The sequence below is a fragment of the Bombyx mandarina genome, chromosome 25 (assembly GCF_030267445.1).
Source record: "Bombyx mandarina strain Sakado chromosome 25, ASM3026744v2".
Lineage (NCBI taxonomy): Eukaryota > Metazoa > Arthropoda > Insecta > Lepidoptera > Bombycidae > Bombyx > Bombyx mandarina.
This window is the reverse complement of record NC_143231.1, coordinates 1,714,177-2,272,186: the sequence shown is the minus strand read 5'-3', so window position 1 is coordinate 2,272,186 and position 558,010 is coordinate 1,714,177. Positions and strand designations below refer to the sequence as shown.

The 558,010-nt window shown below is 38.4% G+C and overlaps 23 protein-coding genes and 1 long non-coding RNA gene across 38 annotated transcripts; 10 read left to right on the top strand and 14 right to left on the bottom strand.

Annotated features, from left to right (window-relative positions):
- Positions 1–61,396: 61,396 nt before the first annotated feature.
- On the bottom strand, positions 61,397–166,259 carry Calx (sodium/calcium exchanger 3). 4 transcript variants are annotated; one of them, XM_028185773.2, is made up of 9 exons: positions 164,455–166,259; positions 92,938–93,029; positions 91,825–91,884; positions 74,722–74,867; positions 73,684–73,783; positions 72,245–72,343; positions 71,182–71,340; positions 69,948–70,119; positions 61,397–68,892 (listed from the first exon to the last, which is right to left on the bottom strand). In XM_028185773.2, the coding sequence occupies exons 1-9, from the start codon at positions 166,113–166,115 to the stop codon at positions 68,688–68,690; spliced, it is 2,694 nt and encodes an 897-aa protein (XP_028041574.2). In that variant the 5' UTR covers positions 166,116–166,259; the 3' UTR covers positions 61,397–68,687. The 4 variants fall into 4 exon arrangements, with proteins under 4 accessions (XP_028041574.2, XP_089594830.1, XP_028041577.2 ...); XM_089738704.1 differs by having other exon boundaries at positions 74,722–74,837; XM_028185776.2 differs by lacking the exon at positions 91,825–91,884 and having other exon boundaries at positions 74,722–74,837; positions 164,455–166,258.
- A 36,559-nt stretch (positions 166,260–202,818) lies between these two features.
- On the bottom strand, positions 202,819–204,588 carry LOC114251486 (uncharacterized). The gene is made up of 2 exons (XM_028185770.2): positions 204,087–204,588; positions 202,819–203,573 (listed from the first exon to the last, which is right to left on the bottom strand). Exons 1-2 carry the CDS (start codon positions 204,586–204,588, stop codon positions 202,819–202,821), a joined length of 1,257 nt encoding a protein of 418 aa, XP_028041571.2.
- A 5,089-nt stretch (positions 204,589–209,677) lies between these two features.
- On the bottom strand, positions 209,678–213,551 carry Rpp21 (ribonuclease P protein subunit Rpp21). Its single transcript, XM_028185777.2, has 3 exons — positions 212,299–213,551; positions 211,098–211,189; positions 209,678–209,914 (listed from the first exon to the last, which is right to left on the bottom strand). The coding sequence occupies exons 1-3, from the start codon at positions 212,353–212,355 to the stop codon at positions 209,698–209,700; spliced, it is 366 nt and encodes a 121-aa protein (XP_028041578.1). The 5' UTR covers positions 212,356–213,551; the 3' UTR covers positions 209,678–209,697.
- Positions 213,552–213,645: 94 nt separating this feature from the next.
- On the top strand, positions 213,646–226,606 carry PNPase (polyribonucleotide nucleotidyltransferase 1). Its single transcript, XM_089738703.1, has 13 exons — positions 213,646–213,975; positions 214,189–214,394; positions 214,932–215,142; positions 215,270–215,436; positions 216,446–216,602; positions 217,172–217,385; positions 218,667–218,794; positions 219,196–219,386; positions 221,189–221,346; positions 222,025–222,212; positions 223,408–223,531; positions 224,626–224,859; positions 225,347–226,606. Exons 1-13 carry the CDS (start codon positions 213,860–213,862, stop codon positions 225,497–225,499), a joined length of 2,247 nt encoding a protein of 748 aa, XP_089594829.1. The 5' UTR covers positions 213,646–213,859; the 3' UTR covers positions 225,500–226,606.
- Positions 226,607–228,886: 2,280 nt separating this feature from the next.
- Positions 228,887–243,041, bottom strand: LOC114251182 (uncharacterized). The gene is made up of 6 exons (XM_028185368.2): positions 242,905–243,041; positions 242,654–242,833; positions 240,931–241,029; positions 236,884–237,047; positions 234,337–234,683; positions 228,887–233,758 (listed from the first exon to the last, which is right to left on the bottom strand). The coding sequence occupies exons 2-6, from the start codon at positions 242,793–242,795 to the stop codon at positions 233,596–233,598; spliced, it is 915 nt and encodes a 304-aa protein (XP_028041169.1). The 5' UTR covers positions 242,796–242,833; positions 242,905–243,041; the 3' UTR covers positions 228,887–233,595.
- On the bottom strand, positions 233,982–234,323 carry LOC149499817 (uncharacterized). The gene is made up of 2 exons (XR_016325467.1): positions 234,150–234,323; positions 233,982–234,116 (listed from the first exon to the last, which is right to left on the bottom strand). It is a non-coding gene; the product is annotated as an uncharacterized LOC149499817 (long non-coding RNA).
- Positions 243,042–243,806: 765 nt separating the features above from the next.
- LOC114251187 (uncharacterized) lies at positions 243,807–245,801 on the top strand. The gene is made up of 2 exons (XM_028185372.2): positions 243,807–244,734; positions 245,617–245,801. The coding sequence occupies exons 1-2, from the start codon at positions 244,594–244,596 to the stop codon at positions 245,638–245,640; spliced, it is 165 nt and encodes a 54-aa protein (XP_028041173.2). The 5' UTR covers positions 243,807–244,593; the 3' UTR covers positions 245,641–245,801.
- On the bottom strand, positions 245,788–267,681 carry LOC114251195 (cyclin-dependent kinase-like 4). Of its 2 annotated transcripts, none has more exons than XM_089738702.1 (9): positions 267,361–267,681; positions 262,458–262,647; positions 261,542–261,661; positions 258,123–258,288; positions 253,449–253,562; positions 252,288–252,430; positions 251,533–251,628; positions 250,220–250,351; positions 245,788–247,940 (listed from the first exon to the last, which is right to left on the bottom strand). In XM_089738702.1, the coding sequence occupies exons 1-9, from the start codon at positions 267,489–267,491 to the stop codon at positions 247,836–247,838; spliced, it is 1,197 nt and encodes a 398-aa protein (XP_089594828.1). In that variant the 5' UTR covers positions 267,492–267,681; the 3' UTR covers positions 245,788–247,835. The 2 variants fall into 2 exon arrangements, with proteins under 2 accessions (XP_089594828.1, XP_028041186.2); XM_028185385.2 differs by having other exon boundaries at positions 253,449–253,556; positions 267,361–267,680.
- A 3,161-nt stretch (positions 267,682–270,842) lies between these two features.
- Positions 270,843–340,393, top strand: LOC114251208 (cell growth regulator with RING finger domain protein 1). Its single transcript, XM_028185404.2, has 9 exons — positions 270,843–271,040; positions 271,164–271,274; positions 282,625–282,767; positions 301,227–301,362; positions 327,812–327,956; positions 328,694–328,801; positions 331,210–331,366; positions 334,960–335,128; positions 337,222–340,393. The coding sequence occupies exons 1-8, from the start codon at positions 271,015–271,017 to the stop codon at positions 335,103–335,105; spliced, it is 972 nt and encodes a 323-aa protein (XP_028041205.2). The 5' UTR covers positions 270,843–271,014; the 3' UTR covers positions 335,106–335,128; positions 337,222–340,393.
- On the bottom strand, positions 331,318–351,936 carry IFT46 (intraflagellar transport 46). Of its 3 annotated transcripts, XR_016325466.1 has the most exons (9): positions 351,691–351,936; positions 350,235–350,361; positions 349,183–349,348; positions 345,168–345,334; positions 344,299–344,402; positions 343,064–343,176; positions 341,660–341,950; positions 332,267–332,479; positions 331,318–331,420 (listed from the first exon to the last, which is right to left on the bottom strand). XR_016325466.1 is itself a non-coding variant. In XM_089738701.1 (7 exons), the coding sequence occupies exons 1-7, from the start codon at positions 351,880–351,882 to the stop codon at positions 341,680–341,682; spliced, it is 1,134 nt and encodes a 377-aa protein (XP_089594827.1). In that variant the 5' UTR covers positions 351,883–351,919; the 3' UTR covers positions 341,440–341,679. The 3 variants fall into 3 exon arrangements, 2 of the variants coding, with proteins under 2 accessions (XP_089594827.1, XP_089594826.1); XM_089738701.1 differs by lacking the exons at positions 331,318–331,420; positions 332,267–332,479 and having other exon boundaries at positions 341,440–341,950; positions 349,183–349,342; positions 351,691–351,919; XM_089738700.1 differs by lacking the exons at positions 331,318–331,420; positions 332,267–332,479 and having other exon boundaries at positions 341,446–341,950.
- Positions 351,937–354,830: 2,894 nt separating this feature from the next.
- On the bottom strand, positions 354,831–361,985 carry LOC114251181 (uncharacterized). Its single transcript, XM_028185366.2, has one exon. It carries the CDS (start codon positions 361,388–361,390, stop codon positions 355,943–355,945), a length of 5,448 nt encoding a protein of 1,815 aa, XP_028041167.2. The 5' UTR covers positions 361,391–361,985; the 3' UTR covers positions 354,831–355,942.
- A 2,182-nt stretch (positions 361,986–364,167) lies between these two features.
- On the top strand, positions 364,168–364,443 carry LOC149499816 (molybdopterin synthase sulfur carrier subunit-like). Its single transcript, XM_089738699.1, has one exon. The coding sequence runs from the start codon at positions 364,168–364,170 to the stop codon at positions 364,441–364,443; it is 276 nt and encodes a 91-aa protein (XP_089594825.1).
- An 11-nt stretch (positions 364,444–364,454) lies between these two features.
- On the top strand, positions 364,455–377,045 carry Mocs2B (Molybdenum cofactor synthesis 2B). Its single transcript, XM_028185401.2, has 6 exons — positions 364,455–364,587; positions 368,447–368,562; positions 369,194–369,369; positions 372,152–372,382; positions 375,524–375,750; positions 376,588–377,045. Exons 1-6 carry the CDS (start codon positions 364,459–364,461, stop codon positions 376,696–376,698), a joined length of 990 nt encoding a protein of 329 aa, XP_028041202.2. The 5' UTR covers positions 364,455–364,458; the 3' UTR covers positions 376,699–377,045.
- A 193-nt stretch (positions 377,046–377,238) lies between these two features.
- Positions 377,239–399,888, bottom strand: Hrd3 (HMG-coA reductase degradation 3). Of its 2 annotated transcripts, none has more exons than XM_028185399.2 (14): positions 399,382–399,888; positions 398,007–398,119; positions 397,648–397,741; positions 396,718–396,941; positions 395,668–395,863; positions 392,918–393,063; positions 391,333–391,458; positions 389,843–389,965; positions 388,415–388,520; positions 386,750–386,898; positions 384,721–384,886; positions 383,793–383,958; positions 380,015–380,219; positions 377,239–378,861 (listed from the first exon to the last, which is right to left on the bottom strand). In XM_028185399.2, exons 1-14 carry the CDS (start codon positions 399,635–399,637, stop codon positions 378,694–378,696), a joined length of 2,238 nt encoding a protein of 745 aa, XP_028041200.2. In that variant the 5' UTR covers positions 399,638–399,888; the 3' UTR covers positions 377,239–378,693. The 2 variants fall into 2 exon arrangements, with proteins under 2 accessions (XP_028041200.2, XP_028041201.2); XM_028185400.2 differs by having other exon boundaries at positions 377,239–378,849.
- Positions 399,889–403,511: 3,623 nt separating this feature from the next.
- AlaRS-m (alanine--tRNA ligase, mitochondrial) lies at positions 403,512–418,200 on the top strand. 2 transcript variants are annotated; one of them, XM_089738695.1, is made up of 15 exons: positions 403,512–403,891; positions 404,915–405,088; positions 405,552–405,697; positions 406,238–406,393; positions 406,639–406,783; positions 407,313–407,446; positions 407,974–408,277; positions 408,628–409,430; positions 410,235–410,384; positions 411,612–411,738; positions 412,841–413,058; positions 413,961–414,162; positions 415,271–415,399; positions 415,870–416,031; positions 418,077–418,200. In XM_089738695.1, the coding sequence occupies exons 1-14, from the start codon at positions 403,712–403,714 to the stop codon at positions 415,987–415,989; spliced, it is 2,988 nt and encodes a 995-aa protein (XP_089594821.1). In that variant the 5' UTR covers positions 403,512–403,711; the 3' UTR covers positions 415,990–416,031; positions 418,077–418,200. The 2 variants fall into 2 exon arrangements, with proteins under 2 accessions (XP_089594821.1, XP_089594820.1); XM_089738694.1 differs by lacking the exon at positions 418,077–418,200 and having other exon boundaries at positions 415,870–416,199.
- A 1,491-nt stretch (positions 418,201–419,691) lies between these two features.
- On the bottom strand, positions 419,692–429,246 carry cbc (protein CLP1 homolog). 2 transcript variants are annotated; one of them, XM_028185397.2, is made up of 9 exons: positions 428,970–429,246; positions 427,490–427,651; positions 427,111–427,330; positions 426,317–426,487; positions 425,794–425,882; positions 424,855–424,956; positions 423,822–423,953; positions 420,876–421,057; positions 419,692–419,873 (listed from the first exon to the last, which is right to left on the bottom strand). In XM_028185397.2, the coding sequence occupies exons 1-9, from the start codon at positions 429,060–429,062 to the stop codon at positions 419,762–419,764; spliced, it is 1,263 nt and encodes a 420-aa protein (XP_028041198.1). In that variant the 5' UTR covers positions 429,063–429,246; the 3' UTR covers positions 419,692–419,761. The 2 variants fall into 2 exon arrangements, with proteins under 2 accessions (XP_028041198.1, XP_089594822.1); XM_089738696.1 differs by lacking the exon at positions 420,876–421,057 and having other exon boundaries at positions 428,970–429,237.
- A 2,770-nt stretch (positions 429,247–432,016) lies between these two features.
- On the top strand, positions 432,017–468,480 carry lds (transcription termination factor lodestar). 2 transcript variants are annotated; one of them, XM_089738657.1, is made up of 19 exons: positions 432,017–432,319; positions 433,384–433,479; positions 433,906–433,968; positions 434,160–434,938; positions 438,825–439,160; positions 440,251–440,466; positions 440,669–440,798; positions 440,885–440,995; positions 444,205–444,405; positions 445,168–445,281; positions 447,325–447,524; positions 449,517–449,723; positions 450,499–450,690; positions 451,561–451,699; positions 456,547–456,731; positions 457,228–457,402; positions 457,574–457,737; positions 460,725–460,882; positions 468,045–468,480. In XM_089738657.1, exons 1-19 carry the CDS (start codon positions 432,157–432,159, stop codon positions 468,202–468,204), a joined length of 3,789 nt encoding a protein of 1,262 aa, XP_089594783.1. In that variant the 5' UTR covers positions 432,017–432,156; the 3' UTR covers positions 468,205–468,480. The 2 variants fall into 2 exon arrangements, with proteins under 2 accessions (XP_089594783.1, XP_028041188.2); XM_028185387.2 differs by lacking the exons at positions 433,906–433,968; positions 460,725–460,882; positions 468,045–468,480 and having other exon boundaries at positions 457,574–457,900.
- On the bottom strand, positions 442,180–443,209 carry LOC114249343 (uncharacterized). Its single transcript, XM_089738658.1, has one exon. It carries the CDS (start codon positions 443,110–443,112, stop codon positions 442,318–442,320), a length of 795 nt encoding a protein of 264 aa, XP_089594784.1. The 5' UTR covers positions 443,113–443,209; the 3' UTR covers positions 442,180–442,317.
- Positions 468,481–477,568: 9,088 nt separating the features above from the next.
- LOC114251201 (uncharacterized) lies at positions 477,569–481,645 on the top strand. The gene is made up of 2 exons (XM_028185395.2): positions 477,569–478,230; positions 481,245–481,645. The coding sequence occupies exons 1-2, from the start codon at positions 478,128–478,130 to the stop codon at positions 481,547–481,549; spliced, it is 408 nt and encodes a 135-aa protein (XP_028041196.2). The 5' UTR covers positions 477,569–478,127; the 3' UTR covers positions 481,550–481,645.
- A 4,904-nt stretch (positions 481,646–486,549) lies between these two features.
- Positions 486,550–493,432, top strand: Bmp-2 (bmp-2 protein). Of its 3 annotated transcripts, none has more exons than XM_089738697.1 (4): positions 486,550–486,767; positions 486,842–487,506; positions 487,934–488,014; positions 490,311–490,633. In XM_089738697.1, the coding sequence occupies exons 1-4, from the start codon at positions 486,759–486,761 to the stop codon at positions 490,369–490,371; spliced, it is 816 nt and encodes a 271-aa protein (XP_089594823.1). In that variant the 5' UTR covers positions 486,550–486,758; the 3' UTR covers positions 490,372–490,633. The 3 variants fall into 3 exon arrangements, with proteins under 3 accessions (XP_089594823.1, XP_028041165.1, XP_028041166.1); XM_028185364.2 differs by lacking the exon at positions 490,311–490,633 and adding an exon at positions 493,285–493,432 and having other exon boundaries at positions 486,632–486,767; XM_028185365.2 differs by having other exon boundaries at positions 486,632–486,767; positions 489,933–490,633.
- A 1,113-nt stretch (positions 493,433–494,545) lies between these two features.
- TTLL5 (Tubulin tyrosine ligase-like 5) lies at positions 494,546–530,611 on the bottom strand. Of its 3 annotated transcripts, XM_028185374.2 has the most exons (17): positions 530,470–530,608; positions 529,779–529,880; positions 509,454–510,055; positions 508,750–508,883; positions 507,700–507,917; positions 505,190–505,403; positions 504,563–504,819; positions 502,923–503,122; positions 501,978–502,050; positions 501,514–501,646; positions 500,926–501,121; positions 500,507–500,654; positions 499,906–500,046; positions 499,678–499,831; positions 499,012–499,178; positions 498,210–498,407; positions 494,546–497,154 (listed from the first exon to the last, which is right to left on the bottom strand). In XM_028185374.2, exons 2-17 carry the CDS (start codon positions 529,874–529,876, stop codon positions 497,010–497,012), a joined length of 3,078 nt encoding a protein of 1,025 aa, XP_028041175.2. In that variant the 5' UTR covers positions 529,877–529,880; positions 530,470–530,608; the 3' UTR covers positions 494,546–497,009. The 3 variants fall into 3 exon arrangements, with proteins under 3 accessions (XP_028041175.2, XP_028041177.2, XP_028041176.2); XM_028185376.2 differs by lacking the exon at positions 529,779–529,880 and having other exon boundaries at positions 530,470–530,611; XM_028185375.2 differs by lacking the exons at positions 529,779–529,880; positions 530,470–530,608 and adding an exon at positions 523,527–523,754.
- Positions 530,612–531,368: 757 nt separating this feature from the next.
- Rpt5 (26S proteasome regulatory subunit Rpt5) lies at positions 531,369–534,517 on the bottom strand. Its single transcript, XM_028185396.2, has 5 exons — positions 533,848–534,517; positions 533,359–533,554; positions 533,065–533,261; positions 532,216–532,346; positions 531,369–531,622 (listed from the first exon to the last, which is right to left on the bottom strand). The coding sequence occupies exons 1-5, from the start codon at positions 534,493–534,495 to the stop codon at positions 531,415–531,417; spliced, it is 1,380 nt and encodes a 459-aa protein (XP_028041197.2). The 5' UTR covers positions 534,496–534,517; the 3' UTR covers positions 531,369–531,414.
- A 514-nt stretch (positions 534,518–535,031) lies between these two features.
- SdhD (succinate dehydrogenase, subunit D) lies at positions 535,032–541,757 on the top strand. The gene is made up of 4 exons (XM_028185388.2): positions 535,032–535,222; positions 537,044–537,180; positions 538,260–538,444; positions 540,252–541,757. Exons 1-4 carry the CDS (start codon positions 535,192–535,194, stop codon positions 540,448–540,450), a joined length of 552 nt encoding a protein of 183 aa, XP_028041189.2. The 5' UTR covers positions 535,032–535,191; the 3' UTR covers positions 540,451–541,757.
- An 817-nt stretch (positions 541,758–542,574) lies between these two features.
- PTPMT1 (protein tyrosine phosphatase, mitochondrial 1) lies at positions 542,575–547,989 on the bottom strand. The gene is made up of 6 exons (XM_028185373.2): positions 547,881–547,989; positions 547,651–547,797; positions 547,054–547,134; positions 545,687–545,790; positions 544,576–544,708; positions 542,575–543,820 (listed from the first exon to the last, which is right to left on the bottom strand). The coding sequence occupies exons 1-6, from the start codon at positions 547,881–547,883 to the stop codon at positions 543,698–543,700; spliced, it is 591 nt and encodes a 196-aa protein (XP_028041174.1). The 5' UTR covers positions 547,884–547,989; the 3' UTR covers positions 542,575–543,697.
- Between the last annotated feature and the right edge of the window lie 10,021 nt (positions 547,990–558,010).

Genomic DNA, 558,010 nt, shown 5'->3' with positions numbered 1-558,010 from the left:
TAGTCCCAATACGTACACACCGGGCGTACTGACCACGGGCTTTTCAGACTTCGCTTTACCAATTATGACGCGAAAGCTCCACAGAAGTCATTGACCCCGCCTACTGACATTTACCTAAATAATAATCCGTGCAATGAAAAAAATGCCAACTTCTCAAATGATTTTATTTTTATTTTTTACGTACGTTTGGAATGTTCCAATCACAAGATCATCAAAAACCAGTCAGAGTTTATTAGTACGTTCCCTTATAGCCGAGTTTTACACCGAATCTCCTCAGTGCGTCGCAAATCCCACCCACTGGTAGATTCAGCGAAGCGCTGCTCTCGCTAGGGCTAGTGCTCACCTACCTGTCCGCGCGTAAAAAATAATGTTACATTAAAAAATAATACATTATTTTTTTTTATTGCTCTTGTAGGCAGACTAGCATACGGCCCACCTGATGGTGAGTGGTTACCGTCGCCCATGGACTTCAGCAATGCCAGGGGCAGAGCCAAGCCGCTGCCTACCGCTAATCAAAAAAGTCCATTTAAAGAATTTAAGTTCCTTGACTTAGCTGTCATGGATCTAACTATTTTTATTGCTTTCGTAGGCAGACGAGAAGCCCACGCGATTATCATAGTTCCTAAAACAAACAGTACCTACGTAGTGTTAGGGACATATCTAACTTGGCCAAGCTACTGCTGAGCTATGTATGGGAACACCTTGGAAGATATCAAATACAGACAGAAGGCACGAGGCCAAAATACTCTCCTTAAATACAGGGTATACGGAAGCAATGAGATCAGAAAGCAATACTTAATTTTGCTCAGGTAGCGGGTGATTTAAGTGTAAAATGAGGTGATACAATGTCTCAAAGAAATTCTCAAAACTCTTACTGTAATGTTTGTGTTCTTGGAACAAATGACAAACGTTATGATCGGTCATACATTTTTATTGCTATATAAGCACGTGTTGATTTTTACATCTTTCTAACAACTACAACGTAATAAAAATGGCGGATCAGTCAAAGACTATATTCTGTAGAGTGGTTATCAAAGACTAATGAGATCAGAAAGACATTAGGTCGCATACGTGTTACACTTACTGAACAACATACGGATGTAAAGTAAAGAAAGAACCAAAACTCAGGTCTATGAACAGTTGAGATACGATCCATAAATTTTTCTACTCAATTATTTAACTAACACCTTTAATTACTGGCCCTCGACTTAGAACCCACAACCGTATCGGATTACAAAACCGATTATATGGGGTTCCGTTTCAGAAACTTTCGGATCTCTCAACGAAACTTAGCCAGCGAAACTTAAAATCTGTAGGAATTATAATCGATAGAGATTCAGAGATTCAAGATATTCAAAATAGAAATTGTCTTACATTATGACGTTTGTTGTTAAGTGAGTTTTGGATTTTATAATCAGAATCCATCACGCATTTTGATCGAAATAAGGGTTTGTGTTTATTTATTGCTTTTATTTATTGCTCCGTCCTGTGGTTTCACGTGTACTAGTACATTTTGTACTGTAAGTTGTTTTAATCTTACGGTATTCTTTATACCCAACCTTATAAAAAAAATTGTCGGCATTAATTTACATTGATATACCCATACAGATATGAATTCATAGAACGATCTCACAGCCCACCTAGTGAAAAGCGGTTACTAGTGTTGGTAATATTCGTTTCTTCTATGTTCTATTAAAATAGTTATATATGTGTATATAAGTCTATAAATGTACGCCTCGTGCAAGAACTAACTTGAATTAAGACGAACGGGCAAGTGTCTTGTTTTCCAATAGCAGGACGCAACATCCAGTATCGATTTGTAAATTTTTTTTCCTACCTATGCTGATAGCCTTGAGGGGCTATTTCAGCTACGCCCTAACATGTAGGTGAGCTCACGGGGCTCAAACCGGAGTGTTGCTAACACTGGCCCTAGCAAGAGCAGTGCTTCGCAGAATCTACCACCGGATCGGAAACGCGACCCACTGACAAGATCCGACGAAAAATTCAATGGGCTGTGTCTATGGGTTTTGTGAAGAAGTTATGTCTTTATCTTTATCTTTATAATATTATAAAGAGGAAAAATTTGTTTGTTTGTTTGTTTCGAATAGGCTCCGAAACTACTGGACCGATTTGAAAAATTCTTTTGCCATTAGAAGCCGACATTGTCCCTGATGAACATAGGCTACTTTTTTTTTTTTTTTTTTTTATTTTTTTTTTTTTGGTTTCATGTGTGTTTTAATGTTTCCGAAGCGAAGCGAGGGCGGGTCGCTAGTCTTTAATAAAAGAAAAGAAAAAACATTCAAATGGTTTAATAAAAACATCTTACCTAAAAGAATCGTTGGAATGACAGCTAAGATTATTTACTACGGGTAATAAACGAAAGCTTTGTAGGAGCTTTGTGCGTAACCGACAATATTGCCAATCTATCGGACGATTAATAAGAAATGAGATCGTTTATGTGCCTTTCATAACCATGTTTGTTCATCTATATATTAATACGTGAAGCAAAAACTTTGTATCCCTTTTTACGAAAATTGCGCGGACGGAGGAGTATGAAATTTTTCACACTTATAAAGAATATAGAGAAGCAGTGCACAATGCTAATATTTTTTTTAAATATTGCATAAAAGATACATTAAATCAATAAAGAAAACGTTACACACACTACTACTACCATGTATTTAACACACACACATGCATACTATTTATTTATTGTCAAACTTTTGTTCTTGACGTCTGTGGTCAAATTGAGAATAGATTAAATATTGTTTGTCTTTAAGAATATTTTTCTATAGTGTAGTCATGGCGAAATTTGTGATTATAGAAATATAATAGTCTTTGAAATTAGAATCATAATAGTGAACAAACTTACAATTTCAATTAATTATAGTCGAATTTCGACTACTGCGGGACCACTAGATTAATGAATTGCGTTTGAGTTAGGCCATAATCTTGTATGTCAATACAAGCTTTGAACATTTCCTCTGCTTTTTAAAGTCCAACAATCTTTTTTATTCTAATTTTCATCTATCAATTTGGTTTTGATCGTGTTCTCATAGCCGGCGAAAACTGTCCACGATATAATATCATTCATTGGTCGCGATAACTATCTTTTTATTTTTATTGCTTAGACGGGTGGATGAGCTCACAGCCCACCTGGTGTTAAGTGGTTACTGGAGCCCATAGACATATACAACGTAAATGCGCCACCCATCTTGCGATATGAGTTCTAAGGTCTCAAGTATATTTACAACGGCTGCTCACAAGAGGCAACCCGGTAAACCAAAAAATCATCCGACGAGCTACCGCCCGATTAGCCTCCTCATGTCTCTAGGCAAACTGTATGAGCGTCTGCTCTACAAACGCCTCAGAGACTTCGTCTCATCCAAGGGCATTCTCATCGATGAACAATTCGGATTCCGTACAAATCACTCATGCGTTCAACAGGTGCACCGCCTCACGGAGCACATTCTTGTGGGGCTTAATCGACCAAAGCCGTTATACATGGGAGCTCTCTTCTTCGACGTCGCAAAAGCGTTCGACAAAGTCTGGCACAACGGTTTTATTTTCAAACTATTCAACATGGGCGTGCCGGATAGTCTCATGCTCATCATACGGGACTTCTTGTCGAACCGCTCTTTTCGATATCGAGTCGAGGGAACTCGCTCCTCCCCACGACCTCTCACAGCTGGAGTCCCGCAAGGCTCTGTCCTCTCACCCCTCCTATTTAGCTTATTCGTTAACGATATTCCCCGGTCGCCGCCGACCCATTTAGCTTTATTCGCCGACGACACGACTGTTTACTATTCCAGTAGAAACAAGTCCCTAATCGCGAAGAAGCTTCAGAGCGCAGCGTTAGCCCTAGGACAGTGGTTCCGAAAATGGCGCATAGACATCAACCCAGCGAAAAGTACTGCGGTGCTATTTCAGAGGGGAAGCTCCACACGGATTTCCTCCCGGATTAGGAGGAGGAATCTCACACCCCCGATTACTCTCTTTAGACAACCCATACCCTGGGCCAGGAAGGTCAAGTACCTGGGCGTTACCCTGGATGCATCGATGACATTCCGCCCGCATATAAAATCAGTCCGTGACCGTGCCGCGTTTATTCTCGGTAGACTCTACCCCATGATCTTAAGCGGAGTAAAATGTCCCTTCCGAACAAGGTGACACTTTACAAAACTTGCATAAGGCCCGTCATGACTTACGCGAGTGTGGTGTTCGCTCACGCGGCCAGCACACACATAGACACCCTCCAATCTCTACAATCCCGCTTTTGCAGGTTAGCCGTCGGAACTCCGTGGTTCGTGAGGAACGTTGACCTACACGACGACCTGGGCCTCGAATCTATCCAGAAATACATGAAGTCAGCGTCGGAACGGTACTTCGATAAGGCTATGCGCCATGATAATCGCCTTATCGTTGCCGCCGCTGACTACTCCCCGAATCCTGATCACGCAGGAGCCAGTCACCGTCGACGCCCTAGACACGTCCTTACGGATCCATCAGATCCAATAACCTTTGCATTAGACGCCTTCAGCTCTAACACTAGGAGCAGGCTTAGGGACCTCGGTAACCGTACTCGTCGAATTCGACAAAGAGTTCGCCGTGCAACCTAACCCATGAATCAGCTCGCTGAGTTTCTCGCCGGATCTTTTTTTTTTTTATTGCCTTTGTAGGCAGACGAGCATACGGCCCACCTGATGGTAAGTGGTCACCGTCGCTCATGGACGTCAGCAATGCCAGGGGCAGAGCCAAGCCGCTGCCTACCATAAAGTACTCTCCGCAAGCCTCGTTTGAAGAAGGACATGTCATAGCGCTCGGAAAACACCGTGGAGGGGAGTTCATTCCAAAGCCGGATGGTACGCGGCAAAAAAGATCTTTGGAAACGCACTGTCGATGAACGCAGCGGTTCCAGATAATATGGATGAACTCTGCTCCGATGGCGGGAGGTGCGATGATAAAAAGGAGATGAGGGAATCATCTTGAATAATTCCTCAGAGCATTCCCCATGGACCATGCGGTATAAAACACAGAGAGAACCGAAGTCCCTCCGTAGACCCAGAGGTTCCAAGCGATCCGCGAGAGCAGGACTATCGACCATCCGAACAGCCCGTTTCTGTATGGAGTCAAATGGAAGTAGCTGGTATTTGGGAGCCCCGGCCCAGAGGTGAGAGCAGTACTCCACGCGAGGTCGGACCTGCGCTTTATAAAGCGCAGGTCTCTGTCCAGGCGTGAAATACCGCTTCGCTCTGTTGAGAGCTCCCAACATTTTAGAGGCCAATTTGGCTTTACCTTCCAAATGACTCCGAAACTGGACATCGCTTGAAATATCAACCCCCAGAATCCTGATACTCGCGGAAAGCTGCAGGGATCTTCTCAGCGGGTCGCGATTCCGATCCGGTAGTACATTCATTCGCGAAGCAGCTATTCTTGAGCTATTAGGTCTCCTTCGGAGGCGCTCGGGTAGCTGTTAGCAAATACCACCCCTCCTGGCTGAGCCTTTGCTCGCCCACCTGTCCTGGTGAAACTGGAAAGGCCTCCGGGCCACGAGTAATCCTTCAATCATAAAAAACAAAAAAAAAAGACTTCAGAGGTGGCAAGGGACACCCGGATGGAACGAAGTTCCTTTCGATTAATTAGTGAAGGAATTGTAATTTTTTTTTACGTTATAATAATAAATTACGGCATTATGAAGAAGAAAAAAACAATACTATGAACTAAATTACTATTGTTGAAACGCTATCTCGAGAAACTGTACTCATTGCGCGGACCAATCGGATACGAGCAATGTCACGCGATAAGCGCCTACACGTTGATTGGTCAGAATGACGGATCTAAAAAGTGTCGTGACAACTTTTCGTAAGAATTTTTTCCGCCTAGCCCCCTTTCACAACGCGCGATAAGGAACTTCGGTCCAAAAGAGGCACTTACGCAAATTATAATTTTTCAGGTTTGATTTTTATTACACGATACTATTCCTTCATCGTGGAAGTCAATCGTGAACATTGATTGAGTACGTATTTCATTAGAAAAATTGGTACCCGCCTGGGATTCGGTGCATCGCTCAAAACGAATGCACCGGACGTCTTATCCTTTAGGCCACGACGACTTCAACCTTCGACCTTCCTGGATTTACATATTTTTTTGATTTAATCTACCAAATTAACCTCAATTATAACAGAAATTAATGCCCTGTATAAATCATTCATATAAAACAAGTCTACCCAACCACAGCTCAATAACTTTACCAACAGCTGTTGCGTAAGGTGCTCATTATCGAACCATCCGCATGAATACTCAAATGAGCTATGTCGCATGATTCAGATCCATTTAACTATTTTATTATATATCCTTCAGCTCATAACCATTCTAACCATTCCTTGTATATTAGGGACGCAGAATAGGTCCGGTAAAAGATTTAAAAAAAAAACACGTGTGGCACTCTGAGACTGCCGCGGTAAAGTTGTTGCATAGCATTTTTTATCAACTTATGCAATTATAATTAGACAGTAATAATTTAATATTAAAACAATAATAAAATAAGGCCACGCTATGTTTATAAACATTAACAAAAGCAAAACATTGACTGTCCCCTTCACACTCTTAAGCTAGACCGCGCGAGAGAGAGAGATGGGCAGACTTTTCATGATGCGCATGCAGTGCGATGTCGTGAAGCGCAACGTGTGAATGTGTTGAACGCGAGCTACATGGTAGGCGGAGTAGGGGGTGTTAGGTTTTATTTTCGTTACGGAATTTCTCGATTCGGTCTCCGCGCTCAAAAGCTATGCAAAAGCTTAAAAACTACTAACAATTCTTTACCCTAGTAATAAACATAGTATATTAATTACCCGAATATCTCATTTCAGATTTTAAATGAAACGTCAATTTACAATTGTTTCTAACATATCATTGTAATAATAGACCGATTTTAAAATACGGACTAATCCTGAAGAATAGCAAACAAATAAATAACTGTATTATTGGAACCAGAGACTGATATATGACTTAAATACGTTTAAATATATTAACAAATTAAATGCTCAGGATATGAAGAAATGCTTGCTGATGATCTTTTCATCTCCTTTTCACCATCGCACCACCTGCTGCTAGAGTTCATGCACAGTGCGTTTCCAGAGATATATTTTACCACTTACCATCCGACTCTAATTAATTTTCCTCTACACTGTTTACCGATCGCTATGACATGTCCTTCTTCAGAATAGAGTTTCGGAGAATGCTCAGCAGTAGGCAACGGCTTGCCTGTGCCCTTGGCATTGTTGTCCATGAGCGTTTAACTACTTAACATGAGGTGCGTCGTATACTGGTCTTTTTAAAAAGCAATTAATAAGAATAACAAACCTGTTTATCTCACGTATTCTTGGCTGACGTGGCTATCGAACACACGACCTTCAGCAATCAGTGTCTCTAACTATTACGCAACCATGTTAATCATATCGACGCTGGAAAGGCAAACGTGACTAAGCGACAATGCGTGAAATTTACAGTAGACTAATTTAAAGTTGAAATACCTGAAAAAAAATCTATTTTAACGAATCTAGCTGTAGGATTTTAATAGACCTAGAAATATATTTTTTTTGCGCATCGAATATGGTTATTGCCTATCATTTATGTATAAAGCAGTTATTGTCTTTCAAGCGTCGATATAGCGGTATATACAAAATAACTGTACGTAAAAGCGATTTCGTCATGAGTAAATCCAAACTTATGTTCTTAAGACGCTATTACGCCAACAATATCGGCATACCACTCATTGCTCGCTACTCCAGCGACTCCGAATCAATTAACCGATATCTTGGATTCAATCTACCAAATTATACCCAATTAAGGGCATTATCCATGGCAGAGCGACGAACAAAGAAAACTCGAACCGTTAATCATTGTTTACCGATGTCGAAAGTTCCCTGGCGACAATTTATCGTGCGACCGCAGAATAGACGGCCATTCTCGACACGACAATAACGACACGCAATTAGAGGGCTTATTGATGAAACGAATCGATTCTGTATTGTCATTTAGTTGATTGAATGTTTTACTGTCGACGAGGAAAAGTTAATGGTAATTTGATTAATTGCTAGTGATTTAGACTGTGGTATAGTGTTAACTTAATTTAGTCGGTTTTTTTGTTTACCTACCTCTTTGCTGGTAGTCTAAGGGGCCATTAAAGCTTCGCATGGATGGTTAGGTGAAGCTCACGGGCTCAACCTGAGAGAATTTGCTAACATTAACCCTAACAAAAGTAGTACTTCGCAGAATCTACCACCGAATTGAAATCGTGACCCACTGAGAAGATCCTGTAAGAAACTCAGTAGGCATTTAGTCGGTTTAAGCAATTCACAATGGCATTCCACGGCGTTACAAAAGCAGACTGTTGACACCCTGAAAAGGTGACATCTACAGATCTGGGACTGTAACATAAATAGACAGTACCGAATCGAGGAGAATTTCAATCTTAGGACGAGCCCTGGGTTCGTACTAAACAAAACTGTATTTATATCATTCTGTATAAATATTATTCTTTTCGTCTATACTAATAATAATAATAATTTTCTAAAACCCTATTTAGAATCAAGTACGGATCTAATTGATACGCACTCACTTCTGTACTGCGGTGCGGTCGCGGTTTGTCGTGTAGCTGAGGTTAAGTCTCCAAATTTAACCAAGACAGCCTATCGATCGACCCCCTACTAAACCACAATGGCAGTGCAGAATTGAGAAGCGAATTGATAGGGCCAGGATTCTTATAGCAAAGCTTATGTGCTTCCAGAAAGAAAATACTCGTCCACGGGCTATGTGTTTCGTCGATCAGGCCTTTGCCGGAACTGGAATAAGCTCAAACGAATACATGACCTATATTATTGAGCGCATAGACTTCTGGAAGCAAAAAGTTTATGCTTGGGCAAGCCGTATTCGTCGGTATCGTCTAAGATCTGAGCGATACCATTTGAATAGAGTTTTCCAAAGAGATCAAAGAAGTGTATACAGAAACTGGGTGTCGTCTCAATCCCAAGTGACTGATGAGCCATACAGTGTCAACGAAGAGGACATGTCAACATTTTGGAACAATATTTGGTCGATACCCATTGGTCACTCTGAAGGGGAATGGATACAAAATGTCGGGCGGGAATGTGAATCGTATAAAGAGATGGATCCAATAACAATTTCCGCTGTTGATGTTTCTCGTGCAGTACGTTCGATGCCAAATTGGAAAAGTCCGGGACCGGACGGACTGCACAGTTACTGGATCAAGTGGATCCGAAGTTCACATGAACGCCTGGCAGCTCAATTCCAACAGGCCCTTGAGCTGGGATCACTCCCAGATTTCATGACATCTGGTATCACTTATTTGATTTATAAATCTGGCAATACCTCGGATCCCAAGAATTACAGACCAATTACATGCTTACCTACCATCTATAAGCTACTTACATCCATTTTGAGAATCAAAATTCAAAATCACATTTTTAATAATAACATTTTATCACCTAATCAGAATGGATGTAAGGCAGGGTCTCGAGGTACAAAAGATTTGCTACTCATTGACATGACCATTACTCAACAAGTTCTCCGGCGTAAGAGAAACGTTCATATTGCTTGGATTGATTATAAGAAAGCGTATGATTATGTGCCTCATACATGGCTAATGAGAGTTTTAGAGCTATATAAAATAAACCCCATACTATGCTCCTTTCTTAGCTCATGCATGGGTCAATGGTCTACGTTTCTTAGTTAACCAGGTCAGATGACTTCTTCTGCTGCCTCGAATTTAATAAGGATTAAGCGGGGTATCTTTCAGGGCGACAGTCTGAGTCCTTTGTGATTTTGTTTGGCGCTTAATCCTTTAAGTACATTACTTAAAGATTCAACGCTAGGCTACCGACTTCGCAGAGGAGCTGAGGCTATTAGGAGTGGGTGATATAAATCGTATATAGATTAAATATCTATATATCGCAGCAATATCGTTGAATCCGATATCGCCCCGCACGAAATCTATATATCGATATCAGCCGATACACGATATTGCTCGATGTGATGCGCATCGCCATATCGTACCGATTCGTGAATCGAAATCTATATTTCGATATCAGCCGATACACGATATTGCTCGATGTGATGCGCATCGGCATATCGTACCGATTCGTTAATATCAGCAATATTCGTTTGGTTCGTATCGAATCGGCCAGAGTGAGTGAGCGCACGATAGGGATATCATGTGATGAATGAAACAGAAACAGGCATTATCCATACAATTGTAAACCTTATATTTAAGACCATATGTCTGTAGATTATTCTTAGCGTATCAGCAGGATACAATTTAGGAAAGAAGTTTCAACTTTCGACCGTAACTTGAATGCAGTATAGCCTATTTGCATCGTTGAATTTAATTTCACGCGCTTTGACCTTGAACTAGAATTTTTGGACAAGTGTTTATAAATACTTAAAAGGTTTTTGTGTTTGATTTTTAAAGTACACATTTTTCTATTTTTAGTTGAATCCAAATAATTGAGTTTATTTCTTGTGTTTGTATTAAACTTTTGAAATCTACACTCTTTTGGTATATTTTGTAATTTTAAATTAAGACACAAAATACTAAAAACTGAAAATAATGTAGCCAGTCCTAAGCCTGGTAAAAGCATGAAGGAAAGTTTTTTTTTATATTTTTATTTTCATGTTCTTTTTATTACTTTAAGATCATATTATAAATTGATATCAGAAAACCAACCGTATAACGTTGACTTAAATCTATATCTACTACGATATTATATCAGCGTATCGTTTCAAATCTCAAATATAGTAACCGGCAAACATCGTGAGCAAATGACCTTGGCTGCGCAGAACCGAATTTTAGATCACTTTGGTGGTGAGGGTGAGGCGCGACGGCAGGGGAAATCGTATCGAGCGCGTTATTGGTAGATCAGTCGAACCTTGCGTAAAGTACGCTTGCGTACAGTGAAAAATCTATCGTTATTAATCGTTAAGTTATATTTTATTATAATTGCTTGTTGACTTTGTTGCCATTGCTATTTGTTGAGTGTTTGTTGATTTTTTATAAAAAATACACTATGCCGCGACAAACTGGTGGAGTATTCAAAAGAAAGGGTAGAAAATTTGTGTACGACGTATATTGCTTCATTATAAAACAGGGGAAGAATGATATTATGGAAAAAGTAAAACAGACTTCGGAAGCAACAAAAACATCAGTGAGTACTGTTAGGTGCATTATTAACGAAGCTAAAGGCTCTGGCTTGCTCATCGTGCTTGGGACTCCGGGTAAGAAAAGATCAGGGAAGAAGAAAGTTACCGGAATGGATAGTTTCGTTCAATCTGTAATAAAAAGGCTTCGAAAATTTTAAAGAAGATATACATTTTAATGGCTCGGAATGAAGTTTACGACGAATTATGAAAGAGCTAGGCTTCAGATGGAAAAAAAAAACAGAAAATAATCGGAAGCTGGTAATTGAAAAAAGTAACATTCGATTACTACGAATCGAATATCTTCAAAAAATAATTAATTATAGACAAAAAAGAAGATCGAACCGACCGAGTCGTAAACTACACCGATGAGCCCTATGTCGACTTAACACGATGATGGCGACTCGGGTGATGAAAACAGTGATGATGATAATGGTCAAGATTATGATAACGAAAAAAAAATTACAAATACCAGCTTCGCTTCAACTGAACGAAGACCTGGCAACAGCTCTAGTTTTGACTTAATAGAAGGAATATCTATTTTACCCCAAGATTAAATTATTACAATTATTAACCTATATTTTTTGTTGATGTTCTAATAAATATATAAATAAATACATATGTTGATTTTAATAATTTAATTGCATTATGACGCAGAGTAAATAATATTTTTGCACGTGAGTGTACCATGCGCAAACTTACCCCCACTACGTCAACAAATGCTCAAGAAGTTTGCCGGCTATTATATCATGAATCGAGAAAATCTACTAGCATCCATTAATATACCTATAGATTCAGAAAATATATAGATTCAATATCCGATATTGATCCTCGATATATAGATACGATTCGATACGCGGCAAAACCGATATTACCCACTCCTAGGCTATATCACATCTCTTGTTCATGGATGATCTCAAATTATTTGCTTCCAAAAAACCAGACTTAATGAGTTTACTTAAAATAACCGACAGTTTTAGTAAAGCCATTGGGATGGAATTTGGTGTTGATAAATGTGCGTTCATAGATGTACAGAGAGGTAAAGTTGTAAGCTCAGATTGCTTACTACTTAACCATAATGTGGTCCTCAAGTTTCTTTGTGAATTGGAAACTTACAAGTACCTTGGTATGTTTGAAGTGCTGAACATTGTTGACGCAGATATGAAACAATCGTTTAGAGATCGGTTTTTTTGTCGTCTTATAAAGGTCTTAAAAAGCCATTTATCAGGCGGAAACAAAATCCGAGCGTTTAATGGTTGGGTCATACCTATGTTAACATATTCCTTTGGCATATTAAGGTGGACGCAATCAGAGCTGGACGTACTGGACAGAAAAGTCAGGCGATTGTTAACGGCATACAGAATGCATCATCCACGTTCATCTGTAATGAGGTTGTATATTCCTCGGAAATGTGGGGGTCGTGGTATTTGGAATGCCAAGGATCTACATAACCGAGAGATATACAACCTTAGGGAATATTTCCTTAAAATGAACGTGAATATGTATCGGGATGTCGTTGCAGTCGATAAGGGGCTAACTCCGCTATCCTTAGCTAACGGGAATTGGAAGAGGCTGAAGATAGAGAGTATTTCAGATCGCATAACCGTATGGAGGAGCAAGGAGTTACATGGTAGGTTCTACCGGGCTCTCACAGGGCCTGATGTAGACCAATTAGCTTCCGTGGCCTGGTTACGATTCAGTAACCTCTTTGGGGCAACTGAAGGTTTTATCTTTGCAATTATGGACGAAGTTATCATGACGAACAACTACCGGAAATATATACTAAAGGATGGGACGGTCGACATTTGTCGGGCATGCCACCGTCCGGGAGAGTCTATTAGACATATTGTTTCTGGTTGTTCTCGGTTTGCTAACGGCGAGTACTTGCATAGACATAACCAAGGGGCTAGGATTATCCATCAACAACTTGCTCTGAAATATGGTTTTCTTGATTCTGCTGTACCTTATTACCAATACCAACCTCAACTAGTTCTTGATAATGGTCATGTTACGCTCTACTGGGACCGATCTATTATCACGGATAGGTATATTGTTGCCAATAAACCTGATATTGTGATAATAGATCGATCTGCGCGTCGAGCTGTGTTGGTTGATGTCACCATTCCTCATGACGAGAACCTCGTGAAGGCAGAAAAGGACAAATTAATAAAATATTTAGACCTGGCCTACGAGATTACCGCCATGTGGCATGTTGATTCAACCATCATTGTTCCAATACTTGTGTCGGTACACGGCTTGATAGCGAAAAGTTTCGATCAACATCTTAAGAAACTTTCGTTATCCAGCCGGGTTAAGGGCCTAATACAGAAAGCAGTTATCCTCGATACTGCACGCATTGTGAGGAGGTTTCTCACTCTGGAGTCCTAACTACTGGTGGCTTGTGTCGTAGACACCGCCATCAGCGGCAATCTATCTTTATATAGTGTTTTTTAAAAATTGTATTCTTAATACCTTTTTTAAAAAATATTATGTAATTAATAAGATTTTAAATAAATAATAAATAATCTATATCTATACTCTATACTAATATTATAAAGAGGAAAGATTTGTTTGTTTATTTCGAATAGGCTCCGAAACTACTGGACCGATTTGAAAAATTCTTTTTCCATTAGAAGCAGACATTGTCCCTGATGAACATAGGCTACTTTTTTTATTTATTTTTTTTTTTGGTTTCTTGTGTGTTTTAATGTTTCCGAAGCGAAGCGAGGGCGGGTCGCTAGTAATATTATAAAGAGGAAAGATTTGTTTGTTTGTTTGTATTGAATAGGCTCCGAAACTACTGAACCGATTTAAAAACTTCTTTCAATGTTTGGAAGCTACACTATCTCCGAGTGACATAGGCTATATTTTTTTTAACAAAAATTAGGGATCCTTACTAAAACTTTTGTTAAAGACCCGAGCGAAGCCGGGCCGTAGCGGGCTGCTAGTATTAAATGAAACTGTGTTGTAAGAAGTAGCTTTGTTTGTTGCGCTTTAACACCGATCAAACAAAATTGATTTTGACGAAGTTTTTGATACGAAAGAATAAAGGCTTCCATTCATTCAACTACTGAGCGCGGTCTTAAAGTGTATTCCACGGTGACGAATCCGCCTGTAAAAATATCGTGACTAAAATATACCGATTTAGTAAATTTAAACGTTGGCCAAGCCACTAGTGCAGTGATTCTCAACCACTGTTCCGCGGCACTTTTGTGTGCCGCCAAATTTCAAAAGTGTGCCGCCAAATTTTGCGAATATATAATAATGTTAATGTTATTAAATTATATCATTTTAAAAGAAAAATATTTGTAACATGAATATGTATTTAAATTCACAAAAACAAATAATATTATAGTATATTTTAGTTTATTTCGTATATAAAAATTTTTTGATAAACTATTTATGCAGTGTGTTTGTAGTAAGCAAATAATTTTTATCTTTTTTTTGTGTGCCGCCAAATTTTGAAATCGTTAAATATGTGCCGCAACAAAAAAAAGGTTGAGAATCACTGCACTAGTGTATTTTAATTCGTATCTCTTTGTCTAACGCCAATCAGGAAAGCGATACCATTAATCTCTCGAGAGGTATTGTGTTGTGTCCCTGACGGGCCTGTTCTCTCTGTGAATAATGGCTCGCTTTGCTGAAATATGAATAAACCTCTCATTTTCGCTGCTTCAAATATGTAACATTAAGAGACATTGAAGATCTCGTTCCTTTTTAAAATAGCATTGTTACTGGTTTTTTGACGCTGTAAGGATCGTCCGTTTTATTTTTGCTTACCAATTCTAGTAACCTCAAGGGGTTATTCTAGATTTTGAAGTCGTCGTGGCCTAAAGGATAAGACGTCCGGTGCATTCGTGTTGAAGCGACGCACCGGTGTTCGAATCCCACAGGCGGCTACCAATTTTTCTAATGAAATACGTACTGGTGGTAGGACCTCTTGTGAGTCCGCACAGGTAGGTACCACCACCCCGCCTCTTTCTGCCGTGAAGCAGTATTGCGTTTCGGTTTGAAGGGTGGGGTAGCCGTTGTAACTATACTGAGACCTTAGAACTTATATCTCAAGGTGGGTGGCGCATTTACATTGTAGATGTCTATGGGCTCCAGTAACCACCTAACACCAGGTGGGCTGTGAGCTCGTCCACCAATCTATGCAATAAAAAAATAAAACTATTATCATCCTTTAGCATCGAGAGTGGATGAGGTATGTCCTTCAGGACGTGTGGAAGGTGACGTTCACGGCTGACTGTTACGTAATCCGGATCAGGGTGATGACTCCGCTATAAGGAGATCATCGCGTCGTATTGTTACTATGAGAAAGTGTTTGGACGCTGTCTTCATAGACTTATGATATCTTAAATATTCTTAAAGACTTACATAGGTACATCACGTACCAAGATGCTCAAAAGTCTTGCTATATAGGGCTGCTTGCTTGCTTGCTATATAGGGTTCTGGTTCGAATTCAGTCTTAAAATCACAGTTTTGATACACAAAGACAGTTGTAACACACACACACACAAACAACCGTATCTTGATACCGCCAACATTGATAAATTATATAAGGCAGTGTACTGTTGGCAATATTTCATCAGTAATTACGACTGTCTGAAATCGGCGTGCCAGTGAGGCCGGTTGTGACGTAATTGTTATATTTTGACAGACAGCAAGTTGAGCGACGAAGGGTCTCTAGTTGTCATCGATGACATTAATAACAGATTTATTCGTTAAATGCTTGTCCTTAAGTGCTGTTTTATTGGTACAAGGGGCACAGTGAATCTGAAGCCTTGGTCATCAGAGACAATGTGGCTATACTTGAGACCTTGGAACTTGTATCTCAAGGTAGGGTGGCGCATTTACGTTGTGAATGTCTATGGGCTCCAGTAACCACTTGACACCGGGTGGGCTGTGAGCTCGTCCAGCCATCAAAGCAATAAATAAATAAAAAAGACATTACCACTTCGGCAAAAATTTGCAGGACTATCTATAGTCCTACTACAGACTCAGACGCAAGATTTCCTACCAGTTAAGACTGTGTAATGGATATTGGATTCTTCAGACTGGAACGGATGAAATGCATCAGAAATAGGCTACACAATGGCACAAAGTCATACGGACTTTCAACACTACCCACAGACCTAAAGATAGGAAATCAAAGTAAAAGACCTGTTGAAGAGTTTTCATCAACCATGGCCTCCATGATAAGCCCGATTAAGAAGATGGCTTATTTGGTCTGGATATACCTTTACGAAGTCTTACATAGAAACTTTTATTATCTGATGGATACTAAAGGCAGCTAGATACTGATGTATCTGGTGGGATGGCTTCTCTACTTCTTTAATGAACCTTAGCTGACTCGTGACCACATTATATATCGTTGACATACTCTTCAGCCGGTATGTACAGCATCACCTTGAATGCAACGAAATACAGGGTGTTAAATTTTAAGAACCCACGCAAACAATCATTCAGAAACACTCAATAGTTCAGGTATAAATAAATAATAAATAATAAATAACTGGGAACAATTCTGCAGAAGCTGACACACACATAGAGAGAGAGAGAGAGAGAAAGAGAAAGAGAAAGAGAGAACATACTTTGTTGCACACCAAAACACATAACATCAGAAAACAATCAACAAGCAGATACGTTTGTACAATAGGCGTACTATAATACAATACACATACTTATATGCTTTTTAAATATATTAATATATAGATAATAAACACCCAGACAAAGAACAAATAAAGTTGTTCAGCACACTAATGTTTTCCTGATGTAACAATCGAACTTCCGACCCTCAGTGCAAGAATCAGGGGCACTAATTACTGCACCACCGTATCAGTCAAACAAGGTTTGATATATACATATTACATATATATAAGCTCCAGTAGCCCTTTAAATCAGGACCTCTCTGGCTTAATAAAATCAGTTTATTTTTTTAACGAATAATAAATTGGCAACCCTACATGAATTTCTTTTGAAAGTAGCTTTCATGAAACTCTTACCTTGAAGTTTAATAAGGTTCTATCTAAACTACGAGTATGAGCTTGTGTGTTGAAAAGATGTTCTTTAGTTCAGTTCAAGCTTATTAACTGAAGCTGCAGTATTATGAACTTTTAGATATGGATCGATTTAAAAAACCTCTCGTAGCCATGTATTCATGTGTACTGAGTTAAAATAGCCAGGCTAAGATAGGTGAGAGACCTGTGTAGACTCTGCGAAGCACTACTCTTGCTGGGGCCGGCGTTAGCAAACTCTCTCAGGATGAGCCCGCGAGCTCTCTTACCCGTCTGCGTGAAACTACAATAGACCCTTAGGCTACTAGCGAATAGGTGGGGAGAAAAAAAATACCAATGTAATCCTTTCGAATAAACGCAGGTTCATCGACCCTATTCTATGGTAGATTGGTATTTGCCACAGAATAGGTGCGTATTTATATAAAACTAGAGGTCCCGTAGTAGTCGAAATTCGACTATAATTAATTGGAATTGTAAGTTTGTACACTATTAAGATTGTATTTTATACTTCTATAATCACAAATTTTGCCAAGACTAGACAAGATTTTGCGTATAAAAAATATTAACAAAGACAAACAATATTTAATCTATTCTCAATTTGACAACAGACGTCAAGAACAAAAGTTTGACAATAAATAAATAGTATGCATGCGTGTGTGCGTCAAATACATGGTATGTAGTGTGTGTAATGTTTTCTTTATTGATTTAATGTATCTCTTATGCGTAATTTAAAAAAAATATTAGCATTGTGCACTTCTTCTCTATATTCTCTATAAGTGTGGAAAATTTCATACTCCTCCGTCCGCGCAATTTTCGTAAAAAGAGATACATAGTTTTTGCTTCACGTATTAATATATAGATACCAATTCTGCTAAACAAATACGGACAGCGCTCCCAACTGACGATTAAAAATGTCATCTTTTTTTTTATTGCTTAGATGGATGGACAAGCTCACAGCCCACCTGGTGTTAAGTGGTTACTGGAGCCCATAGACATCTACGACGTAAATGCGCCACCCACCTTGAGATATAAGTTCTAAGGTCTCAAGTGTAGTAACAACGGCTGCCCCACACTTCAAACCGAAACGCATTACTACTTCACGGCAGAAATTGGCAGGGTGGTGGTACCTACCCGCGCAGACTCAGAAGAGGTCCTACCACCAGTACTTTCATCTCATCTCTTAATAAAATATATTTATGAACATTATTCATTCATTTACGTAATTATTGTTACGCGCTGGGGTTCGGGATAAATTAATGTCCCACCAAAGTACAACTTAAAACTGTATTTATCACCTAGAACACACACAGAACACTTTAAAATTCTCAATTCGCTTCTTCCGCTTCGCTTCAAGTGATTGGTTCGCTGTTTCGCTTCGAGTAGTTCCGATTACTAGCTTACTGCGTGCCATCTCTGCAACGCTTTTATAGTCGGTATGACATCCATAGAATCGTCGAGAACATTCTTCATAAGTCGCACACATCGAAAGTACTTTTCGATGTGTGTTTCCGCTATCTGACAATAGATGGCGTTGTACTTCTCGAGCGTTCTATGTGCTACTAGATCCTTCGATATTCGTTTGACTATTCGGCGATAGTATCAAAAAAATATATACATACTTATAAAAATCACCGCTAAAATGACGCATCGAAATTAATTTTGTTCCAATAAACGGAACCGTGCTCGTATTCTCATCGGTAATTATAACATTAACGTTACACTTAATTCTTCGAGGCAAAATCTCGTTGATTACCGATAGAGAACAATCATACGGCTATTGTCCTGGCAATCGTGATGGATGACGTCATTATCCTGTATTTATTACATTACCGTTTATCGAAAATAAATATTTCAAGGTTTCACATGTATTCTGGGCTTGTTTCTATCTAAAGAGATGGAGAGCAATAAGATTAAAACTTCGACCTAAATTCGCAAGAGAACGAGTCGCAATCATTCATTCTGGGTTTTTTTTTTTGAACACATACTTTTGGTAGGACCTCTTGAGAGTCCGCGCGGGTAGGTACCACCACCCTGCCTATTTCTGGAGTGAAGCAGTAATGCGTTTCGGTTTGAAGGGTGGGGCAGCCGTTGTAACTATACTTGAGACCTTAAAACTTACGTCTCAAGGTGGGTGGCGCATTTACGTCGTAGATATCTATGGGCTCCAGTAACCACCTAACACCAGGTGGGCTGTGAGCTCGTCCACATACCTAGGCAATAAAAAAAATTAAAAAAAATATTATGTATCGAAGGCAATAAATTTTAAATTAAAATGAATTTTATTACAAAAATATGGAAATTTATCTTTTGATCACCGTTTTGTTTTCGCTGTATTTGTATCTTACTCAATAATATCTACACGATAAAAATACCAGTAATTATGGAATACGAGTTCCGTCGGGGCAAAAATGACACACAAACGGATCACAATATTAATGACGTGTACGGAGCGAATACTACAAACGAAGTTACAAGAGCTAGGTTTGTATATTTTGTACTAGCGACCCGCCCTCGCTTCGCTTCGGAAACTGTAATTTATTATTGATTTCTCCACTATTTAATGGATGTTATTATACACATAAACCTTCCTTTTCAATCACTCTATCTATTAAAAAAAAAACGCATCAAAATCCGTTGCGTAGTTTTAAAGATTTAGGTAAGCATACATAGGGACAGAGAAAGCGACTTTGTTTTATACTATGTAGTGATTATCCACCATCTTATTTTTTTTTTTTTTTTTTTTTTTTTATTGCCCTTGTAGGCAGACGAGCATACGGCCCACCTGATGGTGAGTGGTTACCGTCGCTCATGGACTTCAGCAATGCCAGGGGCAGAGCCAAGCCGCTGCCTACCGCTTAATACTCTCCACAAGCCTCGTTTGAAGAAGGACATGTCATAGCGCTCAGGAAATACCGTGGAGGGGAGCTCATTCCATAGCCGGATGGTACGTGGCAAAAAAGACCTCTGGAAACGCACTGTGGATGACCGCAGTGGCTCCAGGTAGTATGGATGAACTCTACTCCGGTGGCGGGCGGTGCGATGGTAAAAACGAGATGCCGGTATCATCTCGAACAATTCCTCAGAGCACTCCCCATGGAACAAACGGTACAAAATACAGAGGGAACCGAAGTCCCTCCGCAGACCCAGAGGTTCCAAACGATCCGTGAGACCGGGATTATCGACAATCCGAACGGCCCTCCTCTGTATGGAGTCAAATGGAAGAAGCTGGTATTTGGGAGCCCCGGCTCAGAGATGGGAGCAGTACTCCACGCGAGGCCGGACTTGTGCTTTATAAAGCAAAAGCCTTTGTCCAGGCGTGAAGTACCGCTTCGCTCTGTTGAGGACTCCCAGCATTTTGGACGCCAACTTGGCTTTGCCTTCCAAATGACTCCGAAACTGGACATCGCTCGAAATGTCGACCCCAAGTATCCCAATACTCTCGGAAGGTTGCAGGGATACTCCTTGGAATTGCGGCGCCATGACAAAGGGGTCCTTCTTCGCAGTGAACGCGCAAACTTGTGTCTTTAACGGGTTGAATTGAACCAAGTTCAATTCACCCCATTTGGAGACTCGCCCCAGAGAGTTCTCCACTTCAGACACAAGTTTTTCACAAAACCTTACGCCTACATGAGACTTTTCCATAGTTGAAACAACTTCTTGGCAGGGAAAGAATTCAATACCCGAGAACCAGTACAATATGCCTTTGAAGAATTTATTGGTTCGCGCATATGTGACTTATTCAAAAAGGGCATTGAAAAATTACCAATATACTACAAGAGTTTCACCAATACCGATAGAAATAAAAATAAAAAAATACATGTGTGCAATTCACACGTGGTAGAAGTGAAACCTTCCAAAATTAAAATACAATTATCCCAAACGTCTTAAGTATATGTAAAATTTTGTCATTAGTAAATAATTGTAAGGTAGCGCCCTCTGTGAATTGATATTTTAATTTCACGTATAATCCTAAATTAAAATTCACTACAAGAGCTTTCATACACACGTTAGTATTAAAAAATCTCACAGATGGCGCTGTATTAAATAGTATGTATATTTCTGTCTCATTCTTTGCTGGCTTCATCCTACACATTTTTGTATTTTACCTGTCGTTTTTTCCGTTGCATCCAGTTTGAAATCACAACGATTCTGAAGAAGTTTTCACTTAAAAAAATTTTTAACTAACTAATTTTCTTTATTCTAAACGGCAACTTCCTAGGTAAAGACCTTGTACACTATTAGTCATGATCACGATTGAAAATTTCCTTACTACGCACAAAATGAACCCATAAAATTGAATAGATATTAAGACGATGACGTATTATGGCGATACACTCCACGAACCCTTTCAAACTAGACCGTTGCTCATTGGCCTGAGTCTACTTGCTCTCATATAAACGGGGAGCCAGAGACGCATTTAGGTTCATTTATAAATTTATATTTACAAAAACGACGTTCACATTCCACCACCCGGTTTATGTTATATTCTTTTTTACTTACATTTAAAACTGAAATTAAAAACTAGGTCGAAATAATCTTAATTACGAACATAGACTAGCCGAATTCAAAACTGAATCTTTATCTATTCGTCGTAAATACTTCGATTTAGTCTATTTGTACAAAGTTATACATTATATAATAAATTCAAGTAACTTAATTTCGCAAATATCTTTTAATACCAGATATATTGTGCGTAGATCACATTGCACTAATATTTTTGTACTTGAAGCAAAAATAACATCTCATACTTTAATCCCATTGTTACAATGGCACGACACCGCCCGATTAGCCTCCTCATGTCTCTAGGCAAACTGTATGAGCGTCTGCTCTACAAACGCCTCAGAGACTTCGTCTCATCCAAGGGCATTCTCATCGATGAACAATTCGGATTCCGTACAAATCACTCATGCGTTCAACAGGTGCACCGCCTCACGGAGCACATTCTTGTGGGGCTTAATCGACCAAAACCGTTATACACGGGAGCTCTCTTCTTCGACGTCGCAAAAGCGTTCGACAAAGTCTGGCACAACGGTTTGATTTTCAAACTATTCAACATGGGTGTGCCGGGTAGTCTCGTGCTCATCATACGGGACTTCTTGTCGAACCGCTCTTTTCGATATCGAGTCGAGGGAACCCGCTCCTCCCCACGACCTCTCACAGCTGGAGTCCCGCAAGGCTCTGTCCTTTCACCCCTCCTATTTAGCTTATTCGTTAACGATATTCCCCGGTCGCCGCCGACCCATTTAGCTTTATTCGCCGACGACACGACTGTTTACTATTCCAGTAGAAACAAGTCCCTAATCGCGAAGAAGCTTCAGAGCGCAGCCCTAGCCCTAGGACAGTGGTTCCGAAAATGGCGCATAGACATCAACCCAGCGAAAAGTACTGCGGTGCTATTTCAGAGGGGAAGCTCCACACGGATTTCCTCCCGTATTAGGAGGAGGAATCTCACACCCCCGATTACTCTCTTTAGTCAATCCATACCCTGGGCCAGGAAGGTCAAGTACCTGGGCGTTACCCTGGATGCATCGATGACATTCCGCCCGCATATAAAATCAGTCCGTGACCGTGCCGCGTTTATTCTCGGTAGACTCTACCCCATGATCTGTAAGCGGAGTAAAATGTCCCTTCGGAACAAGGTGACACTTTACAAAACTTGCATAAGGCCCGTCATGACTTACGCGAGTGTGGTGTTTGCTCACGCGGCCCGCACACACATAGACACCCTTCAATCTCTACAATCCCGCTTTTGCAGGTTAGCCGTCGGAGCTCCGTGGTTCGTGAGGAACGTTGACCTACACGACGACCTGGGCCTCGAATCTATACAGAAATACATGAAGTCAGCCTCGGAACGGTACTTCGATAAGGCTATGCGTCATGATAATCGCCTTATCGTAGCCGCCGCTGACTACTCCCCGAATCCTGATCATGCAGGAGCCAGTCACCGTCGACGCCCTAGACACGTCCTTACGGATCCATCAGATCCAATAACCTTTGCACTAGACGCCTTCAGCTCTAGGAGCAGGCTTAGGGACCTCGGTAACCGTACTCGTCGAACTCGACAAAGAGTTCGCCGTGCAACCTAACCCATGAATCAGCTCGCTGAGTTTCTCGCCGGATCTTCTCAGCGGGTCGCGATTCCGATCCGGTAGTGGATTCATTCGCGAAGCAGCTACTCTTGAGTTGTTAGGTCTCCTTCGGAGGCGCTCGGGCAGCTGTTAGCAAATCCCACCCCTCCTGGCTGAGCCTTTGCTCGCCCACCTGTCCTGGTGAAACTGGAAAGGCCTCCGGGCCACCAGTAATCCTTCAATCATAAAAAAAAAAAAAAAAAAAACAATGGCACGACATTATAATGAGTTGGCAAGTGGCAACACTGATCTTGATATATTTGAAAATATTTTTTATAAATATTGTGAATTAGTTAAACATATTCTCAAATAATTAATATTGTCCAGTTACCTAATGATACATTAGATTAAATTTAATTATATAGTAACTTACATATGTGTGTGAGTGTGTGTGCGTGCGGTTGTGAATGTGTGTTTGCATATACATGTATATATACTCACATGGTATTTAGGCATCTGTTTAGTTGTTAATTTTTTTCTGTATGCATCTGTTTTGAATTGCAATCCCGATTTTTATGTTCAATATTTAAACTTAAAATTTCATATGGTGGTAATTTGATATGTGGATCAACTAAAAAAAAAAAGTGCGGCTGTCTATTCGGTGATGTAACATTGAAATCCCAATTATATTGAAGTCGGAATAAAGAGCTGCTACTAATTCTCCAGTGAATCTCTCTCCCTATATGCCTATATAGCACTATGTCACATCCATCCAAAAAAGGTTTGAAAAGAGGCCTAATTGAGAAGCTGCGTTAGCTTTCGTGGTATTTATGAGCAACAATGAACACTCACTGTCTAGCAGTCCATACTGTCTGAATTCCAAAACAATAATAAATAATACAACATACAATCCTAGTACGCCCAGGTTGGACGTATAAAAGTTTTTCGCTCCGATTTCGGTGACCCAAAAGCTGTTTCGGCATCAGATCCGTCTATTTTATGACAGTTTGCCCGGCGGTCTGTTCATTACGGCCGTCGATGAAGGCTTCTTGAGTTGGCCAATGCTTAATAAATAGTTTTAGATACGGTATACATTTTCTATGTGGTCGTTGTATAAATTTGATGAGTTCTGGAGTAAGGCGTTTAGTTTTTAAAATTATTTTTAAAGTTATTAATTAATAATTCTGGCCTAAAGTCTAAACGGGTTTAAGCGAAGTGAGCGGTCTTTGGTTACAAATCCCGGGAGGATGTATTACTTCATTTTTATTTTATTTTATCTATATATTAATACGTGAAGCAAAAACTTTGTATCCCTTTTTACGAAAATTGCGCGGACGGAGGAGTATGAAATTTTCCACACTTATAGAGAATATAGAGAAGAAGTGCACAATGCTAATATTTTTTTAAATAATGCATATTAGATACACTAAATCAATAAATAAAACATTACACACACTACATACCATGTACTTGACGCACACACGCATGCATACTATTTATTGTCAAACTTTTGTTCTTGACGTCTGTTGTCAAATTGAGAATAAATTAAATATTGTTTGTCTTTGTTAATATTTTTATAGTGTAGTCGTGGCGAAATTTGTGATTTTAGAAGTATAAAATACAATCATAATAATGTACAAACTTACAATTCCAATTAATTATAGTCGAATTTCGACTACTGCGGGACCTCTAGTAATAGTTTATTTAACGTGTCGTATTCACAAACATATTGGACGATTAAGGATTCTAAGAAAAATGACATCGTGCAATAAATATATTCGTAAATATACACGAAAAATTCATAAGTTTGCGTAAATACATATAACATCGCCCGGGTCGCATCGTCCATCCACCGACCTCCTATTTTTGACGATAATGAATTTCCAACTGGTCGAATAATGTTGCAGTCAACTTGATGACAGCTATAAAAAGTATTTTTAAAAGGCCTAATTAATAATAAATTTTATAGCAACGTCAAAGTATTCTTTTGTGAATATGGATTTAGTATTTAGGAAAAAAGAGCGCGCAATTTGAATATATTTTTTTTATGCTTGAAGTATTACTTGTGTCCCTGAGGCCTTTTCAGTTCCACCAGGACAGGTGGGCGAGCAATGGCTCAACCAGGAGGGGTGGGATTTGCTAACAGCTGCCCGAGTGCCTCCAAAGAAGACCTAACAACTCAAGAGCAGTTGCTTCGCGAATGCATCAATCGGATCTGAATCGCGTCCTAGTATTAGAGCTGAAGGCTTTGTCTATGGTCTCCAGTAACCACTTAGCACCAGGTGGGCTGTGAACTCGCCCACTCATCTAAGCAATAAAAAAAAAATGCAAAGCTTATTGGATCTAGCATATAGTTAAATAATACTACTGGAAGTCTACTAGAAGTCTTACCACTAAGCAACTGACCTCGTTCTATTAAGCACTTAATTTCCGATTGAACGCATTACCCTGATTCTGTCAGAATAATGATCGATAACGCATAAAACCACAGTGTAATATTAAAAAGTAGGTACACTTTATGAATGGAGTATTTATACTCTCGATATCCATGCGGTCTGGCGTAGGTTAAAAATTATTAATTGTGGATGTATTGAAAGCCTGCAAGGCTACCAAAACTAGGTATATTTCTGCCGCATAACAATAATCTGTTCTGCTTTATCACTCAATACCGGGTCTGCGCAAAAAGAGGTCGTCATTAGGCTATAGTCATTAGGCTATAGTCATTAGGCTATAGTCATTAGGCTATAGTCATTAGGCTATAGTCATTAGGCTATAGTCATTAGGCTATAGTCATTAGGCTATAGTCATTAGGCTATAGTCATTAGGCTATAGTCATTAGGCTATAGTCATTAGGCTATAGTCATTAGGCTATAGTCATTAGGCTATAGTCATTAGGCTATAGTCATTAGGCTATAGTCATTAGGCTATAGTCATTAGGCTATAGTCATTAGGCTATAGTCATTAGGCTATAGTCATTAGGCTATAGTCATTAGGCTATAGTCATTAGGCTATAGTCATTAGGCTATAGTCATTAGGCTATAGTCATTAGGCTATAGTCATTAGGCTATAGTCATTAGGCTATAGTCATTAGGCTATAGTCATTAGACTATAGACACATTGTATGGGAACAGCTTACGGGGGGGAAAAACAGGATTAAGCTGGCTAATCCCAAATTGTAGTCATATTAGAAAAACATTTAGCTACTACTAGCAAATAATGTTCAGATTTCAGTTTATGGAAAGCTGAAGTTTTTAATGAAACATAATTGCTTTCGCGTCTTACTCATGCACTAGGGCAGGCATGAGACAAATTGACTGAAAAATATGTAAACGTCAATCTGGGTGTCGCCCTTGAACAAACAAATCAGACTTAATTGAATTTTTTAAATCAATGCCAGGCAACACAAGTCCATGAGCCTGTTAATGAAATTTTTTTATAAATTAACACGCCTTGTTATGTATCAAATGTGTATCAAATGATGATTCAAAGAAATACGGATACACCTGACCATCAAATGATTTCAGATAAATGTTTAAATGAGGAAGCTTTGTGAAATATTGTTAAGGATTTTAGAGATTATAAGAAAAGTGATAAGAAAATCAAAAGGGAAATCTTTGAAGGTGAAATAAACAAGAAAAGATAATCTATTTATGATTGAACAGATGACGCAAAACACCAGACTCATAATGGCTTCCTAATATTTTGTAGATAGAATATTTTGTAGATAGCATCTTTAGCTAGCACTGATATTGCGTACTGGAATAAAAATATATTAAATGGAAATATATTAGATTTTTTTTTATTGCATAGATAGGTGGACGAGCTCATAGCCCACCGGGTGTTAAGTGGTTACTGGAGCCCATAGACATCTACAACATAAATGCGCCACCCACCTTGAGATATCAGTTCTAAGATCTCAGTATAGTTACAACGGCTGCCCCACCCTTCAAACCGAAACGCATTACTGCTTCACGGCAGAAATAGGCAGGGTGGTGGTACCTACCCGCGCGGACTCACAAGAGGTCCTACCACCAGTAAATATGGATGATAAATATGGATGAATATCCATTTAATATTTTAATACAACACTGTAATCGGTACAGCTGATTCAGCTAAATTCTTGGGTGTTATTATAGATAAGCAGTTGAAATGGAAATCGCATATAGCTGAGCCAAGTAAAAAATTGGGCAGTGCAGCTTACGCTCTTTATAAAATATCACCAACACTGGATCTGGATGGTGTTATAACCGCTTATTACGGATTAGTAGAACCCATTTTACGCTATGGTGTTATATTTTGGGGAAACTCTACGGACGTTGATATCGCGTTTAAGGGTCAAAAACGCTGTATTAGATCTATGTTCAAATTGCAAAGTATAGACAGTTGTAAAGAGTACTTTATTAAACACAATATACTAACACTTCCGTGTCTCTATATTTTTGAAATTATTTTGTTTGTAAAAAATAACTGTAAATTGTTTAAAACCACAGGTGAAGTTTCGCAACGTAACCGGCGCGACCAAAATAAATTGTGTTTGCACTGTGCTAAGACAACTCTTATGCAAAAAAGTATACTGTGTATGGCACCGAAAATATATAATAAGCTACCTGATGCTATGAAAAAAGACAAATTATTTTTGTTTAAAAAGAATTTGAAAAAATTATTAACCATAAGATGCTATTATACAGTTAACGATTTCTTAAATGATAAATCATTATGTTAATCTTATGTTCGCTTCTTACTGTTCTTTGTTTTCGTTTTATCACTGAAATAACTAATTCTTATTCAATTAATTTATTTGTTGTTTGTTATTTTAATTAATTAATAATGTAAATAATTTTGAATAATATTTGCACGCCGACCTGGTAGAAACACGCTGTTCTATAAAATAACTAACAAGTATCAACAACTTTGTAAACCGTGTTTTAGCTAATAAAATTTGATTTGATTTGATTTGATTTGAATAATTGTAAAGAATATAGAGTTCCTTTAACTTTAACTATGCTGCGCTTGTGCTATTTGGAAGGCAGTTGGAATTAACTCCGGTAACTACTTAACACCAGGTGAGCTGTGCTTGTCCACCCAACAATGCAATAAAAAAATAAAAAAAAGCTTATAAAAAAACCGACACTAAAACCGTATAAACAATTTTACTTATTCCTACGACTCACAAAAGCCGAAAAGAATACTATATTTAAACATTATTTATTTCACTAAATCATATTCCGTATAAACTATACTGCCTAAAATGCATTTGCATTAACTGCTGGTGCGAAGTCGCGTGTAAAAGTTATTGGACATCAAATGGAGTAAGAATAATTGAGGCTTTCTTCGAGGACTGAAGGATAAAAAAGTCGTATATGTACTGTTGCTTCCTCAGTATTCTCAATTGTGCCTCTATGTAGCCAAGGGAGACTGTGAAATTCACTCTGTTATTTATTTGTTTATTGGTAACATAGAAGTAGAAACACAATCATAATTTGCATCTGCGCTTGAACTGGGTGATAAAACCTGTATCTCAATCCGCAACGCTCCTCGTACAAAAAATACAACACCTTTACTTCAGATGCACAAAAATAGAAAATTACTGAACAAAAATTAAACTAAAACTGATGGATTGCTTAAAAGCGACAATATGTGAGCTTAAAAATATATGATACGAATGACGACGTATGATGTCAATGTGCTTCAATAAAAAACTAGGTCGATATATTTTTATCACACCATCTCTACGTCACTAGTCATATTCAAAGACGTCTTCCCAACCGACATTAACGCTGATATATACAGATCTTAATAAAATTCATTTAAAGTACTTTAACATCACTAATCTTCAACATCTATCTCTGTCCGTCTTAATCTTAAATCTATATTGACGAAAAAGGAAAACCTCAAAACATTCCGAAGTAAAATCTTATCAGACCATTTAGTATATTATTTGGTAAAACCGGTATTTGAATGGATTTATTTAAGACCTTACACAGCGGTAAATCTTATTGATCATGCAGAACTTTCGTATAATTAATTCAGGAATTTAATGCTGTTTTATTTTATTAGCAAACCGTTAAAATAAAATCTCACAATGCGAACTGAGTTTATTGCCGGATCTTGTCAGTAGGGCGCAATTCTATCCGGTGGTAGATTCAGCGAAGTTCTCTATTCTTTTTTTTTTTATTGCTTAGATGGGTGGACGATCTCACAGCACACCTGGTGTTAAGTGGTTACTGGAGCCCATGGACATCTACAATGTAAATGCGCCACCCACCTTGAGATATAAGTTCTAAGATCTCAGTTTAGTTACAACGGCTGCCCCACCCTTCAAACCGAAACGCATTACTGCTTCACGGCAGAAATAGGCAGGGTGGTGGTACCTACCCGCGCGGACTCACAAGAGGTCCTACCATTACCAACCACCTTACTAGGGCTAGTATTAGCAAATTCTCTCAGGTTGTGCCCGTTAGCTCACTTACCTACTCGGGCGTAGCTGGAATAGCCTCTTAGGCTACAAGAGAATCTTTCTTTTATATCGTTCCCTCACTACTGAGGATCGCGACCACATGTGACGTTCTTCCACTGTGCTCGATCATGAGTGGCATGGACTGCATGGTACAGACTACCACCAAGTGCTTCTCTTACTAGATCTGACCATCTGGCTGGTGTTCTGCCCACGGCTTATAATCTTTTCTAATTCATGTCTGGGAGGCCGCATGAGGTGTCCGAAGAAGCTCATAAGACGTTCCCGGCAGATGGAAAAGAACCTTTTTCGGATGTCTAGCTGCCTTAGAATGGACTCGTTAGTTCTCATGGCAGTCCACGGTATTCGTAGCATCCTCCGCCAAACCCACATTTCAAAAGCATCGATCTTTTTGATATCTCGGCTTTTTATGCACAGGAGAATAGATAGATACAAAAAAAAGAAAAATATTTTTTTATTTTTTATTGCTTATTTGGGTTGATCGAGCTCACAGCCCACCTGATGTTAACTGGTTACCAGAGTCCATAGACATCTATAACGTAAATGCCACCTACTTTGACACATGAGCTGTTTCTCACTTTTAACAGTACAAAGACTGCTCCGCCCTTCAAACCGAAACGCATTACTGCTTCACGGCAGAAACAGGCAGGGCGGTGGTACCTGCCCGTGCGGACTGACAAAACGTCCTAAACGTATCATCTGTCGTTGACAGCAACGCAATGCAAAATATGATCTCTTCCAAATACATACATCCCAAAATAGGTTGGGCTATTCGAGCTATGTACACGTACTGCCACAAATAGAGAGAGATGGAGAAGTCTCTCAAAAGCCACAACCAAGCATTAAGACATACGTAACCACGACCACTCCGCCAGGAGTGTACGACTGAGAAGAAGAATTGGAGTTATTGTGTAACCTGCTAACAACTCTGGTTTTAAACTGAACTAGAGGTCCCGCAGTAGTCGAAACTCGACTATAATTAATTAAAATTGTTAGTTTGTACACTATTATGATTGTATTTTATACTTCTATAATCACAAATTTCGCCAAGACTACACTATAAAAAATATTAACAAAGACAAACAATATTTAATCTATTCTCAATTTGACAACAGACGTCAAGAACAAAAGTTTGACAATAAATAGTATGCATGCGTGTGTGCGTCAAATACATGGTATGTAGTGTGTGTAATGTTTTCTTTATTAATTTAATGTATCTTTTATGCGTTATTAAAAAAAAATATTAGCATTGTGCACTTCTTCTCTATATTCTCTATAAGTGTAGAAAATTTCATACTCCTCCGTTCGCGCAATTTTCGTAAAAAGGGATACAAAGTTTTTGCTTCACGTATTAATATATAGATAAATTCGTTTAAGATTTTAATATTCTCGATTAAATAAGTAAATCTGTAAATTAGAAATTCTGACTTCGCTAAGAATCACCAACAAGAAAGTCGGTAGGTGAAATTGTACGCAATCAGCTGTAATGAGAAGTGCTCATCTTCAGAGAACGTCGAGACGAAATTCATTTCATGTTTTGGGCCAATTAGACTTCGTTTCTCGTGAGCTCGACGAAAGATAATATTCATTTTGAAACGCACACCAATTCGAGAAAGTCGTATCTTACACGAGACTATTCTTTTAATTGCACGAAACTCGACTCTAACGACTCAAGATTTATAAATCAATTGATGTATCACAGATTGTTTTTAGTTTTTGCCATTCAAAAACAAAATCATGGAAGCGTGGAATAAAAATACCATTACGAATTTTTGTAATACGCTTTTCATTAGGCTAACCTTTATATAAAGTAATAAAATATTTTTCCAGTAGTTCCAATATAGACTCGAATGTTCCCTACAATAAAGTGTTGGAAAAAAAAACAATTCCAGTCGGATTCGGAGTAAATATTTATTTATTATTCGAGTTCTGAGCGTCATAATTCTGATTTTATACGCTAGAGGGCGTTAATTTAAAAAAAAAATTTTAATTTTTCTAGCGTTACAGTATATGTGTTTCTCATACACAACGCATACACGGAACACACACACACATGGAAATCCTAGCCACAAAGGTCGTTACAAGATTTTATTTTTTTATTTCGAACTACGTGCTTCTCTTGTTAAAGTCGTGTTCAATTACAACATTATTTGCGATTTTTTACGGAACAAATTATGACTGGGCAATGTTATATTTTTTTTAAAACGGATTCAGAAATATGTCGTCAAAAAATTTTATATGACGGATAAGGGACCGCCGTGATGTTTTTTTAAAAAGTGTGACATCACCATTGCTGACGTCACGGTTATTAATTGGTTGACGAATGACTCATGTTTGGGTTTCCGAAACAAAACTTCACGAGAACTTCACGAGAACTTCGTATATTGCACGAGAAGCATAACAACGTTACAGAGATATCCGTACAGTACAACGGCTCGGACACGAATCAATCAGTGCTAGACAGCACGGCCGTATTTATGGGGCTTCGTACCCGTGAGCGTGTTGACACGTTTTAAACACGTGAGCGTGTTTACACGTTTTTCAAACACGTGAGCGGGTTTACACGTTTTTCAAACACGTTTTAAAGTATTGAAATTACAATAAAAGGAACTGTTTAACATCAATTTCTTATCACAGAGTAATTAGTTGATGATCAGTAGGTAAATAGTCACATTTGCGCCGACATATATTATTATTATAATTTTGCTAATCTTAATGGGACTTGTGTCTTAGACAATGCCACCTCGTCATGATAATCGTCTTATCGTTGCCGCCGCTGACTACTCTCCGAATCCTGATCACGCAGAAGCCCTAGACCCGTCCTAGACCCTGGTAACCGAACTCGGCAAAGAGTTCGACGCGCAACTCCACCTATCCATCAGCCCGCTGAGTTTCTCGCCGGATCTTCTCAGCGAGTCGCGATTCTGATCCAGTAGTAAATTCATTCGCGAAGTAGCTGCTCTTGAGCTGTTAGGTCTCTTTCGGAGGTGCACGAACTGAGCCTTTGCTCGCCCTCCTGTCCTGGTGAAACTGGAAAGGCCTCCGGGCCACTAGTGAACCTACAACCATTAAAAACATTAAATAAATTCACCGCCACCAACGGTAATCTATTTTATTTAATACGGCTTTAATTGTTTGTGTAAGGGACGCATCATACAGAGATTATATTAATTCTCAGACTCAATATTAATACTATCTCAGGCGCGCCATCAAATTGATACTGGAATTTCAACGTTAAGTCGAGCCCGGCGAGCGGTTGCAAAACTCATTTCAAATCGTGATTACACTGCGGCTTAACTCTATTAATTCCTATCCCTGCCAATCCCGAGCCCATCATTCCTTAGAAGGGTTGCGGTTGGGAACGACGGCAGCTTGTGATACTGAAACACAAATTCAATTGCAGCATGGATACATTTTTTTTCTTTTTTGAAGTGAAACTTCTTTATCGACGTAGGGAGGAAAAAACGTATGTAACGTTTTTCGGTTACGCGCCATCTTAATTTCCTCCGTTACGCGCCATGTTTATTTTATTTATATTTAGTTTGTTATCAACAGGTGTCGCTGCACGTAAATTCAACAATTCCTAAATCGCGGTGACGAGATGTTACACTTCACTGTGTGTGTGATGTTTCACTTCTACCGTGTGTGACTTGCACACACACATTTTTTTTCGTACCTAGGTAGTAAGAGTATCACGGGGCTCAAACCTGACGTTGTTGATTATACGAACCCTAGCAAAGAGCTGTGCTTCGCAGAATCTACCACCAGATAAGGTAGGCAGCGGCTTGGCTCGGTAGGCATTGCTGAAGTCCATGGGCTACGGTAACCACTCACCATCAGGTGGGCCGTATACTCGTCTGCCTACAAGGGTAATAAATTTTTTTACCTAAAACCACTGTTAGTGGATCAGGAGGATCCGAAATGACGTGGTGGATACAAGCAGTATCAACTTCAACCGCACCTAATCGTGGCAATTTTTAAAGACCAGGTTAGGCCGGTATCTATTTGTTTTCTCCATATGGACACAGACTAAATATACCGGCTGACGACTTCACGGCTGAAATAGCTAGCATGTTGGTACGGCGCATAGTATTAACCCTTTTAGTGTTGAGCTTATTTTCACATATTGCAGAAATTGCTAAAGGATTTTTGAAAAAAAGTACCTATTAAAGAAGTTTAATTTAAAAAAAAAACAATGCTATTAAGAAAATAAAAAAAATTTAGTCACAGCAAAATAATTTTAAATGGTTATTTATAAACATTTCAAACACTATACATGCGCGCGCTAAGATACGTCCATACAGATCGATACCTAATACTTAAAACTAGAGAACCCGCAGTAGTCGAAATTCGACTATAATTAATTATAATTGTAAGTTTGTACACTATTATGATTGTATTTTATACTTCTACTAGCTATCCCGGCAAACATTGTTTTGCCATATATAAGATTTCTAGGGAATTTCTACTGTAGAAAAAAAACTAACTTATTGTAAGTGTGTAAGGATGTGGTAAATGAGTGAAAGAGACACGTAGCGCTGTGAACGTTGAGGGAATATATAATAAAAATAACAAAACCTCATTCAACCACATAATACCTCATTATAACAAAAAAAAAAGTCCAAATAAAAAAAAATGTTAGGGGTGGACAACCCTAATCACTTAGGGGTATGAAAAATAGATAGTAGCCGATTCTCAGGCTTACTGAATATGCATAAAAAATTTCATGAGAATCGGTCAAGCGGTTTCGGAGGAGTATGGGAACGAACATTGTGACACGAGAATTTTATATATTAGATAATCACCAATTTCGCCAAGACTACACTATAAAAAATATTAACAAAGACAAACAATATTTAATTTCAATTTGACAACAAACGTCAAGAACAAAAGTTTGACAATAAATAGTATGCATGCGTGTGTGCGTCAATTTATTGATTTAATGTATCTGTTATGCATTATTTTCAAAAAATATTAGCATTGTGCACTTCTCTATATTCTCTATAGGTGTGGAAAATTTCATACTCCTCCGTCCGCGCAATTTTCGTAAAGAGGGATACAAAGTTTTTGCTTCACGTATTAATCTATACTAATATTATAAAGAGGAAAGATTTGTTTGTTTGTTTGTTTCGAATAGGCTCCGAAACTACTGGACCGATTTGAAAAATTCTTTTTCCATTAGAAGCCGACATTGTCCCTGATGAACATAGGATACTTTTTTTTCCTTTTTTTTTATTTATTTTTTTGGTTTCATGTGTGTTTTAATGTTTCCGAAGCGAAGCGAGGGCGGGTCGCTAGTATATAGATAAAACTGCACAAATAGTCGGTATTCTGACGCACCGCACTTTATACGCATTAACAGAGAATCGATCTATCGATAGTTCGCGCTCAAAGGACTAAACTTACCGCTAGTGTATTAACTTTCATACATTAAAATTTTACGGGTTCCATTAATTAATAAATAATATTACGGGCGGAACAACAGCCGTTTCGAGGAAACAGCGGAGAATTTATAAATATCTAAAGTTATAGTAAAAAAGAGGGTTCCTTATATCGTGCGGCCATTTTAACCCTTATTTATATAGACATAAGAAAGATCAATGTAAGCTAGTGAAACGTTGCGAAAATACGAACGAAATATTTCACGTGCAAAGTTTGTCGCGTGCCCAATTTAGTTAGGGTTGGTGCTTGGTGAATAGATGTATATATTATTAGATTGAATATTAAAAGCTCAGAACGTAAATAAATATTGTTGTTTGACTCCAGCTTAATTCCACTAGCTGGCTATTTTTGTCGCGAAGCATTAAAACGTAGCGTTTTGAAGGAAGCTGTTTTACCATAAAACTGGGACTTAGAATTCATATCTCAAGTTTTTTTTATTGCTTAACTGGGTGGACAAGCTCACAGCCCACCTGGTGTTAAGTAAATACTGGAGCCCATAGACATTTACAACGTAAATGCGCCACCCAGCTTGAGATATAAGTTCTAAGGTCTCAGTATAGTTACAACGGCCGCCCCACCCTTCAAAACGAAACGCATTACTGCTTCATGGCAGAAATAGGCAGGGCGGTGGTACCTACCCGCGCGGACTCACGGCACGGACTCACGGCATTACGTTGTTCATGTCTATGAGCTTAGGTAACTACATAACGCTAGGTTCACCGTCAGTTTGTCCTACCTAAGCCATAAAAAAACGACTCTATTTCATTCTCACAAATTAAATGATTTTAATACCACCTCATATTTTGAACTCGGTATATTCATATTTTGAATCAGGTTGAAAGGCGTACAAAAAATTAGATTCACATATTATTATGTAAATTTTCTGGAAAAACGTTACCCTTTTCATCTGTTGGGTGAAAATAGAGTACGTTCATTTTAATTCTACACTAATAAAGTCAACTAAATATGTATATGTCGCACGCTTAGAATTGAAATGGCTTAACATTTTTTTTGAAGTAAATGAGTTTTATACTTAGGTATAATCAGTTTATAAAATTAAGCAGTCTCTTTTAGTCTAGAAAAGAATAAAGTACCCATTCCATGTCTCTTGAAGTATAAATATCGAATAAGTAAAAAATGTATAAAATATAAAGTAATAAAAGTACATAAATATAAAAATAGATAAATCGAAAAAGTTAAAAAATTACAATTCTTCATTTACATTTTTGGCGTTTACAAAATATTTTTTTTATTTTTATTAAGCCACTTTAATCCTATAGGTGCGATAAACGAGTATTCTTGGTAACACCAAAAAAAGGGTACACAAACAAGCCATCTATCAATGATTTTACTATTAAAGACAATCTATACTAATATTATAAAGAGGAAAGATTTGTTTGTTTGTTTGTTTGTTTCGAATAGGCTCCGAAAGTACTGGACCGATTTGAAAAATTATTTTTCCATTAGAAGCCTACATTGTTCCTGATGAACATAGGCAACTTTTTTAAATTTTTTTTTTTTTTGTTTCATGTGTGTTTTAATGTTTCCGAAGCGAAGCGAGGGCGGGTCGCTAGTACATAAATAAGTAGGAAATTTATTCACGAATCATTCCTAATTTTCCCCACCTATTCGCTGGTAGCCTAGCATCTATTCAAGCTACTCACGGTGGCACCATAGCCAGTCACTCCTTCAATTGTTCTATTTATTTTAATCTTTTTCGATTGCTTGTAATCTGTCAAGTGACAGCCCTACTGGATGCTGTGGAATGCGAGATCAAGTCTCCACCAGTCACGTGCTGCACATATGTCGGCAACGTAATTGGCGAATTCTTCTCTTTCCCCTGTTTGTTAGTCGCAGATCACATTGCATTTAGACATATCACTGTGGTATTTTTACAAGTTTGATTGCGTAAACTAGTTTAAAATGCTACGCCGGTAAGAGCAACGCCATCTATCGTCGAATAGCAGAAACGAATATCAAAAGAACTAGTAAAATCGAGAACGCTCGAGAAGTACAACGCCATCTATTATCAAATACCAGAAACACATATCGAAACGACTAGCCTTCCCGAGAACGTTCTCGATAATTCTAGGGATGTCGTATCGACTATAAAAGCGCTGCAGAGATGACGCGAAGGCAGTTAGTAATCGGATCTATTCGAAGCGAAACAGCGAACGGATCACCTGAAGCGAAGCGGAAGAAGTGAATTGAGAATTTTAAGGTTTTCGTTAGGTCTTTTAAGTTTTAAGGCACTTTTAATATTTTGTACTTCGGTAGAATTTTCATTTATCCCGAACCCCAGCGCGTAATATCGTTACATCTCAGCTTGAATACCACAATCAAAGTTTGTCATATTGGTAGAGCTATTAAACCCTGCTTCCCACGGAAAAGGTAAGATGGCAGATCCTGCCCGTGCGGACCTACTAAGCGTCCCACGTAGAAACCCTTGATACCCGCAGCTGGGCATAGGCCTTCTCTTTTATTATTACATAATGTTCAGTCAAAAGGGTTACAATCTCGAAAGACAACTCATCACTGGCAAAGTGGAAGGAAAGAGCCCTAGGGGGCGTAGTCCCATGCGCTGGCCCAATCAGATTAAGACGACTGGACTCCAGCATCAATGTCGCTATCCACTGCGCGGAGGACAGGAAACAATGGAGGAACATAGTCCTAACAAAAGTGCTCCGTAAGGGTCGCGACTCTCAGCACTGAGAAACACGACGCACGGAAGGGGGAGGAGGAGAAATGTTCACTCGTCCGCCATTCTCATCCACGTATGCCCGCCAACCCGACTTTGTCATCGGTCCTCGGCGCCATATGTCTTCCGGCATCTCTACGACCTAATCTCAGTCACCATTCCGTCACTGTCTTAATCCATCTACTGTCGTTTCGTCTTGCTAAGACCATTTACTTAGAAAAAATAAGTCCAAAACGGCATTTACTTCGAAAAGTAATCTTAATTAGTTGTATGTAAAGTCTGGATGCGAGCAGCGCAGGACTGGTCTTTGTCCAGCAGTGGACGTCTGTGGGCTGATAAGAAGAAGAAGAAAGGTTTACGGAAGATAGCTTAACATGATAACATCAGTAGCAGAACTATTCGAACTGCTAGCTAATCCGACGTCACGCTAGAAGAGCGATAAATGTGTAACAAACCAACGCTTGGGCCGGTCGTGCCTCTTTATGGCTTGTTTCGTGCTCTCGCTTGCACGCTCAGGCTCAGACGGAACGTGACACTTTTTCGTGCATGCAGTGCGGTGTCCATCGATTTATAAGACGTTATCACGTCAAAAATTGTACTTGTCTGTTGTATTTAACCCCAGTATGGACATATCCTTCAGTACGAATACACCAAGCATCTTATCCTTTGGTCGACGAGCACTCAATTTATTATTACCATGTTATTTATTCTTAATTTACTGTATTCTAATTTAATGAAGACACGTATGGCTACGTCTGCTGAAATCGTACAATTTTGGAAAACCATACCATAGACCAGAGCCGTTACCAGATTTTAATAAGTAAGTAATAAATTAGAAGAAGCTGGGTCAATAAACGTAACGTGTGCTGACCTTACCGTGTTAAACATTAAAACAAACAAATAATGTTGATAAGCAAGTTCTGCTTCTCGTCATGGGAACGCGAGGAGTTTAGCCTAGTGATTTGTTTTATTAATTCAATATAATAATAAGCATTTCTTCGGACTTAAAATGTCTAAAAACTTTGATTTATCTTCAATTCTGTAATAATCACAAGTGTAGAAAAATGAAACAAAATCGCCATAATTTTTTTTCGGTTCTTCCGAATGTTACAGTGATGTCTCAGTAAATTTTCACCATTTTACTGTGAGATTAAATCAATTGCATATCATCTTATTTAATTCTATTCGATGTAGTTCCTAAATAGTTTTAATTTTCGTAAAACAAATCCAGAGTCTACGACTAGTGTGTAATTTTAAATCGTCATTTCCATTAACGGACTAAAATCGGAGGCTAGTGAATTATAATAATAGAAACACAGGTCAGAACCGGACGAGAGCGATGTATGTAATTAAGAGAGTGACTGTTCGCATTTCTGTCGTCACTGCACCCTTGTCACGAGCACGCATACATCACGGAGACAATATACGGATTCCTGTCCCTTTTTATATTTATATGTAACGTTTAGGGTGAGGCTATGGTAAGAGATGGCAGGTGCGGTATTGGACATCGCTATTAGTTCGAATTTTATTACCGGCCTACCTCGATAGAGCTCAGGGTTCGCTATGACGTATTGGATAAAAGTCTTTTGTGCTTTAGAAAGAAGAAAAAAATATATCCAGTTTTTTTTCTTTTTGTTTTGGAGTTTACTCCTTTAGAATCGATTTACATATATAGGCCCGGGGTATGAAAATTATGGGGACCAAAATCGTACTAGCATGTCACACGAAATGCGTTATGCGCATTTCGTGTGACATGCTAGTACATGCGCCGGCAGTCCGCCACAAAGCCTCGTACTGATCGCGCGTTTCTCTCATTATTGTATTTTCATATATTTGTTAGTCGTTTGTTTTGTGTCTCGTTAATTTGTTAATAATCTGTAGTGTATCGTGTTGTCGTAATATAGAACTATTTCTCGTATTGTTTCGTTTAATTTTTTATATCCAGTAAACTCCAGTCGTGCGTCGGAGCGGACACACACACTTTTTTTTTTTTCCTTTTTTTATTGCTTAGATGGGCGAACGAGCTCAAGGCTCACCTGGTGTTACGTGGTAACCGGAGCCCATAGACATTTATAACGTAAATGCCGCCACCTACCTCGAGACATGTAAGGTCTCAGTTTTACCCGTACAGCGGCTGGAGAGAGTGACAATTGTGTTTTAAGACATCCTTAGACTCCTGTGTTGTTCTAAAATCTGGTTGTTAGATTTCATGTAATTAAAACTGGCCCAATTTTCACTGCAAAAGCAATGAACTGCGGTAAGCGAATCGGAAGTGAAGTTATCGGACAATGAAACGACAGACAATAGCGACCAATCCGGCAGCATTTATTAACTGAACTGGATCGATTCGCGACGGATTATCCACCGGGAAATTGGGTTTATCGTGCTCCGAAACGAGTAGCTAGAGTAATTTACGGTGCATCCGATTTTCTGTACGTAAAAAAAAATCGGATGTCTGTAAAGTCGGTTTACTGACGATAGTTGAACGTGACAACATCATAAGAAAATACTGATGAAATGGTTTCATTTTTCAAAAGAAAATTTAAATTTTTTATGTTTGATAGATATTTTGTATGGACAATTGACACCACATTCACTTTTCACTGAACTTCATACTTGACGAAAACATGTAAATGTATTATTGTATAGCAGCTGTCCATGCGGATGCATCGCTTACTCAAGTAGGAGAGAGACAGGTGTCGAACGCTGCCGAACGCGGAGGCCGATTGTGCCTCTTTGTCGCTCGTTGCGCGCTCTTACTTACACTTCAAGCCTTAAATGGAACGCCTCAGAGCGAGTTAACGCCGCATGAATCATGTTTTTTCGTGTATGCAGCCGGCTCCATCGAATTATAAGACGTTGTCACGTCAAAAATTACCAATCCTTAACTATGTACAACAGAATGTACTTACAATATGAGCAAATTAATTTTAGAACATGTAGTGTGTAGCTATCACAGAACATGAGATATTTGACAGATGCCTGAATTGCGCTAACAACGTTATTAACTAAAAGAAGTTTTTAGTGCGAAGGCTGTAGTAGGTCCATAGATAAATAAATAAATATTTACTTACAATAACGCCACGTTAACTGGTCCCGTGCTAAGTTCGTAAAGAACTTGTGTTACAGGTACCAGATAACGGAAATAAATGTAAGATTTTTATTATACACATACATTTATTAAATATACATCCATAACCCTGGAAAGGACATTTTATATTTATCATACATCTTCCCTTGGCGGGATTCGAACCCACGACCCCCTTGTGTAGTGACCATGTCACTTACCACTACACCAGAGGGCCGTTAAATAGATGAATGCTTAATAAGTAAATTCGGCGCCCCAACTGGATAAGAGATGTCCGGATTGGGACCGGCCGACCATGTGTGTTACAAATCTCTTTTGCAAACGCAAATACAATTAGTAATATATGACCTGTTATGACAATGTTTTTATTTATTTATTGCATAGGTGGATAAACGAGTTCACAGCTCACCCAGTGTTAAGTGACTACCGGGGCCCATAGACATCTGTGACGTAAATGCCGCTATCCACCTTGAGATATGAGTTCTAAGGTCTCAGTATCAGTCTCAGTTACAACGGCTGCCCCACCCTTCAAACCGAAACGCATTACTGCCTCACGGCAGAAATAGGCAGGGTGGCGGTACCTACCCACCGGACTCACAAGAGATCCTACCACCAGTAATTACGCAAATTATAATTTTTCGGGTTTGATTTTTATTACACGATGCTATTCCTCCACCGTAGAAGTCAATCGTAAACATTTGTTAAGTACGTATTTCATTAGAAAAATTGGTACCCAACTGCGGGACTCGAACACCGTTGCATCGCTAGATACGAATGCACCGGACGTCTTATCCTTTAGGCCGTGGGATGAGCTAACATCGTCCACCCACAAATGCAATAAAAAATAAAAAATATGGCAGTAAAAACTTTAAATGAAACGGTAAGCGGTGGCTTGACTGTGCCCCTGGCATTGCTGATGTCAATAGGAGACGGTAACCGCTCACCATCGGGTGGGTCGTACGCTCGTCTGCCTACAAGAGCAATAAAATAAAATAAACTAAAACTGCTGGCCATTTCAATTCGGATCTTATGTTTGAACACGAGTGGAATATTTAAAGCAACTTGGTCACGAGTGTTGCTAGATTAATAATATTATGTTATTACGAATTATAGTTTTTCCTTCTTCAATCTATGTGGCCTACGACCTACTGGCAACACTCTGGTGTTTAAATGTATTCTGGACTTTTTTGGCGGGAACGCGAGGAGTGATGTTGTGTGATTTGTTTTATTTTGTCTATTTAGTGTTTCTTCAGGATTAAATGTGTAATAACTGTGGTTTATTAACTGTTTGATATCTGTAAAAGTGCACAAATGTGGAAAAATGAAACAAAGTCGCTGAACGTACCTTCTCGGGATCCTCCAAAAAGTCCACTGAAAAAATCTCAGTAAATGACCACCATTTTACTGAGAATATTTCATTCCATATCATCTCATCTCATCTCATTTCATTTCATTTCACTCTATATTATTATTTTTCATAAAAATAAGAATATTAATTAAAATAAGACATGAGGTCTTAATTACCAGGTCATAAAATCTAGAAGTCGTCGTGGCCTAAAGGATAAGACGTCCGGTGCATTCGTATCGAGCGATGCACCGGTGTTCGAATCCCGCAGGCGGGTACCAATTTTTCTAATGAAATACGTACTCAACAAATGTTCACGATTGACTTCCACGGTGAAGGAATAACATCGTGCAATAAAAATCAAACCCGCAACATTATAATTTGCGTAATTACTGGTGGTAGGACCTCTTGTGAGTCCGCACGGGTAGGTACCACCACCCCGCTTATTCCTGCCGTGAAGCAGTAATGCGTTTCGGTTTGAAGGGCGAGGCAGCCGTTGTAACTATACTGAGACCTTAGAACTTATGTCTCAAGGTGTGTGGCGCATTTACGTTGTAGATGTCTATGGGCTCCAGTAACCACTTAACACCAGGTGGGCTGTGAGCTCGTCCACATACCTAAGCAATAAAAAAAAAAAAAAAACCTTAAAAAAAATGTATTCTGGTGGTTAACGCCACGGGAATTTCTTCAACCAAGCAGGTGGTATTGCTCGGTAGACCGACGGTCAAAATGTTGTTGTTTGGAACTTGCGTTTAAACAAACTTAGGCATATGTTAAATATCTTGTGTTCTATTATGGATATCGGTACACATTTGTTTATGTCACTTTTTGGCGGGAACGCGAGGAGTGAAGTTGTGTGTGATTTGTTTTATTTTGTCTATTTAGTGTATCTTCAGGTTTAAATGTGTAATGAAGTTGGTTTATGAACTGCTCAATATCTGTGAAAGTGCACAAATGTAGGAAAATGAAACAAATCTCAGTAAATAACCACAATTTTACTGAGATTATATTTCATCCCATATCATCTCATCTCATTTCATTTCGTTTCATTTCATTTCACTCTATATATCATTTTTCATGAAAATATGAATACAAATTAAAATAAGAAATGACTTAGTTACAGGTCATAAAATCCCTTAAAAAAAACATTTCTTAATGCAAAGCCAAAACAAAACTAGAATGCTTACAATTAAATTTAAAGTCTAGATTTTTCACGAATGTGTCATCCCTGAATCGGGGGCGAGTCCGGTCCGGGGAAGGTCGTAAATCTTAAGATCGACGTTCGATTTTGTGGCGCGTCACGGTAAGGGTAAGTACGGTTATTTAAATTGAAGATTGGAGTAGCCGTTTTACAGAACACTAGACTTTTGACCTCTACTTTTAAGCATAACCTTTCTTATTGCTTAGATGGGTGGACGAGCTCACAGCCCACCTGGTGTTCAGTGGTTACTGGAGCCCATAGACATCTACAACGTAAATGCACCACCCACCTTGAGATATAAGTTCTAAGGTCTCAAGTAAAGTTACAACGGCTGCCCCACCCTTCAAACCGAAACGCATTACTGCTTCACGGCAGAAATAGGCAGGGGAGTGGTACCTACCCATACAGACTCCCAAGAGGTTCTACCACCAGTAATAAACCTTTTGATGCCTATGGACTTTAGTTAGTCTGAAGGCTCTACTGCATTCAACGAAATAAAAAACCTAAACCGTAGACATCAAAATATGAATATTTTTGGTCCCAATCCGAATTCGTTTGTCTAACGTTTTTCTTGCCATAAAATCGGAACGGATCACTGCTTCGCTATAGAAATAACTAGAACTTATTTTTCTCCACTTTATCCCACTAGGTGGGGTCGACACAGCTAATTTTTCTCTTCCATTCTCTTCTATCAGCCGTCATCTCAACACTCACTCCTCTCTCTCTCATATCGTCATTCGCACACTCCATCCATGTCTTCTTCGGTCGACCTCTTCCCCCTCTACCTTGCACTACCATTTCCATACATCTCCTAGTAACATAATAAATAATAATAATAATAAATATTTACTAACAAACACGCCACGTTAACTGGTCCCGTGATAAGTTCGTAAAGAACTTGTGTTACAGGTACCAGGTAACGGAAATAAATGTAAGATTTTTTATTATACACATACATATATTTAATATACATCCATAACCCTGGAAAAGACATTTATATTTACCAAACAAATATCTTCCCTTGGCGGGATTCGAACCCGCGACCCCCTTGTGTAGTGAATATGTCACTTACCACTACACCAGAAGGCCGTTATACATCTTCGTTATACATCGTATAACATACATCGAACATGCATCTTCTTTCTACGCATCACATGTCCATACCACGCTAACCGTCCGCTCCTCAATTTATTGCTTACCGGGGCCAATAAGGAATAATTAGGACCTTCTAATAAATCATAATAACGTAATAGAAATTCGTATATTTCAAAACTCTCCACTTTGGAGGCGTCAATGACGTCACTTATTTATGAACTCGCTATTCAAAGAACAAAAGAAACTTCATTCAATTGAGCCGTCCTTTAAGCGAGAAAATTTCCATTGTTGTCTAAATGACAGTGCTGTTTGGTTTATCGAATAATTTTGTGCGTTTTTTTGTTTTTAAATGTTTTATTAACAAAAAAAAAAGACGTGTGGCACTCGGGAACTGCCGCGGTAAAGCTATTGCAAAGCATTTATTATCAACTTATGCAATTACAATTAGACAATAACAATTTAATATTAAAACAATAATAAAAATAAGACCACGCTATATTTATAAACATTAACAAAAGCAAAACATTAACTGTCCCCTTCAAACTCATAAGCTAGACCGCGCGAGAGAGAGATGGGCAGACTTTTCATGATGCTCATGCAGTGCGACGTCACGCCACGCGCTTATTCACAAACACTACACCAGCGCAACGTGTGAATGTGTTGAACGCGAGCTACATAGTAGGCGTAGTGGGGGTGTCAGGTTATTTTCGTTACGGAATATCTTGATTCAGTCGCCGCACTCAAGGCCCGCGATAGAAGCTATGCAATAGCTTAAAAATATTCGTATTTAAGATATAGCAACAAAGCTTAAAGATAATAATATATTTACACTAATGAACGACTGAAATTTTTTGGCGGATTTATTAAAAAAACATAAAGATAATAATTTCAGATTTACCATTCGCCGCATTACCATTCGCATATAAAACTAGCTGGTAATGAAATAATTTCTTCTGTAATAAAATTAAGAATTAAAACCTTGTTATTGTTACCGTAAATTCTATTATAATGGCACAAACAAATTTACGAGTACATGGTAATGACTGGCATTATGCTTAATGACAGTAATGTAAGCACCGTCGATTTTACTCCCCTATTTATGTTAATACAAATCTTAGAATCGTAGCCGGGGCGAATGAAAGTGTGTCATGCGATTTTGTTTTTCATTATAATGGTTTTTTTTATGGTGAGAAATAAGGACCGATTCGGTGGTGCAGTAGTAAGCGGGCCTAATTATTGCGCCTAGGGTCGTGGGTTCGATTCTCACATCGGGTAAACATTCGTGTGATGAAAAGGCATCTTTTTAAAAAAAAATGAATAGGTTGGTGGAAGAGCTCACAGCCCACCTGGTGCTAGGTGGTTAGTGGAGCCCATAGACATCTACAACGTAAATACTGCCATGCAACTTGAGGTATGAATTCTAAGGTTTCAGTATAGTTAGAACGACTGCCCCACCCATCATGATACCTACCAGTGCGGATTCACAAGATATCCTACCACCGATAAAGTAGCTCTTTGTTTGAGCGTTTATTATCTATATATTTTATTATTATGTACATATTAAGCTTATCTAAGTATGTATGTACTATGTCAATCTCTGGTAACCGTAACACAGGGAATCCTAATTTGGGGCTAGATGACCGTGCGTCATTTGTTGCCCGTTGCTGCTAATAGCAGGTTGTATGATCAGTAACCAGAAACCACCAAAAACTAAATAAAAACAATTGCGACATTTAATTTGGTAACAATGCTTTATCATTTTGTTTCACTCATAAACAAACTCCTCCATATAATATTCGATATATAATATTTTTCCGGTAAAAATATAATGATATAATATGTTTATAAATTTAAAATAATATTTCTGTAGCAGCCTCGTGAAGTAATAAGCTAAAACTGCTCGTCTGAAAGAGCATCTGGGTCTACGGCGTAGCGCTACGAGAGTGCTACACCGCTACGAGCTTTGGAGTGCGTTTTATTAAAAACCGTGAAGGAATCCGAGTGGCGAATTATGATTTTACTTTGGCTCTTTTTTTTATTATTCTTGCAATATTTTCATTCAGAAAATATGGTAGCTTCCTTGAAGTAAATAGATTAAAAATAAGGTAATGCGAATGAAATATTATTAAGATCGTTCCTTATATTAGTATATAAATGGTATAGTAATAAATGGACACATGTCGGTCATCCGGACCCAAAACAAGGCATATCTAGGTACCACCACCCTGCCTATTTCTGCTGTGAAAAAGTAATGCGTTTCGGTTTGAGAGGCGGGGTAGCCGTTGTAACTATACTAAGACCTTAGAACTGATATCTCAAGGTGGATGACGCATTTACGTCGTAGATATCTATGGGCTCCAGTAACCACTTAACACCAGGTGGGCTGTGAGCTCATCCACCTATCTAAGAAATAAAAAAAATAAAAAAAATATGTTTCTACTACGGAAACGAGAGACCCATATACAAACTTATATAAGATTAAATAAATACACGTTTAGAAATTAAACACTCAAACGAAAAATAAAGAAACCAATTCAGCACGCGAAGGTTTGCTCGATATGGTAACCGAACCCACGACCCTAGTGGCCCATCAGCCAGAGGCGATACTACATCACCGAGTCAGTACTTTCATAATAACATATCTAATGCATATAATTTCATATACTAACTAAGTGAAGTAAGCTTAAATCGATCTTTATACATACATATATCGTGTTATAAGCTAATAAGGTGTGTATACATTCTTTCTTCCTTTTTCTTTACCTTATCCCCTTATCCCACTAGGTGGGGTCGGCACAGCTAATTTTCCTCTTCCGTTCTCTTCTATCAGCCGTCATCTCAACACTCACTCCTCTCTGTCTCATATCGTCATTCACACACTCCATCCATGTCTTCTTCGATCGACCTCTTTCTTGCTCTACCTTGCACTGCCTTTTCCATACACCTCCTAGTCACATACATAATGAATACATTATGAATCCCATGTTTTATATCCATGTATATGTATTCCATACATTAAAGTTAATAAAATGAATTTTATCTTTGAGACATACGAGTATGAGAAGACTATTCATTTTAAGATGGGTGGTGGTGTTTTTAAAATATAATGAAAAATTCCACTGCTTATCTTGATGTCTAAGTCTGAATTGTATGGAACAACAGACTTTCTTCTTCAACGTTGAAAAAAGAGAGAACTGATTGATATATCGGTGCATAATGCAGAAGATATAGGAAGGACATTGATTCCCCCACAAGGTACGTTAGTATTCGCGATCTAATTATCTTCTACGTACTTAACCAGGAAGCATAGCATGGTAGGTTTTTGATGCTACTTATATATAAGAAGTCTTTCAAGGGAGAATAGGTGAAGCCACACAAAATATTATCTCCCATATTCTAGAAATTTCTCATGTAGAACTGCCTCTAAGCAGTCTGTTAATTCACAAGTTCGGATTAACTGAAAGTTCGACGTGACATTGATGCATGGTCGTCGACAACGATATATTGACTTAGTTCAGCGTCGAGCTTTAATAAGCTTTTAGAAATAAAACTTTCAATACATCATTGTTGTGGACAAGTTGTTTGAATCAGCTTAAAGTGATATTGCTTTTGACAAAGCGTGCCAAGATAAGCCATATTTTTTCTCTGTGCATGTTTTATTTCTCTGGATTTTCAAACTAGCGAGCCAACGACCCAACTTATGCACACAGTATAAGGTGTTTGCTACAGATTTTGTATCTGTACCGTACTGGTGTTTGTACCGTAATATGCTACCAAACATACGCCAATAGAAGGAAACAATAATTTGACTGACTGGTTGATGCAAAAGCCCTTGACTGTGAGCCGAGGGTCGTAGGTTCGATTCCCACATGGGGCAAACATTTGTCTACTCTTTGTTTAGACGTTTATTATCTATGTAATATATGTATATATTTAAACATATATAAGTATATCAGTCTCCTGTTCCCATAGTATAGGAAACTCTAGTTTGAGAACAAATGATCATATGTGGCACGCCACCGGTTCCTATTAGGTCAATACTATTATTTGCAAATCGTAAATATTATTCATTAAAAAAAAGTTAGTTTCTGAGCCATCAATGGAAGACGAATACGGCAGAAGAACGTTGGCCCCGAATTTCGGCTCACTTTAACAAAACCGCGGCACCTGATTAGATTACTCTCGTAGATAAACATTGGCGATGCAGTCATAGCCTACCAAAATTGCAATAATCTATTATGTTCTGTTGCCTGTGTGTGAAATAAAATCCAAATACCCTATTTATTCAGATTATAAGTTTCATTATCGTAAAAAGCCCACATTTCATTACCAAATCAGCATAAAGCTATCTTGAAAGGAGAATAATACGAAGAGGAAAATTTGGTATGTAAGTCGATGTTAAATGTGAAACGATAAAAGATTGTCGCATATTTTATTTGACTATTTTATCAAAGCGAGGGTAGATCAAAATTGTCATTACAACGTCAATATTATTAGTCTCTTTTAAGAATCTGGTCTCAGATAAATCGGAAAATACGGTTGTGAGGTTTTATGGTGTTGAGGGTTTATTATGCGTTCTCCTCAGGAAACCTCATCAGAGTGGTCAATAAAACACTGAGTATAAATTATATGTTTATTCGCGCAGCGACCGCGGTGGATCGCTGCACTTTAACCACTGACTGACTCGTATGCTGCTCATTACTATATGCACAATGACTGCATAGTAAACTAAGCGGGGCGGGGTATCGTTCCCCTATACGGTACATTTCAAAACAGAACACGTCATTACTTCGGACCAGAAATAGGGAGAGATATCAACCAATGCCGACTGCTGACAACGTGAAATCTGGGTGCTTTTAGGTACCTCAAGCACCGGTTATCGTTCTCGTCGAACCCGTCGCTGGCGACGAAAGGCTCGGCGAGTAAATTAACGCACAGACACAGCCTACTGAGTTTCTCGCCGGATTTTCTCAGTGGGTCGCGTTTCCGATCCGGTGGTAGATTCTGCGAAGCACGGCTCTTTCTAGGGTTCGTGTTAGCAACGTCGTCAGGTTTGAACCCCATGAGCTCACCTACTAGCTCGGCGAATCTAGAATAACCTCTCGAGATTACTAGAATAGGTAGGGAAAAAAAGTTAAATTGGAAAGCTGTTTTGAGACATTAGAATGGTGTGCTCTATAGCTAGCAGCGATTTATGTAACATGGCCCTTATTAGTAAATTGAGTAGGCGAAAACTGCTCCGTGTAAAGACCCACGGTCAACGACGCAGAAAGATAAGATGCAGAACCGATTCGTCGCGAGCTAGCGCATTACTGGGGATGTGAAAGAGCCGTAACGTATCGTACAAATGAGACCCAAATCCTGTCTTTAAGCCTACGTTTTATTTTTCTGCGGGAATTCGAACCTACATTTCTTAAAACGCAATATATTTTTTCTTTCAAGCTCTGATTATAGTTTTTTTTTTATTATTATTTATTGCTTACATCAGTTGTTTTAGCGTTACATTACTGCTTCCCAAGATTTCAAATAACTACAACAGCAGTAACTTATGTTCATTACTAACTTTGAATAATATTTTCTATTATTTTTTTTTATTACTTAGATGGGTGGACGAGCTCACAGCCCACCTGGTGTTAATTGGTTACTGCAGCCCATAGACATCTACAACATAAATGCCGCCACCCATCTTGAGATATGAATTCTAAGGTCTCAGTATAGTTACAACGGCTGCCCCACCCTTCAAACCGGAACGCAATACTGCTTTACGGCAGAAATTAGGGATTACGGGAATACAGGATTCGAGCACCGATGCATCACTACATACGAATGCAACGTACATCTTATCCCTTAGGCCAGTGATTCTCAACCACTGTGCCGCGGTATTTTTGTATGCCGCCAAATTTCAAAAGTGTGCCGCCAAATTTTGTAAATATATAATAATGTTAATATTGTTAAATTATATCATTTAAAAAGAAAAATATTTTTAACATGAATATATATTTAAATCCACAAAAAAATAAATTATTTTATTATTTGCTTTGCAACGCGGTTTTTCTTAGTGCCAAATTATGATGAAGCGGCGTGCATAGCAATTGGAATATGTCTCAAGTCGGCGCACACTTGCCACTTCTGCGTACAAAACGTGTTGTTTTAGTGATAGTTGGGATTCACAAGGTGTTGCATAGTAGTTACTGCACCTTTTCTTTCGTTAAAATTGGCAAATGTATGTGATTCGGTAGTAAGTAAATAATTTTTATCTTTTTCTTTGTGTGCCGCCAAATTTTGAAATCGTTAAATATGTGCCGCAACAAAAAAAAGGTTGAGAATCACTGCCTTAGGCCATGACGACCTCAATAGTTGTTTGGTAAGCTTATATAATCTGATCAGTATATGTAGTTGCAAAATTGATTACTGGTTGGGTTCCGTTGCGTTTGCCTAACTACGGAAAAAATCTTCATCTATACCAACACTGTGAGATATCAAACCAATTCCTAAACGCATTCGATACCTGTAATTCTAAAATGTAGCTATCTCGCTCTTAACCCAACTTCCGTCTTGTCTTTTCCTAACAGTGTTCTGTTAAGTGTGCGCTGCTATATTAAATAATACTTATTAATTAATTAAGTGTTTTAATCCATATGTGAAAAACACCTTAGAAAGCTCCATCTTAAACTACTTTTATGGCTTAATATCGCGTATATAAAAAACATCATTATATTATTTCTAATGTCTCATATATGACGGAGTAGAGACCGCCGTGATGTTTGTAAAAAGTGTGACGTCAGCACCGCTGACGTCGCGGTCACCACTTTCTTGACGAATGACTCATGTTTGGGTTTCCGAAACAAAACTTCACGAGAACTTCACGAGAACTTCGTATATTGCACGAGAAGCATAACAACGTTACAGAGATAACCGTACAGTACAACGGCTCGGACACGAATCAATCAGTGCTAGACAGCACGGCCGTATTTATGGGGCTTCGTACCCGTGAGCGTGTTGACACGTTTTAAACACGTGAGCGTGTTTACACGTTTTTCAAACACGTGAGCGGGTTTACACGTTTTTCAAACACGTTTTAAAGTATTGAAATTACAATAAAAGGAACTGTTTAACATCAATTTCTTATCACAGAGTAATTAGTTGATGATCAGTAGGTAAATAGTCATATTTGCGCCGACACGGCCATACTGACATGCGGTGCGCGCTCTGCACCAGCCGCCCATGTATGGTGTATCACCAGAGAGTTCTTGGAGTCCATCTGAAACAATGGAATGTTTTTGTGTAGTTTTATATTGTGACGTACACTGTGGTACTTATGTAGTGAACGTACACTGTGGTACTATGTAGTGGACGTACACTGTGGTACTTATGTAGTGCACGCACACTGTGGTACTTTTATGTAGTGGACGTACACTGTGGTACTTATGTAGTGGACGTACACTGTGGTACTTATGTAGTGGACGTACACTGTGGTACTTATGTAGTGGACGTACACTGTGGTACTTATGTAGTGGACGTACACTGTGGTACTTATGCAGTGGGCGTACACTGTGGTACCTTATGTAGTGGGCGTACACTGTGGTACCTTATGTAGTGGGCGTACACTGTGGTACTTATGTAGTGGGCGTACACTGTGGTACTTATGTAGTGGGCGTACACTGTGGTACTCATGTGGTGGCGTACACTGTGGTACTCATGTGGTGGCGTACACTGTGGTACTCATGTGGTGGCGTACACTGTGGTACTCATGTGGTGGCGTACACTGTGGTACTCATGTGGTGGCGTAATTTTATTAATCAAAAATAAAAACTTATCCTTATGCCGATTGTTGATTTTGTTGTTCGACCATCTTGGTTTGTGAAGTAGATGGTAGAGGTTCATCGGCTGATGCTGGTGGGTAGTCTTCTTCCGCCGATACGGTTATCTGGTCTCCAGGTTGTTGCTCAGCGGAGGCGGCATGTGATCCCACTTGGGCGGTGCGCGCTCTGCACCAGCCTCGTTGATTCTCGTAGGTTTTCTTTGATTCCCATTGATCTGCAGGAATAAAAAGTTTCTCTGAGTAGCGCATCTGTTATACTTGCGTTACTTGTAACTATGTAAGTTTGAGACTATTAATGCGATTTTATTGTAGGGTTCTCGGAGGTTTTCGTAGATTTCTCGGAGGTTCTCGTAGATTTCTCGGAGGTTCTCGTAGATTTATTGAAGGTGGGATAAGAATGTGTAAGGTGTTGTTCGTTGTGTAAGGATATCATGGTCTTCAGATGAATTTTGTGGTGAAATTTTAGTAATCAAAAATAAAAACTTATCTTTTGTATTCATTGATCAGTTGATTGTTGATTCCGTCGCTCGACCATGCTGGTTTGTGAAGCAGACGGTACAGGCTTATCGGCTGATGCTGGAGGGTAGTCATTATCCGCCGATACGGTTATCTGGTCACCAGGTTGTTGCTGAGCGGAGGCGGCGTGTGATCCCGCTTCTGATGACGGAGTAGAGACCGCCGTGATGTTTGTAAAAAGTGTGACGTCAGCACCGCTGACGTCGCGGTCACCACTTTCTTGACGAATGACTCATGTTTGGGTTTCCGAAACAAAACTTCACGAGAACTTCACGAGAACTTCGTATATTGCACGAGAAGCATAACAACGTTACAGAGATAACCGTACAGTACAACGGCTCGGACACGAATCAATCAGTGCTAGACAGCACGGCCGTATTTATGGGGCTTCGTACCCGTGAGCGTGTTGACACGTTTTAAACACGTGAGCGTGTTTACACGTTTTTCAAACACGTGAGCGGGTTTACACGTTTTTCAAACACGTTTTAAAGTATTGAAATTACAATAAAAGGAACTGTTTAACATCAATTTCTTATCACAGAGTAATTAGTTGATGATCAGTAGGTAAATAGTCATATTTGCGCCGACATATACTTTATAGTTTTCGTGGCCATGAAAGACAGACGTAAATGTAGTTTTTATTATGTGATTTATTTTTATTATACGACTCGTAAATTCAGCCGGATTATAATACGGAAATTAGAAGGAAAACGTCCTAGAGGCCGGAGCCCTAAACGTTGGTCCGACCAGATCTCCGAGCAAACCAGCGGACCACTTAGCGCTGCACTACACCAGGCAACTGACCGGAACCGATGGAGGCTGACAGTCGACAAGCTAAAGCGAAGTCACTATCCTCAGCAATGAGGGAGCGATGGAGAAGAAGAAGAAACCTAATATTAAGCTTAGAACAGAAAGCGGCTATTTTTAATACAGCATGTTTCGTGAAAAGGTTTGTCATACTCCCAAACCAAAGTGCGTCTATCTAATTTACTGGTGGTAGGACCTCTTGTGAATCCGCACGGGTAGGTACCACCACCCCGCCTATTTCTGCCGTGAAGCAATAAAGCGTTTCGGTTTGAAGGGCGGGGCAGCCGTTGTAACTATACTGAGTCCTTAGAACTTATGTCTCAAAGTGGGACGCATGTACGTTGTAGATGTCTATGAGCTCCAGTAACCACTTAACACCAGGTGGGCTGTGAGCTCGTCCACCTATCTAAGCAATTAAAAATAAAATAAAAAAATCTAATATCCAATTTCATATTGTATTAATTTTAAGAGTTTTAAAACGGTTTAGCAATTTGCAACATTTTAATATAAGTAGAGGTCCCGTAGTAGTCGAAATTCGACTATAATTAATTGGAATTGTAAGTTTGTACACTATTATGATTGTATTTTATACTTCTATAATCACAAATTTCGCCAAGACTACACTATAAAAATATTAACAAAGACAAACAATATTTAATCTATTCTCAATTTGACAACAGACGTCAAGAACAAAAGTTTGACAATAAATAGTATGCATGCGTGTGTGCGTCAAATACATGGTATGTAGTGTGTGTAATATTTTCTTTATTGATTTAATGTATCTTTTATGCATTATTTTAAAAAAATATTAGTATTGTGCACTTCTTCTCTATATTCTCTATAAGTGTAAAAAATTTCATACTCCTCCGTCCGCGCAATTTATGTAAAAAGGGATACAAAGTTTTTGCTTCACGTATTAATATATAGATTATTTACATTACACAGTGTTTTTATTCGTTAAATGTATATTAATAACAGTTTTAGCAATTTGCAACATTTTAATGTGAATAATCACAATATAAATTTAACGAATACAACCAGTTCTATGAAACAAATGCTGAGAACAAAATATTCAAAGATATTTCTTTCTCGAGATACGTTCTGGGTCACGGGGAGGAAAGAAAATTTTAATAGATAACCTAACCAGAGAGACTATTGCATTCCGCAAGGCGTGAAATAGAACGGTATTTTTAATAAAAGGTATGCTTGAACAACAACTTTTGGTATTTCTGTTAATTTATTTATGTTTGTTGATTGTTTTATTGTTCAAGGGGAAAACTCGTTTAAGTATTGGTCGGTTTCTAGTTAATAGCGAAGGCTTCCTAGTATAATATGGGAATACTATCGAATAATGAATAATTTCGAAGTCGTCGTGGCCTAAAGGATAAGACGTCCGGTGCATTCGTGTTGAGCGATGCATCGCTGTTCGTATCCCGCAGGCGGTTACCAATTTTTCTAATGAAATACGTACTCAGCAAATGTTCACGATTAACTTCCACGGTGAAGGAATAACATCATGTAACAAATAAAAATCAAACCCACAAAATTATAATTTGCGTAATTACTGGTGGTAGGACCTCTTGTGAGTCCGCGCGGGTGGGTATCACCACCCCGAATATTTCTGCCGTGAAGCAGTAATGCGTTTCGGTTTGAAGGGTGAGGCTGCCGTTGTAACTATACTGAGACCTTAGAACTTATCTCAAGGTGGGTGGCGCATTTACGTTGTAGATGTATATGGGCTCCAATAACCACTTAACACCAGGTGGGCTATGAGCTCGTCCATCCATCTAACTAAAAAAAACAAATAAAAAAAAACACCAGGTAGGCTGTGAGCTCGTCCACCCACCTAAGCAATAAAAACTAAAAAAATGTACCATGGCCGTACTCACGTAATGTGAGCACGCTCGCGTCCTTTCTGACGCGTTTTTGACGCGAAGTAACTGTACGTTCCAATTTAAGGGTTGGTTAAATATTTAACGTCAGGTGAACCGTAAGATTTTCCAGTTGGAGTTACCTAATTACTATATCGAAGAGTGAAAGGGGTATTTGCTTCAAGCAACATTTCGCTTAAGAAGCGACATTTATCTCTGTAATTAAAGGTTCGTTTTATTTGATATTAGCAGCAACAGTTCTATGTTTTTAATTAAACTCCAATTAAGTTTACTCCATTGCAATAACTGAAGAAGTTTTTTTATGTGCTATTTTTCCAAATTTTATACTTTAAAAGGATCTTCAGTTGCAAAAATGTAGCTCAAACCCAACATAGCCTTCACCTTTCGATACATAAATTAGTTCCAGCAAACACCAGTAAAAAACTAAAGAGATCGATCCTCAATTTGAGACTGAAATGCCTACATTATTGTAATGTGAATAAAAAATATTATTCTATATTAATGACGAACTAAAATTACTACTTATGCAGTTATTTGAAATCTCGGGATGAAGCCATGTAACGCTAAAACAATTGATCAGAACCCACAGCGTTGTGAATTGTTTTTCGAGAATGTTCGATTGTGCGCTATTTACAAAACCAGTATTCGCTCAGAACTCAAAATTCGAATTTAGATTTGAAAAGGTACGTAATTATTTTTGCCTATTTTAAAAAAGACCGAACAACAATATAATTTTTTTTTTCCCACGTCACACTTCCTAGCGACGAGCTAGCTTAATTTTCAAGAGCACCACGAAATGGCACATCAAATATACACATTTATACACGTAAATTATCAAATCAATCTAAAAAAAAAGTCCAAAAAAGTCACACATAATTTTGAACTCAGAACGGTGCGTAGTCAACCGTATATATAAAATATGACTTTGAGAAAATTCTTTTTCAAAATTCTTCACTTCGAATTCGATTTATTCGATATGATTCCGTTAAATTCGGTGCCGGCGAGCGAGTTAACGATATGCCCATTTATAATTTCCGTTCAATACGATATGGGTTCTGTTTAAAATTAAAGATTTATTACACCGAAAGAAACATTTTCTTATTTTACTAAGTTCATTGTTATTATTTCTTTCCAATGTCCTCGATAGCCTGTTTGGTGGTGAGTTGTCACCGTCGCCCGTGGACAACACCAATACAACGAGCACGGCGAAGCCACTGCGTATCACTGAGAACTAATTTCGAGGCTTTTTTGCTTAGATGGGTGTGGACGAACTCACAACCCATCTGGTGCTAAGTGGTTTCTGGAGCCCATAGATATCTATAACGTAAATGCCGCCACCCACCTTGAGATACGGCAAGGTCTCAGTATAGTTACAACGGCTAACCCACCCTTCAAACCGAAACGCATTACTGCTTCACGGCAAAAATAGGCAGGGCGGTGGTACCTACCCCTGCGGACTCACATGAAGTCGTGCCACCAGTAATAATTGTTTAAAGAAGGCCATGTTATAACATCCAAGCAAAATCGAATGGTTCATTTCAATCGAATGTCAAGTCGATGTCGAGTCAAGAATTTTCTCTAGGAATGCAATATGAAAGAACGCACCGCTGGGGTATTAAGATACTTCCAAGAAACATTTCAGAGCGATCATTTTAGGAGAGAAACTTCGAACATAAGCAAAGCTTATTGTGGCGGTAGACATAATAGAACACAAGATATTTGACGGATGCCTGAATCTCGCTAACGACATTTTAAAGATAAGCTTAAATATATACAACAACAACATTAGGACCGTCGGTATACCGAGCGAATACACCCGCTCGCTGGAAGATCTTCCCTGTGTCGTTATCCTCCAAACTTATTACTAACTTTTTCTAATTATGTAGAAGAATAACGGAGAACCAAGAAAATTCAAATGTTTTTTTTCCTCTCAAAAATGAATTTTGATTCTGTTCAATAATTATTAGGGAACTTCCGAAGTCGAAATTATTCTTTATGGATGTACGTGTCGATGTTTTCTTAAGAAAAATCGGTACTAAATATCGGTATATGACTTAAGAGTCAAGTCAAGCCTACTTGAGTGAGCGATGCATCCGCGTGGACAGCTGTTATACAATAATACATTTACATGTTTTCGTCAAGTATGAAGTTTAGTGAAAAGTGAATGTGGTGTCAATTGTCCATACAAAATATCTATCAAACAAATAAAATTAAAATTGTCTTTTGAAAAATGAAACAATTCCATCAGTATTTTCTGATGACGTTGTCACGTTCAACTATCGTCAGTAACAGACAGCCGATATTTTTTTATCAAAATTCAAACGAATATTGTGTAAATAAGTTTAGTGCCGTACCCAGAAAGAACGGAGCGTTCGAAGCAAAAATGTATTGTGAAAATTTCGACACATTTGGAAAATTGCACGCGAAATTTTCCTTGTTTGGAAAATCGAAAGCCTAAAGTGTGTGTACTTGAACGATATTTGTTTTCTGAATAGAGTTTTATGAAAAAAAGTTTGCTGACATAAGAAAAATTTTAGTTAAATGCGTATTTCTGTCTGAGTATTTTTTCATTGTATTCTCAAATCTATATATATAAAAATGAATTGCTGTTCGTTAGTCTCGCTAAAACTCGAGAACGGCTCGACTGATTTGGCTAATTTTGGTCTTGAATTATTTGTGAAAGTTCAGAGAAGGTTTAAAAGGTAGACAAATATGAAAATGCTCGGAGTTAAATAAAAATAACAATTTTGTTTTTCCTTTGATGTGTCCTCCGTCGGACGGATTCTTTTTGTTTGTTTTAAGTTTATTTTATATAAAAGCTTATGTCTTCTATTTATCGATTGAGGCACTACGAAGTCTGCCGGGTCAGCTAGTTCTTCAATAAATAACTCGATAATTCACTTTGATTCACTTTGGTTTATAGTTTATATATTTTACGCCGGTGACCACTTAACACTAGGAAGGCCGTTATACATCAAAGTATTTATACATACGTAGTTTATTTATTTTTTCTCAATAGTTGTGTATAACGCTTGAACGTGTGCATCCGATATTAAGTGCTTACGGAGCTTATACGCAAAACAATGTAAATGGACCCACATTAAGAAATGAAATCGAAATTTTCTATTACCCATCAAATAAAAATGTATAGTTGTTTAGCGACTTCAATAAGCATTATTGTTGTAAATTCCCGTGTAAAATTATAATAAGCTATACCGCTAATAATAATTCATCATAAGTATCCGTGTGAACAAAGTTTTAATAACCAAAATTTCCTTTGAATCACTTTAAAAATCGCACTTAAATGTAACTTAAGCACATACGTTACACAGAATACGCAAAACTTAACTCGTAGATCAAGAAGCAAGCAACAAATCAACAGTGAGAGTTCCTATCTCGCGGTTAGCGAACATTCGCGAAGGACGCGCACACGCTTCATAAGAATAGCGTGGCGGGTAGCGGAAACGATTTTACAGAAACAAATTCTTTAGTGAGTTTTTGATTAAATAATTCATAAAATATTAAGGTGATGGAAACAATCATACAAGCAGCGCAAAATTATATCCCTCAAGAATAGTTTTTTTTGGTTATTTTCTTGATAATAAATAACTTGTGTATTGTTTTTTCTATACTCTTGACAAGGCTTATGTAAAAATCGAGCGGGTGATATTGCTCGGTAGACCGACCGTCCAAATGTTGTTTATTATTTTTTTATTTTTTTTTTCCTACCTGAGCTGGTAGCCTGGAGCGGCTATTCCAGCGTAACTGTAACTAGTAGGTGAGCTCTCACGGGACTCAAACCTGGCGACGATGCTAACACGAACCCTAGCAAGAGTCGTGCTTCGCAGAATCTACCACCGGAGCGGAAGCGCGACCCACTGAGAAGATACGGCGAGAAACTTTGTGGGCTGTGTCTGAGAGTTAATTTACTCGTCGAGCCCTTAGTCGCAAGCGACGGGTTCGACGAGAACGGTGACCGGTGCTTGAAGTACCTAGAAGCACCGTTAGTGGATCGGGAGGATCCGAGATGACGTGTTTTGGGCGACGTCGACTGCTTTCCATTCTGTCCGCAGGATCGGGAATGTAGTTACCGGCGGCCACGATGAGAGGGTTCTCGTGTCGTGCCGCTTTATCGAAGTGGTTGTTGTTGTTCGGAACTTGTAGGTATATATGTAAGATTATCTTGAAAATGTCGTAAGCGAGATTCAGGCATCTGTCAAATATCTTGCATTTTATGATAGCTACCGCCACAATAGCATAACAAACATATATTATATTATTATTATATATCATTATGTATTTGTCTATACTATTTTGAATGTAATAAATTGAACTCTATAAAAAACTGGGCCTAGGGGTAAAATGCAAATTTATCCTTTATATTCTGCTGAGCTGATTGACTGATTGAAAGAATTGTGAAAATGAAATCATTTGAAAAGATATTCTTTGCATCATTTCTAATATATATTATGACGAAGCAGTTGCCAGAGTTTGTGTTAATTTAAATTCTTTAAGCTGCTTACAAGCTACTTCAACGAGACTTTCCGCATTCTTCTTCGATTTAAAATTCAGTATTTGAAAACAAGAAAACGCTTGCTTCTTTGTCTTATGCCAAACGTCTGCAGAGACCGCAGGAAACGTCACCGCATGGCGCCATCTCGACCGCTAATAAACGATTCTGTGTAGTATCTTGTCGGTGTAAATGCTGAATTACGTATAGGAAACTTAACCATAATTAGTCGACTTGAATAGAAAACAAAACGCTATCAAAACTATACGACGTCATCACTACCTAAAAGATACGATATCCGTGTGCTTATTGAGAGCTTTTTAACTTCTCGTTCTCTCTAAACTCTTAACTCTTCGTTTGATTTTTATTACACGATGTTATTCCTTCACCGCGGAAGTCAATCGTGAACATTTGTTGAGTATGTATTTCATTAGAAAAATTGGTACCCGCCTGGTATTCGAAAACCGTTGTATCGCTAGATACGAATGCACCGGATGTCTTATCCTTTAGGCCATAACGACTGCGTCACTCTTTCTAAGGATGAAGTTATATTGCGTCATAAAAACTCAAATTTTAATTTAGGTAATTACCAATAGCAGAGCAACTTGTATGAGTAGGTATCACAGTACTATCTAATTCTGCTGTGAATCAATCATGCATTCCGGTTTGAATTTTGAGACAACCGTACAATACAATTGACGTTTCAACCTCATATCCTAAAATAAATAGTACCATTTACGCTATGAACTCCCTGTGTTAGGGCTTTAATGTAAGTTGGAATTTAGCCCGTCAAATATCTTCGTCACGCGTCTATAAGAACTCAATTTTTTTTTATTACTTAGATGGGAAGACGAGCTCACAGCCCACCCGGTGTTAAGTGGTTACTGAAGCCCATAGACATCTAAATACGCCACCCACCTTGAGATATTATAAATTCTAAGGTCTCAGTATAGTTACAACGGCTGCCCCGCCCTTCAAACCGAAACGAATTACTGCTTCACGGCAGAAATAGGTGGTGATATCTACCCGCGCGGACTCACAAGCGGTCCTACCACCAGTAAAAGGTACAAATCCGCCACCTCGACCTCACAGGGGTACCTTCCTACCCGCGCCGCTTATGGACAATATGCACAATGCTAAAACAACTAATAAAATAGCAAAAACACTGGCGGCTTGACTTTATGTAATCATAAATGAAACACGAGATTTAAGTATTTAACAAACACTTTATATTAACAATGACAATAATAATAATAATAATAATTATAAAAATAACATAATTTCAACATTCGGTCGGCGTGCGGCTTACAAATTACTTTACACAACTAAATAGATTCACATTTAATGTTAAAACATTCTATTTTTCGTACTTCAGAAGTAGTGTTCGCTAGGAAATGAATGAGTCTACAAGATAAACGCTTAAAACAAGATTATTTTATCGAACACACATTTAAAAAATAAATATATATTTAAAATAATTATTTAATTTAAATTTAAAATATAAATTTTTATAGTTTCTGATCGGCAAGATACAATTAATTACAAGAATAACATTCTAAATAATTGTTTAGCACTAGTCTAAAATAATAATTAGTATGCTACTATTACTTAGGACTTTTTTTGTAAATACCACGCCACTATTAATAGATTGCAATTAAGGAACATGTCTTCTGTTTCAGGTAAAAATTTTGAAAAATAACAAAAAAATTGGGTAGAATCGAAAAATTAAGATACGTCAATTATTTTTGTTACAAGAACGCAATGTACAAAAAATTACGTCAGCTGATATGCGAGAACAATACGAACCAGCTGGGAATGGTGTCAGTTTTTTAGATTATTAGCGATTCAGAAATTTTATCTGTCTTATGTGTTATTATAAATTCATTGCGGGTAGAAGAAAAGCAAAAAATAATAAGTTTGTTTCAGCTTCAAAAGCTTTCCCTTCCATTCCCTTTTGTCTCTCATATTATCCATAAATAACAATATTCTCTCAGTATATAAATTATGGTGATCCGCAAAATGACTGATAAAATAATTAAAATATAAATGAGGAATTTAAGTCGTCAAGCTTTTTACGTGAATAAAATAATAATTTTATTTCATTTAAAGCTTGATAAAATTAAATATGGTTTACAATAAAGTAATAAGAAGTTACAGAAAACTAATCATATAGATTTTTGAAATATGTTTCTAGAAGTATGACCTTGTTTTATTAGGGTAAAACTACTAGCCAAAGTTCAGATTTGAATTCTCTAATAAAATAATATTTTTATATTCGTTTTTTTTTAAGGAAGGAACCGTTTAAAAGAAATTGTAATAACTTATATAAATACATTACGACTAGTTAGTTACATAACTAATGTAATTATAATATGAAGAGCTAACACGTACGACACATAGCTAGGAAATACATTATTTTTTATACAGAAATTATCATTTGTAAAAATTACACAGATTTTATTATAATAAATATAGAGTACAACTATAAGATCCCAGATTTCTTGATTGAATTGATAGTTAATTTAATATTAATTTGTATTTTAAATATACAATTATTTATTACTATTGATAGTTTAAAGAGATATCACACACACACAAACACACGACGTCAATGCGATCGGTTGAAAAATATCTAGAAGTAATCAAATTTAAGTCGCATTTTTACCAATGATAATTTCTACAAACATAGATAAGTTTAAGTAATTTATTTTATAATATATAAATACAACTAGATTGGACTATGAAGCTTAGAAATATGTAGGATAGGATTCATTCACGTCTTTATTAAATTTTAAACATATCTTACAATTTCATATCTTTCGAGATTTAATAGAGAATCGCAAAGATGAAGCAATCTTTTATCGGCAGCTAAGTTGAAAATGCATTGTTACAAAATCTTTTAGTCACAAGGGTACGTGATAAGATTTATCAGTCCACTTCAGTGTATTCATTGGGACAATAATTTCTCCAATACTTTCCCTCAGTTTGTTCTACTTTGTTACTTTGCCTCTTCTACTTTTGTCCTATTTTTTTATTTAATTATATTTATATTCAGATTTAAATAGATATTTACTATAAAAGCTATTAAGAGATTCGAAAAGGCGTTAAAAAAACTACACAAAATAAATTCGAACAAAATATTTGGTCCGAAATAGGCTGAAGATAATTATCATATATGCAAACATTCTAGATAAAGATACGTAGGGATCTAGGAATGAACTGCTGTATTATTATTATAATGATTATCGATGCGGGCAGCGCAGGACCGATCTTTGTGGCGAGGCTTGGGTGAGGCCCATGTCCAGCAGTGGACGTCTGTGGGCTGATAAGAAAAGGAAGAAATGGTATCGTTTTCTTGTAAAGGCAAATATTTATACCATTTCTTATACGGTACGTGAAGTGTCTAGCTCTTCTTGTAAATTATGTTTAGGGAAGGAATTGATATTCTGAACAGACACTTTTTTGTTACTGATTAGATGGATCAACGAAGGCATCCCCCGCCCGGGTGTAGAGTAGTCAAGGCTGAGCTGAGGCCAAAGTCTGAAATGTATTCTATAATGCATGACTGCATTGTGTTAGATATAGATAGAACTGTAGTTCCTCCCCATTGAGGCTCTCGCCGGAACTTCTGCCCGGTGGTAGATTCTGCGAAGCATTACTCTTGCTAGGGTTAGTGTTAGCAAATTCTCTTATTTTGAGCCCGTGAGCTCACGTACCCGTCCGCGAGAAACCGGAATAGCCTCTTAGGCTACCAACGAACAGGTGGGTAATAAAGGTAATTCCTAGTTAAAACCAGTTAAATTGTTATAAAATTTATAACCGTGATACTGACTCCCATAAAGTTATTAAGAGTCTTGTGCCTACAGCACGTCACTATTGTCTGTATTATTCTAATAAAAGGACGTGTCCACAGAAAGAAAAAGAAAGAAAAAAACAGTGCTGTATATGGTATATGTTTGTGTAGCCGTCCAAATATGGTAAGCGAATATTGTTAATTAAACAGGTAATAGTGTTCTGTGGACACGTCCTATTATTACAATAATACAGACAATACTGACGTGCTGTAGGCACAGTATCGTAAATATTTCCTGTGGTTTCACCACAATAGTTACGTGACCATGAACCAGCAGTGAAGTGAAATATGTAATCTTTTTTTTTTAAATTAAAATAATTGGGGTAAACCAAATATGGGTAATTTTTATTAGTCTAAAAGCAGCTTAGCGAATTGCATTAGAATGAGAGTGTAGAGTATTATAGCCCTTTTTCAGAATTAGAATTTATTTACAAATTATATGTAACTATCAACATAAAATAACTATTTTATTTATTGTTTATGAATTTAACATAATTGCATCTCTATTTTAATGAATATAATATATTTAATAGTAATAAAAAACATTTTGGTGTTTTATTGAATGTTACATTCGTTGCATTTATTTCACTGATAATATGATGTTGAATTCTATGTTATATTAATTTTAAAGACGCCATTCTAAACAGTGCCACGATTACTTTCATAGACAACAAAAAGCTATATTTTAACATATAAAATTTAGAAAAGAATTTGTTTAAATATAGAATATAATAAAATATTTCGTTGTACATTTTTTTTAATAAAATTGCCACCTCTATTTCGTAAAGTGAACTACTTCTGAACTCGGCAAGTTCATTGACAATCTAATAAATATAAACAATCTAAATGTATTGTACATGATTCTACCTGCATATAATTTGAAATAAATAACAAGAGTGTTTTGACTTGAAATGGGAGTACACTTTTTATTCTTAGAATCATTCTTGTTGATATAAATTTGATTTTATTACTATGGGACACAATTTCTCAAACAACATATGTAATCGAAAATATACATTATCAACGGAATCAGTCCAGTATGTTCAAACAAACTAAGACTAAATAGAAATTTTTTTTGGCTGAATCTTCAAAATACAATACGATTACAGAATAATAAAATTATAGACAAGACATTAGAATTTAAAAATACCTTTATATAAGAATATTCACTCTACTCTAATTCCTGTAGCATATTTGATTGCGTAAGCCATGCCGATACTAATGCCAAAGAATCTCAACGAATACTCATGAAAAGTTAGTAACCCTATTATTCTAATCCGGTAAGTCTATAGTTAGCTTTATAATTATACCATCCGGCTATGGAATGAGCTTCCCTCCGCGGTGTTTCCCGAGCGCTATGACATGTCCTTCTTCAAACGAGGCTTGCGGAGAGTATTAAGCGATGACTGTCCTAAAATTGGGCACTATTCACCGAATAGGAAGCAACCGATATCCTTACTGTGTGATAGACGAATTCATAGAGCCCATAGACTTCAACACATATATCATCGGATTTTTTTTCAAATTTCACGATTATTTCAATTATACACACTAATATACTTAACGGGTTGTCATACCCTAACTCTATATATATATTGTCAAGCCGAGTCATTGAATTCCATAGTAACACTCAAAGACGGACCAAAAAGAAGTAAATAAGTTTATCTACTCTTGAGATTTTATCCACAGTCTACCCGTGATCATGGCAACACATTAAATGTGGTAATAACCCGTCAAAAAACAGTGTTTTCAAATGAATATCATCGCCCAACTAGCGACACGTGGTCAGGTATAAATAACAAACCTATAATCATTTTCAAATCTTTTCAGCTGTCTCACAATACCTGGCTAATTTCGAACGTGACATGACAAAAAAATCCTTTCGCCACAAACACATTTCGTCGCCTCTAATGAACTGAAGGTCTTAATTAAAACAAGCGAAGCGACGCGACTTAATTATAATACTACGAACGGATCTTTCTCAACGGCTTCCGGTAATGGAGCGAACGAAGAACAACGGGTCGAGAAGAAAAAAATGATTAATTAACACCGACTACACGATACACACTTTCTTGTTTCAAACGCTAAAAGTGCTTCAGGCAAATTAGAGTGTAGTCCGACTGTTTCTGATTCATCATCTCTAGACTGTGCTGTTTTTGACTGTACCTAAACGTATTGTAAAAGTAGGTAATGTAAATTAAAATAGTAATGTAAAGTAAAGAAGTAATGTACAGTGAAGAAGTAATGTAACGTATCCATTCGGGTCTGAAGATGAAATTGATAAAACGTGCAAAGACTATTTAAACTAAAATTATGCCCAGGTTCTTACGTAATTAGAACATTCGTGTGGTAATTTCGCGCGACGGATACACTCTCATTTGTCGTATCACTCTTGTCAGAGCGGTCGTGGTCGTTATTCAGTATCATTGCTGTGAGCAGATGATATGTGCCTCACGAGCAATCTCCACTTCTCCTGGTTTGTGATAAGCCGGTACACTCATGCAAACAACCGCTAACTGCCGACTTGACTTGATCGGTCCATCGCATGGGCAACCTTCTATACCGATACAGTACTTTTTTTTCTTATTGCCCTTGTTGGTAGACGAACATACGGCCCACCTGATGATGAGTGGTTACCGTCGCCCATGGACTTCAGCAATGCCAGGGACAGAACCAAACCGCTGCCTACCGCTTAATACTCTCCACAAGCCTCGTTTGAAGAAAGACATGACATAGCGCTCGGGAAACACCGTGGAGGGGAGCTCATTCTATAGCCGGAAGGTACGTGGCAAAAAAGACCTCTGGAAACGCACTGTCGATGAACGCAGCGGTTCCGGATAATATGGATGTACTCTGCTCCGATGGCGGGAGGTGCGATGATAAAAAGGAGATGAGGGGATCATCTCAAACAATTCCTCAGGGCACTCCCCACGGAACATTCGGTTAAAAGTGCTTCGTCAAATTCTATTGTAGTCCGACTGTTTCTGATTCTTCATCTGTAGATTGTCTTTTTTTTTACCGCACTTAAATAAATTGTTCGAGTAAACAAATAATGAAACGTAATGAATTAATGTAAGTAAAGTAGATATTCAGCTCTGACGATGAGATTGGTAAAGCCAATGACTGTTTTTCCAGTCGAGAAACGGTCGTGCGAAAACTTTTTAAACTAAAATTATCCTCAGGTTCTTGGGTAATAATTTTTTATTTATTGCTTAGATGGGTGGGCGAACTCACAGCCCACCTGGCGTTAAGTGGTTACTGGAGCCCATAGACATCTACAAGGCAAATGCGCCACCCACCTTGAGATATAAGTTCTAAGATCTCAGTATAGTTACAACGGCTGCCCCACTCTTCAAACCGAAACGCATTACTGCTTCACGGCAGAAATAGGCAGGGTGATGGTACCTATCCGCGCGGACTCACAAGAGGTCCTACCACCAGTAAAAAATTAGAACATTCGTGAGATAGTTTCGCGTCACGGCCACACTCTGTACACCGGATTTATTTAATAAGTACCCCTATTGTATTTGAGTTTAGATTGATAGTAAAGTAAGCATTGTTCTGTCGATTGCTGCCACCTTACATTATGAAGAGTACGATAGCTAATCATGCAAGGAAACTTCAAATTGGTGTCGCAACGCGTGTCGCAAACCCCATAAGATGGCTTGTGGTTCGCTTATAACCAAACTTACCGTGAGCCCGTCGTAACTTTCAAAATAATTCAGTTTAGTTGCAATTAATTAATACAAAAAAAATTATTTGTTTCAAATCTGCAAATGTTTTATTCGTTGAATAGGTTTTGATGTTTCAATATTATATTATGTGAAGTGAATAAACTCCGCACGATATCCACCTACTTTTACTTAAGACGTGAGGTTGAAGATTTAGTTATGTATAATAAATATTATAGTACACGTCCCACTCTTCAAGTCGGACCGACTACTAGTTCGCAGCTGAAATATCGAGGACTCATAATACACCCCCTACCACGAGTAAAATAATCATCTTTTTTTTGTACGCATTCAAATTGAATATTAAAACAAATTAGTATGAATGAAGAATGCTTCTTTAATTGACCACGCGAATAAGGACGTTGTTTATTTTCGATTCAAAACAAGTGTAGCTGTCGCTTACAAATAACATTTAAGTCATCACAAATATATTTAATATTCATTTACAAATACTAACACGTTTAAATCTACATATACGCCTAAAATACCACAGCCTTGAAGGCTACCAATATTAATAGGGTGTTCGCATTTGCGATTTATAAATTGCGACTGCGTAAAGCTGACTTTTACTTAGTCATTATCGACGACGTGTCAACCCTATGTTGCGTACTGCTGAACATAGGGCTGGCAGAATTCACGAGAGACAAATAATTTAGTTAATTAAGAATCAACAGCCGCAGAATAAAAATCGGATATGCAAGCACATTCTTAACATTACTAAAGAGAGTTGACGAAACAGCATGCTATAGGAATAAATAGTTTAGAAGGATATTTTTAGTAGGAATATTTTTTTTTAAACATTTCGATACTTGGCTCATACGACGCTAGGACATTTTGAGAGACCAGTTCAAATCCCCGAAGCAACGTGTCTTCGCGACAATCTAAACATATCGATATAGTCGGAGCCAAATTTTCAAAAACCTTCTATGACGTCATAGGCTTCCAAGCCAGACATGATTAGATAGATTAGCCACAGGGAAAAGAAGAACATGGAAGTTACGATCTTGATGCCGCGTGGTCCGCCGAGCTCCCCGCCAATACTTCGACGTCTTCTCAGCACCAGGACAAGGACGGCTAGAGCGGCTTCGGAACAGAACATCGTGACGCTGAAGGCTAGGCTACAGAAGAATATAAACATAATGTAGTTCTTTTATTTCAGTCCAACTATCTAAGAAAATCCATCGGACAAACAAAATTATTCCTGGTGGTAAGTGGTTACTGGAGCCCATAGACATCTACAGCGTAAATGCGCCACCCACCTTGAGATGTAAGTTCTAAGGTCTCAGTATAGTTACAACGGCTACCCCACCCTTCAAACCGAAACGCATTACTGCTTCACGGCAGTAATAGGCGGGGTGGTGGTACCTACCCGTGCGAACTCACCAGAGGTCCTTACCACCAGTAACACAAAGTTGGTCTGACAAACAAAAATTATATCATACAATAAAAAAACTAGATTGAAGGACCTCATAAAATTTTCACTAAAAATGTAGAAGGAAGTGGTGTTTGGAAACGAAGTCATGATTTTCACAAACCTCACAACGTAAATATCACCACGCTCCTTAGAACATGATGTCCAATTCTCGATTATTATTATTTTACTTATTTACTGCGTAGACAGGTGGATGAGTACACAACCCACCTGGTGTTTAATATTTAACGGAGCTCATAGATATAAGCCACGTCAATACCCACCCTGCGACATGGGTTTTAAGTCTCAGTTTTAACAATACAACGGCTGCCCCACTCTTCAAACCGAAACCCCATTATGGTTTCACAAGATGCTCTACCTCTGGTAAAGATGCCTTCAACACTTTTCTAGCCACTACTACTACTAAGGGACGAAACAGTTCTTGTATCGAAGTAATTGACACCTTTGAGCTCCAATAATCATTTAACGACAATTGAGGTTTACAATCAAATCAAATGATCGATAAATGACAATTGAGGACATTTATTGATAATTTTAGGCAGCGGCTCGGCTCTGTCCCTGCTATTGCTGAAGTCCATGGGCGACAGTAACCACTCACCATCAGGTGGGCCATATGCTAGTATGCCTAAAAGGCCAATAAAAAAAATTTTAAGCGTCATCTTCCAATCTATAATAAACACACCAACAACAATTTTTTTTGCGATATATCCCATGAATTTATTGTCAATCTTCGATACTCACTTCCCAGGGTCCACGTGGAACTTCTCGTTCTTACTCCAGTGGAAGATAGCGGCCACTGTCCACGCGACGCCGATACCAAGGAACACGTTCACAGCATTAGAGCCGGTCACGTTGCCAACAGAAGCATCCGCGTGCTTATCTTGGATAGCGGCCACTTTACTCGCAAACGTGTCTAAGAAAATATATAGGGGTGCCTTCAATTGCCTAAGTGGATTGTTAGTTAGGGTATTTACTCTCAACTAGAAAACTAGGGTTTCGTATTTTTATCTTTAGTGGCATGTAATAAGGCTGTGTGTTGCGTGCTTGCCTGTCGATATTAGCTGAATACATTATGTCGATAAAAAATTCCTTATGAGCCCATAAACAATTTTTTTTTGGCAACCTTCTCGGTGATAGACGTCTTTAGAATATAGGTATTTAATTCAAATTTGGTATTCCAAATATCAGAATCAGGTGTTTTAAAATTCTTCTTTTAGACATCTGAGTGTTACCGAGTCAATATCTAGATTCTCCCTCCGGTAATTTTTAAACTTATTAGTTAGTAAACAATATCGTGTCTCATCTAGGTGAGACATGATATTGTTTCTTGTATCTGGTTTGTAAAATATGTATAATGAGTCATATGGATTCAGTATCAATGCCTTTTTCAGACAGAGGTGAAAGTCATCCTGGAATTGTGTTTTAATCTGATTATCCAGCTAATTATTTCGCATCAAATACATAATTATGTAGAGTGTGTATAATAATATGTGGTATTTACGCTTATGATTCATTATACTAAGAGAATCAAAAAGTAGTGAGAATAAGATAGAATATAATGACTATTGATAACTAAATAATGTATTTTTCTACATAGTCTCCGAATCTCTCTACACACCGACTTTTCCAAGACCTCAATCCCTTTCCAAAAAAAAGTTTTGTCTTGGTCGTGCAAAAAGCTCTCCACGGCATGCATCACCTCGTTATCATCTTCGTGCCTGTTTCCCCTTAAGTATTCCTTCAATTTACCAAGGAGTGAGTCATTCTCACTACTTTTTGATCTCGTATAATAAATTTCACTTAAATTTGGTAGTAATTAGGGAAGGAGACCAGGATATTATAGATGATACTTCTGGTACTATATATGATGAAAATGCTGTAGTTATAGCTCATGTTTATCAGAGTCACGTATCCGGATAGAAAATTTCAGCTTAGGATCCTCTAAAGTCAATATATCAATAACCTAGACACTTACCAGGAATACTCGTACCCAAAGCCACGAATACGATGGCTGTGACGGAATCCTTGATGCCAAGAGTACAGCCGAAGTGTGACGCAACATCTCCAATCACAGCCGTCACCAGGCCGATGCAAATTATCGAAACCACAAAGCAGACGTAGCCACCGCCGATGTCTGAATAAAGTTAATCGAGTTAGACAGTTCAAAATAACTAGGATCTAACTATATATTAATATGTGAAGCAAAAACTTTGTACCCCTCTTTACGAAAATTGCCCGGAGGGAGGAGTATAAAATTTCCGCCACTTATAGAGAATATAGAGAAGAAGTGCAATATGCCAATTTTTTTTTTTAATTATGCATAGAAAACACATTATATCAATAAAAAAAGCATTACACACACTACCATGTATTTGACACAACACATACCTACATAAAGATATACTCTTTGTTTACTGTCAATTGGGAAACTTTTTTATTGTTTAAAGTCTGTGGTCGAATTGAGAATAGATTAATATTGTTTGTCTTTAATATTATTGATCTATAGTGCAGTTTTGGCGAATACTGTGATTATATTATCGAATTATAATAGTGTATGACAATAGAATCATAATAATGGTTAAACTTTGAATTTAAATTAATTATAGTCGAATTTCGACTACTGCGGGGCCACTAGTAATTATTAAAGATTCGTTCGTGCTATAGAAAATATGTTGGGTTAAAATTACTAATTCTTAAAAGTTTTTATAAAGCCTAAGTATCCGAAACTATAGCTCATTAGATGGTGATTGGGAGCTATCACTCTTCAATCTCTGGAGTGTCGGCGGCACAGCCTGATCACTGTATCCATAGCACACAGAAAATACGCTGGAAGAAGTTCTTTACGAAGCCGGATGGTACGTGACATAAATGATCACATTGAACGCGGTCTTTCCAAGTATTGGGAGTAAGCTCTGCTTCAGTAACGCGTAGTTATGATGAGAAGTGATGGCGGACTTCCGAAAGAAATCTTTAGAACATATATTTGAGAGTGTATGACCACACAACCTTCTAAGTTCCGAGATAAACAAAATGATCACCTGTCGGTGGTATCAAAGCGAATATGATTTTCCAGAACAAAGTGACCACGTGGAGCACGTAGTCAAAGCACGAAGGAGGCTCGTCTGGGTCGTCTGAACCTGGAAATAAATTATTAATGTTACATGAGGAATGAGGAAGATGTAAAGAGTGGTACAAAACATATAAACTTGACCCAAAAAGTACGATATCTCTAACATATCAACTCATAAAGAGAGAGAGAGAGATATATAGCTTATGTTATTGCACACCAAAACACAATTAACATCAGAAAACAGTCAACAAGCAGATACGTTTGTACAATAGGCGGTACAAATCAAATCAAATCAAATCAAAAAAAATTTATTCAACATAAATGAAAGTACATACTTGTTGAACGTCAACAAGAACTACCGCCAATTCACAAAAACTAGCCTCCGTCCTGAGAAGAACTGGCAAGGAACTCAGCGGGCATGTCTTTTTTTTTTTAAATATTAGAGTACTTTTTTTTAAATATTAGATTTTTTTTAAATATTCATTTTTTCAAGGAGTATTATAACGTAACAATTATTACGATATTGAAATGCCCGGAGCGAGCAACTCATTCCCACTTTGTGCAATCTTCTAGATAATCATTGACTTTATTGTAAGCTTTATTGCACAGACGTTCTTTAATAGTTTTCTTAAACCTATGTATATGTAGGTTCTGAGCATCTTGTGGGATTTTGTTGTACAGGCGCACAGACAAACACCCGAACATACTAACATATCTTGTTAGTAACCTATTTAAATGTGTTTTTCAATGTCTTATTAAATCAAATTTTAACGCGTATAAGATGAGAACGATGCATTCCAAATGAAAAAAGGATTCTAGTACAATAAACATAATCACTTAACGCACGAAATGTGAGCAGATTCGATTTCTTGTGCCGTTTTCTGATATTTCTTGACGACACTATATGAAATACCTAGTTGTTATGTCATTTTTTTTCGGTAAAACTCAGCGACAAATGTTACAAGAATTTATTTAAGTTACAATGATTTTAAGTTATTTTTATAGCGTAGATTTTTATAGTATTACTAGCTGACCCGGCAGACTTCGTAGTGCCTCAATCGATAAATAAAAGACCTAAAGTTTTATATAAAATAAACTTAAAACAAACAAAAGGAATCCGTCCGACGGGGACACATCAAAGGATAAACAAAATTGTTATTTTTATTTAATTCCGAGCATTTTCATATTTATTTACCTTTTAAACCTTCTCTGGACTTCCACAAATAATACAAGACCAAAATTAACCAAATCGGTCCAGCCGTTCTCGAGTTTTAGCGAGACTAACGAACAGCAATTCATTTATATATATAAAGATAGTTTTATAGCGTAGTTATTTATTTTATTAAAATATATTCGAGCATTTAATCAAGGAATTAGTTGTATTTTAGTTCACACATCATTATGCACCTGAATTGGCGGTTAAGGCTTCCGCGAATTGCTCCTTCCACGAAGACGTTCCTATGATTATAGACGCGTTCGCTCTTTGCACCAATTTGTCTACTGTGTTCTGTAACAAGCAAAATGTCAATATACAATTCAAGTTAAGCCTTAAGTTTGCCTTAATATTACCCAGGTGTGGCTTGTTCATTGGTATAAGAAAGTATCTGAGGCCTTGAGTAGACTGTTGTCTACAATGTAATAAACGCAAAATATTGATGTAAATATTTGATATCGTGATGGCAACATATACTTCTTTACGGCAAGTGAAAGATATTGCAAGATGGCAAAATTGTGTGTTTTTGGATGAAACATGGCTCAATGCTAACCGCAGAGTCTGGAAAATCTACGTCCATAGTTCCTGTTGGAAAAGGATCGCGACTTATAATTTGTCACCACGGAACCATGAACGGGTTTGTCGGAGGTTCTCTCATGGCTATTGCGTCAAAAACCACTGGAGACTATCATGAAGAAATGAACGGAGAAAAGTTTACTGAAAGGTTTATCTCAATCTTGTGTAGCCTCCCTGAAACATCTATTATAATAATGGACAACACCCCATACCACTCGATTCAAATTGACAAGCCACCTGCCCAATCCTAAGAGAAAGCTGACATCGTCATTGTGCCTGTATCGACTGATGGGAATACCCGGTAGATGTTGTGAGTATATAGCACCTCTTCCCTGCCTATTTCTGCCACAAAGCACTCGTTTGTTCCGTTTTGAAGGGTGGAGCCTTTATACCATACAATAGAGATTTTAACCTCAGGACATTCACATTATCAAGTCAATGGACCCCGGGAATCACGTCATGGCGTTATGATTACTTCGCAGCAGAAATAGGATACCTTTGCGGATTCATGTTTGTTAATATAAATTACGCAAAGCTGTAAATTTTGCAAGCTTTTTATGTAAATACGGCCGTCTTGTCTACTAAGCCACTTACTTATCTACTAATCTTTAAATGAAATGACCCAATTCGGAAGCCTTGAAATATTAGTCGATCACCTTAAATTCCTTGCTCTCCTTGATCCTAAGCTGCGCTCGTGTGATTTCCCCGGCTTTAGGGAGTCCCATCATGGCGACTACTGCTTCCTCTTCCGGCAGCGTTGCGAGATGGTTGGCTTCGGTACCAGTATTCGAATCATCGTTATCTGTAAATAGAAATTGCTTGAACACGGATTTACACTAGCATTTCTCCAGAAATTTCCAGAAATCAAGCGAACACGATTCATAAGTAAAACAATACAGGCATAGCCAATGTCATGGTCGGTTATTTGAAAAAAAAACTACTTAATTATGCGCGAGGAAACGAGATTAACAAAGGTGGATTAAGACTTTTTTGCATTTGTGCATAATAGGAATTTGGTGCACTATTCTGAAAAGAAACAGATAGAATGAGAGAAGCGATAGAATTTTTAGTAAACTGCTTATATCAAGTCTAGTACCAAATAATTTTACATCCCTATTCTGAACCCGAACTGGGACGGAAATAAGTTTGATGATCACCAACATCCGTTTAGGGACTGTTAATGAAAGATGAAGAATATAGATTTAGATTCGCGAAGCAGCTACTCTTGACTTCTTAGGCCTCCCTTGGAGGTGCTCGGGTAGTTGTTAGCAAATACCACCCCTCCTAGCTGAGCCTTTACTCGCCCACCAGTCCTTGTGAAACTGGAAAGGCCTCCGGGCCACCGGTAATCCCTCAAATATAAAAAAAGAACATAGATTTGTTGCCAGTTGAAGACACCTTGAACCTTTATCACTTTAATGACCGACATATGTACATTCAAAATCCCTGATTGAAACATGTACACCAAGGAATTTCCGAAGAATTTCGTAACTCAAATAAACGCATTTATTTGAGAGACATTTGGAAAGTTAAATAAATTATAAGTAACCAACTCAACTATATGAATTTTTTTATTTCAGCTATCAGGATATTTGGAAAGTTAAAAGACTTGCAAGCAACAAAAAGAAACTACAGATACTACATTTGTATTCGTGATGCAGAACTGCCTTAACAATGAATCATGATGCTTACTCTTCAAACCGAAATCAGGACCACGTTCCTAACCGCCGTATAAACAAAAGAAGTTAATCTGACAAGCGTAAGCTTAACGATTTTTACTATTATTTGAAAGGTCATAAAACATACTTCGTAATAACCGTCTTCGTTCCACAATATAATTCCCAATGCTAGGAGCAATTTTTGTAACCATGAATTGCAATTATAGTAAAACGTCTTATACAACATAAATCGCTTCTCATTCATGCCTCAGAAAATAGTTAACAGCACTATGCTATCGCCCTTTTATTAAATAATAAACAGCTTTATATTGTGAATCAGTATGCAGCTCATAATAATATATAGAGAACCGCTCCCGAAATCAATTAGAACTTATATCTCAAGGTGGATGGCGCATTTACGTTGTAGAGTTGTTGTTGTCTATGAGCTCCAGTAACCACTTAACACTAGGTGAGCTGTGAGCACGTCCAACCATCTAAGCAAAAAAAAAATTAAAAAAAATTGCTTATGTTAATTTTATTTTTATAAAGACGCAATCGAAGCGGTAATGTAAAGTAATTAAGTAAGCGGTAATTAACGATCTAATAGAATCACTCGACCCATTTGTTTCGCTAAAATTGATAAATCAGCAAAATGTTTTATGAACGCAACGTTCTCCTACGTTTTTATGTATTATATGTATATTCGAGCTTTAGGAATGTCACTCTTCAACTTTACTAAAAGTGCAGAACACCACAAAAGCTTGCGTCTATCTATAAGAAACTATTAAAAGAAAATTATCTATTATTTAGTCTATTTTGTAATAACTGTGTTTGTTATTTCGAAGGGAAATGTGTTTAGTACTAATGTGGACTAAAACGTTGGAAGTGACGAATTTTCCCGTGGAAAAACTTTATATTTCAATTAATAATCAGTAACGTTTGAAGATCGATGGAGATCAATTTGAATTACCTTAAAATTTAATAAAAACTTTTATAGCACGAATGCATGTTAGCTATACTGTTGGCAGAGTGCCACCATTGTGGTTGCGACTTGGACACGGCAGAGCATACGCTCGTCGCCTGCCCCGCATGGGAGGGGTGGCGCCGTGTCCTCGTCGCAAAAATAGGAACCGACTTGTCGTTGCCGAGTGTTGCGGTATCGATGCTCGGCGACGACGAGTCGTGGAAGGCGATGCTCGACTTCTGTGAGTGCACCATCTCGCAGAAGGAGGCGGCGGGGCTCGTGAGAGACGCACAATCCCGCCGCCGTCGAGCGGGGGCCAGGGAGGCGGATCTCGCCCAAGCCCTGGCCCTCTAAGCGTTTCGGGTCCCCCTCACATGTCGGTCTGGGGACCGGCGAGGGGGGCCTAAGAAGACGGATTGCAAGCTGCTCTGCACGCGTTTTACGCAAGAGCATCCGGGTGATGGAAGGCCGGCTATCCTCGACCCACGCTGGTTCTGGCCCAGCAGGGTATTCCGTAGGGTAACCCACTCTAACCAGCGCCATCTAGGCGAGCTTCGGACAGTCTGCCGACCGAGAGGGCTGGTGGTCGTGGCGCCGACGACTGCCAGTCCGGCCTCCCGAGGGGGAGGGTGATGGGAGAGATGTGCTCCGCACTAAACGCTTCACTTTCCCCCCTTTGCCTTGTCATGAGTTCTGTCTCATGCGAGGTTTGGACGTTGGTTGTTGAGCGACAGGAGGTTTTAGTCAGTTCGACTCTGACATACCCCGCCCAGTATCCCCAGAAAAGGGCGGAAGTCCGGCGATTTCCTCATGACCAAAAAAAAAAAGCTATACTGTTGACATAAACTTATGTAACTGCAGTAATCAAATATCATGCATTTCTGCACTCACTAAAACGAATTTCTTTTTGTGCTTAACAAATAAAAAGTATTAACTAGTTTTTATTGTGAACCTATGTACGATGGTTTGTTTAGTCCATATTCTGATTCCCTTAGAACTTATTCGTGAATACTGTTATGTAGCTATTGCTTGGAGTAAGTGCGAAGTAACAGTTGTCAATAAAATAACGTAGATGAACTAACTCAGGGTCTCACTGATGATTAAGGACTATTGGAAATGGAGAGAGACTATCATATCGTGACTTTGTTTCACATAAAAAAAGGAATGAAGGAATAGAGATGCTTTTAATTTGAGATTCCCCATATTTACTGGTCGTAGAACCTCTCGTGGGTCCGCGCGGGTAGGTACCACCACCCTGTCTATTTCTGCCGTGAAGCAGTAATGCGTTTCGGTTTGAAGGGTGGGGCAGCCGTTGTAACTATACTTGAGATCTTAGAACTTATATCTCAAGGTGGGTGGCGCATTTACGTCGTAGATGTCAATGGGCTCCAGTAACCACTTAACACCAAGTGGGCTGTGAGTTCGTCCACCCATCCAAGCAATAAAAATAAAATAAAAAAATTAAAAAGCGAACAATAGTTTTCATTCATTACATAAAAAAGTCCATCACTATTCAAAGCTCGTTTACGTAAGCCATTCGAGCTTCGCGGATGAAACGGCGCAACGTTTTCACGGCCTCCCCGGTTATTTACCGACTTTGAAAGCTCGCCGGCTCTGTATAGAGCTTTTGAATCTCTTTAATGGTTCAGATGTCAAGGTAGAGTTTTTGTTATACACCAAACTGATGCGTATAAATAATTGTAAATAGACATGCTTTAACAAAAACCGACCTCAAATAGAAAAAAAAAGATATTCCAAAACAAATTAATATACACTAAAAATAATAATCATCGAAATCGGCTGGCGTGATATTGAGTTATTGAGTTGTTCATCTATTTGTCGCGCACGTACTTAATGCAAATTTATGACTTATATAGTTTTCTCATGGATAACATTATCAGAATTAGACTAAATTGAAATGGAACCACATGGAAAGCGTCAGTTTTCTAATAAAAAAAGAATCATTAAAATCGATTCACCCAGTCAAAAGTTATGAGGTAACAAACATTTAAAAAAAACTTACAGTTGAATTGGGAACCTTCTCCTTTATTGAAGTCCGTTAAAAAATTGAAATTTAATACAAATTTTTTCGTCAAATACAAAGTACATAGTCGCGCGAATATAAGTTTATAGTATAATATTATTATTGTTACGCACTGTTGTTCGGGATAAATAAAAATTTCTACCGAAGTACAAACTAAAACTGTATTAAACACTCAGAACACTTAAGGAACACTTTAAAATTCTCAATTCTCTTCTTCCGCTTCGCATCTGGTGATCCGTTCGCTGTTTCGCTTCGAGTAGTTCCGATTACTTACTGCTTTCGTGTCGTGCAACGCTTTTATAGTGTATACGACGTCCCTGGAATTATCGAGAACATTCTCGATAAGGCCAGATATGTGTTTCCGCTATTTGATAATAGATAGCGTTAAACTTCTCGAGCGTTCTCGATATTACTAGTTCTTTTGATATTCGTCACTGCTATTCGGCGATAGATGGCGTTACTTTTACCTGCGTAGCAATATAATAGAATTTTCTTCTGTTTTCGTGAGCCGTAAGCATAATTAATACCACTGTTATGGTTTAATCTTTTAGTTTGACGGACTTGGTGGTGAAGTAGTTAGCGACGCTGATTATTGCGCCGAGGATTGTGGGTTCGATTCACACATCGAGCAAACATTGTGTGATTAACACGTTTTTTTGCTCTTTGTACAACAACAAGAATAGTGGTTCTTTTTTCATGAGAATAGACATAAAACCTATCGCATGGCCAATTATAAAAAAGAATATAAAAACAAAAGTCAAAAATAAAAAAGAAGACTATCGCCGACCGCACCGCACGCGTTGTACACGCACACCCCGCTTGTTTTTTCACATAAATATTTTCATGGACTCTTATTAATTTTCTATTATACGAACTTTTACTGACGACCATATTCATCGTTGCGCGAGTGGTATACAAGTTTTATGGACAAATAATTTAGAAGAGTGCCGTGTCAAGTCGCCGCAATTACGCGTCGTCCAGCAGTGACGTTGAATTCTGCAGCCTAGAAGAAGCTAGCGACGGGTTGGCAGGTACGTCTACTCCTCATAGCCTAGCCTCGGCCTGCCGCTCTTTTTGTGCATAAACTCGCCCCCGCAAAAACTTCCTTTCAAAAATATTGAACCAGCGCACCGCCGTGGTGAAAAATTGTAAAGAGTTTTTACACTAAATAGCGTGCCCTACCCAGTGTTGTTTCAAGCTTTCAATACCGAATTTTGGCAAAACGCGCTAGTCAAAGAGCTTTGTTGTATTTGGTATTAAAAGATTCTGCGTAGCTTTCCGGATGCTACCTACCCGAGTCGAATTCGATAGCTGACCTCTTTGTCGTTGTTGGCTTGAGCCATCTGTCGTTTCGCCCTAAGTAAACTTCCAGCTTAATCTCCGATATCGATCCAATCACATTAAATGGAATTTAGTACTCGTATTATTCACGCTTTTAAAGACAATCATTAATATTTAATTAGCCTGCCATAAATCCTTACCACAATCACGAGTTATTGTCAAATTTGTTCACAAACAATTGTGGTTAAAACTTTTGAATTCAACGTAATTCCAATAAAGAAGTTTTGTGCATTTAATTTTGTACGCTTTTGTGGTTAACCGCAAATTTAATTTGAATGAAGTCATTTTGGCATCGAAAATTATTTATCTATTTATTATGTGATATATTTAAAATATACGAAGACTGGTTATTTGGTGAGAAATCATTTGACGCCAAATATTAAGTGTATAATCTATGTTTGGCGCTGTCGTCATGATATGCGGGGAACGCGAGAAGTGTTGTTTTGTTTATTTAGTGTTTCTTCAGGTTTAAATATGTAATAACGGTGGTTTATGGACTGCTTAATATCCGTGAAAATGCACAAATGTGGGAAAATGAAACAAAGGCGCTGGACGTAACTTCTCGAGATCCTCGAAAAAGTCCACTGAAAAAATTGTAGTAAATGACCAGCATTTTACTGAGATTATATTTCATGCCATATCATCTCATCTCATTTAATTTAATTTCATACCAGTTGATTAATGTTTCAAATAATCATCTTCATTTCACTCCAAAATATTATAATTTTTCATAAATAAAAATATAGATTAAAATAAGACATGACTTAAAGGTCTTAGTAACCAGGTCATAAAATCTCTTAAAAAAATCATGACATGCAAAGCGCATCCTATAAATCTACTATCTAGGGCGTGAAAAATGCGTTCAAAGATTCCGTTAGGTACATATATTGTATGTTTATACGGGTGAAGCTAATAGTAGCATACGCAATAAATACAATTTCCAAAAATATGTATTTTTCGGAGACCGTCATTAGTTTGGTAGTTAACGAAACGCAGCACGATTCCCGAGAGGTGGCAGCACGATTGCGGTATCGTCGGATCTCGGCTAACTTCGTGCTACGACAGAGCCTAGCCGATGGAGACGCGTAGATGCTATCACACTTAGTACTTTGGGGAGGCTTAAACGACGGAGGAAAGATCTTCCACCGAGCGGGTGATATTTGCTCGGTAGACCGACGGTCCGAATGTTGTTGTTCGGAACTTGTATATATGCGCTTTATCTTGAAAATGTCGTAAGCGATATTCAGGCATCTGTCAATTATCTTGCGTTGTATGATGGCTACCCGCCACAGTACACTTACCAACCAGCCTTCTTGAAGAGCGGTGCCTCCGTCCTAAGAACTGTCATTCGTTTTCGTTTGCTAACGTCAAGAGAAGATTTCTAAATTGTTCTAAGACAACAAAAGTGATAGGTGTACTCAAGATTTCTCTTAGATCGATCACCCTATTCGCCCTTAAGATATCTGACGATGGTGTTAATAATGTGATTTCTTCGACATATTGATAAACCTGACTTATAAATAGCTACACAAAGAAAAGAAAATCCATTAAGAGACAGAAGAAAAAGGTGTTAAGCTGTTTTGTCTCCGCCGGTTAATACATAGTAGACAATAGACATTAGGTATACAATATGAGTGTTTAGCGAAAGCACTGAAAGAGTACTTTCGCTTTGAACTGAAAGCTTTAATGGTTTTTGTGTCAAGGTAAGCTTTTTGTTAACTTTGAACACAATAAAACGTTTATAAAATGCAGCATTGTGATTGATATCGAAGACGCTATATACTATAATGTATTGATTGCATTCTTAAACTATTCTACTTCTAAATTATGTAATTTTTCAGGAGAAACGTTGGAAATTTCAATATCTTATTATATTATTCTCATATAGCTCTGCTAGGCTATAGAAATAAAATGATAATATTTAAATTACAAACTTCATCAGTAAAAGCAAACCTCTCTCTCGTCCCACTATAACTAATGACTAAAAAATGTATTTTCTCATACTCAGGTTCAGTGTTAACAAAAATTGCATAAGTGACTTTATAGCGTATGTGAGATATAATTCGAATGCATATTTTTATTTCACTCCGACAGGTTATTGACCTCAGGTACAGCAGTCAGGATCATTAAGCTCCAGACCACTCAACACTAAGCGGGCCGTAAGCACGTGCAACTATTAAGACATTACCGACGAACCAATTAACTAATCTATAGCAATACATTAATGGTGATAGTTGTTGTAATTATTTTAATGTTCAACATACGGCATACACCAATCATACAGCGTCATAATTATAATACATAAACATATATTGAGATTACAGAAACGGAGATAAATGGAGAATAAAAATACTAGCACAATTAATTAAAAACTAGATGATGACCGAACTTTGCTCGGTTTTCTTTTTTGATAACGCCATCTTGTTGTGTCTTTAAAGCGGTTAGTTGCCCTCAAGTAAGAAAAATAGTCTTATTATTCGCCAATAGATGTCGGGAAGAGTTGATTATTGAAAACACGAATAAAAAAACATTTTCTGAAAATAAATCGTAGCTAGATCGATTTATCGTCCCAGAAATCCCCTAAATACTAAATTTTATGAAAATAGTTGGGGCCGTTTCCGATATTCAAGATATATATATACAAGAATTGCTCGTTTAAAGGTATAAGATATTGGAAAACAATCAATCTCAATGATGAGTGATCTAAGCGATTAAGCTCGATGCATTTTAAGTGACTGTTTTAATTTGCTTTCTCTCTTTACAGACAAATAACAAACTATAAATACATCACTTAATCATAATTAAAAGGCATGTGTCAGCCCAAATTCGATATTTTTAAAAAGAGCGCACGTCATTCGAACGGATTGAATTATGTACAGTTTTTTTTGTATATATGTGTTTGTATAGCATCACTACATAGTATAAAACAAAGTCGCTTTCTCTGTCCATATATCTGTCTGTCCCTATGTATGCTTAAATCTTTAAAACTACGCGACGGATTTTGATGCGGTTTTTTTTTAATGGATAGAGTGATTGAAGAGAAAGGTTTATATGTATAATAACATCAATTAAATAGTGGAGAAATCAATAATTACAGCTTCCGAAGCGAAGCGAGGGCGGGTCGCTAGTGGAGAATAAAAATACTAGCACAAATAATTTAAAAATATTGAAAAACAATCAATCTTAATGATGAGTGATCTAAACGATTAAGCACGATGCATTTTATGTGACTTTTGTAATTTGCTTTCTCTCTTTTACAGACAATTAACAAACTATAAATACATCATTTAATCATAATTAAAAGGCATGTGTCAGCCCAGATTTCAATTAACTGTAATTATCGTAATAAACTAGATTCATTGTTTCTCCTGTATTTTTAAAAAGATCGCACGTCATCCGATCGAATTGAACTATGTACGATTTTCGTATGTTTTTTTTTTATTGTCCTTGTAGGCAGACGAGCACACGGCCCACCTGATGGTGAGTGGTTACCGTCGCCCATTGACTTTAGCAATGCCAGGGGCAGAGCTAAGCCGCTGCCAACCGCTTAATACTCTCCATTAACCTCGTTTGAAGAAGGTCATGTCATAGCGCTCGGGAAACACCGTGGAGGGTAGCTCATTCCATAGCCGGATGGTACGTGGCAAAAAAGACCTCTGGAAACGCACTGTGGATGACCGCAGTGGCTCCAGATAGTATGGATGAACTCTACTCCAGTGGCAGGCGGTGCGTTGGTAAAAACGAGATGACAGTATCTTATACGGTACATAATGTTTTTTTATAGCATTCATACATTAAGAGGACTCTTTCGTTCGTATTGTCGATAATATAATTATTGTAGTCCCACAAATCGTTTGGAATCTAAAATTGTTCGCAGAGGCATTAAGCAATCTATGATGTTCTGTTACTCTCTCTGTTCTTTTGCGGAAATGAATATTGGTTTGTAGTTCATTGGCTCAGACGTCTTTTATCTGTTTGACATAAAAGTTCGTACATCTGTTGTTGACAGTCTAGGGAAAGTTTTTGCTTGTAAAGTTATAGTACAGTCAGCAAGCGACAGGTTTTGCGCTAGTAGTTTTGGAATCAAAGGATGTCTTTTATGCGTATAGCGATAGTCGCAGAAAGCGTAGCCGGGTTTCTCTGATACTTGGCGGAATTTTAAAGCAACAAAAGGAAAAAAAGGACGCCTGTTTAAAATGCCAACGGTCACGTGCGCGAATGTGTTTCGCATTTCAAAAATCTTCATGTTCAATATCAGTTACTGTTGTTGATACGTGTCGAATTTATTTGAACTAAACACCTTTTAATACAAAGAATATAATATTAAAATAACCGCTTCTTACTACATGCATGTGAATATATATACGGTACACGAAAATAACATTTTTCACAATTATTGTCTGTCTGTTTGTTCCGGCTAATCTCTGGAGCGGCTGGACCGATTTTGACGAGACTTTCACTCATAGGTAGCTGATGATATAAGGAGTAGCTTAGGCTACTTTTTTTAGACTAGCTTCGCCCCGCGGCGTCACGCGCGGTACGATAATAACCGCGGGTAACATCGCGGGACTCAGCTATCAATAAGAAAATTTAATGTTTCCGAAGCGAAGCGAGGGGGGATCGCTAATTATATATACAACTTTTGAACAATTTCAATTTCTTTAACGCTTTGTTTTCTGGGCTGGCTTAATACCAACGTGGGTCGGGAGTCGGATTATCCGTCACCCGGTTAATGTTTGGCAATTCCCGGTTAATGTCTGGCAATTCCCTTCCAATATTCAGGAACAAAATTACAAAAAGTTGTAGTTGAACCTCAGCCTCAGCCTTGGTCTGAGTACTCGGGTATTACTGTCCTTGTTGTCTTTCTTTTGTTTTTTTTAATTATAATTAGTCTATATATTAATACGTGAAGCAAAAACTTTGTATCCCTTTTTACGAAAATTGCGCGGACGGAGGAGTATGAAATTTTCCACACTTATAGAGAATATAGAGAAGAAGTGCACAATGCTAATATTTTTTTTAAATTATGCATAAAAGATACATTAAATCAATAAAGAAAACATTACACACACTACATACCATGTATTTGACACACACACGCGTGCATACCATTTATTGTCAAACTTTTGTTCTTGACGTCTGTGGTCAAATTGGGGATAGATTAAATATTGTTTCTTTATTAATATTTTTTTATAGTGTAGTCCAAAATTTGTGATTCTAGAAGTATGAAATACAATCATAATAGTGTACAAAATTACAATTCCAATTAATTAGAGTCGAATGTCGACTACTGCGGGACCTCTAGTATTGTTAAATCTCTGTTGATATATTAATGTAATGCATGCTGTGATTGCCTCTAATTAGAGTTGCAGTTGTCAATTGCTCTATACATGTCAATGTTATTTTATGTCTTACTGTAAGCCCTGTTGGTAATCCTTAAATAACTAAATAAAATGCATGAAGAGCAGCCGGCTCGTCGTCTTCTTGGGTCGCAATACCTGGTCTTCAAACCAGGATACGAAGCTTGCTTTACGCGTTAACGACGCAGTTGTTCAGTCGTTTCCAGAGCCCAAAGACAGCAACGAGATTTTCGCACACCTTGGCACGTGTGGTCAAAGTCTAGTGCTGTGTACAGGCTATCCCGCCAATCGAAAAGAAAAGAATACTTCGCGGCAGAAATAGGCAAAATCAATACATAGGCATGCCGGCTCACAGCACACTCTGACATCAGTAACATCAATTCTTATTCCAGTGCCAAAAAGTCACTTTAAGATTCGGTGTTTTGGACAAATTTATACGAAATAGTTCTTTTAAGAGTGCCTTTTCATCGCGGTGTTGTGATTATATTTTGTAATCTTATTCCTTTAAACGAGCAATTATTTTATATTAATATGTATATAATCTGAATCTCGAAAACGGCTCCAACGATTTTCATACAACATAGTATACATGGGATTTCGGGGGCGATAAATCGATCTAGCTACGATTTGTTTTCAGAAAATGTTGTTTTATTCGTGTTTTCAATGATCAACTCTTCCCGACGTCTATTGGCGAATAATAATACTATTTTTCTTATTTGAGGGCAATTACCCGCTTTAAAAACACAACAAGACGGCGTTATCAAAAAAAAAAACATCTAGTTTACATTAAATACCAGATTATAAATGTCAGATCTCTATGACAAATCCAAATATATTGACGCGGACCAGGAATCTGTGGTAGTACATAAAGGTGATCAAGTGAAAACACTTACCAAAACCTGTGCCAAAACCCCAATTAACGAGTGCGTACGTCAAGCCTCAGTTCGCGATCTATTGAGAACAGCTGTCAAGGCCTTAATAAACAAGGATCCCACATGACCATGACCATGCTCTGCCAAGAGTCACCGACTATGATAATGACAACGACACGGTCATGTCACATGTCGACACGACGGTCACCAGACACTTGAGTGACGATGCGAAACCATTAAATACTTCACGTCAATCTCGTTTCTGGAGCACAAGGGTTTTCGCTTATTCGGATTCCTATTTTAATAACATACTTTTTCAACCGTAAAAAATTAAAAAGATTTTTTTTTTTTCAATGAAAATTTAGCGAAACACGTGACTGCAAACATTATAAACTATGTAAACTAAAATAAGATAAATATACTCATAGAAGCTTACTCGAGACAAGTCCACGGGAAGCGTGTTAAGGAAAAAGAAAAACATAAATAAATAAGACGATTAAAAAGTAAAATAGATTATAGGAAACAGCTTTTGGTATATTATTGAAATGAATATATTAGAAGAGCATAGGCAAGTGATATGCTATTTCTGCCGCGAAACCTGCGTTCCTGTATGAAGATTGGGATCCAGAATACAATATAAAAGTTCGACCTCATGTCTCAAGGTGTGTGCCATTTATGCTTCAGAGATCCAGCGCCTTAAGTCACAGGCGGTCGTGTGAAAATCCACATAGCTATTTGAAGATTATCACAATACTCATGGTAAGTTTATTGTCTGGACACTGTACGAGTAGTTAAACTACAACATTTATTCCGAATGGAAACAATCATTTGTTTTTTTTCAGTACTGATTATAGGGATACTACTATAGTAGGGCAAATGTAAGCAAAATCTATTCGATGACAATCCGTCAGAGAAGCACTCTTTCAGTGTCCGGACTATAATGTATCGGCCGACAATATTAAGTTTATATGCTTTCTTAACACTAAACGCTATTCTACAGTCACACAATATGCAACTGTCTATCTTTCAGACCACAGTCGGCCACTGCTGGAGATATGCCTCCCCCAAGCATCGCCACAACGACCGCTCCTGCGCTGTCTGCATCCAGCGTATGTAATTATGTATGGAACTGTAATTAAAACTATTTTTACGACTTAATCTTGCGTTTTTAGTGTCTTTAATTACCGAAGTTTCGAACAATTTACAGTGTACGTGGTAAAATAATGATGAATATGTGAAACTAAACAGAGATCAGGCCGCTTTTATTGGTTTCAATTATTTTTACGACTGGGAAAAACCGAAAAAAAATCGAATATATTGTATAACTGTTTTTACGCAAATAAATTCATCGGACATTGACCCTAAGCTAGAATCTGCTCCGGCGTGATAATAATAATAACTGGAAACAAATCACGCACGGTCATCCAGTTCCAAAGTAGAATTCTCTGTGTTATGGGTACCAGGGACTGAGATACATGCTTATATACGTTTAAATATATAGTTATCCAGACAAGAGCAAACAAACCAGTTCATCACACGAATGTCTGTCCGTTGTGGAAATAGAACGTAAGAACATCGGCGCCAGAAATAAAATTCTAATTCAATTTTAAAAATCTACTTACTACTGTACTGACTAACTAAGTTGACAAGACAGCCTAAATCACAATCCAATCGCAACTCAAGGTAATGCAGAAGAACTCTTGGTTGATAGCGTTCAGTAATTCTAAGACTTTAACAGTAATTCTTAGGTTTTGTTACAACCCGACATTACGCCCCACTAATAGACGGCTGCTTTTATAATGGACATTCTCCGTGTCAAAAAAAAGTTTATTGACAAGCTAGCAAAAGATAAAAATGACGTTGACGCAAAAGATTTAGACGCGACAAACTGTTTTCCAGCAATTTTCAAATAATTCGTGAGCTAAACGAACATTCTCGATCCAAATACTTCGAGAATACCTAGTCATTTAGCCCAATATTTTTGCTGGCTTTAATAAAACAAGCTGAAACACTCGTCGAGAAACAAGAGGCGGATATTTCGCGCGGCACGTAATAGAATCTGTCGCATCGTGAATTTAGTCGGCAGGGTGCGCCGCTCCCGCAAATGATGTTAATCAAATTATCTTAAATTCGGAATTTTGTTAACGGAAGTAACATTCGAGATAGAGGATTTTAGCCTCTAACACCGAGACCGCTTCAGACTATTTTACAACGAACTATATATAGCGTTGAAAGCGAAATGTCTTGTTTCAAAATGAAATATATTTGTATGGAGGGTCTTGTTCTGACTCAGTAATGGTTACATTATCGTGGCTCATTTATTTAACCTTCTACCTAATAGTAGTTTTATTCCAAAACCCTTACACCGAAAACGTCAAAGCTTAAATCAAGTCTGCTATAACCTTATGCAATCTTACGTTCCAAATTGGGCAGGTTTGTTGGAATGCGACAGCTATGGCCATCGTTTAAGAATACCAAACCTTAAGAAAAAAGAAAACGGATTTCGTCAAAATTAAACGACATTATATTCGGCAGTAAATTAAATATGGATTATTATTAAGAGTAACTCAAAAACAACTACCAGTCACATCATCATAAAATCTAAATGGGACCAAATGAGAATTATTGGTCTTTCAGGATCCTTCCATGATCGGTTCAACTAGGAAAAGTTCTGAAAAATACATTCTAATTGAGATCCCCCTCCTTTTAGTCGGTTAATAATCGTAACCATCGGTACAAGCAATCCGTTTTTTCAATTAAAATTAGATAATAAGCCGCATATTCTTATTAGAATTGGTCAGTTCCTCGCATAAACTCAGAACAATATCACAAAAAAATAAAGAAGTTGCTTAAACCAAAACATTATCAAATAATAAATAAAATAAAATAAATAAAAAGCCTTTTATTTCACCCATAAAAAGTAACTATTACATTACACATATATTTTTTTCTATTATTATTACCATTTTAATTTTTTATTTAACTAGCTTTGATTTGTTTTTGGGTTAAGATTTGCGTGAACCCCTCTGTTTGAGGGTAAAGGCCTCCTCCAAAGATGCCCAATATTCTCTATCTGTGGCCTTTTCCATCCACAGTTTACCAGCCGTCCCTTCGATATCGTCAGCCCATCTGCTTCTAGGTCTTCCTCTTTTTCTGTTTCCCCTAGGGCCTGGCCATGACGTCAGCCGAGAGGTCCATCTATCGTCACTAATTTTTGCCACGTGGCCTGCCCATCATTATCATTATCACCAAACATTATCAAATAAGTCATGTGTAAACTGAGTATTGCTTCACGCAAAATAAATTCCACGAGGACCGACAAAGAAATGTACACATTCTTGATTATGCAACAGAAAATTTGCAACAAAAATTCTTTGCTTTTTTTGCCCCTTTATTCTGGCCGACGCTGAGATTTTATAAATTGCATAGACTAATGAACAAGCTTACGGCCCACTTAGTGTTAAGGGTTGCCTTATGCCGTCACTCAACTTAAAACTTGAGGTCTACGTCTCAATTGTACTACGTACTTAGTATATAATTATGTAAATAGAATTTTTTATTATTTTTATTTTATTGCTCTTGTAGTACAAGGTAGAGGGGGAAGAGGTCAACCGAAGAACACATGGATGGAGTGTGTGAATAACGTGAAATATGAGAGAGAGAGGAGTGAGTGTTGAGCTGACGGCTGATAGAAGAGAATGGAAGAGAAAAATTAGCTATGCCGACCCCACCTAGTGGGATAAGGGGAAAAAAAAAAGATTTCCCTTGTAGGCAGACGAGCATACGGCCCATCTGATGGTGAGTGGTTACCGTCACCCATGGACTTCAGCAATGCCAGGGGAAGAGCCAAAACCCTGCCTACCGTTAAGTAATCTCCACAAACCTCGTTTAAAGAAGGACGTATTACAAGTTGTTCTTTCCTCGTCGTAGCTGCTTGCGAAATCCAAACTCAAGCCTGGTCATATCTCTCGATACGAGTGCACAAGAGACAGAAAGAGATAGAAAAGAGAGAGAAAAAAGATATCATCTTTAGCCCAAGATGACATCAAATTTGCACATTATTCGAACAAAACGATTACGTTTGGAAAATTCAAGGGTTGTGAGAGCATCATTTTATTATACTGTCTACCAGTGGTTCCCGCCTACATCGCTGTGACCCTACATAAAATTTACCCATTTAATACGCGCCCTTCTGATCGGAATTGGAATTCATTGGATGTTATATAACATTTTCGGTCACAGTTCATTTGAATCCTCCGAATCTACAAAGGGTCTGGTGGTGCTTATGGCATTTGTTCCGGGGGTGGTTTAAGAGAAATCGTCTCATCGTCTCAGCTCAGTTTCATCATCACTGAAATTAGCGTCGGAATAGATTTGACCCTACTACCTGGTATCATAGCGTCATCCATAATGATTTTCCAGAGATGAATTTTATAAATTATCAACCATCGTGTTCTCTTATCATACATTCTTCAAATTCCTCTTTAAGTGAATCAGTGGTAACCAGCGACGTAGTTGTCGCTTTCTACAGACGCCGTTCATCACTTCATACGCTCCATATTAAAATACGTGCTTGGCGCTCGAAGACCAGAATAGAAGTCTCTGGTGAACCCAGAATAAAAACTGATTTACTGGTGGTAGGACCTCTTGTGAGTCCGCACGGGTACCACCACCCCGCCTATTTCTGCCGTGAAGCAGTAATGCGTTTCGGTTTAAAAGGTGGGGCAGCCGTTGTAACTATACTGAGACCTTAGAACTTATATCTCAAGGTGGGTGGCGCATTCACGTTGTTGATGTCTATGGGCTCCAGTAACCACTTAACACCAGGTGGGCTGTGAGCTCGTCCACCCAACTAAGGAATAAAAATAAAAAAACACCGTGACAATTAGAAAAGAAGATTGAAAAATTGAGAATTGGTCCGATTTGAAAAATTCTTTCAGTGTTAGATAGCACATTTATCGAAGAAGGCTATAAGGCTATATAACATCACGCTTAGACTAATACAAGCGGAGCATCAATAAATTATGTTTCAAAATCGGTTTTTTATTTCCTTTTAAATAGCTCCTTAACATTCTATTATTCAAAAATATTTTCACTTTCTACGTAAATGAAGAGGCGGGTAAAATTTAGCGTTATGCCAAAGTATTTATTCCGCGCGGACGAAATCGCGGGCTAAAGCTAGTTACAAATATGACTGTATGACCAAAACTTACTTGGGCCAGAATCAGGTCTAACTAACGCCCTAATTTCTAGCTTTAGGGCTAGATCATACCCAGAAGTGCAGAAAAAAACTGTGATGTCAGAAGGTATCTGGTATTCCAATTTCAACCAACGATAATCTCTTTTAAAAAGAACCGGCTAAAGACTTTATGCACTATTCTACATGTGTATACAACATTTTCTCTTTTTGAAAACTCTCCAGCGTGCTCGAAATCGGTGCCACAAAAGCACACGTGCTTCAAATACATTTTTTAAAGTGATAAAGTTTTGTAACGTGATCACTTCAAACTAGTTACTTACCTTCCGAATATTGTACGGACAATGAAGTGGAATCATCGGGTAGATATGCGTCATAAAAGTCTGCCAAAATAAGAATTTGTTTCATGCAAAACAAAAAAGCGAGAAATTTTGTTGATTCAACACCAGAACTCGATGTCGCTTGTCCTAAGTCGTCGTGGCCTAAAGGATAAGACGTCCGGTGCATTCGTGTTGAAGCGATGCACCGGTGTTCGAATCCCGCGGGCGGGTACCAATTTTTCTAATGAAATACGTAATCAACAAATGTTCACGATTGACCTCCACGGTCAAGGAATAACATCGTGTAATAAAAATCAAACCCGCAAAATTATAATTTGCGTAATTACTGGTGGTAGGACCACTTGTGAGTCCGCGCGGATAGGTACCACCGCCCTGCCTATTTCTGCCGTGAAGCAGTAATGTGTTTCGGTCTATGGGCTCCAGTAACCACTTAACACCAGGTGGGCTGTGAGCTCGTCCACCCATATAAGCAATAAAAAATAAATAAAAAAATTCAGCGATGGTAAATTAGAAAATTTGCTTCTACGGACATAATTTTGTACATCACTATTTTCTCAATTTTTTTTACTAACAGCCCGATGTCTATAGTTAATTTATAGACTATATTGCCCTTTAACTTCCGCTTCCCTTTCAAGCTAAAGACGCTTGCTTGGTTTGTAAATTTTGCCGAAAATATTTTTATGAAATAAATTCCTAACGTATTTTTAAAACATTGAAGAAGTCATCTGTGGTTATTTGCTTGTTAACAAAATAGAGTGACTTTCTAAAAATTATAATAAACCACGTTTCAGGTTTATAGTTGCATATATCTTAAAGAATCACGAAAAATCATAAACTATCAGAAGGTTCAAAAGACAATCTATAAAAATTACAGGCTGAATAAAATCTATAATATTCTATTCACGAATTCCCAAATACTCATCGATTTCCATTATATTAATAATGAATATAAAATATTTTAGTAAAATTTTCTTCTAATAATAAACAATGAACACACTAAGCCTTTTCCATTCACATCCAGTTAAATCTTTTGTTGAAAAGATATTTTTATGAAATATAAGGATATAAGTTATCTTTTATAACAATTTTACGTACCTCCAAGTAACTCAGGGTTTCCGAGGTTCACGTAAAATAGAACATCTTTCTCGTAGCTGTCCTCTTCTATTATATGCAGCGGAATGTATTTTCTGAAACAACGGAAGCATAAAATGTACTTATTAATCAGCATTGGGTTCTGAAAAATATTAATTTAATTTTATCATTAGCAGTTTACGTGTAGCCAAAAGTTTTTAGGCTATTGCAAAGCTTTTATGGTGGGCTTTGAGCGCGGCGACCGAATCAAGAAATTCCGTAACTAAAATAAAACCTAACACCCTCCACTCCGCCTACCATGTAGCTCGCGTTCAACACATTTACACGGTGCGCTTGTATAGTGTTTGTGAAAAAGCGCGCGGCGTGACGTCGCACTACATGCACATCATGAAAAGTCTGCGCATCTCTCTCTCGCGCGGTCTAGTTTATGGGTGTGAAGGAGACAGTTAATGTTTTGCTTTTGTTAATATTTATAAATAAAGCGTGGTCTTATTTTATTATTGTTTTAATATTAAATAGTTATTGTCTAATCATAAGTGCATAATTTGATAAAAAATGGTATGCAATAGCTTTACCACGGCAGTGCCCGAATGCCACACGTATTTAGTTCCAAGAAAAATATTTGTTGGCTTATTTCGAGTAGCTGAGTAAAGCCTGAGCCAGTGAAGCCTGTGGTTCACTTGGTATTAAGTGTTTATCGGTCCATAGACGCTACTGCCTGAATACCGACACCTTGAAACATAGGTCATACAGGCCCGTCCTACTGCTCAAATAGATAAAAACTCAAAATGCCAGCACGTAACCAATTTATTTATTTATTTATTGCTTAGATGGATCTCTCACAGCCCACCTGGTGTTAAGTGGTTACTGGAGCCCATAGAGATCTACAACGTAAATGCGCCACCCACCTCGAGATATAAGTTCTAAGGCCTCAGTATAGTTACAACGGCTACCTCACCCTTCGAACCGAGACGCATTACTGCTTCACGGCGGAAATAGGCGGGGTGGTGGTACCTACCCGTGCGGACTCCCAAGAGGTCCTACCACCCGTGAATTTAATAGAACCAATAACAAATCAATAGATGAATATTAATTCGTACTATTATAATATTAGCTATGGAATTTTTGATTCGTTAACAGGCAACATTCAACACAAAGTGAAAATTTGTGTTTGTTTTGTAATTCCAATTCAGTTCCAAATAAAGCCAGTAAACTTCTGCACCGAAATAATTAATTCGTTTGCATTCGCTTCGTTTGACTCTGTCCTGACATCGTTCTACTAAAAACCGTGCCAAAAGGTAGACTATCTCTCTATCTAATTCCCGAAATGCTACAGATAAAAACTTTAGTCGTCCGTGATCACAAAGAAATACGAGTATTCTGTCATTTTTATTTACACTAGCAGAGGTTTTTTTTTTGATAAATTGTATTTTTTGAAATTATATTTAATTATTTTTTTATTGCCCTTGTAGGCAGACGATCACACGGTCCACCTGATGGTGAGTTGTTACCGTCGCCCATGGACCACAGCAATGCCAGAGGCAGAGCCAAGCCGCTGCCTACCGCTTAATACTCTCCACAAGCCTCGCTTAAAGAAGGATATGTCATAACGCTCGGGAAACACCGTGGAGGGGAACTCATTCCATAGCCGGATGGTACTTGGCAAAAAAGATCTCTGGAAACGCACTATGCATGACCGCAGTAGCTCCAGGTAGTATGGATGAACTCTACTCCGGAAAACGAATTACATATTGAGAAAATGATGAAATATGAAGAATATTTTTCGATCTTACCGACAGAATAATAAAAAAAATTTGAACTGGTTATTTAAAGAAAAAATCAAAATTATCGATAAACTTTATTATTGAAAACCCGAATAAAACAACATTTTCTGAAAATTACTCATAGTTAGATCGATTTATCGCCCCCAAAATCCCCTGTGTACTATGTTATTTTATAAAAATCGTTGGAGCCGTTTTCGAGATTCAGATTATATATACTTGTATACAAGAATTACTCGTTTAAAGATATAAGATAAATAAAGCATCAGACAACAGATTACAAGAACAGCGAATACTTCAAGCCGTTTATTCATATATGCATACATATTGGTATTGTTTAAAACATGTTACATATGACACCTCGATACCCGATGCATCAATAATGGTGTATATCGATCTTTTGTAAGTACGCCAGTCCGTATACAATTTTAGCATCGCTCATCATGTACGAAGAAGCCTTTCCGTTTTCACGTCGCTTCGATTGTTATTCTATTTTCATAAACGAGTTAGCCTGTTAAGATACAGAATTTTCCAGTACCTTTTTATTGTTGGGAGATCCATTTTAATATGTAGTAATGTCTTTTCGGAGCTCGGTTTGTAAAACGTCAAGAGAGATTTAAGAAGACGACGTACTTTGGTACACGCATCTTGCGAATGATAATGGTGGAAAATCCTCATCTGCATATCTGCATTGGTTGAGCTCTGTCTGGTTCGAAGTTCGAACCCTGGCTTTCCAGTGACGGGTTTTGAATTAGAGATTTCACTCATGCATACTCCTACGACCCCAAACTGAAGACAGAAATGCAGTAACTTCTACCTATCTAAAAATATAGAGAGAAACAGAGAGAGGAACACATGTGTTATGTGGTAATTGGTCTGGTCTATTTTAAACTTTTACTACACGAAAAACATTTTTTTTTATTGATTTATCGAGTCCTTCAAAACGGAACATGTGACTTCTTCGCGGCAGGAATAGGCAGGACGATGGTGTCTAACCATTCGCCTTAGCACAAGTAACAACAAACCCAATCCACGAGTGATTATATCGTTTACAACCAACGGATACGAGCAATTACTGGGGCCGTAAACCATTGCACAATTACTTTTATATGGCCGTTACAAAGTTGCCAATGAAAATTCTCAAGCCTTAACGGAACACGAATTCGCTCAAACCACAGATATTTTTATACCGAGAGTTTGATGACCGAGCTCTCGGCTCCCCTTGTCTCAGTCATCTGAGCCCATATGCCAATGTCAATGTCATCATCTTTCCACATGAGTTCGAAGCCTTAATTTTACCGTAGAACGGCCGCCCCATCCTTCAAACTGGAACGCGAAACTGGTCTATCCCCTACCACTAGTATTTAACCACTATTCATCTTCCTTTTGCATGTATCCTACGACGTAGGGTCGTCGCAATATAACTTCTTTTTCGACTCAGGCCTATCGTATGTCATCTCTGCACTCACACCTTTCTCTTGCATATTCTCTTTCACACAATCTGTCAAAGTCGTTTTAGGATGCCTCTATATCACCATCATTTAACCATCACCAGTGATAATCCCGTTTGTCTCAGCATCAATTGGTTCGTTAGCTAATTCGTTAGGCATTTCGGTTAGTTAACTATTTTGGCTTCGGGAAGGATATGCGAAGACCCGTTCTAATGTAATTTTAACTAAATAACCAAGAACAGGGCCACGATTGTATTTACATAAATTGTGTAACCCAAATAGGATAGCTTTTTATCGCAAACGAGTTTGGACGGTTGCCAAGTTTCAAGACGTCCACCTCGTACTCACAGTGACGATAATATGAAAACAAGTAATGGTTTAAAGGCGCATTAAGTATTAAGTATGCACTAAGTATTAAGTATGCAGTAAGTTTAGTAGACCTCATCTTGGGTATTGAGGTCATAATCGCAATTGCATTGAAACAATAGCTGTCGTACGCAAAGCAAAGGCCTTTAAGGCAATTATGATGGTAATAGTTTTTGAGTTTAACATTAGGTAATTGTTACTAGAACGATCAAACTTGATTCTTCCGTTCATCCAATGTCTGCCTTAATCGGCCTGTTACAACTTTACATTTGCATTTGCGATTTTTATAGAAGACATAGAAATTACCAAGTTAGCTAATGACTAAAAACTTAGAACTTTAGATAAAAGAAATGAACTATAAGATGGATAACGTAGACAGATTTATCTGCTCTATAACATCATTATCGCAGCATGATGTATCATGACTTCGTAATCATGATGCTTGTAAGAGAGCAAAATATCAGGAACCTATAAAAACAAAAAATCGTGGTGCGAACCAGTAATTAAACAACAGTGTTTTAATTGACTTTTTTTTTATTGACAGTGCATTGCAGCAAACGACTCGACAGTTAAATTCTCAAATCATTGGGGCTTTTGCAATAAACTGCTATTATTGAATCGCTAATTGGATTACAAGAAAAATACTCTCAAAAGTAAAAGAAATTTTAACGTTAATAAATTTAACACAGAACAAAGTTTTCCTAAGCCTTAAACTGCCATTGATCACTAAAGCATATTTCTTTGTATTTTCAATAAAATGAAAAGGCTCAAATTTAGCGTAGAAGTTAAACTCATTCACCTGTCGAAACGATTGATGGTGATATGACATGAAAAAATGTAATATCGCGAAAAATTGTATGCAGGATCTGAACTATAAATCAATGCGATGAAAAAAGGATAATTTCAAAGAGGCTCGAGTCGCAAAATATGCCATTTATCAAACGTCACTTTGCAGATCAGAGGCAAAAAGTTGCCAGTCTCCTTGGAGCGGTCCAGGGCGGTATTTGGGTGTCGAGGGATCCACGGAAAAAGTTGCGGCTAGAAAAACATACATCACCGGTGGATGGATATATTTGTGAGTTCGCACGGAAAGTTCCTGTCATTTGTTTCAACTTAAGGTAACCAATATGCTATGTACATATTTTTTGAATGTCAAAACATCTTATCTCGGCCAGGTATTCCAAAAACAACCACAGACCTGAGAAGAAGCGGCATAATAAAGTGAGCGGGCTTTTGTATTATACCATCCTGCTGATTTCTTACATGAAGGAGAAATAGGTATTGTTTTTTTGGAACTCACCTTAAGACATATAATCTAAGTCTCAAAGAAGGAAAAATAGGTATTGTTCTTTTTTTTGGAACCCACCCTGAGACAATCTCAGTTGTATTGCGTTATAAATAATTGTTTAAAAGAAAACGCTTTTATAGAAAATCCAACTACAAAATAGATAATAAATTAAAAATAGTGTAAGAAAAAAAATATTTTATTGTAAAAAAAAGCGTGGGGTGCTTTTCAGGATATTATCAAAATAACCCTTCTACTCATATCTGTTCGTAAAATATTTATAACTATTGATACCATGCACGGTCTAAAGAACGGACGGTCTATGAATTCGGTGGCCAAAGGTATATACCGATGAACATAGACCTACCCACTGTAGATTTAGAAAGTATTCTAATGTGTCGGACAGAACGTTTAACAAGGCATTAGGAGAACGCTGATCATAGAGGATACGAAACTAATACACCAAATTCTTAAACTAGGTTTGATTTTGGCAGAAATTCAAGATAAGGATTTACATATTATGTATATACAAAAGCTTGCAGTTAACATTCCGGTAGCAATGTTATTCCGGTGCTTTGACGGTGTAATAATAATAATGATAATAAAAACGACCCTCAATAATGGGGAAGCGACGAAGAAGAAGAAGAAGAAAATGTAATAAATGTAAATCAAAAGACCACATGTGATCGGGAGTCCAACTAGACGACTTTTTTTTCGAATGAAGGTCGAAGTTCTATACCAAGTTCTATTTAATAATATTAAAAAAAAAACATTTTATATATTGTAGAATAAAAATAATCAACTCCCTCGCAAGCCGCGTGAAGGTTCTTCAATTAAACCTGTTATAATCCCTGATTCCGTCACTGCTACCCTTGAAGTACACACCGTTCTCTTCAACGAGAGCTTCCCAAAACCTTCGCTTTATTTAAGCATCAGCTGTTAGAGCAAGGTAAGGGTAAGAATACATTTTAAACGACGATACTGGGCTTATGTCAATATAAACGAAGAATTTATGTTACAGTTCCTTTTAAGACCGCGTGCATATTTATATTTGCTGTAAATAAAAAGACAAGATCACGGCACATTGACCAAACCGGTTGGCACACGGCTCGGTGCACGGCAAACATGATATTAAGCTAATACTGGAAGTCATGAAAGTGTAAAAAGTAAAGTAAATAATAGGTTGGGGAAAAAGTCTTTTCGCATTATAGTATGTATGAACTTGTAAGAAAATCTCTTTGGCTATACTATTTGTATCTGGCTGGTTTTGGTATTATTAACATTAAATTTTAAAGAAGATAATTCCAAATTCAAATTAGGAAAATGTGGGATTTTTATTTAATTTTCGTACTGTCAAGATGAGTGAATCTAATGAAGAAATTCGATACATTTTAAAAATTTACTACAAAAAAATTATTTATATTCAAACTGACAAAATGGAAGAAAAGGGGCCAAGAAGACGCTGGAGCAACATTGGCAGAGCCAAACCACTGTCAACCGTTGAAGACATTGATCGGATCAGATCTGGCTCAATATAAATTTTCTTATCTCAGAGGCTATTCACGATACTGATCATTGAACTTGCCACTACACTGTGGCCAGCACAAAAGTGGTACATAGAAGTCAGAGCCTTTAGTATTAATAGAAACAGGGGCTCCTCCTTCATTATAATACACGTATAATCGATGCCCAATTACACGTCTATATTTTTCTTTTATGCATATATATTAACACTTCATCCGGTCACCGTCCTCGTAGAACACCTCGCTTGCGACGATGGGCTCGACAAGCGAATTAACTCACAGACACAATCCACTGAGTTTCTCGCCGGATCTTCTCAGTGGGTCGCGTTATCGATCCGGTGGTAGATTCTGCGAAGCACTGCTCTTGCTAGAGTCAGTGTTAGCATCTCTCCGGCTTGAGCCCCGTGAGCTCACCTGCTAGCTAAGGTAACGCTAAAATAGCCTCTCTAGGCTTTCAAGGCTTAGGTGGGGAAAAAAAACACTTCATAAAATGCTCTCTACCTTAGCTGTAAATAATTAATTTAGCTAATATTTAAAACGTAAATGTTGAGTTTAATGTTTAGTCGTCAAAGTGGTCACTTTGTTCTGTGACATAATATTTTTAACTTTACTTATGAGACTTTGACTGCATATTACGCGAAACCACTTAGTCCACAGTGCATTTCAAAAGATATCTTTGGACACTTTTGGCTCTGAAAGAACATGTCACAATATATGCAGAGCACAATGACCTTCGGACGATTTTTTTTTAAACAAAGTCCTCAGTGGTAAACTGTTTATAACCCTTTTTTTTTATTGCTTAGATTGGTGGACGAGCTCACAGCCCACCTGGTGTTAAGTGGTTACTGGAGCCCATAGACATCCACAACGTAAATGCGCCACACCCACCTTAAGATATAAGTTTTAAGGTCTCAAGTATAGTTACAACGGCTGCCCCACCCTTCAGACCGAAACGCATTACTGCTTCACGGCAGAAATAGGGTGGTGGTACCTATCCGCGCGGACTCATAAGAGGTCCCACCACCAGTAAAGGTTAGTAAGACTTTAGATATATACGAATATTGATATCTATAAATTGTCACATCGCTGTATTATATATCTATACGAAACTATGAACATAATGATGATCGAATATCCATAATCCGGAGTATACGACCTAAGCTTCGAAAATCAAATCAAAACACCACCAAAATTACATCATTAAAGGAATCATAAACATTTGATTAAGCGAATATCGGTCCATAACGGCTGCCTTTCCCGAAGCACCTCCGAAATGAGACAGCCTCTAAATTACATTAGATTTATTGCCATATTAAAAGGCTATATATAACACCGATATTCCAGGTATATTGGCTTGGTAATGTAGTAAATTCTTTATGAACATTTTTATTAACATTTGAACTTTTATAATCTATTGATTGAGATATCAAGGCGATTTAGTAATAAGTGACTTAGATTGATTTTAGTGTTTTATTAATGAAAAATTTGGAGTGGCTTATTCCAAACGTAGAGTGACGCGCACACCAGCATCAGACTGACTTCCTTTTTTTATTGCCCTTGTAGGCAGACGAGCATACGGCCCACCTGATGGTGAGTGGTTACCGTCGCCCATGGTCTTCAGCAATGCCAGGGGCAGAGCCAAGCCGCTGCCTACTGCTTAATACTCTCCACAAGCCTCGTTTGAAGAAGGACATGTCACAGCGCTCGGGAAAAACCGTGGAGGGGAGCTCATTCCATAGCCAGATGGTACGTGGCAAAAAAGACCTCTGGAAACTCTAATCGTTTAGTACTTGAGTTTGAGTTTAGCAAATAATTACTTTCTTTTTTAAAATTGGAACACGTTATACTTTGTTAAGGAAGCTAGATTTAAGCAAACACAAGTACACAACAATGTGAAATATAAAAAAAAAAGAATTAAAAAAAATGTTACGAAAAAGACAACAAAATGAAATATATCTATACATTAATACGTGAAGCAAAAACTTTGTATCCCTTTTTACGAAAATTGCGCGGACGGAGGAGTATGAAATTTTCCACACTTATAGAGAATATAGAGAAGAAGTGCACAATGCTAATATTTTTTTTTTAAATAATGCATATAAGATACATTAAATCAATAAAGAAAACATTACACACACTACATACCATGTATTTGACGCACACACGCATGCATACTATTGTCAAACTTTTGCTCTTGACGTCTGTTGTCAAATTGAGAATAGATTAAATATTGTTTGTCTTTATTAATATTTTTTATAGTGTAGTCTTGGCGAAATTTGTGATTATAGAAGTATAAAATACAATCATAATAGTGTACAAACTTACAATTCCAATTCATTATAGACGAATTTCGACTACTGCGGGACCTCTAGTTAAATTAATTAAATAAAAATTGCAGTTGCAATGCACAATATACAATGAATATTTACGTTGAGTCGATCAATATCTTTAAAATCTAATAAAATATGTGTAAGTACCGCTATGCTCTTATTTCCACTGCAAAGTCTTTGTGTGACCACCTCTTCTAATGTTAATGAATCGGGTTAATGAAACCGCTTCTGAAAACGAAGGCTTTGTAATTCAAACTCAAAATTCAAAGTTGATTCATATTGACAAAACTTCGCTCGGCACGCAATGTAAAACAATTTGAATTAATGGATGCGCGCGGTCAACGAACCTGCGGACTTTTTGGCGGGAATGCGAAGAGTGAAGTTGTGTGATTTGTTTTATTTTGTCTATTTAGTGTTTCTTCAGGTTTAAATGTGTAATAACGGTGATTTATTAACTGTCTAATAAAAGTGCACAAATGTGGGAAAATGAAACAAAGCCACTAGACGACACATCTCGGGATCCTCCAAAAAGTCCACTGAAAAAATCTCAGTAAATGACCACCATTTTACTGAGAATATTTCATTCCATATCATCTCATCTCATTTCATTTCATTTCACTCTATATTATCATTTTTCATAAGAATATAAGTTAAAATAAGACAATGACTTAAAGGTCTTAGTTACCAGGTCATAAAATCCCTTAATAATAATCAACGAACCTGCATTTCACACAGGTTATACGGAATTGCAAGGTCACGAAATACTCAATTTGTTAAGCGGTAACTTAATTACGAGAAGTAATATAAGACTATTAGTAATAAGACGAATCAGGCGACTGCTCTAGAGGCCTTTAATACTTTCCATATTTACATATTATGTATTATATACCCGCGAAGAGCTCTTACAATAATTTTGATATTCATTGCGTTCTGGGTTTTTTTATTGCTTGGATGGGTGGAAAAGCTCATGGCCCAGCTAATGTTAAGTAGTTACCGGAGCCCATAGACATCCACAGTGTAAATGCCGCTACCCACCTTGAGACATGCGTTTGTAAGGTCTCAACTTTTAACAGTACAACGGCTGCTCGGCCTTTAAACCGAAACGCATTACTGCTTCACGGCAGAAATAGGTAGGTTGGTGGTACCTACCCGTGCGGACTCACAAGACGTCCTACCAGCAGTTTCGGGACCTTGCTTGAGCTTGATCAAATGTTTCGATAATTGTACGAAGTCTGTATTTTAAAAACAAAAGAGACACGCTTCCGCATCGATTTTATGCTTACGTATATAAAAAAAACATTAACGGCTCAATTCGTAAATAAATTTTAATCTGTAAACTGTAAAGTTTTTTTTTTTTTATTGCATAGTTGGGTGGACGAGCTCACAGCCCACCTGGTGTTAAGAGGTTACTGGAGCCCATAGACATGTACAACGTAAATGCGCCACCCACCTTGAGATATAAGTTCTAATGTCTCAAGTACAGTTACAACGGCTGCCCCACCCTTCAAACCGAAACGTATAATAGAGGTCCGAGATAATAAAATAATAAACGTGAGATTTAATCGAATTAAATATGAACGCATCTGTGTGTATATATTTAATAAAAATAAAACCCCATTATTATTCTTTCCAACGCCACGTCACATCCACGACTATAAACAATTTTTACTTTTACTTCTTCACATAAACCGTTATCATCTGTATGTGGATGACATAATCCCACAAACGCCATGAACCTTGCGAACGTCATTCACATAACGTCACACATTAAAATGCTATCTGGAAAGTTAATGTTATTTTGATATAATTTATTTTGATGTTACATTAAATTACCATTTTTTTTTTATTGTCGTATAGACAGACGATCATACGGCCCACCTGATGGTAAGTGGTTACCGTCGCTCATGGACGTCAGCAATGCCAGAGACAGAGCCAAGCCGCTGCCTACTACCATGAGATACGTCAAATGGAGGGTAAAGTTGAAGTTAAAATGTGTAATGTATGTGTTATACCAAATAAGACAGTTAAATTACTCATGGAAGTTCAGTGTATTTTTAAGATGTCCCCATATAATAAAGTGTTTTTAATCTCTATGTTGTATGTTTACCGATTTTTATTGGTTGTCTTAAAGTGTTTTGCAAGCCCGCACGAGTAGATATCGCAATCCTATTACGACTGCGAAGCAGTCATGCATTCCATTTGCACCAGTGAATCAACCATTAAGCAATTGAGCTGTGACGTGGACCTCATGTCTCAAGGTAGGCTTGCATTTATGTCGTGATGCCTATAGGCTCCGGTAACCACTTAACACCAGAAGAGTCGTTTGATAGTTTACCCGTCTAAGCAAATCAAAAAAAAGTTCACAAAAACCAAAGCTAAAAGTCTTTCGTCCCTTAAATATATTGAAAACTTTTACTGGTTCCAACGATTCCCTCGGCCTTATTAATGTCAATTGAAACTTTTTGTTCTAGCCAAGAAATAATACGTCTCCTACCCAAACTTAGATTATATTCTAAATTATGATCTATGTTACTCAGGTTAAGGTTCTAAATGCAAAAAAAAATATGAAAAGGCGTTTCCCTCGAACATCTTCGAATAAGCCTGCGAAAACGAGCTGAGTTAAGGAGAAGTTAGCGTCGTAAAACTTGGCACTTTATGGGTATTAAGTTTAAATGTACCGAATTCGTATTTATGGGTACTTGGACAATTGTAACACTACCATATATTGTAATATATGATGAATTGTGCCTTCATGATTTCATTTGACTAAAACAAGCCATTTAAATGTTGGTATGTTTTTTCATGACTAAAGACTTTTTTTTTTGTCATGAGGAAATCGCCAGACTTCCGCCCCTCACTGGGGATGGAGGGCGGGGCATGCCAGAGTCGAACCGACTAAAACCTCCTGTCGCTCAACAACCAGCATCCAAACCTCGCATGAGACAGAGCTCATGAAAAGGCTAAGGGGGGAAAGTGAAGCGTTTAGCACATCTCTCCCATCACCCTCCCCCTCGGGACGCCGGACTGGCGGTCGTCGGTGCCTCCGACCACCAGCTCTCTCGGTCGGCAGACTATCCGAAGCCCGCCTAGATGGCGCCGGTTAGAATGGTCTATCCTACGGAATACCCCGCTGGATCAGAACCAGCGTGGGTTGAGGATAGCCGACCTTCCATCACCCGGATGCTCATGCATAAAACGCGTGCAGATCAGCTTGCACGTCGTCTTCTTAGGCCCCCTTCGCCAGTCTCCAGGCCGACATATGAGGGAAACCCGAAACAATTAGAGGGCCAGGGCTTGGGCGAAATCCGCCTCCCTGGCCCCCGCTCGACAGCGGCGGGCCTGTGCGTCTCTCAGGCGCCCCGCCGCCTCCTTCTGCGAGATGGTGCACTCGCAGAAGTCGAACATCGCCTTCCTAGACTCGTCGTCACCGAGCATCGATGCCACAACACTAGGCAACGACAAGTCGTTTCCTATTTTTGCGACGAGGACACGGCGCCACCACTCACATACGGGGCAGGCGACGAGCGTATGCTCTGCCGTGTCCAAGTCGCAACCACAATGGTGGCACTCTGCCGTCGGCTCGGCTCCGATCCGGTGCAGGAACTCACCGAAACAACCGTGCCCAGTGAGCACCTGCGTGAGCCGGAAAGTGAGACGCCCTCTGTTACGATTCACCCAATTCACAAGAACCGGGCGAATCGCCTCGACGGTCCTACAACCAGCCGAAGGATCGACCAGCCGTCTGGACCATGACTCCAGCACGGACCGCCGAGATTGGGCCATCCGCGCTCTGACCACACTGGGGCTAGGACGCGCCAAGCCCCGGGCACGAAGGTCAGCCCATCACTGATAGTCAGAGGCGAGCGCCTCCGCCTCCATGACCCAAGGCGACGTCCCAGCCAGTACACACGCTGCCTCGAAAGAGATGGTGCGACAGCCACGGATGACCCTGACCGCGATTTTGCGTTGCGGCCGTTGTAGCAGCTTCGCTACGCTCACGGCCAGGGACTCGCCCCACACGGGCGCCCCGTATAAGGCCATTGATCGCACCATGACTAAAGACTAGAGACTTTTAGAAACCGATAGTAGAACTCAAGTATGTTCAGATTAAATTGCAATATGTAATATATTATAATGTATATATTTTTTCATTTTATTTAAACGTAAATGACTGACCCATAATATCGCACTCATTTCATTCGGTGGATCTCATAAAAGGCAACCCAGAGATTTACGACAGTACAGGCAGTGTCCTATGAATTTTACACGCACATACGGTGCGGCGATCCAATTTGCCGCATTGAGGCTTACTGCGAACTCTTGCAGCTGCCAGGTACCAAGATAGTCGGGTTTTTTGCCGTCAAATAATGACCGGATTAAGAAAGGCTCCGGTAACCACTCGAGACCAGGTGCGCCACGATTTCGTTTGAATAATTAAACAAAAAGTAGGCTGTGCCAAAATAAGCTGTACCATATATTCATCCGTCATCATCCGCATAGCATATCCGTCATCATCCATATATCGTCCGTAATCATCCGTCTTCAAAGCCAATACAAATTTTCTTTGATCTATTCGTACGCTAAAAGTAGAGTTTACCGATTGCACCATGTCTAGCTCCTAAAAATTCCGCGTTCAGCTAATTCCATATTCCTCATTCGTGTCTCAATCAGACCGCCTGCAACACGAGTTCGTTGACCTCACATCCGTTCTCGTATTAAATCTTTACATCTTCGCCTTAACAGTACTCAATGTGAGCCCACTTTACGACTGTTTACTCGAGACGCTTTCGCACCGAAACAATTCTTGTCACGGGCGTTTTGCGAGTGCTCTAAGGCTCACAACACACTTGCCGATGCACGATTATCTGATTTCGATCGATTCGCGTTAGTTCACAATGCGTACATTAGAGACTCGATTGATATTCAGATCGGAACTGCGTATAGTAAGGATATGAGATCTTAGATATTGATAATACTCTGTCCAACATCCTCTAAATACTATTGGTTCTTCAATTGGCTATTAAATTGTAGAAAAGAAAATAAAATAGAATCACTTTTAGTACTTCTCTTGCTATGTTTTTTTTTATTACTTAGATGCACGGATGAGCTCACAGCCCACCTGTTGTTAAGTGGTTACGGGAGCCCATAGACATCTACAACGTAAACCTACCTTGAGATATGAGGTCTAAGGTCTCAAGTATAGTTACAACGGCTGCCCCCACCCTTCAAACCGAAACGCATTACTGCTTCACGGTAGAAATAGGCAGGGTGGTGGTACCTACCCGTGCGGACTCACAGGACATCCTACCACCAGTAATACCTACCATATACCCACTAGTTCTGACGCAGTCAATCCAAAGCCTACCATTTATAAGAAGGGTTGATCTTAAGCCGGTGATTTGTCGGAGAGGTATATATAATCTAAATAGCCACGTTGCTCCGAACACGTTGCGTTCATTGAACCCCGATGATTGTTTGAAATAGATTGCGGGCCCACAAACTATGATTATAATAAAAATAAGTTTTCGGTTATCTAAGTGTTATCTCTCCGCCAATGGCGGTCCCAAGCCCGGATGAGAAAAGAAGAGGCTTAGTGGGAGTTCGACCTTTGCACCGTAAAACAGTCAACGCCGAATTTCTGGCGGCGGTTAATTAGCCGGACCCAAATAAGGCTTCAGTAACCTCGAAGAACTAAATCTTTTCCAAAAGCACTGCCGTGGAAGGATGCTGGAAACCCAACATGTGTATTTTCCCAAGAAAGTCTCATGAGGCCACGACCCTTAGGATTGAGGATTATCTACGAAAGGAGGAGGATATGTTATCTATATTTCGGTTATCATTATCACTCAACTCCTGTTTTCGAAGATGTTTTTGTAAATTTTTTATTTTTTTTATTGTTTATGCTATACTTGAGACCTTAGAACTTATATCTCAAGTCTATGAGCTCCAGTAACAACTTAACACCAGTTGGGCTGTGAGCTCGTCCACCAATCTAAGCAAAAAAAATATATTGAAATTGTTGTTATGGTTAAATTTCTTATGTTTACCGATATACGTTACATACTCTGCTACTGATTTCTCAGAATTTACCAGTCTAGCCAATTATTTAAACTTGCAAAGACAACACAGTTTTGTAATAAGGCCCGCAAATTGCAGGAAACTAGAAAGATTATATCAAAGCGTCATTAAAACCATAACTCTGGTTAAGGTGTTTGACCCCCAACTTTTTAAGGTCAAAAGCACCGTGGGTAGCTAACGAAAGGCAACTAAATTATATGAACGTTTTTACGACGTCGTACTTAGTATTTCCATTTGGACGAAACGATGGCTCAATAACAGTAAATTCGCTGTGTATACCTTGAAATTTTATGTTATTAAGGCAATAAAGCTACTGATTCAGAGCTCCGCTAATTAAGGAAGCCGTTAAAAGGGTTAATGGGCATATTCCGTTACTTAAATTAAAAAACATTATAATTTATCGGAAATAAATTTTCCTTGACTTCTCTTGTTGCTGCAGATGCGAATGAAAGCTCATAGCTTAGGCAGTAAGTCGTTTCTGAGCCCGTAGCCATTATTGCCAACCTTGAGAAATGAAATCTAAGTCTTAATTAAGTTTCGCCATCTTTGTCTTGTGCTTTCAAACGTCTAAAACATGTAGGTAGTATCGCGTAGATTTTTGAGACAACATTACAATTTTCTTAATATGAAAATATCTATCGTGAATTTTGTAACCTAACATTAGCCGCAAATGGCTACTTTTCCCTACGCACATCTCTCTTTTGTCATTCATGTCAGTCATGAAGTCGTCATGGCCTAAAGGATAAGACGTCGGTGCATTCGTATGACGCGATGCACCGGTGTTCGAATCCGGCAGGCGGGTACCAATTTTTCTAATGAAATATGTACTTAACAAATGTTCACGATTGACTTCCACGGTGAAGGAATAACATCGTGTAATAAAAACCAAACCCGCAAAATTTTAATTTGCGTAAACACTGGTGGTAGGACCTCTTGGGAGTCCGCACGGGTAGGTACCACCATCCCGCCTATTTCCGCCGTGAAGCAGTAATGCGTTTCGCTTCGAAGGGTGGGGTAGCCGTTGTAACTATAGTGAGACCTTAGAACTTATATCTCGAGGTGGGTGGCGCATTTACGTTGTAGATGTCTATGGGCTCCAGTAACCACTTAACATCAGGTGGGCTGTGAGCTCGTCCATCCAACTAAGCAATAAAAAAAATAAAAAAAATCAGTATCATTGCTTTGGGCACATATTATGCGCCCCACGAGCAATCCCCACTTCTGCCGGTTTTAAGTACACTCATGCAAACAACCACATCAACTAGTCAACTACGCATATACGTAGCTAATCGTAGACACTAGTCGTAGAAGCACCTACGTGTCGCTACGAAGCCGCGTAGCGAATAGCTGGTACAGCTAAAAGATAAACTCGACAGAGCGCGTCGTTCTGAAAATGAAATAAATCCGTGACGGTGTAGTCGCTACGTCGGCTACGTCTACAGTTTTTAAAAGTGGATTTACGCTAACTTGATAAATGGCCCACGTCATTTCCGGAGAGTTCAAAATTTGCTTCCGCTACGGAAAGATAATTAAATACGGACGAACGTTTAGCTATAATTTGAAACGCTAAAACGTTTTTTTAACGTCTAAATTAAATAGATAAAATTAATTATAAGGTAGTCATCATTTTCAGGTCGAATTTGGGATCTACCAAATATGGAGAATATTAGTTCACTAGTCGTCTGGTGTTAAACCATTGCTAGAGTTTTAGTCGTTTTGGTTAGTATTATAATGTCTTTGTAATGTTTGTAACGAAATTACACACAAAAGGACACAAAGAAAGTTTTTATTTAAGACGAACACAAAATATAGAAAGAAGAAGAAAATAAACAAGAAATATATGGTCCAAGCAACACAAGCAGGTACACGAAACAAGAAGCAATAATTAAAAAGGCGTAGCACAGAAAGGTGACACAGGATGCGCGCTTGCATGTCAGATTTCACAGTAAGCCGTCTGGATGGCAATACTCGATTTCTATTCACCATCTCGCAGAACAAGACTGATGAAAACTAGAGAGAGAGAGAGAAAGAGAGAGAGGGAGAGAGAGAGAGAGAGAGAAAGAGAGAGCTCTGCACTAAACCATCATCTCTGATCCACGTGTATGAACAGACACCATTCCTGTCCCCATAAGAGAAGAGCGTATAAATTAATCCGCATATTCAATCTTCCGCCAAAAAAATCATTATAGCACATTCTCCAACTTCAGTAGCGGCCTTACAACTCATTTATCAACATAAGTTAATAAAGTAATAATAAATTTGATTCCACAAACCAGACAGGACGTAATTACGCCTAGCTCCCATTAAGCAACTTCCAAAGTTTATTATCAAAGAAATGTTTTAGAAATTCCCTCTCGTTGAATTCCCGTCGAGTTGAGAATTATGGGTTGAGAACATTCTTCGGTACTTGCGAACTCTATGTCACCGCCAGAAGAGGTTTTGTTGTCACTAACAATCTCTTAGATGAATGTAAAATTATGTTTGTCAGTCGCGACCTCATTCACACAGTAAGCTATATTTTAAAGGCACTGTACAGTACCCGGCAATAAATGCTGCACATCGATCTTTGGATAGAGACAAAAAAAACTCCACGATATAGATAACAATACTATAACGTATTTGAAGGATGTTAAAGTGGAAAAAAGATGAAAAAACAAAAAAAAAGAACTTGCATTGTCTGTATGGGCTACGTTCCCTCTGCTTATCCAACGAACGAATCAAACTAAAAAGGTGACAGTGACAGTAGGATGTATACACAGAGAATTACATTATGGAGGGTAAAGGTAAGGAGATCCGTCGCTGTGTGAGAAAAAGTGTCCATTAAAATCTGCTAAATACCTAAGGGTGGCGCTACAGTAGCAATTGGGTAAATATTAAAATAGGGCACTGAAAGTTATTAGAATAAGATAGAGAAATAAAAAAAGACGAAAAAACTGTAAGCACTACAAAATCACAAAAAGTATTTTATTTAAAGTTTATAAAAAAATACAATTGATGTTTCCATGTTTTACCACAGCAATAATTTTATGTTATATTGACGAAATTAGTTTGGACTACGTAAACATGTGAGGTCTTGTATATTATACTGTCACTAACTACTCTAGTCAATAAATATATTAAATTTCCTAACTCAGCATACTTCAATCAGTTAACAACTGCTCAATTCATATAACACCCTGTGCCTATGCTAGCGCCATTCTGGAAGATTTTTGAACTGTTATTTAGTGCTGAAAGTGGGACACTTTTTCAAGGTTCTCGCATATGAGACGGCTCTCCTTACCTCTATCCTCCACCAATTATATATTGAAAAATATTACATATGTAGAATGTTTTCGTACTTCTTTATCTGACTATTAAATCATAACTGTTTATTTATGTTTGTTGATTGTGATAACGGTAAAATAACTTATCTAATCTAGTTTTACCTTGTAATTAACTAATATTACGCGCTTCCAGTGCGAGACTTACTATCTTTCCAATTGTCACTCTATTTCATAATTTTTTTTTATTTTTTTATTTATTCGACCGTATCATATCGTAATCTTGTACTAGGTCATACCAAAAATTCAGTAGCTTAAAGACATCTTCAAGTAGCTGTCCTAACAGACCACCAGAAACATCCGAGACAAAAATACACTAGTTTGTTGCTATTTTGAAATTGACATTCACAATACTGGCAATTATGAACAAGGAACGCGATGAGTCTCGTTTTGAAATTCCAAATTCAAAGCTAGTTATGTTTTTCTGAGAAATCGATAACTCATTTATTTTGTTGTCGAGCCTTTTGATTTTGTTCGAACATCGTTCGCGACTGTGACCTATGCTATCTGAACAATGAAACCTCAGGACGGTGTTGCTATAAAAATAGGCAGAATAGTTCCTTTTTTTCCTAACTATTCTAGTGACCTCGAGGGGTCATACTAGATTCACTCAAGCTCATGGTCTTGTGAGACCATGTCAGCGTCGCCGGGCTAGTAGGTGAGCTCACGGGGCTCTAACCTGTGGAGGTTGCTATCACTAGTCCTAGCAAGAGCAGTGCTTTGCCACCGGATCGGAAACGTGACCCACTGAGAAGATCCGGCGAGAAGCTCACCAAGCTGTGTCTGTGGGTTAATAGTTACTGTACTACTGACCAGCGCGCATGTTCCGCTGTTATTTTGAACAGGGTTATTGTCTAGATCTAATCATTAATGACTACTGTCCGATAACATGCAAAGTCGATCTTGAATTGACTCTTACGTACCGTGATTAATTCAAAAGTTTTGAAAAAAAAATCTAAGAAAGGACAAGAAGATTTTCAACTGAGCATATGTCATTGTTTAAAAGACGGACTGTCCAAATGTTTTTGTTGGGAACTTCTATATTTAAGTTTTCTTTTTGATTACCTTGAAATTTGATTGCTTTGACTGACTCGGTAGTGTATTTAGAGCCGCCGACTGTTGAACCAAGGGTCTTGGGTTCGATTCTAACATCGTTCAAATCGATTCGTGTGACGTGATGTGGTTTGTTTGCTATTTGTCTGGGTGTTTATTAACTTTATATGTATATCTTTAAATGTATCTAAGTATATATTTCATTCTCTGGTGGGTACCGGCTCCAATTTAGGATTGCCTTTGTTATGGGTATGGGTGTATAGCCTTTATTATACCCATAACAAAGGCAATCCTAATTTGGAACCGGATGACAGATGGCGATTCATATTTTGGATTTATTATCTGCCATAGCTCCACCATCAAACAAAATGATGTCGTATACAGACAGTTTTTCGTACACAATGTGCTTGAAATAAAGATAAAATAAAACATTCAAAAATATGTCCATCTGTAAATAAAGGCAGGATGAAATACTCTTTTGTGGACGAGACAAAAGGAACTAATCCCAGGGAAGCTATCCATGCTCATACAAAACAACAGTGATTATAACATACCGCCCAAATTATAATTAACGTGAAACAAAAGTCACATTCTTGTTTGAAGTCGAAAATTACTGAAAACTCTTCAGATTTTTTTGTAAAATGTAACATTTTCAGGATCTTGGTACTGTAAAGTATGTTGTTGTAAAATGACTATCATATAAAATTTGACATGTTATAAATAAGACTTTTTATTTATTTATTGCTTTGTTGGGTGGACGAGCTCACGGCCCACCTGATGTTAAGTGGTTACCGGAGCCCATAGATATCTACAAAGTAAATGCCGCCACCTATCCTGAAACATGAGTTCTAAGGTCTCAGTTTTTATAGTACAACGACCACCCCACCCTTCAAACCGAAACGCATTACTGCTTCACGCCAGAAATAGGGAGGGCGGTGGTATCTACCCTATTTCTGCCGTGAAGCAGTAATGCGTTTCGGTTTGAAGGGCGGGGCAGCCGTTTTAACTATACTGAGATCTTAAAACTTATATATATCTCAAGGTGGGTAGCGCATTTACGTTCTAGATGTCTATGGGCTCCAGTAACCACTTAACACCAGGTGGGCTGTGAGCTCGTCCACCCACCTAAGCAATAAAAATAATTAGATACGGGTTGGTAAATAGATGCATACAATTCAAGCTAATAAAGCCGTATTTAAAAAGTCTAATTTAAAAGATTTCTAAGAAGTTAGAACTTCGAGATGCGTAGAAGAAAACCCGTGTTTTAACTTTAATATTACGGAACATTTGAATCACAATTTAGACGTAAATGCTTTCTATCTTCATTTTTATGACACGTTATATTTGTATTTTCTCACTAATGGGAGCATTAGGGCGGCAGTTTCGGCACACGTATCTACATACGTCGGGTGTTAGAATTTTAATACGTGCATTAGAATGTTGCTTTTTTTCATTTAAATAGGCTGGTTTGATTTAAAAAAAAACCGAAATGTTCACCCGATACTTAAAAATCTATAGGGCAATCAAAATTTACGCGTTTTGTATCGATGATTTTTGGTCAACTTCTTATTCTTCTTCTTCTTCTTCGTCGCTTTCTTCATTGCTGAAGGTCGTGTCCCTGAAACTCGACCGTTGCCTGTCTCGTGAGCTGTTTCCATCTCGTCCGGTCTTGGTCAACAATTATTCAAAATTTAAGTGATTGAGTACCTAGTATGTGTGTTTATAGTCGGAATGATAACTTTTGCATACATAGTTCTTACACCATCCATTCAACATCAAGCAGACACTGTTTTAATCTTAATATATATAAATCTCGTGTCACAATGTTTGTCCTCAATGGACTCCTAAACCACTTAACCGATTATAATAAAATTCGCACACCATGTGCAGTTCGATCCAACTTGAGAGATAGGATGGTTTTTATTTCGATGAATGGTCGCAATATTTATTAATTAACAATAAAATGATTTCTTATCTTGATTTTTGTTATTAATTGTAAGTTTCATAAGTCTAAAACAGATGGCGCCTTAAATCAGTTTTTACAGACAATTGTTATACTGTGACTTTAATATCTCATAGATGGCGCTGTGCTAAAAATACCAACGTTTCACATAAGCTACAATCTAATGGCATAAGCACCACGTGTTTCTGAGGCTAAAGTATAAGTGAAATTTATTTCGTAGTAAACGCAATACAGTGAAATCCAATTGTTCTTACGTTGTCAATTTTTGGTATTAGCATAGGCGGCCGCGAGTTATTTAGAAACAAAAACCTAAGCCACAGCCACAGCAACGTGTGGCCGGGTCTGCTAGTTCTAATATAAAATCAACGGCCAATTACTGTATGCCGGGTTGGATAAAAAGTAATAATATATATATTTTTTATCTTTTCATGGTAAAGTAAGTGTAAACGAGGTATATTTCATGAGCGCACGTACACTTACGTTCGTTTAGTCAACAATTATAAGTATTGAGATCTAATTAACTATCTATTTAAAAAAAAAAAAACTCGATTTAATTATAATTCAGTTAAATGATAATTAAGTTTTACTAATGATACAGGAACTGAATAATACAACTATTGTATTGTCGCCAGTTCCTGACACTTATCTACAAACTTTCAATATAACCGATACGCTTGAAGTTGGTGAAAATTACATTTGAAAAAATCCCTCACAATAGATAGAAGCCAAACAAAGTTAATAAAAACGTGCTAAATAACAAATAAACGATGGCAAACCCTACAATCTATCTACAAATTAGGTAATACACTTTGTTATTTACGCATAAAATAGTTACGGGGCTACTACCGTTGTCGAACGACCAAGATATTCTGACAAAACGAATTTCATTATGGTTTCATTTTTTTTCCTTATTCCCCTACCGAACTAGCAATAGCCTATATAAACACGGGCAGGTGTTGCGAACGAGGCTCTCCGGTTCGTGTATGATAAAATTTTGCACACCTGCTAACCATCGGATCCCATGAATTCACAACGCGGCTTGAAATGTGGCGGTATTATTTTGGGGATGTCGTTATTGTAAGTTTGGTTGGGCGTTTTATCTTTACTAGTGGTCCCGCAGTAATCGAAATTCGATAATAATTAATTGAAATTATTAGTTTGAACATTATTATGGTTCTACTGTCAAAGATTTCTACTACTAATGCTATAATCACAGATTTCGCTAAGACTTCCATTATAGACAAATAATGTTAAAGACAAACAATATTAATCTATTTTCAATTTGACAACAGACTTTAACAATAAACAATATTCTATGTGTGTGTTTTTTTTTATTGCTTAGATGGTTGGACGAGCTCACCGCCCACCTGGTGTGAAGTGGTTACTGGAGCCCATAGACATCCACAACGTAAATGCGCCACCCACCTTGAGATATAAGTTCTAAGGTCTCAAGTATGGTTACAACGGCTGTCCCACCCTTCAAACCGAATTTGTATGTGTGTGTGTGTGTCAAATACATGGTAGTGTGCGTAATATCTTTTTTATTGATTTTTTGTATTTTATAAGTATAATTAAAAAATTATATTCTGCATTCTGCATTCCTTCTCTATATTCTCTATAAGTGGGGGAAATTTCATACTCCTCCGTCCGCGCAATTTTCGTAAAAAGGGGTACAAAGTTTTTGCTTCACGTATTAATATATAGATATTTACGTACTGCGGTATTTTCCGCTACGTACCAATAATAAAAGGCAATCGGACTCCAATGGAAGAACAATCGTTACGTTACTAAACTTAAAACCAGTTCACTATTTTTAAGCTATTGCATAGTTTTTATCGCGGGCCTTGAGCGCGGCGACCGAATCATGAAATTCCGTAACGAAAAAAACCTTACACCCCACACTCCGACTACCATGTAGCTCGCGTTCAACACATTCACACGTTGCGCTTGTGTAGTGTTTGTGAATAAGCGCGTAGCGTGACGTCACACTGCATGCGCATCATGAAAAGTCTGCCCATCTCTCTCTCGCGCGGTCTAGCTTATGAGTGTGAAGGGGACAGTTAAGGTTTTGCTTTTATTAATGTTTAATATAGCGTGGTCTTGTTTTATTATTGTTTTAATATTAAATTATCATTGTCAAATTATAATTGCATAAGTTGATAAAAAATGCTATGCAATAGCTTTACCGCGGCAGTTCCCGAGTGCCACGCGTTTGATTTTTTTGGTTTATTTTTTATTTTTGCATAATCGGCTGAACGACCTTACGATTCACCTGGGTTAAGGTGATACCTGAATACATCGACATATTAGACGATGCAATTGAAATTTCAATATCATGTCACAAGGTGACCAACACCGTTCAATTTCACTATGGTACTATGGCTCGCTATCTTACACACAGATAGCACTTAATGGGTCCGTTCACTGTGTATGAGAAAAAACTTATACTGACCCTAGGACGAGCTGTCAGACCATACGAATGAGTACCACCATTCCGTCGTGAAGCAATCGTTCTTCCAAATCAATAAATAATAGTTTAAAAAAACTAACAAAATACGCTTTTATAGAAAATCCAACTAAAAAATAGAAAATAAATTTTAATAAATTTGAATTAAAAATAGTGTAAGAAAAAATATTTTATTGTAAAAAAGCGTGGGGTGCTTTTCAGGATATTATCAAAATAACCCTTCTACTCATATGTATCTGTTCATAAAATATTTATAACTACTGATACCATTCACATCACGGTTTTTTTAGTTGAATTTCAACTTTTTCAATTATTTTTTTCATTTTTTTATTTTTAATATTGAATTGTCATCGGTCCTTAATAAGTACACCAAATTTCGAGTTAACCCGACGTTTTGAAGGGGGTCAAAATCATGTTCAAAGATTCCGTTACAAACATACATACGTCTGAAGCTAATAAAAGCATATTAAAAACACAATCGATGTAAATAAAACATCAATGGTTTATTCGAATACCATTTGTGACCAGATTAGTCGTAAGCCAGGCCTGTGGACAGTAATTAACCGTTGGCAGCGGCTTAATTCTGCCCCTAGGATTGCTGGCGTCCATTGTCGACGGTAACCATTCACCGTCAGGTAGGCCGTAGGCTCGGTTGCCTACGAGGACAATAAAAAAGCCGTCTAACAACCAATAAAAAGCTTGTCTGGTTGATTGTTTCCTAAATTGTACAAGTTTATGACATGCGTGAATACAGTACGTGTAATGTAAAATAAAATACCAATGAAATTAGTCTCTCTCTACATCATCTACATCTCAAGACTATTGTATTTAGCTAAAAAAAACACGTACACCACCCAAAAATGTGGGCAAATTTGCAAAATATATTTGATAGAATTATATTTAAAAAAAAAAACTGATTTATTTGACATACATACATATAGAGTGCTTTGGCGAAATAATGAACAAATAAATAGATTAAGTGATAGAATTAATCTTACAAGGGTAGTAACGTGGAAAGCAAACTTCATCTCGGCTGTGTTAATGAATCTTCGTATATCATTCGTTGTGTTACATCCATCATCGAGCTGTCTAGACTATAGAATAGTTTTTCTCGGAAATAATACAATTATTTCGTTGACTGACCAGTGATTATTTAGCCTTGACGCATTTTTCATGTCAGCGACGTCATGTCAGCTCCTAACGATCACAACAAAATGGTTTCTAAAATCTCAGCAACATTTTTCGATCAAATTTATTTAATTTACATGCAGAAGAGAGTACTTTACATACATATAAGATCTCTTCTCGACATCTCTTCTGGATAAGAAACAGACGGACAAAAGCAAGATAGCCGTAGAAAAAGATAGAAGATATTGTATATAATGCTATTTAAGCTAAATAAAAGATAGACTGTTACGAAATGGTCCCTACATGTCGAAAAAGCTCAAACTCACCGCCGATGATAAAAGTTCTAAGTTGTACGGAATTCGCTCTGGTGGTCCTCGCCCTATTTATATTATTATATAGACAACATATTCTAATACAATACTTCGGCAATTCTTATAAAAGTTTTTTTTGTGACGGAGAAGGAATAATAACATTGTGTGTCCCGGAGTATAGTCCGGCTTTGCTGGTAAAAGTAGGCTCAAACTGTGCCTAATATCTTTAGGTACTTTGTTAAACACCATTTAACCTAATATTTATAGATTTATTACACATTATAGAATAATTATTTTGAAGTCGTCGTAGCCTAAAGGATAAAACGTCCGGCGCATTCTTATCTAGCGAGCGATGCACCGGTGTTCGAATCCCGCAGGCATTAAAATTTGCGTAATTATTGGTGGTAGAATTGTGAGTCCGCACGGGTAGGTACTACCACCCTGGCTATTTTATCGGCCGGTTTATCTCTTAATTCTTTTGGGCTACAATGTTGATTTGAATACTAATAAAAGAGCCTGTCAATTTTTTTATTGCTTCGACGGTTGAAAGAGGTACACCATCACTATACGCCAAGTATGTCCCGGGATATGCCGCAAAGTAGTAATGCGTTTCGGTTTGAAGGGGCAGCTGCAGGGCGGTTGACTTCCACGGTGAAGGAATAGCATCGTGTAATAAAAATTAAACCCGGAAAATTATAATTTGCATAATTACTGGTGGTAGGACCTCTTGTGAGTCCGCCCAGGTAGATACCCCTGTAATGTTTGGGTTCTTTTATAAATGACAAACGTTACGATCGGGCTTACATTTTTATTTGTTAATCACAATTATTCACAGTTTTTACTTTCGTGTAACATGTACGTCGTAGACAATATGGCGGGGGAGTCATAGAGTATGTTTTGTAGAGTGGTCAGCAAAGATTAATGTTATGAGAATCGACATTAGGTCGCATATACGTTACAACCCCCACCCCGCCTATGTCTGCTGTGAAGCAGTAATGCGTTTCGGTTTGAAGGGTGGGGCAGCCGTTGTATTATACTGAGACCTTAGAAGTTATATCTCAAGGTGGGTGGCAGCATTTTCGTTGTATATGTCTATGGGCTCCGGTAACCACTTAACACCAGGTGGGCTGTGAACTCGTATATAACATATATAAATATTTACTAACAATCACGCCACGTTAACTGGTCCCGTGGTAAGTTCGTAAAGAACTTGTGTTACAGGTACCAGATAACGGAAATAAATGTAAGATTTTTATTATACACATACATATATTTAATATACATCCATAACCCTGGAAAAGACATTTTTATATTTATCATACAAATATCTTCCCTTGGCGGGATTCGAACCCGCGACCCCCTTGTGTAGTGACCATGTCACTTACCACTACACCAGACGGCCGTTAAACTCGTGAACCCATCTATGCAATAAAAAAAACAATAATAATAAAAAAGCTGCAGAATTGCTAATAATATACTTTAGTTCGCTCTTCACAAGTCGAGGCCCGTCTTTACGTGTCTAAGTACTGAATTATTCAAGCATCGTTAATCTCTCTCGTGATCCGAACGTCGGTGAGTCATTGTTAGTGCTGAACTACTGAAAGAAAATTTACATCTTATTAGGGTTGTCACGTAATTTTACGCGTGTTGAATTGAATGTGAAAAAAAGGATACCTATATACATTGATGTAAGAGTAATAATGTATGTTGGGAAATTATTATTATTATTTATTTCCTACCTACGCCGAAAGTGCGGTTTTCCTCCCGCTGTACAGTGAAGAAAGTATAACTTTTCCTCCCGCTGTACAGGGAAGAAAGTGTAACTTTTCCTCCCTGGGTACTGACAAGTGCACATGCGCATTAGTGTCTACGTCTGCTCTCACGCACCTCGGGTAATTTGCAATCGTTGTGCTCGGGTAATTTGCAATATTGTGCTTAGTGTAAAAGTGAAATAGGAGAAAAAATAGTATGTGCACCGCGGGAAAAAAGTAGGACATCTCATCCCGCGTGTTTGGCAATTTTACACGCGGGAGGAAAATATGTCCTACTTTTCTCCCGCGGTGCACAATGTACTATTATTTTGATAACGATGAATTATTTCATATTCGACTATATTGTAATTTTAATAGCCGCCTAACGCTAGTAGGGACACGAGCTAGTCTATCTTTCTAGTAAAATATGGGCCTTTTTATTAAAATTTTCGCCGTCAACCTTGAGACAAATTCTAAGTTTGAACGTAATTTATGTTCCAAACCGAAATACAATATAGCTTCGTAGCACGACGGTGGCACCTATGATGCAATCTTACAATATAGACTTATGCCTCAAAGTGAATAGCAAATATCACGTGTCTATAAACCCCGGTTTTCATTTTTCATTATTATTATTATTTTGTAATTGTATTTTTGACTTGTTTTTTCGTTTATTGCAAATATTGTTACTTATTTTAAAAAAAAAGAAAATATTTGAGAAAAAACACAAAAAAAAAGCCCGTTGAGTTTGTTTCGCCGGTTCTTCTCAGGACTGTGGCTTTTTTTGGAACCGGTGGTAGAGTTAACATTGTTATTTATATTTTTACATTCAACAAGTGTGTTATACTGACATCTAAGTTGAAATAAATGATTTTGAATTTTGAATTGAATTTTGGTAACCGGCTTACCAACAAGTGAGTAGTGAACTTGTTTACCCGTTTATGCAAAAAAAAACCCGGATGCTTTTTAATACGCTTTTATTAGCTTCAGACGTATGTATGTTAGTATGTAACGGAATCTTTGAACATGATTTTGACCCCCTTCAAAGCGTCAGATTAACTCGAAATTTGGTATACTTATTAAGGACCGATGACAAATCAATATTAAAAAAAATATTGAAAAAATTGAAACTCAACTAAAAAATGAAAAATAAATAATAGTTTAAAAAAACTAATAAAATACGGTTTTATATAAAATTCAATTAAAAAACACATAATAAATTTTAATAAATTTGAATTGTTAACAGTGTAAGAAAAAATGATTTTATTGTAAAAAAAGCGTGGGGTGCATTATATCAGTAGTTTTAAATATTTTATAAACAGATATGAGTAGAAGGGCTATTTTAATAATAATATCCTGAAAAGCGCCCCACGCTTTTTTTTACAATAAAATCATTTTTTCTTACACTCTATTTTTAATTCAAATTTATTTTCTATTTTTTAGTTGGATTTTCTATAAAAGCGTATTTTGTTAGTTTTTTTTAAACTATTATTTTTTTATACCTTAAGAACCGCCACGCTAATAATCGCTTATCAACTAATTTAAGTTGGATTGCATTTAATAGCGTACGCCCCGAAATCGCGTTACAAATCTAACAGTCCGTCCGAATCCGGTTGTTTTCAGTCACGGAAAGTTAAGTACGGGGCGCGGTGAGTCACCCGATGACGCCACCATGCCCGTTTTGACTGGTGATTCTGCACTATACTACTTTATAATTAAGGGTGAATTTTTAATGCGACGATATTTTTGTTATTGCAGTACACATAGCAGTTCGTCGTGGCCTAAAGGATAAGACGTCCGGTGCATTCGTATATATCGGTATATGCATCAGTGTTCGAATCCCGCCAGCAGTTACAAATTTTTACAGACCTTAGAACTCATATCTCAAGATAGATGTCTATCGGCTCCAGTAACCAGGTGGGCTGTGAGCTCGTCCACCCATCTAAGCAATAAAAAAAATTTAAAACACATGTACCGTCAGACAATAAACGGTGTTTTCATTACATGTGAGAGGTTTGTTGTAAAATAATTAAAATAAAATGTATCATGTTAAAATTAAGATAATTTTCGGATTGGCAAATAGCAACACTGTTGGTGGGAGCAATGGCAGTAGTGGGGACGAGACATAATTAAAAAAGCGGTAGTCTGAAAAAACGGGTGTATCTTAGTGAGCACATATCTAAAGATTGTATAGTAATCGGCAAAGTTCTTGAGCAAATGACCTTGACTGCGCAGAACCGAATTTTAGATCACTTTGGTGGTGAGGGTGAGGCGCGACGGCAGGGGAAATCGTATCGAGCGCGTTATTGGTAGATCAGTCGAACCTTGCGTCCCGCACCGCGCCCTCATTCCGCTTGCTCCCAAAAGTACGCTTGCGTACAGTGGAAAGTCTATCGTTATTAATCGTTAAGTTATTTGTTATAATTGCTTGTGGACTTTGTTGCCATTGCTATTTGATGAGTGTTTGTTGATTTTTTATAAAACATACACTATGCCGTGACAAACTGGTATAGTACTTAAAAGAAAGGGTAGAAAATTTGTGTACGACGTATATTGCTTCATTATAAAACAGGGGAAGAATGATATGGAAAAATTAAAACAGACTTCGGAAGCAACAAAAACATCAGTGAGTACTGTTAGGTGCATTATTAACGAAGCTAAAGGCTCTGGCTTGCTCGCCGTGTTTCGGACTCCGGGTAAGAAAAGATCAGGGAAGAAGAAAGTTACCGGAATGGATAGTTTCGTTCAATCTGTAATAAAAAGATGTAATCATAACAACTACGTAACAAGCAGCGAAACTCCGTATCGTAGAAAGGCTTCGAAAAATTTAAAGAAGATATAAATTTTAATGGCTCGGAATGAAGCTTACGACGAATTATGAAAGAGCTAGGCTTCAGATGGAAAAAAAGAACAGAAAATAATCGGAAGCTGGTAAATGAAAAAAGTAACATTCGATTACTACGAATCGAATATCTTCAAAAAATAATTAATTATAGACAAAAAAGAAGACCGAATCGACCTAGTTGTAAACTACGCCGATGAGCCCTATGTCGACTCATCACGATGATAGCGACTCGGGTGATGAAAACAGTGATGATGATGATGGTCAAGATTATGATAACGAAAAAAAAATTACAAATACCAGCTTCGCTTCAACTGAACGAAGACCTGGCAACAGCTCTAGTTTTGACTTAATAGAAGGAATATCTATTTTACCCCAAGATTAAATTATTACAATTATTAACCTATATGTTTTGTTGATGTTCTAATAAATATATAAATAAATACATATGTTGATTTTAATAATTTAATAGCATTATGACGCAAAGTAAATAATGTTTTTGCACGTGAGTGTACCATGCGCAAACTTACCCCCACTACGTCAACAAATGCTCAAGAAGTTTGCCGGTTATTATACAAGTGGAGTTGCCAATAAAGCAATACAGAATCAAGGGAATTATTGCAATCTGTGTATTTATTTCCTGGATGTTGGAAGCCAAGTCTACACGTGTATAGAATGATATGGAATATTCTAAAATGATTGACAATAATAAAACACTTAATTGAGTTTTCTGTAAAATATTTGATAACAACCTTTCAAGTCATTACTTTACTTTATAAATTATTATTTTTTAAAGCCTTTCCTTTTTAAATTATCATTTTACACAGTATTATTCAATTATGTAAAACTGAACTCCTATTTTTTTCTCAACGACAGACACTTCAGTAAATCTATCGAAGAAAAACTCAATAGTTTGAAAGGTTTTAACATTACATAATAAACATTACATAAAAGAGATTTTTTTTTACATATGTCAACCATTTATTATTATCGTCACTATCGCGATAACAACTTTTATAAAAATGACCCAAAACCCAATAACAAAATAAAACTTTATTAAATAAGAGAGATCACGCATAGCTACTTCGAATGACTGATCTATATAACCACACTTACTTCGATAGCCCGTAGTCAAGCAAACAAAGGTACCCTTGGCACAATAAATCTTCCAGTTAATACGAACCGCGAATGAAGCGTCGGAAGCGATAAAGCTTGGACGAAAAGCACCGAGAGTTCACGCGAAAGCTCGCGGTAATCATTTACGTCATAAATGTTTATTAATGCGGAATATTCCAGTTCTATCTCTCGCAGAAGAAAGCCTAGAAGCAGAAGTACAGGTATCGTCTAATTTCCGATCTGAAGTAGTCATGGCGTAAAGAATAATAAGTACTGGACTAATGATATTAATGTTCAAAACCCGCTAGCACGTACCAATTTGTTGGAGGAACATAACATGAAATAACATTTTTTGATGCAAAATTAAATATAAATTTTGCAAGCTTGCGTAGTTATGGGCGATATGTCGAATTGTCAGCTCGCCCATGTATATGCCACTATCTGTCAAATTTCCTAATTATCAAACGGAAATTCATGACTGCAAATATACGCATGAAAATGATGCTCATGCAGGCAAAATCAAGTGAACACATTCTATTTTGTTACATGTTTGTTATATGTTATATTTTGGTATATGTTCTACATGTTAGGAGGTAATATTAACAATATCATTATATATTATTATTATATTTTTTAAGGTTTTTATTTTAGGTTCATTGTTCTAGTATATATATTTATATTAGAACTAGATATATACTAGAATATATATATTGTTTTTCTGTATAAATAAATAAATGTTATAGGCTAATAATATTAATCTATTCTCAATTTCACTACAGACTTTAACAATAAACAAAAGAGTATATGTGCGTGTGTGTGTCAAATAAATGGCAGTGTACATTAACAACAACAAAAAAACATATAAATTCACAGACCAAGTTATCTATTACATAATCTATTATACAGTTGTTCATTCATGAGCTATGACGTCATAATTTTCCGGTTTACGTATCTCGTTTTAATATTAAGATGTGTTCTAATTTATGTGTGATGGCCGCTCCCCATGCCTTGTCATATCAACTTTGGCTTAACCCAGATGTTTGTAACATGGTACTGGATGTGTTAGACAGTGTTCTAAATTATTTATTTATTATTTTATTATTATTATTTTATTATTTTTTTAACAAGAATGACTATTAAATATTTCTGTAAAAAAAAAAGAAAATATTTGAGAAAAAACAAAAAAAAAGTCAGCTGAGTTTGTTTCGCCGGTTCTTCTCAGGACTGTGGTTTTTTTTGGAACCGGTGGTAGAGTTAACATTGTTATTTATATTTTGACATTCAACAAGTGCGTTATACTGACATCTAAGTTGAAATAAATGATTTTGAATTTGAATTTGAATTTGTAAACAAATCCTAATTCTTATGAGCTCGTAGCTCTCTGTTCTGCGGCTCTATTACTGTATTTCTTCAGTAGCAGATCAAAAGACAAGCCGTTACGGGACCACCGCTCTAATTATTTCCGCCGCTAAGCAAATGTGCGTTTCGATTTCAATAAACATAGGTGAACTTAAAGGAAAGACGACCTATATGCCCGTATTGGACTAATTAAACTATTCCAGAATTGAGATTCCGCATGCAGTTAACAATATTTCTAAATGAATGCATAATATTTTTATATACTTATAGCGACCCGCCCTCGCTTCGCTTCGGAAACATGAAACCAAAAAAATAAATATTAAAAAAAAATTAAAAAAAGTAGCCTATGTTCATCAGGGACAATGTCGGCATCTAATGGAAAAAGAATTTTTCAAATCGGTCCAGTAGTTTCGGAGCCTATTCGAAACAAACAAACAAACAAATCTTTCCTCTTTATAATATTAGTATAGATTACGCACTTTGACGCAGTACGCAGCTTGAGTACTTAACTCTGCCGTCTTTTTTTTAATTAGTGATTTCCGTTAGCTCTGAGGCCTTTCCAGTTACACCAGGACAGGTGGGCGAGCAAATGCTCAGCCAGGAGGGGTGGAATTAGCTAACAGTTGCCCTAGAGCCTCCGAAGGAGACCTATCTACTCAAGAACAGCTGCTTCGCGAATGAATCTACTACCGGATCGGAGTCGCGACCCGCTGAGAAGATTCGGTCTCCGAATCCTGACTACAGTAACAACGAAAATAAAAAATGACAGGAAAAGACCGGAAAATGATATTAAGACATCTTTTGTTGACCGATTTCTTTAAACTGAATAGTAAAGCAGTAACTACATATTTCTTTAAAACAACTTCGAAGTGGTTTCGGTGCAGTAATCTCATTTACAATTCGAAATTGAAAGAAACACATCTAGAACATCTAATTCAATGTGCGCTAACCATATCACGGTAAATTACGTCATAATTTTATACACGAACACACCACAGAACATCTTCGGAATGTGCGAAAAGGACAGAAATTGTTAGTTACGAAATAATTGGAATGTATAACTGTTGCTACTTTAGTGGTGATCGTAAAAGCCATACAAGCTCACGAGCCGTTCGATGCTAACAACGAGCCCGTGGACATCTTACCTCAACATTGGACCGAAATACCAATTGCATAGGAATAACGCTTATGCTCTAAACAAACTACAGAATAATCAAAAGAATGACTCGTTCATAGCATTCCATACCGTCGTATTACAGCGATTTAAAACCAATCAGACATCAAAAATAAAAATACAGAATGCTTTTCTCGCGTTTTGGTACGCTCCTAAAAAACCCCATTCATTCTATCTATACTATTATCTATATATATAAAAATGAATTGCTGTTCGTTAGTCTCGCTAAAACTCGAGAACGGCTGGACTGATTTGGCTAATTTTGGTCTGGAATTATTTGTGGAAGTCCAGAGAAGGTTTAAAAGGTAAATAAATATGAAAATGCTCGGAATTAAATAAAAATAACAATTTTGTTTTTCCTTTGATGTGTTATTTTATACAAAAGTTTAGGTCTTTTATTTATCGATTGAGGCACTACGAAGTCTGCCGGATCAGCTAGTATATAATATTAATAGAAAGCTGAAGAGTTTGTTTGTTTGAACGCGCTAATCTCAGGAACGACTGATTCCATTTTGAGAGCTTCCGCTGCGTGCGCTGCAGAAACGGTTAAAGTTTCGCTAAAATAATATATGACAGAATTGTTCCCCTTTAAAAGATCTAAAAAAAGTCCGCGACAGCATATGTCTATATGTTAAGGTTGGCTCACTATAACGTTTTTTATGCAAACCAAATTTGTACTAAAATAAAGCGTTATTTGTGAACTATTCCACGCGGACGAAGCCGCGGGCAAAAGCTAGTCCTTCGATAAACTTAAATTTATCGTGCGTCGATTGTTAATTTGTGTTCACAGGCTTACGTTTCAAGGCTATATAATATAGATTAGGTTAATGGGGCCTTAATCCTAGAACTAGCTTTTGCTGTTACAGTAAAAATGTGTGAGCCGCATTTCTGGTACTTTCAATTCACGAACCAAACTTATTGCGTACCTACAATAGTTATTTCGGTCGGGTTATATTTATTGTCTTTGTAGGCAGATGGAAACACGGCCCACCTGATGGTAATTACCTTCGCTATCGACATCCATAAACTAGTGACCCATATACAGGCATTTAAAAAAACCTAATATTCATTTCCCTTGTAGGCGAGCATACAGACCACCTGATCGTGAGTGGTTACCGTCGCCCATGGACTTCAGCAATGCCAGGGGCAGAGTCAAGCCGCTGCCTACCGTATTTCTTGACCGTCCGTCTGTCTTAGCGTAGACAGGCCAGTTAAGCATCACAAATTATAGAAAACAAGCTTTGTTTATTTATCTAGATTTATAGACAAGCTTAGCGGCTCACTTGATCTTAAATGGCTATCGAAGTCAATGGACAACACAACGCAGCCAGTTGAAGTTCAATGGTGGTAGGACCTCTTGTGAGTCCGCGCGGGTAGGTACTACCACCCTGCCTATTTCTGCCGTGAAGCAGTAATGCGTTTCGGTTTGAAACGCAGGGCAGCCTTTGTAATTTTACAGAGACCTTAGAAATTATATCTCAAGGGGGGTGGCGGCATTTGTAGATGTCTATGGGCTGTGGTAACCACTTAACACCAAGTGGGCCGTGAACTCGTCCAACCATCAATGCAATAAAAGATATCAGACCACGGTAGCTCTGATCTTCGCGCTCTGAAGAGCTCCACGGCGGAAATTGCAGACTCACAAATAGAACCTACTATGAGGAAAAAAACCCGTTCCAATTTTAATATGTGTCGTGGAGTTTTTGCTTACAAACAAAAAACATGCTATCTCTGTGAGATTACAAATTAAATAATATGATAAGTCTCGTTTTTATAAGACGTTGCGTTCCTATTACGGATTATTTCTCGAATCCCTTACACAGGTCGAGTTAAAAAAACCTGTGCCGAGATAAATCTAATTTGGTAGCTTCTTAACACATTAACTCCTGCTGGAAGTCATTTTGGGCCATACAGAATTTTCTCGTTGTGCGTTAAGAAAAACAGTGTTATTTCTTGCTTATTTTATTGCTTATTTGGGTCGACGAGCTCACGGCGCACTTGGTGTTAAATGGTCACCAGATCCCATAGACATCAACTAAGCAAGTGCCGCCACCCACATTAAGACATGAGTTCTAAGTCTCAGTTTTATAGTTTTTAGATGGGTGGACGAGCTCACAGCCCGCCTGGTGTTAAGTGGTTACCGGAGCCCATAGACACAGGTTGCACGTCAAACTCTTTGTCGAGTTCGACGAGTACCGTTACCGAGGTTCCTAAGCCTGCTCCTAGTGTTAGAATTGAAGGCGTCTAATGTAAGTATTATTTGATAGGACGGAGAAGGACGCTATCCCAATATTCAATAATATCGGGACCATTTCACAATCAGAGGGTCCGAGCCCACACAACCGCACTTAAACGTCATCCGACAAACGTCACAAAGGTAGCGTGCGAAAGAGATGACGCTCTACGAAGCCGAAATTAGTCGATTGTCTCTTTCCAAAGATCGATGTGCAATATTCAGCACCGAGGACTGTACTATGATCTGGAAAGTATCGTTTATGTGCGCGTTCTTATTATCATTACTAAACACAGTCTAGTATACCGATCTTCCGCGAAACATGAATCAAAGGATAATTTTAAATAAAATGCGATCGTAATTTGACTTTCAAATTCGCTTCATTGCTTCAATAAGGAATTTAGTAATATCAAGGATGTATCGGTACGACCTTCGCAGGATCGTCGTCCTTGTAAATATGACCTTAAAGATCGGAAAAGGTCTGCGGGAATGTATGAAATTCGTTTTATTTCTTCGTTCGCTCGCTCGCAGACTACCCGTTTAATTGTAAAAGACATATTGAATGAAAACCTCTATATTTTCTGGTCAATAACTGAAAATACTTTTTTTTATTGCTTAGATGGGTGGACTAGCTCACAGCCTACCTAGTTTTAAGTGGTTACTGGAGCCGATAGACATCTACGACGTAAATGCGCCATCCACCTTAAGATATATGTTCTAAGGTCGCAGTATAGTTACAACGGCTGTCCCGCCCTTCAAACCGAAACGCATTACTGCCTCACGGCAGAAATAGGCGGGGTGGTGGTACCTACCCGCGCGGACTCACAAGAAGTCCTACCACCAGTAAAAATATATATGTACTTAACATCATTATACGCAAATAATGTAACAGACTATCAACAAAATAGACACGTTATTCCCGATTCAATAATGGTTCTCGTGCATACCGCTACTTAAGTTGTCGCCATTTATTGCACCACGCATTTCCGTTGGCACTCCGGCTAGTTACAGGGTTGCCAACATTTTATTACTATTTTTTTTTTTTAAATTTTAAATTTATTGATCCAATCGAACCGTTTGCTAGAGTTTACTTACTGCTTGTAATTTTTTAATTGACACTAACGATTATTAGTAAGCAGCTCGTGAAATCTATATCGATTCATTCGATTGTAAAAACATTGTGCACGTGCAACTTGGTGCACGTGAAAGAAGTGAAACTTCATTTTTCATCCTCAAATCAAATTTCTCTTGTATTCCTTTCCCTCTCTCCACGGTCGAGTGGTTCGCGAGACGCTCTGTCTATTTTCTCACTCTTGCTCTTCCTAAATTGTATTATTTTTCGCTAGCCGTAACGAATCTGTCGCGATTTAAATTTTTTCTCTACCTACGCCGAAAATTCGGTTTTCGTCCCGCTGTACAGGGAAGAAAGTCTAACTTTTCCTCCCTGGGTACTGACAAGTGCGCATGCGCGTTAGTGTCTACGTCTCTTCTCACGCACCTAAAATTCTCCGCCATTGTTGTGCTCGGGTAATTTGCAATATTGTGTTTAGTGTAAAAGTGAAATAAACAAAAGGCAATAAAATTTAATAGTGAAGTATTAAACAAAGATGAGTTCATCAGACAGCTCTTATTCAATTAATAGTAGCTTATTTAATAATTAAAAAACAGTTAAATTGTTTTTTTATGAGTGACGAGGGCTCCGACCCCCAACCCCCGCCAGGGCTTCGCCCCTGGACCCCGGCTCGGTACTCCACGGGTGCAGTTTTTTACAATGTCGAACTTTCGGCCTGGTAAGAGAAAAAATAGTATGTGCACCGCGGGAAAAAAGTAGGACATGTAAAATGGCTAACACGCGGGACGAGCAACTTTTCTCCCTTGGTGCACAATGTACAATTACTCTCGACGCACCTAAAGAAGGTTCACTTAAAAAATCTTAATGGTTCTCAACGATTTTCGCGCGCATTCAAGATGGCGGTCACGATTATCGTCTAATAAATTGCATTACGAATCGATTATAGATATTAAATGTTTATTATTTCTGGCATAGGTATGTGAACGAGCCCACGGCCCACCTGACGTTAAATGTTTACCGATGCCCATAGACATCACAACGTGAATGACGCCCTCCACTTTAAGACGTGAGACCGAAATCTCAACTATTTGCTTAGCAAACTGACCACTATTCGTAGAATATAGACAGACACTAAGTATTCTACCTGTACCTTGGAAGTTCATTTAAAACTAAATCAGTCGAATATTACGAACACTAACTACAAAAGTTGGCAGCCCTAACGGAGCATTAATTATTCACTTTATCTGTGAACCTAAGAACAGTGTGGGTTCAAAATTAGTACGTAAACAGGATCTCTATTTACACATGTATGTATATGCGACAACATTATCGCGCTCGTGCCACTCATTGTGGGCTTAATCCCGGAATCCGAACGGGAAAATAATGCTCATGATATTTAATTTTTTTACAATTGATCACGACACTGACCGTACTAAATTAGATACTCCGATCAATAATATAACTTTGCACAGTCTGCTTGCCACAAATATTTTATTCTATACCCAAATTGAACTTTAAATATGTTTTCTCTCTATAATATTTTTGAAGTATGTACTGGAAAAACTGATACCTTAGAACTCATATCTCAAGGTAGGTAGCGGCATTTATGTTATAAATGTCTATGAGCAGAGAGACAGATGTCGAACGCTGCCGAACGCGGAGGCCGATTGTGCCTCTTTGTCGCTCGTTGCGCGCTCTCGCTTGCACTTCAAGCCTTAAATGGAACGCCGCAGAGCGAGGTAACGCCGCATGAGTCATGTTTTTTCGTGCGTGCAGCCGGCTCCATCGAATTATAAGACGTTGTCACGTCAAAAGAGTCCGTGCGACGGCTGTTTGTTGCATGTTCTGTTTATTTCGTCCATCTAAAATTGAGCACGACCAATATATATTATTCTGAATAAGAAATCGCTACGTCTACAACCCGGGTTAGTTTTCCGGGGCGTTTTCAAACACCCCGTGTGACTCTACGTTTGCTATTCCCGATATTTGTTATGCAAATAAACAGGAGCGCTGTGGGGAGATCGTGCGTATTTCCCATGAGCCTTCCGAAGGACGTGAACGGAACCCTTTAAGCCCATCGCTTGTAAACTAAGATTTGATTTATGTATGTCGTGAATTACGTTGCGGCCGAGAAGAGAAACTCTCTACAGATTTTTTTGTCTAGTTAGCTATAGCGCCATCTAGAAGGCACATTCATAGGATACCTCTCATAGCTCCTCTTTATTTTTTTCTGTATATTATCTATACTTTACTGGTGATAGGACCTCTTGTGAGTCAGCACGGGTAGGTAACACCACCCCGCCTATTTCTGTCGTGAAGCGGTTATGCGTTTCGGTTCGAAGGGCGAGGCTGCCGTTGTAACTATACTGAGACCTTAGAGCTTATATCTCAAGGTGGGTGGCGCATTTACGTTGTAGATATCTATGGGCTCCAGTAATGACTTAACACCAGGTGGGCTGTGAGCTCGTCCACCCATATATAAGCAATAAAAAAAATCTATACTAATATATAAATCAACAGTGGCTTTTACGGATGTTCCGTTATAACTACTGAACCATGAATCCGATTGACTTGAAACTTGGTATCCATGTAGAAAATACATGTACTTAATGGATAGGCTAATATTTATATGAGTATTGGACTCCCTAATAATAATGACAATAAATAATAATGTTAATTTTCAATGCCCTGCGAAGCGGGCGAGTATGACTAGTAGTTGTCTTATATTGCTCCTGGTCTCATTTTATTGATAACTCACCACATCAACAATATTACTTTAACGTGTTCAGATAGATCTGTTTAAAAGGAATCATTTTAAATATATTTATTTTCAACTAAACTGAATAGCTTATGAATTCACTAAAGTAAAAAGGCGACAAAACGAGAAACAAAGCAATCAAAGCGAAACACCAGATGAAAACATTAAACTTATCTGAATGAAAGTGCAAATTGTGATGGCGTAGGTATTAAGATAGCTCTTATCCCTAAAGGCCGTCAGGATTGTAACGAAAGCGCGTGCTAGGTGCCGATTTTCCAGCCCGAAAATCCTAGGGTTGCCAGGAACAGCAATAAATATTTAAAATTTTATATTAGCTATCTTCTAACACTGTTATTTATGTTGGCGGACATTATGAAAACAGTCCTATCGATGTAAAGAGACTAATGAAATCCTCAAATAATATCAATACCATTAGAGCAGTGGTCCGAAACCTTGTCAGTCAAAAGAGCCAAAAATAAATAACACAAAAAACCATTATTTAAAAAAAATATTATTATAACCTCGTCTTTCAAAAATGCTCACTCGTTCCTTCCAAGGTAAGATTACAGCTAATATTCCGCGCCTGAACGAAGCCTTTGGAAAAAAAGCCGTAGTCGAGGAGTCAAAAAGACGCATTCGACTCCCGAGCCATAATTCATATCTCATTTGTGTTAAAGAAGCTGCCTTATCAAAGGTAAGAACAGACAAGGCCTTTTTTGTGCAGTTTAAACAATGCTAGGATTTGTGTACACCCGCCCTACGCATGCAAAAAACATTTGGCTCCATTGAGTTAGACTCAAATGACAAGGCTATTGAGATTTCGATTTAAACTGTAGTTTGTGGTGATGATGTTTTTTTTTTTAATTTCTCTTGTAGGCAGACCAGCATACGACCCACCTGATGGTGAGTGGTTATCGTCACCCATGGACTTCAGCAATGGCAGGGGCAGAACCAAGCCGCTGCCTACCGTTAAGTAAGTACTCTCCACAAGCCTTGATTGAAGATGGACATGTCATAGCGTTCCGGAAACACCGTGGAGGGAGCTCATTCCAAAGATGGATGGTACGTGGCAAAAAATATGTCTGGAAACACACTGTGGATGACGCAGTGGCTCCAGGTAGTTTGGTCTATCAACTGTTCATTCGGGTAGGTATGCGAGTGTGATCACTAGGCTCATTGATGCTTTATTTTCCTCATTCATAGTACAGCACTTACTCCTCATGCACCCACCTCCCTTAATTTTGCTGGCGGGCAAGTCATGAACCCAATAGGTGAGTACCATGCTACCTAATTCGTTAGAATCCGAAAGCCAGTTCAGCTCTATAATACTAACATTTTAAGACGCCTACCTCGGAATATACGTTGACTTGTCTATGTTCTGACCCTCAGGTGAGCTGAGAGTTCGTTCACCTATATACAGACAACAGAACAGAATCTGTATCTAAGAACCTTCATCTATCTCTTTCTGCCACGAATCAATTTCCGGTCCATTAGTGACATAGAATTACTGCCTTAATTTGAGTGCCGTCGCCCAATTCGCATCGTACTGGTCTACCAGTCTCGGCAGCCACTTAACACTAGAGGATCCTTGAACGCAGCATATAGTACGTCCAAGAAAAACATCAGCTGTGTTCTTACAAAACATTTTCTTATACATATTTTTACAGATACAGCACATGCTTCCATTTTTCCTTAAAGCCTTAAACGTATTTAGGGTTGACAGAAATAAGATTTCTTTTTTTTTTGTTTTCAGAAATCGTGCCATTATAAATGACTCTTCCAGGATTGTTTTAATAGTTTCCATTAAAAATGTGTGTTAACATTTTATTACAATTTCGATTTACTTTGATTATAATTTAAAAAGTGTTGCCAAATCGTGAATAAAATCAGTAGATAGCATTTCTAATGGACTACACTTGCGAACATGCTTCAAGTTAGGCAGGTATCTAGGTGAATTACAAATGGTATCACTACATACAGACAAAAAAACTCATGAGCCCTATAAAATTTCAACTCATACAACTCAATAACAAAAAAATGATATTCAGTAATGGAATTAGAAATAATTTAATTTTTTTACCTCTATTTATATTACTATTCGCTGAATATTTTCATTAATTACTGTAACAACCCTGACACAGAAACGAGTCGCGCCAAAATGAGTTCTTACTAACTTCCGACAACCGAGCCAAGCAACATTAGACTCTATACCGAACGCCTAAAACCCAACAGGCTGGTAAAACTAATTATTATTATATCGCCGAAACTACACGAATTACAGCCTTATTCTCGACGACAGAAGGCGGAACAGTTGCCACGCAAATTTCGACCTTAAACCCATAGGATAGGAGTGGGCTGTATTAATTTATGAAAACTGGGTGCTATTAAGGACTTATTTCTTCGAGTAATTTCATTTGCGGTATGGCGTCACTATTTAGATTGAGAGTTGGTGAAGCATGTGTCATCTAACACGTTCCCTAATATATGTATTATGTAGTTAAATAGACTTTGTTTTGTCTTACTTTAATAATGATTCAGATTCTGTAGATTTTAATATGTGAGAGTTCATAAGAACGTCGTCGTGGCCTAAAGGATAAGACGTCCGGTGCATTCGTATCGAGCGATGCGACGGTGTTCGAATCCCGCAGGCGGGTATCAATTTTTGTAATGAAATACGTACTTAACAAATGTTCACGATTGATTTCCACGGTGAAGGAATAACATCGTGTAATCTTTTTTTTTTTTTTTTTTTTATTGCCCTTGTAGGCAGACGAGCATACGGCCCACCTGATGGTGAGTGGTTACCGTCGCCCATGGACTTCAGCAATGCAATCAACGTTCAAACACGAGAACGGCTGGACCGATTTGGCTAATTTTGGTCTTGAATTGTTTGTAGAGGTCCAGAGAAGGTTTAAAAGGTAGATAAATATGAAAATTCTCGGAATAAAATAAAGTTTTTATTTATCGATTGAAGCACTACGAAGTCTGCCGGGTCAGCTAGTCTACAACATATATCTCAACTTTCCAACCGAAAAACTACAAGCTGTGATATAAATTTCAAATTAAGCTCCCACAACTTTACTCAACTTCTCGATATAAGCTTCTACTTTCGCGGGGAATTACCGCGGCAATCAAGTATACGAACTCCACGAGTTCCTAGTTGAGAACTTAAGTGTAACTTAAATTGAACTTGATTGTAACACGGATCTAACTTAGGCGAGATCTTGATGGCTCGGTCAGTTACTTGATTCGTTTACAATCAAGCCGGTTATGTGGTCGACTAGTGGGTAGATGAGTACCGTGGTCTAACGAGTTCTTTAAAATCTCTGAATCTACAGAAAGATTTTATGTGTTTTGTGCGGTGTATTTGAAGAAGAAAGCTCTAAATAATTTGCTAACATCTCTTTTTACCATCGCATGAACTAGTGGAGTAGATTTTTTTTTATTGCTTAGATGGGTGGACGAGCTCACAGCCGACCTGGTGTTAAGTGGTTACTGGAGCCCATAGACATCTACAACGTAAAATGCGTCACCCACCTTGAGATATAAGTTCTAAGGTCTCAGTATCCACACTGTAGTAGTAGATAGCTAAATAGCGTTCTTGGATACGATTCAGTTACATTATCTAGAGGTAGCGTCCAGTGTGCTTACTGCGAGTTTGTTAACGCTCTCGATAGCGTAAAAGTTAACTCAAATTTGAATACAGTTGGAATAGCGCCCCTAGCGGCAAACGTTCCAACTCCATACAAATTTGAGTTAACTTTTACGCTATCGAGAACGTTAAAAAACTCGGACTAAACACGCTACTCTAGGATGAAATCTTCAAGGTGTGTCCTAAGCCCTACATAGTGTTATTCTTAAATATACCAAAGGACCCTTCTGTAATGTCCATAAGCGGGAAGAAGTGAAATCTGCTTTGAGGCTTTAATCACACCTGTAGTTTAATCCTTTTTCGAATGTTGATAGATTTACAACCTCTCTTGTCCCTAGAAAGTAGCGTCGGAATAAATATGTAGTGTAGTTAATATGCAATGTTGCACATTGCAATATGACGTGTATGTATGTGCGTTGTCGGGCGACGCTCCTGCGAGGACATTCGTTCGCCTACCGCCAGCTAAGCAAGGTGTGCAATAAATGCCTTATATATCATCAGTATTTTATTGAAGAACCCAACTAAATGTTACTAAAAATAGATCAGTAATTCGATAAGCTTGGGACGATTTTGAGGAAATCTGCAGGCACAAATTTTTTGGCATTGAAAATAACAGTTTTCGATCAAACTTTTCATCGTTTGCACTTGTTTTGAATGATCTTCTTCTAAGACGAATTACGTTGAGTCTCGTAGAATATCGAGTAAATAATATTAAGGCCACTAGAACAATTTCGCCGTAAGCTCCTCGAAAAAGAAGACAATGCTCTTCATGACAACATATTGAAGGTTGAGGTTTTTATTGAACGCTTCAAAGACCCCTCTCGGAAAACTCAGAGTCTCAAAAATCCTGTTTTTCGCGTAGAATAAGATGGTGACCTAGAATTTATTCAGATTCACATTAGATGACTGATGAAGGTATCTCAGTTAAAATCAGTCAATTTTGTAATTAAATGACATTCTGTAAACTGTATTACGGATCGTTCAAATTGTTTTAAAGTGATTTAACTGATTTATCATTACGAAAAACAAAATTGTGATTTTTTTGTCAATAATTAATGAGCAAAAATATTCCCGTATACTCTTACAGTTATGCGAATTAACAATATGATTCATATCCAGAGGCAAGTACCAATGTATCTTCTTTAATATTGTGTATGTGTTTTTTAATATATTCACAAATTGTTGCCGCGATGAAGAAATTTTGATCACGGGAAGTTCTAGAATGTACCACATATTTGGTAAACACAAACACAGCTGTTAACCAAACAAACAAGAAATAAGATCCCAAGTCGATTGTAGCCCAAGAGCTCTTTGCCGATACGACATCAAAAAGTAAATGAAAAACATAATTAAAGTGCAAAATATCTCTTTAACAACTCATAATGAAGAAAAAGAACTTGAAGAAATTCAAAGTAAAACCCAACTTTGTTATCGCGCTAATGGCGTTATAGATAAGAAAGCTATGCAAAAGATAAGCTTCACCAAAGTTCGGGACACCATTACTAGCACCAAACAATATTGTTCATAGAAAATGAGTCTTTCTTACTATAAAAAGAAAGTTTTTTTGTATTAGAATGAATGTATGTGTATTTTGGAACGAAGTTCCTTATGGTACGATGCGGAGGGGCACCCTAACCGGGAAAAAACGTCCGTAACGTAATATTTTTATTATTTATGTATAGTCTTAGTATGATGGCTATACAGTGTCTAATGTGTAGTCTACGTGATGACGGTTATTATTATTATATATTTTTTATACATCATTGTGATTAAAATAAAGTTGATAAAATTTTAAAGTTTTTTTTTTTTTTATCAATAAAAAAATTATAATAAAAATGTATACCCGAATAATTATTTTCTTTATACCTCGAATAGAACTTAAAATTAATATTTTTATAATAAGGAATTTCGTTCCTAGCCGGTCGATTTGAGTTTCTCGCCGGATCTTCTCAGCGGGACGTGATTCCGTTCCGGTGGTAGACTTGGTGAAGTACTTCTATTGCTAAGGCTAGTGTTAGCAGGTCCTTTTAGGTCTAGCCCCGCAAGCTCACATACCAGACCGTGCGTAGTAGGAATAGTTGGAATTTTGAAGTCGTCAAGGATAAGACGTCCGGTGCATTCGTGTTGAGCGATGCACCGATGTTCGAATCCCGCCTGCGGGTACCAATTTTTCTAATGAAATACGTACTCAACAAATATTCACAATTGATTTTCACGGTGAAGGAATAACATCGTGTAATAAAAATCAAACCCGCAAAATTTTAATTTGTGTAATTACTGGTGGTAGGACATCTTGTGGTCCGCACGGGTAGGTACCACCGCCCTGCCTATTTCTGCCGTGAAGTAGTAATGCGTTTCGGTTTGAAGGGTGGAGCAGCCGTTGTAACTATTGAGACCTTAGAACGTATATCTCAAGGTGGGTGGCGCATTTACGTCGTAGATGTCTATGGGCTTACCACTTAACACCAGGTGGGCGGTGAGCTTGTCCGCCCATCTAAGCAATAAAAAAAAAGAAAAGCCTCGTAAGCTATCAATTATTAGGTAGGAGAAAAAAAAAGAAATGGTGTTAATTGAGTATCAGCAGTAGATCAAGATGGCCACGTCAAATATCTTCATACACAACACCACATCACGATTTCTCTAGTCAAAATAATCGACGCCACAAATCTTTGATACCGCGTGTATTGATTATGCATCAAGAGGCAACTGCAGACGATGCCCAGTGAAATGTGAGCTCTGGAAGCGCCTTCCGAATATCGTTATGTATGTTAATATGTTCTGGAGTAAAGCTTTACGGAGACCACTATACGCTTGGTTTTATTTTTAGAATTTTATATCGAATCCAGGTGATCCAGGTGATTAGCGATACACTGGCGATTAATAAGGACTAGTGGAACCCCGGTAGTCGAAATTCGACTGTAATTAATTAAAATTATAAGTTTGTACACTATTATGATTCTATTGTCAAAGACGTATAAACTTCTATAATATATAAAACTACAGTGGTTTTTACGGGTGTTCGGTTATAACTACTGAACCATACATCCGATTGACTTGAAACTTAGTATCCATGTAGAAAATACATGTACTTAATGGATAGGCTAATAATTATATGAGTGTTGGACTCCTTACACCAGTTGCGGGGGCCTTAATGATGCGAGTCTTTGTGGGGGTGAGAAATAATAATGCCAATTTTAATTGCCCAGCGAAGCGGACGGATATAGCTAGCAAGCTTCTATAATCACAGATTTTGCCAAGACTACACTTTAGACAAATATTAATAATTAATCTTAATATTTAATCTTAATTCTCAAATTGACCACAGTCTGTAAGCAATAAGCAAAGTTTAACTATAAGCAAATAGTATGCATGTGTGTGTGTGTGTGTCAAATACATGTTAATGTGTGTAATGCTTTTTTTCACTAATTTAATGCATTTTTTATGCATAATTAAAAAAGTTATATTCTGCACTCCTTCTCTATATTCTCTATTAGTGTGGGAAATTTCATACTCCTCCGTCTGCGCAATTTTCGTAAAAAAGGATACAAAGTTTTAGCTTCACGCATTAATATATAAATACTACGATGTGCAAGTCGATTATCGTGTGAGACAAAGAAGCCTCAAGGAAAATTCCTTTAGATTTTTTTTTTATCTTCAGTTAATAATTTCCTAATTATTATTTTTTCATTGCTATAATGCCTGGACCAGTTCAAGTGGTTACTAGATCCCATAGACATCAACCACGTCAATAACGCCCCCATCTTGAGACATAAGCCTGTGTGGTGGTACCTACTCGAGCGGGCGCACTAGCCCACCACCAGTATCTGTTTGGACGGCATAGTTAACAGTTGACATTAAATTTAAGTTATAATTATCACAATAGATGAAACGTTATCGCTCTACTTATTAGAGATACTTGCTGTACCCGCCCGCTTCGCTGGGCATTTAAAATTAACATTATTATTTCTCACCCACCCCCACAAAGATTATCATCATGTACGCCCCTGGAACTGGTGTAGGGAGTCCAACGCTCATATAAATATTAGCCTATCCATTAAGTACATGTATTTTCTACATGAATACCAAGTTTCAAGTCAATCGGATGCACGGTTCAGTAGTCATAACGGAACATCCGTAAAAAATACTGTAGATTTATATATTAGTATAGATTAGGTTTAGTAAAAAACAATGCGTTCTCAAATTGTTCCGAAAAAACTATCGATACCGTGTAGTTTTTATAGAATATATTAGAGGATGGCTGAAAGTGGCACCTGTGACAGAAAAGTTGAGAAGTGCGCGTTTGGGATGGTATGGACATGTGATGAGACGAAATGAAAATGATATTGGTAAGAGAGCGTTAACTATGAATGTGGAAGGATATAGAGGAAGAGGTAGACCTAAGAAGTAAAGGGCTTAGGTCAGTAGGAATTCAATAATGCGTTACTTTACACAAACAGCTTGTATTTATTTCCACTTTGCACTTACAGAGTAATTTACAGTGATCGTGCTTACACTTTCAACTCTCTGTCGAGAATGAATGCTACCTCGGTGTGCTTGAATATATATTGTCTGATCGCCCCACCACAACGGAGTGGTGGTGCGACCGACGTGACTAGACGAGTGAAGTCAACCGAGTCAATTGAACAATTATTTAAAATTATTATTAAGTTAAAATAAATTCAGTTAATTATATCTGAGATACTATTATCTATTTCCAGAAGTAATTAGATTAGTTTTAAACATCTTTATCGAGATTTAATAGAATACGATCAACATCGTCGGATATGCGTAGCAACTAAGCCTACACGACAGCAGACTTTATTATAATTTATGTGATATTTATGTGAACTTGTATTACGTACTTATAAATACCTAACAGCTCGGCCATCCTACTATAAGCGAGTCCCGTCGCTTTTTTTGTTTTGCTACGTGAGACTTAAATTATAAAAACATAATCCGTGAAATTCCTCTTACAATTAATTTCAACAATAGTATTTGTTTCATAATGTTAACAAAAAAAATGTATATTTTATATAAATAATTACCTTAAAACACGCAGTATCAAATCATGTATAATATTAGTTTTACTTACAAGGTCAGAATTATTAGCTTAGACTGAGTGAAAACACATCTATGATATTAATTTTCTGTTTCGCGTTCCTCGTCTATCTCGGAATCGTTTTTATCGGAACAGTCTGATTCAAAATTTCTTTCAAAATTCATCCATGGTTGTATTTTATCAATGGCTACGATAGCTTCGTATCGTCGGCCGTGCTTACGAGTCAGAGGTGTGTCTTCAATTAAAAACCTATCATTGTTGAGCATTTTTACTACACGATAAGGACCTTGATATTTTATAACCAATTTCTGTGATTTACCATCGCGAGGCATTTGCCTTGCCACTCGTACTAGGTCTCCCTCTTTATATTGGGTTGGTCTTTTCCTATGTTTGTTATAATTGTCTGCGTCTCTTACTTGTTGTTTTTTTATTTTCTCTCCTGATTCCTGTCTCACCTCATCCAACTCGTCTACCGGAATCCTATTAAGTGTTTCATTAATGACTTCGCTCAACTTACCTTCGGTCCTGCTGATAATGTTGAAACCGAATAGTAATTCGGAGGGACTTTTTTGTGTTGTCTTGTGTTTTGTAGTGTTGATTCCAACTTGTATGTCTAAAATGTGTTCATCCCAGGACCTATCGTCACTACCGTGATTAGACGTAGACAGCGCATCTAAAATTGTCCTATTGAATCGTTCAACTTGTCCGTTGGACCTAGGAGTAGCAACGGCATTTTGAATATGTTTTATACCGTATGATCCAATGAAGTCCTGGAATGTCTTACTTGTGAAGCTAGTACCCCTATCTGTAATTAATCTAGTTGGGACTCCAAAATAGCTTACATGCCTCTTCATTACTTGTACTGAGGTAAAAGACTTCGTGTTCCGGACCGGGTTTATATTCACATATTTTGTGAATCCGTCAACGATTACCAATAAGTAGCAGTTACCTGTCTTGCTCTTGACGAAGGGTCCGAGGTGATCCACATGAACGGTGTGGAAGGGTATAGTTACCTTTTCAATAGGATGTAACTCGCCTTCATGCTTTCCACCTGGAGCTTTATGGTGCGCACATTCTAGACATGATGTGACGTACTTTTTTACAAATCTGCGCATTTTTGGAAACCAATAATGATCTCTTATGCGTTGAAGGGTTTTTTCGAATCCCCAATGACCAAGGTCATCATGATTCATTTTTAGAACCTGCCACCTTACACCTTGAGGTACTAGCCATTTCATCTCTTCTCCTACGATACGATAAACTTTATCGTTTTTGAGTTTATAATTTTTGTGTATGTCTATGGCTTCCGTAACGACCGGGTCCGCTAAGCTTTGTTTAATCCTCCTTACCTCTTCATCAGCAGCTTGCACAGTCGCAATCCAATCATGGTCATGAATCGGTGCCTGTACTTGTTCTTTTACAGGCAAGACATCCAAAATGTGCGCTCCACCTTCGTCATTACCTACAGTATTCCTGCTAAGTGCGTCTACATGGGCCATCCGTGCGCCAGGACGGTACTCTATCGTGCAGTCGTATTCCTGTAGTTGAACCCACCAGCGTGATATACGAGGTATCAAATCTCTCTTGACTAACGTAGACCTAAGTGCATTGCAGTCAGTCAAAATCTTAAATGGTATACCTAAAATATATGCCCTGAATCGATTCAAAGATGCGATCACCGCGAGGGTTTCTAATTCATATGAATGCATCTTACGTTCGTCACTTGTGGTTTTCCGGCTAAAATACGAGACTGGCTGCATCACTCCATTTGAGTTTCGCTGAAGAAGAATACCTGCAAGACCTTCTTTGCAAGCGTCGGTATGCAGTTCTATTTCCGCCCTAGGGTCATACAGAGCAAGTATGGGTCTGCTTGTAAGTAACTCCTTTATCCTTTCGAATGCTTGTTCTTGCTCCTCGTTCCAGGCCCATCCCGCATCCTTTTTTAATAAGTCTGTTAGGGGAGCAGTGATGATGGCGTATCCCTGTATAAATCGTCTAAAGAAACCGGACAGTCCAAGAAATTGGCGTACCTCGTGTTGATTCGTGGGTCGTGGAAACTTGGAGACTGCTTCACCTTTTCGACTCCCAGGTCGAATACCACCAGCGCTGACTTCAAATCCGAGGAAGTCTACAGTGTCGAGGAAGAAATGGCACTTACTTAACTTTAAAGTCAACCCACCTTCTTTCAGTAGTTGTAGTACTTCCTCTAATCTCAGCAACCCTTCCTCGAAGTCTTTTGACGGGATTAGGTATCATCCATGTATACAATGGCATATTTAATTTTAGCTTCCTTCAATATTTTGTTTAACGTCCTTTGAAATACTGAAGGTGCATTAACGAGACCGAAAGGCATGCGGTTAAACTCAAACTGACCATCAGGTGTTATTAAAGCCGTCTTGGGTCGAGACTCTTCCCATATGGGGATCTGATAGTAGCCAGATGCCAAATCCAAAGAAGTAAAATATAAAGTGTTACCCGCCAGCAAGTCCAACTGATCTTCCACTCGTGGCATCGGGTAATGATCCTTTTTAGTTTTTCTGTTCAGAGCTCTGTAGTCGACACATAAGCGTTTATCACCTGTTTTCTTCTGCACCATGATGATAGGACTCGCATAGGGTGATGACGACTCCTTTATTATATTGCTGTCTAACATTTCCTGGATCATGCTACTCACCATAAGTCTTTCGGTGTACGACATACGGTACGGGCGATACACAATAGGTTCGTCATCTATTAATTCTATGGTCATCTCAGTAATCGTTGTAAACCCTAAATCATGCAAGCTATTTGAGAAACGGTCACCATACCTTTCCAGCACACCCTTTAGTTGTTGCCGTTGATTCGTATCTAATTTCTAATTTACGGAAATGTTCATTACAGAATCGTCAAATACGACGCTAAAGGAGTTTTTTATCTCGTCGACTGGAACTTGCTTTCGTTCCAAGGATCGCGTGAGCAGTGTACCCTTAGTAATACTCAATGGTTTTAACGCAATATTATAAATCAGAATTGCACCATGACCGTTCTTGATGTTGTAGCAGCCAGGAAGTAAATAATACTCGGCGCCTTCGGGGCCGTGAAGCGTACCTTTAACATCCACCTCACAGTTTATCAACTGTGCGTCTGTAAAGACTTGTACTGCCTGTGTTGCGGAACAGGGAATTTTACAGTCTTGTGAGGCTACTAGGTTTATTTTATTTGGAGGCATTCTATGAATATTGATAGAATCCGGAGTTTTAATAATAAGAATGTCTGGTTTCTCCGTAAACGAGTGCCCGAGGAGAACGGGATGTACCAACACATAATCATCCACGACGTATAAATTAATTGTTTCTGCTACACCTTGAACCTCTACAGTGGCAATGACTATTCCTAATGGTTTTACCATGCTGGCTCCTATACCTCTAAGCGTCGGTAAATTATCTCGATTAATCATTGTTAAACCTAAAGATCTTGCGTCACTTGCTCTTATAAGTGAACATTGGCTGCCCAGATCCACATGGCACGTAATCACAGACCCGTTCACCTTAATATCCATGACATACTTATTTATTCCAGTATTTTCGCACGTTACCTCCGATACCTGTTTATGCTTTGGATCATTAGCTGATGTTAAATCTTTACCGGTTTCAATTGAAAACCTTCCCGTATTTTTGTAGCAGTTAGATGTGAGATGACCGACTTTATTACATGTAGTACATTTGGCAAGGGGCTTTTCACACTTAGTACTACGGTGACCTATCTCGTTGCAATTGTGGCATTTCACCGATTCCACTGTTTTTCCACATCTGAAACTAGGATGACCAATTTCGTTGCAACTAAAGCACCTAATTGTAGGGTTATTTGTTCTCGAAGAATCCGCTCGATTGGTATTGATTCCGAACCTACCTCTGCGTATAATATCTTGATTATCTCTGCTCTGTCCTATTTTAACAGTTTTGAAATATTTAAGTACCTGTTTGGGGTCACGGAATTGAGCTGCTTGAGCTCCAACTTTTACTGCGCGATCTTCTACCCCATACAGAAGACAATCTACGGCTTGTTTACCAGATATGTTACACCTATTTAGTAAATTAATCTTCGCGTAGTAATAATGCTCCAGCGATTCACCATATTTAACTTTCTTGGCCAACATTTCAGTTAAAAGCTCAGCGTAATCCTCCCTACACGGAAAAGATTCTAATAGTTTCTTCTTCCATTCAGGCCACGTATGCAATACCGAAGTGAGACCCTGGTACCATGCTTTCGCGACCCCACATAATTTTGGCATAGAGTAATGTATAATTTCTCTTTCTTCCCACCCATAAATCTCGGCACATTCTTCTACTTTGGTGATCCATGTTATAATAGTTTGGTCTTTGGATAAAGGGTCAAACTCCGGCACCACATTCGCGTTAAATGCTAGCTTAGGTTTGTCTGAGCTTTTAACCTTTTCTAAAATAGATAAAAACCTATCCATAAGCTTAATATCGCGATTAGTATCTCTACCTTTAGACAATTTAGACAATTTTGATCTTTTAGGAGATGGTGTCGTACCTCTAGATGCAGAAAAACTGCAAGTATTCCGCCTCCTCCTCCTTGGCTCACTAGACTCGTCTCTAGTCCGCGATTGTCTGCTTCTAATGAGTGGCCGAGATAGTGACTCTTCCGCATCACTCGATATCGACCGACGTCGTGACTGTGCTTTAGCTCGCGACACCCCTTTCTTGAAATATTGCCGTTTACGTACATTGAGTGAAGTTCCATGATCCTCATCGGTTGTGTTCCTTTCTTGGTCCGTGTTCTCACTTATTTTTCGATATCGTAACCTCAACCCACCACCTTGGGATTTCTTTCTTTTACATAACCCCTCATCCTGGGTTATGTATTTTGAAATCGACCCTCCACCTAGGGTGTCATTCGTTACGCTCAACCCTCCACCTAGGGTATTTGAGCCTGACCTTCCACCATATTTTGAAATCGACCCTCCACCTAGGGTGTCATTCATTACGCTCAACCCTCCACCTAGGGTATTTGAGCCTGACCTTCCACCATATTTTGAAATCGACCCTCCACCTAGGGTGTCATTCATTCCGCTCAACCCTCCACCTAGGGTATTTGAGCCTGACCTTCCACCATATTTTGAAATCGACCCTCCACCTAGGGTGTCATTCATTCCGCTCAACCCTCCACCTAGGGTGTCATTCATTCCGCTCAACCCTCCACCTAGGGTATCCTCAGTCGAGCCTGACCCTCCACCTAGGGTATTTCCATCGTCTCTTTCCATCTCTCCTGAAACTTTCGGTTACCACTATTAGAGCTGCGTCACCACTAGAGTTGTGTCAATTGTGATTTATTACCATTCCAATATTGAGACAGTGATAAAATCTAGCGGCCCACCCTTGCTCCGCATGATGATTAAAGTGTGGCGTACATAAATATATAAACCTTCACAATTAATCACTGTATATTGGCGGAAACCACAATTGTTCAGTAGTTTTTACCATGAACAAAAAAAACCTTGTTGTATAATATGTAATAACAGTGTAAGTATCAATGGCCACTGTATATAATGGTAGACTACCGACTCCTGCTTTTATTGCGTGAAAATAAATTAACTATCCGTCCCCCATCAAATCAGATGCAAAAAAAAATCTTATTTAATTTTATAACATTTTTATGGTAAATTTTACCTTTAGATTGAATACTCCGCAAAATAGGAGAGAAAAAAATTTAATAAAATAACAGTAATCAGTAATAATTTTCTCCTAAAACTAGGAGCCCATAATCAAATAAAACATGGAATCTACATCAAACTATGGTAGCATGGTAATAATCCACTCCTTCAAAATGAATTTGAAATTTTCAATTTGCTCAGGATACTAAATTGCCTTATTTAATGTACACGATAATTAAAGGAAGAGAAAAAAAAATCACATAACATTATAACAAATAGTTCAAATAGTATTTCGTTACTTACGTTTTTCCGGGTTTGTAGGCGTGACAAGAAAACAAGCAATTTTCTCGTTTGTCCCAGTTCTGACCTAAAGGGCTTAGGTCAGTAGGAATTCAATAATGCGTCACTTTACACAAACAGCTTGTATTTATTTCCACTTTGCACTTACAGAGTAATTTACAGTGATCGTGCTTACACTTTCAACTCTCTGTCGAGAATGAATGCTACCTCGGTGTGCTTGAATATATATTGTCTGATCGCCCCACCACAACGGAGTGGTGGTGCGACCGACGTCACTAGACGAGTGAAGTCAACCGAGTCAATTGAACAATTATTTAAAATTATTATTAAGTTAAAATAAATTCAGTTAATTATATCTGAGATACTATTATCTATTTCCAGAAGTAATTAGATTAGTTTTAAACATCTTTATCGAGATTTAATAGAATACGATCAACATCATCGGATATGCGTAGCAACTAAGCCTACACGACAGCAGACTTTATTATAATTTATGTGATATTTATGTGAACTTGTATTACGTACTTATAAATACCTAACAGAAGAAATGAATGGATTGCGTGAAAGACGAATTGTGTAAGAGGGGAATGAGCGAAGATATGGTATATGATAGAGGAGTATAGAAGGAGAAAACATGTTAGGCCGACCCCAGGTGACTGGGAGAAGAGCAGGAGAGTGATGACCGTGTTGTTTATATTTTTAAATTTTTTTATTGCTTAGATGGGTGGACGAGCTCACAGCCCACCTGATATTAAGTGGTTACTGGAGCCCATAGACATCTACAACGTAAATGCGCCACCCACCTTGAGATATAAGTTCTAAGGTCTCAGTATAGTTACAACGGCTACCCCACCCTTCAAACCGAAACGCATTACTGCTTCACGGCAGAAATAGGCGGGGCGGTGGTACCTACCCGTGCGGACTCACCTACCACCAGGTCCTACCACCAGTAATTACGCAAATTATAATTTTGCGGGTTTGATTTTTATTACACGATGTTATTCCTTCACCGTGGAAGTCAATCGTGAACAATTGTTAAGTACGTATTTCATTAGAAAAATTGGTACCCGCCTGCGGGATTCGAACATCGGTGCATCGCTAGATCCGAATGCACCGGACGTCTTATCCTTTAGGCCACGACGACTTCAGAAAGAGTCATCGAACTCCATTAGTAACACTAAAAAACGGACTAGAGGGTAGACAGAATTACTACTCTTAACATTCTACCCGCAGCTATCAGTCTATCAGTGATCATGGCGTTTACGACACGCTAAAACATCGGGAACTCGTGGTAAGAGCACGCTTAATAACACTACGATGACGCAAATATCTTATTTCGATATTAGACCATAATCACAATATTTACCTTCTAATTTAAAGTATGCTACCACAAAAAAAAACATTTTTAATCCAAGCAGCGCCTAAAATAATTAGATTACGTCAAACATTTTCTTTCCACGTCTTTACGCCTTTGTAATTCACCGCTTGTAACACGCAAGGTTTATCATAATTCATAAGCTTTGCGACGTGTGTTTACAAAAAATATACCCGACCAACGGTGCACCCTTTCAGGGCTGAATTTAGAGATAAAATAAATGAATGCGAGTCCAAGGACGGGTCCGGAAACAGGGTCGTAATCGGGTAGATTTTTGAAATGAAACTTCTTTATCGACGTAGGAAGGAAAAAGTATGTAACGTTTTTCGGTTACGCGCCATCTTAATTTCTTCCGTTACGCGCCATGTTTTATTTCTATTTAGTTTGTTATCAACAGATGTCGCTACACATAAATTCAACAATTCCTGAATCGTGGTGACGAGATATTACACAGTTGATAGACCCTCTCGTATTTCTCTTGCTAAATCATACCTACCTGACGTCGGGATACCGTGATCATGCAGGCAGTGCCCCGGGGTGCAGCTGCTCCATAACACTGCGGAGTGGTTGACCCTTGCGATTATTTTTATAGTTTATAAGTTTTACTCCTACCGTGTATAATTTGCACACACACACATTTTTTTTATTGAATTGATACGCGAATTGAGGGCACCTATGTAATTATTGGAACCTATGTCAAACCTTAAATACCTTTTTTTATTGCCTTTGTAGGCACACGGACGTACGGCCCACATGATGGTGAATGGTTACCGTCACCCATGGACTTCAGCGATGTCAGAGTTTTTTTTTTATTGCTTAAATGGGTGGACGAGCTCACAGCCTACCTGGTGTAAGTGGTTATTGGAGCCCATAGACATCTACGACGCAAATGCGCCACCCACCTTGAGATATAAGTTCTAAGGTCTCAAGTATAGTTACAGCAGCTGCCCTACCCTTTAACCACTAGTATGAAATAGCCAGAAAAAAGCCGCTGCTTACCGTAGTAAAAACCAAAGACGGCTGTAGATACTCGTTAAATTTCATAGCATTTCCGCATAACATTTTTCAGCTTACACAAAGTTATTACTTCGCTACTAAAATTACATATTTGTATTCAACTCAACGATCTATATTCCATTAAAGTCAATCAATGAAAAAAAATAAGTTTTTGGGTCCGAAAGATTATGACAAGAATAGTACATATAATCTAATAACAATTTTCCATTTTGCAGCTTACATTTTCCGGTTTGTCGGTTTCCAATGTAAAAGATTACACCGTAATCAGCTTACAAAGATTTATGCACAGCGGAAATAATGAAATCAATAAATTTTAGGGCGCAAGCTTTTTCATTCTATGACGACCTCTTGAAAATATATTACTTTTTGTCAAAAATACCGTTATTTTTTCAAACAAACTATATTAAAATGTTTTTGAGACAAGAACGTACTGATTGCTTGGTTGCAAAATATGCGGCCCCTTTTTTTCCTACTTAAGCTGAGATCCTTGCGAGACTATTTCAGCGTAACCTTAACTAGTAGGTGAGCTCACGGGACTCAAACCTGACGACGTTGCTAACACTAGCCCTAGCAAGAGCCGTACTTCGCAGAATCTACCACCGGATCGGAAACGCGACCCACTGAAAATTCCGGCGAGAAACTCATTAGGCTGAACGGCGATAACCACTCACGATCAAACGGTCTCTATATTCGTCTGCCTGCAAAAGTAATAGAAAATGTAATGACAATGAGATTTTTAAGAAATTCAATCGAAGATGCTAACCATAAAAATTAACCGGCGCCATCTAGGCGGGCTCCGGATAGCCTGCCGACCGAGAGGGCTGGTGGTCGTGGCGCCAACGACCGCCGGTCCGACGTCCTCAGGGGGAGGGTGATGGGATAAATGTGTTTCGCACTAAACTCTTCACTTTCCCCCTTTTTGATGAGTTCTGTCTCAAGCGGAAAAAAAACCATAAAGAAATAAAAGTTTATTTATAAGTTTATTTGATAAGGTACTAATTCTATTTATGTCTTTACTAATAACTTATTAAAATAACTATGCATAAGTAAATTTACTTAGTCGGCTAGACTATGCGAAGGTTGTACTAGTGATTTTTCAAGTCATTTTCCCAAATGAGAAACGCTTTCGTTCGAATGAGCGCAATCGTTTTTGTTGAGTCTTGCTGAATATTTTATGCTATCTTAGAAGTGATTTTTGTGAGACGAAATAGCGAAACTTTTAGGAAACTCAAACAGATTTGTTTGCGCCGTATCTGGATGTTTATTATTTACATATATATATGTGTATGTTTAAACGTATATAAGTATGTTTGTCAGCCTCTGGTAAACCTTGGCAAGTAGTTTAAGATATTGTTACGCCGGTAAGAGCAACGCCATCTATCGCGGAATAGTCGAGCAAAAATCGAAGGACCTAGTAGCACCTAGAGCGCTCGAGAAGTACAACGCCATCTATTGTCAGATAGCGGAAACTACTGCTAGAGATGTGTGGAATATTCTCGATAATTCTAGGGATGAGGTATTGGCTATAAAAGCGTTGTAGAGATGGCACGCATTCAATCAGTAATCGGAACTACTCGAAGTGAAACAGCGAACGGATCACCTGAAGCGAAGTGGAAGAAGCGAATTGAGAATTTTAAAGTGTAGTGAAGTGTTTTAAGTGTTGAATACAGTGTTAAGTTGTAACTCGGTAGAATTTTATTTATCCCGAACTCCGGCGCGTAACTATTGTTACGACTAACTATTGTTACGCGCCGGAGTGCTAAGACTGCACTGAATGACTCGAAGAAAAATTATTCTCGAGATAGAGCTATTTTTTTGGCTATTGAGAAATAGCCAAAAAAAAAATTCGAGTATACGCTTACACGGGCGCTTATAAATCGTCATGCCCTTCCTGCTGTTTGGGAATGCGACTTCAGCACTGGACAAAACTTGGAACTTACTTTTCTTTAACATCTATGTATCATCACACAAAATCTACAACATTATTACCAGTACCAATAAAAACTGGTGGTAGGACCTCATGTGCGGCCGCGCGGGTGGGTACCACCACCCTGCCTATTTCTGCCGTGAAGCATTAATGCGTTTCGGTTTGAAGGGTGGGGCAGCCGTTGTAACTATACTTGAGACCTTAGAACTTATATCTCAAGGTGGGTGGCGCATTTGCGTGATGTCTATGGGCTCCAGTAACCACTTAACACCAGGTGGGCTGTGAGCTCGTTCACCCATCTAAGAAAAAAAAAAGACTTGAACTAGTAGAAATAACTATTAAAAAGAATGCTACTACTTTCGTGTACTGTAGATATATTGCAACAAACAAACTTTGAAGACAACGGTTCGTGACAAAAATATAAAACAACACAACATTATGTGGTACATCACTAGCGGACACCACAACGCTGCATCTCTATTTATATACTTACCCCTACTTCTGTACAAAAACATGTCTTCTACATACACAAAACTCCCTCTTAAAATTTCCCTAATTGAAGTTGAAAACCGCATTAACACAAATTCAGAAGTTAACTAGTTACTTCGAAAGCAACAAACTTTGATTGTGGCTTTATTATTTATATTACGTAGTGATGTGACAAGAAATTTATGCGTATATAGATAATTTTTTTGTTACATTAAGCAAAATTTTTAAATAAACAACACTATAACCTTTTTATCAGCATCCACCGACGCAGAGATTAAAGTACGTTCACGACAATATAATTAGATTACTCTAAACTAATATTTTAAAATATGATAATTTGTATCTGTGGAGGTTTGGTAGTTAATCTCGCAAAAATGACTGAACTAATCTGATTATATTTTTGAATATAAATATTTTATAGCCAGAATGTTTGTTATATTTCATCATGGATAAACAACACGACCCGGACAATGCCGATTATACATATTGTTACACTCGTAAGAGCAACGCCATCTATCGTCGAATAGCAGAAACGAATATCAAAAGAACTAGTAACATTGAGAACGCTCGAGAAGTACAACGCCATCTATTATCTGTATACCGGAAACACATAACGAAACGACTGGCCTTCCCGAGAACGTTCTCGATAATTCTAGAAATGTCATCTCGGCTATAAAAGCGTTGCAGAAATGACACGAAGGTAGTCAGTAAGCGGTTTTACTCGAAGCGAAACATCGAACGGATCACCTGAAGCGAAGCAGAAGAATTACGAATTGTAAAGTGTTCTGTAAGTGTTAAATAGAGTTTTAAGTTGTACTTCGGCAGACGTTTTATTTATCTTGAACCAGTGCGTAACAATATAATATCTGCCAAAGTAAAAACAAGTGTACTCACTGGATTGTTCCACGTACGAACGGATCTACAAGTGGTCTGATAGTTTATGTCCTACAGAGTAATCCCAGCAACTCTTTATGCCAAGAAAATGAATCGTCTTTCATTCTTACTGAATCACATATTTATGGCGATAAAACCGCGGGCCTAGTAATAAATAAATTGAGTAAATTTCCAAAACCAAAATCTCTAGATGACGCCCTTGAAATAATAGGGACATACTCTTAATTGTAATATATAACAGCTGTTTGAATCATTAAACTGAAAAAAAATGACAGCTTCGTGGGTAAAAACCGACAAGAAAATCATATTTACTCCGGATACTCGTAGCATTTATTTATTTATTACAGTTCATGTATTACTTACATTGGCGGATTTCATGCGTAAGGGAATGCCTATCAGTAGTCGAAAGTAGTGTAGAGTAATTAATGAATAAACATTCTAATACCAGTAATAAATAAAAAATCTTAACGAAATATATTTTTTTTATTGCCTTTGTAGGCAGACGAGCATACGGCCCACCTGATGGTAAGTGGTCACCGTCACTCAGGACGTCATCAATGCCAGGGGCAGAGCCAAGCCGCTGCCTACCATAAATAGATTGTGTAATCCAAAATAGTAACATGATTCATAGAATTGGAAAATATGAAGAGGTTTAACGTAGCACATCATTCCGTAGCAACTACAGGCTCGAAACGTAAATGGCTTAAGCCGGTCGCAATCCATTATAAACTTAATAGTTCTGATGGGACGCAGATGTGTGAATGTGCTCAGTGTTGCCAGACACTTACATATTTTTGCCTTCTATTTCCAGCTAAAATAAAGAGTAATCTATAAAATATTGCGCATTCTGTGTTTAAATCTCAAATTTCAATTGATGATTATAATATTTTCGTTTTCAATATTGCTTATTATTTTAAGCGCTTTATACTTTGCAGCAGAAATAAACAGAACGGTATTTATCTATACTATCTGACAATAGCAACACCTACCAGCAAACTAACCATAAAGCAATCATCTTCATTTCATTTCATTTCACTCCATATTATCATTTTTCATAAAAATAAGAATATAAATTAAAATAAGACATGACTTAAAGGTCTTAGACACCAGGTCATAAAATACCTTAAAAAAAATAACCATAAAGCAAAACTGTAGAGTAGACATTTGACGTTAAAATTATTAATTACAAATCTTAATAATTTAAATGAATAAATTTAAGCCGTTATAGCATTATCGAGAGAATCGACGCTTTTGACATGTCATTGTGGTACTGGCGACTTATGCTACGAATACCATGGACGGCCCGCCGCACCAACATCTCTATTCTCAGGCAGTTAAACATAGAAAAGACTCAACGTCTGTTCACAACCTGCCTACAAAGAATATTGCGGTATTTTGGTCATGTTGTACGCAGGAATACCAGAAATTTAGAACTTGTGATGACCGGTAAAATAGAGGGAAAAAGGCCTAGGGGTAGAGGTCCCAAACGATGGTCGGACCAAATAGCTGAGGCAGTGAGGATACCTGTCAGCGACGCACTCCACCAAGCTACAAAACGGGATAGTTGGAGACAGCTGGTTGAAGGAATCGGACGGAGTCACGATCCTCAGCTATGAGGGACCGATCGAAGAGAGATATCATTTTCGAACAGTTACGAACGTCAATATATTTAATAGCTATGTACCAGCCTCACTTAAATTGGGAAAGCTGTCAAGAATTATTACTTTTAAACAACTTTTATTATTCAAACAAGAAAAGCGTTATAAATAATGTGTCGTTGAACTGCGAAGCCGTCATTCAGAAGTTTTTAGAAGTAATCATTTATTAACGAACCCCGACTAGTCTGGTCGTAGTCTGGTGACGTCAATTTCTATTGTAAAACGCTTTTGGATTTTTACTTTAGCGCTAATAATACGGTACTCGATGTTTAGAAATCAAATGCCTTTAGTCTCGGTTATTTTTGTCTTAGAAATCTATTTGAACTTTAAAAAGCAAATTACAGGGTTCTATGTTTAGCCACAAACACCAATAAACAAAACTCTGAAGCGCGCTATTGAGAATATCACGTAAATCTTAGACAGCATACTTTTTTTTCTTTTATGATTGCTAGTTTTATAATAAATACGGTGTATGCCTCCTTTAAATTTCACTAGAAGGGCAGAGGGAGTTAAACGATTACCGGAGCCCATGGTCATCACGATGCGAACGACCTTGAGACATGCACTCGAAGTCTTAATCGCATTATAAAACGCCTACTGTTCAGTTTTTTGAACGTAAAAATTTCCGCGAGCGACGTCAGCCATAACTCAAAACTTCCTTTCAAATCCAGCCGCCAAAAGCAACGGATCAATTTTATAGTTTTCCATACCATAGTTACCATAACGCAACACCTGCCCTACCTTTGTAACGGAAATAGGAGGAGCGTTGGTATTTCTACCCGTGCACACAATCTCAACCTCAAGCACCGGTCACCGTCCTCGCCGAACCCATCGCTTGCGACGAAGGGCTCGAGGAGTAGATTAACCCATAGACACAGCCCACTGAGTTTCTCGCCGGATCTTCTCAGTGGGTCGTGTTTCCGATCCGGTAGTAGATGCTGCGAAGCACTGCTCTTGCTAGGGCCAGTGCTAGCAACACACCCAGTTAGAGCCCCGCGAGCTCACCTACACGTCAAGGGGAAGTTGAAATAGCGTCCCAAGGCTATTAGCATAAGTAGAAAAAAAAACCGTCCCATAAAACTGACTGTACAAGGGGGGATATAATAACAATAATAACCTGGAATCAGTCACAGACAGCCTTGTGGCCCTAAGCTAGGATTCCCTGTATTTTGGCAACCAGAGACATACTAATATACGTTAAAATGTATGTACTATATGTATACTTTAACTATGTGATATATTCTCTGATCATAGTGGGCAGTGGAGAATCAGTACAAGAAGAAATAGTGGAATATAATGTAACGCGCTGGGGTTCGGGATAAATAAAATTCTAATGAATTACAAGTTAACACTGTATTTATCACGTAGAACACACACAGAACACCTTAAAATTCTCAACGTGCTTCTTCCGCTTCGCTTCAGGTGATCCGTTCGCTGTTTCGCTTCGAGTACTTCCGATTACTGACTGACTGCGTGCCATCTCTACAACGCTTTTATAGTCGAGACGAAATCCCTAGAATCGTCGAGAATATTCCACAAAAGTCGAGTATTGTGTTTCCGCTATCTGACAATAGATGGAGTTGTACTTCTCGAGCGTTCTAGATGCTACTAGATCCTTCGATATTCGTTCGACTATTCGGCGATAGATGGCGTTGCTCTTACCGGCGTAACAATAAGAAAGTCTCTGAGTTGACCATGCAAATACTGTACAATTTAGGTTGGAGAGAAAAAATACCGTACAGCTTAATCAAATATTGAAAGAAATAAATTACGTGATCTTTTTTTTGTATCGAGCAAACAAAAATAGCAAAGTTAATTAAGCAACACGATTTTTTAACGTAACGTCTGGCCAATATCAGTTTTACTTTGACCGAAATTATCGTAAATCGGTATACTAAAGCAGCAGACTGCTAATTAGAACTTTTATTAAAGCAACTTCGGACCTAGATCTTTATGATAATTATGAAATTATCATCAACATTGTGCTGGGATTTGGTACACAATATACTTTAATGGTTTTCAGCTTTTATGAGCTTTTTTCCCTACCAGTTCTAGTGACATCGACATACTAGATTCACCGAGCGAGTAAGTGAGTTCACGGGGCTCTAACCTGAGGACGTTGTTGAAACTAGCCCTAGCAAGAGCAGTGCTCCGCAGAATCTGCCACAGGATCGGAAACGCGACCCACTGAGAAGATCTGGCGAGAAACTCGTGGTCATTGTATGACGTTCATCTCCTAGTACATGGCGTTGTGACGTGGCATATTGTGAGCTCTTACTGGAGGTCCATTCAACTTATTACTTCAGAAAAAATATTAGATCGGCAGCGTTAAGGTTATAGCATTTGTCGACCTTGATAAGCTTATACCATTCAGTTGGATGGAGGCTCAGTAATTACATAAAAACAAAATGAAAAATAGCTGAAGATCAGGAATCGGGGTTGGGCGAGAGCCCTTCCGGCATTCGACTCGATGGCGATGGATGTGTTCTTAGAGACATGAGCACTCCCTCTCTCGTTTCGACACTTCCTTATGCAAGATGTTGGACTCGCAGAAGTCGAGCATCGCCTTTGTTGCTTGACTGCGAGTTTCGGATACCGACACAGTCGCATCTCTCAATATGGGTACTCCGAGCATCTTGTCTTCTAAGCCACGACTACTTCAAACCTTTGGTGCTGCTAGCAGTTGAAAGCTCTCTAATAAGGACCCAACCTTAGCACAAAAAACAGCAGGTGTTAAACTTAAAACCGGATATTTTAATAAAATACGTAGACAAAATCTCTTGCCTCTGTTGTTAATAGTTAAAGTATTTCTTTCTATAAATTCATAAGTGTTCCATCTTCAGCTTAAACTTGTTTAATATCTTACCCTGAAGCCCTATAACGTCTGAATCTGAACATTAACCGTGTACGATACAAATTATGCAGTCAAGTTATGAGTATAACTTACACGAGTCTTATCCGCTGCGGTCACGGACGCTTCTAATTGTCTTTGTCAGAACGGCAAATACAGTTGCACTTGTGAAATAAATAATAGTTTTAAAAAACTAACAAAATACGCTTTTATAGAAAATCCAACTAAAAAATAGAAAATAAATTTTAATAAATTTGAATTAAAAATAGTGTAAGAAAAAATGATTTTATTGTAAAAAAAAGCGTGGGGTGCTTTCAGGATACTATCAAAATAACCAAATAACCCTTCTACTCATATCTGTTCATAAAATATTAATAACTACTGATACCATGCACTCCACGCTTTTTTTTACAATAAAATCATTTTTTCTTACGCTATTTTTAATTCAAATTTATTAAAAAAAAAATTCTCCTTTTTAGTTGTATTTTCTATAAAAGCGTATTTTGTTATTTTTTTTTAAACTATTATTTATTCTTAATTATTTAATTGAATTTAAATTTTTTCAATTATTTTCTTAAATTTTTTTTTAACATTTAATTGTCATCGGTCCTTAATAAGTATACCAAATTTCGAGTTAATCCGACGTTTTGAAGGGGGTCAAAATCATGTTCAAAGATTCCGTTACATACAAACATACATACATCTGAAGCTAATAAAAGCGCATTAAAAATACATTCATTGTTTTAAAACTGCAAGTAATATGGATTTGCCGGCAAGCTCTTTCCCCTAAATTTCTGTGACCGTTTTGAAGTCTACATATTACGTTCCTGTGATATTTCTGGAACATAACAGCTCATTGCGCCAATGAATTAAGTCGTGTAGTACAATTTAGGACGGTCACATACTCGTCTATTTCAGTATTAACGAAAATATGGGCGCGGGAGTCCGGTCTTTACGGCCACTTTGCTATTTATACCGTCGACAGTAATTGTATCCTCGTCTTTTTCATTTAACGTTTCTCCTATTAATTAAAACAAATTTTAGGCTTTCATCTAGTGTTGTTTTTTAAAAAATATCTTTACATTATTTTCAACGATTTTTTTTATTGCTTATATGGGTGGACGAGCTCACAGTCCACCTGGTGTTATAGACATCTACAACGTAAATGCGCCACCCAGCTTGAGATATAAGTTCTAAGGTCTCAGTATACTTACAACGCCTGCCCAACCCTTCAAACCGAAACGCATTACTGCTTCACGGCAGAAATAGGCGGGGTGTTGGTACCCGTGCGGACTCACAAGAGGTCCTACCACCAGTAATTACGCAAATTATACTTTTGCGGGTTTGATTTTTATTACACGATGTTATTCCTTCACCGTGGTCAATCGAAATCGAAGAAGTAAAAGTCAATTTGAATACTTTACCGTTTTCATGGTCACAAATGACTAAAGCGTTTGATGATCGTCGACATTTCAATATTGCGCTAACTACCCTTAATTTAGACATTTCCATCACTTTCATGGGAAAATAGTAGCAGTGGTTTCCCGTTGCCTTCTGCTCCAGCACTTTTAGAGATTATTTGGACCTCAAGGCTGCTGTAGCCTCTACTCTAGGTAGGTGTGTAGGTATACCGCTACTTGCTCGGCAACTTTACGGCACAGCTGCTGTTCGCGTGGACGGAATAGATTCCGAAAAATTTAAGACTCAAGCTGGTGTTCGACAGGGATGTATTCTCTCCCCTCTTTTGTTTAATATCTCGCCGAAGAATTAGAAAACTGGGACAAAGGTGTTTCAATCGGAGGTCGACTGATATCAAACCTTAGATATGCAGACGACACTACTCTTTTTGCAACGTCACAAGCCGACGTAGAACGGTTTCTTTCGCTTCTGGAAATAACTAGTTCCGAGTTTGACCTTGCCATAAGCCGCGATAAAACTAAAGTGATGGTGGTGGATCGTAAGAATAATCGATCTGATTTACACGAAAGAGCAAATTGCGCAGTTGTCCAGAGTTACATCTACCTGGGATCCATAATCACAAATACTGGAAGTTGCGAAGAAGAAATTAAAAGACATTGTGCCGTGACACGATCAGCCGTGGAAAAGCTCACAAAAATATGAAAGATCGCCGTATAACTAAAAACACCAAGGTTCGCTTGATGGGGTACTTAATATTTCCTATTTTCCTATATGGAGCAGAAACATGGACGATCCATCAAAATTGTCGTAAAAAGATTGACGCCTTGACATGTGGTGCTGGAGACGCTTGCTGAGAATAAAATGGACTGCTCACCGCACTAATATATCCATCCTCAAAAAGCTCCAAATCAAACAAAGGCTTTCGTCGATTGTGCAATTGAGAATCCTTAATATGTTTGGACATATCATTCGTAATGTAAGCTCATTGGAACGTTTAGTGGTTCAAGGAAGAGTAGACGGTCAACGTTCTCACGGCCGATCATCCACAAGGTGGACAGACTTAGTTAAGTTATCTACGAAGTGTTCCCTTACTGAATGTCCACGTACCACCACAAATAGAGAGAGATGGAGAAGTCTCTCAAAAGCCGCAACCAAGCATTCAGACATACGTAACCACGACCACTCCGCCAGGAGTGTACGACTGAGAAGAAGAACCCTTAATTTTTTTTATAAATAAAAATATTGACTTTTACTTTTCATTTTATACGTTAGATCATAATCCTAAATATGTTTGTTTTCCGGTAATCCCTCTTATCCAAGACCCATTACTTAACGCAAATCAAATTTCCGCTCAATCCTCCGTCAAAAGAAGCAAAACGAAGAAATGACAGAACATCGTTCATTCATTAATGAAAGAATTTCAAATTATGGCACTGCAAATATTTGTTTTTATCCCTTTGTTGGGTTAGTCCGCGTAATGTTTGTTTGAAAAACAATGGATGACGGCGATAACGCTTGTAGGACTTTTGGATTGTTAGCACATTTTTGACGTACCATTATGAGTTATAACCACATCCTACTGAATTATTTTTTAAGTACTTCTACTAGTTACTTACCGGTGGTAGGACCTCTTGTGAGTCCGCACGGGTAGGTACCATCACGCTGCCTATTTCTGCCGTGAAGCAGTAATGCGTTTCGGTTTGAAGGGCGGTGCAGCCATTGTAACTATACTGAGACTTTAGAAATTACATCTCAAGATGGGTGGCGGCATTAACGTTGTGGATGTCTATAGGCTCCGGTAACCACTTAACACCAGGTCTGCTGTGAGCTCGTCACCTCATCTATGCAATAAAAAAGTAGTCCTTCTTCAGTGATAATATGCTTATCTGAGTGAGCTACAAAATCTCTATCTTTCAACTTATTAACCAGCGCGTTTCAGTTGAGTATCGCGGCCATGGAAAAAGTAAACTGTCAACTTCCCTTTCAAATGTATTCGAAGGAAATCTGATAAACTAGGAAAGTTTTAATGGTGTTTGCTTTGGGACAACTCAGATTGAAGGTTTTCAAGACGTCTCGGCGGAAATTTTTAATGGTATTGCGTACTTGAACGTTCAAAGAAATGTATAAAGCTCCGACTTTGTCAGTTACGGTAATTTAAAATCGACCGTCACGTTATATTTTATAAAGTTGTTTTTCTTTGGGAACTTTAAGACTTATGTCCTTTTTGGTTTTGATAAAGAGAACAAAATAAGGATTTTCTTTTAATGGATGATCAATAACTGTATTGTATACCTATCGATTTAACAAATTTAATTTAAGAAGCAACTATCTATGGGCTATTAGTAAAAATTGTCATGTCATTGTCACAACATTTTTATTACGAACTAATGATCTGCCTTTTTTACTGGTGGTAGGACCTCTTGTGAGTCCGCGCGGGTAGGTACCACCGCCCTGCTTATTTCTGCCGTGAAGCAGTAATGCGTTTAGGTCTGAAGGGCGGAGCAACCGTTGTAACTATACTGAGATCTTAGAACTTATATCTCAAGTTGGGTGGTGCATTTACGTTGTAGATGTCTATGGGCTCCGGTAACCACTTAACACCAGGTGGGCTGTGAGCTCGTCCACTCATATAAGCAATAAAAAAAAAGGTATAATAATTGCTAGGCTGACATGTTGCCAAATTGGAATATTTAATTATATTGCAGTAAGGATTGGCCTCTTCAATTAATTCAATCCGAAGCCAAGGTATTTCTATGACAAAAGGACATATCCATTAACTTCAAGCTTTATAAAAACCCAAAACGTATAATGAGTACGGTTAGGATCAGACGAAATAAATCAGTTTTGTTAATGTAGGGACCACAAATGTCCCTATAGCAACTAATAATATGTATGTGTTAGCGATAATTATAATGCAGTGATGCTAAGTCAGTCTCGGGAATGTCGGCTGTCGATAGATAGCACGTTAGGTTGAAATAATAAGTTGGGGAAAAAATTTCTTCGCATTTTTTAAGAAAATTCAGAACGTTTTTTAATGTAGTTTATTTACATTTAACTAAAATATGTAGGTACCATTTTGTTTGATAGCTTTTTGCCATCTTGTGGGTAGGGACATGATCCCATTGCTATAGAAATTTTGGGCCTTCTGATCAAAATACCGCGACAGTTTGTTTTGGTAGTCCTCTTGTGATGTTAACCTGACACTGCCTAAAGAATTCCGAAGAGACCGAAACAGGTGGAAATGTAAAGGTGCAAGGTCAGGACTATACGGACTATATATATCGGATTTCTTCATTAGATTCACTTATCTTGACAGTACAAAAATAAATAAAAATCACACATTTTCCTAATTTTAATTTTGAATTATCTTCTTTAAAATTTAAACATTTAATGATACCAAAACCAGCGCGATACAAATAGTATAGCCAAATAAATTTTATTACAAGTTCATACATACTATAATGCAAAAAGACTTCTTATCCTTGCCCGATATAGAGACTCAACATTAACAAAATATTCGTTGAGTTGATGTGTGGGTCACAATTTCTATTTCTATTATAAAAAAAGCGTTTTCAGAGATCTTTTATGCCACGTACCAACCGGCTTTGGAATGAGCTCCCATCTACGGTATTCCCCGAGCGCTAGGACAGGTCATTCTTCAAACGAGGCTTGTGGAGAGTACTTAACAATAGGCAGCGACTTAAAATTACATCAAACGCCTATAGCGGTACACTCTACCAGACAGCTTATTTCTGTGAAGCAATAATGCGATCTGTTTCAAAGAATTCTTTATCTACTATTCCTGGTGGTACGAGGTCTTATGTACCAGCACTGATAAGTACCACTGCCTTGCCTATTTCTACCGTAAAGGAGACGTTTGTAAGGCGGAACAGCCGTTGTCACTACATAGTATAAAACAAAGTCGCTTTCTCTGTCTCTATATCTGTCTGTCCTTAAGTATGCTTAAATTTTTAAAACTACGCAACGGATTTTGATGCGGTTTTTTTAATAGATAGAGTAATTAAAGAGGAAGGTTTATATGTATAATAACATCCATTAAATAGTGGAGAAATCAATAATAAATTACAGTTTCCGAAGCGAAGCGAGGGCGGGTCGCTAGTACTATATAAACTAAGACCGCTAACTTCTGTAGTACCGAATCAATCTCTCAATAATAAGAAAGTTTTTCAGATAAACCGAAACGCAGCTACATACCGAGAAGAGCACGCAATACCTCTGGCCCCAAAAGTGTAATAAACAAGAAACACCGCCACAGAAATCCCCATACGTTACGTGCAATCGCTCCGAAAACATATCCAGTCGTTAGAGGGCTTCGTAGGAAACCATAAAACTGCCCAATGAGATATAGATCGGTGCGTCAATTATTTTCAGGTCAACGCTTGAGCCAACTAGCCTTAGTGTTCGGCTCGGCATAATCTCTATGAGATTATCCGGGTTTGATCCGGAAATAAGCGTTGAGACGTTGCAGTCAAAAGCGAACGAAATCGCCGCTCGACATCGAGGACGAAATGTGAATCATATTGGATTTTTATACTGCTCATAGCTCACTTGATGTTAAGTGGTTATTGGAGCCCATAGACATCTACAACGTAAATTCGCCCTCCAACTTGAGATATAAGTTCTAAGGTATAGTTACAACGGCTGCCCTCACCCTTCAAACCGAAACGCATTACTGCTTCACGACAGAAAAAGGCAGGGGGGTGGTACCTACCCGTGCGGACTCACAAGAGGTCCTACCACCATTACCAAATTGTGTACCAAATTTAGCGTTACTCTGATATTATTTATGTTATAATTTTTCAATTCAATTTCAATTTCAACATACAAAAGTTCGATCTCGTCAAAATCCAAATTATAAAAGAATCCAACAAAGCTAGAACACATGCTGGCACAATTATTTTAAGACAGCAGCAGACAAAATTTTAAGTAATTAAAAATGGCAAGCCCGTTTATTTTATTTGGCCGGTACACGAATCTGCTTGGCTGACTTCAACGAGTATTTGAAATCATTAAACTATGTTTTCACATACAATATTCAAATTGATATTTCCCAATTGGTGTACTCCACCGAAACCACTCATTTTATTCGCGCACGACTACAATACGAGTTGTTTTCCGAGCAATTTCATATAAATTACGCTGTTACCGTAGTAGCGAGTTAAGGCCGCCGTGCGAAGAGTCACTCACGTACTCACTTTTCCACTTAAACACGTAAAACTTTAAAGAAATCAATAGCCCGAGCCGTTCCGAAGAGAATATCATTCGTAAAACATCAGTAGGGTCGCGGATAAATTCCCTGTAATAACGGGTCTTTGTTTTCGCGTAATGCCGCTTTCTTATTTTAATCACCCCGACTTATTCTGCCAATTTATTTCAATATAGCCCATAACGGGTATTATTAGGTAAGAAAGGAACTGAAACATTAGATTACATTAAATACTTTTTAACTGTTAGTTTAAGAATATTCCTTATAGTGACTTGAGCAGTGACCTAACTGTGTTCTTGGTATTGTTGATGTCCACGAGTGACGTTTCGGTCGTCGTTCTCGTCGAACCCGTCGCTTGTGACGAAGGGCTCGGCGAATAAATTAACCCACAGACACAGCCCACTGAGTTTCTCGCCGGATCTTCTCAATGGGTCGCGTTTCCGATTCCGTGGTAGATTCTGCGAAGCACGGCTCTTGCTAGGGTTCGTGCTAGCAACATCGTCAGGTTTGAGCCCCGTGAGCTCACCTACTAGCTAAGTTTACGCTGATATGGTCTCTCTAGACCATGAGATTAGGAATAGAAAAAAAAAACGTCGTATACACCCGTGTGCCTGTAAAAGCGACAAAAAACTTACTCGGTCTCGTTGTTTTCGAAGAAGATGTGGCCTTGTGCAATCTCGTACTGAGCGCCTCCTTTAGCTGTACCGTCCTCGGTCCAGTAAGGAATCCTGACCTTCCCGCGGGCGCCAGCTGTCCTCACCACCTTCAGATCATATGTCCCAACGGACTCTGTCAGCTCAAAATCGCGTTGAGGGAACGAAAATACGCCGGAGTGGTCATCGTCGAGTATCACTACAGTAGCGGTAGACGGAGAAGCCAAGGAAGCGCCCTTTGGCGATGACAGACGAACGTAAAAATGCTCATCTTCCTCAAAAACATCATCATCAATGACTTGAACTCTAAACGTCTTCTCCGTTTCTCCGTGTTTGAAATGCAATAATCCTTGAGCGGCCACATAATCGGAACCAGCTTCAGCGGTCCCATCTTCGGTGGTGTACTGAACAGTGACGTCACCGTTAAGATCTCCAGCCCTTACAACTCGAACTTCGAACGAGCCGCAGTTCTCCATGACGGTGTAGTGGTCAGGATCGAAACGAACGTTTGGACCGCGCGGCTCAATTGACGCCGAACCAGAATCTCGTCTCTGTAACTCCGCTTTTACCTCGCTCAAATCGCTCTGGGCCCTCTCGGAGATTTTCCGCGAAAAATCACCGCCACCGGTCATTTTACGAGTCGCCGCAACTCTGTAGAACGCTCGTGATTTAGGACCACTTGCCATTAACGTTTCCAAAGCCATTCTCTCAACGGTTTCTAAGTCTTCATCTGGATGCTGTCTTCTCAGTTCGCGGAGAACGGATACGTATTCTTTCCGTGACTTCTCTAGTTCTCGGCCTTCGTCGTCATCGGACAGAAAATCGTCTCCGCCAGGCTTAAGCGCCATCTCCACAGAACCGTCACCCTCGGCTTCAACTATGACGCCTCTCTCGTTCACTCTGTAGCCTTTCTTGAGATATTTATAGACGAGCAGGCGACGATCAGCAATATAAGCTGTCATTACAGTCGCCGGGAAGAACAAGAAAGTGACCGCACCCTCCCATACTTCGACTTCACTTGGTGATATAACCGCCAAAATCATATATAGCCATACATAGGCGAATATCGACCAAGTCGCGGTCACTAAGAATACTCGAAGATGTTTTATCTTGCGCACTTCTCCATCCGGGATCACCACAACGCAGATGGCGATTATGACAAAAAGATTATAGGCAGCGGAACCCACGATGGTTCCGGGGCCCAAATCCCCGGCTTCGAAATTCTTTCCAGCTATCTCGATTACCGATAAGAGTATCTCAGGTGCACTCGATCCGAGAGCCATCAATGTCAAATTGGCAACGGTCTCATTCCAGACTCGAACAACTATAATCTGTTCACTGCCGTTGCGCCGCACGCGCACCTCTTTTTCTCTGGACGTGATAACTTCTATGGCGGCCATAAACCGATCAGAAACAATAGACACCCCAATGAAGAGGTACATGAGCGCAAGAAAGTAGACGAAGCCGCGTATCGCGATTTGGTAAGTGGGGACATCTTCGAGAGGCCTCCAGGCGGGCAGCACGAGGCCATCGGAGCACTGGAGAACGTGCTGGGTGGTGGTGTTGAGGGGTGCGAGGCGCGAGGGGGGCTCGGCGCGTGCCGCCACGCAGCAGGCCGCGATCGCGGCGAGCGCGGGCCGCATGCCGCGTTACCTGTCGCGAACCATTCGCGGCGACCGGCGCTGCACGAGGCCGGCGCCCGACTGAGCGTCGCGACGCCCCTTGTGCCCCGCCGCGCCGCGACGCTTCCCGCACACGCTGCTAGGATTAGGAACCAGCGTTCGTCTTCAGGCTGCACGTATTCGCCCACTGATGGAGTTTTATTGCCGCTGCGGTCCGTAAACTCGTTGCGAGTGTCGAGGAAATGGTCGTTAGTTCCATTCCGTCCGCACGCGGATCTCGGCTCACTTTTATGGTCAGTCCTAAATGTCAGGTTTTCCTGAATTCCCGTACACGTTTCGCTTCAACACCTTGACCCAATAACGGCCGGTTCTTAACTTCGGAAATTCGAAGCATATTCTCGCATTGGGTACCTATTATTTTTTGAGACGATTACACGATATAGCGCGTTATGTAGGCACGCAAAGTTCACATCACGCAAACATTGATTGACTTGCCTTGAGTGGACTCGTAATGAAAAATTTGAACTTGGATCGATTAAGTACGTTATGAAAAAGAGTTACTAGCCCGAATGTGTGCTTAATAGTTAGAGCTCTTGCGGCCACGCTAAACACAGAGCTACATAATGAGACAAAATCTTAAATTGGTATAAAATTTCACGGTACAAATGATACCTGAGTCGTTCGTGCCCCTCGAGAACAATATAGTATTTGAATAATGAATTTTTTTGGAAGAATTAACTAATCAAATAAAAAAAGAATCATATATAACAAAAATGAAAACAAGAAACGAGAGATTAAACCGTAATTTAAATTATTTACGACATGCAGAAGCCGGACAAAATAAAATTTCGGTGCGAATATAAAAATTATGCATTAAAATGGTCAACGTTTTATTAAATAACGGTCCACGGTCGACTGCCTCGAAACAATTTAATTTCCTCTCATGAGAGAGGAAATGAGTGTACCGGATAATTACATTACAATTAACACATACGACAAATACATCCAGACAAATTTCTTAATAGGTATGTATTTTTTTAATATACTACAGGAAAATTCTATCGAATATTAAAGACGCTATCGCGTTTAATTAAATCAAATCAAATCAAACTTTACTGGTGGTAGGACCTCTTGTGAGTCCGCGCGGGTAGGTACCACCGATATTTCTGCCGTGAAGCAGTAATGCGTTTCGGTCTGAAGGGTGGGGCAGCCGTTGTAACTATACTGAGACCTTAGAACTTATATCTCAAGGTGGGTGGCGCATTTACGTTGTAGATGTCTATGAGCTCCAGTAACCACTTAACACCAGGTGGGCTGTGAGCTCGTCCAACCATCTAAGCAATATAAAATAAAAAAACTTTATTAGCTAAAACACGGCTTACAAAGTTGTTGATAGTTATTTTATAGAACAGCGTGTTTCTATTATACAAAATTATTTACATCAATCGCAGTCAGTAAATATATTAATTAATTAAAATATCAAACAACAAAATAAATTAATTGAATAAGAATTAGTTATTTGTGTCATAGAACGAAAACAAAGAACAGAAAGAAGCGAATTTAAATATAACTTAATTGATTTATCATTTAAAAAATCGTTAACTGTATAACTAGTCAGGTCATAAATTCTGTCACATGTTTAATGTAAAATAATTGAAACAAGTTTATTCATTATGTAACCATTCATATACCAAAATGAACTTAACAAAACATAGATTCTTATGACACTAAAGTTTATTCAAAATGACCTCCGTGATTTTGAATACAGGCCTTCATTTCTGCGCGGCCAGTCGTCTATCGCAGCACGAACGAGGTCCATGTCAATATCGGCGGCTGCCTTAATCAAGGATGTCTTGAGTGACTCCAAATTGGGATGAGGCTTTGAGCACGCCTTTTCCTCCAAGTGTTGCCATATCTTGTAATCTAACGGATTCAAATCTGGACTGGAGGAGGGCCAGTCTTCGTGCCGGATGAAGTCGATTTCACGCGCCGCCAGCCAGTCTTGTGTGCTCTTCGCTCTATGAGCTGGCGCCGAATCTTGTTGGAATACCCAGTGCCTGTTATTGAACATGGTATGAGAAACAGGTTCCACAAGGTTCGTCAGGACTGTATTTTGATACACAACTGCATTCGTTTTTACACCTTTCTCACAAAAATGTACCTCTGTTAAGCCCCAATAAGAAACTCCCAACCATACCATGAGCGAGGATGGAAAATGACCTCGTTGGACACGCGGAATACGGTTGCTCGCTTCTTCACTACTGTGTGCGTACACCTTATCATTTTGTTTGTTGTAGCTCTCTTCTACGGTAAAAATTTTTTCATCCGAAAAAAGAATTTCCCGATATTTTTTTCCCGCGTACCGCTTCAACAAAGCGCGGCATCTCTTCAGTCTCAGGTCCATTAGACGAGCATTCAAACGATGTCCTGTTTTTCTTCGATATGCCCGAAGCCCTAAGTCTTCATTTAACACCCTTTTCACCGTGGTTCTGCTTAACCCCATCTAAAGGGCCAACAGTTTCTGCTTACGTTTGGGATTTCTTTGAATTCGCGCCTTCACAGCTTTTATCACTGCTGGAGTCCTAACAGACCGAGGGCGACAACTTCTTGACCTGTCATCTACACTAGAGTCTTCATTGTATCGTTTGATGGTACGATAAACGAATCTGTTGGTTATATTCAAATTTTTCAGTATGTTAAAAATTTTAATTGGCGCGTAACCGCAACGATGCAACGCAATAACTGCAACACGGTCTTCTTTAAGCGTCCACTCCATATTTAAAAATGAGTAAAATTCTAAAAGTATACATTTTTATTTTCATGAACAATTCGAAATTCGAATTCAATAAACTTTTTTGTGGCCAGCATTCTAAAAGAAAAGTTTTTACTGTGTGACAATACTTATGACTTGACTAGGTATAATAACATCTTAAGGTTAATAAATTTTTTCAAGTTATTTTTATTGATGAATTTTCTAGCAAGCCGACATAAAACAAAACAGAGTGGTAAAAGACGGAAGTGTTTAAAAAAACAAGATTTCTATATAATAAATTTATTTACAGTATATCTTGAACTGTACAATATAACATTTAGGTATTAAATAAGTGGCAAAGAGAATCCGTACTCTGTTATAAAGTCCCAGGGTCCATAATACGTAATTTATCAGCGAAGCACTTAATGTAGTTACAGATACAACAAATTCAGAACAATTCCGATTCGATTTCAAAATAAGCGCAAATCACTATTGTGCCGCAACCTTATCACATTTACATCTACGTGAGCTCATCAATTATGTAAAAAAAACCGGTTGTCTGTAAAGTCGGTTTACTGACGTCATAAACGTCATAAAAAAATACTGATGAAATGGTTTCATTTTTCAACTATCGCAATTATCGTTGCTATAAACAATTGACACCACATTCACTTTTCACTGAACTTCATACTTGACGAAAACATGCAAATGTATTATTGTATAGCAGCTGTCCACGCGGATGCATCGCTCACTCAAATAGGAGAGAGACAGCTGTTGAACGCTGCCGAACGCGGAGGCCGATTGTGCCTCTTTGTCGCTCGTTGCGCGCTCTCGCTTGCACTTCAAGCCTTAAATGGAACGCCTCAGAGCGAGGTAACGCCGCATGAGTCATGTTTTTTCGTGCGTGCAACCGGCCCCATCGAATTATAAGACTAGGTCACGTCAAAAAAATATTCCGACTTAATGTATTAATCATAACAATTATTAATAAGACAGGATTAAGTTTGTTATATTTTCATGAATACGTATTTTCCTTTTGCGTGAACAAACGGAAACGTGTTTTCGAAATTAATGCCTCGAGCGAACTCCCTGGATTTGCCCTGGGCGGTGTGAATTTCGGAATATAATAAAATATATTAGTAACAACGCAAATACAACAGACTTGATTAACACGACAAGTCTCTCACAGGCTTCACTCGAAATATCCTCAAACGAAACGAGAGACAACAGTCTAGACCAAGCATTTGTATCGTAAAATCAAATGAAGTCGATTCGAAGTGAATGGGACCTGTACAAAACGGAACTCTTAGATGCGAATTATTATCTACATAATTATATTATCTCCTAGCTGACCCGGCAGACTTCGTAGTGCCTCAATCGATAAATAAAAGACCTAAATTTTATTTAATTCCGAGAATTTTCATATTTATCTACCTTTTAAACCTTCTCTGGACTTCGACAAATAATCCAAGACCAAAATTAGCTAAATCGGTCCAGCCGTTCTCGAGTTTTAGCGAGACTGACGAATAGCAATTCATTTATATACAGATATAGTTTTGAGGACCGAAAATTGGCGCGCTTTTATCTTTACGGCTGGTAATCACTTTAATTCACGTAATAGTTTTCAATATTAACCATACTGTAAAAGAACGATATAATAAAATTTAAAACTTCTAAAATTGAATAAAACGAGTGTGCGTGTCATTATAAAGGGAAATGACATTTTGACATTTTAGGTAGAAAGTAGAAAAGTCCGCCATGTTTGAAGACTGTTGTTTTATCTATGGTTTTATTTGTTTTGAGTGAGGCGGATATGAATAAGGTAAAAATGTGTTTTATTTTATTCTCATCAATCGAGCACGGGAATACGGGTCAAATGTTCACCGTCACTGTCAAATATGTCATAAAATATTCACAAAATTATTGAAACTATGAAATCCAGCTTAAATTCCTCATTTACATAATACTAACCTTAATAAACTTAATTTATTTTTATTTTAGTTTTTCTTAAAACTTAATAAATATCCTACGGGTATATACATATAAATTACATGAACATAATCTATAGTGCCGTTATTAAAATTTAGGTCACATTTTTTTATTTTTTTTTTATTTCTTAGGTGGGTGGACGAGCTCATAGTCTACCTGGGGTTAAGTGGTTACTGGAGTCCATAGACATCTACAACGTAAATGCGCCACCCACCTTGAGATATAACTTCTAACGTCTCAAGTATAGTTACAACGGCTGCCCCACCCTTCAAACCGAAACGCATTACTGCTTCACGGCAGAAATAGGCGGGGTGGTGGTACCCACCCGCGTGGACTCACAAGAGGTCCTACCACCAGTAATTACGTAAATTAAAACTTTGCGGATTTGATTTTTATTACACGATGTTATTCCTTCACCGTGGAAGTCAATCGTGAACATTTGTTGAGTACGTATTTCATTCCAAAAATTGGTACCCGCCTGCGGGATTCGAACACCGGTGCATCGCTACAAAACGAATGCACCGGACGTCTTATCCTTTAGGCCACGACGACTTCACACTATGTGAGTATTAAAATTTTAATCGAGATAGTTCATCCAAATGGGATTTTTATCAAATACATTCGCAATTCTATTTTGAAACTATCTGTGTACAATCCAATCGACAATTAACTCCCTAACCTCTAAACATAATCTCTCTAAATATAAATAAATTATTTCGACTGACTCAATACCGTAAAAGGGAATTTAATCTATGTGAAAACATATCAAAATACGCAAACATTATTAGCAATTAACAAGGCTAAAATAAAAGCAATCGCGCTTAGTTCTCGTATATAATATTGTGTCCGCTAGGGATGGTAATATGATAACTGTGGATTATTGTGATTTATTTTATTTATTTATTTAACGTTTGCAGTTTTTGTTAATAATCTTATACCTTTGAACGAGCAATTCTTGTATATATATTATTATATATATAATCTGAATCTCGGAAACGGCTCCTACGATTTTCATAAAATTTAGTATACAGGGGATTTCGGGGGCGATAAATCGATCTAGCTACGATTTATTTCCAGAAAATGTTGTTTTATTCGTGTTTTCTATAATCAACTCTTCCCGACATCTATTGACTAATAATACTATTTTTCTTAATTGAGGGCAACTAACCGCTTTAAAGACACAACAAGATGGCGTTATCAAGAAAAAATCGGTTATCGTCTAGTATTTTTTTATCAGTCGAACTAATTAGCATTCCACGTTATTTGGTTATCGGGACTGATCGACGCTACCATAGATTATACACTTGACGTTACAACTCGAATGTCATTAATCTTGAAATGTAGTCTCGATTACATCACAAAATGGCGGAAGACTTCTAATCTTCTCTTCTCGAAATTGCGCGCGTAAACGCGTCACGTCAGGAACAAGATGGCCATAAAAACCTACACTGCGGTCTCATAGTACTAATACTTACCACCTTAAATGCCTTCGTGCCATCATGAAAATCAGATGGTCTGATAGAGTGCCAAATACCGAAGTCTTGCGACGTGCCAATGTTGGTGGCATTGAGACCTATTTAATGCGTCGGCAGCTTCGATGGTGCGGTCATGTATCACGCATGACGGAGGAAAGAGTGGCGAAGCGCATCTTCTTCTCTGAATTGCAGGATGGCAAGCGAAAGCATGGCGGACAACTCCTGCGGTACAAGGATGTCGTGAAACGACACATGAAGAGATGTGATATAGAGCCCTCTCAATGGGAGCGCTTGGCAGCACAGCGGCTAGAATGGCGCAGGATGGTGAACAGCAAAGTACGCGAGTTCGAGGATCAGCGTATAGCTGACCTTGATTACAAACGCGACCAGTTGAAGGCCCGCCCTCCTGCTGCCATAACCTATAATTGTAAGAACGGCGTGCTTATGTGCCCTCAATGCGCAAGGAGTTTTGCCGCAAAGATAGGCTATATAAGCCATCTTCGAGCACACGAGCGCCAAATCGACGGATAGGAGTCAAAGTGGTCGCCATGGCCGAAATCGGTCGGATGAATGAATCATCATCACTTACCAGTTTTTTTTTTAAATTATAAAATAAAAAAATATAATTAACATTCAAAGATCGATCAAGAAAACCATAAAGAAACTAAAGACGGATTATAGGTGAATAAAAATCACCCCTAGCTGTAGGTACCTATATATAACGTAACGCTATACATACATAACGTTTGAACACTGTTGAACATTGTTATCGCGAATCCGTGAACCGTACTTGAAGGCTGAAGTCCTTGTACAAAACAATTGAGATTTCAGCCTCAAGTTCCACTTAACACGGTAACTATTTAATACTAGATGAGCCGTGAGCTCGTTCACCCGTGGAAATACAATCATGAGTGCATCTCATCTTCGTTTTCGCTTTGGTTCGATTATTTACTGATTATCAACCGTGACCATTCATGTGTGCTTAGTGCGAGCTTTTTAAGTTCTCGATCCCGTAAAAGTTACTCAAATTTGTATGAATTTGGAACAGCGCCCGTAGGTAGCGGCAAACGTAGGCAAACGTCGCCAATTACATTGACAAAATATATGTTTGCAATATTAATTATCGCAAAGACTACGATTGAGATGTGCGCATAATAGCGCTCTGCTATAAGCGTTTTTTTTAAAGCTTAAATGGGTGAACGAGCTGACAGCCCACCTTGTGTTAAGTGGTTACTGAAGCCCATAGACATCTACAACGCAAATGCGCCACCTACCCGAGATATAAGTTCTAAGGTCTCGGTATAGTTACAACGGCTGCCCCATCCTTCAAACCGAAACGCATTACTGCTTCACGGCAGAAATAGGCGGGGTGGGGGCATCTACCTGTGCGGACTCACAACAGGTCCTACAACCAGTAATTACGAAAATTAGAATTTTCCGGGTTTGTTTTTTATTACACGATGTTATTCCTTCACCGTGGAAGTCAATCGTGAACATTTGTCAAGTACGTATTTCATTAGAAAAATTTCTACTCGCCTACGGGATTCGAACACCGTTGCATCGCTATATACGAATGCAACCGACGTCTTATCATTTAGGCCACGGCGTCTTATTCATCTACGTACTGTTTCAACGATAAATCAAACTGTTTTAACGTTAACATTGTCATAAGGCTCTCCCAATCCCTATTTCGAGCGACGAAACACATTTACAGATCCGACCCTCACACGATATCCTTACACAAAATAACTTTTGTTTTATGTTTTCTTTTGTAACATAACTCGGTAATCTTTATTGTTTTCTAAAGAATGTCTGCGTTCCACGCATATATTGTTTGATATATATTGCGTTGAAATTGGCAATGACGCTTAGAAATTTCACGGCGTCAATTTGGTGCTGTTTTCTTTCAAATGTTAGAAAGGAATTCTCAGGAACGTTAGAACAAGGACTATTGTTACTGAAGTTTCTAGACTGATTACATGTACAGCAGAGAACGTGGGGACATACTAAATTGACGTGAGAATAACGTCGGAATATACGAATTAAATATATTAAATCTAAAATTTGTGGTAAAAACCCTTTAAAGAATACCGCGTGTTGAATAATAGAAAACTGTTGATAATTTAACGTACGATACTAGATTCTTGATTATTCTTATTGTCGTGATATTCATTTCTGATCAATTGCATCAAGCCGTTCTGTATCTCTCTATTTTCAGTGTTCTTTTTTTTTCCTATCTAAGCTGATAGCCTTGAGAGGCTATTTCAGCGTAACCTTAACTAGTAGGTGAGCTCACGGCGCCAAACCTGACGACGTTGCTAACACGAACTCTAGCAAGAGCCGCGCTTCGCAAAATCTACCACCGGATCGGAAACGCGACCCACTGAGAAGATCCGGCGAGAAACTCAGTGGTCTGTGTCTGAGGGTTAATTTACTCGACGAGCCCTTCGTCGCAAGCGACGTGTTCGACGAGAACGATGACCGGTGCTTGAGGTACCTAAAAGCACCGTTAGTGGATCGGGAAGTGTTCTTTAAGACCTCCGGCATACAAAGATATACCTACTCGAAATTTTACTTTTTCTGCCCAATGTGCAATCTACGAATGTTTCCTTCTTGGGGCTCCCATTGGATACTTTAACGTAAATGATCGGTAATAAAACTATACAAAGCATTGATCAAACGAAGCGCGTACCAGTGAAGAAGATAGCAATGAAGACTGATTACCAGAAACTGAATATACCTACTGAATAATGCTACTTAGAAAAAAAAACAAAATGTGTGCAATTCACACGTGGTAGAAGTGAAACCTTCCAAAATTAAAATACAATTATCCTAAACGTCTTAAGTATATGTAAATTTTTGTCATTAGTTAATAATTGTAAGGTAGCGCCCTCTGTGAATTGATATTTTAACTTCACGTATAATCCTAAATTAAAATTCACTACAAGAGCTTTCATACACACGTTAGTATTAAAAAATCTCACAGATGGCGCTGTATTAAATAGTATGTATATTTCTGTCTCATTCTTTGCTGGCTTCATCCTACACATTTTTGTATTTGTGTCTCTTACCTGTCGTTTTTTCCGTTGCATCCGGTTTGAAATCACAACGATTCTAAAGAAGTTTTCACTTCAAAAAAAAGTTTAATTAGAGGAATAAAGAAAACTGCAGTACAACATGGTCGCATCAATTACCCGCCGTCTTCATTAATTCGAGTAAGAAACGACGTCTTGCTGCATATTCAGACACTTTCAGGAATGTTGAAACATCGTTTCTCGAAGGTTCCATTTACTGATTAAATTCGTAAAGTGAGGTTCTCAGGAATACGTCTATGATTTGTCTCAAGTCTGACGGCGTATGGATGTTATGGATCCGTTTATAAATGACTAAGTTTTATCACGTTGTAACTTTTTTTTGTTATTTTTTTTTTATTGCCTAGATGGGTGGACGAGCTCACAGCCCACCAGATGTTAAGTGGTTACTGGAGCCCATAGACATCCACGACGTAAATGCGCCACCCACCTTGAGATATAAGTTCTAAGGTCTTAGTATAGTTACAACGGCTGCCCCATCCTTCAAACCGAAACGCATTACTGCTTCACGGCAGAAATAGGCAGGGCGGTGGTACCCACCCGCGCGGACTCACAAGAGGTCCTACCACCAGTAATTACACAAATTAAAATTATTCGTTTTTTGTATATTTTCATAACAATTTTGAGGAGAACAGTACAGTCTATTATGTCTGTATTCAATATTCCATAGGTAGTATTTATTCCACTTGAAACCATTTAGCATGGCTGCTGAGCTATTACTCACGATAAAGCGTTTTATAGACATGTACAGATGGGACCCGCTTTTTTTTTTATTGCCCTTATAGGCAGACGAGCATACGGCCCACCTGATGGTGAGTGGCTATCATCGCCCATGGACTTCAATAATGCCAGGGGCAGAGCCAAGCCGCTGCTTACCGTAAAGCTATACTTATCTTCTTAGTCGCATACTTCATTGCCGAAGGTCGTGTCCCTGAAAGCCCTTCGTGGCTCTTTGTACCATCGGCTTCCATTTCCTTCTGTTTTCGGCTTCTCTCAGGGCGGTCGCAACAGAGAGTCCAGTGAGCGCAGTTACCTGATCTGACCAACGGTTTGGCCGGCGGGTCTTTTCCCCTCTACCTTACCCACCGCAGTCAATTTTTCAGATTTGTCTGGTGGTAACGTTGCTCGGCGGCTATACTTATACAGAAAGAAAAAATAACCATATTCTGCTATTCTGATTTTACTACAAACACACTACAATCAATACCGTATTTACCATAAGGGCACACGGGGCCTGTGCCCAGGTCCCCCATTCTCAGGGGCCCCCTAAGGACCGACAATTTCTCTCACACATTTATTCGGTATCCATTATCGTGATCGTAACCAAAAAACCAGCAGCATTCTAATATAATTAATGACATATTATATCATACCGTATTTGATTACCTATAATAAATGGTCATACTCAGTAAAAAAATGTTATTATGATTCCCTTTTTTTACTTTCTAAAAGTGCCTCAAATTCTTGTGTGCCCAAGGGCCCCAGCCTAGTTTAAGACGTTCCTGACTACAATAATAGTCAAATGCAACAAAATACAACAAACGATACCGGATCCTTTGTTATGTTAAATTTTCGTTTACGAACAACGAAATAGATTCGAGTCTATGCTAATTTTTCTGGGTGCTGAGGGGTGCCCTCCTCCCGGGCCTAAGCGTAATATGTTACGCAGACGACACGCTGGTCGTGGCCCGGGGAGGGAACTTTGCTGAGTCTGCTCGTCTTGCCACCGCTGGGGTAGCGCATGTCGTCGGCAAAATCAGGAGATTGGGCCTCGACGTGGCGCTCAGTAAATCCGAGGCCATGTGGTTCCACAGGCCCCGGAGAGTGCCACCTGTCGATGCCCATATCGTGGTTGGAGGCGTCCGGATCGGGGTCGGGGTGCAGTTAAAGTACCTCGGCCTCATTCTGGACAGTCGTTGGACCTTCCGTGCTCACTTTCAGCACCTGGTCCCTCGTTTGTTGGGGGTGGCCGGCGCGTTAAGCCGGCTTCTACCCAACGTCGGGGGGCCTGACCAGGTGACGCGCCGTCTCTATACGGGGGTGGTGCGATCAATGGCCCTATACGGGGCACCCGTGTGGGGCCAGTCCCTGGCCGTGGGGGTAGCGAAGTTGCTGCAACGGCCGCAACGCACCATCGCGGTCAGGGTCATCCGTGGTTATCGCACCATCTCTTTTGAGGCGGCGTGTGTACTGGCTGGGACGCCGCCTTGGGTCCTGGAGGCGGAGGCGCTCGCCGCTGACTATCAGTGGCGAGCTAACCTTCGTGCCCGGGGCGTGGCGCGTCCCAGCCCCAGTGTGGTCAGAGCGCGGAGGGCCCAATCTCGGCGGTCCGTGCTGGAGGCATGGTCCAGGCGGCTGGCCGACCCTTCGGCTGGTCGTAGGACCGTCGAGGCGATTCGCCCGATTCTTGTGGATTGGGTGAATCGTGACAGAGGACGCCTCACTTTCCGGCTCACGCAGGTGCTCACTGGGCATGGTTGCTTCGGTGAGTTCCTGCACCGGATCGGAGCCGAGCCGACGGCAGAGTGTTACCATTGTGGTTGCGACTTGGACACGGCGGAGCACACGCTCGTTGCCTGCCCCGCATGGGAGGGGTGGCGCCGTGTCCTCGTCGCAAAAATAGGAAACGACTTGTCGTTGCCGAGTGTTGTGGCATCGATGCTCGGCAGCGACGAGTCGTGGAAGGCGATGCTCGACTTCTGCGAGTGCACCATCTCGCAGAAGGAGGCGGCGGGGCGCGTGAGAGACGCACAAGCCCGCCGCCGTCGAGCGGGGGCCAGGGAGGCGGAACTCGCCCTAGCCCTGGCCCTCTAAGTGTTTCGGGTCCCCCTCATATGTCGGTCTGGGGCCCGGCGAAGGGGGCCTAAGAAGACGACGTGCAAGCTGCTCTGCACGCGTTTTACGCAAGAGCATCCGGGTGATGGAAGGCCGGCTATCCTCGACCCACGCTGGTTCTGACCCTGCGGGGTATTTCGTAGGATAACCAATTCAAACCGGCGCCATCTAGGCGGGCTTCGGACAGCCTGCCGACCGAGAGGGCTGGTGGTCGTGGCGCCGACGATCGCTGGCCCGGCGTCCCGAGGGGGAGGGTGATGGGAGAGATGTGCTCCGCACTAAACGCTTCACTCTCCTCCCCTTGCCTTTTCATGAGTTCTGTCTCATGCGAGGGTTGGACGTTGGTTGTTGAGCGACAGGAGGTTTTAGTCGGTTCGACTCCGACATGCCCCACCCTCCATCCCCAGTGGAGGGTGGGAGTCCGGCGATTTCCTCCTGACAAAAAAAAAAAAAAAATATTCTCATTTTTGACCGGAATTCCGTTACGGCGATATAAATAACCTGGCCCCATAAATCGATGTAAACGTCGCGTTACTAAATTAACAAACCTTTACAGTACTGATGTAACTATTATAATTTTCTATTCTATACTAGCTGTCCCGGCAGACTTCGTCATGGGTTAGGTTGCACGTCGAACTCTTTGTCGAGTTCGACGTGCAACCTAACCCATGACGAAGTCATCAGCTCGATGAGTTTCTCGCCGGATCTTCTCAGCGGGTCGCGATTCCGATCCGGTAGTAGATTCATTCGCGAAGCAGCTACTCTTGAGCTGTTAGGTCTCCTTCGGAGGCGCTCGGGCAGCTGTTAGCAAATCCCACCCCTCCTGGCTGAGCCTTTGCTCGCCCACCTGTCCTGGTGAAACTGGAAAGGCCTCCGGGCCACCAGTAATAATTCAATCATAAAAAAAAAAAAAAACTTCGTAGTGCCTTAATCGATAAATAAAAGACCTAAACGAAAGAGCGAGACTAACGAACAGCAATTCATTTTTATATATATCTTATATCTGTATATATAAAAATGAATTGCTGGTCGTTAGTCTCACTAAAACTCGAGAACGGCGGGACCGATTTGGCTAATTTTGGTCTTGAATTATTTGTGGAAATCCAGAGAAGGTTTAAAAGGTTAGATATACATGAAAATGCTCGGAATTATATAAAAACAAACAATTTTGTTTTTCCTTTGATGTGTCCCCCGTCCGACGGATTCCTTTTATTTGAGGCACTACGAAGTCTGACGGGTCAGCTAGTCTATATACATAAAAATGAATTGCTGTTCGTTAGTCTCGCTAAAACTCGAGAACTGTTGGACCGATTTGGCTAATTTTGGTCTTGAATTATTCGTGGAAGTCCAGGGAAGGTTTAAAAGGTGAGAAAATATAAAAAAGCTCGGAATTATATAAAAACAAACCATTTTGTTTTTCCTTTGATGTGTCCCCTTGATGTGTCTTTTATTTATCGATTGAGGCACTACGAAGTCTGCCGGGTCAGCTAGTATATAATAGAATAGATATATAGATTAGCAGTAACTATTATAGAATTGAAAATTCGGCAAAAATCTGAATTGCGCTAACGACATTTAGAAGGTAAGCTTGAACGGGCCGATATCTTCATTATTTCTTGACACAGTGGGTAGTCGTGCAAAGGGATTGCGCAGCACGAAACGATGACAGTTCCGAGACGTCTTCACTCATCCTAAGTCAGGCAACGAATGTGTGTCGACTCTACCCGAGCGATGCCACCTCGACTTTTCCATTAATTTTTTTCTCTACTAATCTGGTAGCTCTGGGCTCAACCTGACGACTTTGCTAACCCTAACCATTGCAAAAGCAGTGTTTCGCAGAATCTACCACCGGATCGGAAACGCGACCCACTAAGAAGATCCGGCGGGAAACTCAGTGGGCTGTGTCTATGGGTTAATTTACTCGCCGAGCCCGGTTCGGCGAGAACGGTGACAGGTGCTTCAGGTACCTAAAAGCACCGTTAATGGATCGGGAGGAACCGTAATGACGTGTTTAGGGTGACGTCGACTTTTTATCATTCGGTCCACAGGATCGGGTATGGTTTACCATTCGATCCACAGGATCGGGTATGCTTTGCCGAACCGCACCAACCGAAGTGAGCCGAGGTTTCACGAATAGTTGCAGCTCGTGTCCACTAGGTGGCACGCTTTCGCTTGGTTTTTCGTGTCCGTGTTAGTGTTTATCTGGTTACGAGTAGATATTGATGTGTGAATTACCAATGATCATTTGTCATGTAGTCAAGTTTTAAGGGTAGGACAACTGTGGTATTATAAAACTGAGACTTAGAACTGGAATCTCATGATGGGTGGCGGTCAATACCGTGTATTATACTTTATTGAAGTCTATGCGCTCCAGTTACCCCTTAACACAAGATGGGCCGTGAGCACGTCCACGCATCTAATCAATATAAAAAGGATAATCTTCTAGAAAACAGGAAGAACTTACTTTTCGTCTTGAGACAGCATTTACATTACGAAATCTCTGAACACCGTTAATTGCCTAATAACACAATTATTAAGCTGCGTATCTTAATTCTGTCTTAATTCTGAATTAATTAATTTCTCTGTGCAAGTGCCGCCACAAAACAGTTTTCGTGCGATCCCGCGAGTTCATAACAACGCTTAAACTATTCACAGAGGCGCGTCACGTCGTCTGATTAAAAATGTCGAAGTTCTATTCAGCTTGTAGAATTAATTCTGCTAACAATATTTAATTGAATAATTTATACGATAAATTCTTTATTCAGTGAGTTTATGAGTTTATTTTTACGATGTCTAAACTATGGATTTATTTCAATTTAGGATGTTAGTAATTTAAAAAAAAAAACGCTCTGAATCGATCCAATTTATTCACGTAACTAATGACTAACCTCTACATAGGATACATAGGTCAGTTCTCAATCAGTAAGTTTTTGTGAAGATGTTTTGCGTTTTTGGTTCTTTCCCTTGATTTGAAGAGTGCTTATTCATTTACTAGTGGTCGCTCAGTGGACGAAATTCGCCCATTATTAATTGAAATTATAAGTTTGAACATTAATATGGTATGGTTTAATATGGTGGTTAATATGATTATGGTTTATTAGTATGGTATTAATTATAATCTATTCTCTATTTGACCACAGACTTTAACAATAAACAAAAGACTATATTATATGCGTGTGTGTCAAATACACGGTAGTGTATGTAATGTATTTTTTATGCATATATTTTTTTTAATATATTAGCATTCTGCACTCTTTCTCTATATTCTCTATAAGTGTGGCAAATTTCAAAAGATCTCCGTCCCCGCAATTATCGTACAAAGGAGTACAAAGTTTTTGCTTCACATATTAATGTATAGATTTATTTGTGAAACCAACAGTACAATACAAAGAAAAAATATTTTGTTTTACAAGACTAGCTGACCCGGCAGACTTCATAGTGCCTCAATCGATAAATACCTAAACTTTTGTATAAAATAAACTTAAAACAAACAAAAGGAATCCGTCCGACGGGGAACACATCAAAGGAAAAACAAAATTGTATTTTTTTATTTAATTCCGAGCATTTTCATATTTATCTACCTTTTAAACCTTCTCTGGACTTCCACAAATAATTCAAGACCAACATTAGCCAAATCGGTCCAGCCGCTCTCGAGTTTTAGCGAGTTTTAGCGAACAGCAATTCATTTTTACATACATAGACTATTGAGACTTCGAGCTTACGGAACACTATGGGCCGTGAGCACATTCAATCGTCTATGCAATAAAAAACTTTGAGCGGTGAGTTTACACAAGTAGCATGCGTATGTGTAACTAACTCGCAGCTGAAATAGACAGAACGATGGTGGTACCTACATCTGGGTCCTACCAATTATTTCAACCTACCCTACCAAAAATTTTTTAAACGATAGTATTTAGGCTTGATAGTTTTGTATTAATACTGACTTTTACCATCCGTATGAAACTGCACTGAAAAAGATACGAATCGAAATTACAGCTACGAATCGAATTAAATTACTTTATCGTAGGCAGCGGCGCGACTCTGCCCCTGGCATTGCTGACGTCCATGAGTGACGGTAACCGCTTACCAACAGGTGGGCCGTATACTCTTCTACCTACAAAGGCAATAAAAAGCAGCTTTTTTACTGGTGGTAGGACCTCTTGTGAGACTGCGCGGGTAGGTACCACCGCCCCGCTTATTTCTGCCGTGAAGCAGTAATGCATTTCGGTTTGAAGGGTGGGGCAGCCGTTGTAACTATACTGAGACCTTAGAACTTATATCTCAAGGTGGGTGGCGCATTTACGTTGTAGATGTCTATGGGCTCCAGTAACCACTTAACACCAGGTGGGCTGTGAGCTCGTTCACCCATCAATAAAAAATGAAAATAAAAACTATGAAAATAAATCACAACTGACAACATCCGGAAGCTTTGACAGATTGCTTTTATCTTCTATTAGACATTCAGTTATGGACATCTTAAGTTATATAGACGAAAATGTAGCCAACTGGAAATTCAAAAATATCTAATCAATGGAACACCATTTTAGAATACATAAATAATTATGAATTGCTTCAGAGAAGCGTCACTTATTAGATTTATTTTATTTAAAATATTAATAACCTACGTCACATCCAATCAACAAAATCTTTATTGAAATAATACGAATTATACAAAAAGTACCTTTATCAATGTTACGGAAAAAAAGTTCTCAATTTGAGACAAGGCTTTTTTTTAACTAAGATACTCTAAACCAGGGGTTCCCAAACTTATTTTGTCTACTGCCCACTATGAGAATAAATTACTTTTAGCGCCCCTATTTTTTCACATACTTAAAAAACCACTAGAGCGTGAGTTTAGTCGGTGTCTAAAAGTCCTCCTAGATGAATTTACAAATCGCCTCCCAACGTCCCCTTTTTTTTCAGGGTCTCTTACCGCCCCCCTTTAGGCCTGCAGCGCCCACAAGGGGGCGTTATTGCCCACTTTGAGAAAGGCTGCTCTAAACTAAAAATGTACTCTATGTTTCGATCGATAATAATATTACACCGATATCTTTAGCTAACTTAAATTCTTATGTTAATTTATGCTAACTTACTAAGTGCACTTAGCTTCTCAAATACTACTTTAATAATTAACTCTGATCAAACCAATTCCCTTAATCCATAAATTATATTCTGTTAATGAACGCCGCATTGCTTAAAACTAAAATTGTCAAATTAAACCATTTGTTCAAAACCACATAAACGCCATTCGCCGCATACGTGAATATATTCGTACATTAATAAAATATTATTCGGATGCGACCGTTATGACACCGAAGGGTTGGAGGTATTTGTTGATATAATTAAAATTATTTTTCAAGACTTAATTTTTTATTGAGATTTTACGCCTTTTTGGCGACCGCGACCCACAGAAATTGTAAAACATACGAAACATCGCAAATAATTCACAATAATAATGTAGTTTTAATTACATTTAAGACTAGCGACCCGCCCTCGCTTCGCTTCGGAAACATTAAATTTAATTTTTGATAGCTGAGTCTCACGAAGCTACCCATGGTTATTGTCGTACCGCGGGTGACGCTGCGGGGCGAAGCTAGTCTAAAAATGTAGCCTAAGTTACTCCTTATATCATCAGCTACCTATCAGTGAAAGTCTCGTCAAAATCGGCCCAGCCGTTCCAGAGATTAGTCGATTATTTTGGTCTATGTGCCGTATATATACTCATATGCATGTAGTAAAAAGCGGTTACTTCAATATTACAAACAGACACTCCGTATTATTTATACCCCTTTACCTCCTTATACACCTTTACCTCATGGAGCCTCGAAGCCAGCCACGGGGCCCGCACTTCTGAACTCACATCGTCGGAAGACAGACCAGTAGCAATAATTAAGTTTAAGTTTCATTGTAATCTTTTTTTAATTTTAATAAACTTTAGATTCAGTTTCGGTTTTTTTTAAGACCTTAGGCTGCGACCTCCGTAATTTGTATACATTTACGAAAAAAATATAAATTACTTAATGATTTTGTTGTAAATCAAAAAATCTGTTTGAGGCTTTTCAGACGAGGTTTAAAAACCAGTTCTCGGTGGTTATTACCGACTTGCCCGTAACCCTGCTAGGGTGTTTCCCATAAGCAACACTAACCACTTACCAAGAGCGCTTTCGGAGGCTATAAAAAACATCAAGTTAAATAATTTAATGTTTCTTCACGTAACATATTTCAGCATACGTTAATACTTTATTTTAGAAATAAATCATTGTTTTATTTCATTACAGCAAACGCAGGGAACACGATATTTAGTTTAGTAGAAGCACCGACAATTTGTCCGCTTTATAGTCAACTAGCGACCCGCCCTCGCTTCGCTTCGGAAACTGTAATTTATTATTGATTTCTCCACTATTTAATGGATGTTATTATACATAAAAACCTTCCTCTTCAATCACTCTATCTATTAAAAAAAACCGCATCAAAATCCGTTGCGTAATTTTAAAGACTAGAGGTCCCGCAGTAGTCGAAATTCGACTATAATTAACTGGAATTGTAAGTTTGTACACTATTATGATTGTATTTTATACTTCTATAATCACAAATTTCGCCAAGACTACACTATAAAAATATTAACAAAGACAAACAATATTTAATCTCAATTTGACAACAGACGTCAAGAACAAAAGTTTGACAATAAATAGTATGCATGCGTGTGTGCGTCAAACACATGGTATGTAGTGTGTGTAATGTTTTCTTTATTGATTTAATGTATATTTTATGAATTATTTAAAAAAAATAGCATTGTGCACTTCTTGTCTATATTCTCTATAAGTGTAGAAATTTCTAGACTCCTCCGTCCGCGCAATTTTCGTAAAAAGGGATACAAAGTTTTTGCTTCGCGTATTAATATATAGATTTAAGCATACATAGGGATATAGGGTCAGAGAAAGCGACTCTGTTTTATACTATGTAGTGATAGTTCATTTATAGATTCACTATCAGACAATACACCTATTTCATCTTCCAAAAGTTTCACATTTGTTGCGTGTAAGATATTGCCTCGAGAGAACGGGCTCAATAGAAAAATTGGCGACCGTCCCAGAGGGCGATGTACTGATTAGGTCTCGCCATCGACCTGAAGCGCTGCACGAAGGTCCGTATTCAGGAATGATATTGTTACGCGCCGGGGTTCGGGATAAATAAAATTTCACTAAAGTACAACTGAAAGTACTTAAAACACTTTAATAATAATAATAATAATAATGGTTGGGTCATGCCTATGTTAACATATTCCTTTGGCATACTAAGGTGGACGCAATCAGAGCTGGACGTACTGGACAGAAAAGTCAGGCGATTGTTAACGGCATACAGAATGCATCATCCACGTTCGTCTGTAATGAGGTTGTATATTCCTCGGAAATGTGGGGGTCGTGGTATTTTGAATGCCAAGGATCTACATAACCGAGAGATATACAACCTTAGGGAATATTTCCTTAAGATGAACGTGAATATGTATCGGGATGTCGTTGCAGTCGATAAGGGGCTAACTCCGCTATCCTTAGCTAACGGGAATTAGAAGAGGCTGAAGGTAGAGGGTATTTCAGATCGCATAACCGTATGGAGGAGCAAGGAGTTACACGGTAGGTTCTACAGGGCTCTCACAGGGCCTGATGTAGACCAATTAGCTTCCGTGGCCTGGTTACGATTCAGTAACCTCTTTGGGGAAACTGAAGGTTTTATCTTTGCAATTATGGACGAAGTTATCATGACGAACAACTACCGGAAATATATACTAAAGGATGGGACGGTCGACATTTGTCGGGCATGCCACCGTCCGGGAGAGTCTATTAGACATATTGTTTCTGGCTGTTCTCGGTTTGCTAACGGCGAGTACTTGCATAGACATAACCAAGTGGCTAGGATTATCCATCAACAACTTGCTCTGAAATATGGTTTTCTTGATTCTGCTGTACCTTATTACCAATACCAACCTCAACCAGTTCTTGATAATGGTCATGTTACGCTCTACTGGGACCGATCTATTATCACGGATAGGTATATTGTTGCCAATAAACCTGATATTGTGATAATAGATCGATCTGCGCGTCGAGCAGTGTTGGTTGATGTCACCATTCCTCATGACGAGAACCTCGTGAAGGCAGAAAAGGACAAATTAATAAAATATGTAGACCTGGCCCACGAGACTACCGCCATGTGGCATGTTGATTCAACCATCATTGTTCCAATAGTTGTATCGGTACACGGCTTGATAGCGAAAAGTTTCGATCAACATCTTAAGAAACTTTCGTTATCCAGCTGGGTTAAGGGCCTAATACAGAAAGCAGTTATCCTCGATACTGCACGCATTGTAAGGAGGTTTCTCACTCTGGAGTCCTAACCACTGGTGGCTTGTGTCGTAGACACCGCCATCAGCGGCAATCTATTTTTATATAGTGTTTTTTAAAAATTGTATTTTTAATATCTTTTTTAAAAAATATTATGTAATTAATAAGATTTTTAATAAATATAAATAAATAATAATAAAACATTTATTTCAGAAAAAATCCATAAAATAATAATAATACAATAGTCAGCACACAAACAGTTCAACAATACAAATAGAAAATGAACAATATACTAATTCAATTAATTAAATATACAAAGGAAATGAATTAGAAACACATAATTATATCAATACTACTGTATTGTAACCACTCTATGTCAATATTAGCTATCATTATGTCAATCAGTCAATTAATTTGGAGAAAAAAGAAAATAAAAAAGAAAATCATACACATTTCATAATGAAGAGTAAAATAATAATAAGGATATGTCAGTCTTGTCCGGTAATTATACACATCCATTTATGTTGGATCGGACAATCAGCGCGAGAAGCAATCATCCCGAGGCTGCCATTACTACTGTCTCTCACTCGTCTTAAAAAAGAGGCAACCTTTTTTCGGATTATAGCTTGATAGCCATCCGTCCGGGCATCAGAAAACATTTGCGACGCACTGCAGTAGGGAGGCAGCCGCAATAGCACCCTGAAGATGTTGTTATACTGAACGCGCAGGACCCTTTAAAACACTCACAAATACTTTAAAACTCTCATTTAGCTTGTTCCGCTTCGCTTCAGGTGATCCGTTCGCTGTTTCGCTTCGAGTTCCGATTACTGACTGACTGCGTGCCATCCCTACAATGCTTTTATAGTCGATACCTCATCCCTAGAACTATTGAGAATATTCCACACAACTCTAGTCGTAGTTTCCGCTATCTGTCAATAGATGGCGTTGTAATTCTCGAGCATTCTGGATCCTTCGATATTCGTTTCGACTATTCGGCGATAGATGACAATACTCTTACCGGCGTAACAATATTTAAATCCGAAGATAAGAGAACAGCTTAACCACCTGTTATTCCTGTAAAAGTAACCTTTATTAGAATGGAATTAAAATCACGATATAACCAGACAACGGCATTCACGCTGAGACAAAATAGCCGCTTCTAAATCGTTAATGAGGGTCGTGGGTTCGATTCGCACGTCAGACAAACATTCGTGTGATTAACAAATTTATTTGCTCTTCCTACTTTGCGGCAAAAATAATCAGGATAATGGTACCTACACGGCAGGCTCATAAGACGTCCGACCACGGGCAATTATACAAATTAAATTATTTTGCGGGTTTATTTTTTAAGTGAATGATGTTATTCCTTCACCGCATATGTCATTCGTGAACATGTGTTTAGTATTTCATTTAAAAAAAAATATCCTTTCTGTGGGATTCGAACACTGTCAAAATCGCATCGCTCGATACGAGTACATCGGACGTCTTATCCTTTAGGCCATTACAACTTCGAAGTTCCTGTGAGTGGATGCGTTTCAAATACTTTAATGATAGTAACAAATCGCTCTGTCTCACTACTTAGTTTTGCATAGAACATAAGCAGGATGGAGCTTCGGGTCCTGTCGCCCACGGACTACGCTGCTTAGTCCTGCCCCCTTCGGCGAGTACTTACCCTGCCGAAGGTACGATCGTGCCGGGAATTCGGAAGCGAACAGCCGATTGGTCCCGTTAAATTGTTTGCTCATTGCGAAATTCGGACCGTGTACCGGCATGCTACACACCGAGTCAGATCACGAGTTGTAATGTCGGCTTGGAATCGACAGGCATTAGTGTTTTCGGTTACCCATACAATCTGTGCTTAGTGCGAGCTTTTTAACGTTCTCGATAGCGTAAAAGTCAAGTTTGTAAGCAATTGGAACAGCGCCCCTTAGCGGCAAACGTAGTCAAACGTTCTAGCTCCATACAAATTTGAGTCAACTTTTACGCTATATTCTTCTTCTTTTTCTCCACCTTTTCCCACTAGGTTGGGTCGGCACAGCTAATTTTTCTCTTCCATTATCTTCTATCAGCCGTCATCTCAACACTCACTCCTCTCTCTCTCATATCGTCACACACTCCATCCATGTCTTCTTTGATCGACATCTTCCCCCTCTACCTTGCATTACAATTTTCATACATCTTTTTTTTTTTATTGCTTGTATGTGTGGACGACCTCACAGCTCACCTGGTGTTAAGTGGTTACTGGAGCCCATAGACATCTACAACGTAAATGCGCCACCCACCTTGAGATATAAGTTCTAATGTCGGTATAGTTACAACGGCTACCCCACCCTTCAAACCGAAACGCATTACTGCTTCACGGTAGAAATAGGCAGGGCGGTGGTACCTACCCGTGCGGACTCACAAGAGGTCCTACCACCAGTGATTACGCAAATTATAATTTTGCGGGTTTGACTTTTATTACACGATGTTATTCCTTCACCGTGGAAGTCAATCGTGAACATTTGTTAAGTATGTATTTCATTAGAAAAATTGGTACCCACCTGCGGGATTCGAACACCGATGCATCGCAACAACGAATGCACCGGACGTCCTATCCTTTAGGCCACGACGACTTAATCCTAATCTCAAACTTAATCTCCTGGTCACATGCATCTTCTCTCTACGCATCACCTGTCCATATCACGCTAACCGTCCGCTCTTTAATTTATTGATTAAAGAGTGGACGGTTAGTTAGTTTTACCAAAACATTGCCAAAACCTTCACAACTTTTACGCTATCGAGAACGTTATAAAACCCGCACTGAACACACTGTACAACGTGATCATATTTTTTATCGGCACGTCATAAAAATTTCAAAGTTCGATGTATCTGAATTTCACAAGGTAAACGTCAAATATACGCTGACAGTCGTGCGTTTAGCGTTTAGACGCTAAGTCTAACACCACCCCCACTTTCAGACTGACTGCTTCACGGTAAATAGGCAGAGTAGTGGCGCCTGTCCACGTATATATCCAGGTATATAATATCCAGTTACACCAAGTTGTTTCTGGCACGCCATCAGGTCCTGGACAGCAGCCAATGCGCACGTATTACCACGGAAAAATTATTTAATTTCATAACAGGAGGAGCTTTAAGAAAAGTTACATTTGATTAAAAAAATCCTTCATTTCAGTGTCTATTGAAAAAACTTTAATTGCGTCTGTTGTATTTTATTTCAATGTCTTGGTGGCTTAAAAGTCACGCTACCAGGTTATAAAATCTTCAAAAAAGAGCAATGACTAGGGCCGACAAGATTTGAAGTTTTAAATTTATTCCGTTAGCTTGGTGTAACGATATATGAGTCGTCTATTATCAAAGGTGGCAATCTGTGCATTTGGACAAAAAAAATTTATTGATATGTCAATTCAGATTGATTTGAATATAATCGTCTCCTTCAAAGAATACGGTTCAAAACCTGCATTAAATAAAGGTTAATAGTTAACCTGTTATTTATCTAAGATGTCGTTCCGAAGAGTTTTGTGACTGCCAATGGAATACAAAGTCAATAATTCGTTTTTCTGATTTACCAATCATTGTCCAAAAGTCAGATTGCCGGCTTTGATAATAGTCGACTCATATATAGAAGGTTTTAATGTATCTCAATTATTTGTTGTGAATAGATTTGAATTTTTTCATTTACTTCATTGACTCGCTGTGACGAGATTAGAAGCAACTTACTTACGTTGCATATATCATTGTGTTAATTAAATTTATTCAGTCATTCATTCAAACTATATTATTGTAAGCGCCATCTAAGCAGAAAATAAAATAACTTTTCCTAACATAGTAACTGACAACAGATGGCAGTACGTGTATTATTTATGTATTTATCGTGATATACGCGGACGGTACCCGTAATTTCAATCAAACAATATCAACAGACCTATGATATTTTGTATTATAAACAAACCATTCAACTTATTAAAAATGATAAATCCCCGGGAAATTACGATATCCAAGAAATGCTTATAAAATATGCTGTTACTGATTTCCAGGAAGAATATCACCATCTGGGTCAACAGATTTGGAATAATGAAGGATTTTTCTATTGCTTAGATGGATGAACGAGCACGCGTTTCATCTGGTGTTAACCGTAGCCCACAGCGGTAGGCTGCGGCTTGGCTCTGCCCCTGGCATTGCTGAAGTCCATGGGCGACGGTAACCACTCACCATCAAGTGGGCCGTATGCTCGTCTGCTTACAAGGCCAATTAAAAAAAACAGCAACAATGTAAATGCCGCCACCCACATTAAGACATGAGTTCTAAGAACTCAGTTTTAACAGTACAACCGCGGCATCGCCTTTCAAACCGAAGGTGGTCCTACCTACTCGTGCAGTCTCTCAAGACGCCTTAACAGCAGCAAAAACGATTGCTTCCACATTATCATGGTAAAGAGTAGAGTAGTCGGATGAACAAAAGGCACCTCTTGGTCAACGCCAATACTGACGCTGCAGCTGATTCCGCGAGATACGTCGTGTATTTCAATGATTTCATTTCATTCTATTCGTAGCGTAGTTCAATGACTTCAAGATCACAGGACCTTGAAACGAAGATCCTAAGATACAAAAGTAGCGCGTACAAATTAAATCCATCCAATATCGTACCATGACATCATGAACAAGCATCCTTCGCCATAGAAACAAGGCAGTGTTTACCAAACCAATTACGGCGACCAAACACTGATGATAATAACGTAGGTACACGTTTTTTCCTTGTTAAAATGAAGGCACATCGATAATATATAATTGAGAATAATTAGAAATACTTCTATATTTTTTTAATAAATCTATATTTTTACGTCTATTATCAATCATTATTTAATTATTATTGTTAACTTTCGCGGCTATCTCGAAGTCGACGTGGCTTAAAGGATAAGACATCCGGTGCATTCGTATTTATCCGGTGTTCGAATCCCAGGCGGGTACCGATTTTTCTAATGAAATACGTACTCAACAAATGTTCACGATTGACTTCCACGGTGAAAGAATAACATCGTGTAATAAAAATCAAACCCGCACAATTATAATTTGCGTAATTACTGGTGGTAGGACCTCTTGTGAGTCTTCGCGGGTAGGTACTACCTCCCTGCCTATCTCTGCCGTGAAGCAGTAATGCGTTTCGGTTTGAAGGATGGGGCAGCCGTTGTAACTATACTGAGACCTTAGAACTTATATCTCAAGGTGGGTGGCACATTTACGTTGTAGATGTCTATGGGCTCCAGTAACCACTTAACACCAGCTTGGCTGTGAGCTCGTCCACCCATCTAAGCAATAAATAAATAAATCGACATTATAAACACTATTATTTTCTGCTGTTGACTCTGTGCAAATCTTTTTAATAATTAAACAAATTAAGGGAAATTAAAAAGCTGGTCACATTTTCGACATGTCTACGTGTTTGTAGCACTGTAGTAGGGTGTATTATAATATACCTATTCGCTGGTAGCCTTAGGGGCTATTTCAGCTAAGCTCTTAACATCCTAAAAGCACCCTTCGCTGGCGCTTGCAATAGCTCGTGAGCTCTTTCGTCCGTCAAAGCAATAAAGAAATCAAGAGGCTCTTTTACTAGTGTTCAAATAAACATCGGAGCCCAAAAGAATTAAGGGATAAACGCCCTCTTCTAAGTGTACTTTATAAGGTTCACTAACCTAGAGTGGCTTTGGTAGTGCCAGTACTGCCTCCCGTAGTGTCGATGGAGCTCGCGTCGGCAGCATAAGTGCCAATCCATGATACAACTCTCTTGGGAAACGTGTAAAGAAATTACCTGAAGGTATATCTACAAGGGCGGGATGATAATTAGCTAGCCTAACAATAAAACACTTAACTTTTCGTGATAAAATTAATTTTATTTTTCGACATAGTCTCCGTGAACCTCTACGCACTTATTCAATCATCGTTCTAAAGCAATAATGCCTACCATAAAATTATATCTTTTAAGGCCTGCAAAATATATAATTGCTTATCGCGGCACCCAACGGGCCGATGACTTTTTCATATTTAATTCCTCACTTAGGATATGATGTACCAGGTCTTTTGAGATACCTACACTGTAGTGTCAGCTGTTTCAGATAAATTCAATCGTCGATCTGTTAAAACCATATAAATTACTTACACGACCATTTCCGGAGTCATGACGCTTTTTGGACGTCCGGAGCGGGCTTCACCTTGGACACATGTACGACCGCGTTTAAACTCAGCCACCAAGTTTTTTACTGTGACATAAGAAGGAGCACATTCACCCAAAACATTCTTTAACTCGTCATAGATATCTTTCCCCTTCATGCCCTTCATATGAAGAAACTTTATCACCGCTCTTCGTTCAATTTTATCCATTTCGAAAATACTTGACGAAATATATTTTCAAATGACAAAAAATCAATAAAATTTTCATGCCACCAAATTCAAATTTAGAACACAGGTGGCCAGAGATACGAATTTAAAAATGACATATATATTTTTTAAATTTTAACTTTTTAAATAGTAGAGGCTAGGTACTTATCATCCCGCCCTCGTACACTAATATTATAAAGAGAAAAGATTTGTTTGTTTGTATTGAATAGGCTCCGAAACTACTGAACCGATTTAAAAAATCTTTCACTGTTGGAAACCTACGCTATCCCCAGGTGACATAGGCTATATTTATTATATTTTCAAAAAAATTTGGGATCCTTACTGAAACTCCAATAATATAACCCAATGTGTAAAAAAATTACCTAAAATTCTTTACATCGTGTGCGCTACTTCCCAAGCGAAGCCGGGGCGGGCCGCTAGTATTTCAATAAAGAGAAATTAGGCGACTTATCGACTTTGCCCGATGATTTTTCTATAATAAGGCATTTAAATTTCATGATAATATCTCCAATAAGTCCAAGGTCGTCGGCAACATCAGAGGGCTGATCGACTCTTAAAGGCAGGGGTAGCACGAGTAAAATTCCCACCAAGGCACAGAAAAGAGGCACCATCGTAAAGCTGTGGAAGCCAGCCTACAATCAAGTATAAAGTGGCCAACATCAAAAGACAGCACAGCTAGTTATAAACGAATTGTTAAAACCAAACCGTTTTCGGGATCATAAAAGTTTACACTAACTTTAACTAGGTAAGGAACATAAGCGGTTGATTTTGCAAGTTGCTCCTGTCTGATTGTGAATTTGCGAGACGTAAAATCGCTTACCCGTCTCGCAACAGATAAATAAGAAAGGCATTATCCAGAACAAAAACAGCAACATCACTGATCACTATTTATTTCCATTCAAACCATAGACTACAATTATTATTACAATATAATTAAAAGTTATAAAGGAATCCGTAAAAGATTCCGTAATAAAATTTCAGTTAAGAATTTATCTAGATCTTTCTATTCGCCAAACGTACATTCTGGAAATATAATGTCGAATCTTTTTGGTTACTCGATTATCGGCTGACAGGTTTCATCTTGCGCTCTGCCATAACCAGTTGGGCAACCATCTCCGATGAATATCTCCGTGATTTGCGGGACTCCAGAATCTCCTTTCAAGTCAACCGTATTTTCTCTACGAGCTAAAACTGTGGCATTGAAGGTGCCATTGAATATCACACCTTCGATTGATGGTGAAGTGACGTTGAAACATTTTATTCCTGATACGTTAATAAGTAACAGTACGGTAACACACAACGCGTATTGCCGAAACATTTCGGTGGACTGATGCTAATGTTGGTGTGTGGAGTTTTTTATATAAAGCGCGAGTGGCTTGGGGAGCAATGTACTGATAAATGATTTTATTTTAATAAACAGTTAGATTAGATTTCATTTTATCCCAATTCAAATTAGGAATTCAAATAGAACAAGAAACGTAGCGTTTACGCGGGATAAAAAGTTGCTGGTGTTAACGTTTGGTACGTAAACTACCAGTCAATCTAACACAAAGCAGCGAAGATACTTTTTTAGACTAGAAGGATTCTTCTTATCAGCCCACAGACGTCCACTGCTGGACATAGGCCTCCCCCAAGCCTCGCCACAAAGACCGGTCCTGCGCTGCCTGCATCCAGCAAATCCCCGCGGACCTCGATAGATCGTCAGTCCATCTTGTGAAAGGCCTACCCACGCTATGTCTTCCGGTACGCGGTCGCCACTCAAGAACTTTCTAGCCCCAACGGCCATCCGTTCTACGAGCAATGTGTCCTGCCCACTGCCACTTCAATGAATGGGCAGCAGTGTTCTCCGAGTATCATAACAGCACACTGCGATCGCCAACCCGTATGCCAAGCGTGGCGATTATGGCAATACCCCCCTCCCCCCAACATGACTGACACTGGAAGGATTATTGGTGGCGAACTCGAAACTCAGTCGAAAGTATTAGGATTATCTGACAGCTCCCTGAGAGCCTCCAAAGGAGACCTGGCACCTCGTAGGCAGCTGCTTCGCAAATGCATCTGCTATCTATCTACTACCGGGTTGAAATCGCAACTCTCAGCGGCCTGACGCTATGGATTAAGTTTCATTACAGTTACCAGGGTCCCTATGCCTGCTCCCAAGTCCTAGAGTTGCAGGCGTCTAATAATCCTGTTAATGCATCAGATGGATTCGTAACGATCTGAGGTAGTTAGGGAGAGAGAAGACAAATTAAATTACCTAATCAAAAAGCGCTATTTAAAATGTTAAAATATAATCACAGAATAATTTAAGTCTGTCCATTCGTCCCGAATCTCCTCAATATTACATCACCACAATTGTGAGAAATTAAACATTTTATAGTTTTTGCATCAAATAAATTGAATGAGGAAAATTTGTTTAATATATTTACCTCTATCACTTATACTGTGGTCCTTTATATTTATTATATGTATATAATATGTTGTACCATATATGTATGTATTTAACTATTCTTCTGTATTTTGTAGGTATACAAATCGCGGTTCAATTAACATTAAATTGTAACCAGAAGCCATAGATTTAAAGGTTCTCTGTCTACCTTAATGCATCAGTGCGATTTAAATCATTCCGATTCAGTTGAATTTAAGTCATAGATAATACTTTTTTTTTCACTACCTGAATAGCCCGGCCTGACCAGGTGACGCGCCGTCTCTATACAGGGGTGGTGCGATCAATGGCCCTATACGGGGCACCCGCGTGGGGTCAGTCCCTGGCCGTGGGGGTAGCGAAGCTGCTGCAACGGCCGCAACGCACCATCGCGGTCAGGGTCATCCGTGGTTATCGCACCATCTCTTTCGAGGCGGCGTGTGTACTGGCTGGAACGCCGCCTTGGGTCCTGGAGGCGGAGGCGCTCGCTGCTGACTATCAGTGGCGGGCTGACCTTCGTGTCCGGGGCGTGGCGCGTCCCAGCCCCAGTGTGGTCAGAGCGCGGAGGGCCCAATCTCGGTGGTCCGTGCTGGAGTCATGGTCCAGACGGCTGGCCGATCCTTCGACTGGTCGTAGGACCTTCGAGGCGATTCGCCCGGTTCTTGTGAACTGGGTGAATCGTGACAGAGGACGCCTCACTTTTCGGCTCACGCAGGTGCTCACTGGGCATGGTTGCTTCGGTGAGTTCCTGCACCGGATCGGAGCCGAGCCGACGGCAGAGTGCCACCATTGTGGTTGCGACTTGGACACGGCGGAGCACACGCTCGTCGCCTGCCCCGCATGGGAGGGGTGGCGCCGTGTCCTCGTCGCAAAAATAGGAAACAACTTGTCGTTGCCGAGTGTTGTGGCATCGATGCTCGGTGACGACGAGTCGTGGAAGGCGATGCTCGACTTCTGCGAGTGCACCATCTCGCAGAAGGAGGCGGTGGGGCGCGTGAGAGACGCACAGGCCCGCCGCCGTCGAGCGGGGGCCAGGGAGGCGGATATCGCCCAAGCCCTGGCCCTCTAAGTGTTTCGGGTCCCCTCACATGTCGGCCTGGGGACCGGCGAAGGGGGCCTAAGAAGACGACGTGCAAGTTGCTCTGCACGCGTTTTATGCATGAGCATCCGGGTGATGGAAGGCCGGCTATCCTCAACCCACGCTGGTTCTGACCCAGCGGGGTATTCCGTAGGATAGACCATTCTAACCGGCGCCATCTAGGCGGGCTTCGGATAGCCTGCCGACCGAGAGGGCTGGTGGTCGTGGCGCCGACGACCGCCAGTCCGGCGTCCCGAGGGGGAGGGTGATGGGAGAGATGTGCTTCGCACTAAACGCTTCACATTCCCCCCTTTGCCTTTTCATGAGTTTTGTCTCATGCGAGGTTTGGACGTTGGTTGTTGAGAGACAGGAGGTTTTAGTCGGTTCGACTCCGACATGCCCCGCCCTCCATCCCCAGTGTAGGGCGGAAGACCAGCGATTTCCTCCTGACAAAAAAAAAAAAAAAACCTGAATAGCCCATTTAGTCTTTAGTCTGCCAAAACCAGTTGGCTGTGAACCAGGGTTGCCATAATATGTCCTGCTACATGCGAAATAACAGGCTCAATGTCTCTTTGTCCCACATCTTAGTTGTTATCGATTATAGAACTTTATGTTTCGTGAGCAATATTATCGAATTTACAATAAAAGGATTGTTTATTCTTATTTAAGTTTCAATGAATAAGCAGATCAGTAATCAACTTATATTTGTACGGACTTGACAGGTAATAATGACTACATATTAAAATATATTTTTTTAAATGTGACCATGATCAAATTTTAATCTGCAATAAAATACATTTGTTATTATAAATAATTTGATAAAATATAATTTCTGGTATGTTAAGTAAATCGGTGACAGACAATCTAGTTTCGGATCTAGACTATTCATATCAATGCACCGGTGTGTAAGGTCAATGCGCTTTTGTTGTTTTTTTTTGGGCCGGTCGTCATATCTCCAAAAATACTCCCGCACTGAAGTGGTATGCTTTATATGAGACGGGCCCCAACCAAAGGTGATAACAAAGCGAGTATTTGATAGAATATACCTTCAATCCAAAATATAACCGCCTTATAGCATATTTGAAGTCGTCGTGGCCTAAAGGATAAGACGTCCGGTGCATTCGTGTTGAGCGATGCACCAATATCGCACCATTCGTGGGAAAAGGTCGCAAGTGAAAAACTCGAACTTTTCAGGAACGTAAAAAAACTGTTTTGTTAAGAAATGGTAAATCATAGATGAAAATGTTCTTAAGAGACTTCATGGATAAAATTAAGCTGCATATATATCTGTTATTGATTTAAAACAATTTTGAGTAGTTTTCGAAATAATTTGAAATTAATCTGATACGTCTTTAATCCCCGTTATGATATTACGACTTTTAGGAATAAGTAAAGTAACCGCTTTGTTGCTACGGTGTTCACACGCATCATAGCTTCGTAATTTTACTTACGTATTTCTTGCCGACAAAATTGACCTAGCATAGTAGGTATGTGTATAAAAAAATACGCCTTTGTTGCGGAAGAATTAAAATAGAAATAATCATAGTAAATAAATTTATGTTTTTATTACAAGTTTAATAATAAAATAAATATGTCTGTATCACTAACAACTTACTTATTCTACTCTGACAGAAAACGTTAAAATATATTTAATAAATCGTATTTTTTTACTACAACAACATTTGTTTGCTATTATTTATGTGAAAATTGAATGCTTAAGGTAGTAATTAAATTTAAGTTGTTAATATGAACATATTGAATGCAATCAACCAGCTTTCTTAAACAAAAGGACTTGATAATAATGTTTAAAAGTAAATTAGTCAATAAAATGCTCAAGACGTAATCATTTATAAAAACCATGATAATGCGATCGTATATTATTGCCATAACAAGGACTTATCAAGTCTCTGTTGAAATTTCTAGAAATAGATAGATAGATAGACCATTGTATATCTGCGTTAGTGCCGATAATACTTGGTTACTTTCACTCTGAACCTTTCTGTTCTGCCTTTCCTTTCTGTAATTTGCATTGGTATTAACCCATTTAGGTTCTTCTTCATAAATATCATATTTCATATTAATAATTATAGGATTTTGGAGATCAGAAAATAATCGTTTTATTTTAGACCACAAAACTTTATTGCCAGCGATATCCTCATACCAGTTTTTAGCAAGTTCAACTAATCGTTTATAGTTAAAGAAATTCTCTTGTATCATGTGTTTCACAATACATACTTCTTCGTATTTCCTTTCGCATTGCGAACGATTGAGTGCTTTTCGTCTGGTGCATAATAAACTCGTTTTTTTTTGTTTCTACATGCTGCATCGAGTCTCCTTCATTCTGAGAATGAGATTTTTTTTAAAAGCCGTGGATAATTTTTCTTGCAACATCCATATATACATATATAGTGCAAAACTAAATAGTTTCGGTTTTATCCTGAACAATTCTCCAAATATAACGATATTTTTCTGATACCCCTCGATGCTTCATTTTGTAAAAAAATCCATTGACATCTATTTCATTGGCTTCCCCTTTCGCAATTCCAGCAAGCCGCGTATAGCAATAACCACCTTTAGTTAAAATATGATGAACAGTGAAATTTTATACTGGGTATTTTGTTTGCTTGCGAAAAACTCCGACCTCCGATTGATGTCAATTTTTTTTCTAAATCAAGTTTGCTACTGGTTTTTCTTTTGTATTAGCTTTTTCTTTTTCTGTGCTTTTTATATCCCGTACAATTTTTTTGTCCTTTAAATAATTCTCGTATTCGTATTTCAATTGCTTTTTCTTTTTATCATCCGCTTGTTCCTACACCTTCATAACCGCATAAAAAAAAATTTGGGTAGAAAAATCAGATATTGAATTTTGTGTTGAAAATAGAGCAAGGGTCTATTGTTATAGTGTTGCTGGCTTAACATTTTGACAGAGTTGTTGATCTTTTGTCCAATTTAGATATAAACACTTTTAGCATAAGTAAGCTTTTCGTCCAAATTTTCCCTTTGAGTTTCTAGGAAATTGGTTTATATGATCAATAAAGCTTTTTATTTAAATCATCTACTTTTTAGGCCGGTCAGAATGACATCCTCGTAAATCTTTCACTGACTCCATCTCTTATTCATCAAGCTGTGTACACAATTTTATCATTTATATCCAAATTCTGTATAAACATATTTTCGCAAATAGTTACTACATTTTCAGTATTTAAACTTTTTGGGAAATTATATTCCAAAGTATATGCTTTTCGAATCTACCAGTGTCATACGTTTAGGCTTAGATTTTACAAATCTTATAATAAAATACAATTCTATTGACGCTCAGAATTTCCCAAACATCAATAATAGTGGAAAATAACAATTTATCTATTTATTTGTTACACTTTTTTCTTTTATCTACATGGATCTCCCGTAACATTTTCTCTTCTCTTTTCCTGTATCCATTAACGGTATGATTTACCAAAATTTTTTAATATTTTACTTCTTCACCTGCCAGGAACTTTCATCTCGCATTCTTTTTTAATTATTGTCATTGCTATTTGATTATTTTTATGGGTAAACTACGATGCGATGAAATTTATATCATTGGCAGTTTAAATAGGGTTTTCTTTTCCACTGACTTTCTCCTCCGCTAATTCTAAAACATTTGCATTATGCGATTGTGTTTCTTTTGATCGAGATTCTTTGGTTGATTCTGTATAAAAGTTTATAGTTTCCGACAAAGTTGCTAATACGGAATCACATTGTCTAGTTCCACTGTTCTGTACTGTATTACTTAAACTAGTTTATGGTCCATCGTCATAAGAAGAAGAACATTCCTTTGAGACTTTATTTAGATTTAATACCATCTTCAGTAAACTCATTGACATGTCATGCATGCGCATGCGCATCAAGTCATTTACGTTTTCTTTCAATAATATCCATAACTTTACTTCAGCAGTACAGTTTGCAGGAGTATCGTATTTAACTTTGCGTAAAAAATGGTACCTATATACGTATTGAAAATGGTACACATACGTTTAGATCAATGATAGTTAACTAGGTAACGGCATGCACGTGAGAACTATTCAGCTAGTGCCCATGCACCACTCTCGTGCGTGATAGATTTAAAAACAAACAAGAAATTTCGTGATACAAATTTTTGTATAATCAAATTTCGCAAGAAATAAGTAAATATGTAGTGTGGTTTATCCAACTGATATGCTAATGTTTTTGTTTTTAATTATAATTACGTTACGAAATATTTTCAAAATATACAGTATAAAATTAGGTATTTTCATTTAAAAATTAAAATCCATCGAAATTAATCATAGAAGAAGCGAGCTTATAATATTAGGTATGAATGATTCGCAAAAAGTCACGTACAAAAAACAAGTAACTGAACTTGCGCACTTCACATCTTCATCAAATATCGTGGCTTGTTCATTTATGCACGTATATTTCAATAAAATTGTGTATAAGTAACAATAAGCTTTTATTGATAGGGAAAATTTCAGAAATGACCAAATATAACAAAAATTACGTAAATAATAAGGCGAATCATTTAAAAAATAAAAATCTTAGCATTTCGCAAATTTTGCGATATTTCCGTCATTTTTTGGAATATTTTTTTCAAACTTGTTGAGCACATGTGTCATGGTCTCCTTTAACGAATAGTGAAATAAAAAAAATTTGAAGTAATTGTACTTGCGACTTTCTTCTACCAATGGTGCGAATTATGTTCGAATTCCAAGCGGGTACCGATTTTTCTAATGAAATACGTACTCAACAAAGGTTCACGATTGACTTCCACGGTGAAGGAATAACATCGTGTAATAAAAATCTAAACTTGCAAAAATTATAATTTGCGTAATCACTGGTGGTAGGACCCCTTGTGAGTCCGCGCGGGTAGGTACCACCACCTCGCCTATTTCTGCCGTGAAGCAGTAATGCGTTTCGGTTTGAAGGGCGGGACAGCCTTTGTGACTATACTGAGACCTTAGAACTTATATCTCAAGGTGGGTGGCGCATTTACGTTGTAAATGTCTATGGGCTCCAATAACCACTTAACACCAGGTGGGCTGTGAACTCGTCCATCCATCTAAGCAATAAAAAAAATGGTGTGCAGTAGCAGTTTTGCTTATTAAATTAATTCCCAACTACCTTTGCTTATGTTTTAATGGGTTATAAAATACGCCACAATGTTGTTTCGCCTATATTTCTAACATATTCTTCTTTTGAATAATTTCATGTTGATTTGATATAAATTTTGATTTATAGGCTTTGACATTGAGTACAAGTATTGAAGACAAAAATAGAACATTTCAAACATCCAAAGCATAATAACTAATAATAACACTAACATAGGTCTAAGTCTTATTAACAATTTATATGAGTCATGGATACTTGAAATAAAAACATTATTATTATTATTATAATACACTGCAGTCTCGTGTTTGTAGAATGTTAACAAATATGTAGTAAAAGACGCGAGAGCGATACAATCTGTACGTAGCACGTGTCACACTCAGTTCGCTGGAACTATGCCAGAGTAGTTCAAGAGCTTGCACTCTTGTAGAATATTAATGTTTTTAATTAAATCAGTATTGTTTATTACCTAGTGGTTAAGCTGGCATAATCCCTAGGTTAGCAGTATAGGTAGGTAGGTTAAAAAGAATACCTAGTAGCCTTTTTTCCCTAACTATGCTGATAGCCTTGAGAGGCTATTGCAGCTTCAGTCTAAGGTGTAGGTGAGTTCACGGGGCTCAAACCAGAGTGTTGCTAACACTGGCCCTAGCGAGAGCAGTGATTCGCAGAATCTACCACCGGATCGGAAACGCGACCCACTGAGAAGATCCGGCGAGAAACTCAGTGGGCTATGTCTATGCGTCAATTTACTCGTCGAGCACCGTTAATAGATCGGGAGGATCCTTAATGACAAAGCGACACGTCGCGACATTGCCGAAAAGATTGCATAGACCTACGAAAAAATGCTAAATTTAATTCGAGCTTAGCTGTTTTACATTCACCTCCTAAACTAAAAAGTACACGTTTGAACCAGGATTTATGTAGTTCAGTTAGATCGAGATATGCGTCTACAGCAGCAGCTTATTGATTCTACTTGCAGCTTTCAGACAGATAATTCCTTAAAAGAGAACTCCGTTTTCCGAACTGAAACTTCAACGATGTTTGTGCATCGAAATAAAACAGAACCCGTTGAATAAAGACGTTTATCTAGGGCCTATAAATTTAATAGTATTTATTCCGTTTGGAAATTTACAAAAAAGAAAGGTTTTTTTTTTTTTTTTCTCAAACTCAATTTTTTGGATGGTGTTTTGGGCCATTGTCGTTACATATGAAGTTGTATTTTTCGTAAATTAAGGATAGTAATTTAGTCCATATTCTATGTCGTACTCGACAAAATCTTTAGGCACGTACGACGCTCCGCTTCGTCTGGTTGCATCAATGTAAGTGGATAATTCCGGATAAGCCTCCACCAGCATTCTAGCACCGGACTTATTCATCGTGCCGTTAATGACTATGTCTCTAAACGTGCTGTTCTTCATGAAGTTCTCATTAGCGTATCTTATCTGATTCAGTTTCCTCTGAAGTGCAGCGTCTATCTTCACTAATTCAACTTCATGTAGATTTTTAACGGTCTTTCTGTCTTTCTTATACTGCTTCTTCAGGTCCGATACAAACTTCTTGAGCATTTTGGTCTTCTTTTTTCGTTCGGTCGTACCGTTCCTGTAAGTTTTGCTCAGTAGCCGCTTGATTTCCTTTACAATTCTTCGGATGTTCTTCTTGATTTTACGTTTGCGTCTGTCCCTTTCTCTCTTGCGTTTGCGTCTATCTCTCCTTTTCTTGCTTCGCTTCTTTTCCTTTGAATCTTTATCTCGTTCTTTACGCTCCTCTGAATCGGTCGAGAGACTTGAGTCGGCAAATGAAATGTCAATATCTTGGTGCATGTCGAATGCGGATAGTTGTAGAGAACAACAAACGAATTCAGTTCTCCCGCAGAAATGATCGCCGCGGTATATCCTGTACTCGGCGTCGCATTCCATGGGCAGCATGCACGTACCCCAAGGCATGTCATGCTGGTTTGGGTCTCCGCACGAGACACCCCAAGGTCCTTTAAAACAAAACGCATTTAGTGGATACAATTTGCAAAAGATTAAACAACTAATAGCATTATAGACACTTTTTTTTATTGCTTAGATGGCTGGATGAGCTCACAGCCCACCTGGTGTTAAGTGGTTACTGGAGCCCATATATATCTACAACGTAAATGCGCCACCTACCTTGAGACATAAGTTCTAACGTCTCAAGTACAGTTACAATGGCTGCCCCACCCTTCTAACCGAAACGCATTACTGCTTCACGGCAGAAATAACCAGGGCGGTGGTACCTACCCGCGCGGACTCATAAGAGGTCTTAGCACCAGTAATTACGCAAATTATAATTTTGCAGATTTGATTTTTATTACACGATGTTATTCCTTCGCCATGGAAGTCAATCGTGAGCATTTGTTAAGTACATATTTCATTAGAAAAATTTGTACCCGCCTGCGGGATTCGAACACCGGTGCATCGCTCAACACGAATGCACCGGACGTCTTATCCTTTAGGCCACGACGACTACTTACTAGCAGCGACCATGTTCACAGAATCTCCAGGGACCATAGTCGTATTCAACGCTTCCAATTTCTTCGCCAGCCAGTATTCTGCATATTCCTCTTTCCAGTCTTTCATCTCTCTACTGGAACTCTCGGTATCGGACGAAGAAGAATCATCCCTTCTGTACTTAGGGATTCGTTTTTTGATAAAATTTAAGTTCGCTCTAGAAGGCAGGTGACGCGGTCTTTTCAACTTTTCAAGATCTTCGTTGTAAAAGCTCTTTATATTCTTCTTCAGGTGATTAGTAGATGGACTATATTCTTCTCTTTTATCATCTTGAATATAGTTGTGAGCCGGAAAATTTCTGATACGACCATGATTATACTGAATTGTTTTTGGAGATATTTTAACTTCGTCTGCCGAAGGTTTTCGGAATATTGTTAATTGTTTATTTTTTGAATCTACGTAGAAAGATGCATTGCATAAAGCTATTAATAATATTATTATTGAAAGAAACAGAAAAAGACGCATTTCACAATTTACATGTTTAACTTGTATTTGTTAAAATATTGTTTTGGCAAAAAAACAAATATGTTTTTGTATATTTTAAATATAATCGTAAAAAATATTTATATTTCCAAACGTGAATTGAAATAAACATTACCTATTGCGATAAGAAGGCTTTACAATCCAATTTATTTCTTTTCTCTCGAAGTTCAAGTAACTTACATTATACCTAGTCAGGTCATAAATTCTGTCACATGTTTAATGTAAAATAATTGAAACAAGTTTATTCATTATGTAACCATTCATATACCAAAATGAACTTAACAAAACATAAATTCTTATGACACTAAAGTTTATCCAAAATGACCTCCGTGATTTTGAATACAGGCCTTCAATCTGCGCGGCCAGTCGTCTATCGCAGCACGAACGAGGTCCATGTCAATATCGGCGACTACCTTAATCAAGGATATCTTGAGTGACTCCAAATTGGGATGAGGCTTTGAGCACGCCTTTTCCTCCAAGTGTTGCCATATCTTGTAATCTAACGGATTCAAATCTGGACTGGAGGAGGGCCAGTCTTCGTGCCGGATGAAGTCGAATGCACGCGCCGCCAGCCAGTCTTGTGTGCTCTTCGCTCTATGAGCTGGCGCCGAATCTTATTGGAATATCCAGTGTCTGTTATTGAACATGGTATGAGAAACAGGTTCCACAAGGTTCGTCAGGACTGTATTTTGATACACAACTGCATTCGTTTTTACACCTTTCTCACAAAAATGTACCTCTGTTAAGCCCCAACAAGAAACTCCCAACCATACCATGAGCGAGGATGGAAAATGACCTCGTTGGACACGCGGAATACGGTTGCTGGCTTCTTCACTACTGTGTGCGTACACCTTATCATTTTGTTTGTTGTAGCTCTCTTCTACGGTAAAAATTTTTTCATCCGGAAAAAAGAATTTCCCGATATTTTTTTCCCGCGTACTGCTTCAACAAAGCGCGGCATCTCTTCAGTCTCGGGTCTATTAGACGAGCATTCAAACGATGTCCTGTTTTTCTTCGATATGCCCGAAGCCCTAAGTCTTCATTTAACACCCTTTTCACCGTGGTTCTGCTTAACCCCATCTGAAGGGCCAACAGTTTCTGCTTACGTTTGGGATTTCTTTGAATTCGCGCCTTCACAGCTTTTATCACTGTTGGAGTCCTAACAGACCGAGGGCGACCACTTCTTGACCTGTCATCTACACTAGAGTCTTCATTGTATCGTTTGATGGTACGATAAACGAATCTTTTGGATAACCAAATTGAATATAAATTCAAATTTTTCAGTATGTTCAAAATTTTAATTGGCGCGTAACCGCAACAATGCAACGCAATAACTGCAACACGGTCTTCTTTAACCACTCCATATTTAAAAATGAGTAAAATTCTAAAAGTATACATTTTTATTTTCATGAACAATTCGAAATTCGAATTCAATCAACTTTATTGTGGCCAGCATTCTAAAAGAAAAGTTTTTACTGTATGACAATACTTATGACCTGACTAGTTATATGCATCACAAAATGATTAAATAAGAACTTTTTTTTTTTGTTAAAATTGATGAACAAGTTCTGTTCGCGATATTTGAAATATCGCCAGTTTTGTAGCCAGACATCAATATTAAGTTAGGCTAATAATTTGGAATTTTTATCAGGAACGTGACATTGTCTAAGTACAATCCAAAGCAATATTTTACTGACTCTTCCCGGACGATTAAACATGTGCCTCTTTTTATTTCTAACTAATATGAAAATCCATTTTAATATTTTATTTTCGAAGGTCAAGCTGAATAAAATCGACCGGTTACCCAGGCATCGGCGTTCTCGGTGTATATCGGCTTTTAAAGCTTCACTCAGTGTGCTTAGTGCGAGCTTTTTAACGTTCTCGTACGATAGCGTAAAAGTAATTCAAATTTGTATGCAGCTGGAACAGCGCCCCTAGCGGAAAACGTAGGGAAACGTTCCAACTGCATACAAATTTGAGTTAACTTTTACGCTATCGAGAACGTTAAAAAACTCGCACTAAGCACACGGAACCCTAAGATACCACGACACAATACCATAATCACTAATCATGCCGGATATTTCGTCATTTCATAATCCAAACCCCATCATCATTTCAACATTTCTCTTAAACTTTTCCTTAATCAGGGTTTAGTTCAATATATCTTAACTGGCTTTATATTTAGTGATATTCACGTTCACTCCGACTCCATTTATATAATTATATAAGCTATATACTTATTCCATCTTCGTTCGCTTCTCCCTCGTTTTCTTTTCTTCTTTTCATCTAATTCATAACTCTTCTAGTAAAGTGCATTTCCTCTGATCACGTGTCCGCAGAACGTTAACCTCCTACTTCCAATCTTAACCACAAATTTGACATTCCTCTAATATGCCTCACCTTAAAAGTCTATCCGATGATTTGCAAGTGAAGTAAATTGTCCCTTAGAAATAAGCTGACAATCTACAAAACTTGCATACGCCCCGTCATGACGTATGCAAGTGTTTGCTCAACTTAAAACCCCTTCAAATTATTCAATCCCGTTTTTGCAGAATAGGCGTCGGAGCCCCGTGGTTCGTCAGGAACATCGACCTGCACGACGACCTGGACCTAGAGTCCATCAGTAAGTATCTACAGTCGGCATCAATGCGCCACTTCGATAAAGCGCCACTACACGAGAATCCTCTCATCGTCGTCGTCGTCGAGAACTACATAGCCGATCCTGCGGACCAAATGGTAAACAGTCGACGTCGCCCAAAACACGCCATTTCGGATCCTGCCGATCCACTAACGGTGCTTTTAGGTACCTCAAGCACCGGTCATCGTTCTCGTCGAACCCGTCGCTTGCGATGAAGGGCTCGGCGAGTAAATTAACCCACAGACACAGCCCACTGAGTTTCTCGCCGAATCTTCTCCGTGGGTCGCGTTTTGGATCCGGTGGTAGATTCTGCGAAGCATGGCTCTTGCTAGGGTTCTTGTTAGCAACGTCGTCAGGTTTGAGCCCCGTGAGCTCACCTACTAGTTAAGGTTACGCTGATATGGTCTCTCTAAACCATCAGCTTAGTTAAAAAAACCTTAAACGATCGCAAAAACACTATCTAAATGGTGACATATATGGTCTGTTAACGAATGCATTTTAACAATTACATCACTGCAGTGTGAATACGTAAACAAACTTTATTTACGGTCCTTGGTCACGATCCGAAAGGCATATCAACAAATCAGCCGTTCGCATTATCCAATGCTTACCGAATGCCGAAACATTAAAATCGCAGAAACCTTCCGACCTAACCAAAATAAATAAAACACGAGTTTGTCATAATTTAAGCAAACGTACGAAAAGAAATATTAGTTTAACCCAAACATTAAACTGCGGCTGGATTCTATATACTTGAATAAAGAGTTTCACTGGAGTATATTTATATAGCCGCAATGAAACGTGTTTTTTTTTTTAAACAAAAAGGCAGTTATTTCGGTAAGCTTTCAGGTAAGCCATCAAGTGTCCAGATTTGAAGGTCATAATGCTGTACCATCATTCGATTAACGATTATCCAGTTGGGTCGTTAAAATACCCGGTGTATCAACCGATGCGACTGCTAGCGTCAAAATTATGTGACATACAAATTGTTACACACGCGCCTGGCCGCCATTATTATCAGCATTATGGGCATTTCAATAAGAAAATATGTAGACACTTAATCCTATCATTTTTTTTTTTGAGCTCGGGAGCTCGTTACAATAAGAAATCAATTTTGGTTATAAGAGAAATGATGTTTGGTACTGCGTGTCTTTTTTATTGATTAGATAGATGGTTGAACGGGTTCACGCCCCACCTGCTGTTAAGTGGTTACCGGAGCCCACTGACATCTACAACCACCTTGAGACAGGAGTTCTCAGGCCTCAATTGTTACTATACAACGGATGCCCCACCCTTCAAATCGAATCGTGTTACTGCTTCTCGGCAGAAATAAGTTGGTACCAATCCAGTGCAGACTCACAAAGCGTCCTACCAACAGTAATTACGAAAATGATAATTTTTCGTGTTTGATTTTGATTACACAATCATATTAATTCACTGTGGAAGTCAAGGTTTGTTAGGTATGTAAATATTTCATTACAAAAATTTTTACTTGCCTGCGAGATTCGAACACCGTTGAATCGCTTGATACGAATACACCGGACGTCTTATCCGGGCCGGTATATACACCGGGACACGACTTCAAACAAGGTAATAAAAGGTCCAGCCGTTCTCGAGTTTTAGCGAGACTAACGAAAGCAATTCATTTTTATATACAGTCAAACCTGAGTAAGTGAGAACTGGATAAGTAAGAAAACTCTATAAGTGAGAGTAATAGCAAGGACCCGTCATTTTAAGCTCCCAAAACCTCTATTAGCGAGAAACAGAAACCTCTGTAAGAAAGAGTCGTTTTTTCCTCATGGACCTCCGTAAGTGAGACTGCTACCTATCTATACCTCTATAAGCGACAGCCGAGCTTTATTTATTTATTTATATTATTTATGAGGAACAAATGACAAAACAAATTACAAATTTAACATCTGCTATTTTATGACTCATTTTTAACTTTCGTGGAACTTCCTATCATTGTTTTTGTATTGTTTTCTCGTGAATATTGAACCTATTCTATTTCGTGGAACTAAATAACGTTATTTATCGTATTCTTTTATCGCATTATTTTCGAATGGACACGTGTGCCTGTGTACCGTCCTATTTGTCGGACTTACTCAGTTTATCGTTAATCAATTGCGAAGGAAAGTTCTGTTCTGCATCATGTAAAAACGGAAAATAAAATTACTGTCATTAAGTCATAAACTTAAAATAGTGAATGCATTTGAATGCGGAAAATCGCGAATCGAAATTCAGAGGGAGCATTAGCGAGAAACTCGGGTTAGTGAGAAACCTCTATAAGCGAGAATGAGATTGTGCTCCCTTAAACTCTCGCTTATCCAGGTTTGACTGTATATAGATTTTGCATATTGACAACTAAGTTATTTTATAACCTTTTTCATTGGACATTTGTATCAAGGGAATAAGTTTAGTATTACAAATAAATTATACAATGGTTTCACATATCATTTAATTATTTCAACAACGGCTTCTTCTTTTTCAACCCACACTCTGTGATCTTTATTTTTTTCAGCTGGCAAACCTTTTCTCTCGCCACAGATGTTACATTTCCATTCTATTCTCTTTGATTTATTGTGATTTCTTATTTTCATATTAGTCGATACATTTTCTATGAGGATGCTTCTACACTTTTTGCATATTTGCCTTTTTACCTCTGGGTGTCTGAAACATTTATAAAAAAATATTTCTCAATTTCAATTTTAGTTTAATTTAAGATTTTGTCAATCTCATAATTCGAATCATAATAGTAAAAAACAATTTCAAATCGTCGTGGTTTAAATGCGTACTCGGCACACTGTCACGACTGATTTCTACGAACAAAAATAAACCAGCAAAATTTGTAAATATCTATAATTACAGGTGTAAGTAGTAGGTGTATAGTAAGCCTTTATTGGCAGTCACAGGTCCCGATTTGATGGGTGCGACGGCCGTTACACATTACAATTGAGACATCAACCTTATTTCTTAAAATGTAATGATTATGGCTTCTTTGCGGTGTAAAATATTGGGTCTCAATGTGACGCTTAATACATGATGATGAAATTATATGAGTAACAACCCATTTTAGCTGATTCTACTATGGACAACTACAACACCCCTCCATCCTCTACGACTAGGTAGCACTTCCCTTCTGACCCATAAAAAGTTAATCCGGTAATACTCCAAGTAAGGCATGTGTTTGTTCACCTGTCTGGTATTAAGTGGTTACCACTGCCCATTTACATTACAAAATGAATACTACCACCACCCTCCTTGAGACAATACGTTAATGCCTCTTTTTATATTTTACAACAGCTATTTCACCCAAGAAGCCTGAGTGCATGAACACTTCGCAATAGACAAGAAAATGGTACAAACACTTGCAGACGTCTACCCTACCACCGATAATTACACTTTTAAATCCTTTATTCTTTCTTTATTCTTTATTGTACACACAGTTAATATTACAATAATTGCGTAAGATATAAAAAATGGCGAGCTTAACTCAACAATTGAGTTTTCTACCAGCTAACCGTTCTTAACGAAGGAAAGCTTTAAATGAGTGGGTAGAAGAATACAATCTAAACAATTTACAATCTAGACAAGAACTTAATAAAAATAAAAATAAAACACTAATACATAATATATTAGACTACATATATATATATACACACATAAATAACGTAAACATATACATACACGTACATATATAATGAAATACATTTGTATATTATACTTGGATATGTGGATATTATTTTAATCGTTACATCAACTCAAAGAACACTACGTACTTTTTTGGAAGGACAGTTTTTAAACTTATTGCTTAGATTGTGATTTTAAAATAATTGAAAAATTTTAGACTTACATTTTGAGGACATTCTTTTTGGCTATATTTACTACAAGATTCCCGTAATATGAAGATAGTATTGTGTTCTTGGAAGCCATCGCTTTACTTATCTAAAAAAAATGTATATATCTCAATTAGTATATAATAATATGTTACTTGGTTACATGAGGAAAAACACAAAAAAAGTCAGAGTCCTGTGTATCATTCAGTAAGTTGTGATAGCCATGTTCACGGTCCACTTGATTTTTAACAGAAACTGAAGCTCATAGACACTACAATAATAATGCCACACTATCCAGCTTGAGATATAGATTAGTCTCACTGCACAGCTAACTACCATACAAGCTGGAATATATGATTAGTTCATAGCCGAAATTGACAGGATGTCGGTGTCTCTATGTACACCAAGACTATTCGCAACATACCTGATACCCTGCTATTTGTAAATACTAAAAATACCTCCTACCCAAAACAAATTTAATATTTCTGTCTCTTTCAAACTTATACACACACAAATAGTATAAACTAATGTGATAATTAGTTTAATAATAGACTCTAAATTTACAAGTCAAAACAGTTTTGTTTTATTTTTTTCTACCTATTCTATTAACCTCGATGGCTATACTAGATTCAGTGAATTAGTAGGTGAGCTCACATGTCTCAAACCTCTCAACTAAAGACTAAGTACCTAAAAGCACCATTAGTGGATCAGGAGGATCCCAAATGACGTGTTTAGGTTGACGTCGACTGTTTACTATTCGGTCTGCAGGATCGGGAATGTCACAACAGCTGTGGTGGCCAGGACACTAGCAAAAAATTTATGATAAAGAGAATGAAGGCAGCTTAGATCCTGGACCTTAGACAAATGGGTAAGGCATGATTCTGGCATACAAAAGCTAGAAGTAGAGCAAAATGGAAAGAAGCTGAAACAATGGATTTTAATGACATGAAGGTATTGAATCAAGTTGAGACTTGGTTGAGACAAGGTTGATAGTCACATTTAAACTTCGTAACTTCTACATCCTGGCTGAGCCCGTGCTCGCCCACCTGTTCTGGTGAAACTGGAAAGACCTTGGGGACACCGGTAAAATCTCCTTCCCAAAAAAAAAAAACAGCGCCCCGTCCTAGGCTAACAAAAAAATCGATTTCACTTAAGTGGTGTAAATTTAGAATTTGAAATTATTTCGGATTATTTCAATATGTAGGTGTACATACTTACTTGATATAAATAATTGATTCGTTGAAAAGCATCGTTTCCCTGTATTTTTTGTCGCATTTTATTTTATTTTAAAATTAATATAATTATGTTGTTTTCTGTTCTTATTACCATATGATTTTATCCGTGGATTTGATGAAAATTTAAGAAAAAATTATTACCTAATCTTTGATTTCAACTTGTTCGTTGGAATTTTCAATCAATTTTTTACACTTTATTGTTTATTAAAACTAAATAAAATTGATCATCGAATCCTAGAACGACTCAGCTGATTGCACTAACAAAACGTCCAGAAACGCAAAAGTAAACTTATAATCCGTAAGCATATTATTTATCTGTGTCAGTCTATCGGATTTTGTTAAGTTCATTATTTTTACCCAAAAACTGATATTTATTCTAAATAGCACAAGCATAATAGTACTTTTAGATAGGTACAAAATGATTTAATAAAAAAATATATTCGAATTTCATTTTTATCAAAAAATCTGTTCAGAACGAAAAGGTCCAGATCAAAACTTAAATGGTAGGTAAAAAAAAGTTATTACGCAAAATGATTTTATTACCAAATATCTTGTATTCAACTAGTCTCAAATGCAATTGGAAGCGACAACAATTGTCTAAAGAAGGAATTATTCGTAACGCAATGCTTATTAAGAACAGGACAAACATTAAACAGAAGCCGTCGCCCTCTCAGTGCTTTTCACCGGTTTTATTCCAAGCATCGGTCACAATTCTTGTCAAACCTGTCGACCGCGACAAAGGAGTCATCATGCAACTTAACCACGGACAGAGCCTACTGAGTTTTTCACTGGATCTTCTCAGTAGGTCGCGATTTCGATCCCTTTGAGATTCACCGGAGCACTGATTTTATTTGAGCTGATGTTTAATGTAGCTATTATAACCTATTGAGGTTATTAACGAGCACTGATATTCCAAAAAAAGAAAAGAAAATGCTTGCAAAGATCATCAGAGATGATTTGATTCTGAATATTGTGACTTAATGTTTGATTGTTTAACTTTAAGATAGATTCTATTATGCTTTAGCTTTACATATTAAGCGTCAAGTATTTGTAATGTACAGAAAAGAAGAAGATTTTTTTAAACTTGAAAATAAGTTCCAAGAATTTAAAAATTTGTCGACCCGCGTCAGCACGTCAAATGCTTGACGAATTTTATTTTATATCCAAAGCGATTATACCTTTAACTATTAAATATCCTTAAAACTGTTTAATCTGTTCGTCCAGACTCCAAGTCAAAAGGTGTTTCAAGCACTGAACACGCACTGAAGTATTAAAGGTCTATAGTTTCAAGACTGTCAACTGTCAAAGAAAATTATCAACATTCAGGCAGTCAAACAACATCAGTCAAAGTTTTTGCTTGCTATTGTCTAATTTAAACTTATTTTTAGTGACTTTCGTTAATTGGCGAACTTTTAATATAGATATTATTATGAAAAGTAAACAAATCATTAAGATTAATTTTTAACTAAAACCATAAATTCTACAGTACGTCGAATATCATAACGGGTGTCCTTTTTGACTCTCAAGATCATATACACAAGAAAATGTTACATAAAAAATGCATATTATTAACAAAATTGAAGACGAAAAGTCGGTATTACTGTAGATTTCTCTCATCACAAGCCAAACTTGGCGTAATTGATATTCCTTTTACTAACGGGTAAGTTTCGAGGTTAGAATATTTAAGGTTATAAATCGGTACATATCAATAAAAATATATAACAATTACAAATCTACCAATTCCTTTTAGAATATACAGTAAACTCAATAATTTTCTTAACTTTGATATAAATAAAAATAGCAATAAAATCTAATTTTATAAAACCGATATAAAAAATTTTTAAGTTATAAAATTAATTCCAAAAATTTTCAGGACCACCTTGAAATTGTCCACGGGCCGTTACGCAAGATTCGCAGATGGAGCATGTGTTGTGTCTCTCGGTAACACAAGCGTGCTATCAACTGTTGTGTCAAAAGCTAAACAAAGTCCCACTTCATTCTTACCACTCTCAGTTGACTATAGACAAAAAGCAGCAGCCGCAGGACGAATTCCTACCAATTTTTTTAGGAGAGAACTGGGTAAGACATGTAACAATCAATCGTCAAACATTTAAGCCAACAGATTTTTAATACGCTGAAGTCAAATAAAATTGGCTCTATCTACTGCATAACCAATATTTTCTTAACTGATCCTGTATAAATTGCATTCATTGGATATAAAATATAATATATGAGCCATTGTATAATAATTGTAATTGAGAATTCAGTTTCATTTTTCAAGGTTTAATACTGCTATTAATGTCTAGACAGCATTGCTGCAAAAACTGACAAAATACGCCAAATAGCAATCTCAACTAATAATCAAGTTCATCTTTTTTTATTCTGTTGATGCTAGTCAGCAGAGGGAAGTTGTAAAATTATTGTTTTTGATGTGTCCAAATTTTCAAGTTTAATGGACCTCTTGAAGTTGGTAAAAATGATGATCAAATATCAGCAAATATACATGCATACAAAAGCATGTCAAAAATGGATAGATTTTATTTTAACTAAACAATTTGCATAAGCAGTAGTTACAAAGAAAAACTACATAATACCAAGACAAATTTATTTTAACAGGTCCATCAGAAAAAGAAATTCTTACTTCACGAGTAATAGATCGTTCTCTACGACCGCTCTTCCCGCATAACTACAACTATGATACACAGATAGTATGCAACATGTTGGCGATGGATGGAACGAATTTGCCTGAAACAGTAGCTATAAATGCGGCAAGTGCAGCACTTGCACTCTCTGATGTGCCGTGGAATGGCCCTGTTGGTGCTGTTCGGTATTAAAATTTTCATAGCTTACATAAATATTAAATTAAGCTTTTCATTAATCTTTAAAGAAATTTAAATTATCATAAGTTTTGTGTAATCTATATATCTGTATCTATCTCATAATTCTTCTTTCAGATTAGGTCAAATTGACAATGAATTAATAATAAATCCAACACGTAAAGAATTGGAGAAGTCTGTTTTGAACTTAATTGTGACAGCTACCAGCAGTAATCTAGTAGTGATGCTGGAAGGTAGCGCCTCTGACATCCTACAGCAGGATCTACTCAAGGCCATCAAATTAGGTATGAATGTAAGTTGATTTTTTAATCAGAATATTTTCTATGCTCCCGTATATAAATAAAAATGTAACTTTTAAATGAGGTGCCTATTCCTCTTAGGATGATTACTATCTCTATATCTATTTTCTAAAATTGTCGCCAGTCACAAATTATTAAAATATTTTTCAATATAGTAATACAATTTGATAAAATTAAGCTGTTATAAACTTGCTGTTTTCATTATATGGCTCATCTGATGGCAGTTGTTAACAGAGCTTATAGATATCATGTGAATGTCACCACCCACCTTGGAACATGGGGTCTAAGTCCCTAATTGTATAGTATAATGGCTTTACTACCTTCAACTTGGAACACATAGCTGTTATGAGGCAGAAGTAGGCTATGTAGTCTTCTTCTTTTTCTTCATCTTATCCCACTAGGTGGGGTCGGCAAAGCTGATTTTTCTCTTCTATTAGCCTCCTCTCTCTCTCTCTCATATCGTCATTCACAAACTCCATCCATGTCTTCTTCGGTCAACCTCTTCCTTCTCTGTCTTGCACTACCATTTTTTTGCATCTTCTCTCTATGCATCATATGTCCATACCGCACTTTTAAAAAAATAGTAGGCAACGGCTTGGCTTTGCCCCTGGCATTGCTGAAGTCCATGGGCAACGGTAACCACTCAGGTGGGCCGTATGCTCGTCTGCCTACGAGGGCAATAAAAAAAAAGTAACCATCCACTCTTTAATTGTTAATTACCGGGGCTACTTTCACACTTCCTTTGATATACTAGTAGGCTATGTAGTATAAGTAGTAATGTGTACTGTTATTACTATCACAAAAACACTTGTCCCTTGTCATACTAATTTCATTATGTATCTAATGAACTTATTATTTAGTTTGGCACAATAGATACTATAGAATATGTAATTACAGTCATTGAATGATTCTGAGGAGACAAGATTTACACAACACACATTGAAAGTGACAACAAAAATGCTCTGAACCAATTTTTTATTTCTATCTCTTTCAGGAACCAAAGAAGCTCAACAAATTGTGAGAGGGATAGAGAAACTGCAGAAGGATCATGGTAAAATGAAAAGAGAATATGAAATTCAACTGCCTCTAGAACAAAACGTTGTTGATACTATCAAAATATTATCTTCTATGAAAATCAGAGAAATATTGAGGTATATTGTTTTAAATTAATTAGGCCTAATTATTCTTGAAATATTATGATTATATTTATGAGGTATTATTATTAACAAATTTAGATCTTTGCCTTTTTTTATTGATTATATGGTTGGAACGAGCTCACAGCCCACCCGGTGTTAAGTGGTTACTGGAGCCCACGTAAATGCGCCACCCACCTTGAGATATATGTTCTGAGATCTCAGTATAGTTACAACGGCTGCCCTACCCTTCAGACCGAAACGCATTACTGCTTCACGGCAGAAATAGGCAGAGTGGTGGTACTCACAAGAGGTCCTACCACCAGTAATTACGAAAATTATAATTTTGCGGGCTTCATTTTTATTACGCGATGTTATTCCTTCACCGTGGAAGTCAATCGTGAACATTAGTTGAGTACGTATTTCATTGAAAAATTGGTACCCGCCTGAGATTCGAAAACCGCTCAACACAAATGTATCGGACGTTTTATCCGTTAGGCCACGACGACTTCAAACGAGTTACATCGTCTTACATCGAGGAGTTTGACAGCATCCACACTGTTGTTCTGAATATATATTTTTTTCAGTGACTTCACCCACGATAAGACGTCCCGGGATAACGCCATATCCGATCTACGACAGACCGTGCTGAACCAGTTCCGGGACACGAACATAGACGTGACCCGTCTCCAGGACTGCTTCAACGAGAACCTCAAGCAGATATTCCGCGAGATGATCTTCGAGACTGACACGAGATGCGACGGCCGGCATCTTGATCAGCTCAGAGATATTAGCTGCCAGGTAAGAAGTGGATGCTACATAAAATATTTTTACAGAGACACCATCATGTATTATAGGTTAGGTTCCGTGAAATTACTGAAACTTTTAATCTACTTGTCTGTGTAACGCAATTATCTACATTAGCTGAAACATTTTGAATGTGATCCTAAAATAATTATTTTTTACCTGTGAATTCGTTCATTCATTTATATATACATAATTTAAAAAGTCAATATTAATAAATAGTTTGGATACTTTTTCAGTTAAACAATTATTTAAGTTTCGTAACAACTCTTAACTAACTCTTTACATCTTTATAAAAAAAATAAAAAAATTTCACCCTGACTACATTCAACTTTATAAATAAGCAAAGACTCAACAAAGAATACAATGTATACAGAAAGGTTTGCCACGAATGATGTTGTGTTGGGTCGTAAGGCAGTATTAAAAATTCATGATTTAAAATGATAATTTCACCAAAAGAATGATTGGATTTCCTTTACTTAAATTATTATCTGTTAAAAGTAGTTTTTCCAGGTCTGTCAGTGTAATTGCAGGTGTCTGTCATCTGTCAGATCTAGTTATTCGAAGGGACTTTTTGGCGGGAACGCGAGAAGTGAAGCTGTGTAATTTGTTTTATTTTGTCTATTTAGTGTTTCTTTAATTTCGGGTTTAAATGTGTAATACTGGTGGTTTATTAACTGTTTAGTATCTGTGAAAGTGCACAAATGTGGGAAAATTAAACAGAGCCGCTGGACGTAACTTCTCAGGATCCTCCAAAAAGTCCATGCAAAAAGTCTCAGTAACTGACCACCATTTTACTAAGATTATATTTTATCCCATATCATCTCATCTCATTTCATTTAATTTCACTCCATCTTATAATCTATCTATATCTATCTTCTATCTATATATATAAAAATGAATTGCTGTTCGTTAGTCTCGCTAAAACTCGAGAACGGCTGGACCGATTTTGCTAATTTTGGTCTTGAATTATTTGTGGAAGTCCAGAGAAGGTTTAAAAGGTAAAAAATATGAAAATGCTCGGAATTAAATAAAAATAACAATTTTGTTTTCCCTTTGATGTGTCCCCCGTCGGACGGATTCCTTTTCTTTGTTTTGTTTTAAGTTTATTTTATACAAAAATTTAGGTCTTTTATTTATCGATTGAGGCACTACGAAGTCTGCCGGGTCAGCTAGTTTTTCATAAAAATAAGAATATAAATTAAAATAAGACATGACTTAAAGGGCTTCATAAGGTCATAAAACAAAAGTTATTCCAAGTGTGTGTTGCGGTCGCAGGTGTCGCTGTACGAGCCGCTCCATGGCAGCGCGGTGTTCCAGCGCGGACAGACGCAGGTGCTGTGCACCGTCGCCTTCGACTCGCCCGACAGTGCGCTCAGGGTGGACACGCTCACCATGCTCACCAGGTGCTCACGCTGACCACGACACATGCGCTCCAACCGCAGATCTGTCCTGCGATAAGAAAGCACAGACAGATTTTGTTTCAATCACTTAATACGAAAATGGTTTTTTTTTTTATTGCTTAGATAGGTGGACGAGCTCACAGCCCACCAGGTGTTAAGTGGTTACTGGAGCCCATAGACATCTACAAAGTAAATGCGCCACCCACCTTGAGATACAAGTTCTAAGGTCTCAAGTATAGTTACAACGGCTGCCCCGCCCTTCAAACCGAAACGCATTACTGCTTCACGGCTGAAACAGGCAGGGCGGTGATACCTACCAGCGCGGACTCACAAGAGGTCGTACCACTAGTAAAGCATTGTAAAGTAAACCATAAATTGATTATAATATAAAAAATTGTGAACAGCGGAATCAAAGAGAAAAGTTTCTTCCTGCACTACGAATTCCCGCCATACGCGACCGGCGAGGTGGGTCGCACCGGAGCCCCAGGGCGCCGCGAGGCCGGCCACGGAGCCCTGGCCGAGCGGGGGCTGCTGCCCGTCGTGCCGCAACTACCCTACACCGTCAGACTTACAGCTGAAGTCTTAGAATCGAATGGTATTCCATCCAATACGTCCTCGTTTTCACAACCAGTTCAGTCCCGTTCTTTTTATTAGATTAGTGTGAAAAAAAAAAAAAAAAAAAACGCTTTTATAGAAAATCCAACAAAAAAATAGAAAAATAAATTTTAATAAATTTGAATTAAAAAAGAAAAAACAAAGAATAAGAAAAAATGATTTTATTCTAAAAAAGCGTGGGGTGCTTTTCAGGATATTATCAAAATAACCCTTCTACTCATTATCTGTTCATAAAATTTAAATGTAACTACTGATATAGTAACCGGCAAACTTCGTGAGCAAATGACCTTGACTGCGCAGAACCGAATTTTGGATCACTTTGGTGGTGAGGGTGAGGCGCGACGGCAGGGGAAATCGTATCGAGCGCGCTATTGGTAGATCAGTCGAACCTTGCGTCCCGCACCGCGCCCTCATTCCGCTTGCTCCCAAAAGTACGCTTGCGTACAGTGGAAAGTCTATCGTTATTAATCGTTAAGTTATTTGTTATAATTACTTGTGGACTTTGTTACCATTGCTATTTGTTGAGTGTTTGTTGATTTTTTATAAAAAATACACTATGCCGCGACAAACTGGTGTAGTATTCAAAAGAAAGGGTAGAAAAATTGTGTACGACGTATATTGCTTCATTATAAAACAGGAGAAGAATGATATGGAAAAAGTAAAACAGACTTCGGAAGCAAGAAAAACATCAGTGAGTACTGCTAGGTGCATTATTAACGAAGCTAAAGACTCTGGCTTGCTCGCCGTGTTTCGGACTCCGGGTAAGAAAAGATCAGCGAAGAAGAAAGTTACCGGAATGGATAGTTTCGTTCAATCTGTAATAAAAAGATGTAATCATAATAACAAGCAGCGAAACTCCGTATCGTAGAGAAAGGCTTCGAAAAATTTTAAGAAGATATAAATTTTAATGGCTCGGAATGAAGAATGATGGAAAAAAAAAAACATAAAGTAATCGGAAGCTGGTAATTGAAAAAAGTAACATTCGATTACTACGAATCGAATATCTTCAAAAAATAATTAATTATAGACAAAAAAGAAGACCGAACCGACCGAGTTGTAAACTACACCGATGAGCCCTATGTCGACTCATCACGATGATAGCGACTCGGGTGATGAAAACAGTGATGAGAAGATGGTCATGATTATGATAACGAAAAAAAAATTACAAATACCAGCTTCGCTTCAATTGAACCAAGACCTGGCAACAGCTCTAGTTTTGACTAAATAGAAGGAATATCTATTTTACCCCAAGATTAAATTATTACAATTATTAACCTATATTAAATACATAATATGTTGATTTTAATAATTTAATAGCATTATGACGCAGAGTAAATATTGTTTTTGCACGTGAGTGTACCATGCGCGAACTTACCCCCACTACGTCGACAAATGCTCAAGAAGTTTGCCGGCTATTATACCATGCACCCGACGCTTTTTTTTACAATAAAATAATTTTTCTTACACTATTTTTATTTAAAATTAATAAAAAAAATATTCTATTTTTTAGTTGGATTTTCTATAGAAGCGCCATTTTATTATAGTTTTTTTTAAACTATTATTTATTTTTCATTATTTAGTTGAATTTTAATTTTTCAATTTTTTTTTTATTTTTTTTTTTATTGAATTTTCATAGGTCCCTAATAAATATACCAAATTTCGAGTAAATCCGACCTTTTGAAGGGGCTCAAAATCATGTTCAAAGATTCCGTAACAAACATACATACATACATACGTTTGAAGCTAATAAAAGCGTATTAAAAACGTGTTCTTGTACCCCAGGATCGAGTTCGATGGCGTCGGTGTGCGGGGGGTCGCTGGCCCTCATGGACGCGGGGGTGCCGCTGGGGGGGCCGGCCGCGGGGGTCGCCGTGGGGCTCGTCTCTAAAGCCGACGAGAACGGTCACATGGCCGACTACAGGATACTCACTGATTTGTTAGTGAGTCTCACTTTTGTTTGATTACTAACGGGAGTGACGGCTTCAGAAAACAAAAACAAAAAAAAAAGATTAATAAAGATTAAGTGACGTAATGAAGTCAGGTGACGCGCGGGGTCACTGACCTCGGCCGGCTGTCTCGCTTCAAACGACATGTAATTTTAGAAACTTAGTTTTTTTTTTCTTCGCTTATTACATACATACCATTGTAAATATGTCGTAGAATAAATATTGGGCTAAAAGAATCGAACCTACGCGCCTATTGCTAATAAAGGAGAGAACCAATTAATTAATTTAATTGTAATTGTATATATTTCGGCCGCCCATAGTCACGCGTAATGATTAAAATTAATTGGCGAAGTATAAAAACTAGATTTGACTGTTTCTGCTAATTCGTATAAAAACCTACCTTATTGCTTCGGTGTCCTCAATACGTCGTGACCACCTCCTCCTCGCAACAAGAGTTTATTGCGGACCATTCTTTGCCTCTATCTGCCGCCGAGTGTAGAGCATCGTGAACTGTGGTGTCGAGGGTAGTACGGATCTGGTCTGTCCAACGTGTCGGGCCTCTACCTCGTGGTCTTCTTCCGTCTACCTTGCCAGTCACCATTAGCTTCTCCAAGTTAAAAAACCTAAGGTACGATACTATTAAAAAACAGGAGTTAAATCAACATTCCTCAGGGCATAGAAGACTACATGGGCGATATGGACTTCAAAGTGGCCGGCACGAAGAAGGGCATCACGGCGCTGCAGGCGGACATCAAGCTGGCCGGCCTGCCGCTCCGCGTCGTCATGGAGGCCGTGCAGCGGGCTTGCGACGCCAAGGCCAAGATCATCGACATCATGAACCAATGCCTTGACGCACCCAGGTCAGCGGGGCACGACGCACCCAGCGCTGCGGGGCACGACTCACACCGGGCACGAAGCTCACCCGGTGCGGGGCACGACGCCCAACCGGTGCGGGGCACGACGCCCAACCGGTGCGGGGCACGACGCTCACCCAGTGCGGGGCACGACGCTAAACCGGTGCGGGGCACGACGCTCCACCTGTGCGGGGCACGACGCTCCATCAGTGCGGGGCACGACGCCCAACCGGTGCGGGGCACGCCGCTCCAGCGGTGCGGGGCACGACGCTCACCCGGGGCGGGGCACGACGCTCGACCGGTGCGGGGCACGACGCCCAATCGGTGCGGGGCACGACGCTCACCCGGTGCGGGGCACGACGACCAACCGGTGCGGGGCACGACGCCCTACCGATGCGGGGCACGACGCCGAACCGGTGCGGGGCACGACGCCCAACCGGTGCGGGGCACGACGCTCCACCTGTGCGGGGCACGACGCCTAACCGGTGCGGGGCACGACGCTCCACCGGTGCGGGCACGACGCCCGACCGGTGCGGGGCACGACGCCCAATCGGTGCGGGGCACGACGCTCACCCGGTGCGTGGCACAACGCCCAACCGGTGCGGGGCACGACGCCCTACCGGTGCGGGGCACGACGCCGAACCGGTGCGGTGCACGACGCCGAACCGGTGCGGGGCACGACGCCCAACCGGTGCGGGGCACGACGCTCCACCGGTGCGGGCACGACGCCCGACCGGTGCGGGGCACGACGCTCCACCGGTGCGGGGCACGACGCCGAACCGGTGCGGGGCACGACGCCCTACCGGTGCGGGGCACGACGCTCCACCGGTGCGGGGCACGACGCCGAACCGGTGCGGGGCACGACGCCCTACCGGTGCGGGGCACGACGCTCCACCGGTGCGGGGCACGACGCTCAGCCGGTGCGGAGCACGCCGCCCTACCGGTGCGGGGCACGACGCTCCACCGGTGCGGAGCACGCCGCTGACCCGGCGCGGGGCACGACCCTCCACCGGTGCGGAGCATGACGCTCACCCGGGGTGGGGCATGAAGCTCACCGGGTGCGGGGCACAATCCTCCCCCGATACAGGGCACGATGTTTCCCGGAGACGGGGCACGACGCTCCCACGACTTTCTAGCTTAGCTTACTTAGCTCATATTCATTCATTCAACACAAAATGTAATCAAATGATTTCGTTAGCAGACAAGGATTAAAAGAGAACATGCCAGTGATTGAAGAGATCGAAGTGGAAGCTCACAAGCGGCCCAAGCTCCTCGGGCTCGGCGGCTCCAACTTGAAGAAGCTTTACGTTGAGACCGGCGTGCAGGTAAGTCGTCGTGGCCTAACGGATAAGACGTCCGGTGCATTCGTGTTGAGCGATGCACCGGTGTTCGAATCCCGCAGGCGGGTACCAATTTTTCTAATGATATACGTACTTAACAAATGTTCACGATTGACTTGCACGGTGAAGGAGTTACATCGTGCAATAAAAATGAAACCCGCAAAATTATAATTTGCCTAAGGACTAAAATCCTTTTTTTATTTCACGAGACGTATCACGGTCTACTTAATATTTTTAGTTGGTTCAAGAGCCCATACAATAAAATTACGACTTCGGTCTCGTGTCGCAAGTTGCGCGTGCCCAAGTCCCACCCCACCCACACTCCTTTTTTTTTTTTTTTATTGCTTAGATGCGTGGACGAGCTCACAGCCCACCTGGTATTAAGTGGTTACTGGAGCCCATATACATCTACAACGTAAATGCGCCACCCACCTTGAGATATAGGTTCTAAGGTCTCAGTATGGTTACAACGGCTGCCCCACCCTTCAAACCGAAACGCATTACTGCTTCACGGCAGAAATAGGCAAGGCGGTGGTACCTAGCCATGCGGACTCACAAAGGTCCTACCACCACTAATTACGCAAATTATAATTTTGCGGTATTGATTTTTATTACACGATGTTATTCCTTCACCGTGGAAGTCAATCGTGAACATTTGTTAAGTACGTATTTCATTAGAAAAATTGGTACCCGCCTGCGGGATTCGAACACTGTTCCATCGCTGCACACGAATGCACCGGACGTCTTATCTTTTAACTAAAACGAACTATCCTTTAACTAGCGTCCGAACTAAAAATACACACGTCCGCAGGCGCTTTCGCGACAGTAGTTTCACGTCGCGTCTACACTATGAAATTAGTTGCATGACACTAATTTCACCAAAAAATCGCGCAGGGCACGAAACTTATTTGCATTCATGAAATTAATGCATGCATTACGAAAGTATTAAAAATTACACGTGAAACTGTTGGTAAAACTAATGTCACGAAATTAATTTCATGCCACTAATTTCGTAATGTAAATTCGCTCTTAGGCCACGACGACTACCGATCCCTGATGATCTGATATTCTTCCTGCAGGTGACGCCTGTGGACGAGACTAAGTACAGCGTGTTCGCGCCCTCCCAGCCCGCCATGGACGAGGCCCGCTCGCGCATGGCGGCCTGGCTCGCCTCCGAGCGGACCCCAGAGCTGGAGTTCGGGGCCATATACAAGGCCAGAGTGGTCGAGGTCCGGGACATCGGCGTGCTGGTCACGCTATACCCGGGAATGAGTCCGGCTTTAGTGCACAACACGCAGTTGGACCACAGGAAGGTGAGGGTATTTTTAAATTCGCTTTTATTAGCTTCAGAAGTATGTACGTTAGTATGTAACAGAATCTTTGAACATGATTTTGACCCCCGTCAAAACGTTGGATTAACTCGAAATTTGGTATACCTATTAAGGACCAATGACAATTTAATATTAAAAATAAAATTGAAAAAATTGAAATTCAACCAAAAATTGAAAAATAAATAATAGTTTAAAAAAACTAACAAAATACGATTTTATAGAAAATCCAACTAAAAAATAGAAAATAAATTTTAATAAATTAGAATTAAAAATAGTGTAAAAAAAGCGTGGGTGCATGGTATCAGTAGTTATAAATATTCACTCACTACAATAAATAATGTCTCAACAAATCTGTCGCTTAGATAGTTGTAACGTTTAAGTCGCGGCGTGAACATGTCTGGAGGTCGTATTCGAGAAACTTCCACGAATAATCTATGCTTTAGTAAAATAATTTTATTCCCACCCTCAGATAATGCACCCCTCGGTTCTGGGGCTGGAAGTCGGCTCGGAGATCCAGGTGAAGTACTTCGGGCGGGACCCCGTGTCGGGGCAGGTCCGCTTGTCCAAGAAAGTGCTATCGTCGCCGCCGCCCGCCGTCGTCAGGAATTTGGATAAAAGTTAGATCAGACTAGATTTTAAAGGAGTTTTGTGCCTAAAATGTGTCCGATATAGTGTTGTTCGCGAAATTTATCATATGTTCCTGTAAATATAAAGTTTATTGCTATTATTGTATCGGAAACAAAGAATCGAGGCTACCTTACATTGAAGAGATTTTACCCTCATTTTAACTTGCAATTTCAAAGACCAAACAAACAAAGTGGTGGTTGTGAAGGAACACGCGTGATCATCATGAATCATCATAAAAATTTTGTAACACGCGAATTTTTTTGACGCAATGTAACGGAAATTAAATTAGGACGCGCGAGGTCAACGAACCACGATGACGTGATTAAGAGCGTGACTGTTCGCAGTACATTGCCGCTCCTCAAATATTGATAACAAATTTCTACATTAAAATGAGTAATCTGTTATACGGACGTTCGTAATTTCGTCACGCACCAAAAATGCACCAACTTTTTTGAGAGGCGTCAAGGAAGTGCAACTTCTAGAATGTATGACAATTTATGCTCATTATTTATCCTTGGAAGCTGAAATTATTTAATTAATATGGGCACTCTAACCTTGTACAGTTGTACACCCCTGACTTGAAATAAATGAAGCCTCGGCAAATAAATATCGTTCTTAAATTGAAACAACCGTGCCTACAGTATGAAATTGAATTTAGTTATGTCAACTTCTGCTTACTCTTAAAAATCTCAAATGTTGTCCTTATGTTTTAAGAGTAAAACTTGTGGGGCCGTCCCTACCTCAATACCTGAAGCTTGGACCGAACCTGAATGATGCCTCAAAGGACTCAAAGACGACACACACGCTGTGATATCTATGGACATATTGACTCTTGTATCGGTTATTGTTGAACTTAGCCGCCTACGTCATACGTAGGCATATAGTCCTTATGCATATCTTCAGTCCAGTTTGTTTGTACAGACGTCGCTGCTGTGGTCCATTGACTGTACATCTTTGAACGATACGATTTTGTAGCTATATGTATATTTAATGTTTATGAATATTTATATAAGTTGAATATTTCTGTTAGCCACTTAATTATTATTTTAAATGTTAGTTGTTAAATTTCGACTCCAAATTATATGTATTATTTTACGTTTAATACGAATGTTGTTTTATTTATTTGTTGTAATGTTTGTCCGGTGTGGGAATCGAACCCGCGATCCATAGCGCAACAGTCAGAGACTACGGCACCAACGTGTCGATCAAAGTAAAAACAAGTGGTTTATATTCTATTACCCCTTCCTCAGTCAGCTCTTCTTATTACTTATTTTCAATCCACAGATATATCGGATTCGACTAATTTATTGTAATTATGTGTCCTTTTTGAATTATTTTAAAAACAAAAAGAAAAAAAATGATTCGTTAATTATTTTTATGGATTTTATAACCTGGTAACTAAGACCTTTAAGCCATGTCTTATTTTAATTAATTTTCTTTTTTTTTATCCAAGTGCCGTGTGCAAAGCCAGTTAAACCACGCCCCCTGCAACATGTCGCCGGCGCATCTTATTTGTCGAAGTGGTAAAAACACAAGATCTTTGATCTATTGTTCTTCGCTCTCTCTTCCACTCAAGAGCCAGACCCAAACTCTTCGATCAACAATAGTAACTAGATTTCGGGTCGGTGCATAAAATCCGTCTCGTCAAATAACAGCGCACTTGAAATGTGAGCTCTTATTTTGTTTAGTTCACTTCAAACACAGCCAATGTCAACCCGTCTCACAATACCGCAGTGTGTATTCAAAAGTTGCAAAAATAAGGCCCGAAAAAGCAATTTAACGGCCGGAGTATCTCACTTTCGGTAAGTACATGAAGTATAAACTATATCGTAAGCTTTAAACTTATAAATAATATTAAATTTTGAACAAAATTACCGATTTTTAACCACCGCTACAAATGTTGGCCAAGGCTCGGCCAACACATGGACAAACTTTTGCTTAACAGAACAGTAAATGCATGGAGTAGATTTGTGTTGTAATAATTTTTTAAAATTTGTTAGCAGCACTTCAAAATTAGTTGGTTAAAATTGGTTAATGCTGCTTTTGTGTCTGTTTGTTGGACTCTCATTAGATACTTAGCTTTCCATTTTTATTTTAGTTTTCCTAGCAATCACGTGTGCAGAATGGATCTCGATTGTCGCCAGAGAAACAAGAGATGACTTTTATAAGCCAGCTAAGAACTCCGCTTATTGACACTGGACATCTTTGCCTTCCGTGCTCACGGCTACTGAAATGTGGCCGAAACATTGTAATAAAAATACCACGCTTGAAACCGTTTAAACGTTGTTTTATTATGTGCACTGGTCGCGAAAACTTAAAAATATATATTACACAAAAACGTAACGCTAATAAAATAATAAGTAATGTATAGATACTAACAAACATACATTTCCAAAACATAAAAAGTAAACAACTAAACTTTTACTTTAATTCATTAATAAATTATTTTAGTGTTAGGCGCGACTCCCTTACCTCCTGTAGTAAATAGAAATCGGCATTTCAAGAAGCAAAAATAAATAAAGCAAAACGATGTTAGTTCTCAGAGCAATTAAGGGAAAAGTTACTTTATTTGTTGCACCTTAAGATTGATTTAACATTAAAAGTTGTTTAAAATATGTCTTTTTATTGGTAAGTGACAGGAGTAATTTATTGCTTTGCTCGTTTTATGTGACGAATGATCGTAAGTATTAAATAATGTTTTGGAGATTTGTGACTTTATTACTAGGTGCCATAGTTGTTATTAGTTTGAAAGTAAAAGTGTTTCAAAACTTTTTTCTCCGTTTGTTAGTAAACGAATGTAGCTATATAAGTATATATTCACGCGGACAGTTTTTGCTTTAATTTTGTACGTATCCCTTTATCTAGTTACTATTGTTGATCGAAGCCCAAACTGCACGGACAAAATAATTCTACTATAGTTATAATATTTACTATAAATACGATTGTGCCGTAATTGTGAGACAGACTAGATAGTCCAGATGGAATACTTCAAAAGTGAAATGAAATGTAAATGATTAGTTTGAGACATTAATCAACTGGGATGAAATTAAATGAAATGAGATGAGATGATATGGGATGAAATATAATTTCAGTAAAATGGTGGTCATTTACTGTGAGTTTTCAGTGGACTTTTTGGAGGATCCCGAGAAGTTACGTCCAGCGGCTTTGTTTCATTTTCCCACATTTGTGCACTTTCACAGATATTAAACAGTGAATGAACCACCGTTATTACACATTTAAACCTGAAGAAACACTGAATAGACAAAATAAAACAAATAGCACAACTTCACTCCTCGCGTTCCCGCCAAAAAGTTCCTTCGTTAATTAAAAAATTACAAGAAAACAGATTTCAAATTCCAAACAAAAATAAAACACGCGACGCTTTCCATCAATTTTGTATATTTGAAAAGAAATAAAACTGTACAATATCTAATAGATTTTTATTTATACAAAAAATAACTTTGTATCACAAGAGGACGTCTGTAGAAGGCACTATGATTATTATTATAATAATATTTTATTGCAAAAACAAAAAAACACGAACTTACCACTGGAACGTAAATATATTAATAAATTCCAGTTTCGATAATATAAATAATCACGTCTTAAATAACTAAACAAGTGATTGTCAAAAAATAAACGAATTAAATAACTTATACCCTTAATAATTAAGGAGGGTACATTTGAAAAAGATTAACAATCGAGAAATTAAATAGCAAACGCTTCGGTAAAACACGTAAAACCCTGCTACAGACTGAATATTCAGGTATTAGTAGCTGCAAGAAGACATTGGGATCGCATACTAGTTTACCGGACTGTTAGACAAAGTGTTGCCAGTTTATAAAAAAAAACTAACGCGTTTGCTTTTGCATCACTCGATTTTCAAACAAAATACAATTTTTATAATAATGTCACACATTTATTACATGTTTTAATCATTTTTAATACTCGCAGTCTTTGATTTCGTTGTGACTACAGCATTAAATTAATATTCAGATTTCGAACACTGAAAATCGAATTTCGCGCCAATCTTCGTCCACGCCACTTCAGCTTGGTTGGACTGGGGTACAATCGAAAGGGTAGTACTGGGATGCCGAGTGCAAACAACCCAACATCCGCTGACATACTGTTCAATAATGTCAATGTATCTGTTATCTATATATCTATAGAAAAATGAATTGCTGTTCGTTAGTCTCGCTAAAACACGAGAACGGCTGGACCGATTTGGCTAATTTTGGTCTTGAATTATTTGTGTAAGACCAGAGAAGGTTTAAAAGGTAGATAAATATGAAACTGCTCGGAATTAAATAAAAATAACAATTTTGTTTTTCCTTTCAGGTGTCCCCCCGTCGGACGGATTCCTTTTGTTTGTTTTATGTTTATTTTATACAAAAGTTTCAAGTCTTTTGTTAATCGATTGAGGCACTACGAAGTCTGCCGAGTCAGCTAGTTGAAAATATAAATGGCTTACATTTCGAGCCTTCAACACATTTTGGGCCAACTCCAAATATTGCAATAGCTATTTTTTCTCCTACCTATTCGTTGGTAGCCTAAGGGTTTATTTCAGACGGAAAAGGATGCGCTCACACGACATTCAGGTCCTCAAAGTTCGATATAAGCAAACGCTTTCGCTGTAGATCTTAATTGACAGCAAAAATAGACTAGATTAAATCAAACTAGACGACGCCAAAGTTCCGTGAGCTTGAAGTGGCCGCAGCCAATATATAAACATCAAAGATCATATTTATTTTACACCCTTCCCCCTTCCACGAGGCACGAGTTTAAACTCACAGACGCGTAGAAATAACTCTCCAACTCGTCAAACGAATTCAAGTTTCAGTGTTCGAAAGCAAAACAAAAGTCAAGCGACAAATAAACTTATAACTACAGACTGATTTACGGAACGAGAATTACCACCTGAATACGACCGTCAAGTGTATACATATTTAATATAAAATGTACTGTAATATGAGAGAGCGCGTCGTGGTAATTGATTGTAAACTGTACTCTGTGATGAATACAATTAAATATAAAACTTTTTTTTTTCTCAGACATAATGAAACTAGAACAATCAAGTTCTGAGATTTAAACGTTATTCGATTGAGATGGTATGCTTTATAGTTTGTCATCGTTTTGAACGCTGACGTCACTGTACAAAATATACAGTTCTCTGTCTAGGGTGAAATTAAAGTACCCTAACTTCCTTAATTTTTAACAGATTTTAACTACACTATAAAAAAGACATTTGTCAAAATGTGGATCATCAAAAATCATCCATGGTTTAAATGTCATGATAATTTCGATTCTCGCCTGTTCACATTCGATAAACTTCCCTCTCCGTAAACCAGCCCTAAGCTTGATTAAAATAACAAAAAAAAAATTGTGATTGATAAAAAAAAACTATTACAAAATACTCAACTATCAACATTATTTCCAATCACAATTCTCTTTTTGATATTACAATGACATTTTTAAATTACTAATCCTAAATCTATTTACAATATATTCGATTATAGACAATAAACAATTCGAAATAGGAAAATCTCCGCGCGGAGACAAAAAAAAAAAAAAAATACAACTACAACACCGAACACCGTGCGTTCACAATATGGTAACAACAAACTGTGTTAAACAATCTAAATAATTAATTCAAGAATACATTTAACATTCAATATTGCGTATATGATTTGTTATACCTAATAAAGTCGATTAAGCTGATAAATATCGATATGAAAAATATTCAATTAATAAACTGAAGTACCCACATGAGTCATGGACGGCCATTGACCCCGGATATCAGCTGATTTTTGGATTGTGCACAGTAATACACTGCGCAAAAAATTTTTTTGAACATAATTTACTACGCATTTTATTTTTTTCACCCCCTTCCATATTCATTACTGGAAGGGTTATTCGATTACCTCAGTCTTATGATTAGCTCACGTGGGTTTGAGGAGCTTATTTTAAAGCACACTTCCAATTTTGAATGTCAAATGAATCAATATACCCATGACTTTTTTCCACGTACATTAAGTCACAATTTTATATTATATAAAATCTATGCTATAATTAAAAACGATACGCCATTATTTTCACTATTATGCATTTAAAAAAAAAACATTTGGGCCTTTACATAGGACAATAAAATGTTTATAGGGTTTTACTTTAGTTATGAAAAAATATTTTTTAAACACTATTGTTAGTTTTAATAAATAATATTCTAGTCAATTCTGAGATCAAAAGTCTGTTCCTACCATACTGCTCATAAAGACGTGTGCATAATTACACAAAAAACGAAGCTTCGAAAAAATCATAATAATAATAATAAAAATAAAATATTATTCATACAAACTGACATAATATTATCAATATTAAATATTACCCTATAATTCGCATGAGAAATGCAATCGAAAATGCCACTAATCACCGTCAATAAAACACTATAATCGCCTCTAATATCAAACGATTTCCAAACTTCTGGATAATAACGACCAACCTTATAACCATTTTGGCGTTTCTTAATCGGCATGCGAATTAAATGGCAAAAAGATAAATTATATCAGTTATACGAACAAATTTAATAACAAAAATTAACTTTTATAACATTATGCATTTTAAAAACAAGTGTTTTCTTTACATTACTGTTTTTTATTTATTTATTTATTTATTTATTAAATGGCATATTCTTGGACTCGAGAGCATTCTTAGTACGCTCCGTGTGACGTAAAAATACATGGTTTTAAACATTTTTTAATAATAATTATTTAAAAAAAACCATTTAATATAATTCCGATATCCACGGTTTCTATAAATCAGTCCATCAAACGGCATAACATATTTAGAGAGGCATTAAAACTAAAATACACATTGGCAAGATATTAAAATGTTAGTTAAAAAATAGGGCGCGTTATATTGACTGACAAAAACGTAGACTATTTTGTGTTCAAAAAAAACCCATCGACAATGACAATGCTGCCATGCTTGCAATGCTTTCGGAACACCGCCTTTAGCTTTGACAGTTGAGCGTGTGCGGCTAAGTCAACCATTACCCGTGACATTGACAATGTCGATACACAGAAAACACGCTATCTAACCTTTGACATGCAAAAGCACATTTCTATCAAGTACAAAACTTTCAGGAAAACGTAAATCATTTTTAGATATTCGCGATCTGTGCTTTATGATTGAAACTATTTTTATTTTACGATTTCAGAATTTGAACCTAACGTCAAAACATGATAATCGCCTACACCGCTAAACCACACTTAATCTCACAGTCTTAAAGAATATAATCGCAAAATTTAATCAGTCAAGTATAAACACGCCCTTAGCCTCGAAATTTCGCCATTAGTAACAATTAGTTTTATCCACAAAATGGTCGATTTTTTTTTTGTTTTCGATGATATTTTGAGTATTTCATTTCGAGATGCGTTTCAAATTTCGATTTCAAACATTTTCAAGGATGACGTCAAAGTTTATTTTCAAAAACATTCATTTACTTCAAAAGAAGAAAGAAAAAATAACTTTTGTAAATACGTAAATAATTTCTTCGCGTTATTGTTCTGATATATTCCATACAATCTTATTGCAATAAGGCACTACATACAATCTGTACGATGATCCAATCAAAGCTCGTAAATTCCGATTCTTTAGTATAAAAAGTTCACTCGACGTTAGAATTGTGTAAAACAGATCCTCGATAAATTCATTCGGTAATCTGATTTCTACTATTTCCACTACTGATTATATAATATTAGTTTACATCTCTTCTTTAACATTGTAAATGACACTGCCCATACTAGTGTCTACTTTGGACGCACTATACATACGCGCTAAACTACTGTAAGAGTTCTCCTAAAATATATCCTCAGAAGACTAAATAAATATAGCTACTGATTTTATATTACGGTTATTGCTGTTTTTAATTATAACTCAAATGGACACGCTTTAGATAATGTGTTACACAATTCTAACACAGCCAGCTCAGATGCACAATCTAATTAATTATCTAATTTAAAAAATTCCTTTCTGTATATTTTTTGAATCTTGCAACACCGATACCTAAGCTGGCAACACCGACGTACCTGAAGTTCACTGACTCAGCCCGAAGAGCTTGAGGGCGTTGAAGGCGGTGGCCAGCGCCACGTCCGCGGGGCTGGTGGCCAGGAAGCCAGCCACCAGCTCCACGACGGCTGGCAGGGCGCACGGCTCGTTGCGTTGGAACGTGCAGTAACGGTTCACGAAGTTCATTGATCTGTAACGCATTCAATTGCTCGCCGCCATCATACGGTGGTAGGACCTCTTGTGAGTCCGCGCGGGTGAGTACAACCACCCCGCCTATTTCTGCCGTGAAGCAGTAATGCGTTTCGGTTTAAAGGGCGGGGCAGCCGTTGTAACTATACTGAGACCTTAGAACTTATGTCTCAAGGTGGGTGGCGCATTTACGCTGTAGATGTCTATGGGCTCCAGTAACCACTTAACACCAGGTGGGCTGTGAGCTCGTCCAACCATCTAAGCAATAAAAAAAAAACACCAATCTTCATCGTAATTTTCACCGACTTTTTGAAACCTGAAAACTTGTACACGTTTGGATGTGGCGACAATAGGAAGATCTTCCACCGAGCGGGTGTAATTGCTCGGTGGACCAAATTGAGTGAACAGTGGGGGTCATATAATCAAGAAGGTTTTGGAGTAACAACTGGTAGTAGGACGTCTTAAGAATGCGCACGGGTTGGTACCACCACTCTGAGAACTTCTGCCGTAAACCAGGAATGAGTAAACGCATTTATCATTCGTAAGATTGCAGCATAAATAAACAAACAAACTGATTACCTCTCAGTCAGAGATTCCTTTACGTGCAACGGCAGTTTCGACGCCCTCATATTCGGGTACATGAAGGGGGAATCCGTTTCGACCAGAAGCTTGTCCAGTGGCAGAATCCTCTCTGACAGCAGCCTCCTGATGCCGCCGTCGGACTTGTCCTTACAAATGTACCCTGTTATTCCCAGATAATAGCCCTTTTCTATATATCGGATCCCTTGCTCGACTGTCCCGGTGAAGGAGTGTATCACGACCGGCGGTAGCCTGGCGCCGAACTCGTCCAGTATCTTGATAAGATCTTCTTGAGCTTCCTTCTCGTGGACGAATAGCGGTTTCCTTAGGTCGCACGCCATTTCGACCTTTAATTTCAAAGGGTTTGTGGTGAGTTTCGTTTGTAGTCTGTAGTGTGTAATTACTGGTGGTAGGACCTCTTGTGAGTCCGCACGGGTAGGTACCACCACCCCTGCCTATTTGCCCGGGGCAGCCGTTGTAACTATACAGAGATCTTAGAACTTATATCTCAAGGTGTGTGGCACATTTACGTTGTAGATGTCTATGGGCTCCAGTAACCACTTAACACCAGGTGAGCTGTGAGCTCGTCCACACATCTAGTTGAGGATCTGGTTACTGTTCCGTGTGCTTCGACGTCCGTTCTTAAGGACATGTTCGTCGCTTTATTTTTGAGATGATTCGTTGATTAAACTACCCTACGGTCCAAATGCTGGCAATTCGTGATCGAACCCGTCAAATATCACAATGTGAATATCCCTCCCAATTTCGAGAAATTGAGACCGAAATCTTAACTATGCTCTATTTCAATTACGAAGTCCCATTTGACAGATGTTATTGTGTGTGTGAATTAATTGTGTAATGATTTAGATTGACTAGAGGTCCCGCAATAGTCGAAATTCGACTATAATTAATTGGAATTGTAAGTTAATGATTGTATTTTATACTTCTATAATCACAAATTTCGCCAAGACTACACTATAAAAATATTAACAAAGACAAACAATATTTAATCTGTTTTCAATTTCACCACAGACGTCAAGAACAAAAGTTTGACAATAAATAGTATGCATGCGTGTGTGCGTCAAATACATAGTATGTAGTGTGTGTAATTTTACTGGTGGTAGGACCTCTTGTGAGTCTGCACGGGTAGGTACCACCACCCCGCCTATTTCTGCCGTGAAGCAGTAATGCGTTTCGGTTTGAAGGGTGGGGCAGCCGTTGTAACCATACTGAGACTTTACAACTTATATCTCAAGGTGGGTGGCGTATTTACGTTTTAGATGTCTATGGGCTCCAGTAACCACTTAACACCAGGTGAGCTGTGAGCTCGTCCACCCATCTAAGCAATAAAAAAAATATGTTTTCTTTCAATCACAAAACAAACCAACAGAATCGCTAATCGCCTCAAACCGGGCTAAATAAACAAGTGACCTTGAAGGCCAGTCGCGGCGAATCCATCTCGACTAATACAAACAGTTCCTCGTCAACCCCGAATCGGGACGCCCACACCAATAAAGCTAATTCGGTACCAAACAAGATGACTCAGGACTCTTAAACGATAAATATAAGCAGGAATTCGATCGGACTTCAAAGAAAATCTAAACGTCTGGTCACCTTCATTTCGTACCCAGAATCTAATTACGACAACTTGAGGTTGGTTTTGTTAGTTATTAATATATAATACTAGCTGTACCCGTTCGCTTCGCTGGGCATTTAAAATTAACATTATTATTTCTCATCTCCACAAAGATTCTCATCATTAACGCCCCCGCAACTGGTGTAAGGAGTCCAACACTCATATAAATTAGCATATCCATTGAGTACATGTATTTTCTACATGGATACCAAGTTTCAAGTCAATCGGATGCATGGTTCAGTAGTTAAAACGGAACATCCATTAAAACCACTGTAGATTTATATATTAAGTATAGAAATATAGATTATAATCCTTGATCGCTAAATTCTTCAAAAAATGACATCCTATGAAATGAGTGAAACAAAGATCATAATCTCGGGCGTTTCAAAGTGCATCTGACGCAATACATTTTCTCTTTTGTTTCTAAATGAATTGTTTGCAAACAAAATAATGATTGTTTAGACTACAGCCCAAATTGAAGAAAATTAATTGCCGGACAGATGAGAAACTGATACTTAACTGTTTTCAATGAAAAATATCTGTTCTCTAAATAGTTCAGAAAGAACGGAAATATATACACGAGAAGAACTTTAACAACTTGACCCATTATTTTAATATGTTCTGAATATATTCCCTGAATTATTAAAATTTGCGTAGGCAGCGGCTTGGCTTTGCCCCTAGCATTGCTGAAGTCCATGGGCGACGGTAATCACTCACCATCAGGTAGGCCGTACGCTCATCTGCCTACAAGTTAATAATAAAAAATTGGATTAAAACGAAATCTCAATTTTATCTCATCGCCGCATTAATCTTGAGACGATTGGAAGTGCGTCATGTACAGTACCGTCTAGATCACTGATAATTTGTGCTATAATTAAATTACTATAATTAGCATAGACATTCAAACCGACCTGCCGTTTGAAGACTTCTCTCTGGACGTGTGGCTCAGAGAAGTCCTTGGTGTAGTTGAGGCCGCATTCCCCGACAGCGACGCACTCTGGTGCCGAAGCCGTCTCCAGAAGCTCCGCCCACATTTCTTCGTCAGCCATCGACTTTGCGTCATGGGGATGCACGCCTAATAAATACAAAAGAAATAAACTGGAAACAAATCGCGCATGGTCATCCGGTACCAATTTAGGATTACCTGTGTTATGGCTTGAGTGTGCAATTGAGAATCTATACATATAAATAAAATTTTGAGTGTCTGTTTGTAATATTGAAATAACCGCTTTTTACTACATGCATATGAATATATATACGGTAGTACATAGGTACACCAAAATGACATTTTTTACAATTTTTGTCTGTCTGTCTGTTTGTTCCGGCTAATCTCTGGAACAGCTGGACCGATTTTGATGAGACTTTCACTAATAGGTAGCTGATGATATAAGGAGTAACTTAGGCTACTTTTTTAAGACTAGCTTCGTCCCGCGGCGTCACCCGCTGTTGTCGTACCGCGCGCAACATGGCGGGACTCGCCTATCAATAATTTAATGTTTCCGAAGTGAAGCGAGGACAAGTCGCTAGTCCTTAATATGTTTGGACATATCAACCGTAATGAAAGCTCATTGGAACGATTAATGGTTCAAGGAAGAGTAGACGGTCAACGCTCTCGCGACCGATCACCCTAAAGGTGGACAGACTTGATTAAGTCATCTACTAAGTGTTCCCTTACTGAATGTACATGTACCGCCACAATTAGAGAAACCTAGAGAAGCCACGCAAAAGCCGCAACCAAACAATAAGACATGGATCACCACGACCACTCCGCCAGGAGTGTACGACTGAGAAGAAGTGTTATAGGTACTTTACTGGTAGTAGAACCTCTTAGAAGTCCGCACGGATAGGTACCACTACCCTGCCTATTTTTGCAGTGAAGCAGTAATGCGTTTCGGTTTGAAGGATGGGGCAGCCGTTGTAACTATATTGAGACCTTAGAACTTATATCTCAAGGTGGGTGGCGCATTTACGTTGTAGATGTCTATGGGCTCCAGTAACCGCTTAACACCAGGTGGGCTGTGAGTTAGTCCACCCACCTAAGCAATAAAAAAAAAGGTACCAGACTGAAAAACATACTTTTGTGGTGTAATAAGATTAAGTAATAAATAAGTATTTGAATAGTAAAGACGTGTTTCATATTCGCTCCTACCACCAGTGATTACGCAAATTATAAGTTTGCGGGTTTGGTTTTTATTACACGATGTTATTCCTTCACCGTGGAAATCAATCGTGAACATTTGTTGAGTACGTATTTAATTAGAAAAATTGGTACCTGCCTGCGGGATTCGAACACCGTTGCATCGCTACATACGAATACACCGGACGTCTTATCCTTTAGGCCACGACGACTTTTTTTAAAAACCTGTAAAACAGTGCGGTAACAGCCTTTTATCATTGTTTTTATCAGACTTTGAAGCGTTATGGCATTAAATGCTTTGCAACTTTCGCCATCACCATTGAATTAAACTTAACGTAATGAAGATTCGTATCTTATTTCATATTATGGGGCAAGTGCCCATTTTAATGTCTACGAGTCACGGTTTGTTGATCGCCACTATGTAGACCGTTAACTCGTCGGACCGTTTAAAACAAAATAAAAAGTGAAATCGCTGCCATTTCCTGATTTACCGCAAGAGTACTTCTCTTTAAATTTGTTAAGTTTTTTGGAAGGTACAATGGAAATGCTGGTCCCTACACTGCGTACATAAAATTCGAAGTACGATCATTAGACTACTACCATGTTACTCGACTTAGAATCTATGCTAATATTATAAAGAGGAAAGATTTGTTTGTTTGTTTTGTATAGGCTCCGAAACTACTGAACCGATTTGAAAAATTCTTTCACTGTTTGGAAGCTACACTATTTCCGAGTGACATAGGCTATAATCTTTTTTGAAAAAAATTAGGGGTCTTTACTAAAACTCCAATAATTTAACCCAAGGTGTAAAAAAATTTCCTAAAATATTCTTTGCATCGCGTGTCCTGCGAAAACTATTGATAATAGAATAAAATAATGTACTACGACTTTGTAGAACACATTATTAATTACAAAAAGTGTCGCAACAGCATATGTTTAACTATTGTAGTTATGCCGCAATAAATGCACTTTAAAAAAAAAAAGCGTCAAATATCGTTGAAATTTTTGTTAAAGACCCGCGCGAAGCCGGAGAGATAATTTTTCAAAATTTTCTATTTAATCACCGTGAATAAATAATCCGCTCTGTCTCAAAGTAAATAGCTAAGGCTCATCACATACTGAATCCGATTCCTGAAGTGAATGTGAATCTTTTCATACTTAATATTAGAAATTTTAAAGTGAGTTTGTTTGTTACACTTTCACGTCTAAACAATTCATCCCGAGTATCATGAAATTTTGTATGTAAGGCACCTTTCACCTAGCAAAAATGGACTATTCCCGGGGAATATTTTTAGCGATATTACAATATGGGCAACTTATGGAATTTACTTACTGCTAATGACTGAAAAACATTTATCAATGAAGCTACTTATCACCCACCTTGAAACATAAAGCGATACTATTGCAAATGCCACACTAACACATGATATAAATAAATAAATAAATATTTACTAACAATCACGCCACGTTAACTGGTCCCGTGATAAGTTCGTAAAGAACTTGTGTTACAAGTACCAGATAACGGATATAAATGTAAGATTTTTATTATACACATACATATATTTTAATATACATCCATAACCCTGGAAAAGACATTTATATTTATCATACAAATATCTTCCCTTGGCGGGATTCGAACCCGCGACCCCCTTGTGTAGTGACCATGTCACTTACCACTACACCAGACGGCCGTTATGATAATTATGCATCAATTAAAAAGGACAGAGAAGAGTTATTTAGATTGTAATGCTTATGGACTCTGGTTTCCAACTATCGGAAATACATATATATACTAAATAATAATTACTATATAACTAGTTAATTTAGTAGATGTGTTGTTTATTTTTCAATATGTTTGTTGTTCTTGTGAATTTCTTAGGTAAATATGTAAGTACTTTTCAAGTATCAGTAAAAATAGAAAATGAACACTAAAATAATAATAATGCTCTTATCAATCAAATTAATACATATTTATTAATTAATTAGGCAATCATTAATACGATGTAAACAAAAACATATTTTATCAGTTTCATTTATTAATCATGTTCTGGAATCATTAGTGAGTTGTATTTGTACAATCTTATTGATCATGAATCATTAGTGTGGATTCTGTCGACTGTTAGTGTGGACTGTGGATTCAGTTAGGTATTGATGCTATTTAGTGAGCTTTATCGTTGATTTGATACTGTATTTACTATTTCTGAAGCATTATAACCTTCCCCAAACTGGAAATACCTCTGATACAGGTCCTTCTTCGAGCCAGAAATATCTTTACGATACACAACAAGTTGCATTCCTGGCATTGTCGGTGTTCACAAACAATGGTAACCGCCTTAGATCGATGCCTCCAATGAACACTACTCTAACTCAAAATTTTGAAATTTTCTTTTTTCACGCAAATCGCTTCACTATGTTAAAAGTATTACAATTAATCATTATTGATGGGGTTCGAAGCAAGAGTAAATCAGCTAGTTACACAAAAAAAAACATAAATATCTGCAATATTCTGCAATATTAAAGATTTTATCAACTTTTTTCATTTAAACGCTCCTCCTGTAAATCTACGAATTTGGAGTTAGCGTAGTGTTCATTGGAGGCATCGAGATGATGTGGGTTTTGATAAACTTATCTAAATTCAACATAACCGAGATGCGAATTTGTGTAAATCCTATACCGGTCAACGACATTTACATAAATGTACACATTTACATAAATGTACACATTTACATAAATGTGAATGCATGGTCTCTATTATAACAAATTATAATGAAGTAAGTATAAAAATTGTGAAAGTGTCTTAATGAGTAATTCCTTTGCTCACCTGCAGTCGAGTATATAGTGCTGGGGTACAGTCGGGTTAACCTGAGAGCCTCTTTACTGTTCCTAACTGATGTTCCCGTAACCATGATTTTTTGGACTCCTGTTAAACACCACAGTTATTAAATATCATTGAAACACAGCTCAGAAATATTGTGAATGCTATAAAAGTTGATAAGCCTTTCATTTACTGCTAAAAGCAATAGCCGTGCATTGTTCCAATTATAGCAGATAAACAACTTGTGTACATTTAAAATTGACAAAAACAAATGTACATTGTGATACATTACAATTCGGCTGACAATAGCAGACTATCTCCTTAAAAATCAACAATGCCCGAACCAAAAAAGAACCATAAAAACTACTTTTGTGACCAGTCTTGATGACTGAACAGGAAAACTAAAATTTTTGAAATAATGAAAAAATATTGACAGTTACTATTTTTTTTATTGTCCGTGTAGGCAGAGGAGTATACGGCCCACCTGATGGTGAGTGGTTACCGTCGCCCATGGACTTCAGCAATGCCAGGGGCAGAGCCAAACCGCTGCCTATCTACTTAGTTACAAATGCTAGATTAAAATTACTATTAATTATGTCTATGACTCATATAAACCCAAGAAAATACTTAATACATACATACATACATACATACAGTTTAACAAATGAAGTTAAGGTTTATGAAGGTAAAAAGAATCAATTATTAATAACAATATCTGAAATAAATCATATGTTTATATATGCTTGTCAAATACTTTCATTCAAAGATAATAATACCAATAATAGATAGATAATAGAACAATCTTATCAAGTTTTAGATAAATATTACATTTATTTTAATCTCAAACAACTGCAACAGTTTTATTATGAAGTTGCATTATTTAACCTAAATACATTAATTAACATGAATGTCATTCTTCTTAACTCAGTAGATTTAAGTGGAGAGCACATGCATTGTCCTGATTCCTCTATACTTTTAAAGGAAAACAGTAATCAACCATTTTTAAATCTGTAGATCATTTGCCCCTGTCTAACTATCTGACTACAACTACCTAACTGTCTAACTACAGGGTGTTGAAAATAAATAAAAATGATTTCTATTTCATTATTTAAAAATGTATATGTTTTTATAATAGATTGTTAGACAAACTTAGTAACATATTACTTCATGTTTTAAGCACATTTTGTCTTGTGTTTTGTAAATATTAATACACAATTTATTTGACCATATTGGTAAACCATCTTGACAGTATCTTATCAAGAATTATAGTGTGTACTTATTGAAAAAAAATTACATGGCAATAACATCATTTGGTATATAGTATGTTTATAGTTGAAATTTAACCAATGAAATCGTTTTCAATATATAAAAAAATGTATCAATTGAAACAAATTTATTTAATGAATTCCACAGAACCTAAGCATTATTCATATAACTAAACACTGTCCATTCAGTGGCACTCTAACAACTCTTACACAAAGAATTTACAGTCGACCGTATCAAACGAATGAATTATCGTGTTAACCGACACTATTGTGTCCAAATTACCATTTCACATGCCATTATTGACATCTATATTTCATAAAAGATTTAGTGAAAACGGCTTTTATAACATTTAGCATTGAAATTTGTATGTACATAGTTAACGTGCATACTAAGGATAACTATCTCTTTAAGAGAAACTAAAATGTGAAATGTACTATGAGATAATCTAAGAGACATTAGTTACCTGCATCCTTAGCCCTCTGCACAACAGAATCGAGATCACGGCCGTACTTCTTGTTGGTCAGATTAGCACCTATATCGATTACAATAAGATTCTCGTAACATCCTTTCAGTTCTTCAGAAATATGGGTTTCCTCAGACGTCATCCTCGGTTATGTATGAAGCTTATTATGACGGTGTTTACCTATAAATAGATACTTAAGATGAATTTTCTTGAACCTCTCGACAACTGTGTATAACTAAAAACGTACTTACAAATTGTTTCAAACACTCCTGCTAAATAAGCTTAAATTTTTTTAATTATTACTCAAAAAGTTCACCCACTTTACTGAGTTGCCACCATGTTTTTGAGATTATTCTTTGAAAATGACATTTGACAATTTTCAGTATTTGACAATTAACTTTTTTGCCTCGGTAGGCAAAAGATTCCATGGCCTGATCGACTAGTATCCATAGATAATAAATGCATTTAGCCAGTGGCTCTAAAATTACTAAAATGTGAACACGTATATAAAATAGATAGATTCGTAAATAGTACAATAATATTTACAATATGGACTGGTAGCATGTTGATCGGTAGTGGATAATTTACAGTTTTTTTGTTTGTTTTGAGTGACACTGATCTTCAGTCATTTTGAAAGAAACCTAACATAACTATTTGTCAGGATAGGAAAAATTTGTACCTACTAGGGATCGCTTCTAGTTTAAAAAATTAAAAGCAATAGAATGCAAGTTTTCTAACTTGAAATGTACTTATTACTTGTTTACTTGCCTACAAAAAGCTAGTCGTGTCTTCACAGTGAAATTGAAAAGCTTGTTAACTCACTAGCAACAATTAAAAAATGAGCCCACTACCTGTTAATTCAAAATACTAATGATAACAATTTTCTGTTGATGGAGAACCAAAAGTAGGAATTCATTATTTGCCAAAAAAGTCAATCGCATCGAAAACTAAACAATCGACGACCAATTGATCAAGTTTGACGTTTTTTTAAAAATCTCGTTTATTGTTCTATTGACTATTTCCGATTACCATTTTTAGACAAAAAACTAGTACGCAAGCACTATAGCTATTCAATCACGACATAATCACAATATGACGAAAATTTCAATCTATAACAAAAAAATAGATCTGCAACAAAAACTTTTTTTTTTCAGTTGTCTTTGCATGTTGTATTATGGAGGAATTTAACTAACTAAAAAGGTCTTTCAAATTACTGACACTGAATAAATGAAACAGTTTAGTGATTAATCCACTTTTGTAACAAAAAAAAATGATTCTTGGACAAGTCAAACTAGCAAAAATGATCAAAACTCGAGCTGTGGGATCGTTTAGTGGGAACGCGAGGATCGAAGTTGTGTGAATTGTTTTAGTTTTTTTTTATATAATATATCTTCATGTAATCTTGTAAGGACGGTAGTTTATTAACTGTTTAGTGTCAATGAAAATTCACTAATGTGAAAATTTGAAACAAAAAACCGCAGTACGTAGTATACGGGTTCTTCCAAAAAGTCCATTGAAAGGGGCTCAGTAAATAGCCACCATTTAAGTGAAAAGTGGCTGCGTGGTGTTGTGAAGCTAGCCATGGAGTGTTGTGAACTGATGACCGCGACCACTCAGTCAAGAGCGACAAAGAAACTTTATTTCATCCTATCTAATCTCGGTTCTTTTGATTTCATCTCAATTGATTAAAGTTTCAAATTAATTAATTTCATCTCAAATCGATTTTTCATATTAAAACAGAAAAAGGATAAAATATTAGATTTGGCTTAAAGGTTTCGTTACTAGGTTAAAATAAAGCTGTTATTTTCAAGCTGTCAAGCTGTCAACAATAATTCGAAAAGACAACTAACCTCAAATAAAAAAATATTAAAAACAAACAGTTTAATACGGGTTTTTAATAGTGACAATTTGTAACGCGTCGATAAAAATTATATTCGAAAATGAATTTAAAACAGTTCACTACTAAAAATGCAGTTCTTCTTATAATGGTACCAGCATTAGGTGGTCTTCATTATGGTTGGTATAAGCTGCAGAGCGTTGATAGTCTGGTGCCAGACAAAGATCGCAGTAGGCTTCCTAAGGTAATTTATTTGACAACTAGCAGTATATTTACCCTTTATATCTACAGATGTAACAATTAGAATAATATAAATAAATATAGAAGCAGAATAATAAAAATTGAAACTTACTAAAAATTGTTTTTCCTAATTCTGTTTAATGCTATAAGGTAAGGCTATTATAAGGTAAACGAATTTGCGAATTAACTTAGTGATCACTATTCTCCATAGATTTCTGCAATGCTAAAAACAACTGCAGTAAAAATCTTTTAAACCTCTCTTTAAAATTTGAAATCGTTAAAATGAAATTTAAAATGAATTTACGTTAAAGCTCCGATTTTCCAGTTCACACCAGGAGGTTTCTTTGAAAAAGCGACGCGACAAGATAACTCTTTTGTCGTGGTGGCCTCAAATTTAAAATGTCTCTAGGCAGCTATAGCCCGGTGAAGCCGGAATAGGAATAGGAATTCTAGAGCCGTGGTCGCCAAACTGTGGCCAGTATTCCTGCGGCCCGCGGCAGAACAAACAATTTTAGTAGATAATGGGCTCAATTCCCAATAAAAACACACTAAAGCTAAGGTGTCTGTCACTTTCATTTATTCCAACAAGAAAATGGACGTTAGTGATTGGTGTAATTTTAATTGTCAAATATTAAATTCATTCATCTGAATATAATAATATTATTAATAATAATAATGGTGGTCAACTAAGCAGTCCAAAAATGTGTGACAATATACATTGTCTTATGTGGCCCTTGAGCAAAAAAGTGTGACAACCACTATTCTAGAGAAAGGGAATAAAAATCGGATGGGTTTTGAGTTGCCGACATATCTAGAGAATAATTATTGTAATAGCATTTGCTTTTAATTTTTTCATCTGTTGATTTAAAAAATACATCTTTTCCAGTGGTTGCAAGAACTTGGATTCTGAAATATAAATGAGAAGAATAAAAAAACAGCTGTAAATGTATATAGATTCATGATTACCTTGTCATATAAAATTATATTATGCTAACATAGAATTAGAGTAAGTTATGATTGTGTTACATGGTGGAAAATTTGTTAATAAAACAATGTAAAAAATAAAATAAAGTTTTATTTATTTTCACATGTAATTTAAAATTTTACACTAATTTAATTAATTAAATACTAGTTCATTTTAATTTTACAATTTCTAATCATTAAAAGTATTAAATTAAAGGTAGAAGTAACTTTCTTTTTTATGAAGATTAAGAATTATTAATGTTTTACAAAATAATACAATTTTATTGATATTTAAATATGATTACTTACAATATTACTTACCTAATACTTGAATCTTGAAATAAAATTAAAACTTTGAAACTATAATGATAATCTTTTGTAACAGTTGCATAATCTTTTATTTTTGTTTTTTTTATTGTCATCGTAGGCAGACGGCCCACCTGATGGTAAGTGGTCACCGTCGCTCATGAACGTCATCAATGCCAGGGGCAGAGCCAAGCCGCTGCCTACCATATAAAATCATCAAATAAATTATAATCTTATGAGATAAATGTGAGAATATTTTATAAATCTACTCGTACTATGGTAATATGATTTATTTGTGTTGTGTTCCATTCTAAGAATAATTTCTATATAGCTGATAATTTTGAATTTGACTCTTACTATTCCCATGAAATTCTGTAGAATTAAAATTTTATATGGATAAAAAGAGATTGAAAGCTCCAAATCAAAATATTTTTCAATTCAGGTCAAAATAAATACACAGGAAATAATTTACATTAATTGTTGTCCATAGAAAATAAATTCCGGATTCATATATACTATATGTACGTTTATATAAATTTATATGTTATAAATGTTACAAAATATGTACAAATCATGTTTAGATGTGTTATAAAGTTTGTAGTTTTGATAAATTGTCTACAAAAACAATATTTTTGTTTATATAAAATAACTTTCATGACCAAAAAAGGCATCGTAACATAGCTGAATACATCGAACGTCTATATACATATATAGTAATATATACAGTAAAATAAATTATATGTTAATTATATGTATGCATTCGCATCTTGTCTGAGCACCCATAAACAGCTATGGCCACGGACCACACGGTAAAAAAAATTATTGCCGAAGTAATTTATTCATGCTGTTTCGTCACTGTGTTGTGCTGTTAAGTTCTAGAAGCACAGAAGAGCGAACACGACGACATCCAACATAACCAGAGTGTATCGCCGATTCGAATTCAGCGAAACATTGCACTTGCTAGGGCAGATGTTAAAAATCCTCACCCACCTGTCATGGTATAGCCAGAAGTCCCCCGTGGGCACTGACAGTTAGATAGGCAATAAAAACATCGCTCGATCGTTTGAACTGTGTCCAATTTTATTCTTTGGGGGGATTTAACAACAAAGTGAAGGTCTTCACTGAGCAGGTGATATTGTTCGGTAGACCGACGGTCCGAATGTTGTTCTAAACTTGTTTAAATATACATTCCCGATCCTGCGGACCGAATGGAAAGCAGTCGACGTCGCCCAAAACACGTCATTTCGGATCCTCCGGATCCACTAACGGTGCTTTTAGGTACCTCAAGCACCGGTCATCGCTCTCGTCGAACCCGTCGCTTGCGACGAAGGGCTCGACGAGTAAAATAACCCTCAGACACAGCGCACTGAGTTTCTCGCCGGATCTTCTCAGTGGGTCGCGTTTCCGATCCGTTGGTAGATTCTGCGAAGCACGACTCTTGCTAGGGTTCGTGTTAGCAACGTCGTCAGGTTTGAGCCCCGTGAGCTCACCTGCAAGCTCTACGAATCTAGAATAACCCCTCGAGGCTACCAGAATAGGTAGGAAAAAAATAAAAAATAAAAATGTGTATATGCAAGCTTGTCTTGAAAACGCTGTAAGCGAGATTCAAGCATCTGTCAAATATCTTGTGTTCTATGATGGCTATCGCCACAATTCGCTTACGCTACAGCTGTTCTTTACATAGCTAAGGAAATGAGCCGACCGACTCAGCCCATCTATTGTAACATATATTCTCTGTCATTCTCTATCCACACAAAAATGAATTAAACACTGTTTGACGATTCAATAGCTTTAATAGAATCACGACAACTTCCGGTGTCGCGCTGGCGGCGCTAGTCATATGGTGGGCAGATGACTCCGGGAATCCAGATCCGACTTTTTGCCTTTAGGCTGAGTCCTCTCGTTGACGATCAGCTGCGGCAGGAGCGGGGATGACTGCACCTGCGCAAGACCCTTGTTATTGTAACGACCCTCGGTAGGGCCTGCAGCAGCGGCTTGGCTGGGCCCATCGCATTCCCGACGTAATGAGCGACGGTAACCACTCACGTCACCATAATGTTTAACGGCCGTCTAGTGTAGTGGTAAGTGACATGGTCACTACACAAGGGGTTCGCGGGTTCGAATCCCGCCAAGGGAAGATATTTGTATGATAAAATATAAAATGTCTTTTCCAGGGTTATGGATGCTTATTAAATATATGTATGTGTATAATAAAAATCTTACATTTATTTCCGTTATCTGGTACCCGTAACACAAGTTCTTTACGAACTTAACACGGGACCAGCTGTTAACGTTAAAAAATTGGTACAGTATATTCGTCTTTCATTTACGGTCCTACGGTTCCGTGTTGAAGTGTACCAGAATCATTATTTAAAATGGAGATCCTCAACTTCACTCCATTCTAGTAGCCACTCAACTTAATTCCAAAAAAAATGACGTCACTCTGTTCCCAGGTTATAGGGAACATAAATGCGTACAAAAACTATAGATATATAATAGTATAGTATATAGAAGAGTAGTATCTATAGATATACCGCACCATTTTAATGTCTAACCGATTTATCATTTAGTTTTCGATTTTTTCTTCGCGGTTCCAATGGAGGAACTCGACCGATACGTCGGAGTATCTTCCACTTGATTAACTCCTTGGGCCGATTTGAATTCGTGCTGTTCATATAATTGATAAACGTTTATTGATATTTTCCTAGTTCTATTGAAATCTATCTATTTATCTATTTATTGGAAAGTTGTTATTGTGTTCACAGACACGTTCAGTGTGCTTAGTGCGAGTTTTTTAACGTTCTCGATAGCGTAAAAGTTAGCTCATATTTGTATGGAATGGGATCGTTTGCCTACGTTTGCCGCTAGGGGCGCTGTTCCAATTGCATACAAATTTGAGTTAACTTTTACGCTATCGACAACGTTAAAAAACTCGCACTAAGCACACAGAGTAAACTATTCGAAAATTACATTATTTTTTTGCATTAAAAGTGTGAAAGATCTCACGGCCTACGCGATGCTACGTGGCTACCGTAATCACAGACCCTAGATATCATAACAATAATGCCGCTGCTTGTTAAAACATTAGGTGAGTATTTTTTTTATTGCTTAGATTGGTGGACGAGCTCACAGCCCACCTGGTGTTAAGCGGTTACTGGAGCTCATAGACTTAAACAACGTAAATGCGACGTCCACCTTGAGAGATAAGTTCTCAGGTCTCAAGTATAGTTATAACGGTTGCCCCACCCTTTAAACCGAAACGCATTACTGCGTGACGGCAGAAATAGGCAGGCTGGTGGTAACTACCCGCGCGGACTCACAAGCTGTCCTACCCACCAGTATCTCAATGTTATGTTTAGTCCCATATTCAAAGGGTCATCATTCACTGGATGATATGTACCAAGAGTCCTATCCGATTAGTATTCTATATCTAAGGAACGTAGATAGTACGAATTATGTTTTTGAAGCTGGTAAACGCAAGAGTTAAGATTAGATCTTCTTCTATAACGTTCCCTCACTGCTGAGGATCACGGCCACATGTGACGTTCCTCCAATGTGCTCGATCATGGGTGGCACGGACCGCATGGTACAGACTACCACCAAGTGCTTCTCTTACTAGATTTGACCATCTGGCTGATGTTCTGTCCACGGCGCGCTTGCCCCCTGTGCGACCCGTAATTATGAGCTTCTCTAATTCATGTCTGGGAGACCGCATGATGTGTCCGAAGAAGCTCATAACACGTTAACAGATTAGATTATTATAAGAGCTATGATCGCATTCACAACAAGATAGTAAGTATATCACACAGCCAATAACTACTCCAGTGAAAAAGCCTTCGATCTGTTATTCCAAGATCGAAGTCGTCATTCTCATGATTATGGTGTCTGCGTATCTGAGTACCCGAAATGGACGGCCACAACACAAATCAAATCAAACCAATTTTTTTTTATTCAACATAAATGAAAGTACATATCTACTTGTTGATCGTCAAAAAGAACTACCGCCAATTCACAAATTCGCCTCCGTCTTGAGAAGAACTGGCGAGAAACTCAGCAGGCATGTCTTTTTTTATTTATTTTTTAATATTCATTTTTACAATGAATATTATAACGTAGCAATTATTGCAATATTGAAATGCCCGGAGCGAGCAACTCATTCCCGCTTTGTGCAATCTTCTACACACACACACACATACCAGGAAACACATCACACAGCTTACCTGAGCTCTTCTGGCCCTTTCGTATTCTTCGTGATCGGAGTGAGGCACCGTGAACAGGAAGTTCTCAAAGATCGGATGCCGCAACAGCTGCTCGCAAGTCCACCTCATCATGGGATCCTTGTCCAGGCATTTCTGAAGAAACAGAACATTGCACCTTGAGATACAAGTTCTAAGGTCTCAGTATAGTTACAACGGCTGCCTCACCCTTCAAACCGAAACGCATTACTGCTTCACGGCAGAAATAGGCAGGGTGGAGGTACCTACCCGTACCTACCAGTAATTACGCAAATTATAATTTTGCGGGTTTGGATTTTTTTACATGATGTTATTCCTTCACTGTGGAAGTCAATTGTGAACATTTGCTAAGTACGTATTTCATTAGACAAATTGGTACCCGCCTGCGGGATTCGAACACAGTTGCATCGCTACATACGAATGCACCGGACGTCTTATCCTTTAGGCCACGACGACTTCCGACTGAGAAGATCCGGCGAGAAACTCAGTGGGTTGTATCTATAAGGCACATTAACTCCAAAGCTAAGCCACTCCGAACTTCACGTATGATGTTACGTATACAAATCAAAACGTATTGGCTATATCAATGTCATGACTTGATCAATGACCATACTCAATAACCCATTTAGGAAACGACGACAAAGTCGGTTAGGAGTTACAAGAATCATTTAATCTGTTCTCTTCATTCACATCAAGTTAGTTCCCTTAGTTCCCAGGAACGACTCCTGTTCGCGCTGTATGTTAAAGTTATATAATAATAAATAATAAGCCTATTTTTATTTCTTGTTTTACAATCTTAGGTGGATTATAATATTACATTAAACAACTAATATGATTTTTGTTAGCAAGTTAGCTTAAATTATGTTAGTAATATAAGTACGTGTATTAAAATAAATATAAATTAACAAGAAATCCCGGTTTCGGTAAAGGCCTCCTCCAAAGACTTGTGTATTAAGAATCCTGCTCCAGATTTTTCCGGGTGAAGTTCCAATGTAGCAAAATATAAAAGCGTTGTGTTCTTCTATTTGTTACCCTGTCATTTAACTTCCGAAAGTCCCACGATATCGTCATGTATGATGACAGATAGTATATATATTTATTTATTTATATATCTATTTTTTTTTTTGTATTAGTGACTATGCTTTATCAGATTTTGTCCAAGTTTTTAAGGTTGGGTTTGAGTTTTGTAACTTTGGAGGCTTTTGGTCGTAATCTTCCACGGTGACCAGCCGGGTTGGAAGATTGTTAAAGTTATATATGGTAAGCTAATTAAACGTATTGACAATTGGATCACAAACCTTCAAAAAATCTAGAATGAGTTCGTTGTTGGCATAACGCGGCGGAATCTTCTTTTCGAGTGGTTCTAGAGTCATCGGCTCCGGTAGCGCCATACCCTAAAACCAATTAGAATATGATCTGTGAACGAGCTCACGGTCCGCCGGTGTAACTATATTTGAGACCTTGGAACTCAAATCTCAATTTGGGTGGCGCATTTACGTTGTAGATGTCTATGGGCTCCAGTAACCACTTAACACCAGGTGGACTGTGAGATCGTCCACCCATCTAAGAAATAAAAAAAAACACATGAGGAGAGGCGTGAATACCGCGATAATTGTAGTCGAACTGTCAATTGTATGGTACAACGGCTGTCACGAATTCCAAGCAAAAACGCATGACTGCTTCACGACAGAAATAGGAAGGACTCTTACCAAACAGCTCCCAATACACCCTTTTTACCAGTGAAGCAAATTTGATCGATGGCTTCATCAAGAGTGGGGCTTTTAATGACAAAATGATATGTAGTACTTTTACTGGGGGCCTCTTGTGAGTCTGCAAGGGTGGGTACCCTGCCTATTTCTGCCGTGAAGCAGTTATACGTTGTAACTATTATATTATATTGAGACCTTAGTACCCCATCTCAAGGTGGGTGACGGCATCTACATTGTAAATGTCTATAGGCTTCGGTAACCACTTAGCACCAGGCGGGATGTGAGCTCGTCCATCCATACAATAAAAATAAATAAATAAAAGTTCAGTCCGAAGATCTACTCACCTGAAAGAAAGTGTTCTGCGAGAAGATGGTCATGTGCCGCGGGAGTAGATCCCCCAACGTCTTCCTGATGAGGTACAACTGGTCCAAGTCGCTCTTGCCCGGCCACAGAGCCTCGCTTGTCAGGAGCTCCGCGAACACACAGCCTGAGGAATTGCTTCACGAGATCAAAAGCACATAACACGTACCTATATGGTCCTGATGCTACAATGAATGGTAAGTCACAGATCACATTGTCTATATAGATAAGTCAAAACTGGAGGAGCTCACAAATCCTTACGCTACAGGTAATGGGAGGTAATTAGATATATGCGGTCCTATATTAATCATTTTTCCATTTCAGATTATACTTGGTTCTATCTATCTTTGCTCAAGTATTTTAGTCCAAAGAGTGAAGAGGTCGTCGTGGCCTAAAGGATAAGACGTCCGGTACATTCGTATGTTACGATGCATCAGTGTTAGAATCCCGCCGGCAGGTACCAATTTTTCCAATGAAATACATAGGTACTTATCAAATGTTCACGATTGACTTCCACGGTGAAGGAATAGCATCATGTAATAAAAATCAACCCGCAAAGTTATGGTTTGTGCATTTACTGGTGGTAGGATATCTTGTGAGTCCATACGGGTAGGTATCACTACCCTACTTATTTCTGCCGTGAAGCAGTAATGCGTTTCGGTTTGAAGGGTGGGGCAGCCGTTGTAACTATACTGAAACCTTAGAACTCATATCTCAAGTTGGGCGGCGGCATTTACATTGTAGATGTCTATGGGCTCCGGTAACAACTTATCACCAGGTGGGCCGTGAGCTCGTCCACCCATCTAAGCAATAAAAATAAATAAAGAAAAAACCATAATCAAAACCTACACATTATTATGTACAAGCTTAGTAGGATAAATGCATCAAGCATCACCGAAATTCTTGCTAGTAATCAATCGCACAAAACATAAATTCGAAATATACTAATAATATAATGAAAACTAAACTGAATATTTCAGTAAAGGAGTACAGTTGAATTATGATAATCAAAGTCGTTTGAAAAACAAACTCACTTCACATCACCAGTGTGATCTTTCGCGTCTGCGAGTTCAGTTCAAAAAGGATTTGAGTTTGGCGGGTGACTACCCGATCTATAGCTTTACGTTTGGCGGCTCAATCCCTACCTATGGCCCACACGTCGACCGGCGTGCTGTACATGGTGTCTCCGACCAACAGTTCAGGGGCTCGATACCAACGCGTCGCAACGTAGTCCGTGTAACTCTCGCCTGGACCTGGGCATGTTTAGCGGAAAGAAATCTATTAGCTACATTAAGTTTTCAATCATTTAACTCTTACACAACTTACTACTTCCAAACCGTTTCTCATATTAGCTTGTCAAGTTGGGTTGGTTTCGCTTTTCGGCTGTGAAGCAGTTAAGCGTCCCGGTTTTAAGGATGGTAAAGTCATTAACTAATTAATCAATACCTTAGACCTAAAGATGATGGTCGTATTCAACACTGGGCAGGCCAAAGATCTGCCCATTTAGCCTAAAAGCGCACAAGCGATACTAGTATACAGATAAAACCGTATCATGCATCGTCAGCATCTAATTTACGTATTTCCAAGACTTTGATTGATGGCGCCGCAGCTACGTGGGTACGCGCTGCGAATAGCGATGGCGCGCCTTCGGCTATTTATAGACCAAGGCTTTGTTAGTTCCGTTCAAACTCTTCTATTGGAGTCTCTCAAAGATTCTCGGGATTAAGCCAAGGTCTTATATAGTTTTTCCGTTAACAAAAATCTTATCTTCAAATACAACGAGCATTTAGATTTCAATTTGATTTAAGTTTATTATTATTACATTAAAAAATTCAATTTTTTTATTTAAAAAAATAAATGGGCACGCACGCATTTCAGGGTCAAAGGAGCGGATCCTAAAACTGACATTCGCTTCCCGTAATAACACATTGATTCAACCAGACTAAAACCCTATTTTAATTGATCTCAATATTCAAAACCCAACGCCCCTACTCTTTTTAAAACAGGATAGGTAGTAGGATTGGATAGGTACTAATGCACTGGCCTATCTGTGCAAGATTGTTTTTGAGTCACCAACTAATAAGCTATTATTAATATCGATTGTAAATTGAGAGAATATAAGAATGCTCATAAAAAATACTACATATAGAAGTTTAATGGCAAACCCCTTGCATCAGAATTTTGCAGGTTCCTATTCAAGAAAATGTATGGATACTATCCGTTCTTGTATCCATCACTTTATGTGACTGGTATGGTCGGATTAGATACTCTTGAGCTGAGACGGAAGATGACTCTTATTGTGCATTATTATTAGCTATTGCATAATAAAATTGATAACTCCACTGCACTGGAATCAGTGTCGCTATATACGCCTGATGGCTACATGCGCGGATGTATGTGTGGAGGGGTGCGTCGCCAGCGGCAGCTTCTTAGTACCACGCACGCGCGTACGCAGCACACCGCTAACTCCCCGACGCATCGTGCTGTCTCGCTACTCAATGGCTTGCTAGCCTATGCTCCGGAAATGGATATATTCCATGATGGTTTGCAGCGATTTATTGTTGTTGTTAGGAATTACTTAAGCTAATTATTAATGCCCAACAAATGTTTTGGTTTATACTGTTAATTTGTAAGTAGATTGAATGAATAAATAAATAAATAAATAAATAAATAAATAAATCAGTGCTAATAAAAAAATCTTCGGCATTTGTTGGTCATCTCATCTCATCTCATCTCATAATACCCATAAATATATACCCATGATAACTCAGCTCGCAGTACAGTAATTACGTTGTTTTCATTTTACTCTACTACACAACGTTATTCCTTCTTCGTGAAAATCGTTCGTGAATATAAACGTGGTAGGTACGTTTTAGAAAAGAAAATGTACCCTTTTGCGGGATTTGCAAGCCGACATTAACGCATCGCTTGATGCGAGTGCCCCGGACTTCTTGTCTTTTAAGCCACGACGACTATATTATTATAGTCTATGTAGATTGTAGAGTATGTAACCACAGCGTATCGATCAACGGAATTTAGTTAGTTATTTTCAAAACATATCGGAGCTTATACTTAATTACTTTTCACATTCCGCTTGGTTCATTAAGAAATACCCGCAGAATTAAGCATTTCAGTTTGTTTGTTTTTTGTCGTTTTAATTAAACATTGTTAATAATCATATCAGTGCGTTTCTGTGTGTACACTAGACAAACAGGCAAAGAACTGACGTTGCAATTGCACAAGTGCATATTATTTATTCATTGCAACAAAATAAAATGTTAGGTCTATTTACATACAGAATGATTTCGCCAATCGATTTTGACATGCTTCATCTGAACGCATGTCAAAGCGTGCCAAGGTCATTGATACACGTGATTTGATGACTAGCAACTTATTTCGAACGTGCACTCTTATAGAGATATTGAATAAAACCGTTTTTTTTTTACATCCAGCTCCAAAAAGCTTAGTCGTTGTGGCGTACGCTAGGTACGTATCAATCGGGCAATTAACAACAAAAAATTGACTCAAACGCGAACTAAAACTAAAAAAGCTAAAAATAAATTAAGCAAACCCGTTTTCTAAAATTTTGATTGCATGTATAAATTAATAACCCCGTTGTCGAGCGGTTGTGGTCCTAGTAAATTACAGGCCTATTTTTCGCGCTCGGAGTCACTCTCTTTGCTTCCTTGAAATATATTTAGAACTAGATGTGCTCGCGACTTCGTACGCGTGGATTTTAACAAAATAAAAGTAGACTAAGTTATTCCTTATTACATCAGCTATCTGTCAGTGAAAGTCCCGTCAAAATTGGTCCAGCCGTTCCAGAGATTAGTCGGAACAAACAGACAGACAGATAGACAAAAATTGTTAAAAATGTTATTTTCGTACATATATATACTGTATATACATTAATATACATGTAGTAAAAAACGGATATTTTAATATTACAAACAGACACTTCAGTTTTATTTATTTGTATAGGTTAAGGTATGTACTTGTACTATTGACTTATTATTTTCAGACAACGATTATGCAAGAGACAATTCGGACTTTCGAACGCTGAATGTTAAATGTCACAATGTTTTTAGTATATTGTGTTCACAAATCGACTGTATAATAGGTATCAAATTTTTTAGGGGAATAAATAGAAACGCATGCCATATAGCCCACTGCTCTTGCTAGGACTAGTGTTAGCAAATTCTCTCAGGTTGAGCCCGTGAGCTCACCTACCCGTCCGGGGGTAGCCGGGCAAGCTTCTCAGTCTACCAGCGCAAAGGTAGGGGAAAAAAGCGTGCCATAGTTTGATTGACTCGGCGATGTAGTTAGCGAGGGTCGTGAGTTCAATACCCACGACGAAAAAAAATACATGTAACAAACAAGTTTGCTTGCTCTTTGTCTGGGTGTTTAATATTTTTAAAGTATTTATTCGTATTTAAGTAGGTCTCAGATTCCCTTAGTACAGGGAGTCTTACTTTGAGGCCCTATGACCTTATGCGATTTATCCTTATTAATTATTATTACCCTAACTTCGAAAGTTTTTACATGAATTTTCTATTAAATTTATTTATCCACTGTACTGCTTCGCTGCTCTACGTTTTTAATACAGTATAGCTTGAACTGTAACTTAAAAATATATTTTAAGATATTACAGTAGAACTGTAGCTTAAAAATTCAATTGGATTGTATTATCGACAATCTTATTCTTCAAAGCAGAGCACATAAAAAAATTTCAGTCAACAGTAGTGCAACATCATAAAACAACCAATCTCGTACACAAAAACGAATACTAACAGATGGCTTAATACTTCGGAAGCTACATATCAAAATTAGTAGAACGTAAATTAAATAGTTACTAGCTCTCCTTCTGACGTCCACCCCGAACGGAATCATGGTGTGAACTGAATATTCCGACGAACAGCTGCCACCTGAAGGACGGTAGTTGTGAAAATTCAGGATGGAAATTAGGAAAATGGAGTGGGTTCATAATAACGTGGTCTCGATTTCAGGCACCTTCATCCGTGTTTCGTCTGAATTACTAGTTCCGAGCATAACGGTAAAAGTCTGGAAGCTTCTCTATGTAATAATGGGGGTAGTAATATTAATTAAAAAATCCAACGACAATCTGTAAATATCCGAACCAAAAAGTGAACGGCACGTAATGTATTAAAAACCTTTTGACGTACGGGGTAATGACCTTGTACGACGCCTGAGGGCATTCGCCATTGGTTCGTTCGTGTTTTAAACGTTACGCATCGAATAAAAGTGAAGCTTTGGACCAGCATTTTTGACCAAGATAGGATTTTTCTGATTAACCATTATTGTACTATACACGCGATAACTGTCATTCGAGTTGTATCAATAAACTAGCTTTTACCCGCGACTCCGTCCGCGTGTAATAGTTGCTTTGGCATAACGCTAAATTTTACCCCCCATTTCATTTACGTAGAAAGTGAAAATATTTTTGAATTATAGAATGTTAACGAAGCTATTTAAACCTCTACTTTGAGACATTCTTTATTGGTGCTCCACTTGTACCTATTGGTCTTACCGTGATGTTTATACAGCCTATAATAGCCTTCCTCAATAAATAGGCTATCTAACACTGAAAGAATTTTTCAAATCTCGGACCAGTAGTTCCTGAGATTAGCGCGTTCAAACAAACAAACTCTTCAGCTTTATATTATTATTAAGTATAGATGAACATTTTATCTATTTTCAAACAAAACGAAGCGAGGCCTTTTGTTTCTCTATTCATTCAGATTATTGTTAACACTGTTTAACCCTTAAGTAATTGAAATTTAATAAATTTTTATACGCACTGATCATCCTTGCGAATCCAAAGTCACAGAGCTTGACGACTCCGTCGCTCGTGAGGAGTATGTTCTCAGGTTTGACGTCACGGTGGATGCAATTATGCCGATGGCAGTACGCGACCCCTTGCAAAGTCTGCCAGATTATCTGCTTTGAAAGTAGTTCGGGACAGCCCTGGCGAAAAAGGAATGATTTTCAGTTTTTTTTAAATTTATTGCTTAGATGGTTGGACGAGCTCATAGCCCACCTGGTATTAAGTAGTTACTACAGCCCATAGACATCTATAACGTAAATGCGCCACCCACCTTGAGATATAAGTTCTAAGGTCTTCAAGTATAGTTACAACGGCTGACGTCTTGTGAGTCCGCATGGGTAGTTACGGCCACCCTGCCTATTTCTGCCGTGAAGCAGTAATCCGTTTCGGTATGAAGGGTCGGACAACCATTGTATTATACTGAGACCTTAGAACTCATATCTCAAGGTGGTTGGCGGCATTTACGTTGTAGATGTTTAAGGGCTGAACTCGTCCACCCACATATTAGATTGACTAGATTCTAAATAAGGCATCCATACAAATGTACCTAAAGATAAAGAATTGTATATTTTAAAATACCGATATAACATTAAGAGGTGCCTACTATCTAGAGCCCTTAAAGGAACCTTTGCATGGTTGGATGTACCCATCAGCTTGCGCACCTCGCATAACCTATAATTATGAGAACGGCGTGCTTATGTGCCCTCAATGCGCAAGGAGTTTTGCCGCAAAGATAGGCTATATAAGCCATCTTCGAGCACACGAGCGCCAAATCGACGGATAGGAGTCAAAGTGGTCGCCATGGCCGAAATCGGTCGGATGAATCATCTTTTTTTTTTTTTTTTTTTTTTTTTTTTTTTTTTTTTTTTTTTTTTTTTTTTCCTACCTAAGCTGAGAGCCTTGAGAGGCTATATCAGCGTAACCCTAACTTTAGTAGGTGAGCTCACGGGGCTCAAACCTGACGATGTTGCTAACACGAACCCTAGCAAGAGTCGTGCTTCGCAGAATCTACCACCGGATCGGAAACGCGACCCACTGAGAAGATCCGGCGAGAAACTCAGTGGGCTGTGTCTGAGAGTTAATTTACTCGTCGAGCCCTTCGTCGCAAGCGACGGGTTCGACGAGAACGGTGACCGGTGCTTGAATTACCTAAAAGCACCGTTAGTGGATCGGGTGGATCCGAGATGACGTGTTTTGGGCGACGTCGACTGCTTTCCATTCTGTCCGCGGATGAATCATCATAACATTAGAAGCACAAAGAATACTTTTTGGAAATTCGTGTTTCTTTTTATCTTATGCTTTCTGTCACCTAAGCTTTTTATCATTTATCGTAAAGGTGGCCGCACATACATATGTATATTTGTGATACGATTAGAATCGATTATAATCTGAAATGTTCAAGTCAAGGATATCCGAAAACATGCTATCAATACCCATTCCGTTGTTCTATGACAGGGTTGTCAAAAATAGGAGCACCGCGTCTCGTACATATGGAGACAACATCGCAGAACGTATCCAAATATGTTTCAGAATTGAGATAAAAAGATTTAATTCATAAAATAGTTCAATAAAATTTACTTTGTATGGCCCTCTGTACCTTTTAAGGAGCGTAAACAACTATAGCTTCGACAACCCTATACTACATATAATATTGACTAGCACAGTCATTTATAACACATCACAAGTTTGTCTTCCTATATATTTTTTAAGCCACATTCAAAGCACGCCGGTTATAATAGCCCCAAGTCGTAACATTAGTATATACTTAAAGTACATAAATCGAGGGTGAAAAGTTACCTGTCCTGGTGAAACTACAAGGCCTCTGGGCCACCAGTAATCACTCCTTGATATAAAAAAGGGTGAAAGGTTTAAACGACATTTCCCTTAATACGCGACATTTTTCTTATAATTAAAGGTGCGTTTTTTTTGGCATTAGCATCAACAGTTCGATGTCTCTAATTGAACTTCAATTAAGCTTACTCCATTCAAATAGCCGAAGAAGTTTTTTTTTGTTATGATATTTATTCCAAACTAGCTGACCCGGCAGACTTCGTAGTGCCTCAATCGATAAATAAAAGACGGACGGAGGACACATCGAAGGAAAAACAAAACTGTTAGTTTTATTTAATTCCGAGCACTTTCATATTTATCTACCTTTTAAACCTTCTCTGGACTTCCACAAATAATTCAAGACCAAAATTAGCCAAATCGGTCCAGCCGTTCTCGTGTTTTAGCGAGAATAACGAACAGCAATTCATTTTTATATATATAGATAGATAGATTTTAATCTTTAAATAACTCTTCTGTACAGTTGCAAAAATGTCTCTTAAACGAAATAGCCTTTTACCCCTCGATATACTCGTGTACTTTGTCAAATGTCTGACAAAATTTTACGATCTTGGTTAATGATAATCCGCAGTGACGTAAAAACAGTGACACTCAAGGACGGATCCGTTGTTACGTCAAAGATGTACTGATTTTTATTTGTAGTTCAGTTTTTTCGTCGCATTAGACATATCCGATCCTGTGGACCGAATGGTAAACAGTCGATGTCGCCCTAAACACGTCATTACGGATCCTCACGATCCATTAACGGTGCTTTTAGGCACCTCAAGCACCGGGCCCCGTGCTCGCCGAACCCGTCGCTTGCGACGAAGGGCTCGACGAGTAAATTAACCCATAGACACAGCCCACTGAGTTTCTGGCCGGATTTTCTCTGTGGATCGCGTTTCCGATCCAGTGGTAGATTTTGTGAAGCACTGCTCTTGCTAGGCCTAGTGTTAGCAACACTCCGGATTGAGCCCCGTGAGCTCACCTACACCGATAAAAAAACCGATACAATCAACCAGACACTCTTTTGTTTTATACTGTCTTATGAGTCTTGAATGGTCGTGTGGAAATAAAAAAACATGATTCTCTATCCCACAAAAAAACATATAGGTAGGTACATTTGAATAGTTTTACAGTCAAGGCTTAAAAAAATAATTACATTTTAAACATATTTTTACTAATAAGTCACTATGTCAAGATTTTACTAACGTTAATGAGCCCATCGCAAAACGCACCCCGTGAATTTGATATCTTTCTGGTGGTAGGACCTCTAGTGAGTCCACCCTGCCTATTTCTGCCGTGAAGCAGTAATGCGTTTCGGTTTGAAGGGTGGAGCAGCCTTTGTAACTATACTTGAGACCTTAGAACTCATATCTCAAGGTGAGTGGCGCATTTACGTCTATGGGCTCCAGTAGCCACATAGCTCGAGGTGCGCTGTGAGCTCGTCCCCCCGTGTAAGCAATAAAAAAAAAGAATGAATTAAGTACTGGTGTAAGTGAGCAGAAAAACACTAATAAAAGAATTAAAATTAAAAGTTTCAACGCAAGATAGATAGGTACTTACGGCTGGATATTTTTCCAATTCGTGCAGCACCGTGTGGTCACAGTATTCAAACACCAAATGCAGTTTGCGTTTCCGTCGAAAAACTTCAATTAAATTAACAAGGTTCGGATGCTTCAAGTTCTATTTAGAAAGAAAAAGAAAAAAAACTTAAATTCTAGATAATTGTTACTGTAGACGAAATTTTAGATGTAAGAATATAACATTATACATTTGTTGAAATCGCACGTAATCTATCGTACATAATTGAAAAACGAACACCAATTAAGAAAAGAACATCAATTATTTTGCCAAATTGTTCAAATATATAAATGCTAAAGGAATTAACTAACGAATCGAAAAAAACTAGTTGTGTATCGTCCTGGTTTCAACTTTGACCTTGTAAACGATTGTAAGATAATGTTTAAAAATAAATAATAGTTTAAAAAAACTAACAAAATACGCTTTTATGGACAATCCGACCAAAACAAAAGAAAATAATTTTTTTACTTAATAAACTATTATTTATTTTCCATTGCTTTTTTTTCCACAGGAGAAAATCACCGGATCCCCACCCGCACGGCAGGTGGGGTATGTGGGAGTCGAACCTCACTAAAAACTCCTGCCGCTCACAGCCGGCGCCCTACCGCGGACCGGGCGGGAACCCAGTCGGAGCTATTGAGACGGCGGGACAGGGTTTACGCAGAGCACATTACATCCATCCCGCCGTCCCCATTTTCTATTGCTTAGTTGAATTTCAATTTTTTCAATATTTTTTTTTCAATTTTTTTTTGTCATATTGGATTGTCATCGATCCTTAATAAGTACCAATTTTCAAGTTAATCCGACGTTTTGAAGGGGGTCAAAATCATGTTCAAATATTCCGTTACAAACATACATACGTCTGAACCCTAATAAAAGCATATTAATATCTATCTACCTTCAACATCCGTATCTCCCGCAAAGCGATCTTCCTGATGAGGGGATCGTCTTCGTTTTCAACGAACTTCTTCACCGCGACTATCTCGCCGGTGTCTCTGTTACGGCACTTGTAGACCAGACCGTAGGAGCCCTCGCCTAGCTTGGCGAGTTTCTCGTAGCGTTCCATTGCGCGGCTACTGGCGCGTGACCTATGGGTTAATGGACAGCATCTTAGTTATAGGGATGTATTATTAATACTACCTACTTTTACACTTTAATCTGAAGTTTTTATGGTCATTATATTTAATATCATTATTAAGAAACAATTTTATAGATTGATAGATGAGCTACGTCTATGAAAACCGACGTAAATACTATTTAGGGTTGTCACCTTTCTATATAATTATATAAGAACCGTATAGGTAATATTAACATGTTAATACATATTTTATAAGATACAGAAATATTTTATATCTTCAATAAGAACACCCTAGATCTCTTTTGCTCTTTACATGGGATGAGTTCACTCAGCTACACATTTCCGTATGACTTTTGTTGTAGATAGAATAGAACTTAAACTTCGAGTAGAACATCCCGAGTCATGTGACGGTATTTGCACAGTGACAGTAACAGATAAAGTTTTTATTTTAATTGCTAGCGTAGCCGTCTATACGACGGGGTGAACGAGCTCATAGTCCATCTGGTGAGTGGTTACTGCAGCCCATAGAGATCAACTACGTAAATGCCACCCACCTTAAGGCTTGATTTCTAAGTTTAAGTATGATAGTACAACGGCTGCCCCGCTGCTTAAATTGAAACGCATCACTGCTTCGCGACGGAAACAGGCAATGTGGTGGTAACTATATATCCTCACAAGACGCCCTACCACCGGTTATTATGCAAATTATAATTTTGCTACTTTATTTTATCATCCGAACATGTGATAAATATATATTTCATTGGAAAAATTGGTACAACCGTGCGGGATTCTAACATCCGCAACAGTCGTATCACTCGAGACGAATGCACCGTGAGTCTTATACTTTAGGCCAGCCTTTCTCAAAGTGGGTGATAACGCCCCCTTGTGTGCGCTGAGGCCTAAAGAGGGGCGGTAAGAGACCCAGAAAAAAAAAATGAGAGAGCTGTGTAGAAGCTGGGAGGCGATTTGTAATTTTATCTAGAAGGACTCTTAGATACCGACTGAGCTCTCGCTATAATGGTCTTTAAGTAGGTGATAAAATGGGGGCGCTAAAAAATCAATTATTCTCAAAGTGGGCAGTAGACAAAATAAGTTTGGGAACCCCTGCTTTAGGCCATTACCACTTTATTAAAGTAAAATAATGTAGTAACAGTGAACTTAGATTGGTCTATGAATGTAAACAAAAAAAAATCAGGAATTATAACAATTTGGACAGATTAAAACACAACATACCATGCAGTAACAACACAAGGCGACACCAAATATTTATTTATATCTCCTTTCATGATTTCACTATTTTGATCTTATATTCTTGTAAATATTTACTTAATGATTTTTCATATCATACATAAATTTATTATAAATGCAAAAGTACACGATCAAACTAAAGGATCCAACGAAAAAATGACACATTTGTTCTTCTGTCGTTTCAGTAAGAAGAATGCATCGGAAAAAGTTGTTTCTCTGTATAATCTGATAGATTTATACGTCAGATCTCAAATTTAATCTCAAACATTTAGCATCGGATAGGCCGTCAGCACGTTAACATATTAAGTGTCATAAAAAAGAATAATTGCGTCGACAAAAAATCAACGCTTGCCCATGCTTGTGAAGTCGTCGTGGCCTAAAGGATAAGACGTCCGGTGCTTTCGTGTTGAAGCGATGCAACGATGTTCGAATATCGCAGGCAGGTACCAATTTTTCTAATGAAATACGTGCTCAACTTTTCACGATTGACTTCCACGGTGAAGGAATAACATCGTGTAATAAAAATCAAACCCGCAAAATTATAATTTGCGTAATTACTGGTGGTAGGACCACTTGTGAGTCCGCGCGGATAGGTACCACCGCCCTGCCTATTTCTGCCGTGAAGCAGTAATGCGTTTCGGTTTGAAGGGTGGGGTAGCCGTTGTAACTATACTGAGACTTTAGAACTTGTATCTGAAAGTGGGTGGCGCGTCTACGTTGTAGATATCTATGGGCTCTAGTAACCACTTAACACCAGGTGGGCTGTGAGCTCGTCCACGCATCTAAGCAATAAAAAAAAATGCCGATACGGAAAAGACATTTGTAATACTTATACCATATTGTAGCAAGTATGTATTTACTATGCATTACACAATATTCTTCGGTCATGGTCAAACAATTCTTGAGAATAAGCACCATAGAAACAACCTTGTCTCGCGTCGCATTTCAACATTCAAAATCTAATAACTATTTGAAGTAGGTCAGGTTTTGTTGTATTATAAAATATTAGATTCTCGTAAGCTGCGTTTTCAAACCGGTGACGTACCTATTTTAGATTATAAAATTTGTTTTTAGTAGAATATAGTACGCACTAATTGTATTTAGCAAAACTAATATATTTCGGTAGGCAGCGGCTTGGCTCTGCCCCTGGCATGGCTGAAGTCCATGGGCTTCTGCCTATAAGTAAGGGCAATAAAAAAAAAGAAGGTCAGATTGAACTTAAGTAAGCCACCTCGTTGCAAATTAATTTTGGTACATTTGAGGCTTAAAGAATGTTTTTGGCTGTCAGTGCATAGACGATTCACTAAAAAGGTTATCGTCGAGGCTTTTTAATTCCAACCGTTTCCCGAGCGCTATGACATGTCCTTCAAACGAGGCTTGTGGAGAGTATTAAGCGGTAGGCAGCTGCTTGGCTCTGCCTCTAGCATTGCTGACGTCCATGGGCGACGGTAACCACTCACCATCAGGTGGACCATACGGTCGTCTGCCTGTAGGGCAATAAAAAAAAAAACTGGCTTTCTACTTGATTTCAATGGTCAAATAATGGTCAATGGGAATCGTTGGTTTTTGTTCCTACCTAATCGCTGGTAGGGGTAACGGACTATTCCAGCTACTCCGGTAGATAACTAACACTGACCCTAATTTAAATAGTGCTTTGCTGAATCTACCCTCAGATCGAAATCCAGATCCACTGAGAAGATTCGGCGAGAAACACGGTGGTTTGTGTCTATGGTTTAGTTTGGACGTCGAACTCTTCGTCGTAACCGACGAGTTCGATGACCGGTGCTTGAAGGCCTAAAAGTATAGAGAGCGGTCCGGAGGATCCGATAAGACGTCTTTTGGGCAAAGACAGCTTTGCGTTGCCCCGTCGCTTGGGTCGGATGTGTAATTTTACTGGTGGTAGGACGCCTTGTGAGTCCGCACAGGTAGGTACCACCACCCTGCCTATTTCTGCCGTGAAGCAGTAACGCGTTTTAGTTTGTAGGGCGGGACAGCTGTTGTACTGTTAAAAGTGAGACCTTAAAACTCATGTCCCAAGGAGGGTGGCGGGATTTACGTTGTAGATGTGTATGGGCTCCGGTAATTACTTAACACCAGGTAGGTCGTGAGCTCGTTCACCCATCTAAGCAATATGTTCACCGCTTTTTCAAAGTAGAAAGTATGATACTTGAGTACTATACTATGACAGTATTTTAAAACTACCATTTTCACCTATGCTTGAGTGGCCAGAGTGGCCAATCTCGTAACGTTCTTTACATTAAAATTTAAGAATATGTTTTATTAATTAAAGTTTAATAAAGGTATGTCTGTCGGCAACAACTACTGACGAGGGAATTTTTCAAGTAGCACGTGGAAGTCAGAAAATCACACACAAACTTTCATTTTTTTTTGTACGAAGGCAAACTAGATAAGTCTGTCTGGTGGTAACCGGTCAACATCGCTCATGGTCATCAGTAATACTAGAGGCGCAGTCAAAATGCTGCCGCCAGCTGAAATGCATATTCTGTTCAATTAAAAACTAATAATACTATTAACATAATTTAAGATATAATTAAAACTATTTTTACGGTTTAATCCCACGTTTTTTATTGTCATTTTATTGTTTCCGATGTTTCGAATACTTTTTACGGTTTTTGTGATGAAGGACGAGTAGGTATATTAGAAGACGAATATATTAAGTATAAAATATCATAATCATTATCATCGACATCATCTGGAGATAGGCCTCCCCCAAGGTTCGCGATAATGGCAGGCCCTGCGCTTCCCGCATCCAGCAGATTCCTGCGACATTTAGCTAGTAGTCTGTCTTCCTGGTGGGAGGCCTATCCACGCTGCCTTTTCATGCGCACGATCGCCACTCGAGAACTTCCTGACCCTTACACCCATTTACTATTTGCAATGGAGGTTGCCTACTAGAATTGATGGTTAAATTTAATTGCCCAATGTGAGCTCCATGGATCTTGAACTATAATTTTAAGATTAAAATTATTGAAATGATAAATTTTAAATTTAAATAATTTTGTACTCTATGCACTCTATACTCGTACAAGTACTGATAATTCGCTCTATCACAAGTAATTAAAGTGATTATAAAAATTATGAGCTTTGAACTGTATTAACTACGTCACAGTTTTGCTTATGTTGCAATATCTAATATCATTGTTGTGGTTTGTCCATTAAAACGTTACTACGATAACAAATAGGTACGTTAAATTTTAATGCGCGCTCATTCAATTTTCTGAAATTAATATTTAAGTTAATCGGGTTTGTTGAAGGCGGTGAGAATAACTTTCAAAGTTTCCGTTACCACACGAACATGACATATAACAAATATTTAATGTCGTTTTAATCTGTGACACATCCGAAAGGTTATTCACAAACATATCACGCTAATAAAATGTATTAACAATTAATAGCATGTAGCATCGCAATCAGTCAAATAGGTTACTTAGTTCTTCGTTGTCTATTGACATACCTTCTCGGTAACAGCGGCAGGTTGTTGCCAAATAACCAGAGCCGTTTATCACCGAACCATTTCTCCATGCAGGACGCCACGTTGTTCCACAATTTGAATTTCGAGGTGTCCTCGTTCACTGAATTCTTCATTCGCGTTTCTGGACGTAAGTTCTCGGGGTCATTTCCCGCCGTATCAGACGTCAAAAAGCGCGCTTTTTTTTTTGTTGTCGAACGGACTTAAGCGGCTTGCGGAATCAGATTCGTTTTATTGTTTCTAAAATATGTGTTCCCCTTTACGTTACATCAACCGTTTTGAACGTAGTACTGAGTTATATCGATCGGTGTTTTGTTTACGGTTTGTGTTAGCCTGTGTACATGACAACCGCAGTGGTAGGGCTGGTGTAGTCTGGGAGACCGAGACCAAACATTAATTAATAAAACCAATTGTATTGAATTTGAATTTTTGAATTTAAATTAGCAAATACCTAGATGGACTGCAACAAATTGATAAGAATAATCGAAGACCGGGCCCATAGGCGTAAGTCGTGTGAGGCCTTTGTCCAACAGTGTTCAATTATGGGCTGATGATAATGAATGACTTTCCAAGCATACATCAAATTCGACCTCGAGTTTCATGAGTTTGGGGCATTTATGTTTTATTGTCTATGTGCTCCGCTATGCGCTTACATAAGACCAACCAAGACCTTATAATTATAACACGTAAGCCTAGAAAATAAAATAAAGATCTTGATACTGACACTGCCGTCCATCGTCATCTCTATTTCCCGGCCTACATAACTTTCCATGCATGATGATTATACTGTATATTTAAAATCGATGCTAAGTACCGACCTGTACACGGCGGTTCAACTTTTATGCCTATTTACCTCGTAAGGTCAAAGGTTGTGGTTTCGCGAAGTCTCGTTAGTGAATTATATATCCTAAAATAAACTTGTTCGATAGTATATGGATGTAGCTTAAAAACACGCTTAATTAGCAATCAAGAAGTAACTAAATAATCTCATATTTTGTTAACCTGTTGATACTGGTCAGGATATTAGAGCGACTTTAAAAAAATATTGTATTGTCATTGGTCCTTAATTCATCATCATCATGTTAATCCTACTTCTTGAAGTCGGTGAAAATTAAGTTCAAAGATTCCACACATACATACAAAGCTAGTAAAAGCGTGTTGTTAATTTCTATTTACTGTCGAATTAACTGATGCTTCTTTATCGGTATCACTCTTGACAGAGTGGTCGTGATCATCATTTCGGGTGTTGGTGTCAAAGATCACGTTATGATGTGTAACAAAAGATCTGGTGTCGACTACGCTTTGTGCCGAAACTTTAAGAAAAACTTTATGTTTGTCTCAGAAAAACCGACATCGAACAATCAAGACAAAAAAAATGAAAACGTAAACTCTTGAGTTCTAGTGGGAGAACCAGTAGGTATACCATACAATTAAAGTCTTAGACCTCGAGACAGATGGTGGTATTCTCATTGTGATATAACTATTGATCTGGCTCTGGTTACCTCTTAACGAGCCGGTTCATGATGGTAGGTAGGACCCAACTGGTGGTAGGACCTCATGTGAGTCCGCACGGGTAGGTACCACCACTCCGCCTATTTCTGCCGTGAAGCAGTAATGCATTTCGGCTTAAGGAGTGGGGCAGCCGCTGTAACTATACTGAGACAAGGTGGGTGGCGCATTTGCGTTGTAAATGTCTATGGGCTCCAGTAACCACTTAACACCAGGTGGCCTGTGAGCTCGTCCACCAATCTAAGCAATAAAAAAAAGTCATGAGCTCATTCGTCAATGCAATAAATATCAATAAAGGTTTTGAGAATGCAATCAACATATTCTATATATTCAATATATTCATCATTTATGATTGTTAACACCGAACAAGTTAGATAACTGCCCATTTGAATGTTAATGACAGTAGCAGCTACCCTTGGAGCAGTCAGCCCTTCTTCGGGGACGCTATCGTAGTTGTTATCCACCCGGTCTAGCTCCACGCAAACTCAGTCGAAGTATCTTACTTCCTATTCTGCTTCTTTGTGATGTTTTCCAAGAACAGCATTGGTTTATTTATTTCTGTTTTTTGATGTCTTATAAAACGATTTTTTCCCTACCTATGCTGATAGTCTTGAGAGGCTACTTCAGCTTCACCCTAACGTGTAGGTGAGCTCACGGGGCTCAAACCGGGTGTTGCTAACACTGGCCCTAGCCAGAGCAGTGCTTCGCAGAATCTACCACCGGATCGGAAACGCGACCCACTGAGAAGATCCGGCGAGAAACTCAGTGGGCTGACCGCAGGCAATGCGTTCACGCACAAAAAACTGTCACGTTCTGCCTGAGCGTGCAAGCGAGAACGCGGAAAAAGCGATAGAGAGGCACGATCGGCCCAAGCATTATTTTTTTTAAACAAAATTGATGTTACAAAAGAATATTAATATAATTAATAAGTAAAAACCAGAGCAAAAAACCAAGTCATACTCGAAAAGCAGATAATTCCCTGCGTATACAATATGTTATTAACTTCAGGGCGTTGTTGAGACTTCCACCCTATTGTAGTATTTCAGCCATGTTCGCCGACCAATGGACCGACCGACAGATGGACCAACCCTGAATAGGTTCATAAAGTTGCATGTTCTACATGCTGCTTGATGAGGCTGCAAGGGTCGGAGTTGATAGATTTATTTAATACTAACATAGTTCTTAAGTTATTTGTCTGTTTGTAATGCAAACACAACATGAGAATAAGACCGAAATAAAAAATAAAAAAATTTCAAATGCACGGAAATATCGAAATGTTAATCACTACCAACATATTCTTTATCATAATCTTTACTGGTGGTAGGACCTCTTGTGAGTCCGCGCGGGTAGGTACCACCACCCCGCTTATTGCTGTCGTGAAGGAATAATGCGTTTCGGTTTGAAGGGTGAGGCAGCCGTTGTAACTATACTTGAGACCTTAGAACTTATATCTCAAGGTGAGTGGCGCATTTACGTCGTAGATGTCTATGGGCTCCAGTAACCACTTAACACCAGGTGGGCTGTGTGCTTGTCCACACATCTAAGCAATAAAAAATATAAAACAAAAACATAATGATATAAAGTATGCTTGTTATTAATCAACCTTACTTTGGGAAAAAAAATAATATACCCATCTCTAGTTATACGCGTACTTTAAATTTTAATCACAATAATAATAATTTATTAATACTTTAAATTTTAAACTCCATGGTATTTTTTGATTGATAGAAATTCTCCAAAATATCATCATAGATGGCGCTACATACGAGTTGGATTAATAAAGTAAAATAAAACGGCCATTAAATGTAAGAACTTTCGTAGTAGGTAGAAGGACTGGATGAAAATAAATTTTTTATTTCTCTTGTATCATTTAAATTTTATTTCTTTACATACAATGAAATTGAAACTTTCCATACAGTTTAGTCTATGGTCATTGGACAGAAGTTCACTTGACTGACAGAACTATCATTACTGTCAAAATATCGGTAAACAGAACACGTCTCTTCGATTTTTTTTGCGATCAATGAATTGTTTTTGTTGTTAACGTATGTTGGAGCTAGATCACAATTTTTAGTGCAGCAGATTTTTTTTAATAATTTGTTTGGGCAGTAATTCGAAACATGTTAAATAATGTTGAAATTGTGGAGTGAATTCTGGTAGGCTCAACGAAACGTATTATTTGGCAAGGTTGAGATAGCGCAGTGATTGTAGTAGGACTTATGCGTACCCCTATCTTTTCTCGCACTTTCGAGTGTTGTTCAGTTTCGTGACGGTTTCAGGGAAGATACAAAGATGGGTACGTCCGGACTGACTCTGGCAGATTTGCCGAACATATTTATTATGATCGGTGCTTTGGTGGCATTGTTTGTGATGCTCGTAATATTGCTCAGGTAAGTGACTTTGTTTTGTTACATAAATAGTGTCGATGCTCCCGTCCCGTCGATTATTTTTAGAATGAAAATATCGAGTGTAACGCGTCGAAAGTAGAAATTCTACGTCTTAGAAAGTTCGCCCTTGGCGTGTTACAGTCTATATATTTTACAGCATGTTCTTGAGAAATTATAAAATAAAGAACTCCGGGCTTAAAACACATACAGCATTGGCTTTAAGTGTTAGATTATGTGATGAAATATATCTTATAATTAGAAAAATATGCCAATCTGTTAATAATATATTTTTAATAAACAAAATATATTTTTATGTTGTCATACATGGTCAGACAGTAAAATGAATCATAGTAATTACAAGGATTTTAAATTTGCATATATAACAATCTAAGGAGCATATACAGATAATTATTTTAATTTATTAGAAACAACAGCAATCCTTTGTTATGTTATACAACATGTTTTTCATATCATGATTGCACAATAAAAATGAATACAGATTATAATTGGAAAATTATTTAATGGAATGAATGTCAGAGACTACTATTTATTTTTGTAAAATACACTTTGTTCGGGGGAAAGAATGTTCTTGAATGATGAAATTTATAAGTTAAAATATAGTATATTTGTTCAATTCTTACAGCATTGATATAAAAACACCCTGGAATGCTATATTTACAAATATAAAAATGCATATAGGAGGGAGGAACGTATCTTAATAAAAATAACATAAATCAGCCACTCCTTGCACCTACCTCCTCAGGTAATAATTTTCAAACAAAACAAATATAAGTTGCAACTTATTGAGCAAAGCAATAAATAGATCATAGTGGACTCCCTGAAGTCCTGGATTGTAATTAAGTACACAATTATGCAAAAATTTGGTATATTAAAATTGAAAAAAACAAGAGACTTGCACTAGACACATTAAATTTGTTTCTATTTTAGATTACAAAATGGCTACTTAAGGACATAAATCTACATTCATACTGTTTATCCACTTTTTATTGCATTTTTAGGGGTGGGATTTGAAAATGTTCTTCTTTAGTGCACTCTAGAATGTTCTAGTAATGCATACTACGGTCTACATTATCTGAAAATCCCAGACTTTATTGTATTGTATTAATTGTATTTTTTGCTGATAAAGCTAGATTAAAAGTATTATGCAATTAAATGCAGTTTTTAAGCTATATGACATATGAAGTATCTATCCACTTGGGCATGTGTATTTCCATACCACCAGTAATAATGCTGATTTATAATTTGTTTAGACTTCTATTATACATTATACAATCTTTGTAATATCTTCATTGTGGAATTTGTTCCTAGACACAAAGGAAATATACATATATATTTGAATTGTCTGTCATAGTCATATCACTTGATATGAGCGACACTGGGCGTATTATCCTCCAGTCTACGACAATTCGTATTATATACGGTAACACAAGTCTTCATGTTATTACCTCGTTATAGGAGCCCCACAAAGTGAATGCTGCTGCATACAATCAGACATGAGGCGTAAGTCCAACATTAGAAAAATATGGTTACCCTACAGACGGGAATGTAAGATTGTCTCAGTATTCGAGATCTGAGCGTACGTGTTCTTGTCTTTTATGTATCTGTGGCACCCTTAATCCGGCTAGATAGTGAAAGCTTCTTAGGATGTTTGTGGAAGTTTCTCGCTAACAAACCGTGCGCCGATACAAGTATCGGAACAATGATAGATGAATCAACATGCCACGTGCCGGTAGTCTCTTGGACCACGTCTAAATATATTATGAATTTATACATACTTTACTGCCTTTATGATCTTAACATGAGGAGTGCATCAATGATTCGAAGTCGTCGTGGCCTAAAGTATTCAGTCGTCCGGTGTATTCGTATATAGCGATGCACCAGTGTTCAAATCTCGCCGGCAGGTACCAATTTTTCTAATGAAATACGTACTTAACAAATGTTCACGATTGACTTCCACGTTGAAGGAATAAATAACATCGTGTAGTAAAAATCAAACCCACTAAATTTATTATTTATAATTTGCGTAATTACGAGTGGTAGGACGTCTTGTGAATTCGCACGGGTAGGTACCACCACCCCCTGCCTATTTCGGCCGTGAAGCAGTAATGTGTTTCAATTTGAAGGTCGAGGCCGTCCTTGTACTGTTAAAAGTGAGATCTTACAACTTCATGTCTCAAGGTGGGTGGCGGCATTTACGTTGTAGATGTCTATGGGCTCCGGAAACCACTTAATATCAGGTGGGCCGTGAGCTTGTCCACCCATGTAAGCAATGAAAAAAATCGGATCGACACAAAAACTAATGTATTCTTCCTACGATATAAAGCTTATTGGCGACATTAATTCTGTCCATAATAGATCGATCCCAGTCGAGCGTAATATCATCTTTTTTAAGAACTGGTTGAGGTGGTGATTGGTAACAGTATCTGGACACGAAGTCAACAATAGCCTAATAGGGAATTTTGTTGATGAATAATCCTAACTACTTGAACGTACTAGCCGTTAGTAAAACAAGCAGAAACGATATCTCGAGAGACCCCCTGACGGTGGCACGACCGACAATAAATGTCGACCGTCCCATCCTTTAGTACACATTTCCGGTAGTTGTTCATCATGATAACTTTCATAACTGCGAACTAATCCCAGACCATCAGTTTGGCTTTAGACGGGAACATAGTACAATCGAACAAATTCACAGACTTGTGGGAAATATTAGTAGAGCTTTTGAGGGAAAAAATACTGCACGTCTGCCTTCCTGGATATATCTCAGGCCCTTGATCGAGTTTGGCATGAAGGACTCCTACTCAAAATAAAAAAAAAGATTCCTTCCAACTTCTATTTTTTTATTGAAAGTTATTTCAGTAGCTGATATTATTTAGTTAAACATGGCGATGAAATATAGCCTCTCCATTCAATTAATGCCGGTGTTCCCCAAGGCAGTGTCATTGGCCCCACTTTATATCTACGAGTATTATATACAGCTGATTTACCCGAAAATGATGGTACGATAATGGGAACTTTTGCTGATGACACAGCAGTAATGACCATGAACGACGATCCAAAAGAAGCTTCTTATAATCTTCAGAACAGCCTTAATAACATCAACTCTTGTCTAAAAAAAATGGCGCATCAAAGCGAATAAATTCATGTTTGTACAAGTTACTTTCACCACTTTGCTAAGAACACACCTTGCTAAGCATTTAATGGACAACCAAATGACTACAGTAAGACTCAGAAGAAGAGTGCCTCAAGATCTACTAGATCTATTGAAACACTACTATCTAGATAGGACTTATCGTGACACTCTTTGATCTTCATATTGCAGTGGGATCTGGAATACTGAACATTCTCGGCCTCTGCCAATTCCCATTAGCCAAGGACAGCAAAGTTGTTGCAAGGAACTCTTATAGATTGCAACTACATACCTATGCATATTCATATTGACCTTAAGGAGATATTTCCCGTACGTTTTGTACCTTTCGGCCATCCTTGGTATTTTGCTGGATGAACGTGTATAACACATTCTCGATCCTGCGAACCGAATGGTAAACAGTCGATGTCGCCCAAAACACGTCATTTCGGATCCTCCCGATCCACTAACGGTGCTTCTAGGTACCCCAAGCACTGGTCATCGTTCTCGTTGAACCCGTCGCTTGCGACGAAGGTTTCGGCGAGTAAATTAACCCACAGACACAGCCCACAGAGTTTCTCGCCGGATCATCTCAGTGGGTCGCGTTTCCGATCCGGTTATAGATTCTGCGAAGCACGGCTCTTGTTAGGGTTCGTGTTAGCAACAACGTCAGGTTTGAGCCACATGAGCTCACCTACTCGGACGGTGACGCTGATATGGTCTTAGGTACCATCAGCTTAGGTAGGGAAAAAAAATGTCTGATGCGTTCTGTATGCGTCGACAATCGCCAAACTTTCCTATTCAGCGCGTCCAGTTCTGATTGCGTGCCAAAGGAATACGTTATATCTTACTGGTGGTAGGACGACTTGTGAACAAAAAAGGCATCTTATGAGATCGCACGGGTAAGGTACCACCACCTTGTCTTATTTCTACCGTGAAGAAGTAATGCGTTTCGGTTTGAAGGGTGGGGCAGACGTTGTACTGTAAAATTGAGACTTCGAACTCATGTCTCAAGGTGGCGGCATCGACATTGATGTCTACAGGCTCCGGTGACCCCTCAATACCAGGTTGAATAGGTGGACCAGCTCGTCCACTTATTTAACCGATCTTTCAACGGTTGCTTAGTAACATACCTCATGGATTTCACAAAATTTAAGGACCACACCGATTAAGTCGTAGGATTTCAAAATGTACGTCATGACAATAAACATACATGATGTAGATGAAAATCTGCAAGAAACGATTAATCTGGAAATCTATATGTTGGCAGACCCGTCAGGGATGGCTGAGTGGTAGTTTCCGTCATCACTCGTATTTGGTTGAACTCAGTTTATAAAAAGTCAATAAAACCTTTTGAACAATATTTATTGAAACTCAACGCACACAACTTTCACAGTGACAGGATAAACCGACAGTTTCGTTGCACATACCGACAGACTGACTGACTGACTCACTGACTGAGACGGACGGAATTACTGTCTGACACGGAATGCCACGAATCTGTCCACGTTCCGCCATTTTATACTGTGGAGTTACGGAGTCTACCCTTCGTTTTGTGATATTTATCAAAACAACATTTCATCATTAAAAATAATAATCAAAACCACCGTCTTAATATTACTAAAAGTCGTTATCCACGATATATATATTAATACGTGAAGCAAAAACTTTGTATCCCTTTTTACGAAAATTGCGCGGACGGAGAAATATGAAACACTGCACACTTATAGAGAATATAGAGCAGAAGTGCACAATGCTAATATTTTTTTTTAATAATGCATAAAAGATACAATAAATCATTAAAGAAAACATTACACACACTACATACCATGTATTTGACGCACACACGCATGCATACTATTTATTGTCTAACTTTTGTTCTTGACGTCTGTTGTCAAATTGAGAATAGATTAAATTTTGTTTGTCTTTGTTAATATTTTTTATAGTGTAGTCTTGGCGAAATTTGTGATTATAGAAGCATAAAATACAATCATAATAGTGTACAAACTGACAATTCCAATTAATTATAGTCGAATTTCGACTGCTGCGGCACCTCTAGTTAGCCTGAATAAACAAACAAACGGATAGAACAAAGACGTGCATTTCGGTTTGTTCAATGTCAAATCACCAAATGTGTTGTTATTACACATTTATTTTGTAGTTAAACAAGTTCATTACCAAAACACATATATTAAAAAACCAGAATATTTCCAAAGACATTTGAGAAACACGTCTGAGAAATGAATATGTTGTACAAATATATTACTTTCAATTTCTCAATTCTTCAATGGAATAGTAGAGATTTTGTAACATTACGCAAGGCGACAACTTGACATTGAAGTAAATAGTGAATTTAATTTATGTGAGTTCGCCAGCATACCTGCCACCAATTTCAACACCACTAATGGCCATGCCATTATTAACAATGTAGATTGTAGTCTATAGATAGAATGGCCGTTATTTGCAACGTTTTAAATAAATAATAGTTTAAAAAAACTAACAAAATACGCTTTTCTAGAAAATCCAAATAAAAAATAGAAAATAAATTTTTATAAATTTGAATTAAAAATAGTGTACTAAAAAATTATTTTATTGCAAAAAAGGCGTGGGGTGCTTTTCAGGATATCATCAAAATAACCCTTCTACTCATATCCGTTCATAAAATATTTATAACTACTGATACCATGCACCCCGCGCTTTTTTTTACAATAAAATCGTTTTTCTTACACTATTTTTAATTCAAATTTATTTTTCATTTTTTAATTGAATTTCAATTTTTTCAATATTTTTTTTTAAATATTGAATTGTCATCGGTCCTTAGTAAGTATACCAAATTTCGAGTTAATCCGACGTTTTGAAGGGGGTCAAAATCATGTTCAAAGATACCGTTACATACTTAACATACATACGTCTGAAGCTAATAAAAGCGTGTTAAAATGGCGCATATTTTGCTACGACTAATTACGCGCGCTCCCTGCTCAGGTACTCGGTACTTTCAGATGCCTGACTGCCTCACTGAGCAGGGCTTTTACAGGTCACGATTCAGCATAATATGTTTGTCCGGATATTCATTAGCAACTCGTTCACGCATCCTCGGTCTTTATACCTGTTGTTACAATACAAGTGAAGTAGTTCATAAGTTTTTTTTTTTATTGCTTAGATGGGTGGACGAGCTCGCAGCCTGCCTCCGACGACACCTGGCGTTAAGTGGTTATCGGAGCCCATAGACGTCTATAACGTAAACGCGCCACCCACCTTGAGATATAAGTTCTAAGGTCTCAAGTATAGTTACAACGGCTGCGTCGCCCTTCAAACCGAAACGCATTACTGCTTCACGGCCGAAATAGGCAAGCTGGTGGTATATACCCGTGCGGACTCACAAGAGGTCCTACCACGGAATAGATAAATAAGGTTGGAAAGGCCTTTGCTCTAATTTTGTATTAGAACCAGTGTCGCCGCTTCATCTCCACTATTTTAATTTCTACACATACACATACTGTGATTACAAGTATTTCGCACACAACAAAAACACCCACACATAAATCTCAGGACAGATATTCGTTCGCAAACTAGCACAAAACACCCGTAGGCATACACACTCACACACGCAAAAAGGCAATAAAAATGTTCATACACGCTAGTGCTTGATAAAATCGATATTCTTTATCGATAAATTATCTGATGAATGAATGGAGAAAATGAAACATGAAATAAATATTGAAAAAGAAAACTATTTTACTTTTATTAATTACAAATAGTCACTGTCGCTGGAATAAAACGTATTTGTTAAGCAGTTGGCGCTTGCTATTAATTGCGAATGAATTTTTCAAAACTAAGTGTATTCTGATTTTTTTATGGTAAAATCATTTTCAGTAAAATGTTTAGAGCAAATAGTACTCGTCTTTGTCTCCACTTTCCTCTACCTTTCACGTCAATCCATTGTTCCCTGGCGTTAGGTTCTTTAGGAAACCTAAAATTTTTAATTTACTGCATAAGTCAAATAGCATTTTACTTAGATTTTAATACGTCTTAGACAATATAGTAAATACCCGTAAATGAGAGGTCTACATGTCCCTTTATATAATACCTTCACATTAATTCAATGATAATAATTCAATAATAATAATACATATTTATTTTACTCAAAATACGTCTCACTAAGAATATACTAGGTATCATTAATTAAATATAAAATAATGCAAAAATTATCCATGTCAAATGTAAATATAGTCGAGAATTCTGTCGATGATTTTATTTCACCACATGGTCACCTCACTATCGACAAACTGCACCACGGCCAATCAGGGCAAAGGCCGAAATTTCAAAGATTGAAGTGTCGAGAACGCAATGCATGTAGTACATTGGAAGCTGACTTGGTCATTGAGTTCATTGGGCGAGTACACATCGCGCAATGTATGCTATTTATAACTTGCTACAATAATATTGTTAATGTTTGGAATTTCATAATGCTCAGTATATTTTTATGTTTTAAACAAATAATATTGGAATTAAATGGTAATTTCGACTTACCGATCGAAAGATATACCTCCTCGCTCTATACTTGAGGTCTGATTTTTTGTTTTACAAGTTATAATTGCACAACATGGCACTATAAAGCGGAGATCTGTTCGCCAAAGTAGTCCGAAGCGCACTAAACGCGGTGAATGAAAGAATCGGTAGAGTTATGTTTGTACAATCATAACTGTGGCACGCTTGCCCCGCCTACATTACCATTCCAACCTTATTTATCTATTCCGTGGGTCCTACCATCACTAAAGTAAATTAAAGTAATGTAAAAAGTAAGTAAAGTCCTTATTTTCGCAACATTTAAGCTGTATTTAAAGTTTGTTAGAATAATGTTTTGGGAATGGTCCTCTATGAAATATCTCTTCAACTGTGTTGTTCAGATTTTAAGAGCAGCCACAATGCGGCAAAGAAATGCTGATAATTACTGCTTCGTTCGTTTTAGACACGTTTTTTATATTAACGGCTTTTTACCCGGGAAAAAATTGAAATTCAACTAAAAAATTAAAAATAAATTTGTATTAAAAATAGTGTAAGAAAAATGATTTTATTGTCAAAAAAGCGCGGGGTGCATGGTATCAGTAGTTATAAATATTTTATGAACAGATATGAGTAGAAGGGTTATTTTGATAATATCCTGAAAAGCACCCCACGCTTTTTTTACAGTAAAATAATTTTTCTTACACTATTTTGAATTCAAATTTATTTCCTATTTTTTTTTGCAAAAGCGTATTTTGTTAGTTTTTTAAACTATTATTTATTCTAAATATAGCTCATAGTATGGGAGAGACCTCCAGATTGGTCAGTTGCAAGCGCCCTGTATACAAACATAATATATCAACGCTTGAAAGGCAAACGTGACTTAAGCGACAATGCGTGAACTTTACAGTAGACTAATTTAAAGTTGAAATACCTGAAAACAAAATTTATTTAAACGAATCTAGCTGTAGTAGAATCTAGCTAGTAGCTGTAGGATTGAAATGATTTTAATATACCTAGAAATATATATTCTTTGCGCATCGAATATGGTTATTGCCTATCATTTATGTACAAAGCAGTTATTGTCGCTTAGTCACGTTTGTCTTTCAAGCGTCGATATGCTCTCAACAGAAGCCTCGAAACGAACCTTGAACTTGGGTTTTAAATAGAACGCTCAGTTGCATTCAAATAAACAATGCATTATTCATTCAGACAAGATAGGGTCATGTTTTCTAATGAGTCTTCTGTTTTGTATGCATGGAATATAAACGTACTTCACATCGATAAACACGACACTCATAAAAATGCATGTTTCGATAAATGATACGACTACTTTAATATGAGGTCTTACTTCGAACGCGGTCGGGATGGATATCCAACTGATCCATTTATCCCATTTACGGATACCCGGTCGAGGGGGGTAACGGACCGGGTTATGTCGGACTCCGGCGCCTCCTGAGAGGAAGAAGGGGAGAAGAGAAGGGCCGAGGTCCTCCACCTCCCCCAATTTTTCACAGGAGACTACGCCTTGAAAAAGGCGCGCGAAGCACTTGCCCCGCAGTACAACTACCGACTAAACCTCATCGACCTCCACCACACCGACTACACGAAACTTACGGTACCGCGGTGCGCGCCGAAAGTCTCGCCTTAGCCGGTACCCGTACTATATCCATTTATCCCAACAACAAATAATCTTCCCTAGTTCGAGTGCTGATTAATAATCTAGTGCTAATTGAGTTATTTTTATGCGTTAGTATCCGGTGCATTCGTGTGTAGCGATGCACCGGTGTTCGAGTCCCGCAGGCGGGTACCAATTTTTCTAATGAAATACGTACTTAACAAATGTTCACGATTGACTTCCACGGTGAAGGAATAACGTCGTGTAATAAAAACCAAAGCCGCAAAATTATAATTTGCGTAATTGCCGGTGGTTGGACCTCTTGTGAGCCCGCACGGGTAGGTACAGCAACTCCGCCTATTTCTGTCGTGAAGCAGTAATGCGTTTCGGTTTGAAGGGCGGGACAGCCGTTGTAACTTATACTTGATATCAATTTATACTGAGACCTTCGAACTTATATCTCAAGGTACCCACCTTGAGATATAAGGCGTATTTACGTTGTAGATGTCTATGGGCTCCAGTAACTACTTTACAGCAGGTGGGCTGTGAGCTCGTCCACCCATCTAAGCAATAAAAAAAAAATAAAAAAATTGTGGGCAGGGGAGTATACAACACCATGCAGATCGTTGAGTCTCACATACCCCGCGCGCCCCTTTTGCGCGGGGACCTCGTAGGAGGTTCGGCCCTCTACCCAAAAAAAAAAAAAAAAGGGGAGTATACAGCCCATTTGGAAGTGAGTGTTCACAGGCTTCTCTGATTAATAATGACTATTACCTTAGTATGGTGAGGAAATATACTGCTTCCTTCTATCTCTTTGTGCTGTAGTTGAAGAACCGACCTATATAGCAATGCTGACTTTTCATGGACTACGAGTTTTAGTGTTATCAGAAATAATAAATTACTTTGTTAATAGCCTTTTTTATTCCAAAGATGAAACTAAATCCCAAAGTATTAGTCATTAATGTTGAATTTCGAGCATTGGGCGAACACAAGTATTTATTTATTCAGGTCTAGTAATGAGTCAGAATCAAACTGATGACAAGCGCACGTCAGCTAGTTAATCTAATTCATTTTCGTTCTTTAAATCGTACAGTCAAACAATTCATTGCCTTCGACGAATTTATGATTAACTTTTAGAGACTATGTCTTTTGAATAAATAAAAAATCTATACATATAAATAAAATTGGAGTGTCTGTTTGTAATATTGAAATAACCGCTTTTTACTACATGCATATTAATATATATACGGTACATACACAAAAATAGCATTTTTTACAATTTTTGTCTGTCTGTTTGTTCCGGCTAATCTCCGGAACAGCTGGACCGATTTTGACGAGACTTTCACTGATAGGTAGCTGATGATATAAGGAGTAACTTAGGCTACTTTTTTTAGACTAGCTTCGCCCCACGGCGTCACCCGCGGTACGACAATAACCGCGGGAAACATCGCAGGACTCTCCGACATATACATAATTAATTATATGGAATATTCTAAAAGTGGTTAAACAATAATAAAATACTTAATTGCCTTTTCTGTATAATATTAAAAAAGCAACATTTAACAAGCCCATATTTACCACAAATAATTTTACACAGTATTCTTGAATTAAATAAAACTGAACTCGTCTTTTTTCTCAATGACAGAGAGTTCAGTCAATATATATAAGAAAAGTTCCGTTTTTTAAAAAAACTAAAAAGGTTTTAAATAAAAATTACAAAAAAAAAATTATTTTTCGTTACACCTTAAGCGTTGTTTTTTATTCTATACTAGCTGACCTGGCAGACTTCGTAGTGCCCCAATCGATAAATAAAAGACCTAAACATTTGTATAAAATTAACTTAAAACTGACAAAAGGAATCTGTCCGACGCGACGGGGGAGACACATTAAAGGAAAAACAAAATTGTTATTTTTATTTAATTCCGATCATTTTCATATTTATCTACATTTTAAACCTTCTCTGGACTTCCACAAATAATTCAAGACCAAAATTGGCCAAATCGGTCCAGCCGTTCTCGAGTTTTAGCGAGACTAACGAACAGCAATTCATTTTTATATTTATTCTATTTATGTTTTGTCCACAGGAACATGGAGGTGATAGGCATAGTGGGCGAGGGTAGGGAAGACGCTTGGAGCAGAACAATGCCACCACCGCGGCTTCTGATGCAAAGGGTACACATACCGTTCACCTTCAAGATCCAGGAAAACGCACCGATTGGCTACAGTGGTAAGTTGTGAACTTTAATTTCATCGGATGTAGTCGAGCTCAGGATCGATCTGGTGTTGAGCGTGCTGAGATATCGGGCAAGGATTAATAAGACACGTGGTTAGTTAAGTGACTAAAGTTTATTGGGATACAACCTAACGTGCTATCGACAGCCCGACAATTCCGAGACAAAGAGTATGTGTTGTGTCAAATACATGGTAGTATGTGTAATGTTTTTTTATTGATTTAATGTATTTTTTAGGCATAATAAAAAAAAAATATTAACATTCTGCACTCCTCTATATTCTCTGATAAGTGTGGGAAATTTCACACTCCTCCGTCCACGCAGTTTTCGTAAAAAAGGGTACAACGTTTTTGCTTCACGTCTTAATATATAGATAGGTGTGTAAGGATACTAACAGAGCTTACATTCAGAGTTACGTTATAAGCTAAAACCAGTTCCCCGTATTTAGAATGCACTTTCTTCGTGTTAGCGTCAGTGCAACCTAGATACCTTTTAGATACCCCCGGTCCTATGATATTTTATTTGGTTTTCAGAGTTGCTAACGTTAAGCTCGTCTCTATAATTGCTGACGAAGCGTGAATAGGTGGCCCCAGGTCTGTCTATAATTAAACAAAAATTATTTTAATCTTTCACGGCTACATTATAAACGCTATTATTTATCGGGTTCTGATCGTGATCTTCAAGCAGACCTGTAGAAAATGAGGGTGCACGGATTTGTTTGCTCCGAACAACCTAACGACAGTATTCAGTCTACCAGTGGTCACGACGCTTGCGACAGCATCGAATGACCACTTTATCCACGATACGTATTATAGTATAGAACGGTTTTTGAAGTAAAACTTCTTTTCGCACCCTTGACTTAGGGAGTAAGCTGGTGAATGCGTAACGAGAGCGTTACGAAAAGTGTGATCGGACGAGGCGAACGAAAGTTGAGAGGGAGATATAAGTTAGTGAAGACATTGAGTTATGTTTCGTAATATCACTGTAAGGGTAAGAGAGAGGGTGCGAGAACACATTTTCTTTCTTTCTCACATAGCCAGTTACGTTTCGTATATCTAAGGCCGGTTACAGTGCTCCACCGACCGTCTGTGCGTACGTTCCGTCCTGACGGTACGCATTAACCGATCGTCAGTTTGCTTCATTCAGTGCTCTCCTGACCAACAATCTGACCAGATTGGTATAGTCGGTACACGAAATGGAAGCGTTTGCAAATAGTGTAATTGCTGCTTATTTTCGAAAACGTTTAAGTAACAAAAGACGTAGATATCACGTACATCCAATCGTCGTCCAAAGAGCATTGCAAGGGGAATTCACTACTTTATATTCATTATTGCGCGAAGATCAAAAAACAAAATTTAATTACTTGAGAATGTCGATTAAAAGTTTTGATAAATTATACTTCTTGCCAGGCCTTTAACTTGGCATCGCGTTCTTTATATAACACGTGGCCTTTGTCCCAGAGAGGTTCACGAAGATGAACTTCGGTGATTATGCGTTCGGTGTCGATATATTTGGCCATGTTCAATACGAAATCGCTTTTTTTGATGATGATACACACATCCGTACTGTCGGTCCACCCATCGGTGCAGCACAGAACGCGTTCATTTGTTTCCATAGCGCGTCGGTCGACCGACGGCACGCATGCGGACGCGCTAGACCGACGGTCCTCGTACGCAGTGCGTAGCAATATACGCGTGCGTACGGTCAGTCCAGCACTGTAATGATTTATGAATTTTCATATAAACGACAAGCGCGACTGACGTACGCACAGACGGTCGGTGGAGCACTGTAACCGGCCTAAGACATAGTTCAGGCTTATTTTCTGTTTCACACTGTAGAAGAAAGGGAGAGCAGTACGCGCGCACATTTTCTTTCTCTATTCCTCTCATAAATAGTTTTATTTTAGCTTTTCGCGAATCGTAAACATAATAAAAACGATTTTTTTGCTATTTATTCTCGCGTTTTTTATTGTGATTATATTATAAGCGACTTTTCGAATACTTTAGTACATAGAATACAGTTTTCGCGGACACACTGAAGACTGAGGTTCTATTCGTCGATATTTACAAATTTTCCATTGAAAAATGTTCAAATGTCGGGCGAATTGAATTAGTTTTATTGAACGAATACTTAAAATCTCTATATATAAAAATGAATTGCTGTTCGTTAGTCTCGCTAAAACTCGAGAAAGGCTGAAGCGATTTGGCTAACTTTGGTCTTGAATTATTTGTGGAAGTCCAGAGAAGGTTTAAAAGGTAGATAAATATGAAAATGATCGGAATTAAATAAAAATAACAATTGTGTTTTCCCTTTGATGCGTCCCGCGTCGGACGAATTCCCTTTTTTTGTTTCAAGTTAATTTTATACAAAATTTTGTCTTTTATTTATTGATTGAGGCACTACGAAGTCTGCCGGGTCAGCTAGTAAGTAATAAAAATTAAGTACTGCTCTCACCTTCAGGCCGGAACTCGCGTATTTAAACTATTTGATACAGTAGAGGGTGTTCAAGATCTTTAAAACACTTTATGCTACGTAGGGAATGCTCTGCGTAATTATTTGAGATTATCCACCATCCACTACCGGATTGTCTACTATTACTTTGTACTATCATATTGCTTTTCCAGATATTCAACATTCTCCTGCCCTTCACCCACCCAGTCACCTGGGGTCGGCGCAAGATGTTTTTCCTTCCATTCTCCTCTATCATATACCCTTTCTTCGCTCACTCCCCACTTACAGATATCGTCTTTCACGCAATTCATCCCCGCTTTTCGAGATATTGTTTTATTCAAATACTACGTTACGACGACGCACCGATATGACGTTCTGGAAAAGTCTGGAAAAGTCTAAAAAAGTACTAGCGAGATTACCGTAGCTCGTCTGTCTGATTTCGTTACCACATCAACATCTATACTAATATTATAAAGCTGAAGAGTTTGTTTGTTTGAACGTGCTAATCTCAGGAACTACTACGATTTCAAAAATTCTTTCAGTTTTAGATAGCCCATTTATTGAGGAAGGCTATATATAGGCTATATAACATCACGCTAAGACCAATACAAACGCAGCACCAATAAAGAATGTTTCAAAATCGGGGTTTTTTTCCCTTTTGAGAGCTTCCGCTGCGTGCGCTGCGGAAACTGTTCAAGTTTCGCTAAAATAATGTATGACAGAATTGTTACCCTTTAAAAGATCTGAAAAAAAGTCCGCGACAGCATATGTCTATATGTTAAGGTTGGCTCACTATAACGTTCTTTATGCTAACCAAATTTGTTCTAAAATAAAACATTATTTCTAAAGTTGTTTTTATAAAAAGTATTAAATTTTAAAGAAATTTGCCCTTTACCTTTACGAAAGAAATGAAGTCCGGGTAAAATTTAGCGTTATGCCAAATTAAATATTCCACGCGGACGAAGTCGCGGGCAAAAGCTAGTTAACAAATATAAAGATTCATCATTAAAGATATCAATAATTCATTCAGCATCAGCATTCATTATCAAACACATACGTGACATGTACGTGAAAAAGCAAAAAGATACCACAAAAAAAATATGAACGCGACCTAAGTTTCAATTACGAAATAAAAATCACTATCGCGTTTCTGTATGTAGATGCGCAATCAGAGGGAAGGCGATAAACGACTTTACGACACCAAGAATAGGGCTTACTGATATGCAATGTTTTGTATTGCGCAATTAAAAGTTATCGCTAAAATAATGAGGATGATACGCTTGCCAGTGAATGTATTGGTCGATAGATACTGTTCAATTTTGATTACATGCGCTAGTTACAAAAAAAAACAATAAATGCAATGGTCAGCTGTATTCAAAGGCGATCCCATTTTTTTTCTTCCTATTCTAGCGACCTCGAGGGGTCATACTAGATTAGGCGAGTAGGTGAGCTCACGGGGCTCTAACCTACGGACATTGCTTACACTAGCCCTAGCAAGAGCCGTGCTTCGCAGAATTTACCACCGGGTCGGAAACGCGACTCACTGAGAAGATCCGGCGAGAAACTCAGTGGTCTGTATCTGAGGATGGAGCTATCCTACCAGATGAGCAATAGGCAGCAAAAATTATAGGTTTAAACGAAAGAATACTCTGCAATTTGTTTTAATCACGTGGACGAGCTCACAGCCTGGTGTTAAATGGTTACTGGAGCCCATAGACATGGTAGGACCTCTTGTGAGTCCGCACGGATAGGTACGAGGGCTGTACTAAAAGTATCGGGAATGGAATATTTCCACTGTTCCTGTCATATTAAAATATTTTTAATTGAAAACTCCTTGGTTTTAAAAATCGAATACCATTTATTTATTTAAAAAAAGAGTCTCGGTCTTGTCACGAGGTTTTGTCAAACTTGTTTAGTCGTTGAGGAAATGGAATTGACTCGAGAAAATTCAAGAGCGATGAGTTATTATGACTTTCGAAGTGGTTTAACACAAAAACAGTGTGTTGACCGGATGATTTCTGCATTTGGTGATGAAACCCCATCCAAAACCACAATTTATCGCTGGTTTGCTGAGTTTCAACGTGGACGTGTCAAGCTCAGTGATGATCCCGGTCAAGGTCGTCCAAAAACTGCAGTCACCCAAGAAAACGTTGATGCTGTGCGTAAGCTGATTGAGGAAGATCGACATGTGACATACCGCGAAATTCAGGCAACTTTAGACATTGGCATGAGTCAAATACAAATAATCTTGCATGAACAATTAGGTGTAAAAAAGTTGTTTTCCCGATGGATACCGCATTCGCTCTGTAAAGAGCAAAAAGCGGCTCGCGTTACTTGGTGCGTCAGAACTCTCGAAAGATTCCACGCAGGATCCTCAAATGCTGTATACAACATTGTATCAGGTGACGAATCCTGGATATACGCGTACGAACCCGAAACAAAGAACCAGTCACGAGTTTGGGTGTTCGAAAATGAGTTAAAGCCAACAAAAATTGTTCGTTCACGGAGTGTTGCAAAAAAAATGGTGGCCACGTTTGTCTCCAAAACCGGCCATGTTACGACTATTCATCTTGAGAGACAAAGAACGGTTAATGCAGAATGGTATGCTAGCATTTGTTTGCCACAGGTCGTTTCTGAACTCCGTAAAGAGAACTGCAACCGCCGCATCATCCTCCATCACGACAATGCGAGTTCTCACACCGCGCACAGAACAAAAGAGTTTTTAGAGCAAGAAAACATAGAATTATTAGACCATCCGCCGTACAGCCCCGACCTAAGCCCTAATGATTTCTATACTTTCCCTAAAATAAAGAATAAATTGCGTGGACAGAGATTTTCATCACCTGAAGAAGCTGTAGACGCCTACAAAACGGCCATTTTGGAGACCCCAACTTCGGAATGGAATGGTTGCTTCAATGATTGGTTCCATCGCATGGAAAAATGTGTCAAATTTCGCGGAGAATACTTCGAAAAGCAATAAATACATTTTTAAATAGTAATGTTGTGTCACTTCGTTAATTCCCGAAATTTTCAGTGCGGCCTATGTACCACCACCCCGCCTATTTCTGCCGTGAAGCAGTGATGCGTTTCGGTTTGAAGGTTGGGGCAGCCGTTGTAAGTATACTTGAGACCTTAGAACTTATATCTCAAGATGGGTGGCGCATTTAGGTTGTAGATGTCTATGGGCTCCAGTAACCACTTAACACCAGGTGGGCTTTGAGCTCGTCCACTAATCTAAGCAATAAAAATAAAAAAAATATAACTATTCGTACTTAGCTTAGTAAATGAATGTTAATTTCGCCCTAATATTAAATACATTAGACATTTTGGGTTCTGTTTACGACTGTACACTGGCTTATACCCAGTATTCGTTCGTAAAGTTTTATTATGGACACATTGTACGGACTGCAGTTACTAATGTACCCAAAACAAATATTTTTTATACATGATATGTCTAGCACTTCCTGTAAAGATCGAAGTTCGTGCTTTTCGTAAAACAAGTACCGTCAACAGAAAAAATAAATTATAAATCTTGAAATAGAAACGGCGCTACTTAAAATGAAACCGTTGTCTCCATTACAACGTCTGAACATCCAATCGTGTTAATTAAGACCGTCTGTAAGCCAAATTTATACCAGCAATCGAGGCTAGCTTCTAGAGTAAGTTTATAAGTATGTTTTACATCGATGGTTTTTGGTAGAACAATTGGGTAAACATCTTATTTAGATTAACCAATGTAAATGCGTCAATACGATATATTCTCCGCCTGTTTACTACTGCTACTCATTATTGTTACTTGTTGCTTATGACTACTGTTGTCAAATTGCAAATGTAGGATAACGCTATCGCGATGTCAAAAGTAAACGCTAAGTACTATTTATCTTCTAATAAAGACTAATATTTCCATATTAGAATATATTTTATTCTACCAGCTAGTGAAGAATCGGGTCAAAGCTAGTATTATTTATTTAATTAGTCAATACTTAGCTAAAAGACGGGGTACGATGTGGGAATGAGGCGTTCGCTCCAAACCACTTTATTAAGTATTTTATATTATTTTTTAACGTAAATATATAAACGTATATTTAAAGGGAAAAAAAATAGTAATGGTTATTTCAAATAAACAATCAGTCCACTGAGTTTGATTCGCCGATTATTCTTAGAACTGTGGCTTTTTTTTCGAGCTGCTTTCAAAGATAACAGGTTTTGACATTCAACAAGTCTTATTTTGATGGCATGTGCACATATAAGACATTGAAATAAATTAATTTCGTATTGACTTTATTTCCATTTTGTGAGTTAGTTAATAAATGACCAAGGTACGAACTATAAAAGGTTGATAAATTTAAAAAAAAAAATATGAATATTCAACAAAACCAGAACTAGATTGATGATAAATGCGTTTTCGATATTTTCAAAAACTAGAACCTATTTAAAAAAACACTTCCTCGATGATCATTCGCTTTAGGAATTTAAAAATAAACAAGGAATGGTTATTAATAAAACTCTATTATGTATTACTACTATAATATTTACAATTCTGCCTTAATACGTCCTCGATTTAACCTGTTTGAGAAGTCTTTGTTTTAACAGTCGTCTTTAAAACAAAAATTATATGCAAGGTGCTTTTTACAGTCGACGATTAATTTTAAAATGTTATTTTTCGTTATCCTATAAAATTGTTGCTCGATTAAAATTGACAAAAAACGGGTGTGGTGTTGTGTAAATGATTGAATGAATAAATATTGGTAATTAATTCCCTTTGACCGTTAGTTAGTTTGTGATCATTTTTATCGCATTTTTTATTTTTATATTAAAAATAATGTGGTCGAAAACTTTAAGAATATTTTTCGTAACATCCAAGAAAATTACTATACTTTTACCCTTCATGCAAATTAATGTACATTGGCGGACTTAGTGTCTAAGGCATTCTCTACCAGTCAATTAAGGGTGGTGCAGCAAAAGAACGCACTAGGTGCATTGGTTGAAAAATTAAAGGAAAAATAGATAAGATAAAATACTATTAACGAGCATATAAATAAATAAATATTCAAGACGGTGAAAAGTTATATGGCCTTAGCGACATTTCGCTTGATACGCGACATTTATCTTTGTGATTAAAAGTCCTTTTTTTATTGCTTAAATGGGTGGACGAGCTCACAGCCCACCTGGTGTTAAGTGGTTACTGGAGCCCATAGACATCTACGACGCAAATGCGCCACCCGCCGTTGGGGCTGCCGTTGTAACTATACTGAGACCTTAGAACTTATATCTCAAGGTGTGTGGCACATTTATGCTGTAGATGTCTATGGGCTCCAGTGACCACTTAACATTAGGTGGGCTGTGAGCTCGTCCACACATTTAAGCAATAAATAAAAAATCTACATTATAAACACTATTCTTTTCGGCTCTTGACTCTGTGCGAATGCTTTTAATAATTAAACAAATTAAGGGAAATTAAAAAGCTGGTCACATTTTCGACATATCTACGTGTTTGTAGCACTATAGTAGGATGTTTTATATTATACCTATTCGCTGGTAGCCTAAGAGGTTATTTCAGCTAAGCTCTTAACATCCTAACAATATCCTTCGCTGGAGCTTGCAACGGCTCGTGAGCTCTTTCATCCGTCGAAGCAATAAAGAAATCAAGAGGCTCTTTTATTAGTATTCAAATCAACATCGGAGCCCAAAAAAATTGAGGGATAAACGCCCTCTTGTTTTTTAAGTGTACTTGTAAGCAAAAAAAAAGGAATAGGCAGAGTAGTGGTACCTACCCGCGCGGACTCGGAAGAGGTCCTACCACCAGTAAAACTACCAGTTTGATGTTTGTAATCAAAATTCAATTAAGTTTACCCCATTCAAAGAAATGAAAAAGTTTTTTGTTATCTATATTTTTTCGAAATTTTTAATTTTAATTGGCTCTCCTGTAAAGCTGTACAAATGTCGCTTAAACTGTATAAATATAGCCTTTCAGCCTTCGATAAAGAATAACTAGAGGATGATTATTTTTTTTTGATAACGCCATCTTGTTTAGTTGCCCTCGATTAAGAAAAATAGTATTATTATTCGCCAATAGATGTCGGGAATAGTTGATTATTGAAAACACGAATAAAACAACATTTTCTGAAAATAAATCGTAGCTAGATCGATTTATCGCCCCCGAAATCCCCTGTATACAAAATTTTATGAAAATTGTTAGAGCCGTTTCCGAGATTCAGATTATGTATATACAAGAATTGCTCGTTTAAAGGTATAAGATAAATGTACTTTTATTTTTGGTATAGTATGATGTAGGCTAGACGAGTATTAAGATGCCGGAATGCGGGGACATGTTTCTCTGCAAAATTTAAGTAAATTTGTAACATTTCTCAAACATATTTTAATTAGGAGTTCCTTTATGCTTACACGTTTTGCCTGTATTTGATTTGATTCATAAAATTCTCCATGTCGGGGTTGAAAACGATGAAAATGGCGAATAAAATGGAGAAGGAGGAAATATAGCAACAGGTTTGTATCAACAGAACGAATATGCGTTTCCAAACGGCAGACATTGCCTGAACTTGCGATTTATTTATATTATTATTATTTCGATTATTTTAATCGATCGCGATCATGTTTGTGATTGAAATTAAAAACGCCCCCAATTCGGACCGAATTAATTCGTTGCCACGTAAAAATGAAATGATCTTATGAAATAATGTATAATATTCGCTTAACTATTCTGTTTTACTCGTATATTCAGCACCGTTATTATAACTACTTTTAAGATACTCCTGTAAATAAACTCTCCACGAGACAGGCAGTGCCTAGTGTGGAGAGTTTTTAGCAAACTGTTATGTGTAAATGTTTTCAAGGTTAATAAATAAATTATTATTAATATTATTATTATTATTAAATCGTATATATCTAACCTTTAAAACAGGTTTGTAAATTTGTTTTACAATCCGACTGCATTTTGATTTTAAATGTACTCATTAACGACATTGGCTCGTGTTTCCGTAGCATAAGCTTCTATGTATTCGCTAACGACTTAAAATTATTTAGGAAAGTAAACTCATCTCTTGACTCTGAATTACAACTGTACACAATCCTGATTGTAATGACTATAAATGTCGCCGGTGGGTCATCCAATGGTGGACACATCTGTTCTGTACAATGACCCAAACTACATGTTTAACACGCTGAATCACGGCTCATTTAATTTCCGGAATCATTGACGCGACCCCATTTAAAAGAATGTAATCGAAACTTTTTTTTCATACCTTTAATGTTATTTATGTATACGTTTTGGTATTGGTGGTAGGACCTCTCGTGAGTCTGCGCGGGTAGGTACCACCGCCCTGCGTATTTCTGTTGTGAAGCAGTAATGCGTTTCGGTTTGAAGGGTGGGGCAGCCGTTGTAACTATACTGAGACCTTAGAACTTATATCTCAAGGTGGGCGGCGCATTTACGTTGTAGATGTCTATGGGCTCCAGTAACCACTTAACACCAGGTGGGCTGTGAGCTCGCCCACCCATCTAAGCAATAAAAAAAAAACGTATACATAACTTCTAAACAGCCATTGCGCATGTAGCTAAAATGCCTAGGGTGCTTAGCTTTGCTAGTTAAGCTCAGACCCGTAAGCCCGTCTGTCAGAAACAAATAGAAATACACCTGAGGTGGCGATGGTAAAACTGTTTTGACGTAATCGTCATCGAATTAATAAAACTAGAGGTCCCGCAGTAGTCGAAATTCGACTATAATTAATTGGAATTGTAAGTTTGTACACTATTATGATTGTATTTTATACAAATATTTTGATTGTATTTTCTTACTGGTGGTAGGACCTCTTGTGAGTCCGCGCGGGTGGGTACCACCACCCTGCCTATTTCTGCCGTGAAGCAGTAATGCGTTTCGGTTTGAAGGGTGGGGCAGCCGTTGTAACTATACTTGAGACCTTAGAACTTGTATCTCAAGGTGGGTGGCGCATTTACGTTGTGGATGTCTATGGGCTCCAGTAACCACTTAACACCAGGTGGGCTGTGAGCTCGTCCACCCATCTAAGCAATAAAAAAAAAATAAAAAAAAAAATTATAAAAAATATTAACAAAGACAAACAATATTTAATCTATTCTCAATTTGACAACAGACGTCAAGAACAAAAGTTTGACAATAAATAGTATGCATGCGTGTGTGCGTCATATACATGGTATGTAGTGTGTGTAATGTTTTCTTTATTGATTGAATATATCTTTTATGCATTATTTTAAAAAAATATTAGCATTGTGCACTTCTTCTCTATATTCTCTGTAAGTGTGGAAAATTTCATAATCCTCCGTCCGCGCAATTTTCGTAAAAAGGGATACAAGGAATACAGTTTTTGCTTCACGTATTAATATATAGATAAAATCCTCTAAACTGTAACAAAAAATACAGCCTAGGCTTTAGCGTTTTCTTTTTTAAAAAAATATACTGTTTTCATTGTACCATTTGATCACAACGGTACGGTATTTGCTGAGACAAATTTAGTGTACATCGGTCGGTTTCATCATCATCATTCCTTCCTATTACCCTCTGCTGGGGTGTAGGGCTCGAATGAAATTTTTCCATTTATATCGGTCTTGGGCAGTCTGTTCTAGCTCCTCCCACGTCGTGCCCAAGACCCCTAGCTCCTGCTGCACCGAGCGACGCCAAGTTGTTCTGGGGCGGCCTCTCTTCCTTTTGTCAGACACTTTCCATCTTTTACACTTTTACATCGGTCGGTTTAATACAAGAAAAAAATATTTCGTAATCCATTGCGCCTTTTGAATTGCTACGTTTTGTTATGAAACGTGTTTGTCGTGGAATTCGCGAATGCTTAAAAGGTCACAGCTAACAAATGGGACCGTACGTTAATATTTGTAAATTTACATAGCAATATGCTTGTAACAAAAAAATTAAGGCCAAAAATATGACTGCCTAATTAATAACGTTTTTAATGGCTCAACAAAAATAAAACGCCATAACAACTGATAAAATAAACCAAAATTTTTCGTTCTAAATTAAAATAATTAATTTGTTATCCTTTAGATCTTGGTCGGGATATTAAACGTAAAAAAAAAAAAAAATTTTTTTTTACTGGTTTGATGGGTGACCGAACTCACGGCCCAGCCAGTGTTAAGTAATTACCGAAGCCCTTATACATATATCAGCAACGTGAATGCCGTTACTAATTTTCAGCAATGAGTTTTAAGTCCCAGTTTCCAGACTTCCTTTTCCTTATTCCTACCTCAATCCCACTATCAACAACGTCAGTTGATGCTCCAAATAAAATTATCTGTGCCTTGAGAAAAAAAAAAAAACAAACAAAAATGGCGGCAAAAAAGTAAAAAAAGACATAACCTTAGTTTCCATTTATCTTACATTGATATTTGTTTGTACTAGTGGCGCCGCAGTAGTCGAGATTCGACTATAATTAATTGAAATTATAAGTTTAAACATTATTATGGTTCCATTGTCAAACACTATTATATTTCGATAATATAATCTCAGTATTCGCCAAAACTGCACTATAGATCAATAATATTAAAAACAAACAATATTAATCTATTTTCAATTCGACCACAGACTAAGCAATAACAAAAGTTTCCCAATTGACAGTAAACAAAGAGTATATTTTTATGTATGTGTTGTGTCAAATACATGGTAGTGTGTGTAATATTTTCTTTATTGATTTAAGGTATCTTTTGTGCATTTTTTAAAAAAAATATTAACATTGTGCACTCCTTCTCTATATTCTCTTTAAGTGTGAGAAATTTCATACTCCTCCGTCCGCGCAATTTTCGTAAAAAGGGGTACAAAGTTTTTGCTTCACGTATTAATATATAGATTAGTTACAAATAGAGGCAGGCCCAAACGATGTTAATGGAACCTGTTTCATTTAATAATTATATGTAATAATTGACTGTGAATAAAATTTTTCTTTAAGAAGCACTCGCAAATCCTGTTTTAGCGCCATCTACTATCAGGCGATGTGAGGAAAAGATTTTTGCTTAAATCAGTTAAAATTAATTTGTGTAAAATCAATTACTTGGGAGTTTTGAAGTCGTCGTGGCCTAACGGATAAGACGTCCGGTACATTCGTGTTTAGCGATGCATCGGTGTTCGAATCCCGCTGGCGGGTACCAATTTTTGTAATGAAATACGTACTCAACAAATGTTCACGATTGATTTCCACGGTGAAGGAATAACATCGTGTAATAGAAATGAAACCCGCAAAATTATAATTTGCGTAATTACTGGTGGTAGGACCTCTTGTGAGTCCGCACGGGTAGGTACCACCACCCTGCCTATTTCTGCCGTGAAGCAGTAATGCGTTTCGGTTTGAAGGGTGGGGCAGCCGTTGTAACTATAATTGAGACCTTAGAACTTATATCTCAAGGTGGGTGGCGCATTTACGTTGTAGATGTCTATGGGCTCCAGTAACCACTTAACACCAGGTGGGCTGTGAGCTCGTCCACACATCTAAGCAATAAAAAAAAAAAAAAAAAAAAAAAAAGTCATATAAAATTCATTAATTATCTTATTTGAATACTTAACTTAGCATTTCATGAATTGTTTTGCGGTAATTTTATTTGTTTGTAATAAATAAAGTTGTAGGTGCTATAAAAAAAAAGGCTGATTATGTAAAAATTAAGGCAGTGTTTTTCTATTAATCACGCCATGTAAACGTTCCAAAAACTTTTGTTTTCGTTGTAACCTCACAAGTGAAAATCCTGAAAAGGACTGTCGACTACACTAAGACTATAATAAATATAACAAAATAAATAATAATATAATAAGGATCAGTTAAAATCAAATACACATAAGTCGCCATAATTCGGACAAAAAGACTGTTTGATGTTAATAATATCGCGCTTTTATCTGTTTAACATTTTCAAGAGAATTGACTCATCGCCACTTCTAATTCCATTTATTAGTATTATTGTCGGTATCGCAGACATCATTAAGACTTTTTTTTTATTGTCATTATACAACATATTATTTTTGCCGACGTTTCGAATATTTTACTGTATTCGTCGTGGTCTCGGACGATCAAGGTCATTTGTCGACATTTGAATATTGTTTTAACTACCGTCTATGTATTTGTCGGAGACGGTCATTAGTTTGGCAGCTAAACGAAACGCAGCACGATTCCCGAGAGATGGCAGCACGATTGCGGTATCGTCGGAACTCGGCCAACTTCGTGCTACGACAGAGCCTAGCCGCCTACTTCGATAAAGCGGCATGACACGAAAACCCTCTCATCGTGGCCGCCGGTAACTACGTTCCCGATCCTGCGGACAGAATGGAAAGCAGTCGACGTCGCCCAAAACACGTCATTTCGGATCCTCCCGATCCACTAACGGTGCTTCTAGGTACCTCAAGCACCGGTCATCGTTCTCGTCGAACCCGTCGCTTGCGACGAAGGGCTCGACGAGTAAATTAACCCTCAGACACAGCCTCTCACTGAGTTTCTCGCCGGATCTTCTCAGTGGGTCGCGTTTCCGATCCGGTGGTAGATTCTGCGAAGCATGGCTCTTGCTAGGGTTCGTGTTAGCAACGTCGTCAGGTTTAAGCCCCGTGAGCTCACCTACTAGTTAAGGTTACGCTGATATAGCCTTTCAAGGCTCTCCTTAGGTAGGAAAAAAAAGCCTAGATGGAGGCGCGTAGACGCCATCACACTTACCAACCAGCCTTCTTGAAGAGCGGTGCCTCCGTCCTAAGAATTGTCATTCGTTTTCGTTTGCTAACGTCAAGAGAAGATTTCTAAATTGTTCTAAGGCAACAAACGTGATTGGTGTACACAATATTTCTCTTAGCTCGATCACCCTATTCGCTCCTACGATGTCTGACGATGGTGTTAATAAATGTAGTTTCTCCGACATATTTTAAAATGTTTAAAATGGCCTGATATCTGGTGGTGAAGTCCGCACGGGTAGATACCACCACCCTACATATTTCTGCCGTAAAGCAGTAATGCGTTTCCGTCTGAAGGGTGGGTCCGCCGTTGCAACTATACTTGAGACCTTAGAACTTATATCTCAAGGTGGGTGGCGCGTTTACGTTGTAGATGTCTATGGGCTCCAATAACCACTTAACACCAGGTGGGCTGTGAGCTCGTCCACCCAACTAAGCAACAAAAACAAATCCGAATCGCTGTAAATTCAATAAACATTTCGACTTGCTAAAACAAATAAAAATCGACTGGCGAATGTTATCTATTCGTTCAAGATGCAATTAACTGCAATCGTTTCCTACCACGCTTCCCCTTTGAGTTACGTGCATTTGTTTCTCGAACGATCTATGTAGCTTCCGTTGAGAAGGCAAACATCGTGTACTCATTCACGGTTGTGATGCACACGGTATGTGTAGGTTTAGTTATTTATTGTCTTGAATTCAAAGACGCTTATATGTTCTATTGATGGACGGATTCGATTATGAAGATATAACATCGATACATATAATAAAACATTAGAATCAGTTATATCTCTATACATGAGAGAAAAGTATTAAGTATATGTAGAAAGGAGATAACTAAAGAAGGATAGTTAAACATAAATCATCTATTTTAGAATTCTTTTCTTTCTGTCTGTTTGTTTATTCGCGCACATTATTAATGTAATTCGGCGGACAGATTTTTTTGGAAGAGAATAAAGGTTTTTTTTACATTAAAATAAGATGTTTAAAAAAATATGATTTATAGATTTGTGGAATTTACTGTTCACGCTAACACATGCTTCTGACATACTAACACACTTCTAAAAGTTTTATAAGCAAAAAGTTTATTATTAGTACCTAAGAAACCCTATCTCATGGAACAATCAAAAAATTATTCCACTAAACCATGCTTAAATTCTTGTAGGTACTATTTGTAAGTTAATTTTTTATGTTCAGGCTTTTTCAATAATATACATCATGGTCACCCTTGAATCAAATTATGTGTATGTAATGACCACGAATAAAATATTCGAGTAATCAAAATAAAGAAAATCAAAGACAATTAAATCGTTCTCTAATCAGTAAGCAAAGTCACACATAAATTAAAATAATTTATTATAATAAGTTTAATTAAGACTTTATTAAAACGATGTTTTTTTTTATACAAATTATTCGTATTTAGCATATTAAAATAGTTGAGTTTTTTTATTGCTTAAATGAGCGGACGAGGTCAAGGTACACCTGGTGTTAAGTGGTACCGGAGCCCATAGACATCTACAACGTAAATGCGCCACACACCTTGAGATATAAGTTCTAAGGTCTCAGTATAGTTACAACGGCTGCCCCACCCTTCAAACCGAAACGCATTACTGCATCACAGCAGAAATAGGCAGAGCGGTGGTACCTACCCGTGCGGACTCACAAAAGGTCCTCCTACCACCAGTGATTACGTAAATTACAATTTTGCGGGTTTGGTTTTTATTACACGATATTATTCCTTCACCGTGGAAGTCAATCGTGAACATTTGTTAAGTACGTATTTGATTAGAAAAATTGGTACCCGCCTGCGGGATTCAAACACCGGTGCATCGCTGCACACGAATGCGCCGGACGTCTTATCCTTTAGGCCACGACGACAAGAGAAGAGAGGCGGGCTAGCTTTCACGGTAGAGAAAGGCGGGGTAGTGGAAATGTTCTTATTCCTCTACGCCATGGGTGGCCAACCGGGAGATCGCGATCGATAAGTCGATCGTGACAAGACAAAACAATATAAATATATAGAACAGACTGCGCAACGTAATCACCAATTGCTGCACGCATCATCTTCATCTTGTATCATTTGTTAATGACCATTACGTCATATTATTTGTCCTCTGTTCCACACAGTAGTTCTCTTTTAATATATAATTTCAGCTTTATGTTAATTTTTTCAATCAAAAGAAATATACTACTTATTTCTATACTGGACTACATAATTTCAAGAAATATCATTAGTAGATTGTGTTATGGCAGTAAACAGTAGTAGATCTTAGTTCTAATCAAGCTGGCCAACCCTGCTCTACGTAGTATGGGCATGATTCCTTTACTGTACTAGATAGGAAAACGATCTCACAGTGTACCTGCTTATATGCAATAGCAAGAGACATAGACATACGCCACCATTCACCAGCCACCTTAAAATTTATCTGCTATCTCATCCTTCAAAATAGAACGCATGCTAGCTGACATTAGCACCCATAATATTCTTTCCACCATCAGTAGTTCGTAATTTTTTTTTTTGCCCTTTTAGGCAGACGTGTATACGAACCTCCTGATGGTGAGTGGTTACCGTCGTCCATGGTCTTCAGCAATGCCAGGGGCAGAGCCAAGCCGCTGCCTACCGCTAAAATTTTGCGGGTTTTAATTTTTACATAATACTCTTATTATTTCTTAGTCGCTCGAGAACACGTGTCAAGTTCATTAGAAGAATTTTTACTTACTCGCGGTATATGAACGCTCGACCCATGACGTCATCACTATAAATCCACAACTTTGTATATGGAGTTTACGGAAGAAATTACCATGTGTTCAAAATAATGCAAAAGTTTATTTTTCTTGGTGTTCGCGTCAGATAACGTGGCCTCAAAACAAAATGTTTCAGTCATTCTATAGTTTCGTACAGAAATAAATTAAAACCATAAAATCAAGCGCTTTGAAAAAGACACAACGTACAGTTTCGCATTTAGAATTGCAATTTTAATAATCGAAATAAAATTTCAAAATAAAACAAACAGCTGTCAACATAAGACCTGTACAGTACCCGCCAAGAAATGTTGCACATCGACCTTTGAAACCAGACAATCGGCTATTTTCGGTTTCGTAGAGCGAAATAGTTATTCTTAATTCAAACCTAATGATTTACTTTACTACAGATAAAAAGATTCATTGTCCTCCAAGTTGGGTATGGATAGATCGATGAACGATCAACAAAAAGTAATGAAATAATAATCTTCGAAATATAAAAAGCTCCTACCATATATAGTACTCGTCAAGCTTGGACCGCTTTGCTTGCGTATCGTTGATTTCACCTTGATCTGATAGCTACCTAACTTCACAGGATCACCAATTTGAACCGATTTCGTTCTAGCTATTTCGGAGTGTATACACACTTTTTATACTTAGTCTGGCCATAAATACTGTTACAATAAAATAAAAAAAAATATATATTGCAAATAACATTTATTACTTTTACAGTGTGTTAGTTTAATACATAAATATAAACAATTTAAAGAATAAAAAGCTTATTCGAAGTGTTCTCCATTGGCTGCAGTACAGTCCTTTAAACGTTATGCCAGTTATCAATAGAAGCACCCACTCTTTCCATGGGAAAAATGTTCACTGCCAATCGTACGGATTGTTTTAGGGACTCCAAATTATCATGGCGTTTAGAGCAAGCCGTACTCTCTAAAACTGACCATAAATCATAATCCAGCGGATTAAGATCGGGACTAGACGACGGCCCGTCTTCAGCTCTGATAAAGTCCGAAACGTTCGTTTCCAACCAAGACTGCGTAGACCGAGTTTTATGACCTGGCGCCGAGTCTTGCTGGAAGGACCATTCTTGATTATTGAACATGGTGTTGTTAAGGGGCTTCACTACCTTCTCAAGAATGGCATCTTGATACACTTTTGCCGATGTTTTGATACCTTTATTTTTAATTTTAACAGTATTTATAGCCAGGCTAAGTATATATTGGTTATATACATACTAACACAAATATGCGGTTAGGTTATAATGCTATGTGACGTAATCAATATTCACGGTTTTCTTCTGCATTTTTTTATTTATTACTTAGATGGATGAACGAGCTCACAGCCCACCTGGTGTTAAGTAGTTACCGGAGCCCATAGACACCTATAACGTAAATGTGCCACCCACCTTGAGATATAAGTTCTAAGGTCTCAAGTATAGTTGCAACGGCTGCCCCACCCTGCAAACCGAAACGCATTACTGCTTCACGGCAGAAATAGTGTGGTGGTACCTACCCGTGCATGACACCGTACTTAATCAATATTTTTTTTCTAGGTGTGAACTGCTGTGTATCTTCAACGGTGCGGTACTGGCATGCCAGCTGGTGGGGAGCGCCAGTCAGAGAACTGCATAGAACTCTGTGGGGTTCCCTAGCGGACATTCTCTCGTCATCACAACTTAAGTTTACCAAGTAAGTCTTTATTATTATTTATTATTGCCCTTGTAGGCAGTAGAGCATACGGCCCACCTGATGGTAAGTGGTTACCGTCAACCATGGATTTTAGCAATGCCAGGAGCAGAGCCAAGCCGCTGCCTACCGTTAAGTACTCTCCACAATCCTCGTTTGAAGAAGGATAATAATATGTCATAGCGCTCAGGAAACACCGTGGAGGAGAGCTCATTCCAAAACCGGATGATACGTGGCAAAAAAGATCTCTGGAAGCGCACTGTGGGATGGATGGATTAGATCACGATTGCAAATACAAGTTAACAGAACTGCAATACTGATTGATAAAGCACAGCTGAATTTGATGCATATAAAAGCAAGAACTTTTGCACTCTCTCTCTCTCTTCGATCGGTCCCTCACTGCTGAGGATCGTGACTCCGTCCGATTCCGTCAACCAGCTGTCTCCATCGATCCCGCCCTGCAGCCCGCACAGCATGAGCTTTTGCACAAGAGCACACATATTTAAAGTATGTAGGTAGGCGCAACTTAATAGATTCGCAGTAGAGCTTTAATGAAAGTTGCTCCTTTAAACGCGTATAAAATTAACAACCTATACGAGAAACTAAACGCCGTAACTTTAAGCTATTTAGAATTTGTTAATCCGAAACTAGTTCATAACTAGATCAAAAAGTTGAACAGGTTATAGACAAAGCAAATTACTTTAGAATTCTTAATATTTAAATTAAATTCGAATTGATTATGAGCTTTAGCCAATTGGAGGGGCCATTCTAATGGTTGAGAAGTACGGTTTCTAGGATCTCTTTAAAAAGGGGACGTGTCTCTATCGATTAAGAAACAGAGAGTGGTTTCTTGTAATCAAATTTGGGAACTAACTGTAAAACCTGTGAAAAGTTGGCTGGTTCCTGAGATGTCCTCTTCAAGATAAGACGGATTGTTCCTAGGATGCTACGAACTAGGAATCCTACTATATCTGTAAGCTTTATACTAATCAATTACGTGTGTAAATGCCCAAGTTAATCTGATGGTTTGAATTTTTTACTGCATTAGATGGGTGAATGACCCACCTGATGTTAAGTGATTACTGAAGCCCATAGACATCTACAACGTAAATGCCGCCACCTACCTTGAGATTATAGTTCTAACCGAAACGCATCACGGCAAAAATAGGCAGGGTGGTTGTACGTGCCCATGCGGACTCACACACAAGACGTCCTACTACCGGTAGTAAATTAATACATATATTATTTACACGGTGGATGAATCGTGACGTGGTAGGGGTATCGATGGTGGTTTGCAGCTGCACAGGCCGGGTCAAGGGTGTTGTTAGCGGCGGCCACTGGGGTGGGGCGTGTTGGTTAGCGTGTACCACATGATATGGCTATCTTACAAAATCGGCATTTTAAAATTCGTAGGGACTCTTATGTGGGTGCCGGTCGCGTGAAAGAACACCGCACCAAACTCTCTAGCTTTTAAGTCATTGTGGTGTGAAAGAAAGTTTTGAAAAGTATTACGTTGCTGCGAAGGGACCAATACTCCCATTGCAGATCAATGAGTAAAGCTTATCAAGGACGAACTGGTGGTAGGACCTCTTGTGAGTCCGCGCGGATAGGTACCACCGCCCTGCTTATTTCTGCCGTGAAGCAGTAATGCGTTTCGGTTTGAAGGGTGGGGTAGCCGTTGTAACTATACTGAGACTTTAGAACTTGTATCTCAAGGTGGGTGGCGCGTCTACGTTGTAGATGTCTATGGGCTCCAGTAACTACTTAACATCAGGTGGGCTGTGAGCTCGTCCACCCATCTAGGCAATAAAAAAAAAAAAAAAAAAAAAAAAAGAACGCGGTGCAGACGCGAAAGACTTAATGTGAGGTTGGACTGGATGACTCTTAAGTACTTGATCTTTCTGGCTTTGTTTATACACTGACCGAAATGTATAGGGGCGGAATGATGTTCCTGCGTTACATACATAAGATTGATCCTCAAATTCCACTCTAATATTTTTGTTTTTAATCACCGAATTTCATTGAGCACATTCAATCAAAAGCAATATACTTTGATCATTTTGTCATTAGACATTGACGGCCTCAAATATTAACGAAATAGGCCAAATATAGTATAGTGTATGAATTTATAATAATACTATTAAAATCTCTGGTCACCACCATATTTATAATAGTTTTTAATAATAAAAAATCCGATTTAATGGACACGATTTCGTCACTGGCCAACACTAGCCAGCGTACCTACCATAGATTTCGACGAACGAACTAACCTATAGACAAAGCCCACTGAGTTTCTCGCCATATTATTATATTCTCTATGGTTCGCGATTCCGATCTGGTAGTAGATTCTGCGAAGCACTACTCTTGCTAGGGCTAGTGTTAGCAAATTCTCTCAGGTTGAGCCCATGAGCTCACCTACCCGTCCGGTCGTAGCTGGAATAGCCTCTTAGGCTACCAGGTAGGAAAAAAGTACCATGAATGGACTACCAGCAAATTTACGACGACGAACATTAACTGGTATAGTAGCAGAATGTATTGGGCACGGGTAGATACATATAACCATCCTTACTATTTCTGACTCCAACAGTCACGTATTTTACCCATTCAATTATTTGTTTTTCTATCAACAAGTGTCTCGCTTATATTTTAGAACTTTACCAGCTAATTTTAGTTACTCCTATATTAATACTACATAAATGTAGGATTGGCAAGAACGGAACGTATGAAAAGAGTGAATGGGAGCGTTGAAAGGTGAGTGAGAGAAGACAGAAAGAAAGGGAAAAGATGGGAATGACAGAGAAAAGGAAGATGTCCAAGACGGTTAAGACGTAAAAAAGGTGTTTTAGATAATTTTTTATTATCATAACAGAAGATTTTGGAACAGTGGAGGTTTAATTTTATGCGCTGCGATCTCAATTCTACATAATATATTTAGGTCAAAATAAAGACGCACCGCGATTCGTTTTGTTTTCATAATTCTTGTGCGTGTAACGGTCCTTTTGAGGAGATCTGTTTTAGCGATAAGGACATCCGTTATGCTTTTTTATATGTAGGAAACTTTCTTTTTTATTTGTTGTTTTGGATTTTAAATTAAAGCAGATTGTACCCTACTTTCTGAACATGTTGTTTTTATTAAAAACCTTTTTGATTGCTTAGTTGAGTGGAAGAGCTTACGACCCACCTGATTTTAAGTGGTTACCGGAGCCAATAGACATCTACAATGTAAATAAACCCACCTTGAGACATGAGTTCTAGGGCTGTCTAACTACGGCTGTCCCGCCCTTCAAACCGAAACGCATTACTGCTTCACGGCAGGGCAAGATGGTGGTACCTACCCGTGCCGACTCGTAAGACGTCCTATCACCAGTATATACGTACTATCAACTATGTAACTATACTTGAGACCTTCGAACTTATATCTCAAGGTGGGTGGCGCATTTACGTTGTAGATGTCTATGGGCTCCAGTAACCACTTAACACCAGGTGGGCTGTGAGCTCGTCCACACATCTAAGCAATAAAAAAAAAAAAAAACATGTACTTAGTTTGCTAAATATAGCATAGCGCAGGTTAGCTTAATGTTGGTGATGAGCAGAAAGGAAACAACTACGGTTGATTTTAAGCTGGATCTCTAATGAGCATCCAAATTCTCAACTATATTTTTTTATTTAAAGTTTTTAGCAGCGCGGGATTCATTTTTAAATCGATTACATCAATAATTCTGGTTTCGTTTTTAATAAATTATGTATTTGCGAGTCCGCGCGGCTAGGTACCACCACCCTGCCTATTTCTGTCGTGAAGCAGTAATGCGTTTCGGTTCGAAGGGCAGGACAGCCGTAGTTAGACAGCCTTAGAACTCGTGTCTCAAAGTGGGTTGCGGTATTTACGTTGTAGATGTCTCTGGGCTCCAGTTAACACTTAACACTTTAGGAATATACGACGAAAGGAAGATCTTCCAGCGAGCGCGTGATATTTACTCGGGAGCTCAGCATCAACAAGACCATCGCAGCCGACTCACCGCGCTTCCTGGTCATACGGCACGCAACTTCACTGCCCACGACCGGATCATCAACTCTTGAGGTCACACATCTCCGGCTTGGCAGCTCCGCATCACACGGACTACTCACGATACATGCACAGCCTCGCACATTCAAGCTCAGTCTCGACTTACCGCAGACTTCGAGCAGCACTGGCGACACTCACGCAGCATTCAAGCTCAGTTTCGACTCTTCGCAAACTTCAAGCACCACTAGCACTTGTAAGCTAATCTCAGCACGGACAACGATAATTAAATGACACGACAGCCGGTCTCGGAGGGGAGTGATGTGGCGGGCAGCCATCATACAACGCAAGATATTTGACAGATGCCTGAATCTCGCTTACGACATTTTTAAGACAAGCTTGCGTATATACAAGTTCCGAACAACAACATTTGGACCGTCGATCTACCGAGCAATATCATCCGCTCGGTAGAAGATCTTTCCTTTGTCCCAAAAACACCAGATGAGCTGTGAGCTCGTCCACTCATCTAGCAATCAAAAAAAAGAACGTACATATATTCGAGCTTAAGTTTGAACACGATGAATGTTCTGCCGCAATCGTCAAGGTCCGCTCACCTAAGCCCGCGTAAACCGAACGACCTCTATTCGCGAGTGCAATAACACAAACACGTGTTGCGAAGCGGCGCTCTCGTTCTAATCGCTTTCAAATAAGCATCACGCGTGTCGAGTCTCGAGACCGCTGAAGACTTCCGTCTGCTAAGTGCGAGTTTTTTTTAACGTTCTCGATAGCGTAAAAGTTAACTTAAATTTGTATGCAGGTGGAACAGCGCCCCTAGCGGCAAACGTTCCAACTGCATACAAATCTGAGTTAACGCTTACGCTATCGAGAACGTTAAAAAACTCGTCGTGCCCTATCCGAGTTTCTCGCCGGATCTTTTCAGTGGGTCGCGTTTCCGATCCGGTGGTAGATTCTGCGAAGCATTGCTCTTGCTAGGGCCAGTATTAGCAACACTCCCGGCTTGAGCCCCGTGAGCTCACTTACTAGCTCGGTGAATCTACCCCTATAACCCCTATAACCCCTCGAATAGGTAGGAAAAAAAAGAAAGGCCTATACAATAAATATTTTCTCTAATAAAATACGTTCGTAACGAACATATTCACGAACTACATTCGCGATGAAAGAATAACACGATACAAATCAAATCCGCAAATAATAAATTTCCGTAATTACTATTGAGTCAAAGACGCAAGATGAGTGGCGTCATCTACGTTGTCATGTCAATGGGCTACGGGAACCACTTAGCAGCAAGTAGGAAGACCGTTCACCACATGTACGCATTATACCATAAAGGATTGTTGTCTCTACCTCTTCGAATATAAGCACGCTTGCAGCTCCAACTGAAACCACCGGTCATCGATCTCGTCGAACCCGTCGCTTGCGACGAAGGTCTCGACGAGTAAATTAACCCACAGACACAGCCCACTGAGTTTCTCGCCGGATCTTCTCAGTGGGTCGCGTTTCCGATCCGGTGGTAGATTCTGCGAAGCACGGCTCTTGCTAGGGTTCGTGTTAGCAACGTCGTCAGGTTTGAGCCCCGTGAGCTCACCTACTAGTTAAGGTTACGCTGAAATAGCCTCTCAAGGCTATCAGCTTAGGTAGGTAACAAAAACAACTGAAAATATCTATCTCGAAATCTTTCTGTATTTTAATTTAATTTATTTTTAACACGATTTTATTAGCTTGGCGTGGATGTCTGTTTGTATGTAACTTATCCTTTGAACGTCATTCTCGCGGACTTTAAGTCCGATTAATTTGTAAATTTGCCTACGTATCAAGGATCGATGACAGTAGAATATATTTTTTATAATTTCGTTCTAATATCATGAGTGGTATCAATAGGGAGAAAAAAAGTTGAAATTAATTGTTCAGTTTGCTATTTAATAAATATTTTTTTACAAGTGCAAGTACAAGGCTCCCTTAATCTCCCTCCCTTAATCTCAAACTCTTTTAATATCTGTAGGTAAAATAAAATAAACGAATTTCAAACAGGCTAGTTAGTGACTTTTTTTATAATATAATAATAACTCTTTATTTATATAACACCTTAATATGTACACAGTAAAGTAATAAAACAAAAGTCGGTATATAAATCGGCGGCCTTATCGCTGAAAGCGATCTCTTCCAGGCAACCTTGCAGGGAGAGGAATAAGTTAACTGGACGGTGCTATATCTTAATAAACTTACATAAAAATATATACTTAAATACACATGTGAAAAATAAATACCATATAAGATAAACTTACATACGATTAAATACAAATAAATACTAAAAATATACAAGATAAAATACAAAAGAAGTAGGAACTTATATATATATTATTTTTTCTAATTTAAAAAGATTTAATTTTACCAATTACAAAATGTTTTCAAAACATTTTTCTTCATTTTTCCAAGAAAACGTGGAAGTTTCCAAATCTTTAGGTATCATCATGCTTAGAGTAGAATTTCGACCGGCGAGCAGCATACTATAGCAAAAAATAATACTCAATGACGCTTTTTGAACAGGTTTCGCAATGCTCGCAAAAGACAATAGTCGGCAACAGTATATTGACTATACAAAGATCACGATTTTGCGGAACAAAATATATTTTACGAACGAAACCTTGTAACATCGATATAAGTAACGTGTTGACAATTTGCTTTAACCAGTAATTGTAAAACTAATAACCACCTATATAGTGCGTGATACTTTACAGTTTTCGTAGTCTTCCACTTGATCTACCACGAGAACTGTAAAGTGTTCTAGTCCACCGCGAAAACTGTAAATATATATATACTGATTAATAAACCCTTCCTTGAAGTAGCTGGTGGTAGGACCACTTGTGAGTCCGCGCGGGTAGGTACCACCACCCCGCCTATTTCTGCCGTGAAGCAGTAATGCGTTTCGGTTTGAAGGGTGGGGCAGCCGCTGTAACTATACTGAGACCTTAGAACTTACATCACAATGTGGGTGGTACATTTACGTTGTAGATGTCTATGGGCTCCAACAACCACCTAACACCAGGTGGGCTGTGAGCTCGTCCACTCATATAAGCAATAAAAAAAAGCCACAATAACTGTACCGAACAAAAAAAACATAATTTTTTATTTATTTTGACGAATTGATTATCACCTCCAATCATGAGGTGGTTCGTTTGTGGTTCAGTCGGTCACGGTACTTGAATAAACGCACTGGAGATTTAGCTTACTGCTATAATACAAACACGAGTCAATGCCTCACAATTACCGTTTTTTGTTTTAGCCAAAAAAGTAAATAATGATAAACCGAGCGAGGAACGTAACTATTAACGGTTTTTTTTCTTCCTCTAACGCGTAAACAGTTAATACTGTTATGTCATTATAATTGGGTACGGAAGTCCAGCTTAATGCTGTAAGGAAGCTAAGCTATATTTATTTTTGTCGACCCGGCGTCTATGATGGAACAAATACGATTTGTGCTTTGATTATTGTTGATTTTATTGCTTATTATTATTATCCTATTAATTAACTAAAGTGGCGGATGAAAGGCGATTGCATGCAGCAGAGATGAGAATGTTGCGATGGATGTGTGGAGTAACTAGAATGAATACAATACGGAATGAATATGTTAGAGGAAGGTTGAAAGTGGCACATATGACAGAGAAGCTGAGAAGTGCGTATGGACATGTGATGAGACGAAATGAAAATTAGGTTGGTAAGAGAATGTTAACTATAAATGTGGAAGGATATAGAGGAAGAGGTAGACCTAAGAAGAAATGGATGGATTACTTGAAAGACGATATGGGTAAGAGGAGAATGAGTGAAGAAATGGTATAGTATAGAAGAGTATGGAACGAGAAAACATGTTGCGCCGACCCCAGGTGACTGGGGTGATGATATTATTATTATTCTATTTTAATCTATTATTTTTTTCTACTTTATCATTATCTCACATATGTCGGGTTGGTGCAGCATATGCTCTTATCCTCACTGCATAGTGATTTGGCATGAGTTTTACGACTGGCCGCCTGCCCGACATCAACCCTCCTTGGGTTATATCTCCATAAATCCATTACAACCTACCACAGGGAGGGACATTTCAGTATCTTCTTTTAGTGTTTCTTTTACTTCACCCGTTCCGTCCGTTTGGTTCTATGAATAGCCATTTATACATTTATTATTATTAATATTTTCAAAATTTTATTGTCATACAAAATTTGTCCAGTAAAATATCGGTACCAGTCTGTGGGATTTTAGTATCAGCAAAGTGTCTTCACAAGACTACCTGCATCAGGAGCCTTGTTCTTTAAGCTATGACAACTTCTAATGTGTCTATATGCGGGTGGAGACATTGTCGAGATGTCTATGGACTCAGCCAACCAGGCGGGCCGTGAGCTCAATCGCCTTTTCACCACCAAATGTATCACTGGGTTTCTTCAGAGTTTAACAGTTTTTTGAACTGTAAATCATTATTATTTTATTTGAAATAGGTCATCACAACGTCAATAATAGCCCTTAGATAAATAAACCAGTTCAGAAAACAATATAATTTTAAATAAACAGGTTTTACCGGCCCTGAATTAAACGCCGAGACTTAGTGACCAAACCAGTATATTTATCAATTGACCTAGTCTTAAGATGAGCAGGGTCGATGGAACTCACTGTCAAAGTAAACATAGATTCTGAAGCGACACTGACACACTGACACGCATTTCCCACATTAGTGTATCCACCATAATTATTCTTCATCTAACGGCTCCTCTATTATTTATTTAGCTGTGAATTTTTAATAAGTCACATACATGTGTGAATTGATGTCATTTTTAACCAATCAATTCGACTGTATTTTTTTAGAAACTACCAACCGGTTTAGGTGGACCAGTTTTGATGTTTCTTTTTCATTCAAAACTGGTGCTTCTCCTGCGGTTCCATTATATTTATGCCATATATGAATTTGATTGATTTCAACTATATTGATGATATTATCTTTTTTGTTTTGTCCAAGTCGGTTTTATGTTTTGTTAAAATATTGTACATATTACATATTTTCACATCTTAGGTTCAGAAGCAGCACTGCCTCGTAAATGAACAATGACAATGAACACCAATACCGCTATTATTAAATCTGACAAGGCAAACTGCTAAAGTCGTTGAACTCATCGGATGTGTATGATAAATAACAAAAAATATAATAATAGAATCAATTTAGTGACATCATAATTTCAGAATAACGGAGTTTTACTTGTGTCTCCACGGATAGGTCCCGTCATACTGTGTTTTGTTTTTCCTACCTATTCGCCGGTAGCCTAAACCTGTAAATGTGATATTTCGCATTAAATGACAATATGTAGAGCGTGCTAATAATTTATAATTGATGTTCTAGAATGTCTTGATAACTATAAAAACTTAGAAATGCGTTCGTCTTTGTTATTCTTATGATTTTACCGTCATACATGTCAAACAATGTTTGAGCGTTTTTTCTCTATCTATTCGTTGGTAGTCTAAGGGACTATTCAATTAATGCAATAAGACAAATTACCCTAACACTTTAAATTCATGTATCTTTGATGATACAAAAAGTCTGTATAGTCTTGACAGTAGGAATTATAATACCCCCCTTTATGTTTGTTTTGTGGATACCATTCGTCAACGAAATGGTAGAGTGGGCAGTACAACATCGTGCATCGGTACCACCGTCCTCTTTATTTCTTCCGCAAAACAATACGTTTCGGTATGGACGTTAGCTTAGTTGTTATAATCTGAGGGCAAATTCAATGCAATTTCTTCAACCAAAGTCTTAGATTTATCGTTCAGTGTCATTCCTATCCCAGAACCATTAAAAATCGGTAAGAAAAACCTTGTTCTCACCCCAGGTTCGACCCGCAGAAAAGTTACGTGACCCTGACCGAGCCTCGCTTCAATCATCAAAGAAAATGTAAACAAAGAGGCAAATGGACGGGTGTTGAAGTTAATATCACAACTGGTATAGGCGATCTTGCAAATGACAATTAATGGGTGAGGCAAGGTAGGGCCGTCACTAATTGCCGAGACCACAGTTGCCCATATAAACCTTCCTACTAAGCTAATTGTGCACTGTGATTGGATAGGATATTTTAACCAGTCAGTAAGAGATAAAATCGTTTAAATATGTCTTTATTCCTTTTCGTACGGCATGAAATTGGTCCAATTGAAATTGTAATGCATTGGGATGAAATGGAATGAAATGAAAGGAAATGCGATGAGGTGACATGAAATGTAATAGGGTCCCAGTAAAATGTTGGCAGTTTAAAATCACTTCCCTGGGGTTTTGGGAAAACCCGGGAAGACGTCCTGAGAGTTTGCTTAATTTTTACAGCTTTTAACCTGAAGAAACACTAAGTTAACGATATGAAACAAGTTCAATTAACTTCGCACCGCACGTTCTCGTTAAAAAAATCATTTTATATGTGTCCAAGAGACCTATTTACTGGTGGTAGGACCTCTTGAGAGTCCGCGCGGGTAGGTACCACCACCCTGCTTATTTCTGCCGTGAAGCAGTAATGTGTTTCGGTTTGAAGGGTGGGGCAGCCGTTATAACTATACCTGAGACCTTAGAACTTATATCTCAAGGTGGGTGGCGCATTTAAGTTGTAGATGTCTAAGGGCTCCAGTAACCACTTAACACCAGTGGGCTGTGAACTCGTCCCCCCATCTAAGCAATAAAAAAAACCTATTAAAAAATATTATCAAAACTATTTTACAGCATATAAAACTGGGTACGGTCTTTAACATTTCGGTTGCGTGGTCTTGCTTTAAATGTGGTTTGAAAGGAATTAGTTAGTTCTGCCCCTATCCACTAATGCAAATGAAAAAACTTGAAGCCTGTGAATATGCGGGAATGTGAGAAAGTTGTCACAAATAACGAACCGGTTCTTGCGCAAAGCTCTGTGCTACATAAAAGCTTAAGTAAAGTTTCACGATACTGTGGGAGTTTCTTGCAGGGTAGACATATTTTTTTTCTCATTCAAATATTTTAGTCATTTCTATCTTAATAAATACACAATAGAAATAAATTCTGATTATTTTAATTTTTTTAGATAATTTACGCGAAACTTCATTTAATTGTTCTTTGTTCTCCAAATGCGTAACTAGTTTTTATTATTATTTTATTTTAAAGATTATTCTTGTGAATAAAATGCTTTTTATAAGAAATTGTTTGTATTTCAATAACAGTAATTTTGTAATAAGAATCGGGTTTTAATCACATACATACATTGTCAACGTAGTGTTACGCCGCGAAAATGTTTTCAATTTTCAAGGATTTGATCTGTTTAAATTTCATTCTACTTCCTACATATATCATAAAACAAGTAACAAAGAAGTGTAGGCTGATATTGCTAGGTGACATAGGCTGATATTGTCAATACTCAAATGTTTATGTTGTGGTACTCGGGACAATGGACCGATCAAGTAAAAATCCTTACCAAAACCCCAGTTAACGAGAGCGTGCGCCAAGCCTCAGCTTATAATGAACAAGGATTCGTCATGACCACGACTGCTCTGCCAAGAGTAACAGATTATAATGATGATGAACACGGGATACCACTGACCGACTACCTTGCACTCACGCCCGAACGTGCGTTCACCACGAGACAGAATCCGGTTGAGGTAGAAGAGACAGACACTCTATGTTTAATTGATCATCACTCAAGAAAACCTACACAGAATTTAAAGTATTCTCCCCTATTAATAAGAAAAGTGTTATTTGTTTTTTTTTTTTGACTTTTGAACAAAGAACGCTGTCAGACGCCGATGTTAAAACAATAACTATAATTAATTTCAAATAACCCTGACTACAAGTAAAAAAAGACAATTATGAAATACTCTAAATAGGTCTTTAACAAAATATCGCACAGTGCGACCCCTTAACAAATTCTACTCAAAGAGTTCCAAAAATGTTTGCTCCTTCAATTACATCAAAAGAACGGTACAAGCAAATGCTAACACTAACCTAATTAGATGTGTAAAACTATACATAAACGACATCAAAATGTTAATGTTGATTCGTCTTAAATTAAAATAGAATCCACAGCGACATAACCTCCAAAAACATAAACAATAGATTAATAATCTAACATAATTAATTAACTGCATTAATCAAACTAAAAGATTAAATACAAAAAATAAAACTAGGAAGACAAACATTGTTTGTTTATAACTAGTTTATTATAGAATGGAAAACCTGAATCGCCATAACGATATTCACGAGAGAACTTTCTAGATACGAATTCCGGACCTCCAAATTCGGGTCGTTGGGCTACCAAACAAAAAGAACCGTTCGGTGGAATATCTTCCATCCGTCATTGGTTTTCCCTAAACTGGTAACCTGTGACACTACCTTCACATCACACCAATAGTCCATCATCAACGTCGACAACCACAGCATCGTTGCTCTCAATGTCGCTTGCTGAAACGTATATAGAAATATTCTGTCTACGTATGTTTATTTCTAGTTAACCGTATATAGTACCGAGTTATGAGAATGCATCACAGTTTCACAGCGGTAGCGGGTACTTACCAATCTTTCTTGAGATACGTTCCTGGCATATGTTCACTTTTTTTTTCCTACCTAAGCTGATAGCCTTGAGAGGCTATTTCAGCGGAACCTTAACTAGTAGGTGAGCTCACGGGGCTCAAACCTGACGACGTTGCCAACACGAACCCTAGCAAGAGCCGTACTTCGCAGAATCTACCACCGTATCGGAAACGCGACCCACTGAGAAGATCCGGGGAGAAACTCAGTGAGCTGTGTCTGAGGGTTAAACATGTTCACGATGAAAGAATAACGTCGTGTAATAACAATGTTAATAAATATGCGCAAGTACATACCAGTAGTGGTATTGGTGTATTCTGAGTATTTACTATTGGTTAGGCATCACCATACTGTTTATTTTTCTTTACCGTAATAATCGTGAATTTCTATTTTAAAGCACAGTTGATGCTACCTCCTTGCTTCGCTTTCCTTATTACTGAGGGTCATGACTCTCCCGCTGCATCATTCTCTCATATACAATTTCCTTCCATCTGCTGCGATCTTTGGTTTCTTGGTGGTCATTGTGGAACTTGATGTTCAGACAAGATCGAATTTGGTCCGAACATCTCGTGGTATTGCGTCCTCCAATTGAAAGTTAAACTTCATGAATGAACGTAGGCAACCTTGTCTATCGGCTCTTGTAATTACAGATAGCTCGTGTGCCAATCTTAAAGCAAAAAATAGTAATTTTAAACTACTTATACAGTTGTTTTTTCTACCTAAGCTGATAGGTAGCCTTAGAAGGCTATGCCAGGATAACCAAGCGAGTAGGTGAGCTCACGGGGCTCAAAGCTGACGACGTTGCTACCACGAACCCTAGCAAGAGCCGTCCTTCGCAGAATCTATCACCGAATCGGAAACGCGACCCACTGAGAAGATTCGACGGGAAACTGAGTGTAACGCCTACTCTTTTTTTTTCCTACCTAAGCTGAGAACCTTGAGAGGCTATTTCAGCGTAACCTTAACTAGTAGGTGAGCTCACGGGGCTCAAAGATGACGACGTTGCTAACACGAACCCTAGCAAGAGCCGTGCTTCGCAGAATCTATCACCGAATCGGAAACGCGACCCACTGAGAAGATCCAGCGAGAAACTCAGTGGGCTGTGTCTGAGGGACGCGTGCTCTATTTCGCTTGTATTCATCAAAATTCGAAAATTGCATTTAGCATGAATTAAAAAAAAACGATCTTAACCCATTAAAGTAGTTACAAATTAGTCGCATGCATTGTCCATTAAAATGATGTTTATTTTAAAGTAACATTTGACAAGACAAGCGCACCTTGCGTATGGACATTGTTTCTAAAGTCACCGAGTACTGATTGTAGTGACTGTCCTTTGTTTCTTTTGTTCTCGCACAAAGGCCGTATTGGCTAGATGGGTTTTTTTTTTTTTGTTGACAAAATTCCTCCTTGCGAGAAGACAGATATTTTCCGTTGCGACTGTTCTTACAGTCGTGATGTCAAATAAAAAAGGTTCGTTTTTCATTATATATATGACTAGCGACCCGCACTCGTTTCGCTTCGGAAACATTAAATTTTATTATTAATAGGTAGCTGAATCTCGCGACGTTACCCGCGGTTATTGTCGTACGGCAAGTGACGCCGCGGGGCGAAGCTAGTCTAAAAAAAGTAACCTAAGTTACTCCTTATATCATCAGCTACCTATTAGTGAAAGTCTCGTCAAAATCGGTCCAGCCGTTCCAGAGATTAGCCGGAACAAACAGAGAGACAGACAGACAAACATAAATTGTAAAAAATGTTATTTTGGTGTATGTATCGTATATATATTCATGTAGTAAAAAGCGGTTATTTCAATATTACAAACAGACATTCCAATTTTATTTATATGTATAGATTAGCGAGCGAGGCTAAGGTTAATCTTAAAAAAGCTATAACGTTACTGGCGAAGTAGCTGTGACGTAGAGCATAACTAAAGTAGACAAAATCAAGAATGCGGATATCAAAGGAAACATTCATTGTGGCGCTACTGGTTACAGAAAATATATATTTATTTGTAACTAGCTTTTGCCCACGACTTCGTCCGCGTGGAATAGTTCACAAATAAATATGCAAAATTAAATGTATATTTTTCAATATTTCTGAGAGATTTTCTTAATATTTGTTTCCGTAAGAACCTTGTACAGAGTATTAGAAAACTACAAAAAAAAAAATAAGCCAAATCGGTCAAGCCGTTTTCATGTTATGTCGTGACAACGGAAAACGGGTTTCATTTTTATATATATAGATTAATAAGGGTCGCGTGGTCACTATCACTTCCTACACTCTTTGGGGACTTCTGAGGGCAACTAGTTATTTTGCTCGCTTAAAGCAAAACTTGAGGGAAATTTATTGTAGGCCAAAGTTGCAAAGCAAAGCTTAGTCTGCTGTAAGATATGAATAATGAATTGATGAATTTGAATCTAAAAATAATAAAATAAAAATAAGATGTGGTATATAGTTATTAAAGAAATTAAAAATAACTGTCTCTTTCCTTCTGTCGATATCTTTCACTGTGCCGACAGAGATGGCACGATAACTGGGGTCGACGAGTGAATTGACCCAGAGACACAGCCCACTGAGTTTCTCGCCGGATCTTCTCAGTGGGTCGCGTTTCCGATCCGGTAGTAAATTCTGTGAAGCACTCCTCTTGCTAGGGCCAGTGTTAGCAACTCTCCCGGTTTAAACCCCGTGAGCTCACCTACACGTCAAGGAGAAGCTGAAATAGCCTCTCAAGGCTATCAGCATAGGCTTTTTTTATTATTTATTGCCTAGATGTGTGGACGAGCCCACATCCCACCCGGTGTTAAGTGGTTACTGGAACCCATAGACATCTACAACGTAAATGCGCCACACACCTTGAGATATAAGTTCTAAGGTCTCAGTATAGCTACAACGGCTGCCCCACCCTTCAAACCGAAACGCATTACTGCTTCACGGCAGAAATAGGCGGGGCGGTGGTACCTACCCGTGCGGACTCACAAGAGGTCCTACCACCAGTAATCATGCAAATTATAATTTTGCGGGTTTGATTTTTATTACACGATGTTATTCCTTCTATCTATTCCGTGATTCCTTCACCGTGGAAGTCAATCGTGAACATTTGTTGAGTACGTATTTCATTAGAAAAATTGGTACCCGCCTGCGGGATTCGAACACCGTTGCATCGCTATATACGAATGCACCGGACGTCTTATCCTTTAGGTCACGACGACTTCAGGTAGGAAAAAACAATCATCAGAAAAAGGAAATAGTGCGCTGATTACTGAGTAGGTATTAGCTAACCAGGCTCGCCCTTGTATGTTGGTATGTATTTAATCCGACTGTCTTGCATGAAGCCAGGAAAATGTCACCGGTAGCACTCACTGCTGTGAACTTTAAGCGGTTATTGTTCCTTGAAAATTTAACTTGTAAATTTTTCGAGAAACTTAATGTTAAATGATTTTTTATTGTTTAGACGGGCGAACCAGCTCACAGCCCAACTAATGTTAAGTGGTTATCGGAGCTAATAGATATCAACAACGGTAATTCCGCCACCCAACTTGAAACATGAGTTCTATGTGTCAGTTTTGTATTAAAACGGTTGCCCCACCATTCAAACCGGAACGTATTGCTTCCTCGCTGCAGCAATAGCAGAGTGGTGCCTACCCGTGCGGGCTCACAATACTTCCTACCACCAGTAATAAATTACTTAAAATGGCTACTGTAGTCCATGGACCTATTTGTGAGCTTACATGCTCCACAGATCTGCAAATTCGAGAATTGTCGCATACGTTATTCAATACAATAAAGATCTCGTGTCCCTAAATAGGCATTAACTTCACTAGGTCCATGGGCTCCGTTGACCACTTTATATCAGGTAGGTGGTGAGCTCGTTCACACATATACGCAACTCACAAAAAAAAAAACACATTCGATCATAACCTTTTGTTGATTTAATTATGGCCTGATTGAAATTTCTTTAGTTTTATATGACCGTGTTCATTATTTACACAATGCGCTGCTTAAAGACCATTGTTTTTATGCTAACAAGTTGTATTCAGTACAATTAAAACACACATAAATAACGTAAGAATATTTGTATATAGTATTGAAAAAAAAAAAACAATACAAACCGTTGAACACGATTTAATAACATTGTGTGTTTGTTTCTTTAATTATTATAACTACTAGAGGTCCCGCAGTAGTCGAAATTCGACTATAATTAATTGGAATTGTAAGTTTGTACACTATTATGATTGTATTTAATACTTCTATAATCACGAATATTGCCAAGGCTACACTATAAAAAAATATTAATAAAGACAAACAATATTTAATCTATTCTCAGTTTGACCACAGACGTCAAGAACAAAAGTTTGACAATAAATAGTATGCATGCGTGTGTGCGTCAAATACATGGTATGTAGTGTGTGTAATGTTTTCTTTATTGATTTAATATATATTTTATGCATTATTTTAAAAAAATATTAGCATTGTGCACTTCTTCTCTGTATTCTCTATAAGTGTGGAAAATTTCATACTCCTCCGTCCGCGCAATTTTCGTAAAAAGGGATAAAAAAGTTTTTGCTTCACGTATTAATATATAGATTTGGATACTGTATAGTCTTTATATAAAATATGTATTTCTTCCTAAACGGCTGGACCGATTTCAGTGAAATTTTTTTTGTACCGTCAGGTGGATTCGAGAATGGTTTTAATTTACAAATCAGCCCGTCAGATGGCGCCGCAGTCGGTATCTAGGTCATTTATCTTTCGTAGAAATAATTTATATGGCAAAACAACGTTTATCGGGCCGGCTAGTTTTATTAGATTTCGTAGCTAGTAAGTAACCTTAAGTATTAAATTTTTCGCTGCAAACGCACTGTTATACGGGACTTTGAGACTCTTTTTAAAAAAAGATTTTATTCACTTTGAAGATACAAAATTTCTACTTAGGAAGAGTGTGACTCATAGTAACGACGCAGAGTGACTGACTTCGAGCCAAGGGGGCTCTAGTATATGTTAGGCCGGAAAGTGCTGATAGAGGCACTTTTCGGTCTTAGGTAAATTAATTAATATACTAGGTAATATTATAACAGCACGTACTGTAACTACATACATCCGAGTTCATCCATACTACCTGGAGCCACAGCGGTCATCCACAGTGCGTTTCCAGAGGTATTTTTTGCCACGTACCATCCGACTATGGAATGAGCTCCCCTCCACGGTGTTTCCCGAGCGCTATGACATGTCCTTCTTCAAACGAGGCTTGTGGAGAGTATTAAGCAGTAGGCAGCGGCTTGGCTCTGCTCCTGGCATTGCTGAAGTCCATGGGCGACGGTAACCACTTACCACCAGGTGGGCCGTACGCTCGTCTGCCTACAAAGGCAAAAAAAAAAAAACCAGGGCTTCGAATATTTAGTTATAGGTATTTTCAGTATTTATTGACAAAGATATCGTGAATCGTGTGAACCGATTCGAGGACTGTTTCAGTAAAACTAAACCTCATCAGTCTGTGTTGACGTTTCTTCTGTTCTGGAAATGGCTAAATGGATTAAAGTAAAATTACGCGCTAAGATAGATTATAAACTGACATACTTATTATCGTAGTCATTTAGTCAATGACATGACCCGCACGACCCGTATATCTTCTCTATTAAATACGATATTGTATTTATTGGTTCGTAATTTTATGTACCAACTAATATATCAATCGACTGTTCGATCGATCGAATAGTTTATGGACCACAGAGTTTTTTTTTAATATTTTTATTGCATATATTGGGAGACGAGCTCACAGACCACCTGGTGATGTGGTTACCGGAGCCAATAGACATCTATATAGGTTCTAAGTTCTCAGTATTACAACAGCTGCCCACCCTTCAAACCGAAACGCATTACTGCTTCACGACAGAAATAGGCAGGGCGGTGGTACCTACCCGTGCGGACTCACCAGAGGTCCTACAGCCAGTAACTACGCAAACTATAATTTTGCGGGTTTGATTTTTATTACACGATGTTATTCCTTCACAGTGGAAATTTATCGTGAAATTTTGTTAAGTACGGATTTCATTAGAAAAAATGGTGCCCGCCTCCGGGATTCGAACACCGGTGCATTGTAGATACAAATGCGCCGGACCTCTTATCATTTAAGATACGACGACTTTAAACCAAATTAATACAAACAACCAAAACAATTTAATACAAAAGACTATATATATCCAAAATGTATGCATGTTTTTTGCCACTTACCATCCGGCTTTGGAATGAACTCCCCTCTACGGAGGTACCCGAGCGCTATGACATGTCCTTCTTCAAACGAGGCTTGTGAAGAATATTCAAGGCTAGACGGCGGCTTGGATCTACCCCTGATATTGCTGACGTCTATGAGCGACGGTAACCACTCACCATCAGCTGTGCCGAATGCTCGTCTGCCTATAAGAGCAATAAAAATGATTTCACGAAATCGCTTCTAGTACTAAATAAGATTTTGTTTCCCGAATTGTAAGACAATGCTTTTAAATTGAAAACATCGATTGAAATATCTTCGATTGTATTCACGTGATACCCGAACGAGCAATGCTATCGGTATTTAGGGTCACGCCCCTACTATACATCTATATCTATATATATAAAAATGAATTGCTGTTCGTTAGTCTCGCTAAAACTCGAGAACGGCTGAACAGATTTGGCTAATTTTGGTCTTGAATTATTTGCGAAAGTCCAGAGAAGGTTTAAAAGGTAGATCAATATGAAAATGCTCGCAATTAAATAAAAGTAACAATTTTGTGTTTTCTTTGATGTGTCCCCCATCGGACGGATTTATTCTGTTTGTGTTATGTTTATTTTATACAGAAGTTTTGGTCTTATATTTATCGATTGAGGCATTACGAAGTATGTCGGGTCAGCTAGTTTTTATATAAATACAGTATCCTTTTAAAGGTTTTGTGCCCAAATAAAAAAGAGCGGACAACCAATTGAGCTCATAATTGCTTGATGTAATATTTGGTCGTCTATCCGAATATCATCTTTCGGAGTATTTAAAAACTGGCCTAAATCGAAAATATTGATGACGTTCGTGAAGAAAATCTACACCGTAAACAAAACGAAATTCTGCTTCACCGCAGAAATAGGCAGGGTGGTGGTACCTACCCGCGCGGACTCACAAGAGGTCCTACCACCGGTAATTACGGAAATTATAATTTTGCACGTTTCATTTTTATTACACGATGTTATTCCTTCACCGTAGAAGTCAATCGTGAACATTTGTTGAGTGCGTAATTCATTAGAAAAATTGGTACCCGCTTGCGGAATTTGAACACCGAATGCACCGGGCGTCCTACCCCTTAAGCCATGACGACTTCAAATTGGAACTTCAAGAAAAAATAAAATTGGACTGTATCGAACTGTGTACAGAACCGCTTAGACGTTTCTCTAGCACCACAAGGACATCTTGCAGATGAAATTAGCATTAAAGATGCGTTCGACTTTCTTGCGCAAATTGTCAGTTATACGCACACCAGTCGACAACGGGTCAGGGCCCCGATCGTGTGGGGGCTTAGATTTGGACATTTCCAACAGCCACTGACATTATTAAAATAAATTTTGCTGCATTAATCTTGCTAATACCAAAAACTTACCTTATTTATCTTTGTGTAGCGCAAAATGTTTTTATTATGATACTAGTATAATACTAGTTTTATTATGATACCGACAGACTTCGTAGTGCCTCAATCGATAAATAAAAGACCTAAACTTTTGAATAAAATAAACTTAAACCAAACAAAAGAAATCCGTCCGACGGGGGACACATCAAAGGAAAAACAAAATTATACTTTTTATTTAATTCCGAGCAATTTTCATATTTGTCTACCTTTTAAACCTTCTCTGGACTTCCACAAATAATTCAAGACCAAAATTAGCTAAATCGGTCCAGCCGTTTTCGACTTTTAGCGAGACTAACGAACAGCAATATAAATATTAATGATCGAAAATACAGGTTGCAGGGCTTGTGAGCCTGCATGATAGTTATAACATCAGTTGTTTGTTCCGCCTTGAAGGGTGAGACGGTAGCCGTACAATAAAATTGATTCTTCGATCTCACGTCCTGTGACGTGTGATGGCTCATGGTAAACATATCAGAGAGGCCTTATCTTCACATCTACTAAAGAAAAACTGCTAATCACTGACTAACATTTAGGTATATACAATCAATCTCGTTTTTACCATTGAACTGCCCGCCTCCGGAGTAGAGTTCATCCATACTACCTGTAGCCACTGCGTTCATCCATAGTGCGTTTCCAGCGTTATTTTTTGCCACGTACCATCCGACTATGGAATGAGCTCCACGGTGTTTTCCGAGCTATATGACATGTCCTTCTTCATCGAGGTTTGTGGAGAGTAGTACGTAGCGTTAGGCGACGGCTTCTCTCTGACCCTGGCATTGCTGACGTCCATTGGTGATGATAGCTACTCACCATCAGGCGTGCCGTATGCTCATCTGCCTACGAGGGCAATAAAAAAAAGCAAAAGCAATAGTTAGCAATAGTATCAGTTTCTTTTTTTGTTTATTAGGACGCTAAATGTCAACTAGTCTGTTTTTTTCGTTCAACTGTAAATAGAAAAACAAAATTTTCAATGAAAAACGAGTTGGATCATTGGTCGAAAACTAATAAATACATTATTACTAATAAATACAGTCTGGCTATAAATACTGTTTAAAAAAAATATATATTTTTCTCTTTATATCACAAGTTTTTGTTCAAGAATATTAAAATAAATACGGCGATTAAGCGAACTGAGTTGCTATCATAGTGTTACACAAAATAATTGTAGAACCAAATGTAATTTTTGTAACACTATTCGCTTGGTTTTTAGTCGAATGTTTATGTACCGATATGGTAATGCAAGGTAGAGGGGGAAGGGGTCCACCAAAGAAGACATAGATGGAGTGTGTGAATGACGATATGAGTGAGAGAGGAGTGAGTGTTGAGATGACGGCTGATAGAAGAGAATGGAAGGGAAAAATTAGCTGTGCCGACCCCACCTAGTGGGATAAGATGGAGAAAAAGAAGTTTATGTACCGATATATTAATAGGTATAATAAAACTTCCTCTATATTTGACAGAAATGGATTCGGCAGTCGACCTAGTATCGTGCTAAAAGGACTATCAAAGTAGTGGAGGAAAGAATCCGAAGAAGTCCGAAAGCGAAATATTGGATCTAAAGAAATCAATAAAGCACCTAGAACCGCGTTGCGTATTTTAAAAGATGATTTAAAGCTTATAGCAGAAGCACTCATGATTACTTAACATATATTTGAATACTAATAGAGTAATAAAAATAATACCGTAGAGCGCCTGGCGAAAACATTTTTACAACGTTGAACAACATAAGCAGGTCAAGTTTTAAGCTCAAAGCTCTACAGAAACGTCTCAATTAGTAAATAGGGTATAAGGTGAGTATTATCTGTGAAGGTTTGGTGGGGTATTAACTATCAAGGTGTACTCGTCTTTGTCTCCAGTTTCCTCTACCTGTCACGTCAATCCATTGTTCCCTGGCGTTAGGTTCTTTAGGAAACCTAAAATTTTTAATTTACTGCAAAGTCAAATAACATTTTACTTAGATTTTAATACGTCTTAGACAATATAGTAAATACCCGTAAATGAGAGGTATACATGAGTCGTCTATTATCAAAGGTGGCAATCTGTGAATTTGAACAAGAAAATGTTATTGATATGTCAATACAGATTGATTTGAATATAATCGTCTCCTTCAAAGAATACGGTTCAAAACCTGCATTAAATAAAGGTTAATACTTAACCTGTTATTTATCTAAGATGTCGTTCAGAAGAGTTTTGTGGCTGCCAATGGAATACAAAGTCAATAATTCGTTTTTCTGATTTACCAATAATTGTCCAAAAGTCACATTGCCGGCTTTGATACTAGTCGACTCACATGTCCCTTTATATTATACCTTCACATTAATTCAATGATAATAATTCAATAATAATAATACATATTTATTTTACTCAAAATAAGTCTCACTTAGAATATACTAGGTATCATTAATTAAATATAAAATAATGCAAAAATTATCCATGTCAAATGTAAATATAGTCGAGAATTCTATCGATGATTTTATTTCACCACATGGTCACCTCGCTATCGACAAACTGCACCACGGCCAATCAGGGCAAAGACCGAAATTTCAAATTTTGAAGTGTAGAGAACGCAATGCATGTAATACATTGGAAGCTGACTTGGTCATTGCGTTCATTGGGCGAGTACACATCGCGCAATGTATGCTATTTATAACTTGCTGCAATAATATTGTTAATGTTTGGAATTTCATAATGCTCAGTATATTTTTATGTTTTAGACAAATAGTATTGTAATTAAATGGTAATTTCGACTTACCGATCGAAAGATATACCTCCTCGCTCTCTCTATACTTGAGGTCTGATTTTTTGTTTTACAAGTTATAATTGCACAACACGGCACTATAAAGCGGAGATCTGTTCGCCAAAGTAGTCCGAAGCGCACTAAACGCGGTGAATGAAAGAATCGGTCGAGTTATGTTTGTAGAATCATAACTGTGGCACGCTTGCCCCGCCTACATTACCATTCCAACCTTATTTATCTATTCCGTGAAATTAACCCTAAGACACAGCCCACTGAGTTTCTTGACGGATCTTCTCAGTGGGTCGCATTACCGATCCGGTGGTAGATTCTACGAAGCACGGCTCTTGCTAGGGTTCGTGTTAGCAACGTCGTCAGGTTTAAGCCCCGTGAGCTCACCTACTAGTTAAGGTTCCGCTGAGATAGCCTTTTAAGGCTATCAGTTAGGTAGGAAAAAAAAAGATACTGGAAAATGATGTTTCTGACTATATCAGAGCTGAAGACTGTCCAAATCATAATCCACTTAATAATGCTTTATGGTATCTAAATACCATAAATGCGTATAGAGCCATTATTTTAAATCCATTAAAGAAAGAAAGCCCATATTTCTATCGGTAACTGGCCAAATCGATTGTAAAATATTCAGACCAAAGCAGATAATTTTGTATGAGCTTCAAATTCTAAAATGCTCTTATATTGATGTATGTATAAACGAACGGACAGTAATAAATGTAATAGAAAAAAAAATGTTTTCCTTATAACAATGTTTAAAGTAAGACCGTGTATAGTGTTGTGTACTCAAGTGTGCAACGCAGATGCTGTTTAAATTTCGTTTTTTTTTTCTTAAGTTCGATGTGCACATGTCTGACTCCGGACAAAAGTGACGTCTGCTAAAGTCTCCCTTCAAATTGTTTTAATTGAAAATGCTTAGTTGATGATTTTGCGACAAGCGGCTAGTGGCTTAACTTTGAACGAAGGCGACTACGCAATGTAGCCCACTGAGTTTCTCGCCGAGTCTTTTCAGTGGGTCGCGTTTCCGATCCGGTGGTAGATTCTGCGAGGCACGGCTGTTGCTAGGGTTCGTGTTAGTAACGTCGTCAGGTTTGAGCCCCGTGAGCTCACCTACTAGTTAAGGTTCCGCTGATATAGCCTCTCAAGGGTATCCAGCTTAGGTAGGAAAAAATAAAAACTACTCAACGTGAAACGGGCCATATACCTATCTCTCTACGAACCTAAAAAAGTATTATACATGTGTAGTAAATATTTTAATAATCTTTTAAATATCATCATACTTGTTATTTGTCAAGAAAGAACTGGCGAAAAACTTGCCTTTATTATTATTTTATCTGGATTTATTTTCATTTAGAAGGCATCACTTGATCCCGTAGTCAAACAAAACTAGACTTTATACAAAAATTCGTACGTTGTTCCCCCAATTTTGTGGTAATACTTATACTACTTATATCCGTCTTGAAGTCATGAAAGTGCACCGGCTGGGAAAGCTGTTACTCTTATGTAGCTTTCATCCCAAAGTGGCACTAAGGCGGTTTGTAGACGCTTAGACATTTGGGGATATATATACGACAAAGGGAAGATCTTCCACCGAGTGGGTGATATTTGCTCGGTAGACCGACGGTCCGAATGTTGTTGTTCGGAACTTGTATATATGCGCTTTATCTTGAAAATTTCGTAAGCGAGATTCAGGCATCTGTCAATTATCTTGCGTTGTATGATGGCTACCCGCCACATCACTCCCCTCCGAGACCGGAGGTCGTGTCATTTTAGTTAGCGTTGTCCGTGCTGAGATTAGCTTGCAAGTGCCAGTGCTACTCGAAGTTTGCGGTGAGTCGAGACTGAGCTTGAATGCTGTGCGATGAGGCAGTTGCGTGCCGTAGGGCGGGGAAGCGCGGTGGGTCGGCTGCGATGGTCCTGTTGAAGCTGCAATGCTGGCTTGCTGTGGGACGACTGTCAATGACGTGCTTTTATCTGCGAGAATGCGGGGATTGTGGTAGCCGAAGTTCTTGATGCGCTGATGATGAATCAGAAGGTTGCGTGTTCACATCACGTCGGGGTCACCACTTTGGAGAGATATACGACAAAGGGAAGATCTTCCACCGAGCGGGTGATATTTGCTCGGTAGACCGACGGTCCGAATGTTGTTGTTCGGAACTTGTATATATGCGCTTTATCTTGAAAATGTCGTAAGCGAGATTCAGGCATCTGTCAATTATCTTGCGTTGTATGATGGCTACCCGCCACAGACAATTCTCGTGTACTTCGTATTTACGATTTCCTTGAAAAGACATACTAACTCTTACTGGTGGTAGGACCTCTTGTGAGTCCGCGCGGTTGGGTCCCACCACCCTGCCTATTTCTGCCGTGAAGCAGTAATGCGTTTCAGTTTAAAGGGTGGGGCAGCCGTTGTTACTAAACATGATACCTTAGAACTTATATCTCAAGGTGGGTAGCGCATTTAAGTTGTAGATGTCTATGGGCTCCAGTAACCACTTAACACCAGGTGGGCTGTGAGCTCGTCCAACCATCTAAGCAATAAAAAAAAGGCCGTTTGTAGACGCTTAGACAATTCTCGTCTACTTCGTATTTGAGATTTCCTTGAAAAAACATGCTAATTCACACGCCCCGAGTCAAATCTGCGGTCATGGACGCGAATATACAATGCGATCAAACCATGTTACAGCCGAACGATTCGTTTCCTAATCGCGCAGCAACACAAGGCTCTAAACATTATAAAATCCGTCGGTTCATTACGTAACTCTTATAAATAACCAACTCCCCGAGTCCTTATCGGAAATTGCATTTCGTGTGAACGTAAAATTCGATCGTTAATAATGATTTATTATATTAGTATGTTTACAAATGTGCAAATGTGTTCGGTGGAAAAAATGTTGTATCTTGTTGATTTTTGGGCCTTCGTTTGGAAACAGCGGTAAGTTTGGTTGGCAACGATAAATAGATAGTGTTTTCCTGACTTTCACTGTTCAGTTATGCATTTCTTATTTCAATACTTCCACACTTACTTTCGTACTTCACAGGTTTCGCAGTCACGGATGACTAAGATGTAATGTTAGGCGTTGAAATTTGAATATTGTCGTTATTAATAACATTTCTTTACACGTTGAAAGGATTTAAATTTAGACGCCTGCCAATTTCACTTTAATTTTCATCTCCAATAGAGTTGGGGTTCGTTTTGATTAAGCTCGAATCGTCTTCTTCTTTAAAGTTTGAATGTGCTATAAACGAAATGGCCTTGTATACTGCAAATATCAAGTGCCCATAAGAACGGTGAAAGGAATTATGGTTGAGAAACATTGAGTAAGAACTACTACCGCATGGTGTGAAACAGAACGGACTTTTTTTAATTAACAACTATGTTCTGGTCGCGGCGATGTCTATAGGCTCAATTCAAATCAGGAACAACAGTGTGGCATACAAGAGCTATACTTAATCCATGCATTTCTTTACAGAAGTGGTCCCCACGACGAGGGACCCATGAGGTTGTCGACAGTGGAGCCTCTACAACTAGGTCCTCCGCCGAGAACCTGCTACCCTCTAGTGGTAATCTTGGCGAGGGACCTTAAGGACATTGGAGAGCTGAGGCCCGACGACACGGTGAGAATGGCAATCCCTAGAAATATCCTAATTTATAATAATTTTCTTCTGATGAACAAAGCAGATGATGTTATACGAAATAGATTGACATTGATAGAGATATATTTCTCAACGCATCTTTCTTCGTTATAACTTAATATTCATAATCGTTACATTATTTTTGTAATGTAAGACGATGCACAATTTAACAGACTTTCATAATCAGCAATTAACACAAACGCACGTCATAAATTTTACACGTCCACAAGAAAATTCAACAGTAGGGTACGTAGGTAGGTGGCGCATTTACGTTGTGGATGTCTATGGGCTCCAGTAACCACTTAACACCAGGTGGGCTGTGAGCTCGTCCACCCGTCTAAGCAATAAAAAAATTATAAAAAAAACGTACTCGTAATAAGCGCTGTACTGCTAGGTAGATTACTGAAATAAATTCCTATGAGTGTTACAGCGATAAACTTTTATTAACCGCAACGTCTGACGAAGGCTAATCTATCTACGCCACTAAAGAAGCATAAAATATCTAATATGTAGACTTGTATTGTTGGAGATGCCTTAGTTCATAGTTCACCGCAAAAACTCTATCTACGCCACTAAAGAAGCATAAAATATGTAATATGTAGACATCTATTGTTGGAGATGCCTTAGTTCACCGCAAAAATCAATTAAAATTCAAGGTCCTCGCAGACAATACGAAGGGAGCAACGATTAAGTTAAAATGACGTGGTGACATTGTTCAGGTGGCGCTAGTAAGCGTGGTTCACATACGAGACGAACAGTGTCCGCTGCCGAGTGGTGTCATCGCTCAGTACCTCAAGCAGGCCAATGGTCATCTCTCGTGTTTGAAGGTCAGTAATATACGTGTAACTATACTTGAGACCTTAGAACTTATATCTCAAGGTGGGTGGCGCATTTACGTTGTAGATGTCTATGGGCTCCGGTAACCACTTAACATCAGGTGGGCTGTGAGCTCGTTCACCCATCTAAGCAATAAAAAAAAAATACGAGTTTGGCGGTCCCAGAAAAAGCATGGTCACGACAGCCGAGCGGGTATTAGGGGCTTAGGGAAGTGTCCGGAATTGTTATCATCGGTCTTTAAGGGTTAGTGTAGACTTTATAGGAATTTTGTGAATGACAGAGTTTGGGATTGATAGTGTGGTGTTTCGTTTAGCGTTCTTTATTGGGATCAGATTCGTCTGCCCGGTTATGCCGATATCAAAGGTAAAGCAATCGAGCCTGTAAAGCTGGAAACCAGGTGAGATATATTAATTAGAAAAGATATCATTTCGGATCTGAATTTCAACTCGTATAGCGAATGTTTGCCATAAGGAAAATTAGTAAAGTTTAGAGAGTCATTTGGGAGGAAATAATTTTCCCTAATGTTATCCTCGGTTAGTTTCAAATGTTCAAAAATAAAAAACTGAATTGTTTTTGATGTCGATTGAAATTTTCTACATATTTTATTTTTGTAAGATTACGGATATCAACTCGTTATGTACTCGTGGCCCGCTCTGGCTTCGCCCGGGTAATACAAAATATTATACTTAAAGTAGATTACAGTAGTTTTATATGTATTATTTGTAATATTTTTTCCTAAACATTTTATAAGAAGTTTTAATGTTATTATATTTTTCAAAAGTGACTTTGAACTCCTAATTCAATTCAATTTTAAATGTACATCTATTTATAGCCATAAGTCTTACGTTGTTGATGTGTATAGGCTCCGGTAACCACTTAACACCAGATGGATCGTGAGCTAGTTCAACCGTAAGCCGTATTAGTCCAAGCAAAAAAAAGAATTCCTTAGCAGACCGCTTAAAACATAAAAAACATCGATTGCCTTAGTTTCTAGCTTGTGTTCCAGCAGTTTAGGGCTTGTACCGATGAGTCAGTCGCTCAGCATAAATAATAATAGATGTGTGGATCGAATTAAAAGCAGAATGTAATCTGATTAAAATTTATTATACAATGTATTCGTTTTAAAAGATTTACTCGCGTTCTGAAGTCGGTACTTGAAAAAATATTTTTGCATTTGTATTCCATCATCACAGTCGGTTGCTCTTGGCAGAGCAGTCGTGATCATGTGGAATTCTTGCTTATTAAATAAATTACAAATAAAAATAATCATAAATTTAATACAAATGCTTATTAATTCTTTTAATAAGCATTTGTATTCCGCATACTGTTCAATTGGACACGTAGCTATACCTGATGCTCCATGATAATCTAATCGATTTATTTTGCTCTTGGCAGAGCAGTCGTGGTCATTTGGAATTCTTGCTTATTAAATAAATAAAATACGAATAATAATAATCATAAATTTAATACAAATGCTTTTTAATGCATGCATTTAATAAGCATTTTTATTCCGCATACTGTTCAATTGGACACGTAGCTATACCTGATGCTCCATGATAATCTAATCGATTTGTTTTGCTCTTGGCAGAGCAGTCGTGGTCATGTGGAATTCTTGCTTATTAAATCAATAAAATACAAATAATAATAATCATAAATTTAATACAAATGCTTTTTAATGCATGCATTTAATAAGCATTTTTATTCAGCATACTGTTCAATTGGACACGTAGCTATACCTGATGCTCCATGATAATCTAATCGATTTATTTTACGTGAGCACTCTTTCAAGGTCACCGTTCTCGTCGAACTCGTGTACTGCGTCGAAGAGTTCGACGTGCAACTTAGCCCAAAGACACGGCCCACTGAGTTTCTCACCGAATCTTCTTATTGGGTCGCGATTCCTTTCCGGTGGTAGATTCAGCGAAGCACAGCTTTTGCTAGGGCCAGCGTTAGCAAATTCAAATTAGGAAGAGATTTCTTAAAGAAATAAGCAGTGCCTTTGTACATAAGTTTCCTATTACTCTGTACTATGTCTTCTTTTTTGTGTGTACATAAATAAATAAATAAATAAACGTCAAGGTGACACTCTACAGAACTTGCATACGCTCTGTCATGACCTATGCAAGGGTGGCGCATTTACGTTGTAGATGTCAATGGGCTCCGGTGACCACTTAACACCAGATGGGCTGTATAAAAAAATAATAATAATAAGTGTTCGCTCAACTTAAAACCCCTTCAAATTATTCAGTCCCGTTTTTAGCGTTAGCAAATTCCTTTCAAGTTGAGCCCGTGAACTTTCCCACCGGTCTGCGCATTGTTGGAATCGCCCCCCTTAGACTACCGACTTGTACGTAGGGTAAAGAAAGGTATTATAAGTCTCCGCGGTTATGTTTTTTAGCAACTGTACGTGACGGGCGAGTGTGGTGAGGAGACAGAGGGCTACACGGAGGGCTCGGAACACGGAGACGTGGCTCTGTGCTGCGTGTGCGCCGCCCAGCCTCTCTCCAGAGCGCTACTGCCGTGCAGACACGCCTGTCTCTGCGCAAGATGTCTTCGTGAGTACCTCGATCATCCCAGTGCTTATACATATACACACTCATTCTATATATCTAAAACAAATTGGTATGTGATATGCTTAAAAAAATAATTGTTTGAGATTTTTTCTTATTGCTTAGATGTGTAGACGAGCTCACAGCCCACCTGGTGTTAAGTGGTTACTGGAGCCCATAGACATCTACAACGTAAATGCACCACCCACCTTGAGACATAAGTTCTAAGGTCTCAGTATAGTTACAACGGCTGCCCCATCCTTCAAACCGAAACGCATTACTGCTTCACGGCAGAACTAGGCGGGGCGGTGGTACCTACCCGTGCGTACTCACAAGAGGTCCTACCACCAGTAATTACGCAAATTATAATTTTGTGGGTTTGATTTTTATTACACGGTGTTATTCCTTCACCGTGGAAGTCAATCGTGAACATTTGTTAAGTATTTATGTTAAGAACGATACCATCATCTCGTTTTTACCATCGCACCGCCCGCCACCGCAGTAGAGTTCATCCATACTACCTGGAGCCACTGCGATCATCCACAGTGCGTTTCCAGAGGTCTTTTTTGCCACGTACCATCCGGCTATGGAATAAGCTCCCCTCCACGGTATTTCCCGAGCGCTATGACATATCCTTCTTCAAACGTGGCTCATGGAGAGTACTTAACGATAGGCAGCGGCTTGGCTCTGCCCCTGGCATTGCTGAAGTCCATGGGCGACGGTAACCACTCACCATCAGGTGGGCCGTATGCTCGACTGATTACAAGGGCAATTTTTTTTTGGGATTTAAAAAAACATATTTCGCCCCAAAACAGTTTGAGTACCTCTGGTATATACGAATGGGTATGTATTGTTTATAGATGATTCAGTGAATAATATCTCCGAGACGTAAAATATTTTTATTACCTTTATAGACAGACAAGCGCGCGGCCCACTTCTTGGTAAGTGGTCACTGTCGCTCACGGACATCAGCAATTCCGGGACCACAGTCAATCCGCAAACAAGCAATTGCCTTTGTACTTAATTCTTCTCATCACTATTGTAGAAATCGTTGTATTTTTCTGTGGCTTCATAAATAAATAATGATTCACGCTAAAATTTTAGCGTTCGTTTGCGTGTCTGAAATAAAAGATATTGAATAAATAAATAAATAAATTACATAACTTGTTATTTATTCTTATGCTAGCGGAGCGTCGAATGATCGGCTCACTGAATTTTTAAAGTTTTAATTGAATTCCATTCTATTTTATTTAAACTTTTAAAAAAATAAAATAGTGTAAGAAAAAATGATTTTATTGTAAAATTCTATTTTTAATTCAAATTTATTCCAATTTTTTTGAAATTTTTTAGTTGGGTTTTCTTTAAAAGCGTATTTTGTTTGTTTTTTTTTAAACTATCATTTATTTTTCATTTTTTAGTTGAATTTCAATTTTTTCAATTTTTTTTTAATATTTAATTGTCATGGGTCCTTAATAAGTATACTTAATTTCGAATTAATCCGACGTTTTGAAGGGGGTCAATTACAATTACATGTTCAAAGATTCCGTTACAAACATACATATATACGTCTGAAGCTAATAAAAGCGTATTAAAAAGAGTAAAAAACGCCCTCGAAACTATAATTAATCGTCTAATTAAATTTTACAATCTATCAATAGATAATAATTCGTTCCTATTTAAGAGATTAAAAACCTATAATGCATTCAATGGGCGAACGAATGGCACGGGTCAGCGGAGAATCCGTGTCCGAGAACCAATCAATTTTAGGCTTGCGTCGCACTGTAATGCTATGCTATGACAAAACGTTTAAATAAACTCACAAGAAATCACAATTATTTTCATCTTTGAAATGCGTTTTTTTATTGCTTAGATGGGTGGACGAGCTCACAGCCCACCTGGTGTTAAGTAGTTACTGGAGCTCATAGACATCAACAACGTCGATGCGCCACCCACCTTGAGATATAAGTTCTAAGGTCTCAAGTATAGTTACAACGGCTGCCCCAGCCTTCAAACCGAAACGCATCACTGCTTCACAGCAGAAATAGGCAGGGTGTTGGTACCTATCCGCGCGGACCGCCGACATCGTAAATTAACCCACAGACACAGCCCACTGAGTTTCTCGCCGGATCTTCTCAGGGAGTCGCGTTTCCGATCCGGTGGTAGATTCTGCGAAACACGGCTCTTGCTAGAGTTCGTGTTAGCAACGTCGTCAGGTTTGAGCCCCGTGAGCTCACCTACTAGTTAAGGTTACGCTGAAATAGCCTCTCAAGGCTATCAGCATAGGTAGGAAAAAAAAACAAAGTCATATCGCATCTTCGACTACAGAACCGCCCTAAAACGATTACAATTCATAACGGTTAAGGCGGCGTTTTGAACCGAACCTTGGGATCGACCTCAGTTATCGATCGTGATGCGCCTCGGTAATCAGCTAATAAAACGGCTGACATAATAAGAAAACGATTTTGAGAACATCTCAAGGAAACTGCTCATGGTTCAGGCCTATCAGTTTGAATAATGGCATCCACGGTGCCTCTTCAAAGATAAACGTATTCCCGGGGAATGGACTCTCCATCTTTATCGCCGAATACATCGTTCTATTGAAAATTCTAAGAACTGAGACTGACAGAGAGAGAGAACAGAAAGAAACAGGGTTTTTACTATTATCCTAGTCGTACACTCTTAACAGAGTGATCGTGGTCATGCATTAGTCAGATCCTGCTATACCAATGCTCTCGCGATGCGTCGCTGTGTGACACGGTGTTTCGCAGAGTGAGAGCAATCATATATGTTGCAGTGAGTCGTCACAGATTTCATGAGGTCGGTCCATCGTGTTTGAGAGCGTCCGCGAGAAAAACGTTATTTCTGTATTCTGAGTGGAAACTATATCTTAAAAGTTTGGCTGGTGGAATTGCGCCCTACTTAAGCTCTTGATTTGGAAATTGCGATAAGTTTACACGGATAGTTGCTTCGGAAATCTAATTAGGTTATTTCAGAGGTGATTTACGGGATACGGTGGCTAGGTTATAATAATAATATAATGCGTACTTAATAAATGATTGACATCTACAGTAAAAGAATAACATCGTATAATAAAAATAAAACCCGCAAAATTATAATTTGCATAATTACTGGTGGTAGGACCTCTTGTGAGTCCGCGCGGGTAGGTACCACCACCCTGCCTATTTCTGTCGTGAAGCAGTAATGCGTTTCGGTTTGAAGGGTGGAGCAGCCGTTGTAACTATACTAAGACCTTAGAACTAATATCTCAAGGTAGGTGACTGTATTTACGTTGTAGATGTCCGTGATCCCGTCCACCAAAGCAGTAAATTATAAAAGAATATGAGAATACCATCTTAAGGTGGATTTGTACACGCTTATGGGCCTTGATAACCCCTATACTAGGTGGATCGTGAACACACAGAATGTGGCCTGATATGTTAATCTCCACTCAAAACATTTGAGACTTTGGTCCTTTTTATTTCGAAAAGAAACCGAGAAACGACATCTCTTCCTTGGAATAGAACGGGGAACCAGAACAAGGGGACCTATCTATCACCCAGAGGATATTATTCTATGTTTTTTTTAATTTTTAATTCCAGCCAAACTGGACAAGTGCCCGATCTGTCGTAGCGCAATCACCAGCTATTTCTGCATAAGAAACGAAGAGGAACCTCTCTCGGAACTGAAGCAGCAGCAGCGTTTCCCTTTCAATAGGAGGCTCTTCAATCTGTTCCATTACCACTAGACTGAGGCTACTAGGATAACGAGGTGGGTGTTTTGGGAGTAGCTAGGTGGATTATCCCAAAGACACAGCCCATTGAGTTTCTCGCCGGATCTTCTCAGTGGGTCGCGTTTCCGATCCGGTGGTAGATTCTGCGAAGCACTGCTTTTGCTAGGGTCAGCGTTAGCATCACTCTGGTTTGAGCCCCGTTAGCTCACCTACTAGTTAAGGTTACGCTGAAATAGCCTTTCAAGGCTATCAGCTTAGGTAGGAAAAAAAGGTAGATTATGGAATAAAAGTGAATGCTCTCTTCATCGTCGAGGTATGAAGTCTGAAAGTATGAGCTGTCACTTGGCCACGAATGGTAGGTTTTTGGAGAGCCGTATTTGTATCTCTGCCTCTGGCCGGTAGCGACGACGGTAGATATACTCAATCTCCTTGGCTCATTTAATGTGAAAAGTCGGGACCTGTAAGGATAAGACTTCCGGAGGAGTATCGAACTATGCGACATGTCTGTCGAACTCGTCAAAGAGTTAAACTTCATAACATCGGCCCGTTAGTATCACGCCGGATCTACTCAGCGGATTTCGATAACAGCTGCCCTTGAGTTATTAGGTCTCCTTCGGAGGCGCTCGGGCAGCTGTTATCAAATACCACTCCTCCTGACCGAGTCCGAGCTCATTCGCGTGTCTTGGTGAAAGGGCATTGGGTAATTCTTCCTTCCTGAAAAAAAAAACGAATGAGAACCGATTTTAATGAAATTTTCAAGGGAGAACCTGGTAAAGTGCATCGTTTAAAATTTTCTAATCGAGAGGTAAAAGGCTACTTGGCTTAAGCGAAATTTCGCTCAATACGCGACATTATTTTTTGTAATTAAAGGTGCGTTTTATTTATTATTAGCAGCATCAACAGTTCGATGTTTTTAATTGAACTTCAATTAAGTTTACTCCACTCACGTAGCTGAAGTATTTTGTTATAAAAAAAATACAAATTTTAAACTCTAAATGGGTCCCATGTAAGTTGCAAAAATGTCGTTTAAACCAAGTACATAGTTTTTCACCCCTCGAAATATAAACCATATCGATTTGATAACCTCTTCCTTTTTGTCTCTATGTCAGGTCAAAAAATGACAACTACCCTTCGAATCGAAAAAATCCTTGAGGCTCACACACACAAACCTACAATCGATATATTAATACGTGAAGCAAAAACTTTGTACCCCTTTTTACGAAAAATGCACTCACGGAGAAGTATGAAATTTCCCACGCTTATAGAGAATATAGAGAAGGAGTGCAGAATGATAATTTTATTTTTAATTATGCATTACATTAAATCAATAAAAAAAATTTACACACAGTACCATGTATTTGACACACACACACACACACACACACACACACACACACACACGCATATTTATTGTTAAAGTCTGTGGTCAAATTGAGTATAGATTACAGAATACTGTTTGTCTTTAATATTATTTGTATATAGTGGAGTCTTGACGAAATCTGTGCTATAGAAGTATAGTCCTTGATAATGGAATCATAATCATGCTCAAACTTATTAATTAATTTTAATGTTAATTTCAGTTAATCAAAAATCAAAATTATAGTCGAATTTCGACAACTTTTTTTTTTAAGGGATTTTGTGACCTGGTAACTGAGACCTTTAAGTCATGTCTTATTTTTATTTATATTCATATTTTTATGAAAAATTATATTATGGAGTGAAATGAAATAAAGATGATTAATTTGAGACATTAATCAACTGGGATGAAATTAAATGAGATGATACGGGATGAAATATAATCTCAGTAAAATGGTGGTCATTTACTAAGATTTTTTCAGTGGACTTTTTGGAGGATCCCGAGAAGTTACGTGCAGCGGCTTTATTTCATTTTCCCGCATTTGTGCACTTTCACAGATATTAAACAGTTAATAAACCACCATTATTACATATTTAAACCCGAAGAAACACTAAATAGACAAAATAAAACAAATCACACAACTTCACTCCTCGCGTTTCCCGCCAAAAAGTCCAATTTCGACTACTACGCGACCACTAGTACAGATTAACATAAAAATATTCTGTGTTAATTGTGTCGGCGGTGAAATTTAAAAAAAAATTTTTTCATTTTCAGTGAGGGCGAAAAGGAACGAAGATAGTCGACTTAAACGTCTTTGATGTTAGAAGAGCGCTGTGTGAATATTGAATAAATACCATAACGAGTGTTGGAACAAAAAATAATAATGTTCAAGTGATTTTTGTGAATAAAAGACATTACTAGTTAATACGTATAATGTCTGTCGGCTGCGACCGCGAGCGTCATATACCCTCCCGACTACTTGTGTTAGGAACTCGCGAGGTCGTCGACCCGGTGCGTCGATGGAATTTCAGACGAGTTCCATTGCGTGCAGTTAAAAAAAAACTCCGTTTTTTATTTGTCGATATTTATAGTGTCATCGTCTTCAGAAACTCGTCATGTCCCACATACGGTGCTATAAAGTCACTTATGCAATTTTTTTTGTAACACTGAACTGAGTATGAGAAAATACATTTTTTTAGTTATTAGTAATTATAGTGAGATGAGAGAAATTTTTGCTTTTACTGATGAAGTTTTTAGTTTAAATATTATCATTTTATTTCTACAGTCTAGCAGAACTATATAACGACGCTTGAAAGGCAAACGTGACTAAGCGACAATAACTGCTTTGTACATAAATGATAGGCAATAACCATATTCAATGCGCAAAAAAATATATATTTCTAGGTCTATTAAAATCATTTCAATCCTAAAGCTAGATTCATTAAAATAGAATTTTTTTCAGGTATTTCTCAAGTATATTTTAAATTAATTTCAACTTTAAATTAGTCTACTGTAAAGTTCACGCATTGTCGCTTAGTCACTTTTGCCTTTCAAGCGTCGAATTAAGAATTATATAATAAGATGTTGAATTTTCCAACTTTTCTCCTGAAAAATTACATAATTTGCATAAGTGACGTTATCGCACCGTATGTCCGATATGTCTTCACCTTCGGAAGCGGTCACCCTTTACAGACTCAGGAGCCAGTAGAGGTTGAACCTTGTGAATATGATTCGAAATAAACAAGACCTTTGACATGTGTGCTTAGTGGGAGTTTTTTAACGTTCTCGATAGCGTAAGAGTTAACTCAAATTTGTATATGTCTCAAAGCCAGCAGCGTCATTCACGTTGACGTGTGCACGGAGTTCGCTAACCGCTTATCACGCAGACCGTGATAACGTTCGTAAATCTAAGAAAAACACATTTGAAACAATTACTAGATCTAATGTGTCGCATCCGACCTTTTGGTTGTAACGATGACAAAATTTACGCTCACGTCATTTTTGTAGGATAGGAGGTAATCGGTCGTGTTGGCATGGAGAAAAGTCAATTAAAGTCAACTTGTTATTTTAAGTGAGCTTATCCAGTAAAGCAAAGACAATCCTAAAGATATGGAGGCGATTTCGACCATCGATAATATATTGAATGGCAAATGAACCGGCCGGCAATGGACAGCAAACATGGAAACCATTAGTCCCGTTTCGGTTTCAAGGTCGACACGACAGTTTAAAATGAATAAAAGCAATTATTTCACGACAGTGATAATTGAAGACATGAGTGGATTAAGGGGTTAAGTATCATTTTTAAGATTTTTTTGTTTTTATATTGAATGAAGGTGTTATGTGCCTATAAACCATATTAGACCTTAAAACTCCGGGTTTAAAGGCTATTTTTGAAATCGCGTGTGATGAAGGAGTTACGTCGAAGAAAAAGTACAAGTCACAAAAGTATGTTGCCCGTTTTCACAAAATTAACAAATTGTATCATATCCCCTTCATCCCACTCGTGTCTTCAATTTACTCTATGCCTGCAAAAAAAATCTGTTACGTTCTTATAAAGCATTCTGAGGCCTAATTGTTACTATTATTTGTGTAGTTTAAAAATAGGGAATCGCACCGCACTTGCGTTTTTAATTTGTCGCGTAAACCACAAAACTCGACCAAACGAAATTTGCGCGTGACGTCATTTGTGGCCAAATCGCTACATTCTATAGCACTAAAGCTATAGACGACGATTAGCCGCGTATGTATCGTCGCTTAGCTAAAAATGAGACATAATTAAAACTACTTTTACGGTTTAATTTCTCGTTTTTTTTTACTATCCTTAAGCACTAGAGCGCGTCGATAGATCGACTCTCTTGATGTGTACAAACCGCGAAGCGTCGGAATACCGACTATTAAGCAGTTTGATTATAGATCTGTATTAGGTGTCGACCTGTACGGGCGTATCTTAGCGCGTGCATGTCTAACGTTATTAATAAATTAATAAAATTTATAAATTACCGTTTAAAATTGCTGTTTATAAAATACATTTTTTTTTAAATTCCTTTAGCAATTTCTTACTATACTAAAATATATGAAAATAAACTCAGCACTAAAAGGGTTAATGTCTTGATATATATATTTTTTATATATAAAAAAAAACAGACGGTAGTTAGAACAAAATTGTAATGTCGCGACGAACAAACACCTGATAAAGTATTCAATATGCAACATTAATCGCGATATTAAACCTTAAAAGTACTTTTAATTACGTCCACAATTCGCAAAAACCAAATGATAACAAATACTATAATAGACCATCAAGTTAACTATTGACATTGAAGATTCTTTATCAGCACATCAAAAAAACTATTTGCGTTAGCTGAGCGATACTACATTGCGCGTTCTTATCGACATTTGGCTCGACGTGAAGGAAATTCTAAATAAAAAAATCCTAGTAGATACATTTAATTTTATCACAAATTACACACATTACACACGATAAACATTGAGCTAAAATTCCCGGCGACTAATTTTTAGTTCGTTCTGTGACCGACCGACCGTCTTGTCCGGTTGCCGATTATTTAATTGTAGTTGATAAATTAGCGAATATACATGTAGTTTTTCGTTTACCGACCCTAATGTAATGTAGTTTTCGATTCATTATCGTGTGATACGCGATGCGAGACCCGAACTGTATATAAGAGATGACTACACGTGACAGAAGTGAAACTTCTTTGAGCCGCCGCGAGAGAGGGAGAGAGCTGTTTTCCGTCCTTTACGCGACAGAAGTTCGCCTTCGTGATTTTTACCCCCTCACGTTCTCGCCCAAAGAAGCTACACTGCGAAACAAAAATAAAATGTATGGGTGCAAATAATAATTATGATATGAGACTGTGATAAATGTGAAGCTTTGTAAATACGCCAGTTAATGTAAATGGATATAAAATATATAGTATTAATATTATTAGTTTTATTTATTTTCATTAAAGATGTTTAACAGATCCTTATGCTAGAAATTTCTCTTGAGGGTAGGAAGGAACCACCATCCTGCCAATTTCTGCCGCGAAGGAGGTCATGCGTTTTGGTTTGAAGAGTAAGATCGCCTTGATAAAGTGGATGGAGGCATTCCCGTTTATGATCTCCGCTAACCACTTGGCACCAAGTGGTCTTAAGCTCATGTACCTATCTTAATAACAAATAATTATATTTCTTGCTTCACTCCGACATAACAAGTAAACCGTTCCAGTATTGTGTTACGCTTTTACTTTACCCCGCAATCTAATGCAAAGTTAAATGCCCCAAGACGCTAAACTGTACAGACTCCAAGCGTCAGCTGTTTTTTAATCGATTTACATTGCGTGGATACCAAGCAAAACAAAAATTATCCAACCATTATGGAACCACCAGTGATGGAACACTGAATGATGATATGGATCGCTTTTTTCACAATTCCCTTAAACACGATAGTGGGTTATTAAATTTAAGCAAAATTGGGAATTTATTATGTTATGTGTATACCAATTATTTGTTTATTAATAGTATAGGAAAAACCAGTAATGAACCAATTTAACGATTTCATTATTCGGCTTCTAGGTACCTACACGGTATTGAATCGCTATTATAATATTATTATTATTATTATTTATTGCTTACATGTTTGGACAAGCTCACAGCCCACCTAGTGTTAAGTGGTTACTAGAACCCATAGACATCTACAACGTAAATATGCCACCCACCTTGAGATATATGTTCTAAGGTCTCAGTATAGATACAACGGCTGCCCCATCCTTCAAACCGAAACGCATTACTGCTTCCCTTCATTTGATCCCCTCCCCCCGTCCTTATCACAGGTTGTCACATTTTTATAACCCCCCCCCCCCCCCCCCCCCCCTAAGTTAAATTATAAGTTAAATGACGTTTGCATGAGAGAATCTTATAGCGAGAATGCTAAATTATTAATAACTATAGTTCAAGTTCGTAGATTTTTGTTTTTTATTCACATCTAAACATCGCGTTTTAATATTTTAAATTTTAACATGTGACGTCACAAAACTATTGACCCCATGCCCCTTGTCACACTATGTCACATTTCGGTGATCCCCCCCTCCCCATCAACGTGTGACTTAATTTATAGATGACCCCTCATTTGCTTAATAATATACTCAAAGTATAGGAAAAACCAGCAATGAACCAATTTAATGTTTTAATTGTTCAGTTCTTAGACACCTACACTGAATTCGATCGCTATTACTATGAAACTCCTTCACTTGTCTCCTTAATCCTATCGGCGTAGAGCTGCGAGTGCTTGACGGCGCAGTACAGCGTGAACAGCTGGTGCACCGCCTGTATCCGGCCGGGCGCGCCTTGTCCCACCACCGGCACGTCGAACATCCCGCAAACCAGCTCGCAGTACTGGGACAAGCTGCAGTCCAACGAGGCCGAGGGGAAGCCGACCTCGTTCAGCGCCTCCTCCATCGACTCCGGCCACTCCTCCATCAGAGCGTCTATGTCCGGCATCTTACTGGAAATCATAAAAAAACACCCGCGTCACTACGTCACCTTTTTTTTATTGCCCTTGTAGGCAGACGAGCACACGGCCCACAGGATGGTGAGTGGTTACCGGCGCTCATCGTCTTCAGCAATGCCAGGGGCAGAGCCAAGCCGCTGCCTACCGCTTAATACTCTCCACAAACCTCGTTTGAAAGAAGGACATGCCATAGCGCTCGGAAAACACCGTGGACGTGAGCTCATTCCATAGCCGGATGGTACATGGCAAAAAAGACTGGAAACGCACTGTCGATGACCGCAGTGGCTTCAGGTAGTATAGATGAACACTACTCCGGTGGCCGGCGGTGCGATGGTAAAAACGAGATGATGGTATCATCTCGAACAATTCCTAGGCACTCCCCATGGAACATACGGTACAAAAAACAGAGGGAACCGAAGTCCCTCCGCAGACCCAGAGGTTTCAAACGATCCGTGAGAATGGGATTATCCACGATCCCAAACCTATCCACCTAAACAATGTAAAGGCAAAATGATCAATCATCATCCTAAAACAAACAGACAACACTATCAAATAAACAAGAGTACTTGTTAAGGTATATTTTTGAAGTGAAAACTTCTTTAGCATCGTTATCATTCGAAAGTCGATGAAACGAAAAAGCGTCAGTAAAAAGAGACAGACACACAAATTCATAAGATTTAACGTGGGAGAAAATGAGATAGGAAGCATTATACAGTGTTTCTTATATTCGTGGTTCTCTTTGCTTCGTACCTAATATTCGGACTTAATGCATTCTGAATAAATCTATGTAATTATTATACGAATAAAATGTAAAATAATTATCGAACTTGTGTATCACTATGATCATTAACTAAAACCTACAATTATCCTCTTCCCGAAATTTTAAATTCGTCTCAATTGCAAACATTCTTTTTTTGTAATGTTTTCGAAACGAAACAGCCAACAGCCAATATGATGGTGAACATGGACATCAACAACAACAAAATCGGAAACGCACTGTGGTCGGAATTATTCCAGGCAGTAAGGATGGCTCCGCTGACGAGTGGTACGATGGGTATTTAAAAAAAAATTATATGTAAAAGCACTGATTTTCTTTAGCTGCCTCACCTGGTGTAGGAGACCGTGGGCGCTGGCTTCGAGAGGTGCAGCTCAGCCACGTCCTTGATCCAACGGTCGATCGCTTTGGGATTGCTCTCCGGATTGTCAATCTTCTTCGTCAACTGAACAACAATTTCGATATAGTACTTCGGTTTCTTCCTTTTTTATATTTATTGATAAGACGGGTGGACGAGCTCACGGCCCACCTGATGTTAATTGGTTACCGGAGCCCATAGATATCTTCAACGTAAATGCCGCCACACACCTTGAGATATGATTTCTAAGGTCTCAGTATAGTTACAACGGCTGCCCCACCCTTTAAACCGAAACGCACTGCTTCACGGCAGAAATAGGCAGGGCGGTGGTACCTACCCGTGCGGACTCACTAGAGGTCCTACCACCAGTAATTACGCAAATTATAATTTTGCGGGTTTGATTTTTATTACACGATGTTATTCCTTCACCGTGGAAGTCAATCGTGAAAAATTTTTAAGTACGTATTTCATTAGAAAAATTGGTACCCGCCTGCGGGATTCGAACACCGGCACACTCACGTCGCTCTATACGAATACACCTGCCGCGTTATCCTTTAGGCCGCGATGAGTTCATATATTTAACAACAGTAACAAACGTGCCCCTGAGTTCACTATTTTTTATCAATAAATAACCCTTCTACTCATATCTGTTCATAAAATATTTATAACTACTGATAACATGCACCCCACGCTTTTTTTTACTATAAAATCATTTTTCCGTACACCATTTTTAATTCAAATTTCATAAAAAAATATTTTAAATTTTTTAGTTGAATTTTCTATAAAAGCGTATTTTGTTAGTTTTTTTTAACTATTATTTATTTTTTAATATTGAATCGTCGTCGATCCCTAATAAGTATACCAAATTTCGAGTTAATCCGACGTTTTGAAGTGTGTCAACAAAATCATCTTCAAAGATTCCGTTACATACTAGACTAACATACATACGTCTGAAGCTAATAAAAGCGTATTATCTATACTAATTTTATAAAGAGGAAAGATTTGTTTGTTTGTTTGTTTCGAATAGGCTCCGAAACTACTGGACCGATTTGAAAAATTATTTTTCCATTAGAAGCCGACATTGTCCCTGATGAACATAGGCTACTTTTTTTAAATTTTTTTTTATTTTTTTTTTTTGGTTTCATGTGTATTTTAATGTTTCCGAAGCGAAGCGAGGGCGGGTCGCTAGTTATACTTATAAACACACACCACGGTGGTTTTAGAATGATTCGTCTTCGATATAGCCCTCAGCTGCAAGTGTAAAAGCGCCGAGTCGCTTTGTTCGGCCGACGGCTCGTCCAGTACCGTCAGCCCTGAAATCATCAAAATATTCCATACAATTCCGCCACCTTGGCAGCCCTGTACGTACGAACTATAGAACCTAGAACATAACATTTTTGGCCAGACACCAAGTCATCAACTCCAAAAAAAAACGAACTATGGAAGGTAGAAGTAAGGATAATTGCCTCATATCGAGGACAAGATGAAAAAGAGCTCAGCTGTAGCTGTAGCAGGAAATTACAAAAAATCTACCAAAATGGCGATGGTGCTGAAATTGATATGAATATACAAGTTGTAAACGAAAATGTAATGGAATATCTTTTGACGCTTTCTTTGCAATTACACCACTAGTTACGGTGGCGCCGCCCTAATTTGGTAATTTTTTGAAGAACAATTTTTCACAAACGGAGAATGTGCTCCATACCTCCATCCTCTATAGACCGAATTACACGTCCTTACGGATCCATCAGGTCCAATAACCTTTGCATTAGACGCCTTCAGCTCTAATACTAGGAGCAGGCTTAGGGACCCCGGTAACCGTACTCGTCGAACTCGACAAAGAGTTCGACGTGTTCTGGAGGATTTTTAACTGTTATTTAGTGCTGAAAGTGGGACACTTTCAAGCTTCCTCCCATATGAGACGGTTCTCCTTACCTCTATCCTCCATACTATAAGTCTAAATGCGAAATTGGCAGTACGGTAACACAGAAACCATAGATAACACACTTAATATTCAAGAACAAACGTGCCGATCTGAACAACTCTCCCATCTATTTTGGATCTCATCATAAACTTACCCAAGTTGTCGATGTGTTCGAGTACTTGTTCGGCTAGCTGGCCCCCTCGCACGTCGCACGCCGGCGTCGTCACCTTCAGGAAGGCGTCAATGTCACCAACAGCAGGCACATATTCCGGCACAAACGGTTGCAGCTTGAAGTCAATGTCTATCTTCTGCGGTGTGTATCTAGAAGAGATTTTTATCTTGTAAAAGATATTCATCGAAAAGAACCATGAAAACCGTCCATTATAACCGGAGATGACGTGTAGTGGAAATGTAAATCCTATAAACTCAACCAAAACAACCGTATTCTAATAAAGTGTATTCGACTCTACGCAATGTAACACAATTTAAGATCAGCTGCCGCGTGTGGTCAATGAACTCCAATATTGAGCTGTTTTCGTTTTTTGTTATGAATTAACAAAAATCAATTAGATTAGCAATTTATTTTCGTTTGTGCTGCCTTAATTTATTACAAATTTAAACAGAATATTTTGCTATCGTCCCTAAAGCCGAAAGGAAGATAATGGACTACTCCTACCTAACAAAAATTACTAGTCCCAATCTAGAGAATCTGATATGACGGGGCCCTGCAGTCTATCTCGTAATTTGGGAGTCTTTGAAACACACTCAAAGATCATGACGTTTATTGGTCTACTTTGTGAGAGGAATATCAATCAAGATCAACATGATTTACTTACAAAATTTTCGTTCATTGACCCCGGGTTCAATGACTGTCGAATTTTAGTTCGATATAGCTTGCGGGTCTACGAAACGTGTGAAAGTATTAAACATACTCTTAGAATTGCGAATATCGTAAAAAAAAAGTAACAAATTAATAAAATCCATCAAATTAAAAATCTTTCTACCGGAAATATGCGATTTCAAGTTTTCGTAACACAATGTATGATCGCGTGCTCACGTACAATAACATATTGTGAATTATACACGCGTTTAAACAATATGACGGATTTCGCTTTTATAAATTTAGCTCCCAGTAGGGCTATAGCAGCGCCAGTTGTATGCTTCACTCAAATGTTTTAAGAGATTATCTATGGTACTTAACAGTTGCTACAGATCTTTTTGTTTGGATTTAGGAAATTCCGGGCTTCCGCCTATGCGCTGTTTGCCCTAGGCTTGGTATGTCGAGGTTGAATCGACTAAGGCCTCCTGGAGCTCAACAAGGTCCGTTTGAGCCTCGAAAGAAGTAGACCGAGGCCAAACAGAAGTGTTTCACGCGGAGTGCATTTCCCCCCGCTGGAACACCGAATCAGGTTCTTTGGTACTGGAGCTTATAGACAATACAAACTTGGAGCATATTCATATACTGTCGAAATGTCAGCTAACTACAAACCCGACTCAGACAACGGGACAACGAAGAGTCGACTTCGTCCAAGATGTCCTTTCAGATTCTCTCTCGGTCATATTTCTCGTGAGTTCGACGTGTATCCTAACCCATAGACACAACCCACAGAATTCCTTGCTTGATCTTCTCAATGAGTTGCGTTTCCGGTCCAATGTTAGATGCAGCAAAGCACTGCTCTTTCTAGGACAGATATTCCGAAACTCTTTTAGGCTCAGCCCCGTGAGCTCATGCATGAATCAGTATGAAGCCAAAATGGCCCTTCGAGACCACCGGTAGATAGGAAAAAGACAAAGTCGAATTGTTACATTGAAATATCGGGTCCCCTAAATTCCTTAACTTTGAAGAGTAAAATTCATTTAGCTCAACAGTGGTTTTTACTGGTGGTAGGACCTCCTGTAAGTCCGCACGGGTAGGTACCACCACCGCTCCTATTTCTGCCGTGAAGCAGTAATGCGTTTCGGCTTGAAAGGTGGGACAGCCGTTGTAACTATACTGAGACCTTACAACTTATATCTCAAAGTGGGTGGCGCATTTATGTTGTAAATGTCTATGGGATCCAGTAACCACTTAACACCAGGTGGGCTGTGAGCTCGTCCAGTCATCTAAGAAATAAAAAATAAAAAAGTGGGCTGGTGGGACCTATTTTTACAACATTAAAAGGTAAAGTTAGTTTTTACAAAGACAGACACGATCGAATATTGGTTTTGAAAGAGTAAATAAACCTTCCTCAGACCACTGCAAACCCTAACCTGGATGACGCTAATAATCTTATTAGATTTCAATTGCCAGCTCGAATTCGACCTAATGTCTATTACTAAAGAGTTGTTAACCGTTAATTTTAGTTTAACTCTAGATCTAGCAAGGTTAAACTGTAGGCGTTTCGCCCACATTTCTGCAAATTTGATATATCGCATTAAAAGGACGATATGTAGAGCGTACTAAGTTCGGCGTTAATAATTTATAATTGATGTTCTGGGATGTTTGATAACTATGAAAACTTAGAAATGCGTTTGTCTTTGTTATTCTTATGTTTTTACCGTCATCATCATCATCATCATCAGCCTGTATCTCTCCACTGCTGGATGTAGGCCTCTCCCATAGTCCGCCACAATGAACGATCCTCCGCCTTCCGCATCCAATCTCTCCCAGCATATCGCTGCAAGTCATCGGTCCAACGGGCAGGGGGACGCCCAACGCTGCGTTTACCGGTACGCGGTCTCCAGTCCAGAACACGTCTGCTCCATCGGCAATCGGTTCTGCGACACGTATGTCCGGCCCATTGCCACTTCAGCTTGCTAACCTTTAGGACTATGTCGGTTACTTTTTACCGTCATACATGTCAAACAATGTTTGAGCTTTTTTCCCTACCTACCGATTTGCTGGCATCTTAAGGGGATATCCCAGCTTCTCGCGGACGAATAGGTGAGGATCAACCTAAGAGAAATTGCTAACACTAGCCCTAGCAAGAGCGGTGTTTCGCAGAATCTACCACAGAATCGGAATCGCGACCCACTAAGAAGATCCGGCGAGAAACTCAGTGGGCTGTGTTTTTGGGACAATATTTGAGCGGCAACATAGATAATTTCAGATACACAATGTTCAGACTATTCTACAAATCAGAACCGGTGGTATTTAGCCGTGCGGTCTCACAATAATTACTAACGTGACTCCCACTGTCCTAGAATCAACAGTCATTTTGCTGATTTTATTTGATCACCTAAAATCGCTCCATAACCGGAGAAAATATCTTGTGACACATATTAAGTTCCAACGATTGGCTTTACAAAATTCAAACTCGAAAAGAGCACGAAGCAATAATCCGAAAACCGACTACCCATAAGAGATTGAAGCGTTTTCGTGACATACAAGTAGTACCTTTGAAAAAGCGTATTTTGTTAGTTTTTTTAAGCTATAATTTATTTTTAATTTTTAGTTGAATGTCAATTTTTTCTATAATTTTTTTTAAATATTGAATTGGCGTCGGTCCTTAATAAGTATACCAAATTTCGAGTTAATCCAAAGTTTTGAAGGGGGTCAAAATCATGTTCAAAGATTCCGTTACATGCTAACATACATACGTCTGAAGCTAATAAAAGCGTATTAAAAACTACTATAAACTTATAATAAACTAAATATTAAAATTTATAGTAGCATAGTGTATGTGCAACACTCGTCAAGTTTAAAATTCCTGCTTAAGAATATCCAAGTCAATATTTCGTATTTGACTGTATTCTTACTCTAAAACTTGATCAGCTGGACTAATATAACGACTTTTTCACAATAAGAAAACGAGAATTTTTTCATTGAGCTTATTTACATTTCGGTATCGGCGAGTCGTAATCGGAATTTAAAATATTTTTACGGTTTAACCTCGCGTTTCTTACTGTCAATTTCACTTTACAAAGTCGTCGTAAAAGTATATTCTCCTAATTTTCAAAGGTACTTCATTCTTCTGTGCAATAATTATTTTAAGAATATGTATACATATATGAAACGGACCAGCAGTGGGTACAGGTCGTATATAATGTGTGTAACGTTTGTGCATACACATAAGTCAAACCGCGTTTCCTATTGAGTCAACAATCACTTTTCATCATAAGATGCTTATCATCGTAGTCAAAGAAACTCCTATGTAGCAAACCAAAACTGTAATGACAAAGGTTCTCACTTCATGATATACTGAAAGATGTTTTCCATTTCGGGCGGAACCTTCAGGTCCTGATACAGTTTGGGATCGTACGCGCCTTCAGCTGGTATCACGACGCCGCCTCGCTTGCGACCGCTGCCGATCAGCGGGTCAGGTCGCTCGCGTTCCATTTCTCCGCTATCTGTTTCTGAATTGTAAGATGATTAAAGCTGCTTTCAGACTACGCTGCACTATAGTGCTATATATGAGGCCGTCAGCACAAAAGTGGCCTATCCTACATTATTTGATATTCGTAGTTTTTTTGTTCTTCCTACCTATGCTAATAGCCTTGAGAGGCTATTTCAGCTTCACCCTAACGTGTAGGTGAGCTCACGATGCTCAAACCGGACTGTTGCTAACACTGGGCCTAGCAAGAGCACTGCTTCGCAGAATTTACCATCGGATCGGAAACGCGACCCACTGAGAAGATTCGGCGAGAAACTCAGTGGGCTGTGTCTATGGGTTAATTCGCTCGTCGAGCCCTTCGTCGTAAGCGACGGGTTCGACGAGGACGGTAACCGGTGCTTGTAGTACCTAAAAGCACCGTTAATGGATCGGGAGGATCCGTAATGACGTGTTTTGGGCAACGTCGACTGTATACCATTCGGTCTACAGGTTCGGTCGGCAGTCAGTACAGGTCAGCAAATTCAGACCTCATTGTCTCCATACTTATTATAGTAAGCTCAGGTAAGCTTAGACCACTTTTGCATTGAAGGCCTTATATAGTAGCCTATACTTTTTTTTATTGCTTGGATGAGTGGACGAGCTCACAGCCTACACAGTATAGTTACAGTTTTAGTGATAAGACAGTCTATTGTACGGTAGAGTTGGACTTTTTGAATAGTTTGGGTTATTTCGGGGTACTATTAAACATCACTTAGAGGTTTTTTTTTTCAAGACCATTTGTTCGTTGGACTTATGGGCTCCGGTGACCATTTAGCACTAGGTGGGATGTGAGTACCTCTATCGGCTTAGAAAAATAATGGCTGTTAGCTGCGGTCTGTAGCAGTACCTAATTGATTTTTTTAACTCACCAGAATTAGAAGAATCATTACGTTTGGAGGACGCTTTGGGTCTCTCGCTGCCTGCCTTGGTAACCTTCGTAACGTTTTTCTGGACGTCATTCGCTTTCTCGGACACAAGCGGCTTCTTGTCTGGTACCTAAAACATAATGTGTGTATCTTCAGAGATCCTCGTAAGCCAGCCTTACTGGGGGTAGCACGTCTTGTGAGTCCGTATGCTTAGGTACCACTACAATACCTATTTCTGTCGTGAAGCAGTAATGTGTTTCGGTTTGAAGGTAGAGGCAGCCATTTTATTGTTAAAAGTGAGACCTTACAACTCATGTTCTAGGGTTCTAAGTTCTAAGGTCTCACTATAGTTACAACGGGCAGTGAGCTCGTCTAGTCGATCTAGGGTATAAATAAAAAAAGCCATAGACACAATAAATATAAATCATTGAATCTCAAAATATTACTCCGTACAAACGTTAATGATGTTATAAACTAAACGATATTATTAGCTGAAGCTAACTGTTTACAGCTGCAACAACGTACAGCGTCTGGACGCGACCACCATAAAACACTTTGATATGAGATCTCAAGGAAACGCGTTAAACGCGGATGAGAATAGAAAATTCTTGGTGCATTTTTTCAAACAGATCATTGCACTACGATGTCCGTACGGTATAAAACGTTAACCCGATCGCGGCCATTGCTTTTTTTAACTTAGCGTTATCTATATTCTGCACTAATCTATAGTATACCATACTAATATTATAAAGAGGAAAGATTTGTTTGTTTATTTGTATTGAATAGGCTCCGAAACTACTGAACCGATTTGAAAAATTCTTTCACTGTTTGAAAACTACACTATTCCCAAGTGACATAGGCTATAATCTTTTTTGAAAAAAATTAGGGATCCTTACTAAAGCTTCAATAAGGTAACCCGTAACCCAAGGTGTAAAAAAATCTAAAATATTCTTTACATCGCGTGCCCTGCCAAAGCTATTAATTATATAATAAAATAATGTACTACGACTTTATAGAACACATTATTATTTAAAAAAAGTGTCGCGACAGCATATGTCTAACTATTGTAGTTATGCCGCAATAAGTGTTATTTTATTTAAAAAAATAAAACTATGTCAAATATCGTTGAAATTTTTGTTAAAGACCCGAGCAGAGCCGGAGCGGGCCGCTTGTAATTTATAACGCTACAAACTATAACTGTTGACTGCTCACTAATATAAATATTTCTATAGATATTTCGTCATTACGATTAAGCAAAACGTCTGCCATCGGTTACGAAGAAAGAAAAAAAAAACCATTCTCGAATTTAAGAGAGTTCATTTTTATTTCGAATATTTCATATAAGTGCTATCTATAGTTATTCTTGTTAACAAATTACCATAATTATTATGTCGGTCAATTTAGTACTATTATTTATTTATAATACTCTGAAACAGTTCAGAAAAAGACAAAGACCTACCTTATCTTCTAAGGACGTGTTACCCAAGAAGTTTTCAGATCCTGAATCACTTTGACTGTCAGAATCGAAGTCGTGTCGCGCTGTGTGTCTCACCGGGGGATTGAACTTGGCCATAGTAGCTCTGACCACTTCCTCGTCGCTCGAGGGGCTGTCGATCTCGCTAGCGTCTACCACCACGGTCTCGTCATACATTGGAACATTCTCAGGAGTCCTGGCCGTCTGTGACTGTTTGTCATTAGTTGCCATGGAAACGAGCGAACCGCGTTTCGGTGTGTCTATCGCGGAACTTGCATGGAAATAGCACCTTTTTGTGGTCTCATCGGATGTTTTTCGCTCACGTGGCACGGATTGGTACGAAAGTTTTGTGATGTGGTTTTATTAATTTACGTTCGATTCATTTTTTTGTAGACGCAAAACCCATTACGTCTAATCGTGACAAACGCGTCTAATGACTTTTACTTAAAGAAAAAAGTTAACAGTTGAATTGAAATAAAAATGCATGCTATTATAAAGTTAGTATTCTTGTTATTTATTGTTTACTGTACAAAGAAATATTACACAAAAGGCTCAATTTAAATTTCATGTTTCAAAGGCATGTAGGTATAACTCAAACGTTTCCAGCAAACCAAAATCAGAAGTCCTTGTTCACAAAGGTGGAAAAGTATGCATAAAATAAAACAAAACTAAAAAACCATGAAGATTCAAGTATTTAATTTAAAAATATACAATAACAAGATTCACAAATAATAATAAAACATAGATATAGTAATCGGCAAACTTCGTGAGCAAATGACCTTGACTGCGCAGAACCGAATTTTAGATCACTTTGGTGGTGAGGGTGAGGCGCGACGGCAGGGGAAATCGTATCGAGCGCGTTATTGGTAGATCAGTCGAACCCTGCGTCCCGCACTGCGCCCTCATTCCGCTTGCTCCCAAAAGTACGCTTGCGTACAGTGAAAAGTCTATCGTTATTAATCGTTAAGTTATTTGTTATAATTGCTTGTGGACTTTGTTGCCATTGCTATTTGTTGAGTGTTTGTTGATTTTTTATAAAACATACACTATGCCGTGACAAACTGGTGTAGTACTTAAAAGAAAGGGTAGAAAATTTGTGTACGACGTATATTGCTTCTTTATAAAACATGGGAAGAATGATATGGAAAAATTAAAACAGACTTCGGAAGCAACAAAAACATCAGTGAGTACTGTTAGGTGCATTATTAACGAAGCTAAAGGCTCTGGCTTGCTCGCCGTGTTTCGGACTCCGGGTAAGAAAAGATCAGGGAAGAAGAAAGTTACCGGAATGGATAGTTTCGTTCAATCTGTAATAAAAAGATGTAATCATAATAACTACATAACAAGCAGCGAAACTCCATACCGTAGAAAGGCTTCGAAAAATTTAAAGAAGATATAAATTTTAATGGCTCGGAATTAAGCTTACGACGGATTATGAAAGAGCTAGGCTTCAGATGGAAAAAAGAACAGAAAATAATTGGAAGCTGGTAAATGAAAAAAGTAACATTCGATTACTACGAATCGAATATCTTCAAAAAATAATTAATTATAGACAAAAAAGAAGACCGAATCGACCGAGTTGTAAACTACGCCGATGAGCCCTATGTCGACTCATCACGATGATAGCGACTCGGGTGATGAAAACAGTGATGATGATGATGGTCAAGATTATGATAACGAAAAAAAAATTACAAATACCAGCTTCGCTTCAACTGAACCAAGACCTGGCAACAGCTCTAGTTTTGACTTAATAGAAGGAATATCTATTTTACCCCAAGATTAAATTATTACAATTATTAACCTATATGTTTTGTTGATGTTCTAATAAATATATAAATAAATACATATGTTGATTTTAATAATTTAATAGCATTATGACGCAGAGTAAGTAATGTTTTTGCACGTGAGTGTACCATGCGCAAACTTACCCCCACTACGTCGACAAATGCTCAAGAAGTTTGCCGGTTATTATACCTACGTTTTTTTTCTATTCATTTGGGACAATTATATCTTCTTCTTCTTCTCCATCGCTCCCTCATTGCTGAGGATCGTGACTTCGTTTTAGCTTGTCGACTGTCAGCCTCCATCGGTTCCGGTCAGTTGCCTGGTGTAGTGCAGCACTAAGTGGTCCGCTGGTTTGCTCGGAGATTTGGTCGGACCAACGTTTGGGGCTCCGGCCTCTAGGACGTTTTCCTTCTACTTATTTATTATTTCCATGGGACAATTATATACTTTCGAATATTATTAAGCTGAATAAGTAAAATGGTTTAAAATTATTTACTTTTTAGTATTGTTCCTCATTACGCCCATAATATAAAAAGTGCACGATTTTGATATCTTTCGTCATATCGTAACATGAAATGTGTTCATAAAAGCACATGTGCTTATTGCCGATGTTTTTATATACATAAATTTGCATTTAGGCCGCTCAATCTGCATGATGACCTGGAACTTGATCAGTCAGTAAGTATCTACAGTCGGCATCATTGCGCCACTTTGAGAAGGCGGCACGACATGAGAACCCTCTTGTCGTGGCCGCTGGAAACTACATACCCGATCCTGTATCTACACCGAATGGTAATCAGTCGACGTCACCCAAAACACGTCATTACGGATTCTCCCGATCTATTAACGGTGCTTTTAGTTACCAAAAGCACCAGTCACCGAATTAACCCATAGACACAGCCCGCTGCGTTTCTCGCCGGAGCTTCTCAGTGGGTCGCGTTTCCGATCCGGTGGAAGAATAAGCGAAGCACTGCTCTTGCTAGGGTCAGTGTTAGCATCACTCCGGTTTGAGCCCCGTGAGCTCACCTACTAGTTAAGGTTACGCTGAAATAGCCTCTCAAGGCTATCAGCTTAGATAGGAAAAAAAGGCCGCTCCTTCATCTGCGAGATTGAATTTCTTCGTGACCTTCAGCGAATGTAAATGTGTCTAATTATCAATCAAATATGACCATAAATATGACATATAAATGTGACCTGAACTTCCTGAAGCTACTTTTATTTCAAAATAAAGCACAGCAAAGGCTTTCTGTGCATATTTTTTTGCTTCACACATATACTTTTGTTTTAAAACTAGATTAAACAGAACTAAGGTACACGGCAAGAAAATTAAAACACTAACATACAAATAGGTCAATAACTTTATTCAACTAAAAATAATGTCAAATTTCAATATCATACAAAAATAATTGGCACATACAAACCGTGCCAACTCGTGCTTAGGAAAGAAAACAGTGTGACTAATTTATTACAACTATTAAACTATGTACTAACATTAATCTAAAGTTAAATTTGTTTAACAGAATTTTACAGCGTTTTTATCTGACTTACTTTTCTGTACGCATTTTAATATTTTTAGCGACATTACATCGAGTACAGATTACAAAATGATTGGACATGCGCATGAATGATGAAACTTGCAAGGAATCCTTAATCCTTATTGGTTTATAGTATAATGCAAGTTCATGGGTGGTTAGGGATTTATGTGGTATACTTTAAATTTAAAATGAATTAGAACAATTTTGCGAGACTAAAAATGTAAATTTATTAATTACAATCTTACACTAATCTTAACGCGAGTTATTATAACGAGACAGATATCGACAATTCGTTGTTCATTTCCAAAAACATGGCTACGCATTTTTAAAGCTCCAATTACTATCGTTTTCATTGTTTTTAGAGATACATAAAATAAGTAATCTCTGTGAATAACAACTTTTAAGGATATCTATATATTTATTTTACACATTTTTCTATTCTCTATAGGTACAAATATATCCAATAAGATTCTACATAATTATTTAACAATGTAAAATTTTACGAGATTTAAAGTTTCAATTGACAAGTAATTCAGACTATTCACTTCATCATCTTTTTTTTTTAGAAACACTGTTTAGTTATGTCCAGCATAATACAAACAGTGCATTTCTCGTTTAGAATTATTGAATGTTTTACACTCTAAAAGGCACATAATTGTTGACAAGATCACAGTGTTTTATGGAAAAAAAATTATATCAAAAATCAATTGTAATTTCGTATCACACTAGACAGTCTTGGCGCTACACGAGAGCCGCGAGTTACGTAATATTTTGGCACGAAACTTGGCGAAGGGTAAACGTAAACTTAATGCGACTTATCACAAACGATAAGCCCACAAGCGACCGAAACAAGAGCTCGAATCACAGACACGCAATAAAAAAACAACAATATGTTTTTATGTTCGTCTAAAATTAGTTCAGCCGACTTTGTTTATGAGTTCGTCGCATATCGCGGTCAGTTCCTCGTTCGCCTTAGTTTTCTGAGCTAAGGTCTCCTCCAGCGACGTAATATGAAGCTCCTTGCGTTTGATCATAGCGTTTAGTTTGACCACCTCCGCCTCGTGAGATCTGTTTAGCCTCTGCAATTCGTCATTAGCGTGATTTAGTTTCGAGGTCGCATGCTGTTTTAGCAATTCATAATTTTTATGCATTTTCGTGACGTTTTCTTCCATTTCTTTCAGTGAGTTCTTGTATTTTTCTTCGTTCGCTTTATAACTCAATATAACTTGTTTACTTTTTTCGTATTTGCTGTGTAGATCGTTGAATGAGACCTCCATGCTGGCCAGGTGAGCAGTCTGCTCGTCCCTCTCGTTAATCAAAGCTATGCGTTCTTCTGCGTGTCGTTTCTTGTCTTGTTCCGTATCCGCTATCAGGCTCGCAATCGTTCTTTCATATTCTTCAACGACTGCCGCCATGCTCTTATTAATTTTAGTCTTTTCGGCGAGTTTTTCGTTCAAATCGTTTATCTTTTGCAACCGTTGCTGTCCTTCTGTTTCTAGAACTTTCATTTGGGATTCTAGATTCGTCAATCTCTCTTTAAGCTCTTTGCTCTCCGATCTTAAATTGTAAACGTGCGTCTCTTTTTCTGCTAAAATTTCGCGAAGTTGGGTCAGTGCTAAGTCCGCTTCGTATTGTTCTGGACTGAACTGAGTCGGCTCCGGTTCGAGGACAGTATTATTGCCACTAAGAGAGAGAAGTCTATCAATAACGGCCATGGCGGGAGACGTGAATGTAATAGAACGTCTGTTCGATCTGGTAGGGGTCGTGGACTTTCTTGTAGACGCGGGGTTCACAGCCGGAGTTACTACCATCATTGGTTTGGTAACAGTCACGTTTAGGTCGTCGCCCGTGATGCTATGGTAGTCCGTTTCAAAGGTAACATTGAGGGTAGAAGGTCCTGCATCATTAGTAAAGTTTTCTTGTGTGTTTATATTTTTAGTAGGAGTGCTTTGCCTCTGTTGTATTTTCTGCAGAGCAGCCGCCATACTTTCTGTAGACATCCGTTTAGCGAACAGAGGATCAAACTTTAAGAAAAGGCTTTCTTTGCCACTATCGGCTACAACATTCGTCTTGTTTTGATTGAGGAGGAACTCAAAGGCTTCCGCATCAATGAACAATTCACCTTCAGCATTTTCATCATTCTCTGCTGCCGGTGCGTCACTAAAGTTCATCATGTCTGTTCTTTTATGGTCCACAGTAGCATTGGCATCATTATCGTCTTCGAGTTCAAGGAAGGGGCCTTCAATGGTGTCTTCATCTTCTGTATGTATTTCTGTAGTTATAGCACTATCATCATTTGATTTCGATGAAGTCGAAACACTTATGTTTACTGAAGTGTCTTTTTCCATTGCCTCTGTTTCCATTTTGTCTACAGAGTCTTTTTCCCTTATCAAATGGGTACCATCAAGTTTAGATTCTGCGATTTCAACATTTTCCACAGCAATGTCTTGCTGCATCATCAATGATGAATCTGGAGAAGATTGGATTTTACTTCTCGTGGCAAAAGGATTCTCATCATGCACTGGTAGTGGCGATTGACACATCTTTGATTTTGTAACGAAAGGGTTAAAATTCATGTCATCAATTTCGGGTAAGTTGAAAACGTTTCTAGATTTCAAACCATCAGAATAGCATTGTTCAGCAGATTCATTTTTCGTTTCAAGTATTTCATCGTCTTTAGGTTTTTCTTCGTTGCTTTTGGTTTCCGATTGAATTTCAATTTTAACGACAGTTTCCACACTAATTATAGTTTGATTTGATTCATCATCAACTGTGTTAGGAATTTTATTTAGTTCTTTTGTGACTTTATTTACATCTAACGAATGTATTTGAGAAATTGATTCGATTTCTTTTTGATCAGTGATATTATCAGATATACGATCCATTGATGACTCCGAAAATGCTTTACTATTTCTTTTCAAATTAGATCTTTTTCTGTCTAAATACGATTTACGTTTATTCTGATTGCTTTTCTTAAATGGTTCAATAATTTTTTTATCATCTGTTTTACTATCTACACTTTGAATTGGTGTTTCTGGTACAGGTGATACTCGAATATTGGTCTTCGTAGAGAACGGATCTTCCATGTCATCAAAATTGAAGTTGTATCCTTTAGAAGAGATAGGTGGAGAATTCGCTATTGGCAAATTTTCTATTGTATCATTTTGCATACCTTGGGATACCTTGTCTAAGTCTACAGATACATACGGACTATTGTTTTCAGATGTTATTAGCTCATCATCCATTACTTCACCTTGTATGTTATCTGTTTCTTTTTGAGCATCAACTAGGCCTTCCTTTACTTCTGGAATTTCTGTATTATCATCAGTTGTCTTAACACTGGTCATTCCGAGTTCCAAATCTTGAGTTTTGTTTAAGTTTATTGTAGAAATGTTGTCATTTAAAGCCATTTTACTATCTATGTCAATTTCTAGTTTTAATGAAGATTCTGTTAATTGCGTATTTTTACCATTGTGTATTTCCTCCTCAGCAAGTAATGTTTTGTTTAAAAGTGTAACATTTTGCTTATGCTCTATTTGAGATTCAGTCATACAAGCTGAATCAGTCGTACTTTTTACTTCTGAACTAACACTATTAGCATTAGGTATTTCTTCTAGAGCACTTATTGCACCAGTCATACTTTTAATTTCTTCGTTAACAATATTAATATCGTGCATTGCTTCAATTGTATCAATCGGTTTCGTAATTTTATCATTAACAAGAGTGAGTTCACTTATTTCATGATTTTTGTCGGAATTTTCATTGTATATTGCATTGTTTTGGTCTCGGTATTTCACTAACATAGATTCATCTTTTAGTTTTTCTGGAAAACTCTCAGCTTCAAAAGGTGTGATGTCTAATTTAGTTCGATTTTCATTTGTGACCTGTTGTTCTTCATTGGATGTGACATCAAGATCAGCTATTTCATTTGCTGATAAAGCCAAAATTTCTTGGTTACAATTCTCTGCTTCCACAACGGTTGCAGTCTCATTCAATAAATCAGGTAGTACTTGTGGAGTTTGTGCTGTTTCTACGACATCGGCAAGATGTCCTTCAATATTATCTTGTTCACTTATATTCTGCTCCTCCTTCACAGTACTATCCATTTCAGCTTTCTGATTAATTGTTATGTTATTCAATTTAAGTTCTTCAGTATTTACATCGCTTTGTAAATTTTTCTCACAGTGAATATCTAAAGTAGTAATATCACAATCTAAATTATTTCCAAATTCTTGTAGGAAAAACAATGCTTTCTCATTAACAACATTATCAATTAAAGCCATGGCTTCAGATTGGATTGTTTCAATATCATCAATTATATCAAGTTCCGCAATACGTGGTCTAGGAAATCTTGAACATTTTGTGATGTCATTTTCAATTTCATCTTCATCAGGCAAAGGTACGTCTGAAGGTAATCGAGGAAGTGGAGCCCCAGGCGTTTTAACTAATATGTAGTTCTCTGGAGTGACACAGACATAAGGTTTCTCTTCGTTTAACTCGTGTACTGGAGTCGAAACATTATTTTTTGGTGTGATATTTTCTAAAGAATCAAAGCCACTTTCCTCATTCATGGTATTACTTTCGTCCAAGAGAATTTTCTTTTCTTTAATATCATCACATTCTTTTTCTACAAAATCAGTCTCCTGCATTGTTTTTAGCATTTGAAATAGACTAGATGTTTCACTTTTACATGGTAATTTAATTTTTTCCTCAATATTTATTACATCCACTACTTCATTACCCAAACAAGTAACATTAACATTTGGAAGATCTGTTACTGTACTAGAACTTTCCTTATGTAATTGACTTTCTTTCTCACATGAAGTAGACTCTTTTTCTTGGGTATGTTCTGTTCTATTTACTTGTTCGTTTATTTTAATCTGTGTTCCATTCTGTTCTACAACTGCTTCTACACAAATGGTTTCATTATTTGCATACGCTTTATCATAATCCATACAAATATCTTGTGTTAGTTCAAATTCTAAGTTGTGTTCTAGATTTTCACTTGTAGCAATATTATCTACTGCTATTGTATCCTGTAAATCTTTTGGGCAAATTAACTTACTCCCTATTTGTGTTATTTGAACTACATTTTCGTGATTTAAGTGCTGTTCAATAGAATTTTCAGTAATATTTATTTCATTTAAAAGATTGCTCTGATGTCTTTCGTCAGGAGCTGGTTTTCGTTCTATAACAGAGCTGTCAAGAACGTCAGTCCCACAGATGTTGACAACTTCATTTAGCATATGTTCTTCAGTAAAATTATTTTTTTCTTTTTGGTTTTCATCTTTCGTAAATGTCGTCTCACAATCTACAAATTCACTATCCGATTCGACAGTGCTGCTTTCATTTTTAATATTCTCAGATTCCGTTAGAGTTTTGTCTTCCAGCATATCATTGAACGACATATCCATATACTCAACCGTTTTATTTAGATTTTGATTATGTGTTTCAGTTACATTTTTCAACTGACTCTCAGTTGTTTTAGTTAAAAACAATTTGTGTACGGGAATCTTTTCTTGACTGAACAATATTGTTGTTTCGTCTTTCCATAGTAATTCTTTTTCAAGGTCTTCATTAAATGTGACACTTTCTTTGTATGGACTGTTCCTGTTGGATATATTTAAATCTTTATTTCTATGAGCTACGATAGGAGTGGACGCAGAGGCTGTCTTGTCAGTTGTCTCTTCAGTTTTAGGTGTTGAACATTCTTCTAGTCTAGGTGAAATTTGATTTGATCCCACATCATTATCTCCCGGGGGTATAGGGCTTTGTGAGGAACGAAAAATATTAAGTACGCTCTTGAGACCTCGCATTATTGGAGATTCATTCTCATTTTTTTCGGGTTCTTTTGTTGGTGTTGTTCCATCAGGACTATGTAATGCTGAAGACGATGAACTTGCTAGTGATATGTTTTCATCATCGTTTGTTTTACTAACAGTTACAGTGATATCATGAGGATCACCCGTCAACTCAACACAATCCAACTGTTGTAAAATTGTTATTCGATCTACTTGGTCAGTGGGAAGTGACTGGAGAGGCAACGTTTTAAGAGATTTTACCACATTTTCATTCTTTGATATATTAGAATTTAAAGATCGAGTCAAATTATTTTCATTGCTGGAATAATTTAGTGAATCATCATTATCAAGGCTTCTATTGCTAGTATAGTTAGTAAAGCTCCTCGACATAGGTGATGCGGCTGGGGTTATAGAATACCTCAGTTTCATGTTGAGTTCTGACACATCCAACTCCTCGTATCCTTTCTCTGTACATGGTAATACATTATTGTGATATGTATTCTCTTTATTATCAAAATCACTCTCTAAACTGTCTATATCCATCGGTTCAACGCGATTTGCCATTTTTTATATATCACTAAACACACAACGGTTGATTGTAGCGTTTTTAAGACTCTCTGCTCTGCTCGACACGTCACGATCTGAAGACACAAGTAAATATTCAATCCAACACTAACATCAAATATTTTTCAAATAATTTCACTGATTTCTATTTCGTAAAATAAACGGTTCGGTAAGTATGTCATTAGAAAACAAAAATGTCCGAGCACTGAACTGAAACTCGCATTCGTATTCTATTTTTATCCTTTTTGTGTTGTACGCTGTACGTAGTCCATTTTATATAAGAAGCGCGCCCAGAGGGAATCTTGCCAAAAAATAACGATCAGTATACATAGAAGCAGCACACAAACATACCGGATTGAAAACCGTTTGAATTCGGTAACTTTTTCAATTTGAACTGTCAATTGTCAGATTATGGTAGTGCAGTTAGTATCGATAGTGACGTCAAATTAAATCGAGTGGCGAAGGTGTTTAAACATTATCTATGGTCAAGTGGAGGAAAAAGAATGTCAAACGGCAGGAGACATGATCACCGAAATAATTCAAATCTAAAGTGATTAACCCATAGGATTAACCTTAATGTATAATAAGAGAGTATCAACCTATAGAGCCATCGCTACAACATTTCGACACTGTCATTTTAAAATACGAAACGTCGTATTTCCGCTACTTGTTAAAAAATAAACATATTATCGTTTATGCGTAAACTTTTGTTGCTGTTTTTCAAAATTTCACTTCTAGGAATATTTTCTTTGAGAGTTAAAAAGTAGGGATTGAAAGTGTAATTTCTCTCATTTGAAAGAGAGCTGTCAATATTGAAGCTTTTACATAAAGGTTAGTAAAAACAATACACGTGATGTAATTACAATATATTACCTATGGTCATTACTGTAAGCAATAATGTACTTTCTTTTACTTGTATTATGATGTACTTTCAGCTATAATTTGTTTATAGATTATATGATTATATTTATTCATTATTACATAATTCACAATATCATTATTCATCCCGTGCAAAGACGGATCAATACTATTGAACATATGATGATTATTAATTGGATTATAAGATATTTTTTAAATAGGCTTGAGACATGAAAATACAACATGAACATGATTTAATATGATGGAGAGATAGTAGTTAATAGCAGACATATTTATAATTTAAGTTTAAATTTTAAGTATTTTATCAACAACTCTCGCTTGGAAAGAGGGTTTTTTTGAACCCCTAAAAAGAGATCCTAAAAGAATATCTATATTTTTAAAATACTATAAATGTAAAATTGAGTTTTGTTATTGACTCTTAATTTTCATGTTTCGCAATTTTCGTATGCACCTTATCACTGGTAATTTTTCTTAGTACAATGGGAGCGAAGTAGATATGCTATAAAAAATTTAATTACAAGGTGTGGTCCTGTCATCTAAAGCGATCTCTCATTCAACCGTTGTATGGACAAGATTCAAGAAAGAAAAGTGTGAATCTACTATGACTAGAACACAAGAATGAAATTGGATATGCCATTCTAATATTTTTCCAATTAGGTATTTCTGCAAATAATATGGTCTTTTCAACTATCTAGGTCCTAGATTCTAGGAGATGGAAATGGAGCAAAATCACTGGACTTGGCTGGTTGGCCTATTACGAAAACTGATATCATTCAAACTTTAAACTATTACCTTTTTTATACCTTAAAAAAGGTAATAGTTTAAACTTTTTTATACCTTAAAAAAGGTAATAGTATGGCCTGGTAATGACACCTTTACGCCTCTCGTGCAAAAGAATTTACTTTTTGAAACAAAGCCTATGAATTACTATTTCTTTGCCTGTTTTTTGGGATCAAACAAAAATATATTAATTCATAAACTATAACAGCTGTCTCTTGTTTTGCTTTTGAGTTTTAAAATTTGAATTTTAACTTAATTATAACATTTATTAGTTAGTAAGGATTTTAAAGAAGTGAAATTTCTTATCTAAGTTTGAAGAAAAAAAACCCCTTACATTACTACAGCTTAAGACAGAAGATACAGTAAGTTAATTTAAAATTACTTTAATAAATAAAATGTTCATATTTTCAAGGTTACAGTATAACCTCCTAGTTAAAAAATTCACACAGTTTATATTTATTATATAGGTATCGTTTTAATGACATTTAGACCAACGACGTATTTGAAAATAATTAATAATATTATACTGTGTAAAGTATAGGTATCTATTGTATGAAAGTAGGTGTATGTAATTAGATCGTGAAATTCCGACACGGTCCAATGATCAGCAACATGTTCAAAGCAGTCGCCCATAAAATAAAAACTATATCCACGACATTAATGTAGGTAAGTCGAGTGAATCAGTCAGTAAGTAAATGAAACGCCGCGGTGATGCAGTCAGTAGATATATAATTTTTTAAAATACTTTTGATGTACATGGAAAGTGTATAACGGAAATTAAAAACCTTTTTATTATCCTACAACAAGTACAACATATTTAGGCTTTTATGGATCAATTCGAAATAAAGTAAGAATTTAATTTTTTAAATATTTTTCTTTAGATTTTGCAGCACCATTTTGTACTTTCTATTTTTTTTTTCAATTCAAATTACATGTATGTATTTTAATCATTAATGTTTACTATTTACACAGATTTAGAAGCAATATTGACAGTAGCTATATTGATTATTTTGTTGTAATGTTTTTTATTTATTTTTACTTAAGCAACTTTTTTTTACAAACAGGTTTATAATAATACATCTTTTTATTGCAGGCTGGTAGATTGACTATGGTAAATTATGGAAATAGAAAATATAGAAGATACTGTAACAGTGAAGCTATTGTTTTTTGCTAAATCAAAAGAATTGTCAGGAGTTAGAGAAACTTCCATAACTTTACCAAGAAAGTTGGGATATCAGAAATTGTTGAATATTATATGCGATAAATATAACTTAAACAGTATTAAGAAAAATATACTTTTGGCTAAGAACGAGGTAGTGTGTGAGGATACAGTAGATATAGAAATTAATGAACAAGACAACTTAGCTGTTATACCACCATTGAGTGGAGGTTAAATAGTATTTCACAGGATGGACCATATAAAATTAACAGTAGATCGACTGTCAGTCGAGGAAATAAGTGAACTCGTAACAGATGATAGCTGCGGCGCTATTTCATTGTTTATTGGCACAACTAGAGACAATTTTGAAGGAAAAAAGGTAAAATTGTATTATCTAACATTTTTTTGTCATTAGGAAGATAGGTATTTTGTTAAGATTCTGTATGTGAAGTGCGTTGTTCAAAACGGTAATGGCTTTGAACCATTTTAGTGTTAAGTGATATTTCATGTCACTATAGGCAGCAAATTATTCGCGATCTACAGAATATGGCACCTGGTGCATTCGTATCGAGCGACGCAATTTTCCTAATGAAATAGGTTAACAAATGTTCATAAATTATTTCCATAATAAAGGAATAACATCGTGTTATAAAAATTGAACCCGCAATAATTATAATTTTTGTGTAATTGCTGGTGGTAGGGCGTCATCTCAGCCCGCGCGGTTAGGTACCACCATCCTGCCTATATTTTCCGCGAAGCCGTAATGAGTATCCGTTTAAAGGGTGGGGAAATAGTTGCAATGAAAAAACTGAGACTGCGACAAAAAGAGTTTGAAGAGCAACCCAGCCCAAATACATAACCAACTTAATTTCTCGCTGGATTGGATTTCTCTTACTAGGACTATTGTTAACAAATTCTCTCAGGATTAACCCCCATGAGTTTACCTACCCGTCCGTGCGTAGCTGAAGATATAAATAAAAAAACTTCAGAGGTGTCAAGGGACACCCGGAACGAAGTTCCTTTCGATTAATTAGTGAAGGAATTGTAATTTTTTTTTTAAGTTATAATAATAAATTACGGCATTATGAAGAAAAAAAAAACAATACTATGAACCAAATTACTATTGTTGAAACGCTATCTCGAGAAACTGTACTCATTACGCGGACCAATCGGATACGAGCAATGTCACGCGATAAGCGCCTACACGTTGATTGGTCAGAATGACGGATCTAAAAAGTGTCGTGACAACTTTTCGTAAGAATTTTTTCCGTCTAGCCCCCTTTCACAACGCGCGATAAGGAACTTCGTTCCAATAAAATATGGCCATAACTCTTTGTCTATTTGCATCTTCTAAATTTACAATTTCCAACACAGATATAGTTGTTTACGTTCCATAGATAAGAAATGATTTATTTCATATTATAGTTTGACCTCTTTGAACACTTTTTGTAAACAACAATCAAGTCAGATAAATGTCGTGAAGTAAAAAATATTCATGTAAATGCAGTAAATAACAGAGATTGTTTAGTCATACCGATGTTAGCAATAATTATATTTCAAAAATTTAAACTCATTTTTATACCTTTGTTTTCAAGTTAAGTCTGTTCATACGGTACGCTGTGGGCCACTTTGAACTAGAAGGTTCTTTCTTCCTAGTTTCAAGCTAAAAAAATATATTTTCGTAACGAGCTCACTTCCCATCTGTTGTTCAGTGGTTACTGGAGTCCATATACATACATCTACATCTGAATTGTTTAGTAATTACGCACGTTACTATTATATCGGATTTTTATTACACGATGTGGAAGTCATTCGTGAACGTGTACTAAGTACCGCCAGTGAACGCCTAAAATTACATAGCCGACCCAGGCCACGAGGCAAATCAAAGGTACCGTCGTTAAAGAACATCCGACGACATTTGAAGTCGTCGGGCCTAAAGGCACCGGTGTTCGAATCCCGCAGGCGGGTACCAATTTTTCTAATGAAATACGTACTCAACAAATGTTCACGATTGACTTCCACGGCGAAGGAATAACATCGTGTAATAAAAATCAAACCCGCAAAAATGCGTATTCACTGGTCGTAGGACCACTTGGGAGTCCGCACGGGTAGGTACCACCACCCCGCCTATTTCCGCCGTGAAGCAGTAATGCGTTTCGGTTCGAAGGGTGGGGGTAGCCGTTGTAATTATACTGAGACCATAGAACTTATATCTCAAGGTGGGTGGCGCATTTATGTTGTAGATGTCTATGGGCTCCAGTAACCACTTGACACCGGGTGGGCTGTGGGCTCGTCCATCCATCCAAGCAATATAAATAAAAAAAACATCTCTGTCGGATAAGAACACCGACAAATTCGCATCGCAAAATAAGAATGTCGAGCTAATAAAAGCGTATTATAAAAAAACGAATTTTATCGACTTCTATAACAGCTGCTGTATATTTGCAATTATAAATAACAGTTGAATTGACAAATCAATATTTGTCCATTCCAATGCAAATTAAACGTAACGAGGAAGTAAAAGAAACAAATAATTTACCTTGAAAATGAATTTTACGTGAAAACGCTTATTGTTTTAATTATTTCACTTAATACCTAAATGTCTTCACGGCACGACCTGGTGATAAGTAAATTCCATAATTTTTTTCTACCTATTCTAGTAACGTCGAGAGGTTATTCTAGATTCTTCAAGAGATTTGTGCCACCGCCTTCTAAACACATGAGATCGAATTAATTAAAGCTACTTTTCTTTTTTTTAATTTCGTGACAGTAATGAAAATAAAACACGTGCGATTAATTTTAATTATTTATATAAATTGCAAAACCGAAGAGAACACGATAAGATCGAATGTGTTGTTTAACTGGTCTACCAACTTTCGGAATGCATGACAACTTCTCCGCGGCGGATCTATGTGAGGTATTAGTACCTACCCGCACGGGCTCGCAAAACGCCATTTTTTTCGGGCAGGGGGGCAAACCTTCTACGAGGTATCCGCGCTTAGGGGCACGTGGGGTATGCGGGACTTGACGGTCTGCAGATGTTGGGAGCAGACCACGGACCCAAGGATCACCATGCCACAATTAATTATGTAAATCGATAAACGTATTAGAACCTTTTTCGTGTTTCTATTAAATGTTTCATGTAAAATTTACTCAGTTTTCATAAAAAAACGTTACTAGCATATATTATCATCACTACCTAGTATAAAACTAAGTCGCTTTCTCTGTCCCTATATCCCTATGTATGCTTAAATCTTTAAAAGTACGCAACGGATTTCGATGCGGTTTCTTTTAATAGATAGATTGAAGAGGAAGGTTTATATGTATAACAACATCCATTAAATAGTGGAGAAATCAATAATAAATTACAGTTTCTGAAGCGAAGCGACGGCGGGTCGCTGGTTGTTAATATTATACATTGATACCATAATCGTTTATTAAACTAACGGAATATGTAGTCCAATGTTTGTCGGTCGCGTATCTCAATTAGATTTTCCTATAAGGAATGTTATTTGTGAACAATTAGTAGACTGATTAAACAAAAAAGAAGGAAGTGCATAGATGCTTCTAGAACTGCTTCAATTCAACGAATGGAAATGTAAACTGACTAAACAATTAAGATACTGAATGTATGATATAGATAAAAAAAACCTGTTGGTGCGGTCGGGTGAATGACTTTTCAGACATACATTGAAGACGTTGTGGCCTCAAGGATAAGACGTCCGATGCATTCGTATGTAGCGATGCAACGGTGTTCTAATCCCGCTGGCTAGTATCAATTTTTCTAATGAAATACGTATTTATCAAATGTTCACGATCGACTTCCACGGTGAAGGAATAACATCGTGTAATAAAAATCAAACCCGCAAAATTATAATTTGCGTAATTACTGATGGTAGGACGTCTTGTGAGTCCACACGGGTAGGTACCAGCACCTTGCCTATTTCTGCCGTGAAGCAGTAATGTGTTTCGGTTTGAAGGGTGGGGCAGCCGAGAGACCTGAGACCTTGAACTCATATCTCAAGGTGGGTGGCGGCATTTACGTTGTAGATGTCTATGGGCTCCGGTAACCACTTAACACCAGGTATAAAAAAAACATACCAACGTATAAAACATGTTCACGTCTGTCTGTGAAGTATTACGCTATCATATTACTGAGACAGTCAATTGCTTTCAACCATCTTTCACCAGTTTCCATCGTTCGCGGCTTGAGCTAAAATGTACATTTTGTTCGGCAGGTACTAAGGCTGGAATATGAGGCCTACGAATCTATGGCCATAAAAGCGATAAAAACTATTTGTGATGACGTCAGACAGAAATGGCCGCTTGTACACGGAATAGCTATTTATCACAGGTAGGACTAAGTTTTTTTTTTTTTTCGGAAATATTATGAATGACATCCAAATCTCAATGATGGAATACGATCGATCGTTTTTTTTCTGCTCTGAGTAACTTTATTACGTGTGACGTCATTTGATATCAAAATTCATGTGTAAAACACTATATGTTGTATTTCAGCTTTATGTGATGATTGGATGGGACAAAAATGTTATCAGATATTATTTAATGTTTCAGTAAATATTAAGTTATAATATTAATATTATAAATTTTATTAGACGTTAGGGAAGTCAAAGAAAAGTGTAGCGTAACTTTTCTAAAGATAATGAAACAGTTGGAATGAGGAATGAAATGTTTTTTTCGGAGTCAAAGGTAGCCTATGTCGCACATTTGACTTAAAACTATCACTTAAAAAAAAAACATTCAATTCGTTCGTCCGCTTCTGTTCACGTGAAAGAATAACAAACAAAGTCACTTTTACATTTATGATATTGATATAGATTAACGTAAAAGTTTGAAGAAATAACATCGTGTAATAAAAATCAAACCCGCAAAATAATAATTTGCGTAATTACTGGTGGTAGGACCTCATGTGAGTCCATCGCGTAAGCAATATTAAAAAAATGATACTCATGGTATTGTTCAAGGTTGGGCAACGTTCCGTGTCGAGAGGCGTCTGTCGTGATAGCTATAAGCAGTCCGCAGAGGAAGGACTCCTTAAGCGCCGTATCCTACACCATAGATCAGCTAAAGGCCTCCGTTCCTATATGGAAGAAGGAAATATACGACGGACAACCGGCCCAATGGAAGGAGAATCGTGAATGTGCGTGGTCCAAGTAGTATTTGTTAAGGGAAAGTCGAGAATCTCAAACCTCTTTTTGTTTTGTTTTTGTTTTTTTCACGTGTTCGTGAATCAAACGTTTTTTTTTTGCTTTTATTTTTAATATTTCGAAGGGCTGCAATGTTCCGGAAAAGGGTTACTTTGAGTAGTTTATGCTATCATTTCTTGCCATAGTCGAAAAAAATACCCTAACATAATTTTAGATTTATTAAATTTTTTTATTAGGTAATGTAACATTGTTTATAGATGTTATGGATTTAAAAAATCCAAATGAATAATTTTATTAAGAAAAAAAAAACATTTTTTCCACCTACCTATAATATGTAGGTGTTGTGTTTTCAGAATTGAATTTCAAATCAATTATTTTACAATAAACAATGCATAATAATGATATTTTACTTATATATAACAATAAAAAAAATTATGCACTAAGAGAGAATATCAAGTAAAGGTTGTACTAAAATGGACACTAGATGGTGCTGACAATTGAACTCGATACTATTTAATAAACACGTAATAAATGTGATATTCTGTTACTCTGTTTGCATGAAAACGCTTTTGTGTCAACTATCGATTTTAATATATTGTAATATAATATTACTCATCAAATTATCGTGTCGGCGGCTGTAAATGAAATCGATTCTTAAAGATTAAACTTCAATTTGTTTTTCGCGCGTTTTGCCACAGGTGTCGCGCCATTTTTAAACAACAATAACTTTAATCGTAAATATAGGTATGTATTTGTATGTATATCACAGTATATGTATTTAGATTTATTACCTTGTTATAGGTCAATCGGTGAACTGGTTTTATATTTCTTTTTCATGTTTGATACGAATTTTTAAGCCAGTTGAAAGATATCTAAATATGTATGTATTGAGTTTTGTTGTTTAAAAGCGAATGAATAGTAGAGGCTATAATAATTACTAGAACTGGAATAGGAGAGAAACTGACTTTCGTTTTTTTTTTTTTATTAGTTCTGTAGGCATACGATCAATGTGATGTTAAGTGGTCGTGATCGCTCATGGACATCAACAATACCAGGGTTACGCCAAGTCGCTGCTTGCTGAATAACCAGTCTGTTAACTATGAGATGTTGATTATATATAAATTTTGTGATTTACACTGTACGATTTTAAATATTACATATAATATTGAGACGAATTTCGGAATTGGTTGAGGCATCAAGCCCCAGTTCACAGATGGGCGGTGATGTTGTTTTGTATAGCGAACAAATGTTAGCTATTATTATATACGTGTGAAGTTTGTTTTTTACATTTGCTGCAATGTGTCTCTGCGACGCGCTAATTCTATTCATGTTTGCTAAATTTTATATTTATCCGTGGATTTTTCTGGATTTTTATTTGTAACATAACTAAGGTTGTTATTTAGCGGTATTGGGGTGTTTTAAGTCGTTTTAATTTTATTATTGTTTTTTTTTTTTTAGTTATTGAAAATATATTTTGATTGTTTAAAAATGTTGTTTTATTCACGTTTTGTCCTTGATTAAAATTATCATGTTTTTTTTCTTGCATCTAATATAATTTATCATAATTGGAGAGTATAAATTATGGTATAATAGTAATTGTAGTATTAATCTATTTTGGAGACACTATATAGACACTTATAGACACGGGACACATTGACGCAAACTAAACTTTGATTTGAAAATTAATTTATGTAAAATTGTTCGATATAAAAATGATTTGAAAATTCATGCCGTCCATCTAATCGTATGAAATTATCAAGTTTTCTCGTCTCCGTCGACCAATGAGCGAACCAAGCACATGTAATATTTTGAATACTCCCCTAGTTCCCCGCCAAGCGAGATTTCTTACCAACGCACTACTTACGCTTATTTGTCATTACAGATCCTCCCGATCTATTAACGCTGCTTTTAGGTACCTCAAGCACCGGTCATCGTCCTCGTCGAACCCGTCGCTTGCGACGAAGGGATCGACGAGTAAATTAACCCATAGACACAGCCCACTGAGTTTCTCGCCGGATCTTCTCAGTGGGTTGCGTTTCCGATCCGGTGGTAGATTCTGCAAAGCACTGCCCTTGCTAAGGCCAGAGTTAGCAACACTCGGTTTGAGCCCCGTGAGCTCACCTACACGTAAAGGAGAAGCTCAAAATAGCCTCTCAAGGCTATCAGCATAGGTGGCATAAAAAAAACGCTTATATCCGGAAATATTTTTTAGCGGTAGGCAGCGGCTTGGCTCTGCCCCTGGCATTGCTGAAGTCCGTGGGCGACGATAACCACTCACCATCAGGTGGGCCGTATGCTCGTCTGCCTACAAGGGTAATAAAAAAAAATGTACATCGGACCATGCGTTTAAGACTTAAAAAAACACTGAGCTATCTCTAACTTTATAGTTTCTTTTTAATTATCAGCTAAAATAACAAGAACTCGAAGCGCGATTTTTGTTAAAAAGTTAACGATGCCCATAGATAATATTTATTTTTAGAGCTCGAGAAGCCATAGGCTGTACCTGAAGTACGTTGGTCTGTAATGTAACAGTTGCCTTAACTAGTATTGCAAACAAGAACGCATGATTATTTTCGCGGCTAAAATAGTTTGGCTTAATTTTGTTCTCACTTTCATGAAATCATTTCTTTGTTTTTCCTTTTCTAACGTTTTGATTATGTAGCTAATCTAATTGCTTTTTTATTTCATTTTTTGCTGCCGAAAACTATACTCGGTTTATGATTAGCAACCTTAACGAAACAGGGAATAAGGTTATTTTTTGTATGTTTATTTTAGTTCCGTCGAAATCAGAGTCGAAGAACATCGACAAAAATTTAGTACAGATCAACGTGTCAAGCGAAGAACTACAGAAGCGGATACAGAACTTCATTGAGAGGAAACGAGAGCAGGTTAATTACGGTAACATACAGGACTTCGTGCCGGGGCGGCGTCAGGACGAGGAGGACACGTGCGCGCGGGTCAGGGCGCAGTTCGTCAAGCGAAACGATTCTAAAGGACATTTGAAAGGTAATTGAAGTCTTCGGACATTGAAGTCGTCGTGGCCTAAAGGATAAGACGTCCGGTGCATTCGTATGTAGCGATACACCTGTGTTCGAATCTCGCAGGCGGGTACCAATTTTTCTAATGAAATATGTACTTAACAAATGTTCACGATTGACTTCCACGGTGAAGGAATAAGATCGTGTAATAAAAATCAAACCCGCAAAATTATAATTTGCGTAATTACTAGTGGTAGGACCTCTTGTGAGTCCTCGCGGGTAGGTAACACCGCCCTGCTTATTTCTGCCGTGAAGCAGTAATGCGTTTCGGTTTGAAGGGTGGGGCAGCCGATGTAACTATACTTGAGACCTCAGAACTTATATCTCAAGGTGGGTGGCGCATTTACATTGTAGATGTCTATGGGCTCCAATAACCACTTAACACCTCAGCTATAAATAAAAAAAAGTTTAGTAACTGCAAATGTGCAAAAGGCAGTGGCGGATTAAAGGTCCAGAGCGCCCTGGGAAGTCGCTTTATCGGCGCCCCTGTACCGGCCGTAAATGGCCATCATAATACTATAAATTTTAACTAGTTGTTTTTGCAATTACGATGACGTTGTATCATCAAACCCTAGACTTTAGTAGACCAGGACCCTTGTACTTACGCTAATGCGCGAATGAAATACAAACAAACCCGCGATATTGCATAATACGAGTAGGTATATCGAAGCTTGTGCAATATAATCTATTATAGATTTAGATTATAGATCAGCATTTAGTTCTTAATCGTCGATACGTTATTTTCTTTATTAATTTAAAAATTCTGAGCTCGCGCGCCCCTTGTAACTACACGCTCCTAGGCACGTGCCTAGTTTGCCTTACGGATAATCCGCCTCTGGCAAAAGGAATGCCAGTTTTTTTTTATTGCTTTGTTGGGTGGACTAGCTCACGGCTCACCTGATGTTAAGTGGTTACCCGAGCTCATCGACATCTACAACGTAAATTCCGCCACCCACTATTTGACACACACACGCATGCATACTATTTTGTTTATTGTCAAGCTTTTCTTATTGCTTAGATAGGCTATATAAGCCATCTTCGAGCACACGAGCGCCAAATCGACGGATAGGAGTCAAAGTGGTCGCCATGGCCGAAATCGGTCGGATGAATCATCATCAGTCTGGTCAAATTGAGAATAGATTAAATATTGTTTGTTTTTTATTAATATTTGTCTAAAGTGTAGTCTTGACGAAATCTTTGATTATATAATAGTCAGGTCATAAGTATTGTCACATAGTAAAAACTTTTCTTTTAGAATGCTGGCCACAAAAAAGTTTATTGAATTCGAATTTCGAATTGTTCATGAAAATAATAAATGTATACTTTTAGAATTTTACTCATTTTTAAATATGGAGTGGACGCTTAAACAAGACCGTGTTGCAGTTATTGCGTTGCATCGTTGCGGTTACGCGCCAATTCAAATTTTTAAGATACTGAAAAATTTGAATATAACCAAAAGATTCGTTTGTCGTACCATCAAACGATACAATGAAGACTCTAGTGTAGATGACAGGTCAAGAAGTGGTCGCCCTCGGTCTGTTAGGACTCCAGCAGTGATAAAAGCTGTGAAGGCGCGAATTCAAAGAAATCCCAAACGTAAGCAGAAACTGTTGGCCCTTCAGATGGGGTTAAGCAGAGCCACGGTGAAAAGGGTGTTAAATGAAGACTTAGGGCTTCGGGCATATCGAAGAAAAACAGGACATCGTTTGAATGCTCGTCTAATGGACCTGAGACTGAAGAGATGCCGCGCTTTGTTGAAGCGGTACGCGGGAAAAAAATATCCGGAAATTCTTTTTTCGGATGAAAAAAATTTTACCGTAGAAGAGAGCTACAACAAAGAAAATGATAAGGTGTACGGACACAGTAGTGAAAAAGCGAGCAACCGTATTCCGCGTGTCCAACGAGGTCATTTTCCATCCTCGCTCATGGTATGGTTGGGAGTTTCTTATTGGGGCTTAACAGAGGTACATTTTTGTGAGAAAGGTGTAAAAATGAATGCAGTTGTGTATCAAAATACAGTCCTGAAGAACCTTGTGGAACCTGTTTCTCATACCATGTTCAATAACAGGCACTGGGTATTCCAACAAGATTCGGCGCCAGCTCATAGAGCGAAGAGCACACAAGACTGGCTGGCGGCGCGTGAAATCGACTTCATCCGGCACGAAGACTGGCCCTCCTCCAGTCCAGATTTGAATCCGTTAGATTACAAGATATGGCAACACTTGGAGGAAAAGGCGTGCTCAAAGCCTCATCCCAATTTGGAGTCACTCAAGACATCCTTGATTAAGGCAGCCACCGATATTGACATGGACCTCGTTCGTGCTGCGATAGACGACTGGCCGCGCAGATTGAAGGCCTGTATTCAAAATCACGGAGGTCATTTTGAATAAACTTTAGTGTCATAAGAATCATGTTTTGTTAAGTTCATTTTGGTATATGAATGGTGACATAATGAATAAACTTGTTTCAATTATTTTACATTAAACATGTGACAGAATTTATGACCTGAATAGGTAGAAGTATATTAGTATTTGACAATAGAATCATAATAGTGTACATACTTATAATTTCAATTAATTATATGTAGTCGAATTTCGACTATCAGGGGAACACTAGTCTATACATATCAATAAAATTGGAGTGTCTGTTTGTAATATTGAAATAACCGCTTTTTGCTACATGCATATGTATATTTTATTATATATATACATACACCAAAATAACATTTTTTACAATTTTTGTCTGTCTGTTTGTTCCGACTAATCTCTGGAACGGCTGGACCGATTTTGACGAGACTTTCACTGACAGGTAGCTGATGATATAAGGAGTAACTTCGGCTACTTTTTTTAGACTAGCTTCGCCCCGTGGCGTCACCCGTGGTACGACAATAACCGCGGATAACATCGCGGGACTCCGCTATCAATAATAAAATTTAATGTTTCCGAAGCGAAGCGAGGGCGAATCGCTAGTGTTTTATAAATTTGTGAATAGTCCAATAGGGTGTTTGGACAGCCCTAAGTTTCTTGATTAAGATGATTGACGATTTAAAAACGCTTGCGAGAATCGATTTAAACTAAAATGAATATGTAATGTGATTATTTTATTTCAGTATACAAAGTCAACAACGAATGGGGTCCGCAGACGGTTAGTTTCAGTGGCGTCCCCGTTGGGTCCTCGGACCCGGGCCTGCCGCCCTCCGTAGCCGAGCGAGTCGTGGCCGTCGAGAAATTCCTGAACATGGGCCCCGTCTCCAAGGACATCTTCAAGCGGCTCAAGGACATGGAGGACAGGATCGCGTATCTGCAGTCGGTGTCGCCGGAATACGCGCAGTTCTGGGTAAAGAATGAGTGTTTAAAGTGTAATAGAATTCGAAGTCGTCGTGGCCTAAAGGATAAGAGGTCCGGTGTATTCGTATGTAGCGATGCGCCGGTGTTCGGATCAATTTTCGGACCAATTTTTTTAATGAAATACGTTACTTAGCAAATGTTCACGATTGACTTCCACGGTGAAGGAATAACATCGTGTAATAAAAGTCAAACCCGCAAAATTATAGTTTGCGTAATTACGGGCGGTAGTACCTCTTGTGAGTCAGCGCGAGTAGGTACCACCAACCTGCCTATTTCTGCCACGTAGCAGTAATGCGTTTCGGTTTGAAGGCTAGGGTAGCCGTTGTAACTATACTGATACCTTAGAACTCATATCTCAAGGTGGGTGGCGCATGTACGTTGTAGATGTCTATGGGCTCCAGTAACCACTTAGCGCCGGGTCGGCTGTGAGCTCGTCTACCCATCTAAGCAATAAATAAATAAAGAACAATAATGGACGATTAAATTAGATAATTTGTTGTAATTGAGTAGGTAATTGAGCGAGTTCTCTTGTAGGTGGTACATTATTTGGTGTCGTAGTATTTTTTTTACTACATTACTCCATAACTAAAGTGGTAATAATAATTCAATAAATTAAAAAAACATTACTTAAACGATCCACGTAGCCCATAGACATTAAAAATAGTACTTTTTTTCTATGAAAATATCAATAACCGAACAGAAGAGAGAACGCACTACATTAAACAAATCTAAATCTTGAGGCATCAGTACTTACGGTCGAATTTTGAACGCTGTCGAACGGAAACTAGAAATATTAAATATTTACAGAAATAAAAATAATTTACAGAAAACAAAGGCAGACCTGGAAGAGATAAAATCTGAGGATCGTATAGATTACGCGTTCTCTGCTGAAGACATCGCCAGGAAGATCGACCAATTGGAAAAGGCCAATTTATGACAGTGTTGCCACTAAATCAAAGGAGCCCTAAATTAGGAATTACCAATTAAAAAAATCTACCATTCTTTTAATATCGTTTGAGCATTGAGTAAATAATATCAATTTGATTAATATATTTTTTTTTAATTTTACATATTATGTTATTAAAATTTGATATTTTTCAGGTAATGTAAGATAAATTCTTGGAAATTTAACTTGATTATGTAGTCTTTGTATTAAAACGATATTTTAAACACTAGTATTATTTACACTTACGAAAAAATACGTATTTTTTTAATATGTATATGTATAATTTTAATGTAACGTGGCTAATATAGGAGTGAGAAATAAAAACGTACCTTTTTGCATTTTGAATTTCTCTTTACACCCAAACCCTGAATACTAATATACACTAATATCAACAAAGATAATATTATGTTTCCGGCCAAGAAAATATAGTTTTCAAAAGCCCATATTAAATGTATATAATATGTATTTACCTATATAAAAACTTAATTTACCCATTTATAGATAAAAATTGATTTCAATAAATAAAACACATTTTCAATCAACATTATATTAATATCTTTCCCTATTTACTATTCATTATGATCACATATTTGTCATTTATATACAATCGATCTACATACAACCAGAGCAATGAATTTGCCGAATGTGAACCAAATTTTTTGATATTGAAATTTGAAATGAATTAACGTGATGATGAACTTTCTTTATAAACTCTAATCAAATGTCCGTGAAATTTATCACATACAAAATTATAAAAACTATTATTTAAGCTTAATTCGAAAATAGCTTTGGTGTGCATAAAAATAATCTTTTTTTGAATATTTGAAATTCTATAAGCGACGGTGACCACTCGCCATCGGGTGTGCCGTGCGCTCGTCTGCCTACAAGGGCTATATTTATTTATTTATTAAGGTTTTAAATCGTAAAGACTGAATAACTTTGTAGCATTATGGTTACTGTAATTGAAAATGATTCAGATGGCAAAACACAACACGCCACTTAATTTGAAAAAAAAAAACAACCAGTATTTTTACATTTTACCGAACCATTTAAGAGAAGCGCCTTATGGTTGTATGGCGGGTGAGCAGACATACTTAATACTTACGGCACTTTATAAAATTACTGAATTGATTTTAACAATGCAATAACACAAAAATACCGTTACAAAAAAAAAAAAAAAACAATTCATATATCAATCAAAAAATCATTCGTGTGAGATGTAATTTTATGATTACAATAAACAAAACAAAAATTATCGCTTTAACAAAAGAATAAGACGCATATTAAACAAACGAATAGAAACTTTATAATTGCAAATCGATTTTCACAGTTTTCTATAGAACAATAAAGAAATGGAGTCAACGATCGGTATTTAAAAATTGTACTAGTGCTGTCTGTTCGACATTTAATCGATGTTTATCGATATTTTATACGAATCGATTATTCGCACGATCTCAACAAAGCATTTACCGTCTATGATGACGAGATATAATTTATGTTTATTTTCATTTTTATTTCCATTAGTGAAAAAATTTTTTTTTGGAACGAAGTTCCTTATCGCGCGTTGTGAAACGGGGCTAGACGGAAAAATTCTTACGAAAAGTTGTCACGACACTTTTTAGATCCGTCATCCTGACCAATCAACGTGTAGGCGCTTATCGCGTGACATTGCTCGTATCCGATTGGTCCGCGTAATGAGTACAGTTTCTCGAGATAGCGTTTCAACAATAGTAATTTAGTTCATAGTATTGTTTTTTTCTTCTTCATAATGCCGTAATTTATTATTATAACTTAAAAAAAAAATTACAATTCCTTCACTAATTAATCGAAAGGAATTTCGTTCCATCCGGGTGTCCCTTGACACCTCTGAATTTTATTTATTACCATTAGGTAAATAAAAACTAATGAAATAAAGTTTGTGGTGTATTAAAGATTGGTAGTATAATCGAACACAATTTTCATGACGATATCACTGATCGAATCGATTTAATTCGCGGCCTGCTGCTGCTGCTGTTGCTGCTGTGGTCTCCTCATGTACATGACCACTCCCAGCATCCCGAGCAGTGTGGTGATCACGTACAGGTCCCAGTTGTAGAGGAGAGCGGACTCGTCTCCGGTTATGAAGATCATCGCGAGTGGACTCTGTAATATGTACTGTGAGATTACTTCGATTTGAGAATGTGCTGAATCAATCAATCGCTTAGAGTTTGTATTTCATTTTATTGTTAACTAGCGACCCGTCCTCGCTTCGCTTCGGATACTGTAATTTATTATTGATTTCTCCACTATTTAATGGATGTTATTATACATATAAACCTTCCTCTTCAATCACTTTATCTATTAAAAAAAAACGCATCAAAATCCGTTGCGTAGTTTTAAAGATTTAAGCATACATAGAGATATAGGAACAGAGAAAGCGACTTTGTTTTATACTATGTAGTGATCAATATGGAGGTATAAAGAAAGAGCTCTAAGAGTGTTCTTTTTTTTATCATTCAAGGTTTACTGGTGGCCTTTCCAGTTTCACCAGGACAGATGGGAGAGCAAAGGCTCAGCCAGAAGGGGTGGGATTAGTTAACAGCCGTCCGAGCGCATCCGAAGGAGACCTAACGACTCAAGAGCAGCTGCTTCGCGGATGAATCTACTATTGGATCGGAATCGCGACCCGCTGAGAAGATCCGGCGAGAAACTCAGTGGGCTGATGCATGGGTTAGGTTGCACGTCGAACTCTTTGTCGGACTTTTTGGCGGGGTGAAGTTGTGTGATTTGTTTTATTTTGTCTATTTAGTGTTTCTTCAGGTTTAAATGTGTAATAACGGTGGTTTATTTACTGTTTAATATCTGTGAAAGTGCACAAATGTGGGAAAATGAAGCAAAGCCGCTGGACGTAACTTCTCGTGATCCTCTAAAAAATCCATTGAAAAAATCTCAGTAAATGACCACCATTTTACTAAGATATTTCATCCCATATCATCTCATCTCATTTCATTTTATTTCATCCCAGTTGATTAATGTCTCAATTGATCATCTTCATTTCATTTCACTTCATATTATCATTTTTCATAAAAATATGAATATAAATTAAAATAAGACATGACTTAAAGGTCTTAGTTACCAGGTCATAAAATCCCTTAAAAAAAAGAACTCTTTGTCGAGTTCGACGAGTACGGTTACCGGCGTCCCTAAGCCGGCTCCTAGTGTTAGAGCTGAAGGCGTCTAATGCAAAGGTTATTGGATCTGATGGATCCGTAAGGGCATGTTCTCTAAGAGTGTCTGCTGTATGGGTGCGGTGGCGGGACATACGTACAGCGGCGAGGTCCTGCAGCGCGAGGCGCGTGTGCAGGGCGGCGAGGGCGAGGGCGGCGGGGAGGCGGGCGTCGGGCGCGGTGTCGGCGGCGAGGTCGTAGCACCGCTTGGCGAGGTGCGCGTCCTTGGCTAGTCCCAGGCCGCGCTCGTGCATGTAGCCCAGGTTGAAGGTAGCCTGCGCGTTGTGCAGCTGCTCTGATGCTATCCTGCATTTAAACATACAACAGTCAAATAAACCCCAGTAAATTTCTCCTGCATAGCTTTAATAAAGGCAGCAGTGCGGGAGGATTAGGTGAGCTAAATCATCGAAGAGTTCAATGAGCGGCCATGAGCACAGGGAGAGTGCCGTGAAAGAAATACCTTGTACTAGAAGCCCACTGACTCCCTTTAGAGTACTCACTGTGGGTTGTATTTGCTGAACACTGGTAACCACGTTGCCTGTATATTCCGTCTCTTATATTTTTGTAGAGTCAAAATTTTTACACTGTAAAATTGTCCTTAAAACAAGTCATTGTACGCACTATATGCATTGAAAAAATCGGTTGTTTTTTTTTATATTTTATGACGTTGTAACGAGCCCTTTTAGACTTATATTTTCTTCTTACATTGTTATCACCATCATTCTCCTGCCCTTCTCCCAGTCACCTGGGGTCGGCGCAACATGATTTCTCCTTCCATACTCCTCTATCATCTACCATTTCTTCGCTCACTCCTCTCTTACACATATCGTCTTTATTATTACATTGTTAATCATATGAAAATTTATATGAAGCGAAATGAGATGAAATGGCTTAAATTGAGACAATAATCAATTGGGATGAAATTAAATGAAACAAGTTGAGGTATGAGATGATGGGATATAACTCTGTAAAATGATGGTTTACTGAGAACCCGACATGCTTCATCCAGCGGCTTCCCATATTTGCTAAATAGTTGCTAAATAGTTACTGAACTACCTTTAAAATTACACATAAATGTAAAGAAAGACAAAGTTGACACATTAAAACGCACAACTTCGGTTCTCCTAGCGTTCCCGCCAAAAACAATTCACACAACTTCGCTCCTCCTAGCGTTCCCGCCAAAAACAATTCACACAACTTCGCTCCTCCTAGCGTTCCCGCCAAAAACAATTCACACAACTTCGCTCCTTCTAGCGTTCCAGTCAAAAAAGTCCAGTTGATTGGATTTTATTGCACAGGTCACGTATTTGTTGTCCATTGCTCTTCGCTTCTATCTTTTTACTGTCCATTGCTGAACCCATAACTTTTCGGTAGCTTTTCGAATCGACCGCTTAAAACATTACGATTACATTACGATCGATTAGCACAATTCCTAGCTTGTTTCTATAATGTCAAGCCGTCTGTGTAAACAATGTAAAAGGACAATGCCCAAAAGTGGGCCAATTTTATGTCAAAACTATTTGTACTTGAAAAACTATGCCTTATTTTTTCACGTTGTTTAGTTTATGTAACAACATTTCTTTCAACCTGGCATTGTTTTACAAAAAAAAAATTACATAATTGATAACATCCCAAAACTGAGTGCCATAGTTTTTAAACTCACCAATAGGCAAAGGGATTAGCCCATAAAGCCTTATAGTAAACCTTTAAGCTGCCAAACGAAAGAGTTGTCTGTGACTTGAACAACAAATAAAAAAAATATAGCTAATAGGTTATAATTCACAGACTTTTTAGTTTATTTTTGTTCAATTCAATATTTATATATTGTAATAATAATTATTACTTAAAACCATGAATTGTTTAATATTTTTAGATATTATTGATTCCATTAGTAAAAATCTCAATGGCCTACCATTATTCTATTCTTATTATATATGATCAGAGAGTTTTGGCAGCAACCCGAGTGAAGCGTCACTTGAAGTTTTATTTTAATGTTTTTTTAATAGTTTATTGTGATGTATAATATATAAATTGGGTGTTGTTTTGTGTATTAAACGTTGTTGTTCACGATTATTGAGGCATTGGAATAAAACTGTGGCTAACATAGCAGTGACTGTTTTTTTTTTTCAAGATAGAAGGTCTGCGGAAATTCACGCTCACTCAATGTGCTATTCATCGAGTTGACGTCAAAACTCCCAAAAAGCAATAAAAAGAGATACACCAGATTTTATCGAAAAAAAAAACTACGACAGACTAGGCTGTATAGGCTACGCTCTTTGCCTGCTTATTGAGGAATTTAAAAACAATAACAACAATATCGTTGTCGGCTTCCGGATTTTCATTTCATTTTATTATTAATATGAGGATATAATAATAATAAAATGTACGTAAGGGCTTATTTCTAGCAACATTAACCACAATTAACTTATTTAATACTGTAAATAATGATAAGAGCGATTATTGATTTCGAAGAAAACAATTAACAACTTAATTTTAGCTGCAGAAAAAAACAGATTTCTCTTAAACCTGGGTGAGAATATAAAAATCGTTTTCTGAATATGAAACGATATTTCTTCGTCTATCAAATTAAGTTAAAACCTTCATGACCCGACAACTTTTTTTAGGGGCCCAAACGCTCTAAGAAAATGGGCATTGTCCTTTGGTATTTTTCCCCTATCATCTCGACCAGGAAGGATTTTTTAAGCTATTGCATAGCTTCTATCGCGGGCCTTGAGCGCGGCGACTGAATCAAGAAATTCCATAACGAAAATAACCTGACACCCCCACTACGCCTACTATGTAGCTCGCGTTCAACACATTCGCACGTTGCGCTGGTGTAGTGTTTGTGAATAAGCGCGCGGCGTGACGTCACACTGCATGAATATCATGAAAAGTCTGCCCATCTCTCTCTCACGCGGTCTAGTTTATGAGTGTGAAGGGTTAATGTTTTGCTTTTATTAATGTTTATAAATATAGCGTGGTCTTATTTTTATTATTGTTTTAATATTAAATTATTATTGTCTAATTGTAATTGCATAAGTTGATAGAAAATGCTTTGCAATAGCTTTACCGCGGCAGTCCCCGAGTGCCACACGTCTTTTATTTATTCACTCACTCATTGGCAGCACCGGGGGTCGATTTTAATTAAACACGCACGATTGACAGTCTCGTCTCCTGGCGGATGAAAGGCGATTGCATGCAGCAGAGATGCGAATGTTGCGGTGGATGTGTGGAGTAACGAGAATGGATAGAATACGGAATGAATACGTTAGAGGAAGTCTGAAAGTGGCACCTGTGACAGAGAAGTAGAGAAGTGCGCGTTTAGCATGGTATGGGCATCTGATGAGATGAAATGAAAATGAGGTTGGTAAGAGAGTGCTAACTATGAATGTGAAAGGATATAGACGAAGAGGTAGACCTAAGAAGAAATGGGTGGATTGCGTGAAAGACGATATGTGTAAGAGAGGAGTGAGCTAGGAAATGGTATATGGTAGAGGAGTATGGAAGGAGAAAACATGTTGCGACGATCCCAGGTGATTGGGAGAAGTGCATGAGAATGATGATACATGCCCCGGTCCACTGAGGATTTTTTTTTATTGCTTAGATTAGTGGACGAGCTCATAGCCCACTTGGTGTTAGGTGATTACTGGAGCCCATAGACATCTACAACGTAAATGCGCCACCCGCCTTGAGATATAAGTTCTAAGGTCTCAGTATAGTTACAACGGCTGCCCCACCCTTCAAACCGATACGAATTACTGCTTCACGGCAGAAATAGGCAAAGCGGTGGTACCTACCCGCGCGGACTCACAAGAGGTCCTACCACCAGTACAGATTTTATGTTGTTCCCCAACCCTCAGACGGATTGTGTACACTTACCTGTAATGATGAGCGGCCGCCTCCAGATCCTGTGGGGTCCCGAGCCCGTAGTAATGGTAGTCCCCGAGCTTGACCCTGGCGGCGCTGCAGCCCTGCGTGGCGGCGCGGCCCCACAGCTGCAGCGCGCGGACGTGGCGCTCCGCCTCCGGGAACAGCCGGACGTCGCCTGGGTTTACACATTTGAACACATTTATTTAAATAATACGTTAATATTGTGTACAGTGTTCTGTTTCCTTCGTTTGCCACTAGGGGCGCTGTTCCAATTTCAACTACAAAAGTCCTTCTTCAAACGAGGCTTGTGGAAAGTACTTAACGGTAGGCAGCGGCTTGGCTCTGCCCCTGGTATTGCCGAAGTCTATGGGCGACGGTAACCATTCAGCATTAGGTGGGCCGTATTCTCGTCAGCCTGCAAGGGAAATAATAAAAAAAAACTATCAGTGGGTCGGAATCACAAAAGGGTTTTTTTTCCTACTTATGCTGATAGCCTTGACTGGCTACATTAGAGTTACCCTAACGTGTAAGTAACTGAGCTCTCGGTTTTGCTGAATCTATCACCGGATCGGATACGCGACCCACTGAGAAGATTCGGCGAGAAATTCGGTGGTCCACAAAGGGTGGCGAGAAGACAAAGCGCGTGTGCAGAGTGTAGAGTGCGTGTGCAGAGTGCATGTGCTAAGTACGTGTGCAGAGTGCGGGTGTCGAGTGCGCGTGCAGAGTGCCTGTGCCATGTGTGCGTGTGTGCGCGTGTCGAGTGCCGAGTGCGGGTGCAGAGTGCGCGTGTAGAGTGAATGTGCCAAGTGCATGTGCCATGTATGTGTGTAAATGGCAGAGTGCCTGTGCCATGTGTGCGTGTGTGCGCGTGTCGAGTGCCGAGTGCCGAGTGCGGGTGCAGAGTGCGCGTGTAGAGTGCGAGTGCTGTGTGCGATACCGTTGTCGAGCAGGTAGGCGGCGTTGGTCTGCGCGACCTCGTAGCCCCGCTCGGCCAGCGCGGCGTACTGCAGGAAGGCGCGGTGCGGGGAGTGCGCGCGCCACGCTCCGTGCGCCGCCTGCAGCCGCGCGCCCCACCGCCCGCGCTCGCACACGCTCTTCAGCAGCTGCACGGGACGACCACACCGACAATTTATTTATTTAATATATTACACACACACCGCTGTTAGAAGAAACACGACAATAAGGATACAGAGTACAAGAGCACTACTTATTTCATGCTGAACTCTCTTCTAGTAGGCCCGCAAAAGGAAAGAAGAATTAGGAACACAAACCTAGTGCATACAGTAAACATTACATATAATAATAATAATAATATATAAATATTACAGGATACAAAACAATATATATATACAAACATAATATATATACACACATACAAATATATATACTTTTATTTAATATAGTAAGGATAAATAGTGTTCTTTAACAGATTTCTTGAACGCTGCTATAGTTTTGCACGCTCGTATGCCTGGAGGGAGGGAAATCCAAAGTATAACTGCTTGTACAGAACATTATTTTGCGTAAGCATGTGTTATATGAACAGGGCATTTGAGGAGAGTTTTAATGTGTGTTCTACAAGGAGCAAGGGAGGGACGGGCATAGGTAAAGCGTTCACGTAAATATTGTGGGTAGTTAGGATTATGTAGGATATTCAATATTCAATAATACAATATTCAATAAATAAATACATTAGCGCTATGTTTCCCGAGCGCTATGGCAAGACGTTCTTCAAACGAGACTTGTGATAACACACTTAAGACGTAACGTGAATCCACACGTGTAGGTACCGCCATCCTGCCTAGTTCTGCCGTGAAGTAGTAATGCGTTTCGGTTTGAAGGCCGGGGCGGGGAAGCCGTTGTAACTATACTGAGACCTTAGAACTCATATCTCAGGATAGGTGACGGCATTTACGTTTTAGATGTCTATGAACTTCGGTAACCATTAAACATCAAGTGGGCCGTGAGCTCATCACGTATCTAAGCATATTTTTTTTATTCAGCACAATCCGACTCACAATTTTAACGTTTTCTTAAATAACTTTGAAACAGACTTTGAATTACATAAGCATCAAACGTGAATAAAGAAGATTGAATGCATAACACAGTGATTCCCAACCTTATGTGTGGGGGCGCGTTTCTAACGTTTTCAAAATTTAACAGCACACAAAGAAAAAAATTAATTTAAAATTGTTTAATAATATAATATATTATTATGGTATTTATTACGTAATTTTGAATGTATTAGAAAATAACATAATATGTACTACCTACATAATAAAAAAACATGTGTGCAATTCATACGTGGTAGAAGTGAAATCTTCAAAAATTAAAATACAATTATCCTAAATGTCTAAGTATATGTAAAATTCTGTCATTAGTAAATAATTGTAAATCATCTTTTATAGTATGAGGTAGCGCCCTCTGTGAATTGATATTTTAACTTCACGTCTAATGTGTTCTATCTCATTCTCTCGCCGGCTGAATTCTATACATTTATGTGTTTGTGTCTCTATGGACTTATTTTTTCGTTTCATCGAGTTTGAAATCACAACGATTCTAAAGAAGTTTCACTTCAATAAGAATGAGGAATATACTATAAATAAATAAGCCATTTATTTCTTGCTTTTACAAAGTTTAAAAAATATATATAAATGTATGTATGTATTCATATTCAGTATGCCAAATAAAAGAATTTTGTAATTAAACAGTTTTTCTACATTTTAGTTAGCAAGAACCCCGGATTGGGTAAAGGCCTCCTCCAAAGGTTGATGATTTTGTTTGGAATTTGTGCTCGTTTGGGATTGTGATTTTTTGGGGGGTTGTGGTCATAATCCTCCACGGTGACCAACCGGTTTGGGGTATAAATATACTATACATTTCGAAAATTTGGCGTCGCTTTAGTGCCGTAACGCAGAGGTTGAGAATCACTGGCCGGGCGGCACGCGGCGGATATTGAGCGCGGTTACCTCTACGGCCGTGGTGCAGGACTTGAGCACGCCGAGCCCGTGAGCGTGCATGAGCGCGAGCTGGTGCAGCGCCAGCACGTGGCCGGACTGCGACGCGTGCGAGAAGTACTTGTTGGCCTGCTTGAAGTCGCGCCGCACGCCGATGCCCCCTGCGCACACCGACACGTCACGCACCCAACACACGACCCGCCATCTTGGGGCCACTTACCGACTACCGCGTCGGGTGCTCGTTTGCTTTCATACGTAATTCGATAACAATTCGGCAAATTAATTTACTGGGTACCACTACCACGGTTCGGTTTGAAGGGCGGGGCAGCCGTTGTACTGTTAAAGTTTCGAGGTGGGTGGCGGCATTTACATGGTAGGTGTCTATAAGCTCCGGTAACCATTTAACACCAGTTGGGCCGTGAGCTCGCCCACCCATCTAAGCAATAAATTAAAAATCATATTAACATTTGTTAATATAGTAGCCTTAGTTTAGTCTGTGTCGTGGCACAACAAACAGGTGGACTTTTTGGCGGGAACGCGAGGAGTGAAGTTGTGTGATTTGTTTTATTTTGTCTCTTTAGTGTTTCTTCAGGTTTAAATGTGTAATAACGGTGGTTTATTAACTGTATAGTATCTGTGAAAGTGCACAAATGTGGGAAAATGAAACGAAGCCGCTGAACGTAACTTCTCGGGATCCTCCAAAAAGTCCACTGAAAAAGTCTCAGTAAATATGACCACCATTTTACTGAGATTATATTTCATCCTATACCATCTCATCTCATTTCATTTAATTTCATAAAAATAAGAATATAAATTAAAATAAGACATGACCTAAAGGTCTTAGTTACCAGGTCATAAAATCCCTTAAAAAAAACAAACAGGTCCCAAACTGTCGTGTCTTTAATCATTATCATCCTACATAATACACACGCTCTATATATTATAAGCACAAACTCAACTATAGTCGGATTTTTTATTAGACGAAGTAAACTGACGTTTACTGTGTTGTCAGTTTTTGATGAAATAAAAATAGTGTTGTGACAAAGTGAACGATTGAAAAAACTCCTGAATTAATGAAATTGCCTCGATTGTCTAGTGAATAGTTAGTGTGCCGAACTGCCGATATCGGGCACGGGGTTCGAATTTTAGCCGTGCTTTGTACATACCAACGAGTTTTCGACGAAACATTATGTTCCTATGGTATCTACCTGTACTGAATACCGAGTGTTTTAAACATTAAGAAAAACATTGCGAGGAAGCTTGTAAGACTGTCCTATTTCCAATGCATCATATAGTTGAAACTATAGATGTATAAAATATAACAATTATAGGTACATAGGTAATGAAAATAAAAAAAACTGATTGTAGTCCCATACTACTAGTAACATATTATTATATTGGATCACTTTAATACAATTTTATTGTAAAATATAAATAATATTCTTTTATAGTTTGAAATTAATGAGTAACTCTTCACACTCATTGTTCATTTATGTGATTGAACGAGAACTGAACGCATCACTATTACTTTAAATATAGCAACATTATTTCACAAAGTGACATTAGCTACTGTCAGCTGGCTTCGTCTAATTAAAAATCCGACTATAGTCGTGACTCCGACGTGATATATTGCTTGACGGTTTGTAAGTAAACAAAGTAATAATGAATTAAACAGACCGAAGTACATGAAGCCCAGATGGAACTGCCCCTCGACCCAGCCCTGGTTGGCGGCCATCGTGAAGTACTTGAACGCGGCCGTCGTGTCCTTGGGAACGCCGCGGCCCTGGACAAATATATGTATCTATATTTGTATTTGTTTAGTGATTATTACAAAATATTTATAGCCATATACTCTACTGATGTATAAGAATTAAAAAAAACCTATGTGCTTTAAACCACACGACTGAAGTAAAACGTCTTTAGCATCACCTCTATATGTATATATGAGTCGTCTATTATCAAAGGTGGCAATCTGTGCATTTGGACAAAAAAATGTTATTGATATGTCAATACAGATTGATTTGAATATAATCGTCTCCTTCAAAGAATACGGTTCAAAACCTGCATTAAATAAAGGTTAATACTTAACCTGTCATTTATCTAAGATGTCGTTCAGAAGAGTTTTGTGACTGCCAATGGAATACAAAGTCAATAATTCGTTTTTCTGATTTACCAATAATTGTCCAAAAGTCAGATTGCCGGCTTTGATAATAGTCGACTCATATTAAGGGATGAAAGGCTATTTGGTTTATACGACGTTTCGCTTCATACGCGACATTTATCTTTGTAATTAAAAGTTCGTTTATTTGGAATTAACACCAACAGTTGGGCGTTTTTTTTAAATTGAATTTTAATTAAGTTTACTTCATTAAAATTGCTAACGAACTTTTTTTTTATGATATTTTTTCCAATTTTTAAGCTTTAATTGGCTCTCCTGTGTGCGAAATGTCGCTTAAACCAAATAGCCTTTCACCACTCGAATATTCGTATATGATTATTACAAAATACTTAAAGCCATATATTATATATATTCAATTAATGTAGAATTATAATAAATTCATTTATAAATAAATAAACATTAAAAGACTTGAAGATTGGTTGGGCAAATTGATGTCGAAAAAAAAAATTTATAGCATAGCAAGCAATTAAAAAAAAAATGCGTCGTCACCTCACTACTAAATCACACTATCACATTCATAACTAATGACATGAGTTGATGAAGGGGTTAAGTACAATTTTTAAGATTTTTGACTTTTTACATTGAATGAACGTGTTATGTAACCTATAAACCATATAAAGGCTATTTTTAGAAATTACATGTGATGAAGGAGTTGTGTACGAAGAAAAAATATTATCAGGTCGAATGAAAGTGACATGGGCGCTTAACGTATTCTTTGATTTCAAATAATATTCTTATTCTTTTTTTTTATTTCCTTTCTCCATATTGGTAAAGAAATGGAAGTACTATAATTTCAAGTTTAAAATAATAACAATAACAGTCACAAACGCATATAATATCTCAAAAAGAAGTAACAAAAGATTGTTGCACGTTTTCTCAAAATTAATAGATTGTATAAAATACCGTCCACTCGTGTCTTCAATTACCTGCAAATACATCAACCCTAGTCCGCTTTGGCCCACAGGGTTGTTCAATTCAGCCGCCTTCTTGAAGTACTTGAATGCCGTGTCGTTGTCTGCCACTATGCCGTCGCCGCCTTCTAAATAAATCTATTAAACAAAAACAGATTTGTTTTATTTACATAGGATCGATACATAAAATTAAGTTAATTACAAAATGGCGTAACCGAATGGATGAGTGAATGAATGAACGATTGATTGGAAAGAGCGAGTGAGTCATTGGAAACTCGATAAGTAAGAATTTTAATGACACCCACCCGAGTAAGGTATAGTAAATTTATATGAACATTAAAAAAATATACATAATTTATTTTTAATTTATATTGGAAAATAGCTCAAACAGACAACAACGTTATCTGGTAGGGGAGTGCTCCAAAAACGACATAGAGAACGATCGAGACCCTTCTAGAAATTGTGTCGCGCGAGGATCATACTGGAAGGTTCGACTGCGTTCAAGGCCGGATTTAGAGGTCTGGAGGGCTCCGAGCAACAGAGGAGCGGAGGCCCCATGGCCCCCCATTATTTTCAAATAAAATTAACAATTTTTTCAGTAGAGTTTTCCAATAAACAATTTATTGTGATCAACCACGTTGATTCTCTTAGTATTTAACAAACATACATATTAAATATAATCGGAGACATGAATTATCTGAAATTAAATTTTAGTGTTAACGTTAAGTAAAACAGCGAAAACAAGGATATCGAAGGAGGAAAAGATGTTTACTAGTGTTTACTTGTTGGAATTTGAAAGATTTTTTATCCAAAGTCTCTATTGTCCTCGATTGGCCTTCACAAAAGGAAGGCCCCCCCTCCGTTTGTGAAGGCCCCGGTTGCTCTCCCCTAAATTCGACCCTGCCTGGATTCTGAGGTCGTAAGGTGAAGCGTATGTATTTGTGGCAACATCTGGCAAAGTGAACTAATCGTGTGTAACATAATGAATAACTAGGATTACTGGTGGCCCTGAGGCTTTTTCAGTTTCACCAGGACAGATGGGCGAGCAAAGGCTCAGCCAGGAGGGGTAGGATTTGCTAACAGCTGCCCGAGCGCCTTCGAAGGAGACCTAACAACTCAAGAGCAGCTGCTTCGCGGATGAATCTACTACCGGATCGGAATCGTGACCCGCTGAGAAGATCCGACGAAAAACTCAGCGGGCTGATGCATGGGTTAGGTTGCACGGTTACCAGAGTCTCTAAGCCTGCTCCTAGCCCCTTAGCTGTTAGAGCTGAAGGCGTCAATAATGAGTAACTAAAGAATATGGAATGGCATGGCGAATATGAAAATTTCCGGGAATTATTTTGTGATTGTCGCAACATTACGCTAATTAAATAATTGATCTAATATAAAGTCGTTGTCTCCAATAAAATTTACAAAAAAAAAACTATATAAGAAAAAATATATCAACCAAAAATATCTATTATTTTTAATTTTCAGATTTTTTTTAATGTGAGTAGACCAACCTTTCCAAGGAATGCGTGGGCCACAGCATTCCCCGTCTTGGCCGCCTGTTGGAAGTAGTGGTACGCTTTGTTGATGTCCAGGGTCACGCCGCGGCCTCCTTGAAAATGTAACTGCCCCAAACCCACCTGCGATATTATGAGCATAGAAATTATACAGCTTGTATGTTCACTGGCACTCATTACATTTAGAATTAATAATACAGAATATGTACAGATATATAGATTGTTTTTTTTAAGAGGAAATAAAATTACTACACAAATTACACACACACGGTCCAACGGGCAACGGGACGCCCAAGGCTGCCTTTACCGGTACGTGGTCTCCAGTCCAGAACACGTCTGCTCCATCGGCCATCGGTTCTGCGACACATATGTCCGGTCCATTGCCATTTCAGCTTGCTAATCTTTAGGGCTATGTCGGTTACTTTGGTTCTTCGACGGATTTCCTCATTTCTGACTCGATCCATCAAAGGAACTCCGAGCATAGTTTTCCATAGCACGCTGAGCTACTTTGAACTTACGGACCAGACCTACGGTCAATGTCTACGTTTCAGCGCCATATGTCATGACCGGCAGCACGCAAGTGTTGAAGACATTTGTTTTTAGGCATTGCGGGATTTTGCTGAGTTCAAGATATGACAGAGTTTTCCATACGCAGCCCAGCCCAACTGTATGCGCCTATCAGCTTTCTTCTCAAAGTTGGCCCTGCCTAGCTGAATCATTTGGCCTAGATAGGTGTATTCAGACACAACTTCGAGTACCGCGGATTCGACTATTGCCGGTCCAGGAATGATATGGTCGTTGAACATGACCTTAGTTTGTCCAGATTCATTCCCAGACCAACACGTCGTGACGCGGCATTGAGCTCACCCAGCATACAGCTGAGATCCTCCAGCGACTCTGCCATTATAACGATATCGTCTGCAAATCGGAGGTGTGAGAGATACTCGCCATTGACATTGATGCCCAGCTTACTCCAGTCCAGAGTCTTGAAGACATCCTTGAGAGCAGCAGTGAACAGTTTCGACCGATATAACGTCACCCTGTCGCACCCCTCTGTGAAGCTCAATCGGGTTTGTCTGCTGGTTTTGGATCTGGACTGTCATTTTGGCGGCATCTCGGTAAGGATTCCAGAACAGCCCAAGCTTCTTCAGAAGACTTTTTCGTAGTTCACAAACGCGAGACACAGAGGACGATTGTATTCTTCAGTCTTCTGAATAACCTGTCTCAGTGTGTGGATGTGGTCTACCGTACCGGCCTTTGCGAAACCCAGCCTGCTCTGGAGGTTGGAACTCGTCAAGTCTAGAGTCCAAGCGATTTGTAAGGACTCTCGAGAACAGCTTATAAATATGGCTAAGAAGTCAAATATGCCTGTAGTTCTTGAGCAGAGCACGGTCTTCCTTCTTAAAGAAAAGAATGACAGTACCCTTGCTTCCGGTGTAGTCTTTTTAGCTATAGCAATAAAACGCACCATTAATTATAAAGACAAATGTCGCGCATTAAGCGAAATGTCGCTTAAACCAAATAACCTTTCATCCCTTCGATATGAAACTGCTAACCGTAGATAAATTAGTCAAATTGGTACCTGTGCTTGTACATCACCCTTCTCGGCGAGGAGCTGGTAGTACTCGATGAGATCCGTGTCTAGGGCTCCGCCCCCGCCCTCCACCTCGTCGATGAGCCGCGTGCGATGTATGGCCGGGCCTCCGTTCAATGTCATTTTACTTGCCACTACAAGATAAGCAATTACGAACTAAACAATTTAAACATAAACATTGCACTCTGAATCATGACTCTTTGGGAGGCTTAAACGACAAGGGAAAGTTTTCCACCGAGCGGGTGATATTGCTCGGTAGACCGACGGTCTGAATGTTGTTGTTTGGAAATTGTTTAAATGCAAGCTTATCTTGAAAATGTCGTAGTCGACATTTAGGCATCCGTCAAAATATCTTGCGTTGTATGATGGCTACCACCACAACTCAACTTAAAAATTTTGGTAATAACAAACCATGATAATTTTTATTTCAAATTTACAAAATGGCTACACAAAGGCCTTGAAGATTTACACTTCAAAGTTCGGCACGCAAGTTAGCCGTATGGCTCATGACGTCATTAGATAGTAAACAACCAACACTGTTATCCGACATCGAGAGAGAAGAATTTCAATTTTATTGCACTAAATGAGCGGACGAGCCCAGCCCGGCTGGTGTCCAGTGCCAGTGGTCACCGTAGGTCCATAGCTATCACAAAGCCTAGAGCTCATTCGCTTATAAATTGCAGTAAAAAGTAAAACGTGCATGTTGTATGAATGTTATGTATGCTATATGATCATCATGAAAACACAGGAGAATTTCTCCCGATTTTGGATATTTATTCTAATATATAAATCTAGTGATTTTAACGGATGTTCCATTATCACTACTGAACCATGCATGCATTGACTTGGAACTTGGTATCCATGTAGAAAATATCTGTACTTAATGGACAGGCTAATATTTATATGAGTGTTGGACTCCCTAATAACAATGACAATAAATAATAATGTTAATTTTAAATGCCGAGCGAAGCGGGCGAGTACGGCTAGTCTATACTTATTATATTATAATATTATAAAGAGGAAAGATTTGTTTGTTTGTTTGTTTCGAATAGGCTCCGAAACTACTGGACCGATTTGAAAAATTCTTTTTCCATTAGATGCCGACATTGTCCCTGATGAACATAGGCTACTTTTTTTTAATTTTTTTTTATTAATTTTTTTGGTTTCATGTGTTTTTTAATGTTTCCGAAGCGAAGCGAGGGCGGGTCGCTAGTTTTCTTATAAATTTGAAACTGAATCTTTGTTTGTTTTTTTTTGAAGATGTTATGGCCTGATAACGGGACCTTTAAACTAAGACTCATATTTTCTTCTTATATTCTGTTTTAATATGAAAAATCATATGAAGTTTATTAAATTGAGACTTTAATCAATTGGGATGGGTTTTTTTAATGCCCTTGTAGGCAGACGCGCATACGGCCCATCTGATGGTGAGTGGTTACCGTCGCCCATGGACTTCAGCAATGCCAGGGGCAGAGCCAAGCCGCTGCCTACCGCTTAAATGAAACGAGATGAGATAGGACGAAATAAAGTCTCAGTAAAATAGTAGTTATTTACAGGGACTTTTCCCCCTTTAATTTTCCGACATCACAGACACATTCACAGACGCTAAACAATTATTAGACCACCTCTAACATTACATTTTAACATTAAATTAACAAAATAAAACAATTCACACAATTTCGCTCCTCGCATACCGGCCAAAAAGTTCCTGAATCTTTGTTACAATTTCATCATGAGCAACCATTTAACCTTCAACTTTCCTGTTATTACACATTCTGACATTTAGTAACAACACACCAATAAATAGCAAAAATTTTTCTAATGAAATACGTACTCAACAAATGTTCACGATTGACTTCCACGGTGAAGGAATAACATCGTGTAATAAAAATGAAACCCGCAAAATTATAATTTGCGTAATTACTGGTGGTAGGACCTCTTGTGAGTCCGCACGGGTAGGTACCACCGCCCCGCCTATTTCTGCCGTGAAGCAGTAATGCGTTTCGGTTTGAAGGGTGGGGCAGCCGTTGTGACTATACTAAGACCTTAGAACTATATCTCAAGGTGTGTGGCGCATTTACGTTGTAGATGTCTATGGGCTCCAGTAACCACTTAACATCAGGTGGGCTGTGAGCTCGTCCACACAGCTATGCAATAAAAAAAAAAAAAAACTGACAGTTTCATTTTTTTTCTCCACCTTATGTCCTCAGACGAATCACAGGGTTACAGTTGAGGTTATGCACAGTGGATCATTTCCCAATTAAATATAAATTAAACTTAAGCAATCAATCAAATATAATCAAATCTTAGTTATATATTATTTTTTGTTTTGTTTTTAATGCACTGTCTATTGCTCCTATAACTGGTGGTAGGACCTCTTGTGAGTCCGCACGGTAGGTATCACCACCCCGCCTATTTCTGCCGTGAAACAGTAATGCGTTTCGGTTTGAACGGTGGGGCAGCCGTTGTAACTATACTTGAGACCAAGGTGGCTAGCGCATTTACGTTGTAGATGTCTATGGCCTCTGGTAACCACTTAACACCAGGTGGGCTGTGAGCTCGTCCATCCATCTAAGCAATAAAAATAAAAAACTATAATTTAGGTGACATCTGCCATGAACTTTTGTCAGTTTGTCAATATTTTGTATTGATGATCACTTTGTTGGTGCAACTTAATAAATAAATAAGTGGATCGTGTCTTTATCTGCACCATCTCTAACCAACTCCTTTTCACATACCTTTGGCAGCAACCTTCATATAAAGATCCATTGCTTTCGGACACGAGCTCTGCACCGTGTGACCGCTCCAGTATCGATACGCCAGCGCCATCTGTGCGTACGAGCTATCACCTATCGCACCAATAGTGTAATGCACCACGGCTTTTGCCTGCGACACTGGGACTCCGATGCCTGTTGCGTATAAGAAGCCCATGCCCTGAAAAATGGTTACAATGACAATGCAAATCCAACAAAAAAATCGTAGCTTCGAAAAATGGAACCTTGGAACATCTGGGTCTGCGGAGGGACTGAGGGACTACTTCACGCCTGGACAAAGACTTTTCCTTTATTAAGCACAAGTCCGGCCTTGCGTGGAGTACTGCTCTCTTGTCTGGGCCGGGGCTCCCAAATACCAGCTTCCATTTGACTCCATACAGAAGAGGGCCGTTCGGATTGTCGATAATCCCATTCTCACGGATCGTTTGGAACCTCTGGGTCTACGAAGGGACTTCGGATCCCTCTGTATTTTGTACCGTATGTTCCATGGGGAGTACTCTGAGGAATTGTTCGAGATGATACCGGCATCTCGTTTTTACCATCGTACCGCCCGCCACCTCAGTAGAGTTCATCCATACTACCTGGAGCCACTGTGGTCATCCACAGTGCGTTTCCAGAGGTCTTTTTTGCCACGTACCATCCGGCTATGGAACGATCTCCCCTCCACGGTGTTTCCGGAGCGCTATGACATGTCCTTCTTCAAACGAGGCTTGTGGAGGGTATCAAGCGGTAGGTAGCGGCTCAGCTCTGTCCCTAGCATTGCTGAAGTGCTTGGGCGACGATAACCACTCTCCATCAGGTGGGCCGTATGCTCGTCTGCCTACAAGGGCAATAAAAAAAACTTGGCTGTTCGTGCTTCAGTTCCAAGAGTCATGTTTTCCACTTTCACAGCGACAATGATAATGTTACTAATGATGACATATTTTACCCAGAAAAATAAAACAAGTTGGTTTATAAATTAAGGTCACCTTCTCTAGGTCAATTGATTTAATCATCAATGGTAAGACAACTTACCGCATGGGCATCAGCATTCCCTTCGGCTGCCAACTCTTCAAATATGCTCTTAGCTTTTTCGAAATCTATTTCGACCCCCTCCCCATAGAGGTATGACCAGGCTAGCTTGATCTTAGCCGGCACATATCCGACTTCGGCTGCCTGCTTGATCTGAAGGATGGAAGCATCGACATCCAAAGTTCGACGATCTAGTTTTGCTACTGCAGCATCATACAATTCTTTGGCTGTGGAAAAATATTTGTGTAAAATGCTTGGTAAGTAAAACCATACTGACCTAAGGCCGGCCACTCACATGCGCGCAAACATTGCTACATTGTACGAAGGGCCGTCAGACATTCATTCGCAAACTTAGCGGCTGTGCAAATGGGTTCGGTATTCAATTTGCGAACCCGCTTGCGCTTCCTCCTACACTTGCTTATGAATGTCTCACGAATTTCTCCTCTTTTTTAATTCGTCAATAGAACATTGAAGAGAAAAAGAGTTTTTAATTCTTTTCCATGCATCATTAACATCAATTCTGTTTTTATGGGATTTCTTTTGGGGGTCCCATATGGTCGATTCATTTTGCAGGAGTTCAATGAACTCCATCACCTTGGTGTTGTTCCAATCCATGATGAATGTACGCTACACAGTAGACGTCACGATCTATGAAAATGGCGAAACGTCCTTTACTTTCGCAATCGTGGGCGCAACTGGTCACACTAATGTGTGGGAGACTACGCGAAGGTTCGGGGTTCGCGCGCTTTGATGTCCGTTAAAAAACCGACACAGTTTGGAAACCGCGAATGCAGCGAAAACTGTGCATAATCATTTGCAAATGTCGTCCTACACTTGTGAGTTTGCGTATTCGTGCGAATGTGAGTGACCGGTATTAGAAGATGTTTTCTTTTTGCTGTTAGAATGTCAATGTAGAATGTCAAATATGAATACCTTCTTTTAATTCGGGAGTTAATTCTGGTTCTGTCTCCTCTGGTAATGGTGGTAGACTGTTCAGAATATCCTGTGGGTTCTCCTCTAGTGGTTTCTAAATGGAAAAAAACAATAGATATGATGTATCTAGGGTTCTTGAAATTGCAGATTTAATTGAATTCATAATATTTCACAATACTACAGACAGAGATGTGAAATAAGATAGAGAATTTGTTTTACGCTTAAATTAAAAATGTGATAAATGTTTAGTGAATTATAGCTTTTATTTCCTGTTTACTGTTACTGTTTCATTTTACTACGACTTGCAAAGCCACTGTCTTGATCATTCAAACAATTTACTAATATAAATATATAAATACCTCATTTACAGACAGTTCTGCTTTTTGGTTAGGAAGCCAAGTTGGTTCAGAGTGCTTCTTAAGACTTTTCTGTAAGAGCTTTAAAGTATATGCCATTTGTTCTAAGTGTGATTCTGAAAAATAATAATTATTAATTATATTATATGTATACATGTTTCATATCGACGCTTGGAAGGCAAACGTGACTAAGCGACAATGTGTGAACTTTATAGTAGACTAATTTAAAGTTGAAATACCTGAAAACAAAATTTATTTTAATGAATCCAGATGTAGTAGAATCTAGCTAGTAGCTGTAGGATTGAAATGATTTGAAAAGACCTAAAAAAAAATTTTTTTGCGCATCGAATATGGTTATTGCCTATCATTTATGTACAAATCAGTTATTGTCGCTTAGTCACTTTTGCCTTTCAAGCGTCGATATGATAAATTATTTTAGGCCAGGACTGTAGTCTAAAATATAGGAAACCTAATATAGTTATTGCAATTGGTGTGATTTTATTTAGTAAAGTTATTCTTTAGACAGGTACCATTTTTTTAAGTAAACATATACTTACCTACTGCATTTTCACAGTTATGAAATAAAAATGAAACCAAATCTTAGGCAGGCTAGGTCTATTTTCACAGCAAAGCAAATCTGTGCTCTGATGCAAAGAATTAGACAGGCAGTATTGAATAAAGCATTGTTTAATAAAAGACTCATATTGTATGAATATATTTAGAATTAAACTAGTTAAGAACCTTTTAAAGAGGATAGTAAATAAACATTTTTAGATAAAAACAGGTTTCTTATTGAATTTATGCTTTAGACTTTACACGATTTTGGGCTGAGTTCAAGGAAATTCCTCAATTTGGTATTTAAACTATTTCTTTGCCACTTGCTCTCACCATTAGTGTGATATGATTTTATGTGTGATTGTAAAAAATTCTACAGTTATACTTTTATATTTATGGCTGGATTTTACTTGATTAAATATAATTAATATTGAGGTATTGTCATTAAAAATACAATTTATTTATTTAATCTTTATGCTTTTTAAAAAAATGTCTAAGCTCAGTTTTGAGAATAAATCTCTACAAAAATTAAGGTTTTTTATTGACAATTATAAAGGAACAAACAAATCTTTGTTACTTGACGTAAATTAAGAAGACATAATTTGAGGACTGTTTATTTCCAGCAACTCTTAGAACTTCATGTAAGAAACTGGCATCATAACATCTGGTCAATCTGATCAATTGAATTTCTTAAGCAGTAGGTAGAGTAAAATAATTTAATATATACCTATTTAATAAATTTTATGAACTGGATTCATTTAAGATTTGAAGTTTCAGTAATTTATAATGAATATTTCGATAAATTAAACAGTAACTTCCAAACCTTTATTTGTTTCATCTTTTGACGACTGACTCTTCATAGCATCAGCATACTCCTGTAACGTCAGTATCTCTTTATTCATAGCATCAGTCAGTTCTTTGATGTACTCTGAATCGGGTTTCCCTTTCGTTTCTTCAACTTCACTCGAGACATCATCTTCTTCGTTTTTCTCGGAGTCCCTTCGTGATTCGGGTCCAACGGGGTCGGTAGTCGTTAACGAAAAACACAGAACAAGCACTAATAGTTTGTAGCGGTCCATATTTTCGGTTCGAATAAATAATAACAACACTCACAGCACTTACGTGTCCCAAGCACTTGTTTATGTTTTGTTTTAACGTTAACCGGCGAATAAAAGGAAAGTTTCCGTGACCACTTATAGATTTACACGTGTATATTTAAAGTAAAAGGCCAATTAATTTATCAATAATTTACGTGCAAGTCTATTATTCTCAACTCTTCTATAAAATAAATTTATAGGACTGATTTCTATCAACGTCAAATGTAGTAACTGTCAGCAAAAAGTAATTATTATTTATTTCGTATTTGAATTGAATAGGCATAGGGAATTAAGACCATTTTCTTTATTTAGTAGTGTTACTTAAGCTGGCGATAAACATTGCGATTATGTTATTAAATATTAAATTATGAGTGTTAATTTTTGAAGGAAGTTTCGAGTTTTTTTTTTCATGAAGCCTCTCTTTAGTGCCAGCTTATCGTCGAATTTTAAGACAGGTTGTATATAATTAATGAAAGTGGACTCCTATAACCCATTGATCATGATATACGCCGTTTATTATTTGTAAAAATTCACCAGCGAAGGAAAGTGAAACATAATCGATTACTTCGAAAAATCCATTGAAGTCTCAATTAATGAAATCTTCCTTTTTTTTTTTTTAGATTTGATGGATTATTGGTGGTCCGGATGCCTTTCCAGTTTTACCAGGACAGGTGAGCAAGAAAAGGCTCAGCCAGGAAGCGTTGTAGTTTAAAGGAGAGTCTGCTGAATGTTGTGCCAGTCTTCAAATTCTGGTTTAAGGAACTATTTTTACAAAGAAATACGCACATAACCCATGTTCACGATTTACTCTCACGATATACCAATAGCGTTGTCCCGAAAAAAGTAATAATTTGCTTACTATTTTTTGAATAAGACAGGTATCAAGTATTCGGCGCGGCGTATCTGATGGTGAGTAGTCACCGTCAACATACAAATTAGGTTCAAATCTTAATATTAAATTAATCTACTTTTCTATATCAACTTTTTACCTGGTGTTAAGTGGTTACTGGAGCCCATAGACATCTACAACGTAAATGCACCACCCACCTTGAGATATAAGTTCTAAGATCTCAGTATAGTTACAACGGCTGCCCCGCCCTTCAAACCGAAACGCATTACTGCTTCACGGCAGACATATGGTGGTACTTACCCGCGCGGACTCACAAGAAGTCTTACCACCAGTACAAGTAACATATTATAATATATGCTGATTACTGATACTTTTTGGAAATTTTTTATGGGAATGCGAGCTATCAGGCTCTGTTGCTTTACATAATGCGCTTATTTCTTGTTAATAATTAAGAAGATTGAACTCACAGTCTACCGTTACAATGTTATATTCAATAATTTACAATTACAAAATCATTATAAAAAATTATTATATTATAACAAATTAATGAGAATTTGTGGTGAATGGTTTTTCACAGCACTAGCAACGGAAGACATCCCTAAGAAAAAAGGACAGGCTGTCAGACGGAGAGATAAACTTCATGATAAAATTGCGTTTTATGTTTTAAAGGGTTGAAAGATATAAAAACCAGTTGATTATCAATGCATATGAGTTTAGGGTGGGTGTGGAATAAATAAGTGTTTCTTAAACTGAAGTTTGAGTTCAATCCGCAACGACGACAGATGGCCGCATATTTCCTAAAAAATTACTTCATTTTATAAATACATATATTAAAAATAGTATTGAAGCAATTTAATATTAAAATGAAGTGAGAGTGGAGTTTTAATCAAAATTTAAACAAGACCTGACCTAAAGGTCTTAGTTACCAGGTTATAAGCTACCTTAAAAAAAAAGATTTATATGAAAAATCTTGAAATAAATGTCAACAATCAACATGTCAATTATTCTCAATTGTCAAATAACTCAACAACTGCAATATACATAGACTTATATAGTAGGGACACGACATATTGTTCTATACGTACAATTGCTTATATAAATAGCACCCATTTTGAAGGCACACTCATAAACATATATCTATCTCGTTCTTACTCAGTACTTTAACTCGCAGGAAAACAATATAACAGTATTTCAGTGCGTACATAAAATGAAACATGAATATACGTAAATGTCTCCGTCTCCGTCTAATGAGGCCGAAAATCCGCCATGTTTAGCGCGCCAAATGTCATTGTCACGTCAGTTCGGCCGTCTGTTTTGGGTTGTACATTATTTATTGACTTTGATATCGATTTAATATGATTGCTTATATAAAATTTCTAGTTTTATCATGCTTAAAACATACAAAAATAATAATTAAAACATATTTTATAGGATCTCAAGAAAGTCGATGCCCCAAAACTATTATCTATATATATATATTTAAATTCATTATGGAGCCCTCATCCGAAAAATCGGACACCATTTTTCGGTCGGAATCTATTAATCATGACACTAATCATAAATACCTCTTTAAAATATGTCATCAAAACATATTTAGACATTCTGTTTAGATATTTCGGGAAAAAGGCTACCGACAAAATCTCTTCGGAACTATTTAAATAAAATAGTTTTATTCCGCAGTGAGTAAAACACTATTGTAAATTCGTTAAATATTTAATAATTAAGTGATTTTAGAGAGGAAGTCACAAGGAATGACGTTTGTAATTTCATTAACGAATAAATGTTCTGTAGGTGTTTTTTTTTATCAGGTGGTCCCTTGATAAGTTTAAAATTTGAATCACTTTCAAGTGAGAATGATTCAAATGGTGCAGTGCACCTTCCTTGAGGTGCACTGCGGTAGTCTGTTACGGACTTTAGAGTCAGCAAAACAATTAAAATAGATTGTAATAGTCTAAGAAAAACACGTACTCAAAATGCGATAACATTCAGCATGCTAGAAATGGGCTGATGGCACTGTACTATGCCATATCTTTATGTTTTGCGGCAAACGACAACTTTATAAAATCAGTGTAGCAAATTTAAAAAATCGTCATATCGTTTACTTGGAGAATTTGAAGCACGAACTCGTCTTAGATTTCACATAATATCTAAATCACATCATCTTTGCACATAACAATATACTTAATTCCTATTAAAGTATAAATTCTACAAATACATTCATACTCAACAATATAAATAAATAAATAAAATAAGCCAAGAACGTTTATCGATAAAACCTACTAACATTAAAATCTTCTGGGCAGCACTAAAACCGCCATGTTTTGTGGCCAGATGACGTCACAGTGGCACGAATTTTTTGTTGACGTTTCATTTCCATAGGTTTCCTACTTCAGTGGCAATATATAGTCGGATTTTTAATTAGACGAAGCCAGCTGACAGTAGCTAATGTCACTTTGTGAAATAATGTTGCTATATTTAAAGTAATAGTGATGCGTTCAGTTCTCGTTCAATCACATGAATGAATATTGAGTTTGAAGAGTTAATCATTAATTTCAAACTATCATAGAATATTATTTATATTTTACAATAAAATTGTATTAAAGTGCTCCAATATATGTTACTAGTAGTATGTAACTACAATCAGTTTTTTTATTTTCATTACCTACCTATAATTGTTATATTTTATACCTCTATAATTTCAACTATATGATGTATTGGAAATAGGACAGTCTTACAAGCTTCCTCGCAATGTTTTTCTTAATGTTTAAAACACTCGGTATTCAGTACAGGTAGATACTATAGGAACATAATATTTCGTCGAAAACCCGTTGGTATGTACAAAGCACGCCTAAAATTCTAACCCCGTACCCGATATCGGCAATTCGGCACACCAACTATTCACTAGACAATCGAGGCAATTTCATTAATTCAGGAGTTTTTTCAATCGTTCACTTTGTCACAACACTATTTTTATTTCATCAAAAACTGACAACACAGTAAACGTCAGTTGACTTCGTCTAATAAAAAATCCGACTATAGCTAAATCTGAATACATAAATAAGTTTATTTTTTAAATACATCTACGACTACAAAACACAATTTTTTTGAATTCAAGGTTTTGGTATTACACAAAACGCCACGGACTAGGTCATTGAAAGTTGGAGTATACAATTTCTAATTAAACCAATGTTTATCCCACATTAAAGATGTTACGTGTACCGGTTAAAAAAAGCACAGGTTTCACACGAATGAAGTCTTCCAGTAGTATTCGAAATACGTTTATAAAATATTTCATCGATAATCATGCCCATAAATACGTGAAATCAAGTTCAGTTGTACCGTTATGTGATCCGACAGTTCCATTTGTAAATGCGGGAATGAACCAGGTGAGCTGATAAAAACTCCTCGGAAAACAAAATCAATAAATGATAATTATTTTCTTTTCCATATTATCTTTGGTTCCCTCAAATTCCAGCATCTAAAATTTACGTATTCAGCCAAAAGAGGCACGATTATCAATATATATATCTAATGAGCAATATACCTTCTTGTCAATTGTTGACTGAAAAATTAATATTTTTTTCAAGAAAAAAATAATTTAAATACAGCTCATTAACAGTGTTACTGTATTAAAACTGTTCAGAATTAAAAATGTTTGAAATACATAAATTTCTAGTACTGTTTAAAATAGACATATTGAATGATCAATGCTCAAGACCATAATATAAATTCTACATTAATGCCCAATAACGGAATAGGTCATTCACTTTCCATAGCCATTAAAAATTTAAAATACATGAAATCTCAGCACTCTTTAGATGTATATATACTTTATACATAATGTATACATGGATCCAAACAATCTAGGAGATAGAAAAGTTTCTGAGAACAAATAAATATAGACTTTGATAACATAAAAAATGAACTCACTATGACACCATTGAAATCCAAATATTACAAAGGCAGACTCAAGGCTCCTAGAATTAATATTAATATCAATTAAGAAAAATTATATTCAATGGTGTGAATAGCTGGAAATTGCCAGTACAATTATTGCCTGCTTTAATAAAGTTTACAACTAGCACCACCACTAGCTTTGCCTTCAAATATATTAAAACACAAATCCATAGGATGATTCAAAAAGCTAACTAAATAAGATATTTTTAGCTGAACATATTATTATATTCTTTCTTAAATATATAGATTTAAAATCAATTCTAAGGTTCAAATTACTGCCACTAGTGCCATATGTCAGGGGGAGTGGTCATAATGCCTTTTATATGTGTGAAATTCTATTCATATATATTAACCTAATGGTACTCGAATTTTAGTTGAACAATAAAAGTGTCCATTTAAAACTTACCGCAACCTTGTGTACAATAATAAAACATTAAATGTTATTTTTTCAGTTCAAAGGTGTATTCCTTGGCACAGTTAATGCACCATGTCCGAGAGCTGTAAATTCACAGAAGTGCATAAGGGTTGGTGGCAAGCACAATGACTTGGATTTAGTTGGAACTGATAGTCATCATCACACATTCTTTGAGATGTTGGGCAATTGGTCCTTTGGTGACTACTATAAGGTGATTATATGTTTCTCTATGGGCTGAGTAATTTTTTTTTTCGGAAATTTGACTTCATTTTTAAGGTGTAGTTTATAGTCATAAAAGTTTTTAAGTAAGTGTGAATTCTATAAATGAAACCCTGGAATCATATCACGCCACCAATAAAAATATAAAATTATACTACTTAATTAAGCAAAAGTAGGGTAATCAAAACAAACGGCTGTTTATCTTATAAAAAGAAAAAAAAGTCTTGTATGAAGTTATCACAAATAAATTAGGGTAAACGGCTCGTGACTGTTATAAGTTTTTATTTATTACCTGTTTTTTTAATGCTTATTTGGGTGGCCGAGCTCTGGAGGGCTCGCAAGACGTCCTACCACCAGTAGCTATTAGATTAGAATATTTATTATATTAGTGATTAGAAAATGAATATGATCAATTAATAGAAGAGTACAGGAAAAAATTAAAGTACCGCTTTTAGAAAGAGGCATGTCAAATGGCGTGGGATCTGCTGCTCGGTCCCTATCGCTTGAAGCCTGATGATTTGGTTGTCACATACTTTGCCGGTGATCCTACCATGAAATTAAATGAGGATAGAGAATGCAGAGATATATGGAAGTCCCTTGGGTATGTAAAGCCATTATGAAAGTATAAACTTTAATCTTTGTTTAAAACTCTAAAACCAGTAGTGAAACAAACATACTATATATCACACTAACTACATAAAATATAATCCTTATTTTATTCTTAAACACACAAAAACTTTGATTACAGTTTGTTCTATGTGAATAAAAATTAAATTAAAAATATATGAAGGATTATGCAGAGGGATACTGAGGGTAGGGAATCTTATGAGTCTGCACAGGTAGGTTTCAACACCTGGCACATTATTGCCGCCAAATAGTAATGTGATCTGGTTTGAAAGATGGTGCAGCAGTTTCAATATAAAACTGAGACTTAAAACTAATGTCTCAAGGTGGGTGGCGGCATTTAGGTTGTTGACGTTTATGGGCTTCATTAACACCAGATTGGTGTTATCACGTTTACAATTTTTACACGTTTACACGTAAGCAATGAAGAAAGTGTGAATCATGCTACCCGGAATGAAGATGTTAGGTTATGAGCAAATGTACATAATAGTTTTAATTTCATTAATACAATTCACAGAGTGTCTCCGAGTCGTATAAAAGGTCTTGGAGCTTCAGATAATTTCTGGGAGATGGGATTGACTGGGCCTTGCGGTCCATGTACTGAAATACATGTTGTCAACCCTGACGGAAGCCTGACCGAAATCTGGAATTTGGTGTTTATACAGTTTAATAGGTATCCTATTCTTATAGTGTCTTATGTATGTATGGGCTCTTGTTTAATGGTCACTTTATTGATATATAAAAAGTAATAATTTAGAATGAATATTCTATAGAGTATCAAGTGACAATGATAAAGTTTAATGTGTATTAATATAACATTAATATAATATAAATGTCACTGAATTGGTGCCAGTGGTAGAAATCTCAAAAATGTCAATTAATGACTTGTGAATTAAAAAAAATCAATGTCTGATGCAGGGAAGCAGATGGTTCAGTGACCTCTCTGTCTCGTCATCACGTGGATACTGGCATGGGATTAGAAAGAATGGCGAAGTTACTGCAAGGCGTACCCTCTAATTACGACACAGATATTTTCAAACCTCTCATCAAGGCGATCGAGAAGGTAATATTATAAACTATGTCTACTCTAAAGCCTTGTTCGGACTAGGCGAGTATTTTAGTCGAGTACCGAGTAATTTAGTGGCTAAACTACTCGCTACTCGCCCGAAAAAATAGAACAAAATGGATTGACTTGACTAAATTATTTACTAACCTATTCGACTAAATTTTTGGTGCTCAGACATATTTAGCCACTAAATTACTCGGTACTCGACTAAAATACTCGCCTAGTCCGAACAAGGCTTAAGGCGTAGTAGTAGTAGTAGATTTTTTTATAATATAACAAACAATTTCTTCAATCATCGATACGAAAGTATTGGATGCATTGCAAAAGCATAGTACGGTAGCATTTTAGGCGTGGCGCATTTACGTTGTAGATGTCTATGGGTTTCAGTAATCTTAACTTACTTAACACCAGGTGGGCTGTGAGCTCATTCACCCATCTAAGCAATAAAAAAATAAAAAATGTATAGATAAACTGGATAATTGCATTGTAAAAACGGATATAATAGTTTAAGATTGAATTGTTACAGAACAGCAAAAATGTACCAGCTTATAGTGGTCAGTACACGGAGAGTTCAAAATTGGACTGTGCTTACAGGCGGCTCGCTGACCACTCGAGGATGATCAGTGTCTGTTTAGCTGACGGTGTCTTCCCTGTCAACAGGTCAGTTGAGTCAAAACTTAATTTATTCCAGTATAGCAGGCAAGCCGTTATTTCAAAGCACGAGGAATGAAACTTTTTTTATTCCGATACTGAAATAATAAGGAAGCTATGATTTTAGCTGTGTACCAGGAACATATGCTCTACCGGCTCTGTTATGAACAGAGCTTCCAAGGGTCATATACCACTAGTTCCCTTCTTCTCCTCCACTTAAATTTTGTGCTATCATTTACCGAGCGCGTGACGTGTCTTTTTCATAGGAGAGCATTTTCTCGTATGACAAAGTCCTCACCAGATTTTACTATCACGAGCAAAGATGTATGGTTTATAGGAAGTTATTACAAAAGGATTTTTTTCTCTGAGGCTATATGTATATTTTGGAACAGAATTTTCCTCTGTTCCTTCTAATCCATCAACCACTAATGATTTTTTATGATCTAATTTGGAACACTCCACGCGTCATGTGTTGTTTGCCAAAAACGTTCTTTGTTTGTTAAAATAAATAACGTGTCCATCAATCTAATTTCCAGCTTAAATGTAAAGCAAATAATGCGTAAATCGTTCAAAATATGCTCTGATGTCTTCAACAACCCTCACCTGCTGTCGAATTTATATGATGAAGTTGCAGCGACCTTGGGCTCTACCTATCCAGAGCTAGTGAGCAACAAGTCCAGTGCGAAACTTATTATTGAACACGAAGCCCAGGCTTATGCGAAGATGAGAGCTGGTTTGGTGAAGAAGTGGAAGGACCTGGTGACGAGATACCCCGAGGTTGAAAGCCTCAATGATGTCGAGACACCTGGATTCGCTTTAGGATATAAGGAGTTTAAAGAGGTAAATTTCTTAATTTTTTATTGGCCCTAGATGGATGTAGCTTTTTCTATATTTCACTCTATAATTTTGGACAATTAGGTATCTATTTAAAAAAAAGTATAACCTTTTTGGGACATCCTTGAAGATCCTACCCATGTCCAACCTCTTCACTGAGCTAGTACTTTCTAATGCACAATATCCTCACATTGTATTCCTATCTAACTTTTCAACTAATTTCTTTGCTATCTTAGATTCTTAGATTCTAGGTGGAAGATCTCACGCCCCACCTGCCGTTAATTGGTTACCCTAGTTTGAGACATGAGTTTTACGTCTCCGTATTTACAGTTTCAATTAATTCAATTTTATTTCAGACTATTTCAAAACTTAACACATCTATAATACCCGGAGAATTGATATTCAAACTTTACGATACTCACGGCTTGCAAGAAGAACTAATAAATAGAATAGCAGAATTAAACAACATGACCACAGACAAGGAGGGCTTCCAGAAACTTCTGTCAAAGCACAAGCACAGACACAAGACTGCATTCAAAGAGCAAACTTTAAACAAAACCATATTATTCAATGATGCAATCGATCGATTAATTAAAAACGGAATTAGTAGAACCAATGATATTTTTAAATATAATTACGAGATCACAGACAGTAAACTTGAATTTAAAACTTTGACAACGAAATTATGTGCCATTCTGAATGAGGACTGTCAATGGATTGACGTTTTAGATACAATCGAAAATAGACCTTATTATTTGGTAACAGAAGACACGAATTTCTATTGCGAGGAGGGTGGTCAGATATCAGACTCTGGTGTTGCAAGAATCGACGAACATTTATCATTTAAAGTTGATAGTGTTTTTAAAATTCGAGATTTTGTCTTCCACAAAGGTTGTTTTCTAGTTGATAAAAATTATAGTGCTTGTGTTAAGTGCGGTAGTGAAATAAGCTTAATTATCGATGGTGAGAAAAGACTCAGGGTCATACAAAATCACACGGCCATCCATCTTTTGAATGCAGCTATCAGGAAAGCATTACCAAACAGTGTTGTAAGTCAAATCGGTTCTAAAGTGACTGACAGCGGCCTGTATCTGAATCTGTCAGTTTATGGTGAGAAATTATCAGAAGATGTCCTATTGGCCGCTGAATGTATGATCAGGTGAGTTTTATTAAAATAATATGATTTCCACTACTCTGTACTTATACATATTCAGAACTCCAAAGCGGATGTTGAGTAGTATTTTTTTTATTTTTAAGAGAGAGAAAGAGAGAGTGTTCTTTATTGTACACAAAATACATAAGAAATGCAAAACATTAAATACAAAAAAGTACAATTGGCAGTCTTATCGCTATTCCATTTACTAGTCCACAGTGGGTACAAATTTGTGCTAGAAATTTTCTTGAATTTAAGACATAGATAAGAAAGAGATAAGGGAACTAAATCTGATAGTCACCTGTATTGACATTAGTGTGGCTGCACTATCACATATTATAACAAAAGATGATTCTGCAAGTTTCAGGGGTGAGTCGAAGTTATTAGAAGTACACCCCTAATAGCTGAACATAATAGCTAATTGATAGCACAGTATTATTGAATGGAATTTGAAATATGCCTCGCAATTATTAGTTTGACAATAGATTGAAATAGTACATAGTAATAGTAATAAGTAGCAAAATTGTTGTTCACTAAGATATATTTTGGCCCATTTGGTGTTAATCTGAGTTAACCGCAGTCTATAGACGCCAAGACCTAAAACCGGTCATTGTTACCCGCTTATAAAGCACTGTGGAGGGATATTCATTCCAGATTCGAATGGTAACCATTGCAATAAAAAAAATTAAATCATTAGCAACCTAACCATCTCTCTGCATTGTATTAACATTATTATTGCTATTAATGCAATGGCAAAATATGAAGGCAATGGAATAGGGGATTGATAGTGTAAACAATTTTTTTTTAAAGGGAATCCATAGAATCGAATGCTCGAATAGAAACGAAAATATTAGACAGCGTCCAACTGGCTCTCGAAGACTCAGTAGTCACCGTTCCGGGAGAGACTTACCCGGAGACCGGACTTAGATTGGTGATAATACAGGAGCCTCTGATCTCCAAGTAAGTTGACATTGTTGAATTTTAGTAAAAATAACAATCGATGTTTTAGAAATGACGGTTAGATTATTTATTAACTAGCGACCCGCCCTCGCTTCGCTTCGGAAACATTAAAACACACATGAAACAAAAAAAAAAAAAAATTTAAAAAGTAGCCTATGTTCATCAGGGACAATGTCGGCTTCTAATGGAAAAATAATTTTTCAAATCGGTCCAGTAGTTTCGGAGCCTATTCGAAACAAACAAACAAACAAACAAATCTTTCCTCTTTATAATATTAGTATAGATAAAAAACTTCAATGATAATTTTGTATGCTTTTAAAGAATGATGCATATAACTTGTAATTAATACGCTAATACAGTAATCCCCCTTATAACACGGTACTCTTATTACGCATTTTCATATTGCGCGATTTCAACCTCTCGTATAACAAGGGTATTCCCCCATAATACGCGGTAATTTCACACGTTATAAGTACTATTATGCAGTGCACTGTAAAAATAATAATTGTGTTCCTACTTTTTAAATTGTAGATACGTTGGTTACGTTATATTATATTTGTATATAAGGCGTTATATTGGGTCATGTAAGCGCGTTTTGCGAAAATACCCCTACAAAACGTTTCCTATAATGGAACCACTGTATGTATTTCTTATTGTGAACTGTCTTAAGATAGTCTGGTGAACCAGTATACCCTGAATATTAGTACTAGTTATTATGTCACTTGTATTTGCAGCTCAGTGATTCGATATGGTATCACTTTGAATGACTCGATCTTTGTACCTTTCCTGACCAGTGTCGGTTTGAAGCTATTTAAGGCCACATGAGCAAAGCGCAGCAATACAAAAACAGTTTTTTTCTTATTGACTAACATTAGCAGATATTAACAAGGGCCATCTGATTTTAATTGCTTAGCCACTACTGCGACGTGTATGAGGGAAATAAATTTAGGGTGACATTTACAAGTAAAAAAAACCATTCATATTAAACAAGTTAGTTAACAACCAACTTGAGAGAGCATTTTTCGTTTTTTTTGCCTGTGTAGGCTGACGTGCAAACAGCCCAGCTGATGGTGAGTGGTTACCATCGCTTATCAGCAGGACGCCAGCGAAGCCAAGGGCAGAGCCAAGGGGCTGCCTACCGTTTAAATTGATTCTTCTTAAATTTGTTATATTTGTGTAATCAGTTCCGGCAACTATGATAAATAACATGAAGCCAGTTTATAACAGGGAATTGTGTTGCGGTACTCACGCGCCATCTGCCGGCGCGCTGCAGGACGTGTGCATCACGCAGGCCAAGGGGCTCGGGACCAACGCCCCCACCGTGTACTGCGTGTCCGGGGAGGCGGCCCGGCAGGTCGGTGCCGACGCTGTTAATGACAGTGCCAGTATTTGTTTTTACTTTGGAAATATGGAGGGTCGAGGTAAGGAGAACCGTCTCTGCGTGTGAAAAATGTCCGTTAAAATCTGCTAAATAAGGGCGGCGTTACAGTAGCAACCGGGTAAAATTTTAAAAAGGCGCTGGAAGTTATTAGAATAAGATAGAGAAATAAAAAAGGACGAAAGAACTGTAAGCACTAAAAAGTATTTTATTTAAAACCGATAAAAAAATGCAATGGATGTCTCCACGTTTTACCACAGCAATAATTTTAGGTTATATTGGCGAAATTAGTTTTGGACTACGTAAAAATGTGAGGTCTTGTATATTATACTGTCACTAACTACTCTAGTCATTAAATATATTAAATTTCCTAACTCAATCAATCAGTTAACAACTGCTCAATTCATATCATACCCTGTGCCTATGCTAGCGCCATTCTGGAGGATTTTTGAACTTATTTAGTGCTGAGATTGGGACACTTTTTCAAGCTTCTCCAATATGAGACGGTTCTCCTTACCTCTACCCTCCACATTTGGATTTTTTTTATAAATATCCTTAATCATTAACCGAAGAGTAATATGACAATTATGGCATTAATATATTTAAAGGGATACGTTTGAGTAATACACGTGGTACAGGTGGCTCTGTGACCTCAGGTTGAAAAACTCAATGATATCCATTAATAACGCATACAGAATTAATTACAGTTGATGAGTATCAATCAGTAAGTTAGATATTGGATCTGATTGTCGATTACGAGTATGCTTTGAAGAGGCCACTGACCTTTTTAAATATTTTTATTATAAAAAAAAAACATTTTAAATTTTTTTACATATGCATTTATTAGTATTATTTAAAATTAAAGTTAAATTATATGAATAAAGCACTCATATTGTTTTATATTGTTCAAAACAAGTAGTAAAAAACATAGTTTTATTAAAGCGATATTTATTAAGTCGATAACCTTAATTTTTAGAAATTATAAAACAAAAAAGAATGCTAGCAAGACAGCAAAGTTCAAAGATTAATTTGAACTACCCTCACAAAAAACTAAACAATTTTTTTTTTATAAACACAGGCAAGGGAACTGTTCTGCCGTACAAAAAAATTGGAGGAAGTGGTTGATCTGATGGACCCTGAGCGGCTTAGAGAGGAGGTGGCGGACATCCGGCGCGCCCTCGGGGACGTGTGCGGCGACCGCGGCGCCCCCCGCGGCGAGCTGGCGCGCTGCCTGGCCGCCCTGCGCCGCGCCGCCGCCCGCCCCGCGCCGCACCCCCACCCCGCGCCCGCCCTGCAGTCAGTACCGCACTTCCTTACATACACCAGGCCGAACCGGACGATACCGCTGTCAATTTAAACTTGCTTTATTGCATCAAACACAAATGTGTGTAGTTTACTTGCGATAGAAAAGAAAAAATCTCGCAGGCGGGTACCAATTCTTCTAATCCGCGTGAGTAGGTACCACCGCCCTGCTTATTTCTGCCGTGGAACAGTAATGCGTTTCAGTTTGAAAGGTGGGTGGCGCATTTACGTTGTAGATGTCTATGGGCTCCAGTAACCACTCAACACCAGGTGGGCTATGAGCTCGTCCACTCATCTAAGCAATAAAAAAAATTTATATCTCTTTCACCTGCAAACTAACTCCTGTAGAAATAGGATAGGTTGTCTCTCTTTAGTGAAGCTTTTACGTTGTGTGATCAATCAACAAACCGCAACAGAGTTTTAACAAATACTAACAGACAAAAAATAAAAATTATATTAATACTTATAATAGTACATAAAATATATTACATTTGGAAACCGCTGCTTACAAACATTAAATATGACAGCGCTTTGATTTTTTTGAGAGTAGCAACACTCCGAGCGGTGACAGCTGACAGCTGACGTGGTTGTCACTCTGACACAACTGCAATGTTATTCTCATTTCAAATACTTAAATTGCAAAAATGTTGTATTGATGCATTAAGCTAGAAATTGTTGTTGTCGACATTGACCAACCTCCTGTCAAATGAACATCTTCGAAGCTCGAGATCTGAGTGACTACGTAACATTTCCAATGTTATAACATAATGTCGGTAAGCCTACAGTCAAACTGTCACGTAAGAGCATCATAAAAACGTATCTAATTCACTATTACATAGTTTTAATGCAGCAAGGATCAGTAAAGTGGAGTCCTCATCCTCGCGTCCTTTTCCCAGGGCCATCGCTGAGGCGGAGATCCGTGAAGCGATCCAAGAGGCTGTTGATAGCGGTCGTAGGTTCGTGGTGCAGTTTGTGCGGTGCTCCTACCTCATGCAGGACTCCGGGCTGGCGTGCGCGCTGCGGTCCGGGGGCGCGCTGCCCGCCCTGCTGCTGGGCTGCGCGGGGGGCGTCATCCACGCGCAGGCGCACGTGCCCAAGGTACCAGCTCGCATATGGCAACATCAACTCGGAGTTGAACTTGCATTCCTTCTCGCAAACGCTGGAAATACATTTTTTTTAAGGGATTTTATGACCTGGTAACTGAGACCTTTAAGTCATGTCTTATTTTAAATTATAATCATATTTTTATGAAAAATGATATTATGGAGTGAAATGATATGAAGATGATTAATTTGAGACATTAATCAACTGGAATGAAATTAAATGAAATGAAATGGGATGAAATATAATCTCAGTAAAATGGTGGTCATTTACTAAGATTTTTTCAGTGGACTTTTTGGAGGATCCCGAAAAGTTACGTCCAGCAGCTTTGTTTCATTTTCCCACATTTGTACACTTTCACAGATATTAAACAGTTAATAAACCACCATTATTACACATTTAAACCTGAAGAAACACTAAATAGACAAAATAAAACAAATCACACAACTTCACTCCTCGCGTTCCCGCCAAAAAGTCGACTGGAAATACATAGACAGCAGGGTTGCCAGATGTGGTGATTTCTCGCCATTGTGGCTCCTAAATAGCTCATCAGGCGACATCATTTTATCGTTTGGCTACTGATAGCCAAAGTGACTATTTTCGTTTTTATACATTGTTTCTTTGACTATTTAAATATGTTTTGTATATCAAAAAACTAGTAATTTCAGTAAAAAAAAAAAATCTTATTCCCTATCTAAAATCTATGAATAAATAAATGTATTTAAATCCTAAATTGTTATTAAAAATTAACAAATAAAATTATTAATAATATTATTTAAATTTTAAATAAAAGAAAAAAAAATATGTACACGTATATTTCATTTAAGTATTAGCGCTTACTTGAAGTACTACTAGCGCCACATTACGGTCATAAGGAAAACAGCGCCGTAACCTGGCTACTTCGGTAAAAAATATCTGGCTACCCGGATAGGCAGCTATGATTTAAAATAGGAACTAAGGATATAAATTCCACTGCAAACTGGCGATTGTGGCTCCAGGGATGCCTGCAACTTGACAGTGTACTCCGTGTCTTATCACACACTATTACCAGGAGACCTTTGGGTCCCTTGGCGCCAGAAGCTATCAGGACTCGTACACGTTGCAGGATCTAGTGACAGAGTCCTTCACGGCGGAGCGCTGGTTGGGCTGCATCCTCCCCGTGTTCAAAGCCGCCACGCAGCCCCCCGCCTGCGGAGACTCCGCCCTCACGCGAGCTGCGATGACTCCCACCAAGGTAATCTATCCACAGATGTAGCCAATCGGATTTATTAAATGAATTTCCACAGCCCACTGAGTTTCTGGCCGGATCTACTTAGTGGGATACCCCTCCGATCTAATGGTAGATTCTGCGAAACACTGCTATTGCTAAGGCTAGCTGAATTCTCTCAGGCTGGGCCCGTGAGCTCACGTACCCGTCAGCGCATAGCTGGAATAACCCCTTAGACTACCAACGGTTAGGTAGGGGAAAAAAATGAGCTTTCACTAGCGTATACAGAACTCGTAAAAAGCTTGGTCCGGTGTAATGAGAAGTTCCGGGACATTGCGACGTCAAAGTCGCTTGCTTGGTCCATAATAAAGTGCGATAGAAAATTTGCATCTTGAAAAGAAATTCTCAGCTACATATCTACCGATAATATGCAAACTAGACTCGTAAAATGTATACCGTTGCACACCGATATTATTATGCAAGTCATGTTACAACAGGTGAGCCTGATCGACTGTGAGGATCTAGTGCAGGACGCCATGCGGGCCGCCATCAGGTTCGCGCAGGCGCACGCGCACGCCCCCCGCCGCCCCGCCGACAAGAACAGGCAACACAATTAGATATCGTTACACTTCTCCTTTTTTAAGGGATTTTTAGCCCTGGTAACTAAGACCTTTAGGTCTAGTCATATTTTAATTTATGTTCTTATTTTTATGAAAAAAGATAATAATATGTATAATTTGAGACATTAATCAACTGAAATGAAATTAAATAAATGAGATGAGATGATATGGGATGAAATATAATCTCAGTAAAATGGTGGTCATTTACAGAGATTTTTTTTAGTGGACTTTTTTGGAGGATCCCGATAAGCTACGTCCAGCGGCTTTGTTTTATTTTCCTACATTTGTGCACTTTCACAGATACTAAACAGTTAAAAAACCACCATTATTACACATTTAAACCTGAAGAAACACTAAATAGACAAAATAAAACAAATCACACAACTTCACTCCTCGCGTTCCCGCCATAAAGTCTCGTTACACTTCAGAATAAATCTAATTCAGAATATCCTAATGACATTTGAAAAAAAATACACGACGCAATTGTACATGCAATTTTTGTCAAAAGTATCAAAACTGTTTGCGGAGTTTCAACCTAATCGTTGGGATGGAAGCGGTTTAAAATATCATTGAAAATTTTATCCCAATTATGGGGAATTGATTATAAATTGTTAAGTTGTGATTATAATTTTTTTTTAGATATTGTGCGATTATCTGAGTTTTTCTATTTTAATTCACGTAATTAATTGAGACCAAATCCGCAAAAAAATTAATTTGCGTTATTACTGGTGATAGGACATCTTGTGAGTCTGCACGGCTAGGTACCACACCACCCTGCCTATTTTTGCCGTGAAGCAATAATGCGTTTCCTGTTGTACTGTAAAAACTGAAGCAGCAGCAAGTGGTGACCACTTAAATCCACTTGCTCTATCGTCTTACCAATAAAAAAATCATTACTATCTTCATGCTTTGAGTTGAAATTATAAAAGTCTTTTGAGATTATTAATAAAATATCGTAAATAAAAAATGACATTTGAGTCTTGCATAGAGTATACAAAAATGTAGGCTAAAGTATCTATTTGAATAAAACCAATAATGACGTTTCGTCATGACTACGTCAGCTAACCTATTGACGTTTGAGGACAAACAACGGTCAAAGGCATTTGTTTAAGAATATCGTTAAAGATTATTTGTCATTATAAATTGATTGTTCTATACCTAATCCTCGAAATGGTTTTTCAATAATAATAAAAATATTATGGTCAATGCCCTTTGGAGATAAATGAAAACAGAAAAACTATTTTCTTATAAATACCTTTTATAAATACGATATTATCAAAGCTTCGCTTTAAAACTCTAGTCACAAATTTCATCCACTTTTAGTAGTAAAACTGATGAACTAGCAACACCGAAAAAGAGAAGCGAGGTATCACAAATATATCATGGAGGATAGAAATAAAAAGTACTTGTACAATTTCTAGATATTGTCTAGGAGTATTTAATTAGTGTCTCAATAATATGCTTTCATTAGTTTCTTGAAAATTTAATGCAACACAAAACGTTGTTGGTTTATATAAACAAAAGAAAAGTGGCATCTTTTGAAATTTACATAAAATGTTTTATATGTGAACACGTAGGTTCTACAGTACTTTACAGTGTTTTAAAAATTGTCCGCTGAAAGGGAGCTAATTAAGTTGCCGCCATAGTAGCAAGTGGAAGGATTTTAAAAATAACCGCCATAAACTACCACACTTCATTTCAATCCAGTACGCATCATTCTGTTTATTACTGCTATATTCATTTCCCTCCTGGCTGAGCCTTTGCTCGCCCACCTGTCCTTGTGAAACTGGAAAGGCCTCCGGGCTAACAGTAAACCCTCCATGACAAAAAAATCATTTCCACTTACTACACTAGCGCTATTTCGTTGAGTATTGAGACAATAACATGCTGTTCACGGGTGGACACTTTTTCAACTTGTCCCCTATATACAAGATTGTGCTCCTTGCGTCTACGCTCCATAAAATATATAAAAAAAGTCTTGTCTACCTTCTATAAAATGTATGAAAAAGTCTTGTCTACCCTCCATAAAACGCAAAAAAAAAAGTATATTTTGTAGAGTAGCATCCCCCCTCCCTCCGTTTTAGCAGTCACTCGTTCCGGTTTGAAGAGTGGAATAATCGTTGTACAACAAGGATGAGCAACACGCGGCCCGTCAAGCATTCCTAAAATTGAATGTATTTATCGACTTTCTCCCATCAATTCGTTTATCTGTTCTTTTCTAGTTTGTTTTTATCTGGCATTAAAATGTGTATATGAAATCTTGAATTATCTTTTTGGTTTTAAATTTAAATTGGCGCATTGATTAAAAAGGTGGGTGGGGGCATTCACTTTACGATATGTCTGAGTGATGTACTTTACACCTTTACCCGTATAATGAAATATAAAGTATGTATCTCTGTAGTTAAGTCTGTTTATTTCAAACACTCGATAAATAGCATAATTATGAAAAACTGAGGTAAATTGGTTGATTTGAATGTACTGTACTTATCGACTGCCAGCTGTCTTTTATTAAATTGAATATAAATTTAAATAAATTTATATGTAAATTTATTAAATATTAAAAATGATTGTATTGTTTTTATGTAAATGTTTGTTATTAAAATCAGCTGAATTTTGTAAATACTAAAAAATTGATTTTTTATTTATTTTATAAAAACAAATTGACTTTTTCCGCTATACTGTTAATATCAGCCTAAATAAAGTATTTTATAAATTCAAGAGTAGTTAAAAAAAATAGTGTGTTGTAGTCCTAGGGTACCCCGCTGGTATGAAGTCGTCGTGGCCTAAGGGATAAGACGTCCGGTGCATTCGTGTTGAGCGATGCGCCGGTGTTCGAATCTCAGGCGGGTACCAATTTTTCTAATGAAATATGTACTCGGCAAATGTTCACGATTGACTTCCACGGTGAAGGAATAACATCGTGTAATAAAATTGAAACCCGCAAAATTATAATTTGCGTAATTACTGGTGGTAGGACCTCTTGTGAGTCCGCACGGGTAGGTACCACCGCCCTGCCTATTTCTGCCGTGAAGCAGTAATGCGTTTCGGTTTGAAGGGTGGGGCAGCCGTTGTAACTATACTGAGACCTTACAACTTATATCTCAAGGTAGGTGGCGCATTTACGTTGTAGATGTCTATGGGCTCCAGTAACCACTTAACAACAGGTGGGCTGTGAGCTCGTCCACCCATCTAAGCAATAAAAAAAATTAAAAAAAATGGTAGATAGGGCCCTCACAAGTTGTCTCCACTTTACTCTGTCTTGCGTTTGCTCCTTGACATCACTCCAGGTCACGTTGGCAGTCCTCATCTCACTCTCTACGGTGCGTCGCCAAGATAGTATTTAAAAAAAATAGTATTTCTTAATTATTTAACATATCTTAGCCAAATAATAAATGAAGAATACATGTCGAGAACGCTGTAATGCCTCACCAAGACAATGTAAGATACCTGGGAAATTCAATTGGGCCGCCGCTTAACATGGAAACACCACCGTACTGAGACCTTAGGACTCAAATCTCAAGGTGGGTGGCTTAATGTGTAAATGTCTATGGGCTCCGGTAACCACTTAACATTAGGTGGGCTGTGAGCTCGTCCACCCATCTAGGCAATAAAAAAAATCGAAATTTAGAGTAAATGGCTCCCTGGAGCCACGCTCTTACTACCTACGTAATGAAGGTAATTAAAGAAAACAACGACATGTAAATATTAAAACAAGTTATATTCGATAATTTACAGTCTTGTAACACGTAAGTCTAAGCACTTATCAACGCTAATGATTGTCCATGTATTGTAGTTCCGATAATAACAGGATCGTGTTGGGGAGAGGGCGCGGCTGCGGGGACAAGACCGTCAAAGTCTGTCGCTCCATGTCGACTGCCGTTCTGATAAAAACAAAGTTCAAATCAAACCCGCAAAATTATAATTTGCGTAATCACTGGCGGGAGGACCTCTTGTGAGTCTGCGTGGGTATGTACCACCACCCTGCCTGTTTCTGCCGTGAATTTCATGTCTCAAGGTGGGTAGCACATTTACGTTGTAGACGTCTATGGGCTCCAGTAACTTAACACCAGGTGGGCTGTGAGCTCGTCCACACATCTAAACGATAAAAAAAAGTTAAAGCCGCGCCTGTAATATAACACAGCTCCGTATCTGGACGCGTATATTCGAAGTAAAGATAATAATAAAACGGTGCGCGTTCACGTGAAAGAAGTGTAATCTTCTTATGGCTTCTTCTTTTGAAGGCAGCGACCTGGTTCTGCCCCTGGCATTGCTGAAGTCCATGGGCGACGGTAACCACTTACCATCAGGTGGGCCGTATGTTCCGTAGTATTGTGGTTTTCTTCATATTTCATCTTTAAATCAGATTTCTCTTGTAATAGGGAATGCTGTGTATAAGAGAAACGTCCTAGCTCGCTTTGTCCTCCTTCCCCTTTCTCCACGATCGAGTGGATCATGTGTTTGTCACTGAACTCCTCCTAAACGGCTGGACCGATTTGAATGATTTTTTTGTATGCGTTTGGGTGGCGTCCTTGATATCTACGTTAATTTATTTTTCCTAGAAATAATTTATAAGGCCGGGTTTGCCGGGTCAGCTAGTGCTATTATATTATAAATGAATATTTAAAAAAATCAAATATTAAAACAACAAAAAAACTAATATTTAAAAAAAAAGACATGCCCGCAGAGTTTCTTGCCAGTTCTTCTCAGGACGGAGGCTAGTTTTTGTGAATTGGCGGTAGTTCTTTTTGACGTACAACAAGTAGGTACGTTGAATATTTTTTTTTTTATTTGATTGATAGCGTAGTTTGAAAGCCGCTTTAATAGCACTAGATGACTGCTAGAGGGTCGTTCTAAAGCTGAATGAATAAATCGTGGACACTAACACACAGACGAACCCCGCGAGGTTGGAGTGCAGCACGTGGTCGTCGGGCTCCGCCGCGAAGGACACGGCGAGCAGGCGGTGCTGCAGCGCGCGGCCCCCCCACACCGCCACCAGCCGCGTCAGCGCGTCCTCCGCGCGCATCCCCAGCGGCATGCACGAGTCCGGCAGCGACGGCGCGCCCACCTGCCGGCACCCGACGCGCACCCTCAACACCTCTTGTGACTCCGCCCTGCCCACTTCTGCCGTGCCGTTCTAACTATACTGAGACTGATAGATGGCAACATTTACGTTGTAGATGTATATGGGCTATAGTAACCACTTAACATCAGGTCCACCCACCTAAGCAATAAAAAGAAATTAAAAAAAGCGCATAACTGCATAAATAAACTAATGACAAATGAAATTATTGAACTTATACAAATCTGTATAATAATGGTAGCAAAAATGTTAAATTATACTGATTACCTATTCGATAAACTGGCAACACATGAAAGAACCGTTAATGATCGGACTTTTTGGCGGGAACGCGAGTAGAGAAGTTGTGTGATTTGTTTTATTTTGTCTATTTAGTGTTTCTTCAGGTTTAAATGGTCGCTCAGCTGGCGATCTTCTTGTATACCTCACACATAAATGGGCTGAAGCCTTGGAAAGCAAGGGCGAGGCTCTCGCTGTGAGCCTTGACATCGCGAAGGCCTTCGACAGGGTCTGGCATAGGGCACTTCTATCGAAGCTTCCAGCATACGGGATCCCTGAGGGACTCTGCAAGTGGATCGCTAGCTTTTTGGATGGGCGGAGCATCGCAGTTGTCGTCGACGGCTGCTGCTCCGATACCATGACCATCAACGCTGGTGTTCCACAAGGTTCGGTGCTCTCCCCCACGCTTTTCATACTGCATATCAATGACATGCTATCTATTGATGGCGTGCATTGCTATGCGGATGACAGCACGGGGGATGCGCGATATATCGGCCATCAGAGTCTCTCTCGAAGCGTTGTACACGAGAGGCGATTAAAACTTGTGTCTGAAGTGGAGAACTCTCTGGGGCGGGTCTCCAAGTGGGGTGAACTGAATTCAGTTCAGTTCAACCCATTGAAGACACAGGTTTGCGCGTTCACTGCGAAGAAGGACCCTTTTGTCATGGCGCCGGAATTTCAAGGAGTATCCCTGCAGCTTTCCGCGAGTATCGGGATTCTGGGGGTCGATATTTCGAGCGATGTCCAGTTTCGGAGTCATTTGGAAGGTAAAGCCAAATTGGCCTCTAAAATGTTGGGAGTTCTCAACAGAGCGAAGCGGTATTTCACGCCTGGACAGAGACTTGCGCTTTATAAAGCGCAGGTCCGACCTCGCGTGGAGTACTGCTCTCACCTCTGGGCCGGGGCTCCCAAATACCAGCTACTTCCATTTGACTCCATACAGAAACGGGCTGTTCGGATGGTCGATAGTCCTGCTCTCGCGGATCGCTTGGAACCTCTGGGTCTACGGAGGGACTTCGGTTCTCTCTGTGTTTTATACCGCATGGTCCATGGGGAATGCTCTGAGGAATTATTCGAGATGATTCCCTCATCTCCTTTTTATCATCGCACCTCCCGCCATCGGAGCAAAGTTCATCCATATTATCTGGAACCGCTGCGTTCATCGACAGTGCGTTTCCAAAGATCTTTTTTGCCACGTACCATCCGGCTTTGGAATGAACTCCCCTCCACGGTGTTTTCCGAGCGCTATGACATGTCCTTCTTCAAACGAGGCTTGCGGAGAGTTCTTTATGGTAGGCAGCGGCTTGGCTCTGCCCCTGGCATTGCTGACGTCCATGAGCGACGGTGACCACTCACCATCAGGTCGTCTGCCTACAAAGGCAATAAAAAAAAAAAAAAAAAAAAAAAAAAAAAAAAAAAAAAAAAAAAAAAAAAAAAAAAAAAAAAAAAAAAAAAAAAAAAAAAAAATTTGTAATAACGGTGGTTTATTAACTGTTTAATATCTGTCAAAGTGCACAAATGTGGGAAAATGAAACAAAGCCGCTGGGCGTAACTTCTCGGGATCCTCCAAAAAGTCCACTGAAAAAATATTAGTAAATAACCACCATTTTACTGAGATTATATTTCATCCCATATCATCTCATTTCATTTCATTTAATTTCATCCCAGCTGATTAAGTCTCAAATTAATCATCTTCATTTCATTTCACTCCATAATGTCATTTTTCATAAAAATATTAATATAAATTAAAATAAGACATGACTTAAAGGTCTTAGTTACCAGGTCATAAAATCCCTTGGAAAAAAAAAACCGTTAATGATCCGGAACGAAAAGTTTTTCAATAACAGTAACTAAGAATTTGAGTGAGATAGTTTTCCATATCTTGGCCTAGCTTAAGCCTTCGTCAAACAGAACGCGTAATTAGCGCGCGTCAGAGCGCTAAACTGACGCCGCGCTATGACGCCGAGACGTGTTGTATTACTATGGTAACATACCGTCAAACAGAGCCCCAGCGCTATAAGTACGCAGCGCTCTGTCGCGGCGTTAGGACGCTTTGACGTCAGGCGTTGTAATTTTTTACAAATTTTATTTTAGCGTCCGAGTGAATGTGTATTAAAATACTAGATAATGCCCGAAAAAATTATATAAATAGTTAGAAAATACCCATGCTTATACAATGCCACATCTGAATCACTCGATTTCTTAATACTTATAAATTTTCACACTGCTATCGAGGGTACTATGATTTGGCGAATGCGTTGCGTCAAGGAGCGTTAGACTCATCTAGTCAATTTGAAGAGCGCGACGCTAAGTACGCGTTCTGTTTGACGAAGCCTTTAAAATTCTAGTTGACTTAACACATATTTTATAACACCCTGTATTTATAGTTGATAGATCTACTTTATTTAGAGACGAAATAGTTTTTCCGAATGAATATTAATTCATTATCAAAATTTAACATGGTACAACATACCTTGTATATCTTGAGATCTGAGAATTTAACGTCAAAGGAATGCGGGTAGTATGGTGTTCTCTTCCCGTAGAAGTACTCCCGGATGCGCGCGTCCCGGGCCTCCGCCCTCTGCGTGCCGGAGCGCTCCACCACCTGCCCGGGGGCACACAGATAACACATGTCCATCTACATATCGTCGCTTGAAAGGTAATCGTGACTAAGCGACAATAACTGCTTTGTAAATGATAGGCAATAACCATATTCGATGCGCAAAAAATATATATTTCTAGGTCTATTAAAATAATTTTACAGCCACAGCTAGATTCATTAAAATATAATTTTTTTCAGGTATTTCAATTTTAAATTAGTCTATTGTAAAGTTCACGCATTGTCGCTTAGTCATGTTTGCCTTTCAAGCGTCGATATATTCAAGAATTTAACCCCTATATATTTTGCTAAACCTTTTGAGTCATAGAAACGATCGTGATAGTGTTCACGTCGGGTTACTTATGCGTGCACTCACATTTTTTATTGCATATATAGGCGATTGAGCTCACGACGCACCTGATCTTCAGAGGCTTCTAGAGTCCATAGACAGTATTATTGCTACCACTGAATTGGTTCTACATAAGACATTATAATAATACACCCTACTTAAACGGTTTAAACCATACAAAGTTTATTATTATTATTGCTTAGATGGGTGGACGAGCTTACAGCCCATCTGGTGTTAAGTGGTTACTGGAGCCCATAGACATCTAAATACAACGTAAACCATCTTGAGATATAAGTTCTAAGGTCTCAGTATAGTTACAACGGTAGCCCCGCCCTTCAAACCGAAACGCATTACTGCTTCACGCAGAAAGAGGCAGGGTTGTTGTACCTACCCACGTGGATTCACAAGAGGTCCTACCACCAGTAAAAGTATACCAGTGAGTATACCAGCATATCAGTGAGGCCATTGTCAAAGGAATTGTTGTTGTCTGTCTGTTGATGAAGGTTAAACACCTTCATTTTTTGCTCATGTAAGAATATTAGGTGCAATACAACTTACCCCACCACTTTTAGGTAGATAGACTACTTTCACGAATTTAGGCATGTCACGCTTCAGCTCGTTGTACAATCTCTCGTTGTCTAAAACTAATATGACGTCAACCTGAAAATTATGAATGTCATTAATAATTTCTTATTTCATCATACCGATGTCTTCTCAAACTGCGAATGGCTTATCAACTCACTCTGTGTATTCATAACAAGTATTCAAACTATCAGTTATCTCTCTCTCTCACTTCTCTTTAGTATTATTAGTAATAAAATGCTTTCAGCCCACAGATATTCATTCCTAGACGTGAAAGATACGATAGTAAGAAAATATATGATTGTAATACATGTTGATTGGCTGGTCGTTAGCAAACCAGTTTAGATTTGGAAGTCATATGTTTAGTGCTACGGGGTGTACAGATTCCTAAGCCACTTAACAACACTTAGTCCATAAGCTCACCAGTGGTAGAACCCCTTGTGAGTCCGCAAAGGTAGGTGCCACCACCCTTCCTAGTTCTACCGTGAAGCAGTGCAGATACATTTCGGTCTGAAGGGTGGGGCAGCCGTTGTACTATACTGAGACCTCACAACTCGTATCTCAAGGTAGATGGCGACATTTACGTTATAGATGTCTATGGGCTCCGGTAATCACTTAATACCAGGTGGGCCGTGAAGTTATGCACCCGTATAAGCAATAAAAAGATAGAAAACAAAATATTTTACCAAGACTAAGATGCATCTTTAAAACAACCAGGTCTGTTTTTTGACAAATCTAAATTGACAGTTACCACTTACCACCAAACAAACCTGTGCTTTTCAAAAACATTGTTTTAAATTTTCCATTCTGTAGCTTACCTGCATCAGTAATGCATATTTAATGAGCAGTAGTGTCTAAAAATTCAATTCAGATACATAACAGTTGTCAATGAAATTGTCAATTTTAACAACTCACCTCAAAAGCTTGTGCGGCATGAGTTAAAACTTTGTAACCCGCATTCTTAATCCAGCCACACGTGTTTATTATGACGCCTGAAGACGCCGCTGCGTATGAAAATATGAATGTAAAAATATTAATATAATTTATTCAAATTTTGCGCCGACCCCAGGTGACTGGGAGAAGGCCAGGGAATTATGATCTTGTTTTCAAATTTTTTTGCAATATTTAATGTTTGTTTTTGTTTCTTTTAACAACCGATACTTGGAACCCTCTGAGGTGAAATGTAACTTTTGCATAATTATCCCTGGCTCAATCTGTGCCTTATTTTTTAGTACTCAAGGAGATAGTATGTATTTTAAGTCCATAAAAACAGATGAATGTTTTTATTTAACTAGCATGATGTCACGAATAGTAACTTTTAGTATACTTCTTGTGCTCGGCGATGCATTTAGGTAAGGATGGAAGAAGAATTTCACTTGTTGCAAGTGTTTTTAGGAGAATTAAATTGCTGACGCAATATCCAACCAAAGATTCTCACCCTTTTTATTAGTTTCGCATTTCTCTGTGATCACTTCGGCTAGCCTCGACACAATGGTGTTGTATAACTCAATATTATCGCTTGGCGAAGTGTGACCAAAGTGATAAACCAAAGGAGCCTGCTGACTGAAGCCTTCTTCTATAGACGCAGGGCGCTCTACTAACAATGCACCTGTGGACCAAATAATTATATGTAGTTATATTAATTTTTTATCATAATCATGAGCCAATGGGTTCTTGGTGTTATGTAGTCTTGAGGTTCTGGGGCTGTTGACACATCATAACCTGTATCTTGACAATGAGCTGACTTACTTGAGACATTTTTTTTTCTTTTCTTTTTTTTGGGGCTGGGGGCCGAATCTCCTACGACGTTCCTGTGCCTAGGGGCGCGCGGGGTATGTGGGACTAAACGGTCTGCAAGGTGTTGTGAGTAGACCGCGGGCCGAAGGAATTTACTTGAGGCGTGATGCAACAGTGTAGGATTAATATTACTACTTTTCAATGTCAGTGACTCAAGAGCAAGGTAGTAGAACCTTCCGCTGCGGGCTCTCAAGATGACCATCAGTAATCATAAAAATTTATATATTTATGATTCAACATGGTGTTATTCCTTCATTGTGGAAGTCATCCGTGAACATGTACTAAGTATGTATTTTATTTGAGAAATTGGTGCCTACCTAGGGGGTTTGATCACCTGCATCGTTGCAGTGTTCGGTACGAGTACACCAGGCACCTTATTCTCTTGACTACAATAACTGCATAGCATTAATACAGAATTTAATCTATAATACCCACCGATTGTACCAGGAACGCTAATCTGGCCCTGTCCCACATCCAAATCAACATAAATAGGCCTCCTGCCCATGCGGACAGCATAGTTCAAAAGGATCCTTGAGAGTGTGGACTTGCCAACATCTGCAGGCCCAACTATCATTGTTACCGGACCTCTTGTGTTCTCTTGTTCTGCTGCAACTCTTTGCTGTTCTAATGCCGCATGTACGTTCAAGTACACTATCTGAACAAGAATTAAATGGAATAAAATTGAATATAAATGTTACTATAAAAAAGAAATCAAATTCTAACTGGAACTATTCAGAATCCAAATGTTCAGAAAGCAAAATAAAAAAATCATCAGGAATAATGCATGCATTTATCAAACTAACAAATAAATTACCATTGGTGTTTCTTTGGCTACATAGCTGACTTCAGTCTTTCCTCTGAGTTCTATAGTACATCCGTGCCAAGTAAACACAGCAACTTTAGCACCAGTGTGAAATTCGTATGGCTTTCCTTTCACCAGTTCTGTACCGAATAATTCAGCATATCCACTTTTTACCTGTCATAATTATTTAAGTTATCAGTTTGAGTGTTTGAATTAAACAAATATATTTATGTACTATGTGGAGTGATGATCTGTGCAGGGTGGCTGGCAGGAGCTGGATGAGAGAAGCAGAGGGTCTTGCTACGTGGCGAACAATTAGAGAGGCCTATGTCCAGCGGTGGACTGCTATAGAATGATGATGATGATGATGATGATGATTTATGTACTATAGATCTTTACAACAATACATTCTTCACTCACTATCTAGGTCATTAAGAGTCTATAGGCTACAATAATCATTTCACATGTTGAACACAAGACTAGAAACCCTCTGACCACCAATAAATCAGGATCAGGGAGCTACAACAGACACTTTGTGCCTGCTGTTTGACATCTCTCAGAAAATTATAAGTAGTCACTGGTTTCATAAGTCTCACACTATGTTTGAGTGTATTCTTGACAATATTTGTCCAATGATTTTTGGATGACTCTTGATATATTGGTGCAGTCCTAGGGAAAAGTATGCAGTGACATATGGTATCCGTTCCACATTTTAACATCAGATTGAAAAATGAAATCAAAGTCTCAATTATTTACTGTATAATGACTGTCCAATGATTTAAATGGAGGATGAATTATATTTGATTTTAAATTTGAGTACAACACAAATGAATAATGATAAATAATGAAAATTGTTTATTTATTGGTGATTGCAATAAACAGAAAATCTACCAAGGTCTCTTTACTCTATTTATATTATAGTTATTTTGAAGTAGTCATACTTTCAATCTTCATAAATACAGTAATGAATTGGGATGACACGGTGGTAGAAAAATAAACATTTTCGTTAATGAAATTGGTGCAGCATGTTCATACGTTTAATAATAATCTATGCATAAACTTTTGTTCCGTTGTAATCTAAATTATCAAATTTACCATTTAAAATTATCGAAATTTAATAAAAAAAATATTAATTAATAATTATTAAAAAATTTAGTTATTATCTTTAGAGAGGATTGTTGCGTTTAGATTTCTATCCTACCCCCTTCTGCTTTCAACTAATCCTCTCTCTGTTTCTGTCAATTTGCTTTTAGTTTTCGTGTTTTCAGGTTAGAATTGTTTGAAGCGGTGCATAAAATTTTAACGGGTATGGTGCTACTGTACAAATGATTTTTAAAGTCAATTGGTAGTCGTGTTCAGAGCCCAACTCGAATCAACCTTGTAATACAACAAACAATTTGAAAATGAAACCTAGAAACGCTAATTAAAAATATATTTTTAAAATAATCTGCCGTGCTTGTTAAAGTGTACTGAACTAAATAAATTTATTTACCTCTAAGACGACTTTTTCGTTCTTCGATTCTACTTCAAAACGTAATTCCGAATCGGGGTCAAGCTTAAATTCTTGTAGTTGCACTTCAGTCATTATGAAAGACTTGCACGTTCACTTAATTTAATTAAAATTTAACAAAACAATAACAATAATTAAAATCAGTAGGTAAACACAATTCAATTCCAATACAAATACATACAAAAATTACAAAACACAGAAAACCACTAGGTTAAGTGTATAATCTATGCCACTAGGTCTCGAATATATTAAGTGTATAATCTATGCCACTAGGTATAAGAAACCTACAGAAAACGCAGGTGAATGAAGTTAGCCCCTCAAAAAAAAATTTTTTTCCTATTTTATACTTATTTTCTATTAATTCGTTTGTTCATCAATTGTTCATGATTGTTCACTGTTAATAATTGTTTGTTCTGCATTTATTTATTTAAAAAAAATATTTAAAAATATACCTACAAGTTAGCCCCTCTAATGCAATTTTTAATATTTTTTCATCCTTAATGACTCGTAAATATTCATTTTCGATTGTTCTTATACAAAACACGTTTGTTCTCTTTCGAAATTACTCTTTTTTTGTTTAATTTACTATTTTTATTAGTTGAATAAATGTATACAAAATATGTGTACTGCGCATGCGTCAACTATAATGCCTAAACTTTATACGCGGTTTTAATCGTGAAAAAAAAAAACAAATATAAATCCTGAAGGAGCAATTAATTGGTATACAGTTTAATTAAAAAAATTAAAAAATTTATAAATGAAATAATGTGCATTGGCGTTAAGTTAGACCAAATACATTTTTTCCATCCTCTTACCTATCGTATTAAAATGTTATTTTACTAATGTTAGGAATATAATTTCGACTGTGTAAAAAAGTTATTATAATGTATACCTATATTATCTCTTGAAAGATAAATAATGAATATATTTACTTATTTGTTTATATTACCTATGTGAACTCCCTATCTTTTTTATACCTTCATAACGATAAGTAGGAGGATGGAAAAAATGTATTTGGTCTAACTTAACGCCAATGCACATTATTTCATTTATTTATTTTTTAATTTTTTTAATTAAACAGTATACCAATTAAATGCTCCTACAGGATTTATATTTGTTTTTTTTTTCACGATTAAAACCGCGTAGAAAGTTTAGGCATTATAGTTGACGCATGCGCAGTACACATATTTTGCAAACATTTATTCAAATAATAAAAATAGTAAATTAAACAAAAAACGAGTAATTTTGAAAGAGAACAAACGTGTTTTATATAAGAACAATCGAAAATGAATATTTACGAGTCATTAAGGATGAAAAAATATTAAAAATTGCATTAGAGGGGCTAACTTGTAGGTATATTTTTAAATATTTTTTTTAAATAAATAAATGCAGAACAAACAATTATTAACAGTGAACAATCATGAACAAATGATGAACAAACGAATTAATAGAAAATAAGTATAAAAAAGGGAAAATAAAATTTTTTGAGGGGCTAACTTCATTCACCTAGAAAACACATCCACAATCCACATAAGTCATTCGAATTTCGAAATTGGTATTTATGTAGGTATCTCTACCAAAATATTAAGTGTATTTATTACCTATGCTGCCAAGTGTATTAACTGTCTCTACCTGTTTTTTTAAAGGGATTTTATGACCTGGTAACTAAGATCTTTAAGTCATGTCTTATTTTAATTTTTATTCTTATTTTTATGAAAAATGATGAAATGAAATTATGATGAATAATTAGTATTATAATTCATAACATTTATTACAGATAATATACATGATTAGATTAGGCAAAAGGAACATTATCCATAAGGCATGCAGCAGAAACAAATATTTTGTAAGAAAAGTTTATCATATTTGGTGTATAAAAAGTAACCGAAAAGATGTATTAATAATGTAATTAGAATGGATTGTAAAAATTTACTTTTTGAATTTCATTATAGATGAAACTTTATATATTATAATACATCACTTAATACTGAACGAGCAGTTTTCTGGAAAACAAAATCTATAAGTCATTCCCCACACATTATACTCACCACTTTTTACATTTTTAGTACCTATACTGCTATTTTTATTTTTATTTTATTTAGATTAATATTTACCTTTTGAGCAAGTTTATTAATAATCTACTCCGGAGAAGCTTACTTCACCTCAAGCAATCAAAATTTCCTACACCCTGATAACCTTCAATCTGTCAAACTATTCATCAGTAAAAATTGAGTTCAATGAGGTTGCTTGAGAAACCCGAGCAGTCAGAACTTAAATAATTTTAGATCGACGATTCCAATTCTTAAATTCGGATTTGGTGATTATAAGATTGGTTTGTGGCGGCACCATCTGATTACATTTAAATAGCGATATAATTTGAAAGCTTATATGATTAACATTGATAATGCAGTTAATTTGTGCATAATTGTCTAGTAAAAATAAGGTGTAATTAATGAGTACTTAAATTTCCGAATTCTTTTATAATTAGTAAAATTTTTTTTTTTTTATTGCCCTTTTAGGCAGACGAGCATACGGCCCACCTGATGGTGAGTGGTTACCGTCGCCCATGGACTTCAGCAATGCCAAGGGCAGAGCCAAGCCGCTGCCTACCGCTTAATACTCTCCACAAGCCTCGTTTGAAGAAGGACATGTCATAGCGCTCGGGAAACACCGTGGAGGGGAGCTCATTCCATAGCCGGATGGTACGTGGCAAAAAAGATCTCTGGAAACGCACTGTGGATGACCGCAGTGGCTCCAGGTAGTATGGATGAACTCTACTCCGGTGGCGGGCGGTGCGATGGTAAAAACGAGATGCCGGTATCATCTCGAACAATTCCTCAGAGCACTCCCCATGGAACATACGGTACAGAATACAGAGGGAACCGAAGTCCCTAATTATTCTTAAATCCAGAAATCTTTAGTATACATATTCGAATGGATGAAAAATATTGTCTTCTACCTTCCTTCTATCCATTTAATAACCAAGCAATAAGATCTGTCACTGATGGCCCTAAACGAAGAAAAAAAAAAAAAAATGTCAAAATCCAAAACGACGAAATAATTTCAAATTATTTTGAAAGTGTTTTTCGTTCTCTTGTTAATATTTTATTGTTCTGTAGTACTAACACTACCGTGATTAGTAGTTATTAATGGAATTTAGCCAATGTAAATGATGGAGAACTCATTTTTTGAGTATCGTGACGAAACCGGAGTTGAAAGCGACTCTGATTACGAAGTAATCGACGATAGCTTAGTGGAACCGAAAGCTGTACTGAAGCAGGGAACAAACCGCACAGCATTCGTGCCCGAATCAGAAGAATCTTCCTCTGAAGGTTAGTGTCTAATGTAGAAAAATAAAATAAGGAATAACATACATCAACTACCAATACCATTTCTCTAAGTGCATTCTCTAAATTAACAATAAATGAAAACGATTTGTAGAACTACTTTGACTGTATTATATAGCTATGTTGATAAAATTTTCACATATGCTTCTTCTGAGTGCACCCATACGATTTTAATGCTGTCTGAATATAGCAGCAAGCTAACTTAATTTTAACTTATAATTTTCCAGAACTTAACATTGCTCAGTATGCTTCTTCTCCATTTTATACAAAAATATTATGCATATGTAAATATATGGTACACTAGATATGAGCCTAAAATAATAGAAAAAAATTTTAAACATGTTAAAATTCAAAACTATGAATTAATTGGAAATATTTTGAAAATTTTTTTTTTGTTCTCTTGGTAATATTTTATTATTCTTTAGTATCAACAAGACTGTGATCAGTAGTTATTTATGTAATTTAGCCAATGAAAATAATAAACTCATTAGAGATCATGAAGAAAACAAAGTTAAAAGCGAAATATAGTTGGACGAATGAAGTTATACTCAAATATGATAAAGAATTAATTCGGTTTAGATTATTAAAAATGTATTTCTTTTTTTATGTCTGTCTGATATAAACTGGCATATGTTTCAAATTCATATACCCCTTAGAAGTAATTCCCAATGAAAAAAAACATAGTATACACCTTAATATGTATAGAGCTAGTTCTGTGTTAAAACTATAATGCACTGGTCTTAAGCTAACCACTAAGACAGAGCATATGTTCTGATATAAAGGGAAGAAGAGATGTTATACTCTATTATTAAAATACATGTCTTAAGATATATTTTTAAAATATGTTGGAAGTTGTCTAGGAGGATTATTAGAGTAAAAAATTAAAGAAATTCTCATTGGATACTTAATATTTCTGTATTTCAATAAAACGGAAGTTCTAGGGTGTTTAAACGATTCACGCTGACCAAACTGATATACGGTTATTCATTGTTCATACTTTAGCAATTTCCTAGTTCAGTAAACCAGGATGAAAGTTATTTTGTTTACAGATGATCCACAACAGGATCAACCTAAGCACAAAAACTCCCAACGTAGCCTCAGAAAAAGTATTATCAATACTCATATCATATCTAGCAGTGATGACGGTAAGAATTAACAAAGTCTATATATGATAATACCACAGCTATCTTCTGTATTTTAGTGCCAGAATATTGAAAGTTTTACAGTTTGGTAATTGCCAGATACAGATATAAGAAATAAACATTCATAATTGCTGTAAATAATACCTTTCACAAAATAAAATCATCTACATTATATTTTAATCTTCATCTAACAAATCTGGAACCATTCAACAGTGTAGGTGTCATTTAAATCTTTAAATACTTGACAATTTCTTTTTATGTTAAACTAAATCCAATTCAATGAATGATACTTCAGAAAATGAAAATCTTCCCAATTCAGTTCATAAACGTAAACATTATTTTTATTATTATTATTTTAATATTAACTTTATTATTCAATTCTTACTTTTAACTTATCATATTGCTTAAATTAACTTCATTAACATCTAGATGGGAATCAAATCATCAAAACTACATCCCATAGTGAGGCAGTTAGCTCTTCCGAGGAGGATGGTAAGCAATCATTTTTTTCATTAATTGTGTTTTCATTTCGCTTTTAATAATATGTCATGCTTTTGATTACTTATTTCACTTCGACCATATATCCAATGGTGAGCAAATATACATTTGTGTCTTTCATTAGTAATTAATACTTATAGTTAAAATAGTTATAAGTAAAAATATATTCCTTTCTCAATTTTTAGACGAAGAATACTCCCCTGAAATGTTGCCGCGCCGTCCGCAATCAATAAAAAAACCTACAGACCAAACTAATAGAGTTCAAGGTCTCAAGAATAAACGTATGATGTTTGATTCAGATTTAGACAATTCCATAACAGTTGAACACAACAGGCACCGGAAACAGATGTGCTTAAAAGATACGCCAATAAAAGTTGAAGATATAAAGAGGAAGTCTTTGCTAGATGACAGTATGCGAGACGCAAGCGGCTATGTGTCAAACGATAATTCAGATGGTGATAGTGCAGAAAAAGACGACAGCAGTGATGAAACGAAATATGATAGTGATGGTGATGAACCTGTGTCCCGTCTAGATATAGAAGGACATAAGAGTAATAGTGAAAATAAACAAAGTAACGATGAGACTGTCAGTCATGATAAAACATTAGACAGCGATAGCCAAACACCTTCAAAGAACGACAGCATTCGATTCACTGCTAGAAAACTTAAGAATTGCAGACGGATTGTCAGCGATGAAAGCAGTTCCGAGACTGACGATGAACAAAAACAAGAAGTTGATGATCCCAAAAACGGATCTCGTGGTAATAGTATAGATGATAAATCTAATTTAGATTTTGATGATAATGAGAAATGGAGCAGTAAAACTAGTGCCTGTGAAAGTGATTTAGATGGTCCAGACGAGTATGAGATGGCAGTTAGGCGTGCAACACGGAAGAGTATTATGGGCTTCATACCAAATGAAAATAATGATAGTGATGAATCTGACTGTATACAATCTGATGAGGTGAGTAAATGTGTTTACTGATAGTCTGCTAAGTTAATACCGGCCAGGGGGAACATTTACCAAAGCAGGAATGAAGATTTTCGGTATTTTATCATCATCATCATCATCCTTTGTGATCGAGAAATATAATTCAGAAACTTTACAACTCATTGTAACAATTTCAAGGCTAATGTAGTGTCGGAGTCAATAAACTCGTTGCACAATAGATGGCTGATTGTCTTCACATTACATTGCGCGTTCAAGAAAAACTATTTATAAAATATAGGTGTTCGACTTTCCGAGGGATGATTATGAAAATAAACTTGGATTAGAAAAAACTTGTATATTCAATAAAAAATCAATAATCTACGGATGGTGTGTCACTTATGACAAGGGTATCATGACAACGGATTTGCGTATTACAGCGCGCTCTAGTGACGGTTTTAGGAGTTAGAAGAAACAGGGTGAACATTCCGCCCACCATGAACTACAAAAGTTCATAGCCAACAATGAGGCCATCAAATTTTACATGTACAATTAACATTTCCATGAAACCGTAACATCTTAACCTAATGTAATCAATAAAGAACTGCTCAACATGAACTAAATATAAACTATCACATTAAAGAAACCATAATAACGACAAAGTTCAATCAAGGGTTGCTTTTAAACAGTTCGTACTTACTTACAACTAAACAATAACAAAATACTTAATAGCTGATGCATCCAAAGATACATTTAAGTTACATACATTGCATGAAATATCCACAGTTATTCAGGTAAGTAATGTTAAGAAGCGATAGGCAAAATGCAAAGTTTGGAGACTGGTCTTACAATTTTAGATTTCTTACATTTGATAGTACCCTTGTGACATTATCTGGAAGTCAGTATGCTCTGGTACGACCTTGACCATTCGATACATCTTAACTATGTCCGCTGCGAAACATATAGGATAAGTACGCCATTTCATAATTATGTGTCGTAACTCTGGTTGAAGCCTTGGACCTACCAATAAATCATTGTTCAATGACTTGCCGCTGGTACCCTTACACGAAGCGTCGAAAACAACGCCGACCTTCGTTGTACTTTTGTCCTCGCGAACAACCAACTGCATGATGAGGTAGATAAACGCATCCTGGCTTAGCAGCTTCTTGTTTGTCATTAATTACTTCTATATGATTCATAGCCAGGTGGCTACATTTATTACCTTGGATTATTCTTGCTTCAAGACTGGATTATTTTCAAGTTTCTTCTTGAGCAAGTGGATTGTTGTCGCGAAAAGGAAGACCTACAACATAACGACCCAAACTGTCCCTAGTTGTAGTGGATTCAAAGTATCTTTCACAGGATTCTTCTTCCTTGGATAAAAGTGGATTATGCTAGTCAGTTTCAATCTCCCAGAACTGACGCAGCAAATCATTGATTGAGTTGTCATGGGTATGTGCGCTAATAATGTAAGGAGTATCCCCACTAACTTAAACTCGTCCCGACAGGATCCATCCCAGCTGTGTATTTTGAGCTGTCAAGATTCCAGATGGATTTCTCAATATGCCTTCTGACAAAACCTGACCATACACATCAGCGCCCAGTAGAAGATCTATATTGCTTGGTGTACCATACCCTGGATCAGCCATCTGCAATTGCAACAATTCCGGCCAATCCTGTAATTGAATTTGCTGTGAAGGAAGAGTGGATGTTAGGCAGTTTAAAACATAGGCTTGAACGGGATAGCTAAAAGAGTTATATGTGGACTGTACTTTAAATTGAACCATATGTTTTACTGAAATACTAGATTTTTCTCCTCCTAAACCAGATATGGTACTTCGAACTGGCAACCTTCAAAGCTGCAAAAGTTGAACTGCGTGTTCACTAATAAACGAGGCTTGAGAGCCCTGATCCAACAATGTCCTAAGTGTGTGATACATACCCTTGCTGGATACATTAACTAATGCGGTAGCTAACATTACTTGACTACTTGATCTCATTTCACTGTTAGAAAAATGGCTGACAACACGCTCCACGTGATCCGCCGCCTGCGGTTCTTGTGCTGGCTCCCGCTGTTGATTAGCGGGCTGACTAGGGCCCGCCAGGGCCGGATTGTGTGTGCCGCCTTCCTGGTGCAGCAACGAGTGATGACGTCGGCCACAGCGCCGACAAGCCGTGCGTCGTTTGCACTGTGTTACCGAATGGTTAGCTCCGAAGCAATTGAAACACAGTTTTCTCTTCTGGATGAACTCCCGGCGATTCTCGATTGCTTCTTGTACAAATTTCTTGCATTGATAAAGCAAGTGATCTTCCGAACAGAATGGGCAGGATACAGACGTCGTCACGCTGAACACCTTCGGCTTATCCACTGCATCTTTGCCTCTAGACTCTCTTCTTTGGTTTGGTTCTAAAAACTCGAGTGCTCGATATCTTGATTCCAGGAATGATTGGAACTCGCTTAGTGTAGGCAATCGATCAGCCTGTTCGCTTAGTTTTTGTTCCCATTGTTTCTGGGATTCATTATCCAATTTTATTGTGATGAGATATATAATCAAGATGTCCCATGTCGATACAGGTATACCAAGGTTAGATAAAGCGTGCAAGCAATCATTTGTCGTATCGAATATTTGTTTGACACCGTTGGATGACTCTGAAGATAAAGCCCTTTTGCCCAACCAGCCTGGCCAGAATGCAGTTCGCGATGTAACGTTTGTTATTGTACCTTTTGTTTAATAGCTATAATCGTTACTTTCGCATCCCAATATAACATTCTGGTGATTTTCTTCAAACTTTAACCAATGTTGTTCCGATAATTGCAATCTCGTTTCGATATATTCCCTTGTTATTCTAGACGCAGGTGACTTTTTGAAATTAACCTGTGCCTTAAATATCTTATTTTGAACATCGGTTTGTAATTTAATATAACTTTCCGGGCCCATTCTTCACATTCACTAGTACTTAGCAACGAAATAGTTTTGTGTTAATTACGGTTTGTAACGTTCTTTTGCACTTAAAATTGTTGTTTATCATTAGTTGTTTTCTTATCCGGCTCGTATTGGACCATGTTCGACTTTCCGAGGGATGATTATGAAAATAAACTTGGATTAGAAAAAACTTGTATATTCAATAAAAAATCAATAATCTACGGATGGTGTGTCACTTATGACAAGGGTATCATGACAACGGATTTGCGTATTACAGCGCGCTCTAGTGACGGTTTTAGGAGTTAGAAGAAACAGGGTGAACAATAGGCAAACAAAAAAACGGTTCAGTGCCTTATTCTCCTCCGTTTGTCCACCGTTTTAACATTGAAAGTAAACAAATATATGAAAGGAAAGATAACATTGGAAAGTTTTTCCCACGTTCACAAGAAAAGTGTCAATAACAAATCTAGAGGTGTCAGTGATTATGATCGAGAATTTAATTTTAATAAAACAAAAAACAGTTTTAGTTAGTTCTTTTTGCGTTTCAATCCATACCCAAATGGATCAAGTTGACTTTTCATTGAAAATTTCAAATACATTATGCAGTCGAACTTATTATCTTTCAAATATTTAAGCACAAGGGCGCGTGCTGGGCAAGTAGTGTAGTAAATAATTAGTTTTTAGTTTAACTGTTCACTTGACACTAGCTAGAATTGTTATCGACATCAAAAGGATATCTGATATACATATTACTAATGCAATGTAGTGCGTATAGTTCTTTTATATATTTATATATTTTAGGCAGCGGCTTGGGTCTGCCCCTTGCATTGCTGAAGTCCATGGGCGACGGGAATCACTCACCATCAGGTGGGCCGTATACTCGTCTGCCTAGACGGGCAATAAAAAAATATTATATATGGTATCATTTCTCGTTCGCACGCGTATATGACAATGCAATCTGAAGCCTAGTTTTGCTGAAATTGAGATTTTTTATACAGAGCCACCGGATATCAGGGCATAGTGATGTGATGCAGGAAGAAAATCAAAACAATAAAGAAGGATCGCGTTCTGTGAAGACGCCAGAAACAGACGGCGATAACTCTCGCCTCAGCTGTTCACCGATCAAAACCCCCTTGCATGACGTCACGAATGTCGTTATCGAATCTGTCGAGAATTCACCCAGTGCTGCTAAAGGTCTCACGAATAAGGTTCAAAGTGAACTGGCGACCGAAGAAACAGGAAACAAGGAGAATTATATTAAGTACGACGACGACGTCACTATTGTTGATACGAAACCGGAAGTGATACAGTTGAGCAGTGATGATGAAGATGAGGTGAGCAGTCTTCTATTATTTTTAGTAATTCCGTAAATCTTTGTCAGGTTGGCACATCATGATAAGCATTACTGGGGGAATATTCGAGTAGTAATTATAAGTAAGGCGTATTGGCAAGATTCATGGAAGTATATGCATTCCGCCTATTTCGTAATATATACGAATATAATAAAATTAAAAAAGACGCTCGTGTAGCTGTTACTAAATCCCACCCCTCCGGGCTTAGTCCATGCTCATGTCCACCTGTCCTGCTGAAATTGGAAAGGCCTCCGGGCCACCAGTAATCCCTCAATCCTAAAGAAAAACCAAAGTTTATTCAATTCTTTAAACTTGAACACTTTTACACAAACTAAACGGTCAAAAAGCCATCATAATTACATGTTTACATTAAAATAAACACTGAATTGATTAATAAAACAAATTGCATAGTTTCACGCGTTGTATTCCCGCTAAAAAATCGCCACTAGATATTCAAGTTTTAGTGCCACTGATCATTACAATAAAACTGTATTGAGAACTGGCGATTCCGTTTATGAACACCTTTACTTATACGAATTGCCAACATACTGACAATAGAAAAGATTAAATTTATTTGAGGGTAGCTATAAAATATTAGTGAGACGTTCCAAATGTTTCAATATCAATGTTTGCTCTTTAATTTTATCTATTCGATTTTTTTAATTCAATAGGATAAATTTTATGTTATTTTCTTTATTTGATACAATATTAATTATTTATTGATTCGTGAATGTGTAATATCGCATAGAATATGCCGAAAACAATGCCCAAAAGTCCAAATACCAGTGTGAGTGTAAAAGTTTCCTATTAACGATATTGAATGATATAATAATTTAATTCGCACGCTTCGCCGGCGCTATTAGGAAATAAATATGAAACATATGTCCAATTTTTGTATATAATGAAACACTATTATGTCCTTAGTTGATTGTATCATAGCAGAAATGTGCCTTCGAATTGCGAATTATAGCATCATTCGAAATATCCTTCGACTTTATTGTGCCTATGAGATACTATATGATTATATGTGTTTATCGCTTGCAAATGAAAATATAAATAAATAAACTCACAGGTGAAAATCGAACAGAAAACGTCTAACGTAAAAAAATCACCCAAAATCAAAAACGAAGCGGACAAGTCGCCGAAAAAGTCCAGGGACAACACCATAAAGTCGTACCTGGTGCCGCCCAGCTACCCGAACCAAGGCGTCGTCTACGTCAAGAAAAGCATCCGGGAGAATGAGCTGTTCAAGTTAAATAGTTTGAAAGAGGATCTACATAATGTTAAGGTGAGGGCAAAGCGCCGCGTACTGTGTGTCGGCGGGGGGGACCGGTGGGGGGTTGCCATAGAGAGGGATACCCCCAGCCTGGCCGTTTCGAACACAGAAAACCCCGTCTTTTCTCAGACTAAGGCGATAATTCTATATTACTTGTTACATTCGTATCGGTTTTAATTGCAACATGTAATCTGAGTTTTGTGCGCGTTCCCAGAGACTTCTGCAGCAAGTGGAGGTGAACACGCTGCCGGACGGCGGAGTGAAGCTGATCGAGCGTCTCACCGGACTGGAGGCGGAGATTCGACGCCAGGGAGACAAGGTCGCCAACATGGTTGTCGAGCCTGGTCAGTTCAATACAATATTTGCTTTGGCGATTAGCGTAAAACCGGCCTTCTAAAAAAAAAATACGGTAAAAATATCTTTTTTTTAGAGAATCCAACAATAGAGGAAATAGCTAAAGATGGCTTCGAGAAGGGGCTCTCCTGGGAAGAGATACAGAAGGCCAGCATCGCCGTGCAGCCGCGGATGTTCGGCAAACAAGGTGACCGGATTCTGTGACCTCATCTGGTTCTATTAATGACGACACCTTCTTAAAGTACACCTTCGTTCTTGCCTAAAATTAACTTAAGCAGGGTGGGGCAGCCGTTGTACCTATACTGAGACCTTAGAACTTATATCTCAAAGTGAGTGGCGGTATTTAAGTTGTAGATGTCTATGGGCTCCAGTAACAATTTAATACCAGGTGGGCTCTGAGCTCGTCCACACATCTAAGAAATAAAAAAATAAACTTATTAAATAATTGGGTCTTAAACATTTAGTGATTTGAGAGAAATAATACATTTGTGGTTAGAAAACTAATGTTTCTCACGCAGAGTGCTGTTTAACACTAAACACCATTCCGGGCTTAATGACCCATTTTGAGCTTTTGCATTAAAAAATCCAACGTATCATCTTATTGGCTTTTGCACATTTGACTTCATTACTTTTTCTTGCCAGTTATATTGCCATTAATCTACGGTTATTATACAATTTTTTTCTGTTTTTTTTTTTTTTGAGTAATAGGTATTTGTCGTATACCGTTATCTACCCGTTATGGTAGAAATAGGTGTAGGTCAATGTTGGTGTGATTAGTATTAATTTATTATTTTAGCATAACAAATTACGCATGTGTCAACCATTAGTAAATGTCAATTAACGATCGAAGTACCCCAGTGTAATACTTCACATCTCACGGCACCCCGGGAACGGATGGGGGGGGCGTCCCAGGCCGCACAGACCATAAGTCTATTACTGTGTGTGCTTATGTATGCTTTGTATTCGGGTTCACCATTTAATTTGATTTTTGTTTTGTTTTTTCTTATTTTTATATATAATATAATATAATATAATATAAAAGCCTTTTATTTCTTACAAGTGACATAAAAAAGTGACATAAAAACAAAAATTTAATGCAATGCTTAACTAATAAATAATGTATCTGTTGAATAATATAAGGTATTATTTCCCACTTGCAAGAACCCCTTCTCGGGTAAAGGCCTCCTCCAAGGATAGCCAATCTTCTCTGGATTGTATAATTTTACGTCTTGTTTCCGATAGTCCTATGATGAATTCTTTCAATACTTCGTTTAATTCTATTAAACATTCATGTGATAGGTGATCTGACATTGTATGTCAATATGTAGAATTTCTTTTGAAGGTTTTTTTTTGTTTTTGTTTCTTGGAGGGTTTTGGTCATAATCTTCCACGGGGACCAACCGTATTGGAAGATGTTTTTCTTGTGTATTTTGCTTGTTTTTCTTGTGGGAGGGGGGTGGTAGTGTCTATATATTCCTGTTTTGATTGTTCTGCTTAATCAGTGCGTTGTTAGTATTTTTTAGTGAGGAAGTTGAGCATGCCCGGTTTCAAGACACCCTCCGATAGACTAGATGATCTTTGTATCGAAGCTTGTGTTTTGTTCTTCTTGCTTGCTTGAGTCTTTTTCTCATCTTGAGGGCGGGAATGAAAACAGGGGGTTTCGGGTGAAGCAGAAAGCATTCTTTTATTGATATTTTTTGTATTGTTGTTCTTATTTATTACTATCATTTTATCATACTTGATGAACGCAGTGTTGCCCTTCTCTCGCTCTTCCTGTACCTGTTTTTGTAGTTCCTTCCTTTTTTCCAAAATGTTTTGTGGATAATCCTCTTTTAAATAGTATGGAGTATCATTCAGTTTTCCTCTGTTTTTGTATATATCTATTTTTAAACCCAAAGTTACAAATGTCACAATAATTGGTCGAGGCTTTTCTCCTTTTTTACCTATTCTCTTAGCCTCCTGAATGTCTGTAGAATTCAGTTTAATAGATAAGTGACGTTCTATGAAACTGGCTAAGTTTCTTTCCAAGTTTGAATATGAAATTTCCGTTTCTTCCACCCCAAAGAAGACAATATTCCTTAGTCTTGCTTGTTTTTCTAAAACATACAGTCTTTTTCCTTGATTTTGCACTTCAGCTTTGAGATTATCGAATTTTTCTTCCCAGTAATTAAACTTTTCGTCCAGTATTTTATTTATGTTTTGAGTCACTTGTTCTGTCACTTTCTCACCGCTTTTTGTAATCATAGCTTTTTGTTCACTCAGTTCTTTTTGGATGGTTCTGAGTGCAATTAAAATTTCTTCCATTGTTAGATAGCGTAACAATAGAACGAGTAACGAGTTGTTTTGATACTGGTGGCGCCCTCTCTTGTCTTAGGTGTATCTATTTCAACGGACGTTCAATGCGAGGCCAATAGTAGTCGGGATAATGCGAAGACTGGGTTGTGACGAAGTTTGATAGCATCGGCAGATGGCGTTAATTGACGTAGCAATTTATGGGTATTATAATTATTAAAGGGACTTAGATTATTACCATTTTTCGGAAAATCTTTTCAAACCCACTAGCTTATGCTTGTTCGACACTCTGTGCTATCCGTTCACTCCTCGTAGATTTTTTCCCTCGATCAGATCACAAAATAATACTCAACGATGTTCTTCTCACTCGAGTAATTTTTACAATTATTCATTAAATCCTTAAACAATTGGCTGGTATTCACTGTTTAGCTTGCAGAGTACAAGCAATTACGCGTACTTAAACTCACTTTTTAAGGAATGGCACTATTTTAATATTTTTAAATCACGATAAAATACAGAGCCGATGTGCATGGTGGCAAACTACCCTACCCTCCCTTATTTTTATACTATAGTAAAATTATTTTGTCGGTGCAGTTTGGGTCATAAAACATAGTCCGACTAGGGCGGTGAGCATGTTGCGCGGGCGTAACGTCATTATCGATAAAAACAACCGACCTTGAACAGCATTAGCTGAGCCACCTCCTTTTGCCTTTTTCTCTTTTTTTTTCTTTTCTGTTATTTATATTTTATTTTACTTAATGTGAAAGGCAATATGGCTTAATGTGAATGACTTTATTATTATTTTTATTTAATTTTTTATACTTTCTCAGCTTGCGCTGGTAGTACTTTAGTGACACTTACGGACTCGCTCAAGTAAATGTCACGGCTTCTTGGGGTTGGCTAATTAAGTGTGTTCTACTATTGTATTATGTGGTTGATCATCTATTTGCAGAAACTTTCTTACGATTCTGCACGTGTTTAATATAGCAGTTTTTTGAAGAAGTATGTAAGTGCTAGGTTTCAGGTCAAGGAGCTTCAATCCATGATATATATGTTTTGGAATATTATTATTTGCGGAAACCGTAACATGCGACTCCCGCGCAGCCATGGCGAGCCACATGGCGGAGCGGAACCTCATCCTGGACCGGCTCCGAGACCTGCACGAGTCGCTGGCGTCCTGCCCGCCGGAGTCGCAGCAGGCCGCCCCGCCGCGCGGCCTGCGCTCCCAGCTCATGCCGCACCAGCTGCACGCGCTGGCCTGGCTGCACTGGAGGGAGACGCAGCGACCGGCGGCCGGAATACTAGGTACTCACGCTGGCGATGGCTTGTTCATACATTATCTTTAATATATTCGGTACAACTCATACAAAAGTTAACGTAGAATGCTAGAAGAGATCGCTCTTAGCGATAAGACCGCCAATTTTTTTTTTCCTCCTACCTATGCTGATAGCCTTAAGAGGCTATTTCAGCTTCAGCCTAACGTCTTTAGGTGAGCTCACGGGGCTCAAACCGGAGTGTTGCTAACACTGACCCTAGCAAGAGTCGTGCTTCGCAGAATCTACCGCCGGATCGGAATCGCGACTCACTGAGAAGATCCGGCGAGAAACTCAGTGGGCTGTGTCTGTGAGAGATCGCCAATTATACTTTTTTTGTATTTAATATATCGCATTGTTTTTTTTTTGCTATACAATATAGAATACTCACTCTCTAGAATGCATCAGCAAACCGGAAAGGAAATAAAATGTTATTCTTTTGTAATATTGCAGGCGTGTCCACAGACCACCGGGTGTTAAGTGAGCGACCTACCTCAATTGATTTGTTATACTAGTTGTTGTGTCCCGCGCACTGAGTGGCGTGGCAGCCTCATAGCTGGGTAGTCAGGATGTCGGTACCTATCCGTGCAAGCTTACACTGCACCGTTCATATTCCGATATTAATAGGTTATGGTCATCGTTTAACACTAGATCGATTGTCTAATAATTTCCTTGTGAATTCTAAAAATGAGAAAAGAAATGTCTACTCTATACTGTATTTTTCATTGCATTTTACCTTCGTTAACCATTTCAGCGGACGACATGGGCCTGGGCAAGACCATCACGATGATAGCGCTGATGGTCAGCGACAAGGAGAACAGCGCCGAGGATGACGACTCTGACGACGAGCGGCCCGGGGACAGCAGGTGTGAGTGTCAACACACATCACGTATAAAAGTGAAGGCATCATCAAATTCATTGAATGAATCTAAAACTTGGGGTGTCAGTAATATGGTCGAAATTTGCTTGCTGCCCTAATGCCGCTAGTTCCCAACGAACTCAGGACAAACAGGGCACTATATTCTATGGCCACTCGTGATGACGTCATAGTCGCCGCCGTCGCTTTTTGTTCTAGCTTAATTTCTAACAATATGCTATGTTTCGTTTGAGCCCGTCCACCCATCTAAGCAATAAAAAAATCTCCAAATCATAGTTCATAGCGGAAAAACAAATAAACCTTAATATCGGCATGATCAGCCCGACATACATGGCGTATGTTGATGTTCTTGTAGCGATTGCTTCTAAGTAGTTGTTTTCAGGAAAAATATCTTAATAATTCATATAAATTTATTTTAAACAAAATATCATAAATCATATAGTGACTTCATATTGCATTTAATGGTATATATTTTATTTATTAATGTATTATTAATAGTGCACCGCAACATACCTGCTGTATCTTTATCCTTTCCAGAATTTCTATTAATTAAACGGTTGCCTGGGTGAAATCGCTTTTAGCGATAAGACCGCCTATTGTATAAACGTATCTGCTTGGTGACTGTTTTCTAATGTTAATTGTGTTTTGGTGTGCAATAAAGTATGTTCTCTCTCGCTATCACATTTTTTTTTGTCAAAAACAGACCACTAATGGAATCACTGTATAGGTGTGAAATGAATCATTATTTTTATTGCTTAGATGTGTGGATAAGCTCACGGTCCACCTGGTGTTGAGTAGTTACCAGAGCCTATAGACATTTACAACGTAAATACCGCCACCCACCTTGAGACATGAGTTTTAAGGTCTCACTTGTAACAGTACAACGGCTGCCTCACTCTTAAAACCGAAACGCATTACTACTTCATGGCAGAGATAGGCGGGGTGATGGAACCTACCCGTGCGGATTCACAAGACGTCCTATCAAAAATCGTCATCATTATCATCCCACAGACCTTCATTGTTAGACATAGGCCTCTCCCAATCCACACCACTGAGCCCGGTGTTCAGCTCTCCTTATCCACCTCTCGAAATAAATATGCACATCGTCGTTGTCAAACCAAAATCTACTATGTGCACTTTTTGAAATTTTTACTTTTTGACCTATTCGTATAGTTCACTGCCTTATCTATCTACCGTATAAAAAAACTGTTATGTGTCTATAGCTTTAATATTTATCTATAGCTTTTTTTTTTAATTTATTTATTAAGTTGCACCAACAAAGTGATTATCAATACAAAACATTGGCAAATTGACAAAAAAGTTCATAGCAGATGTCACCTCCATTATAGGTGCAATCGACATTGCATTAACAACAAAAATAAAAAAAATTATATAACTAAGATTTCATTACCTTTGATTGATTGCTTACGATTAATTTATATTTAATTTGATATAGCTCATTTGATATAGTTCTCAAAAATGCACCTTCATATAAATGTTTGTATGAAAATTATTTTACTCGTTAATTCAAAATAGAGTTTTTGCACGTAGCAGATGTTGATGAAGATATTATTTTATCCGTAATGGGAATGGCAAAGGACTTTAGTCCATACAGCCAGGTCTTTTTCTTGGTAATATTTATATTGGAGAATTTTGGTAGTTTTAAAGGCCGAAGCCGCATCTTCGTTGTTCTTGATCGTAAGGGCGGTACATAGCAGATTTAGATTGGACAGCGACGATGTGCTATAAGTGATGTTTGTGTGCTTTTTTTCCTACCTAAGCTACCTAAGCCTTGAGAGGCTATATTAACTTTAACTGGTAGGTGAGCTCACAGGGCTCAAACCTGACGACGTTGCTAACACGAACCCTAGGAAGAGCCGTGCTTCGCAGAATCTACCATCGGATCGGAAACGCGACCCACTGAGAAGATCCGGCGAGAAACTCAGTGGGCTGCGTCTGTGGGTTAATTTACTCGTCGAGCCCTTCGTCATTAGCGACGGGTTCAACGAGAACGATGACCGGATTTGTGTGCAGTGGTGCGCGGCGGCACGCTGGTGGTGTGCCCGGCGTCGCTGGTGCAGCAGTGGGCGGGCGAGGTGGAGAAGCACTGCGCGGGCGGGCGCCTCGCCGTGGCGCTGCACCACGGGCCCGCGCGCGCCCGCCACGCGCACCGCCTCGCCGCCGCCGACCTCGTGCTCACCACCTACAACATCCTGCAGCGGGACCACGACAAGGTCAGCGCCGCCACTGCGACTACTAACTAACCCGGCTCCGATCTGTGTGCTTAGTGCGAGTTTGTTTTTTAAAGTTCTCGATAGCTAAAAGTTTGCCTACGTTTGCCGCTAGGGGCGTTGCTCCAATTGCATACAAAATTGGATTAACTTTTACGCTATCGAGAACGTTAAAAAACACGCACTAAGCACACTGATAGTAGATTCTCAAGGCTGTCAGATAAGTTAAGAAAGAAAAAAGTTCAACAAGCTCGAAGTGAATTTTGATATAATTAATTAAATCAAAAACTCTTATTAGGTACCTACTCCACGGTGGATGGAGCGTGACGCGATTCTCTTTCCGCTTAAAATTTATTTCTGCGAATTTCGGAAACTGACAATTCATTGCATTTGAAAAATTTTATTACTTCCCGTGACGTAGCTTTGAGTGTAAATGAATCATTATTATAAATGCTGTTTCGTTTGTAAAATATGATTAAGTAGCAAAAAAAAAAAGTAAAGTGCTTTTGGTCGATTGCAATACGCCACGACGAATCTAATATAATATTTTTTTTTTTTTTAATTTTTTATTTATTTATTACAAAAACATACAATTTTAATCATAATAACAAATATTGAAACGATGTTATCTGCTGTAGTCATAGACTGTGTTGCAGATAACAACGCCAACCCCTACACACAATGAACAATAACATATAAACTTAAATATTTCATAAACGCATTATAATAATTAATTTTAGATACAATTATCAAATTAATACAATATTATTTCAAAATCTAGAAGTACAATTAGTGTTTGTGTGTGTGTGTGTGTGTGTGTGTGTTTGTCTGAGTGTATTTGTAGATGCGTGTTAATACCTAATATATAAATTGCTCATTACAAAAAATGTGTAAAAATGTGTAATCTACTCCAGTAATTCTTCCATATTTTCGTATGTAAGGGAGAAAAGCCATCTATCAATGATAATTTTAATTTCTTTAGAAATAAGTGGGTAAATATTTAGTAATTTATTTATCTTGTTGTACAGAATAGAGCTTAAATACCTATAGTGAGACCTGACTACATTATAATTTGCTACATAGATTTTGCACACTCTGCCCTGACGACGAGTTTGCGAACAGATATTAGGGTCAAAAACGAGTTCCAAATGTTTACGTAACAATGTGCTCCTAATAAAAGATTGTCTAACTAGAGGCACTTTGCAGATATCATACAATTCATCCGTTGGAAACCTTATTGGGTTTTTATATATTACTTTAAGCACGGCTCTCTGTGCTCTGTGCTATAATGGTATGATCATAGTCACGAATATTAGTTTAATGGATATTACTGTTACGCGCTGAGGTTCGGGATAAATAAAATTTCACCAAAGTACAATTTAAAACTGTATTCAACATTTAAAACACTGAACAAATACTTAAAAACTCTCAATTCGCCTCTTCCGCTTCGCTTCAGGTGATCCGTTCCGATAGCCGATACCTCATCCCTAGAATTATCGAGAACATTCCACACATTTCTAGTAGTAGTTTCCGCTGTACTTTTCGAACATTCTAGGTGCTACTAGGTCCTTTGATATTCGTTCGACTTTCGGCGATAGATGGCGTTACTCTTACTGGCGTAATATTACGTATAACTTTTTTTTATTGCCCTTGTAGGCAGACGAGCACACGGCCCATCTGATGGTGAGTGGTTACCGTCGCCTATGGACTTCAGCAATGCCAGGGGCAGAGCCGAGCCGCTGCCTACCCCTTAATACTTTCCACACGCCTCGTTTGAAGAAGGACATGTCATAGCGCTCGGGAAACACCGTGGAGGGGAGCTCATTCCATAGACGGATGGTACGTGGTAAAAAAGACCTCTAGAAACGCACTGTGGATGACTGCAGTGGCTCCAAGTAGTAGTAGTAGCAGCTACAGAGTGTCTCACAATGTCGTTGAGGCGGCTCGGTGAGGACGGCCCGGCGAGGGCGACACAGTAAGGGCGCTTGTGCGCAGGGCGTGCTGTTCCGCGTGCGCTGGCGGCGCGTGGTGCTGGACGAGGCGCACGCGGTCCGCAACCACAAGTCGGCCACGTGCCGCGCCGCCGCCGCGCTGCCCGCCGCGCGCCGCTGGGCGCTCTCCGGCACGCCCGTGCACAACAAGGACCTCGACCTCTTCGCGCTGCTGCAGTTCCTGCGCTGCTCGCCCTTCGACGACCTGTCCGTGAGTATTCCGCCCCATGTGTTTTTATTTTTTTTAATCGCTGGGTGTAATTTCAAACTTGATGAAACGAAATAAAACGAAACGAAAAAATAAGTGTGCCGCGATTGGCTTGCCGAGGCGGCTCCGAGCGGCGCCGACAAATCACGAAGCGCTCCACACGGTCTCGCGTCCCCGACTAGTTCAGAGTGTTGTTGACGTAAGTGCACGCTGTCGTGGCTCTCGGAGCGCCCTGAGATACTTTTATTTCTATTTAGTTTGTTATTAGCAGATGTCGCTGCACGTAAATTCAACAATTCCTGAATCGCGGCGACGAGATGTTACACAGTTGATAGACATTCTCGTATTTATCTTACTAAATTATATTTACCTGGCGTAGGGATATCGTGATCATGCAGGTGGTTTCCCCAGGGTGAGGCTGCTCCATCGCAATCCGGAGTGGTTAACCCTTGCGATTATTTTTATTTTTATAAGTTTCACTTTTTGTTGGTTAGCTGGGTGGACGATCTCACAGATCTCCTGGCGTTAAGTGGTTACTGGAGCCCATAGACATTTACAACGTAAATGCGCCACCTACCTTGAGATATAAGCTCTAAGGTCTCAGTATAATTACAACGGCTGCCCCGCCCTTCAAACCGAAGCGTATTACTGCTTCACGGCAGAAGTAGGCAGGGCGTTGGTACCTACCCGCGCGAACTCAAAAGAGGTCCTACCACCGGTAACTCGTGTAACTCACTCTCACTGTTCGTGCTCATTACTGTCGAGTCTTTATCATCAGATGTGGAAGAAGTGGATCGACAACAAGAGCTTGGGAGGGCAGGAACGTTTGAGCACCATAATGCGTTGCTTACTTCTGCGGCGCACGAAGATGCAATTACAGCAGAAGGGGCAGCTGGCGTGTCTCCCGCAGCGCCACACCCACGAGCAGCAAGTCACTCTCTCCAAGAACGAGATGAATGTTTACCAAAAGGCAAGATCAGTCTGAATGATGACTTTATTCATAGCTAGCGACCCGCCCTCGCTTCGCTTCGGAAACATTAAATTTTATTATTGATAGGCCAGTCCCATGCCATGTTGCGCGCGGTACGACAATAACTGCAGGTGACGCCGCGGGGCGAAGCTAGTCTAAAAAAAGTAGCCTAAGTTACTCCTTATATCATCAGCTACCTATTAGTGAAAGTCTCATAAAAATCGGTCCAGCCGATCCAGCCGTTCCAGAGATTAACCGGAACAAACAGACACAGACAGACAAAAAATGTAAAAAATGTTATTTTGGTGTATGTACTGTATATATAATTATATGCATTTAGTAAAAAGCGGTTATTTCAAACAGACACTAATTTTATTACTGGTGGTAGGACCTCTTGTGAGTCCGTACGGGTAGGTACCACCGCCCCGCCTATTTCTGCCGTGAAGCAGTAATGCGTTTCGGTTTGAAGGGTGGGGCAGCCGTTGTGACTATACTGAGACCTTAGAACTATATCTCAAGGTGTGTGGCGCATTTACGTTGTAGATGTATATGGGCTCCAGTAACCACTTAACACCAGGTGGGCTGTGAGCTCGTCCACACATCTAAGCAATAAAAAAAAAAAAAAAAAATTATATGTATAGACGATTGGTCCTGAGTCCCGACTCATCGAGTCCGAACTGAGGGTTGATGCGGTTTAGCCTTTTATTCTTCCAATTTGTGAATTTGTGTATCATTTAAGTAACTCACAATTTACTAATGATCATGTAATAGTCCTAAATGCATAGTAGCTATAACCTTATAAGTGTTCAAAATGAAAATTAAGTAATTTACAAGAAAAAGCACATGAAAAAAAAAATTAAATTTGTTCAGGTGCTGGTATTCTCGAAGACGCTGTTCGCTCAGTTCCTCCACCAGCGCGCTGAGAAGAACTCTGAGCAGTTTGGTGCCCCTCTCCCCGACAAGGACTCGGAGTACGCGAAGATGCACAAGAGAATGATCGCCTTACAGGGTACGTTCATGTTTACAAAACAATGGTGATAATGTGGAATGTCTTCTTTATTCTTACCTTAAAAATTAGTTTTTAATAAATGAATTTTTGACGTGACAACGTCTTATAATTCGATGGAGCCGGCTGCACGCACGAAAAAACATGACTCATGCGGCGTTACCTCGCTCTGATGCGTTCCATTTAAGGCTTGAAGTGCAAGCGAGAGCGCGCAACGAGCGACAAAGAGGCACAATCGGCCTCCGCGTTCGGCAGCGTTCGACATCTGTCTCTCTCCTACTTGAGTGAGCGATGCATCCGCGTGGACAGTTGCTATACAATAATACAATACATTTGCATGTTTTCGTCAAGTATGAAGTTCAGTGAAAAGTGAATGTGGTGTCAATTGTATATAGCAACAATAATTGCGATAATTGAAAAATGAAACCATTCCATCAGTATTTTCTTATGACGTTGTCACGTTCAACTATCGTTAGTAAACCGACTTTACAGACAACCGATTTCTTTAATAATTATTATTATATTACATTGTGTATTAATTGCATGTATATTTACGGATATGTCTATGTATGTTTTTTTTTTTTTTTTTTTTTTTATAACCAGTAAGAGGCAAACGAGCAAGACGGGTCACCTGATGGTAAGTGATTCACCGCCGCCCACGGTCACCAGCGTTTACGCCAGTGCGTTGCCTACCCTTCAGATAAGAATATGCTCTTTTCTTGAATAACCCAATGTCGCAGTTGTTGGGGAAGACCGCTGATGGCAACGAATTCCAGAGATTTACTGTGCGTGGCAGAAAACTGTTTTTAAAACGCATTGTAGTGGAACGCCAACCATCCAGATGGTGCGGATGATAGTTCCGGCGAGACGATCGGTTGCGAAAATCAGCGGCTTCTATTAAATTGAACAACTCCTCGGAACACTCCCCATTGTAAATTCTGTAAAGTATGCATAGGGAAGATAAATCCCTACGCAGTGCCAAAGGATCTAGCCGATCGGTAAGTACAGGATCGTCGACAATCCGAGATGCCCTACGTTGAATTCGGTCAAAGGGAGATAGCTGATAACCCGGAGCCCCGGCCCAAAGGTGGCAACAATACTCCATGTGAGGCCGCACCTGCGCCTTATACAGCTTAAGGCGGTGAGCCGGCTTGAAGTACTGTTTGGCCCTGTTGAGTACTCCGAGTTTTTTGGAGGCCATTTTAGCCTTGCTCTCCAAATGACCGCCAAACTGGACAACACTCGAAATGTCTACGTCCAGAACGCCCATGTTCGGCTTGGCACAAAGGTGAGTGTTTCCGAAGAGTGGCGATGCGACAAAGGGGGCTTTTTTAGCGGTAAACGCGCAAACTTGAGTCTTAGAAGGGTTAAACTGGACTAGATTTAGTCCCCCCCAATCGGAAATCTTCACAAGGGATGATTCGATTTCAGACACAAGTTTGTTCCGACACTCATCGACGTGATCCCGAGAGATATTGCTGCGGCCATGAACAATGTCGGGGATAACACGCAGCCTTGGGGAACACCAGCATTTACGGTCCGGGGGTCCGAGCATGAGCCGTCTACGACGACTTTAACTCTCCGTTCCGCAAGGAAACTGCCGATCCACCTACAAAGTCTCTCAGGAAGCCCATAGGAAGGAAGCTTCGATAGTAAGGCTTTATGCCAAACCCGATCGAAGGCTTTCGCAATGTCCAAACTAACGCCTAGTGCCTCACCCCTACTCTCAACCGCCTGCGCCCAACGGTGAGTTAGTAAAGCCAAAAGATCACCAGCTGATCGGCCTTTGCGGAAGCCATATTGGCGGTCGCTGATCAGCTGGTGCTCTTCCAGGTAGCCCATGAGCTGGCGGTTTATTATGGATTCCATAATTTTGGAGAGCAAGGAGGTGATAGCGATAGGCCTGTAGTTGGACGGATCTGAGCGGTCGTCTTTTTTAGGGATCGGGTGTACTAGAGCCGTCTTCCATGAATGTGGGACAACGCCGAGGACATAAGAGTGTCTGAATAAGCGCTTTAAAACCGGTGCCAGCTCTGGAGCACACACCTTCAGCACAATAGGAGATATTCCATCGGGCCCACTCGACTTGTTGACATCCAGGGAGAATAGTGCTTTCCGCACAGCACACTGTGTGAAGCGGACGTCCGCCATTGTGGTTTCACACCTTGGGATGGTAGGAGGAGTGTTCCCCCTGTCGTCAAGAGTCGAGTTTTCCGCAAAGATAGAGCCAAGAAGATCGGCTTTCTCCCTTGCGGAATAGGCCAATGAACCATCCTCCCCACGCAAAGGTGGAAGCGTCGACCGACAGAAATTACCCTGGACAGCCTTAGCGAGAGACCAGAACGCACGAGAGCCAGATGGCAGGCGCGCCAGTCTCTCGCCAATTCTCCCAACGTAATTTGACTTTGCCAATGCAATTTGCTTCTTAAAGAACCTGGAAGCAGAGTTGTACTTCTTCTTGAGTGAGTCAGAGTTTACATCCTTAGCGGCCTTTGCCATAGCCCAAGCCTGGTAGCATTCCCGCTTGCGACGATGTGCGTCACGGCAGGACCCACCAAACCAGGGCCGAGACCTGCCACCGACAGGCACCGCTGAGCTAGGAACAAACAATTCCATGCCCTGCAGCACGACGCCGGCAACCGAGTCAGCGCAGGTGCTAGGATCCTCTGACTTGAAGCAAATCTGCCCCCATGGGTAGGATGCAAAGAAAGAGCGCATCCCGTTCCAGTCTGCTGACCTGTAGTGCCAAACACGTCGTCTACCAGATGGAAGTGGTTGTGACGAGACGGTGAGAGGCACCACGCTCCGAACTAGGCAATGGTCCGATGACCCGAGAGGAGCATCGACCCATACCCGAATGGGTTCGGGGCGAGAGGTCAGCAGAAGGTCCAATAAGGAAGGCGAATGGTCTTCCACATCCGGCACACGTGTGGGAGAAGGTACCATCTGCGTCAGACCATTGGCAATGGCAAAATCGTGAGCAGACCTTCCCGCATGGTCAGTACGTGTTGACCCAAGCCAGTCAGAGTAGTGGGCATTAAAGTCGCCCAAAACCACAATTTCTGCGGTAGGAATCTGCTCAAGTATTCTGTCAGTGGACACCTGCAGGTGCTCGAAGAGCCGGTCAATTTCCGAATTTCCGCTATGAGACCTGTAAAGGCACGCGTAGACGCGAATGTGATCCTCACAATCGACGCGCACCCAAAGGGTCGACAGGTCTCTGCCTTCAAGACTGCTGAGCCTACGGTAACAAATTCCCTCCCTGATGTACACACACACGCCGGCGCGTGGCACAAAAATGTGCTCCAGGCTATAGGCCGGGTACTTTAGATATGAAGTGTCAGTTGGGGAGGAAATCTGCGTCTCCGTCAGGAAAAGCAAATCTGGCCTTTCCGTCTCGAGATGGTGGTGGACGGCATTTAAGTTCGAGTGAAGTCCCCTGATGTTAGAAAAATCCACTGCTAAAGTGGAGGGGGACTTCCTCGTTATTGGGCTCAGTTTGCACCCAGCAGCTGTGATAAACGACGCTTGATGTGCCCCCCCAGAATACGATGGGCAGCCTGAGCCAGAGCGAGAGGATAGCATCTCTCGCTCTCGCTCAGAGAGGGATTCTCCAGTCTCTAAGAGACTGGTACCCTCCTGGGGTATTTTATTTGTATCACTCGTCGCCATCACAAAAATCAAAAATAGCATAAGGGGTGGGGAAGGAAAGGGAAGGAGAAAGGTCACAGAGGGTGAGGAATTGTGGGACAGGGAATAAAAAGACAGGAAGGGGCCAACTGATACTCATTCCCACACGCAACGCAACAGTCCCTAGAAAATCTGTTGCGATACGTGTAGTATAATGAAAGTGCCAGTTGCTATTTGGGCCCCGAGGTAGAGGGATAAGGGCACCGGGACTCTCACTCACCAGTCGAAACGCGGTGGCCTCTAGGAGGCCCCCACTTCACGCTGATTTTCTGTGAGAGGGTAGTGTATGTATGTGTACATATATTGGTACACCGCGCGTAGTTCGTTTCCAAATGATTCTTGTCCACCTGATGGTTGTCTGGAAGAGATCGGTCTTAGCGATAAGACCGCCAATTGTACTTCTTTGTATTTAATGTATCGCACTGTTTATTTGTTTTTTTGGTGTACAATAAAGAATACTCTCTCTCTCTCTCTCTCTCTTTCTCAAAAATGGTCTTTATAATACTGATTCAAATATGGATTCTTTTTGTGTCTATCTCAACAAACAAACTGCATAAATCCACCGCTCCTTTGAGACGTTACATTGGAATAATATTCCTTCGATAGCTCGGCTATAAACATATATCTATATCAAAGTCAAAATTTTCCAACGCATCCCAATCAACTTATCGTCACAGACTATTCTTAAAGAGAAGTATATTAAAACTCAATTTAAAAAAATGCTTAACAACAAATACGTACATATACCCTAGAACCCATTGAAACACCGCCCACTGATTTTCTCGCCGGATCTTCTCAGTGGGTCGCGTTTCCGATCCGGTGGTAGATTCTGCGAAGCACGGCTCTTGCTAGGGTTCGTGTTAGCAACGTCGTCAGGCTTGAGTCCCGTGAGCTCACCTACTAGTTAAGGTTACGCTGAAATACCCTCTCAAGGCTATCAGCTTAGGTAGGAAAAAAAAACCCACTGAGTTTATCGCTACAGCTTCTCATTGGGTCGCGATTCCGGTCTGGTGGTAGATTCTGCGAAGCACTGCTTTTACTAGGGCCAGTGTTAGCAATGCAATGTTGAGCCCATAAGCTCACCTACCCCTCCACATGAAGCTGTAATAGCCCCTTTGGCTACCAACGATGAGCTAGGGAAAAATGAACTCTATTTGAAGGTGCTAAACCGGTCAAGTCCCACGAGATCCTGGTCCTGTTGCTCCGTCTGCGGCAAGTGTGCTGCCACTGCGGACTCATAGCCGCCATGCTGGACGACGCCGCGCCCGACCTCGACGCGGACCCGGCCGGGAGCGACTTGCTCGACGAACTCAACAAAATGTCGCTCGAGGACAGCCGGAAGGAGGTATCTTTTTTTTAAATTTATTGCTTAGATGTGTGGACGAGCTCACAGCCCACCTGGTGTTATGTGGTAACTGGGGCCCATAGATATCTTCAACGTAAATGAGCCACCCACCTGAGATGACGAGATAAGTTCTAAAGTCTCGAGTATAGTTACAACGGCTGCCCCGCCCTTCAAACCGAAACGCATTACTGCTTCACGGCAAAAATAGGCAGGGTGGTGGTACCTACCCGCGCGGACTCACGAGAGGTCCTACCACCAGTAGTTACTGCTCACTCACACATTACACGAGTCATTAGCTATTAGAATGATTTGGACAAGCCATAATAATAATTAATCCAGCTAATCATCAGCCCGGTATAAGCCGTGCCAATAAAGAAACGAATCGAAAATGGCGGCAGCGATCATGCGCTCTCACTCTAAACTATTGCTGTCTTTAGTCGCTGATAATACTTGATTTTCATTACATACCTCTCAACTAAATATAAACATCTGGCAGAGTTCGAAAGACGATGAAGATGAAACCGAAGGTGTCCAAGAGGAAGGCACCACGGCAGCCGAAGCCATAAGGTCTGTCCTGAGTCCGAACAATCCCGTGTTCGAACTAACCAGGCCTTCATCAAAGATCAACGCTGTCATGGAGTGTCTCAAAGAGAATGTATTTTCTAAGCCAGGTCAGTTGCCCCTGGGTTGTGTAGAGTTATTTGCAAATAACTTTATAGCAAAAAGTTTACCAACCAATTCGCAATAAAAAAACATCAATAACAATTAACACCATAATCCCTATATTCTGTGAAACACTTATCTTAAAACAATTTTAAATTTTCTAAAGTCAACTTCAACAGGTGAAAAGGCAGTTATCGTGTCACAATGGACAAGTGTTCTTCACTTGGTCGAGAAGCAGCTGTCAGCCATGGCGGTCCGCAGCGTGACGCTGAGCGGGAGCGTGCCGGTGACGGCCCGGCCCGCGCTCGTGCACGCCATCAACGACCACAACAGTGCCGTCAAGGTACGCAGACCAGCTCATACAGTAGGGGGGCAGCCCCCGCCATGAGGTCCGCAGCGTGACGCTGAGCGGGAGCGTGCCGGTGACGGCCCGGCCCGCGCTCGTGCACGCCATCAACGACCACAACAGTGCCGTCAAGGTACGCAGACCAGCTCATACAGTAGGGGGGCAGCCCCCGCCATGAGGTCCGCAGCGTGACGCTGAGCGGGAGCGTGCCGGTGACGGCCCGGCCCGCGCTCGTGCACGCCATCAACGACCACAACAGTGCCGTCAAGGTACGCAGACCAGCTCATACAGTAGGGGGGCAGCCCCCGCCATGAGGTCCGCAGCGTGACGCTGAGCGGGAGCGTGCCGGTGACGGCCCGGCCCGCGCTCGTGCACGCCATCAACGACCACAACAGTGCCGTCAAGGTACGCAGACCAGCTCATACAGTAGGGGGGCAGCCCCGCCATGAGGTCCGCAGCGTGACGCTGAGCGGGAGCGTGCCGGTGACGGCCCGGCCCGCGCTCGTGCACGCCATCAACGACCACAACAGTGCCGTCAAGGTACGCAGACCAGCTCATACAGTAGGGGGGCAGCCCCCGCCATGAGGTCCGCAGCGTGACGCTGAGCGGGAGCGTGCCGGTGACGGCCCGGCCCGCGCTCGTGCACGCCATCAACGACCACAACAGTGCCGTCAAGGTACGCAGACCAGCTCATACAGTAGGGGGGCAGCCCCCGCCATGAGGTCCGCAGCGTGACGCTGAGCGGGAGCGTGCCGGTGACGGCCCGGCCCGCGCTCGTGCACGCCATCAACGACCACAACAGTGCCGTCAAGGTACGCAGACCAGCTCATACAGTAGGGGGGCAGCCCCCGCCATGAGGTCCGCAGCGTGACGCTGAGCGGGAGCGTGCCGGTGACGGCCCGGCCCGCGCTCGTGCACGCCATCAACGACCACAACAGTGCCGTCAAGGTACGCAGACCAGCTCATACAGTAGGGGGGCAGCCCCCGCCATGAGGTCCGCAGCGTGACGCTGAGCGGGAGCGTGCCGGTGACGGCCCGGCCCGCGCTCGTGCACGCCATCAACGACCACAACAGTGCCGTCAAGGTACGCAGACCAGCTCATACAGTAGGGGGGCAGCCCCCGCCATGAGGTCCGCAGCGTGACGCTGAGCGGGAGCGTGCCGGTGACGGCCCGGCCCGCGCTCGTGCACGCCATCAACGACCACAACAGTGCCGTCAAGGTACGCAGACCAGCTCATACAGTAGGGGGGCAGCCCCCGCCATGAGGTCCGCAGCGTGACGCTGAGCGGGAGCGTGCCGGTGACGGCCCGGCCCGCGCTCGTGCACGCCATCAACGACCACAACAGTGCCGTCAAGGTACGCAGACCAGCTCATACAGTAGGGGGGCAGCCCCCGCCATGAGGTCCGCAGCGTGACGCTGAGCGGGAGCGTGCCGGTGACGGCCCGGCCCGCGCTCGTGCACGCCATCAACGACCACAACAGTGCCGTCAAGGTACGCAGACCAGCTCATACAGTAGGGGGGCAGCCCCCGCCATGAGGTCCGCAGCGTGACGCTGAGCGGGAGCGTGCCGGTGACGGCCCGGCCCGCGCTCGTGCACGCCATCAACGACCACAACAGTGCCGTCAAGGTACGCAGACCAGCTCATACAGTAGGGGGGCAGCCCCCGCCATGAGGTCCGCAGCGTGACGCTGAGCGGGAGCGTGCCGGTGACGGCCCGGCCCGCGCTCGTGCACGCCATCAACGACCACAACAGTGCCGTCAAGGTACGCAGACCAGCTCATACAGTAGGGGGGCAGCCCCCGCCATGAGGTCCGCAGCGTGACGCTGAGCGGGAGCGTGCCGGTGACGGCCCGGCCCGCGCTCGTGCACGCCATCAACGACCACAACAGTGCCGTCAAGGTACGCAGACCAGCTCATACAGTAGGGGGGCAGCCCCCGCCATGAGGTCCGCAGCGTGACGCTGAGCGGGAGCGTGCCGGTGACGGCCCGGCCCGCGCTCGTGCACGCCATCAACGACCACAACAGTGCCGTCAAGGTACGCAGACCAGCTCATACAGTAGGGGGGCAGCCCCCGCCATGAGGTCCGCAGCGTGACGCTGAGCGGGAGCGTGCCGGTGACGGCCCGGCCCGCGCTCGTGCACGCCATCAACGACCACAACAGTGCCGTCAAGGTACGCAGACCAGCTCATACAGTAGGGGGGCAGCCCCCGCCATGAGGTCCGCAGCGTGACGCTGAGCGGGAGCGTGCCGGTGACGGCCCGGCCCGCGCTCGTGCACGCCATCAACGACCACAACAGTGCCGTCAAGGTACGCAGACCAGCTCATACAGTAGGGGGGCAGCCCCCGCCATGAAGTCCGCAGCGTGACGCTGAGCGGGAGCGTTTACCTTTTTTCTTATATTTTGAAACTAATGGTACCGTAAAATAGGGAGAATCGGGACACTTTTTAAGTTCCACATTGATTTTTAACGTTTTTTTTAGTTATAGTAATAAAATGGAGATTAGAATGGTTCCGAAGGCTAAATTTTTATATACGATGTGTTTTTATTCCTAGTTCATTACAAAATATACACCAAAAACTGAAAAAACTGGCTTGACCCGATTCACCTTGATTTTGGGGTGAATCAGGCTATGTATGGGGACAATAGAGTTTTTCGATAGGGCTGGCACTATTTAGTTGTTAGGTAGGTACCTAACTTTAGCTAATTATTTTTTTAATATCTTTAATAAATTAAAAAAACTTTGATGACTAAATTAAACTATTTAATATTTTTAAACACTAATTAAAAGTCATTTTCAGTTCAACAAAGTTTAATATCTAACAACTCAACAAAAGTATTGTGACATCCCAGATTTGTCCCTATTCTAAGTCTCTATTCCTCCCAATCTACTGTACTATCATTTTACTCCTATGTCGATATGGATCAAAAATATATCTCTTTCTTTCTTTCTTCGATGATGACACGGTAACGTTGTTCGCTCAGGTGATGCTGCTGTCGCTGTGCGCGGGGGGCGTGGGTTTGAACCTGTGCGGCGCCAACCACCTGTTCCTGCTGGACCCGCACTGGAACCCGCAGCTCGAGCAGCAGGCGCAGGACCGCGTCTACCGCGTCGGCCAGGATAAGACCGTGCACATCTACAGGTAACAATTTTTTTTTGTTACTTAGATGGATGGACGAGCTCACAGCCCACCTGGTGTTAAGTGGTTACTGGAGCCCATAGACATCTACAACGTAAATGCGCCACCCACCTTGAGATATAAGTATAGTTACAACGGCTGCCCCACCCTTCGAACCGAAACGCATTACAGGTTCATGGCGGAAATATGCGGGGTGGTGGTACCTACCCGTGCGGACTCCCCAAGAGGTCCTACCACCAGTGATAACTACTGCCCCATATACTAGTCACGATTTTTATTTGGTATAAAATAGTTATAAATAATAATAATAATAATAAAGGATTGTGTGGTTTTATGAAACCAGTAAAAATGAAACTTTTTTTCACATTATAGACATTTAACTCTGACACATTAAACACTGACAAAAAAAACAAAAACAAAATAGCGTGGAGCACTGGCACAAATGAGTCTATACACTACACGGTCAGCTGCTGCGAACTATAGGCGCCGCCATATTGGCCTCGGCTGCTCTGACGAGCGCCTTTCACTTTATCCCTACTCCGCGGCCGACCGTCACGCGACATGCAACACACAGACGAAATTTTTTGAGACGATGTTATAAAAGTTTCACTTCAAATAAATAAATAAATCTGAACAAATCACGCACGGTCATCCAGCCCCAAATTAGGTCTCCATTTGTTGTCGGTACCAGAAACTGACAATACATACATCACACGAATGTTTGCCCGATGTGGGAATCGAACCCACGACCCTTGGCGCAACAGAACCGCTGACTACTGCACTACCTTTTTTTTTTCTACATAAGTTGAGAGCCTTGAGAGGCTATATTAGCGTAGCCTTAACTAGTAGGTGAGCTCACGGGGCTGAAACCGGACGACGTTGCTAACACTGGCCCTAGCCAGGGCAGTGCTTCGCAGAATCTACCACCGGATCGGAAACGCGACCCACTGAGAAGATCCAGCGAGAAACTCAGTGGGCTGTGTCTGAGGATTAATTTATTCGTCGAGCCCTTCGTCGCAAGCGACGGGTTCGACGAGAACGGTGACCGGGGCACTACCAAGTCAATCTTTTGACTATAGTTTTTGCATTGATTCTTTTTTAATTATATGCAATTGTCATATGATATGTTCAAAGATGAAAAACTTTACTTAATCTTATGCCTTAACTGTCGAATAATATGATCTATTTACGAAAACTAAACGAAAGTTAGTTAACCAACAAGCGTGTTGTGAGCGTCACAATAGAGCGACCCCCCCCCCCCCGGTCCCGCGGCGGCTCCCTTAAGACAGCCGCGCCGCAAGGTCGATGACCCGAGGTCGTTGACCCGCAATTCGTCAAACTGACTGGACCGCGCACGCATCACGCTGTATGATATAAAATTATGAAAACAATAATAACATCTCGCGTTTCGAGATGCCGCGTGGATATTTTTTTTTTATTACCTATGCTGATAGCCTTGATGCTATTTCAGCATTACCCCAGCGTGTAGGTGAGGTCTCGGGGCTCAAACCGGAGGTGTTGCTAACACTGGCCCAAGCAAGACCAGTGCTTCGCAGAATCTACCCCCGGATGGGAAACGCGACCCACTGAGAAGATCCGGCGAAAAACTCAGTGGGCTGTGTCTGAGGGTTAATGTACTCGCCGAGCCCTTTGTCGCACGCGACGGGTTCGACGAGGACGATGACCGGTGCTTGGGGTACCTAGAAGCACCGTAAGGGACAATTTACTCCGCTTATAAATAAACAAAAACTAAATAACTTTCCACCATTAACATTAAATGAGAGTATAGGCGTGAACAGGGAAACTTTTTTTTATTGCTTAGTTGGGTGGACGAGCTCACAGCCCAACTGGTGTTAAGTGGTTACTGGAGCCCATAGACATCCACAACATAAATGCGCCACTCACCTTGAGATATACCTATAAGTTCTGAGGTTTCAAGTATAGTTACAACGGCTGCCCCACCCTTCAAACCGAAACGCATTACTGCTTCACGGCAGAAATAGGTGGTACCTACCCTTGCGGACTCACAAGAGGTCCTACCTCCAGTAAGAACATTTATCTTTGTAATTAATAATAATAATATAATAATAAAGCTTTCTTTATTCCACACAAAAATACTTAATTACAAACAATTTGAAGATACATTAATGGTTTTATTTTTATTTTTATTAAACAGTGAAACAGTAAATATTAAAGTTTAAAAAGTTAATTAAGAAGTTAGTTTAGGATTAAAAGGTTAGTGTTTTTCTTATATGAATTTTAATATTATTTACATTATTTCTGTATGGACCCCTTTCGGGTAAAAGCCTCCTCTAAGGTACTCCACTTCTTCTTATCCTTGACGATATTCAGCCAATCTTTACCAGCCACTGTTATAATTTCGTCTACCCACCTAGCGTATGGGCGGCCTTTAGATCTCTTTCCTCGTGGACCTGTCCATACGACCGATCTTTTTGTCAATCTGTTGTCGTTGTATCTAGCCAGATGGCCTGCCCATTTCCATTTCCTTTGTAGCGAGAATGTTAAAGCATCTGTTATTTTCGTTTTCTGACGGATATTCGTGCATTTCACCTTGTCTTTAAGTTTTAAGCCCATAATACTTCTTTCCATTTTTCTCTGAGTGGTCTGGATATTATTTTTCGTTTTGAAATCAAATGTCCATGATTGACACCCATAGGTCAGGCATGGTAGTATAGTTGTGTTCATGTCTATCTTCTTAGTGGACAATGGCAGTTGCGATTTGAAAATTTCCTTATAAGCACAATACTTTTTCCAGGTCATAGCGACTCGTCGGTCCACTTCTTCTGAGTGTCTCTCCCTTCTAAAAGATATTTGCTTTCCTAAATATACATATTTTTCTACAATTTCAAGAGGAATGTTGTTGATAGAGATTGGTAACGTATGGTGATTAGTCATTACTTTCGTTTTCTCAAGGTTCATTTCTAAGCCAATTTTTGAGCTAGCTTGATGTAATTCATTTATCATTATACTCAATTGTTGTGGGCATTCAGAAAATAGTATAACGTCATCTGCAAATTCGAGATGGCTCAGATAGCTTCCATTTATGTTAATCCCTTTTTTAGACCATGGTAAATTGCTCGTTATCTGTTGTAAGACGGCTATAAACAGTTTTGGGGATAGAGGATCGCCTTGACGGACTCCCCCCTTTATGTTGATTGTTGCTGCGATTCTATCTAGCTTAACTTTACTTGTGCAGTTGGTATAAATGTTTTTTAGAATGCTGATGTATTTTTCTTCAATATTTAATGCATGTAAAGCTTCCCAGATACTGTCGTGTGATATAGAGTCGAAAGCTTTTTTTATAATCTATAAAAGCCAGGTATAGGGGCCTTTGGAACTCTAAGTATTTTTCGATAACCTGGTCGACAACTTGAATATGGTCTGCCGTGCTAAAACCCGTTCTGAAGCCAGCTTGCTCTATCGGCTGGTGTGAATCAATGCTGGAGGATATTCTTTCAAGTAGGCAGGAGGCAAATAATTTATATAAACAGTGCATAAGGCTAATCGGGCGGTAATTCCCTATGTCAGCTGGATTACCTTTTTTATATAGTAATATAATCTCAGACTCCCTCCATAGCTGTGGCACAGTTTCTTCTTCAAGTATTTTGTTCCATAAGATGGTGATTGGTGTCAATAGTAAGGTTCTAGATAACTTGATGTATTCGTTGGTAATTCCATCTGGTCCTGGGCTTATTTCTGACTTAAGTTTCTTTACTTGTCTTAAGACTTAAGACTCGGAAAAGTGTTGTACAGATGAGGTATTAGTATGACTAAAGATATCTTTTTTCCTCAGTGGATTAATGTCTGGTTGACTGTATAATTTAGTGTAAAAGTTGGTAGCTATATTTATAATCTCTGTTCGGGATTTACATTTATTAGTGCCAGCCTGTAGTGATGGGATCCAGATTTTTAATTTATTTAATTCTTGTCGACCTTTTTTAGCAGATCTTTGTAATTAAAGGTCTGTTTTATTTGGTATTAGGATTCACAGTTCGATGTTTTTAATTGAGTTAATTTTCAGTTAAGCTTAGTCCATTCAAATAGCTGAAGAAGTTTTTTTTGTTTTGATATTTTTTCCAAATTTTATACTATAACTGGCTCTTCTGTAAAGCTGCTAAAATGTCCCTTAAACCAAATAGCCTTTTACTCCTCAATATGTTGGCAGTCGATGTACAGAAATGACGTATTTCAGTAACAATATCCCACTCGGTCTCAATGTAAAACATTTGTTTAACGTAATATTGAAATATTATTCTCTTATAGAACTGAATAACATCTACTCTATTACTTTGGACGTAATTCGAGGGTACGTTGCACAAAAATACACGCAAAAGGAAAATACGTAAATAATACACAACTGTATTACAGAACAATGCGAACTCACTAATGTCCTATATCCGGTTTAAGATTAAGGTGACCAAAAATGTATGTGTGTTTGGATATATCCGTACGCTACAGAGGTTCGAGAGTGTGTGATTTCAAATTTTGAAATCGTATTTTTTTCTTCTTTTTTTTTTGATTAGATGGGTGGACGAGCTCACAGCCCGCCTGATGTTAAGTGGTTACTGGAACCCATAGACATCTACAACGTAAATGCCGCCACCCACCTTGAGATATAAGTTCTAAGGTCTCAATATAGTTACAACGGCTGCCTCACCCTTCAAACCGAAACGCATTACTGCTTCACTGCAGAAATAGGCAGGGCGGTGGTACCTACCTGTGCGGACTCACGCGAGGTCCTTCCATCAGTAAAGTTGATGTCTATACATGATGCCCGCTAGGGACGAAAACTTTGAGAGGCGATCTCGTACCGGATAACGTAGCGTGGGTAGGCTTCCTACAAGATGGATGGACGACATATTGAGGTTCGCGTTAATCCGCTGGATGCAATTAGTGCAGGACCGATCTTTGTGGCGAGGCTTGGGGGACGCCTATGTTTACCAGTGGACGTCTGTGGGCTGATAAATCGATAGATATCTACATGATCGTAAATAGTTTATAGTTCGTTGATTGCGTTTTGAAAGCAGGTAAAATAAGCGTCAATCTTTTTGTAAAATGAGTAAAAATAAATACCTAAACAAGAGGTTATTCTGGTACAGTGAATCCGTCCGTTCCATTGCGAAAGACTTGCCGTTTGAATGATAAGACTGTCTATTGGCAACGTTCATCTAATCTGATTTCTAGGTTACAGCAACTACTTATCACCAGACGTGTGAATTCGTGTTCTAACCGAGAATAATAAAAGGAAAGCGCCACCTATGCAGATTTTATTTGGGGCGGGGGTAGCCATCATAAACCACAAGACATTTGATAGATGCCTGGATCTCGCTTACGACATTTTCAAGATAAGCTTCCTTATATACAAGTTCCGAACAACAACATTCGGACCGTCGGTCTACCGAGCAATATCACCTGCTTGGTGCAAGACCCTCCCTTTGTCGTATATTACCAAACATTTAATATCACAAAAGTGTCTCCTATAAACTGTAAATGTTGGTCACACGAGCAAATGACGGCAAGTGCTCGGTGTCTCCTCTCGGAGAAGTTGCCCGTTGCCAAATATTTTTATTAGCATTACGTGTGGCGTGTCAACTATTTGGCTAAAGATGTTAATCATTCCTTAAGCCAATTTCACTGGCTAATTCGAACTAATTGAGTCATTCGCCGGTCCCATTATTGGGGTTTGTTGGTAGCTCATAATGACTTAATGAATCTTATGTGGGATAACTTTGCGGTTCCTAAGACTGATGTAAAATTAAACTATGTGTGATATTTGCTCGGTAGAGCGGAATGTTGTTGTTTTTTTACTACCTAATTGAGCGATGCACCGGTGTTCGAATCCCAGGCGGGTACCAATTTTTCTAATAAAATATGTACTCAACAAATGTTCACGATTGACTTCCACGGTGAAGGCATAACATCGTGTAATAAAAATTAAATCCGCAAAATTATAATTTGCGTAATTACTGGTGCGCGCGGGTGGGTACCACCACTCTGCCTATTTCTGCCGTGAAGCAGTAATGCGTTTCGGTTTGAAGGGCGGGGCAGCCGTTGTAACTATACTTGAGACCTTAGAACTTTTATAGGTGGGTGGCGCATTTACCTTGTAGATGTCTATGGGCTCCAGTCACTACTTAAAAAACCAGGTGGACTGTGACCTCGTCCACCCATCTAAGCAATAAAAAATAATAATAATACACTTTATCGAAAAAAAAAACATGTTAATAAATGTAAACGAAGTATTCGTCATCATTAAAATACTTTTTTCGCCTTTAGGGTAAATTAATTACGTTTCTTTTCCAAAATCTATGAAGCATTTTGTTCTATGGGTTTTTTAAGGACTAAATCGATGTTTGGTACATTGGTTGGGACTCCGGTAACCGTATTCGTGTAAGTCGACAAAAAATTCGACGTGCAACCTAACCTAAACATCAGCCCGCTGAGTTTCTCGCCGGATCTTCTCAGTGGGTCGCGATTCCGATCCGGTAGTAGATTCATCCGCGAAGCAGCTGCTCTTGAGTTGTTAGGTCTCCTTCGGATTCTTTCGGGTAGCTGTTAGCAAATCTCACCCTTCCTGGCTGAGGCCGTGCTCGCTCACCTGTCCTGGTGTAACTGGAAAGGCTCCGGACTACCAGTAACCTTTCGATCATATAAAAAACTAGCCTGTAGCCATCCGCTTCGCTGGGCATTTAAAATTAACATTATTATTCCTCACCCCCACAAAGATTCTCATCATTAACGCCCCCGCAACTACTGTAGGGAGTCGAACATGTCCCCCACTTGGTGTTAAGTGGTTACTGGAACCCATAGACATCCACAACGTAAATGCGCCACTCACCTGGAGGTATAAGTTCTAAGGTCTCAAGTATAGTTACAACGGCTGCCCCACCCTTCAAACCGAAACGCCTTATTGCTTCACGACAGAAAAATAGAAATATTAGCCTATCCATTAAGCACATGTATTTTTTACATGGATACCAAGTTTCAAGTTAATCGGATCCACGGTTCAGTAGCTATAACGGAACATCCGTAAAAACCACTCTAGATTTATATATTAGTGTAGATGAAAAAAATTGATTGGAAAATGGGTATGCAACCGTCGCGTCTATAGTCAAAAATAAATGAATAATCACTTTGAATACAGGTTCATGTGCGTGGACACCGTCGAGCAATCGATAAGGAAGCTGCAAGAAGCGAAGCTGGAGTTGGCCGAAAACGTGCTCACGGGCGCTAAGAACACGAACGCTTCGAAACTCACCATCGAGGATCTCAAGATGCTTTTCAATATGGGGCAGCAGCAGTAGCGCGCGAATATCACGATGTGGCATTAATATAATTTGCGTGTTGCGACACAACGAACCCGTTTGCTTAGTGCGAGTTTATTTACTGGTGGTAGGACCGCTTGTAAAACCGCGCGGGTAGGTACCACCGCCCCGCCTATTTTTGCCGTGAAGCAGTAATGCGTTCCGGTTTGAAGGGCGGGGCAGCCGTTGTAACTATACTTGAGACCTTAGAACTTATATCTCAAGGTGGGTGGCGCATTTACGCTGTGGATGTCTATGGGCTCCAGTAACCACTCGTCCACCAATCTAAGCAATAAAAAAATGGCGTTCTCGATAGCGTAAAAGTTAACTCGAATTTCTATGGAGTCGGAACGTTTGCCTACGTTTGCCGCTAAAGGCGCTATGCTTAGTGCGAGTTTATTAACGTTCTCGATAGTGTAAAAGTATAGTATATATATATATATATATATATGTGTATTTTCATGTGTATTTATATATTATTACTTTACATGTATATTATTGTGTGTAATTATGTGTATGTATGTATTTTACTATTTTATTTATAGGTATATTGAATTGTAGTATGTGTATTCTATAATACTGAGATGTTATTTTAAGGAAGATTTTTGTTTTGAGTTTGTTCTTTTTTTTTTTTTTGTTTTTGTTTTGTTGTTGTGTTTGTTATTCTTTTGTCAATGCACCTACCATGCATTATCTCTGCACCACCCTATGGTCGACTGGAAGAGAATGCCCATGGCATTAAGTCCGCCTGTGTACAAGTTTTGTTTTGTGCACAAAGTATAAATAAATAAAAAAAAAAAAAAAGTGTGTGTGTCCGCTCCGACGCACGACTGGAGTTTACTGGATATAAAAAATTAAACGAAACAATACGAGAAATAGTTCTATATTACGACAACACGATACACTACAGATTATTAACAAATTAACGAGACACAAAACAAACGACTAACAAATATATGAAAATACAATAATGAGAGAAACGCGCGATCAGTACGAGGCTTTGTGGCGGACTGCCGGCGCAGCAGCCCGGCGCGCATTTCGTGTGACATGCGCATAACGCATTTCGTGTGACATGCTAGTACGATTTTGGTCCCCATAATTTTCATACCCCGGGCCTATATATGTAAATCGATTCTAAAGGAGTAAACTCCAATAAATAAATAAATAAATAATAAAAGCTAACACGAATTTGTATGCAGTTAGAACAGCGCCCCTAGCGGCAAACGTAGGCAAACGTTCCAACTCCACACAAATTCGAGTTAACTTTTACGCTATCGAGAACGTTAGAAACTCGCACTAAGCACATAGATAGTTGAGAAATAGTTAAGAAGTTTGTCGTCGAAAAATCATGTCTTATAATCCGGTTCTCTCATAGCCCGAATGTTTTTTTATTATTTTTATTGTCTTTGTAGGCAGACGAGCATACGGCCCACCTGATGGTGAGTGGTTACCGTCGCCCATGGACTTCAGCAATGCCAATGTGTCACACATAGAGCTATTTCGTTTCAGATTGTCTTTGGGCTTGGTCTTTAATAATTTTTTTTGTAATAAATAACAAAAAACATTCCTGTAGAAAGCGACGTTTTTAAATAAATAAAATATGATGACAGTCAATTATTATTAATATTTTCGAAAATTCCAGAATAATTGCTCTCTGTTTGTATTCGACGGGTCTTGGTTAGGTGAAGATTTCCAGTCACGTACGTTAGCGATAGTGTTTTAAATAAAACGTTGAATTTGTATAATAACTATTTTTTATGTGAATTGTTATACATTAAATTACTTTTATAATAAAATTGGGTTTTATATTTGACATGACCATCGCCGTCCGCCTTTTTTCCTACTTTTTTTTTATTTATTTTTTATTGCCTTTGTAGGCAGACGAGCGTACGGCCCACCTGATGGTAAGTGGTTACCGTCGCCCATGGACTTCAGCAATGCCAGGAGCAGAGCCAAGCCGCTGCCTACCTATTCAAGTAACCTCTTGAGGGGTTATACTAGATTCACCGAATTAGTAGGTGAGCTCACGGGGCTCTAAATTGAGGACGTTGCTAGAAACTGGCCCTAGCAAGAGCCGTGCTTCGCAGAATCTACCACCGGATCGGAAACGCGGCCCACTGAGAAGATCCGGCGAGAAACTCAGTGGGCTGTGTCTGTGGGTTAATTTACTCGCCGAGAACGATGACCGGTGCTTGAGGTACCTTGAAGCACCGTTAGTGGATCGGGAGGATCTGAAATGACGTGTACCGTCCGCCGAAGACAATAAGTGACCTTTAAAACCTATTTGCTGACCACGGACATATGCAGAAATGCATGTTAGCATCGGAGTGTACTTAATATAAGCGGAATTTGGCCTTGTACGAGTAGAAACCTCAACTCTGCCTACTTCTGCTGCGAAGCAATTATGCCTCAAAATGGCTGTCCAGAGAGACTCCGTTAACTACTTTTTATGTTTTTATTGCTTAGGTATGTGGACGAGCTCACGGCCTACCTGGTGTTAAGTGGCTACCGAAGCCCATAGACATCTACAACGTAAATGTTTTGTATATAAATTCTAAGATCTCAGTATAGTTACAACGGTTGCCCCACCCTTTAAATCGAAACGCATTACTGCCTCACGGCAGAAATAAGCAGGGTGGTGGTACCTACCCGTGCGGACTCACAAGAGGTCCCAGCACCAGTAATTACGCAAATTATAATTTCGCGCGTTTTATTTTTATTACACGATGTTATACCTTCACCGTGGAAGTCAATCGTGAACATTTGCTAAGTACGTATTTGATTAGAAAAATTGGTACCCGTCTGTGGGATTCGAACACCGGTGCATCGCTCAACACGAATGCACCGGACGTCTTATCTTTTAGGCCACGACGACTTCAATTGTCGAAAGATACGATGAAAATGTACTGAATTTGAATTGATGTACCTCTTGAACGCGAGGCGTTGCGAAATGCATACAGACCTGCACGTTGCCAAGTTTGTTTGTGTCGTGTAGTGAATAAATGGCCGGTTGCAGCCAAGGAGCCCGCTACAAATGAATACAAAGTAATTAATAACTAAGAAAGTAAGGTGTTCCCAGTGTAATACTAAATATATTGCGCAATCCATTTAATTACGTTATACTAGTAAGTGCTGTGGTGGGTCTTCTTAAAACACAAGATATTTAACAGATGCCTGAATCTCACTTACGACATTTTCAAGATAATATTGAATATATATATTCGGACAGTCGGTCTACCGAGCTTCACTTCGACAAAGCGGTACGAGACGAGTGTGCTTAGTGCGAGTTTTGTAACGCTCTCGATAGCGAGCCAGTTTGCTCAAATTTGTATGCAATTGGAACAGCGCCCCTAGCGGCAAACGTACCCGGTGTTATTTTGTGAGTGCGAGTTCATATTAACGCTGTGATCTCGTAACCGAGTAATTTTACCGAAATGAGTACCACGAATGACATTTGTGCGAGTGCGTGTTACAAATTAGTGGGTTTTAACGTTTCGATCGAGTATTTCTTTAGTAGTTCTATTTTTCCAACTAGAGAGGCAAAAGTATCATGCCATAAAGCCTAATATTTTTTTATGAAAAATGATAATATGGAGTGAAATGGATTTGATTAATTTGAAGCATTAATCAATTGGCATGGAATGAAATGAAATGAGATCAGATAATATGGGATAAAATATAATCTCTGCAAAATGCTGATTATATACTGAGATTTTTTTCAGTGGACCTTTTCGAAGACTTCGAGAAGCTACGTCCAGCGGTTTTGTTTAATTTTTTTAAATTTTTGCACTTTCACAGATACTAAACAGTTAATAAACCCACGTTACTTTGTTATTGCATAGATGGGTGGACGAGCTCTCGGCCCACCTAATCTTAAGTGGTTACCGGAGCCCATAGACATCTACAACGCAAATGCCGCCTCCCACCTTGAGATATTAGTTCTAAGGTCTCAGTATAGTTACAACGGTTATCCCACCCTTCAAACCGAAACGCATTACTGCTTAACGGCAAAAATAGGCAGGGTGGTGATACCTACCCGTGCGGACTCACAAGACGTCCTACCACCAGTAATTACGCAAATTAATTTTGCGGGTTTGATTTTTATTACATGATGCTATTCCTTTACAGTGAAAGTCAATCGTAAACATTTGATAAGTACGTATTTCATTAGAAAAATTGATACCCGCCGGCGGGATTAGAACACCGGTGCATTGCAAGATACGAATACACCGGACGCCTTAACCTTTAGGCCAGGACGGTCTCAAAATTACACTTATACACGAAGAAATATTAAATACGCATTAACTAAGAAACATTAAATAGACAAAATAAAACAATTCACACAATTTAGCTCCTCGCGGTCCCTCCAAAATGTATTTTCATCTTTTTTTCCTAGTTGTTCAATTGTAAATGAATAAATCAAAATCAAATCGAGTTTACGTTCTATACGGTGAAAAATGAAGAATTGTGAGTGTGAGTTGAGATATGCTACTCGCTTCGCAGGGCGTTTATTCACCGAGAGCAGCAATAATATTATTTCTCGTATATTGGTAGCACGTGATGTTTTGGCATTAGACCGTCTAAATGAAATACAACGCATTTTAACAGCATTTTAATGGGAACCAACTACTTTCAAAATTATTCGGGTAATGTCACGTGTTCAATACTATTTTGTACCTTTAGAATTAAAGTGGCTCAACCCAAAATTCTTAGTTTCTGGTAAACTTCAATATTGTAATACAATAATTGTATTTTTTTAGTTTTTCGGTTTAAACACTTTAAGGCATGTCATTTTATTTGAAAAAGACAGAAGGAGTACTTTGTCCTTTTCTAGACTAAAAGAGACTGTTTAATTTTATACGCTGATAGAATAATATAGAAATGAATAATAGGATACCCTCTAATCGTCACATTGGAAAAAGGTATGGCTTTATCATTTTATCATTTAAATTATTTTTTATTGCACTTATAAAACTAATTTAATTTACAATATGTAACTATGTACATATATCTATAACTAATCCGTACTTGTCAAATTCCTCATAAATTGTCAATATTTTTAATAAAATTCCTATTAATAATATACAAGTGCAAAGGTTGAGCTGCTTGCCAGAAATGATATAATAGTGCTTTGTTTTTTTGTTGTTTCCTTGTAGGCTGCCTGTAATAATCTAAATCTGTGTGAAAGGCAATAAATGATTTTATTATTATCTACTAATGGTAGTCCAGTGGTCGAAATTTGACCATAATTTATTTAAATTTTAAGTTTGAACATTATTATAGTTCTATTATCACCTTTCTATTATCATCGTTTCTATAATAATCATTGCTCTATGTCGCCAAGGCTACATTATAGAAAAATAATATTAAAGACAAAAAATCTATTCTCAATTTGACCACAGATTGATAAATCAATAAACAAAAAAAGTATAAATGCATGTGTGTGTGTGTGTGTCAAATACATGGTAATGTGTGTAAGGTTTTTTTATTCATTTAGTTTATTTTTTTATTGTTTATGCACATTTAAAAAAAAAAATATTAACAATCTGCACCACTTCTCTATATTCTCTATAAGTGTGGGAAATTTCATACTTCTCCATCCGCGCAATTTTCGTAAAAAGGAGTACAACATTTTTGCTTCACGTATTACCTACTTAAAATGTAGGTTCTTAATAATAATACATAAGTGTTTTGAAATATAAAACTAATCTTAAATTTTTTAGTTATACCACTTCCATTCTAAGGGTGCTATTTCGTAAACAAACTTTGCCGTAATGGCGTAACCTTTAAAATACACGAAAACTGCCCAGCATAAACATATTTTTTTAGTAACTTTAATAGAAGTATTAGAATTAGAAGTTTATTATAGAATTTATTTAATTGTATTTACATATTTAGACATACTTAACATAATTAATCTTGGAATAGGTAATTATTTCAGCTTTTTTTAATTAAGAAATTATGTTTTACATAGGTTCAATCATTTACCCGTTAAACGTTTATAAAATGATTGTATTTACGGTAATAGTGTTGATGATCTTCATTAGGTGGCCCAAATATACTAAAATTATTACGAGCATCCATCCTTATTTATAAATGTGTAAAGAAGCAAAATTATTATTACATTGTTCAAATTTCTATATAATTTATAAATATAAATCTGTACGTATGTACCTGTAAATATGTATATTGCGCGCGCGCGTGTGTGTGTGTGTGTGTATATATTTATATAATAGATAGGTACACAGTGTGCAATTCATTTCGAAATTATTCTTGCCCATCTAATGGTTGTCTGGAAGAGATCACTCTTAGCGATAAGACCAAGAAAGAATGTTTCACAATATTTATTCATTTTGTGTATAATAAAGAATACTCTTTCACTGGTGGTAGGACCTCTTGGGAGTCCACACGGGTAGGTACCACCACCCCGCCTATTTCCGCCGTGAAGCAGTAATGCGTTTCGGTTCGAAGGGTGGGGTAGCCGTTGTAACTATACTGAGAACTTAGAACTTATATCTCGAGGTGGGTGGCGCATTTACGTTGTAGATGTCTATGGGCTCCAGTAACCACTTAACATCAGGTGGGCTGTGAGCTCGTCCATCCATCTAAGCAATAAAAAAAAAATAACTCTATCTCACTCTCTCTCTCTCATCAAACAACTCTCTAAAAAAAAGCAATGATTTAATAACAATTAAATGAAAGAGCAAATAATTAATATGTATTTAAAACTAGCTAGACGTCTATAAAATTTTCTAACCGAAAAAATATATGTGTATAAACCATTAGAATAGATAAAACCTTAAAAAACAACATTATTATTAAAAACGAAAGAAAAAATCTTGATATTGTATTGGTTTCACGGCAAAATTTTTAGTGACTACTTAACTTTCTTGAAAGTGAAGAAATACTCTCAAAATCCATTAATTTGCAACTCGCACTCGCACATACAATAATCGAGAGGCTCACTTCGGTAAAGCTATTCGATACATGAGACAGCAACATAAACAAACCTTCTCTCTCCCACAAAATGAGATTCATAAGCTTACCACTAGGTGGCACTGATACAACCTCACACAAATTAAACATATCATTAACATCGACTGAGTAATTAAAAAAACTCGCACTAAGCACAGGTACATTACCCATTACCCGAATAATTATAAATATCGTTAGAAAGCTTGGCATTTCAATTAAACGCCTTAAAAAAACCCTTGCGTGCTACCAATATAAAAGAAAAAATATCGCTTCTCAAGATGAATAAACGTCCTGCAAATCGAGTAACTCGCACTCAGAGCTCCGCACGTTTCACCGTGAAGAGGGTACACTCGATGCGAGTCAATCGATTCCATTTTTGAAACTCGCACTAAGCCTACAGAACCCTCTAATCGTGGCCGCCGGTAACTGCATTCCCGATCCTGCGGACAGAGTGGAAAGCAGTCGACGTCGCCCAAAACACTTCATTTCGGATCCTCCCGATCCACTAACGATGCTTTTAGGTACCTCTAGCACCAGTCATCGTTCTCGTCGAACCCATCGATTGCGACGAAGGGCTCGGCGAGTAAACTAACACACAGGCACAGCCCACTGAGTTTCTCGCCTGATCTTCTTCTCAGTGGGTCGCGTTTCCGATCCGGTGGTAAATTCTGCAAAGCACTGCTCTTGCTGGGGTCAGTGTTAGCAACTTTGCCATTTTGAGCCCCATAAACTCACCTACTCATTCGGTTACGCTGATATAGCCTCTCAAGGCTACCAGATTAGGTGGGAAAAAAATATTCGACAAGTTCGAAGTGAATTCCGATATAATTAATTAAATCAAAAACTCGTATTAAGTACCTACTCCAAGATGGATGGAGCGTGACGCGATTCTCTTTCCGTTTAAAATTATTTTTGTGAATTTCGGAAACTGCCAATTCTTAGCATTTGAAAAGTTTTATTACTTCCCGTGACGTTGCTTTGAGTGTAAATGAATCATTATTATAAATGCTGTTTCGTTTATAAAATATGATGGATTTAGAAGATATATTGAAAATTATCGATTAAAAAAATAATGACCGAGCGCTGTGAGTGATAATTGATGTCAGCAATGCCAAAGGCACACACAATCCACTTTGAGTAAAACCACAATTTCACTTTATCTCATTAACACATGTCTAAAAAAATAAAAAATAACAGGAAACAAATCGCGCACAGTCATTAGGATTCCCTGTTTTATGGGTACCAGAGACTGACATAATATGTATATACTTATATACTTTTAAATATAATAATAATAAACACGCAAACAAAGAGCAAACAAACCTGTTTTTCACACGAATGTTTGCCCAATGTGCGAATCGAACCCGCGACCAGACCAGGTCAGGAGGGCTAACCACTGCTCCACTGATTAAATCGTTTTTATCATAGTAACGTATTTTTTTTTAACGTTTGGGAATCTAGTTACGGATACCCGATCGAGGGGTTAACGGACCGAGAGAAAGAGGGAGAAGAGGAGGACCGAGTGCCTCCAATTCCTCCGATTCCTCACAGGAGACTACGCCTTAAGGCACTCGCCCCATAATACCGACAACCTACTAAACCTCATCGAGCTCCATCATAGCATCGCCTGCCACCGAAGTACAGCTCACCCATATTACCTAGAATGACAATTATTCGTCCATAATGCGTTTCCAGAGGACTTTTTTCCACGGTTCTGGGCTTGGAATGAGCTATCCTCTACGGTGTTTCCCGAGCGCTGTGACATGCCTTTCTTCAAGCGAGACTTGAAGAAGTACTTAACTATAGACAGCAGCTTGGTTCTGCCCCTGGCTTTATGCTTGTCTGCCTACAAGGGCAATAAAATAGTTATTTGTGGAACGAGAGAGCAAAGTAGTTTTTTTTTTTTTTTCGTGTGCTGATTTTGAGTCCCGAGCAAGTGAACTCGCTACGCTCGTGAATCATCATAGAATCCTGAGCGTAGTGAGGGACTCAACAGCACGTGATGCAAAAAACTTTGCTCTCGTCTAGCACACATAACTTCTCACCTCAGCAGTGAGAACACGTATTCATTATTCATTTTCACTCGCTTTTTTTTTTTTTATATGCATGTGAAAGAGAGAGAGCACAGTAAAATTCGAATAATTCAAATTTATGACTGAACAATGCCAATCCGTGGCATTGAATATGAAAAATTAAAAAGCTAATTTGACCCACGCTCGAATCAAAATCGCGTTTTGTTCACTGTTGTCTCGCAGCAAAAGCGGCATGTTTGAACTGCTGAGGTGAAAGAAAAACTTATATTAACTAGTAAATAAACAAATAAAAAAATGCCCTGAATTCGTCTCTGATTAAATAATATCAGGCGATGAAATTCTCAATGAAACATTTTACATTACCAACAGCGAGCGCTTGTGGGTAGTACGCGACCTTTGTTTGGTATTACTATGTCGTAGAATTAATATGTTAAAACAGAAAGCAATCAAATACGAATATAAATTTTATAGTTCGTAAAAATATTCGTCTCGAGGAGATTACATATTTCACATTGATGTTGTAGGTCCAGGAATACAGACGGTCCACTTGAATTTTTTTATAGTGTACTTCAAGAGAAATCCGCTTCGCAGTAACATCGTGCCAAATATTTAGGTTTTCTACGATGACGAATTATTTAAAATGTGAATGAGACACGATTTCTAGTAAAACGCCCGTGAACTTTTATGAAAAAAAAATCATACCCGCATCGGTCAATTAGAATGATGACGGACAGTCATTCACCGTCGCAGACACAACATGAAACTGTCTAAAAATAAAACGGGATTCACGGCCGGCGCGCAGAACTCTAGCAATACGTGAGAATATCGGCCATTCCTCGGAGCGCGCCTCCCAGCGAAACATTATTGATAAATACCACAGTTTTCTTTGCCGCGTTTCGTTAACTCGTTTTAATTATGAGTCTAGAGCGAAGGTCGTTCGGCAGCACCGATCCACAGGTTACAAAACGTTTATTCACGATTATAGTGCTCTTAGTTGGGTTGCTATGCATCTTTGGAGGTGAGTGTCTATTTTTCTATTTCTTCGTTTGTCAACCGCTCTGTTCGTATAATATTATAATGCACGCTAAATGTTTTTGTTGAATATTTATTTTCACATGAACATACGTAGGTATTTTGATATTATTTCACTATTACCAGTTAAACGAATGTAACGCCTTATTCAATTTAGTAAATCGAAACACAAAACACTTATTACAAATAGTAATTTGGAAGGATAAGTAATTGAAATATTTTTTTATTTTTATTGAAATAATTAATTTGTTTTCTTATATAAACAAAACAAATACATAACAACAAAACATTTAGACAACGCACCCAACTGCATCGAACAATACAATAAAAACTATGATGTCGGTGGTATGTTCATTAAATTGTATTAATTATTGTTTACGAGATATCTCTTCTCTAAGTAGTCCAAAATTTTGTCGCTGTTTGCCTCTGTCTGTTTCTCCGCTTATTTTTTTTAATCCACAGAAACTATTTTCATACAGTATCCACTAATTTAGTGACTAACAAAAAGAGCTAAGGTCCAATGAGCTTGACCCACAAACCCACCCACACAAAATTATAATTCGCGTAATTACTAGCGTCTTGTGAGCCCACACGTGTAGGTACCATGGTCTTGCCTAATCCTGCCGTGAAGCATTAATGCGTTTCGATTTGAAGGGATGGACAGCAGTTGTATTGTACAAACTGACACTCGAGATGGGTACCAGCACTTACGTTGTTAATGTCTGTAGGCTCCAGTAACCAATTAATACCAGGTGGGCTGTGAGCTCGTCCTCCTATCTAAGCATTAAAAAAACCCGATTCCACGACGTCAATGCTATACTACCCACCTTGACACACCGTTCTCACGGATCACTTGGCACCTCTGGGCTTACGGAGGAACTTCGGTTCTTGCTGTGTTTTGTACCGTATGTTCCATGGCGAATGCTCTCAAGAATTATTCGAGATGATCCCCTCACCTCTTTTTTACTATCACACCTTCCGCCACCGGAGCAGAGTTCATCCATATTATCTGGAACCGCTGCGTTCATCGTTGTAGCGTTTCCAAAGCTCTTTTCTGCCGCGTACTATACGGCTTTGGAATAAACTCCTCTCCACGGTGTTTCCTGAGCGCTATGACATGTCCTCCTTCAAACGAGGCTTGCGGGACAGTACATAAAGATAGACAGCGGCTTGGCTCCCACTGGCATTACTGACGTCCAGGAGCGACGGGAACCGCTTACCATCAGGTGGGCCGTCTGCCTACAAATACAATTAAAAAACCACACACATAATGTTAAATTTAAACCTTAGAATAACGGTCATCCCAAACTTGCCTACTCTCTGAATGGCATGTTTACTCTGTGCAAATAGGCAGTAAGCGATAAACGAACCTTTTTTACCTTACAACACGTCCCAGACATTACTCGATCTAGGAATAAGAGGGTTTCTGGTCCGCGTGAAGTTGGAATAGCGTTTAGTCTACCAAAGATTAGGTAGAGAAAAAAAAAAGAGGGGTGAGTTGGCGATGTTACGTAGGAAAATGAGTTCGGAAATTGTTATTATTATTATTTTTATTTTTATTGCCCTTGTAGGCAGACGAGCATACGGCTCACCTGATGGTGAGTGGTTACCGTCGCCCATGGACTTCAGCAATGCCAGGGGCAGAGCCAAGCCGCTGCGTACACGCGGATGATGGTGAAATCTCTAGATTACTAGAAGTTTTCTTTGAAAATTTAAGCTGGACAGTCGACCCTCTTGTTAGATAATGTGGTATACGCCTTTGTAATGTGTGTTTAACGGTGTCCTTAAATCCAAAATACATAGCTATAAAAACGATTTTAGCTTTGGTTAACTCCGCTCTAGTTGCTTTTGATTAGCCAAGCTAAACGTTTCTAATCAGCTCAGCTAATCTGAGTTTTGTGTGGGCGATATTCGAAGAAACACTAACGCTGAGTTTTTGAGGATCTTGTCGCACTAAATTGTATAGATTTTTTAAAATGAATTGAGTTGTCAACGTTTTAATTGTAGATTGAAGTCATCATAATCCTATCATAATTATTTTAATGGTGGTAAAGCGTCTTGTGAGCAGGCCCGGGTAGGTACCACCGTCCTGCTTATTTCTACCGTGAAGCAGTAAAGCGTTTCGGTTTGAAGCGTGAGGCAGCCGTTGTACTGTAAAAACTGACACTTAGAACTCATGTCTCAAAATGGGCGCGGCTCTGGTAATCACTCCGTCTAACCATCTAAGCAATACAAGAAAGGTCACCCAATTTTGCCTACCGCCTCCAGCCTCGTTTCGAGATATGTCATAATGATCAGAAAACACTGAGGAGAGAGTTCATTCAAGATCTATTTCGTATAAAGTAAAATAGATTCTGGACTGGACTCATAATGTGGACGGGCATATTATTACCCCTTTGGTTAGGACGACTTCAAAACAGCTCATTGTTGTTTGTCCATTAACGGGATTGACTGCTCGCCACCAGATGAAACATGTCGGCCCTTCCTAAGCTAATAAAACAAACATTCTTAATGGGATACAAGGGCAGATGAGCTTATAGCCCGTCCGATGTTAAATGTATTGAAACACATATCACAACTTAAGTGACATTGTTGATTTTGACACACAGGATCAAAGCCTTGTATTGCAATAAAAGCTGTCCTATCTCTCAGACCACAGGTGTTCATGGTTTGAGAAAGTGCTCACAACAGGAATTATCCTCTTTCGTTTTTTATTTGTTTTTTTACTGGTGGTAGGACCTCATGTGAGTCCGTACGGGTAGGTACCACCACCGCGCCTATTTCTGCCGTGAAACAGTAACGCGTTTCGGCTTGAATGTCGGGGCAGCCGTTGTAATTATACTGAGACCTTACAGCTTATATCTCAAGGTGGGTGGCGCATTTACGTTGTAAATGTCTATGGGATCCAGTAACCACTTAAGACTGGTGGGCTGTGAGCTCGTCCACCCATCTAAGCAATGAAAAAAAAAAAGATAATTTAAAATAATTATATTTTCACAGGCTATTTGCTTGGGAGAATGGCTCGGACCGAAGTGAAGCGCGCCAACGAATTATTAACACACAATTTGACGGCCGTGGCGGACTCGTTGTACAAAAAAGCCAAAAGGATCACGCCCAAAGTGATCCATCACAACGATCCAGAGAAAATACTAGCGAAATTACTTGACACGTTCAGTTGTAACGATTGCGGGAAAATTAATAAATATAATTTAGAAGAATACGTTAAAAATTCTATTAATTACCAAATCGGAAAATTAATTAAGGCAGTCAACAACGCTACCCTTTATCTGGACTCGTTAAGTTGATATTCTGTGTTATTACTACGTATTTAATTAATACATTTATTGTGATAATTATGTGTGATTTTGGATTTATTAAAAACGAATTATTATATAACTAAATGAATATTTCATTGAGGAGTGAATAATTAATGTTCCATTGTTTAATTCAAAACTGATTCAGACATTTTAGATATTATTTAAAAGTAGGTATTTAATTATGTATTAAAAATATTTTCTAAGTATCTATATGCCCTGTCATGAGATTATAGATGGTCCGATAATTGTTTAGTTATCCGATAAACAGAAAGGTTGAGTTTATCCGACAGTTTTATAAGAGTTCATGTAAATATTTATGAGCAGTATCTAGATGAAAGAATATGAATTTTTTCAAGTATATCATACTTATAAAACCGACCTTGACCAGCTACCGATTTAGTCCATTAACCAAAGAGTTCAGAGTTTGAGACACTATTGTAATTTAATAACTACGATGCTACAGTCGTCGTCGTGGCCTAAAGTGCATTAGTATGTAGCGATGCACCGGTGTTCGAATCCCGCAGACGGGTACCAATTTTTCTAATGAAATACGTACTTAACAAATGTTCACGATTGACTTCCATGGTGAAGGAATAACATCGTGTAATAAAAATCAAACCCGTAAAGTTATAATTTACGTAATATCTGGTGGCGGAACCTCTCGTGAGTCCGCATGGGTCTGGGTCGCCATGGGTACATACCATCACCCTGTCTATTTCTGCCGTGAAGCAGTAATGCGTTTCGGTTTGAAGGGTGGGGCAGCCGTTGTAACTATACTGAGATCTAATTCATATCTCAAAGGTGGGTGGCGGCATTTACGTTGTAGATGTCTATGGGCTCCAGTAACCACATAACACGAAGCAGGATGCAGGCTCGTCTACCCATATAAGCAAAATTTTTTTTTTTTAAGACGAATTAAGATTTATAATACCAACCGATACGTGGGACCAGTATTCGTCACATTTTCATTGTTTTTTAAAACCTGACGTAAAAGCATTTGGTTCATTCAGTCAATTTAGTTCAGTGAGCTATTGCACTCATAACTGGGATGATAGTAATAATAAATAACTGGGATCAAATCACGCACGATCATCCGTCTCCAATTTAAGATTTATTATTAAGTATTATGGGTACCAGAGACTGACAAACATACTTATATACGTTTAACTACATATGGATACATAATATTTATACATTTTTTATCAACATTTATAATAAACACCGAGACAAATATCAAACAAATATGTTCATCACAAAATGTTTACCCGATGTGGAAATTGAACCCACGATCCTCGATGCAATAATCAGGATCGCTAACTACTGCACCACCAAGTCAGTCAGTGACTCAGTGAAACAGTGTAAAGATCATCGTTACTCATGAACATTAGCTTATTTAAAGATCAGAAAGCTTTTACTAAGATAGCAGACCGCAACCCATGGTCATCACAAAGCCACTCACCCTGAGAAAGACATCAGTGGTCGAAATCTCATTTTTGATACACTTTTATTAGCTTCATACTGAAGTTATTATCTATATTAGTATGTAACGGAATCTTTGAACATGACTTTTATGCCCTTCAAAACGTCGGATTAACTCGAAATTTGACGTAATTAGACCCGTTAATTACTTTCTGCACTCAAAACATCAAATTCATATTTTTATTACTTAGAAAAATTGCACACTGTTGTATTTGCCTTAATGTATAACACATTAATGAATCATTTTTAATACAAAATGGTACTTAAACTAAACAATGAAAAATAAATAATAGTTTAAAAAAAAAATTATTTACAATAAATTAATTTTTTCTATTTTGTAGTTGCATTTTCTATAAAAGTGCGTATTTTAGTTTTTTTTAATCTATTATTTATTTATTGTAACGGCTGTCCCACTCTCCAAAACAGAATTCATGACTGCTACGGAACAGAAATAGGCAGGTTGGCAATACTCAGCCATGCCAGCATAAAATACGCCTTACTTCATTTAATTCTTTATTACATGATTTTGTTTCATAACAAAGCCGAAACTATGTCTAATAAACGAAAAGTAAAATACACTGGAACGAAATGAAAATTATTTATCTGTGTGCTTAGTGTGAGTTTTTTAACGTTCTCGATAGCGTAAAAGTTAAATAAAGTATGCAGTTGGAACAGCGCCCCTAGCGGCAAACGTAGGCAAACGATAAAAAACTCGCACTAAGCACACTGAAATTGGTTGAAATGGTAGAATTCTACTGAGACTTTGGTGGTATTTATGAAAGTCCAGGTACAACGACTTTGTCTCATTTTCGAAAGAATTCAATAATTTCGAGAAGAATCGGCACGAATCTTGGTTTTGTTCTTTTTCAGGTATATTACCTGAAGCATGAAACCAATATGTATATTAAACGCTGTCTGATTGATGTTGTACAATACAGTTGAGGCTTCGACCTCATGTCTCAAGGCGGACGACGGTTTTTACACAGTGATAGCTAATTTTTTTTTTCCTACCTATTGGCTGGTTGCTTAGGGGGCTATTCTAGCTACATCCAGACAGGTAGGTGAGCTCATGGACTCAACCTGAGTGAATTTGCTAACAGTAGCTATAGCAGGAGCACTGCTTCGCAGAATCTACCACTGTATTGGAATCGCTACGCATTGAGAAGATCCGGCGAGAAACTCAGTGGGTTGTATCTATGGGGATAGCTCTATAGCTCCATAGCTATCGTCATATGCTATGTTAAGAGCTGAAGCTCTTCTGTACACTTAACACCATTCGTTCCCATCAATGTAATAAAGATAGCACGAAGGATGGAACTACCCTAGTAGATGATAGTTCTACTCTCCATAAAAGAAAATTGGAATGGAATTGTTTATGTCTGTTTTGGCCTATTGTTTTGAATGCATCGTTAGTCTAGTGACTAGACTCCAATCATTAATAATCTTAAGTTTTAAAATACGGAATTGGGGTTCGTATTTTTGGTCCAAGTCAGTAAATGTGTCACAATCTCTCACGCTTTAGCCGTAGCCGTGAAACAGCAGTAAAAAACTCTAGCTTGGGGCCATTTAATGTAGACTATTAACCCAATAAACTATTAACTAATTTATTAGGTTAATAAACTATTAAACTAATAAATTACTTTGTTAATGTTTATCTACTAATTTTAACTTTCAGATACCATAACAATAGTTACGGTATTATCATTAAAAAAAGGATGTATCCCTTTGCCAGAAAAAATGGTGATAGGCTTTTGGCGGGAACGTGAGAAGCAAAGCTGTGTTCGTGAATTGTTTTAATTTGTTAATTTAGTTTTTGGTCAGCTTTAAACGTGTAATAACGGTGGTTTATTAAGTGTGAAGAATCTGTGTACGTGTAAAAATTGTAAATGCTTATCTACTAATTTTAACTTTCAGATACCAAAACAATAGTTACGGTATTATAATTAAAAAAAACTGGCTGTATCCCTTTGCCAGAAAGAATGGTGATAGGCTTCTGGCGGGAACGCCAGGAGCAAACCTGTGTTCGTGAATTGTTTTAATTTGTTAATTTAGTTTTTGGTCAGCTTTATACGTGTAATAACGGTGGTTTATTAAGTGTGAAGAATCTGTGTACGTGTAAAAATTTTGAAAATAAAAAAAAGATGTTGGACGTAGCTCCTTAGGTTCTTTTAAGCACCCACATAAATCTCAATAAATAACCACCATTCTACGTAGGCTTTGTTTCATTTCATCTCATCTCATTTCACTTCATTTTATCCCAATTTATTACATTCATAAATAATTCAACTTGACCTTATTTCACTACATATCATTTTTCGTAAACAAAATAAAATTGAAGTTTTTTTTAAACTCAACACTGACACAATAGCGTCACCAAGAAACCCATTGCCATATTCACAGAAAATGTTTCATGAATTGAAAAGTGAACTGAGATTGAAGATGATTTTGTCTATTTATTGAGTTTAGTAAATGTCCAAAGAAACATACAACTAGTCACTTGCATATTTCTGATGAAATATAGCGCTGAGTTTAGTAAAGTCAGAACGACTTAACCAGTTAATCTTTCGTGAAAAGCGTAGAAAATTGTTAGAGCCAGCCTTTGAAAATTGCCCCACTATTTTAAGTCCCACCGTTCTTACTCCATTTCCCATGTCCAAATTCCGGTAACCATAAAATAACTACACATTTGGGCAACAATATATATATACCCAGTCATATTGATTTATTGAATTATTTAATTCATTGGATAATTAAATAATTTTAAAATATTCTTGAGTCTCGTTGTTCTTTTGTATATCTTTAACATATTATATATAAAAGCAGCTACATAAGAATTTAAAGTAAATACAGTAATAAGTGCATAAACCTCTCATAATAGCGAAGTTATTTTATAAACTAATTCCACATAATAAAACCACGTACTAGCTCTAGACATTTTGAGCATAATTGGTTTTTGGTTACGATACCGTTGTTCCAGCTTCGGAAAATAAGTACAAGTAATAAAATAAATATTGTAAGTATATAAATACAAGTAAATCCAAGGTATATTGTAGTTTGTTGCGTTACTTTCTTTTTTAAGGGATTTTATGACCTGGTAACTAAGACTTTTAGGTCAAGTCTTATTTTAATTTATAATTCTTATTTTTATGAAAAATGATAATGTGAAGTGAAATGAAATAAGATGAGATGATATGGTATGAAATATAATCTCAGTAAAATGGTGATCATTTACTGAGACTTTTTCAGTTGACTTTTTGGAGGATCCTGAGAAGTTATGGTCAGCGGCTTTGTTTGATTTTCCCACATTTGTGCACTTTCACAGATACTAAACAGTTAATAAACCAGTTACTATACATGTAAACCGGAAAAAACACTGAATAGACAAAATAAAACAAATCACACAACTTCACTCCTCGCGTTTCGGCTAAAAAGTCCGTTGTTTGCTTTATTTCTTCGTTCGATTCCATGGAGCTATGTTCGATTCACACTTCTCCGTATCGATATTGAGTAGGTATCGCAGTATTGATTATTCTGTCAGTACTAGTATCGAACTAAAAGTAGGTATCGAGTATTCACTTGTATCGGGATATATCCCTATTTCCGGTAGCCATCTTACTTTAATTGCGTCGGGTGACTTGAGACTAGTGCGCTTTTTTTTAAAATAATAACGTAACAATTAATAGACATCGTTTCTTGGAAGTGATATAAATCAGTGATCATGGTGCCGGTGAGTTCATTTTATTCCGTATCATATCAAGATATTCTGGTGAAACGAAAATTTAACGGTACACAATTTCGCAGCAAACGAAGGTGTTCGTCGGCAGCCTGCCGCAGGGCTCCAAACCGGAGGACCTTAGAAAGCTGTTTGAGCGTTTCGGCGTCGTCACAGAGTGTGATATAATGAACCGGTGCGGGTTCGTGCATATGCAGACAGAGGAACAAGCGGCAGCGGCGATTCGCGCGCTTCATAACTCGACATTTAACGGCGGCGTCATATCCGTGGAGCGCGGTCGCATCAAAGAACGCGGGCAGCGTGGGGGCGGTCGCGGTGGACGAGGTTCCATGCGCGGTGGCATGGAGCGTCGCGGAGGCGGCCCCGTGCGACACGCGCCCCCGCCTCGGGACGCACCATACATGAGGGACCGGCCAGGTCCGGTGCGCGGCTACGAACGCGGTCCGCCGGCGGCGCCCTATGATGAGCGCTATGCGTACGGCGAGGATCGGCGTGGGTTCGCGCTGATGGATCGCGGCCCTAGGGACGCTTACGCACCGCCGGCGCCTGCTTACCCTGACGAGCGCTACCAGAATCACATCTCAGTGGTGGAGGGTACGCGACGTTACGATGAGCCTCCCTATGACGACCGCCACTACGACGAGCGCGCACAGTATGAACGCCCGAGACCTGCTCACCACATACCTAACGGGGACATGTACAGCCGACGATCACCTGCCCCCATGTATTCCGGGTCAGTCACAACAATCTAAATCTCTAATTTCTTTTTCTTTGTCTCTTATTATATTTATAAATAATCTAGTAGCACCACGCTCATAAAAATACACATGTAATTTTCTTAATCCATTATGGTGATAGTAACTAGTTATTTAATGTAGGTCATGATTATCGGGTAAGATTATTCAGGGACCACAATCTGCACTGCAGAAAATGCAACTCTGGTGGGAAAGCTGTCGAATTGATATTAAACTAACCTTAGTACAAACAGTTTATAATATAGTGTTATTAAAACATAAAAACAGAATACAAATGACTCTCTTTTTGTGGTGTTTTTGATTACCAATAAGTACATGCCAATGTACATGCCAGTGTAACTGAAAACGAATAATGAGTTTTACTTGTGTAAGCATTATCAATTAAATTGTATGTAAACATTTCAGGCGTGGAGGTCCAGCTCCAGTGGCCGGAGGTTACGAGAGAGATCACTATGTACCACAATACATGCAACCTCCATTGGGACGGTGAGTTAAAGAAAACTATATTTTACTTATGAGCTGGCAAGTGAACAGTGATATAAATAAAAAACCAGAAGCCATAAAAAAATTGAATGATTATCACACAGAAATACACTAGCATTATTTTATTTTGTGTGGCTTAAAATGGGACCTAACATTTTTTGCTCTGGGTGTTGTAAGAATCGTATACAGGATTCACCAGAGAATGAACTCTTGTGGCCATCACACCAGCACTGCTATTCTTTTTATTGCTGTTAGGGGTTATTGGCAAAGTCGCAAGTATATCATGTGTATTCTTGATGTGGAGCAGTTGTGTGTTCCAGTCGGAAGGGTGAGACAACTATTATATAAAACAAGTCTTTGTAGGTTTCTACACAGCAGCCTAACAATGAATCCACAAAATTGTCTAAAGTTTATCAAATGGAAAGCTTTCGATTTTTTAAAAAGTAACATGTTGCAATTTTAGACCCATTTAATGCGTATAGGACCACAGGTCATATTTAGAAATTTATAGTTACCACAATAGATTTTATGAATAATGAAATTACTACTAATATTACACAATAGTAAGAAGTACTCAATAGATCTTATAAAATGCTGTACAGTAGGATATTTGCTAATTGTACTAACAAACAAATCTGGTTGTAGCTATACATTTTCGTCAACCATATTAGTACTGAAATTTGGCAATTATCTCATCGATGTTTGTTCTGTAGAGTGGAAAATTAATTGACAAAATGGAAAATTTGAATATTGCTGCCCACATCAAAAGCCCATTTTATTTGTACTAACTAATGCTCCTAATATTCAAAGTAGATTTACTAAACACAAACCACTTTCAATACAAAGAATTGTTTTTATTTATTTATTAAAAAAATAGATTGCTACTCTATCTCCGGAATTCCCAAACTATTTTGGGAAAGAGACCCTATTCCAAATTCAGATCAATGTAGACTTTAAGACTTTAAAAATCCTATCTCTAGTTTTTATTCCTATGAAAATCAAATACTTATCAATTTAGAAACTTTCCAGTTTCTAAATTGGTTAATAGAGTAAATTTGAGATATTTTATTTTCTCATCAAAATCAACCCAAGAAAATTACATAAAATTCAGTACGTACAAGTAAATGAGCAACAAAGATACCAACTAAAAAAATATTACTCATTTTTATTATAAATTGGTACACATAACACAACTTATTCAGTGCCTTTATAAGTTTAAAATAAGAACTTGTTTTAATTAATGGAGGTCGATTTGAAAACCTTGACGACACCAAAATCAGTTTTCATTTAATATGTCGACCCCTGGGAAACCGTAGACACCTTGGGGTGATAATGTCCACTTTAGCAATCCCTGCTTTCAAGTAAGTCCTAGTCACTTGTTCATTTGCCAGTTAAAGATTGTATAGAACGAAATGATAAATACTGGTATGCGTTGAGTGTGAGAAGTTCCCAATAAGTCTTTCTAATTTTAAATTAAAGAATAATGACCATTTTCATACTGAGGGTGATTTCGGTGATAGTGTTATTTTATCTGATCTTTCGGACACTACTTTAGTGTACAACTGTACAAGTGAATGTTTTTTAAATGAACTGCGATAATTTCATAAAACCCCCTTCATATACCAATATCAAGGCTGTGCATGTTATGGATGTTTATGGCCGAAAATTACATGAAATGCCTTTTCACATCTTTAATGAAAACTAAATTTTAGAACACTTATACAAAATTAGTTATTTAATTTTCTCTTTATTGCGTAACGAATTTTAAATGTTAAACACTCTAAGGGCCGCACTAATTTGAGACCGCATGCGGGTCACGTTTTGCATAGCCCTGCTTTAGAAAGTTATTTGTACAAAAAAAAGCAAGGATCTTACGAAAATTGTTTGTGTTAATTTCAATGAACATAACAAAACTTTTTAGGATCTGGTGAACAATATATAACTAAAAGAAACCGATGAAAAAGACATTTTGACGATACTACTAGAAAACAACTACTAACTGCAAGAAAAATATAACGAAGGGATATATAATAAATCGGAATTAATCGATGTGTGTTTACCTTAAAAGAAAGTTTTGGTACACTGCTTAATTTCTAAATAAAATGGTCATTTTTTTTAATATTGTACGGAACCGTTGGACGCCTCTCAGAGTATAGTGGAAATAATGTGTTAGACATGTCAATATAACTGATGCGTGCGTCAATGAAGATGAGCGACAAGGGAGGGCGCTGGTCCACTATAAACCGAGCGGGTGTCGGTTGTCTCGGGGCTGATGGCTCACGGTGTGTGTTGTGTGTAGCGGGGGCGGAGCGCCACGGGGCCGCGACATGTCCGGGGGCGTCGGTCCGCGCCGGTACTAGCCGCCACTGACCACGAACTTCAGGACCACACGTCTATAGTCTATAAGTTAATTAGAATTATGTCAATCGTTTTTTAATTAAATAAATGAGAACAATCAAGACGAATCGCCTTCATTTTGTAACAAACCTTATGTTTTTGACGTAAGACGCAGATTAGGTTAAATCAATTATATGATGTTGACGTTCTTCCCTAGAAAAAATGTAAAAATATACTTGTTTCAAAATGTAATTGTCTATCTGTGGAATTAAAATCGTTAATGAATCGAAAGTTTTCACTTATATATACACATCCCCGACAATAATCTGCATGTTTTGTTAGTTGCCCCGTTCAGCTTCCTCTTCGTTGCTTTACAACGGGTGTTTTTTAAGCCCGATAGAACTTGAGAGACTATAAATTAATCGGAAAGTATGTAGAGAACTATTTTATTAACGCAAACGATACCGGGGCGTTAAATTTGAAAAAAAATTCGGTCCATAGGCCACCGGATATTCTTGACGATGCGTATTTATTTAGACGTCCAATTGCGATTCACTATTTCCAACACTGCCGACAACTCGTCCCATATAACATTAGCAATTTAGCGTCCAAGCCGTTAAGGATAAAATACTGACTTGAAATATAACCTAACCCCACAAGATAAGCAGTGGATTCAAATTGCACGACCTCGGAAGATCATAACGAGATCATCCATAAATGTATTATTACGTGTCTGCACAGAGTTTTTCTTGTTGAAACAATCACAAGTCCGCATCAATGTCGTGCTAATAAAGAAATCCAGTGACGCGAGATCTGACCTTATTGTTGAGAAAGCACTAATGGTATTACGCACTATGTAATCCGCTCCTAATTGATACTTTCTGGGCCTAACGAGTCTTCGCTCTCTTGTGGATTGGGTGAGCTCTTAAGCCCAAAATTGACTCGAGTTTTTGGATATAATAAAAACGGGTCAGTTTCAAATTGTTTTAAAAATCGTTTCGCTCTGGTTTCCGTACCAGCCTCTGGATCTTTACGCGTAGAAAGACAGATTGCGTAAAATTTACCACGTACTAGTCTGAGAACGATTATGATACATTTTGTTCATCGTTTACGCTTTTGTTTATGTATTATCTTAATTACGTACATTACTTTTGCGGTTTATTTAAATTATTGCATCATTATAAAGCGGTGTTGTTGTAATCTATGTACAGCTCAAGGTATTGCTTGCTCGGTGAATGGACGGATTACATGCGCCTTTTACAATCACCAATCGTCAAGTAGCGCGAATAATCGTTTGATCTTAAACTCAATTTAGATTATATAGAGTAGCATCGCTCAAACGTCAGCATATTCATCATGGTTTGTCGTGGTATGTCGATAGTGACCGGTCTCTCTGAGGACAGTTATGACACGTTTTACGGTTGACGCATTTAAGTTCTATCTCAGCAAAAAAAACACCCATTGCTTGGTTGTGGTAATATTACATTAAACTGATTACAGTGACTATTCGTATAGTTATATAAGGGATGCGTTCAAATAATAATTTTCACATATAAAATAAACTAATTTTAAATTCTATCTTTCGATATTAAAACGACTGTACCCACAAGATCGCTTCAAATATTTCTATAAGCCGTTTGGTATAAATATATTACAAGGGCATACGTTGATTACCTACCGACTTTAGAACAGAGGACGCATCCCAGTTTTCTGCTTATGAAACGGATTACAGAGCACACGATCATTTAGAACGATACGTTTACGAGATTTGGACGGTGTTATGCGGAAGTTACTATGGAATTAGAGCCTTTATCGCAATGAAACAACACAATACACGACAAACATTCACATAAACATTCTCGTCAAGGATATTGCAAGGCGGCCGTTGATAAATCGGTTTAAATACAGTTTTAGTTCGTGAAAAATCAAAGGACGTTAGCGGAATCGAATACTATAGTAATTTACGGATAATTTTGGGTCTTGGGCGATATACAGTGACACGTCCGGTCCTTTGCAGTGTCAGCGTGGAAGTCTTATTGTTTACCCCAGTGTCTAATCCTCGTTGGGATATGAGGACACCAATTGTCATATATATATTGTTACAAAACAGACCCGTTGCTTATGACATTATCCACGCATGGAACATATCGATAGAAATGACGGTACGGCACTACGCGTTGATGTCTGAAACCTTAAAACAATTCAACGTCAAAACGGGAGAATTTATACAAAAAAAAACGGGCACGTTAAACCGCATAGTTTCTATAAGCGTTTTGTGTTGTAACGATAAAGGCTCGTGGTGCGTGTTGTACGATCGTTTCGGAATGCTCTGTAATCTAATTTGACTAACGGCGTTGAGCGTCGCCTGTGCGTCCCAGAGTCCTTTCAGATAGTTAGTGGCGGATCAACGTTCGGGCGGCGATGCGTACTCGATGCTAACAGAAGCGTTACGCACTAAATAGGCGGCGACAGACGAAGACACAGGAAAACGTATACACAAATTGTAAGTACGGCCATCGAGCAACGTAAAGTGTGCGCTCAAATAAAACGGTGATCGAACACGCAGCTGTACAGTCACGTCTAAAACGTTAAGTCTTTTACATTCTGACTATCAAAAGAAGTTGTACATTACGAATCGTAACGGCAATAGTTTGCAATTTTTGACGTGACAACGTCTTATAATTCGTTGGAGCCGGCTGCACGCACGAAAAACCATGACTCGTGCGGCGTTACCTCGCTCTGAGGCGTATTTTCTTATGACGTTGTCACGTTCAACTATCGTCAGTAAACCGACTTTACAGACAACCGATTTTTGTGTGTGACATCGACAGTACCTTAAAGAATCGTAATGTTTACAGGCTGTTGTTTTTGTTTGGCGTCGATCGATAACAAAATTTCGGGTTATTGTTTGTTAACAGATATTATTATGTTTACAGGCAATGGTTGGCCGGATGAGATTGTGAGCGTCCATCAGTTGTGGCAATGGACCAGGACTCTTATGATTCAATGCACCCTCGAGGATTCAAACCTGTTACGTCGTAATCGGTTTTTCGAGTGGACAATAAATTTGTTGTTAATGTGGAATTTGTGTATTTATTTTTCAATCATCCCTGTTTTAGAACATTAGTCAGGTAACACAAGTGAAATTCAGAAAAGCGAATTGTATTATTGTTTTTTAAGCTATTGCATAGATTTTATCGCGGGCCTTGAGCGCGGCTTGAGAGCGGAATCATGAAATTCCGTAACGAAAAAAACCTTCCACCCCTCACTGCGCCTACTATGTAGCTCGCGTTCAACACATTCACACGTTGCGCTTGTGTACTGTTTAAATTAAGAAGTCTAAACACCTATTTATGTACTATCAAAATATGTGATATAATTTCGTGGGTAACACAACGATAGCGCGATTCAGCTTTTGTGTCAAGCGCCATCTATCAGCGACAAACGGAATTGTAAAATAGAAAATTATATCACATTACAATGTGTTGGGCGTGCCATTTTCTATCGCTTAATCGAAGAATTTTATTACTACTACTACTCATTCAGTGATAGGAGTGGCATTAAACTAGCTAAACCGTTGATTCTGGGCGAATGAGAGTTAGAACTAGCATCTAAAGGCGTGTCTCTATCCCATGTAGCGCCCTCTACTGAGTGCGCGGTCAAAATGGAATACTCACAATGTAGCAGATTCATTGAAAGTTAGCCCACTGAGTTTCTCGCCGGATCTTATTTTATTGTTGTTTTAATATTAAATTATTATTGTCGATTTATAATTGCATAAGTTGATAAAAAATGCTATGCAATAGCTTTACTGCGGCAGTCTTCGAGTGCCACACGTCTGTTTTTTAGATGCTTTAGACTAGTGCTCACGGTTGTGTTTTTAAAAGTCCACAAGACATTAGCTAAAAGCTTGAGACGTGCGGTCGAAAACGAATTGTGATAACAGCGGTCCCATCCTCCCAAACCGAGACGCGTGTTGCTTCGCGGCTGAATTACGCATATCGCCGTCTGAAGAATTGGTATTATTACTTTGCTCCTGGACGAACTGTTCTCGTCATGATGGAAACCCTTCATGCTGTAACTGTAACTACAGCTATATAGTATTTGCGCCCAATGAAGCACTCGCTCAATATATTTTTTAAAGGAAATAGAATGAAGAGGTTCTGGGCAAGCGTCATTTAAAAAAAAACAATAAAATATTTCTCAATATTTAATCAGCATCTTTCAAAAAGCATAAATGTAATCAATATATTATAGATTTGAGTTGAATAATCGATTTGAGATTCAGTAAAAGTCAAAATTTGTACTGAAACAAATAAAGTTACAATAAATTGGAAATGTTATCTATGGCACCGGTCATGGTAACATTGCGAATTACAATTAAGCCAAAATGAAAACGTTTATACATGTCTATGAAAATACTGTTTTTATATTACAGACACATTCTTGCTTTGCGCTAAAACTATGTTCCGAGTTGTTCTATGCGTTTCAAACAAAATAATAATTCTATGATAAAGACAATCGCAGCGTTCACATTGTGCTTCGGCAATTACTACTGGGGTGGGGAGCTTTGGATTGAGGTCGACTCGTAATTAAAGAATGCATTTAAATACTTTTTTGTAGTAGATCCGACATTTCATATTCTTACGTACAATAACAAGACGGCACATTTATCTGTTTCATTTCATTTAATTATCGGAATTAAGTTTTAAACAAAAAAAAGTTCCAGAATTTATTTATTTGTAATTTTTTTTTCATTCCAAAAATATATATTTTTTTACATCAGATATAGTAATAACCTTATTCGATTCACGCGGCATACAGTAAAACTTACAATTATAAAATAAATTAAAAACAACCAAAATAATAAGTCGGGAGGACGGCAATTCTTGAAATATTTTTTTTAAATCCAACAAATAATAATACTTAAATTTAACTTAATAGATTCTTTTAAATGATAATTTTTTAATATAAATATTCCTTTTTCATATATTATTTTGTGTTAGTGAATATTATGTGCAAGAGAGTGACGACTAGCATTGTGTGTCAAGTTCTTATAGATACCTAGTTTAGTATTTCTATATAAATATTTGAAATCATGCAAAATTTGTATAGTACAAAAACTGGAATATTTTACATAAATGATAGATATTTAACAACGATCAACTCTTACAATATTAAGCAGATATACTCGAGACAACCGCAAAATAAAATTAAATACATAAGTACCCTCAAAAAATTTTAAACTTTGAACTTTTAATTTTTCAAACAAATGTAGGAAAATATAATAGAACACAAAACATTTTTATAGATAATTTAGGAGACTACAAATGCTACAATATACTTAGTGAGGAACACGAATAATATGTTCAAACTCGTCTATTTTATATCAAAAAATTGTAATTTCGTTGCATGTAAAGCTAGCGTTTAAGGCATGTAGTAATGTAAATAAATACTCTTCTAATTTATACTTTCCGATAAAAATAAATACAATTTTCCATGAATCTCAACAAGAAAATACTTGTCTATGTAATATACTTTACTCATTACAAGTGTTTACAAAAATAGTTTTCAGGCAAAATGTTGAAATTTAAGTCAGCATCAAATAAACGAAAGCTAATGAATAAATACTCTAAACGATTAATACTCATCATTAAGATTTAGAATCACAATTACTTTTATTATTTTTGACGTAAGTACCGCCGACTTGTAACATCCGTCCCGAGTGACCACAAGTGACGTCACTGATCGCAGCACCTACTCCGTGGTAACTATATCTTGACTTAGTAACCTCATATACTCTACATCCATACTAATACTATAAATGCGAAAGTGAGTTTGTCACGCATACACGCCTCAATTGCACGACCGGTCCTAGTTACGCGCGCACATTGTCAGAAAAAGCCACTGCACTATCCATTCACAAAAAATTATACTATTCAAGCGGTTTTTTTTTGTATATTAACGCGAATGAAGCCGCGCTTAAAATTTAATATAAATATTATTGATATTTCAAAGATAATCCATCTATGTAAGTACATGAATTGTGTTTAAATATTAGAAGAATCTCGCATGTTGTTTGCAGCAGGCAAGTCTCGCCATTGTGAATCGACTTTACCCCTTTTTTCGTTAATACAAATTAATATGGAAATGTTTTAGATTAGTCTATAAATCCTAATAGTTTTTTAGATATAGACAAGCAACGGCAGTAGTTAGGCATATTTCTACCTTTGGTTTCTATACAAACTTCATGTTTACAACACTGACCATTGTATTAACTAATTGGGACTAGAGTTCAGGGTAGTTTGGTAATTACCTACCCGTCCGCCCTCTCGCGGCACGAATGCGCATTAACTAATTTTGATCAAACACACACACACACACGATGTTCTAAACTAATATAAATTTGAGATTCCTTCCAGCTACGTTGTTACACAATTGTGAGGCGCTAAAATTTTGGGTCAACGTAACTTTCAGTTACATCTCCGCTACGATTTTAAGAGACTCATGTTTGAACCTAGAAATTCAATTTACTGGTTTATTGCAGTTTTCTGATCACTTATCTTGCCAAATATTGCCAGTATAATAAAAAAATATCTTCAATGTTGCCTGCAGACCCATATTTTGAAAATGCGGCTAATTTTATTTTTATCATTGTATGTTATGACCTCGCGTATTTGAGAGCTTGCGTGAAAGGTTTTTCTTCTTTGAGTGACTCTTTCAGGACGATGTCGGAGCTCGGGAGGGGGGTCGGGGAGTGCTCTCGATCCTCCGGTTCTGAGCGGCTTTGGGAGTCAATTGATGGTCTGTAATAATAAAACGATAATAAAATTAATGTGATTGTATTTAGTAATATCCTTTAGTATTACAGTCGACAGAGGTTGCTTTGATCCTTTGGCGGGAATGTAAAGGGTGACGTTGCTGAGTTCTTGCCAATACGCCATTTTACCAGTTTACTGAGGTTCAAGCCAATGATAACGGTGACCTATTAACCTAGAAACGCATTTGACACGGTTTCTCAGACTCCTAAAAAGTCTGCTACGTCTCATTGAATCTTTGTCGTTCCTCGCACACTTTAATATTAAAATTCAGTTCAAAAGGTCGAGTAACCAATGGCCGTACAACAAAACAAAAAATATACATTATAGTGGACTTTTTGGCGGGAACGCGAGGAGTGAAGTTATGTGATTTGTTTTGTTTATTTGGCGTTTCTTCAGAATTAAATGTGTAATAACGGCGGTTTATTAACTGTTTAGTATCTGTGTGAAAATGCACAAATGTGGAAAAATAAAACAAAGCCGCTGGACGTAACTTTTCGGGATCCTCCAAAAAGTCCACTAAAAGTGTTCGTAAATAACATGCCATGTCATGTTTCATATTAATCAACTTCATTTTATTTCACTTCATATTATAATTTTTCATAATAATATATAAAAAAGTGATAGTGAAGTTTTCATTAAAATTAAAATAAGACTTGACCTAAAGGTCTTAGTTACCCGGTCATAAAATGCCTTAAAAAAAATACATGATATGTAGTATTTAAAGTTTGTTGCTTTTTCGTTTTATATATGTAGGGTAGCGTAATTTTATAGCGCTTTTTTTTTGTTGTTTAGATAGGTGGACGAGCTCACAGCCCACCTGGTGATAAGTGGTTACTGGAGCCCATAGACATTTAGAACGTAAATGCGACACCCACCTTGAGATATAGTTACAACGGCTGCCCCACCATTCAAACCGAATTACTACTCCACGGCTGCAATAGGCGGGGTGGTGGTACCTACCCGCGCGGACTCACAAGACGTCCTACCACCAGTAAAAAGCGTTTGAAATGGCAGCGCACTAGTGTAACATTTGGCCGCACCTGTAGCGGCGGCTGCTGGCCGGCACGAGCGCGGCGAGGTGCCGCAGCAGCGCGTGCCTCTGCGGGCGGCACGCGTCGCCCTGCAGCCTGTCGGCCGGCATGTCCACGCACAGCTGGCACCGGGACTCGCCCAGGAACTTGATCGTGTACTTGTCAGTCTTCAGCACCAGCAGCAGGATCTCCTCAAGGTCGGCTTCGCTGCGGAGCGTCAACTGGGATTGGTTACCGGGTCCATTAACGGTGCTTTTAGGTACCTCAAGCACCGGTCACCGTCCTCGTCGAACCCGTCGCTTGCGACGAAGGGCTCGACGAGTAAATTAACCCACAGATACAGCCCACTGAGTTTCTCGCCGGATCTTCTCAGTGAGTCACGTTTCCGATCTGGTGGTAGATTTTGTGAAGCACTGCTCTTGCTAGGACCAGTGTTACCAACACTCCCGGTTTGAGCCCCGTGAGCTCATCCTCACGTCAAGGAGAAGCTGAAATATCCTCTCAAGCCTATCAGCATAAGCAGGAAAAAAAATTGGTTATGGGCTTGTAAGTAGCGATACTCGGAGGTGGAACATTCTCCATAAGTGTGTTAACAGAATTATAAATCGAAAAAAAAATATGAGAATTTTGTTAACGATATTACTGAGACTCTATGAACTCTGAATATTATTTACGATTTTTAATTAGTAGAAAAAATATGACGTTTGGTTGCTCTGTAGCGGTTTAAAGTACTCGTAGCGTCGGTAATTGTGTAATGACAATAGCACACGCGAGTTCAACCCGTAAACGTAAAGTCTCGAAATAAAGTTACCTGGCGGAGGACAGGAACTGCGCGAAGTGTATGTTGGAGACGCGGCCGGCGCGGTCCTCGCCGTCGGTGCAGAGGTCGGTCTCCCGGTGGTACATGTACAGGAAGTCGTTCAGCTGCTTGGCGATCACGGCGCAGCGGTCCTTGTCGCACATCTTGGCGGGCGGGCCCTGCGGACGCGGCGGGGGGTTGGGGGGGCTGCACGCGGCTACATGTACTACAAGTGGACTTTTCCGGCATTCAAGGTTTTAATGCTCTTTGGCCTTGCGAAAAGCCAAAACTAGTTGTGGACAAATCAAGCAAATCTTTCTTATTTTTATTGCTTAGATGGGTGGACGAGCTCGCAACCCAGCTGGTGTTAAGTGGTTACTGGAGCCCATAGACATCGTAATACACACATACAACGTAAATGCGCAGCCCACTTTGAGATATGAGTTCTAAGGTCTCAGTATAGTTAAAACGGCTGCCTCACCCTTCAAACCGAAACGCATTTTCCGAAACTGTATTTTTAAGAGAAAAAAAAAGAGAATATTATCGATAAATGTACACTAAATTTATTATCACTTAAGTTAGCACTAAGCTGAGCAGGCAAGACTTATCAAAATATGGTCGGTTTTCAATTTGGACGCCATGGCATTTGATCCTGAATGGGAAGCTGTGGAGGACTACCTGCACGTGATAGGGCAGCCGAAGTGCGGCCGAGGCTCGCCGCAGGAAGCGCAGGACGAGCGCGGCGTGTCGCGCGGCCGAGCTGTGAGCGCTTGTGATCCTCTTGAGCACCAGCGACAAGTACAGGCCGAACAAGCGCCGGCTCTCACCCGTACTGCAACAACAGAGCGTGTGGTGAGGCGCGCGGGTCGGTGCCGAGCCCCGGGGCCGCACCGCTCGTGTACTGACGTGAGCGTCATCCCGGCGCCGAGCTGCTCCCGCACCAGCTCCTTGGCGCGGCGCGCGTCGTGCTGCGGCGGCGGCGCGGGCTCGCACAGCCTGATGGCCGGCGCCGTGGACGTCACGCTCACCGCTTCGTAACGCTTTAACCTGGAATCGTTTATTGGACAGTGTTAGTAACGCATTAGGCCGCAGTACGCACTATACGTGTTGTACGTACCGTGCGGGCGTGTGCGTGAGGCGGGCGCCGTGTACGTACCGTGCGGGCGTGTGCGTGAGGCGGGCGCCGTGTACGTACCGTGCGGGCGTGTGCGTGAGGCGGGCGCCGTGTACGTACCGTGCGTGCGTGTGCGTGAGGCGGGCGCCGTGTACGTACCGTGCGGGCGTGTGCGTGAGGCGGGCGCCGTGTACGTACCGTGCGGGCGTGTGCGTGAGGCGGGCGCCGTGTACGTACCGTGCGGGCGTGTGCGTGAGGCGGGCGGCGTGTACGTACCGTGCGGGCGTGTGCGTGAGGCGGGCGCCGTGTACGTACCGTGCGGGCGTGTGCGTGAGGCGGGCGCCGTGTACGTACCGTGCGGGCGTGTGCGTGAGGCGGGCGGCGTGTACGTACCGTGCGGGCGTGTGCGTGAGGCAGGCGGCGGGCGCGGTGCGCGGCAGTGCGTGCGCGTGCAGCACCAAGTTGTAGTTGTGGGACACCACGGGGTACCCCCCGCCGCCCCGGAGGGACGTGGAGCACACCGGCACACCGGACACAGGGTCTGCACCGCGACAAAATTCAATTACCCTTATCTATTAATCATTACGCTATCTACAATATTTTTAGATGTTCTAAAAGCAGTCGAGAATGTACCACAGTCTACCACTGAAAACTGTTGACACTTATGGATATAAATGTAAAATGTAAATGTAATGTATTTACTTTGAACGAGGTGCGAGACTTTGGCTCGACATGACCGAAGCTTTAGACAATACTTCTCTGAAGCAGGTCTACAGACACAGTTCTAAAACAGTATACATATGACAACTTACCCAAGTACTGAGAATACTTCTGCCAAGAGTTGAGGCTCGGGAAGATCCTGACGAAGCCGCCCCGGCGCTGGTACTGCGCCTTCACGGCCCTGACGAGGCGGGCCTCCTCCCCGCTGAGCGCGCCCGCCGCGGCGGGGGGGGCGGGGGCGGTCCCCTTGCCGGTGCAAACGTTCTCTGCCGAGTGCACGCGCCGACACTGGCGGAATCATTTATAAAATATTCGATATTTGAAAATTAGTTCCGACAACAATATTCAGTTGAAAATTAAGTATAAATACTTATAGTTTTAATAGTACATATTTCGTGAAGCCGCAATCTAAAGCAGTTCAGTCATGTGGGGTCATTGACCCCGCTCGTCTTAGTCAAATGTGTTACATTACGTGCAGTGCAAAAAGGTAGAAAGATATTATTTTTTCAACACCCGCTGTCTACAGCCTGTTTCCGAAGGCGGGTCTTGTCCGGTTTAAGTTTTCTATTAGTCCTTCTGTTTTAAAGTATTAATTTATTTAAATTTATTTTTTTATTACTATTAAAAAAAAGGCGTAGCATTTTGAGTGTCGGCGTTTCATAGAGATGGCATGTACTCACGGCGCCGATCCTCATCTTGAGCGAGGTGCTGCGGTCGGCGGGCGCGGGCACGGCGGGCAGCCCCACCAGCGTCAGCGTGTCCGCCAGCAGCGCTGACTTCACGCGCGCGTCCAGCGGGCTCTCGCACGCCAGGCTGCGCGCCGCGGACAACGGGACACATACACACACGCTATATACACTTCCAACCAATAAAATTGGAATTTTAATTTTTTATTTATTGCTTAGATGGGGGGACGAGCTCACAGCCCAGTCGGTGTTAAGTGGTTACTGGAGCCCATAGACATCTACAACATAAATGCGCTACCCACCTTGAGATATAAGTTCTAAGGTCTCAGTATAGTTACAACGGCTGCGCCGCCCTTCAAACCGAAACGCATTACTGCTTTACGGCAGAAATAGGCGGGGTGGTTGTACCTACCCGCGGGGACTCACAAGTGGTCCTACCACCAGTAATGTTATCTCACCTGGGCGACAGGTTGATCTCCAGCAGCCAGGGCTTGAGCACGTCGTCTATGAGGATGTCGTAGCCGAAGAGTTCTGAGACAAAATTACATTAAACATAATAATGTCACAGCAGGCAGCAGTCGGGCTGGTCGAATTGCTGGTGCCATCGGCAATGGTGACCATTTGCCATCAGGTCCTATGGTCGTATACTCGACTGCAATGGCAATAAAAACTCTATTATAATGGCAGTGGATGTCTTGTGAGCCAGCACGGGTTGGTACCACAACCATTCCTATTTCTGCCGTGAAGAAAGAAATATGTACATATTATGTCTATTTTCTCTTCAAATCGTGCAACATTGAAAAGACGCTAAAGTAAAAACCATACATATTTTCTTAGACAAACTACTTTTGACAATTATAATAACTGAACCATTGTGCTAATGCAGTAGGGCAGCCGACCGTCAACGCATGACGTCATATGTGGCTGAGCGATGTGCATTAGTGTATAATTTACGATTAACTCAGTGTTTTGGCCACAAATGACGTCACACATAATGAAGCTGCATTTAGCCATTATTTATTTCTATTACTTTAGCTTATCTTTTTTTTCCTACCTAAGCTGATAGCCTTGGGAGGCTATTTCAGCGTAACCTTAACTGGTAGGTGAGTTACAGGACTCACACCTGATGACGTTGCTAACACGAACCCTAGCAAGAGCCGCGCTTCGCAGAATCTACCACCGGATCGGAAACGCGACCCACTGAGAAGATCCGGCGAGAAACTCAGTGGGCTGTGTCTGGGTTAATTTACTCGTCGAGAACGATGACCGATGCTTGAGGTACCTAAAAGCACCGTTAGTGGATCGGCAGGATCCGAAATGACGTGTATTAGCTTACCATTAGGTAGTGAGCTCATCTGCTCTGTCCTACCTGAGCTTTCGAACGGTAGGAACAGATAACATACCGAAGCAGTTAAAGTGGTTGGGAACGAAGACCCGGGCGGCCGCGGTGATGGTCTGCGCCGAGGACAGTATGGACTTGACGACCAGGTCCTCGATGGCGGCCATCAGCGCCGTGGTGTTCCGGCCCTGCTTCCTCAGGTGCCGGAGCAGCGCCGACAGCGTCCACTTGTGACCGATATTGCCAGCGTTCGGGTCGTCGCATCTGTATTTTGTTTTTAAGGGATTTTATGACCTGGTAACTAAGACCTTTAAGTCATGTCATGTATTTTAATTTATATTATTAACTTTATGAAAAATGATAATATGGAGTGAAATGAAATTATATGGGATGAACTATAATAACCTCAGTAAAATGGTGGTCTTTTACTGAGATTTTTTCAGTGGACTTTTTGGAGGATCCCGAGAAGCTACGTCCAGCAGCTTTGTTTCATTTTCCCACATTTGTGCACTTTCACAGATATTAAACAGTTAATAAACCACCGTTATTACAGATTTAAACCTGAAGAAACACTAAATAGACAAAATAAAACAAATCACACAACTTCACTCCTCGCGTTCCCGCCAAAAAGTCGTCGCATCTGCAATTTATTTTCGGTGTTGCCGCATTTTAATTCTTCAAAGTATTTTATTCTCTCAAACCATTGAATGAATGGCTGATGACTATTATTTAATGTTATCAAAATTTAATCATTCTTTACGATCCGTCATGACTTTCCTAAATTTTCTTTCACACAACAATATGGAATAGATTATCAAAACTACTTTTACGGTTTTTGGGTTTAATATCATTCCGAAACTTCGAAGAGTAAAAATCATAAAAAAAACTTTTGTAGTTAGCAAATTAAAATCTTGTAACGCTAATTGTCCAAGAGTCTTGAACTAACGGGAATGTTGTGCCTTCAAATCGTTACCAACTTCATCTACCTAGGGGCTAACGTTAATAACTCTGGGTCACGTGAAAAAGAGATAAGGAGACGTATAGGGATATGGCCAAAAATGCAATGTCTCAACTGCATAAGATACCGAAACAAAACTCAGGTTGGTGAATTTGTTGGTTTTCTCCGTGTTCACTAACGGAGTGGAGATCTGGACACTGAAAAAGGCCGACAGAGACTGCCTTCGAAATGTGGTGCTGGAGGAAATTAATGCAGATTTCATGGACTGCCTTTCGCACCAATGTGTCAATACTGAAGAAGCTTAATGTTAATAGGAGACTCTCCACAATATTGCATTCGTGGAGTATTGGAGTTTTTTGGACAAATCGCTCGAAAGGAGGGTCACAATCTTGAACAGCTGATGGTGACGTAGAGGGTAAACGTCTCAGAAGACGCAGTCACACGACGTGGTTGTACCAAATTCGGTCTTGTCTGGACATCAAGCTCCACGACGCCCTCCACGAGACCAAATATCGCAGCAGATGGAAAACGATCGTACAGGAGAGGTTGATGCAGCGGGGAGCCACGACCCTCAGTAATGAGATAAAGGCCCAAAGGAGGAGGAACGCTAATTACATTTGAGAGGACTTACACTCAGCATTGGGTGTACTCGGGTTGATTTTTTTTTTATTGCTTAGATGGGTGGACGAGCTCACAGCCCACCTGGTGTTAAGTGGTTACGTTAAGTTTGAAGGGGAGAAACTCACTTAATGTAGTCCGTATGGTACTTATTGATGCTGTAGTTGCAGAGATGCATGCACGGGTTCCACAGGTTCTTGTTGGTGTGGTCGTACTTGACGGCGGCGAACCTGACCAGGCCCTCCTCGTACAAGTAAATGAGGAGGGGGTCCATCGAGGTCACGCACACGTACAGGCGGAGGTCGCACTTGTGGCCCCCTATGAGGAGGGGCTTGTCTATGTACTTCGCTACCACCACGTTTTCCCCCTTCGGTATCTGTTCTGGCTGAAACGTTGAAAGCTATGACCATCTTGAGTTTATATTGAGACTTCGTAGCCTACAAACCTACGATAGCTACTTAATTATAGATGAAAATGCGTAAGGGAAATCCCCTAAATATGTGTGGGAAGCCCGATGTGCCTTGATTGATCTGGACCGATATAGCCGGAAGGTGGATCTAAGAATTTTCGTAATTACCATAACCATATGTTAAGTTCATTGATTTATCTCGACAAATACTGTAGACTTCTGTCCAAGGTTCGCTTATACAACTGAAATGTGGCCATAGGAACTCTACATCAAAGATGATGGCTCTTTTTAAAAAATATATATAATAGCCTTGTGAGTTATCATTGAAAGTCGTTTAAGAGCGCACCGTGTTGACGATGTAAATGCCGCGACCTCGGCTGGAAGCAGCCGGCTTCACGATCCAGGGTCCCTTCGTCCTGTAGTGCGTGGTGCAAAGCTCCTTGTACTCCGCCGGCATAAGGAACGTGGTCGGTATGAAGTCGAAGTGCTTCAGGCCGCGGAAGTACTGCATCTTCTCGATGTTCTTGAACAGCTTGTCTTTGCGGGTCAACTCGTACGATCTAAATAAAAAGGGGAATTTTTTGAAGTGAAACTTCTGATGCGACTTCCAGCAAGGTTGCGTTAAACGTTTAACGCTGTCATACACCGGTCATCGTTCTAAATCAGGAGCTCCCAAACTTATTTTGTCTACTGTCCACTTTGGGAATAAATTATTTTTTAACGCCCCCATTTTTTCGTCTACCTAAAAACAACTATAGCGAGAGCTTAGTCGGTGTCTAAAAGTCATCTTAGATGAAATTACAAATCGCCTACCAAGCCTCTACAAAACGCCCCCATTTTTTTCTGGGTTTTTTACCGCCCCCCTTTAGGTCTGCAGCACCCACAAGGGGGCGTTATCGCCCACTTTGGGAAAGGCTGTTCTAAATTAACCTTAAATTAACCCACACACACAGCCCACTGAGTTTCTCGCCGGATCTTCTCAGTGGATCGCGTTTCCGATCCGGTGGTAGATTCTGCGAAGCACGGCTCTTGCTAGGGTTCGTGTTAGCAACGTCGTCAGGTCTGAGCCCCGTGAGATCACCTACTAGTTAAGGTTACGCCTAAATAGTCTCTCAAGGCTAACAGCTTAGGTAGAAGAAAAAAAAAAGCTATCATACTAGAAAGAGACAGAGCGAGAGTGAATGCGTGGCACTCGAACGCATGCGCGTAGTATACCTTGAGATATAAGTTCTAAGGTCTCAGTACAGTTACAACGGCTTCCCCGCCCCGCCCTTCAAACCCAAAAGCATTACTGTTTCACGACTGAAATAGGCAGAGTGGTGGTACCTATCCGTGTGGACTCACAAGAGGTCCTACCACTAATAAATCACGTAGTAACGTTGTAACGCTGGAAAAATTAATTTGGATATTTTTTTTAAATTAGCGCCATCTTGCGTATACGTGGCGCACTCTGGGCAAATAAAATAATTTTAATACACTAATGAATTCACTCACTCGACGCTGTATGTCGTGACTGTGCGATCTTGTCTATTGTTCAAAGACGAGATTTGCGCATCACTAACATACAGAATCTTCGAGAACCGTCAGACTATTACTATAAAAGGACGTCACTTTGTCCAAGTCCTTTTTCTATCAACATCTCTCGAGCTGCGGTGAAAGTATTCTTGAGCATTTGCCTAAGTCAATTTAATAATTCCTCGGTGTCGTGTATTAAACCAGGATAAGTGTTTTATAATTTATTCTCCACACTGTGTCCACAAACTCTAATTAAATAGAAGCTAACATCACTATGTCTTATCGTGTAGGTCCTAGTAACTGGTACATAATATGTACAACAGTTAGGGTGCGGAGAGTGACCTTCAGATCACCTTCAAGATCCCGCAGTACCTTTCTGTGTGGACGCTGCCGGAAGCTAGGTGCTCTGGCAAGGCGATCCAAGAAAGAGTACTTGACTACGGTAGACTAAGAACACACCTGCATTCACAGCCTTGCTCGGATCCAGTAACCCCAGTTGCTGGGAAGCGATCCGGTGAACCCTTTATCGTCTTTTTTAACTAAATCGGTGAAATCTCCATTGTTTCTCGTTATTTAATTTTAAATTAATTTTGTTGTATAACTTTCTTGTGTGTTCGGTATACCTACCGACACACCTGTAACATTGTACCTGACCACTAACTAGAACTTTGTAAACTATTATAATAATTTTAATCGTGTTATTTGTGTAGAATAAACACAACATTGTTATTTTATAATTGTTTTTATTTATTGGTGTGAGTCTCCCAGAGCGGTAAGTGGTGGCGCCCTGAGATCCTCCTCACAGAGTCTCCTGTTCACCGGTTGTCTACCGGTGGTGACGTGTCTAGAAGTGGTGCTACTCGGCCCCGTGTCTCTCGACCCATAGACCACCTTTTGGGGAGTGACGCGACTGGGCCTCATGTAACATCAGCATACCAGGGGCACCCTTAGACACAGGCACGTTATAACGTCAATAATGTATTCACGTGTACCTCAACGTGCTATATACACATGCGGTGAGAGTCGTTCCAACCACTGGCCACGACACTCATGTGTATTATGTATGCATAAGCGATTATGCAAATTATGCTTTATAGTGTAGTATAGAAAAATAACAAAATTGTAATAAATATATTTGATCGTCATAGTACCATTTACATACGACTGGTGGCATGCCGGTAGATTCACAATATACGTACCTATACTGGAGATTATGAGTAATTTTGTTTGTTCTTTACGGAGACTGAGGGTATAATGGCAATATTCTTTTATTACACACTGATCACGGGCGAAACAGCGTTGCATACCTAGCTACACACGCAAAAACGTAGCTACCCTTACCTAGGAAAATGGTTCACCCTTTGGTATGGCGACAAAGACCGTAACACGTCAGGCTTGGGATGCAAGCCCGACCACAATAGATTGAAGTCTTTGGAGTCTATAGTCGTCTCCTGCAGTCCGTGGGCCTGTAGTAGCCTCTGCAGGAGTTTGGTCTCCGTGTTGACCAGCTTGTAGGTTATCTTGAGGAGACGGGCCGGCATGTGGGTGCTTTCTAATACCTGGAAATTGTAACTGGGTTTGGATTGTATATGGTGCTATTGGAAACGGTCACGCAGCTGAGCTGCTGGCCAAATGAGACCTATCATTCATCTATATATAAATACGGAATACGAAAATTTTTACTGATGGTAGGACCTCTTGTGAGTCCGCACGGATAGGTACCGCCGCCCCGCCTATTTCTGCCGTGAAGCAATTATGCGTTTCGGTTTGAAGGGTGGGGCAGCCGTTGTAACTTACTTGAGACCTTAGAACTTATATCTCAAATTGGGTGGTGCATTTACGTTGTAACCACATACCATCAGGTGGGCTGTGAGCACGTCCAACAAACTAAGCAAGAAAAAAAAACGATAAGGCAAACACACAAATATAATATCATTTTTGTAGTTGCTATTGACGAATTTTTTGTTTTAAAAGAATGGAAATTTCTTTCCCACCGTTGCATCGACTTCCATTGCGTGCAATATAGGCGAAGACGTCAGTAAAAAATAAATACGAACACGATTTCTTTATTACAAGAACTGTTAATAAACTTTACAAAAACATGTTGTTACCACTAACTGATTGTAAATATTATAAATGTAAATCTGTTAAAAAAATCTGTCGTATTTACTCTCGGAAGGTGTGACTTGTAATGGCACGAGAACCGCTATTGTCAGTACGCCCCACTGTCACATTCCAAACTAATCTAAAAACGGCTATAAAAAATTTACAAGACGCAAAGCATTCAGAATAAAATTGGGTGGCTGACTCAATGAATGTTGTATTAAAATAAACACTGGACAATTCGATTACAGGTAACTTCGTCATAAATTAATACAGCAATTCACGAACCTTGATACTGTCGACCTCTTTGACTAGCAAATGTTCGGAGTCCTCACTCTCCAGCACCGGCGACACGGAGCGCTGTATCTGAGTCTTGCGTTTGCTTTTCGCTCTGATCTTTTTCGACTTCTTATCATCATCATCTGCAGTTATTTTAGTATCATGCATTGATGCTTATTGAAATTGACATCCCATCTAAAATTGCTTGACAGAGATATCGGGTATTGAAACCGGCCAAGTCTTTAATAGTGCCTTTACTAGTCGAAGGGTGTAATACTCTGGCCTAACACTGCTAATAGTGCCTATCACTCGCCAAGAAAGGATTAAGTGAGTCTTGGATTTGTTAATAAAACCCACAGAAATAGCCTTCTGAGTTTCTCGCCGGATATTCTCAGTGGGTCGCGTTTCCGATCCGGTGGTAGATTCTGCAAAGCACTGCTTTTCCTAGGACAGATGTTAGCAAAATCTTCCAGATTGTCCCCTGTGATTTCGTCTATACGTTCGGTGAAGCTAGTATAACCCCTTGAGGTTACTAGCAGTAGGTAGGAAAAATAAGTTAATTATATGACGTGGTATAGAATCAATATCGAAGAATTAGCATGTCGGTGACGCGAACCCATAAGATTTTCCCTTACCAAAAAGTGCTCAACGCGGCTAAAGAAATTTTCAATTCATAAATGTAATAGTCACTTAATGAAAATCTAAGGTCTTACCTTTCGGTGAAGGGTCTTCAGGTGGCTTTATCTGTGCTGTCGTATTCTCGATATTCAGATGTTTCTTCAGAGTGATCTTGTTTAAATCGTTCAAAACGTCCTGGATGTCCCGTTTGTGTTCGGCCGGTTCGTGTCCTTGCTCCGCCACCGACTCAGTCTTAGGTAATTCCGCTTCACTAACGTGTCTCACTACTATTGCTTGTCCTGTGTATTTATTGCTATTCCCAAAAGTCTCCATAACATCGTGCATTACATTCTTTGGTCTAACGCTAAATGAATGGGGCTCTGCGACCAGTCTCCTCGCCATATTCTTGGCCTTATTCAATAAGATAGACGTTCCAGTGTTGTTACCAACGGTTTTTGTGGTAGACTCCATTGAAGGAGTTCTGGAGGCTAGGACACATGATCGGAAGACCAGTACCGCTCCTTTCGAGCCGAACGGACCCCCCGAAACCCAGTCAGATATGGAACCATCCTTGTCGTTGTCCTTATCATTTGTTGTAACTTCGTCATAATTTTTTCTCATGTTGTCCTTTTCTATCTCGGTCGTGTTTTGAAGGTTTGATGTAGACGGATTCGGCGTTTCCGGTGATACATGTGGACTGAAATAACCGTAACCGTATTAATGAAAACCGAAAATAAAAACTATTATCTTACAATCTATAGTGCAGAGAGAACATTAATTAATTGAACTATAAAAAAATGATCGTAAAAAAGTAGTGGTAGACATAAAGGCAAATTAACGAGGCGGTCGTGATGATTCATACGACGCTAGATTCGATGTACTAAATGCGGCATGGAGTGTTTTCATTGTGCGAATCCACTGACCGAAGCGATAACTTAGCCTTGTGACAAGCGAAAATTGAACACTAAAGCACCGTTTGACCAATGAAGCGATGAAATCGTCAAAGTCTGCCAAGGACGGAATCGTTTGTCGTTGCCATATGGTCGCCTCAATGGACCATTGTGCGGTTACATAAATGGCGATGCCCGATATAAGTTATGAGGTCGAACTATTCAATCAAACTTTGTAATAAGGCATTAAGTAATGTCACTATTAATATGAAATATACAAGTAATTGGAAAATTCATTAGATGGCTATTTGTGCCGATAAATAATTGAAATAGTGTTATGAACTATGAATATAGTAGTAGTTGGTAGGTACTATCTATATCCATACTAATTTTATAAATGTGAAAGTGTTTTTGTTTGTTTGTTTGTTCTTCTTTCACGTCGAAACCAAGGACCGGATTGAAATGATTTTTTTTAAATGGATACTTTTAAGTTAGAAGTGAGACATAGATCCCGAAAAACCATTTAATTCTTTTTATTTTTTTATAGCTTAGATGGTTGGACGAGCTCACAGCCCACCTGGTGTTAAATGGTTACTGGAGCCTATAGATATCTACAACGTAAATGCGCCACCCACTTTGAGATATAAGTTCTAAGGTCTCATAATAGTTACAACGGCTGCCCCACCCTTCAAACCGAAACGCATTACTGCTTCACTGCAGAAATAGGCGGGGTGGTGATACCTACCCGCGCGGACTCACAAGAGGTCCTACCACCAGTTTCCCACGGGAAACTACATTGACAATCTTTCTTGACCACGCGAGCCAAACGGCGGGTAACAGTTAGTAATAACAAAAAATAACTACTAGCATTAAATAAAAAACGAAAAATAGGAATCAAATTCTTTAAGTCTTTCGAATTTGAATAAAGTTGTGATTATTCATGTTGCGTTTTTATCACATCTAAAGTAATTATGCTCTCTGTATTATAATTAAGACATTCAACGGCTTAATTGGCGTTAAGAGACTACCAGATTTCCAGATTTGAAAGTTTACGGTTATATTGCCGTCGATGTAGAGGGCAGATGAACATATGGCCTATCTGATAGTGAACGGTCACCGTTATCCAGCGATCGATTTCGGTTAATCCGGGTTGGAAGAAATAACCCTGTTGCGGCGGTTGCTGGTGCGATGATTAAAAGGAGACGACGGAATCATTTTAAAGAATTCCTCTGTGGACACCTCATCGAACATACACAACAAAACTCACGGGAGCACGGTCATTGCGTAGACCCAGCGATTCCGAACAACGTATAGTAAGTCTCTTACGAGCGGGACTTTAAAGACAACGATGGCCATCCAACGTGTGGCCCTAGACACCTCTTTACGGATCGATCAGAGCCAATAACCCTTGCATTAGACGCCTTTAGCTATAACACTAGAAGCCACTTTATGGACCCCGATAACCGTACTCGTCGAACTCGACAAACAGTTCGACGTGCAACCTAAACCATGCATTAGCCCGCTGAGTTTCTCGCCGAACCTTCTCAGGGATCGCGATTTCGATCCGGTAGTAGATTCATCCGCGAAGCAGCTGCTCTCGAGTTGTTAGATGTCCTTCGGAGGCGCTCGGGCGGCTGTTAGTAAATCCCACCCGTCCTGGCTGAACCTTTGCTCGCCCACCTGTTCTGGTGTAACTGGAAAGGCCTCCGGGCCACCAGTAAATCTTCAATCATAAAAATAATTTTTTTGTTACCATCATGTTCGTAGGCAACGGCTTGGCTCTGCCCCTAGGGCATTGCTGAAGTCCATGGGTGACGGTAACCACTCACCATCAGGTGGGCCGTATGCTCATCTGCCGAAAAGCGCAACAAAAAAAACTGTCTCTGATTCCCATAACAGACTTTTTATTAAAATTCTATCAATCAATGCTATGCGGGTCACGGATGGACGCCAGATGTAGTTTATTTCAAGCTCTAACAACTGTGACTATCGATTAGATTCGATTTACGATTACGTCTACAGTACTCTCATACAATGTATACATATATACACAATTTACATTTAAATATGTATGTCATATCCATGGGCTCCGAACATAACACCAGTGTGCTTAGCACGAGCTTTTAGCGCGTAAAAGTTAACTCAAATATGTATGGTGTTGGAACAGCGGCAAACAAAGCAGCGCTGTCCAATTCCATATAAATTTGAGTTAACTTTGACGCGATCGAGAACGTTAAAAACTCACTCACTCACTCACTCACTCACTAAGCACACAGATGGGTCATAAACTAGTTTACTAAGCTGTTTTGATTATTGCCGATGCATTTATTCTAAGCGACTCTGAGATATGATACCCAAGTTTTACAGAACGCACGTCTGCTTCGTGATAGAAACAGGCATGTTCCTGGTATGCTGGTTAAAAAAAAACAAATGAAACCAAATGTAAAGACAATTACAGTAGGTATTAATTAAAAAGAAGGCGCCCTTGACATAGCTCGCGACAATTACATTGTATTTCGTAAAATATTTAGCAATAACTGATAGAGCAAGAGCCCGCGACGGCCAGACCTTCGTTATTTTATAAAAGCTGAAAGTTTATCTGTGTATGTCTCCAACAAAGGTAAGAACGACCCGCGGGTTTTATAAAATAACGAAGGTCTGGCCGTCGCGGGCTCTTGGGCTATGAAAGCGGTGTCAAGATATTTCGCAAAAGTTCATGAAATCGCAATATTTTGTCCCCGTGTGATTCTGGAATTAAAATCGGAGAAGCCATTACGCACGCGAGGGCCGCTCATTATATTTTCGTTTTAAATGGCAAAGTTATACAAAAACATTGCCTCGTTTTTATGACGCCGATGTGATTATTTTTCTTGCAAATACAATAGGTAAGTAATTATTCACACATAGATCATTAGCTAAAAAAAAAAGCCGAACACTGAAGTGGAGATGGACAGTATTTATCTTAATAGAGAAATACGAGAAATGGACCAAAATAATTACAGAGTGCTACCTAAGGGACGGCAGTAAAAAAAAGGAAAGCAACGAAAATGTTGGGAAGATGAAATAAAGAGTATAACCGGCCGACATAAGAGTTGAATAGCCAAAAATAGAGAATATAGGAAATAGAGAATATTGGAAATAGAGAATAAAGGGTTCCCCTTTGTCGCAAGGCAAGCTGTTTGGAAAACCACACTCACGCCGAAGGCAATACTTAAAGATAAGTTGGATTTAAATTTAAGTTATTATTAAGTAAAACAGCGATAAAGGCTTATTTATTATTATAGATCCTTGATGGAAGTCGTTGAAAATTTTCAAAGTTTTCGTGGCCTGAATGATAAGATCACTCGATGTACTCGTAACACGCGATGTGTTCAAAGATCGGGAAGATCCAAGCGAGCAGCGACCATTTATAAACAAACAGACACTAAAAGACCTCCGTCCTCATGAATATCATCAATGTCAAGTGTATGCTCAGGCTGCTGCCTAAGGCTAACGACTGCTTTTAGCCGCCACCCACCTTGAGACCTGAGTTCTAAGTCTCAGTTTTTCAGTACGACGGCTGCCCCAAGCTTATTTGGTTCTAGAACTGATCTAGCCTATTCTACACATTTTTTCTGCATTATTTAAAAAAAATATGCGCATAGTTTCATATCAAATTTTAATTTTAGTACAAGATTGAAAATTTTCGATTAGCTAGTGGGCGGTGTGTTGGTGCGACCCCAAATTGACCTCTTGATTTTCACATCAATCGCAATGTATTTCATAATTGTATTCAATGAAGTAGTTTTAGATGGTACTTTTAGATTGGAGGGCCATTGCCTCTACTAAAAATATTTAAAACTATTCATTACAAATATTCAGCGTAAGCAGAACCTTTCTTACCTCACCTAACCTGTTACCACTCACAGTGAGAAATGAGATTTTTACTGCACTCGATCGGTAAACTAGATCAAGGCCCTGATATGCCACATTATGATGCAGATGCTTAATTAATTTACGGTTTCTTACAACTGTCTAACTAGGTAGGTCGAACTTCTAGCAAGAGATTAATCGTCGAATTGAAATTGTTAGTGTTTGGAAAGTTGCACAAAACCTTCTCATCCTAAATACCTCAGTGGTTTAAGACTAAAATCTTTGACCAGTGTGTGTTGCAAATGGTAATATACGGCAGTGACACATGATCGCTGACAATGGGCCTTATCAGAAAGCTCAAAGTCACCGAAAGGGCTCGAAAGTCACCAAAATCGGCAAGGGCCCATTTCTCTAAAAACAGATGGCCGCTGGTGCCAAAAAAATCTCGATCCACGCACCGGAAAATGCAGCATTAGTAGGCCACCCACGAGGCGGACCGACCACTTGTTAAATATCGTGGGAATGTACTAGATGTGGGCTGCGCAAGACCGGTCATTGTGGCGAACCTTGGGGGCCTATATGTCCATCAGTGGGCAGATGCTGAAACTTATCCGTTCTATATGCTCGACAGCGCTTCCATTCGTATAAAGGTTTCCGTTTTTCCTCAGACGGAACCCTAAAAAGCAATATAGGAACCGCATAGCATTGGCCTAACGACACAAACTAATGGCTGTAACACACGTACACGATAATCGCGTATCCGACAGTTACAATGTAATTAAAATGTTCAATAGTTTGGTTTTCCAGTTACCTACGTCCGTTTTCAGTGTTATTTTTGATTGTTGACTAAATAAATGATCCATAGATTTAAAATTACTTTCCACGGCAGACACGTGAAGTTCAACAAACCACAAAATTATTTAACTTCTTCCGACATCCTCCCACGGCCGCCATATCTGGAGGTTGCGAACGTACTACTGAATATTTGATAGGCAACGCCGGTCGATGACATAATTGAAGTGGACAATATGAAATATAAAAAAGTAATAAGTACATTAAATAACGCTAATCAATTTTAAGGTTTAAGCTCTCATTAATTTGATGCATTTTGCTATACACAACGTTTTAGTAAAACCCTTTTGACCCAACGAAATTGTCTGGTCATCACTCAGTTGTTCTGTTTTAAATATTGAGGATATCATTAGCTAGATAAGACCCTGGTTGTCTTCCATTATTTTTCTCAATTTGTATGTTGTATTCTACAATTTCTTTTGGGTTTCTGGGAAATTAATTCTATTATAACGTATTTCTACGTATTATTCTACTTTTTGAATTAAAGAGCACATATATATAGCATACGATACTTTGTGGCGTGTCGATGGACTCTGGCAAAAGCTTCAGAACAAGGACGACTAATAATTTAGAATAAAATTAAAAAGAGATGGACATCAAAGTTTAACATAATCGTATAAAGATCGTTAGTATCATTATGTACCCCCAACATACTTTAAAAAAATATCAATGTGAATACGTAAAGTAGTTCCACAAAAAAATACATTTTATTGGAAAACAATTACTATTGTACTACCCTCAAAAATTATCACAGACACTCTGGAAAACTTTCTTTCATTTTAGCCCAAAAATTATTGAATCTCGAAAGGAGAGGACGAAAGAATTTAGGGCGAAAGTATCCTTGACAACGTGACGAGTATTGATCAGTCCGAGCTGCGAGTACGTAGCGTAGGGAGACACCCTCGTCTATAGGGAACGTGTAATAAAACCGGAAGCGACGCGGTGCCTGTGGCAGCGGAAACACGAAAATCACAATATTTTGAAGTTAAAATATTGAGGTTTCTGCTGCAAACTTATTTAAAGTGTAAAATTCAAGGCTTTCTTATTTGACGGACATCAAGCCTTGCGATAAACTGAGATTTTATTAATTGTGTAAATAGCGACATAATAGCGTTGAGCTCATGAACTCTACTATGCAGATGATGTAATGAGAAATCGATAAAATACTTTTTTTTTTTTATTGCCCGTGTAGGCAGACGAGCATACGGCCCACCTGACGGTGAGTGGTTACTGTCGCTCATGGACTTCAGCAATGCCAAGGGCTGAGCCAAGCCGCTGCCTACCGTGCCTACTGCCTACCGTAAATGGCGAAGTCAGAGCACGTTGCCAGAATTGGCGAGCGACTGAAGAGCTATCCCGCCGGGAGCCGTGCTTTCTGGCCGCTCGCTAAGGCTGCAGAAGGTAACTTCTGCAGGTCTAGTCTCCCACCACTACGCAAGTCCGATGACAGTCTGGCCCATAGTGCGAAAGAGAAGGCTGACCTTCTGGTCAAACTCTTCGCCTCGAACTAGACCGTGGACGACGGGGGTGCCACACCACCGAACATCCCCCGGTGTAATAGCTCACTGCCTGAGATCTGCTAAACGCAGTGTGCAGTCAGGCGGGAGCTCCGACTCCTGGACGTCCATAAGTCGAGTGGGCCAGACGGCATCCCTGCAGTGGTTCTGAAAACGTGCGCCCCTGAGCTGACGCCTGCGCTAACTCGTTTGAATCGCCTCTCTTATTGCACTAACAGGGTTCCGTCTTCATGGAAGACTGCCCACGTCCACCCTATCCCCAAGAAGGATGACCGGTCGAACCCATTGAGTTATAGGCCTATCGCGATAACTTCCTTGCTTTCCAAGGTGATGGAGCGAATAATAAATATACAACTCCTGAAGTATCTGGAGGATCGCCAGCTGATCAGTGACCGACAGTACGGTTTCCGTCACGGTCGCTCAGCTGGCGATCTTCTTGTATACCTTACTCACAGGTGGGCTGAAGCCTTGGAGAGCAAGGGCGAGGCTCTTGCTGTGAGCCTTGATATCGCGAAGGCCTTCGACAGGGTCTGGCATAGGGCACTTCTATCGAAGTTACCATCTTACGGAATCCCCGAGGGTCTCTGCAAGTGGATCGCTAGCTTCTTGGATGGGCGGAGCATCACGGTCGTCGTAGACGGTGACTGCTCTGATACCATGACCATTAACGCTGGCGTTCCACAAGGTTCGGTGCTCTCCCCCACGCTTTTCATCCTGCATATCAATGACATGCTGTCTATTGATGGCATGCATTGCTATGCGGATGACAGCACGGGGGATGCGCGATATATCGGCCATCAGAGCCTCTCTCGGAGCATGGTGCAAGAGAGACGATCAAAACTTGTGTCTGAAGTGGAGAACTCTCTGGGGCGAGTCTCCGAATGGGGTGAATTGAACTTGGTTCAATTCAACCCGATAAAGACACAAGTTTGCGCGTTCACTGCGAAGAAGGACCCCTTTGTCATGGCGCCGCAATTCCAAGGAGTATCCCTGCAACCTTCCGAGAGTATCGGGATACTTGGGGTCGACATTTCGAGCGATGTCCAATTTCGGAGTCATTTGGAAGGCAAAGCCAAGTTGGCGTCCAAAATGCTGGGAGTCCCCAACAGAGCCAAGCGGTACTTCACGCCTGGACAAAGACTTTTGCTCTATAAAGCACAAGTCCGGCCTCGCGTGGAGTACTACTCCCATCTCTGGGCCGGGGCTCCCAAGTACCAGCTTCTTCCATTTGACTCCATACAGAAGAGAGCCGTTCGGATTGTCGATAATCCCATTCTCACGGATCGTTTGGAGCCTCTGGGTCTGCGGAGGGACTTCGGTTCCCTCTGTATTTTGTACCGCATGTTCCATGGGGAATGCTCTGAGGAATTGTTCGAGATGATACCAACGTCTCGTTTTTACCATCGCACCGCCCGCCACCGGAGTAGAGTTCATCCATACTACCTGGAGCCACTGCGGTCATCCACAGTGCGTTTCCAGAGATCTTTTTTGCCGCGTACCATCCGGCTATGGAATGAGCTCCCCTCCACGGTGTTTCCCGAGCGCTATGACATGTCCTTCTTCAAACGAGGCTTGTGGAGAGTATTAAGCGGTAGGCAGCGGCTTGGCTCTGCCCTTGGCATTGCTGAAGTCCATGGGCGACGGTAACCACTCACCATCAGGTGGGCCGTATGCTCGTCTGCCCACAAAGGCAATAAAAAAAAAAAAAAAGTACACGGTACCTAACCTCGGACCGGCAATTTGATAGCCGACATTCAGACATTAGTGCAACAGTTTTCGGCTAACAAGGTAACTGCGATGTGCACTCGAAAGTATATTTCACGTTGCACACAGCACAACTTCTTGAAAAACGAATAAAGTACTATAAGTTCGCATCGGGTCTCGAGCATTGATATTTTATTTCACGTTTACATTGTAGATGTCTATGGACTCCAGTAACCACTTAACACCAGGTGGGCTGTGAGCACGTCCAGCCATGCACGCAACAAAAAAAAAATTTTTTTTTCATTTATGAATGAGCGGACGGATGGCTTGGTATGGACATGTAATGCGTAGAGACGCATGTGACTAAGAGACGTATGGAAATGTAAGGTAGATGGGGACGAGGTCGACCGAAGAAGACATGGGTGGAGTGTGTGAATGACGATATAAGAGAGAGAGGAGTGAGTGTTGAGATGACGGCTGATAGAAGAGAATGGAAGAGAATAATTAGCTGTGCCGACCCCACCTAGTCGGATAAGGTGGCGAAAATGATCAAATGATGATGAATATTGTGTATTTCTTGATTGTTTACATTAGATTGTCAGTAATGAATGCTAAAGAAATTAATAGTAAAGAACACGTTAGAAATATTGTTACAGCAGATGTTAATACAAATGCAGATAATGCAAGAAATGATGTCATCCGTTTTAACAATAGTTAAATGCTAGTTTTTATAACACCGATTCAATCCAGGTGCGGTAGAAACAAAAATTTAGCTCCAATACTACTTCGAGACAATCAGAACAGTTGCATTTTATTTTTTTATCACATAGGTACTTTTTTGGCTATAGTAAAAACGCCTTGTCTTTTTCGATGCGCTATGATGACACATTCTTCTAACGAGTTTTTAGAAGAGCTTATTTTAAGCAAGCATTTCCACCAGATAAACATAGGCTCATATATTTGGAGATATCGACAAAGGGAAGATTGAGCCGAAGAAATTTCTCGGTAGATCGACTGTCATAATATCTGTAACCAACAAATATCTTGTGTTCTACGATAGCTGCCGCAGCATATGGTGGTTTTCCAATTACAGCACAAGAGCGCATTATGCGGCATAATGCTCAAAGTTGAATGTTCCAACTACAGCAACGCTTCGCACAATCGAGCACTCTCAAAAGTACTGCTCTCGCGTGATACTCGCAATCGATACCGACTCAGTGACAGAAAATTTACATGTTTTTTCTTTAAGTTGACATTGATCGAAATTTTGTTTATATTATCGTTAGTAATATTATTTAATGTTGAAAAAAATTGTAAGGCTTTCGTTTCGTCGTAGTTTCTTAGAAATAATCAATGTTAATTAAAACTGTGCTAACTTAGCGCACTCTGCTGATGCATTTCGGTAGACAGCGGCTTGGCTCTGCCCCTGGCATTGCTGAAGTCCATGGGCGACAGTAACCACTCACCATCAGGTGGGCCGTATGCTCGTCTGCCTACAAAGGCAATAAAAAAAAAAAAAAAAATTTGAAAACTAATTCACATTCCAATTAAGCTTCAGCATAATTCGGCATTGTGCGTCACTGAGTCGCATTATGCTCTGTAATTGGAAAACTAACTATGTGTACCTAATCTTTGATAATGAGCACGTAATTCAGTACAAAATAATCTCCATTTTAATTTACAAGCGTGCTTCGAGGAGGGACGAGCTGCAATCGCGAGATTAACAGAACGTTTGAACCATTTAATTTCTAGGTCGAGCCAAGAAACTGAATTAACGTCTTAACGGTTTGAAACTTTGTAATATGCATAATATTGTAAGCTACGTGTAACCATCGCATAGGCAACCTGATAAGAACAAGAAACCAAACTAAAAAGCAGCTCTAAAGCCTTGTTCGGACTAGGCGAGTATTTTAGTCGCGTAACGAGTAATTTAGTGGCTAAACTACTCTCTATTCGCCCGAAAAAATTGAACAAAATGGATTGACTTGACTAAATTATTTACTAACCTACTCGACTAAATTTTTGGTGCTCAGACACATTTAGTTACTAAATTACTCGGTACTCGACTAAAATACTCGCCTAGTCCGAACAAGGCTTAAGGGATTTGAATTTTAGTTAAAAAAAAAAAATGTGAAATATGGTTTTGTATTTTAAATCGCACGTGGTTAATCATCGTTTATGGTATTACTGTACAATCTATGATTAGCTCAATGTATACTTTGATACCTATTTTTTTTTTTTTTCCTACCTCTGCTGATAGCCTTGAGAGGCTATTTCAGCTTCGCCCTAACGTTATTAGGTGAGCTCGCGGGGCTCAACCGGAGAGTTGCTAACACTGACCTTAGCAAGAGCAGTACTTCGCAGAATCTACCACCGGATCGGAAACGCGACCCACTGAGAAGATCCGGCGAGAAACTCAGTGGGCTGTGTCTATGGGTTAGTTCGCTCGTCGAGCCCTTCGTCGCAAGCGACGGGTTCGACGAGGACGGTGACCGGCTGATACCAAATGACGTCACACGCACATACCTACTACAGTAGCGTTCCTTTGAATTTTGTAAACGGGGCATTTTTTTTTAATATGGGCTTTGTTACTACGCTCAGAATCCTATCAAATAAAAATGTCCAGGCAAAGACCCGCAGGTCGAATCCAAACTGCGTCTCGTATTTGTTTACCTACCTAATGCATTTAAAAATCGGGTCGTATTAAAGGAAAAAAATAAATTCATAAAACATATTTCATATAGTGATCAAGTTTCAAGTATTATTTTTTTAAAAATACATGAAAACATCCGATGAAGATTTTTTTCTTGGAGCCTGGTAAAATTTAGTTTATATATGGCCCGTAAGTTCACGTTTTGGGCCCATGGACATCCGCAACGTAAGCGTTAAGCGTCCACTAATATAGTTCAAGTTTTGTTAACTAGACTTCTCTCAAACACGTTTCTCGTATTAACTCTTTTGTATGCATAGCATATTATACCTACTGTCTTCCATCGAATAAATGAATATTAAAACTTTTGAGTATGTTGTATATAGCTCAACTTAGGCTAATTTCGGAAGCCGGTTTTCTCTGATAATTACTGCTATAATTACATACATCTCAATTAGGAGAATAATCTAAACGTTATAAAAATACAATTTAAATCGTGCATGGTTTAATTTTCGCTAACTATGATGCGGATATTGTAATTGTGAAAGTGTCGTTGTCGGTTTGTCAAACACAGCAACTTAACAGTGGTTATTCGAGATTATTTTTTGCGAGGATACAAGTTATATTCCGGAGAGTGGCTTTCGACTATATCTCGAAAATATGACACGTTCGTTCTTAATGTACAGTTAGTGCCGAAGATATCGCGGAGCACTTTTTTTCCGCTGTCTATTCGTTGATAGGTCAAGGGGCTATTACATCTACGCCCTAACGGGTGCAATGTTACTGGTTTCATTGTTTTAAGAGATATTATGTGATAAATAGCTGTTAATCGTGGTTTTGGGCGGCGTTCGAAGAGTAGTGTCAGAGTATTTTCCGCTGGGAATGAGACAATTTTTTTAGGATAAAAGGTTGCCTATATCACTAGCCTGATATAATACTATAGCTTTGGGAAAAAAATCATGTCAATCCGTTGCTTCGTATCGACGTGACAGAAGACTGATGGAAGGACCTCTTGTGATTTACTGGTGGCCGTTGTAACTATACTGAGACCTTAGAGCTCATATCTCAAGGTGGGTGGCGCATTTACGTTGTAGATGTCTATGGGCTCCAGTAACCACTTAACACCAGGTGGGTTGTGAGCTCATCCACCCATCTAAGCAATAAAAAAAAGAACAATCACAGACACCAGACAAACAAACAAACAAACACACTTTCAAATTTATAATATCGACAGGTGTAAGGAATAACAATGGTATATTAGATGAACAATAGCCAGTAAAACGGTGACGTAGAATTGATTACTTCACACCGGGAATTAGTATGCAATGTTTCCCAGGTTATGACTTACAAAGCCAAAACAAGATTAATATTTTAGGAAATATATTATCGATGTATGATGTAACCTTTTAATAGAGTATTTGGAAAATAATCAGTCATTCGATATAGCTGAAGACCCACAGAAATAAATCAAGATATTATTTCTGTATTAAGACCAGCACGTGTCACAATAAAATAACATTTAGCCAATTTCCTTTGAAATTTTAAGACTGATTTATTTTGTTGTTTTGACAATATTGCATTCGCGGTGACAATCGGACGCGCTAAAATACCCTTTAGTTATTAAGATATTTTCAGTGAATTTAATAAGGCCTGATATGATCTGACTCATATTCTCACAGTCAACTCATAATTAATCCATCACAGTAAAATAAAATAAAAAACAATAAAATAATTCGCTTCCGCTTCCCGCTCCTCTCGTCAATGAGTCGCTGTTATATCGCGTTCCGACCTCAGGATATCAGATGCAAGTGCGGGGCTACGTTTGCAGCCGTACATCGTAACCGTGCACACGCTACCAAATATAACATTTTGCATAACCTAACGGGGCTACGCACACATTTCAGTCGACTTGTAACCGTATTGAAAAATGAATCGATGTTTTCAAGTTAATCGATTTGTTGTGAGATACGAAACGTGATATGTAAGCGAAAAGCGTGGTTTTTTTACTGGTGGCAGGATCTCTTGTGAGTCCGCACGGGTAGGTACCACCACCCTGCCTAGTTCTGCCGTGAAGCAGTAATGCGTTTCGGTTTGAAAGGTAGGACAGACGTTGTAACTATACTAGAACTTATATCTCAAGGTGGTTGGCGCATTTACGTTGTAGGTGTCCATCGGCTCCAGTAACCGCTTACCACCAGGAGGGCTGTGAGCTCGTCCTAAGCAATAACTTTTTTTTTTTTGTGAGCGATACATCGTTTCTAAGTCCGTCTTTTTTTTTTGAACTCTTAAGTAAGCTGAAAGAGCATCAGGATCATGTTTGCGAAACTTTTTATATCAACTCTCACCGATTACAATTGTTGCAACGGTAACGTGTTTTGTGTTCTCTTAAATCGTTTCTCACGATTTTTACAAGTCAAATCATTTTGTGTATGTACCTATCGCAAAGCCGCGTATTCAATAGATATTTTTTTGGTGCAAATTAGTTCGGAATAAATCGGAGTACCTACTAAAAATATAATAATTTTATATAAAAAAAAACTTAAGTAATGTAATAATACGACTAATATGAATTCAATTTTAATTCATTATTGTTAATATTTGTTTTGCATAAAACAATTATAATAGAATCACTTAATGATTTCTCAGGCAAATAATATTGAATTAAAAAAACGTACTTAGTTCTAATAAAAAAAAAATACTCACAGAAAGATCTTTCCCATCTCAAATTATTATTTTTTAATTCACCACGAATTCATATCGTAAATTAATGTTTGACAATGTTAAGGCACGCGCGATGCAGACGTGAGGTTCGGCGTACGCGTGAGTCACGGTTCTAATACCGTCGACGTAAATAAACAATTCCCTCACAGAATATTACGTCTGCACAGCCATACGAGACCGAGCAACGCGACGGTCGGCTGATGACTGGACGTGTCGGGAGTTTCGAACTAAGGAATTGTTCACGGTAACTCGTTCTATGTCGCGACTGTGCGTTTTTTATATGTGTAACCATTGATTTTTAAGTATTTTAGTACTATATTTCGATTACCATAAGTCGTATCCATGATTAAAACGGCTTTTACGGTTTAAAATCTGTCGTCCGCAATAAACACTATTTGATAAAGCCGTTTACCGTTGGGCGTTAAGTTCGGAATCATACCTTAAGAAGTGGAAACCAAAGTGGCGTTAATATGGAGTTTATTGCTCACAAGATGCTCTGCGATTACGCAAATTAGTTTTTTAACTAAAATTACTTTTACAGTTTAATCTCGCGATGTTTAGAGAGAGAGAGAGTATTCTTTATTGTACACCAAAAAACAAATAAACAGTGCGATACATGAAAAACAAAAAAGTACAATTGGCGGTCTTATCGCTAAGAGCGATCTCTTCCAGACAACCATCAGGTGGACAAGAATCATTTGGAAACGAACTACGCGCGGTGTACCATTCCAGTGAAATACATATACATATATGTACACATACATATCTCATGTTTAATGTCACTTATATAATTTCCATCGTTTCGAATAATTTACAGTTGTTGGGGTCGCGGGCGATATAATTTATTATTATGTCTACGAATTGTGAAAACCGAAAAAAATATGAAATACATATACAGTCAAACCTGGATAAGCGAGAGTTCAAGGGAGCACAATCTTATTCTCCCTTATAGAGGTTTCTCACTAACCCGAGTTTCTCCTTAATGCACCCTCTGAACTTCATTTCGCGATTTTCCGGATTCAAACGCATTAACTATTTTAAGTTTATCACTTAATGACAGTACTTTAATTTTCCGTTTTGACATGATGCAGAACAGAACTTTCCTTCGCAATTGATTAACGATAAACTGAGTAAGTTCGACAAACAGGACGGTACACAAGCACACGTGTCCATTCGAAAAGCATACGATAAAATAACAACGTTATTTAGTTCCACGAAATAGAATATTCAATATTGACGAGAAAACAATACAAAAACAATGGTAGGAAGTTCCACGAAAGTTAAGAATGAGTCATAAAATAGCAGATGTTCAATTTGTAATTTGTTTTTTCATTTGTTCCTCCTAAATAACATAAATAAATAAAGCTCGACTGTCGCTTATAGAGGTATAGTTAAGTAGCTGTCTCACTTACGGAGGTCCATGAGGGAAAAACGACTCTCTCTTACAGAGGTTTCTGTTTCTCGCTAATAGAGGTTTTGGGAGCTTAAAATGACGGGTCCTGGCTATTACTCTCACTTATAGAGTTTTCTCACTTATCCAGTTCTCACTTATCCAGGTTTGACTGTATATTTTTTTGCGGATTTTATTTCCATTAGACAATATTATTCCTTCATAGTGGAAGTTATTCGCAAGTTTAATACGTATTTCATTATATTAATTTGCTATCCGGATGGATTTGGACCTTCATCTTCTTTTAATAAAGACTCAATCGGGTTTATCATAATGCTCGGAAATGAGCCAGCGACTTTTCTTTTCTTTGCCTATTAGGTAGTAGCTTAAGGAGCTAATCCAATTACGTCTGGACGAGCAAGTAAGCTTAAAGGGTCAACTTGAAAGAATTTGCTAGCACTAGCCCTATCATGAGCAGCGCTTCGCAGAATCTACCACCGGATTGGAATCGCGACCCAATAAGAAGATCCGGCGAGAAACTTAGTGGGCTGCCCAGTCGCATCGCTCGATATGCTTACATCAGGGGTCTTATCCTTTAGGCCGCGATGACTTCAAGAATAAATAGCGTGAAACGTTTCCGTTTTTCGAGTAAGCGCCTGACTTGTTTCAACTAGCAGACCGAATGGACAATGTTTTTTTATATATCGATCTCTGTTCCGATGGGTGACAATAACATGTATAACTAGTAGTAATTTTAAAGTAAATTTAATTTCTTTTAATATATTGAAAACAAATTGTTTGTTCTCTAAGACATGCAGGATTCTTTCTTTTAGATTTCTCCTTGCTTCTTACTATATGAAGAGGAATGATCAAGAACAATTCTTACTTATGAAATATATGTACTATTAAATAAACTATTTTATTAATTAATTTATATTTCTTTTCTTTAACTACATTTTTTTCGTTATTGTGAATAAGGCTTTAGTTCACTCGGATTAACATTGATCTCCACAATGTTAATATTCAAGTGTGCATTTTAGAAGAAAAAAAAAGATCGTAAATAGGCGAACGAACTCACCGCCCACCTGACGTTAAGTCGTTACAACAGTCCAGAGAATATAACCAGAATCACTACGCCTACGTTGTAACGTGAGGTCGAATCACAATCGCATTAGAAATGTGGCTATTTCTCACTGCCATTCTACATAGCCTTATGAACATTTAAATTGACAAGAGGTCCCGCAGTAGTCGAAATTACTATAATTAATTGGAATTGTAAGTTTGTACACTATTATGATTGTATAATTTTATACTTCTATAATCACAAATTTCGCCAAGACTACACTATAAAAAATATTAACAAAGACAAACGATGTTTAATCTATTCTCATTTGACAATAATTAGTATGCATGAGTGTGTGCGTCAAATACATGGTATGCAATGTTTTCTTAATTGATTTAATGTATCTTTTATGCATTATTTTAAAAAAAATATTAGCATTGGGCACTTCTTCTCTATATTCTCTATAAGTGTGGAAAATTTCATAGTCCTCCGTCCGCGCAATTTTCGTAAAAAGGGATACAAAGTTTTTGCTTCAATACCTATTAATTTAAATTGATAATCCTCTCGCAACACGGCTAATGCTTGCAATTAGAATACTTTTTAATAAGCATAATTGATTATCGAATTGATAATCGACCCGACTTAGAAAAAGCCATCGATTGCAGACTGAAGATCCTTCTGTTTGCTTAGTGCGAGTTTTTTAACGTTCTCGATAACGTAAAAGTTAACTCAAATTTGTATAGCCTATAACCGAGAATATTAACTATAATAATATATAATATAAGTCGCCGTGGCCTAAAGGATAAGACGGCCGGTGCACTCGTGTGTAGCGATGCGCCGGTGTTCGAATCCCGCAGGAGGCGTGTACCAATTTTTCTAATCAAATACGTACTTAACAAATATTCACAATTGACTTCCACGGTGAAGGAAAAACATCGTGTAATAAAAATTAAACCCGCGAAATAATAATTTACGTAATTACTGGTGGTAAGACCTCTTGTGAGTACGCACGGGTAGGTACCACCTCCCAACCTATTTCTGCCGTGAAACAGTAATTGAAGGGTGGTTCAGTTGGTGGAAGGTTTGAAGGGTAGTTCCGCCGTTGTAACTATACTGAGACCTTAGAACTTATATCTCAAGGTGGGTGGCGCATTTACGTTGTAGGTAGTTGTCTATGGGCTCTAGTAACCACTTAACTCCAGGTGATCTGTGAGCTAGTCCACCACTCTAAGCAATAAAAAAAATTAACAAGTGCACCTGAATTCTTATAAAATGCAGTTAAGACTATATATTAATTGTACTATATAATAATTTAGTACGTATACATTTAAATATACAGGTATGAAGGGATTTGCAAGGCAACAGAAGAATACCTTAGGCTATTCGGTCTGCGGATTCGGTTCGGACTGGGATTTCTAAGCGGCACTTACTATTAGTAGCACATATTGTAATCCGCATGAATAGGTACAATCATTTTGCCTATTTTTGCTGCGAAGCAATCATGCGCTCCGGTTATGATGGGTGGGAGAACTATTATACACATACTAGCTGTACCCGTCCGCTTCACTGGGCATTTAAAATTAACATTATTATTTCTCACCCCCACAAAGTTTCTCATCATTAACGCCCCCGCAACTGATGTAAGGAGTCCAACACTCATATAAATACTAGCCTATCCATTAAGTACATGTTACATGGATACCAAGTTTCAAGTCAATCGGATGCCATAGTCCAGTAGTTATAACGGAACATCCGTAAAAACCACTGCAGATTTTTTATTTTTTTATTGCCCTTGTAGGCAGATGAGCATACGGCCCACCTGATGATGAGTGGTTACCGTCACCCATGGACTTCAGCAATGCCAGGGGCAGAGCCAAACCGCTGCCTACCGCTAAATACCTACCTACCCAGATAACGCTTCGACCTCATCTCTCAAGATGGATGAAGACATTCAGATTGTTGTCTATGGGCTCCGGTAAACACTTAACACGTTACGGGCCGTAAGCTCGTTCACACATTTACGTAAGAAAAAAATTATATAATTATTTTTTTTGGCGTATCGATAATTTTATAGTCCTAGTTACGTAGCAACGAAAACTGCAAATAAACGCTATACTATACCGTAAAAGCGTTTTAATGACATGCTGGATGTATTTTTATTACTATCGGCATTCCCCGAAGAAGTTATTTACGCACTCGTGTTGCGATACGTAGGTTTTTATTAGGTATCTCACGCCGAGAGAGACGGCCCACTCGACGATGCTAATCTCGAGCGTTTGAAGGATACGTTTTTATTTAGTAATATTGATTGTGTTGCACAGGAGAGCGTATAAACCAATAGGGCTTTGAAGATATCGACAAAGGAACGATCTTCCAATGAGCGTGTGAAATTGACGAGTCAGTATATTAACGGGACGAAAGGGCCTTTATCACGAATAATTAAAAAAATTAGCGTCAGAGAGAGAGTATTCTTTATTGTACAGCAAAAAAAAAATAAGCAATGCAAAACCATAAATACAAAAAAAAGTACAATTGACGGTCTTATCGCTAACTGCGCCACTTTGAGAAGGCGGCACGACATGAGAATCCTCTTGTCGTGGCCGCTGGAAACTACACACCCGATCCTGTAGACCGAATGGTAAACAGTCGACGTCGCCCAAAACACGTCATTACGGATTCTGCCGAACCATTAACGGTGCTTTTAGGTACCACAAACACCGGACACAGTCCTCTTCGAGCCCGTCACTTGCGACGAAGCGCTCGACGAACGAATTAACCCATAGACACAGCCCACTGAGATTCTCAAGGCTAGCCGCTTAGGTAGCGATTGCGATTGCGATTTTGAATTGTTTTTAGGTTTTAATGTTGTTTTGGCCTTGCAAGCCAAACTAAGTTGAAGTAGTAGTAGCCTGCGGGAAAAGGCGCTCGGTGCATTCGTATCTAGCGATGCAACTGTGCCGGTGTTCGAATCCCGCAGGCGGGCACTCATTTTTTAGATGAAATACGTACTTAACAAATGTTCACGAATGACTTCCATGGTGAAGGAATAACATCGTGTAATAAAAATGAAACCCGCAAAATTATAATTTGCGTAATTACATACTGGTAGGACTTCATCTGATTCCGCACGGGCAGGTACCATCACTCTGCCTATTTCTGCCCTGAAGCAGTAATGTGTTTCGGTCTGAAGGGTGGAGCAGTCATTGTACTAAAAACTGAGACTTAGAACTCATGTCCCAAGGTGGGTACCGGCATTCACGTTGTTGAGGTCTATGGGCTCCAGTGACCACTTAACACCAGATGGGCCGTGAACTCGTCCACTCATTACAGCAATAAAATTAAAATTTGTGGCCAAATCAAGCAAATCAGAAACTATGAAATTTTTAGAAAAGAATAAGTAAATATCATCAATAAATGTACACTAAATTTATTATCACCTAACTTTGATAACTCTTACTAAAAAAAAACATAAAGCTGAGCAGGCAAGACTTATCTAAATATGGTCGATTTGCATTTTGGAAGCATAGCATTTCATTTTCAATATTAAATTCTAAATTGACATACTCTAACGTGTGTGTGAAAGTTAAAAAAAAAACCTCGAAATCATTCCATTTTTAAATCCCTTTTTATTTAAAACTGAGCCAATGTATTTTGTTTTAACTTATTTCATGTGCGGGTATGCTTTTTATTTATTGAGAAAGTGATAAATAAATTGGTTGATTTCAAGATTTAAATGTAGATGTTATAGAATTTGAAATAGAATAGATACTACTTAGAAGACCTTGTGTGCGGACGGTTGTGGTTGCATTTTGTATGTACTTTCGGTATATCCACTTTTGTTATGTTAATAGTAGGCTCACCAAAATCGTCCAGTTCCATTTCCCTGATAGAATAATAAAATTTTTTATCCATTTGTTGCTATTGAAATAATCTACATATTTTTTATCATATGAAATTAATTCAACATTGATTTGTTATAAACTGATAATTAACATAGCTTTAACATTTTTATTTCTAACACCTACCTACATTATTTTATTACTAGCAAAATATTTAATTTAAATATAATTTACTATGGTTGTACTTAATATTAACAGGACAAGCTTTTTCTCTCATGATTAGGCGATAATTATTTCTTAAAAATTAAAAGTTTTAAATAATTAAGCATTATCGAGTTAGTTTTGGCATTATTCATCTAACATTTGCACAAAGGTGGTTAAATTGACTTGAAAACTTTTTACAACTTTCTCAGTCTATTTCTGGTCTGTCTAGTAATTAGTTATTAGTATTGTTAATTTGTTTTAGAAATCATCTGATCAAATCTTAATCCGCATTAGAACCCCGCATTCAGTTCTGCTAATCAATAACCCGTGCAATGCGACAAGATTTTCGCACTTTTCCACAATACTGTCATGCATTGTTTACGAAATGTCAAAAATGAAAATTTACAAAAAAATAGGTTAGGTACTTACGAATGACTTGTTAAATTTGGCTGGTGTTCCTCGGTTGATGTATTTTACTGCAGAATGATTTCACATGTCTCAAAATAATGTATAAAATGTATTAATAATGTAAAATTAAAACTAACTAGGTACTAGAATTTTGTTAGGTTCGAATTCATGTTTCAAATTTAGCACACGCACGCGCCTTTCATACGATTCTCATACAGACGCGTTCATATCTAGTCAAACTATGCAAATAAATTTGTTGAAATACAAAAAAAAATAGATTTACGAATGAGTCGTAGTTACTATAAATTGTATATGACTTCAATATTATTATTTTTTAAATAACACGATTTGTAATTTCTAAATACCAATTGTAACTCAACTTTAAAAAATATTTTTTTTTTTGCATAAAAGTGAACGCACCGATATGTTTTTATTCATGTTAATGAAAAAAGTTCATTTTCATTCTCTTAAAATTCGTATATTTTTCAATTTCGTATTAAATTTTTTTATTATTCTGCATGCACTTTACACTCATGACCTGTATTGTAACGCACCCACCAATAGTACTGTTGGTGTCCAGAGGCGGCATTCACCACTTTTATTAAGAGTGATCCCTTCGTATGTCTTAATTATTTAATTTTGATTCTGACCAGAATTTTATTATATATTAACTAAATTCTGATCAGAATCAAAACAGACCATATAAATGTGAAAAAAAAAACATAAAAAAGATAACGCAATAATATTTTGGCGCCAAATTCAAAGATCAGTGAGATGCCTCCTAATGTAAGAAATTCATTGTTGCTTCTATATTACTTTTTATTTCAGTATCATGATGAGCAATGCCTTTGTTGCCAACGTCGAGTTTAATATTTGAAAATATTGCGATAAATATTGCAATATCCATAAAAAACACTTCATTTGAAGTAAATTTTTATTTATACAAATTATTTATATTTAATACAACTAAGCATAATAGCTAAGGTTGGCCTTTTTCTTAGCCTGGACCTCCAGTATGGCGTCCATAAAGTCTTCGTGAGTGACGGCAGTTGCTGAACGTCGCAGCGCTATCATACCAGCTTCGACGCAGACCGCCTTGCACTGGGCGCCATTGAAATCGTCAGTCGAACGCGACAGCTCTTCGAAATTAACGTCTGGACTTACATTCATTTTACTGAAATCAGAAATGCTAATATGAATCTGCACTTTTTATGTACCAGTTACATTGTCGAGTTTCATTAAATGTTTTTAGTATCGTTACCTATGTGGTCTAGTAGTTTGCAGATTATGACTCTTTATTTTAATTCTGTTTTTGTAATGTTATGTTTTGTAATTTTGTATAGGGTCAAATATTTTTTATGTATATAACAACAACAAAGCAACTTCCTTGTTTCAAATTTGCGCCCAAAGTTCACGTTAATATTAACCCAAACACAAATCGATTTGACCATTGACAAAAACGTCAGTACTAAATTGTTGCAATTATACTGTGAATGTAAGCCTGAATCTTGCGTTTGCGTCGAGGTAAACGGCCACAATCATGTTTTGATATCTGGCTTCTAATAATTAAGTGGGCCATGTTCTTGTTTGACTATGTTCACCAAAAAATTAATTAATATATTACAAAGCATAGCTTGAATTCGTAAGCACATTCAATTCATGTTCTTATTTTTTCTGTTTATAAATAAGTTATAATTGATAAAAAAAACATTTGACATGAATTCAGATTTGTTCTTTTATATTTTTTTCTTATCATAAATTCATTACCGAGAATGGATCTGCATAATTCTAGCTCGGGCTTCTTCATTGGGATGAGGAAATTCGATTTTTCGGTCCAAACGTCCAGATCTGAGCAGGGCAGGGTCCAAAATGTCCACTCTATTGGTAGCTGCAATGACCTGTGAGGCGAATGGAGGTCTTATAAATGAAATGAATGGAGATCATATAAATAAAAACAGTTTAATGTAATCATCATAAGCACCACATTTATTTTTTCGCTGAGTAGACAACACACAATATGTCATCAGGAAATTCCAAGTTGTGATAAGAGTTTGCTGGTAGAGTCATATTGTTCTCTGCAATTCGAGAATCCTAAGTGTGCATTTTTAGCATTTTGAACCGACTTCAAAAAAGGAGGAGGTTCTCAATTCGACAGTATGTTTTTTTAATGTTTATGTGAAGTTATTCTAGGCCATATCCCTTGGGAGTGTAGGACATATTTCATTTTACATTTCATAAAAAAAGACATGATAATAATCAAGTTCAAAATTATGATCCAAATTTGTGCTCATGATTTACAGAATCCAAACCTAATTATTAGTATTTATATTTATTAATTATATGTATGTGTACTAATTATAGAGAATTTAATTTTGTTTAAGACTACTTACCATAAACACAGTCTTGAATTATTATAATCTATAAAAAAAATTATGCATTTGATGTATTTATACATCATTTACTAGTGTGTATTCCTTTATATAGTTATTAGTACTGGTGATGGTTACTGTTGTATTTGCAATTGACATATAATAACAAAACTAAAGTTATTTCAAGAACTAAATGAGTGCTTTACTTAGGTGTTAAATTAGTATAATATATTATAATTATGGTTACCTTGATGTCAGCAGTTGAGCTAAAACCATCAAGCTGGTTTAACAACTCCAACATAGTACGCTGCACCTCACGGTCTCCAGCCTTTTCTGAATCAAAACGCTTTGTACCAATGGCATCCAGTTCATCAATGAAGATGATTGCTGGTGCCTTCTCTTTAGCCAATGCAAAGGCGTCACGGACAAGCTTGGCACCATCACCTGAGCGTATGAGAGAGATATCATAAAATATGTCATACTCAGCATATTGGAGTGTCAACAAAAAAGAAATCTTTATTTTTTTAAATATATGTCATACCAATGAACATCTGCACAAGTTGTGGACCAGCCAGCTTCAAAAATGTAGACTTTGTTTGAGCAGCGCAAGCTCTCGCCAGCAATGTCTTCCCTGTACCAGGAGGTCCATATAAAAGAACTCCTTTGGGTGGATGGATGCCGAGATTCACAAATTTCTCCTTGTGTGTCATTGGCAACACTACAGCTTCAATTAATTCCTAAATAAAATAAAACAATTCAATTTCAATTACTTTAAATTTTTGGATTATTTTGGGGTTATGAAATTGTTTTCAATATTAACATGAATGAAGTTTAATTCTTGTACTATGTTTACAAGAATCAATATTTATTATTTTATTTAGATAAGACCATGATTTTTTTAAAACTGAAGAAATATTTCCTAAGCTAAGCAATACTTGTTTTTTAAAGATCATAGTTTGAAAATTGTCATACTTAAAGTAAATAGCAGAAGCATTAATAAATTTCCAATTAAATTAATCTGAGTTTCTACCTGTATCTGTTTATCCAGACCTCCAATATCTGAGTATTGTTCAGTTGGTCTCTCATCTACCTCCATTGCCTTTACTCTGGCGTCATACTCCGCTGGGAGCGTTTCTAAGATCAAATAAGAGTCTTTGTTGACTCCTACCAAGTCTCCTGGTTTGAGTTTCTCTGCATCTACCAAGCCGATAACGGGCAAGAAATATGTTTGACGGGTTGAAGTCTTGATTACAGCGCATTTCCCTTTACGCTGTGAGTCTAGGTCGACGACGGCGCCGTCTTCTTCCTCCTCTTGCGGATCCACGTCTAAAAGTTCAATGACGTTCGATACGAGATACGGTAGCGTCTTATTGACCTTGATTTTCTCCGTGTTTTCTTTAATTTTATCGTTTTGAGCCTGCAGCTCGTGCGAGATCCTCATCACTTCGCTCTTCATTATTTTGATTTCATTGTCCAAAAGTCGGGTTCGACTTACGATTTCATCGGTTGGCATGCGAAGAACTTCCTCACTGAGAGCTTCCTCGCCATCCTCCCAAATTGACTTGTCTTCTAATGTTGTGGCCATTGTATTATTATGATTTGTTTTTTCGTAGCAATCTTTTAAATTAAAAAGTTGTTGAACCCACACACATTTCACAACTCTAAAATGAATTGTCATTCCATTTCGATGTGACCAGCCTGATGTATTTTTTTTTCATTGTTTACGACATTGGTTACTCAACTTTCTAGTCGATCTGACCTTAGTTAAAATGTTCAGCTCTGTAATTATCAAAATTCACTTGTTTATCTAGCATAATTCTATTATTGCAATATATGTATGAACAAGCTAAGGACATACTGGGTTAAAATAAATATCACAACATGTACATATTCATTACATGCAGTATACACTAACCACGCTAAGATATATATACAGTCAGAATCATAATCCTTTAATTTAACGACTGTCAGAAAGACCTCTAATTGTACGGGAGTACCATACCATGTTTTACCATCAGTATTTATGTAATTTGAAACAGGAATTAGACGATCTTGGTCTTTATAGTTAAGTCTTCCCAGGTAGTTATTTCCTTAGAAATATTATATCTGCCTCCGTAATTTGAACATTAGCGTAGGCAAATCGCTCGAAACGAGTACACCGGTAACTTATCCCTGTGTGCTACAACTTCATGTTACCTATGACCGTAAACAATTGACAATTAACATTTGACATTTTGAATTATTTTGAATCTGACGTTTTGACTTGTTCCAATTTTGGTTGGGTTTGGTGATTTTGTTCTGTTGGGCTTAAAAGTAATATTTATATTTTATTATTATAAAAAAGTTTTAGTAATATATCACACGATAAATAACCATGGCGTTCTCCATGTTTCTTCGTACATCAGGTAACAGATTAATTAATATTGCATTTACATTATCATTACATAATAGGAATCTGAATCGTTTTTTTTTCGACGCCTGTAGATTTTCCACATGAACATTAAAATACTATGATAAGACCGGATTACTGTTTGAGTTCTTTAATCGCCCCAAGAGAAAAAAACACGTTTTGTATTTTGTATCTAATCTTAATGTTATTGTTTACATTTTACGTTCCATTTTAAGGTTGTGTTGGTGATTTTTAACTAAATTTAAAATATTTGAAAAGGAGTTATATTTTCTTCCAGTTTGTAATATAATTTAATATACAACAGAAGATAAAAAAAAACTATTTTCAATAAATAGTAAAAATATTTTAAACTACGAGCTAAAAAGCGTAATATTATTAATTTCTTCATTCTCATGTATTGTTATCCAAATTTTGAGACGTTTCAAGTAGGTTTTTAAATTAAAAGATAAATTTTCAAAATACTACCAAAACCCTGAGGAAGGGAAGATACATGAGTTTGAAGTATTATCATAGATAAGAGGTTGTTTCACTTTTGTAAACCTGACAGCAATCAATCAAAAATAATCACCTTTATATTTATTTACTCTACCAGCAGTCAGTACTTTGTATGAATCTAGCATAGAATAAAGTACTGTTAAACAAGTCTTAGCCTCATAATATATGCCACTACATGAGGTAAAAATTTGTAAAATTTAATATAACGGAAAAAAAAAAAATATTTGCCAAGTATTCATAATTATCTGTTGTACTAGTTGAATGTTCTAAAGCTAACTCTAGTTTGGAGTATGCAGTAATGTGGTTGTGCCCTTGGTACAGGTCACTCAGGTTCATGAATGATCGTAACCACTCACCATCAAATGAGCCATATAACTAGAAGGCAAAAAAAATATTAAAAAGAAGATATCTGGTGACCGTAACCCCACTCCAATAGTTCACTTCACCGTTGTTGAGAGTAGCTAATTTTGAATTGTGTGAATTTTTTATATGAGGTGCTACCAAAAAAATTTGTTAATATTACTAAAATACTAAATATTTTGATATATTAAGAGCTATTATATTTATTTTTGCTGTTTGGAACTATTTCTTTATATTAGTCATAACTATGTGAACAATAGGATAAATAGTGCATGCATAAGCAAAGTTATAATAGTAACTAAAGTAATAACTAAATGTGTCATTCATGTTTTAAGTGATTAAGGAATAAATAAAACTTTAACCTCAGTGCATATAATGTAAGTGCGAGTACCATACATTGTGGTCTTGTAATTTCCGCTCATTAGTTGTACTAATTGTGTTATCTTGATAGGGTGTATTATGAACATTGTGAAGTGCCATGTACGTTTTTTGGGCTGTTGGAGTCTTTTGTGGGGGTTTGGCAGTGGGACTAAAAACCACTATTCAACTTGGCTACTGCTTGTTGCCCATGGGATTATCTCGTCTTTACTCTTCTTGTTTTGCTACCTCCCAGATACAAAAAATTCCTGTCCTGGTGAGACTCGAAAGGTCTCCAGGCCACTAGTAAACCTTCAATCATAAAAAAAACACAAACAAATGAAAAGAACTACACTAAGTTATAAGGGGCTTACATTTATGCCACGAATCTCATTAAATGTCACAAAATTAAACCAAAATTTCTATAATAATTATAGAATAATAACGAGGCAAACTTATATCAATTAAGATACTCTGATTTCGTTCAGATGTTTAAGGTCTCTTCTTATCATTAAGTTGCGAGTTAACTATTCCATCCATGGCAATAAAATATAACTCAATCAATGTAATTGAACCAAGATAATAAAATTTCTATTTATTACAGGATGCCAAAGTCGAATGTTCACCCAACAAGCTATGAGGCTAGCGACCCAGCCAGCAATAACACAACGTATGATCTCCAGCTCATTGCCTGTTAGAAATATAATGAAGGATACTAAAACGACGCCCATATTGAATGCTGTGAGTAAAACGAACATTTTTGAGATTTAATAAGGTCACTTAAATATAGTTAATGCTGCCATCTAATGCCGACATCTTTTGCTTGTCACTTGTAGCAAGCTATTTTAAAGTATTAAGGTGATTTAGACCAATGAGTAGTAAATTAATTGTTGAAAAAACACATGTTTTCATTATACAAGTGCGAATTTGGTATGTGCGTCTGAATTATAATCAGAAGTGATTTAAATTGAATATTTAATATTACTAATTAATATTAGAAATTTTTTGTGAAAAAACTGCGCATCAACCTTCCTAAGTGCTTCAATACAATTGAGGTTAACTATCCGTATGTATTATTTAACAATATAAATGAATTTTTTTTTATTTAATATAATTCATACTAAATATTATTAAATTATTAACGTTAAATATGAATTATTAATTATTTAATATTAAAAAAAAAAGAAATAAATTTAATAAAAACTAGCGACCCGCCCTCGCTTCGCTTCGGAAACATTAAAACACACATGAAACCAAAAAAATAAATAAATAAAAAATTAAAAAAAGTAGCCTATGTTCATCAGGGACAATGTCGGCATCTAATGGAAAAAGAATTTTTCAAATCGGTCCAGTAGTTTCGGGGCCTATTCGAAACAAACAAACAAACAAATCTTTCCTCTTTATAATATTAGTATAGATAAAGTATAACTTCTTACGCGCGTACATATGTACACGCATCCTTTTTTTTTGTAACTTAAATTTCTAAATTTCTCTTCTCTGTTCACTTTCTACCTATATATGTTTTTCATTGTGGAAACATATTTGGTTATTGTTTTAGCTATTTTTGAAGTGAAACTTCTTTAGAATCGTTGGGTGTGATTTCCTACTCGATGAAACGAAAAAATGAAACCTGTAGTTAAAATATAAATTCACAGAGGGCGCTACCTCATACTATAAAAGATGATTTACAATCGTTTCTATTTAGTTTGTTATCAACAGACGTGGCTGCATGTAAATCCAACAATTCGAGAAAGTTTGGGATGGCCGAGTAATTGAAGCAGAAATTGGCAGTAGTCTTATTTAAAAAAAAAATGTTTCAGATTCGTTCATTCCGTACGTCTTGCGTGCGCCGGTCAGCGGAGAAGGTCGAGGACCACTCCAGGCTCTGGGTCATTGAGAAAGTGGTTTCTGCTGCACTGGTCCCATTGATTCCGTTAGCCCTCATGATGCCGAACAAACTATTCGACTCTCTCCTGGCGATACTGATCACCGCTCACAGTTTCTGGTACGTATTTTGTTTTTTATAAACACCCACATATTTATATAGGCTTATAAGATTGTTTTTAAGTTTTGTTAATGTATATTCTATTAATCTAATTTAGTATATATTACTCGTATTAAATTACTAGTATATATTACGACGTACTCTTTATACATCAATATAAAAAAAACAAGGAACTAAAGGGTATTTTCTTTTTTCAAATGAACCAGTTATAAATTTAACTGTCCTTTATTTAACAAAAATTTAAAAACACAAAAATGTTTGGTCTAAAACATCCGTTATTTATTAACCTAATCCCTTCACATCCCATCCCAGTTTTCCTATCCCCAGGGGCATGGAAGCTATGGTAGTGGAATACATCCGCGTCCTACTCTTCGGTCACGTGATACCGAAGATAATGATGCTATTAGTGTACTTCCTAACAGCCACCATGCTAGGGGGGCTGTTCTATCTGAACTTTAACGACATAGGCGTCAGCAGGGCGTTCTGGCGGATCTGGAAGAACATGAAATCCAAGAATGCTAAATAGGTTACAACATAAAACAATTTTTATCACAGAATTTTAGTGAATGAACAAGACTTGAATTAAAAACCCGATGTTTAATGTCAATATACTCTTAAAAACCTGCCAAGTGCTAGAGAGTTTTGTTCTGATACAGCATATTGTCAGTCCGTCTGGTTATATAACACGATCTGGTATTTTTACGGCAAAGCAGTGGTGCGTTTTGGTTTGTAGGGTGGGACAGTTGGTCTTTGATCGTGTGATGCTTCGTCTTGAAAAGTGATTCTCAAGAGCTGCTTTGGACAAAAAACCCATACCTATATCCCCATATATACCCATACCATATGAGACCTCCATAGCCAAATACTTTAAAATTAAAAATCTTATCTCTCTAGTATTTTTCCGATTTATTTTTCTATTTTTGCTCGTTACTCAGATAAGTGGACGTGCTCCGGCGTCTGTAAACATCAACAACTAAGATGTCCCCATTTAACTTGAGACACGAATTCTGACTTTTTTTATTGCTTAGGTCGGTAGACGATATCAAACATGCCACATGGTGTGAAGTGGATACCGGAGCCCATAGACATCTACAACGTAAATACCGCCACCTACGTTGAGATATAGTTCTAAGATCACAGTTTTTACAGTACAAGGGCTGCCTCGCCTTTCAAACCGAAACGCATTACTGTTTCACGACAGAAATAGGCAGGATGGTGGTAACTGCGGACTCGCAAGGCGTTCTACCATCAGTAATTTCGAAAAGAATAATTCTCAAGTTTTACAGTACAACGGTTGCCCCATCCTTCAAACTTTTTGCGGATTTTATTTGTATTACACGATATTTTCCCTTTACCGTGGAAGTCAATCGTGAAGATTTTTTACGTAGTTCATTACAAAAATCCGTACCTGTTGGCTGGAATCGAACATCGGCACATTCGCATCGCTCGATACGAATGCGCGGGGCGTCTTATCCTTTAGGCCAAGCCGACGGCGACTTTGCGGTTGATTAAGGTAGCCTAAGTGTGTAAGTGGTCAATACCGACCCTGCATTACGGTATACAGACTAACGTTTTTCGCCGACGTTTCAATATTGTTCTAACTACCGTCTAATTTAATAAAAATATATTTCTTGAAATTTAGGTTTCGCTGCAGGCAGAAATAATAAAATGTAAATAATTAAAGCGTAGAAATAGTTTTAATTAATTCATTTACCCAGTTTTAGTGTCAGTATTGTTATTATAATACTATTTTGTAGAAGTTAGTACGTTTGTAGATTATTTATGTATTTAAATGTATATTTTCCAGGGGCCTGGAAGCGATCGCGGTCGACTACGTGCGCGCTAGTATATTTGGTCCTATTTTACCCAAAATTGCCATAGGCCTGGTGTATCTCATCTCCATTGCAACACTGGGAGGCTTGTTTTACATCATCAGCCACGATGTCGGCATCGCCAACGGCATCAGACAGTTCTGGGCCATCAAATCGGACGCACAGAAGTCATAAGTTCCTTTTTTTTGTCGTTTTACGGAATGGTAAAAGAATAATAATCGAAATCGCCTATACTATCCGCTTATTGAGTTTTTAATTGGAAGGTGGTGACGCAGCAACCGTCCTTGTCGCACTCGCGATCGAACGGTAACATAGAGCTGATGCTGAGATCTGAACTGAAAATTTCTGTTTAGTAACATTGTTTAGTGTCAAAATGGGAGAAGGTTGACGACAACAGCAAACTGAAGTTTTCAATCCGTATTTTGGTAACGGCTTCACGTATAATTGTTTGCTTAATATATTTTTGGTTTTTATTAGTGACATAAAACTAAAGTTGACGTTAGCAAAGTTTCTTCGTCTTCTGTTTTAGAAAATCTGGTAATTTCTTAACTTGAGAACATAATGATTTTAGTCGTTTTTTATTTTGAAAAAACAACATCTGTTCATATGCGAAAGCAAAATAAAGAAAAATTAGTAAAATCATACATTTAAAAATACCAATAAAACTTGGATTGCTTTTATTGTTGGCAACACACTCTCAATGTAGGGCAATGTATAATCAGGAAATAAAAAGAAATAAAATCATTTTATTTGATTAGCTCGGTTATTTTAAAATGTAACGTCCCTTTTAATAAATTATGAGCTTATTTTAAGTGACAAGAATCACTATAAAATTATACAGTTGTTACGTTAATTTTTAAGGATTTTTTCCCCCCTTTTTTAATTCATTTTACAAAGATGAAAAATTCAGCATAGCTGCTAGTTACGGTTTCTACGACGTGAGTGAATTTAAATTTATTTCAAAACGCTGCGTAGATGTGATTGAACAGTAAGCAATAATTGCTGAATGAAATCTATTGATAGTTCAGTTCTAACTTGTACGTTAGGCAAAGTTTTTTATTTTCTTTTATTCCCGTCCTTTGTTTAATGAAATTATTAATTTTAAAGTTAATTTTAGATATTGCCAGGCAATAAATGTTACCACGCTTAAAAAATTTAAACTACCACTTGATTAAAACTTACGATCTCCCAACTTCTCGAGTAGTTTTAACTGTTTATTTTTTAGGTGCTATTTTGACCGTTTGACGATTTTTTTTTAATTCGATATTTTGACCGCGAGACCATTCCGTACATTTTGTTTGACTTCGAACACGTTTCGAGATTTAATTGACATTGTACTTAATAAAATTATTCTATAAATGCACGTTTTATTGAAATGATAATCATAAAAATTCATTCATGTATTTTCCTCCCGATCCGTGTTGTGGACACATTTTAATGTGGAGTAATTTATTATTAGTAATAAAACAAGTTTAAATGTTTTTTTGTTGTTGTTTTATTTAACCAAATATGGTAACCAAGTATAGTATGTTACATTACATTCCTAGTGTTGTATGAAAATGCTGACAATGCCAAAACGTTGACTGGCCAGTCAGTCCATTCTTCGGTACAAGATGTACCCCTATTGCATATCTGAAAAATTAAACATGTGATAAAAAAAATACATTACAATTTCAATTTTCTATTTCGAATATACTTAACCAAGTTTAGTTTAAAGATCAAAAAGATTTTTTTAAGCAATTTCCACGAAATACCGTATAACAGTACGCAACAATAAATTTGTGTAGTATAAATCTTGGAATAAACTGATAAATGTTTATAAGATATTAATTATATAACAGTATTATAAATACAACCTTACGTTATAATTAAGAAATAAAAGAAAAAATATTTTAGCGGAGTCATAGACTGGAAAAACGACATGGCAGTTTTTTTTTTTAAATTAAGTTTAATAAATATTCATGGTTTGTTTGCATTTATTGAATAATATCCCCTCAATCATCAGTAGAGAATATTGCAAAAAATAAATCTACTTTATTTAGGAATAGTCTTTGGTGATGAAGGTAATTTTTTTTTTGTACTCTGGACAATGTGATTGCAAAGTTTTATAATCAGGTTTTTTAAAAGAATGCCATAAAGCTGTTTTAATTACGTTATGAAACTTTAATCATGCAATTACTTCGTTAACAGCAAATTATTCAATAGCGGTGCAATAAGGTTCAATTTGCTGTAGCGATATAAATAGTAATGGTGTTACCTGAGTTAAAGTTGGGTAAAAAAAAAGACAAAAAACAATTATTTAAATAAACTTTGTAATATTCATTTTGCATAAAATATAATATTTACAAGTCTCAATAACACAGTTTCACAGTAATAATAACAATTTTAATATTACATTAGTAAAATTCGTTTGATTGCCGCGTGTAAGTAGGTACGTATTTAGAAAAAATAGAATGCGTTATTTTATTTAAAACTAGTGAAATCCGTTCGTCCTCTGTCTCTGACGCATGTATGACACACAAGCGCTTTCAAACTACACCCGCACCATCTGTCAATGAATAAGGCAGCAAAAACACGCAAGTTCCCAGTCATACCACAGATAATCTGTGTTTCTATGATCTGTGAGTCATACCATCCTACAGTACAGATCGTAAACGAACAAACACAAATATTAATATATTTTTTATTAGATTTGAGCTATGATAATTTCCATAAATCCTGTTTACCATGTACCATTGTACCAAAATACTTTTTTTTTTATTGCCCTTGCAGACAGATTAGCATACGGCCCACCAGATGGTGAGTGGTTACCGTCGCCCATGGACCTCAGCAATGCCAGGGGCAGAGCCAAGTCGCGGCCTACCTATGCGAATTCTTCCTCCACTTTGAGACACGAGATTGGATAGTTTTAATACTGTTCTAAGCTTAAAATCAAAATCAACTTATCTACCATTAATTATCTTTCGATTGGATCAACATAAATACTGAAAAAAATTCTACGGTGATCGAGGCAGAGTATGAATAGAATTTGTAAGACTTTACATTTTTTTACTGAAATATAAGCGTATTTACTTAATTTAGTTCGGATTTTCAATTCAAACCCTATTCGGTTCACTGCGTTTCGTATGTCAATTGTTGTGAGTACCTGTAAATTAATTGGCTTTATGTTGCACTAATCGTTTGTCAGAAAATATTTTTTTTATATCCGGTTCTTAATTTAATAACCTATTAACTTAATACGTCACGCAGAAGAGATAACGCCTGACATTAATTAAAATTGAGCTAGATATAAATTATTATTGTGTATTATTACAAGTAACGACTAAAACAATGAGTTTTATCACGATCGGACCTTGTTCGGTTACTTGATTTGTCTATGGTTAAAAATTGCGCTATCTACATTGTTTATGGTAGGAGCAGGTCACGTCCGCACGTGTTGTCTGTGGAATATATCGAGGGCCTCCCACTGCTTCGTGTGGAGAAGTATGTGTGGACGCCTCGATCTCATGTACTCCACCGCTTCGTGGGGTGACCAACCGTTTTTCTGGAAGTGGAAACCGGCTATCAGTTATGTCATAAGCACGTATAGTTTTTTATTGTAGAAGGTGGTCTGAGGTAGAAGTATTGGTTTTGCCGCACACGGGTTGTCCCTTAAAACACTACTGTGCACAATAGTCTACTACCGCTGTGTCAGTAGAAATGACTACAATCAGGTCGTAGGTAGCACCCCTAGATTTGGTATGAAATGTTAGGACAACGGCAAGTTTTTTAATACGTACTCAAGCATTCTAGGGTTAGGCAGGGACTTGGCTGCGTCCCTGTCATTACTGTCGTGACCACTTACTATGGAAATAAAGAGATCTAATAATTTCAAATTACAGCAAGGAGACTGTAACTCTAACAGAGAAATTTGCAAAATATCTTTGTTACATAGCATGCATCAGAAAGGAAACCAATCAATCCAGCAAGATACGCGTATCAGAGCGTCCTTGAGTTACGAGGACCCTGGAACGGAGACATGGCGCTAGGCAGACCACTATGTCGATAGATGGATAACATGCAAACACAATTGGATGCGTGTGTTTTAAATTGATGCGAATAGAGAAGAGACTTATTTTATAATTATAACTTATAACATTAACATTTAATTGACTTACTTTATATTTAAAAAATAAACATTTTTAAGCAACATAATATTTAAATAACAAACTCACACCGCACCCTACACGTGTATTGTCGAACTCAAAATATGGTGTAGCGATGATTATGAAGTTTGCAGATGCCGTCAGAAGGACTCACCATCATAAGGTAGCAGCCCACGAGCGTGGCGCTCCTCGTCCTACCCGCCTTACAGTGAACGTATACGGTGCCGGTGTTGATCTGCCCCACGTCGGCAGGGACTCCCGAAAGTTTGTTGTCCAATGGCAGGAATCTGGAAGGGCCAGAAGTGTTCCATATTCACAAACGTCATGATTTGCCTAAAAGCGCTTCTGTTAACACCTTTGCCGTTTCTGTGTGTCGTGTAAATCTATACTAAGCTAATCAACCTGTAATTAAATTTAAGCTAACTACTCTGTAATTTTAACATAATCTGTCTCTTATAAAAAATTTACGAGGGAGAAATTCCCGCTTCTTCATATTATTATTAATTTTACTACCAACTTTCTTGCTTCTTTACTTCATTATTTTATCAAAATACAAAATTCAAACATCTCTAAAAAAACTATTGTACAAATATAGAATAAAGTTTCGTAAGCAACAAAACGGGTTTTTATTGTATCATCAGATTTTAAAAGTCGTCGTGGCCTAAAGGTTATTACGTCCGGTGCATTCGTATCTAGCCATGCACCGGTGTTCGAATCCCGCCGGCGGGTACCAATTTTTCTAATGAAATACTTAACAAATGTTCACGATTAACTTCCACGGTGAAGGAATAACATCGTGTAATAAAACCAAACTCGCAAAATTATGTATAATTTGCGTAATTACTGGTGGTAGGACGTCTTGTGAGTTCGCACGGGTAGGTACCATCACCCTGTCTATTTCTGCCGTGAAGCAGTAATGCGTTTCGATTTGAAGAGTAGGGCATCCGTTGTAACTATAATAAGACCTTGAACTCTTATCTCAAGGTGGGTGGCGGCATTTAAGTTGTAGACGTCTATGGGCTCCGGTAACCACTTAACACCAGGAGGGACGTGGGCTCGTCCACCCATCTAAGCAATAAAAAAAAATATATACAGCTTCCGTATGCCTTTTTGCAGGGGGGTACCTACATAATTGTTACATTTAACAAATAATTTTAAGAAAGCTTCTATTATTCTAAAAATATTCCTACATATAGTATTATGTTCTGTTGAAATCGTAGGACCGAAAAGTATGGATTTTATAGAGACACCATTAAGAATCTTACCTGTTTATAAACACGACTCCTTCGAATAATTTGTCTTGATTGGGGGCCTCAAAAATATCTGTTGTGGCCAACTGTAGGAATTCCACTTTGTGTTCTCGCCATCTCTGTGATCGAGTCAAGTATCGGCAATTAGGAATACTGTGTCAACAGTTCGAAATAGGACACCATCAATCTACAATCCTATGTAGTGTTGTGGTACCATAAAGCTGTTTCAGTTAGTTATTAGGGTACATTTGAAAAGTGTCTTAAAGTCTTACGAAGAGTGATGACCACTTTAAGTTGGTTGAAAAAGATAAGTCGGTACCAACAAATACGGGCATGTTTACCAGCAACATAGAGGAGCTTGAACAACATCTGAAACTATATTTAAATTTTCACACGAATAAAAAATATTTTAGACAATTTCATTCCCGATATAGGACGATCAAGATAGATGTTTTTAGATATTTACATATTTAAATTGTATTGTGTGTTCTGGAGCGTGAGATGTTATCGAAACATGACCCATCTGAAAGTCACATAGAGTGCATCTAAAAATAGCAAAGTCTCTATTAAAAACATATTTTCAAGTTTCTTCTTGTTCAAGTATTTTTTATTATATTTACTGATTTAATAATATTTTGTTAAATTTGTGTCATGTATATATTATATATATTTACTATGCAACTTTACAATTTTGATTCTCAATTTCATACATTACTACTACAAACACTACTACTTCCTCAGAGCAGTGACCCAAACTGGGTCTTTGCCTCCAATATGAAGAGATGCCATTCCTTGTTATTCTGGACTATTTCCTGTGCTAGGTAGCTAGGAGTCTTTATTTTATTACTATTTTACTGGTGGTAGGACCTCTTGTGAGTCTGTGCGGGTAAGTATCACTGCCTTACCTATTTCTGCCGTGAAGCAGTAATGCGTTTCGTCTGAAGGGCAGGTCAGCCCTTGTAACTATACTGAGATTTTAGAACTTATATCTCAAGGTGGGTGGCGCATTTACGTTGTAGATGTATATGGGCTCCAGTAACCACTTAACACCAGTTGGACTGTGAGCTCATCCAACCAAATAAGCAATAAAAAAATAAATAAAAAATATTATTATATTAATTTTCATTTTGATATAGTGTTTTTAAATTTTCAAACTTTAATTGCAATATATTTTGTATAGCTATGCAACTATTTTCAAGATAGGACTGAATTAAATAATTGATTTAAGGCTTACAGGTCTATAGTTTGAAACCCCAAGAAAACTACACACAAATAGGTTTATGCTACCTGTTTATAAGGGATTTATAAATTAAGTAGGTTCAGCGGAGTGGTGGTACCTACCCATTTGGGTTTGAAATATATCTTACAACTAATAATGTTACCTCTGCATCATTAGAGAACAATTGTAGCTCATATGTCTCATTCATTGAGACAACTCCTTTCACATTCTCCTCTTCTTTTAACTGCAATAAAAACCAAATATATATTGATATCCACTAAATTGACAATTAACTAGGAACCGAGCGATCTACTAATCATAACAACTTTTTGGACTTTAAAATTCTATGATTATTGTACAGTTCATCTGGTTACTGGAGTCTTTAGGCAACTTAATACTATTGCCAGTCCCTTGAAACATGGTATCCATCTATTTGTACTAATAAAGTCAGTTTATGAAAGGAATCAAATAAAAACTTTTAGACAGAACAATGTCAGGATCTTTTTTTACGTTCTAAGAATTATTAATAAACACAGGATGTAATAAAGTATTTAATAGTGGTATTAAAATATATTGTTTACATATAAAATCCAAGTGAATTATTTTTCATCATCAACTGGGTCAACAAGAATATTAAATATACTTTACCGGGTTAGTTTGTGTAAATACCAAGCTTAAAACATTCAGAGTTTATTTATAATCACTGAATAAATAAGTAGTTTTTTTTTTGGTGGCATTAAGGTTACTCAAATATTTGTACCTGTTTTGTCATTCCTTGAAAGGGCAGGGCTCCTAGGATAACCGTGTCATCGATTCTGTCATACCAGCGTCTACTGGTCACCTTCTCCATGAAGACATTGTACAAAAGGGTTGGGTAGAATGTAACTCTCGCGAACATTGCCGTACTCTGCCGGATTTACCGTTTTATTAATATGTAAGCAGCCGCGTCACGCACCGCAGCAATGAGCAGTGATTATAGGATGAACGTACCATGGTGAAAGTTTTGTTTTCGTGGTGGGGATTGAATTAATTTTCTTTGAGTTTAACAGAATCGTTTTAATTTTAGGGCCTTTTCAAACTTGTGACATTGACATTGACATTCACACTTAATAAATTTGACAGATAAACATGAATCATACCTATTCACCGCTGAGTGCCTAAAAAATACGATACCGATAGTTTTATAAAACCTGAAAAAAGAGCCGTTGTATTATTATATTAATTTTTTATTGTCACTGATCTTTTAACTTCCTGACACTGGCAGAGTTGGGCTTGGAAGGACATAAAAACGCCTATACAAAAAAATATAAATTACACTTTTAGATGGAATAAAAACACTTTATATTATTGAATCTCAACTGATATACAATATTTTTACACAATAAAGCACAAATTCGATTTAGGAGGTCTAAATTTTAATTAATTTTAATTAATTAAAACCATAGGTACTATATACGCTAATTTCGGTTAAATAGCAATAATTTTGTAACTTCTATATATATTTCCGAAAATTTGCTCCAATAAATTGTAAAGGCGTTTCTTAATGTTATAATATAATGTTACGAATTTTATCTGTCTAGCTTTTGAACAGATGGCTAGGAATCAGAAAGAAATATTATTGATGGAATGATCTATTGTTCTCGCATATTTACTAACATATTTTCTATTTCTGTCGCCGGTAAGTTAAGTTTCAGTTTATAGCGGGTCGGTCATTAAACAATCGAACCGTGCGTCAAGGCGGCTTAAAGTAATCACCTTATATGACCCCTATGACGAGCGCATAGCTCATTTGGTGTTAAATTGCTACTGGAAAGTACTGGAAACCAATACATTTATGTGAGAATGTTTTAAACTCTGTCACCGACCATGATAATTATGGTCGAAATTTTATTGTTTTGTATAACGACTACCCTACTCCTTAATCCGGAACGCCTGACGCTTCCAGCAATTTTAGAATATCGGCAGACGGGAATCGGATTGGTCGAATCGGACGAGCACACAACTAAAATAATAATATTATTATTACGCGAATTTATAATTTTTTATTACACGACGTTATTTGTTCATCATGGAAATCAGCCGTGGATACGTATCCAAGTACGTATTTAGTTACAAAAATCGGTACCTGCAGGATTTGAGGACTACTAAAGTCGCAACGTTTGATTCGTAACAATGAGTACTACACTGCGCCTACTACTTGACAAGCGAAGATTGCTTCAAAAGATTATCTAAGCCTTTTGATAACACAATGTCAGACACAGAAGCTTCAAACAAGAGTGGCGTTCAGCCCTTTATATCAGAAGTAAGGACGGTGCTAACGTGAGGTGCTAGTATCTCAAAGAGACCAGCATCTTAAATACGTTCGAGCTACCACATAGAACAAATCTAGAATCGCGTTAACATCATTTGCTGATTGATTAGATGACTACTGTTCTTCTTCTTATTTTTCTCCACCTTATCCCACTAGGTGGGGTCGGCACAACTATTTTTTCTCTTCCATTCTCTTCTATCAGCCGTCATCTCAACACTCACTCCTCTCTATCTCATATCGTCATTCACACACTCCATCCATGTCTTCTTCGATCGACCTTTTCCCCCTCTACCTTGCATTACCATTTCCATACATCTCCTACTACTGATGACTACTGATGACTACTGTTCTGTAGCTGAATAAACTTATCTTGGCTTAAATCTCTCGGTTATCTTCTTCTTTGGGAATAAAGATCGGTAAGAGGCGGACAGTGTGGAGAACCAAATAAGGAATAACCAAATAAAGTAACTACACGCAACGTACTATCTAAAGGAAGTCTGTCTGTCTCTTAACAGAATTAAGGTCGTGAGTTCTCATATTGACCTGCTTTGACCTCTACAAGTGTTTTATTGTCAGCCATTGATCGATCGAATGATTATCAATTTTAACTATGATTAATGACTTACAGTCAAAATAGTCACTATAGATATTAGGTCTTTATCTATGGAATTGCTCTTTAATATACTATTAACGGATCCTCAGGTTGGCGGCGACAATTGAGACACTAACATCCACACGAAATAATATATTTTCTTTAGTACACGTTACGGTGGGTAGAATACGAATGCAACAGAGATATGCTAACCGTCGGTATTTATACAATCATCTTGACCTATTTTAATACAAACTGAGTAGGTAATATTAAACATTGTTCATCTTAATTATTCTGCTGATTATTTACGTACAATTATTATTTAATAATATCGAATTATGTAACAAATAACATTAAGGCTTATTGCGCCGGAAGCTGTCAAGCGGAAGGCGCCAATAAAATATTATAAGTATAAAGAAATATGAATGAACTATTTACTTGATTATGAAATTACTAATTATATTATAAGAATAATAAGTTCTATATATTTCCTAAGTTCGTAAATAATTTATTATGTGAGGCCGGAAGTGTTGCTCGATAACAATACAGAAACTTGAAGTTATTTTTTTTAAATATATTTTATATCGATCAATTATAATATGGACTTTTAGTATCACTGCGCCTCTGCCAGCGCAGTGGCGATATTTCAATGCTCTTCTTGAAGAATTCAGGTGTATAGGACCCAACAGACTCTCCAAAGGCATTACATACTGCCTCTAGAATGCTAATTTTTTTCCTTGCCAAGAAGTTGTTTGGAAAAAGTAGAAGTCTGTCGGCGGAAGGTCTGGTAATTTCAGAGGACGAACGAAAGCTAAGAAGAAATTTTGATTAATTATACCGTTGCTAGACCGCTAAACAGTGAACGTGACTTGTTTGTGGTAGATATGTTTTTGATCGGGGTATGGCCTTAGTGTAACACGATGACCGCTTATGATTCAAAAAGAATACATTTCTCATAGCAAATGACAATCCGGTTTAAAATTCCTTCGCTTCTGTATCTGTTAACCGAGGAAAGGCGTAGGTACCTTAACGCCTTCGTCGCTGGCAGTGGTGAATTTACACAAGGGGCAGTCGGGGCGGCAAAATTTTGAAAGTGAAATTTTTTGTTTTCTTATCAAGATTGCTATATGTAATTAATTAATTCAATAATTAATAATTTTCTGTTTCATTAATAATTAAAGATATTCAATTCATCCATTATTTGTGAATTATAATTTTGGCACTTTTGGTAAAATTAATAATCAAGATTATTTAATCAATTTATATCCATGGAGATTTAAAATAATAATCGATTTTTTTATTTACCAGAATTAAAGAAATTTAATTATTATTTTTCATGTATAATTATGAGTCAGCCTTAGTGCCAAATTTATAATTGTTAAAAAAAACACATCTATATATTAATACGTGAAGCGAAAACTTTGTGCCCTTTTTTACGAAAATTACGCGGACGGAGGAGTATGAAATTTCCCACACTTTATAGAGAATATAGAGAAGGAGAGCAGAATGTTAATATTTTTTTAAATTATGCATGAGGAATACATTAAATCAATAAATAAAGACATTACACACACTATCATGTATTTATGTACACACACACGCATGCATACTACTTATTTATTGTCAAACTTTTCTTATTGCTTATAGTCTGTTGTCAAATTGAGAATAGATTAAATATTGTTAGTCTCTATTAATATTTGTCTAAAGTATAGTCTTAGCGAAATCTGTGATCATAGAAGTACAACAGTCTTTGACAATAGAATAATAATAGTGTACAAACATTTAATTTCAATTAATTATAGTCGAATTTCGACTACTGCGGGACCACTAGTATATTTCATTATGTTTTTGGAATATATAAAATATTATAATAAATTTTCTAGTAAAGTTGAAGAAGAAAATATATAAACTATAAGTTTAAGTAAAATTTCACTATTGGGGCGGATATTTTTCCGGTGCCCAGGAGCGGCATTAAGTTTAAATCCGGCCCTGGTCACTGGTGATCGTTCAGTTCACTTACCAAGTTCACTTGTCAAGCTTTATAGCTTGTCAATTTGTAAACTTGTAGCGCCTACACTAAATTTAATAGCAACAAATATTCTGCCGAATCATTTGTATACACAAGAGGCAAAGGGTATTACTATTACTATTTACTGGGTATAAAAAGGCCTTAGAGCCCTTAGTTACATGTTATAGGCAAGATCACCTGTTGGTAAGTAGTTGTCGGAAGCTATAGAAACCATAATACGACTTGAAACGAATTTTATTACGTATTACGTATTACTACGTATAATATTTATTACGTATTATTTATAATTTTATTTACTCCACCTTTCAAATTGAAACATAAGATTACTTTGTAGCAGAAATATGTAGAATGTTAAAGTATGCACGAGCTCAATTTTCTTTTTAAATTAAAAACAAAAACCAATGCATCTCAAGAGGTCGGACGATTTCATTTTTATTTGTTTGTCAATTTCGGTAACCGTTATCTGTTAGGTTTGAATTCCTTTGCCGTAGCGGGTGCGGGAATTGTGTCAATATACATTATTTTTTTTGGAGTGATATCCTGAAGGTTACGGCTTCGTTCTGGACGGAGATGCCCACGTTCAATACCAAAAATAAAGAGAACACTCTGGTCCCTGAGGTTCCAAAGTTTTCGTGAATTATCGACGATTATTTTCTAACGGCGAGTCCCGCCTCACCTGAAGAATTACTTCCGTATTCGAATCATGACTGAACTTAAGTCTGTATCGGCTTTTTGCAAGAGGAGAGGTATGATATCATGATTGCTTTAAAACTCCTTTGTGATTTTAACATCTTCAGCTCTACGATTTTCGATATTATTAAACGTTAAATACACACACAAGTATACGAGAATAAATGTGTTTGAATGTTAATACAGATTATAAACTGTCTATTTTGCGTAAGTAATTGACAATCTGACATTGACATGTCTTTCTTTAAATGGGGTTTGTGGGGAGTATACTCAACAGTATGCCGCTATTGCTGACATCAATTAGCAATGGTAACCACTTACCATATGGTTGACGGTATGCTCGTTTGCCTGCAACCAAAAAAAATTGACGTACAAACTTTCACTTTTGTAATATTAGTATATATACATATAGCTGATTTATGTGTTCGGTTTTGTTTACATGATTAGTTTATTTACGTCTTGCGTTCAGAAATAGCCGCTTGAAACTTTGTTTTAGTTTTACAAGACTCTCGAAGTCGTCCTGGCCTAAAGGAAGAACTCAGGTCCGAAGTGCTCGTATCGAGTGATGTTCTTACTGATGGTAGGACCTAGATACCGCGGGTAGATACCACCACCCACCCAACAACACTTGATCTCATCCACCCATCTAATCAATAAAAAAAAGTTCGAATCCCACAGGAACTGTGCGTAGTGCGAGTTTCTTAACGTTCTCGTTAGCGTAAAAGTTAACTGAAATTTGTTTGTACGTTTGCCGCTAGGGGCGCTGTTCCAACTGCATATAAATTTGAGTTAACTTTTACGCTATCAAGAACGTTAAGAAACTCACACTAAGCACCAGGTTTTACAAGGAAATACGTACCTAGCATGTATTCATGCATAAACGACTTTTTTAAATTTTTATAAGAGTGCCACTTGGTACTGATATCACTTCATGTTTTAAGCTAAATCGTGGCTTTCACGTTCCGCTATTTATAGACTCAGGTAGCCACTTAACATCGCATGGACTCTGAGCTAGTTCAATTAGAGCTAATTCAATTTCTCTTGAGCAATTAAAGAGGATAGGAGCACGAGTTTATAAACATCCCTTCGCAACCAAGTTCATAATTGTTACAAAAATAACACATAAAAGTATTCGTTAAATTATTAGCAGTGCACAAAATACACAATTAAATTACGAACAACATAAAATACAAAATAAAACGTAACGACAAAGCGATAATTATTAGGTTATATGTTTTTAAAGTACGTCTCATTTAAATAAATGAGTATCGATTATTATCAACGATAATAATATCTCGGAAAGAATTACGAAACTGTTCGCCTTGGATATAATACGTACCTATACGTAGATTATTTACGAGATTTCCAATAAAAATGGAATACAGCTTAACACTTGACTTCTAGTTTCTGGTTACAAAATATAAAAATGTTAATTTCGGGTTTAGTTCATCATTTAATATATCAAGTTGCGGGGTTATTTTTTTTTTTTTTTTTCGTTCAGTACCATGAATGACCATTTATTAATTCGCCGGTCGCGCCGGTTTCCTTTCAAAAGTTGAAAGAGATATCATCGGGTTGATGTATCGATGCCATTTGTAAGCGCGGCGGGGAGCCCGCGCTCCGGACGACATTCCGAATTCAAAATTAAATTAAAAACGCGGTAAAAACAACGTGTTTCCGTTTCGAGTGTTCGGTATTCAAATTCGAACGTAGATTCGATCTGCGCTAATTTGTCTATGACTACATGTAACCTTTTTTGAACAACAATGCTTCGAGAATACATGACCAGGCTGACCTTCTTGGAAGTTTGGATTGAAAATAATCGTTGTGTAATTAAATTTCGGGCGGCTAATTCGAGGCATTTGTCTGTTAACAAAGAAGTCTTCATGTCGAGCTTGAGCGCGTAAAGATAGTTTTGTTATTTGGATTAAATTGCTAATACATTAATTAAGAAGCACATTCTGTCGCGATAAAAGTAGTTAAATATTGTTTTCAATTATGCCTTTTACGGACTTTCTTTATCTTTAAAGTATTTTTTTTGTTTGTTTGAAATGGGTCGTTAATCGTGTACGCCAATTATTTCTGTTATTCGCTACTTAAAGATGCCTTCAGTAAAATATACAAGCACTAAACTAGCCGTTGTAATTCTCTAACCGCCCGTTGTGAGGTAATTACGTTTTCATATGAAATTATTTGAGTATTCTTTCTTTTTGTGCAGCTCTCATCGGTTAAAACGATCGTCTCTGAATCCCAACTCAGAACACATTAAGTCGAGTAACTCCCCTCATCTGTCATCATTAATGCCACGGTCTCCTAATAAGTTTGCTACAATAAATGAAAAGAAAAAATAAAAATCAAAGAGTTGCGCCCAGTTTAATGGTTGTAATTGTGGCCAAATGAAATATGGCATCGAACGATACGGACTCCTCCGTCGTGGGTGTTGCCCGCCTCTATATCGACGCTTACACGCTATAAATATTTTAAATGATTATCTCCGTGCTCCGGCTCGTCATTTACATAAGCGACGATCGAATGCCGCGCTTAAAATATTCGCACCGCGCCAAACGAATGTCTATTGCAAACTGCATCCAGTGATTTAAATTGTTAGTGCGCTTCGAAATCTTCGAACCGATGCGTATTATGCGCGTCCCGTTCAACATCAGATTCTTATTTGTGTCCAAAAAGCGTTCGGAAGACTTAAAGCTAGCCCGGTTGATGTATGGCGGCGACACGTGAATGCCGACCTTTATATTCAAATCGACGTTATTCAAATCGGCTCGTTGTCTATTCCACGGTTGACAGTTCGCTTACGTTTCACAAATCGTAAAAAAGGTAAACCGCGAAACGTCATATCACGCGAAATTCGATTTTAGAATGTGAGTTTTTGGCGGGCTCACGATACGCATCTATCTGGGCGGCGTCCATGTTTTGTTTTGTTTACGTTCGATTGTGTCCGCTTCGGACGCGGCCCGAGATCGGTAGATATTTGACGTGAGTCGCTGATAAAGTTAGCGTTTTGCGGCGGCCGGCGCGTTAACGAGATAGTGAGTAATGAGCGACGCCATTGTGACTTGAACAATGGCTGTTTCGGGTGGCTATTGTTTCTATTATTGAAAATGATAACATTCGATAATGATGTGCCGTGTAATTTTAGTAGCGGAACCTGTTACGCCCAGCCTTGTCGTTCGCGACTCTTCTAGATCTGATTCTATCAACTGTTTAGTTCGCTTCGAGCGCATCTGTATGCTTAATTAGGTATTTGTGTGGCCATTTGCAAAATTTCCCTTTTAGTTTGTTGATGGCAATCCGCTTCGGCGTGTCGGGTAGCCGCCGATCTGCATACAATGAGATGCGCTCCAGTTTCTGTTCCGTAATTTACTGCTGAGGGTTAGATGTCGCCGTCTGATACCGCGAATCTCATTTAAAGATGTTGTCTCCTGAATATAATGTCAGAGTGATTTACGTGGTTTTCTCTTAAATGCGGACCCGCCAGATCGACTTTTTGCCTTCGGGGGAAGGCGACGTGACGGTACCCCTGATGGTGAGTGGTTATTGTCGCTCAGTCAAGCCACTGGCTATCGTTGGGGACTAGTGTCGGTCATGGGCCTCTAATTCTGTACTCAAAACAATATCAATAAAATTCCTAAGCCATAGCGCTGATCATAGGTATATTACTAGTATTAATATCATTATAAACTCGGTTATTTAATAATGGGTTCTGATCATGATAATCAGTATTAATTACTTTAGTATATTTCGGCACTGTCGCAAGTGCCCAGTTTACGGGTTGACCCTGGTCTGGGAATGCTGTTCACATTTGCTCCTTGCTAAGTGTCGGCTTTACATACCCGACCGACGAGGACTCTTTATGAAATTCCTTTAAAGAGGTCCTTGTGTACACATAGCTCTCGGGTAGCCCCGTGAACTTTCCTATGACAGATTCAGGTGGTTTGTTATAAAAAGGGTCTCTGAAATGCACTGCAGGCAAGCGCTGGTTGCTGCGATGGAAAAATAGAGGAAATGACGGGATCATCTCCAAAAAAAAAAACCATAGAGCACTAACTTTTTTACTGTGATTGAGTTTTTAATAAAAATAAATCGGACCGTGCAAAATAGTTTGAAATAAAATCAAAATACACAAAAGGGCTTTTATTATCCTACACAAAACACGTTTCACCGTTATTCCTTATTCCGTGCAGTAAGAGCACAATTGTGGTGAAAGAATACTAATGTGTCTGAGTGGAGAGGCAATAGGAACTTGTCTTTGCAGAGATCCGGCTTCGGAAAAAAGGTATCCCTGTATTTGCTGCGGTAGGGCTTGTTAGCAACGTCGTCAGGTTTGAGCCCCGTAGCTCACCTACTAGTTCGGTGAGTCTCGAATAACCAGACGAGGCTACTAGAAAAGGTAGGAAAAAAAATTTAAAGTGTGCTTACTGACATATCCGGCTTTAAGACCGGCTTGATATCCGGTATCCAGCCAAATAATTTTTCAGTGTTTCGTATCTCTATTTTTAAACATAAATTAAAGTTGTCTCTATCAAAAGAATGGAATCTAAGAGAGACAGTAAGTAGTGCAAGGTTATTACATTTTTATTAAATTTAAGGCATGTAGGTTTTAAAAATAAACAAAATTAAAAAATCTAAATATACTTGAACTTCGTAACATGTTGCGGCAAATACATCGCACGGGTCTACGTTAATTAGTCCTGAAGTTCGATTTTGGCCACCAATAACTGTTTTAGGAACGCCCCGTGTTGACATGTTAATGTACAAAAAAGGATGCTGCCAATATGGCGGGCTAGTCCTTAATCACGTGGGCTCAATATTTAGTATCAGTTTTGTTGTTATAACGGTGAGATTGTCGAGTTCTATTTAGTTCAAAAAGAAAAGGTTTTTCAGCTAGTGTTTTCGTGGTCAGACTAATAAGTGTTCGTCGGAAGATCTAATAGAATGATAAGCGTATGTTAGACGTATCGAGCCAACTTTTTTCTTCTCCTACCTATGCTGATAGCCTTGAGAGGCTATTTCAGCTTCACCCTAACATGTAGGTGAGCTCACAGGGCTGAAACTGGAAGTGTTGCTAGCACTGACCCTAGCAAGAGCAGTGTTTCGCAGAATCTACGACCGGATCGGAAACGCGACCCACTGAAAAGATCCGGCGAAGAGCCAACTCTAGCAACTCACTATACTGCTGGAGTAGTTACCTATTTCCAGCAGCCGCTCGACAATTTAAGGTAGTATAGTCGAAAATTACATTTCTAATAGAGTAACATCTCAAATATCTGTGGATGATGTTAAGTATTTATATGGGTTTGTGTAATTGGAGAGGGCTATGCTCGTAGTTTCCCTGCGAGATCAAATCAGAAATGAGGAGATTCGCAGGAAAACTATGGTAACCGACATAGCCCAAAGGATTGCGACATTGAAGTGGCAGGACACATTGCTCGCAGAACGGATGGCCGTTGGGGTCAGAAAGTACTTGACTGGCGACCGCGTAC

Excerpts from the sequence above, each read along its gene's own strand:
- LOC114251195 (XM_089738702.1), bottom strand. The coding sequence starts at position 267,491 with ATGAAGAATTCAGTGAACGAGGACACCTCGAAATTCAAATTGTGGAAC. Across the intron at positions 253,563-258,122 it reads TGGATTCGCAAGGATGATCA|GCCCAGGTCCAGGCGAGAGT; the intron begins GTGCGTATAAAA and ends TCCGCTAAACAT. Across the intron at positions 252,431-253,448 it reads GGTCGACGTGTGGGCCATAG|GCTGTGTGTTCGCGGAGCTC; the intron begins GTAGGGATTGAG and ends GCAATTCCTCAG.
- PNPase (XM_089738703.1), top strand. The coding sequence starts at position 213,860 with ATGTTACATAAAAAATGCATATTATTAACAAAATTGAAGACGAAAAGT. Across the intron at positions 213,976-214,188 it reads GATATTCCTTTTACTAACGG|GACCACCTTGAAATTGTCCA; the intron begins GTAAGTTTCGAG and ends AAAAATTTTCAG. Across the intron at positions 215,143-215,269 it reads GGCCCTGTTGGTGCTGTTCG|ATTAGGTCAAATTGACAATG; the intron begins GTATTAAAATTT and ends TTCTTCTTTCAG.
- AlaRS-m (XM_089738695.1), top strand. The coding sequence starts at position 403,712 with ATGTTACGTGTACCGGTTAAAAAAAGCACAGGTTTCACACGAATGAAG. Across the intron at positions 403,892-404,914 it reads TAAATGCGGGAATGAACCAG|TTCAAAGGTGTATTCCTTGG; the intron begins GTGAGCTGATAA and ends TTATTTTTTCAG. Across the intron at positions 407,447-407,973 it reads GGTGTCTTCCCTGTCAACAG|CTTAAATGTAAAGCAAATAA; the intron begins GTCAGTTGAGTC and ends TCTAATTTCCAG.
- IFT46 (XM_089738700.1), bottom strand. The coding sequence starts at position 351,936 with ATGGCAACTAATGACAAACAGTCACAGACGGCCAGGACTCCTGAGAAT. Across the intron at positions 345,335-349,182 it reads ATCTTTCAGTATATCATGAA|ATACACACCGCAGAAGATAG; the intron begins GTGAGAACCTTT and ends AATCTCTTCTAG. Across the intron at positions 344,403-345,167 it reads CGAACACATCGACAACTTGG|GGCTGACGGTACTGGACGAG; the intron begins GTAAGTTTATGA and ends TGATGATTTCAG.
- Rpt5 (XM_028185396.2), bottom strand. The coding sequence starts at position 534,495 with ATGACAATTCATTTTAGAGTTGTGAAATGTGTGTGGGTTCAACAACTT. Across the intron at positions 533,262-533,358 it reads ACTTGTGCAGATGTTCATTG|GTGATGGTGCCAAGCTTGTC; the intron begins GTATGACATATA and ends TCATACGCTCAG. Across the intron at positions 531,623-532,215 it reads ATTATGCAGATCCATTCTCG|TAAAATGAATGTAAGTCCAG; the intron begins GTAATGAATTTA and ends TTCTGATTTCAG.
- LOC114251208 (XM_028185404.2), top strand. The coding sequence starts at position 271,015 with ATGTTGAAATTGTGGAGTGAATTCTG. Across the intron at positions 301,363-327,811 it reads TCACAACTTAAGTTTACCAA|AAGTGGTCCCCACGACGAGG; the intron begins GTAAGTCTTTAT and ends ATTTCTTTACAG. Across the intron at positions 328,802-331,209 it reads GTCATCTCTCGTGTTTGAAG|CAACTGTACGTGACGGGCGA; the intron begins GTCAGTAATATA and ends TATGTTTTTTAG.
- Hrd3 (XM_028185399.2), bottom strand. The coding sequence starts at position 399,637 with ATGGACCGCTACAAACTATTAGTGCTTGTTCTGTGTTTTTCGTTAACG. Across the intron at positions 383,959-384,720 it reads CGCCTACCTGCTCGACAACG|GCGACGTCCGGCTGTTCCCG; the intron begins GTATCGCACACA and ends GTGTAAACCCAG. Across the intron at positions 378,862-380,014 it reads CGCTGCAGGACCTCGCCGCT|TACATATTACAGAGTCCACT; the intron begins GTACGTATGTCC and ends GTAATCTCACAG.
- PTPMT1 (XM_028185373.2), bottom strand. Across the intron at positions 545,791-547,053 it reads TGTTCTCTAATGATGCAGAG|AGATGGCGAGAACACAAAGT; the intron begins GTAACATTATTA and ends ACTCGATCACAG. Across the intron at positions 544,709-545,686 it reads GGAGTCGTGTTTATAAACAG|ATTCCTGCCATTGGACAACA; the intron begins GTAAGATTCTTA and ends TGGCCCTTCCAG.
- LOC114251181 (XM_028185366.2), bottom strand. The coding sequence starts at position 361,390 with ATGGCAAATCGCGTTGAACCGATGGATATAGACAGTTTAGAGAGTGAT.
- Mocs2B (XM_028185401.2), top strand. The coding sequence starts at position 364,459 with ATGGACCATATAAAATTAACAGTAGATCGACTGTCAGTCGAGGAAATA. Across the intron at positions 364,588-368,446 it reads ACAATTTTGAAGGAAAAAAG|GTACTAAGGCTGGAATATGA; the intron begins GTAAAATTGTAT and ends TTTGTTCGGCAG. Across the intron at positions 368,563-369,193 it reads GGAATAGCTATTTATCACAG|GTTGGGCAACGTTCCGTGTC; the intron begins GTAGGACTAAGT and ends GTATTGTTCAAG.
- SdhD (XM_028185388.2), top strand. The coding sequence starts at position 535,192 with ATGGCGTTCTCCATGTTTCTTCGTACATCAG. Across the intron at positions 535,223-537,043 it reads CATGTTTCTTCGTACATCAG|GATGCCAAAGTCGAATGTTC; the intron begins GTAACAGATTAA and ends TATTTATTACAG. Across the intron at positions 538,445-540,251 it reads ATCACCGCTCACAGTTTCTG|GGGCCTGGAAGCGATCGCGG; the intron begins GTACGTATTTTG and ends TATATTTTCCAG.
- LOC114251187 (XM_028185372.2), top strand. The coding sequence starts at position 244,594 with ATGAATTTAAAACAGTTCACTACTAAAAATGCAGTTCTTCTTATAATG. Across the intron at positions 244,735-245,616 it reads ATCGCAGTAGGCTTCCTAAG|TGGTTGCAAGAACTTGGATT; the intron begins GTAATTTATTTG and ends CATCTTTTCCAG.
- lds (XM_089738657.1), top strand. The coding sequence starts at position 432,157 with ATGATGGAGAACTCATTTTTTGAGTATCGTGACGAAACCGGAGTTGAA. Across the intron at positions 432,320-433,383 it reads AGAAGAATCTTCCTCTGAAG|ATGATCCACAACAGGATCAA; the intron begins GTTAGTGTCTAA and ends TTTTGTTTACAG. Across the intron at positions 447,525-449,516 it reads TGCAGCGGGACCACGACAAG|GGCGTGCTGTTCCGCGTGCG; the intron begins GTCAGCGCCGCC and ends GCTTGTGCGCAG.
- LOC114249343 (XM_089738658.1), bottom strand. The coding sequence starts at position 443,112 with ATGGAAGAAATTTTAATTGCACTCAGAACCATCCAAAAAGAACTGAGT.
- Rpp21 (XM_028185777.2), bottom strand. The coding sequence starts at position 212,355 with ATGCGACAAAAAATACAGGGAAACGATGCTTTTCAACGAATCAATTAT. Across the intron at positions 211,190-212,298 it reads GAATCAATTATTTATATCAA|ATAAGTAAAGCGATGGCTTC; the intron begins GTAAGTATGTAC and ends CATTTTTTTTAG. Across the intron at positions 209,915-211,097 it reads AAAAAGAATGTCCTCAAAAT|ACACCCAGAGGTAAAAAGGC; the intron begins GTAAGTCTAAAA and ends TAAATGTTTCAG.
- cbc (XM_028185397.2), bottom strand. The coding sequence starts at position 429,062 with ATGACTGAAGTGCAACTACAAGAATTTAAGCTTGACCCCGATTCGGAA. Across the intron at positions 427,331-427,489 it reads TAGCCAAAGAAACACCAATG|ATAGTGTACTTGAACGTACA; the intron begins GTAATTTATTTG and ends ATTCTTGTTCAG. Across the intron at positions 423,954-424,854 it reads ATCTACCTAAAAGTGGTGGG|GTGGTGGAGCGCTCCGGCAC; the intron begins GTAAGTTGTATT and ends GCCCCCGGGCAG.
- LOC149499816 (XM_089738699.1), top strand. The coding sequence starts at position 364,168 with ATGGAAATAGAAAATATAGAAGATACTGTAACAGTGAAGCTATTGTTT.
- TTLL5 (XM_028185374.2), bottom strand. The coding sequence starts at position 529,876 with ATGGAACTGGACGATTTTGGTGAGCCTACTATTAACATAACAAAAGTG. Across the intron at positions 505,404-507,699 it reads AGGGTGAACCATTTTCCTAG|ATCGTACGAGTTGACCCGCA; the intron begins GTAAGGGTAGCT and ends CTTTTTATTTAG. Across the intron at positions 499,832-499,905 it reads GGCGCCGGGATGACGCTCAC|TACGGGTGAGAGCCGGCGCT; the intron begins GTCAGTACACGA and ends CTGTTGTTGCAG.
- LOC114251486 (XM_028185770.2), bottom strand. The coding sequence starts at position 204,588 with ATGCGTCTTTTTCTGTTTCTTTCAATAATAATATTATTAATAGCTTTA. Across the intron at positions 203,574-204,086 it reads TGTGAACATGGTCGCTGCTA|GACCTTGGGGTGTCTCGTGC; the intron begins GTAAGTAGTCGT and ends TTTGTTTTAAAG.
- LOC114251201 (XM_028185395.2), top strand. The coding sequence starts at position 478,128 with ATGAGTCTAGAGCGAAGGTCGTTCGGCAGCACCGATCCACAGGTTACA. Across the intron at positions 478,231-481,244 it reads GTTGCTATGCATCTTTGGAG|GCTATTTGCTTGGGAGAATG; the intron begins GTGAGTGTCTAT and ends ATATTTTCACAG.
- Calx (XM_028185773.2), bottom strand. The coding sequence starts at position 166,115 with ATGCGGCCCGCGCTCGCCGCGATCGCGGCCTGCTGCGTGGCGGCACGC. Across the intron at positions 74,868-91,824 it reads GTCCGTACAATATTCGGAAG|ATAACGATGATTCGAATACT; the intron begins GTAAGTAACTAG and ends TTCTATTTACAG. Across the intron at positions 73,784-74,721 it reads AGGAGAGCAAGGAATTTAAG|AACACAGTAGACAAATTGGT; the intron begins GTGATCGACTAA and ends TGCTTGTTACAG.
- LOC114251182 (XM_028185368.2), bottom strand. The coding sequence starts at position 242,795 with ATGACGTCTGAGGAAACCCATATTTCTGAAGAACTGAAAGGATGTTAC. Across the intron at positions 237,048-240,930 it reads CACTATATACTCGACTGCAG|GCGTGCATCCCCATGACGCA; the intron begins GTGAGCAAAGGA and ends TGTATTTATTAG. Across the intron at positions 234,684-236,883 it reads GAGAAGTCTTCAAACGGCAG|GTCGAAATGGCGTGCGACCT; the intron begins GTCGGTTTGAAT and ends TTGAAATTAAAG.
- Bmp-2 (XM_089738697.1), top strand. Across the intron at positions 487,507-487,933 it reads CCTGCCCCCATGTATTCCGG|GCGTGGAGGTCCAGCTCCAG; the intron begins GTCAGTCACAAC and ends TAAACATTTCAG. Across the intron at positions 488,015-490,310 it reads ATGCAACCTCCATTGGGACG|CGGGGGCGGAGCGCCACGGG; the intron begins GTGAGTTAAAGA and ends TGTTGTGTGTAG.